Below are 442273 nucleotides of genomic sequence, written 5' to 3'. Positions count from 1 at the left end.
TTTGAATTCTGTAGCTGACAAGAAGTCCAAGAAGGACTAGGAACTATAGATCAAGCAGAAATTTGGCTTGACTAACCAATGTTTGATCAGAATGGACTAATCATCAGAGCCAAGGTATCTGGATACTGGAATGCTAAGCTATGGATGCTGCTAGGGATGGAAGAATCTGTCAATTTCGGTTCTCTTGCTTTCTCATATTTATTTATTTAAATATTATTTGATTTATATCCTGTCCTTCCTCCCAGCAGGAGATTTTTCTACTCTTAAATACAGTTCTCCAGATTTCTGCTGCAATTTGCATTTAAAAAATCCTCATGAAAAGTCATCAGTATTTTGGTGCAAATAAACACATTTTTGAATGCAGTTTTGACTAATGTATACATGTTTGCAAGCACTCTTTCCTAATATAATGTATTTCTGTATATTATTTTCACTAATATATCCATTTTAATACACACTTTCCCCTAACTGCATTCTTGTAAACATTGGTTGGCTAGAGTATGGCATCACAAAATTCGGATATGCAGTTTTGAAGGATGGTTGTGTTTTGGTTCTCATAAATGTTTCGGAAAGTATGATTTTAATAGAATCACCCTTAAAAGCAAACTCAGTCAAATTTCTCCCCCATCCCTAGATTATGTTTATATCCAAATCAAGAGATAAGCTGAAAGGACCCAATGAAAGTAGAAGTAGACTCAAAGCAGAAGGCTTGTCTGCATTCTGAAGCTGCCTAAATCTATCATACATATGGTATTTTCAACAGGGTGCTTCAAGGGCAGATTCATCACAGTTCCAGATAGTGGTATATACAAGAGTCAGAGGAGCAATGAAGAATGTTGCACTGATAGAGACGGAAGGAAATTTATAAGAGATGAGGAACTAAGTTTTCATAGATGGGACAGATGAATGAGGACAGCTAATTAATACTTATTTAATATGATAAACTGTAACTTGGTGTCAGCAGTTCAGGAGCAAAATAAATTTTGAATAAAGGCCTAAGAAAAGAGGCTTAACCTGAGGCAGATAATGCCAAACAAGTGATTATGTGGATATCCGGGAAAAGTTTTGCAAAAGTGCAATTTGATGTCCTGATTGGCTAAGTTCAGTTATTTGCAAAGGAGTCGGGAATAGTGTCTGGTAGGGAGTTATGTCCTGCTACTTCCCAGAGTTTTACACAGAAACAACATAATCAGAAGAGGCTGAATCACTGGGCCAGTTCCATCTTAGCATGGATTCTGTGGTCAAAGCCATGGAGGAGGACTGTACTGCAGACCCCAGTAAACACAAAGGCCAGGAGGAGGAAATATATCCTGGCAAGGACCTCAGGGTATTCACCATAGAAGATGCCACAATCTCAGACTAGGTTGCATTCTTGGATCCAGCAGTGAGCACTCATTACCCCATCTTCAGTTCTCCCGCACCACTTACACACAACCCAATTCAGGATCAATCTCTGGACCCTAGGGAGATTTACACTGGTGAGTCTCAGCAGATGTCAAAATTAGAAAGTAGAGTATTTCTGGTGCTGCCTTTGAAGAAGGGGGTCATACTTGACCTAAGTGTGTCCAGGATCAGCTCCATAAGCTCACCAGGAAGGCTGGTGGTAGACTGCTAGGTCAATCGTATAGTCTTTTGGGGTTGCTGGCTAGACATTAAATACCCACCTTCACCACAGTTAACATGAGGGTTGAGAGCAGATGGTCTGGAACTGGTATGAAAACCTAGTAACCCCTACAAAGGTGGGGAACGGACTGCCCCATTCGAATTCTCTCAAGCTGTTGGTGCTCAGCTTATCAGTCAGGGAGACAGACTGGTTTGCCTTGAATGAGAAGCAAAATAACGTGCATAGAGAGCATGTAGAGGAGAGTCTTGGGTCTTTTGCATGTGTGTTCATCTATGTGAGTGCTGGGTGGTGGTAGTGGAATTAGGGCCCCAGAACAAGGCCCCACTAAAACGGTGCCAGGCTTTCTCTTGGATTCAGAAATGCCTGCCATTTCTTCTCTCAGCTAGAAGCCAAGTGTTAACTAGTTAGATACCCCCCACCCAAAAAAGTGCTCTGCTGGATCTCACTAATTCTGCAAGCCTCACCCTGCAGGAAACGCTACTACACAACAGTTTATACTCAGAGCCTGAGAAAATTCTGATTATTTATCCAAAATGCACACGTTTCCCCCCTTGCTTGAATGGCAGGCTGTGGTCTCAGACATTCTAATTGATCTTTTGGCAGTAGTATACTGTAATTTGTATGGAAATATGCATGTGTCAGTACAAGCTGTCCCGCAGTGGTCTCAGCACAGTCATATCATTTAAGAAGAGCACTTCCTGATCCATAATTTTCTCTGTGTAATTTGTACCTCTGCTTTGCGGGCACATGAAGAACATTTCTATATACACACACAGAGGTGATTGGCTGTCAAAACATAAAGCTTTTGAGAATATTCTATATTGACTCAAACTTGGAGCACTTAATAACCCTTCCCAGGCAGAATAAATGTATAGGTCTTTCCCACCTAGGCTGATGTACCTCTTGCTGAATTTTCCTCTGGCGGTCACCGAGATCGCTCCTGGAAAGAACAAAAGAATGTATGTTGCAATAAGTATATTGGACTATTCCTAAGTAAATGGCCAGTGGTATATGGTCTGTGTTATGCACAAGGAGGTTTCTCTTTCAATGGGGTTTAGATAGTTGAAGGGTATTCCACTCACAGCCAGCATCCTAAGGTCTGAACTGTGGCTGATTTATGTGTTGTAGCTTAGTCTAGACCTTAATGTCCTGAATGCTGTGATAACTGCTTGTCTGTGAATGCTGCTTGTCATTGTCTGTTCAGCTAAATCTTTGTAGATCTAAATTAATTTAGAAAATGTCTTTTACAATAAAAAAGGACATTTTCAATATAGTACAGCATAATTAAACACTGCACACTTTTCCTGTGAGCACACTGACCTTTTTCATTCTCTCCACGCTTCCGTGTATACACCGCATGTCAGTTTGTTCCCATCTGCATTTTATTTTAAGTGGATCAGTCTTTTGAGCCTATCCCATGTTGATGGAGGGCAGATCTAAATTGTTCACAGCCATTTAAAACTGCACAGCTATTTTAGAGGGAGGGAGGGAGAGACAGTATGAAAAGGTGTATCGAGAAAGTGTACCACACGGAAGAAGGAACAGTAATATAGGCCACATTTACCATCTTCTAGGGCAGGAAAGGGGAACCTGTACACCTCCAGTTGTTGTTGGACTCCATTTTCCATCAGACCCAGCTAGCTTAACTTATGGTCATGATGGGAGTTGTAGTTGAACAACATCTGGAGGGCTACAAGTGCCCCATCCCTGGTCTAGGGCCTAGGGGGTGGTACATGTGGTGTATATTATATTTTTTTAAAGTATATATTTTAAGGGTTGGATGATTTTTTTTAAAAAAAACCTGTGGCTTGGAGTTGAAGAGGTGGAGCCACCAGAGATGCTGCGGGCTGCAAGTTGCCCATCTTTCCTCTGGGGAATTCATAACAAAAAGGTGCCATACATCAAGCTTTCTAGTGATCCCTCACTTTACCTCTTCCCCTGACCTTTGGAGGAAATATGACCAACCAGTTTGTGGGTCCCATTCAATATCTCTTCATATAGTCTAGTTGTCTCTAACATAGTTTTACCACGTTCATACACTTATAGTCAGGTGATTTTGAAAAAAACATTTTAAAATCACCTGATTGTGAGCCCATGAACAAGGCAAAACTTCCACCCCCCCTTGCTTTCTGTACCCGCTCCTCATGGGCTTGTTTACTGTATGTTGAAACCAAGCATTCTCAGCTAGATTTTGTACATAAATTATACAAAAATGTATGTACAAATATGTCAATGATAAATTGATCTGATCAGTCAATCTAAAGACTATTTGATCATTGGTTAAGGCTGTAGTCCTGTGTTCTCTTATCTGGAAGTAAGATCCACTAAACAAAGTGTGAGTTACTTCAGAGGAAAAAGGCATAGGATTGTGCTATGAAGATGACAACAGTGGCTTTTCCCCCTGCCCCATGTTTGCTATAAAAGGAGTAGTTTGCAAAATAAAAAGAATGCACAAAGAATTGCAAGCAAGGGGTAGGGTAAAGACAGGAAGGAGAAAACCCCTTTGTGTCCCATCCCTTGCCCTGTCTCACCGTCATGCACCCTCCAGAACTCATACACTCCTCTCATCCTTCCTTCAACTTACCTCAGTAGGCCCCTCCTCCCCCACTATCTCACCATCTACCATTCAGCTCTTCAATCTCTTACCTCTGTCTACTTCACTTGAGGTTTTGGAAAGAAAATGTCCATCTCTTGAATGATGCCCACTGTGGTCTCTGCAGGTACAGAAAAGCCAACTGATATAATTCAAAGGGTGGGTGTATTATTATTATTATTATTATATCCTGCCCTTCCTCCCAGAAGGAGCCCAGAGTGGAAAACAAAAACACTAAAAGCACTTTAATAGCATCTTAAAAACAAAAGACTTTAAAACATATTAAAACAAAATATCTTTAAAAATCTTGAAAAAAACCTTTAAAAACATCTTACAAAGCAATTCTGCTCTAAATCTCCATCACTGAAAACTAAAACATTAAAACTGATAAAAATGCATAAAATACAGTTAAGAAATATAGGGGAATGATAATAAAAGGGACTAAAGAGGTAAAAACTAAAATCAGTTACAGACTCATCTTCAGTCCCTCCCAAAGGCTCTCCAGAACAAGATGGTTTTCAGAAGTCTCTGGAAAACCATCAGGGAGGCAACAAAGTGAGCTTCTTGGGGCGGGGTATTCTAGAGGTTGGGGCCATGGCTGAAAAGGCTCTCTCCCAAGTGCCTGCCAGTCTGACATCTTTCATTCCAGGCACGCATAGAAGAAAGAGGCAGCCGATCTTAAATCACGGACAGGTGCATATGGGCATAAGCAGTCCCTCAGGTACAATGGTCCAAGGCTATTTAGGGCTTTAAAAATTAAAACCAACACTTTGAATTGGGCCTGGAAACAAATTGGGAGCCAGTGGAGTCGATAAAGCACAGGGGTGATATGCTCCCTGGGCCATGCTCCAGTTAACATTCTGGCTGCTGCATTTTGAACCAACTGTAATTTCTGAACTGTTTTTAAAGGCAGCCCCATATAGAGTGTGTTACAGTAATCAGGGCCGGCCCCAGGCATGTCAGGGCCTTTGGGCACCAGCCTGCCCTGAGCCCCTCTGCTCCTCTTCTGCAATCTGCGGAAGCAGCTGTGGCTCGCCGGACAGGCGCTTTCGAGCCGCCCGCCATCCCCCGCTTCACCTACCTTTCTCTCTGCTGTTTTTTGTGGCTGCGCGCACAGGTTTGCCATCAATGAAGATGGTGGCCGAGGTTTCCCTAAGGGGCTGAAGCCTCTGCTGCCATCTTGGTTGATGGCAGCAATGCACGCTTGTAGCACGCATGCATGTCATCAACCAAGATGGCGGCAGATTTTTCAGCCCCTTAGGGAAACCTCGGCCACCATCTTGATTGATTAAACCACAAAAAACAGCAGAGAGAAAGGTAGGTGAACCGGGGGGGGGTGGGCAGCTCGGAAGCTCCTGTCCGGCAAGCCGCAGCTGCTTCTGCAGATCATGGAAGGGGAGTGGAGGGGCCCCTGTAGCTCCAGGGGCTCCCAGGCCAGTGCCCCACCTGACCGCCCTTTAGAATACTCCTGGCTACTGCAGCCACCTGATATTCAAGCAAGAGGGTAGGAACCAGGACTCCCCCCAAACTGCAGACCTGCTGCTTCAAGGGGAGTCTGAACCCATCCAGAACAGGTTACAGCCCTATCACTGGGTTGTTTTCCCCTTGACCAGCAACACTTCCATCTTGTCTGGGTTAAGTTTCAGTTTGTTAGCCCACATCCAGCCCTTCACAGCCTCAAGGCACTGGTTTAGGATGAGCACTCCCTCCCTGCAATCAGGTAGTAGGGAGAGATAAGAGTTGAGTGTCATCAGTATATTGATGACATTGAACTCCAAATCTCTCGATGACCTCTCCTAGTGGTTTCATATAGAAGTTAAAGAGCATGAGAGACAGAATGGATAGGAGCGCAGCCAGGGGATCGAGCAGTAGTCTCCCAGCATCACTTTCTGGGACTTGTCCATGATTCTTTGATTGCCCATCAAAGAAGGTATGTGAGTGGTTTTAGCTGGGCACTATAGGTGACAACAAACACTGATGTGTCTCCATGTCACCTCCTGGCTAGATTAATTTCATCTTCACTCAAGCCCCTAAGGGAAGCCTGTTGTGTATCCAAAACTAAAGCACAATAGTAAATGGCAGTTGCCTCAGAAATCTGATTTTAGGCTACAGTTTTCAAGAACAAGAAAGCAAAATTTAAATTCCATCTGACTACCATTTAGATTTATTATTCCTGTTTTACAGGATATTCCGCAAGTGCTGTGCTTTTTGCTTTTCTTTTTACTACTGTAATGGCTTAAACTCCAGTGCATTTAGGTCTTTCAGGTGATTCACAAAGATTTGTTAAGGATCTTGATGCAACAAGTGAACAATGAGAACAGCCCATTGCCCACTCAGATTTGTTGAAAGCTATTTGATGTGTGTTCCTATGCAACAAAAAATTAAGTGTCTGTGTAGGTGTTTCATGTTTTTACAAACTCGATTCCTCAGTTGTTATAAGATAAAAAACCACAATTTTCTCCCTCAATAAATGCTTCCCTTGAAAAACCTGCTGGAAAAGTATAATTCATCTTCCACTTACAGCCTCTATTTTCTTCCAGGCAGTGAAGCACCTTTGATTGTGATTGTTGTTTTCCCTTTTAAGAAGCCAATGTTGAACAAGTGACAGATAGACAATTTCACATCTTCCTGTGATCATACAGATCAATTGTTCATTTAATTTGAAGCTAGTTTTTTTTTTTATAAAAAAAATGAAATTCACCAAGCAGCTGATGTACTGTAGTAAGGTTCTGCTTGGCAAATTCTCCTTCTAAACTCAGAATATTTAATGGGTGCTCTCATTAAACCATCAGGGAGTTTAAAGGCAGCTTTAGTCCTTACATATGTATATGGTTGTTGTGTTTCCCCCCCAAAGAATTCAATGATTTTTCTCCTTGCTCTGAATCATTTTATTTTCTGTGCAGTCTTTCAAAACTGTTTGGAGATGTGCATCTTTAGATGGAAATAATAGAACAGAAAAGAAATGCATTACCACAAAATGCTGTAAATCTCACTGGGATAAAAATCCACAGGGAAAGAAAAAGTGAATGCTGTATAGTTAATGCTGCTGGAGACAGGGAAGAGGACATGACAAGGGATACAAGATGACAACAAAAATGAAGTGTTTCAAGTGTACATGATGAGGTTCTTGCTCTTGATCATAAACCACATTTTAAGTCAGCCCCACTAATTGTAATGGGGACTGTGTTGGCTGTGTATTTGCATTCTGCTTGTAGTGGCTGCTTTTATCACCTGACCCATAACAGCGGTTTTTGTGGTTGTTTTTTTTACAGGGAGAGGGTATGGTAGAGGCACAGTGATGGACAAAAATAATTGATCATGTACCAGTCATTTCCAGTCAAACCTACAAAAACTGTTGAAAGTGTTCAGTGAGGTTAGTGTGCACAACAATACCTATATGGTACCTAACTACCATCTTCAGTCATCTGCCTTTTGCTTTCCTTCTACCAGTGGTGGCTCCCTGCACTGTGGCAATTGGGTCATTTGACAAATGGCCAGCCTTGAGGTACAGCAGGGTGAAGTGACTTGCTTCAGGTGGCTAGTTGTGAGGGGTGTAGAAGAAGGCAGAAACTGGTGTCTGAATAATTCAGCAAGACTTTTAACATGTTGGCCCTAGCAGGGGAAAGACACCATTTGGTCTCTGATTCAGGCATCAAAATGTCTTGATCTGTCACTGATTTAACCTTATTTTCCCATAAGCTGAACCTGCAATTTTCCACAAAAAGTTAACATGAGCTGAGTGGAGCATGAAGAAGATGTGTGTGGACAACTACTCCACTCTCACACTTAGCCTTTCCTGGCATCATACCCGTGTCCCTGAACCTATCATCTTCAATGCATCTGTTTTTAAGTCTTGCTATTCCACCATTTTAACAGCTTTGTGATGGCACAATTAATCTGGGTTGTACTGCAAGAGAAAATCCTATTCATAGGGTAGCCATAAGTCGAGATCGACTTGAAGACAGTCCCATTTACCATGTGCCAAATGCTGCACAAAGCCAGTCAAACTACCCACATTCTATCTATGTGCCAGTTTGATCCACAAGTCCCAGTTTGGACAATACACTAAGTCAAATGTTGACATACTTCAGTTGGCAGTAAAAAGGACTGGGGAGGAGCAAAGCACCTATTAGCTCCTCCTAGGAGCCCACACATTTGCATGGTCTCACTAAGCCATAGCTAGGCTCACCATGTTGTATGAACCAGGTCTAAGACTATAACCGAGGAGCCTAGGAAACTCTGGCAAAGCGTGTCTACAATGCCAAAAGAAATGCAAAAAGGAAGTGGACAGAAATGCAATATGCTGCTGCAAAATGTCTTAAATCAATAAGTCTTTTTGGCAAGCACTCTTCAGCTACTGAAACCATTGTTTCAGAGAAAAATGTTTTGAAATTTAGAGAGAACTGTGATGCACCTCAAATAGAGCAGAGAATACCCGATCTTGACAAGAATTTGAATCAGAGTACAAGAAGAAATAGGAGGTACAATTAACAAAATTAGCTTTGGTTTCTAATATGATTTAAGCATGGCTCATGCAGTAGCTGGGCTCTGCCATCTTTTGTGTTCATTCATCTCATCTGGCTTTAGATTCACAATGAGTAGTGGGTGGCTTTCTGGAGCCCTGTATTGTTTCTGCACCAACGCCTCTGGGTTTATTGGCGAAGGAGGATGATTGCTGCTAATGACCGCCCAGGAAAAAAAAAAGGAAACTGCTGATTTAGTGAAGGCCATTCTTGACCTTGACACAAGATGGGACAGGCAAAGGGAAGGACTCAAAATAGAGCAAATAAAAGAAAGAGAGATCAAACAAGAGCTTGAGGCTGGCCACATCCCCTCACCCCCATTCAGCTAACACCTGGCTGAGTTAGAAAACATGACCAGTCCAACCTTCCCGTTGCAGCCAATTGAAGCTGTCATCTCCCAGCTTGTCACCCGCTATATCTGGAGGCCCTTGGGCTACCCCAAGAGCTCTAATTAGGCCAAAATAGTCCTTCTGCAACTGACCTGCTAGGACCTTTGGCAAAGCATTTAACATCATTAGTTAACTTTTTTAAAAAAAAAATGTGTGAATGTAAATGAACAGCCAGAGTATTTCAATAGGGAATGTCAGTGGCATTGTTCCCCCCACCCCCCCCACCTCACACAGGCAATTTTTTTTCATGAATAGTTTACTTGTACTCGCAAAAAGGGGGTGGTGGGGTCCGTGCATGTGTGCAACAGAGGGGGATCTTCCAGCAGATCTAGACACATGCAGAGGAAAAACAAGTCTAGAAATGAGGAAGACATGACAACCTTCTTGCCATTTGGGGATGAAAAGAGAGGGGTGGGACTCAGAAATTACTTAAAACATAGCACCACTGTTTCTTTGACAAGTCAAAATCAGTGTCTTCCCAGAAATTAACTCTGTTGATCACACACTGAATTACATGTGAAAAGAAAAGGAAAGGAAAGAAAGATGGGAGTCTGTGTACTTTCTAAGCCAGCATCTGCTGCAGCACATGAAAATGCTACATGAAGACAGTATGACCATCAAGAAAATATCTTGGTGTTTGATGCAGTAATGATTTTGTGCACACAGCAACAGTCATTCTGTGAAAACCTGTTCATTTAACAGGTTAGAAAATGCATTTTTGCTTTACATTATTTATCCTATTTGTTGTTGTTTGGTCATTGCATAGTGTCTAGCTAAATTGTATTCTCTTTAGGGATGTACAGTCTACTTCTGCTTCATATCACTTTCACATCTGCCCATTCACAAGTCTCTTCCATCTTGTTTCTATGTTAGCCTGTGAAGTTAACATGTAAAATCTGTGTGAAAGTTCATTTTTCAATATATATTTTGAATGCATTTTTCTCACCAAATATGGATTTCTAAATATTTCATCCAAAAACATGAATTTTTAAATGCAGCTTGATACGTAGTTTGAATCAGAAATTGCATTGCAAAGCTTGGAGAAGTGCAAATCTGAAAGACAAACATGGTATTATTATTATTATTATTATTATTATTATTATTATTATTATTATTATGCATTAGATTTATTAGTCGCTTGTTACCCAAAGGTCTCCAAGCAACTTACAACATTGTTAAAAACACCAGGAAATATACTGTACCATAAAAACAAAACAATAAAACACCCCCCATACAGCCATAAAAAGCTTTCACAACACACTCATACAAACAACATAATATCGGTATAGTACCAATCTGCACATTAGTCCACAAAGTGCAGATCAGATCAGTTCTTATCAGAATTCACATCAAATACATCATCTCCTGTAAAAACCTGGCAACTCCACCACAAATATTTACCTGATGCATCTCTCTGTAGCACCAAGGCTAACATTTGCTACAGTATTAGTCTAATATTGAGTTTTGTGATGCTGCACTGGAGTAGTTATTAGTACATCTTGTTCTTGTCTCTTGTGTGCAGGCCCAGCCAATCTCAGCACCAGAACAGTAGCAACATAAATAGTATGTGAATAAACTCTTTGAATTCTGTAGTTGTGTAAATCTGTAACACGTATGCTATCAAATTCATGGCCACAGGCGCACTTAAACTACTATGGTTAAGTTAGGCTATAAATCAGGGGTGGGGAACCTCCAGGCCAGTCATGTCCCCCATGTGGTACAATTTAGCCCCCAGGCCATTTTCCTCAAACCACCCCACCACCTGACATCACTAGTGAGTGGGCATTTGAAGGGATGTTCCCATCTGCCATTCAGCTAATAGACCACTTGGAGTGCACCTTCAGTGCCCCATCCTGGGCAGCTTGAAGTGCAGCTTCAGGTTTGCTTTGAAGCTCCCAGAACTGGGGCTTCAAGGGTAGCCTCACCACCTATCAGTTCTGGCCCATTAGAGGTTGGCAAGATGCAGATCTGGTCCTCCAGCCAGAAAAGGTTCCCCATCCCTGCTATAAATTAATTCAAAACATAAACAATACCTGGTACAGGTGCATGAGTTTGTGGAAGTATCTGTTTCTTAACTTGTCCCATTTTGGGTCTAAATGGAGGCTCCTTGTGATTCTATATTTCCCAGTTAGTATTTTGACAACCTGTGCAGAAAACATTGGTTGCAGATGTACATATTTGTAATGTTAAAATGCAAAGACTTGAGCCTGTGAGGTATGGTCAGCAAATTTCCTTGGAGCATTTGCTGAAATATGTTGAACTGCTCTTCCTTTTGGTGGTGTAGGAACTTATCCCTGTTCTTTCCATGTTATTCCTACCTCTGGCACCCAAGTTTTTGTTAAAGAAAGAATGTCCAGGAATGCATGTACTTCATTATCTGAGGTATTACTGAACCACTAGTCATAATACCTGCATACTATCTTCAGTGTCAGACAGTATGCCTCTGAATATCAGTTGCTGGGATTGTGGGGAGAGTGTACTTGAAGGTTCACTTTGTAGGCTTCCCATAGGCATCTGGCTGGCCACTGTGAGAACAGGATGGTGGACCAGATGGGCCTTTGGTCTTGTCCAAAAGGGCTCTTCTTATGATCTTATCCTGGACATGTCCATCCCTTATCACTTTACTTCTCTTCAATAAAATGAGTCTCTAACATATTCATTTTCCCTATATGTCCCTTTGAATGTTAGTACAGACATTCTGAGGAACATTAAAAGTGTTATTTAGTCAAATAGGCATTTAACCTTTGGTTAAAAATTCCAAATGCAACTAACAAACATCCAAAATACATATGAAAAGCAATTACATAAAAAAAAGAAAATGCCAAACAATTATTTCGAACGAAACACCACAATTATAACCAACTGAGCAACAAAACCTAGCAGAGCCATCAGCCAGAGATGTAAGAGCTCCAAAATGCCTGGTGTCTGACAGAGACAGAGCAGAACAAGTTCCACAGCCTTTGTGCCGCTAAGGAGAAGGTCCTTATGATGAAAGGCTACAACTACAGCCCACAATGTGAAGCGGCAGACAGATAACCTGGAAGAGGTAGGGCAGAGGGGGCTAGAGTACCCTTTATGAGTGGTGGTGGTGGTGGTGGTAAGAAGCTGAACTCTCCTAGGGATGATCTGAGAGAGAAAAATCCGCTGTTGTGGATTTGTAAAAGAAGGGGAAGAGGTGCAGCCTGTTTTCTAGGACCCCAAACCCAAATGTACTGCCTTCCTTGCTGTGCCTCGGGAGCAGCAGGAGGGAGCAGTGCTGACCTCCCTCCCTCTCAGTTTCTTAAATTCATGCACATATCAGAAAGTCTTACAACAATCTTGAAAAGTTTGGTTGTATTGTTTCCCACATTTTGCAGATGAAGGCTGAGGCAAAGGCCATCCAATAAGCTCATAGCTAAGGTACCATGTGACCTGGCATTTATTAGCCCACAACTTCACATTCGAAAGCTAGGCTACACTACCAACCTTCTTCCTTTCATAGCAGATCCACTGGACAGGAAAGGGCATCGGTCTTGTTCCATCTATCTCTCCAGCACTCTCCATATATCACCTGGGCAATTTGTCCTCTCTGTATTCCATTCACTCTTTGTCCTCTTGTTGTCACTCTTCCTGCTCCTCAGGTGCCTAGAGAGGCTGCTGTGTATACTCTTTTTCAAGATGGTGTCACTAAAGAGCAAATAAACTTAACTCTACTGCTCTTGCACCGGTGCAGGAACATGGGCATTGCTGTGGCAACAGCATGGAGAGGTCACGGAGAATTAGTATAAGGTGAGAGCTTCTCACTAGTTCCAGGGCAACTGCATCCTCTCCTCATGTAAATTCAGAATTTAGTGCTCAATTGTGCCCCCTTCCCATGTGAGCATAAGTAACATTGCATAAAAAATGCAGTGTAATGGTGTAATCTAAAATTAGGGCTATTGACTGATTAAAGAAAGTGTAATTCATATTAGTTGACTAATTGATTGCTCAATAGATCAAATCTGCATAAATTTCCATGTGACTATACATTCAACACATCTAAAGAAAAACATTGCTTCTTTGTTTTCAGGTGATGCATGCATATGCCACAGCAGACATCATCATAGAAGATGCATTGCTTCATGAGAGAGCTCTTAATGTGGTTCCTGTCATCTACAGTGTTTGTAAGTACTTGTACCAAAACTAATGGACAGTATCCAGTGCCCTTGTCCCATTAGTGCAAGGATTTATGCTTGCACAACTGAGCTTTACCCTCCTCTCCTTCCCCATCCCTCCCCAAATCTGCTCTGGAGGATTGAAGGGAAACCCAGAAGAGATGTAGGGGGCATGTTGGGGAAGTTCCATTATGCAACCATAAACCCTTGCGCTGAAGAAATGAGTTACTTAGAACTACATTGGATATAAGCCATAGAAACCTGCCACCCAGTTAATCTGGGGCACCTTTTTAGCTGTACAAAACCTTTTTCTGTATTATTGATGAACTGACTGATTACTGAAGCCCTATCTAAAGCGCTTTTAAAAATGTCTTGGCATATCATACATACATCAGGATCTTTGTTTTCAGCTATTACCCAAACCTTCAAAGTATTCAGTAACGCATACATATAAATGACTCTTAAAAAGTTAATGTCTACAAATCCCCCTTTTAAATACAATATCAAGGAGGCTTGTTGTGTCTGCACTTTGTAAACTGGATAAATCAAAGGGATGGCTTATTTTGACAAGTGATAACAATGCATATAAATGACAAGCTGAAGGAGATCACAATTCTGCCCTGGGAAGGGCCAATGGGAATTTTTAACAGAGCTGAAGTTTGCAAGACACACATACTCATCATAATGGAGTAGGTGTGTGCAGGTGGTTGATGTGGGGAAGACAGAGAAGCCCATCATAAAGGAACATTTAGTGCTTTAAATCTAAAGACCTCAAGCATTTTGAGCAAAGAAGAAAAGCCAGTTAAGAGATGCCAGTAACCTTAAGCACAGAGTACTTGGAAAGTCAATGGTGCTCAGGTGCCTGAATGTGACCCCTTTCCCATCATATGCCTAGACCTGGCCCAACCCAGCCATTTAGGGGACTGCTCTCCAGCTGGGAAGCTCATTGAAAAGCTCTTGCTCCCTGCCTTGCTGTAGCACATTTGCTGCAAGAACCTCCCACTGTGGCCACAATGGGCTCTGGGCGAGAGTAATCAAACCTGTCAACAGCTGCAGGAGGTAAACCCCCAGCATTGTCTTAAAGGGCTAGTCTTGTTAAACACAACCCTAAGCCCTGCAGCTCAGGCACCTGCTAACAAGATGAGCTCTTTTTTCTGTGTGAATATCTTGTCTTTGTGTAATGATTTAACTTGATTGCTTTGGTTCCTTTCATTGGTGGAGATAAAGGGAAAGAGAGACAGGATTGCTCCAAAGACCAGATACAGTAATTGCCTGTAAAACATTGCTGTGCAACAACTATTCCTGAAAATGTCATAGCAATTGAAAAGCTCTTAGGGTAGTTTGAGAACAACAGTGTAAACAGAAGATGATTCTGCATATGGATAATACATCTTTGTGTATTTGCCTGGAAAAACAGTGCGGTTGTTTCCAGCTTTCTCAGCTTCTCGGGGTATTCTCTGTGCAAATTAAGCAAGGGAAATCTTTTTTTTTTTGCTATAATTTTATGAACACTTACCTGGGAGGTAGTGCAACTGAACACACACATAGAACTGAAATGTTAATATAAATTAATGTCACTTGCTTCAATGTACATGAACTCTGGAAGATGATTACAGTTTTAACATAGGGTTGCCAGGTCCATGGCCTGAGACTGATCCTGTATCTTTAGGAGAAAAGACAGTCACCCAAGTGCAGGTGTTCTTGCAACTCTGTAATGAGAAAAACCACAAGGTGGAATTCTCCCTTCTCCCTCCACAACTTTTAAAGATACAGAAGACCTCTTGGAGGCTAGGCCTGGCAACTAAGAGGTCTTCTGTATTTTTAAAAGTTGTGCAGGGTGAAGGGAGAATTCCACCTTGTGGTTTTTCCCATTATAGAGTTGCAAGAACACCTGCACTTTGGCTGACTTTCTCTTCTCCTAAAGATACAGGATCAGTCTCAGGCCAAGAACCTGGCAACCCTATTTAACATTATCACATTTACCTCTGAGTAAGTCTCACGGAACTCACTTCTGAGTATACATCCATAGAATTGTGGTTACATCGTCAGATTCAGGAACGGAGGCAAAGAGGATCACAACCTCATCTTCACTAGCCAAGATGGTGAAGCTGCAGTCCCAACGATTACATCCAATGGGCCTAGCTATTATCTTTAATTTCAAGATTGAACATGCATACACAGTAGAGGGCTTTTTGGGTAGTGGTGCCTCCTTTGCGGAACTCTCTCCCCAGGGAGTCTTGCCTGGCATCTAAGTGTCCTTTTAGGCATCTTCCAATACTTCTTGTGGCAGTGCAGAAAGCAGCAGGCGGAAGAGGGAGGCTGCCTGGCAATCGTCCTTAATCTTCCTTCAACCCTGCCAGTTTTTTGAAGCTGCAGAATATGCAGCTAAACCACTTTTATTTTACCAAACTCTTAACCCCTGATGTGTGTTGTGTGTGTGTTTAAATACCTATTGTGAGTGTTTTTAGCAGTGCTTGCTGCTGTAAACTGCTTTATTGCAGTTTTGCTGTGTTTTTGTAAACTGCCCTCAAAGTTTTGAGTCAAAGGATGTTGTACAAAAGTTTTTTAAAAACAAAATAGCTACATAGATTTAAGCCATCCAATACTTATTATGGCAGGATGGAAAATAGGGCACAATCCCTTCTTCAGCTGCTGCTACCATCCTCAATCTTCCTTCTACCTTGTTAGTTGCTTGAAGCCTCAGAATGTGCCTTGGGATGTGGCTGGCAGTATCATAATGTCCTGGAAAACCAAACACTGTTGTTTGCAAGAAGCCTATAATGCACCAGCACACCTAGAATAAAAGGGATGTGCTATAATACTGGAAGTATCCCTCACCAGTAGCTGATTATGTATTTGGTACTACTCCCTGTACAATGCATAGGAACGTTCCTCCTCCTGTCACCACGGAGTACCTAGTAGTAGTAGTAATAGTATTACTACTACCATCAGTTTTATAATTATCATTAAAATGGTCACATATATCAAGTTTGGGTTGTATGGAATATGTAGATGAGTCTACTACTTTTAACAGAGGAATGGGAAAGGCAAAGCAAAGGAAGGGGAAAGGCCAGTAGTTCTGGCTGGGCGTGTGTAGGTTTACAGCCAAACCTAGAAACATTTTGCACAGAGAGGAGCTATGGTGAGGACATGCCTTGTGGAAAAGACAGTACAAAGGCTAACTAATTTATTGTGCTTCTTCAAGTTCTGATGCATGTTACCTCTTACATTATTATTATTATTATTATTATTATTATTGCATAGAGTGTAGTGTCCAAATGTGAGTGTCCAAATCTGGAGCATAGTTTGCCATACATATATAGGGAATATCTGGTCAGGGATCTAAGTGCCTCACCAGAGTCCATCAGCACTGGCCCCTGCCTCTGCATTGGGAATCTGGATCTGCAAGCTTCCATTTTAATTCTCCCAATGCTCTGGAGTGACCCTGCACTAAGCGCTCTAGAACATTTTGGGAAATTTAAACAGCAGCTCCTAGCCACCCCTGGAGTGCTGCTGTTACTGCCAGGTAAGCGTGAAGGAGCCTTTCATAGAAGGCTAAGAGGACATGCCGGTCAGCAACCTAGAGAAGAACTTTATTATCTCTTTTCAACAAGAGAGGACAACAACAGGAAATGCTTGATTCTACCCAGATACACCTGGTGCAGTGCCATCTAGTGACCAAGCTGCATAATGATGTTATCCACACAGTGACCATCAATGTAAGATGAGGCACAAGAGGACACTTCACCCAGGGCCACCTCAAAGCTTGAGCCAGCCCTGGGAAATATGAGAGAGAGAGAAAGGAAAAGGAGAAGATGGAGGTTTCAGATACTGCTGCTCTGAACTGTCAAGCTCCTATGAAGTCCTCACGGCCTGTCACTTGGTGGCAGCAATGACACACAAATTCCCAGAGCAAGCCACCAGTTTACAGAGATTTGCTCAGTAGCTATAGGCAACAACTATTTCTTGAAGAATATTATGTGAGCCAACAAGTTATTCAAATCAAATTTTATCTTGCTAATAGCTAATTATTATGCTACAGGGATGAAAAAGGACAGAAATGGCTGGAACTACCATTTTATGCCTCACCTTTCTCCACTGAAGAGAGTTTGCAATTTTAAAAAAATAGCTGTTGCAATTTTAAATAGTATTCCCAGATTAAGATTGATTTATTTTTAAAATGAAGAACGTTATAATGCAGCTATATATTTACGCTACAAAGGAGTTCAATGGAGATGTTGGGAAATGCTAGGATATCTACAGAAATGTCTGAAAACATACATTCAGAATATTAGTTCATTCCCTGTTGGGATTTTTAAAGAGACCTTCTTCATACATTTAGCTTTGACATCTGAATTTTGAGAGTGATATTTGGAGAATACCATTGCTTTGGAACAGAAGAAGCATTATGAATGGCTTTGGTGTTGATCTGATTTTTGAGCATACAACTGGCTTGCTGATTTAGATCAGAGATGGAGGAACTAGCAGCCTAGGAGCAACATGCAGCCTAGTTTCACCCATCCCTCTGGAAACTACTAACCCACTCGCACTCTGTATAATGACATAGCTCAGTGGTAGAGTGTCTGCTTTGCATGCAGAAAGTCCCAGGTTCAATCCCTGGCATCTCCAGGTAGGGCTGGGTGAGAATCCAGTCTGGAACTCTGGAGACCCAGGGCCAGTGAGTGTAGACAATTCTAAGGTAGATGGACCAAGGTCTGGCTCAGTATACAGCAGGTTCCTATGCTCCTACACTCTCCAGACCATACCCTCTGGGAATCACTGTATGAGAGTGAGAGAGGGAGGCCTAGAGAAAGAAATGTGCCTGCTACATAGAAACATGGAAGGGGGCATAGGGTGCAAGAAGCCCCAAGAGAGAAACAGAGAGTGGGGGCAGGAAACACAAATTGACAGACAGAAAACTTGTGGAGCAATGAAAGGAAGGTGGGGGGAGAAGCCCTCTACAAGTGATCAGTTCCAACCTGTTAATGAAAGGGCAAAAAAAGGATGGAGAGATGGAGGGGGAAACGGGAGGGAGGGAGAGAGATGGGTGGCACAATCACAGAGCTATTAAATCATGCAGTACTGCAAACTTTACTCACTTTGGCTCTGCCTGCCACTGGGATGCAACCCCCACCAATTCCTCCTCGGGGTCTGGAGCACTCAACTGGAATAAGAGAACCAGTGTGGTGTAGTGCTTAGAGTGCTGGCCTAGGACCTGGGAGACCAGGGTTCAATTCCCCACTTAGCCATGAGACTCACTGGGTGACCTTGGGGCAGTCATTGCCTCACAGGGATGTTGTGAGGAAAAAAATGGAGAGAGGGAGAACTATGTACACACCTTGAGCTCCTTGGAGGAATGGCAGGATAGAAGTACAATAACAATAACAATAGCAGCAGCAGCAGCAACAACAACAATAATAATGTTCCTTTCTACCTGGTTTGGATCATGAACTCCAGTTTGTGCATGTAGATTTTGGCTATATGCTTTCCACTCTTGGTATCTTCAGATTTTTTAATATTCCAAATAAAAAATATAAAGAATAATGAAAATATCCCTGCTGTTGAAGTCTTCACACCAGATATATATTCCATGATCCAGAAAGGAAGAGTCACACAGACATCCCTATTTGCATTGCAATGCTCCTCTTGGCTCCGTGGAAGTGGCTGGATACATTATTTGATATGCAGCAGTATACATCCTTGTCCCTACCCCATTTAACCCGTGAGATGGGTTAGGTTGAAAGAGAGAAAGTGGCTAAAGGTGAGCATTGTGTCCGAGTAAAGATTTGATTTTAGGCCTCCTCGATCCTAGTTCAACACTCCAATCACTGCGCCACACATTTATGTCCCCCCTTTCCTTTAAAAAGCTCAAAGTGCCTAACAAGAAGTTAAATCAAAACAAAAGTACGAAAAGCAGTAGCATACAAAAAGATAAAACTGGCTGTGAAAACAGTGAGACTGCAATAAAGATACTTCACTACAGCAAATTAAAACACAGATCAGTGGAGGAGCTAGAAACCATTCAAGGCCCAGCACTTTGAAGTGAGACTGGAAACTGTTTCAGTGCTTCCTATATGCAGCTACAGTTCACAACCTGGCTGCCACATTCAAATGGTAGTTTCTGGACATAGGCAGCCCTGTGTAGAGTGCATTACAGTAGCCAAAATGTGATGCAATTAGGGCATGTGTCACTCTGGAGTGAAAGACATCTGAGCACCCAGGTGAAAGGCTGGATCCACAATCCTCAAGCTACAAACCTGTTTTCAAGGGGAATGTTATCCTATCTAATATAGGTTGGCCTCTCTACTTAGATCAGTTTTACTGACCAATTTGTTTGTCAATATCCAGCCCATTACTGTCCCCAGGCACCAGTTTAGGAGCTCTGTAACCTCCCTAGAACAAAACTGAAAGGAGAGATTGAGTTGGGTTTAATCTGCATATTGATAGCATCAGACTCCAAATCCCTGGATAATTTATCCTAATAACATGATGGACAAGATGAAGCCCTCTGAGACCCCACAGGCCAACAGCCACTGTGTCAGGGTGTAGCTACAGGCAGCAATGTGGGTGGGGTGTTTATTGATGGAAGTGAGGCAAGAGCAACTCCTGTTTTGTTCTTTTGTTTATGTTCTGGAAGGGAGATAGAGTTAGGGTCCTCCAGATGGTTAGGCTTGACTACCTTTACCTGTGATGCTCTGACTGACTTCCTTCCGTCGTTAGACTGATATGCTTAGGGAAACTTATCTGCCCCTCCTCCTTCTGCCCTTTCCCTTTCTTCTCTTCTACTGTCTGAGAGAGAGGAGACACCTTTGTCTCTCCTGTCTCCCTTCTAAGCCATGAGGGCAACTCCCAAACCTGGGCTTTGCACCTCTAACTTAGTTAGTTAGAACTAGGTATGCATTCCTAGGTACGCCAATAATTTGTTTCTTGTGAACACATTTTTTGAACAACCGAAAAGAAGACTGTACACGTGGACATCACCAAATGGTCAATATATGAATCAAATTAATTATATAATTGGTAGCAGAAGATGGAGAAGTTCCATACTTTCTGCAAAAACAACACCAGGAGCAGACTGCGGTACAGATCATGAACTGGTTGTCTTGAAAATCAGAGTAAAGCTAAAGAAGAACAACAAAGCAATCATAATACCAAAATACAATCTAAATAACATCCCAGAAGAATATAAAGATCAAATAAGGAACAGATTTGAGGCTTTAAACTTAGTTGACAGAGAACCAGAAGAACTATGGACTGAAATCAGAGATATTATCAGGGAAGAATGCAAAAAGACAATACCGCTGGTTAAATAAAGAGAAAGACCTCAATAGATGACTGAAGAAACTCTTAAAATGGTTAAAGAGAGAAGGAAAGCAAAAGCAAGAGGAGATAGAAACATGGTCAGAACCCTAAATGCAACAATACAGCGACTAGTACATAGGGACAAAGAGAACTATTACAATAGTTATTATATAGAAATAGAAAAGGACAACAAAAAGGGAAGAAGAAGAGCCCTATTCCAAAAGATTAGAGAAATGAAAGGGAAATTTAAACCAAGAGTATAGAGTATGGGATGTTGAGGGGAACACACTGACTGATTGAGATGAAATAGAAGGAAGATGGAAGCAATACACTGAAGAATCTCAGACCGTTGACAATCTCTGCTAACATTTATACAAATTTACACAACAAAGGGTTGTGCTGGCCCAGTAAACTAAGTTGAATTGCAAGTTGTGCCTAAAAGCTAAAAAGGCTAAATACTGTGTGTGATTTACAAAGAGATCAACAAAAGGAGACTTTAAATTAGAGAGAGAAAAGCAGAACAAAAGATAGGAAAGGATGGCTGAAGAATCAACACTTAAGAGAAGAGGCTGAAGGACAATTACGCGGTTTGGAGTCTTTGAATGACTACACCCCTGGAAGAAGAGAATCTGTATGAAACCTTACCAATCCTGAACCCTCAGCAGAGAATGAAACTGCTACAGCATCCTGGAGATGTAAGCATGCAAAAGTGAAATCTCTTTCTGCATTATCAGATGAGGCACTGAATGTTTACATAGGATGTAAGAATGTGAAAGAAATGTGGCAGAAGCTAGAAGAAATATATGACAGAAAGTCTAAAAATCATGTAATGTTCCTTTACAAGGAATTGTTTACTCTGAAAGAAAGAGAGGCAGACACTCTCAATACACATCTAGAAAAATTCACAAGTCTGCTCTGAGAACTTCAAAGATGTGGACAGGAACTTGAGTAAAAGATGTAAAGGGCATTGCTCCTGAGCTCTCTTCACGAGCATCATAAATTAACTGCTTGCATGCTACAACAGACAGATCAGGGTATGAATCAGATTATATCATATTTGAAGGACCAGGATTTTAAAGACAGAGAGGAACAAATTCTGTCTGAGCAGGCAAACCTTACTATGGGCAGAGAAGACAAACAAATAATAGCAACATGAGTCATTTCCCGAATCCACAGGAAGGCACAAAACACAGAAGGAAACTCTGTTTTAAATGCAAATCTCCAAACCATCTTCAAAGAGATTGCGATAGGTCAGACAGGAGCAAAGCCTGACTTTAAACAAAGGCAGACTGAAAAGGCAAAAACAAAGGCTTCTAGTTACCATGTATCTGATGAAAGGAAAGATGATTATAAAAACAGATTTTTAATCGATTCAGGATGTACAACCCACCTAATAAAAGATAAAAATTTGTTTAAGTATTTTAAAAACGTTACACAGGAAGTAAAAACTGCCTCTGGAGATACATTCTATTCTCAAGGAATAAGCACAGTTCAACTGCTTTGCAAAACGCCAGAAGGCAAAAGACAGCTTGAACTTAAAAACTGCCTATATGTTCCAGATTTTAAAGACAACTTAATAAGTGCTACTAAAATAATGAAATTGGAGGATGAACTTTATAGGAGTGGAGAATTTTGCCACGTTCTTGACGAAGGAGAAATATGTTGCACTGCAAAATTGAAAGATGGACTTTTGCATTCAGAATACCTTGAAGCTATGCATGCAAATATGGTCAAGGAAACCTGTAATTCTAAATGTCTGCACATTTGGCATAGAAGAATGGGACATGCCATCTTAACCAGAGTAATTGCTCTAGAGAAAGAGAATTTGGCTAGAGGCATTAAAGTGGGACAATGCAAATGTACAGAAAGATGTGAGTGCTGTATACAGACAAAGAGTGTGAAACCAAAATTTCCTAAGAAAAGTGAGAGGAAAACCAAAAACCCTCTAGAATTCATTCACATAGATCTTTGTGGACCAATGAAAGTGCCATTTCAGGGTGGAAATTTATACATGCTGACTTTTATAGATGACTACTCGAGGTATACTACAATATACCTGCTAAAAGAGAAAGGTCAAGTACTTCAAAAATTGAAGGACTATGTCAGAATTGTGTCCAACAAATTTGGCAGAAAGCCACAGATCATAAGATCTGACAATGGAGGAGAGTATGTGTCCAGGGCTGTGCAAGACTTTCTCCGTGAGGAAGGCATCGAGCAACAGACTACAGTTGTCTACAACCCAGAACAAAATGGGGTTGCGGGACACATGAACTGGACTCATGGACAGATTATTTGTTTCTTGCTGGAAGATGCACAGTTACCACAAAAGTACTGGGGAGAAGCTGCGGTTACTGCCACCTACCTGCTGAACCGACTTCCTGCATCTGCAACCAACAAAATGCCATTTGAGCTATGGTATGATAGGACACCAAGTGTGTCTCACCTTCGTGGATTCGGGTGCAAGGCCTTTGTGCACATCCCAAAACAAAAGAGGTCAAAACTTGACAACACTGCCAGGGAAGTAATATTCATTGGATATTCTTCAACACAGAAGGGATACAGAGTACTAGATCCCAAAACTAGGGAAGTTGGAGTATATAGAGCTGTCCACTTTGATGAAGGAAAACACGCACACCAACCAGAAGCATTTTAGCATGTGTTTTTAAATTTGTATATTTGTTTTTAATGTTTTTAATTGTTGTAAATCGCCCAGAGAGCTTTGGCTATGGGGCAATATACAAATACAATAAATAAATAAATGAAATAAGGGGTGCCACACGAAACAGATGATAGCAAAATGGAAGCAGCTGAGTTATTTTTCCACCACAGAAGGTATAACAATAATATACCTTCAGAGGAAGGTGAGAGTCTGAGCCACAAGAGGCAACTGAGCCACAAGAGGCAACTGAGCCAGAACAGGCATCAGAGCCAGAAGGGGCAGCCAAAGCGCCAGCACTCAGATGCTCTGAACACACCAACAGAGGTGTACCACCAGACAGATTTGCTTACCTCATGAGAGATGAACTTCTGGAGCCAGAGACCTGGAAAGAGATTGAAGCCAAAGCTGAAGCTGAGAGGTGAAGGCAGGCAGCAAGGAAGAGATGGAAGCTCCACACAAAAGTAAAACTTGGACACAGATGAAGTCCCCTCAAGAAAGGAAAGCTGTAGGCTACAAGAGGAAATTCAAGAAAAAGCCAAACGCTAAAGGAAACATTGAGAGATACAAGACAAGCCATCAGAAAAAGTCTGTATATCAATACTGTTACCAGGCCAGATGTGGTGGTAAGTGTGGGATACCTGTGCCAAAAAGCCAGCTCGCCAACCAAGAACTGGGAAGCAATCAAGGATGCATCAGACTCGTGGAGTCAGAAGGGGTGAGTTCACACACCAAGTACATAGACGTGAAGCACCATTTCATTAGAGATACCTACCGCAGAGGACTACTCAAGATGGAATATTGTCCAACAGAAGTCATGACTACAGACGCTCCCACAAAGGCGTTGGGCAAAGTCAGACATTGCAAGCTACGAGACAAGATGAACCTCGTGGGCTGAACCAAACACTCGTTGAGAAGGGGTGTTGGAAGTGGGGCAAGGGCAACTCCTGTTTTGTTCTTTTGTTCATGTTCCAGAAGGGAGATAGTTAGGGTCCTCCAAATAAGCTAGGCTTGACTATCTTTACCTGTGATGCACTGACTTCCTTCCGTCATTAGATTGATATGCTTAGGGAAGCTTGCCTGCCCCTCCTCCTTCCACCCTTTCCTCTCTTCTCTTCTTCCTCTCTCCTCTTGAGCCATGAGGGCAACTCCCAAACCTGGGCTTTGCATCTCCAACTTAGTTAGAACTAGATATGCCTTTCTATCTACTATGTATTTCATAAATAAAGTAGCTTTTCTTATTTTACTAAGTCTTAAGACTCAGTGATCTCAATGCAGGGTAAAAGCCTGCTACTTAGGTAAACGCGCACACTGGCACACACGCATCTCAGACCGTTGACAATCTGTGCTAATATTTATACAAATTTACACAACATTTATCAAGCTGGGAACTGGAGGTCTGGACTGAAAAACAATCCAGATCAGAGGGAAACTAGAAGGCAGGACTGGAAGACAAGCCAGGACCTAGAACTGAAGGGCAAGACAAGAAACATAAGACATGCTGGAGCTCAGGTGAACCTTCTTGCTCAAGCGAAGTACCACTATGATAAGAAGCCTCTTACACACCTGCCAAGAGGAGCCAATAGCCAGACTGGGCGAGTGGAGTGAGGTTCTTCTTCCCTCAGAGGCTGCAGGTATGTGGCTCACCATATGGGACAGAGGTCTACAGTTCCTAACAATTAAAGAAGAGCCCCTCAGCGCTACCTTTTGAGACTGCCTACCCAGAAATGACTAGAACCACTGTAACACCATGCCTCCATGTCCCAATTTGGTGAGTTGGTTCAGAAGAATACCATAGTTGATAATATCAAAAAACTGTTGAGAGGCAATCAGACTAAAGGGGACACACTTCCCCTCCAGTTCCCAGAATAGATTGTCTACCAGGGTGACAAAGGCAGTTTCCATTCCAAAACCAGGCCTAAAGCCAGACTGAACAGTTCTAGAAAATCTGTATCATGCAGAAAAACCTAGAGCCAAGAGCCACCATGCACTCGAGCACCTTGCCCAAAAAACTGGAATATTAGAAACTTGCCAGAAATTCCCCAGTGAGATTCAGGGTGGGCTTTTTCAGTAAAAGTCTTACCACTGTGCCTTTCAAATTTGCTGAGATCTCACCTTCCCACAAGGAGGTATTTACCACTACCCACTTGGCCAGTCCTCCTCTGGCAGTTCTTATTGGCCAGGATTGGCAAGGGCTAAGTGCATGCACAGTTAGTCATTGCTGCAAGAATCCTGTCCACATTCTTGCGGTAAACAAATTAAAATGTATTCAACACAGCCAAACATGTAGACACCAGACAAACATCAACTGCCACTGGTCTAACTGCAGTGTCTCAGAATGGATGCAAGTGACTCTTTGCCTAAATGTATAGCAAATTAGACAAGCGATCCTCCTCTCCACCCTGAGGACACTACCTGGAGCAGCCCTGCTGGGTAACTTTAAGCAGGTGCAATGACGACAGACAATAAAATATTCTTTGCCATCGTTGTCACCACACAGAGCAGCATTTAAGAAGTTCAGGAGTCTGTGTTTGATTGGGTTTGTTGTGGGTCTTTCTGCCACTGTCTCTCTGGTTGTCATTCTTGCCATTTCATTGCTGCAACTTCCTTGGACCACCAAGAGCTAGTATAGCTTAATGAACAAGAAGAGGATGTTCAGGAGCAATCATATCAACTATCTGAGTTGTTTTCCAGAGGTCAACCAGGAGTTCAACAGGATTGCCAGATTGAGTGACGGGGGGGGGGGGAATCTAACAATGTATTTGAAAACAATTTGGATTTATGAGTCTTCTGGGATGGACCATCTTAATGGGTCCACTGCACCTCCAGAGACTGGTAAGTCTAAACCTGATGAGGTACTGATCTGACCATGACAAAAGAATTATACTAAGTTTCCCTCACACACACCCCATCACTCCACTCCCATTCAGCACAGAAAGCCAAGCCCCAATAGTGAATGTGCTGAGATGTGCAAGGCTACAAAATACCTGGGTTATAGCGGTATCATGTGATACTTTTTATGGTGTATTAGGATTTTAGATGTCCACGTTGTGCAAAGAAAAACAGATTTATATCCAAATGGACTGGAAACATCAGAACTGTAAATTACCAGAAGTTTTTGCAAAACAACAAATTTTATGCAAACCGCTTTTACAATTAAGTGGTGTACAAATTGTTAAATAAACAAATAGACAAACAACAACAAAAAATCCAGGTGCTGTTACAGAGATATTAATTTAATATTCTTTTCAGGACTGTTTCTGTACATTATATTAACTGAAATACAAGTTTGCAGAGAAGAAATCACAACTCTTAATCAGTGTAAAGAAGAACGTAAAAACCATCTTAAAGGCCAACTGTTTGTTTATTTATTTATTTATTATCTGATTTATATCCCGCCCTTCCTCCCAGCAGGAGCCCAGGGCGGCAAACAGAAACGCTAAAAACACTTTAAAACATCATAAAAAGACCTTAAAATACATTAAAACAAAACGTTAAAAACATTTTTTTTAAAAGCTTTAAAAACATCTTTTTAAAAAAGGGTGAAAAACAGATTATTAAAGAAAACATATTAAAAGCAATTCTAACACAGACGCAGACTGGGATAGGTCTCAACTTAAAAGGCTTGTTGAAAGAGGAAAGTCTTCAAAAGGTGCTGAAAAGATAGCAGAGATGGCGCCTGCCTAATATTTAAGGGGAGGGAATTCCACAGGGTAGATGCTGTCACACTAAAGGTCTGTTTCCTATATTGTGCAAAACGAACCTCCTGATAAGATGGTATCTGCAGGAGGCCCTCACCTGCAGAGGGCAGTGATTGACTGGGTATATAAGAGCTAAGACTGTCTTTCAGGTATCCATTTGTTCATTTATGGCCAACACTGAGTTGGAAGAAGGCTGCAATACTGATGAATCATGGTTACAGAGTGACTTGTTTTAGGACAAGGGTGCAGATTTTGCATGTTGATCACCTGTTCAACCACTTGAAGAGGTACACAGTGGTACAAAGTACTTATAAAAAGGTGGCTCTTGGTAAATAAGTAAATACTGGTGCATAATAGTTATGAAATTGACAATTCAATCCTATATATATTTAATCAGAACTATATCCCACTGCATTCAAAGGTGCTTTCTCCCCAGTAAGAGTGCACAGGATTTTACCCTTAGTTACAGAGAAGTAAAATAATACATATTTGCGCAAGATTACATGGGGAAATTTTCACATTTTCTCTAATTTTCTGATGAAAAATGTAAAACGGTGATATTTGCTGCAACAACTTATTAGCTAAATTGACACTGCAAACTTATGCGTCTAAAGTTCAGATCCTGGCCCTCCTCTGTGTGACAACCTTTCTAGTACTTGAAGAGTGCTATTGTATTTGGGCTCCTTCTGGGAGGAAGGATGGGATATACATTTAATAAATAAATAAATCATATCTCCCCTCAGTGTTCTCTTCTGAAGGCTAAATGTGCCCAGTTCTTTCATTCTCTCTTCATAAGGCTTTGTTTCCAGTCTTCTGATCATTCTTGTTGCCCACCTCTGAATCTGTTGCAGTTTAGCTGCCTCTGGAATCCAGACCGGACATGGTAAGATGAGGCCTAACCAATGCTGAAAAGAGGGAAACTATACTTCGGTTATTGCAGCCTAAAACAGCATTTGCCTTTTTTGCAGCCACATTGTACTGTTGGCTCATATTCAGCTTGTGATCCACAACAATTCCAAGATCCTTCTTGCATGTAAGATTCCTGAGCCAACTATCCCCCATCTTATAACTGTGCATTTGGCTTCTTTTTCCTAGGTTTAGAACTTTGCACTTATCCCTGTGAAACTTCATTTTGTTGTTTTCAGCCCAATGCTCCAGCCTATCAAGATCACTTTGAGTTTTGTTTCTGTCTTCCATGGTTTTAGCTATCCCTTTCAGTTTTGTATCATCTGCAAATCTGGTAAGTCTTAACATATATTTAATATTTCATCACAACAGCTTGTAACATTTTGAGTCCTTTTTTTGCTGAGCATCATTTGGATGAACTTGGAACTGAATTGCAAACTAGATGTAAAACAAACTAGTTCATTTTATAAAGGAACTAATGTGAAAGGGAATTAGTTCCTTTTTAGACATATCAAACTTGAACTAAAAGTAGTTTTTAAAAGGAGCTTTCCAAGCTCTGGTCCAACCCCATTTTATCTTCACAACAACCTTGTTAGACTGAGAGCATATGACTAGCTCAGCATCATGTCTGAGTAGGGACTGGCAGTGTGTATGTTCAGAATGATGGTGCAGGCTTGACTTTAACCAAATGGTTGAATTCTGCTTCATTTATTTTACAGACTCTTGTTTCCATCTCTGACACAGTGTCACATATTTAATATTTTTAAATCCTACAAATGCTTGACCCAGACACAGCCCAGTTGGCCACCTCATCCTTGAAATAATGAATGGTGGGTCTGACTGAGAAAGAGTAAGCTGCCTCAAAAGTGCCCTTTCTAAAAATGGTCATAGTACCAGAAGCTGCTATTGAGTCCATGCCAAGGGCAGAAACCCAATCAATCAAGCTCAAAGGGCCATGGGCAGTCTTTAATCACATCCAATCATTTATCAAATTAAAAAGCAGGGCAGTGGTACCTTAAACATGTCTCAGGTGGGTTTTTCCCCTCTCTGTTCAGTGATATTTCTATGAGGTCAAACAAAGAAAATCCATACAGGTCAAAACATGATCCAGAATCAAGATCAAGAAACAGTCCAAGATCACTATCTCAAGATACAACAAGAAGTCAAAAACTTATATTATTTCCACCAACCGAAACATTCAAGAGGAGGGGCTTATATGCTCTGGCTTCCTAACCTTAACCACATCATAACCACAGCTGCTGGCAATGAAGGAGTATTAGGGATTGCTTACTCATGAGTAGATCCATACTGACAAGCAGACCCTTTACTCACAAGTAGATTGCCAACTCTTGGTCTGTAGATGTATACAGTGTCATCACTCTTTGACCTTGATCTGAAGCTTCTGGTGCTGGCATTCTTGAGGACTGGAGGCTGGCTCCATCTGACATTTCTAGAGGTTCTTCTTCAGGTAACAACTCAGAATGCCACTCAAGGGATACTCAGCACTGGATTCAGGGGCCCTGTTTGCTCCTCAGGGTCCCTGATCTGTGGGGTGTCTTGTTTGTCTCTCTGAGGACTCAGGGTCTGGTACCAGGTCAGGGCTAGGCATGACATAAATATTCTACACTTGTGACTGAACACGTTTGCGATATCTGTTTGTCTATCTTCTATATCAACACACATGTAACATACATGCTTTAAATAAAGCTACATTCTGAGTGATATCCAAGTACATTGTACTCAGAGTAGACCCACTGAAATAAATGGAGTGACATCAATTCTGTTTCTGCGCTCCTCCTCTGAGCATGACTAACATTAGACATCATCCTCTCTTAGTTTCTCATTTTCAGCCATTCAGTCTGTCAATTATTGCATATATCAAGAGGAAAAAGGGACAAAGAAAAGTTAAATTCTTTTGATATTCATTGTGGGTTTTTTGTACTGTAGTAAGAGGTTCAGTTTTCATGTCATTTTCTCCCATGTTGGTAGGTAACCTTGTCCAGAATTGCATAAAATATTGCTTAAACTTTTCACATACTGGTTTCATCTGTATTGGGAGTTCAAGCAAAGGCCAATTTGATTCAAGATAGACAGTAATGGCACCTATTGCCAGCAGCTCCTTCTTTTCAGATGTTAGATTTTTTTTACCTTTCATGTAAAACTTCTCCCGAGAGCTCTACTTGTTTCTGCCCGTAGCACTACTAAACTGAACTTGATACCTCTTTTTTTTTTTTTACCAAGACCTCTTCTGCACTATACATTTAAAGCAGTATCATACCACTTTAAACAGTCATGGCTTCCCCCAAAGAATTTGGGGAACTATGGTTTGTTAAAGGACCTGAGAATTGTTAGGAGACCCCTGCTCCCTTCACTGAGCTATAATTCTCAGAGTGGTTTAACAAGCAATCCTTCTTCCCAGGGAGTCTTCTAACAATTCTCAGCAACCTTAACAAACAACAGTTCCCAGCATTCTTTGAGGGGGGGGAATGACTGTTTAAAGTGGTGTGATGCTGCTTTGACTGTATAGTGCAGATGAAGCCCTAATTACTTAATAGAGTAAACTTCCTACTCCTTTGCCTATGTCCCTCAATGTTACAATTGTGCAAAAACTATTAAAAATCAACTGTTGCTGTTTTCTGTGTGGAATTTCCAACTGCAGAAGTGACAAGGTACTTTTTAAGTGGATTATCTCTTCAGCAGAACTACTAATGAACAACAAATGCAAAAGAAACTGGTTCTGCCATGTTTCAACTGTATCAGTAGAGAGCAAGGCTCATTACTAATGCAATTAGTACAGTCACTTATTTAGAAAATAAGGAAAGTGTATGTTATTGGGGTGTCTTATTGAGATGTCTTAAAATATTTACTGTAAGTATTCTAATAAAAATAATTTCCCAGTAAACGTCTGGCTTTGTCTAAATGTAACATTGATTTTTCCCTTATCAAAAACTTCACTTCAGTTATTTTTGGGGTAGGAAAAGCACTGAAACAATTACAGTGCATAAAATTAATATGGTATTCTTCCTTAAAAGTTTTGTTTAATAAATATAAGTAAAAATTCAAAATCACATCCCAACTGAGGTAGGATATGAGAACATTTTTAGATTCAAACTTTTCCAGAAAACCCACATTACTGAGAGGAACTCAGTGTGCATTTGAGATCTTAAATGACTTGTGTCAAGTCTCATGCTAGTTACCAGTTTCATTATTAGTATAGTTGGGTTACAATAAGCACAATAATTGTAATGCTAGGTAACTGAGCCCCACTAAGTTCAATGGGACTTTCTCCTAGATATGTGTATATAAAAAACTGCAGCCTAAAATTATTTTAAATGTGATTTCAAACCATTTGAAGATGTATATAAACATCATCTGGCTCAGAAAAACCACAATATGAATAATTTAGAATGCAAAATGTTTTATTGCCTTTGTCTTAATGTAACTACATGAGTTTGCTGAAAGAACTTGCCTGAGTTCCCCCAAACATCCAAAAAGGTTACTGCTTGACTCTTAATGTTTCATGGTAGTATTCTCAAAAAGATGTAACATTTGTTAAGATTACCTTGATCTTCCGTTTTGAAATAGTAAGTAAACAATGTATGCTTTGCATAGGAATAGCAGTAACTGATGCAGAAATATACAAACATGCACAAGATGTAGATTTTGTGCTCATAGTCTGTAAGCACATTAACATAACAAATGACAACATTGCCAAGAGACTCATTATAGTCTATTGTGTCAATGATCCTTGAATGAATAAGTCTTTAAGTAAGCCTTGACATGATAGCTTACAACAGCTCCTTCAATATATCACTACAATGGAATCTCTTAGTGAGCCTTGAAATCATTCTCTTAACTATAACCTATGTTATATGGCACATAAGAATTTACGCTACAATCTGCAAATGGATTAGGGAAAATTGATGCCCACTTCCCATAACCTTAGATGTTAGTGGTGGAAGTTGTAATAAACACTAAGCAATTATGTTTTGAGATGTTTTTGTATCCCAGAACATTAGACCAGCTGGAAGGCAAACACCATCTTGCACAAATTGTCAGGAAAACAGATTCTTTAAACACTCCTTTCTCCTGATTACTTTTATGGGGAAACTGTATGAAGAGTCAAAGTCAGAAGCATCTTCATTAGCCTATATTTTACACAGTCATCTTTGAAAAAGGCTTTAATTGAATACTAAACACAACAGTGCAAATATGATTACACTTTAGTTGGTGAGTCATATGCTGCTTCTGGACAGTTTAACTGCAACTCCTAAGACATTCAAGGAAAATGAATCAAAATAAAAATTCTACTATGTCTATGTACAAGGCATAAAATAAAGATTAAACCTTTCCCTTCTCAATCAGGCAGGGATCAAAGGAGAAGGTAACAGCAGCAGCAATGCAGTCTCCCATCCATCAACAGTTCTTGGAGTCAGCAGATCAGTTTGGCTGGAAGTGAAGAAATTGTGAACTGACTGGAGAATGCAAAGTGGGCAACGTGGAAAGGCTGTTTGGTGCAAACAAAAGAGAAAGAAAAGAAGTGATAACATACTTTGTTATTTTCAACCCCAGTTCAGGAAAAGAACAGAGAAGCACTGTAGCAGAAGATGCATGTGGTTCTTATGGAGGAAAAGTAGCAGATGGTTGTACATATGGTGGAAGCTTGTTGTAGAAACAGAATCTCTGTGCTTGCTGGATGTTTGTCATACATAGGGTTGCCGGGCTCAGGGCCTGAGAATGATTCTGTACCTTTAAGAGAAGAGAAAATTCAGCCAAGTGCAGGTTTTCTTGCAACACCGTAATGGGAAAAAACACAAGGTGAAATTCTCCCTTCCCCTTGCACAACTTTTAAAGATACAGAAGACCAACCAACAGGCCCTGAGCCTCAGTTCTCAGGCCCTGAGCCTGGCAATCCTAGATACAGTAGCTTGATAAAACACAGTAGCTTGATAAAACACAGTAATTACCACTGCATCTTCCAAAAGGAATTTTTGAAGATGGCAGGATTGCCATTCCTAGAGGGCAAAGTACACAGGTGTACCATGGGCCTCTGTTGCTGCCCAATGATTGATGGGGGAGAGCAGAGAAGCTTCTAGTTATGCCTCAGAAATCGTGGGGTGAGCCAGAGTGGATAGGCTGGACTAGAATGACCCAAGAAAGTATTCTGGTCCCAGTCTGATAAGCTCAGCCCTCCACATTGACAGGGCTCTAGATTTCTGCCCCTGCCCAGTGCAGCCTACAAACCAGAGTAAGCTACGAGTAAGAGTGTTTAGATTTTGAATTCATTTAATGGCAATTAGAACATGGTGTTAAATGCTCAATAGCAGTTTGTCTGCTTTAGACAGCTGAAGGAATTGTGGTTTAATAATCAAATTTAGTTAAATTATCAGCATAATCTCATTTTAAATACGGTCTCCAAAGATATAGATACAGTAAAGTGAAACATTTTTTACTTATGCACCTCCTCTTCTAAGTCATTAATAAAAATGTTGAAGAGCACTGGGTCCAGGACTGAGCCCTGCAGTATTTAGCTCGTTACCTCTCCACAGTTTGAGAAGGAACCATTGATAAGCACTCTTTCAGTACAATTCTATAGCCAACTCTGGATCCACCTGATAGTTGTTCCATCCAGACCACATTTAGCTTGCTTGCTAATCAGAATATCATGGGGCACTTTGTCAAAAGCTTGCCTGAAGTTGAGGTATATCATGTCTGCAGCATTCCAACAGTCAACTAGGAACGTTAACTGATAAAAAATGATATAAAATTAGTCAGGCAGGATTTGTCTTGATAAATCCATGTTGGCTTCTAGTAATCACTGCATTATTTTCAAGGTGCTTACAGATTGATGGCTTTATAATCTGCTCCAGAATTTTCCCAGGGATCAATGTCAGGCTGACTGGGCAGTAGTTCCCAGGTTCCTCCTCCTTTTTGCCCTTTTTGAAGATAGGGACAACATTAGTCATCTCCAGTCATCTGGCACTTCACTGGTCCTCCATGATTTTGCAAAAATAATAGACAGTGGTTCTGAGAGTTCTTCAGCCAGTTCCTTCAATATTCTAGGATACAGTTCATCAGACCTTGCAGATTTGATTTTGTTCAAAATGATTAGGTATTCCTTGACTATTTGTCTATCAGTCTCAAGCTGCAATCCTGCCCTTCACGTTGGGGAAAGACTAAGCCAAAGTAGGAATTGAGCACTTCTGCCTTTTCTTTGTCATCTGTTATCATTTTGCTATCGTCATTGAGTAGGTGTGCCCCCATTTCTTTTCTCTATCTATTACTATGGATGCATCTGAAGAAAGCTTTGTTGTTGCTTTTAGCATCCCTCGCCTTTTCTCATTAGGGTTGCTTGCCATGGAACCTTATTTATAAATGTGATTGAATTAATAATTTAACCACATTAAATTATACATCTCAGATCAGTTTTCTTCTGCTGTCCAAAGCAGGCAAACTGCTGCTGTGCATTTAAGCAGCTACTTTTAAATTTGATAAAATATCATTAAATGTCTAATATTCCAGTAAATGAAACAGTAGCAGGAAATGATGATAGCTGCACATTTGTACACCAAATCTTGTCAGGTTTGGGGCTGAATGTGGCTCTCCAGGTCTCTCTGTCTGGCCCTCATGACTGTCCCCAGGCCACACCCCTCATGAGCCTTGCTCTGTACACTCCCTTAGTGCTCTTGCCTGGCTGAATTGAGTCCTTGAACTGTGAAAATGCCCCTTGTTTACTGGATGGAGATATGACAGCATTGGCAGATAGGTTAAATTGGTGATCTCTCAGTTGGTACGGAAAATATAGTTAGTAAGATAAGTAATAATGGAATTATGACACATTTTTATTTTGCCTTGCACAAAGGCTCCTTCTGGGAGGAAGGGTGAGACACAAATTTAATAAATAAAAAATGAATAAATAAATAATAAATAAATAATATTGATTATTTAGCAAGGTATAACAGGTAACAAACATTATACACTGTTAATTGGCAAATCAACGCAATAATAAACCTGTATCATTTTAGCATTAAAATACACATAGGAATTCATTTTGAAAAATTAGCTGTGTTCTCTTGACTGGACAAGCCAACAATCACTGACAAGACAATGTGCTACAAATTAGTGGATGTTCATAAACATTTTTAAACCACAATTACAAATAAACTAGTTTAACAAACTCAAATCCTAAATACAACTGTATTAAGGGGGAAACAACTAACATTTTATAGGGTGAGAAACAAATTAATACGTATTAAGCCACAAAAGCACTGACACTGAAACACTGAAAACATTCTTCACAATCCAGCAAAGGAGATTCATGCACAGAAATAGCCTCCTGCATGTATAACCAGTAAACAATGTGGATCCAGATGTGCACCAACATTCATATGTCTATCTGAATTGTCATGCTTTTCCAGGTTCCCTAAATAAATTAGATGGCTGCGTTGTTTGATATGGATGTGCATCTCCATTGGTGATCATTAGTTATGCATGACTAGTGCTCTGTCACCCCCTTTACATTTGCTGGGGGGAGGCAGATGTTCTTTTAATGATGAGGTCAGCAAGGTAATAAAATTTAACACCAGCATTGCTACTTAATGTAGTTTTATTCAGTTTTATGGACTACAACCTGGGAGACCAGGGTTTGAATCCCCACATAGCCATGAACCTTACTGGGTGACCTTGGGCTAGTCACTGCCGCTCAGCCTCATGAAAACCCTATTCATAGGGTCGCCATAAGTTGGAATCAACTTGAAGGCAGTACATTCAGCTAACAGATTATACTTCAGCATTACAAATAAGATCTTTTATTGCAGAAAATACTTTACCAGTCTCAGCTATGACGGAGCCCCCCATATTACAAGCAAGGGGGCCTCTTATGGGTCAGTTCAGCAACCCTCCCTAGACCTCTGTTAGGAACAAATTTAAAATACCCCCTCCCCTCAGAAGGGTGAGCTAGAAGCCTAGTATGCTTCTTTTTACCTGTTAATGTTCCAGCCAGATACCAAAAGTAAAGCAGACACATAGACAATTACTTGCTTGATCAAGAAAGGGGTCTCTAACCACACAGACCACAGTCTGTCGGGAGAGAGAACAAACTTTATTAGCCCAAAGCTTCATTTATATAGGTTTCATAAGCAAAACAAGATGCAATGTTTACTAAAATCATAGAATAAAAATACAATATTACCGAATAAAACAAGCACGTTTTCTTATCCTTTGTTACATTTCTCATAATTCTAAAAAGCGAGAGTTTGATAAATAATTCATACACATGTCAATCTAAGCAGCTTAATATGAGATAAGAACTGAGGAAATGCGAATAAGAGGGTTAAATTGACATTTGGTGAAAGGTAAACATGAGGCTTTAGTGTGCTTGTGTCAGCAGTATGACGTAAAACTATTGATTCATTCTACCAAAGTGTTTAGGAACACTTGTTCTGTTATGCTATTTAGCTACAATGTCAGGGTGTGTATGAAAAAATGAAGCAAGACAAGAGAAACTATCAACAATCAACTGGGATACATTTTATCTTTCCAAGATATTATTATTCCAGCCAGAGAGGCGCCTATGGGTGTTATTTCTCATGGGAAGAAACTGAACTTTGAGTTGTATTTCTCCCCCTCTCTGGGTCCCAGAACTCAGTGCAACATTGGTTCAACAGAAATGTAGGTTCTTTTAAACCACTCTTGACAACCCTAGGCAATATTTTGGGGTTAGGAATAAATTTATTCCTAACACCTCTACAGAATCTGTACCATTGATACACAATAGTTGATGTCTGCTGCCTCTCCTCTTTGTGCCTCTCTCAGAGGCAGAGAAATGACTGTTATAGGACATTTCTAGTATTGTAAATGGCCAATAGGTGGCACTACCACCTCAAAGAATACTTCCTAGTTGTTTACTACACAGTGTCATGATCTCCCCTTGTGTAAACATAACATTCTGATAAGGCATCAGGTGCTGTTCAAAGGATGGTTTCTACAAGATTCACCTTCTACTAATCTCATGCAAATGATCTAATAAAGAAGGGAAGTGTGACCTCCCACTGTTCTCTCCCAGGTTGTCAGCTTCCCTGAAAGCTCACAGCTCATTTTCAGAAGCTAACTAATATATTTCTACACAGCTCTACTTTTATGTGATTTCAGGCCCCATCCAGGTTCAGATAGGGCATTTAAAGTGAAATTGCTGGATTCCATTTATCTCCAGACAATATGACATTACAACTACATGCCTGTGACTTCAGCTAGACTGGAACCAAGAACTGTATCCTAGTTATTCTCCTTGCATGCATTATTATATAATCATAAAATGCTCCAAATTATTGGCTAACAGGGTAAAGAAAAGGCACAATAACATTTTTTATCAGGTCACTTAAACTTAAAGAGCAAAATGGGATTACATGTGATAAGAGTAAGATAGGGGAAATTCTGGCAGATTTGTAACAGACATTATACAGGCATTATACATTAAAGTCTGTTTTTATGATGTTTTGGAGTGTTTTTAGTGTTTTTGTTTGCCACCCTGGACTTCATCTGGAAGGAAGGGTGGGATATAAATTTAATAAATAAATAAATAAATAAATGAGCCCACTCACACTTACTTAAGGATTCTAAGGAGGCATGTCTAATTGCTGCAACAACCTTTTAAGTCTTTGTGGTTGTGCCTAGTTACGCAGTGTAGATATGCTGAATCCTGTGTGACCTGTAAGCTGATTCATGAAGTGCTCTGAACTGAAAATTCCATTAAACCTATTAAAGGAAAGCACATCACATCTGCATCTCGCTTCAATGGGCTTGGGCAGGACACTCCCTCTCCAGACTCTTATAGACTGATCTCGCTACTAAATGTTGACTCCAAAATTTTCATGACAGCATTGGCAGATAGGTTAAATTGGTGATCTCTCAGTTGGTACGGGAAATTCAGTATGGCTTCATCCCAGGAAGGTATATCATGGATCCAACAAGAAGATTATTTAGCATTATCAATTATAGTAAATTTAATAGAGCTCCTCTTGCTCTGCTGGTGCTTGACTTCTGGCAATTGACTTCTGGAACTGGCAATTCCTTCTAAATTTGTTCTAGCATTATCAATTCAGCCCTAAATTTATCATGGCAATAAACTATTTATATCCAGTCAACAACAATTATACAGCCACAAGAGTGGCTGTAGACTATGGCCAGTGTGGATTTTTCACATTCCACAATGTTAAATTGAAAATACCCCGCATGCCATTCTGATGCTTCCCATAAGCTCATTTAAGAACAAAACCTTACAAAACTTATATCCTGCACTCAGAAACGCTTGCTTAACAACCCTCTCAATTTCCATGGCTATAAACAAAACAGTCAGAAAGAATCTAGAGTTCAAAGTCTAAAAAGAGAGAAAAAAACTCAGAGCCCTTTTGGACTTTCTCTCAGTTCTCATAATCTGTTGAAATTCATAACAAATCAGCCATGTCCACAGAGTCCCTGTACTCTTGTTACTGACCTTGCCCCATACTCTGACCTTCATCTTCTGTAGTTTAAAAGTTAAAAAATGCCTGGCTGATTTTTAATTAATTTAAGAAATTGTGCATTGAACTGAATGATAATGTCAGGCACGCTCAGTAAGAATGGTCAGTGTTCTAAAAGCCGGACTCACATCTGCTTGGCTTGCCTAATCAGGGGGCCACACCCACACCAGACTTTGATTTCATGTGAGACAGTCATGGCTTCCCTCAGAGAATCCTGGGAAGTGTAGTTTGTGAAGGGTGCTGAGAGGAGACTCCTATTCTCCTGAGAGTGATCCAGTGGCCAGAGTTCCAAGCTACACAGGAAGTGGATTGGACTGTTAAAGACCAACCCACATGTTGTTTGCATTTTGACAAATTTATAGGGCAGTACAATATCTCAGAGAGGAGGTCTCCTGCTCCCCTGGTTCATTAACTATAGCTGCACTATTTCTCTGCTTTTTAAAGTTTGATAGGAATATCTGTGGGCTATAGGTATGTTCTTAAATCGCAAGGTTTTTTGCCTATTAGAGAATTCTGCATTACAATGGTACAGGGACTAGAAGGATAAATCTCCATGTGGACTGCTAGATCCAGGGAAAGTGTACTAGTGTAATAATTCCTTCCAGATTGTTAATTCAGTGTGAATTCCATGTAACAGTTTCTTGAAAATTGGAGATCTAGCAGGAAATTAAGGATAATTCAATTCTGTTAAAAGCATATCAGAGGAAACAGAACCAACCCAAGTTTGTGACAACAACTTTATCAGAACACATATGGAACTGAAAGTGATGTCGCAGGAGACTTTCCCGCAATTTAGCCAAAACCCATGGGATGTAGCAATACACTGCAATCACGTTCACCCTTCCTTTAAGGAATGTCTCTTCAGTTTAGAAACTTCTTTGGTGAATACAGAGTCACGAGGAGGGATTAACTCCCTGGAGAGGTACTGCAATATTTCAGAAAGGATGTGAAAGGAAAAGAAAATGATTCAGTGAAGATTTTTCTTCATTACTTCCCAGCCCACCAAAGGGAACACACGAGGGAGGTCCACAAACATTGATTTTAGATCTGAGGAAGTATACAGCTAACAGCATTTTAAGTGTATCAATTTTCAGTTAGTTCAACAACATTAAAAATGAAGAAAGAAACAAAGTGAAAGTTTTTGTGGAAATTGCAGGCTAAAAGTGATCATTTAGATTGTGAAATGTTTCTTTTCATCAAAAGTAAAGGGTTTTTAAATACAGAAGTAAAGTCAGGCGGGGCTTTTGCTTGCTTTATCCTTGCTAGACATTTTGCAAGCTGTAATCTGTGTCCCTTTCAGGATGGTAATCTTCAGCAATTTTGTTCTTCAAAGAGTCTTTTTTTGATCCTAAAAGGTACTTGCTAGAAAATTTCTGGCAATAAAGATCATAACCAACCTTTGAGAAGTCTTGAGAAACAGCACACACTCTGGGTTCAAATAAAAAAGGGCCTCACACATCTCTAACCAAACTATACCTAAGCTTTCTGCAATGTGCAGTTTATATAAAAAAGAGTTTAAAGCATGCTCATTAATATTGTCAAGCTTTATAAATAACTACAATAACACTGGATTTTTCTATAGCCCTTCTTGAATGCAACAATAAATAGTCCTTACAAAGTTATTCCCATTTCACAGGTAGAAACATTTAAGATATCAGAAGTTTTTAAATGATTTTTTAAACAATATGTTTTAACCCTTTTTAAAAGATGTTTTAAAAGCTTTTTATAAAAATGTTTTTAAAGTTGTTTTGTTTTGTTTTGGTGTATTTTAGGGTCTGTTTTTATGATGTTTTGATGTGTTTTTAGCGCTTCTGTTTGCTGCCCTGGGCTTCTGCTGGGAAGAAGGGCGGGATATAAATCAAATAATAAATAAATAAATAAATTCAAGTAAATGATCCAAGAAAAATAAGGGCTCAATAAAGGCTCAATGGCAACACAGAAGAAAAATCTAACCATTTTCATATGAAACATTACATTGTGTAATTTATTGTGATGTGTACAAACAGCTGCACATTTACAAATATAGATATGAGATACCTCTTTGTTCAGGCATAGGAAGGGACACATTAAAACAAATGACAAATAATGGTTGTGTTTGAACATCACAATAAACCATGGCTTAACACAACAGGAATGAGCCACAGTGAGCTTGTGTTTCCCCCTCCATTCTCCTCTACTGGTGCATCTGCAAGATTTGGAATTTTTAATTTCCATTTTTTATTAACTGCAGCTGATTGCTTCATTTGAACCTGACAGACTCTGGTTAATCTTAACTATGGTTTGTTCAAAACAAGCCAACTGCAAACCATGGATTATAAATCAAGCTTGTTTCAACATAATACTAAACTGGTTAATCAAAAATGGAATTGACAGCTTCTGATCTTGTGGCTATGCTGCAAGAACAGAGGAGAGTGGGGAGCACATGCACCCAAGACTCACTGCAGCTTGGTCCTGCCATGATAAACCATGGTTGATCATGATGTGTGAAAGCCAGACCTTGTAGTAATGTGGAACACTTTCCTCCCTGATAAGCTGTCCAGTTGAACTAATCTGATCAGTTCTTTTTAAAACTGAAGTGGGCTGCTTTACTTACCAGTTTTTGAAGCTGAAGTGCAAGACTTGAATACTCACATAAATCATTTTCTCTGTTTTAAAGTCCTTATGCAGTCAAAACAAGACCATCTATACATAAGAGGGAGCAGGACTGGCACCAGGCATGCCGGGGGCCTTGGGCACCAGCTTGCCCTGGGCCCCGGCGTGTGCGCACGTATGTGCACACACACCACCTACCTGTCTCTCCTGTCTTTTGTGGCTGTGAGCACTGGGCTGCCATCGCACATCCCTGCCATCAGCCAAGATGGCAGCAGGGGCATCAGCACTTTAGGGAAATCTCAGCCACCATCTTGGTTAATGGCAGCCTGCGCAGCCACAAAAGACAGGAGAGACAAGTAGATGGAGCCAGCAAACAGGCAGGCAGCTGGAAAGCTCTCTCCCTGCAATCTGCGGCAGTACTCTGCCATGGATCACAGAAGAGGAGTGCTACTCCTCCCCCACCCTATTGAGGGGCCCCTGTGGCCCTTAGCCAGGGCCCGACCTGGCCGCCCTTTAGCACTGGCCCTGAGAGGGAGGTATTGGCAGGATTGGGAGAACCCCAAAGTTTACAAAAAGACAAACATATTTAGGAAAAAACCCAAAGGGGTGAATGGAACCCCAAATATACTGAGGACTGAATATAGTTAGGGACTGTGGAAAACATGGGTGACTGACTGCTGGGGTGGGGATGGAAATGGAAAACCAGAGGAGAAGAAATTGAATGGAATATCATGGAGGAGGGCACAGCTGGCTGATTGGAAGAGCACTCCATATTGCAACATTTTGTGCAGATTCTACTCGCTAGTATATGAATTTAATTCAGATCAAACTGCAAGACCATAAACTGTTTTTTAATAAATGTGTGTGCTTTAGGTGGTACTATTAAGATTTCTAATGATGTGACAGTGTTTTGAAGCTCTTAGAATATGCAACAAGTCTCCAATCAAGGGCCTGAGTAGGGTTTGGCACTATATACACATGTCTCCTTCTCTGCAGATTCTAAGGATGGGTGGAACAGGACAGGTGCATGGCTGCTTCCAAAAAGCCACTGCTCTGCCTCAAATTGGTTGCGCTGTACCTCTGAAAGTTGTAATGAAGGACTGGACCCACTATGGCACTCAGGTGTATGAGCAAGGAAGAGGAAGCAACAGCAGAGGAAAGATTGTCCGCAGTGAGTGAAAGCAGTTTCCTTTTTGTAGGAGCAGCCACTGCCTAAACTTGCTCACTCGCCCTGGGCAGCACAAAGGAGTACTGAGCCATGCTGCCCCAGTATGAGCTGCTGCCAGTTTGCCCACTTATCCTGTCTCTCTCTCTGCAATGTGGGCCGAATCCCCACCGCTGCCCAGCCCACAGGGAGAGCACAGGTGAGCAAGAAGAGGGGCCTTTCTTCTGCTCCCCCTCAGTCTTTGGCTGGCATGGTGGGGAGACATGGGCCCCAAGGAACTCTGCAAAGAAAACAGGAACAAGCAAGAGAAGGGCCTCTGCCAGCTTTCTCATGATCTCTCTAGGTGGCGGGGATCACTGGATACAATTCTGCTGAGTGATTAGGCCCTCACTGGGCCTAATCCACACCGCTACACTAGGGTAGGGCAGAAAGAGAGAAAGGTGATGCAGGGGCGGGCAGCTCCTGTCTTTGCCCACCTTTCTCTGTGGACACCAGAACAAAGAGCATGAGGCTCACTGAGCCTACTCCCCATTGTTGTGCCACCCAGAGAGAAAGTGCAGGTGAACAGCCTTGCCAAAGCAGCTGCCCCCTCTAGCTAGCTTGCTCTGTTCATCTTCTCTAAATCAGTGGTGGGAAACCTGTGGTCATCTAGATGTTGGGAAGTCCAGTTCCCATAAGCCCCAGCCAGCATGGCTAATGGTCAGGAATGATGGGAGTTGCAATGTACCCCATCCCTGTGTTAAGCTTGAGGTCTCTGTCCTTACTTATACACTAGAACTTTACTCGAGGACTATTTGTATTTTACCACTTCAAGATGCTTTCAATGGCATCGATGGCATGAGCCGCCCCATCACCTTCTCCTATGCATTTCTTAAAACAGTGAGATGACTTAAGTAAGAGAAAACAGTTCCTGCACTGCACCTGAAACATTAACAGTGTAGTAACCCTAACACGTCTACTCTCTCAGAAATTTGAGTCTAACAGGGCTTTACTCTCAGGTACAGGACTGCAGCCTAAACGCAGAGCTTGGAAAAGTTACTTTTTTTGAACTACAACACCCATCAGCCCAATCCAGTGGCCATGCTGGCTGGGGCTGATGGGAGTTGTAGTTCAAAAAAAGTAACTTTCCCAAGCGCTGCTTAAACGAAACAGTCGAAGAGAGGGGAAAGCAGGGACGAATCCTTTTCAAGGCGCCCTCCCAGACTACCCCGCGACAACACGGAAATCTCGGGGCTGGGCTGTGCGCGTGCCTCCGTCTCCTAGCAACGAAGTCTCGGCTCTTCTCCGGAAAGTCATGGAGTATGGGGAAAACCGCTCTGGGGCCGAGCAGCGGCAATTCACCATTACGGATCTCAAACACCAGGCTGCGGAGTATTACCGGGCCAACGAAGTACCGCAACGCCTGGAGGAAGTGCTTAACGCCATGTTCTACCAACGCCCCGAGGACTTTTACGGGCACCTGGTACGTTGAGACCCTGGGTAACGGCAACGACATGTACGCATGCGCCAGTTGCCCAAAACAGAGACTGAAGGCTATCTAGTGCGCAGGCGCCTGGGAAGTTGGACATCGTGTGGAAGGGTTGAGTTGGGGCTGGCTAAGCGGGAGCGTAGAATTTCCATTGATTTTAATGCGGTCGTGTAAACTGCTGTATGAAGGGCAGAGCCCGAGAAATTATATCTTGGCTATTTATAGCGTGAGCTTATCCATGATTATTCGGAAGTGAACACTGAGTCTCACAGAGCAGTCCTTCACCTGCCTATTCAGAAGTAAGGTCCGTTAAATGCATTGGGACTTACTCCCATGTAAATGGGTATGTGGTGCAGCATTCTTCCTTAAGAAGTAAAAGGAACAAAAGAGTCTTGCACTGCCTTAAAAGACTAGCACATTTACTATGGTAAATAGACTTTCATGTATTGGTACCTGCTTCATCAGATGGGATGTGTCCCTGAAAACCTACCTCATACTAAATTAGTTACAGAGCAGTTCTGTGTAGGTTTTGGTTAAAGTGTTGGACTAGGACTTGGGAGACCAGGGTTCAAATCCCCACACAGCCATGAAGCTGACTGGGTGACCTTCGGCCAGTCACTGCCTCTCAGCCTCAGGAAGGCAATGGTAAAACCACTTCTGAATACCATTTACCATGAAAACCCTATTCATTGGGTCACCATAAGTCGGGATCTACTTGAAGGCAATCCATCTCCATTATTTAGAACGAAGTCCTACTGTAGGGCTTACTCTCATGTAATCATTCATAGGATTACAGCTTTAGGCTGCAATCCAGTACCTGTCTACTCAGAAGTAAGCTCCATCAGGTTTCTTGGGACTTTCTCCCAGGTAAGTGTATATTGGATTGCAGCCTTAGTCTTTAAGGTGTCTGGTATTTCTTGTTTTTGCTGTAAGACTAAGGCTGCAATCCAGTATACACTTACCTAGGAATAAATCCCACTGAACCTGATGGAGCTTACTTCTGAGTAGACATGTATTGGATTGCAGCCTAAGGCTGCAATCTGAACCATGTCTACTTGGAAGTCCTCTTGAATTCAGTGGGCTGTACTCCCAGGAAAATTGGTTTAGGATTACAGCCTTAGGCCGTACTTGCCTGGGAGTATCTTCCGCCAGTCTGTTTTGTTTTTGTGGTATCTGTGAGAAATGGAAGTCTTTTCCTTAGTAAAAGGCTTTAAAAAATTACTTTAAGATGCTACTAGCCTGAATTTCTGTTCTGGTTGTGAAGAAGGGGCTTCCTCACCTCTGCAACCAGCATATAAATGCAGGCTACAAACCTCTTGGCAGTGAATAAAACATTTTGCCGGCTAGTAACTTTTGTGGGTTTACTTACAAGGCTGCAGTTATGACCCCAATGCTTTCATTTACAGAGGTATCAGAATAAACATGTAAGTGGTCAGTTGCTCAAACAGGGTAAACCCAAATATTGCTGAATTGCCAGAGTGGAGTCCTTGTCTCAAGCTCTCAAAATTCTCCAGTTTTGTTCAGGACTCTTGTGGTGGTTAGAGTACTGGGATTAGGACCGGGGAGGCAAGGGTTCAAATCCCTAATCAGCCATGAAGCTCATTTGGTCACTTTGGGCTAGTCACCGTCTTTTAGACTCGCCTACCTCATAGAGTTGTTGTGGGGATTAAATGGGGAGAGGAGGACTGTATATGCCACTCTGAGCTCCTTGGAGGAAAGGTGGGATATAAATGTATGTGTATGTATTTATGTATGGGGGTTGTAGTCCACTTGTAATCCATTTAGTCTCCTATATCCTTTCCTTTTTTCTTTCACAACAGCACCATATGCCACTTCTCTTCCTAGCCTCAGTGATTTCCTCTTCCCATTGTAAGGAAGCAGGCACACATCTGCTGCCCCTTACACCTAACCTCGTTTGAAGTGGTCCAGGGTGCTCACTCTGTCCCCTATCTGCTCTCCTTCAAGAGAAAAAGCTGTTGCCTTTTTCATCTTGCTTCCACGATAGCAGTAACTGAAGAGAGAAGCAGCCCACAGACCACCTAGCCAAACTGAGAAGGAAGGTTACAGATATCTCCCCCTCGCTGCTATGGTGTGCTGCTACTGAGCTCCTACTGAGTGGGAGGAAGGATGACATACATAGCCATAACTGCCTTTTGCACAGCAAGTCAACTCTGGTTAGAACAATTGCAAAACTAAAGCAGAGAAGACATCCCTTTCTCCAGCTGTCCAGCACATTCTCCCACGCATACTTTTACACGAGTCTTTCTATCCAGACTAGGAATTGTTACTGCATATCTTTCAACATTTTTAGTATGAAAATAGGAACGTTACTGTAAAACCTCAATTCTGTTACCGACAGCAATTCCCAACGTGGGCAGTAGCGTCCCCCTGGGGGGCGTTACAGCCTTTCAGGGGGGCGTTGGCGTGACTACAAACTTTAGGGGGGCATTTGGGTTCATTAGGGGGGTGTTTGGGTTCATTAGGGGGCATTGACATTTGACGGTGTGATGCAACAGTTGAAGCATTTAAGTTTAATTTTATTTAATACACAAATCATTACTTTTTAAACTGTTTTGTCCCCAGTTAGAATGTATTTAATAGTCTCAATTCATGGAAATAACACTATAAATAGTGTGCGCTCTTTAGTGAATAGTGGCCAGTGTCTTATCAAGGAATGGGGATACTAGCCACGCCCCGGCACTAGGTAATGTTCCGATGCTGTCTTGAGGGATGTTGGAACCAGTCACGAGAGAGTGTTTGTTAAGCTGGGTGTATTTGTGGAGGGTGCATTCTTCCAACGGATGGGTGCCGTGTGCAAACGGGTGACGCAGACAGTCAGTTATTCGCTGGTTTTCTTCAGGAATGGGACACACTTGCTACCCGTTGTTTCTGTGATATTTAAATGAACTTGTTTAATGAAACAATGCCGGTAAACTGAATGAGTTTGTTGTTAGGTATATTAAGTATAATAGGAAGCATTGGCATATACTTAATCTGAGGGGGGCGTTGGGCACAAAAAGATTTTGCAAAGGGGTGTTGGGCCGAAAAAAGTTGGGTAATGCTGGTTACCAAGGAGAACTTTGAAAGATTCATTAACTTTGTTGAAAGCCCTTCTTTTATTATGCAATATAATGCTGTACACTGATTTAAAAGCCAAGAGGTTACTTATTCTTTTGTTCAAGATCCACTAGAAAACACAGTTGTCCAACAGTATTTTCTTAATAGTTCAAAATATATCTCAGCAGCTGCAGTGTTCAGTAAGTCTGTGTGCTGCAAGGTGCCTCAGTGTGCATGTGCCTGCATTCACCAGCATGTGCAAAAGAGACAAAATGCATCCACTTGTGTATTCAGAGATTAAGGTTCTAGAAAGCTTCTGAAGAACGGCATTTAGCAACACATGCTAACATAAATTTAACAAGGAATCTCCAAAAGGCAAAAATAGGGATGAAAGAGAAACTGCAGTGTAAAACTGCTAATGGAGGGCCCATTAAGATGGTCCGCCCCAGGTGTCTGATGGATCCTGATGGATTCCTGAATGCGCTTGGGGATACGTTGGAGCAAGCACACAGCCACTCGGCTGAAGCCCTGGTGGAGGGCTGGAATGCCGCGATCACCGGGGCATTAGACCGAGTGGCTCCAAAACGCCCTCTCTCCCTGAACAGAACTCAGACGGCACCGTGGTTTACCCCACGGTTGCGAACTCTGAGGCGGGAGGTGAGACGGCTAGAGCGCCGGTGGCGGAAATCTCGCTCTGAGGACGATCAAACACATGTTAGAGCTGCTGCAGCAGCCTATCATATGGCAGTAAGGGCAGCAAAAAAAGATTTTTATGCTGCCTCTGTTGCATCTGCAAAGTGTTGTCCCAGGAGACTGTTCCAAGTGGTCCAGAGCCTGGTCGGTCCAGTTGCTCCGGCACCGATGGAGCATGATAAGGTCTCCTGTGACGAGTTTGCTAAACACTTCACGGATAAAATCGATCCTATTAAAAGTGATATTCCGTACACTGTGGATACAGGGAGTGAGCCAGAGGTGACCAGTGTTGCTTCGGTGGCGTGGGATCGGTTCCAGCTTCTTCCCTCTTATGAAGTGGACAAGGTGCTTTCAACCCTAAAGCCAACCACCTGCCTACTCGATCCTTGCCCTTCGTGGCTCATTATGAGCTGCAAAGATAGACTGGGTGAGGGGATCAAGCTGGTGGTAAATACATTGCTTGAAGAGGGAGTAATGCCATCACTGCTCAAGGAGACGATAATAAAACCAATCTTAAAAAAGCCCTCCTTGGACCCTCAAGATCTGAATAACTTTCGCCCAGTCTCAAATGTGCCATTCTTAGGCAAGGCGATTGAGCGGGTGGTGGCTAAACAGTTGCAAGCACACTTGGAAGAAGCAGATTATCTGGATCCATTTCAGTCGGGCTTCAGACCGGGGCATGGGACGGAAACAGCCTTGGTCGCCTTGGTAGATGATATGAGGAGGGCGTGGGATAGAGGCGAATGCATCTTCCTTGTCCTCCTTGATCTCTCAGCGGCTTTTGATACCGTTGACCACGCTATCCTCTTGGACCGCCTGCAGAGGTTAGGCATAGGGGGCACTGTATTGCAGTGGTTCCATTCCTTCCTCTCTGGGAGATACCAAAGAGTAGCACTGGAGGAGGAGGTTTCGGATCCTCGGCCTCTCACTTGTGGGGTGCCACAGGGTTCTATCCTCTCTCCAATGCTCTTTAACATCTATATAAAGCCGCTGGGGGCAATCATCAGGAGATTTGGGCTGCAGTGTCATCAGTATGCGGATGACACGCAGCTCTATCTCTCATTTAAATCTTTACTGAGGTTGGCTGTGGAAACCCTGTCCAAGTGTCTGGAGTTGGTGAGTGGCTGGATGGGAAGGAATAAACTGAAGCTGAATCCTGACAAAACCGAAGTGCTGTTTGTGGGAGACAAGGGAAGGTTGGGGGGTACAGACCTGGTGCTTAACAGGGTACGTTTGCCCCTAAAAGACCAGGTCTGTAGCCTGGGGGTCGTTCTTGACTCCCAGCTGTCCATGGAGGCTCAAGTTTCAGCGGTGAGCCGGGCAGCTCTGTATCAACTTCATCTGATGTGGAGGCTACGTCCCTACCTTCCCAACCATCTGCTCCCACCGGTGGTACATGCCCTGGTCACCACTTGCCTAGACTACTGTAATGAGCTCTACGTGGGGTTACCCTTGAAAACGGTTCGGAAATTACAACTGGTACAGAATGCGGCGGCTCGTCTTATTAAAGGCAGCCGCCGGCAAGATCACATCACTCCTGTGTTGAAGGAGTTGCACTGGTTACCGGTTGTTTACCGAGCCCAATTCAAGGTGTTGGTCTTAACCTTTAAAACCCTATACGGTTGTGGCCCAGTTTATCTGAAGGAGCGCCTCCAGCATCGGCAGGGATGCTGCTCAACAAGATCAGCCTCAGAAGACCATCTCTTGATCCCACCGGTTAATACAGCTAGACTGGTGAGGACTAGAGAGAGGGCCTTCTCAATAGTGGCCCCCACCCTGTGGAATTCTCTCCCAAATGATCTACGCCATGCCCCATCTATGATGAGCTTCCGCCAGACCTTGAAGACCTGGCTTTTCAGGCAGGCTTTTGGGGTGGGTTAGGTCCTTACTGTTTTTTAAATTTTTTAATTGTTTTATGTACTGTTTTTACCTTGTACGTCGCCCAGAGTGGCTGGACAACCAGCCAGATGGGTGACTAATAAATTTAATAATAAATAATAATAATAATAAATGTACAATACTTCAAAGAGGTTGATATATCGCTTGAGAACTGAACCAGGACAAAGGGTTTTAAACACATTATGTGTGTTAATTGGCTTACCAATGTCAGGATGTCTGTGTTACCAACAGCTGTTTTGTGAATTACCACTGCTAATTACATAATGATCACAGTCAGCACTTTTTTCCATTTCATTTTCCTCTGACATGACTGTTTAACAATTTCCCCCACCCTAACTTATACTCATCACATCAGATGCATGAAATGTTATCCTGAGTTATCTATGAAAGCTTATTCCATAAGTCTTTAAGGTGTCACAGTATTCTATGCTGTTTTTGTGGCAAGAGACTGGTAATGTGTCTAACCCCTTGAAAACGATTTTCTAGGGACAGATACTAGACTGTATAGTAAAGAGGCAGTGTACACAGGAGGTACTGTTGGACTTTTACAGATGCTATGAACTCAGTAGATGGCCTTAGATGTCACTATCTGCCTTAGTTTCTCATTTTAAAAATAGTAATATTATGACATCATCTCAGAGTGTTGCTGTGGAGAATGGGGTTACAATGCATTCACCCCATAAGAATGTGCCGTTAAAAGAACTGGCAATAAAAAGGGGGGTTAGAAAATGTGAATGGTTACATATCTTATGGTATCATATATCATTGGAAGCACAAATAGTAGCATAGCATACATAATTCTGGCAAGCTACTAAGGCCAGCACATGGACCTCTGTTTCTGTCTTTCAACTCCAAACATCAGTCCAAATCATCATACTGTCTTTTGGAGCATAGTGCTGACTGAGCATAGTGCTGGGCCCTGTGTTGATTCCTGCTAGTCCAAATGGCAAGCTAGGATCCAGCAGGATCAATGCAGGTGACACAAGCCAAGAGTTGATTGTGATCATGTTTGTCTTTACCACAGGTGAATGGATATCATTATAGTTTACTATACTCCAGAATATTCTCTGGTGTTCAATAGAAACCAGAGGGCTACATTCGGATTTTAAAAGTGAGTAGAGGATTTTGTTGGGTATGATCCCAAACCATGAGTGCAGGAACTGCTAACTAAATAAACAGCCATATAAATCTTATGCAAATGATGCACTGCAAAGGACTATATACTAATAGCATAGAAATCTCCTTTTAAAGGCATGGAAAATAATTGCAATAATTGTTATCCTCAAGGCAAACTACTTCTCTGAATTATCAAAGCCTCCAGTGATATGCACGTTATTTGGAAAAAGGGTGCTGGATGGGATTGGTCGACCAACATTAGAAGTGGAAGTGTCATGCCGAGTTAGGAACTGTGTCAAGGTATGAGCTGTAGCATGTTTAATTCTGTATCTAATACAGAGAGGTCTGATGGCAGGCTGAGGGGAGGCTGCAGCCCCTAAAATGATTTTGACTGTGAGGCTACCTCCACTGATGGAGGCAGTATGCTTCTGAATACCAGCTGCTGGAAGCTGCAGGAGGGGAGAGTGTTGTTGTGCTCAGGTCCTGCTTGCAGGCTTCCCATAGGCATCTGGCTGGCCACTGTGAAAACAGAATGCTGGACTAGATGGGCCACTGTTCATCTGATCCAGCAGGGCTCTTCTTATGTTATTACAAACACTGGTCAAAGCCTGCCTGTTGGTGGTGCAATATGAGGAGACCCAGACTAGACTTGACATTAAATGTGTGGGGTTTTCTTTTTCTAAATAGCAGGTTTGTGTGGAGGGGTAGGGTGATGGTCAGGGCGAGGACGATGGTGCTCAGGGAAAGGAAAACTTATTTTGCTCCCTGATGAAAATCCCCCTGAGGCTACAAGTGCCAATGGAAGCTTCTTAGGGCTAATAACCATTTTTTTTTGGGGGGGGGGAGAGTGGGGATTTTCATAAAGGCCACTGCATGGTAGAAAGTCTTAACATCTCCCTTGCCTGTGGATCAAGATCCTGAGAGTAAAATAAGTTTAGGCGCAAATTAGACATCCTCCTATCTTCATTTTGAAGTTAGGAAGGTTCTTGTCTGAAGTAACATCATATAATATTTCTCCACTGTGAATGAGATATTAGAAGAGAAGGTTGAGTCACCTGACAGTGCAGCCCACATCTCCTTACGTACATATCCCTCACGTTGGGGAACTGAATGGGTTGAATTAAGGCCACCCTGTGTTTTTGTATCCGTTTTTCTGCTCTTGAAAAATGTATATTAAGGTTTATTCAATAAAGAATCAAAGAATATATAATACAATATAATCTAGAAACATTTGCCTTATTCAGAAGTTCCCATAAACAGTACAGTTTACATTGACAAAGAAATATATGAACTAAATAAAATTCAAACTGTGTATAGTAGTCAAGTAACTGTATAGAAGAATTCTACTGTGGTGATAAAATTATTTGAATACCTTGGTAAAAGACTTCAGGTATGAAGGGTTTATTACATTTTTCATGGAAAGCAATTCCTCCCAAACAAACATCAATAATAAAGCTTAAATAAGCCTTTAGCACAAAATAATTTCAATGTCATGTTTATTATGTGAAATTTCAATGGTAAGCATATCTTTAAATACTATTCTGCAGAGGATTTGTTCCAGCATAATCTCTTCTCATACTGAAATTCTTGAAAATGCTTCACCAGAAGCAGTTGATGCTGATGAAAAGGAAAGAGATGAATCTGTAAATATAGCAATTGAATGGATAAATGAATCACTGCATGAAATGCTCAGAGGCCTTCTACCTACTGACCAGCATAATGTTGATGGGCTACTCGGGTAAGTCTCACATTTCTGACTATTATAGAGCAATTACTTTCTTTTGAAATTCCATTCTGTTAACAATTTCAGTAGTGTAATTCAGGCTGCAATCCTGTACTCACTTATACCACAGTAAACCCTTTTGACCTCAATGGGACTCCGTTTTGAGTAAACTTGTATAAGATTGTACTGATACTCACCAGCATATGCCATACTTGATGATTTGAAATGGCTGTGCTTTAACCACAACAGCCTGGTGATCTGAAGGCAGTTTATGATGGAGTTTAAACTTAGTCTGCAAATAACACTTATTATTTTTCTAATTAATCTGCCCATAGCCAACAAATCTTGTTACAGTAAATGTTTGATTCAGAGGTGCAGTTCAACGATGAGATGAAAGAAGATGGAAGTCCAAGAGCATAGGTACCAAGGATGAGGGAGGGTGGAAAGAAGTGTAGATAGCTAGGTTTGGACTGATACATGAAATGAATATTAAGGATATAAATGGAAAGGAGTACATTATATCTCCATTTGACTGCTTATAAACACAGCTCCATTAGACAGTATAAACACAATTCTCCTTACATCAACCATATTTAGGTCCATGTTAGGCTCTAAACAGTTAAATGTGCAGAGCTACTTGCCTTAAGATAGGAACTTAAATAATTAGCTTATTACTATAATTCTGTACTGGTCAATATCCATTAATGAAGTCATTCCATTCCATGGAGATATCTAATGTTTAGAAACCCTACTGCACCATCTCTTACATTTCAGCTTCAGTATAAGGCCCTAGTGGTAGTTCCGTTGCCATCAGAGATTTGAATGGTGGCCCAGGAGAGGGCTTTTTTTTGTGGTGGCTCCTAGGTTGTGGAATTCCTTCCCCACAGAAATGCATCTGGCACCTTCATCCTATACATGCTGCCAAATGCTGAAGACACACCTCTTTACCTTGGCTTTCGATACCTGACATATGCATTTTCAGGACCCACCCAATTCCAGTGACTGTAATTTTTAATTGTTTTTATATACAGTTTCAAATTGTTGTAACCCACCCATCCTGGGACCTGCTGATGAAGATCTGGTAATAAATAAATTTGATGATGATAATAAGTGTACATCATAATAAGGTTGACTAAATGACACAACTTCCTGTGGTCTATTGCCAATTGAAGCTAAAGTCGAAATGCCTGCATACTAGCCTTTATTTATTGACATATTTAAATTCTTCCCTATTTTTTCATAAAATCTAAAATTTCCCCTAGTTTAGGCATATAACATTAAAACGTTTCCTCATCCTATCCCCTCACATTTTAACCAGAACAAATTATTGTCCCAACTATCACAAATCCCTTTTTAATATGCAATATGACATGCTAAAATCATTATTGAAGAAACACTGGATACATTGTTGAGGAGTTGTTCAGCCATAAGTAACCTCTAAGTTTGTCCTCCAAACACAATTATCTTATTTTTTAATTAGCCATACATTTTCTCTGAGTGGCATCCACCCATTACACTCTTTATCAACAAAACAGTTGGGCTTATCTTGCCCCCAGCTGAGGGAGCCTGTGCAGTGCATTAAAACAAGGTGCTCTTTTGGCAGTGGTGGTTGTGGGATGGATTAGTTTGTGCATGACCAAAGGAGGCACCAGTATCAGAAATAGGAATTTATTTTAAAAATACATCTATTTATTTAATAAATATCTATTCCATTTTTCTTTTAGTAGGGGAAGAAAGTGCCTATTCACATAGAAATGGAAAATAATCAAGACATCATAAAAACCACTATAATAAAAAACTTCCATAATCCAATTGGCAGTTAGATTATTGGTAGAGCCTCTCCCAAAGAGCCAGGTCTTCACTAGGTTCCAGAAGACACATAGTGATGGAACCATAGGGGCCTTTCAGGGGAGGGCATTCCAGAATGTTGGCACTACAACTGAAAAAGTTCTGTTCCTTGTGCCCCTCACATGTCAGTCCATGTGGTCTTGAACAACATGATCATGGGCAACGTTAATTTCCAAATAGTGGTGAATATGCTATATAACTTTTAACTGAAGTGTATGAATATTTATAGAAGTCAAGTTAACAAATTACAGTGTAACTGTGTAATATGTCACCTAGCAGGAGACTTTTGTGTGTCAAGAAGTTTCTTGATGGGGGAATGGCTTGCACTTGAGCAAGATGGCTGTATAGCTCTGAGCTCCGAACCCTAATGGTCAAAGATCTTATATAAATAACCAACACTCTTTCTAATTATGATTATCTTTCACATGGAACTGCATGGGGAATGCAGTCTGGCATTGGCAAATGCAGGAAAAAAGGGGATATCTCCACATTTATCCAAGTCAACAAACATTAGAATCAGATCTGTCAAGAGATGACAATAATAGAATCAGATCTGTCAAGCGATGATGATACTGCCATGGTGTGTGGAGGCGCTCAAAACAGTAAGGCCATGAAATTGACTAACAGTCAACAGGAGGACAGGGGAAGCAACTGTGCAACTCATTCAACTGCGGAAAGCTATTGCAGACAAACTATCTGTAGCCTTAACTCCAATTAATAATACTTTAACTGAAATATCCTCTCAAATAAAACGAGTGGCTCAGACAGTGAGTCTTGCCTTCGATGGCGACTCATGAGTTGTGTATTAAAGTGGAAGAACAGCAAAATAATGAACAAAGGACCAACATTTGTTTAAGAGGGATTCCTGAATTTGGGAGCAGGGAAGATCCCTAAGTGCTAGTACTACAATGGCTGAAAGAATTAGGGCTTTTCATGTTCAAAGGACTGGTTTTGAACAAATCCACAGAGCGCCCAGTCTTGGGTGCCAAAATGGTGGTAAACCGAGAGACTTCATATTGTGCTTTGAAAGCTATAATGTGAAACAAGATGTTTACAAGGCACTCCATGCAATTGAAGTGCTTAAATACCATGATAGTGCTAGTCAAATATATCAGGGCATTTGTCCAGACATGCGAAAGTGAAGGCACCAGTTCAAGCCAATAACGGAAGCTCTTTGTGCAGCAAACCTTCAGTACCACTGGGGGTTTCCCTTTAAGTTAACCATCAGAGAAAGAGACAAAATGCTAGTAGTGACAACTGTAACAGAAGCTAAGGCCCTTCTGAACACTCCACAAATCGAACTATTAGAAGATTGCCCAGATGATGGAGAACAAGATGAGCAAAGAGAATGAGAAGCTACCTGGCAAATACAATGGAAAAAGAAGACAGGAAGGGAAAAGGAGCTGGCGCTCCAGGCAACCAAGTGCATGACTCTGAGGAAAGATGAAAATTCAGAAGACGATGACTAAGGTTCTTCCCTTTTTTCAGAGCAACAGATTGGTGTTCTATTTCTGAAGTTGCAATTAACTCATTTGTGGAAGCGCACATTTCCCTGCTTGCACTGCTTATATGGCTTTGGCACTCTTAAAATATAGCGGGAGATTTGAAAGCTTATAAGTAACATTTGAGTTGTTTGTTTTTACTAAAGGAATGCATCCTGGTCCATAGGGAGGGGAGGGGTATTTTGTCACCTATACCTGGTTTGTAAGGGCTTTACACTGCTCTGGAAATGCTTGTATTCAGAGCATCTCAATACCTGGTGGTGGGATGGGGAGGGGAGGGGTGGGGATGTTTGAGGGCGTTAGGGGTTTTACTGTTTCTATTTACGTTAGTGTACTACATTCTCATTCTTAAGAGTGTTGAGGTGGCAATGAAAGAGCGGCAAAAATTCTTAATCTTTTTTCTCTGCTACTGCAATGTCTGGAGACAAATTGAAGCGTTTATCATAAAATGTTAAGGGGTTGGGCTCTGCTACAAAAAGAGCCAGGATCTCCAGTTTCCTCAAATCTGAACATCCTGATGTGATTTTTGTCCAGGAAGCACATTAGAAGAATGCAAAAGTGTCATTAAGCTCTCCAGGATTGGTGAACAATATAGTGCATTTGGCTCTTCAAAGGCTGGGGAGTCACAATCCTCTTTGCAAAGAACTGTCAATTTTTTATCTCAGATGTATGCAGAGACCCAAAAGGTTGATATATCTTTGTAAAAGGGATGGTGGAGGGACTTAACACTAGGCTCGATCTAGTGCCCCAATACAGATCAACTCTCTTTCCTTCACAATGTATTTGGTGTGCTAATTGATTTTAAGAGTGAAAACCTTGTACTGGGCAGTGTTCTTAACATTATTACGGATGAATTTAGAGACAGAAGTGCTAGGTCACCTCACAACATTGCAGGGGTCTCTTCACTCTGATCTCTAATAGAGGAATTTGACCTCATTGATATATGGTGGCAGGAAAATCCATCCACCAGGAATATTCATATTGTTCTTCTAGATACAAGTCTTATGCAAGGTTAGATCATATACTAGTCTTGGCTCCATTGTGAGATCAAGCTCTGGATGCTAAAATTGGAGTTATCTTGGTCTCTGAACAGGTCTCTGTTAGACTTACTTTGCCAAGGAAAAACTCAAACCACTCCAATGTGGAGATTCCCAACTGGGCTGTGCCAAAAGGAAAGAAAGGATGCAGTCTTGCAAGGCATCATGGATTATTTCATTCTAAATGACAATCAAGGTTAATCAGGTCACATTATGGGATGCTTTAAAAGCTGTTCTTCAAGGACTATGCATCAGGGAAGCTTCTTCTTTAAAGAAACAACAAACCCAGCAAGATTACTGTTGACTCAGGACATCTCCAAACTAGAGGCAGAACACAAATGCCTGACATCTTTGAAAGTCTACTAAACTTTAACAAGTAAACAGGCAGAACTCCAGGCATTGGACATTGACTACATAAACTCTGCTATGACACATTTGAATGGGAAATACTATGAGTTTGGTAATAAATGCTCCAAACTTTTGGCAGGAGCACTCAAAAAGAAAAATAGTCAAAACAGGGTAGGCAAAATAATGAATGCTTGTGGTCACTCTCTTTACACAACAATGTCTATCAACGACTCTTTTATGCATTTTTATCAGGAGCTTTATGAATCTGACAGGCCTCTCAAGAGGACATTAAACAATGGATTCAAAGGGTGCATCTGAAGCCCCTGAGCCAACAGCATATGGAAATGTTGGATGCCCCAGTAATGGCTCTTGAAGTAGAAAACATTATTAAACAACTTAAGTGGGGGAAACCCCAGGTCTTGACAGTTCTGGGTGTGAAATATACAAAGAGTTTAAAGGGGTCTTGGTATCTAGGTTGGTGTCACTGTTTAACAATATTATGCAAGGAGGTGCAATGTCTGCTTCTTGGATGGAGGCTAGACTGGTGGTCATCACAAAACCAGACAAAGACGTTAGCTTGTTAGGTTCTTATCGTCTGATTGCTCTCATAAATCAGGACGCTAAGATCCTATTGGCAGTATTAGCAGCCCAACTAACCCTTTTTATAGGAAATCATGTACATATGGATCAGAAAGGATTTGTGCTAACAAGGCAAATTTATCAGGCGAGTCTTGAATTTGATCTTCAAAAGCTCAAAAGATTGCTGCCCACTCACATTACTTTCACTAGACATTTACAAGGCCTTTGATTAGGTGGAATGGCCCTTTCTTTTAGAGTTGTTAAAGACTCTAAACTTTGGCCCTGGAGTTCTTAAAGTGATTGGCCAGACTCCAAAGCTAAAGTATGAGTAAATGGCCTTGACTTGCCATTTTTTTCACTAAGCAGAGGCACCAGGCAGGATTGCCCGCTATCTCCTACACTCTTTATAGTGGTAATGGAAACATTGGCAAATGTCAGCAGGAATGAAAAAAATGGTGGTGCACACCATGTTATTAATATGTTTGCTGATGGCACATTATTAATGTTGTAAAATCCTATTACAGCACTTGATAGATTACAAACCATCCTTACCAATTTTAAGACAGCAACTGGTCTTGAGGTCAATTACACACAGTCATCAATGTTATGTCTGAGAGTATCACATGCTATACAGCAACAACTGTGAGAACAATTTGGGCTAAATGCAAGATCGGACGATTTTAAATATCTTTGTGTTTTAGTGATAAAAGAATTATGCCAACTTAAGAAACAATTTTGATCCTTTGGTGAAGAAGCTTAGGCAGGATTTAAGGAAATGCAGAAGTTGAATTTGACTGGCTTGTAAGAATATCAGTGGTTAAAATGATGCTCCTGCTTAAGCTCCTTTTGCTATTCCAGGTACTCCTCATACAAATTGAAAAAGGAGTTATGTGTAAATGGCAGAAACTTTTGAATATGTTTATTCATGCAGGCAAGTGTTTGAGGGTCAGTAGAACCATTACATATTCCTAACAGGTGGTCTGGACATACCTTATCTTCAGTATTATTATTATGCTTGTCATCTCAAGCAATTGCTCCATATAATAAGAGAGACCCTAATGTTGACTGGCTGGCTCTGGAGCTGGAAGCAGATCCATTTTATTACAACCATTTTTAAAGGTCACTTCTCCTAAGTTGCATGAAATTGACAATCCCTTTTATAAGGCTACACTAATGGTATGGGGGGAAATGGTCTGGAACAATGGCACCTCGTGATTCTCCGTTAATTTCCTTTTTATATCATCCGCTGTTTTGAGATGATAATAAGCTTAAACAATATGAGAAATGGGATAAAAGGGGGCTTTATAGAGTACATGATGTGTTTAAAGATGGAGGTCCTTTATCTAGAGAGCAAATCAGAATACAGCTTGCTGATGGGCCTCCAACTTGGTTTCAATTAGCCCAAATAAGGTATTTCAGCACTAAGACTGTCCATCTACTCACCACTCATAGGAGTCTAACCTTTTAAAAAAATATTGTGTCAAAATGGATGAAGACTTAATCATTCCTATACAAAATTTTGATGTCAAGTTCATTACTGACCCTTAGGGGACTAAAGGCTAAATGGGAGGATGATATTAACATATAAATTGAAGAAAAGTAATGACAATTAATGTGGTCTAAACCACCTCTAAAAACTATCTCAACCTGGGTACAAGAGACTATGCTAAAGATTGTCTACAGATGGTACTGCACTGATCAAATTAAAACAATTTTAGCTCATCAGATTTGTGCTGGGGAGGTTTAATGTGTAGTGGTTACTATCATATGTAGTGGGACTGCCCAGTTGTCCAATCTTTGTGGCAGAGAGTTTTTCAAGATAACTCTGCAGTTGTCAGCAAATAATTCTAGTGACCTAAGCCTTAGCATTTCTTTCATTATATCTGGATGCTCTGGTCAGTATCACTAATAAAGCACTGATAACCTTTATGCTAGCAGTAGCACGACTTGAAATTGCACAGCATTGGCAATACACCTCCCCCTGCACCATTCAGGTTTGGTGGGCAAAGTTACAGGAGTTAGCATTAGCTGAAAAGTTAACTGAAGTAAATAGAATAAGTAGAGGAACACAATTTAAGGATACTTTCATTACTATCTGGCTCCCACTTATGACCTACGTATCTGACAAAAAAGGAATAAAACCTCCAGAGTTTCAAATGTCTTTCTGGTATGATTTATTGCTAAAACATTTATGGATGTAATTTTTTTCAGGATTTTCTGGTTTGCTTCTATAATGTAACACTTACCTGTATGTGTTTCACCAGTACTGTATACTCAACCTTCTGCTGGTTTTGTAGTATACTATGTTCTGTTGTTGGGGTTTCCCCCCACCATCTTTTTTCTTTTCTTTTTCTTTTTTTTGTAGTTATTTCTTGTTTCAAAAACAATAAAAATTATATAGAAAAAAGAAGTTTCTTGATGTTCTAAAGCAACCAGTGGCCATGTCATTTCCTTTTACTACAGTGAATATTTTGCAAAGAAAGCAGAAGAAGACAAAGAAAGAAGGGAAGCTGAAAAGGAAAAAGAAAAAGAAAGCCAGGAAGCAGAGTTTCCTATTTCTTCATCTACTACAGCACCTTCTGGGAAAAAAAAATCAAACAAACCAGGTTATAGAGTGGAATTTGTATCTCTAAAGAAGATAGCATCCCTTTTAGTAAATAGGCATTTGGGCTTGTATCCAGCAAAGTTGCCCTGTTCATGCCAAGACTTCTGCTTGTGCAATGGAACTTCCCCTCCCTGTCCTCTCCCTGTGTGCCCCTCGCACAACCCCCCCCCCAATCTGCTCTGAAGGGTTTGGTGAATCCCAGGAACGGATTTGGAAGACACATGGTGGAGGGAGGAGAGGGAGGGGAAGTTCAGTTGCACAAGCAAAAGTTCTTGCATGAATTGGATGACTGCTGGATACAACCCTACATTTTTCTTACATAGGCTTGTGGAAGGGAGAGACAGATCTGCATGGCAGTTCAAAGTATGCTTTAGTTTTGTTTTCATCTCATTTTTAGAAATTTTATTGACATTTTATTAATGTTGTATTTTTAATGTTTTTAAGTAAGTCACTCAGAGATTTTTATTATGCTAAGGGGTATAAAAATGTTATAAATAAATAAATGGAACTTTGCACAGGACACCCCTACTAATCCTATATTCTTTCCTGCATTACCCTCCAACCTTCAACATGCCGCCTTGGGCTCCTGCTGGGAGGAAGGGCAAGATATAAATGTAATAACTAAATAAACATGTTTTGTGTCCCCATATCAGACTGCATGCTGGACTTCATGATCCCAAGTAAAGCCATGACAGCTGCAGATTGGGGGTAGGGGTGGTAATAGAATCATTGGCAATCACTCATGGCCGAGTAAGATTGTCTTCCAAGATAAGGTCTTTAACAGTGGGTCCCTAAGTGACTGTGGAAGCAATTCTGGATCCACACAGCCTCCCACAGTGAGGACATAGGTTTCCAGATGGAAGATGGTCGCGATGAAGATTTGTTTGACGTGCCTTCTGCTTAGCTCGTTTGTCCCATTCGCCCTGTATTCGTGCTTCTTCAAAGTCCATGGCACCTTTGACAATAGCCAACCTCCATTTGGGACGTTCATGGGCCAAGACTTCCCAGTTGTCAATGTTCATGTTACATTTTTTTAGATTTGCTTTAAGAACATCTTTAAACCTCTTTTTCTGTCCACCGATGTTCCGTTTTCCATCCTTACGTAGGGAGTAAAGTAGCTGCTTTGGAAGACGGTGATTAGGCATTCGAACAACATGGATGGTCCAGTGAAGTTGGTGTTGAAGGATCATTGTTTCAACACTGGTAGTCTTTGCTTCTTCCAAAATGCTAACATTAGTCTGTCTGTCTTCCCAAGTAATTTGCAGAATTTTACAGAGGCAGCATTGGTGGAACCTTTCAAGAAGTTGGGAGTGGCGTTTATAAATGGTCCATGTTTCACAGGCATACAGTAAGGTTGGTAGTACAATGGCTTTGTACATAAACATTTTGGTCTCCCTGCGAATATCCTGATCCTCGAACACTCTATGCTTCATTCGGGAGAATGTGGCACTTGCAGAGCTCAGATGATGTTGAATTTCAGCATCAATGTCAGCTTTTACAGAGAGATGGCTGCCGAGATAGGGGAAGTGATCAACATTCTGCAATGTCACACCATTAAGCTGGATTGTTGGTGCTACAGAGGGACTAGTTCGCACCTGTTGATGAAGCCCTTTGGTTTTTTTAATATTAAGTGAGAGCCCAAGCTTTCCATATGCTTCTGCAAAGACATTTAGGATAGTTTGAAGATCTTCCTCTGAATGTGCAGAGACTACATTATCATCGGCATATTGAAGTTCTACGACAGAGGTTGACATTACCTTTTTGCTTTCAGCCAGTGAGATTAAAAAGCTTTCCATCTGTTCGATATATGATTTCCACACCAGTAGGAAGTTTCCCCTCAATAAGGTGTAGAATCATAGCAATGAAGATAGGAAATAAGGTTGGAGCAATGACGCATCCCTGTTTTATGCCTGATCCGACTCTGAATGGATTGCTCTGAAAGCCATTATTATCCAAAATTGTTGCTGTCATGTTGTCATGAAGGAGTAGCAAAATATTCACAAATTTATCAGGGCATCCAGTTTTCAGAAGGATGGTCCAGAGAGCAGTTCGATTCACAGTGTCAAAGGCCTTAGTCAGATCAATAAACGCCATATATATAAAGGTCGATTCTGCTCCCGGCATATTTCTTGAAGCTGTCGTGCAGTGAAGATCATGTTCACTGTCCCCCTGGAAGTGCGGAAACCATTTTGAGATTCGGGGAGGACATCCTCTGAGATTAGCAGGAAGCGATTTGCGAGGATCCTTGCAAGGATTTTACCTGCGGTAGCAAAAAGAGAGATACCTCGATAGTTCCTGCAATCTGTTCTATCACCCTTCTTAAAAAGGGTGATAATTATGGTGTCCCTAAAGTCTTCCGGGATCTCCTCCCTCATCCAGATTTTTTTGATGAGCTTATGAAGTTGTTGTGTAAGTTCAGGCCCACCTTCTTTAAAGACTTCAAGAGGAATCCCATCAGGTCCACTAGCTTTGTAGTTCTTCATTTGATTGATGGCTTTACTGACTTCATCCAAATTAGGGGATACTGCAAGCTCGTCTCTAGTTTGTTGTTGTGGAATTTGCATGAAGACCTCATCAGCCATGATAGAGTTACGATTCAGGAGGTTGTGGTAATGCTCTTTCCAGCGCAGTGCAATAGACTCTTTATCCTTAAGAAGTGTGCTACCATCCATTGAACGTAAGGGATTTGTACCGTAATTTGTTGGTCCGTAGATGGCCTTTGTGACATTAAAAAAGCCCCATGCATCATGAGCATCTGCAAAATGCTGGCTTTCTTGAGCTTTCTTTATCCACCAGGCTTTCTTAAGTTCTCTAGTCCTTCTTTGGACCTCAGCCTTTGCACTGGCATAGATTTTTTTCGTAGCAGCACAGTTAATGTCTTTCTGCCATATCTGGAAGGCTTTCCTTTTCTTGTCGATGATATGTTCAATCTCACTATCATTCTCATCAAACCAATCATGATGTTTCTTAGTTTGGTATCCAATAGTTTGTTCACATGCTACAATAATGGATGTGTTCAGTTTAATCCAGTGTTCCTCAACATTTTCAGGGAGTTCATCAGTAGATGTTTCTTGAGAGTTGTTTGAAAGCAGGCTCGGTTAATAGGATCTTGAAGGGCATGGGTGTTCATTTTACGCCTTGGTCTTCTTCCTTAGAGCCTACGTTGAGAAACAATATTAATGGCCATAGTGGATCGAATTAATCGGTGATCTGTCCAGCAGTAGTCAGCACTCGTCATGGCCCTAGTGAGGAGTACATCACGACAATCTCTGGCACGGACAATTACATAATCCAGGAGATGCCAGTGTTTTGACCGAGGGTGCTTCCATGATGTTTTAAATTTATTTTTCTGATGAAAGAGTGTGTTTGTAATAACAAGATTATGCTCTGCGCATTTAGTCAGAAGTAGAATGCCATTCAGGTTGCTATTGCCAACTCCTTCTTTCCCAATGGTTTCTGGTCATAAATCAAAATCGCGAAATCTTGCATTGAAATTACCCAAGAGGATTATCCTCCTTGGGTATCTCTGATAAGAGGGTGTCCAGCTGGTTATAAAAATTTTCCTTGATGTCTTCATCAGCATCTAATGTTGGTGGCGGTGCATAAGCACTTAGAATAGTTGCCTGCTAGTTTTTGGCAAGTTTTAACCAGAGAGTTGAGAGTCATTCATTAATGCCAATAGGAACTTCTGATAAGAGCGTCACAAGATTATTGTTAATAGCAAAGCCTACTCCGTGTATTTGTCATTCTTGTTCAGGCAGTCCTTTCCAGAAGAAGGTATAATCTCCTTTTTCTTCCTTCAGTTGTCCTTCTGCTGCTCTTTGTGTTTCTTGGAGTGCTGCTATGTCAATATTAAAACGTCTCAACTTCCTCCCAATGATGGCAGTCCTGCATTCAGGACATTAACTATCTGTATTGTCCAGCAATGTCCGTATATTCCATGTTCCAAAATTCAATTGTCTTTTGCGACCGCTAAGTGGTGACCCCACTGGATGTGGTAATCCACTCAGGGAGAGAGATGAGGCAGACTGTGTTTAGGGCACCTTTTCTAGCCCCCTCCCCATACGGGGTTAGCAGAGTGGATCCTGAATAGGACTGCTCAGTTGTGGATATAGCTGCCGAACTACTCAACTGCCTCGGTCCTTGAGCCAGAGCGACTGAGTCTGTATCCACCACCCATGTGCCGGTCCATGACTAGGGGCTTCCGGATTTCACAGTCCTGCCCCCGTTGCCATTCGCCTATCACTATGGGATTAGATTATTAGATGATGATCTGAACAATAATTGCTTGCTTCTATTGCTATATGAGATTCCCAAATGGGGGTCACATAGGCAAAAGAAAAGAAAAAGACTGCATTAAATGGTCTTCAATTCTAGCTCTCTTGTCTTGGGTGATGCCAAATGTGCACTACCTGAATGTCAAATAGGATCCCCAAGCTACATTCTTTGTTCTGACATAGGAGCATGCATCCTAGTTCCTTGATTTAGTTCATTTTATTAAGAATAAAATTAATAGATGGACATGGAAGAGTACACCTTCTGCTGTGACATTGGGTTGACCAGCTTTGGCAGGAAAACAGCACAGTGGAAGAGTGCTGAGAGTATGCCCTTGCCATACTGTTTCGCTTTAGTCTGGAGTGCCAGCTGATCTGGCTGCCAGCCAGGGCTGTGCTGCCAACTATTTGATAAGAGCCTCCTACAATAATGTTTCATTTATGAAAACAGCATCCAAATAATACGGACCCTTTGGTGCAAGTGTCTTTAGGATCTGGCACCCATTACCCCTGAGGCAAATGTGTCAAGTGCTTATTTCCTTATTACCCTTTTGCTTAGTTAGTGTGACCTGTTCATGATTAGGTAAAGAGGGGAAAGTGTTTTATGTTCATCTACTCTCTAACATTTCATATAATTCACAAATGTCATAATATATAGTAGTGGAAGTTTGTATTTATACGTTTTTATACCTTTGCATCACTAATTATTTTATTTACCATTATTGATTTTTTAGTGAATATAACAAGCTCATTTTTACTTTCCTTGAAGAAAAGTTACTGGAATATTAATAGGCTCACTAGTGGATAATTAAACTGATTTCTGAGAATTTTTGAAGAACACATCATGTTCAGACTCTGTTGCTTCATGCTTGACACCTCACTCATTATTTTCTTTGCTGTGCATTCTGGGCCTAAGAAGGGTCAAATCTATGATGAGCTTCAAATTAAAGACCTTTTTAGTTGTGTCTCCACATAGAGTTCCATAGTTGCACTTGGTAGCGTTTATGTTCTGCTGTTGAAAAGTGCTGTTAAGTGCTTGGATTAACAGGTCAGATTTTCAAAGGCATTCAGCACCCACAAGTAGTGTTGGATTTTCAAAAGATGCCAGCTCCTATTTGGGAATCAAAGCAAACCATTGGATGATAAGGATTTGAGGACATAAATGTCACAGTGGGAGCTGATGGTTGCAAAGCTCTATACCTCAAAAATCTAGTCATTATTGAGGTCTCTAAGTGGGAGCTGAGTAATTTTCAAAATCTATCCTGGATTCTTAAGTTTTTGCATGTAAAATGTTTGGAAAGTCCGGATGTAAGGGTGTTAGAAGATGAAGGGCATAATGTCAAAAATCAAAGAAGAGAAAATAAAAGGGAAGGGTTCTATCCAAGATTAAAACAAACCTTCAGTACAGAAGTTGAAATATCAGATTATAATGTCTAAGAATAGACCTGGCGCAAGTCTAAAATAGACATGTGACAGCATGGACTGTAGCCTCCACTGTGAGAGGAACACCTCTTGCTGTCCAGTACCCAAGCTTGGGAAGCCTGCATAATTTGTTTTTGTTTTTAACAGTGTTGTAAGTCACTTGGAGACCTTCGAATAGCAAGCAACTAACAAATCTGAATAATAATAATAATAATAATAATAGATTCTGTGAGGTGGGCAAGAGCATCCACCTGCCAATAATATGACATCATATAGATCTGGTCCCTGGAGCCAAAAGCCTGGCCTATAATGATAAGTAATACATCTCTCCCCTTCATGACTAGGGCAGTTTTGGAACTGCAGTTTCCCCATTCTTTTTATTTGTTTGGCTACAGTGAGGAATTAAGAGAGTTTTAATAGGCTTTTCCCCACATAGTGAGACTCACCCTTCCTATTATATTGGTATGGTTAGCCTGTCAATGCATTATTGGGGCTGGTACATTGATTAGCATCAAGAGGGAAGTCACTCCTTTTGTTTTTCAAAAATTATTGCCTACTATGCAGGCTAACCTTAGCAGAAAGAATTCAATTGCCAGTATTTTACTTACTCATGTGATATTGATATTGTAAGCAGAAAGCAATAAACATGTTTTCTTGTTCTCAGGAAAGAAGGTGTCTTTGCCAGAGAAGCCAGTCCTGCCTGCAGAACCCACTGAACCTGTAGTTATGGGTAGTATGGCTATTGGGTGTATATCACTTGCTGTTGCAAAGACTGCTGCAACTCTTCGTGACATGCCTTTGTACTTACATGTTGCTTTGCTGAAACACAATCAGGTACTTGTTAGGATTTTGGCATTTTGCTCAAATTGTTCCAGAATTATCCCATTCAAGATGAGAATAAGAAATAACCTAGACAGATTTGCAGTCTAGGATCTGTGAAATCTTGTACTTATGTACGTGGGATTTGGATCACAACCATATTCTAGTACAAGTATTATGCAAGCTTGGCTTAGCTCTGCTCTGACTTTCTGTTGCCAGAATCCATAGGAATGGTCATAATGATCCTGATGTCTCTGTGCTAGAGCCAGGACCAAGCAATAACCTTGTGTATTGCTACACTAATTTTGTGATGTATAAGGAATCACTTTGGTTTTAATTTTAGAGGCATTCAGATGCCCTTTGCTGACCATGGTGACTTCATTTACTGGGGCATGTGCTGTTGACTAGCAAGTAAGCCACCGAGAGAACTTTATGATATGGAATGGCATATGAATGCCTTAAGTAAGTAAATAATGTGGAATAATCAAGTTGTATCTTGCTCGTCAGCCACAGCTGCAGCAGTACTATAGTATTTATGGGCACTTGTAATTATCTTCCATTCTAATCCAGATGATGTGCAAGGTAATTCACAATATTCATTAAACACAATAAAAGCAGACCTATAGAATAAACTTTTTTTGTAAAGTGAACTCTAGGGAAGACATCCCATTACTTTTTCCATTTTAGGAGTTGCCTAAAGAACTGGCTATGCCTTTGCCGATGACAACGGTTTTGAGTTGTGGAAAATCGTCACCTGGAAAACTGAATCTTATGAAAGAAGTGATGCTCATACCTCCTTCCTGGTTAACGATTAAACAAGTACTGCATGCTGCTGTTTTCACTTTTGATCATAATAAACACAAAATTGAAAAGCAGTAAGACATAATGTAAGAAGTAAATATTGCTTATATAGGACATAATCCTACATCTAGTTATGTATGCTTATGCCTGTTCATTTCAGTTGGAGTAACAGTGAACAACCGGGTGTAGGATTGAAGCCTTACTTGTTACATTCGTGATATAATTGCAAATTATGTGGGTTTAAAAAAATTAAATAACAGGCATAGGGGTTAGTTGTCTTCAGGAATGCAGTGTGTATGGAGTGGGTTTTAGCCTTCTCTCCCCATCTGTGATATTGGTGAAAACTGCCCCCCATGTGGTAATCAGCAATAGGAAAATGTCTCATTGGCACTCGCCTTCGCACCTGGTATTATTTTTTTACAATGACATGATTGTTAATCACATCATTCGTGTAAAATGTAATTAGGTTTTTACAGTTTTTGTCAACCGTCCTCCAAAGTAACTTTTTTTTAACCTTGCCCCTCCCTCAAATTAATGATGTATGACAGAACACTCGTGTTATTGCTCAAGAGAAATGAAGCCGTGAGTAAGATGGAAAACAGCTTTAATTAGATATGATAAACACCTTTTGAACCAAATGGGAATTAGAGTAGTTCCCCAGTTATCACACCTATAAGTGCTCCTAAATGGAAAAGTGTTAAAGTATATGTTAATTCTTTCACACAACAACATGTGTCAGAACAAAACTAACTCTAAACCACAGTGATAGTTGCGTGTTGGGGCATCTGATTATAATCTTGTATCCTGTTCAGCACCAAGGTAAACTCGAGCAATACCACTTTTTCCAGGGAGATGGAGCTTGAGTGACATACCCCCACAAAGCAGTATGATTTCAGAAGTTAGTATGCTCCTGGCTAGTGTTGCTCACTAGCCATGGCCTGGATGTCTACAGTCCCAGACTCCCTATATGCTGCTTTCTTTCTGTTAATATCTGAATTTACCTACCTGGCAGAACTTGAGATACTCTACATGTTGTATATAACATTTCCACTGGTGTTATGTTTATTACAGTAATTGGGTATCATCCAACTAAACAGTTCCTTTAGCACAAAAACTTTTAGCTGCACAATGGGACTTCTGTAACCCTCACCCTGTGCCCTCTAGTCTGTGTTGGAGTTTTCCCCAACCCTCCGCAGCAGATTTATGGGATATGTAGGGGGCATGTGGGGAGAGGACAAGGCAGGGAAGTTCCATTGCACAGCTAAGAGTCGTTGCACTAGAGGAAATGTTTAACTAGATACCACCCAATATCTGCTGTTTAAGGAGCATATTAGTGACTTTTTTTAAAGGTTAATTTTTTTAAAAAATTATAGAAAAAATCATGCTTTTGAAAGCTATATATTTATTTTTCAGGGTATAGAAAGATGTGTGGATATTCAGAAACAAATGATAAAGTTGCTGGGACAAATGGCCAACGTGGTAAGATAACAACATATAAAGTAATCTATTTCTGATTTTCAGGAGTGAAGTGTCATTTTTTATGTTCAAAACAGCAGCACCCACATACAAGAAGGAGATATCAGCAGGCTTGGGGGAGCCCCAAAGTTTACAGAGGCGCAAAGCATCTTTGGGAAAAAACTCTAAGATGGGGAGATTTTCCATAGGAAGTGGGCCATCACTGTGGGAAATAGTTCCACCTATCGTGCGAAGGCAAGAATGTTTTTGAAGTCAAGACTAGGGACGTCATGCCCCTCCCACTCTCCAGTTCATTCTTGCCTTCGTACGAACAAGATTGGAATTTCACGTAGCATTTAGCTAAGTCTCGTATCTGTTTCTCTTTTTCTCTTCAAAACCTTTTTTCTGTTTTTTGTGTCTAGCCTACTGAGGATCCCCTCAGAGACCGCGGCTGCGGCTCTCTTCCCCCTTTCCTCAGGGCTATTTAATTTCTTTTATTCCCTTGATTGGGGTGCTCCCTCTGAGACCGCGGCTGCGGCTCTCTTTATTTTTGCAGTTTCAAGCCCCCTCCCCCCCCCGTAGCCAGGGGGCTCCCTCGGTGACCGCGGCTGCGGTTCTTTTTTTTTTTTAAGATCGCTTTTGATCGCTTGTGAGGGAAGGGGAATCCCTCTCCCTCCCCCCCCCGATCGTTGCCGCGGCTGCGGCTGATCCGATCTCTGCGGGAGCTTGCAGCTGCGGCTCCCGCCGTTACTACCTTACCGCAGATCGCCCTCGCTACGTGGCTTAAATCCCACTGCGAAGGGCTTTACAGACCGCGACGGCGGCTCTCTCTGCGGCGGCTGCCGTGTGTTCCTCTACCTGCTCTTCCAGAGTTTTTTCTAACCGCTACTGCGGCTTTCGGCGAGTCCGTGCTGGCCAGCCCTTCCCCCAGTTCGCTTGCGACGGCCGCCATTGCTCCTTCTCCCTCAGCCCCGTTTTGATAGTTTTTTCCCGCCCGTTTTTTTTTTTTTTCCGGGCGCCATTTTTTGAAATTCAAAATTCCCGCCTTTTTTGTTCCCATCTATTTAGCTTCGGATACCTCCCCCGCAGGCTATCTATCTGTATGTTTGTGTATATGTGCTGCTGACAAACTTACACAAGGCTGATTTACACACATTTTTACTGTGGCTGTAATCATAGTGGCTGAATTGTATTATTAAGGCTGGAGCTCCAATCCTAGTGGGCTGGATTGTATTATCAAGGCTGGAGCTTTAATCCTAGTGGCTGGATTACATTATCAAGGCTGGAGTTTTAATCCTAGTGGCTGGATTACATTATCAAGGCTGGAGCTTTAATCCTAGTGGCTGGATTACATTATCAAGGCTGGAACTTTAATATCAGTGGCTGACTTGTATTAAATCTGATTTACATTACATATCCTGCCCCCTATGGGGCCGTGAACAAGCCAAAAACCCAGCCCACAGCACTAATCTGAGTGTGCCAACTCTAAAACAGCCTATATTATATTAACGCGGATACCTCTGTGCATTCTGCCCCCTCTGTGGCAGTGCATTCGCCATCTGCCAGTGTATCCTACCCCCTCCGTGGTAGTACGCTGTGCCAGTTCGGGTCTTTACATTCTGCCCCCTCCGTGGCAGTGTACTGCACCCAGGTTCATATAAGATGGCAGAACAGCCAGGCATGTCACCATCAACACACATGGTGCCAGATCAGCCAGACATGCCACAATCAGCCAAGCCACAACATACTAACACGTCTAAGACCAGACATGCCAAAGCACTGGCTAAGACAAAACATCTTTCCAGCCATAGTAAACCAAAGCGTCCTCGTTATGTCTCTGTGCCAACAACCACCACAGCACAGACACACGTAAGTGATATTTTCCATTCTCCTGCTACTGCCTCTGACGAGGAAGAGTTTGTTGGCTTTCCCCCTCACGGTTCGCCTAACGAACCTACCTCTGGCTTACCGCCTCAGACATCTGTTCCAACAGCCCACCAGGCACATACATCTCACACATCTGGTCTGCAGCTGTCTCCTGATTTCCTCTCCCAACTCCAAGCCATGCTGGCTTATTTCACACAAATGCAGTCACTACCACAGGTTCCTGCCATACCCCCACTCAACATGGACCAACGCGCGTTCCATGCTGCTCATCCTTCCTGCTCGCCAGATCCCTTCGATGTAGCCAGAGGCAGATGTACGGACGAAGCCTCGTATGCGGAGGAGTTAACTTTCACTGACCATGTTGAAGGAGACGACTGGAGCGACTATTCAGATCATGAGGAGGATACATCGTATCGCTTGTTCAATACCTCAGATTACCATCCGCTCGCATGTAGGGTACTTCATACCCTTGGTCTCCAGACTGCGCCCTCAACTTCATCCGCTCCAACTCTCAAAGGGGCCAAGGTCCTCAAATCCCCTGCACCTACTGAACACTACATCCCGGTGCCGGACCCAATTGCCAAATTAGCTTCCGATGAATGGGCCCACCCGCTCAAAGCTCGACGCTTCAAGAACATGGCTGACAGACTTTACGCCCTAGCCCCAGACTTCGCCACCAAGTTAGAGGTCCCTGGCATAGATGAACCGATCGCTCGCCTCGTTTCACGATCTATCTTGCCCAGGGAAGGGGAATCCCACCTAAAAGATACTACTGAACGTCGAATAGACTTCGCCCTCCGCAAGAACCACGAGGCCACTGCCCTAGCCATGCGTGCCTCCGCCTCAGCCTCCATCTTCTCCAGAGCATCTATGATGTGGCTGGATGACCTTCTAGAGGATGATAACCCTGATCCTGTCGCCTTCAAAAGAGCACTATTGAAATTACGTAAGACAGCAGCTTTTGTGGCCGATGCCACTTTGGATGCCACCCAATTAGGGGCACGAGCCATGACGACTCAAATAGTCGCTCGTCGTACCCTCTGGCTTCGCCACTGGCAAGCTGATTCAGCGGCCAGATTGAACCTGTCCAAGGCCCCTTACTCCGGATCTCTACTCTTCGGCGAGGAAGCTCTAAAGGCAGTTCTGGTTGATCCAAAAGACGCCCATAAACCGGTTCTAGCCACAGTCAAGAACATCGACCACAGGCCCTTCAGGCGATTTCTCTCCTTTCGTTCTAACCAGCCTTTTCGAGGAACGCGGCCAGGAGGACGAGGCCGCGATTTCAGACCCTATGATTCCAACGCATTCAGGGTTTCCTGGAACCGACGCTTCCAGGGCAGAGGTCAGTACCAAGGGCGCAGGGGCAACTCATCGTCCTCATATAGGGGAGGTCCTCGCCTACACAAGTAGTATTAACGCCATCCCCATAGGTGGCAGATTACTTAATTTTGGAGATCGATGGCTGCGCCTTACTAAGGTCTCCTGGATCAGGGACCTCTTCACTTATGGCTATACCATAGAGTTCTGGGCAACCCCATCAGACAGATTCCACCCGTCTCCTTGCCCAAGGGCACCAGCCAGGCACAACATCATGCAGACAGCTATACATCACCTCTTGCACATAGCGGCAATAGAGCCAGTTCCCACAACTGAGAGATCGGAAGGGGTGTACTCCCTCCTATTTGCTGTGCCAAAACGAGATTTATCTTGGAGGGCGGTATTGGATCTCAAGTTTGTCAACCGTTTTGTAACATACCGCAAGTTTAAAATGGAATCTCTCCATTCCATTACCGAGAGTCTGCATGAAGGAGACTTCCTGGCTTCTATCGACCTTAAGGAAGCGTATCTCCATGTACCCATTTGCATAGCCCACAGAAAGTTTCTTTGGTTTGCTTTTGGCCACCAACATTTTCAATATAAAGCGATGCCTTTTGGCCTCTCCTCTGCTCCAAGAGTATTTTCCAAGGTGCTACTCATCCTAGTGGCTTACCTTCGGACCCAAGGGGTTCATATCTACCCATATTTGGATGATCTGCTCATACGGGCCAAATCTGAAGAGCTGGCTCATCATCATTTAATGATCACCCTCAATGTTTTGCAGACCTACGGCTGGCTTGTCAACTTCGACAAAAGCCATCTCCAGCCAACCCAACGCCTACTACATCTTGGGGCAATGTTGGACACCCTGCAGGCAATGGTCTTCCTGGCTCCAGATTGCATCACTGCCATCACAAGCATCGCAAGGTCCCTGATGCAACAAACATCCGCAGACGTCATGCTTCTCGCCAGAGCGCTCGGGATGTTTATCTCCACAATCCACATTGTGCCCTGGGCTCGGGCTCACACTCGGCCCCTTCAGTGGACTCTGTTGCCTTTTCAAAAAGACATTGCCAGCTCCAACCATCGCAAAGTTCGTTTGAGCCCCGCTCTGCGCCTCTCCTTCCGCTGGTGGACCAAGGTTCAACACCTCTCCAAGGGCACGTCGTTCAGAGAATCCCGCAGAACTGTCGTGACCACAGACGCCAGCCTCATAGGTTGGGGAGCCCACTGCAACTCCCAGTACGTTCAAGGGGTTTGGCCCAACGCAGAGCAATCTCGAAGCATCAACTGGCTGGAACTAAAGGCTGTCCACTTGGCTCTATGTCATTTTCAATCTCTGTTCCCTTTGCATCATGTGCTCATTCGAACAGACAACACGTGTGTAAAATCACATTTGAACAGACAGGGTGGCACCAGGTCTCGTCCTCTGCAGGACTTAGCCTCCCTCATCTTTGTCTGGGCAGAACAACATCTACAATCCCTGAAAGCAGAGCACCTCAGAGGGATTTGGAATGTGACAGCAGACTGGCTCAGCAGACAACAGGTCTTCCCAGGAGAATGGAAACTTCATCCAGCCATTTTCCATCGTCTCCAGTGTCGGTTCGGCGCCCTCTCAGTCGACCTGTTTGCTTCCAGTCACAATTGCCAGCTTCCAAGGTACTTTGCTCGATACCTGGACTCAACAGCAGAAGCAGTGGATGCTCTGACAACACCGTGGCCAGACGGTCTATTGTACGCCTTTCCTCCCATACCATTGTTAGCCAAAACCTTGAGGAAGGCGTGAACCGAAAGGGCACAGCTGGTTCTGATAGCACCATTTTGGCCACGCCGACTGTGGTTCTCAGATCTTCTGGCAATGTCAATGATGGATCCTTGGACACTTCCAGTAACGCCAGACCTCCTATCCCAGGGCCCAGTACTGCACCAGGACCCTACTTGGCTCAATCTAACAGCGTGGCGTTTGAACGGAGACACTTGAGGTCAGCTGGACTGTCTGACGCTGTGATTGATATTATTTTGGCCTCGAGAAGACCATCTACCACTCGCATTTATCAACATACCTGGGTGGCTTTCTCCAAGTGGTGTCAGTCCCACCACCACGATCCATCCCAGGCCAATGTGCACCAGGTGGTCCAATTTCTCCACAGTGGCTTTATGATGGGACTTCGACCCAACACTCTACGTCGACATGCGTCTACTCTGTCATCCATTCTCTCAGTGTCCTCTCCTGGAGATCATATCTCCTCACATCCGTTCATCAAACGTTTTTTGAGGGGAGTCGCCCTACGCTCTCCGGCTGTTGTCCATCGGTTCCCCTCATGGAGTTTGCCGAAAGTTCTGCAGGCTTTGCAACGCCCTCCGTTTGAACCCATCAGGACTGTGCCCCTACGTATACTGTCCTTCAAGGTCCTGTTTCTGATCGCAATCACATCTGCCAGACACGTTTCGGAGTTGGGCGCATTGTCTTCTGCTAGACACCTCTGCGTCTTCCATAAGGACTCTGTTGTGCTGAAGACTGACCCTTCCTTTCGTCCCAAGGTCGATTCAGTTTTTCATTGCAACCAGGACATTGTTTTGCCTTCCTTTTGCCCGAATCCTACCCATCCTCTCGAGAAGGCTTGGCATTCGTTGGATGTCCAGAGGGCTCTCAAGACCTACCTGTCTAGGACCCAAGAGATTCGACGAACGGAGTCTCTGTTTGTATCCTTTCATCCAGGGTCTATGGGGCATAAAGTATCCAATCCTACCTTATCCCGTTGGTTAAGGGCATGCATTACCTTAGCATATGAGTCCCTGAAGCTGCCAGTTCCTGCTAGTATAACAGCTCATTCTACTAGGTCAGCTGCCACTTCGGCTGCTTTTGCTACTAATGCTCCTGTTGCCGATATTTGTAGGGCCGCAGTCTGGTCTTCCCCACACTCGTTTATAAGTCATTATAAAATTGATCGTTATGCCTCTGCTGATGCTTCTTTTGGCAGACGAGTGTTGCAACAGGTTCTTAATAAGGATTAACATGTGGGTGGTCCCTCCCTATATGGGTTGCTTTGGTACATCCCACAGTGATGGCCCACTTCCTATGGAAAATGTACCATTGGTCTCACCTGAAAGGTGATTTTCATAGGAAGGGGCCATCACGACCCTCCCAGTTGGAGGATGACTAGCGATTTTATCAATGGGTTACATGTTATTGTTTCCATATTATATTTAAATGTAAGAGTGAAGTCAAGACTTTTAGTTCTGTTATGTTATGAAGTTATGTTAGAGTCATGTTGTTATGCATGTGACTATTATGTTATTTTCCTGGCGGGCCTGTTGGCCTTGTTCTTGTATTTTTAGATATCTCTTTTAGACTCGCTACGAATGAACTGGAGAGTGGGAGGGGCATGACGTCCCTAGTCTTGACTTCAAAAACATTCTTGCCTTCGCACGATAGGTGGAACTATTTCCCACAGTGATGGCCCCTTCCTATGAAAATCACCTTTCAGGTGAGACCAATGGTACATTCTAAAAAAACAGACGAATGAGGTCTGAGCATACTTAGTGATTATAGAGTGTTGACTGACTGTTGTGAGGGGAATGGAAAACAGAGGGAGGGGGAATGGAATGGCATATCATGGAGGAGAGCATGGCTCACTCCACTCCACACTGCAGTGTTTGTTGTATGTCCCACTACTTTAAATTAATGAATGACAATCTCCTGCCCATTTCAAAATGTCTACAGAGCCCTACTTGGAGTCCACTCTTTTCAGGATATAAGATTGGCTGGCTGAAGGAGCAGAGCCTTTTCTGACATTTCCCCATAGCACACTTTGTCAAATGCAGCTTGCAAGCATTTACAAATTCATAGCTTGGATCCAAAGAACAAGAGGACTAACACCACTTGCCCCAAAGAGCTTTGAGCTAGTATTTCTCAAACAGCAGCCTCCCCTCCCCTCCTGCATGTTTTTGAAACCAAGGGAAGTTTCAAAAGCAGTTTGTGATATGCTTATTGATTTGGATGTTTTAAAATATATTTTAATTTTATAACACAGTCACAACAAATTAAACATATATAACATTTTGTATTTGAAACAAATGCTGATGAAAGTTAAAGAGGAAAGCACAAAAGCAGGACTACAGCTGAATGTCAGGAAGACTAAAGTAATGACAACAGAAGATTTATGTAACTTTAAAGTTTACAACGAGGACATTGAACTTTTGTCAAGGATTGTCAATACCTTGGCACAGTCATTAACCAAAATGGAGACAATAGTCAAGAAATCAGAAGAAGGCTAGGACTGGGGAGGGCAGCTATAAGAGAACTAGAATGCAAATGCACTCCTCAAATGCAAAGATGTATCACTGAACACTAAAGTCAGGATCATTCAGACCATGGTATTGCCGATTTCTGTGTATGGATATGAAAGCTGGACAGTGAAAAAAGGGGATAAGAGAAAATCAACTCATTTGAAATGTGGTGTTGGGGGAGAGCTTTGCACATACCATGGACTGCAAAAAAGACAAATAATTGGGTGTTAGAACAAACTAAACCAGAATTATCACTAGAAGCTAAAATGATGAAACTGAGGTTATCATACTTTGGACACATAATATTTATTTATTTATTTATTTATTTATTTTATTTAATTTATATACCGCCCTAAGCCCGAAGGCTCTCTGGGCGGTGTACATAAAAGATAAAACAAGCACAGTGTAGAAGTACAATAAATACAATAAATCAAGAACCAAAAACAAACAAACAATAAAACAACCAAACAACGTCCAAAATACAAGATAATAGTGAAATACTGTTAAAATACACTTTAAAATGCCTGGGAGTATAAAAAGGTTTTCGGCGCCGAAAAGATAGTAGCGTCGGTGCCAGGCGCACCTCATCAGGGTTACTGTTCCACAGTTCGGGGGCCACCACTGAAAAGGCCCTAGTTCTAATATGTTTCACTAGAAGAGACAATAATGCTGGGAAAAACAGAAGGGAGTCGAAAAAGAAGGAGACCAAACAAGATCGATTGATTCCATAAAGGAAGCTATAGACCTAAACTTACAAGATCTGAACAGGGTGCTATTGGAGGTTGCTGATTCATAGGGTCGCCATAAGTCATAATCAACTTGAAGGCACATAACAACAACATCAACAACAACAAACATTTTGTAATGAAATTTTGTGTGGCTGTTTTATTTGGATAAAATAAAATGTTTTATTTAACTACTCACCATATGCTCAGAGCCACATGTTACCAAATTCTTCCAAGCTACACAGCAAGTGGATTGGACTGTGAAAGACCAACCCAAATTGTGTTTGCATTTTGACAGTAGGGCAGTACAGTATCTCAGAGAGGAGGTCAGGTCTCATTGTCCCCTGGTGCATTCTCTATAGCTGCCCAATTTCCCTGCCTTTTAAAGTTTGATAGAAATATCTGTGGGCTATAGGTATGTTCTTAAACTGCAAGGTTTTTTGCCTATTAGTGAATTATATTAATAATACCAACTTGTTTGCTATGCATCTTTGCTAGTGTAGTGGTACTAGGGAGATATGATCACTCTAGAAACCTTCATGATGTGGTGAACTGTTAGAAATGTCACTTACATTTCTTATGCCTGGAAAAATAATTCATGTATTTCATTTTATTTGCTGCAAATAATTCATTCAAAATCAGCGATGTTTACGCATGGTGATTAGTTGGGTGTCAACAATAAAATAATGTATTTGTGTTTCATACTCAGTTTTCTGTATTGTATGCAGCCTTAATTTTGCCTGCATATTGCTTTTATCTTGCATAATATCCTCATGATTATTATTTAAAATATGCTTAATTTTTCATTGATATTTGTCTGATTATATAACATATATCTTTCTAAACATTTTTTAAAAACCTTTGTTAACAGCCTAGTTCCATGGGAGAAAGTAAAAAGTCTTCTTCACGTGATGCTGCGAAGAAAGCTCTGGTAAGGAAAATAATAATGCAATATTAAAATTAAGAGTGGATTATTGCACAAAAGAATTGTTAGAATCATTAGGTGATAGGTTTATTAGCAAGGCAGTGTGATGATCCATCATGTATTGACACTTGTGTACCATGGATATTATGTCATTAGTAGAACTGAAGACTGCTTTCCATCAAGTAGCCTTTCTAACATAATGATATCAACTATTAGAAGCCCAGGTCTGCAGGGATTCAAATTGCATTTCATACCTCAGCCTTTCTGACTGAAAGAGAACGAAATTGAGAGATCACTAGACACACACTGTCTCTTAAACGTGGAACATCTAATACCAATATCACTCCCATGGTGATGGCAGCATTGTGATCAAAGAAGTCATGCCAGTTTTGTCTCTAGTTCCCGTTGCGTAGTTGTCTATCAGTGCATAACAGCATAACCTGGTGTCCTAGATATTATAGAGATTCAAAATGCATTTATTACCTATCAGTGTTCAATCATGTATTCAAAAGCAGAGTATGAAACTATCCATGTACTGCTAAGAATTGCTTATTATGGTTTTTTTCCACATAGACATCAGAATTGCTTATTATTGACAATCACTTAATATGTGGCAGGAAGGACAACTTCATGTAGAAATGGAAACCTGGGTTAGGAAAGATTTTTTAATTATTTTATATCTAAGAATGATCTAAAACCACCAACTCATTAAAACAATATAATGGCAGTGTACACTAAAATAATTAAACATTATAAAATCATATAATACAAAACAAATGGATTGGATTGGATAAATTGGATTGAGGGTTAGCTGTATCCCTCTGAGGGTATATATGAACAAATATGGGTTATGTAGATTGGGTAGCCAGGAGGAGATACTCCACAGGGGAAGCACTGAAGAGCAGGGAAATGACAACGTTTCGGTGGGATTTTTAATGCAGTTGAACTGTGTAAATTCATGTTTTTTATGCTTTCTCTGTTATACTTTTGGATCTAATTTTTATTAAACAGTTATTTCATTCATTCATTTATTTATTTCTATCTTGCCCTTCTACCCTGTAATAGGGCACTCAGGGCGGCTTACAAAAATAAAATCAGACATCTACATAATAAAATTGTAAGCAGTAAAATCACAAAAACATTAAAATAAATTAAAATACATGAAATACAATTAAAATACACAAAATACTATACACACACACACACACACACCCATACATATATATAGGGATTGGTACTAAAGGGACTACAAAGGTAAAAATTTAACATAGAAGACATAAAATCAGTGTCAGGCTCTACCTTCAGTCCCTCGCAAAGGCTCTTTGGAATAAGATCATTTTCAGAAGTCTCCGGAAGACCAACAGGACAGGAGCAGAGCGAACTTCTTGGGGTAGGGTATTCCAGAGCTTGGGGGCCGCAGCTGAAAAAGCTCTCTCCCGCGTGCCTGTCAATCTAACATCTTTCACTCCTGACATGCAGAGGAGACCAGAGGCAGATGACCTTAAATCCCGGACAGGTACATTGGTTCAAGGCCGTTTAGGGCTTTAAAGGTCAGAACCAGCAGTTTGAATTGGGCCTGGAAACAAACTGGGAGCCAGTGGAGTCAATAAAGCACAGGGGTGATATGCTCCCTGCGCCGTGCTCCAGTTAACATTCTGGCTGCTGCATTTTGAACCAACTGCAATTTCCAAACCATTTTCAAAGGCAGCCCCACATAGAGTGTGTTACAGTAATCAAGCCTCGATGTCATCAATGCATGTGTCACTGTGGCCAAGTCAACTGCCTCCAGGAACGGACACAGCTGGTAGACCAGTTTGAGTTGGCCAAAAGCACTCCTGGCTACCGCAGCCACCTGATATTCAAGCAGCAGGGCAGGATCCAGGAGGACTCCCAAACTGCGGACCTGCTTCTTGAAGGGGAGTGCAACCCCATCCAGAACAGGTTGCAACCCCATCCCTGATGCAGTTTTTCCCTTGACCAACAGTACTTCCGCCTTGTCTGGTTTAACTTTCAGTTTGTTAGCCCACATCCAGCCCTTCACAGCCTTCAGGCATCGGTTTAGGATGAGCACTCCCTCCCTGCAATCAAGTGGTAGGGAGAGAGAGAGAGCTGAGTGTCATCAGCATATTGATGACAGCGTACTCCAAATCTCCTGATGACCTCTTCCAGTTAAAGAGCATGGGAGACAGAATGAAACCTTGCAGTACCCCATAGGCCAATGACCAAGGGGTTGAGCAGTAGTCTCCCAGATCCACTTTCTGGGTCCTGTCTGTCAGGTAGTACCAGAGCCACCGTAGAACAGTGCCTCCCAATCCCATCCCAGCTAGACGGTCCAGAAGGATACCATGGTTGATTGTATTGAAGGCCGCCGAGAGGTCCAGCAGCACCAACAGGGATGCACTCCCCCTGTCTGATGCCTGGCGTAGGTCATCAAGTAGGGCAACCAAGGCAGTCTCTGTCCCATGACCAGGCCTGAAGTCTGATTGGCAAGGGTCTAGATAGTCCGATTCATCCAGGAAAACTTGGAGCTGAGCAGCCACTACCCTCTCAATCACCTTGCCCAGAAAGGGGAGATTAGAGACTGGGCAGAAGTTGTTAGGATCCGCAGGGTCTAATGAAGGCTTTTTTAACAAAGGTCTTATCACAGCCTCCTTCAACAATGTTGGCATAGAACCTTCCCTTAGGGAGGTGTTAATTAAATATGCCAACCACTCAGCCACTCACCCTCTGACAGATTTGATTAACCAGGATGAGCAAGGGTCAAGGGAACAAGTAGTGGCCCTCGATTCTCCCAGAATCCTGTCCACATCCTCAGGCTTTACAAGCTGAAAAGTATCCATAGAAAAATGACAAGAGGAAGCTTCGGGGAGATCTGGCACAACTGTAGTTAACGAGGAGTCCAATTCAGTCCGAATGCAAGCAATTTTATCTGCAAAGTGCCTCACAAACATGTCACAGCGAGCGACTGACAGCTCGGAGTCTAATGTAGGGCCAGAGCCCAAAAGACCCTGGACCACCCGGAAAAGCATCGCCAGACGACAATGAGCAGATGCAATGGTGGCAGAGAAGTGCGCTTTCTTCACTACCATCACTGCCACATGATAGGCTCGAAAATGAGCTCTAGCCTGTGTTTGATCGGAAGCAGACTGAGTTTTTCTCCATCATTGCTCTAGCTGTCGTCCCTGCCGTTTCATCAGGCCCAAGATTTGAGTAAACCAAGGTGTATTACGGGCCTTCCCTGGTGGGAGAGGGCACTTGGGAGCAATAGTGTCCATCGCCCGGGTCACCTCCGTATTCCAGAGATTGACCAGGGCTTCAGCAGTATTGCCAGCCATGCTGGGAATATCCCCCAGAGCATTCAGGAAACCTTCTGGATCCATGAGTCTCTGGGGGTGGACCTTCTTAATCGGCCCTTCACCCCTGCGAAGGTTACCGGAGTCACAAAGTCTAAACCTTGTCAGGTGGTGATCTGCCCATGACAACAGAGTCACTAAGAACCCCTCCACCCTCAGATCACCTTCTTCCTGTCCCGAACAGAACACAAGATCAAGTGTGTGTCCTGCCACATGCGTTGGTCCAGATGATATTAGAGACAGCCCCATGGTCGTCATGGCAGCCATGAAGTCCTGAGCTGGACCTGTGAGTCTAACCTCGGCATGTATGTTGAAGTCACCCAGAACCATCAACCTGGGGAATTGCAACACCAATGCCAAGACCAGCTCCACCAGTTCAGGGAGGGAGACTGTTGGGCAGCGGGGTGGATGGTACACCAACAGAATCCCCACTCTGTCTCCCTGACCCAACGCCAGGTGCACACACTCAAAGCTAGAGGTGTTAGGGACAGGGTACCTGACAGGGGAGATAGATTCCCTGCAGACAATTGCAACTCCACCTCCCCGAACCCTGGATCTAGGCTGCTGGAGTGCCACAAAACCTGGTGGGCAGAGCTGGGAGAAACCAACTCCGTCTTGGTTATTTAGCCAGGTTTCGGTAATACAAGCAAGGTCAGCGCATTCATCCAGGATTAAGTCCTGAATTAAAGTGGTTTTATTAGTCACTGACCTTGCATTCATCAGCAGGACAGTAAGATCCAGGGAGTTCCCAGCATAGCTACCAGTGTCCCAAGGGTTGGAAGGGGGACCAGAAGGAACGCAAGCACAAAGATGTCATATATCCCTTCCCCTGTAATGGCCAGTCTGCCTCCCACCGCTACTATGTCCCCTGCCCAATATTACCTCAATGGCAGGCCCCCGACTACTCCTACCCCGGCACATGTTAAAAGAAACCTGACACTGGGGGGGGGGAAGTCTTGGTTAGAGGTGGCTCTTATAAAAGGGAGCTCTCTTCCCCACCCTCAAGCAGTTGTCTTCTCCCTTGTTAGCCCCAACTGACTTCAGCTGGCACCCAGGCCTTGCAAGTAGTAGCAGTTGACACCCGAGGAAGCCTGCTGATGGAGTTTTGCAGGAGGCCACAGCAGCAAGGTGTAGGTCCTGCTGGGTTTCTCTTGCCTTCCTCAGGGCTTGCCTTGGCTAGAGGTGGCTCTTATGAAGGGGAGCTCTCTTCCCCACCCTCAGGCAGTTGTCTTCTCTCTTGTTATGTTAAATGGATGTAAACAGTTGCTAAAATCCACCTTGATCAAGTGAGAGAGAAATCTAAATAAATATTGTGTGAGAAAATCTTAAAATTTGCAAAATCTAAAATTATTGCAAAAATAAAAATATACTGGGTGGTATCCAATGTACACGACTTGTCAGTGCAAAGATTTCCCTCCTCCCCCTCCACCTCCCTTAAATTTGTTCTAGTGGTTCCCCCAACCCTCTGGACCAGATTTGAGGAGGGTGTAGGAAGAGGAGAGGGGGAAGAAGTTCCATTGTGCAAACAGAAATCCTTGCACTGACAGAAAGTGCTAATTGGATGCTGCCCACAGGATTGTATTCAACATCAGTTCTACTCAAAGTAGACCCATTGCCATGAATGAATATGGCTAACTTTAGTTCATTAATTTCAGTCGGTTTACTGTGAGAAGCACCCAGTTGCATGCAACCCACAGTTGTATAAACTATGCTTACAAACTGCTGATTCAGTAGGAATAATGGACGAGGCAAACCCTGTCAGGTAATAGCTTTTGGTGGAATAATATATTCTGTCCAAATAGTAAAGCTTTCAAGTGTAACAGATATCATCTTCAGTTTACCAAGCTCTGAACAAAATTCAAAAGCTTGACTAATGCTGCAAGCTCTCAAACTAAGAGAGAGTAACAATTCATCATATATATATGTCTACTCAGAAGTAAGTTTCATTGAAATCAGTAGGGTGTACTCCCAGGTGAGCAGGCACAGGATTACAGCCTTTTGGGTAGACATGCTTTGGACTGTACAGTGTTCTGCCAAGACCTTCAGTACTACCAACAATGACTATAATTTAGCCAAAGTTATACACTTTAACTTGACCAGTAGAGGAGTAAAGCAGATGGGTAAATCTCTTCTATTGAATCAAATCAGTTATACAGTAGAATCTCATTATAACTTGGGGGTTGGGGGACAAAGGATGCATCTGCATTATAGGGCTCCTGCATTGTGATGAAAGCTATGATACTGCATACAGTATTGTACTCGGGGACATAGTCATACCTGCGGTATATCTGTATCCATGGTATAGTGAGCCACGTTATAGTGAGGTTCTACTGTATTTTATTAAACATCATAGCAATGCTGGATCATAACTGGCAGAATTGTTTCATCATATTTTAACTGTTCATTGTCCAAGGACTAAAATATATTTCCATTTTCTTCATTTCAAATTTTGTGGGAGGATGGCCAAGCTAAGTGTATGAGATGGCATCCTTGCAGGTGTTATATAAATGCCACATCCACATGTCATCTGTTCATAGAAACCCTAAGCTGAGCCATCTGCAAGAAGCTGGTTGGCTTCTTGTAGATGTTGATAACCTTTATCCAACTGAAGCATAGCTACCATAGAGTAAATAATGCTACCATAAAATAGTTATATGAGAGCCAGTGTGGTGTAGTGGTTAAGGTGTTGGACTACGACCTGGGAAACCAGGGTTCGAATCCCCACACAGCCATGAAACTCACTGGGTGACCTTGGGCCAGTCATTGCCTCTCAGCCTCAGAGGGAAGGCAATGGTAAACCACCTCTGAATACCACTTACCATGAAAACCCTATTCATTGGGTCGCCATAAGTCAGAATCGACTTGAAGACAGTCCATTTCTATTTTTTAAAATAGTTATATAAGAAAAGGATCTCCTATCTGACCAACTTATAGCACAGTATGGTGCCCAGGTAGTCTTTGAGATTATTGATAGAAGGATAATGTAGCAAAGAGGTGTTTCTTTTATGCTGAGGTTGGCAGAGCACTTCTTGTGACTATATGAAATTAACACCAACATTTTCTTTATTAATTTACAGCCTCCTGTTTTTAAAAAAATGTCTCACTTAGGTTGCCTGGTAACAGGGACTGAAAGTCTTGAACAACCTCTGACCTTGATCCAATCGGCTTGTGCAAATCTTTCCTTGGAATTAGGAATAGATATACACTTGGGAATAAATTGCGCTGCTCATGAACTAATGGACTATGTAAGCTTCCCTACCCTCTAGTATCTTTATTTTCAGCATTCATTTATCCTTTTCAGTACCTTTCCTTGTCTCCCAAATAGGGATCTATGAAGCAGATGGGCTCTATAAAGGGAAGGAAGTATAAGGAACCAGTTCAGACAAAAGGCTAGTGGCTCCTTTTGTGGTACCTCAGTGTGTCTAATTATCATACTTCAGTCCTGTCATCTATTAAAAAGAAAAGTGGGCACCTTCAAATTTGATAGTGATTTTACCTTCAATATTTTTAATTTTAGACTAAGGGAAAATATGAAGTAGTGCTTGGAACGCACAAGAGCCCTGATGAAATGCTGGATGTATATGTGGACCTTCTCAATAAATTCCCATCCATTATAGCATTAATAGATCCATTGAGGAAAGAGGTAGGAGTTTTTCTTTTCCTTTTCTTCTTGAACAGACCTAAAAGTGCTTAAACCTTGAGAATAATGTATTTTAAAGAAAAGTAATAGATTAAAGAAAATTTCTGAGAGGTTCATTTCTTAACAAGGCGACCCTGATCCAACTAAACCACACTAACCACACTTAAGTCCTACTGAAATCAATGTGACAAACTTGTTCTTCAAGTTGTCAATCCTATATCCACTTGCCTGAGAGTAAGCCTCATAGGGACATGTCTGAGTAGATACATCTGAATAGAGACTTAAGCTCCATTGTCATACTTAATTCCCACTGAAATCAAACTTTAGCTGGCTCAGGGTCTGCTTGAATGAAATTTATGAGATGCTTACATCATATTGTCTCATTTTCAAAGAGAGATTGAAAAATACAACCGCACAATTATTAAGGGAGACTAGACATATTGAGAATATTTCCTCTGTATGTTCTGCAACCTGCCATGTTTTTGTATTTAACAATCCGATATTGTTATAACTATATTTTTATTAGTTTATGTGAGCCATCTTGGAGGGATTTGTATCCTGAAAAGAGGGTTATAAATAACTATAATATATAAATAGAATAAAATAATCAGTGGCAATGCAGTTGCATTGATTTCAGTATTAAAAATGAATTAAATTTAATCTCATACATTTGAATTTGAAACTGCAGTAATTCATGCTTCATTTCAATACTTCATTTCAGCTCAGCAGACTTAAGATGCATAGCATATTTATCTTTAATAGATACATGTTTCTCTGCAGAGAGTTACAGCTTAGCAGTCAGTATCTGTGTGCAAAGTAGGACATATCTGATTTTTAACTAATCAGTTAGATTTAAAAACATTTATGTATTACAAAATGTAGATGAAGGTGCCTTTTAGAAGAACAATATTAAAAATTCTAACCAAGGTTATAAGGCCTTGTCACAGAACATGGCAAAAAAGATTTCCAGTTATTATTTCATTTTTCATGACATCAGAGCCCAAATATTCATATAATAGGCAAATATTTTAGAACCTCTAGGTTTAAAACCTGTATTGATATTAACTTAAAGTCAATATTTGACATCTTCTATTTCTGGGCAGCCATAGTAGTTTCATCTTGAGAAGCCGTCTATTAGCTTTGTATGTAATTTGAAATTTAAAAATGGACTATTCACCTGTACCAGTGTCGGGCCTAAAATGAGCTCTTTTACTGTCTTTAGGAGGGAGAGGAAACCATCAGAAACACACATGCTGTAGTGCCTACATGTTTTCTGCAGTCTCTCCCCACTTGTGAGAAAGGCAGCATGTTCTGGTACTTTGCTGTTCCTACAGTGACATTGGTAGAAAAGAGTAAGGAGAAAGGGGAAATTAACTTGGACATCACCCCTGTTCGTAATCCAAGATTGTCCTGTCAGCCAATCTAGTTGCCAGCTAACTGCTATAAAAAAAGATACTTTCATATCTTAGACAAGATTGAACTCCCAAATATAACTGCCTCCAGTCCCCTCTTAACGCAGGCCTTTAAAAGCCAGACAAAACTAAGGGGTCTTACAATAGTTCTGGGAAGACAATCAGGCTGTGATTTTGGCAAGTCTCCAACACAAGAAAATTCTGTAATTGTGGAGCAGCCATTAAGAATGCCCATGGCATACAGATTGTATACTGAGGAAATGTTTTGTCAGTCATTCTCAGAAACCATAGTGGAGACAGAAAAGAGGATGAAATATATTGCTTGCTGCCGGAGCATTACTAGCAAAATATTGGAAAAAATATACTAGTTTCTGTTGTAGAAGTATCGATAAGGACATTTTGGTAGATAAAGCATAATGAATAAATCAGTTTGCTTTAGGCATATATGGAGTAGTAGAATTCACTCTACTGATTTCTTTTTTTAAAAAAGGCAGCTTTCTATTGCACCCTGTTGATTTATGTAAAGATAGACACTTTTTTTTATAAGTGTAAGTATTGGGGAGTAAATCAGAAGAAAATGTGAAAAATGAAGACATGGTTAAATATGAGCTACTAATTCTGCAAAAATGTATTATAAATTAATTTGTTCTCTTTTGTATATAAAAATGCAATAAGAACAAATTTAAAAAGAAATATAGGGAAGATGGCAGTTTCTTTCTTTTTTTTAGGTATTAGGGCCAAAGACAATTATAGCTCTATAGGGCAAATAAGGTGTCATGCAACAAAAATGGAAACCCCAAAAAGGAACGGTTTCTGCTCCCCAAATAAGGTGTAGTTTCATCATAGTTCCTTCTAGTGTTTTACTTGGGTTTGGCAGCAAAACAGAAACATTCAAAAATAATGTCATGGTTTCTGTTTATTAAGGAAACCCTAGGTACTTAAAGTAAATAAATAAATAAATAAGACAATTTAGTCCTGTGAGCTTCCAGGACCACACAAGAACATAGAGGCTTAGAGGTAAACTAACTCTTTTCTTGTGTGGAGTGTGAACTTTGCAGTTCACACTGAATGCCAAAGATTGTCTGTGCTGCCAACTTTGTTTGGTGGGAACATGCTGTTGCTCAGTAACAGCTATGCTAAATTCCTGGATTTCTCTATTGATTTCTATGGGCAGCTTTCCATACGCCTTGCAGCCAAGGAAGAAAATAAAAAAGCCTAAAGCAGCAGTGGGGAACCTTTTTCAGCCTGTGAGCTGCATTTCTTTGTGAGCACCCGTCCAGAGGCTGCATGCCAGTGGTGGATGGGTCCAGAGGTAAAAGTGGATGAAGCAGTGATTGTGACGCTTACAGGAGGCTACATTCCAGTCATGCAAAAATCAGAGCTGTATATACATGCAAACACACACACCTTTCCATCCCCCCCAAGGCATGCAAGAGACATTATCACAGTTCAAGGACATGTTTCAGCAAGGCAAAATCACTCAAAGAGGGCACAGAGCAGGACTAGTGGGGGTGTGGCCTGGCAAGAGGGGTGTGGCCTCAGGACAGTCCCCCTCATCTCCTGAGCTGAATAGCAATAAAGTACTTGCAGTAATGGTCAGTGAGGTAGCGTGGGTAGGGCACTGTTGCCCTCCTGGCTTTTGAAGGTGGCAGGTGCCGCTGACAGAGAGAGAAGGGGGAGGCAAGGAGCAAGAGCTTGGTGCAGCACACAGTGGCAGGAGGTTTGGATTGGCTCCACCACTGTACACCGTGGTAAGCTCCTGCACCTCACCCCTCCCTCCCTCCCTCCCTCTCCCTTGGTCAGTGGCAGCAACTTGCTGTGTTTGGAAGCCGGGAGGGCAACGTTGCCCCACCTGTGCTGTCTCACCAGCTGCTACTGAGTACTTGGATTCACAGCTGGAAACCAGCCCTGATCCTAAGCCCTTTAATACTATACAGCAGGGGCAGCCATCATGGGTCTCCCTAGATGTTATTTGACCAGATTATCTATTATGATGATAATGGTGCTTGTTGTTTTATTTTTTTCATTTATGAATCTCTTCTCATGAGGTATCCTGAAGTGTTTTACAATTAAAAACACATATAAAGCAGTTAGAGGCATAATAAGAGTTAGAACAATTGCATATATAAAAACAATTAAAAAAAAAAAACACCACCCCAATTATATATAAAAACAGTTTAAGACAACAGTAACACACATAAAATCCAGTACAGATAATAACTACCTAGGATAAAGACCTCCCTTTAGAAAGCTTGAAAATTGGTCAAGTAGCTAGGATACTATGTTGGCTATCCCTGCTCAATAGCATAGTGGGAGAAGGGTGGGAAAGGAAAAAAGCATCCTTCAGGTTCCTGCACCAAGCTGGTTGGGGCCCCAGACAGAAGCATTCCTGTAAGGCCTGGATGTAAACAGCATGGTTTAGTTGTGGAGCCCCATTTGTCACCTCTAAAACAGAACAAATTGAAGTTTATACTGAAAATACACTGTATCAATCTGATTTTTGCTATTAATCTTTGAAATTCTAAATCACTTATTTTCTTATCTGTACAGGACAGCCAGCAGTGGACCTCCTTATGCAATACATTAGGTTCTAAATGTTATCTTATTGCGGAAGATTCATGCAGGAATTTGTCTAAACTTCTGGAAGAACAAAACACACCAAAATGCAGTGGCCTCATCATAAAATACACCAATGAAGCTAAAATTTCTGACCTTTTGGAAATGACCCGGCGTTTAGATGGTGAGAACACAAAAGGACTAAATTAAACTGCTGTACTTACTATAGCAACTGTAAAAGTATGTAACATTTTTTTACTGAAATACAGTAATTGGCAATGTGAGAAATGCTTATTAGACAAAATTGGCTTTCATCGTGGCATGACAATAGAATTATGGGCTCATGCTCAAAATATATTAAATGAATTCTTAGAATGCAGTTCAGCTCACAGTGCTATATAGCACCTGGGTGATAGGGTGTATCTCTTACACAATTGGTTTCTGTAGTATATTTCTATAGATATTTTGTAAGTCTTCAAAATGTAACAGAGCTTCGGCTATGGGGCAGTATACAAGTATAATAAATAAATAAATAAATAACAAAGCAACTGAAATAAATGAAATCTAAGGCCACATCTGCACTATACATTTAAAGCAGTGTTCTACCAACAGTATTGGCTTCTCCCAAAGAATCCTGGGAACTGTGGTTTTTTAAGAGTGCTGAGAGCTGTTTGAAGACCCCTATTCCCCTCACAGAGCTACAATTCCCAGAGTTCCCCAGGAAAAGGGACTGATTATTAAACCACAGTTCCCAGGATTATTTTGGCGAAGCCATGGCTGGTAAAGTGGTATAAATCATAGTGTTTTAAATGAATAATGTGGACATTATGTTTTGTTTTAATATATTTTAAAGACTGTTTTTATTATGTTTTAATGCTTTTGTTTGCTGTCCTGGGCTCCTACTGGGAAGAAGGGCAGAATATAAACCAAATAAATAAAAAATAAAATAAGTGGCCTAAGCTTCAGAATTTCATTTACACCAGCTGGAGGAGTGTTTTTTCTTCTTCTTCAATTGTGTTTTAATCTACTGAGAAAAACCAAACTTTTGTAAGTTTAGATTAAATTAAATACTTCAACACCTCACTTTTGTTTCGAATGTACTACCAAAATGATCACTTCAATCTATAGAAGTTGTAGGGAGTGACAGAGCAAGTATTACTTTAGCTGTTATAGGGAAGGGCCACAAAATAGCACCCAGTTAAATGAATTTAAGCTCTTTTAAATAAGTGGGCTTAAGTGCTCAACTCTGTGTTGGATTAAGAGAAAACACAATTTAAAAAATTACATTGCAATAGTCACAGGCAAGCAACACCTGTTCCATGGAAGACAGTCCTTTGATAGGGTACAGCTGTGAAATAAAGATAAAAAAGTCCTTTCCATCCTATATAGGTCGGAAGCACATTTCCATCTTAGGAAGCCCAGATGGAGAGTCTTCTGATGACAGTCTTGTAGACCTGGTAAGTTAAGTACTGAAAGCTGTGCAATTGCTCAAATACTGCTTTTTATCTTGACGTGGTCTGTAGCGGAAATGTTGTCTGTAGTTAAGACACACATAACCTTTTAGGAAATTGGCTTTTTCAAGAAAGTCGCCTTTTAAAGAGAGTTAATCTTTGAACTGCAAGGGGGAAAAGAAGCACAATAGTGGACAATGGAAACACATTGAAAATATGTATTGTCTCTTGCTGACATTTTAAGGAAAAGTTAAGTAAATTATTCAAAACATAGAGCAGTGACAGTATTCCTTATATAACAGGTCTTAATGGACTCAGGCTGGTCTCTTTGTGTTACAGTATAATTACATAGAGGATGTCACAAAAAATTGGCCACTTATTTAAAATTAATGTGTGGATTTTAGTCTGTCCCCCTCCCAATCACTCTACTCTGCCTCCTGCTGTCTTCCTAGCTTCCACATCCCTTCCTTTCAACAATATACTGCTTTTTCTGACTCTTAAGCCAATGTGGTTTCCCTTATCTCTCTTCCAGCTGGGATAGCTCTTTTTCCCTACCCATCCCACTAATTCTGGAGCCTGTATGAAGTTCCCTCCTAGCCCAAACAACTTTTTTTTTGACTCACCATAGACAAACTATTTGTTAAAATACCATAATTGACTTTTTTCTTACTCTGTGATCTTCCAGCAGTTCAGTCAATAACCTGTGGGGCTTTCATGCAAGAAGCAGGTATATAATTAACAGGACACCAAATTTTAGCTACTGTGTACATAAGATTTCTTATAACGTTAATGGCAAGCCACAGCCTAAACTTTGTTAGGATATATTAGTACAAACTTGCTGCCTTATGGAATAAATGCTCAAACCATGTATTGGCAGTGTTACAAAGACAAGCATAAATGTTTAATGGTGAGCTTCCATGTAGAGATGAGAAGTGTATGTATATAATTGAGGTCTACTTCTAAGTCACCCAGTTAGGTAAATAGTAGTAAACTGACTACATTTTTTTTCCAACAATGGAGGTTTGAAACCTGCATTTTCTTGTTTAAGGCTGTTGGACTGGGAACCAGGTTCATCAAGTTGGGAGGTCTTTCACGTGGAGAGAGGGTCACCAAATACAACCGTCTTCTTGCTATAGAGGAAGAATTGGGCAAAAATGGAAGACTCGGTAAAAGCTTCTTTCTTGCTTTGTTTTCTGTGTTTAATGAATAAGAATACAAAGATTGGGAAACAAGTGATTGAAAACACTCTGCAGGAGGGAAGGAGAATCAAAAGACTATAAATAAGCACTTGCAGAAAATAGGATGACATTTGCCACGAAGTACATTGTCCTTATAATGAGTTACATGTTTACCTGAATGTTAAAATAAGTCATTCTTTAGGCATAGGCTACAACAACCTTTTTATGAGCTGAATTAATTGGTTAGAATATTCAAGGCCAATGGAGAACATTTTTTACGTTTTTTTCCCCTCACATAGAATTTTATCTGGAGGAGGCATGTTGCAGATGATGCTTTGAAAATTGTTCTGTAGTATTCCATATAAAGATACAGAAATATAACACTGTGACAATGGGTTGCTTTCAACTAAGTCCTGCTGAGAATCGACCTATTGAAAGTAATGACCCTAAGTTAGTCGTGCCTATTAACTTAAGTGGTTCTGCTCTGAGTAGGACTTAGCTGAACCCTGCCCAGTGTTATTTACATTCTGCATATTTAATATCAGATATCTTAGCAGTCCTGGGGAGGTGATTGGTCATGTGCTTTGCATGCAGAGGTCCCAATTTAACTCTCTGGCATCTCTAATTAAAAGAAGTTAGCAGGTAATGGGAAAGATCTTTGCCTGATGTCTGAGCAGCTGCATGGACAAATGATCTGGCTTGGTATAAAGCAGTTGACTAACATTCCAGTTCTTCTTGCCATAAATCCAGTGGCATCAACCAAAATGAAAAAAGTGCAAAGATGTTCTATAATTTTCCATCATTTGCAGTTTCCCAAAATTGCCTTGTAATTTTTGCATGGAATGTTGTTGGAATGTTATTTTTAAGCCATTTTGTAAGCTGTGCAAAATCCATGGACACAAAGGAACATAGACTGCCTTGAACTGAGTCAGACCATTGGTCCATCTATCTCAGTATTGTCTACACCAACTGGAAGCAGCTCTCCAGGGTTTCAGACAAGAGTCTTTCCCAGCCCTGCCTGGAGATGCCGGGGTTGAAACTGGGATCTTCTGTATGCAAGGCAGATGCTCTACCACTGAGCTACAGCTCTTCCCATATGCACAATCCTTCCCTATGCAGGCTCAGTGCCTGCACATGGAGGAATCACTAAGTGGCATAGCTGAGGCCTGGTTTTCCCCCTTCCTCGGCATACACACACAGGCACATGAGGAAGCGCTGCACCAAGCCATTACAGGGAACCTAATATATAACCATAACTCCATATCTCCTCTTCTAAATTAAGGAATATGAGCTTGGAGCTCACATTCCTCCTGCAGAGTGGAAAGGGCTGGATGGATATGGGAGGTGTACATAGGCTTTTCATTTCCTATAATGTCCTGGCAGGGGAAAACAACTCTTTTATGGCCATGGAAACGCATGGATGCTGTTCCTGCTCAGGAAAGGATCATGCCCTTTGATAGTTCTAAATATATGTTAAATAGAACTACTAATTGCAACTGCAGTATTAGTAAAGAGTAGAATGGAATTGTTTAGGAATGGAGTAACAGTAGTACATGCATATGTAGAGCTGGTGTAGTGGATTTTCTAACAGTGCCACCTTGTACATGTGCTCCCAGGCAATAGGATTACAGCGATAACAGCACCATCTTTTTTTAACAGAATATTTTTGCACATGCATGTTTTTAAATACTCATGATACAAATTTTCCATTTCAGTTGAAGGAGATGAACATGAATTTGTTGATTTTACTGAAGAGGAAGAAGAGGTGGAGGAAGAAGAACTTGATTATACTGATTTTGCTGTGAGGACAGAGCACCCTGCTATGTAGAAAGTGATGTTTCAGATTTGGCATGAGTTGGTCCAGAACTGACCCCTGAATTCTCCATTTTGGAGTAAAAAAGATCTTTCCCAGGCTACCTCATTGGGGCAGCCGCTGAGATGACACAGTCAATCCTTTGTTTTTCTCATCTTCCATGGATAAATATTTTATTTAAAATGTTTGTATTCTGCCTTTCTGCTATTGAACCTTTCAGTCAGCTTAATGGGAATTTGCCATATGGACTAACACCCACTACTACTTCTTGTTCTATAAGGATATGGCTGCGCTGTCAGGAATATTCTGCATTTGGGGATGAAAAACAATATAGGGCAGAATATTCTAGAAGTGACTACAGTATCCTTGAGTCATGCAGGCTTTAACAGTCTGAAATGCATTTATGAATGTGGCTGTTTTGATGCAGTGCTTCACTTTGTTGTTCTTTAAAAGTAAAATGTTTTGTCATACATGTTTTGTTTTAGACACACTGATTTTCATGCTCAATTTTAAAAATCCTTCCTTTCCAGTAACAATGAAAACAATAAATCAAAGCACAATTCACACTAATCTGTCTCTCTGAAGTAAAATTCTATGAAAATTTGATGGGCCAGGAGGGTGGGACCTCAGACCCAGGGCCAAATGCAGCTCTCCATGCTTCTTTATTGGCTATCAAGACTCTTCCCAGGCCACACCCCTCACCAGTCCTGCTCTGTGCTTGCTTCAAGGGCTTTTGCCTGGCTTGAATGTATCCTTTACCGTGACAATCCCTCTTGCTCACCTGGATGGAGAGATGGAGAGAGAGTGCGTGGTTTGAATGTACCCTACAGTGCAAGGGTAAAAGTCACATCTGTTACTCTGCTTACTTTTGCCTCTGACCCCCACCATACACCACTGCCCTCTGCAGAAATTTTCCCAGCCTTGGAGTAGAACAGGGTTATCTACAAGTTCAGGAGCTTAACTTATTGCACTGAGTAATCCTCTCTGCAAAAATGTCCTGTTCATTTAAATGGAGAACCCCTTGTCTTTGTACACAAACAATGCATATTTTGATTGGCTCCTTCCACAAGAGATTTATTCATGCCATCCATGCTTATGCATGAATTTGTCTAGCCTGGCATTTCATTAGTCACTGCTGCTCTAGTACTTTCCCTGGGCTGTTTATCGCAGGGACCTGCGTGGATTCCTGTACCTCTTGGCCAGTCATCAGTTTTGATGCATGGCAAAATATCAAAATATGAACAATGAAAACTGATGCATCACATTACCCCTGTTTCAAGCTGGAAATAACAACACAATGCCACAATGTCTGGGAAAAAGTCAAAAACCTTTTTAATAAGCAGCATTACAAAGATAAATAATTTATATCATATTATAACAAATAATTTAACTAGAAAGAAATACATTTTTGATTTTTTTGTATACTCTGCTGTAACAATTCAAGGAAAAATACATTTAGAAATTGTCATACGAAATTCATTGTAGTCAAACTGATAACTAAGTGCAAAATTAGTTAGTAGGAAAAAAAGTAAGGCCAGGTTCATGAAAAACAAATGAGTATGTTTCCCCACATTTATGAAATCATTAGGTGATGGATTAGATCACTCTGAATATTTGCTTAACAAACATGCAATTTTTTTACACACACAGCTACCACACTAACACTGCAATCCTATGTGTATCTACTCAGAATAGGCCTAGACCAAGACACTTTGCTGCCTAAGGCAGTGCAAGCAAAGGATGCACCCCCACCTCTGGTTATGGTGTACAATGCCTTAGGATGGTCAAGGTATTTTGACACCGGGGCAGAAAATCCCCTAACTGCTTCTTCCTGTGAGTAAAAATACAGTAACAATAAATAACAATTTGCTGTCCTTTCATGACACCCAAAATCTGCTGCTAGAGATGGCTGCCTCACATGGCTTAACAGTAAGACTGACCATGACTAAGAAGTCAGTGGGGCTTATTCCCAGGAAAATATGTGTAGGATTACAGCTTTAATGGGCTTGCTTTTTAGGGAGTAAACATTGAATAACTACTACGAAGCCAAGCTAACAAACCAAGCACGTTCATCCTTAAATCCTAAGTACTGATCACTGTCTTCTATCATAAAAAATCTTACAATGCATTCAAGATTGTTATTCCCTAATTTCAAACAAATGTTAAATTGCTCATGAGTTTTAGAAAAACAAAATCCTGATCACACCTGTTCATTGTAGCGTAAAAGCATGCTGGTTTTTGAAACTGGATTTGCAGGCAAGCTAATAAAAAGTATATTTGCCACAGTCTTCACTGGGGAAATGAACAGCGGCCAAATGTGCTATGTAAGCTATTTTACCCTGAGTTTGGGGTTTTATTAAACATAAAAAACTGTTTTGACAGACTGTTGCTTACAGGTATCATTTTACAATAATAGCAAAAAAGATATGGACCTGAAGTTGATTCATCATAGAATTACATGCAGGTTGGTTCTCAAAGTGCTCTGCCATTATGAGCCCACCTCTCATAGTTTCAAGAGAGGTTTCTGCTGGCACAAATCAAATATCTGCAAGAACTCCAAGCTATTTATTATGTTACACAGCTTCCAGATGCAGACTGCTGAATGCATGACAGTGTTCTATGTGGTGGTGAAACATGGATGCCGCTTCCTGTAAGCAGGAACCTGATTGTACAAAGTTTTTATACCAGTGCTTTGTGTTCCATTTACCTGCTGGTTTGCAAGTGGATATTCTTCAGCCAGCACACACATAAACACTAATCTCCCCACTGGAGGGATGCTATGAAGAAACTAATTTTGGTGGTCTCCATGTGGAGATACTACAACTCTGCTGTTACATATTTTAAACAGTACATTACAGAAACACTGCTACCTATACTTGATCTAGACATCTATATTTACATGTATTAAATATGGAGCCACATGATAAGTTCAACTCAAGACAAGATTTGATTCAGCACAATCACAGCTGGCTGCAGCACTATGCGTGTGTTACATGTAAGGCATACTTGAGTTCAAACTGGAGCCATTTTTGTAATAACTGTTGAGTGCAGTTATCTGTACAAGGCCAAGCACCTCCTTGTGTGTGAGGGCTTAGCACATATGGGACACCTGGCTGCGTGGCTATCCCGATTGCTTACATCCCCTACATGTGAGGAGGCACTTGTGCAGTGGCCTTTCTGTACAGTCATCCACATTCAATGTGGTTATTTTTTTAAAAAAAATATTCCAGTCTGTACACATGTGCATCAGGCTTGCCATCTGGAACGAAAATATTTCTTGTATTGCTGGAGAATTTTGGCCGTGTTCTGGGCACAGCCTGACACAACAAGCAAGATATGAAATGCTGGTAGACTGAATGTTTAGTTGAAATACCAGTTGGGGAAAGATGGCACCATTTCTCAAGAGTTGCAGCAAAATTGTCAGGTGTACTAATTTCTGATCAGCAGAAAATAGTGCTACAGAAATCAGAAACGTGCATAGCATTCATACAACTATAAGGGAAACCCCAGACAATTAGCAACCAAAGTTCTATTAAAGGAGCACTGATGAGAGCTGGGGGCAGTGTTCCAGATGTGACTAGAGATGCCATTACTGAGTTATGCTAAGTAATGAAGTAGGTGCAAGCTCTATATATTGGAGCAGAGGGACAAGTGTGTTGTAGCTGCACCTGGTTGATACTAAATTAGAAACACAGATGAAAGTAGACATTTCTACCAAGTGCACATAGGAACAAAGATGCTGAGCCCTTATGTGGAAACAGTAGATACTTGAGGTATACTGTTAAAATACAGCTGAGTTTGCAAGAAACTGTAGGCTTTTCTCTTGCCACAAGCAGCACAGCCATAATCACTTTTCTAACAGGCAACACAGGTATTGATGAAGATTACAGCTACTTTAAAATGCCACACCAACTGCACAATTTTGTGATACCCATAGCTTTCACAGGAAAGAGGCCATGTCTGCATGATCAGAGCAAAGTGCTGGTTAACATAAGTTGTGTGGAGGGGACACTCGGGTCTAAACACTTGGGAGAAACTTGAGTGTTCTGGGTGGTGAAATCATACTCACTGCAAGGTTTTCAGTTCCCCTAGTTATCTCATATAGCTCCATTAATACCTTGCCTGGAGTGCCCCAGGGCCTAGGTGATCAACAGTGGCAAAGCCCATCTTGAAAGAGAGTAGCTTGTTTTTATTGGAGGCAAATATAGAGGGAAATATTTAGTTGGGTTTTACAGCAGTTCAGCAGCTATGGTATATATTTTATGACACATTGATTAATGATTTGTCTTTCATTAATAATTTGACTTCATGTACAAGGCAGCTGGCAAACTAGTTGGTAGCTACACTTAGTTCTGTAAATATTTGTATTCCGCTAACTGTCATCTGCAGTGGCAGCTGGTGGTGCCACGTCAGTGGCTAAGTGGAATCTGCTCCAGGTTTTAGTCCAAACTTTTAGCACCTTTGGACTAAAACTCAAGAGTGGATTCCACTTCCCCACTGACATGGAGCCACCAGCTGCCACTGTAGATGACAGTTAGCGGAATACAAATATTTACAGAAGTGTAGCTACCAACTGTGATAGCCAGGAGTCAGCATTTGAACAATCTTGAGATATAGGATTATGAACTATAAGAATTGAAAGATGCTATGAATTTGGGTTTCTTAACAATGTTCAATATGTGTGTGCAACTATGATTTGGATTTCTAAGTGATACCAGAATTTTAGCAAGGTCCTGCCAACTACACAAAGGGCCTTATGTCATGTAAGTACCACATGCTGCTGAAGGCAGGGCCAAACGACTGACAGCCCTCCTTGTCTTAGAACTGGGATGCTGCTTTAGTCTGCCTCCCCAACTAAGTCTCTCTCTCTCTTCCTTCATCAAGATAGATGTTCTGTGGAGATTTGGTGGGACCAGAACTAAGGCAACAGAAGCTGCATGAAATTGCATCCATTTATTTGATCAGGGCTTTGCATCTATCAGCTCACTATGCTGTCTGCCTTCAAATGGCACAAAACATTCCTGACAGCTGGTTCTTGTAGAAATTATGGTCCACATGGCGAACTACTGCACATTAAGATCTCTCTGCATGGAGAAGCTGGCATACAGAATCAGCAGCAGATGTGCGGGTGGAACCATTTTCTTAAAATATAAAAGTGAAATTCAAATTCTGCCTGTAGTGAAAATGGGACCAAAATTAATTGCCTGTTTGGTGCTAAATATCAAGCTAGAAGCATGAAAAAAAATCAGTTGAAGGGACTTAGGTGAGAGATTAAGAAATATATATTAAATGCTGAGCAAAACCTAGCTGGGCTAAATATGATGTCTGAATAGATGGTTTATTTTAAAAGAAATAGGCTTCATTTATCTTCTCTTCCATGAGGAATTCAGTGACACTGAAAGCAATGGGTGTCATAATGAAGCCAGTGGGAATATGCTTCCAGTTCACTTTGGCTGTGGAAGCATCAGGCTGATATTTCCAGCTTCTGTGACTTAACTTTCCAACACCAAAACACTACTCAAGGAGACACTGCTGACAAGAACCTGTGACAAGGCAGAACTATGAAGTTTCTGCTTTTCAAAAGTATCTAGGCACAAATGTTATGGGTAAGATGGATACAATAGCCCTTACATGAAATAATGCTGGTTTGTTGCATTTTAGCTATGTAGGTATAAATCCACTGGGGACTTTTCCTGTGCAAGCCTCTTTGAAATAAATGGAAATTGCGTAAGAGCAAAAACACAGCTCCTGCTCATTTTCATTAGGCCTGCAAGATTTAGGCTGTAGTTACCTACCTAGGAGTAAGGTCCACTGCACTGAATTCAATGGGAATTACTTCTTGGCATGCATGCATAGAATTGCACTGTGAATTGATTAAATATTGTGCCCTAGTTAACTGGAGAACATGTTTTAAAAATAACTAATTTTAGTATAGAACTTATGAAAAGCACAGCTGGCATTCCCTATGAAACTTAAGAGGGAATCATCTTCTGTGATGGTCTCTGCTAAAACATATTTATATATAACCTAAAAACCAAGACAGTATACTTTTCCTCATATGCAAATATATGCAAACACTGATCTATTAAAAATGATACAATTAACTGACAGTGCAGTTCTAAACATGTGCACTCAAAAGTAAGTTTTACTGATTTTAATAGAACTTAGTACCTAGTGAATGCATAGGGCTGCAGGCAAAGACCTTTATAACCAGGTGGCACCCAAAATTTTCATACGCCTTTCTGAAACGTCCTCAGCTGATTGCAGATGAGCCTTCTGACTGCATGCACAGCCCCATTAAGCAAGCCAGCAAACAAACTAACTTCCAATTGCGGCTTAATATTCTGGCTTGTTCCAAGGCTGTTAAACGTAGTTTCCTGGTTTGGATGAAACTGGAAACTATAATTAAGGGAAGACTTCCTGATTGGTTGGCTAGACTGCTTGCGTGAAGGGACAGCATGGATGCCCCAAAGGCTCGCATATATCTTGGCTTATTAAGGTGAGATATGATCATCCTGCATTTACTAAAACTGATTTTGTGGCTGCACCCATCAGTTCAAGGACATTTCTTTGATTACCTATTGAAGGCTTGATCTATCCTTTCAATCAGTGTCAGAGATTTTTCAGTCAAGCCCTATCAATGTAATACACCGTTATCAAAATAAATTTTGATGTTTTGCATTATTTAACAAAGAAACGCAATAGAATAATTTAGTAAAAAAATCTCTCTGCTATAACAGGATGAAGAGGTCCAGTGTGAGACTTCGCATTGCATATAACAATTTAAGTAAACAATCATATATACATGATTAAAGACTAAAGGTTATTTCCCAAGTAGACCCACTGAAACTAATGGCCCTGAGTTGGTCATGCCCATTAATTCCAGTGGGTCTACTCTAAGTATTACCCAATGGATACAACCTTATAGAATATAGCCCTTCCCAGTACACCTAAACGAAACTACGGACACTGCAACAAACTTCCAGAAATTAATGCCTTTCAGCATATCAATTAGCAATGAGAGCTGTCTATCTCTTTTGTTTTCTCAACACTAGCATCTTTATGAAATTGTTGACCTCTTCCTTCAGTCACCTTGTCTTGATTCAGACGTTCAGGCATTTGCTCTTTGGTTTTCTCAGGAGTCAATAGTATCATGGATTCTGCTTGCTTCTCTGTACCAGCAACCTTATTTTTAAGCCTCACGTTGTTTGATGATCTGAAAGGCACAAAACAACACATAAATAGAGGAATGTCACATTGTGCCTGAAAATCCTTTAATGAAAAGGAATAATAATAATAATAGGCTTTAGGGTTAACACATGTGCTCATACATAAAAACTACTAAAATTGTAGGATCTCAGCCTAATTTTGCATTTCTCAACTCCAGTGCCTGGGTGAAGGGAATGAGCCTACAGCAGAATTGTCTCAGTCATCTAATATTAACAGCATGATATCTGGGGATAGCAATGCAAAATATGGCACGTCACCTTTCATTGGCCAGCACTACCATCCCATAAACACACAGGATTGCTCTGCAACTCAGTTTCCTAGTGACGATGCTCCCCCATTCCCAGGTCTGGAGCAAGGGGGTGTCACTCTGCGTATGACCTTCTTCAAGTCTGCTTTCTGCGTTAACATATTCAATTATGGGCTTCTTTGGGGGGAACAGCAGGATATAAATTTAATTAAATAATCAATTAATAATGTTTAAAAAATTGTTTTCTTTTAACATGCTGTATTCAAGGCTTTCCATATTCACTCAAGGCCAGAAATGTTGAGAAGTGGCAGCTGTTAAGGGTCATGCCTTTAAAAGACATGTTAGTTAAGCAATGTGGATATAGTGTGGTATCCTATCCTGTGGTTAGTTCCAGCTTCACCACTAGTTTGGACCTGGATAGCTGTCAGTGGCAGAGGGGTGGATGTCTGTTTGCTGGAACAGACTCACGGAAATCTACACAACTGAAGAAACCATTCCATGTTATAAGTACCCAACTCTCCTAGGATGGTAAGAGTTGGAAAGAGCCTTCCCTGTGGGAAGGACTCGAGAAGAGGGAGGCAAGTGAGGAAGAAGAGTGTTATTTTCATATTTTTATTGTAATTTTATTAATTTATTTACACTGATGTTACTTGTAAGCCACCTTGGATGGATTTATATATTGAAAGGTGTGATATAAAGAATTGTAATAATCCCCCCCCCCACACACAATTCAATAATAGAATAAAGTGCTGAAGCTCACTCTCATTTCCACTAAACTAGCTTTGCATCATATCTTCTCTTGCAGTTGTTCTTAACCTGGGATACATACACCCCCGGGGGTGTGAGACGCTTTTTATAGGGGTGCAGTGCGTTGTTCAAGAGATTTTAAAAATTCATTTAAATAGAAACAGAAAATTAACTATACAATCAAAGATTTTGGAAAACTGTCATTTATCTTATTACAGCCTTAAAATTCACTAGAATACATGCTAGTCAATATAAATGAGACATTTATACTGACTTGTGTTTGCTACAGAAACACTTGCGTATCAGCGTGTGCTGCTTAACACAACTTATGCTCTCAAAGGGTGCCAACCATTCATGCTGTCCCCATCCTGCTGCAGGCGAGTGACAAAGCTGAGGCTCGATGACATGTACACGTACACATCTGGTGTTCTCTACCTTCTCGGCTTTGCAAGTTGATACTGTTTACTTTGACATTCAGTGTACGTGTTTGTCCTGCTCCAGTTGAGCTGTACGTCTCCAAAGAGATCCTACATTATTGTATTTGTATTTTTATTTGAGGTAAGTTATAACATAATGTATTCAGTCGAAATGCAGTACACTCGGTTAGGCTTCGTCTTGAAATCAGCCCAAATCACTGAAATGCATGGCATTTTCAAGTGATATGCAATGCATTTATTTGTATTCTTTGGTACTTATATTGTTCGGTGTTGCATTCAAACGAAGCTATACCTCGGCTACTTCAGCTACTAAGGCGCTTCGCAGAAACCTCTATTTTTTCAGGAAGGATTTGAATTACACGTCGCCATCATCATGTGTAGCTATACAAATCTTGTATCATTCGTGAATTCTGTATTCTTATAATACAGCTTTCCTATGCATCCATCCACAAATTGCAACTTGACTGCATTTTAAAACTTAATGATTCAGTTTTAACCTTTTCACTGCTATGCATGAGATATTTTGTCCTGGGCCTGGCTGGCCCTCACGGCTAAAGACAAGATATTTCATTTGCAGTTTCTTCCATTCATTGCTGTTGAGAGGACATCTTATCCTGACAACCAATGATATCCTTTGATGCTCTGGGATATTACAATGTTTATATAAGGCCGATAGGCATAGTGCATGTCAAATTATGAAGATTATTTTAGACGTGGGAGGGATTGTCCACCCTTTCCCAACGGTGTCTCGTTGCACTTCTCATTTGTCCACTCTCTTTGGAATATAACATACTAAGAAAAATAAATAATGTATTATGTAAATTTATGTGGAAGAAAAATAATAAGTAATAGTTATATGTTCAAATGTAGTATCTATAGTTTCTTGAGGCATTATTATTAGGAATTTCTCGTAGGATTCCAGGGAAGAAAGAGGTCTCTCAAAAATCAACGCGATTCCAAGAAAGACATAAGATAAGACTGAGGTACATTGTTATTTATTCCTGTAAAGAACACAGAGAGTATTAGTTGACAAATTAGATTCGGTGCAAGGTGCACGACACACTTGTGAACGATGCAGCAGCGAAAAGGTTATAATTCTCTTAATATGAAATGGAAAAAAATGTTTATTTTTCAGTAGCCTTCCAATGTCGAAGAAACGCTTTTGGAATGATGATTATGTTTGTTATGGTTTCACCTGCATCACAGAAAATGATAGTACCCAGCGACCACAGTGCATGCTTTGCATGCTTCAAATTCCAATCTTAAACCATCGAAGCTTTTAGAACACTTCAACAAACAGCATGGTGGTGAAGCTGCAGGACATACTTTTAGAGCCTTGAAAATTAAAAGGGCAAAAATTGATGCTAGCGGTACTATAACTACTTTTATGCATGCGTCAGTTCAGAAGCCATTGTTACAAGCTTCTTATCAAGTTGTGTATCTGTGTGCAAAAAAGAAGCCTCATACAATAGCTGAGGAATTAATAAAACTGTGTGCATTGGAAATAGCAAACACTGTGCTAGGTTTAGAAGCACATAAGAAAATACAACAAATACCCCTGTCAAATGATGTAATCTGATCGAGAATGAAAGACATGAGCGAAGACATTTTAAATCAAGTGATAGAAGACATAAAAGCCAGCCCTCTGAAAGTGGCTATCCAACTAGATGAGTCTACTGATGTCAGTAATTGCAGTCAGCTGCTAGTGTTTGTGTGTTACACAAATGAGATATATTACTGAAGAATTCTTGTTTTGTGAACCACTGGAGTTGACAACGAAAGGAATTGATGTGTTTAATCTCATCAAAGGCTTTTTTCTGAAACATGAGGTATCAATGGATGTTGTAGGATCAATTTGTACTGATGGTGCCCCTGCTATGTTAGGCAAAAATTCAGGTTTTGTTTCTTATGTAAAAAAATTAAATCCAGATGTTATGATTAACCGTTGTATGCTACACTGACATGCACTTATGGCAAAAACTTTGCCACAGAATTTGAAAAATACTTTGTCTAATGCGATGAAAAATGTAAATTATGTCAGAGGATGGGCGACCAACCATCGCCTTTTTCGTGCTTTCTGCAAGGAAATTGGTTCTCTTCACACCGTCCTCCTTTTCCACACAGAAGTGAGATGGCTTTCTAGAGGTCGAATGCTCAGCAGAGTATATGAATTGCGTGAAGAAATAATTCAGTTTCTCAAAAACCAAGGGAGTAACTTAGTTGATGATTTTCATATGAGACATTCTATTCTTCGATTGGTATATTTAGTAGACATATTTACCCATCTCAATGAGTTAAACACATATTTGCAAGGATATGACATGAACATCATAAAGAGCAGAGAACAACTGTCAGCTTTTATGGAAAACTCAATTTGGATAAAGCGAGTGGAAAAGAATAATTTTGCAAACTTTCCTACGCTTGATGATATTGTTTCTAGAGTTGAGGGAATCACAGTTGCATCTGATATAATAATTCATTTGCAACAATTGAGAGACTCTTGCACAGGGTATTTTTCTGTGGATGCACAGAAATTGGATCCGTTTCTTTTTGACCTCGACTCTATAGATGACACAAATTTAATGAAATATGACATAACTGAAATGAAAGCCAGCTGTCACACTCATATGCAGTTTCAAAAAATGACATTAGAACAGTTCTGGTGTTCTCAACAGAAAACATTTCCAAGTTTGGTGAAGGCAGCACTTCAGTTTCTTATGCCATTTGCCAGAATCTACCTGTGTGAGGTGGGCTTTTCATCACTTCATATAAAAACAAAGGCCAAATACTACTTAAATGTGACTGACGATGTTCGTGTGGCCCTTTCAAAAAAAGAGCCACATATAATGAAAATAATTGAAAATAAGCAAGAGCAGAAGAGCCATTAAATTTTTTTTTAATTGTATGAGAATTGAGAAGTTGTTCTGCTTTTTGAGTCTGTGATTATAGTATGTAATTTAATAAATTAAATCTAAGTATGTTATTTATTTTTTTCTTGTAATCCCTAACCTCATACCCAAGTATTTTAACAATGATGGATGGGCTTAGGCGAATTTTCTTTCTTGATCGTTCAAGTGTAGCTAAGTTAGGCTAAAACACATTAAAATAAAAAATGAACAGTATTTTTTCAGGGGGTGCGAGAGCATATTTTGGATATCCAAGGGGTGCTGGCAGTGGAAAAGGTTAAGAACCACTGTTCTATTGCCTAGAGCAAACAGATAACCAAAGAACAGGACAGCTAGTAAAGACTCTGTCCTAAAAAGGTTGTTTTTAAATGATTTTTTGTTTTCAGACGTATGCTTATGCTACCTTAAGACACTGCACTGTAAATCTTACAGTTATCCCAGCCTTTCCCAACCGGTGTGCCTCCAGATGTTGTTGGACCACAACTCCCATCAGCCTCAGCCATTGGCAATGCCGGCTGAGGCTGATGGGAGTTGTGGTCCAACAACATCTGGAGGCACACCGGTTGGGAAAGGCTGGTCTATCCTGTACATGTCTACTCTGAAGTAAGCCATAGACCTTACTCCCAGGTAAGCACACAAAGGATTGCAGCCATGCAAATTGCATATCAATAGGGGAGGTCAGGGCTGCCCCCACACTCTGTGCTCCATGTTACTAGTATTGGGTATTCATGGAAGAGATTCTGGTTTTACAAGCTGCTCAGATTTTGATACAGGTTGGAAGGGAGATACTTTCATTGCCACTTTTTTTTGTTAGTTAGCTTTATGGTAACTGAAACTAGTTTTCTTGATTGAGGAATCAGTATATTTTTGGGACTCTCTTCACCAAAACTAAAAACATTAAAATGATTAACACATTACAACATCAAAATAGCAGCAGTTGAAACAAGACACAGCACCATGAATTAAAAAGCAGATTGGAAAAAAAGGTTCCATTCAATAGCCAGTAAAGTAGGGGCCATGCATATCTCCCTACAGAGGGAGTTTCACAAATATGGAGCCACTACAAAAAAGGCCCTGTATCTCGTGTCCACCAAGATAACAGAAATTGATGTCAGACCCATAAGCTGTGCCACTGAGGCTGATCTCAGGGTCTGGACACGTTCATAAGGTTGTGAATGTAAGTTGCATTGGAAACTGTTCTGATAATTTCTTATTGAAGAGTTGGATTCTAAATACCTCGGTAAATATCCTGGCTTGCAAAGTTGTAAGCATGACTCTTCTGTGGCTATGGCAATTTATATATGTTGACAAATCATTAAGTTACCAACTGGCTTGCAGCCCTATTTCAAAAGAGCCAAGTATGGATTATTTGGCAATTTTGACTATAGCATATGGTAACTGCCAAGAAGCTATACATACTGGAAAAAAAAAGAATATTTTGGAGAGAAGGAAATTGACGTTATGGGTCCAATTATTATTGGACCAGTTCATGCATTTGTTCAGGAAGAAAAGTTATTCAGCAAAGGCAAGGTGAAATAGAAATAGTACAATAAAATCCTACAGTTTTAGCGAAAGAAAGTCAGATAACAGAAATAGCAAACTGTCATCCCAGCAAAATTTTATCTTCCAGAGCCAGATTTCTTCAAGAAGAAATGTATATTTTCTAACTGCAAACCAGTTTGCCTTTCATAATTTTCATAGTTCAAATTATATCCACTACCACATCTAACACTGAAACGTGAGACTAATTCAGAAACTGGCTGTGGCAGATCCATTTGGCAATTCCATTCAGCAATTGTTCAAATCCCAAAGTCTTGTTTTCTGCAAATTCTGCCCAGCACAAAGTCTTATTTTTTCTGAAAATGGATGAGGAAATATTTTTAATGTTATGGCAAATGAAACTTTGGAAGTGACATAAACGACACAGAGAGTTATTTTAAAAAATGTTACCTCTGAAAAGCTGATTGCCCCAGTACCTTCAAAATGGTCAAAGCCATAAAATGCCAAGGTCTTTTTTTTTTATTTCACTTTGGAGGTAACTATCTTTCAAAATCTCAACAGCTGGACTATTTAACACAATCTAGTGAATCAGAGTATAATTCTTCACTGGGCTCTCCACAGGGGGCCCTGCATTAGTGGATGGCAGCAATCCAATGGCTGATGCTCAGCCAAAGAGTGTGAAGCCTGTGTTATTTACAATAAAAAAGGGTAACAGAGCAATCATATTTATCACCTCCGAGGACAGAAAAATGGGAGATTAAAGTCTGTCAATATAACACAGTTTAATGGCAAAAACCAGTGATTATGTTCCAGCACAAAATAAGAAATTGCTGCTCAGGGTTCCTTTGGTGCATCCCCACCCCCAAAGTCCCCTTTTTACACAACTGCTGTTATTTATGGTGCAATATTATATTTAAAAACCATAAAATCTCAAGTGTTTATTGCTGACTACTACACTGTATCCTAAGCTGGAATTTGGCACAGCTGATGACATAGTGCAAAACAGATTTCTGAATTCTGTATAAAAGACTACAATCCACTCAAGCTTTAGTGTAAGTGCTGGTGACGCTTTATTGCCATGAACAGAATTTGAACAGAAGCAGATCATAGGTGGAACTGCGCTCAGTCCTGAATTCATGCCAGAATAATCTCAGTGGCATTGGTGAAACTTTGCTCTTCTGCTCTGGAATAGGTTTCATTCCAAATAAAAATGATTAGAAGAAACACACAAAACTATCTGCACAAGACTATTTTTATTTGGGAAGCAGTGGGAAAGGGAAAGTCAAATTCTTTTTTACTCCTCTGCACTGTATTGCTTTGAATGATCACACAGGCAATTTCTGACCCAGGGACCTATAAAGCAATTTGTATGGAATGGAGTTTAACTAGTACTTGTGATGTCAGATACATTAGTGGCAGAGAGTCTTAACTAGGAATGGGATCCATTGGCCAGTGCTGGATTGAAAGTATTTCATCGATCTAACAGGAGAGTATCGCTTCGAGTTCATTCTGTGTCTGCTAGTCGCTGCTTTTACCAGTTGGTTTCCCACCCCCCCACAAAAAATATTGGTATTAATATAAATATTTTGAAAGGAAATATCAATAATTTGAAGGAAATATTGTTATTTTGAAAGGAAATAGTGATAAATGAAAGGGAATATCGATAACATTATTGTTCTTAATATCGATATTTTAGAGGTGATTTTTTTTAAAAAAAAATCCATTTTCAAAATAGCAGAGGAAAACTGCTACATAAAACTCTGATCCACAGCAATAGAAAATAAAAAAATTAATGGAAAATTCAGTACCAAATCCAAATTGGGTGGAATTCTAGCACAACCCTTGTCTTAACTTCTAGCTCTATGCATGTTCTATTAAGAACATGTTTCTGGAAGCCAACATGCAAATTAATAGTTATGCAGATACCTATTTAAAACCAAATTTTTGAAGAGGTTGAATGTAGCCTCCTATCTACATAATGACAGCACAGAATCCACATCTTCAACAACAGCTAAAGGCTATTAACCTATGAATCGAAAACTAATATTTAACAAGATAAGCAGTAATAGCTGTGAGCCTTATTGTATAAGCTCACATACAGGCTCTAGTAATAATGGCCACCAGTCAAGAATTTCTAAAACCTTCTTCCACTTAAAATACAACCACTTATACATTACAAAAGATAACACAAACCATTAAAAACAGAAAAGTGACAAGACAATACTCTGCATGAGAGTCAGTGCTATAAGACACCTAACCACCATTTTCATGTGAACACAAAGTATTAATCCAAGCAGCAAATATAGCCGTATAAACTAAGGAATAGATATATGTGTTTTAGATACTTCCAATTTTCCATTGAAATCTTATTTATTTATTTAGGTATTTTTGTTATGTTTAAATCTTTTTGGGTTTGGTGTCACATTTGCTTTATTGCAATCCGAAGAAACATTTTTTTTTTAAATGAAACAGTTCTGCAAAATATGTGTGGATCTGATGAATGATCTTTATAATTTGTAAAAGAAAAACACTGCCATATTTTGCTCTATAATTATGGTCTCTATCTGAAGTGTATGGAAAATCTCCCATTGAATGTCAGAGCCACCCCTAGGCCGCGGGAAGTGGGGCAGTTGCCCCCGGCCCCATACTTTGGGGGGCCCTGGGCTTGGCGATCTGCGTATATAGAGAAGCTGGGCTGCAGCGGGGTTTTTTCTCTCTCTTCAACCGTGCAGCAGCCATCTCGCCAGCTGCTTCCCGAGCTGATTTTGGGTGGGAAATTTGAATTTCCCGCTCTTGGGGAATCTCCCGCTCTTCGGCTGCGTGCTTGAGCGGTTTTTTCCCTATCCTGCCTGCCTGCTCATCAGCTGTGCAGTGGGTGTGCGGCGCTTAGCAAGCTAATTTTAGGTGGGAGATTTGAATCCCCTGCTCTTTGGCTGCATGCCTGAGTGGCTTCCCTGTGCTGCCGCCCGCTCATCAGCTGTGCAGCGGGTTTACAGCGCTTGCCAGCTCATCTGGGTGGGAGGTTTGAATCTCCTGCTCTTTGGCTGTGTGCCGGACCATGTTCCATGTAGTGTCGCTTAAGTTAATAAGAAACGATTCGTGTAGTGTAGCGTGAAAATAGTGTATCTAATTTAGACTGCCATATCTAGCAGATATCGACAAAGGGAAGACAGATGTCGAGAGATCAGTGAAGAAATGGATATGTATGGAACAGGTTGACTACAGGCCTATTCCCTGAACTGAAGGCAATCTTATTTGTATTTAATAGGTTGTTAGCCTCATATGTAAATATTATAATTACATATATTCACAAACAAAATCTCTCTCTCTCTCTCAATATATATAGAGAGAGAAAGAATGTGGGGGGGCCCCCAACTATGCTTTTGCCCTGGGCCCCGCAAATGCTAAGGGCGGGCCTGTTGAATGTAATGGCTCTAGATTGTTCCCTTAATTACAATCCTATAAAGGAAACGAGAAACTAATTTTTTTACCTTGGATTTACTGGAGAATAAAAAGAATTCTTACTATGAATTATTTCATAGAGAATGCATTAACAGTAATTTCTCTAAATTAAGTCTATAGAACGCGTTTGGGTGTGTTTTATCATTTCTCCATCTATCTTATCTATGAATTATATTTTCAAGGGATCTTCTAAGATTATACTCATCCCAGTAACAGAACATTTAAAGTGGTTTCCTACCACCCACAGGAGCAATTTGGCCCTTTAAGACATAGATTGTGAAAGCTGTACTTTTTGTAAATGACTCTGGATTAAGGTCAGGATTGTTATTAGATACTTAAAAGACTTGGAACACAGGTCCATGACATAAAGTTGCCTCGGGGCAATTTAAGATGCTGAGCAGCTGGGATCTCATTGGCACTGAGCTTGGCAGCACGTCAAGCCATCCTGTTAGACAAAGTTTTCAAAGAGGTTAAAAGTGGGGAGACAAGATCTAAGGTCCAGTTTAAAAGACCTGGGGCTTGGGCCCCCTGTACTGCTCCCTAGCAACACCATGGTTAAAGCTGATTTTATACTCCAGAATATACTTCAGGGAAAGGACCGTAGCTCTGTGGTGGAGCACCTGCTTTGCATGCAGAAGATAGCAGGCTCCATCCCCAGCATCTCCAAATAGGGCTGGGAGAGACTCTCTGTCTAAAACCCTGGATAGCTACTGTCAGTCAGTGTAGACAATACTGAGCTAGATGGACCAAAGGTCTGACTCAGTGCAAGGCAACTTCCCCTATTCCTAATCATGCTCATATGTTGTCGGCAGCTGCCACAATGTCTGCATAGGCCCACCAACTTTCTTGCTTCTGTACTCCATGTGTATTATATAGCGTCTCTCTTTATATTTGCATTCACTACAAGCATGATCATAGCTCTAGCTTTACACATTTCATCTCATTCCTGTGGGGTGATTCACACATTACTTTCTTGAAAGGATGCACGCTTTGGGGCTTCTTGCCTGCTTTGAAATCCTCTAGCGGTCGGTACAAGCAACAGCCACTAAAGAGGCTTGTCTTGTCCCATGCGTCCAGAGCGGAAAGAATTGCTATAGCTGCCATACACCAAACGATCCCCAGCAACAGCAGTGCCTAGGTTTTTAAAAGGAAACAACACAGTATCTCACTTGCTCTAGCAGTAGCTTCCCTGTCAAGTGCCTGCTCAGGAAAGAGATGCCATTGTCATAATACAGTGAACAAAGGACGGCTGCCTCTCGAGAGCTAGGTTTTGCTCATAATGCCAAGAACTGGTGGTGTACTGAAGTGACCATGACTCCCCTGATTCTCTCTCAGTTCCAGGCACACAGAGAAGGGTAAGCTACATCTGCAGGTATTTTTAGCTGTTGTCTCTTCTGTGAGCTAAGGGAGAAAGGGAGTGAACCTGTCTTAGCTTGGCTTGAGGTTCCCAAGGAAGGTGACAGGTTGAAGCAATGGCACTTACTGGAATGGCAGATTCAGTGTGGTATAATGGTTAGAGTGTTGGACTGTGACCTGGGAGACCATGGAGCTCACCGGGTGACCTTGGACTAGTCGCTGTCCCTCAGCCTTACCTACCTCACAGGGTTGTTGTGAGGATAAAATGGAGAGGGGGAGAGCCATGTACACCACCTTGAGCTTATTGGAGGAAAAGGGAGTATATAAATGTAATAAATAAATAATAAATTCAGAAGAGGCAAGGCAAGACTTGACAATACCGTGGACAGTTCACTGTGGCACATGTTGTCTGGATCTCACTCAAGCAGAGCACTGACTCAGTGGCATACTAAGGCCTTTTGAAAGCTGGCTGGTCTCCTGCTATCAGTGGTGTAGTTGTCCAGGGTCTTACTTTTTGGAGAACAGGGTCCCTATGTCTCCAGCATCTTATGAGCCAAATAGCATGAAAGGGGAGTATGTTAGCCACTGAGAAGAGTCCTCTAACAGAGTGAAAGGTGAGGGAGCCACCGAGAAGACTCTTTTCAGTAGCTAACACTCCTCTTTTGTGCTTATTGGCTCGTAGGGACATCTGTTGTTGTAGAGGAAGGCATTAACAAGAATCTAATTCTCAACTCAGCAGTAAAAAAAGAGGGAGGGGTGTGGTTGTAACTATCAGGAAGGGGCCTTGCTGTTCTGAATTTGCCACTACAATACTGCCCACTTTTAATCCCAAGCTGAGTAAGGACCGTAGTTCAGTGGCAGAGCATCTACACAAGGAAAATATTGAGCAGCACTGCTAATGGCTCCTGCTGTGCAGAAAGGTGGATACGATCTCCCTCTAGCACTGGAATTGGACACAATATCGGAGTCCTTGTACCAGATCTCATTTTCAAGAAATGCTCTTAAGATTTCTTCTGGCTGTCCTATGTCATGTCATAAAGAGTAGTGAGAAGAAGAAGATGCTGGAACTACCTAATGTTAAGGCATGTTCCTGCTGTAGCTACATATATATTCTTTTGCACTCCACAGGACAGCAATTTTTAAAAGAAGAAGATTCTCAACTTCCAGCACATCCTGTTCTTCTTTCCAATTTGTTGTTAAAGCTTAATTGTCCATGTACAAACTGCACTTGGAAAACCTTTGTAGTTGACTCTCTCTCAGGCCAAGCTGTTTCCTGGAGTGTCAGTAAACAATTCAGTGGTGCTAAGATTACAGCTGAGGGAAGGAGAGAAAATCCTTTAATTGTATAAAATCATCAGATTAAGCCTTACCCAATATGCGACTTGTTCTGTTAACCGAGACCTCTACTATGTGTAAATGTTTACTAAGTGCTGTGAATGCACTAAGGAAAAGGGGGGGGGAGAAGATTGGTAGAGTAAGCAGCAACAACTTTCCTGTCCATGTATGTACATCTCAGGAACATTGGGCACTGTCTCATACTGAACAAAATTATCATCTAGTTTCTCTGGAGAAACTGCTAAAACTCCTACTGTGTTTAATTTTGCAGAGCACAATTAGATGAGGTGTCATATGTGTATACAACTTAGCCTCCATCCACTCACAATTTATCTTGGTCTTTTATCCCCAAAACACTTCCTCAGCAGGTTGGGTTCCATATGGGAGCTGGGGTCCATTGTATGTCAATCTTTTAATGACAGATTCTTAATTCTGACAACCAACCTGTTGCAAAGCTTATCTTAAGCTGCAAAGTTCAATCTTGTGCACTGATAAAAAACAACTAAGTAACGATTCAACCATCTAATATCCCTTGGCCAATCTGTGATTGCTTTCTGATTTTTTCTCCTCTTTTAACTATCTTAAATGTTTTATATTTTGTTGCCTTTTATCTGTGGTCAGTGGACTGCAAATAAATTATATTCAATATTTAAGCATATCAAATGAGTAGACTTGCTTTATCTTACTTTTAAATCAATTAACAACAACGTGATGGCCAGTGGCTCCATATCAGTGGGGCACTGGAATCTGCTCTGGGTTTTAGACTGAACTTTCAATGATCTGTCCAAGGTGCTGAATCTATTGTGGGAATAAGCTTCAGAACCTTGGACAGCTCCTTAAAAGTTCTGACTAAAACCTAGAGCGGATTCCACTGCCTCATGGGCATGGAGCCACCAGCTAAACCTTAAGGTAAGCCTGCTGGATCAGGCCAGTGGCCCATCTAGTCCAGCATTCTGTTTTCACAGTGGCCAACCAGATGCTCATGGACAGCTCACAACCTCCTGTGGTTTCCAGCAACTCATATTCAGAAGCATACTGCCTCCAACTATAGAAGTACAGCATAGCCATCATGGCTAGTAGCCATTGCTAGCCTTATCCTCCATGAATTGTGTAACACAGCCAATGTGTTGCAAACCTGTATCCATGGTTTACCTCCTCCTTTCTCTTGCATGATATCGCATGATGAAACAAGACACCTGTCCCAGTGCCTGTCTGTCTTGAGTCTTGTCTCCTTCTCTACATTCTCTATCAATCAACTTTGTTCTCCCCTCCCCTTGAAATGTACAGTTTATTAATGTTAGTATTTCCTCTCACCCAAATGAAAGCGTACCGGCAAAGTAGGAGAGGAAGGTCAGTGTAAAACTAGGACTTCATTCAGTGTTTCCCAGAGGTTCAGACAAAAACAGATTGCAGCCAAAAGACCCAGAGAAAACACGGATTGGCAGAGGCTAAGTTGTAAGCAATCACAATATGCAAGAGTGTATGGCTCCTTTTGTGGCATGAAAATGAGGGCAGGCACCTTAACTTGGAGATTCCATGCTTTGGGATGCATAAATCAATTGGGAAGTACCTTAATTCTTCTCTTAAAATGAATAGGGTTTTTTTTAATCAGCTTTTAAAAGAAAAAAATCAAGAGTAATCACCAGAGTTCTTCCAGGCCACCAACAACAGTGCAAAAGCATTACAAGATTGTCCAGAGGCTGAAAGATATAGTAAATTGCAAGGACACTAAACAGACAGACCTTTGGAGGAACAGAGAGTGACATGGCAAATGATGTGTTCATGTCTGTTGCTTACAAAGCAGCAGACAATGTCTGTATCACTAGTTCAGTTTAGAAGGAAGTCAATTTAGGTGCCATGTCTGGTTTTCGCCTGGGCTGGGAGAAGAGGAATTCACCCTTGCTTCTATTAGCTAATAGAGATTTCTCAGATTGTGGAATCCACAGAATTATGACTAAGCATTGAATATTTATTTCAGTTCAATATTGTACCTTTGTAATGCTCTATTCCATTCTGCCCAAAGAAGAGTCCCATGGAATTTGAATACTTACATTACCTTTCCCTAAGAGAACCTGGCTTGATAAGGGATATTGCCTTATTTTGTTTCTGTCTTTGAACAAAACAGCTTTTCTGAAATGTCACCCTAAACAACCCTTTGAAGCCATCTGATGATAGGTGTGTGCAATGATGCTCATTCAGTCTTCTTTGAAAAATACCCACAAGAAGATTGTACAACCTCCTGGGACAGCATGGTCCACTGACCAAGTGCTCTCATTGTATTTGCTATATTGAGATGTAAATCTTCTGGTGCAACTTTAACCCATTGTCCTTCCTACAGTAGAAATAGTAATAAAATGAGTTGTTCACCTTCGACTTTACAGCAGCTTTTCTGAAATGACAGCATGCTGCGCTTTAATCAATTCCATGCTGTAACATATTAATCCAACTGCTCTTCTTGGGCTTAAGTATTCATAAGTGGGCACAAGACTGTCATTAAACCTGGCTGGTTCCTTTAGCCTTTGCTTATTCACTTTATATTTTAGTCACACTGAATTAGAAATAAGCCTTCTGTAGTTTATATTTAACAGCTAAATTACATTTTATGTTAAACACAGTGGCCTGGTTTAGATAATCATTTCCAGCTTAGTAAACCATGGTTGATGAAGGCTGGAATGAGCACTGGGGCCAAGGACTCCTCCTGGCACACACTGCTTTTTGCATGAAGATCGTGACTTGTATGATGCCAGGTCCCTGTTACATCTGAACTGTGAAATTCTGCCTTAGTGTGAGTTAACAAAACAGGGAAATATGACAGAATCACATCCTGGCTTATTTTCCAGGTTCACTAACTGCTGTTAACACGGAATGCCATTATTTGGATGTAATGGGAAACCTTGGCTTCATACAAGTCACAATCTTCATGTCAAATCCAATGCACAATGGGTGGAGCACTAGGCTCTGATGTTCATTCTGGGCTTTGTAAGGCATGGTTTATAGCTGGGAAGGATTGTCCAAACATCATAGTTTGGTATTGAGTTTAAAAAAACCCTTTAAATAGCAGCTGCAGGGGGAATTTGATCAGGAACAAGACTGTGGACACAGGGAGAGGGTTGTCTCTTTCCTCCTGTATAATGCTCCCAGTGAAAATTAGCACTATCAACATTACCCACCAATTTGCTACTTGGCATTGGAGGGAAACTGCCATTGGCACACATTTTCATCAGAATGTGCAGAAAGGGTAAAAGAAAAACCTTCACCACAGTCCAGTTCTGAGGTCTCTGTCTCTGTCTCTGTCTCTGTCTCTGTCTCTGTCTCTGTCTCTGTCTCTGTCTCTGTCTCTGTCTCTGTCTCTGTCTCTGTCTCTGTCTCTGTCTCTGTCTCTGTCTCTGTCTCTGTCTCTGTCTCTGTCTCTGTCTCTGTCTCTGTCTCTGTCTCTGTCTCTGTCTCTGTCTCTGTCTCTGTCTCTGTCTCTGTCTCTGTCTCTGTCTCTGTCTCTGTCTCTGTCTCTGTCTCTGTCTCTGTCTCTGTCTCTGTCTCTGTCTCTGTCTCTGTCTCTGTCTCTGTCTCTGTCTCTGTCTCTGTCTCTGTCTCTGTCTCTGTCTCTGTCTCTGTCTCTGTCTCTGTCTCTGTCTCTGTCTCTGTCTCTGTCTCTGTCTCTGTCTCTGTCTCTGTCTCTGTCTCTGTCTCTGTCTCTGTCTCTGTCTCTGTCTCTGTCTCTGTCTCTGTCTCTGTCTCTGTCTCTGTCTCTGTCTCTGTCTCTGTCTCTGTCTCTGTCTCTGTCTCTGTCTCTGTCTCTGTCTCTGTCTCTGTCTCTGTCTCTGTCTCTGTCTCTGTCTCTGTCTCTGTCTCTGTCTCTGTCTCTGTCTCTGTCTCTGTCTCTGTCTCTGTCTCTGTCTCTGTCTCTGTCTCTGTCTCTGTCTCACACACACACACACACACACACACACACACACACACACACACACACACACACACACACACACACACACACACACACACACACACACACACACACACACACACACACACACACACACCACTGCTACAGAAAGTTAAAAAATCATGTAACACCAGACTCTGTGGTCAATCTAACGTGGAATTTGTCCCTTATCTTACCATCTCCCTAAGCTTGACCCATGTTTTGTAAGAGTGGTTACTTATTTGTTACTCTTATATATAATTGCTCTTTCTATATATTTTAAAAGTACAGCAAGGCCCCACTTATACAGCGGGTTCCATTCTGGACCCTCACCGTAAAGCAGAAAACACCGTAAAGCGGAACCTCATTGCCTTTAATGGGCCGTGTCACACGAAAATGACGCAAAAACAGCGCAAAACATCGCAAAAGGGGGGAAAAACCCTTTAAAATTGAAAATGAAAGGTGCTGCATCAGCAGAACGCCTTAAAGCGGAATGCCGTAATGCGGGGCCCTACTGTAGTATACAATTATACATGTGTACAGTACAACGGTGACATTACATAAGCATGTGACACACCTGCACTATTGTGCAGGACAAGATCACAGAAACAGTGCACTCTTCTCTAGTTAACCAAGTACAAAACAAGCTAATGTGAACAAAGGATTCCCCATTACAGTATTTGAACAAACGCATTGAGGGCTTAAATTGCGGAAGATGTCATGGGCCCCACTGAGAACTCCTGGCAGAGCAACCCAGAGGAGGATGAGGACTGGGATCCAGGGGAGGGTGCAGTGGTCTACAAAGGGAGGAGGCTGGCACAAAGAGGACTCTGGCAGTCTGGCTAGTGACAGCCCACCCCTGAGGCACTTGTTGCTATTGAGGAGCCTGAGCCGGCTGTGGAACTGCCTTCTGTTGCATCTTCTGATACCGCCTGTCCTCCTGAGCCACCTTCTGGACAGCCCACATCACAGCCTCCCGGGGGGGTGAGGAGTTGGAGGCATATCCTGGGGAGAAGACTGGAGAGGACCTGCCAAAGCTATCTCCACCCCAGTTGCTAAGGACGCACCAGCAGATGCGCAGATGCAAACAGACTGAAGCCTCTGTGAAGGAGTGTCCGTTTGCTTGCTCAGTACCAACCCAGGAGACAGTTCCCATGCAAGCAGGATGCTCACCCCAAGCCTACTTAAGCGGTCTTTGGGGGCATGTGAATTTGCTGCAATAATTTCTTAGGCCTGAGTAGCCATACCTAGTGATACTGTGTAGAAAAGCAGAAACCTGCATGTTCTGTGGTCCTATGAAACACTCTAAACTTGGATTTCACTTTAAACGTAACAGAGAAAGCATACCATGGAGTCAGAGTCTGAATTGAACGGAGTTGGTCTAGACAGAAGGGTGTGCAAAGAAGTCCTACCCCCCAAAAATCTCCATGCATGCTGGCTCCACTTTAGTCTAAAGGGGGCTTCTTAGTACATCCAGCTGAATGTGTTTAGAAACCCCCTTCAGAGCTTTGTGCTGAACATGCAAAGGTCTGAAATGGAATGAGCGAGCATGGAGATGTTAGGAGAAGGGTCTGCGTGTATGCCCCCATCCTTCCCAGTTTAAGCCCTTACATATTCAACTCAAATGCCTGAATAGGGCTATAGTATAATATGTCTTTCTGCACATTTTAATATTTATTTATTTATTAAATTTATTAGTCGCCCATCTGGCTGGCTGTCCAGCCACTCTGGGCGACGTACAAAATAAAAACATACAAATACATTAAAACATTAAAAATATGAACAATAATAAAAAACCTAACCCACCCGAAAAGCCTGCCTGAAGAGCCAGGTCTTCAAGGCCCAGCAGAAGCTCATCATAGAGGGGGCATGGCGGAGATCATTTGGGAGGGAATGCCACAAAGTGGGGGCCACAATTGAAAAAGCCCTCTCCCTAGTCCTCACCAGTCTAGCTGTTTTAACTGGTGGGATAGAGAGAAGGCCTTTTGAGGCTGATCTTGTTGAGCGGCATCCCTGATGATGTTGGAGGTGCTCCTTCAGATAGATTAATATTGCATTTTTCTCTGTCCTAAAGCATCTTGAATGGCAAATTAGCAGGTTTCCCCAGGGATTCCTACACCCATTTCCAGATGTCTTGCATTGACAATCACAAATTCTTAGATGTTCTAAAAGCATATGCAAAGCTCTTTCCCCCCCAAGTGTAACTCACCTATTGGATGACAGCTAAAAAGGCACCTTTAATTTTAAATTAACAGGTTAAAAATTATAATGTGACATGTGTATAATGTCACTGCAGTGTAGATGCTTGAAGGTAGGATGCTACCTAAAGCATAAAGCCCCGAATGCTCTAAAAGAGACTTAACCATTGTAGATTATTGTGTGCCATACATACTGTGATTCTAGGAAAGTGTGAAACTTCAGTGACTCATTCATATTATGATCCACCACGTAGGAGTAAGAATGTGTAAGGAGCTGACTTATACTGTGTTCATCTAGCTTAGTACTTTTCATTTTCTTTTTAAAATAATATTTATTACTATGTACAGTATATTGATTTAGAATATAGTAATTATTTCTAAATTTGTATCCATAAATATAAACTAGCAAATGCATTTTTTATACAAATCAGTGTCCTCTTTTTTGGCAATGCATTTCCTCTTTTTTTGGGGGGGGGGCAATGCGTAAGTGCCCACCCTATCTGTTGTTCTCTTTGTAGCCCTGTGAAAGCACCTTTATATAATGCCTGCAATGACAGGGTCCGGCCTAACCCTTCAAAAAACCTGCCCTGTTATATTAGCTGAATGCCTAGGTCCCATCAAGACTACAGGATAGTCACCTCCAAACATATAGACCATTACATTTGTTTTACTTTTTTAAGCATATAATTTAAAATGAAAAGGTGCCTTTTTGTTGTTGTTGCACCTGTATAGGCAAGCTGCATAATAAACAGGGTTTCATGTATGCTTTTACAGCTCCTAACAGCTATGACAGTCGACACAAGATCCTTTTCACGGTCAATTCATCACGCATTCTGGGAGACCTTGGGCCTGCAATTATTTCATTTCCTTCCTTGCAAATGCAATTTCCACTTAGTTTACTAGAATAAAAGGAAGACAAAAAGACAGCAAGTGTAGTCGAATCTTTGATTAACATTATACACTGAAATGGATGGAAATCCACAGATGAATAATGTAGTTCACAGAAAAACAACAACTCATCTCTGAACTAAATTGCCTTTGTGTCTTACTACTGGTTCACAAATGCAACAATAATGATGACAAATTAAACAAATTTAGATAGAAACTAGAGGTAATCTTTTATCAGGGATGGGTAAATGAGTAGGAACAAAATGTGACTGGAGAGGGATATTTCCTTTCAAAACACGTTTTTAAAAACATTTTAAACAGAATTAAATAAAAACTATAAAAGCAAGATAAAGAATAAATAAGTTTTTCCTGTTTCTACAAATGATAAAAGTAGCAAACAAAAATAGATGTGAATTGAATTTCCACTTCATTTGTTGAGATTTACCCCTTTGAACTATGAGAGGCAGACCTTTGAGAATAGGTGTTCCTTTTTCAACTGATAGAACAGGAAATCAGAGGTTTAATTAACCATGATTATAACATTTCGCTGATCTGATTTGTCTCACCTATTTCCTTTTTTCTTTAAGTAATAAACTGCCTGACATCCTAGAAAGAAGACCAAATGAAAACTTAAGAGCAGTTTTTTAAAAGCTGGGAATTGTTATAAAACAAACTGACCCTCAACCGGAACAGTCTGAAGTGTGTATTTCTGAAGCAGGATTAACTCTTTGATGATTAAACAGCACTTTGAAAGAAAATGTACAGTCAGGTAATACCTTGGCAAACCTAACTAAGGATTTATTCAGCCAGCCAGATGGAGGCTTCAAAGCATTGCATCTCAACACCTCCATGTAGCTCAGAATTCTGCTTACTGCTGATTAAAAGTTGCCTCACCAGCTGCATCTTAGGTTGAGAAAATGTACATATTGCTGGCAAAGTTATATATGCCTTGCCACTAATGATGTATATCCTCTAAGGTCTAATTAGTTAATGGCTAATTTGCGGTAGAATAATTCCACAATTTAGGACTGAGGCAGCCCAAGGAGCTTCTAGTATCCCAAGAATTGCAGCTGTCATTTTTCTTTTAACATTCTATCCCTCTGACAGTGAAGAAGATGGGAACCTGTGTAAATCCCAAATGGGATACAAATAAGAGAGGGTATATTATAACTTCTATTTATAGGGGTACTAGACTTGCTGCCTTGATGTCTCTACTTATGGCCTGCCTGCCAATTTGTAACTAAAGAAAATATTTTAAAAAATACACCATAAGAATCCAATGCTCGCTCTCATTCAAAAGAAACCCAAGCTAGGCAGGTCTCTCAAGGCCCCAGCTGCTCGCCATTTGGGTCAGTGGGGAACATGTAGCAAACTGCAGCTCTGGAGAACTCCATTTTATTGGAGCAGAAGCATGAGGAAGGGGGGCAATTAAAGTTTTTAATTAAATTATTAAAAATGTAATAAAATAAAATAAATAAATAAAATACATTTTTCTGCACAGGCCATGTTTCTGATCAATATCTCACACTCTAAACTGGAGAACTCCCGCTCCGCAAGGTACTTACTGTCGTGGGGTGAGATTTGCAGCCCGGGATTGAAGCCCAAGCCGCCATGTTAAGGAAGGGTAGGCGCGCCAGGACTGGCGTGATGCCATCAACGTACGCCGCGGATGACGGGTAGCCGAGCCTATTTAAGCTCACGCTGGCCCCTTAGCCACCTCTTCTCTTCTTCGGCAGCCTGAGCTTCGTTGGAGAGCATCAGGCTGCGGATCGACGGGCGCCATTTTAGACGGCGCGATTGCGGCGTGGCGGACGCCATTTTGTTTTTGCAGCTCCAGGACTTATTTCAGCAGGGAGGATCTTCTGAAGGAGTTTTTCGGGCCCTTTAGCCAGGTGGAGGCTACGGCCTGGCCTTCCCTTACGAGGCCCGCTCCTTCACGTGGCCCAGTTTTCGGGCCGTTAGCCAGGCGGAGGCTGCGGCCTCGGGCCTTCCTCTTACAAGGCCCGCCTGCTCCTTCACAAGGTCCATCTACCGGGCCTTTCAGCCCGTCCCAATACCCAGTAGGGGGGTTTTATCGGCCGTTTCTCCCCGCTAGGGAGCGTTCAACAGATAGCCCGGCCTCAAGTAGGCCTCTTTCTCGGCCTCTTGGTCAGTTCCCCCCCCTTGGGTGGGCTTGGTAGCCTTGCGTGGCTGCTTCGGGCCTAGGCAGAGCGCTTTTGCAATAATGCCACCTACAAAAGGGCAGGGGGGGGCGAAGGAAAAGGGCAGGGTCCCTAGAGGGGATGTCATGGTGCCCCCTCCCAGGGCTGCCAGTGCAGGGGATGAAGAGCCACCTTGGGCTGCCATCCTGGCACACCTGGAAGCATTGGAAGGGGATCCCTCACGGCGTCCTGCCACTGACCATTTAGTTGCTGCCACAGCTCACATCCCCCCTGCAAAGCGGGCTAGGGGGAGGGGTCCACAGATGTCCAGCGTGGAATCTAATGCTCATACCGCCACAGCCTCTTCCTCTCACCAAACCACCACCATTCAGGTGGCTGCTGCCGCGGCCCACAACCCCTATGCTAAACAGTTTACGGGCAGGCGCCAGCAGAATGCGACCCCCGCTGTTACCGTCCACACACCCCTGGTATCTTCCTCTCCGTGAGCCACCCTTGATCAGGTGGCTGCTATTCCGGCTAATCCCCTTGCTAAGCAGGTTAGGGGGAAGGGTCAACAACAGCCGAACTCAGGAGTCAGTGACCATTCGGTTTCTGCTGCAGATGACACTAACCATGCTTTGAATTTGATTCTAGCTCGTTTGGATGCCCTCGAGGCGGGGCCCAGCAGGCTGGCTGGGGTGGCGACTAATTCTGAACAAGCAGGGGTTACGACTCAACAGTCGTCGTGGGATGCTGGATCTGGGGATAGCTCGGGTGAGTGTGCCAAGGCCAGCTCACAAGGACCAGGTTCCATGTGGGGTTGGCCTACATGGGGTTACCCATATTGGGGGCCAGGGCAGGCTTGGCCCTTCTCAGCACCAGTTGGGACTGTGGATGAGGGACAGGCTGTATCGGAACCCACAGGAGTGGGCTATCAAGGCCAGCAACCCACCTCACTACAGGCTTGTGACCAGGTGTGGGGATCCTCACCGATTGAAACTGCGGCAGGGGAATCAGTTTTCCTGCATCCCGCTCCTCCATCTGGTGTTAACCCAATGGTGACTTCAACTGACCCCCTGGGGCATATTAGTGAAGGAGCTCTTCCTTTTGGAGAGACTTCTGCCCCCTTAGGGTTTCACTTGGTGTCGGCAACCAGGGAAAGGATACGGACAGGTGACTACATCGATCTATTTTCCCTGTTGTATAGGGAGCCTGTGAGGAAAGAAAAGGAGAAAGGGGAAGACACGGAAGGGGACAAGCCTAAAAGGCGCAGGGTAGAACGTAATTGGGCCAACTGGCTTCCTGCTTTCTTGACTTATCTGGGGGTAGTCTTGCAAAAGCAGCCACAGAAGTGCTCTGTCATGATTAAATATCTTGACATCATTTATAGAGCATACACAGAGTTCCAGGGTGTGGCTTGGCTTTCATACGATGAAGCTTTTTGTATGAGGGCTGCATATGACACTTCCCTCCCCTGGGACAAGAAGGAGACTGACCTGTGGTTACAGTTCATGTCTCATTCGAGGCCATCACCCAGTGACAGAACCGATAGCGGCCACCTTCTGACCAGGCAATCACCATTCCCCCCTGCCCGCGGGACCGCGGGCCAGGGGGTTCAATCCCACCTGCTCTGCTGGGAGTTCAGCTCCCGTGGTTCCTGCAGTCGCAGCTCATGCCGGTTTAGACACGAGTGTTCTATGTGTGGCAGACAACATGCCTGCACTGCCTGCCCCAGGAGACGTTTCTTTAGGGATGGGAGTAGAGATCCCCCCAGCCCCAGGAGGCAAGGGCCTCAAGGGGCAACTCACGGAAAAGGGCCCCAGCCCAGTTAAGTTGCCAGAGTTATGGCATTTGTTGGAGCTTTACCCCTCAGTTAAAGATGCTCAGTTTCTCTTAGAAGGTTTTACTTTGGGGTTTCGGATCCCTTACACTGGACCTAGGCACGCATTCCAGTCCAAGAACCTTAAGTCTGTCTTGGGCATGGAACAGGTAGTCCAGGAAAAGATAGACAAGGAAAGGAAGGCTGGCAGGGTTTTAGGCCCCTTCCCTTTACCACCCACTGCCTCCCTATGTGTCTCTCCTCTGGGCATTGTTCCAAAGAAAACACCTGGTGAGTTCCATCTAATCCATCATCTCTCCTATCCCCACGGCCGGTCAGTAAATGATTTTATCCCACATCACCTCTGTTTGGTGTGCTACACCCCATTTGACTGTGCAGTTACCATGGTCAGGGGCTGTGGGATCGGTGCCCTGATGGGGAAATGTGATATAAAATCAGCATTCCGCCTCCTCCCTGTCCATCCTGAGGATTTCGAATTGTTAGGGTTTGCTTTTGCGAACAAATTTTATGTGGACCGAGCATTGCCCATGAGCTGTTCGATTTCTTGCTCAGTATTTGAGCGTTTCAGTTCTTTCCTGGAATGGGCTGTCAGGAGGCGGTCTGGTTCTAAATCAGTGATTCATTATTTAGATGATTTTCTGTTTGCTGGCCATGCATACACTGGCGATTGTAAGGATCTTATGGATCACTTCACTGGGTTATCTGAAGACCTAGGAGTCTTGCTGGCGGAAGAAAAAACTGAGGGCCCATCCCCTATTATTAGTTTTTTAGGCATTGAAATAGATAATTTGGCCCAATGCTGCAGGCTCCTACTGGAGAAGTTAGACTTGTTAAAAAGAAAGGTAGCAGAAGTTCTTGCCTCCAGAAAGGCAACCCTGCGTTCTCTTCAAGAGCTAGCCGGTTCATTGAACTTTGCTTGCAGAGTAGTAGCACCTGGACGCGCCTTCCTTCGATGGGTATATGAGGCTATGTCAGGACTATCTCATCCCCGTCACCATGTTAGGGTTTCAGCAGCTCTCAAAGTGGACCTGACAGTCTGGTCTACGTTTTTGCAGGAGTTTAATGGGGTTTCTTTTTGGAGGCAGGACCGCCTCCTGGAGGCTGAACTGCAGGTGCACTCAGACGCTTCTGGGTCTTTTGGATTTGGGGTTATTTTAAATGAATTATGGTGCCGTGGTAGCTGGCCACAGACCTGGGTACAAGAGGGTTTAGTTAGGGATTTGACCCTCCTGGAATTCTTTCCAATAGTGGCGGCAGTGTATCTTTGGCCGGATAGGTTTCAGGATACCACAGTCCATTTTTGGTGCGATAACTTGGCCACGGTGCACGTTATCAATTCGTTGTCATCAAGGAATCCTAGGGTCATGCACCTAGTGCGCACCTTTGTTTTACACTGTCTCCGATTTAATATATTGTTCCTGGCATGCCACGTCCCTGGTATTGATAATAGTATTGCTGATGCTCTGTCATGGAACCAGATGGAGAGATTTCAACAGCTGGCACCATGGCCCAGGGCTCAGCCAGATGTGGTACCGCCAGAACTATGGGAGATTGGCGTCTTGAATCTGAACAGGCAATAAGCCTATCCATTGCACCCAGCACTATGGCCAGCTACCAAAGATCAGGTAGGGAGCTTTTGGCTTTCAGGGCTGAAAGGGGATATGTACAGCAATGGCCAGTCCCAGTGGAACACCTCATTGAGTTTTGTGTAGAAGGCAGGAGGAAGGGCCTTGCAGTCAAGACTATTAGAGGTAAGCTTTCCGGCCTTTCCTTTTTAGCCAAGTCTCAGGGATTTCAGGATTTCTCGAATGACTTCCGTATACGTAGGATGTTGGAAGGTTGGACCCGGGGGCACATCGTGGCTCTGGATGCCCACTCCCCTATTCACCCAGAAGTTCTTCAGGGACTTCAGCTGCAGTGGGAGGTTCTATGCGCTTCCACTTTTGAGGCACGGTTATTCCATGCTACTACACTCACACTTTTCTTTGGAGCATTCCGGATCAGCGAGGTGGTGGCCGGGTCCAAGGCTGATTCTTCCTTCCGGGCTCTGTTGATATCTGACCTCAGTTGGCAGAATGAGCAGGCCCTACTACGACTACGATGGTCAAAGACTGACCAGTGTAGGAAGGGACGGGTGGTTTTGCTTTCTCCGACACTGAATAGTGGCATTTGCCCAGTGGCTGCCTTGCGGATTTTCGTGGCCATGAGGGGCCAACAACCTGGATATCTTTTCGTTCATCAGGATGGCACACCCCTCTCTAAATTCCAATTCTGGGCATTGACTAGGATGGCCCTTGCTAATTTGGGGCTTGACCCTCGGTTATTCGGGACTCACTCCTTCCGTATTGGTGCGGCTTCTACAGCCGCATGCCTGGGCTTTTCACAAGAGCAACTGCAGGCACTGGGGAGGTGGCGTTCCAATGCTTATAGGTCTTATGTTAGGCCATTCCAAGGGATTCGAAACACTCAGCCTTGAAGTTTTGTTATTGTTTTTACAAGTTCTACTGTTTGTTTTGGCAGGCCACTGGAGGGGAGATGGAAGAGCGCGCATCCTTCTTTGCGGCCATAGTATGGTCTTTTGGGCAGGCCGCAGGGTGGCGAACTCATGTGTTGGCACACAGCTGGGGCTTAGCCAGTGGGCCACAGTGCAGTGGCTGGGCCGCCGAGGGATGCAATGGGATGGGCTCCTTCTTACGTTTTTCCGTTCTGCAGTGGTTCGTGAGGTACCACAGTTTTTGGTCATTCACCTGGGCGGTAATGACCTGGGGATGCTGAGAGGCAGGGCTCTTATTGAGCAGGCGTGTGCTGACTTCTGGGCCATTGAAGGACGCTGGCCGGGAGTGCGCTTGGTGTGGTCTGATATTTTACCCCGTAGGCAGTGGAATTGCATAGGTGACCCTAGGGGCATAAATAGGACCCGTAAGGAAGTCAATAGGCAGCTCAGGCTGGCTCTTTTGGGCTCTGGTGGGTCAGTCATACACCATCCAGAGATAAGACACAGTAGGTTAGAACTATATAGGTCAGATGGAGTCCATATGACAGATATGGGTAATGACATCCTTATGGGGGAACTGCAGGGGGGTTTACGTGAGTTGCTCAGCTGTGGGTAAGTTGGGACTAAACTGAGGTTTGTCCCCTCTTTGGTGGCAAGGAAGTGCGGGAAAGGTTAAAGGTGAAGGGCAGCTAGGTGACACCTTTAGGCACCTTTGGAGGTGACTGGCGGTTCCGGAGGCCTGCAGCTCCAGGTTATACGGCCTGAGGGCAGGATACGGGTCGCCTTTGGGGCCAACATGTCTCATCCACTCGGAGTTTCAGGGCACCGGGGGCAGGCGGTGATGCAGGTTGGCCTTCCTACACACCCTATGGGTGTGGTCAGGGCAAGGGGTTGGCAGATTGGTAGCCCCTTGCCTGGCAGGGATTGAATCACCCCAATAGCTGCAAGCAGGCTTTGCCTGACTCACCAGGAAAATCCCGCACTTATGTTCCCCTCTGCAGGTTCATTATACAATGTGAATTTGGTTCATAAAGTGGCCCGTTATTTAATCCAAATATATATTGTGTCTGTGTCTTATTTCACCCCTGGGCTGCAAAAGATATGTGGACCCTGTGGGGGAAAAAGGACCTGGGCGGGAGGAGGATTTTGATCAGTAAAATGACCCATGGAGAAGGGGTTAAATGCCAATCAACCAAAATTTGCTCTAGTTGAATCTGGAGGTCCTCCCCACCCCAAAAAAGTAAAAACCAATCCATGTTAGGTTGTCCCTAACAGAGATCTGAAGGAGTTTAAGGAACAAACCATGAAAGTAAATGTGTATTTGCGTTTAATTTGGAAGTTTTTAAAAAATGCATATAGCCAAGGGAACTGATAATTATGGAAATCACAGCAAGCATAGAGGAGAAGTTTAACTCTTTCCTCCCCTGCTGCAGTCCTGGAGAAAATCCCTATTCTGAAGTTTGTATTTATTTGGAGGTGTGTGTGTGGAATCTCCTTTTAACACCAATGAGGGATTTCCTCCCAATGCATATAGATTTTCTAAGGGATTGCACCAGTGAAAGAAGGGGATATATTCCCCCTCTATGCCTACAGTGATCCTGATAATTATGTATTTCCCCAAAGCTGATGCATTTTGGATTTTTCCATAGTTTAAGTATGTGCTTTGTAAAGAGATACTTCCTTTTGTGTGTCCTGAATCTTCCAACATTCAGCTTCATTGGGTATCCCCAGGTCCTAGTATTATGAGAGAGGGACAAAAACTTCACATTCTCCACACCATGCATAATCTCATACACTTTTTTCATGCCCCCCTCTGCTTTTTTCTAAATTAAAAAGTCCCAAACCTGTCCTCTTACAGCAGTTGCTCCAGAGTCGTGATCATTTTGATTGCCCTTTTCTGTACTTTACCAGCTCTACAATAACACTTTTGAAATGAGGCAAGAAGAACCGTACACAGTATTCCAAGTGTGGTCACACCATCCCTAACATGAAAACCATGTTTATCCCAGCTCCTGCAGGCCATCCAAGTACTCATTCTTGGTCAGTCACCACCAGGTCAAGACCTCATTAGTGTCCGTCCGTCCATCTGTCATGAGGATTTTTTGCCTCAATGTGCATCACATTAAACTTGCTTATGCTGAATTGCATTTGCCATTTTACTGCCTATTCACCCAGTTTAGAGAGATCCTTTTGGAGCTCTTCACAATCCCTTTTTTGTTTTAGTGACCTTGAACAACTTTGTATCAGCGGCAAGCCTGGTAACCTCACTGCTCACTCTTAATCTCGATCAGTGGCTCACAAACTTCTTTTCCCATGGACCACTTGAAAATTGTCAAAGGTTTTGGTGGATCACTTAATGATTTTCCCGCCTGTTGTAGCAATCGTAATAGACTATGCTAGATGTGGTATGATTTTTAATTGTAGTTTTATTTCTTTTTTATTCACTTCCTCTTGTTCTGTCTTTCTGGCCCCCAATCCTCTCCACTCTTTCCAAGTCACTTTCTCCTGCTCTGCCTTTTGTAGTCCCAATCCTCTCTACTCCTTTTAAGTGCCTCCTCCCCGCCCTGTCACATTCTGTCCATCTTGCTCATCTTGCGGGCAAACCACTGGTTCTTAGAATGACAGAGCAGCCATTACGCTCACCATTCACAGCTGCTGTTCCTGCTGTTCTTCAGACATATGCCATGGACCACCTGAGTGAAGCTCATAGACCACAGTTTAGGAACCCTTGCTCTAGATCATTTATGAACAATGTTCCTCAGAGGACTCCACTTTCTACATCCCTCCCCATTGGAAGAACTGTCCATTTATTCTTACTCTCTGCTTCCTGTTCCTTAACCAGTTTCTGATCCACAAGAGGATCCTCTTATCCCATCACAGCTAAGTTTACTCAGGAGTCTTTGGTGACAATAGACAGAAAGAAATGTTAATTCAGATTCCAGTTCAACTTTTATGAAACACCAAACCCTCCACTGTGTGAAGCAAAGTGCTGGCATTTCTTACACCACCCCTATGTCACATACATTTAGAACTTCATGAAATGTCAACTGCCCATTCTTGGATAAGGGACCTAAATGAAAGACCTAAATGTCTTTTGACTATTGTAAAAAAAGCAATTCGAGTTTCGGATCTCCTCGCATGAAGAACCATCAACAAACATTTACTACTTACTGAATGTTAGAACTTGTGCTTTCAACCATTTTATGACATTGTTCATCCCCCAAAGATTTGGGACTGAGTTCCACCACTAGAGTTTTCTTGTTCAATCCAGTCTGTGTTTCAATGGAACCCAACACTGGCATGGATTTGGATTCAGAAGAAGCCAATATTCCAGTTGGATCTAAAACCCAAAGAATTGAGCATTTGCATTATTATACACTTAAATTATATTATACACTTATAAGGTGGCATTGTACCAAAACATTAATTAGCCCAAAGCAGTTTTGGTCCCTATATTCACTGCTTTCTGTTCAAGAACACGCCATTTAGACACATACACCCTCATTTTTCAAGGTTTTCTTGCCAGATGTATTATCTGGATGTTCTCAGTTTGGAAAGTAATTAGGGTTTTTTGTGTGTGCATTTACAACTCTTCTTGGAAAAGCAAACAAGATTTTCTTCTGCTATGAGTTAGAAATCATATTCTTGATGGTCCACAGACCAGTATTAGCACAAAGCTTATATGATACCTATTTGTTATTGTGACCATGATACACAGGTGTTAATTTATGTGCTCATCTTATGAACCAAGTGGAGAGAAAACATATCAGTTGAAAGGATCACAATGGCTTTAGTGTCAGTGTCTCAAGTTTAGGGCAGAAGGTTGCCTAGAACAGCTTTACTGATGCACAGCTATTATGAGAACATGGATCAGCTGTGAAAGCGATAGAGCTCACTCAGTTAATGAGAACTAAAATGTTAGAAGATTTCAGAAGGAAGGCAACTAGACCTTTGGAAGAGTGTGGAAGACATCACATAATTCATTTGGAGGACCTGAAAAGCTCATGGTAACTTACTGCTATTATCTTGATCAGTTGTCACCTTTCTGCGCCGCAAAATTCTTTCCAATTCTGTTTCATTGCACTCTGTTTCAAGTGATTTTAGACTCCTTGAACTTGCAGATGTATTCATTGTTTCCTAAAATAACATATATAAATAAAATGGTCAGCAACGGTCAGTCAATGAAAGACGCTTTCAGAGTCTGTCAGAGTGCATGTAATCCAGACTTGATTACCAGTCTGTAACTTGGAGCTGCCCTGGAAGACTCTTGGTTCTGAATACAGTGGTCAGACTATTGACTGGAACTGGTCATTTGGAATAGATCTCACCAGCATTAAAAAAAAAAAATATTGCTGGCTTCCCATTTGTTTTCATGCACAATTCAAAGTGGTGGTTATAATCTTTAAAGCCCTATATGGCTTGTCACCAGGGTGACTGAAGACTGTCAGCTCCAATATGAACATGCCTATTTGTCAAGGTCTTTGTCAGAATCCCTCCACTAGGCACCTTTGCCTTCAGCTTGGTGGTGGCACCCCAACTGTCAAATGCTCTTCCTGGGAACACTTGCCTAGTGACTACTTTATTGGGTTTTAGATGTGTGGTGAATACCACTTTATATTCTGAACTTTTTAATGGTTCATATTTTAAATGCTATTTTTTTTATCTTTTTTTGATGGTTTGTTGCTGACAGCCTTATTGTTGGCTTCCTCTTGCCGTTATTGCAGTTACTGCATTTGTATTAACTTTTGCAATTAGCTGTGTTGGAAAACTGTGTTCAGTTTGTTTTACTGGAAGGTGGGCTAGAAATGGTTTAAATAAGCATATTAATTGTCCAGGTGATTGATAATACAAACCAACCCAGCGCAGAAACCCAAGTGCTAAAGGATGACACACAGAATGCATATTTTAAAGAGCTGCAATCAATGCAATCAGTTCCTCCTTCCCCCCTAAAGACAGTGAACATGGACAAATGCAAGATGCCGGCAAGGCAATCACCACTGTGACAGAATACTGGGCTTGATGAAAGCCCCTTCTCCACATTTCAAAGCACCACTCAGCAACCAAGCTTATTGGATGGCTTTGTGTAAGTCTAGGACTCAATTTACAAATAATGCTAAGCCAAGCCACGGCTTAACAAGAATACACAGGTTCCCTGACAGAAGACCGTGACTACTGTGCTCCTCCTCAGGTCCTGCTGCTGCTGCAATACTCATGGCTAAGCCATAGTTTGGCTTACCACGTCTTTCAGACAAACCATGAGCTGTAAACCAAGAACCTGGTTTGACCCTGTGAGGTAGCTTGAGCTGAGAGACACATGACTGGCCCAAGGTCACCCAGTGAGCTTCATGGCCAAGTGGGGATTTGAACCCGTGTCTTCCGGGTCCGAGTTCAGCACTCTAACCTCTGCACCACATTGGTAGAGGTACCAGCTGTCGACCTCTCTAAGGGTTAGAGCCCGTTGCAAAAGTGCTCTTTGAAGCAGCTCTGAGCTTCTCCTTTGAGCAAGGGGGCGAGCAAGCAGGCAAGAGGACAAAGTAGGCTGTAAAATGCACACTTCTTTCTCTTCCCCACACTCCTGCTCGCTTAGAGAAGCATGGAGAAGCTTCAAAAACCACCTCGAGCAAGCACTTTTAAGATAACCCCCAATCTCTCGTTTGAACCTCTGGAGCTTCAGCTGGGAGCAGGAAGGCTATCTTAAAGCCCTTTGCGTTGAGATTTAAAGAAGAAGGTGGAAGGCAGTTGCTTCAAAAAGCAATTTTGCAAAGCTGTTGAAGAGAGTCACCATGCTCCCGTCTGAGCCTCTGGCTGACGGATGAGACCTGGGCAAGCTTCCCTTTTTCTCTGCAGTCTCAGGGTAGCTGAGAGTTGGACCTGAGCATTTTTTCTGGTGGTGGTAGTGGGGAAGAGTAAGATTCCTGCAGCTGTTCCTTCTTCTCTTGGCCGATGGATGAAGCCAAGCTGGTCTCCCCATTTCTGCAGTTGCCCCTTCTCTTGGTCGATGAATGAGGCCAGATTGGTCTTCCCTTTCTTCCAGGGAGTCACGGCTCTAGGGGTGGGCTAATCTTTATCAATATTACTGAATGCCCATTGTTTATACACTGTTTTATGATGCTGTATTGTATTTGCTCTGTATTTTAAATTGTAATTTTACTGGAATTTAATTGTGTACATTGCCTAGAGTGACTTCGGCCAGATAGGCGACACAAAAATTAAATTATTATTATTATTATTAGGGAATTCCAAGGAATTTTAAGGCTGCAATCCTAACCCCATTTATCTGGGGAATAAGCCCAATTGCATGCAATAGGACTTACTTCTGAGTAAGGATGGACAAAATTCAGAGAAGTGCAAATTTCAAAAGATGGCTATGTTCCAGTTCACATATTGTTTTGGAAAGTGTGAACTGGACAGGTTCTCTTTTAAATGTGAACTGAATCAAATATCCATCCCATCCCTACGTCCGAGTAGACATGGTTAGGATTGCACTGTTAAACCTCTCCAACCGAGTCTCAGTAATTTATAATAAAACTTTTACAGTGCCATTCTCTGCACACTTGTTTAAAGTTTCATTATGTTCTGCAGAGTTTACTTTAATGAGTGTATTTAGAACTTTAGCCTCACTTCTAGTTGAGGAATGAAGCAAGGAATCCAGAATGAATTTAAAGGCATGTTTAAAAAGATCTTCAGAAGCTATTCATATAACACTAAAAATAGAAATATATTTTGCAAATTGCCATTTTGGATTAAATCAAGTGGTGAAAATCTTTCATTTTAGTGAGGGGTGTAGATATTTTTATTCTGCAAGGTTGAAAAGGGCAGGGGATGGGGAAAAACTAACTGCACATAGATTTTATTCTAAAAAGTTCAAAAGGACGAACTTACATGAGAACTGGGTCGTGATCTCTCAGCCTTCATTATGTCACTGAGTTCCTTTAAAGTTAAAAGCACTTTTTAGATCTTGATTTTGTGCCACTGATTTGTATGCACAACTTTGCACTCTGTGATGTGGAACAAATGCTATCCAATCCGGCAGTTCTTTTAAAATGATACAAAATGTCCAACTTTTTATTCAGTTTTACTTTAGATATTTTGGGATTGAAGACATGGAAATGGACTGCCTTCAAGTCAATCCCGACTTATGGCTACCCTATGAATAGTGTTTTCATGGTAAGCGGTATTCAGAGGGGGTTTACCATTGCCTCCCTCTGAGGCCAGTCCTCTCCAGCTGGCTAGGGCCTGCTCAGCTTGCCACAGCTGCACAAGCCACTGGGCTCCTTAGGACTATGCAGCTTGCCCATGGCTGCACAGGTGGCAGGGCACGTAACCCGAGCCACTCACTGTGGGGGTGATCTTTAGCTGGCCCTTTACACCCAGGAGACACAAACGGGGATTTGAACTCACAGACTCTGGACTCCCAGCCAGGCTCTCCGCCACACTGTGCTATAGTGTGATTCTTTCAAAATGAAGAGTTTGACAACAGTTACAGGGAAATCCTATCCCTACACGTAAATAGAAAGGCAAAGTGAAATTCTGTTGGTTCTCTTGGAACTCTCAACAGTCTTCAGCATCTTCAATCATGGTGTCCTTTTTGATCGTCTGTCTGGAATGGGTCTGGGAGGCATGATGCTATGGTGGTTCTTGGCACCATATCTTGTTCTTGGGTTTTTTGGGTGCTTCAGGATGCCATCTGATCCCCCATGCTTTTTCAACATCGACATGAAGATGCTGACAAAAATCTTCCACAAGTTTGGATTATGCTATTGCTAATATGCATATGCCATGTACGTCTAACTCTAATTTCAATCTACTAACCCCAAGTTATGTTAATAGGTTAACATAACCATCATCCAAGTCTACGTTCCAACGGCAAATGCAAAAGAAGAAGATTTGGAGAGATTTTATGCAGAAGTACAGGAGGAAATTGATCACACACCAAAACAAGATGTGCTGATAATCAAATCAAATCAAATCAAATCAAATTTTATTATGCAGTCATTGACCCGATATGTGCTGATAATCATGGGGGACTGGAATGCAAAAGTACGGAACAGAGAAGAACTAGGAATTGTGGGGAAATGGGGCTTAGGAGACAGAAATGAAGCAGGAGAAAGACTTATTGAATTCTGTGAAGCCAATTATTTGTTTCTTGCTAACACATTTTTTGAGCAACCGAAAAGACTACTGTACAGGTGGACATCACCAAATGGTCAATATAGGAATCAAATTGATTATATAATTGGTAGCAGAAGATGGAGAAGTTCCATACTTTCTGCAAAAACAACACCAGGAGCAGACTGTGGTACAGATCATGAACTGGTCATATCGAAAATCAGAGTAAAGCTAAAGAAGACCAACAAAGCAATGATAATGCCAAAATACAATTTAAATAACATCCCAGAAGAATATAAAGATCAAATAAGGAAGAGATTTAAGGCTTTAAACTTGTTGACTGAAAACCAGAAGAACTATGGAGTGAACTCAGAGATATTATGAGGGAAGAATGTTAAAAAGAGAGAAAGACCTCAATGGATGACTGAAGAAACTCTTAAAATGGTTAAAGAGAGAAAGAAAGTAAAAGCAAAAGGAGACAGAAACACGGTCAGAACCCTAAATGTAACAATACAGCGACTAGTACATAGGGACAAAGAGAATTATTATAATAGTTATTGTATAGAAATAGAAGAGGACAACAAAAAGGGTAGAACAAGAGCCCTATTCCAAAAGATTAGAGAAATTAAAGGGAAATTTAAACGAAGAATAGGGATGTTGAATAATCAACAGGGAAACACACTGACTGACCAAGATGAAATAAAAGGAAGAGGGAAGGAATACACTGAAGAACTCTATAAAAGAGATGCAAGGATGACAGATTCATTCACAGAGGAACCGTATGATGAAGAACCAGAAATTTTAGAATGAGGTGAAAGCTGCTCTTAAAATACTTGGAAGAAACAAATCACCAGGAACAGATGGCATATCAATAGAGTTGCTACAAGCTACTGAGACTGAATCTGAATCTGATAAAAAATTGTCAAGAAATATGGAAAACAAAACAATGGCCCACAGACTGGAAGCATTCGATATATATCCCAATTCCAAAGAAAGGGGATCTCAGGGAATGCAGCAATTATCAAACTATTACCTTAATATCCCATGCAAGAAAAGTAATACTCAAGATTCTACAACAAAGGCTCTTACCATATATGGAGCAAGAAATGCCAGATGTCCAAGCTGGATTTAGAAAGGGAAGAGGCACTAGAGATCATATCGCAAACATACATCGGATAATGGAACGGACAAAGGAATTTCAGAAGAAAATCACTCTGTGCTTTATAGATTACAGCAAAGCCTTTGACTGTGTAGAAATGTGGGTACCACAGCATCTGATTGTCCTGATGCACAGCCTATACTCTGGACAAGAGGCTACTGTAAGGACAGAATATGGAGAAACCGATTGGTTCCCCATCAGAAAGGGTGTGAGACAGGGGTAACATATAAGGAAAGCGGGATTGGACCAAGATGAAGGAGGTGTGAAAATTGGAGGGAGAAATATCAATAATTTAAGATATGCAGACATACCATACTACTAGCAGAAACCAGTAATGATTTGAAACGAATGCTGATGACAGTTAAAGAGGAAAGCACAAAAGTAGGACTACAGCTGAACATTAAGACTAAAGTAATGACAACAGAAGATTTATGTAACTTTAAAGTTGACATTTCATTCAATCACTGGCGATCACTCGTGGCTGAGCAAGATTGTCTTCCAAGATAAAGTCTTCAATAGTGGGTCCGAACCAATGTGGTGTAGTGGTTAAGGTGTTGGACTACGACTTGGGAGACCAGGGTTCGAATCCCCACATAGCCATGAAGCTCACAGGGTGACCTTGGACCAGTCACTGCCTCTCAGCCTCATGAAAACCATATTCATAGGGTTGCCATAAGTCAGAATCGACTTGAAGGCAGGACATTTACCGTAAGTGACTGTGGAAGCCAATTCTGGATCCACACAGCCTCCCACAGCGAGGACATAGGTTTCTAGATTGAAGATGGTTGTGATGAGGATGTTTGACATGCCTTCCGCTTAGTTCGTTTGTCCCATTTACCCTGTATTCTTGCTTCTTCGAAGTCCACAGCACCTTTGATAATAGTCGACCTCCATTTGGGACATTCACGGGCCAAGACTTCCCAGTTCTCAATGTTCATGTTACATTTTTTTTAGATTTGCTTTAAGAACATCTTTAAACCTCTTTTGCTGTCCACTGATATTCCGTTTTCCATCCTTAAGATGAGAGTAAAGTAGCTGCTTTGGAAGACGGTGATCAGGCATTCAAACAACATGGGCAGTCCAGCGAAGTTGATGTTGAAGGATCATTGTTTCAACACTGGTAGTCACTGTCATTGTCACTGGTAGTTGACAATGAGGACACTGAACTTGTTAAGGATTATCAATACCTTGACACAGTCATTAACCAAAATGGAGACAATAATCAGAAGAAGGCTAGGACTGGGGAGGGCAGCTATGAGAGAACTAGAAAAGGTCCTCAAATGCAAAGATGTATCTCTGAACACTAAAGTCAGGATCATTCAGACCATGGTATTCCTGATCTCTATGTATGGATGTGAAAGTTGGACAGTGAAAAAAGCGGACAAGAGAAAAATCAACTCATTTGAAATGTGGTGTTGGAGGAGAGCTTTGCGCATACCATGGACTGCGAAAAAGACAAATAATTGGGTGTTAGAACAAATTAAACCAGAACTGTCACTAGAAGCTAAAATGATGAAACTGAGGTTATCATACTTTGGACACATCATGAGAAGACATGATTCACTAGAAAAGACAATAATGCTGGGGAAAACAGAAGGGAGTAGAAATAGAGGAAGGCCAAACAAGAGATGGATGGATTCCATAAAGGAAGCCACAGACCTGAACTTACAAGATCTGAACAGGGTGGTTCATGACAGATGCTCTTGGAGGTCACTGATTCATAGGGTTGCCATAAGTCATAATTGACTTAAGGCACATAACAACAACAACCCCAAGTAGGCTGTGAAACTCTTCAACAGGGCTTGGGGATTTGAGAAAGTTGGAAGAAAGCACTCTCCTATGTCCTTAGTTGCAAGACTCAGGATGATCACAGCTCTTTGATCTCATCTCAGTCTTCTCAGGATGTGATCTGGCATTTCATTGATGTTCAGTAAATATTTATTTATTAATTAAATGCTTATACACTTTAATGTAATAAAAATACCAAGTGGTTAATGTAAAAACATTGAAAATACAACAGCATTCAATAAAATTTCCTAAAAACTAGACAAAAATGAGATAAAAAGAAAATGCAACTGTATCATCAGAAATAGATCATCAGTATACAAAACAAAAAAGAATGAAAATAAAGACTCAGAGTCCCGGAAAGCTTAAGTAAACACAGGGGGGATGATGCACTAGGCATTCTGGTCCTAAGTTATTTAAGGCTTTGAATGTCAACAACAAAACCTTGAACTTGACTCGGTAGCTGATAGGAAGTCTGTGCAGGTCTTTCTACACTGGTGTAACATGTGTAAACCTGGGGGCCCACTGAGCATCCTATAAGTTAAAATTTGCACTAGCTTCAGCTTCCAAACCAGGCATGAGAACAGGCCCACATATAACGGTATCTTATGGTAGTCTGTGAGGTTACCAGTGCTATGGATCATCATGGCTAGGCTATCTCTGTCCAAGAACAGTCATAGCTGATATACCAACCAAGGTTGGTAATGGGCACTCAAAGACACTGAACTGAGGTCACCTAGGCCTCTAATGACAGTAATGGATCAAGCAGCACCCCCAAAATTATTTTTTTGTTTCCTCAGGTAGAGAACAAACTCACCTAGAGCTGGTATACAGCCCAGTTTCCAGACCTGGGAACCACCCATTCACAGTGTCTCCTCAGGATTCAGTTTATGAGCCCTCATCCAGCTCATGAGTGCGCTCAGGGAGTGATTTAGGACATGCACGGCCCCTATCTGCTTAAAATGTTACGAAGAAATATAACTGGGTCTCATCAGCATACTGGTGACACCTTGCCCAAATCTTGTAATGATCATCCCCATTAGCTTCATATAGCTATTAAATAGCATTGGAGACAAAATTGTGCAGGATGGCACCCCACAGGTCAACTGCTGGGGGTCAAGGCACAGCAACCTATTACAAGCCTGTGGAACTAACACCATAAGCAGAAGTGAAACCACCATAAAACAGTGACCCGAGTCCCCAACTCAGGAGGATGGTCCCAGAGGATACCATATTCAATGGTATCAAAAGCTGCTGAAGGGTTGCACTCCCCCAGCCCCATCCAAGAATGTCTGCAGCTGAACCACCCCCACCCCTGAATCACTTTGTCCAACAAAGGTGTACTAGTGATTGGGTGCTACGTGGCATTAACCTCTGTGCCCAGAAATACCTACACTCTCACCTCCTTCAAGGCATCAGGGAGCACCCCATCACACAATGAAGTGTTCACCACACCCTGGATCATACAGTCCATCCTCCATGGCTGGCACAAACCAGCCAGGATGGGCATGGGTTAGAGAGCATGTAGTAGGCCACACAGCTGCAAGCTTGTCAACGCCTTTTAGAATAAAACTCCTTTCCAATGCAACTGGGGACAGTACAAAACTGTGTTTCCTTGTCTGCACACGTAAAACCTGGATTCTGCTCATCCTGGCTATTGGGAAGAAAATGGAAAATGTAGCAAGTAATTCTTACCATTGGCACATCTTTAAAGACTTCAGCAACACAGCACTTAATTCCTAATGTTTCCTTCAATTAAGTTAAATCCTGCATTTTGTTAGTATTCTGAATTTAACAGAGCAGGCATATTATTAACAAGTAACTCCTTCGTATTGTACTCATGCTACAGATCTAGTAGCAAAGCAAATCAAGTAAGGTGTTTTACATCAAGCTTGAAATGGAACAAATTAATATCACTTTGTTTACAACAATTATATGCAGACCCTCATGAAATGCATAATTAGCACAGTAACAATATGCATATAAGTATTTAGATTTACGCCTCCCAACCTTATTTTTCCTGTCTTGCTGTGCTAATGAGCAGCCTTGCAAATGCACTAGAAGTTGGTTTTATAAAATGCTCCTTGTCAGTTCTAATAGTGAAAAGATTTGCAAGCAGCAAGTTCCTATTATGGCAGGTACTGAGATTCCTATTCAGTCCAAGTCCTCAGCTGAAATTAAGAATGGGCAAATCTGTCAGTTTCAGTTTCTCTTGGCTTCTAGTTTTTCCAGTCTTAAATTCAGTTCTCTATATCAGTTTGTGATTTTTTAAAAAAGTCCTCATGAAAATTCACCAACATGTGACTTTCTCCTAATACACACAGCTTTGTGTGCAATTTTCCCTGATATAAAGCATTTTTATATGTTATTTTCACCAATATATGCATATTTATACACACCTTATCCTAGAATACGCATTAGTGTAAAAATTGCTTGGCTGGAGAACTGCACTGCAAAATTAGGAGAAGTGTGAATTTCAAAGCATGGCGGCATTTCAGTTCATGTTTAGGGAAGTGTTCAGTTTAGGGAAGTGTGGATTATGTAGGTTCACCGTTAAATGTGAACTGATCTGAACTTCTCCCCCATCCCTAGCTGAAATCTTCTGAAGGAAATAAGGCAATTATTCTCTATCCCCTAAGACATCACATGAGCGCTCTCTGTCTCTCTCTCTGTCTCTCTCTCTGTCTCTCTCTCTGTCTCTCTCTCTGTCTCTCTCTCTCTGTCTCTCTCTCTCTGTCTCTCTCTCTCTGTCTCTCTCTGTCTCTCTCTCTGTCTCTCTCTCTGTCTCTCTCTCTGTCTCTCTCTCTGTCTCTCTCTCTGTCTCTCTCTCTGTCTCTCTCTCTGTCTCTCTCTCTGTCTCTCTCTCTCTCTCTCACACACACACACACACACACCCATCTTCTTTCGGATACTTTTCACCAACAATGCAAGGAAAACAAGTATAGTGCAGGGTTTTTTCTTCTTCTTACCAGAATTCCCTTTAACTCTTTCATTGCACTCTCAGAGGGCTTGGGTACTTCTGGCTGCAAACAAACACAAAACATTCATAGATAATCTGATTTTGCAGATGCTGACTACAGCATTTAAGACTGCACAAGAGGAAAATCACATTTTGGTGGCAAAGCTATAAGCAATGGGCGTTCAAAGTGAAGTCTTCATTTTGAAGAACACTAGATCAAATTCCGAAGTGCCTCACCAGGTGGGACAGAACCACCATGCTAGCCTCCAGCAGGTGGGTTACTGTCACTTACCAGAAGGAAGAGAGGCGAGACGGCAGGGAGGTTGGTGCAGTGCAAACATGCTGGCAGGAGCACCAAATTGACTCCATCAGTGGGTTTCCACCAAACCAGCTTCCCAACTCCTCTCCATCTCCCTCTCAGTAAGCAACAACAACCAACCTGCCAGGAAGCTAGTGCAGTACCTTGGCCCCACCCAGCAAGCTATGTTGGATTGGATTGGACTATGATAATGATTGGATTAATCTTAATAGAACAAAGTGGTTTGGGAAACTTAAAAAAAGAAGACGCTCTTTTGCCTGGGTCAACTCTGCTAGAAAAGAAAAAAGGGTGGTCTTATAGCTTGGTCATACAAGACTGCATTCACTCTGCAATAAGAGGTTGGAGTGCATCAGTGACTGCTGTCCTTCTTTCCCCCAGCCTAAAACAATCAACTCTATTCTCCTCAGGCAGCCTATGGCAAGTGTATGTGTTCATAAGCATTAACTATGAGTGAGTTTGAAAAGATATCTGAGAAAGGTGGGGGAGTGAGTCCCCCTAATCCAACTACTTTTTTAACCAAACCTAAAGGGTATCCACAAATGGCAGAGGCCATAGTTTGTCTCATCAGGCCTCCAATAATTAGCTTCCTTGTCCTTCCACACAAATAATCAAAGTTTGTATTAGTATAAAGCTTTTTCCACTATTGCCTTCACCAGGAACTAGTTTTGCTTCTAGTTCCATCATAACAACACGCTTCTGAATACCAGTTGCTGGAAACTGCAAGAGGGGAGAGTGCTCTTGCGCTCAGGTCCTGTTTGTGGGCTTCCCATAGACATCTAGTTGGCCACTGTGATAGCAGGATGCTGGACTAGATGGGCTACTGGCCTGATCCAGTAGGCTTTTCTAATGTTCTTAAGTTGAGATGTCACACCCTCAGAGCTAGGACCTTACTGCGACCCTAAGGATTCTGGTATCAGAAAAGAGAGGCACAGAAATCAGCTGTATGCTTTCATTATGGTTTTTGTATGAAGGATCCTATCTCAGTCCATGTGACTGCACTAGATTTTATCACTGTTTATTTTACACTTTATGTAAACCACTAAGTGGTATATAAATGCTGTTAAACAATAAATAAATAAATAAACAAATAAACAAATAAATAAACAAACAAACAAATAAATAAATAAATAAAGTAGCATTCTTCAGCTTTGGGTCCCCAGAATTTTTTTTTACTACAACCCCCCCCCCCCACACACACAGCTTAGTCAATGGTCAGGGATGATGGAAGCTGTAATCCAACATCTGAGGACCCAAGGTTGAAGAAAACAGCTCTAGAGGAGCTTCAGTAACCCTCCTGTTCTGCTGGAATAGAGGGATAGGGCACATGTTCTATAATAACATAAACATTCAGTTCTAACAAAATAGTCAATTTGTACACAAAGGCCCCCTTATTTTATATGCAAGCTACTAACATACCTTTGTCTTAGAACGGTTGGTCTGATTAACAGGTCTAAGGTGAACCCCCTTTTTAATTCTGTCCATCATTTCTTCTACAGCTTGTCTCTTCAGATCTGATACTTCTCCTGCTGCTAAACAAATAACAAAAGTCAATTTACTTTCTGGAGTACCTTTCCTCTCAGTGTACTTTAGGGAAGACAAAGAGCCAGAAAACGCCGCCCTTCCTCACTCATGCTGCCTAGAGCATTGATTTCCAAACTGTATCACAGAAATTTTAAGGATGGAATTATGGATGGAATTTGGAAGGGAAATGGTTGTTTTTATTATAATTTTAAAACATTTATATACTGCTTTTCCAGCTCATATTAGGTGCTTGTGCAACCCACTAAATACTTTGACCTGCTACTGAGTTTGCTTGAATCCTGTTGGTAGATTCTGATAAATGTTGTTTGCATTACTTTACATGATTTTTACATCAGATAAATATGCAGGACCTTAGAATTCCTTGCTAGTCCTGATATAATCCCAATTTAACTGGTTAAATTAGACACTATCCCAATATGATTCTAAAATGCTCCATTTACCTTTATGTGCCAGGATGGAAATAGTATTGCATTTTCTGGGAAAGACCTCCAAGAAATTATCTGCTGCTTTCACAAGAATTGGACCAATGAATGACTATAAGGATGAAGTTGGAATGAGGCAATATAAGCCTGTATTCAAGGTGCATGGCAAGATAAAGAAGGCTGCACCAAACAACCAAGTACTTCAGTATCCTATTCTAGCCTGGGAGGAAGGTGGAAGGCATTATATGGGGAATCCTGCATGTCATCTTTTTGTGCCTCAGCCAGAGGTTCCTGAGCTGTCGTAACCTACAACAAGCAGAAGGCCTTAAAAAGGAGGAGACTTCAAGGCTTCTTCTTCAGCCTACCCTTTTTGTATGTCCCCGATCCCAACCACACTCCCTTCCCAGACATGCCCCTGCTGGCAGTGGAGACTCCAATGTCAGTGGGGCAGTGAATCCACTCTGGGTTTTAATCTGAACTTTGAAGGAGCTGTCCAAGGTACTGAACTTAATTGGGGGGGGGAGGTTTCAGCAACAACATTCCATAGAGGAAGCCACAGACCTGAACTTACAAGATCTGAACAGGGTGGTTTATAACAGATGCTACTGGAGGTCACTGATTCATAGGCTCACCTTAAGTCGTAATCGACTTGAAGGCACATAACAAAAACAATAAGGTTTCAGAACCTTGGACAGCTCCACAAAAGTTAAGACTAAAACCCAGATCAGATTCACTGCCCCACTGGCATCAAAGCCATCAGTCTCCACTGTCTACTGGCCCTGCTTTGCACTCTCTTTCAGTGTTTTTGCCTGGCTTGGATGTGTCCTTGAACTCTGATTATGCCCCTTAATTGTATGGATGGAGGATAAAAAAGGGTGTGTGTGGAAACATAGCACTGTACAAAGGTAACATTTACATTCATTGCTCAACCTCCTTTTGCCTCTGGCCCTGCCCAGCACTGACATGTGGTCCCTGGAAGGTTGCACACAAGGGAATATGGCACTCAGGCTTACAAGGAAAAATCTAAGGAATAAATGTATTTTTTTTAAAAAAAAAAAATGAGGTTTGAAAAATAAAGCGTTCTAAGGAACTCTACAAAATACTGTTTCCTGTCTAAAAAAACAAGGCCAGTCATGGAGGGAGGGAAGCTCTTCCCACAGGTAAAGCCAGCAGATCAGTCTTCCCTTTCAATGAGGTGAACTAGATATAAAAACTACTCCCTAGACCCTGGGGCAAGAAGGGGAGAATGAGAAATGGTGGTGCAAGGAGACCTATGGGGTGAAAAGAGTGGGGGCTAATTGAGACTGGAATGTCAGGAGACTGTGGAGGTGGTGACACAAAACCTAAAGAGTGACAGTGCTACTCATGTAGGTTCTCCAGCAGTTTAGAACCCTACACGATCAGGATCCTAAATTCTGCAGGGAGACTAGAGCAGGCTCCCTACTGCACGTTTTTGTCCTCCAACACGTGGAAGGCAGTGGGGATGCACATGGTGATGTGACAGCAGAGGTGGAGCTAGCACACACATTCCCACTGTCTCCCTCATCACTTGAAGGATAGAATGACTTAAAAGGGATGAAGATGGTTCTTAAAATGAAAAGTTTGCTTATGTAAAGTTAAGTACCCAGAATGAAGGTAAAGACAACATTTTATTGTTCTAACAAAATGGATCATTTTGTCAGGAAGAAAATGTGCTGTACCTGAGTCTTGCTGAGATGCCTTTTCCTTCTTCATCATGCTGCTGTTTGGATGAGACTTCTTACGAATCATTGACATAAGCGACCTTTCACAAAGTGGAGATGGAAGACAGTCATTCAAGCTTTCTCTTGTGCATGGCATCTGCACTTTCAGAATCAGCTTTAGGGCCCTTAGCTGCCTGTAGTCCCATTTGATAGGAGGGCATAAACACTTCTAGGATCAGAGTCTGCTCATGTGGCACACACTGTGGAAAGTATTAACTGACAAACAGCTAGGCTCTTTTATTGACAAGAGTGTTCAAACACTTCCAGGCAGAGACAGAAATGTCACACCTCCTAAAAAAATTCACTAACGTGTTATTTGTTTCGCTATTGCTGTTGACAAGGCATAGCGCAAAACGCTCAAGATCTGAATATTAAAAGGTAACCTGGCACTGTGACATGTGTGACAAAATAAAGCCTTCTCACACAATAAAAAATTGAAGGGTTAGAAATGTTAACATGACGCATTACACTCCAGAGAACAATGCCACCCAGCAGGGTGTCCCTATATTGTCCCCTCATTTCGACAGTATGTATTTGCTGAAATAGGGCTACCGGTAAATAAACAAAACGAGAATAGAAAATAAAAAAACCTTCACAGTATCTATGCTTTCTGTTCAGTCTATAAAGCATGATATTAATCTTAAACAGTCACAGCTAAATCAATATCTGACCAAATATGAGAGGTCATTGTCATTCCTTCTGTTTTCTTTCCTTTTTTTAATAAAAAAAAAAACTTTTTACATGCCTTTAAAGGGGGGGAGGGGTTATAATTATTATATATGTGTACCAGAAAGTTTTGAGCACCTTTTAAAATGCTAAATAACTGGCAAATGAATACATTCAGTGATCTTTGAAACAACCACAATGATTACCTGCAATGTTTAGAGGATAAACACATTTTAGAAATGTGAGAACTCTTCCAAAGAATTAAAGCTTACATGCATGACCTGTTGTGCCCCAACCATATTTTATCCTTTGTGCAAGCTCTGACCCAGTGACAATAGTGCAATATCTATTCTGCATATAATGGGGAGAGAACTTCTGTTCCACAGTGGCCATATTTCTTTATCTACTTATTTATTTATATCCCACTCTTCCGCCCCAAAGAGATCAGATAAACACAGTAAAACAATAAAACCCTGTAAAATACAGACAAATGACAGAAAACAGCAAAACTCACAGCAGGCCAAGTAACTAAGAGGGCATAAAAGCCTGATTAAACAGAAGAGTTTAACTGTTCTCCTAAAGACAAGCAGAGAAGGAGCCATATGGACCTCCGGGGAGGGAGACTTCGAGAGTGGGGGCCAGCACAGAAAAGGTCCTTTTGCACATTGGAAGATCTCAATTGTATGGAAGAAAGTGGTTATTCAAGGTCCCAAACATAGCTACACACACACATGATTAAAAAAACAAACACCCCCAAACCCCTCTCCCAGAGTTGTTTGACCTGCAGAAGACCTGAAAAGATAGCTGAAAGGACTGCCATGTTATCAGAGCAAGTTAGTGCAACTGACGGATTTTGGATTGACAATAGGAAATAACTGAATTAGTTTAATGGATAACTATTATTTTATTCCTTTGTTGTGAGAAAACCGTAACTGACAATTGGTTAATTTTTACATTTTGCAGTTGTTTAATTGGTTTGATTTTTTATAAAGTGGACTATAAGACTTAACTGACCACTACTTTATGGAAGGAGAGAGGAAAAAACAAACTTTCAACCTTTTCATCTGTAAAGACAATCATGAGAACTGGGAACAGGCAGATTTAAAAAAGACTAAAAATGAAAACACAAATATCAATACCTTGGAAGAATTAAAAGGTCATCCCTTTGCATAGAAATAAAAAGGCTTGAACATCAGCTACATGAAAGTCCAGAATGATTTAAAAGACTAGCAGGAAGATATATATATAAAAAAAACTGCTAAAGAAGAGATATGTTTAACAATAGATGGTTGAAGTGATAGAAAACAAGATCAAACCGGGGGAGAGATTCCCCCCCCCCATCCCACTGAATTAGGGTTGCCAGGTTCAGGGCCTGAGACCGATCCTGTATCTTTAGGAGAAGAGAAAGTCAGCCAAATGCAGGTGTTCTTGCAACCCTGTAATGGGAAAAACCACAAGGTGGAATTCTCCCTTTCCCTTGCACAACTTTTAAAGATACAGAAGACCTCTTGGATCTTTTTCAGAATGTTTGGAAAAATCGATTGCAAGACATTTATCCATACATTTTTTCTTGTGTTATAATGAGTGCTTTTTCCCTTTTCAAATGTACTGTTTCATTTTTTAAAATGTGGGGGTGGGGTACTTATTTATGAAACGCACTTTCAAATGTATGGGTCACAGTTTTTTGCCTTAGCTTAGTAGCCAGCCAACCCTTCTAAATTAGACCAGCAGTGGTGTAGTGGAGACGGAATGTGAGGGAGCCCAGCTCTGGGAACTTTTTCAGAGTAGGAGCAACAACATGATCTGCAGGAGTACCAGGGTAATTGAGGGACCTTCCTAACTTTGGCAAATGAACAAAGTGTAATTGAGGCTTTCAAGTTTTACTATTGTTTGTGGTAGATCAGCACAGAGAAATAAGATACTGAGGGAAATTGTCAGGCAGAGTCTGGATTCTTCACTAGCCCTCGTCAGGTGTTACCATCCAGTGTAAGGAAAACATGTGAGGGGAATAGGAGTCAGGATGAATGCACTATCTCTTCCCCCTCCATTGTCATTCCTGTCACCTTCAACTCATGGAGGGTGACTCTGTGAATCAGAAAGCATTCTGTACCTGTGTGTGTGGTGGGAGGAGCCCCCACGAATTTTAGAATTCTGCTTTTCCAGGATACTAAAATGCATGGAAGTCTCCACAGATACAGGATGAGTTTTCCTTACACTGGATAGTAATGCCTGAAGAAGTCTACTTTGTCACATGACTGAATAATTGATGAACAAAGCTGCCTTTATGGACTCTCCTTGTAGATGAGGCTGTGGATTTTCCTTGGACTTCAAAATTTACCACTACACCACTGGCACACACACAACAGGACTGAAGAAAGGGCTAGAGTTGGTTTGAAGCATCAAGGGAGACATGTGATCTCTTGCATCTGTCACAGTGAAGGACATAGAGCCTCTGAGTTCTTGGCAACTCCTGGAGAACTCGCATGAGAAGAGGGGAACTTTGCAGAAGGGATCTTGACCAGGACAGGGGCTGTCATCAGAGAATAGAGGGAATCACCACTTGCCATTATTCTTGATAAAAAGTTACATCCCAGGGACTGAAATGTGTTGCCATCTTGAGAATTTCTACAAAAACTACTATTCAACATACTGAACAACAGACAATTATGTAGGTACCACAAATTAAACAAGAAGGAAAGAAATCTTTCGAGATCTAAACTGTTACTTTCAAAGAAGCATAGGAGACAAGGCACTCAAATCTTATAAAGAGCTACTAGCACATACCCCATAATTAGATTTCAGCCCAAGGAAGTACTGCAGTTCATGTTAAATGTTAAACACACATAGCAAAGAATGACTAAGAATAAAAGAATTGTAGAGTGAGAAGCAACCCTAGAGGTCATTTAGTCCAGCCTCCTGAAATAATGGAGATGCAACAACAGCATCCCTGACAGATGGATGCTCAGATTCTGACTAAACACCTCCAGCAAAGAGCTTGCCACCTTCCAAGGCAGACAGGTATCTGAATGTCACAGAGAATTGGATATGCAACAGATTAAATTGTAGAAATTACATACATATTTGAACTTTGTTTCACAAGACACCCACCCTGTCTTTCTTCCTAGGAGGCAAAAGTGCATATAAATCTAATTGAACTCTGTTTCACCTTGCCCAATCTCAAAGCGAGTCATGCCATTGTATCCATTTTGTAGGTAAATTCCTATAAACATGTAACCAAGTCCTGTGGTAGGGGTGTTTATTCTGGAGGTAGTTGTTCCCCCTAGATTCCATGCTGCCATCTTCTCCCAGAAAGGAAAAGAAAGGCTTTTGGTTTCTCTCCACTACTGCCTCTTATTGCGGATCCTTTGCAGTTACATAAGACACAGACTACCTCTTTAATCTGCCAGAGCAGGGGAAGCAAATAAGGTGTTCAACTCCCATCATCCCTGATCATCGGCCATGCTAGCTGGAGCTGATGGAAGTGATAATCCAAGAACATCTGGAGGGTACCATATTGGCTACCCCTGGGCTAAACCAAGTATTAGATATAGAATCAAACCTTTGGGTGGATTTTTTTACTGCGACCCTCTGTGTTTTGTTAATAAACCTGGTATTGTGGTCAATTAATGTTGGGTGTGTTCTGATTGGGGGGAGATTCTGACTAATCAAATTTCACCCCACATTACCCCTTTGCTCCTCTCAGCGAATCAGATGTATGTGCTAACCCTCTAGGGCAGGGGTAGGTGACCTGTAGCACTCTATATGCTGCTGGGCTACAACTCCCATCATCCCTGACCATTACTAAGTTGACTGGGGCTGATGGAAGTCCAACTAAACCTAGAGGACCAGAGGTTCTCCATTGCTGCTTTAGGGCAGCTGGATGGACAGAGATTGGAAGTCAGTGCCCCAGTTAGATCTCTCCCTCATAAGAAACCTGCTGCTGTTTAGTTCAGTAGGTGACATCAGGTATTGATTCTTTGTGTATTTTAAAATGGATCTTATCCCAGTGGTAAAACTGAGGCAATAAGGCACCCATTAAATTCAACTTAACTTAGGCTGCAATCCAATACACACTTACCGGGGAGTAAGTCCCATTGAACTCAATGGAGATTACTTCTACGTAGACATATATTGGATTGCAGTCTTAGTTAACTGATGAGAGACTTGCAAGTGGAGCCAGCTGCTGTGGTGGCCTCATCCTTTCCCATGCAGTTAAGTCCATTTTGGAAACAGGCAGGCCAGAAGTGGAATGCTGAGGAGATGCCTGTCAAAGAGGATGATCTGGCACGCACCAAGGCTGCAAAGACAGCTGTTGGAGTAACAGAAGCAATTGTTGGCTCAGAATGCTACAGGACTGAGGATCTCAATACTGAAAAGAAGAATGCAGGTACAAGGGATTTAGGGAGAGGATTTTGCTTATAAAAGATAAAAGATCAGAGATAAATCAGGAGGAAGGCCAATGGAGTAGCATTACATAAAGGGGAAGCAGGCTGGGCAAGAAACTCTGGGTATAGCTGGAGATTAATGTGAATGGTTTTGAAGAGTCAGCATAGGGTTGCCAGGTTCAGGGCCTGAGAATGATCCTGTATCTTTAGGAGAAGAGAAAGTCAGCCAAGAACAGGTGTTCTTGCAACATTGTAATGGAAAAAACCACAAGGTGGAATTCTCCCTTCTCCCTGCACAACTTTTAAAGATACAGAAGACCTCTTGGAGGCTGGGCCTGGCAACCAAGAGATCAAGTAAGAATAACCGGGTCACATTCCCCCTGTCCTTCTCCTGATAAAGGTCATCAATCAGGGTGACCAAGGCTGATTCAGTCCTGTAACCAGGCCTGAACCCAGACTAGGATCAGCCAAGATAATCTGTTTCATCCAAGAGTACTTGCAATTGCTGCGCCACAACTCTCTCAATCACCTTCCCTAAGAAGGGGGTATTTGCAACCGGGCAGTAGTTGTTGCAAACCAATGGGTCCAGGGTGGGCTTTTTCAGAAGCGGTCAGATCACCACCTCTTTCAGGGCACCTGGAACCATTCCCTCCCACAAGGATGTGTTGACCACATCCTGCATCCACTCAGTTAAACTCCCTTGGCAAGCTTTAATAAGCCAAGAAGGGCAAGGGTCAAGAGGACATGTTGATGGCCGCATCATCGCAAGCACCTTGTCCATGTCATCAGGCCACATCAACTGAAACCATTCCCAAGAAGACGCAGCAGATATTGCACTGGACACTTCACTGGGGACTACAGTAGATGTGGATGCGACATAAAGATTGCTATACAAGCAAGCAACTTTACCCTCAAAGTGCCTTGCAAAGGATTCTCAGTGGGCCTACGAAGGGTGTAAAAATCAATTTCCTGGAGTTGATGTCAACAGACCCCTGACAATATGGAAAAGCTCCACTGGACAGCTACTTGAGGATGCGATGATGGCAGAGAAATGGGCCTTCTTTACTGCCCTCACCACCACACAGTAGCGGTTATGATGTTTTACTTGTGCCCATTCACCCTCACAGCATGTCTTTCGCCACTTTGGCTCTGTCATCCAGCCTGTTTCATTGCCCTTAGCTCACTGATGTACCAAGGTGCAAACCAGGCTCCACAATGTTGGAGACGGTGCTCGGGGGCAACTGTGTCAAGAGCCCAATGTGCCTCACTGTTCTACAGTGTGACAAAGGCTTCAACAGAGTCACCTGCTCTATCTACTGGGAACTCCCCCAGGGCATTCAGGAATCCAGTGGATTCCATTAGTCTCCGGGGGCGGACCATCTTAATCTGTCCACCACCCCTGCAGGGGAGGATCGGAGCCATAAGTCCAAACTTCACCAGGAAGTGGTCTGACCATGACAATGGGTTGACATCCACACACCCATCTCCAGACCACCCCTTCCTCTATCTGGAGGAAAAACAAAGTCAAGGGTGTGCCCTGCCCTATGTGTTGGGCTAGTGACAACATGAGACAGCCCCATGGTCATCATGGAGGCCATGAAGTCCCGAGGCAGAAGACTACAGGCAGCCTCAGCACAGACATTGAAATCACCCAGCACTATCGTTCTGGGCTCCTCCCATACCACAGCCAAGATGGCCTCCGCCAGCTCAGTCACAGAAGCTGCTGGGCAGTAGGATGGATGGTACACCAGCAGCAACCCTAGTTTACTGTCTCCTTGGCCTGACACCAGGTACAGGCCTTCACAGCCAGCTCCAAGAAAGAGTGGTTTCCTGGTGACAGAGACGGAAGTTCTGTAGACCACAGCAACTCCTCCCCCCTGTCCCTGCACCCTGTATCCAGGTGGGCAAAGCTGGGTCAGATCAACTCCTCCCAGCTCACTCACCCAGGTCTTGGTAATGTACACCAAATTGGCACCTTCATCCATGATCAAATCAGGGATGAGTTTGATCTTACTGTGTACCAATCTGATTTTAATCACGTATTATACAATTTCCCCTGTTACTGAACACAATAAGCCAAAATTCTTTGGAGCAGAGAATATTGCCCAAGACTCGTCTGACACCACATAAGTCATTCTATAATTGGCCTAGCTTATTGATTCTGGTCTGACTGTGTGATGTGAACATTCAATGCACACAAATGCTTGACAGTGGTTAGGTTGTTCTAGGGCAGAGAAAGCCAATGTGATGCCCTCCAAATGTTGCTATTACAACTCCCATCAGCCCAGCCAAAATGACCAATGGTAAGCATTGACTTCCCACCGTCCCATTCCTCCCCCTCTTGGGAAGTGGCATCAATGTAGCTGCCTGGAGGCCAGGTGTATGATGCCACCCCTCCATGTTTGCTGCTGCTGCTTCTGTCTAAGTGTATTACCAAAGACTGCTGTGTAGACAAGGTGGTGTAGGTGACATTTGCAGAATACCTCTCAAATCCTGTACTTTGGGTCCATGTGGGATCTTGTATATTGAAACCCATTCCCTATGCAGTGGAGGGGGTTAATGATTACATCATTATTCTAGGGAGGACATGTCCGGACTTGTATTAGCTGTCTCCTTCGTATTCCCATGAGAACTGTAAGCTCTCATGAGGTGAACATTCCACCTGTATTAGGTCACTGTCCAGGAGGCAAGCAGGGACACTGAGGGAGGGGTCAAGCAGACTATATCAAGCAGTCTGAGACAGACACAAAGGAGACAAAGACAGGAAGGACAGAAGGAGACACATAGCATGAGAGGGAAGGAGAGAGAAACAGACATACTGATGCACAGCCACATGCTCTAACAAAGTGGCAAAGGCCATTCCCAGGAGTGACGGAATGGCAACCACCTGCTCCCAGGGGAGCTCCTAAACACTGCTGCTAAGGAACGTGAGATATCTATGCCTTTTTCTATGTGTATGCTCACCAATAAAAGCTACTGAACTGCTTAACTTTTGATGTCTTAATGGCCTAATTGGGTTTCACAAACTAACTGCCTCTAACCATTGAATTGGCAGCAGCTCTGGTTCAGGGCTAGCACCTGCGATGTGACACTACGCATATAGCTTAAAGAAACAGTATATAATTTTACTTACCTTATTGGATTTGGAGGAGGAGGAGGAAGTGGAGGCGGTGGAGGTGGGGGTGGTATCACATTTTCTGATTGGTGTATTCTTTTTTGAAGTTCATCAACTGTACAAAGACAGAACTGAGTCCTCAGCCAAAATGTTCTTGCAACCATGTATATTAAAATTATGTATACATACGCTTGGTGAAATAAAAAGCCATTTTTTAAAAATGGAAATTGATGGACTATCATGGTGAAACTCCAGCTACACAGTTTGACAGAATCAATTTGGTACCAAACGTTTCTGACTAACTTATATAGAAGTAATTTCACATTGTAAAAAATAAAATAACTATCTCAGAGTCCTGCATGCTTTAAAAATTATTAATTATTAAAATTTTATTTTTTTTAGGATGAAGGTATCACTGCCTACCCCTTCTATTACTGGCAGTTTTACTAAACAAGTAAGCAAGTATTTATCTATTCAAGTATGAGGGCAAATGTAATGGGAAAATGGCTGCCAAATTCATATACTGAACTTCTACTCCTGAAGATAAAGAACTTGCATGCTGAATTTTCTGGAAGAAAACTTCTCTAACCATCAATGATTTTTAAGGACTCCATAAAGAGATAGTCCAGTTTCCCTTCTGCATATTCAGTGTATGAATGATGAGATAACAATGAGGGATAAAATTCTAGACCCTTAGCAAAGACGGTATCACCGAAGCTATGAAAAGCTATGGATTCCATGAAAGAAGCCTTTCTTGCTCTCTTTTTTCAGATTCAAGTCCAAATTTTTTCAGGTCCAACTTCGTAGTGTCTTTTTGGGCTGGTCTCTATTACTAAGCTTGGAAGATTAATCTGGAACACCCAGTTGCATGCTAAATAAAATAACCAACTTTGGTTTTTAAAAGTAAATGTCTTTGCACTGATTATTGGTTTTCTTTACTCATATTTCAAAAGACACAGCTCCGGTGGACATGCTGCCACTTCAAAATCCATGAAGAATCATTAGTGGGCTCTTCTTTCTCACTTTTTGATATAATAAACAAACATTATTTTTAGTGTTCAGATGATAGCAGAATGTAGCGGCCATTAAAGAACGCCATCAAGTTGAAATGTAGTCAATACATATACTCAGGTAATTTATTTCATGTCCTACAGTTGTCCCTGAGAGAGTCCCCTTGGTAATTTCCATAAGTTTTCCAGTCACTTTACAAGGCTGTGATTAATTTAACACACAACACTGTAAAACAGTTTTAGGACCTTGCACAAAGGCATTAGTATGTTTTTCTTTTGACATTTTCCATCTACGTAATCCAGCTGCTTTGGGATAGTTAAACAGTACTTCCCCTGCTGGTAACTGTATTTTGAATTTATTAAGAAATGGCAATCTTAGATAAATAGTAGTAAATTACAGTTTTTAGCACTTAATAGGTACGATGCTGTAAGCTGGTCAGGCACCATCCTGGCAAATAAGTCTTTGGTAACAACTACATTACAGTAATTTATCCATACTGTATGTATTCTAAGTGGTTTTGTCAGTGGTCCTGATGTCTTGCTTTAGCCTATAAACTGGACAAATAATAGCCAGCAAGTCAGACAGTTTCTACAGTCAGATAGTGAGGGGTAAATGTTTTGCCTGATGTGCAGGGAATTAGCCGCACAACTCCCATGGATTTTAGCCATTAACACCCATGGGAGTTGCAAAGCTAATTCCTTCTGCATAGCTGTCGACACAGCATTTACTTTTTAAAGTGTCAGTCACATGAGGGCACCTAACACAAGGGACAGGGAAAAAACCCTTCACATCTGCAGGAGTTGTTGCTTCCTGACTCACTGTGAAGGGCTAAATAGTTTATTGGAATATACTAATAACTTCTTTATCTAGATTGGCTGTGAGGATATTTTTAATCCCAATGTGACTTCTACATAACTTCTACATTTGGGAGAATTCCAACTAAGTAAATGCAAAAAGATTAGACAAATTTGTCATGACATAACTTAAGTTCCACTGATTTCAGTGGAGACTAAGTGCATGTAGTTGAGGATGCAATCCAAGCTCACCCACCCCTACCCACCCCTGCCCACAGGGCTTTGCAGAGCAGCTAGGCTACCACCACATCCATAGCCTGGCTGTTCAAGGTGGCCACATAGGAAGGTGGGCAGTGGGAGCAGCGGGTGAAGGATGGTTGGGTCCAATCCAGGCTGGTGCAGTGATTGAGTCCAGATCATGCCAGATGCCAATGAATGATGGTTATGAGACCAACTCAAGATCTAGCAGATATTGGGCTGGCTTGCCACTGGCAGGTATACCGCCAGTGGGCCTCCCACTCCCCTACTTCAGCTAGTAGAGCCAACTGAAGGGTCACCTCTGCTCAATCCAAACCACCCATGGCTTGGCATGTTGGGAGGGGATTGGATTACTCTGCCCATCTAGATCCAATCCTGTACAAAATACAATAAAGTATTGCACAATATTTTACAAAACACGGTTTTATGACGTTCTAGTCAAAAATACAGTTTGGAGACTCCAGTTGCATCACAGAATTGCATATTATGAAACAACATGATCGCTCATTAACAATTATGGCCTGCATTCATCATATTAAGATTAAAGCTAAAATATCAAATTAATTCAGTATTTTACCTGAATGCTTTAGGTCTTTAATTTTTTCTTCGGCACTCTGGTATTTTTCTTCTAGTTCTTTTTTATCTTCTTCTAGAAGTTCCAGCTGTTGTTTAAGAGATTTGATTTCTTTATTCAAGACTTCATTAGCTAATTGTTTCTCCAATTCTGCAACCTATTATTGACATATAATAAATTGGAGAGCATTATACGTATAGCTGCTCTTATAGATAACTGAACTATTTTCTCTCACTGTTGTATAAGTTATATCTGTTTTGTATTCTGTTCTATCCAAAACCAATAAAAAACATTATTTTAAAAAAACATTGTCTTTTGTCCTATCCACTACTGCATCCCAACCCCTGACAGCTTGTGCTGGCCAGGGTGGAACAATGGCTGGGGGGGGCGGCGTGATTATTTCTTCCATTACACCACATCAGCTTCAGGCTCAGAGTAAACATTACTCTTACTCAGAGTAGACCCCACTGAATTAATTTTATTTAACATGAGCAACCTAAGCAACTTCAGTTCTTTGATTTCAACAGGTCTGATCTTAGTATGACTTAGTTGGACTTCACTCTGTTCTTAAGCTACAATCTGAACTGATGGACGCTTCACTCTTATGGGTACAGTGTAGCCACCTCTGCTACGGACAACCAAAAATCTCCTTTGAGAGCCTTGAAGATCTCATAATTTAGTTTGTATTTTAAAAATGTTGTTTTGTCAATGATTATTTTACAAAACAGTTCTAGAATTGAAGTGCCTAAATGTTTCAGAGGATTTAAAGGGGGGGGGCACATACCTTCTTACGGGATTTTTTTTAAAAAAATCTCAAGCAATAAAGCACGAATGTAAGTTATTAAATGACTGCATCTGTTAAATGTTATTATTCACACACTCTTTCCTTAACCCCTGCTGTTTGCAATGGGTGAATTACAGAATACTCAAGCTGAAGTGCTGAGGCACAGTAAAATAAAGACCTCTCTGCCCTTTAATATACACAGTTTGGACAAATTTGGAAAACAGTCCTTTCCCAGAAGCTGTCAATTACTCCCAATGCATATAAACACAAACATGTGTGCTTATGTTTGAAGTGATCACTGCTTTCCTCGTAACATTCCTAAAATAGGAAAATTAATATTCTAAATTTTAAACTATTATCCAAACAACTTATCAATTACTTCCAATATTATGTATGTATGTACTGCCTTTAAGTCGATTTCGACTTATGGCGACCCTATGAATAGGGTTTTCATGAGGCTGAGAGGCAGCGACTGGCCCAAGGTCACCCAGTGAGCTTCATGGCTATGTGGGGATTCGAACCCTGGTCTCCCAGGTCGTAGTCCAACACCTTAACCATAGGTTGCTAAAATCTCCACCGAATTCAAACCACTAGAGAGCCAAAGTGTTTATCTCAATAATATTCCAATACCTCATCAGGGAGATCATTCCATAATTTGGGGGCCACCACTGAGAACGGCCTCTCCCTTGTTGCCATCCTCCGAGCTTCCCTTGGAGTAGGCACCCAGAGGAGGGCCTTTGATCTTGAACATAGTGTATGGGTGGGTTTGTACTGGGAGAGGCGTTCCATCAGGTATTGTGGTCCCAAGCCGTGTAAGGGTTTATAGGTCAAAACCAGCATCTTGAATCGAGCTCGGAAACATACAAGCAGCCAGTGCAAGCAGGCCAGAATCGGTTTTATATGTTCGGACCATCTGGTCCCTGTTACCAATCTGGCCGCTGCATTTTGCACAAGCTGCAGTTTCCAAACCATCTTCAAAGGCAGCTCCATATAGAGTGCATTGCAGTAATCTAATTTGGAGGTTACCAGAGCATGGACAACTGAAGCCAGGTTATCCCTGTCCAGATAGGGACGTAGTTGGGCCACCAACCGAAGTTGGTAGAAGGCACTACCTGAGCCTCAAGTGACAGAGATGATTCTAGGAGAACCCCTAAGCTACGAACCTGCTCTTTCAGGAGGAGTGCAACCCCATCCAGGACAGGTTGGACATCCACCATCTGGTCAGAAGAACCACCCACTAGCAGCATCTCAGTCTTGTCTGGATTGAGCCTCAGTTTATTAGCCCTCATCCAGTCCATTGTCTCAGCCAGGCACCGGTTCAGCACATTGACAGCCTCACCTGAAGAGGATGAAAAGGAGAAATAGAGCTGCATGTCATCAGCATACTGATGGCAATGCACTCCAACGCTCCGGATGACCACACCCAACGGTTTCATGTAGATGTTGAACAGCATGGGGGACAGAACTGACCCCTGCAGAACCCCATACTCTGGAGAGTCCAGGGTGCCGAGCAATGTTCCCCAAGCACCACCTTCTGGAGCTGACCTGCCAAGTAGGAGCGGAACCACTGCAATGCAGTACCTCCCACTCCCAACTCAGCCAGTTTCCCAGAAGGATACCATGGTCGATGGTATCGAAAACCGCTGAGAGATCAAGGAGAATCAGCAGAGTCACACTCCCCCTGTCTCTCTCTCGACAAAGGTCATCATACAGGGCAACCAAGGCTGTTTCTGTGCCAAAACCAGGCCTGAAACCCGACTGAAATGAATCCAGATAATTGGTCTCATCCAAGAGCGTCTGGAGCTGGCCCGCAACCACTCGTTCAAGGACCAATTAGAATCTTCAGGGATACAAGTGACAGGTAGAGGAGCAGTGTGGCAAATAGCAGTTACTCTGTTGTCCCCATGGTTGGCCCTCTCATTGAGGGTGATTAGAAATCCTTCCCGAGATTCTGCCCTTGGCGTTGTTAATATGGAAAGCATCATAATCTGAAAGCCAACTCGACCACGAATATTTGGGTGTTTTACACACACCAGAAGCTCAGCACTGTTAACTGACCTCAGTGGACTTAATTCTATGTTGCCAGACCAAAACATAGCCTTGCATATTGCAGAAGCTATCCTCTGAGCTAGAACCTGGGAAAAATCGAAGTTGGACTCCTCAGAGTCAGGTTCAAAAAAAGGATTGATCCAGATTGTCTTCCCAATGGGGCTTAGAGGCTCCAGGACATTCTACCCTACAATACATTACCTCTACTGTGGCCCAAAGAATGGTCCATTTATATGCAATGTGGTTACACTGTTAAAGCAAAGTAGGTTTCAGCCTAATCAATGCCATGGATGAGAGATAGCCCAGGATACTGTATGGGAGTCCCACTGTAGCTGCCTCGCTTGTTAGCTCAAATTTGAACCTTTTATTTAGGGTAGCATTTAAGTGTAGGCTTAACTCACCCCTTTTCCAAATCCATGTTTGATTTTGCAAGTATCTTGAAAGGTAATGCTGCTTAGAATCTAGCTGTTAGCGCAAAGGAGGCCAGAACAACTTGTGACCCACCCAGGTAAGCATAGCCTAACAAACCAAAGGTTTACCCACCCTTTAAAAACAGTAGGGTCACTGAACATGCATAGCTGGTAGGCTGCACTTGATTTGCTAGGTCACATACTGTGCAAGACTAGCGAAGAGGCATTTGAGTGGAAAAGCTGTTAACAAAGTATACATTTTCCATCTTTTAAATTCTATACTCTGGGAAGAAAGCATAGATAGCTTTTCATTGTACAGTGCAGTGTCTTGCTAACCTGCTAATAATAATAATAATAATAAATTTTATTTTTCAGCCGCCTATCTGTCCGGGTTAGGGACACTCTAGGCGACGAACAACAAGAATAAAAACAATCCATATACATCAACATAATCAAATTTTAAGCTAAAAAACCATTCATTAATTCAGAACATAAATTAATCTGTCCCAATCTTGAACAATCCTGAACAGCCAGGTCTTCAAGGCTCGGCGATAGCTGGACAGGGAGGGAGCATGTCTGAGATCGAAAGGGAGGGAGTTCCAGAGGGTGGGGGCCACAACAGAGAATGCCCTCTCTCTGGTCCATACCAGCCTAGCTGTTCTCACCGGTGGGACCGAGAGAAGGTCTTGCGAGGCTGATCTCGTCAGGCGGCACAATCGGTGATTCTGGAGGCGTTCCTTCAGATATACTGGGCCGAAACCGTATAGAGTTTTAAAGGTCAACACCATCACCTTGAATTGGGCCCGGTAGACAACTGGTAGCCAGTGAAGATCTAATAACACTGGGGTGATATGATCCCAGCGACGGCTATGCGTAATCAAGCGTGCCGCCGCGTTCTGTACCAGCTGTAATTTCCGGACCGTTTTCAAGGGTAACCCCACGTAGAGCGCATTGCAGTAGTCTAAGCGAGAGGAGACCAGGGCATGTATCACCTGAGGGAGCAGGTGAACAGGAAGATAGGGACGCAGTCTCCGTATCAGATGTAACTGATACCAAGCTGCCCGGCTCACTGCTGTAATCTGAGCCTCCATGGACAGCTGGGAGTCAAGTATGACCCCAAGACTGCGGACCTGGTCCTTCAGGGGTAAACTTACCCCATCAAGCATCAGGTCAGTAATTCCTAACTTCCTTTTATCTCCCACAAGCAATACCTCAGTCTTGTCAGGGTTCAGCTTCAGCCTATTCTCTCCCATCCATCCACTTACGGATTCTAGGCACTTGGACATGGTATTCACAGCCAACTCCAGTGAGGACTTAAAGGAGAGATAGAGCTGAGTGTCATCTGTGTACTGATGGCACTGCAACCCAAAACTCCTGATGATTGCTCCCAGCGGTTTCACATAGATGTTGAATAGCATGGGAGAGAGGATAGAACCCTGTGGCACTCCACAATGAAGAAGCCAAGGGTCTGAAACCTCATCTCCCAATGCCACCCGTTGCTGCCTATCCGAGAGATAGGAACGGAACCACTGCAAGACAGTGCCTCCTATTCCTAATCCCTCTAGGCGGTTTAAAAGGATACCGTGGTCAACGGTATCGAAAGCCGCTGAGAGGTCCAGGAGGACAAGGAAGGTGTATTCACCCCTATCCAATGCCCTCCGCATATCATCTACCAGAGCGACCAAGGCTGTTTCCGTACCATGACCAGTCCTAAAACCCGATTGGTATGGATCTAAATAATCCGTTTCCTCCAAGTGTGTCTGTAATAGTGTCTTGGCGTTCATCCTGCATGGATGCAGTGGATATTTTGTGCTGTTTAAGATTATATTTTCTTTGGATTAACACTTTTAGTAATTTAGGTTTGTATTGTTTTATTGAATTTTTAATGCATTTTGTATTTTATTACTGTAAATAGCTTCAGGACACTTCTGGATCAGTGAAGTGATATATCAACATAATAAACTAAACTAGCCTTTCCCAACCTTTGGGTCCCCACATGTTGCTGGGCTGCAGTTTTCATCAGCCCCATCCAGCATGGCCAATGGGATGGGAATGATGGGAACTGTAGTCCAGCAACATCAGGGGACCCAAAAGTTGGGAAAGGCTGAACTAAACTAAATTAACTTGATAACATACAATCAGAAATGGATTGCCAGGTGGGTCGGAGCCTCTATGCTAACCTCCCAGCAGGTGAGTCACTCCTGTTTACCAGGAGGGACAGGAGGAAGTGCAGAGAGGTTGGTGCAGTGCAAACACACTGGCAGGACTGCTGGACTGGCTCAGGTCTGCGCCAATCTCTTCATCGCTTCACCTCTCCCCCTCTTCCCTCCATTTAGCAACAGCAACCCATATGTTTATGGGTCTGGAGTGTTTGCACCTTGTGTTGGGCCAGAGGGACAGACTGGGAATTCTTTTGGTGTACCGCCCACCTTGCTGCCCAATGGCTTCCCTAACTGAGCTGACAGAAGTGGTCTCGGAGGTATTGTTGAGATCCCCCAGACTATTAGTACTGGGGGATGTCAACATCCATGCCGAGGCTTCTTTGTCTGGGGCGGCTCAGGACTTCATGGACGCCATGACAACCATGGGGCTGTCTCAATATGTTCGTGGTCCAACGCATGTGTCGGGGCACACTCTAGACCTTATTTTTGCTACTGGACATGGGGATAGTGATCTGGTTGTGGGGAGTTTTACATCTCTCCCTTTGTCATGGTCAGATCACTGCTTGCTGAAGTTTAGACTTTCAGTGGCCTTTTCCCTCTGCAAGGGTGGGGGACCTATTAAAATGGTCCGCCCCCGGAGACTAATGAATCCTGATGCTTTTCAAAAGGCTCTGGGGGATTTTCCGGCTGATAGGACTGGCGCTCCTGTCGAAGCCCTGGCTAATCTGTGGAATGCAGAGATGACCCGGGCAGTGGACACGATCGCTCCTGCGCGCCCTCTCCTTTGTAGAGCTCATACAGCTCCTTGGTATACCCCGGAGCTAAGAGCGATGAAGCAAGATAGGAGACGGCTTGAGCGGAGTTGGAGACGAACTCCCGACGAATGCAATTATGTGCTGGTTTGTGCTTCTACCAAGCGGTATGTAGGTGCAGTGAGGGCGGCGAAGAAACAACATTTCACCGCCACTATTAAGTCATCTCTCTCCCGCCCAGCGGATCTTTTTAGAGTTGTCCGAGGGCTACTCCACCCTGGCCCACAGGACATGGTAGATACATCGGTAGCCCGCTGTAATGAGTTTGCTAAGCACTTCCAGCATAAGATCTTATGCATTCGTCAGGACCTAGATTCCCATTTTATGACAGTTAGTCCTAATGAGGTGTCTGGAACACAGTCTAGTCATGTTTTGTTGGATGAGTTTCAGTCGGTTCAGTTCGAGGACATGGACAAGGTGCTTGGACAGGTACGTGCAACCACTTCGGTACTTGATCCTTGCCCCTCTTGGCTTATAAAAACTAGCAAGGATGGAACAGCTGGCTGGGCCAAGGAAGTGATAAATGCCTCTTTACGAGAGGGAGTGGTCCCTGGCAGTCTGAAAGAAGTGGCGGTGAGACCACTCCTGAAAAAACCTTCCTTGGACCCAGAGGACTTTAACAGCTATAGACCAGTGGCAAATGTTCCATTCTTGGGCAAGGTCTTGGAACGAGTGGTTGCTGACCAGCTCCAGGCGCTATTGGATGAAACCGATTATCTAGATCCATTTCAGTCGGGTTTCAGACCTGGTTTTGGCACTGAGACGGCCTTGGTCGCCCTGTGTGATGACCTATATCAGGAGAGAGACAGAGGGAGTGTAACTCTGTTGATTCTCCTTGATCTCTCAGCGGCTTTTGATACCATCAACCATGGTATCCTTCTGGAGAGACTTGCGGAGTTGGGTGTTGGAGGCACTGCTTGGCAGTGGTTCCGCTCCTACTTGGCGGGCCGTCTCCAGAAGATAATACTTGGGGAACATTGCTCGACCCCATGAGTTCTCCAATATGGTGTCCCGCAGGGTTCGGTCTTGTCTCCCATGCTTTTTAATATCTATATGAAGCCGTTGGGTGTGGTCATCAGGAGTTTTGGAGTGCGTTGTCATCAGTACGCTGATGACACGCAGCTCTACTTCTCCTTTTCATCTTCTTCAGGTGAGGCGGTTGATGTGCTGAACCATTGTCTGGACGCGACAATGGACTGGATGAGAACTAACAAACTGAGACTCAATCCTGATAAGACTGAGATGCTGGTGGTGGATGGTTTCTCTGGTCAGATGGTGGATACATACCCTGTCCTGGACGGGGTTACACTCCCCCTAAAGGATCAGGTTCGTAGTTTGGGAGTCGTTTTAGACTCTTCCCTATCACTCGAGGCCCATGTAGCCTCGGTGGCACGGAATGCGTTCTACCAACTTCGGTTGGTAGCCCAGCTACGTCCCTATCTGAGTAAGGAGGACCTTACATCAGTGGTTCATGCTCTGGTAACCTCACGTTTGGACTACTGCAACGCGCTCTACGTAGGGCTACCTCTGAAGACGGTTCGGAAGCTACAGCTAGTGCAAAATACGGCGGCCAGACTGCTAACAAGAACTAAGCGGTCTGAGCATATAACACCTGTTCTGGCTCGCCTGCACTGGCTTCCAATATGCTACCGGGCCAGATTCAAAGTGTTGGTATTAACCTATAAAGCCTTATACGGCGCGGGACCACGATACCTGCAGGAACGCCTCTCCCGTTATGAACCGGCTCGTACACTACGGTCTACTACGAAGGCCCTCCTCCGGGTCCCGACCCATAAGGAGGCCCGGAGGGTAGTAACAAGATCTAGGGCCTTCTCAGTGGTGGCCCCCGAATTGTGGAATAGTCTCCCCGAGGAGGTACGCCTGGCGCCGACACTATTATCTTTTTGGCGCCAGGTTAAAACCTTTCTCTTCTCTGAGGCATTTTAATCTAAGTTATTTATGTAAATGTTGTAATTGGTATTTTAGATGATGTACTTTTATATTTGTTATATTGATCTTGTAATTTTATTATTGTATATGTTTCTATGTTTGCCGCCCAGAGAGCTGTTTGCTAGTCGGGCGGGATATAAGCTGAATAAAATAAAATAAATAAATAAAATAAATGTCAGGAAGCTATCATAGGGGATCTGCCCTGCCCAGCAAGGTGCTTTGGCTTACAATACAAATATTCTTTGGCTTGAGAAAACTTGTGTCAAAACCAAAACACAAAAGAGCTGCTGGAAAGTACAATGCTTACCTTTTGCTGATGTTGCAGCCTCTCTTCCTCCAGTATTTGGTTCAGCTTCGCATTTTCATCCAGAGCTTTCAAAAGCCGTTCATCGGGGCCAGCATTTTGCAGGAGAAGCTGACTTTGCCGTTTCAACTTCTTTTGTTCAATAAACATCTACCGAACATGACCAAATTGCAAATCAGATCATTTGCCTTGCATTTATTCAAATGGAATATATGGGAAATTGGTTATCCAGCTTCCTTTTGGAAGAGCCAAAAAGTCCAGATGGAGTAAGCATCAGGAAACTTTGTGGGCATATGCTAGAATCTTGCTACCTCCTCTATCTAGAACTATCCCAGGATCTCAGCAGTTCAGTGCTAACAGTGAATGAGTGGAGTACACCCTAAAGTTTGTGTAGTCAGTCATCCATTAGGTTTGCTTCAAAGGAAAAAGGCATTATTTTACAATAGTACAAGAGATTCGAAAAGAAGATTCCCATTAGGGATGCTTATAAATGTCTATGCCCAAATTATTTCCTCTTGTATGGTGAACACATGTATGCCGTTGCATTCCTAACAAACTTTTCAACAGAAGGCAGTTGAATCAGATGAGTTCCAACAAATTTGCTAACAGTAAGTCCAAGGGTGTGTGTATTTGCTAATAATGCTGCCATGTTAGAGTGATAGCTTGATTTGCATTGGCCACAGAAAGTAACTCCAAAATATTCACCACAAACAACTTCTGAGCTGTAAAGATGACCAGTAGTAGAAAAGGTCCTCTGAAACATAGGGCATCGATGGTTCCATGATGGCTACACTGTGGTCCTCAAACAAGTTGATTTTAGAACTGGTTGCCTACATGTGTAGAGAGTGGGAAGAAAGAGCTCATATTTTACCATAAGGGTCTATAAATATTCTTGAAGCAAACTCTGAATTGTCTGAATCCCCAATAAACATCACCTCATGTGATGAATCTGTTCATCAAACCTCCTTGACATCTCTTGAATCAGCCAGATAGGAGGTGTATGACTATACTGAACCTTTGGTTAGCCAAACCACGTATAGCCAGGATCATGTAAAGATGTCACATCATTTAAAGCCAATTGAGCAGAGAAGCTTTGACTAATGAGAATTCTTGTTGATTCTAGCAAAGAACAGCTTTGAAGACTTTTTATAATGAGTACAGAATATTTTTGTTTAAAGTAAAAATGAACTTCTATACTATCCAACAATCATTTAAAGATATATTAAATGCAGGGTAGGCAAAGGATGTTTCCTGTGTTCTACACAGTCACTGGGGTGAATACCAACCCTGCTTCATTCTTCCTGTATGCAACCCTTGCTAAAGCTTTGTGAGAAAGGGAGTAGACAATATAGACAATAAGTGGCATGGGTGGCACACTCAAGTCCAGCCTAGTTATCCACTAGCTATGTTTCAAAGGAGAAAGGCATTGTTTTATTATTATCAATTAATCATCTTCTTTCCACATAGGTCCTAAGGGGATGTACAAAATATCACAAAAACAGCTACAAACAATTACAACACAGAACAAAAAAAAATAGAAAATGAGTTTAAAAACTAAACAATGGACACCCATGGGAATGTGAGAATAAAATTTTATTCAGCTGTTTCTGGAAAGTGAAGATAGCGGGCACTATCCTAGTGCTCCATAGAAGAGGAGCAGCCACACTGAAAGCCCTGCTCCAATTAGTAGTATCGAATGGTTTGTTTCTGGTCACAGATTGGTACTAATGTTTTTGTTATCCACAATGTTGTAGGCTGGATTTCCTGACTTTGAAAAGATTGTTGGGCATGCAGTTTACTCAAACCACAGCTTCCTGTTAATTGTTTCCTATTCCTTTTAATGCATGTGCAAGAGCAAATGTCTGCATTGAAATGCTGCATTTTTGACTTGAGACAATAGCACTAACTTAGATATAAATGCATCTCTCTGTCTACAAAGGAATGCAGAGATTCCTCCCCATTTGCATCTATTTTTTATTTATCCAAAATGTTCTCATGCACATCACTATAGACTAAATAATATTGATATTAATAACAGTAATAATGCTTTCAGTGTGCATGATTTGTCATGCAGATGAATTACTTGGACAGAAAAAAACTAACATGAACAAATGGAGGCAAACTGGGCATGGGCCACTTCTGAAATTTATTAGAAATTCTCCATGTAAAATCAGAAGACTGATGGAATAGGATGTGGGGCAGAGCCAAGCCCTGAAATAACAACAAAACAGAACTAGGGAAAGTCCACTTGTCCCTAATTTTCATGCATATCCCTAGCTGAGATATTCTCTTCCTTATACTTTTTTTTAAAACCCAATTCCATTTTTGAAATATAGAAATGTTACACAAAGAAATCAAGAAAGATCTGAAAGTAATAGACCCAGGTTTCATTTATCCAACATATCTGGGGAATAAATGAGTATAGATAATCAGATGACTGCACAGGATTACGCGGACATGAGGTTGCACAGGAAGAGATTTGGGTGATTGAGTATTGATAAACAACATTCAGATTAATTGGAATGTATCCTATGCTAGAATACGATTTCAAAGTAATTTGTGTTTTATACTTTAAAAGATGGCAACTCTGTATTTGATGATTCTTATATTACAAAATCCCATACCAAATTCCATTTGTCTCTTAAGCTGAAATGGCTTTTCTACTTCATTCAGACTGTTTCTTAATAAAAAACAAGAGATGTAAAACTGAGACTGGTTTTAGAAGTAATCAGAAGGTGAAGGTATTTTTTATCAATATGCTAGATACAGATCAGCTATTGCCTATTGTGCATGAGCTAGGATATTTTGTTTATGGAGGGAAAAAATAAAGTAATTATTTAATAATTATTGAGAAATGGATCTGTAGAGCAGCAAAATCAGAAATGCAATTTAGGTTTACTGTATTAAAAACAGAATGCCCCATTATTTCTTGTACAAATCCCATGGTGTTTATTTTCCAGCTAAAATAACACCCACAGCATATAACTTAATAGCATGTCATTAAAAAAAATGAAATCAGATATCCGGACACTTATTATTTTCAAACATTCCATCCACTACTTTTTATAGGCTTTATTCCTGGATCTAATAAGTTTTGATAAGTGCTCTTTACTCTTACATTGTCAATCCCGTTTGAGGCTGCAGGAAAATATGAGTGGTAGATTTTGGCATTTATGTCTTATGTCTTTCTATCTAACTGGTGATTTAACACTGTCAACATGAATTGTGCTGGTCACAGTTCCTTGGATTTGGGACCTATACTGAAACTAGAACATGTGAATTTTTTTTAAAAAAAATACAGCACAGCAAGAATAAGCCTAGCGTTGGAGAAAAAAATCCTGAGCTAAGGAAATCCAATGAAGCAAAAGTATACAGTTCAGGAACATGAACCCTAATAGAAGGGCCACAGTTCAGTGGCAGAGTATCTGCCTTGCATGCAAAAAGGTCTCAGGTTCAATCCCCAGCATCTCCAGGTAGTGCCAGGAATGTCCCGTCTGAAACCCAGCAATACTGTGCTAGATGGACCAATGGTCTGACTCAGTACAAGGCAACTTCCTATGTTCCCATGTTTATAGATTTATGCTCCACTTCCAAACCTCACTCCACCAAGTAAAGTATATGCAACACTTACACTTCATCCAAAGCTATGTACCTTCATGCACAACTTCAGTGACTGAAGGCAGGAAAAAAAACCTGAACACGCTAATCTGGCCACATTAAAAAAAACCCTCAATGTTAAACTCCTTTAAACAAAGGAGAAAAACTTGTGATTGCAAGAGACTAGCAGAGCCAGAAACTTATTTCCTTTCCTGTCCACATTCATGTCATTTTTTGCCTTTTTCTCTCTCTGGATGACTGGAATGCATGCCCCAAAGCGGGAGTGGCCAGCACAGCTGGGCAGTGCTGCACCGCTGCCCTCCCAACAGTGGTGTTGCTGCTGCTTACCAGTACAGTGTGGGGATGGGGAGTGGCTGCGAATTTGAGACAGCATAAGTGCACTGGCAGAGCTAATCTGGTGCTCCTGCCAATGTGCCTGTGCAGGCAACCTTACTACCCCCCTGCCTAGCACCTACTGTCCAGATAAGCGGCAGCAACACCATTGTTGGGAGGGCGGCAGCATGTTATTGCCCCCACCATGCCAGCCACTCCTGCCCTGAAGTTTACTTGGCCCTTTGTTAACAAGAAAGATCCTGGCTTTCATAGATCATGTAAACTCAGCTATGGAAGCAGTCATTAACCTGATGCCTTCCATAAGTTTTGAACTACAACTCCCATCAGTCCCAGCTAAAAATGCCAATAGTCAGGGATGATAGGAGTTGTGGTCCAAAACATCTAGAACACACCAGGTTGGAAAGGCCTATCATAATCTTAGCTGCAATCACTCTTGAACCCTGCTCCCACCCCTCAAACCACACCAGCATGTTATACTATCATTACTGGTGAGTATTTAAACCATGGTGGGTGGCAAACACATTTTTGCTTATCAAAATGTGTTAAAATTTTAGCTAATTGTTCTTTTAGAAAGTGCGGCCGATTTATTAATCAGAAAGGTAAAGTACAGTAGTCATCTGGCCTTTCAAATAAAAATGATAGGATGCAATTACCTGAATTCAACTTAATTCACAATCAACAGCTGTTTTATAAATTTTGTTAGCTAATTATCATTAAATGAACTTAAACTCACATCTTAAAGCACTCAGTGGTGAACTGAATGAGGGTTAGTTATTGGGAAAACAGAAATGGATGGTGCAATTTATTTATTATTGAATTACTTAAGTTTATATTTGCAATATTAATGCGACAAATATTAGATTCCTTTACAACAGCAATCTACCGTGGCATTCTCCCTCCAATAAGCTGAATCTTCCATTGTGCTCTGCAGGTGACAGATTTCAGATTCTAAGGCTAATGTATTTATCCCCTGACCTCACCCAATTCCTATTTATGACAACTGAAGCCATGAAGTGTTACATTAATTATAGTCATATAGCAGCTCCCCCCACAATGCAAACTAAGCTACACATAAGAATCTTTTCATAAGTGCAGGTTTTTCAATCCATTTAGAGGCGCGTCACATATTAATGGAACAGTTATTACAAAATAACCCAAAGGCCATTAATGCATCTAAATGAGAGTTATTGTGGAGCTTGTCATTAATAAAGCCCATTGATATCTCTGAATCAATAGCATGCAATCTCATGAGAGAAACAAAATTCCTATACAAGGAGGTCATGGCTGTCAGGAATTATGAGCATTTTCCTCCACTGTTACAAAAAGGAGATAACAGCATTTGACCTTTTTGCATGCAAATGTTCAATACTGGATTTTAAATACAATGTCTGCCAAGTACTTCTTCGGGAACCCATAATGACAAGGGCATCCTAAGTAACTAAGATAAATACAGGCACTGCACTTTAAAAGTAAGTGTATTACACACATATCAGATTGTGTATGGAGCCTTTATTACTTACACATAGACAGAAAAATTGAGCAAAATGAAAGACAGGGCAATGGAACATTCCTAGCTCCCCACCTCCATTCTCCGACTGCACCAGGCAACACCCATAGACTCTCAAGCCCACCTTTGGAGCCCGACAGGATGATTTTGTGTTTTAAATCAAATTCAATCTTCTCATTCAGTGCACTGGCACTGGCAAGTGATTTTGCAACAGGGATGTTTATATGAGTACCTCCAACTCTATCTGCACAAAATGAAAAATGGAAATGGACTGCCTTCAAGTCGATTCCGACTTGGGGCGACCCTATGAATAGGGTGTTCATGATAAGCGTTATTCAGAGGTGGTTTACTATTGCCTTCTTCTGAGGCTGAGAGGCAGTGCCTGGCCCAAGGTCACCCAGTGAGCTTCATGGCTGTGTGGGGATTCGAACCCTGGTCTCCCAGGACATAGTCCAACATTCTAACCACTACGCAAGTTACACTTAATTTGAGTGCCTGTGTGTGTGTATGTGTATGTATGAGAAAAGTCAGCATTACAATGAACAAGGAAAGAGACAGTCTTGTAAAAGAATTCAGTACATTTTACAGCATCTAGCTGCCTGCTTTAAATTTGTAAGAGACATGCATTCATATACTAGCAAGTCAGTAACTTTTTTTAAAAAAGTAATTAAGTACAATGTTTATTGTTTAAACAGTTTTATATTATTTTCCAATTCTTAAATAAGAATAAAAAGTAGTAATAATAAAATAATAAAAAGTGGAATAATAAAAAGTGCCAATAATTAGGGCATGATCCTGCTAAAGTTCAATACTCACAGGTTTCAGTGGGAGAGAGCAAAGCACATGGCTGACTCCACTGAAATTAATGGGAGTTAAAAGTGACACAACAGCTGGTATAGCACAGTGGGGAGGAGAGCCTGGCTGGGAGTCCAGAATCTGTGAGTTCAAATCCCCACTCATGTCTCCTGGGTGTAAAGGACCAGCTCAAGGTCACCCCCACAGCAAGTGGCTCAGGGGTTACGTGCCCTGCCACCTGTGCAGCCGTGGGCAAGCTGCATAGTCCCAAGGAGTCCAGTTGCCCCCCAGCTGGCAGTTGCGGACAAGGAAGGGGCTGGCTTGTGCAGCTGTGGCAAGCTGAGCAGGCCCTAGCCAGCTGGGGAGGACTAGCCTCAGAGGGAGGCAATGGTAAACCCCCTCTGAATACCGCTTACCATGAAAACCCTATTCATAGGGTAGCCATAAGTTGGGATCGAGTTGAAGGCAGTCCATTTCCAAAAGCGACACAGTTCACTGGATTGGGCCCTTTGTGTTTATGAAGTTATTTAGGCTGCAGTCCTATACTCACTTGTATGTTAATAAGCCTCACTGAACTCACTGAGACTAACATGTATAGGACTGTTCTATTAGCGCATTTAAAGGGCTTTACGTAGATTATCTCAGTATTTATAACAATACTGTATGGTATTATTGCTGCTGTAATGCAGCTGAGGATAATGGCTTCCCTAAAGCCACCATCTGCAGAATTTGTGGTAAGGGTGAACCCTCATCAGCTTCACAGTATCTCAACGAGAAGTTCTAAAAAAAGTGACATTATTTGCATGATTTATTAACGTAAGGTTAATGATTATTTTTGAAGCCACCATTTCCAAAAGTCACCCAAAAATCTTGCCTATGTCCAGTTTAGTGGCCAAAAGCATCTGAATAATCCAAAACTCAGTAAATTCTTGTGACATGACAACGAATTTGGTTAAGTATCATCTGTTCTGCTAGCTTACCACCTGACCCCATTTAAAAGGGGATCCACACATGACTCTCAAGATACTACACACAAACTGGGCTTCTTGTCCTCCCAGCACAGAGTGACCCTAATTTCATTTGTCGCCTTTGCAGTGTACATGGGCATTTATTTGAAAAGATTTCCCACATAGCTCAGTGACAGAGCATCTGCTTTGCAAGCAGCAGATCCCAGGTTCAATCCCCAGCATCTCCAGGTAGGGCTGAGAGAGACTCCCTGAAAGCCTGGAGAGCTGCTGCTAATCCATGTAGACAATACTGAGCTAGATAGACCAATGGGTCTGACTAGGTATGCCCCTATGATTTCAGCCACATCAGTACTATCATTTTTTTGGTTACCACACCGCCATGCTAAAAATTAGGCAACCTATGTAAGAATAGTTTTGCATAGTTTAGTGCACAGGAATAGGTGCACAATCAGAGTTCCTCTCCATAGCACAACAAAATGATTACCAGAACCTTACAGCTCTTTATGACTGCCTGTCCATTGTTGGCATGGGAATGTCCTTTAGAGAAAAGGTCTCTGTTTCCAAGGAAGGCACTAATACCATGAAAAATCATAGAATCATAGAATAGTAGAGTTGGAAGGGGCCTATAAGGCCATCAAGTCCAACCCCCTGCTCAAGGCAGGAATACAAATCAAAGCATTCCCAACAGATGGCTGTCCAGCTACCTCTTGAATGCCTCCAGTGTCGGAGAACCCACTACCTCTCCAGGTAATTGGTTCCATTGTTGTATGGCTCTAACAGTTAGGAAGTATTTCCTGATGTCCAGTCGAAATCTGGCTTCCTACAACTTGAGCCCATTATTCTGTGTCCTGCACTCTGGGACGATCGAGAAGAGATCCCGGCCCTCCTCTATGTGACAACCTTTCATGTACTTGAAGAGTGCTATCATATCTCCCCTCAGTCTTCTCTTCTCCAGGCTAAGCATGCCCAGTTCTTTCAGTCTCTCCTCATAGGGCTTTGTTTCCAGTCATTTGATCATCTTTGTTGCCCTCCTCTGAACCCGTTCCAGTTTGTCTGCATCCTTCTTGAAGTGCGGAGACCAGAACTGAATGTAGTATTCAAGATGAGGCCTAACCAGTGCTGAATAGAGGGGAACTAGTACTTCATGCAATTTGGAAATTATACTTCTGTTAATGCAGCCTAATATAGCATTTGCCTTTTTTGCAGCCACATCACACTGTTGGCTCATATTCAGCTTGTGATAAATGACAATTCCAAGACCCTTCTCACATGTCGTACTGCTGAGCCAAGTATCCCCCATCTGCACTCGGGTCCTGCTTGCGGGCTTCCCCCAGGCACCTGGTTGGCCACTGTGAGAACAGGATGCTGGACTAGATGGGCCACTGGCCTGATCCAGCAGGCTCTTCTTATGTTCTTATGTTCATATAACTCTGCATTTGGTTTCTTTTTCCTAAGTGTAGAACTTTGCATTTATCCCTGTGGAATTTCATTCTGTTGTTTTCAGCCCAATGCTCCAGCCTATCAAGGTCCTTTTGAATTTTCTTTCTGTCTTCCACGGTATTAGCTATGCCCCCCAACTTTGTATCATCTGCAAATTTGATAAGCATGCCCTGTGCCTCCTCATCCAAGTAGTTAATAAAGATGTTAAAGAGCACTCAGCCCAGGACCGAGCCCTGTGGTACCCCACTTGTTACTTCTGCCCAGTTTGAGAAGGAACAATTGATAAGCACTCTTTGAATACGATTCTGGAGCCAACTGTGGATCCATCTGATAGTTGTTTCATCCAGCCCACATTTAGCTAACTTGCTAATCAGAATATCATGGGGCACTTTGTCAAAAGCTTTGCTGAAATCGAGATATGTCCACAGCATTCCCACAGTCTACAAGGGAGGTTACCCGATCAAAAAATGAGATGTGATTAGTTTGGCAGAATTTGTTCTTCATAAATCCATGTTGGCTCCTAGTAATCACTGCATTGCTTTCAAGGTGCTTACAGATTGACTGCTTTATAATCTGCTCCAGAATTTTTCCAGGATTGATGTTAGGCTGACTGGTCTGTAGTTCCCCGGTTACTGCTTTTTCCCCTTTTTGAAGATAGGGACAACATTAGCTCTCCTCCAGTCATCCGGCACTTCACCAGTCCTCCACGATTTTGCAAAGATAATAGAGAGCGGTTCTGAGAGTCCTTCAGCCAGTTCCTTCAATACTCTAGGATGCAGTTTATCGGGCCCTGGAGATTTGAACTCTTTCAAAGTGATTAGGTATTCCTTGACCATTTGTCTATCAATCTCAAGGTCCAATCCTACCCCTTCTAGTTTATGTTTCCCGGGAGGGTCATAGGCCCTTTCTTGGGAGAAGACTGAGCCAAAGTAGGAATTGAGCACTTCTGCCTTTTCTTTGTCAGCTGTTATCATTTTGCCATCCTCATTGAAGCTGTGCCACCATTTCTTTTCTCTGTCTTTTACTATGGACATACCTGAAGAAAGCTTTTTTGTTGCTTTTAGCATCCCTCGCTAGCCTCAGCTCATGCTCAGCTTTAGCCTTCCTGACACCATCCCTGCAATTCCGTGATACCTGCCTGTATTCCTTTGTGGCCTGGCCTTCTTTCCACTTCCTGTATGTGTCTTTTTTTGTTTTCAGGTTATCTCAAAGCTTTTTGGGAAGCCACATTGGCTTCGTCTGTTGTTTCCCCCCTTTTTTCCTTGTTGGAATTGCTTGACATTGTGCTTTTAGAATTTCCTTTTTTAGAAACTCCCACCCATCTTCGACTCCTTTTCTCATTAGGGTGGCATGCCATGGAACCGTACTTACAATTGTTCTGAGTTTATTAAAATCAGCTTTCCTGAAGTCCAGGGTGCCCGTATGGCTACTCTCAGCTTTCGCTTCTGTTAAAATCAAGAATTCAAGTATGTTGTGGTCACTTTCCCCCAGAGTTCCCGTAACTGCCGCTTCATCCACCAAATCATCTCTATCGGTTAGAATCAAGTCCAGGATAGCTGATCCTCTGGTTGCTTCCTCCACTTTCTGTAGGAGAAAGTTATCTCCAACACAAGTCAGAAATTTCGTGGAGGGGCCATGTTTGGCAGAATTTGTCTCCCAACAGATATCGGGATAATTGAAATCCCCCATTACTACTACATCATACCTCCTCAAAACATTGGCAATTTGCTTTTCAAAAGTTACATTCTCGACTTCACCTTGATTGGGTGGTCGGCAGTAGACTCCAAGCACCACTTTCCTTTTATTACTTGCCCCATTAATTTTAATCCAGATACTCTCGGTGGAGCTACCAAGCTCATCTTCCTGTATTTCTGTGCAGGGATATATATTTTTAACATATAGCGCAACTCCACCTCCCTTTTTATTCCTTCTGTTCTTCTTGAACAAGTTATATCCTTCAATTGCTGTATTTCAGTCATGGGAGTCTTCCCACCAAGTTTCAGTTATACCTATCAAGTCGTAATTGCCCTCCTGTATTAAGAGTTCGTCTTGCTTGTTTCCCATGCTCTGCGCATTAGTATACAGACATCGAAGACCATGTGATTTATGGCTTGGCTTCCTTACTACATTTTTCTGAGGGGTGTTACTGGGCCCTATCAGAGGTGATCTCTCTGGTCCCGCTACTGTGCATAAGCCTTCATCAGTCGTTACCACCAAGTTTACATCTCCTTCCCTGTAGGATTCAGTTTAAAGCCCTCCTGATGAACTTCTCCATGCTGTGGTCAAACACATTCTTCCCAGTCCTTGTGAGATGCAACCCATCACTTGCCAGCAGTCCATCTTCCAGGAACCATAGCCCATGGTCCCAGAATCCAAATCTCTCACGTCTGCACCACCTTCGTAGCCATTCATTCACACGGAGTATTTTTCTTTCCCTTTCTACTCCTCTTCTAAGTACTGGAAGGTTGGATGAAAAAACTATCTGGGTCCCAAAGTCCTTGAGTTTCCTTCCCAGACCTTCTCTCGGTCCCACCAGTTAGAACAGCTAGGCTGGTGCGGACCAGAGAGAGGGCATTTTCGATTGTGGCCCCCACCATCTGGAATTCCCTGCCATGTGATCTTCGCCATGCCCCCTCCCTGCCAAGTTTCCGCCGCGCCTTGAAAACCTGGCTATTTAGGCGGGCATACAAGCTTCCTGGGGTGGGCTAGTCTTATCTTGTTACAGTTGTGGGTGGTTTTAGCTTATTATAGTTGAGGTTTTTGGGTTATCTGTTGGTATTTTATATGTTGTATTTTATCCTATTATGTACGTCGCCTAGAGTGGCCGTTAATCCGGCCAGATAGGCGACTCAGAAATAAAATTTTATTATTATTATTATTATGTGTTTTCTTCATAGCTCTGTTTGGCAGTATAATTTGTTCCCACATGGATGAGGAGAAAGGGATACCTGTCGGTGGGCTTGATGAGTGATGGCAACCTTTCCGTCACATCTCTAATCCGTCCTCCTGGTAGACAGCATACCTGGTGAGTCCACGGATCTTCTCGGCATACTTGGGTTTCGATCTCACGCAGTAGGGAGTCTCCCACTACTAGTACTCTTCTCATCTTGTTGTGGGGCGTGGTTTCATTGTCCCTGCTTGATTGAGCTTCAGCCTTTCGCTCATTGTCGCACAGGGTCTCCTGTAATTCTTCCACCACAGGCTGTCCTTCAGTCTCTTCCTCGAGTGGTTGAAAGCGGTTCCATAGCTCCACTGGTGAAGGGTGTCTTCTAGCTCTTCTGCTCCTAACTGTCACCCTTTCCCACGGAGTTTCCTCCACTTCGTTATTCCTCTCCAAAGCAGTCTCCTCTTCTGCTACCACATGCTGATGCTCCTCCACCTCCACTTCTCTTTGCTGCTGTTGTTCCAGCGTTCTGTCTAAGTACTCGTCATCTTCTCTTATAGTCCTCAGTGTGGCCACCTGCCGTTCCAGGCCTCTCACCTTTTCTTCCAACAGTGCCACAAGCTTGCACTTGTTGCACGTGTATGCCATGTTGTTCTCAGGCAAGAAAACAAACATGGCACACATCTTGCAGGTCACAACCACTGGAGCATCCTTCCCATTCACACTCTCTTCTGCCTTTTGTTTCTTTCTTACTACTTGTTTTTGAGTGGCCTGTGCTTTGTCCTGTCCTACTTCAGCGTAAACTTGAGAATTCCATTGGTATGCAGTGCGCTGCACAAGGAGAAGTAGTAATTTGTTTGGTGTGTTTTTTTTGTTTTTGTTTTTAGGGACCTCCCCCTTGAACTCCCCTGTTGAACTCCTTTGTCAAACTCCTGTTTTCCCTCCGTTCGCTCGCTCTCTGAAAGCTGCCTTCCTTATATGTCCTCACCTGTGGATCAACTGAGACAGCTCCCTCTGCTCTGCTCTGTTAGGAGTCAGGAAGCAGACTGTTAGGAGTCAGGAAGCAAAAGATGACACTGAGGAAGGCATGTTGCTTAATCGTAGAACGCATTGTTTGCAATCGTTAAGATCATGGGTTCAATCTCCTTTCTTCTCCATCTAAAGCATCTTTAATAACAGGGCTGTGAAAGAGGTATGCCTGAGATCTTGGAGGGCTGCTACCAGCCAGAATAGACAATATTGGGCTACACATAGACCAGTGGTCTGATACACTATTAAGTCAGCTTCATAAGTATCATGCAACCATGCCCTATCTTCCCCAAGGCCACAAGTATGAGTTGCTCAAATGAGTTGAGATTCCAATATTAAAATAAACTTAGAACTACATCAAAATTTTCCCAGCACTTGTTGCCTAACACTAGGGCTGTGCTCCATATCCGGACAAAGCCCAAAGAATGAACTGAACCGAGGTTCTTTGGAACTTATTTTTGATGTCACAGATCAGGCTCGCTATTCTCTGCCTCGTACAGGGCAGAGAATGCATTTATGGAGATTTGTTCACGAATGAAGCTTCTTCAAAATTAAAAAAGCAACTGGTGCTCACGTGTCAACGTGTCTCTGTTTTGCTGGCTGTCAGGGGCAATCCAATCATACACGTTAAGTGACATTAATGGCAGAAGGGGATGAAAAACGCTGTGTTTTCTAGACAGGCTCTTTCTGAAAATCAGCACTGGAAAGCCCTTGTGGAAAAAGGCACTTGCCTTCAAATAATTGTACTCGGGGAGGGATCACACCAGGGATGGGATCTGTTGGCTAGTACCAGTTCAAAAGACCTAAAAGGATGGCATTGATTCAAGTTTGTTCTTTATCTGCTAGCCGCTGCTTTTACTGATCTGTGGGGTTTTTTGCTCGGAAAATTATTGATATTAATATTGCTATTTTTAAAAGAAATATTGATATTTTGAAGGAAATATTGATATTTCCCTTAAAATATCAATTTTGAAGGAAATATTGATATTTTAAAAGGAAATATCAATAAATTATTCTTACAATCAATGTTTTAGAGGCAGATTTTAAGACCATTTCAAAAAAACAGCAAAAATACGCTACATTAAAATCCGATCCTCAACAATTGAGAATATGCAGATTAATGGAAAATTCAGTACCAAATCCAAATTGGGTGGAGTTCTAGCACATTCCTGGATCACACACTCCATGTAAGGAAAATGTTGAGTCTCTCCATTTCATTGACAGCAACTTCTGCAATGAGCATAGAGGAAAATGGTTGAGGGAGGAGGAGGGGTGTTTTGCTGTCCAACTGTACTTGTTGTGGGGCCGGATGTGATTTCTTTTTTCTCTGGTGGCTCAGTCTTGTGTTATTTCTCACTGAGAGCAGAACACTAGACTAGTAGTTGCAAAAATCTTGTCTCCTAAGCCTATTCTGCTTTTCCCCCATCTTTTAAATTATAAGGGCGTGAGTGTGTTAGTGCAGCTTTTTTGAAGGTTCCTCTACTTCCCAAGTTTACATTCTTTCCATAGCCCTCATTCGCCAAATTATAACACCTTACCAGCTATTTACATCGTTTACTTTCCAGACAAAAGGCTATAGTATTTTAATTTCGATAATTTTGTCTCTCTCTGCTAAGAATTAGCAGCACTTGCATATGGACTTTTCATTGGTAATAATGTATCTCAGAGTTGTATTTTGAATACCAGCCAGCTATTTACATCTGATGTACTCTCTCATTTACTTTACTTACTGGACTGAATTCTGTCATATTGTTGGTTCTTGGGTTTTTTTAAATGAATTTTATATTTATGATTTCAAACTTATACTGAAATTAAATTGTGAATTTATGTTTTGGAAGCTAACTTGGGTTTGACCCTAAAAGGCAGGCAACAAATATTTTAAATAAAAAAACAACCATCTAAACCTTGTGAGCGTTTCTTAGCCTGAGAATTGGCATGACTGAATGAGCAGTCACTCACAGTCTTTTATAAAAGTCTTTTGTAGAAAAAAGTAAACTTTAAAAGTGGCTATCATGAAACTTCCTAGAGCTACAAGCTGAAATTTGGCTAGGTTAATTCCATCCATAGAGACTACCACATTCCCAAATTTCATGTCCCTCTGTGAAAAAAACAAGAAAGTTATGGCCATTTCAATTTTAAAACATTTTAAACTTTAGAGAGATCTAACGTGAAAACTCCTGTGGTTACCCACCTGATATTTGGCAGGGTTAATCCCCTTTTAGAGGCTAACATGTTCCAAATTTCACACCCCTACATGCATATATTATCTTCATGGTGCTGTCCACCTGTGTCTGCTTGACGCTGCCAATCAGTGCCTAGTAATTCACAAAACTAATTAAAAAAAACCTCAGGGTTTCCCTCCAAAAAAATCTTGAAAGAAGGAACAGGACAAACATAGCAGGAGCATGAGTACTAGCATGACGAAACTTTATTTATTTATTTATGTGTTTATTTTTTAAAAAGCAAACTTTAAAGATGGCTAATATGAAATCCCATGGGGTTTTAGGGGTCACCATGCCTCCAAATTTCATGTCCCTATGTCAAAAACAAGAACATTATGGCAATTTTTATTTTGCAATGCAAGTTAATGGGATGTCTGTATATTTGTAATATCCAGTTTGGGTAGAAATATGTCTGAACTGAATTGGCCTTATTTATATTTACAAACTGAGATCACAAATCGGGTTGGGGGGTCCATGCACAGCCCTCCCTAACACCCACTTTCCCAAGGCATGACATGTGAAATCTAATATGAGACAAGAAAATGGCTGTCAGTCCAAGCCCTGTACTACCCATTGGATATGATTCACTGAAATCTATTTTGTGATGCAGAAGTTCAGCTGTTCTGAAAGTCAAGTTACATCTACTTAGCCAAGACAGTCATATTTTCAAAACAAAAGCCATGGTGCTTTTGTTGGTTTTTCTTATTCAGAGCAAATACTGATCTTTCTTTAGTCTCCTGTGGCTTAGCGACATATATTATTCCCTACAGTGTATATGCTTTCCAAACAACTTAAGCTCTGAAGGCAGTAATAATGAAATACTTGAGAGTTCTTGATGTCTGAAACCAGCTGAAGAGTCTTTCCAGTGGCCTTCAACCAGGCCCTGAAGCAAAAGCACATATGCGATTATGTCAACACTCTTGACTTCTCTCTCCCTGACACACTTCAGTACACAAAACACTCACCCTGCCAGAAGTAGTTCCTAACCAATGGACAGCAAAATGTCATAAAGCAACACATACCTGAACGCACATGATTTAGTTATGAAGAAATGAAACCTTTCAGCAGGATAAGACAAGGGGACATAATCAGTGTTCCTGAGGTGGAGTGCCCAGTGAAAACCATCAACAATGGGCAGATCAGCCTAGCTTTGGGCATCTATAATAGGTCATCTGGGATTAATGCTATCATTGAATGAGTGAACCTAAACTTGATATGGATTTTGGCATATATTCACTAATAGGCAAAAAACACTGCAGTTTAAGAATGTTCCTATAGCCCACAAGTATTTCTATCAAACTTTAAAAAGCAGGGAAATTGAGCAGCTATAGTGAATGCACCAGGGGAGCAGGACACCTCACCTCCTCTCTGACATATTGGACTGCCCTACAAATTTGTCAAAATGCAGAGACAATTTGGGTTGGTCTTTCACAGTCCAATCCACTTCCTGTGTAGCTTGCAAGAATTTGGTAACATGTGCCTCTGAACAAATGTTAAGTGGTGGCAACACCTGCCATCTCCAAAGATGGAGAATTACATTTTTGTATGTTTGTTGGTGTTCTTACTTTGCTTCATTCCTGTGTTACTATTGTTTCTACAGAGAATCTAATCTAGAAGATTTTATTTCCCTCATTATTCATCCTAGAAATCTGTGTCAAATTTATTTTTATTAATTTCAAAGCCTTTTTATCGGTCAGTGTCATATGATGGTGAAGACAGCCTTTTGTGTTTCAAATTGGAGATTATGTTCTGTTTCTATTTTGGGTGCATTAACAGTGGAATCTGAAACTGTAGTTTGATGTAAAATCAGACTGATTACAATATGTTGCTACTTTAGGAATGACTCTAGCTGTTGGAAAAAACAAACTTAGCCTGCCCAAGATGCATGTTTTCAGCCTGCTATGTTTAAACCACTTCATTTAAGGCAAGGTGAGCATGGTCAATTAAAAACATAGAGCACACCTAGAATTTTGCTGGAATATATTTCACCGCCCACTGTTTTATCTTACTCCTCATGTCCACTGGAGACTATTCTGCAGAATAGTCAGTGCCATTGTTCCACAATTATTTTTGGAGTTTTTTTAGTGTAAATTTTGTAAAGTGTTGCTGAACTTCACATATTAACAGAAATAAAAGCAAAAGACAATGATTTCCTATAGGAAACATCACTAAAATTGAAAAGGAAATCAGATATATTTAAAGTGACCATCTCAACTATGTCAACTGTCTTAATAATGTTGCTTCCTCCCTGCTAAAACAAGATCAGCACAGCACATACCTTGTTTCTATTATTTGGGCGTATTGCAGGTGTTGCCACTACTCACCATATGCTCAGAGGCACATGTTACCAAATTCTTCCAAGCTACACAGGAAGTGGATTAGACTGTGAAAGACCAACCCAAATTGTGTTTGCATTTTGACAAATTTGTAGGGCAATCCAATATCTCAGAAAGGAGGTCAGGTCTCCTGCTTTCCTGGTGCATTCACTATAGCTGTGCAATTTCCCTGCTTTTTAAAGTTTGATAGAAATATCTGTGAGCTATAGGTACATTCTTAAACTGCAAGGTTTTTTGCCTATTAGTGAAGTTCTCTGCTTTTCAATCTGGGAGGTAAGAAATGGGATCCTGTGCAAGCTTGCCGAGAATGGAGTGATCATTTGCATACTTATTGAGTTCAGTGGGATTTACTCCCCTGAAATCATGCTTACGATAGATGTAACTGACCATAGGGGATGGGGAGGGGGGAGGGGAGCAGGAAGGAGGGGGATGGGAGGAGGACAGGTTTGATCATTTGCATGTTCATTGAATTCAGTGGGATTTACTCCCATGTAATCATGCTTAGTATAGGTAAAACTGACCGGGGAGGAAGGAGGGACGGCTGGAGTGGGCAGGGAAAGAGGAAGAAGGAAGAGGGGAGGGGAGGGGGAAGGGAGAGGAGAGGGAAAGCAGGGGAAAGCCAGGTGTGTTTATTTACATGCTTATTGATGAGTTCAACATGACCAAGAAGGAAGGCCACAGGTTTTGCTGCTGCAAACTGTCTGCGCTTTGCAACTTTCCTGGGTCCCTGTGCTTCAGTTGAAGGTAAATAACCATAAGGATTGGGATTGCTTCCAGATGTGCAAGTCCGTCTGCAGTGCACATGAACACCTCCTACATGTATGAATGCTGGATTGGAATAAAAGTAAATCTAAGCACTGCAATTTAACCAAGCAGATCTTAATATCTGAACAAGCAGCTTAGCAGCTGCTAAAGGAGGAGAAGCTGCTACAGGAAGAAAGAGAGGCCGAAATTGCGGAAGCCAGGGCGTGGAAGGAAAGTCTGTCCCTGTAAGAGCTGCAGCGCAGATGTGTCTTTTTGCTGAAACTTGAAGTAACCAGCCAAAGAACCGGGTTGTACAACTGTCTGCTTATAACTTTACAACCTAGAAGGCAGTGATTCTCAAACGGTGCGCTGGGACACAATGGTGCGCCGCAAGAGGTGGCTAGGTGTGCCGCTAATATTATGAAAGTATATTATTATTACGTTATTTTTATTCATAGTTTAAAATATATTAATATATTTTTAATTTTGTACACAAAGTGCGCCAGAAAGTTTTTATATGTTTTACAGTGTGCCGCGAACCAAAAAAGTTTGAGAACCACTGCTAGAAGGCATGGCTCAGAGGCAGAGCTGCCCTGCAATAGTTTTGGGCCTGAGCTATCTCAGCAGCAAAAGAGGCACCACCCTGCAAGAGAGGAATGCACTCACCGTTGCGCTGGCATGTGGAGGAGAGAAAGAGCGCTCCTCGCCGCCACTTCCTGGCGTGGGGCCTCCTGCTCAACAACAGCTCCGTGCCTCCTGCCCAACAACAGCCTGGCACGGGGCCTCTTGCACGGTGGCCCCCGGCATGGGGCCTCCTCCTTGACAACAGCCACCGCCGCCGCCGTGTCCTTCTTTTCCTACTCCAGGCAAGGCCCAGGTCCCTGAGCCCGAGCTCTCGCGGCTGCCCCCTGACATAAACCAGCAACAGCAACAGCAACAGAAGCCTGGGGAGCAGCAGCTGAGCGAGCCTGAGGACATGGAGAGGAAGACAACACTGAAACAGCAAACAGCTTTGCTGTAACAAATGCCTGTCACCCTTCTGCCTCTCAGGACCTGCCGCCCCCGCTAACACCACCTCCTCTTTCTTGGCGGTGCCGATAATGATAATGTTATTTGTTATTTAATGTTACTTGTTATTATAATATTATTTGTTATTTAATTTAATTTTTGTAAATTGTATTGCTTTTATTGTATTTTTATATTGTATTTTTATACCTGTGTTTTTCTTTGTAAGCTACCTTGAGGGCCTTTGGCTGAAAGGCGGGGTATAAATAAAATTTAATAATAATAATAATTATAATTATTATTTATTATATTCATTAGTCGCTTTCCCCCCCAAATGAAACTCAAAGTGACCCACTGCCTGCAAGGGGAAGAGGACCATCACCGCCCAGGGAGGGAGAGCCATCTGCCTGCCTGTGCTGCTGCTGCTGCTGCGCTGCTGCTGGATAACATCTCTGCTCTCTCCTTCTTGGGCTTCTGCTCTGCACGTGGGCACCTTGCAGGACCAGGCCCCAGGTACTCAGCCAGCTGTGGCTGATACTGTTCCACCTGTCCCTTCTTTGGAGGGGATATATAAGCCGGCTGGCTGAGGGAGCTTGGGAGACCCACTGCCTGCAAGGGGAAGAGGACCATCACCGCCCAGGGAGGGAGAGTCATCTGCCTGCCTGCGCTGCTAACGTCTCTCCCCAGGAAGACGGGGGCAATTTTTTTTTTTAAAAAAAATAATTTTAATTTTAGGGGTGGGGGGCCTGCCTGATTGGCAGACGGGGAGGAGGTCATGTGCAGGTCGGAAGGGAATATTGTGGGAGTGGTGGGGAGCCGCGGCCATATGAGGCTTGGCGGCAGATCCTGGAAGGGCGCGGGTGGCAGGCCACGCCAAGTTAGGGGAACAAGGGATAGATGTATTATACCCATCCCTTGTTCCGGGCGTGCCCAAAACCAGAAGATAACTGGGGGATGTAAGACTCCATCCAACCTTCGACTGCTGTTATGTAATGCCAGGTCTGTCGTTCAGAAAACATCGCTCATCCACGATCTTATCCTGGATGAGAACGTGGACCTGGTGTGCATTACGGAGACCTGGCTGGATGAGGCCTCAGCTCCCATACTTGAGGCCATGTGTCCAGCGGGTTTCCAATATGCACAGTAGCCAAGGATTGGTAGGCGGGGAGGGGGGGGTGGCAGTTATTTATCGGGAGTTCTTGGTTCTCACCAGACCTCCTCTCCACGAGACCAAGTTTGTTGATTGTATGTACTGGAGGTTGGGACCAAAGGGCAGTTTAGGAATTCTGCTTGTGTACCGCCCACCCTGCTGCACAGCAGACTCCCTGACCGAGGTGCTTGAGGTGGTCTTGGCTGTGCGGTTGTTTACCCCAAATCTATTGGTTTTGGGGGATTTCAACGTGCATGCTGAGGCCGCTCTCACTGGAGCCCCTCGGGATTTCATTGAAACCATGACTTCATGGGAACTGCACCTAAGTAATATGGGTCCCACCCATGTAGCTGGCCATACTATTGACCTTGTGTTTGTCTCGGGTGAGAAGGGAAGTGATCTGAAAATGGGGACTGTTTCTTCTAGCCCTGTGTCATGGTCAGATCACTATCTGATGAATATGGATCTCTCACTGCCGCATACCCTCCGCAGGGGACAAGGACCTATAGGATGGTCCGCCCCAGACGCCTGATGGAATCCAAAGGATTCCTGAATGCGCTGGGTGATTTGGAGCTTACTGAAGGACACCCGTTCGAAACCCTGGTGACGGAGTGGAATAGGGAGATCACTAGGGCAATAGACCGGGTGGCACCCAAAACGTCCTCTCCCCCTGAATAGAACTCAGACTGCACCCTGGTACACACCACGGTTACACGGTCTGAGACAGGAGGTGAGACGACTAGAATGCCGATGGCAGAAGTCGCGCACTGAAGGCGATCGAACACTGGTTAGAGCGGCAATAGCGGCCTACCAGCGGGCAACAAAGGCAGCAAAGAGGCATTTTTTTGCTGCCTCTATTGCGTCGGCAGAGTGCTGTCCCAGGAGGTTGTTCCAAGTGGTCCGAAGCCTGGTCGGTCCAGTTGCGCAGGAACCTATGGAACATTCAAAAGCCTCCTGTGACACATTTGTAAAACACTTTGCCGATAAAGTCGAGCGACTAAAGGGCAAGATTCCGTACGTCGTGGTTACAAGTAGTGGTCCAGAGGCGGCCAGTTGCAATCCGGTCTGCTGGGATCGGTTTCAGCTTCTTCTCTCTGATGACGTGGACAAGGTGCTCTCTACTGTGAAACCAACCACTTGCTTGCTTGATCCTTGCCCTTCATGGCTCATTGTAAGCTGTAAAGAGAAACTGGGCAAAGGGATCAGGGCAATGGTAAATGCATCCTTGGAGGAGGGTGCAATGCCATTAGCCCTCAAGGAGGCAGTGATAAGACCTATTTTGAAAAAGCCCTCCTTGGACCCCCAAGATTTAAACAACTTTCGCCCAGTCTCCAATTTACCATTCTTGGGCAAGGTGATTGAGCGTGTGGTGGCTAAACAGTTACAGACACACTTGGATGAAGCAGATTATTTAGATCCTTTCCAATCGGGCTTCAGGACTGGACATGGAACTGAAACAGCCTTGGTCGCTCTGGTGGATGATATGAGGAGGGCATTGGATAGGGGAGAACATACTTTCCTCGTCCTCCTGGATCTCTCAGCGGCTTTCGATACCGTTGACCACGGTATCTTGTTAAATCGCTTGGAGGGATTGGGAATGGGAGGCACTGTTTTACGGTGGTTCCGTTCCTATCTCTCCAACAGATATCAACGAGTAGCATTGGGGGATGAGGTTTCAGACCCTTGGCCCCTTAATTGTGGTGTGCCACAGGGCTCTATCCTCGCCCCCATGCTATTCAACATTTATATGAAACCGCTGGGAGCTATCATCAGGAGTTTTGGGCTGCAGTGTCACCAGTATGTGGATGACACGCAGCTCTATCTCTCGTTTAAACCTTCACCAGAGTTGGCTGTGGAAACCTTGTCCATTTGCCTGGAGTTCGTAAGTGGATGGATGGGAGAGAACAGGCTGAAGCTGAACCCCGACAAGACCGAGGTGTTACTGGTGGGGGATAAGGGAAGGTTGGGAAACTTTTTTTTTTTTTACAATAATTTTTATTCAAATTTTCATAAAACATAGAAAACAAAATCATAAAACATTCAAAGACAAAAAACAAAACAAAACAAAAATGATTAAACAAAAAAAAATAAAATGTTGACTTCCCATTTGTCACATATCAAATCAGTTATAGGTCTACAATATATAACAATCCTGTCTCTTAAATCATATTATAAAATCACTTTCCTCCAGTAGTTATCTTAATTAATCATCAAATCTCATAAACATTACTTTATTCTTTCCACAAAAAGTCAAAGAGAGGTTTCAATTCTTTAAGAAATATATCTATCAATTTTTCTCCAAATAAACATGTCAATTAATCCATCTCGTTAATAATTATAATAATCTTATTGTCATAACCATAGTCCAAATAAACATTTCGATTAATCCATCTCATCAGAATCTGTTAGGTCCAATAATTTCAATAGCCATTATTCCATTATCCCTATTAATTCCATCTTCCATCTTCAATAGTCCTGTTAAGTCCAGTAATTTCAGTGTCCAATCTTCCATTATCAGTATTCCATAATAATCTTGCTGTTGTAGCCATAGTCATATAATAAGAGTCTGATGGGAATTTCCTCTATCCCAAATATTTTCTTGCCATCCATTCTGAATAAGTTGCTGAAATACTGTTGTAAAGTCATATCTGTGTTCTTCTTTTTTACAAAATGCACTGGCTCATCTCTTAAGAGTTTTTCCATTGTCACATGGCTGCAGTTAATTCCATAGATTTTCTCTATATCAAGCTCCATCACATCATTCCAGTCCAGAAGATTATCCAAGCCATTGATAACTTTATCTCTAATATCTTCATTAATTTCTTCAGAGATAACGTTAAATTCCAAACAGTAGATTTTATTTCTAAAATCCATAAACTCCAGATCTTTTTCCAATTCCACATTTGTTCCAATCTCCAGGGCTTGTATCTTCCCTTTATTTTTTCTTTTCTCATCTCTGATCTCATTCTCCTCTCTCACAGGATCCCCTATTTCTTTACACTCCTGCGTCATTTTGCTCAGTTCAATTTTCAGCTCCTTACTACCCTGTCGCAGGGTTTGTTTCGTTATCTCAATCTCATCCATTATTTTCTGAAACATAATTACTTCCAGATTCTCAGCCACTTTCTTGATTGCCATTTTTAAAACCACGAAAACAAAGCAAAACAAAAATAAAGAAGAACCACTTCTTATTTCAGCAACAATTGGGTTAATATTCCAGGCTTGATGACATCACAGTATAAACAGAGCAACCTGCCTTATCTCTCTATGTTCAAGAATGCAAAACAAATTTAGTTCCCAGCATCAAAACAGTTAGTGGCGTCGTGAAGAAGCAGATTCGTCAAAATAAAATAGACCAAAAAGAGAATAGTCCCAGACAATATAATATTCCTCGGAATAGAAATCAGGAATAGAAATCCCTCTTCTGTTTATTATCTTTAGAATGCACTTCCAGGACAGCTTTTTGCGACAGAAACAGAGATAAGCTGTTAATTTCGTGAATAACAGAGAAGAGCTATATCTCACCCAGAAGTTGTCCAAAGCCGATCAATCTGACAAATCTCCTTTTGCTGCAACAATTTAAACCAAGTAAAAAAAATAATAGAAAGAAGGGTGCTTGCCTGTTAGTCCGTTCTCTCTTTAAAGAAAAGATAAACGTATCGCTTAAGCAGATAGAGCTTGTTAGGAAGTCCGTCCGGCATTGTTGGCTGGACCTTATCTCATAAATTAATGAAATCCAGTCCTCCCAACAAAAACAGGCTTTGAGGTTGATCTCTACGTTTCTCCCTGCCCGGGAGAAATTTCATCAGTCAAAAAAAAAAAATGTTCTGACTGATTTATATCTGAATAAGCTTCTTTTGAGGCGGGAGCCCGTCCCAAAAGCAGGCACAAGCGAAGTCACCCTTCCCGGAAGTCGGGAAGGTTGGGAAACTTTGACCTGGTGCTTAATGGGGTGAGACTGCCCCTAAAGGACCAGGTCCGCAGCCTGGGGGTCATTTTGGACTCTCAACTGTCCATGGAGCCCCAGGTAGCTGCAGTAAGTCGGGTAGCCTGGTACCAACTGCATCTGGTACAGAGGCTGCGACCCTACCTTCCTATACATCTGCTTCCACGAGTGATACATGCCCTGGTCTCCTCTCGATTAGACTACTGTAATGAGCTCTACGTGGGGTTACCCTTGAAGACGGTCCGGAAATTGCAGCTGGTACAGAATGCGGCGGCACGCTTAATAAAGCAAAGCCGTCGCTGGGATCATGTCACCCCAGTGTTGATGGAGCTACACTGGTTGCCAGTTGTATACTGGGCCCAATTCAAGGTGTTGGTATTAACCTTTAAATCCCTAAACGGTTTCGGCCCAGTTTATCTGAAGGAACGCCTCCAGTATCACCAAATATGCCGCCAAACAAGATCGGCCTCACAAGACCTTCTCTCGGTCCCATCGGTGAAAACAGCTAGGCTGGTGCGGACCAGAGAGAGGGCCTTCTCGGTCGTGGCCCCCACCCTCTGGAACTTGCTTCCTTTTGACCTTCGACATGCCTCCTCCCTGATGGCTTTTCGTCGAGCCTTAAAGACCTTGTTATTCAGACAGGCCTATGGGATTTCTGGGGTGGGTTAGGCTATTACTAACAGGTGGTTTACTGTTGTATGAATATGTTTTAAATTGTGTTTTATATTGTGTAAGTCGCCCAGAGTGTCTGTTAAGTCAGACAGATGGGCGACTAACAAATAAAATTTTATTATTATTATTATTACTTACAAAAAAGAAAAGAAATACCTCAAAAACATATACAGAATAAAAATAACAGTACAAAAGCATACCAAGCAAAATATTATTATTACAATATTAATAATAATAATAATAATATTGAGTTCAATGGGATTTACTCCTAATCATGGTTAGGATAGATAAAACTGACAATGGGGGAGGAGCAGGGGGAGGACAGAGGAGAGGGAACAAGAAAGGGGAGAGGAAGGAGCAGGAGGGGCAAAGGAGGGGGCAGGGGAGGGCAGGTTTGATCATTTGCATGCTTATTGAGTTCAATGGTATTTACTCCCGTGCAATTATGCTTAAGATAGGTAAAAATGACCATGGGGAGGGAGACAGGGAGGGGAGGGGGAAGGAGGGAATTGGAGGGGGAGGGGAGGGGCAAGAGGGAGGGGATAGGAGGGAGGAGAAGGGAGGGTGGGTTTGATCAGTTGCATACTTTTTGAGTTCAATGGGATTTATTTCTGTGCAATCATGTTTGAAAATGGAAATGGACTGCATTCAAGTCGATCCCAACTTATGGCGACTCTATGAAAAGGGTTTTCATGGTAAACAATATTCAGAGGTGGTTTCACCATTGCCTTCTTCTGAGGCTGAGAGGCAGTGACTGCCCAAGGTCATCCAGTGAGCTTCATGGCTGTGTGGGGATTCAAACCCGGTCTCCCAGGTAGTAATACAACACTGACCTGGGGGCGGGGGCGGGGGAGAGAGGGTAGGAGGAGGGGGAGAGGAGGATATTGAATGTGTGGGCACTGGAGAGAGGGGAAGCCCCTTTCCTTTCCAAAAGGAAAACACTGTGAACAGTATCATTGCTTTTCAGCATTTCCCCCACCTTTTTATTCTACAGCAGGCATATGTAGCCTGCCACCCAAATTTAAACCAAAGCTGTCCCTGGCCACATCCACACCAGACCTTTATTTTACTTTAGACGGCGATGGCTTCTCTCAAAGAATCCTGGGAAGTGTAGTTAGTGAAAGGTGCTGAGAGTTGCTAGGAGATGCCCTGTTCCCCTCACAGACCTTTAATCAGAGCGGCTGACTGTTAAACCACTCTGGCCACTGGACCTCTGTCAGGAAAACAGCAGTCTCCTCTCAGCACCCTTCACAAACTACACTTCCCAGGATTCTCTGAGGGAAGCCATGGCTGTCTCACGTGAAATCAAAGTCTGGTGTGGGTGTAGCTGCCTGAGTAGGGAAGCCAAGCAGCTCTGAGTCTGACTTTTAGAACACTGACAATTGGTTCTTACTGTGCATGCCCGACATCATTCAGTTCAATGCAAAATTTCTTAAATTAATTAAAAACCAGCCAGACATTTTTTTAACTTTTAAACTGCAGAAGATGAAGGTCAGAGTATGGGGCAAGGTCAGTAACAGGATTACAGGTACTCTGTGAACATGGCTGATGTTTAATGAATTTTAACAGATTATGAGACCTGAGAGAAAAAAGTCCAAAAGGGCTCTGGGTTTTTTCTCTCTCTCTTTAGACTTTGAACTCTCTGTTCTCTCTGACTGTTTTGTGTATCGCCACGAAAAATGAGAGGGTTGTTAAGCAAGCGTTTATGAGTTCAGGACTATAGGTTTTGTAAGGTTTTGTTTTGAAATGAGCTTATGGGAAGCATCAGAATGGTGTGGGGGTATTTTCAATTTAACATTGTGGAATGTGAAAAGTCCATGCTAGCTACAGTATACAGCCACTCTCGTGGCTGTATAATACATTTCATGCTTTACTATAAGCTCTTAATTTTCTTAGGTAGCATTCGTTTGATGAACATTCGTTTAGTTAATATAAAAGCAAGCTTCAAGGCAGGAAGCTGCCTTAAAATGAGTCAGACCATTGATTTATCTAGTCCAGTATTCTCTACACTGACTGGTAGCACCTCCCCAGGGTTTCAGACAGGACTGTTTTCCCATCCTCTCCTGGAGATGCCAGGAATCAAACCTCTTCTGCATGCACATGCTCTACCACTGAGCTATGATCCCTCCTTGAAGCAAAGTTGAGTGCATTTTACAGATTAGGGCCCCAACCCACCATCCAAGGGCATACCACATCATTTCAGATAAGTAGCTACATATGTTGATAGACAAGCCACATTTGGAACTTGTCTCCATTTCAGAACTGGCTTCCACTTCAGCACAAGCTGCTGCTTCCTGCAAGCCCCTGTGCATGCCTAAATGGGCTCTTTGCACTGCAGAAAAGTACACCAAAGGATCACAGAAATCTATGGTCAAGGACACATTTCCACTCTAGTCCAATTCTGGAACTAGGAGGTCCAAAATGACCATTGTAAAAGAATACTGTTTTGCAGAATGGGACAGAGAAAGTGGTCCCAATTGCACTACATATTTAAAGCACTATTATACCTTTTTAACAGTCATGGCTTCCCCCAAAGAATCCTGGGAACAGTAGTTTTGTTAAAGGCACTGAGAGAGCGAATAACTCTCAGCACATTTAACAAACTACAGTTCCCAGGATTCTTTAAGGGAAGCCATGGCTGTTTAAAGTGGTATAACACTGCTCTAAATAGGGCCAGTTTTATTTATAAACAGAAGCTGCCATGGATTAAGCTATAAATTTCCACTGTATCAAGCTAAAAGCTGTATCAAGCTAAAATATTCAACTGGTGGTTCCACAAATGAAGGGCCATTTGTGGCTTTGCTTTCATTTATTTATGAGTACAACCCTCCCTGCAACTTACTACAGACTATACTGCACACACATAATGCAGTAAGACTGAGAAGAGCACCAATACATCCTTTGGTACAGGAAATCTTCCTTCCCTTACTTAGGTCATTTCTAAAAATCCATGTTCTAGCACCTTATTTGATCAGCAGAATCTGTTGGCTTGCATACCTCTTGCGCAAAGGTTTCTGCTCTCTTCCGCAGATCTTTCTCCAATTCAAAGTTGACTTGCAGTTCTTCATATTCTTCTACTGCTAGTACAGACACTGTTTAAAGAAAAAAGAAAAAAGAAAAATCCAAACACACCACAGTACACATAACAACACACAAAGTTAAACAGATTAGGAACCAAAAATAGAAGTTACATTATAGAACCATATTTGCATCAGCCACAAGCCATCACAATGTATATGCAAAACACATCAAACATTTAAAAAAATCTTAAGAATGACTTGTTTTCTCACACCATTAAGCAAGGTAACACATGCTAAGGTTGCATGCAGCTATCAGAGTTTTAGCTGCAATATTGCATTGGTAGATAAATAACCATATAAGCGTAGTGGAGTGGAGTGGGAGACGTGCTTCAGTGGATATAGCTTTGCTGTGGGAAAGGGGTCATGCCTTATCTTTTTTAAAAAAAGAAAAGAAAAAAGATTTGAAAACAAGCCCAATATTGTTATTATTTATTTAAAGTATTTATAATCTGTCCTTCACCCAAGGTCCCAGGGTGGAAATACAACAATCTGAACCCAGTAGCAGAAGGCATGATGGGAGAGCAGTGGTCACTTGCCCTCCAGTTATGTCACTGCTGCTTACAGAGAGGGAGAGGGAGAGGGGAGAGAAGGCAGCAAGGTTGGGGTGTGGAAACAATCCACTACACCTGCTAGTGCAGGGGGGAAATACTTGCAGCATTTTAGCCACTTTGACTGTGAATATGGAAGGCATCAATGGACAACAAAAATGTGCTAAATTATCTTGAATGAAATCCCTTAGTAGTCTTCATTCCTATATGCTACTACCTGTGTGCAGAGAAAGAGCTAACTGAATCTAGCCCTCTGCTTCCCACTGCCAAATAGTGTCAAGCATCTGTTGACAATCACTGGCAGGGGCTACATATGTGTAGCTCTAGCTCTGTCCTTTTGCTCACACTGTTTCTTATTCAGTTAGAGGCACACATGTGGGAAGTCTGCTTTCACATGTGCAAGTTTCTAGGTGTAATAAATTGAATGAGTCCATGCAATAAATGCATGATTTCAACAATGCTTCTAATATGGTGTTTGCACCAAGGAGATTGGATTGGCTGAAACTCCTCATATGCAGTTTTCACCACATAATCTGTGAGGCAGCTCTGAGGAAGCCAAACTATACCCATAGAACAGGTTTCTCTATTCCTAAACACTTTCAATATATGGCTCTCAGCCCCTTAAGTTGATTGTAAAACACTGGTTCATGAAATCAGGGCCAACCCTGCTGGCTAAAATTACCCAGAATATGCACAGATATTGTGCAGGCTCTTTCGTATTGTTCTGCCCACACAACTCAATTGTGACCTGAAAGTAGTAACAATCAACTCTTTAAAATCTCTTAATGACTGCTCGCAAGCTCTGATCTTGCAACATACTTCAGCTCTAAAAGTCAGTTTTCAGAATAATGACACAGAATTTCAAAATCTATATATTCAATAAATCCACTGTGCATTTGGAAGCACTCCCTTACCAGAGTCAAAACAGTCAAAGCACCATACTGCTTTGCAATATGAATTAACAACTGCTAAAAGCCAGCCAATTTTCAACTAGCATTTCATAACGGAAGTCATGACAATCAGAAAAATTTAAATGAGGCTTGCTGGGCATCATCAGAGTATTTTATCTGATCTGTATTGCCAAACTATTATAAGCCAAGGGACAGGCCTCATCCCAAAATCCTGCCCTACTGACCTGAGATGAGGCACAGCTGGAACTGATTACAATGCACTGACCTTATTCTCTCCTCCTTCCAGCAGCCAGCAAAAGAAAGTAAGAAACACTTGCCAGCCCACTGATCAGCAGGACCAAGTCCCCAATCCTGCTTCCTTAGATATTGGTTTCTGTAGGCCAGGAACTGGGATCCTGTGGCCTGTCAGATGTTGTTTGACTCCAACACCCATCAGTTCCAGCCAACATGGCCAATGGCCAGGGTAATGGGAGTTATATTCCAACAACAGCTGTTGGGCTACAGGTCCCCCATCCCTGCTGTAGCCCATGCACTCTCTATGGATGATGATGATGATGATTACATTTATATCCCACCCTTCCTTCAAGCAGCTCAAAATGGCATATATAGTTCTCCCCCTCTCCATTTTGTTCTCACAACAACTCAACATGACATTGTGCAGGTTCTTGGGACACAACAACCCTGTAAGGTAAGTTGGGCCAGTCACTGTCTGTGCCTAAGGTCACTCAGTGAGCTTCCTGACTAAGTGGAGATTCAAAGCCTGGTCTCCCAGGTCCTAGTCCAACACTAACCAGTACACCACCACTGGATCCTTCACTGAATTCCTATTCCTAGTTTTGTTTGCATTTTACAAGTGTTCTCTAGCTTTCTTGGACCTGATCCTGACTGGTGTCTGTCCAGTGCTTGATTCTGCACTGAACACCAGACTCTCAACTTTGTATGGACACACCATACAAATATCACCCACATTGAACTAGCCCCTAAACAAAGGAGATGCAAGAGGTGCAGCCACGCCTTATTTATTCCCAGAAATTATTAACACAGTGGTAGCACAGGGGTGAGGTGTTGCCAATGCATTGGAGATTCTGAGGGAGCAAGCTCTGTCTTGCATGTGTTAGCTATTATTGGCGAGGGGGAGTGAAGGAAGCTCTGTGAACACACAAAATTATCTGGAGCCACATATCAGTGTTTGGTGACCACTGGCAGGATAAGGGTATCCCTTTCTTCAACCTCTGCATGATCTGCATCAAGCAATTTCATGGGAGTACAAACTGCACATATAGTATTATTTATTTGTTTCCTAAGGGTTGCACCCAACAAAGCTACTCGTGCAATGGAACTTCCTCTCTCTCTCCTCCCACCATGCACATCTCCCCCCCCAAAAAAAATGGTCTGAGGGTTTCCCCAACTCCCTGGAGCAGACGGGGGAGGGGGAGAGAAGGAGAGAGGAAGTTCTGTTGCATGAGTGGAAAAGTTGCTGCTTGGGTGCAATGACGTTGCTGGATACAAACCTACATCGAAACCCTTCAGCATTACAGGGTTCCCAAGGTGACTTACAATTTTTTTTAAAAAAAAAACCCAATAAAATACAGTATCACCCAACAAAAAATGCAACAATAGGAAACCCCAAAACAAACAAAACTCAAGAAAGTGCAGCAGAAATAAAGCAATGACCCCCTAACTGGTTAGAAACTTAAAATGTCTGGGAGAATAAAAATGTCGTCTTCTGGTGCCAGAATGATATCTAAGCAGACACCAGGCAAGCATTTCAGAAGGCAGAGGGCCGTCACCACCATGATCGGGAGTAGATATGGGAGAAGTCTGCCCAACCAATATCTGGGTCTAAATTGTGTAGGACTTTAAAGGAAAGCACCTGACCTTTGAAGTGAGAAACCAACCAGGAGCCAGCAATATTGCCAGCAAAGTTTCAACACAGGCCAAGTATGATCCTGCTGCCTTGCCCCTATTACCTGTCTAGCATCTGTATTTTAAATTAACTGCAATCCCAAAACTAGCCCATATACAGCACTGTTTCAGTGACAATCTTAAACATGTAGAAGGGCCATCCATCCACCAGTAGCAGTAGGCAAGAGGGCGTTGCTCACCTAGCCTCTCAACGCCAGGCATCACTGCCAGTTACCTAGGGGAAGGGCAAGTTGGTGGGGAGCTCAGCAGGGTGTGAGTGCAGCAGAAGCACTGAATTGGCTCCACCGCTATGCCTGCTCATGCTCCCCACTACCTCATCCCTCTCCTCTCAGTAACCAGCAGAGACACTCTGCTTTGGGAAGCCAGGTGAGCAACACCACCTGTGCACACTGCTGCCGCCCACAACTGTCAGCCTCATTACCTGTGGCATTCATAACAAAGCAGGAAAAGGAAGGGTGGAAAATCCATCTCAGTCTTCTGATTAACGGAGCAAGGCAAATCTCAGCAGGCCATAGTTTAATTTCTAACTTTGCCTAACTTTTCTGGTTGACCTTTTTAATCAATCTCTTCTGTAAATAAAAGCACCAACTTGGGCAGGGCTGGGGAACCTGTGGCCCTTCAAATGTTGCTTGACTACCACTCATACTATCCCTCGCCATGGGCCAAAATGGCTGATGGGAATTTGGCTTTCATATATATATATATATATATAAAGTGTAGAATTCTAATAACAAGACTCAAAATTCCAGCACCGAGAAAGCAAACTGGAGAAGAAGAACATGAAGCAAACATACGTACTTTGGTTACATTTTTCCAACACTTTTTGCTGTTTCTGAATTTCTGCTGTTAGGACTGCATTTTCTTGCTTTATCTTATTTACCTGGAAGTGTAGGGGGGAAAGCATGAAACAAAACAACAGAGATAACCAGGAAAACCAAAACATTTAATGACAGAATTAGACACATGATATGAGATTTGGCTGTAACTCAACCTCGTCTACAATTCAATATGCAAAAGCTTGTTTTTCATTAAGTGTTACCCAGTCAGATCCCAAGCAGAAGCTTCCCATGTTCTTATTTGTTCTTGCTGATGTGCTAGTAGCCTGTTAGAAGTTACAAGACTTGTGTTCATCTTTTTTTCTGCCTAACTGTGCAGTCCTAAGCAAATTCACCCTGACATGTACCCTAAATACTTCAATAGAACTTACTTTCTATTATGTATGCTTAGGATACTAGCCAAAGTAGAATCAAAACAGCTAAAATACTTTTAAATACTTTAATGAATAATAACTGAGAGCTGAGAAGTAGCAATAAATCCTTCATATAGAGCAAGAAGATGTTTAAGCCCTTTCAGATAAAGATCTAGAATTTTAGCTAAGCAAGTCTGTTTGTGGGAGATGTAGAAGGCAGGAGCCCAATAGGCATACATCCAAGTCTCTGGCTGTAGACTTGCTCAGCATAATACGAGAGTATCAAACAGCAAATATGGGGTTTGCTGATTTCAACTTCTGTGAAGTAAGAGTACTTTTGATTCATATACCCTGCCTTCTCTTCCTCTTGCTCATTATGGAGGCCAACTGATGGTCTTAATTCAAAGCTCCAAGATCTTGAACCTGGAGAGAAGCTTGTTGGGTGGGATTCCCCCTCTCTAATGACTACAGAAGCCCCAGCACTCAAGCCTAGCATGTGACTCCACTAGAGGCAGGTTAGTTATAAAGTCAGGGTAATCCATCTGAACACCTAAACACCCAAACGCTAATACAAATTATTGTTTACCATATTCCTTTCTCTAGAGCAGCCTTTCCCAACCAGTGTGCCTCCAGATGTTGTTGGACCACAATTCCCATCTTTCCTGACCATTGGCAATGCTGGCTGAGGCTGATGGGAGTTGTGGTCCAACAACATCTGGAGGCACACTGGTTGGGAAAGGCTGCTCTCGAAGCCTGCAGATGATGATTCATCTAAAGCAGAATAGACAGTTTGAGAGGGGAAGTGGACAACAGAAAGATCCCTACCCTTAAATAAAAACAAAAAATGCTGCACAATCCTAGTCACCTGTAGGATTAGACAATATTCAATTAACTTTAGACAGTGGGCATCCATAAGCCAAAAACTAGGCACAAACAATCGAGGGCACATTCGCTGAACTGCTGCTTTCCTACCATAGTACTTACTTCTACGAATTTGCTCCTCAGGTTTTCCAGCTCAATGGCTAAGGTCTTCTTTTCCTCCTGAAGAGATATAATTTGATCTCGCAGACCTACATTTTCAAGAGTGGTGGTGGGAGTTCATTTTTCATTTAAAACAACAACAAAAAAACCCACACAATAAACATAGAAAGATGCTGGCAGAAAAGCTGAGGAGTCGGTCATCAATAGATTCTTAAATTATTAAGAAGGCAGGTACCTTACACGCAGATACCGTTACAAGTTTGCCTTTTCTACTTTGTCTTAGTTTGATTTTCATCACAGACACCTCAGTCTGAAAAGCCAGGCATTGTTCTAAGCAGGCCTCTCTCAGCTTGTCACAGAAACTACAGGTGGTATTCAATGTTACTCCTACTCAGAGCAGACTCACTGAAGTTAATAAACATGACTAGCTTAGGTTCATTAATTTCAAAGGGTCTGCTCTAAGTAGGACTGACTTGAATACAATCCCAGGCATTCCTTAGGAAGGATTGCAGCTCTGGTTTAGAGCATATGCTTTGAATTCAAAAGGCCAGGCATCTCCAGGTAGGGCTGAGAAAGATTCCTGGGAGGTATTCAACTAACTTTTTGCACTAGCTCGCACAATAGGGTTTCCCACTCTCTCCTCCCCCCAGACATGCACCAACCCAAATCTGCTCTGGAAGGTTAAGGGAACCCCCAAAACAGATTTAGGGGGCACAAGGCATGGAAGAGAGGGAGAGATTGCTCTGTCATGTAAGGAGAAACCTTGCTGCAAGGGAAGGATTGCTTTAGCACTACGCTGAATACAAACTCTCGGCTGAAATCCTGAAAGCTGATGCCAGAGTAGATGAATGGTCTGACTCAGTATAAGACAGCTTCCTATCTATTCCCAAAGAGGATCTATAAATAATGATATTTTTTAATCTCCATGCAGTCTCTAGTTGTTGGCTACAAAATCCCACTGGAAGTCCATTAATGTTTGTGTTGTCCTTAACACCCATCACCTGTAACCTATCAAGACAGAGCTCTGGCAACGCACAGTTAGGTTATAAACTACAAGCCTGTAATCACTCCTTACAGGGATTCTCAGCATTCACCAGGGTTAGGCAATGTGAAGACAAATATATATATTCACAGAACAATTTAAAAACCCACATCAAAATTAACAAACCTATTTATGAACAAGAAACCAGTAGCGGTCAGTGGGGCCTGACCTCCCATTGCTTGTGTCGCTGTTGCTTACCAGGAAATTAGAGGGGAGGGGCAAAGGTGGCAGCAAGGGCAGCATACTGCAAACATATCTGTGCAGCCAATCCAGCCTTGCCTCTCCCCCTCTACCTCCCTCTACACAGGCCACCTACCAGAACTACAACAGGCATTTAATTCATCCTATGTAAAGCAACTTTGAAAATCTGCTATTTAAAGAATGGCCAAATATCAGCATACCAGCATAACAACCAGTTGCTTGGTTCTCTAAAGTAAACAACAGCCAGCACAATCTTATGTATGTATACCCAGAAGTAAGCTCCACTAAGGCCCCATCTGCACATTTAAAGCAGTATCATACCACTTTAAACGATCATGGCTTCTCCCCAAAGAATCTTGGGAACTGTAGTTTGTTAAGGGTACTGATAGTTGTTAGGAGACCCCTATTTGCCCACAGAGCTACAATTCCCAGAGTGGTTTAACAGTCAATCCCTCTTCCCAGGGAATGCTAGGAATTGTAGTTCTGTTAGGGGAATAGGGGTCCTAAAACCAGTAGCAGCTGGTGAGGTGGCACAGGTGGGGTACTGATGTTCTCTTGGTTTCCAAATACTGCAGATTGCTGTCGATGACTGAGAGGCACAGAAGCTCAGGGCAGTGTGGTGCATGAGGGCAGGAGCATCAGATTGGCTCCACTGCACCAAGCTCCCACACCTTGCTCCTTCCCCTCTTGATCATCAGACGTAACCCACTGGGTTCAGAAGCCAGGAGAGCAGCAGTGCCCCACCAGCACCCTTAACAAACTGCAGTGATATGATGATGCTTTCAATGTATAGTGCAGATGGGGCCTGTGTCCAACGGGGCTTAAACCCAGGGATGTGTGTATAAGATTGCATCCAAAATCACATTTATGTCTAGAGAACCATTTACTCATCACAATGCAACTCAACCTGATCTTTGCTATCCATACTTGCTTTTTAAAAGGCAATTGATTCCCACCCACCCACCTAGAGGCAATCACTCACCTTTTTTCATCTGCTGGCACAGCACAGAGTCACATGTTCCAGGACTACCTTCTATATCTGTGGATGATTCTTCATCATCAATGTTTATTTCTTCAGTAATTATATCTGGCCCCAGTTTTGCCATGTACAACATGCTGATTCTTTTCAGAGTCTTGTTTTCTTTGTTTAGCTACAAAATTTCAAACATACACGTTGTTGCTACAAAAATGTCCTTAACACAATTTCTCTTTTCTTTCTTAAGCATGCCAGTCATCCCAAGGCTAGCAAACATAACTGATACTAATTTGAAACACTGACTGACATGGAATTGAGGAATGTGTTAAATACTGTTTTGGAAACCTGATGGTTAGGAGTGTGGCGGCAGCTGTGGGTTCAAACTCTAGAAAGAGAACAATGAGTTGTATCCAAGGGTTTTCTTTCTCCGACAGAAAGAGTTACTCTAGAGGAAGTGAATCTCAAGATGCAATCCTAGTATCTCTCAAACTGTAGGGAGCACTTTTGGGGAAGAAAACTGTTTTCCACACCAACTGAAGATAGCAGGCTATAGATCAGGGAGCACAGGGCAGGCCGCATGCATCTGTTCCCCACAGCCTTAATACCACTCCCCGCCTTACAGCATCTGCCACCTGAGGCAACTGTTCCACTCTGCCTAACAGTAGGGCCAGCGCTGCCTCTGCATTGTTTTAAATGTGCCAGCAATTTGTTTCAAGATTAGATTATTCATTATCTGACTTAAACTGGAGAAAGCCACACTGATTCTCTGAATTTCAAAGAAAAGTTGTTTAGAATTGGAGAAAAAGAAAGGTTTTCATCAAGGGCCCGAAAAATCAATTTTGAAAGGAGGTCAGCACAACAAGAGACAGAAGAGAAAGACCATATGCTAGACAATCACCATGCTTATTTTAACATTTTCCATTCCCTTCATTTGTTCTGGTTTTGCCCTTGAATGTACATTTTCATTAATAGAAGGAAACTCTTAAGGCAACCATGATTATTCCAATGGAAGAGGTTTTATAAATCCAGGGTCAAATTTAAATATATAATAAAAAAGATACAGCAGAAATTGACAATGTTATCCTACTTGTTTGGTTGTTGGGATTGGAAGCCCTCATAGTGCCATGCTTTTGTGATATTCTGAAATATACACTTTATTGACATACTACATACTAGCATGGCCCAACCTTACAAATCAGGACATTGTTAAGTCTGTGCAACCCTGAAAACACCTGCTGAAAATGGAGCAGTCTGTGTGAGCTGTACAAGACAGAGACAAGTACTACAATCCTGCAACTTGGTGCAGAGAGGGTCAGTAGCAGATCCATCTGCACAGCTTTCCTCCCCCCGAATTATTTTGTATTACAAGATGCACAACAGGCAGCTGTCATAGACCTAATAATTCAGAGAGCATGCATAAGAAAAAACACTGCAGGTGCAGAGAAAAGGCTGAGGACTGACACTGGGTGCTTCCCCGCGGCTCATGAAAAATCTGTCAAAGGTTTCAAGACATTCTTGAAGATGCAAGAACTATATTGCTCCAAGCTATACCCAGTGTGATACTGGACACTCTTGAATTGTGAGGTGTAGGCAAGATTTCTCTCACACACGTATACACACATTGTTACAGCGGCAAGCATGGCCTTACCCAAATTAATCTTTGTCTGTAGTAGGCAGGGGTTACATTAGCTTTGATTTGTTGGATAGGTCCTCACATAACAGTGATAACAGCGCTTGGGGCGGGGGAGGGAGTGGAAGTCTCCTGGCTCTTGAAGCATGGTATATAGCTGGATCTGATTTTGCAGCTAGCGATGGATGAGTGGATCTGTCAGTTTTGGTTTCACTCAGTTTCTCATTTTTCTAGTCTACTCTCCACATTTTCACAATTCGTAATTTTTGTATATTTATTTTTAAATCCATCTGCATTTTAGAAAATTCATCTGCATTTTAGTGTGGATTCTCCTAAAAATGCATTTTTGTATGCAGTTTTGACTATTATACACATTTTTGCAAGCAGTTTCCCCTAATACAAAGCATGTTTGCATGTTATTTTCATGAATATATGCATTTTATACCTCTCCCTAATATGTATATTTCTGTATACACAATTTGATTGGAGATCACAAAATTTGGAGAAGTGCAAATTTTGAAGGATAGCTATGCTTCAGTTTGCATATTTATTTGAGAAGTGCAATTTAAGTATTTTCTCACTAAAATGCAAACAAAATCAAACTTCTCCCCCATTCCTGTTTGCTGTTCACAACATAAGAGTGTATTATTACAAGTAGTTTCAGCACAAACGTTTACAGCAAAAGAAAAAATAGAAAGCACAGAGGGAAAGAAAATAAATTACGGTTTCTTATATTGACATTAGTTGTATCTTTTTGTTTCCCAATGGAAGGGAGAAAGACTGACAAAAGCCACCTTTTGTGGTACATAGGCAGATACTAGAAAGGTAGGGTATACATTTTTACATAAAGAAAAATAAATCAAAAGAGGGAAAGTGCTGGATAGGATTGCCCACCCCGGTAGTAGGTCACACCCTGCAGCACATCACCCTTCAGCTTCAAACTCACATGTTCAACCTGCAATGGCTCAAACATTTTTTCCTTGCTCCTAACAATTACAAGGTATGTTTTTAATTCCTAGGTTAGTGATCTACTTGAGGCTCTGAGGCATGCATTCAGATGGAATCACTGGGCAAGACAGTGTCTTTTCATACCAGTTCCATAATGATCTATTTCATAAGGAAGTTCAGAAGATTAATTGAAGAATTACTCCAATGTACTTTTCCATGTTCAAGCATGGGCCAAGCCATACTTATGAATAGCACCAACAGAGCTACTTCCTCTTTAGTAGAAAACTGTCTGCAGCTTTGGATATGGATTTGCATACCTTGATAAAATGGAATGACTGGGGTTTTTTTCACCTTCAAAAAATTAAACCATATTTTTATAATGCCGCTGCTTTCTGCAATCTACACACAGCTTCTGATTCAGGGCATGCCATAGAGAGAGTACCAACTTAAGTATTAAATATTTTTGACCAAACCCATCAATTATCAATTAGGAACCAATCAGTTAACTTTTAGTCAATATAAAGTCAATGCAGTCTATTGGACGGATACCCATTATATCTATACTGCAGCACTACTCTCTTTTATCTAAAAAAGAGAACTTGCAGTAACCTCCTGATATTGACTTGATAGCAAAGAACCACCATGGAGCCATTGCACATCAACACTCCAAGCAGTCCAGGGGTGAAGAACATATTTCACCCCGGGGGTAGGGATGGGGAAGAATATCCGCTAAATCGGACTTAGTATTGGATTTTGGCTGAATCTGAAAGTCCACTGTCTTTTAGGACTGGCACTGATTTCTTGCAGCGGGCCGCAGCTGTGATCGACACAGCTTTTTTTTCTGAACCCCCCCCAATTTTATGTAATTATTCACATAATTACAATCGCTATTATCCATTAACTTCCATTGATTTACATAAGCACTTATGTTAAAAATTACGTAATTTTTTTTCACCGCCAAAAAAACAAACAAAACAGCGGAGCAGCAAGTGCAAAAGCAAAAATGGAAATGGACTGCCATCAAGTCGATTCCGACTTATGGCGACCCTATGAATAGGGTTTTCAGGATAAGTGGTATTCAGAGGGGGTTTGCCATTGTCTTCCTCTGAGGCTGAGAGGCAGTGACTGGCCCGAGGGAACCCAGTGAGCTTCAGAACTAGGCAGCGAATGCCATCCTTACCCGGGGGCTTGATGCAAACATGGCCAACCTCCAGGGACCAGTGCTAGTAAAAAGTGGGTGGGACCAACAAAAAGTGGGGACAGGGAAATAAAATAATTAACACACACACTCCCCACCTCTCCAAGGGTTTAGTCATAGCAAAGTGGAACACACACACACACACCTCACAACTAGGAAGGCAATACCTGTCCATTCCTCCTGAACGCTGATTGCTCAACTCTCCCTCAGTTCCTGTCTGCTTCCTGTCTGGGGCAGGAAGGCAGCACAAGCTCACCCACCATGAAAGGCACAAATCCCATCTATTTAATTTCTTTCATTTGTCTTTTTAAAAAATTTACTTTTGTTTAACAGAGCCGGGAATGAGGGCAGGAAGGCAGAGCATTCTGTCCTGCTGCTCCTCTCTGCCACCATTGGCTCCTGCCTGGTAAAACAGAATGGTGGTGCTGCGCTGGAGACACTAGCAGAGGATGGAAACATTCAATCCCTCCCGAAGTCTTCACAAATGCTTCCGACAGCCTATGGAAGCCTCCAATAGCTTGCCAACTGGAAACTCACCACAAGCAACGCTTCCAAAGGCAGAAAGGCACCACATTCAAGCAGAACTTCCCAAACACACAACTGACACCGGTGATGGAAGTAAATGAATGGGGCAGACTGAAATCTGTCACAGTTAAGTGCAGTATGATGTCAATGACTGACAGGTGTGCATGGCACACCACTGCTGTAAGCTATACAACTTGTGGAGTGCTCCCTGACACATGGTAAAGTATGGACCATCTTCTGAGCATAAGGAACTTGGTGTGTGCATTAAAGCCATTAGTGTAGGCATGTAAACATGCTAACAGAGTGCAGTCTTAGCCTCTGGTCTAAATGGTTTTACAGTCCCCTCCTCCATTTAGATGGTAATGTGTATTACTTTTGTGAAAAACTAGATGAAGCAGCAAGTAATAGACAGATAGGAATTCTAGCACTAAAAGGGGGCAGGAACAGCAAGTAAGTAGGAGCCTAACTGAAGCAAGTGGGCAAATGATGCTCAACCGAGGTGACACAGGCACTGAAATTCTGAGGGCTACTCCCCCCATGGTAAGTCAGTGGTTAATCTTAGGGGTGCTAGCATAGGAAGGGCAGTAGTTCCCAAACTTTTTTCCCCATGGACAGCTTGAAAATTGCTGATGGTCTTGGTGGACCACTTAATGATTTTTCTCCATGTTGCAGCAATTGTAATGGGCTGCGCTAGGTGCTGTATGATTCTTTATTGCATTTCTATCCTTTTTTCTTATATTGTATGTTATTGTATTATGATTTGATTCCACAGAATTCAAGTTGTCTACAATAAAATACAATATAATAAATGAAAAAATACAATCAAAAATCAACATGAAAACTTAATGTGGACATGCTGCAGACCACCTGAGTGAAGCTAGCAGACCACAGGTGGTCCGTGGACCACATTTGGGGAATCCCTGCCCTACAATACAGAAGAGAGCCAAGGTGACAGAAACACTTCACATGTATAAATTTAGCATATAACGTGCCAACAAGGAAAAAAGGCCTGACGGTTAGAAGGGTCAACAGTCTGAATAGTTGTTTCTGACTAAAAGAGACATACTGGAGTTCTGAAGGGTCTGGGGACTCATGAGAGCTAGAGTGAATCCTTCACACTTCACATACTTCAAAATGTGATGAGCCAGCCCTGGTGTGTTTGGGGGCCCTCCAGTGCATTCTGCTGAATAGGGCCCTAGACATCTGTCCCAAAGTCCTACCTCAAAGGCAACACTGATAGCACACTTCGGTTGGCTCTAGTTTTGTGTAACAAGGACACAGGGGGATGGGGAGTGCCAGACAGAGAAAGGAATTCCAGCAAAAAGAGAAAAAGGGATGGTAGAAAAGGAGAGAAAAGTGAGTGCCCCACCCACTTTTTGCTCCAGACCTATCTGCTTGCTGGTATGTGGTCCCTGGCTGATGAACACCCCCCCCCCCGGAATGCAACCCTTGACAGAAAAAAGCTTGCCTACATCTGTAGTATAATAAGTATAGTATAGCGATTAATGTAGCATGTAGAACAACAGCAATTATATCCTTTATTAAAGCAAGACAGGCAATCAACTAAAAATATATATATCAAGAATCACAAAGGGAGCACAAGGCACTTCAGATTTCTCTTAACATTTACAAGAGAACATTTATAAAGGCAGACACAATATTTATAATGGCAGAAGTCACTCTGAGACTCAAAATCTTATTCTCTTAGGAAGTGATACCCCATAGTAACAACAGGCCACCACTATAATCTTCAAACACAAATCCTCAGCCATGAATTATGCAAGTGGCAGATCTTACCAGTCATCCTGCATGGTTAGTTCCTCTAAGTGTGTTTTAATCCTAAAGATCTAGACAGAAAATGTGAGAAACTCCACCCAACTGGTCACCATGAATAAAGGGGTAAGTCAGCATTGAGACGGCAGCCCAAATAGGATGGTGCTAGTCTCTTAGCTGTCAGAGTGTGTCACTGCATGCAAAGGATGGAAAGAAAAGATAGTTACAGCTATACATTCATTTTCTTTTCATTTTCTTGGTTATATGTTGATGGACTATCTTATGAATCCTAATGTAGTATTGTTATGCAAACAATTAAGTAAATACCTCCAGAAAGTACATTGCTAATACATCTAAATTAAAAAAGATTTCTTGCTGGTGGGATTTCTTTAGTACTTTGGTCAGGGGATGGGGGGAGGGGAGAAATGCACAAATGCACACAGACTACCTAGCATTGCTAATGAAATTTGTTTCAAAATTGCTGCAATCCATTTTCTGATGATGAAGTGCCTCAGATGCGTTATTCACAACCCCAAAAATATGTATCGCAAAGAGATAAAACCATTCCTTAATAATAATAATAATAATAATAATAATAATAATAATAATAATAATAATAATAATAATAATAATACACTTCTGATGAGATGGAATATAGAAAATTATATATTTGGCAAATTCATCAACCTAGATGCAATCAACAGAGCAGTACAGGTCACCTTTTGCTTGCTTGATGGTTTGCTTTCATAAACAATCACCTGAAATGTAATACTCTGGCTGACTTTTCCATTTGATTCACACACTGAGATGGTCATTATTCGTTCATGTCACGGACACTCAGGGTATTTCTGAACTTGTTTATCAGTTAACCCAAATGCATAAATGGTGTGTCAGGGGTGGGGATGTGGTGAGAGGCAGAATAAAAAGGTAAACATTCCATGAATTGCCCTTTTTTTGTTTGATAATGCTTCTCAAATGTTAAGAAAAGCTTTAAGGTCAAGTCAAGCAAATCTATTTTTTGGAGACTGCACATATTTATAAAGTAAAAACCCAATGCAAGTCTTGCATTGCTTGAAAGAAAGCAAATAGTTTTTGACAGTCAACTTCACATCTTCTCCCCACTCCCTGACTTAAGCATCAGAACTCAGGGCTGCTTCAGAAGTGAGTCACCACCACACAGAAAGCTCTTTTGCATCAGAAATAGCATGAACCCCATATGCAGAGGTTTACATATGATGAATGCACACACACACATTTGGCCAATAATGGCTCCCCAGCACATGTATATGTAACCAAACAGAACAGTTGCAGCACTGGAGGATTGGAGAAGACTTGCCCTGGGACTGAGTACTTGAGCATCTGGGTCTTGCTTGCTCACTCCTCTGGGCTGCTGTCTCTCGAGATAGCTGAAGTGCCTGGTCAGTGCTGCAAGGACTGGGACCCCCTGCCTGGCCCTGAATCCAGAGAGAGGCTGCAGTCAATCTTGTAGCCTCTTGCATCAGCTTCTGGCTGGGTCAGGGCACATAAAAACCCAGCTGCCCTTGGGAGACCAAAGGGAGTTGTCCCTTGAGGAGCCCCTTAGGGAATCCTGAGGGTGAGGGCCCTACCACCTTCTATTTTTCTTTTTAAAACCAATCTAGAGGAGATTGGTAGTGGGGAGGGCATAAGGCTATTGTGTAGTTCCTGTGCAGGGTGAGAGCCTGTGCAGTGAACTGAATGATAGCAGAAAGTCACCAGATGCCTTCAGGGTGAGGGTCTGCAACTGGCAGAAGGTTGGCCCTCCCTGGGTGTGAGATGGGGGGGAGTAGATGACCCTGTGGGAAAGGTAATGAGTCGGTTTGACTGGTCCCAATTCTCTCAGAGGCCTACTGGGATAATTGGTTCATGGTAGGGCCCATGTAAGGTGTCATAGTAAGGAGGGACATGGGTGATGCCACCCCAATTTCAGTGATCATGGATAAAGGGAGGTATAGCCATGGGGAGGTGCTGAGCTACCACAGAAGTTGAAGGCAAGGCTACATACACCTTGTTCCTTGCTCCCACTCCTCCCTTGGATGGGTTCCTCATTCCTCATCTGTTGTGCCCACTAGACTGTGTGTACTGTTGTTTAATGCCAGATTGGTACACAATAAGACATTTATCAATGATTTGATCATGGATGACAGTGCCGATTTGGTGTGTATTATTGAGACCAGGGTAGGTGAACTGAGAGGAGTTGATCTGACCCAGCTTTGCCCATCTGAATACATGGTGCAACACCAGAACAGGCTGCAGGGATGGCGGGGAGAGGTTGCTAAGGTCTACAGAACTTCCATCTCTGTCACCAGGAAACCACGCTGTCTTGATACCCAGCTCTATTTCTCTGTAACATCTGAATCAGGAGAGGCCATGCAAGCCCTGGACTGCTGTCTGGACAGGGTGGTGGGCTGGATGAGGGCCAATAGTCTGAATCCTAGCAAGATGGAGGCACTGTGGGTTGGTGGTTCCTGAGTTCGGATAATTGGTCAGTTGCCTGCTTTGGATGGGGTCGTACTCCCTCTGAAAGAGCAGATTTGTAGTCTGAGGGTGCTTCTGGATCCATCTTTGTCGCTAGAGGCTGAGGTAACCTCAGTGGCTAGGAGTGCCTTTTACCAGCTTCAACTCGTAACACAGCTGTGGCCGTTTCTGGTCTGGGATAGCCTGACCACTGTTATCCATTCACTGGTAACCTCCAGGATGGATTATAGTAATGCACTCTATGTGGGACTGCCCTTGAGGTTGGTCCGGAAGCTGCATCTGGTGCAAAATGCAGCAGGGCGACTGCTCATTAAGGCAGAGTATCACCATGTTACCCCGCTGCTGAAAGAATTGCACTCACTGCCCATTAGCTACCAGGCTAAGTTCAAGGTTCTGGTTTTGGTGTACAAAGCCCTATACAGCTTGGGACCAGGATACCTGAAAGACCATCTTAACCCTTATATACCCAGTCAATCACTGCGCTCCGCAGGTGAGAGCCTCCTGCAGATACCATCTTATCAGGAGGTCCGTTCCGCACAACATAGGAAATGGACTTTTAGTGTAGTGGCACCTACCCTGTGGAATTCCCTCCCCTTAAATATTAGACAGGTGCCATCTCTTGTATTCTTTTCAGTTTCAGCAGACACATTATCCTAGTCTGCATCTGTGCTGGAATAGCTTTTTAATATGTTTTTAAAGCTTTTTAAAAAATATGGTTTAACACTTTTAAAAAATGTTTTTAAACATGTTTTCTGCAGATACCATCTTATCAGGAGGTCCGTTCCGCACAACATAGGAAGCAGACCTTTAGTGCAGTGGTAGCTACCCTTGGAATTCCCTCCCCTTAAATATTAGACAGGCACCATCTCTGTTATCTTTTTGGCACCTACTGACAACCTTCCTCTTTCAACAAACCTTTTAAGTACAGAACTTATCCCAGTCTGCATCTGTGTTGGAATTGCTTTTTAAGATTTTTTAAAGCTTTTTTTTAAAAAATATGTTTTTAAAGATGTTTTATTTTAATATATTTTAAAGATGTTTTGTTTTAATATATTTTAACGTTTGTTTTTATGATGCTTTATAGTGTTTTTAGTATTTTTGTTTGCCACCCTGGGCTCATACTGGAAGGAAGGGAGGGATATAAATTATTATTATTATTATTATTATTATAAAAGTATCTAGAATCGCAATGTAACCATTTTTCATAAAAGTTGCAGACTTTTTTTCTATACTAAAGTGCTTTCCATGAAAGAATTTTGTCATACACTGACTCTGTCTGAAGACACACACTTCAGCACTGAAGTGTGAAATGCTGATTGTGCCTACATACTGGAGGCATCAGCGTGGGCAAGGTTGGGCACAGCCTTCCTGTGTGCAAGACATACAGTGCAATACCATGCATATTTACTCAGACATTAAACCTCACTCTATTCAGTGGGCCTTAGTGTCAATTAACACAGCATAGGATCTCAGCATTATAGAGCAATCCTATGCACGTTTACTCAGAATAAAATAGTTCTGTTCAGTGGCACATGCTCTCAAGGAAGCGTGCAAAGGATTGTAACCTCAGTCTCCTCTGATGACCCCATAGCTCCCTAGTCTGCAAAGAAGGGATCAGCATCACTGACAAATTATTTGAGGATACCATCCAAGCTGAATCAGCCTTTATTATGTATTCCAAACAGAGGAAAAGTAAAAAAATAACTTCTTACCTTAGTGGCCAGAGCTTCCGCACTTTCACGACATGTTTTCTCAATTTCAAGGTGGCTCTGTATACAGCTCACTTCCTCAATAACCATGTGAGAAACTAAAGCATATGGGGAAAACATTTCATTCATGAAGATTTTAATATGAGTCAAGACTTCCCTCACTCCCATTTTTTTTACTCAGAACATTCAGCCTATGTTTATGTAAATCTATTTCAACTTCCATGTCAACTACTTTTTAAAAGTAGCACTTCATATATATTCACGAATAGGCAAAAAACTCTTGCAGTTTAAGAACGTACCTATAGCCAACAGATATTTCTGTCAAACTTTACAAAGCAGAGAAATTGGACTGCTATAGCGAATGCACCAGGGGAGCAGAAGACCTGACCTCCTCTCTGAGATATTGGACTGCCCTACAAATTTGTCAAAATGCAAACACAATTTGGATTGGTACTTCACAGTCCAATCCACTCCCTGTGTAGCTTATAAGAATTTGGTAACATGTGCCTCTGAGCATATCCCTGCCCCTCCTCCAGGTCAGTTTCACCTTTCCTAGGCATGATTGTGCAAGAGCAAATCCCACTGTACTCAAAAAACATGGAAATGATCAAACTTGCCCTCCCATCCTCCTCTCTCCCTCTTGTCCCTTCCCTCCCCCTTCCTTTGACCCTCCCTTTTCAATCCCCTTTCCCTCTTTCCCCTCCCTTTCTCCTTCTCTTCCCTCTCCTCTCCCTTCCCCGTGACCAGGGACAGCTTTGGTTTAAATTTGGGTGGGAGACAACATGTGCCTGCTGTATGGTCTGAAGGCACATGAGACCAGCACCCTGCTGAAGCTAAGTAGGTTCAGCTCTGGTCAGTGCCTGGAGGAGAGACTGCCTAGGAACCATATGTAAGCCGCCTTCAATTTCTATCATGAAAAGAAAGGCAGGGTATAAATGAAATAAATAAATAGAATTAAAAGGTGGGGAAAATGTTGAAAAACAATGATACTGTTCACAATGTTTTCCTTTGGGAAAGGAAAGGAGCTTCTCCTCTGCCCAGTGTCTACCCACCCAATCTCCTCCCCTCCCCCTTTCACCCTCCTCCTCCCCTCCCTCCCTCCCTCCCTCCCTCTTCCCCCTCCCTGCCACTCCCCCAGGTCAGTTTCACCTATTGCACAGGAGTAAATCCGACTGAACTCTAAAAGCATGCAAATGATCAAATCTGCCCTCCCCTCCTCTTCCCTCCTATCCCCTCCCTCTTGCCCCTTCCTTTGCCCCTCCCTCCCGCATCCCCTTCCAATCTCCTCATTCCCTCTCCTTCCTCTCCCCTCCCCCTCCCCCTCCTCCTCCGTCTCCCCCATCGTCGGTTTTACCTATTCTAAGCATGACTACATAGAAGTAAATCCCACTGAACTCACTAAGTATGCAAATGATCAGACCTGCCTTTCCGCTTAACTGCCCCTCTCTCCTCCTTTCACCTCTCTCCTTCTCCTGCCCTTCTCCTTCCCCTATCTTCTCCCTCCCCTCTCCTCTCCTCTCCCCTCCTCCTCCCTTCATCCTCCCCTCCCCCTCTTCCTTCTTCCTCCTCCCCTGCCCACTCCAGCCCTCCCTCCTTCATGGTCAGTTTTACCTATCCTAAGCATAATTGCATGGGAGTAAATCCCACTGAACTCAGTAAGCATGGAAATGATCAAACCTGCCCTCTTCCTCCCCTCCCACCTGCTCCCCTCCCCCTCGTCCACTCACCATATGCTCAGAGGCACGTTACCAAATTCTTCCAAGCTACACAGCAAGTGGATTGGACTGTGAAAGACCAACCCAAATTGTCTTTGCATTTTGACAAATTTGTAGGGCAGTCCAATATCTCAGAGAGGAGTTCAGGTCTCCTACTCCCCTGGTGCATTCACTATAGCTGCCCAATTTCCCTGCTTTTTAAAGTTTGATAGAAGTATATGTTGGGTATAGGTACATTCTTAAACCACAAGGTTTTTTGCCTATTAGTAAATATATGTAATCCATAAAGTAGTTTTTCATTTTGGTGTAAAAAGATTGAAATTCTTAAAGGTATTATTTTATGATAATTTCTAATAAACTTTAAATAATTTTAAAAAATCCAGAACTATGTTTGTAAGCCACCTTGATCTCTTTGGAGAAAAGGTAGATGGATAGAAGTGCAATAAATAAATAAACAAGTCATTATCACCACTATTATTACATTTATATCCCACCTTTCCTCCAACCAGCTCAAGGAGGCATACATGGTTCTTCCCCTCCCCATTATATCCTCACAAAACCCCTGTGAGGTAGGTTAGGCTAAGAAGTTCATGTCTGAGTGGAGATTTGAACCTGTGTCTCCCAGGTCCCAGTACAACCAATATACCACAGAAGGAATGGAAGGAGGAAAAAACCCAATTATTTTCTTTAAATAAATGTCTAGTTTTCTATATATTAAAAAAGATTAATAGTTATAAAGCTCACACTCTCTGCCAAACAGCTTCAGTTCAGTTGCAATAGCTGGCTCAGTTTCCAAAAGATGCGAAGATTTGACATTTGGTGAGAATGGACTATCTTCTCTCAATCCACATTTTGGGCCACACGTGACTATTCTTCAGAAGTACCCATATTTCTGAACAGTTTGCTTGTTCTGTAATCTGGGTTATCATTCAGTAACCAATTGCTATCAATGATTAATACAGAGGCCCAGGTACCACGCATGCCAAAGGAACAAATCCCTTTCCTTTTCAATAGAAAAGGGGGATATTTCGTATGTACTTGATGATACTGCTACAGTTATTATTAGGCATTAAAAACAACTTTTTAAAAGTATCTTTAAACATTGTTTCACTCTTCTGTGATGTTTTAATTGTTTTAAAAAGTATTTCAAGCTGCCAAGAGCATTTTTAAAATGGAAAGTTGGGGTATAAATATTTAAACAAACAAACTAAGCACAGAAAATGCTCTTCAAATATACAGCACACACATCCTTCCACCTAATTTACAGCACAATCCTATACATGTTTACAGAGAAGTAAGTCCAATTGTGTTTAGTAGGACTTATTACCAAGTAGACACGAATAAGATTGTGACTTGCATCTTCTATATACCAAAGGGCAGAGCTTTAATCTTGGTGAAATTCTCCCTCATGAACACTGAAGTCTCTTCCTCTCATCGTCCAAAGCAAAAGTGAAAATTTGAAAGAGGAAGTTGTCTCCAGCTGCAGGACAGTCACTCAAGCTGCTTCTCTCTAAGCCCTTGATCTCCAAACACAGCATATAAATGATAATGTTAAGAAGGTGTGAATACCTGTTGCTAGGAATCACAAGTGGGGAGAGTGTTGTTGCATTCATGTCCTACTTGTTGTCTTCCTGCAGCCATATGATTGGTCACTGTGGGAACAGGTTGCTAGACTAGATGGGCTTTGGCCTGACCCAGCAGGGCTCCTCTTATGTGGACATTCTTATGTGTACTGTATCATTACAGGATATTAGAGGAGAAGCATTCTCTCACACACTTGAATCTAAGCCCTTTAAGGTTTTATGGGTGGAAAAAATAGTGCTGTGAACTGTGCCTTGAAAACAAATAAGAGACCAATGGCTTTCTCCCTCTTGTTTGGTATAATTGTTATTTATGTTTTGAGTTCTGTCAGCGTCTGGCACCGTACCACCACAGAGATGAAAGCAAACAGCCCTAACTGAAGGAGATACACATAGACACACCACAAGATCCTAGATGTACTGTTATAGCTGGGCCTGGAAAACGGCCACATGGCAGCAGCGTCTCCTGTAGATGAGGTAAATGCAGACAGGCCAAAGGAAATATGCTCTACTGAGATCAGATAATCAAAAGACTGTTGAAGCAAAAACAAAGCAACAATAAAGTTCCTGTACTTTAAGAGGCTTATCTTCTGTTAGGTCAGCTCAGGCCACCTATTTTGTTGTGTGCCACAAGTCAGAAACTGGAGTAAGTGCTGTGTGCCAGGCAGAGATACTGTCATGAATCAAGCAAACCATGGGGAAATGCTGCAGGTAATCTGTGCCACATGCTGCAGTGGAAAGCAATAATAAAATAATAAAAATCGGGGGCATCAATCAACCCATCTCAGGCCACAATCCTATGCACACTTACTTGGGAGAAAGCTCCACTGAACTCAGTGAGAACTGCTTGTAAGTAAACCCATATAAGATCAGGCTGCATGGGAAACCAACGTCACTATCCTAAAAACTGAAAGATGTTTAGCCACAAAAGCAAAGATCATGGCTGATCCTCCTCAATAAGATATTTTGTAGCCTTCTACCACACCAACCGAGCAAGTTACTTTTCTTTTTTAAGCACACATAAAACAGACTTACAATTAAATGTGTATAAGGTGTGAACATGGGAAAAACATATTTGGAAATATGAGCAAAATTCAACATTGTGTGAGCTGGCTTCTGCTTGTGCAATGGGTCTTCCCCTTCCTCTCTTCCTCAGTGCAGCCCCCAGCACTTCACAAATCTGCTCTGGAGGGTCCCTCAGTCCTTCAGAACAGATTTTGCAGGTGTACAGGGAGCTGCAGTAGGGAGAAGAGGAAGGGGAAGTCCCATTGTGCAAGCAGAAATTTCTTTTGCTCCCACTGGATTTCACCCACTGTGTATTATGCAAGTACACATGCCAGGGAATTGGGTATGATGTGAACATAAGAAGAGCCTGCTGGATCAGGCCAGTGGCCCATCTAGTCCAGCATCCTACAGGAAGCCCACAAGCAGGACCTGAGCGCAAGAGCACTCTCTCCTCCTGCAGTTTCCAGCAACTGGTATTCAGAAGCATGCTACCTCCGACCATGGAGGCAAAGCATAGCCATCATAGCTAGAAGCCATTGGTAGCCTTATCCTCCATGTATTTGTCTAATCCTCTTTAAAGCCATCCAAGTTAGTGGCCATCACTGCCTCCTGTGAGAGCGAACAGCTATCCCTGTTGCATGTGCATATGGTACCACACATGCATCCAACCTGAAGACTCATAATGAACAAAAAAAGAATCTATCACTAATGTGCCATGGGGTTTTTACATCTGTCTCATCCATTGTCAAAAGAAAAGAAAAAGTGATTGCATGCCATTTGTTCTTGTCCAGAAAAACCCACTTTGTTATTTCATAAAATGAGCTAAGAAAGTTCTGAGAAATAAATACACAGATTCCCTTTACATTAAATGGTAGGAAAATTAACTAAATTTTTCATGTGAAACAAAGTGAGTGAGTGAGTGAATGAGTGTGTGTGTGTGTGTGAGTGAGAGAGAGAGAGAGCACTAGCTCATGGTTCATTTAAAGATTAGTTAACCTGTAATTATGATTAAATTTCAAAGGGAAAATGTATCTGAATATACATATAAAACTTCCTAAGACTGTCCAAAGTTCTTGCTATGTTGATATTAAAATTCATAACACAACACTAAGTGGCCAGAAACCTTTCCAACCTCAACATTTTTTCAGGGGTAATAATAATATGCAGCAAATGCAGGCCAACCAAAAACCACTTAACTAATTAGTAGTTGCAGTCGCCGAGAAAACATGAATCAACACTGTTATTACAAGTGGCACATTTGAGTGGCATCTAATTATGACTTGATGAGCGTGATACTTGCATTATCAACATTACTACCACATCCCATCAGGGACTAAAAGCCGCTGATGGCATTGACTGCAAGAAACTCCCACTCAATGGCACTGCAGCACCCAACAATCTCCTTGGCAGGGGCACCCTCACTAAATGACACGTTAAGCATAATTACTGGACGACATTGTAAATAAACAGGATTGGAAGTGAAAATTGTACCAAGTGCATAAGACACAATCTGACACATTGGAAGTGGCAGCCTTAATTGAGAGTTTCTTTGACTGCTCAAGATCATTTCAACTGCATTTCTCGGAGGACAGTGATTATAACTGTGGAGACAGACGGCATAATGGTATCAGCACTGCTGACAGAGCAGTGAATTAAATTGTATCTGCTGTTGTGTGAAAGCCTTGATGAGAAGTACAGATCCTTAGTGGTCTTATCATTATCACACAATGGTCATGTTGTCATCAACCTTTCTGGCTCCAATTGAAAAGAAATGATTGTGTGTTGAAGCTTCCCCCCCTACCACCACCTTCTATCTCTTCTGCTGAATAGAACCAATTTTCTGAGAGCTATGAAATCACGCTATAGGGCCTAAAATGCAGCTGCTTGGCATACAAACTGGGCCCCATTAAACAGGAATCACGCACAATATGTGTTTATGCCGGGAGAACAAATAGAAGCTGAGCACAGGCCAAGTTTATTCACAGACACAAAGCCCGTGTAGCTCTTCATCAATATAATTGCCTTTTATATTGTCGTTTAAATAATGGGCTCCATTATTGCTGTAAAATCCTAATATTCCCGGCATTTTATCGCTATGTTTACAAGGTATGTCTTTTTTGGGGGGGGGGGGAAATGAAAGGGAAGATAAAGGAAACCTACGACATTTTACAAGAGCAAATATTATTTTTGAATTTTAAGCTTTAACTACTTGACATTTTCTGCCAGACTCTTGAATTCCCAGTATCATAACACACATAAACAGGCCACAAGGCGTATGTGCATGTCTGTCTGTGTGTGTGTGCATGTGTTATTCCTTCCACTTCTCTTTCAGAGGAATTTGACTTCTTAGACCATTTTTTTGGCACACAGAGCCACCGATTGTTACAAAATAGCCTAAAGTTTAGGGCTGTTTCATTGGAGGTATTTCTACTGCATTTATGAACCAATGCAAACCACAGCTGTGTAAATTTCTTTGTTGTCTATGTATTAGGTGCTGGATCTTTTTTTTAATCCTCTGTTGCCAATACTCCAACAAAATGTACTATAGTGACAGAGACCTAACATAACAGGCTGCAATACTGTTGTCACCTCCTCTCTTGAGAAGCTATTCATGGGAGGCTATCCACTCCCATTAGCTGTGCTTTGTTACCTCCAGACACCACACGGCATCAATAGAACCATTATCGCACAAGAGGAAAACTGGATATTTGGTAGAGGGGGCGAGTTGTTAGCATATTTATTCCTTGTGCGGTGGAAGACATCTTCATACCCACTTTAAATGTGGTTATGTAGATGTGCTTGATCCTTCATAAAGAGGGAATCTGGTGCTAAGAACTCAGCAGCCCTGAGCCTTAGGCAGTAAGCAAATGAGCCTTCTCCAATACATTACATTTGAGAAAGGTCCCCACCCAATTTCACACTACAGATATATCAAAAGAAAGTGTTCCACACAGCCCTCACATCCACTTTCAATTAGAATCCTCCATACATGTGCAAGCATAGCAAAAGTATATAGGAATAAATGTAAAATGTAAATAAAAAATGGTAAAGACAGAGGTTTCTTTTCCTTGCAATGCTTTTGAATAAAGAAGAAAAAAAGATGCTCTCTGCCCATACAATCTTTCTAACTCCCACTGACTAGAACTCTGGGTATTTTAAAAATAAAAGTTCAGCTGTTGGTAAATATGGAAAGTAAAGATGGCAAAAACTGGCATTTAGCATATCCATTTCAGTCAGTTTTATTTATAAAGAGTGCCTTTTGGAGACTGGCTAGTCCTGCCTTTTCTCGACCCAAGTAATGCCATCCAAAGGTCAGCACTTAAAGCAACATTTCATCCACTACTCAGATTTTCAAGAGAGAAAGAGGGAAGATTGCAGTTGGGCAGTTAGCTAAGCAGAAGTGATTTTTTTGACCAGGAAATGTAAAAAGAACTGATTATCTTTAAGATAACATATGCACATTTGATAGCTTCACCCTGTCAGAACTGAAAGGTAGCTTTTCTATGAGATCGCAAAGGCCCAGAGAGCTTATTGGAATATGCTTTGGTATTACATTTATAAAAACAGTGTTCAGTTTCAACTTGGGAATACTTATCTGCCTTTAAAAGGCTGCAAAACAGACAGAAATTCAACAGGTGTAACTCTCCTCATTGCTAAATCATCATTGCTAATGGGGACAACTATGCCAGTTGATTTTCTGGTTACTTTTAACAGCAGATGAGACCACTAAATCGCTTTACCAATATGTAGTTTATTTTCTATTTATTCAGAACAGAGTATATGATGCATTCTAAACCCTGCAACAAAAGGGAGCCAGTTCCTTGAAAACCTAAATGAGACAAAAGCCTTCTCATAACTGCAATTCCATCAGCTTATGCTTTCTATGAGGCATGTAAGGAAGGGGAAAGGAAAATCCCTGTTAGGAAAAACATTGTGTCCACCGTGTCAGAAAGTCATCCTTGCCTAGCTTTTTCTTGGGGTAGACAGCATGATATGAAAGCACTGCAATAAAATTGGGCCTCTAAACCGGCCTCAGCTTTTGCATTAAAGTCAACATAATAACAACAACAACAACAGCAACAACAACAACAACATGTGGAAGATTTTACCAGCTACATTAGATAAATGGAACTCCCACTAAGGAACTATTAAGACTATTTGTGCTGTATTTTGGAGAGGGAAAGAAACGTAAACCACTTCTTTCCTTCTCAAAAACATAATGCAAAGTGAAAAGAGAGAGAACACACACAACCCCGCCGCTTCCTTGAGTCCTTCCTTGAGCATGTGCCAGAAGAATTGTGGAAGGGTTCTTGCGTCAGTTTGCAAGGTGCTTTAGAGAAGGCAGATGTGGTGCAAGTTTATCTTAATCCTGCTGCTCCTCACTAAAACCCAGCATAAAACATGAGAAAAATTAACACTGTCATTCCCTGAGTATGCCCTTGAGGAAACAAAGATGGTCTCTTACACCAAGCATAGAGCCTACTTTCTCCAAGTTACCCAGATGCTTGTGGGGCCAAGCGTATAACACCAATTCTATACTGTCAGTGTGTTTTGGGGCCCAATTTAAAGTGCTTGCAGTTACCTTTAAAGGCCTAAATCATTTGGGACTATGGTATCTGAAGTACTGCATACACCTATAGGAACTTGTTTGAGCTGAAAGACTGTCCACTGAGGTCCTGTTTACAGTCATAAAGGTATAACAGGCTTGCAAGCAAAAGAAACAGAGCCTTTTCTGTGGCGGCCACATCTTGGCAGAATTCCTTCCCATGGGATGTGTGCTCAGCTCCCTCTCTGCCTCTTTTTAAACTAGTCTTAAAAAGCTTGGCTAATCTCATCTGCTTTTAACTGAATACATTTGTTGTTTCTTTAACTCTACCACTGCTGTTTTGTCTATGGATTCTGTTAGAAGACCAATATTAGTTTCCAAATCGCGTGCAGTTCAGCACTGATTAGGCCTCATCTTGAGTACTGCGTCCAGTTCTAGTCTCTGCACTTCAAGAAGGATGCAGACAAACTGGAACGGGTTCAGAGGAGGGCAACAAGGATGATCAGGAGACTGGAAACAAAGCCTTATGAGGAGAGACTGAAAGAACTAGGCATGTTTAGCTTGGAGAAGAGAGGACTGAGGGGAGATATGATAGCACTCTTCAAGTACCTGAAAGGTTGCCACACAGAGAGCCTGGATCTCTTCTTGATTGTCCCAGAGTGCAGGACACGGAATAATGGGCTCAAGTTGCAGGAAGCCAGATTTCGACTGAACATCAGAGAAAACTTCCTAACTGTTAGAGCCATATGACAATGGAACCAATTACCTAGAGAGGTAGTGGGCTCTCCGACACTGGAGGCATTCAAGAGGCAGCTGGAAAGCCATCTGTTGGGAATGCTTTGATTTGGATTCCTGCCTTGAGCAGGGGGTTGGACTTGATGGCCTTATAGGCCCCTTCCAACTCTACTATTCTATGATTCTATTTTATGTTTTAAATTGTCTTTATGCATTGTACTGTGAACTGCTGAGGAGAGCCTTTGGCCTTGAAAGCAGTATAAAAATACCAAGTAAATAAATTCCCCATAATCCATGTGTGGAATATTCAATGGGGCTGATAGTTGCATTGGTCAGGAACAATAAACAGAGGGGGAAGGGCAGTCACCACTGGCAACTTTGTGAAGGTGTTTGTGGACTCCTGTCTCCTCGTCCAAATATGGGTAAAACTCCAGATCAACTGCATCATTGCACAGATTACCAAAAACTAGATATAGGTCACAACATAAACAGTCCTTGTACTCTAAGAAAGAGCTAATTTTTGCCCATTTAATTTGCCAATATATCAACCTACTTACTTTTTTGAATCTCTTCCAACTGTTTGACTGCTTCATCTCTCTCCTGTTTGATTTTGTCACACTGTAGAAAGGTACAATGACATTTTCTTATTTAAAAAAATGAAAGCAACTTTTACATAACGAGCAGTAAGCAGAGCAACAATCAGGAATTCAGATTAAGCTACAAGAACAGATTTAACTTAAAACTAAATCTTAAAGAACAGCAATGGGTAATTTGGAGCCAATTCCTGCTTTTACTGTTTAAACCCCAATAGAAAAAATATCAAGGCCCAAATGATAAGGTTTATGTACAGCACCATCAATTGTGAACAAGACAGGCACATTTAAATGGGCAGGTTTCTCCTGCGGTCATTTCCTAGCTTAAGAGTGCTGCCTACAGTCATCATCATGGTCTCTGCAGCTCGCTCGTTCACTCACTCACTCGCTCGTGTCTGTGTGTGTGTGTGTGTGCACGCACACACACACACCTACCTACCTGTGTGTATGCCCATCTTCTGCTGAGTGCATGTGTGGCCATGAGTGAGCGTGCAAGTGTGTATGAGCATGCAAGTGTGCACATATACTTGCATGTGGCCACTGGAGGGTGGAGGGCCCTCGGTATGGCCATTGAGCCAAAAAAGGTTAGCCCCTCCCGATATAGTCAATATTATATTACTGCAATTCACCCTTTAAAAAAAAAATCAAAATTGTGGTCATGTGGCCAGTGGCATGTTTATTCTGCCATTGTTCTAGGGCTTGTTTATACAATCACGGGTGCTCAGGGCTTTGTTAAATCTGGCTCATTTAGAATTGCTGTTACAAGCGTTCCTTGCCTACAGAGACAAATTCTTGGGTGATTCAGTCCTCCCCTTCTTCCCCCATCTCTGGTTACTTGTAATCACAAAGAGCTCTGCATTACACCCACCTTAACATGCAATCACTCTGTTTTTGTTGAAATGACATCTATTCATCCAGAGATAAGCTAAATCAAGAACCACTCATTGTCCCAGGGTATCTCACCTTTTCTTCCAGCTCACGACAGTGTTCAATTAATCCCTTGAATAAGTAAACAAATCAGAGAGTAGAGACCTGTCCCCACCTTCTCTGTGCATGTATACTGAACATAGAGAGGGGGAAGGGGGCCATGCCCACTAGCCCCACTCTTGACTTCTACACATTCATTCAGCAGCATTTATACAAAGTCCTGCAATAAATGCACAGAAGTCCCATTCTCATCTTCTGATCAAGGACAGAAGCAGGACTAGCTCACATGCAAAGTCTGGAGTTGGGGCAGCAGGCACGATCTGCTTCTTCTCCACATACCTGAGAGAATAAGGCTTAAGGGCAAAGCTAGATAAGATGCAGGAGATCCGTGATCAGGATCTCCCATTGTATCTTCAAAGTTATAAGCAACCACAGGGGAAGGATGTTGAATTGGATCAAGGAAACGCTGTTGGTTAAGGGTAGGGGGCAGTGGTGCCAGGTAAAAAACCCTGTTCCCCCATGCCATTTTCATTAACATAAATCACATCACCTATGCTGCTATTTGTTTTACAGGGGGAAATGTGCAGGTTATTTGCCCACAGGGTAAACAACAGCTTGCGGGGTGGAGGGAGGATTTTGATTGGAAAGTAAGTGTGGGGAATTGGTTATCCTCTCTCCACCATTCCACACCGCAATTTGCCTTAACCGTGCTCATGTCTCCTTTTAACTAACTATTTATTTATTTATTTATTTATTAAAATCATGTCAAGCTGCATTTCAGGCACATTGTCATCACAAAGAGCCTTACCACTTTAAACGCACACACATAAACACACACACAAAAATTAAAAATCATTAAATTAAAATCAGTAGCAGTTAGCCATTCTTTTGGCACATCTCATTAACTAAATGCAGATTAGGGAACAAAAACATATTCCATGTTTCTTAACAACAGCAGCGATGAAGCCATATAACTAGGTGGGGAGTTCTACAGATTTGGGGCCACTATTGAAAAGGCCCTGTCCCTAGCACCCACCAACTTACTGGCAGGCCAGTAAAAGACACAGCTGGAGATCACAGATCTCCCAGGTCTCATATAATTTGTGCTGTGAAGTTTATCAAGGCATTGTCGTATCAAGGTAAGTATTGCAGTTTCAACCTAGGGACATCCAAATTCTACTGAATTTTCCAGATCTTCACCTGCAGGTTCATGCAATGAAATAAAACAGAATGAGAAGCCACTGTGGGAGATTCTAGAATTCAAATGTCTCATTTGAAAAACAGGTAAGACTGGCATGACAATGGAGTTGCCTACCATGTTTTCTTATATGTATCTATCTATATAAAAACCCTTTATATCTTAGAATATAAATGAATGGTCCAGGACATCAAGTCCCAAGATGCCAGCTGCCCGGCCTCCAAAGTAGTATTTTTTTCTTGATCTTAACATACAAAAACACAAACCAAGCTATTTTTGGGTATGGGAAAAAAAGATATAGCCTTATATTCATCTCGAGGGGAAGATGGCGTCCGGCAGATAACAGCAAGTTTGGTCGCTCTCAACTCTGATATAAAACATCAAGCTAAACCAAACTAAACTAGGGGAATAATCTCTGTCCCACTCATTTTGTTGCTTTTTTCTATGGGATGTTTTTGTTGGCTGGGCGTTTAGATTCTGCAGGTCTGCCTCCCGTTATCTCCTTTGGTGTTTGTTTGCTTCCTATAACCGGCTGTCTGGGAGAAACAAAGATAGCTGCTCTTTTAGAAAATAATGAGACTGTGAAAATAAAACTTAACCGACAGACGAACAGAAAAGGAAAATAAAGGAAATTCCTGGCTCTGAGAAGGTTTGGAGACACCAGAAAGTGAGTAGAAGTTAAACCTTTTTTAACTAGAATTGGCCAAAAACTCAGTTCTAGACTGGGGTGATACCCAAACACTCTAACATGGTATACACGAGAAGAGATTACCTGACTCAGGGGCTTGATATTCTGGAACTATCAACAGTAGAAAAAAAGCCCAAACAGTTGAAAATCACCCAGTATTTCTCTCCCAAAGAGCAGACAAATTTATCTGGTACGATGAAAGAAAAAGGCCAAGAGCTTACTTTGGAGGAAAAGGGCCCTGAGTCTGCTAAAACTTGGACTAATGTTGAAAGCAGCAATACAAGGAAAGAGACTGTAAAGGGCCTTCTCTTGGATACACCTATGGATTGGTCTCTGGATTTAAATGGAGCAATCCAACTGGAAAGTCCTGCTTTTTTAACTCCCTCTTTGGCCCAGGAGATTGCGCAAGCAGAAAATTTGGCAAGCTCCTTGATAACAAACAAATTACAGGTGGCAACTACAGATTTGAGGGATATGGAAAAGGGATCACCTGGGGCTGGCTCTGATAGCCTACACCTCATGGCACAATCTCCGATTATTACATCAAGTCCCACCAAACTATTGGAGGGAAAAAGTGTACTGAGTACAACCAGCTATTTACCCTTAGATTGTTGGCTCTTTACATTGACTAAGGACATTGAACACATCAAAAACTTTATTTGTGAGGCAAATAAGCTGTTAACTACACTTGTGGAGGCGTATAGTAAACTCCCCCTCCATTCTGACCCTTTATCTCGATCTAACATGGCTCAACCGCAACAAATGTCCCAAGCAAACGCTAAACAAAAGGACAAGGGAAAACAGGTGACCAATTTAAGAAGACGCCATGGTAAAATGGCCAGACCATCTAAATTGAGTAAAAACATCAAGCGCCCTAAATTCCGTCAATATGTTAAAATGAATTTCTCCAAACTCTTTAAAATTCTAGAGTCACTCACTGACTCCAAAAGAAAACAACATGTAAATCATCCAAAGCAGTCCATAACTAGTGACCAACTTAAACGAACCGCTGAACCCGAGATTCTAATGGTGTCTGCTCATCTAAAGGATTCAAAATCTCCTAAATATAATCAGAATACTTTAAAACGTATGTGCCCTTATTCCAATACTAGGGAGGTCAAGATGCAGAGTCCCACCTCAAAATGGCAATTAAAACTTATCCGTAGGAAATTAGTACTGACAAACTACCCAAAACCGTCCGGATATCTAACTCAAAGGGAGCGCAGAATTCATCTGTTGCATCTACTCAACAGCGTTTTGCCCAACTGGTTCTCACCAGCAAATATATCTTCAGTGGAATATCTATACTACAATAGCTACATGGCGCGAGCAGTGGTGAAGTTTGACTCCTGGGAGCATGCGGATCTTCTGCTGCAACATAAATTCAGTCTATGGCACCATGGCATTGAAATAAACAGATTTTTTATGAACGTAGCAGTGCCACAACCCCTTTGCCTAAAAATTCCAACTAAAAACCTGACAGAAAACTTTGACGTGAAGCATTTAGCAAAACACTCAGAGTTAAACTCGAGCCAGGATGTTTCCACACATCCGGACCAACAAGTTCATCTTAGCGTCTTTACAACTGAGCCTCAACGATCCGAATTGACTCAAATACCTGCGACCGAGGAAGAAAGTGGCCCATATATCGAGGAGGAAGTAAGACTGTTGGAAGCTTATATAGATCTCTCAAGTGAGGCGCAATTTGACATAGTTCAAAGATTGCAAAACTTGACATCGCTACTTACTAACAAATCTTTAAACGACGTACATCCTAACCAACCCTTAGAAGGAAAGTCTCCATCAGAAACCTCCTTGTCGGGATCAGACAGACTAACGGAATCAGTTGAAGAAAGCTTAATGACGGCACCAACAGCAACGTTACAGTCTTTGAAACCATGATGGAGTAGTACTCAACTCCCTACAAATCTTTCCCTCCTTTCCTGGAACATTGCGGGAGCAAAATCTAAAATTACTGATCCATCCCTTTTGATTTATCTTAAAAAGTTTGATGTGATTTTGTTACAAGAGACCTGGGCTATAGATCCAATAGATATTGATGGATTTATGACTTATACCATGCCAGCAACACATAGCGATAAAGGAGGTCGCCCTAAAGGCAGCCTGTGTATAATGGTTACCACCAAACTAAGACTACAATTGAAAAATCTACCATGTTTGCCAGGACTGGCCATGACTCTAGTTCTTAAAACGAAGGAGTCAAGTCTGTTACTGATAAATGTCTACTTTCCCCCCATTAGACAGAAGAAACAAATTGAATCTAGATACCAATTATTAGAGGAATACATACTTAAACTATTAGCATCTCATCCAGAGGCCATAATATTAATAGCCGGCGATTTTAACGCCAGAACTGGCCCTAGTGATGAGAAACTGTATAAGCATTTCCGTCAAATTCCCCCTATGTCATACGAGAATTACAAAGTTCCTTCCCGCTCCTCGAAAGATAAAGGGGTAAATTATGCAGGTTTTTCTCTTATACAGATGACTTATAGACTGAACTTTACCCTGGTAAATGGAACTGTTGAGGGTGATTGGTCTGGTGAATATACATATCTGTCAAACGCGGGATCATCCACTATCGACTACTTTATTATTCATAGGGACTGGTTCAATATGGTAGCTTCCTGTTCTGTTGATATCCGAACAGAAAGTGACCATTTACCCCTTATATTGTCACTTATATGGGGATCACAAGAGATTCGCCCCGTAAATACCCCAACTTTAAACTGGGAACCTGTTGAGTCCATCTCTAGGGTACGTTGGACAATTAAAGTAGAAAAACATTTTAGAGAGATAATATACTCTCCATCCATGGTCCGGCTCAGAGAAACATTACTATCAGCAATACAGGGAGAGCCTACAATACAAGCTTATCAGAAGATGCTTTCTGAGGTCCAAACAAATCTGACCATGAAATCTACTCCCAGAGGGAATAAAGGTTCTAATTGTCATAAACAATGGTTTGACCAGGAGTGCCAGGCCCATAAGAATCTTCTGATCTGTAAATATAGAGAATATAGGTTTCAAAATCTGACAGAAATACCGGCGGAATATAGAGAATTAAAACAGAGTTATAAAAATCTAATTAAACGGAAAAAGTTAGAAATCCAGAAATCATACTGGCAAAAGCTGATCATGGCCTCTAGGATTAAGAACACTACACTATTCTGGAAGTTAGTTGCTAGAGGATGGCCAAATTCAATATCAAAATTGGACTCCCATATTTCAGTAAACCTATGGGAAAGTCACTTTCAAAAGATCTATGTAAGTGATCAGACTAAGACCAGTAATGTCGAAATACCGTTAAAAGATCTTCCTACCTGGCCCCCAGTGACTGAGAGTGAAGTGATCACACTAATTACTTCCCTGAAATTAGGAAAAGCCTCCGGTGCTGATAATATCACGGCTGAAATGATCAAAATTGATCCCAAGTGGTGGGCACCTATATTAGCTACACTCTTTACGAGTATAGATCAGACGACCATCATCCCTGAAGACTGGGGTTTAGCTATTATTGTTCCAATATTTAAGAGAGGAAATAGAGCTGATCCATCGAATTACAGACCCATAAGTCTGTTGAGTGTGATCAGCAAATTATATGCTAAACATCTGCTAGCAAAACTTCAATTCTGGCTTGAGCAGGAAAATATACTCGAAGATGAACAAGCTGGGTTTAGGGTAAATCGTTCTACACTTGACCACCTACTTGTTCTAAAACATCTAATAGACAAATACTCAAAGCGCCCGGGGGGGAGGGGTTATATGCAGCTTTCATAGATTTTAAATCTGCATTTGACCTTATCCCCAGAGACAAACTGTGGGCTAAATTAGAATCTGCAAATATTGATAAGAGACTGTTATTGCTTATACGTACCCTTTATTCAAATACTTACGTTCGCATCAGATATAATAGTGTTGGCAATTTAACAGGGCACATTCCAACGACAAATGGAGTAAAACAAGGCTGCATATTAGCTCCAACGCTATTCAATTTTTATGTGAATGCCTTAATTAAAAGCCTTGCAAAAATTCCTTCCCACCATCCTACGCTCTCAAATAGGCCAATTTCAACATTGTTATATGCTGATGACGCTGTGTTAGTTTCTCTTTCACCAGTCGGTCTTCGGCGTCTCCTTTCAGCTCTTAGTAATCACTGTAAGACTGAGGCATTGGTAATCAACTATGAAAAGACTAAGGTGATGGTTTTTACCAAAAAATGCACAAAACACCAATGGAATCTGGAGGGTAATGCTATAGACCAAGTAACTATCTATAAATATCTTGGCATAATATTACACTCATCAGGTACCTGGCAAGCTCAGGCCAAATGTGCGCGGATAACTGCCCAAAGAAGTGTAAATGCCCTTCTTTCTTTCTACTATACTAAGGGTGGCCAACATATTCCATCAGTCTTAAAAGTATTTACCTCCAAAATTGTCCCACAACTACTATATGGTACCCAGGCTAGTGCATGTACAAACTTTTCCTTATTAGAAATAGTACAAACAAAATTTCTTAGGTCCATTTTAGGAGTTCCATCCTGTGTATCAAATAACATTTTACGCCTGGAAGCTGGTCTTCCAACACTGGATTCACGTATATGGATCCTTAAATTAAAATTTTGGTTAAAATTAGTGTTTTTTCCGGTGGGATTGGCTCCTTTAGTACTTACTGACTCCTTCCATTCGAAGGAAATTCCCTAGTACTAAAACTTACATCTTTAGGCCTATCCCCACCCTTTCTCCTTTCTATGGGATTCCAACAAGCTAATTTATTAATTACCAAAAGAATTTTGGATACGGAAATACAAAATCAACGCTCTTTTAGACATATTAATACAATTGGGGAACCACGTAGCTCGCCCTATAAACCTGCGAATCACTTGAGGATCTTAGTGGACTATAGAATAAGAAAAGCATTCACGAAGGCCAAATACAATGTTCTACCCTCTACCTTATTAAACGGTAGATATCAAAAAATACCACTCCTAGAGCGTGTCTGCCCATGTGGCAGTGGCTCTTTAGAAAACATCGACCATGTCCTGTTAAATTGTGAGTTTTACAATGAGTTAAGACAGCGATTTATTACTCCTCTTCTCCAACGAATCCCAGGCCAAGACTCTGCATTATATACAAAATACCTTTTAGCAGATGTGGACCCTTCTGTTTCATTCCCAGTTGCAAAATATTGTGCTGCAGTAATAAAGCAACGCACCTTGCTGGTCCCACATGGTGTTTTATAATTTGATAGTTTTAAAATATCTTAAATCGAACAAAATTTTGTTCATTTTAGTTAAATGTATGTATTATTGGACATTGTTTTACTGCTGGTCTTTGACCGTATTAATAAAGATTTTATATTCATCTCAGTGATTCATATTTGTCAGCCTCAGAAGTTTGAATACATGGATAGTTTTGCTATGAATCAATAGTGTATTTATTTAATGGGAAGCAGACTGTAAAAAAGACATACACACACAACTGTAGCTTTCTTCTACCATCAATAGAAATGTTTCCATTAACACTGTTTCCATTAACAATAGACTTTTGACAACAAGCATGCAACAAGCAAAAAAAAGTTTAGAATACTAGATTAGAGATAACTAATTATTCTGACTCGTTTAGACTTTGGCTCAATGCATATGGTAACACTACTGTTCTCTTAACCATCATTAAAAGATTGGGAGTTGGCACAGTCTTTGCACTCCCTCCCCAACCCTGCAACACAAATTCCCCCAACGTTTGTCAGCCTTAACCATGGCAAAGTACTACAACAATATGGATGCTAACCGTGGATACCTCCAGGTTCCCTCCCAGTTAGAGTGTGCAAATAGAGTGTGTTGTAAGGGCAAACTGCAGCCTACAAATGAAGGGAGGAATTTGTGCCGGAAAGATGGATGGGGGTGAGGACTACATAACACTGTAGCCTGCTTGCAGTTTTAATCATGGTACTACAGATGGAATTAGTACACTAGTCTAGGGTAGCAGCTCATGCATTACTAAAAAAGAAGAAATTCATCACAAAAAGGACTTTGCATATGCTATTTATGTTTACAGATGTAAATGTATAATTTAAAGATAAATATATATAGTACATCTCACCATAGCAAGGAAGACTGTGACCACGTAACTGATGTGCTGTCCAAATGGCAACTGCAGATGGGCAACTTCAGGGTCCCTGTTCTCCCTTCTTATGGTTCTTATCTTAAAAGTTGGACTGGACAGCCCTTCAGATACTGGATGCCTTCACAGTGAGGAGACTCTTCGGGCAGCCCTTCAAACCGAAGACTGCCCTGTGTATAGCAAGTCATATGTCCACCCCTGCAGTAAGCCAAGGCTTGTGGCTTGTTGCTCCTGGCTCTGAGAAGGGTGGAGCGAAACAGGAGTAATTCAACAGTGTGAACTACCACAGTGCTAATTCATGTTAAGCCATGGTTTACAGCTTATCATGGAGAACAGAGGACACAGGGTAATTCTGAACTAGGCAGAAAGGAAACCATGGCCACAACCCGGGAAAGCCACAACCAAGATGTACCAGTAAGAGCAAGGCACAGCACTGCCACCTTTGCAAGCTCCATCTACTGACATTGTTGGCCAAACACTTATTGATTTAAAAGATTAATTGCCCACCTTTCAGTACAAAGTTTCACAACATAATAAAAACAATCAGGGACACAAGAAGTGGAAAAACCCAACAGCAGCAATAAAGAAGGTGTCCCAGCACTTGTAGTGCAAGTCGTTTCCGACTCTTAGGGTGACATCTTGCGATGTTTACTAGGCAGACCGTATATATGGAGTGGGATTGCCAGTTCCTTCCCCGGCCTTTCTTTACCCCCCAGCATATGCCGGGTGCTCATTTTACCAACCACGGATGGATGAAAGGCTGAGTGGACCTTGACCCCTCCTTCCATTGGAATCGAACTCCGGCCATGAGCAGAGCTTCGGCTGCATTACCACCACTTACCACTCTGCGCCACGGAGGATCTGTGCCACGGAGCAGCAATAAAAGTCTCCAATAAAATTGAGTTACACTGACTAAAAAGTCTGTTTAAAAAAAGAAAGAAAAATCTTTAAGCCAATCTAAAAAGGGCACGTTCTTAAATATGGTGCTCGTCACTACTTGGGGGCACCACAGAGAACATTAGCTCTGTGGTTGTTAAAAATCTGATGGCCCATCAAGGAATATTCAGCACTGGATATCAAAGAGTACGGAGGTTCATATGGGAGAAGCTGCTCCCTCAAGGATGTCAGACCCCAAACAGTACAATCCAGATCAGAATTCAGTCCCATTAAGTTCAACAAACCTTATTCTCAATATAGTGAGTACAGGGTAAAAGTAGGAACTAGCTCCACAGGTAAATAGGGATGTTCCGACCACAGTAGCCAAATCCCTCTCATCCAATATGGGGTGTAGTTGGTAAATCAACAGAAGAATAGAAACATGGTTGTGGGCATTGCCTTTACATGGGCATCCTGCCCCGTCTGGATGAGAGTATGCTTTAATTTGAATTCCTGCATTGAGCAGGGGGTTGGACTCAATAGCCTTATAGGCCCTTTCTAACTCTATGATTCTATGAGTAATCCTATTTAGGACAGGCATGCCCACGCACCATGAGCTACTTCATCCAGTTCCAATTCAGTTTCCATTCATTCACCCATATCCAGACCCTATCTTGAGATGACAGGAATTGACCCTGGGACCTTCCGCATGCAAAGTAGATGCTCTCCCACTGAGCTACAGGCTCTCCCACTAAACGATACTGGAGCACCGGACTCAGGTGGCAAGGAGGAAAAGTGACGCAAGTCATCCAATATAGTTCACAATTTCACTCACCATACTGAACAGTCAGACACCCTGTGGCAACCATCATGAGCACTAGGCTTCCTTCCAACTCTGGAGTTGTGTCTGGGGAGGGGGGGACCAACCTACCACCTCTTCAGCCTCAAAGTCTGAAAGAAACCTGGTATTTGTTTGGGCTTTGCACTTACTAGGAGCTCCAAGTACCTCGGGCAGCAGAATATCACCAACATGTTACCCCCTGCTAAAAGAGTTGCACTGGCAGTCAATTAGCTACCAGACTAAGTCCAAGGTGCTGATTTTGATGAATCCAAGCCCCGTACAGCTCAGGACCAGGACACCTGAAAGATAGCCTCATCCCTTATATACCTAGTCGATCACTACAGTCTCCATTTTATCAGGAGAGCCATTCTGCACCATATAGGGCTATCTAGGGCTTTATACACCAAATCCAGCACCTTGAACTTAGCATGGTAGCTCATGGGTAGACAGTGTTATTCTACTTGCCTGTGCAAGCAGTAGTAGTAGTATCTGGCATTTCTGTTCCCCTCATCCATTTCAGAGCATCTGGCTTATTTCTGCACTTGCCAGATGCTCCAAGCATTATCACGCACATAGCCAAAACATGCTCCAACCTTGCAGCTGGATAGGCAGGCAAGGGATTTACCCTGGCCTCCTGCTAAATTTCCAACACACAGCATGAGGTTATGGAAAAGGCCCCATCCCTTGGAGGAGGGTCCTGGTCCTGGCATATTTTTAGTAAGCCACTTTTGCATACCACAGCTCAACTCACACATCACCAAGGTGGCCTGCAAATAGTAGATTTGCATGGCAAACTGGTTCAGATTATTTTGTTCACTGACAAGAGTAGCCACAATAGGCACAAGCAGAAAACAGTCACTGTGTGTCTGTGGGCTTGCAAATAAATGCCATCCAGCCTACGAGCAGGATAAGATTCCTGATCTAAGATGCACGTTGTGGTGTTGCTGAGAGTCTAAAATTACTATGTAAATAAGGAAGTAGTTGTATTACTGCTATCTGCTGAAACCTTTTGTGAGAAATGAGTCTCTTATCTGAACTAAACATGGGCAATGTCAGCTATAGTTAAAAGGGGAATTCTCTCATATCAACAGACTAAGTTAGAAGGCAAACATGTTGTGCCAGTCTAAGGGCCCCTCCAGACTTGTGTGGGTTTTTTTGCAGGTGTATTGGACAACATTTATTTATTTAATTTATTAGATTTATATCCCTCCCTTCCTCTCAAGCGCCCAGCACAGCAAAGAGAAGCACTAAAAACATTTTAAAACATCATAAAAACAGACTTTAAAATATACTACAACAAAACATCCTTAAAAACATATTAAAACAAAATATTCTTTAAAAAATCTTTTTTAAAAAAAAGCTTAAAAAACATTTTTTTAAAAAGCTTTAAAAACGCATTAAAAAGCAATTCCAACACAGACACAGACTGGGATAAGGTCTCTGCTTAAAAGGCTTGCTGAAAGAGGAAGGCACCAAAAACATAACAGAGGCACCAAAAAAATAGCAGACATGGTGCCTGTCTAATATTTAAGGGGAGGGAATTTCACAGGGTAGGTGCCACTACACTAAAGATCAGTTTCCTATGTTTTACAGAATGGACCTCCTGATAAGATGGTATCTGCAGGAGGCCCTCACCTGCAGAGCGTAATGATCGACTGGGTATATAAGGGGTAAGACAGTCTTTCAGGTATCCTGGTCCCAAGTTGTATAGGGCTTTGTACACCAAAACTTGCACCCAGAACTTAGCCTGGTAGCTAAGACATGTCATTAATACAATAATAGTGCATTACTGGTGGATTTATACTGGACCATCCACACATCATTACTCTTTATTAGTTGTTCTGTGATACTTCCCAAATGATACCACATAATTGCTGTCTGGAGGGTTACTGTGTTCTACAGCAGAAGGAAAGTAGGGCAAAGAAAACCAAACTGGAACATACAGGATTTCAGCAGGAAGATACAGGACATGCACTGATTGGAAACAAAGCAGCAACTCCAAAACATTTGCATGTGGAAACAGTATCAAAAGCAGGACCACGTATAACTGCCCCGATATCATAATGAACACAAGTCATCATGAAAGCACAGTGTTAAAAATACATTAGGAGGGCTAGGGTGCAATCCCATACACACTTTCTTTGGGGTAAGTCCCAATAAACTTAATGGGGTTACTTCTGAGTAGACATTTAAGGACTGCTGTCCACTGACATGTATCCACTCTCAATGTCACAAGTAGCTTCAATACCCATCCTAAGCAGGGAGATCATATATGCAGCCTTTTAATTGAAGCTCAGAACCAAAATACATGTTATAATAATACAAATATATATATATAAAACCTTAAACTGGCTACTTTGTTTCCAAAGAAAAAGCAGGTGCAGGTCAAATAACCGGGCCAGAGATGGGGGTGGTTTCAGCAAGAATTCCGTGCAATCTGGATTGGGAGCACAATCCAGATTGTATACCAGACCTTATCCAAAGTTTGTCCCTCAACTGTCAGAAGCTCATCAGCAAAGGTACATCTGAGGTTTACAGTTGCAAAATGCTAGTGTGGCTGGCAGAGCAGGAGCTATGCCCACCCAGCACCAGCACCAGGGGCCCCTATCAGCACCAGGGGTCCTCAGCCAGTGCCCAAGCTGGTTACCTGCTAGCACCAGGCCTATTTCAGCCAATGCCTTTTATTTGGCCAACTAATCATTAAAAGCTTCAAGATAAATAGTTAAATTATGTAGACACTTCTGATTTGTTTGCTAAGAGCAAAACAAAAAAACCAAAATAGATGTTGCATGGCCAGGCAGCCCACCTAGCTGACCCTAATGCATATAGAAAAAAGGAACCCTAGGGATCAACTCACTTGCTCCTTTTTCACTCTATTTAACCTATATATATGGCTTCAAGTCTGCAGATCAGGTGATTGACAGGTACCCACCTGTCAGATTTGGCCTGTGAAGGGTAGGTGAGATAAGGATTTGGCTGCTCACCAGATCAATTTCCCCACCCTTGAAACCTTTGTAAGAAAGGTAAATACTGTCTTCAGCAAGGTGCGTAAAAATCAGTAATTACACAATATTTTATTTCATATGAAAACAAGTACACACCTCTTCTCTTGTTTTCTTATTTTTTGCTCTTAGATCTTCAAATTCACCAATAGCTGCAAAAACAAAATTCATAAAAAATATCTTTAGTAGTGTTCTTTTAGAAATCTCAGTACTTTTGCAAGTTCATCAATCTTACAACTGCAAAGATCATTCTGCAAGCCCACTAGCAATCTTTTTCAACTAGTATGTGCCATAGCAATCAAGAGTCACAGCAATGAGTCCTAACACAGCAAACTTAAAGTTAATATATTTCCCACTTTTATATCTGTGCCATGCCCACTGTGTAATAATATATAGCATTTGCTGTATATGGCACCTTTTAAAAGTATTGAGGTAGCAACCCAAACAAAATCTGAGCAATTAAAAATAAATGCCACTTTAAAACTAATTCAAAAACCAAATTATTACAAATAATTCCAATGCATATCATCCTGGCTTCTCCAGGAAGAGCTGTGCATGAGCAGACAAAGATGCAAATGATGGTGCATATGAAGGCTGAGAAATGAGAAGATGCCTAAGAGGAGGGATTGTAAATAGCAACAAAGCACTGAAAATTAATGAAGTTGCACACTTTTTTTGGAGTTATAGGCATCCTCCATTCTCAGGCATAACCAGTGAAGGGCATTTCCACACCACAGAAACAATTAAACAAATCTCACACTTATTTAACAAATGCTACAGTTTAACAATCCTTTCCTCTGCTGAAGAAACCTGCAGTTCTTTGGTGGGTGGGGCTAGAATTCTTCGTATTTCATACACTCCAATTTCTGTAAGTCTTTGGGGAAAGCCATAGTAGTTTTTAAAATCCTTGCTGGTTTGTTTATTATTTATTTATTTGAATTTTATCCTCCCCTTCCTCCCAGTAGGAGCTCAGGGCAGCAAACAAAACCACTAAAAACACTTTAAAACATCATAAAGACAGACTTTAAAATATATTAAAACAAAACATCTTTAAAAACATCTTTTAAAAAAAAGCTTTAATAATGCATTAAAAAGCAATTCCAACACAGACACAGACGCAGACCGGGATAAGTTCTCTATTTGAAAGGCTTGTTGAAAGAGGAAGGTCTTCGGCAGACACAGAAAAGATAACAGAGATGGTGCCTATCTAATATTTAAGGGGAGAGAATTCCAAAGGGTAGGTGCCATTACACTAAAGGTCTGCTTCCTATGTTGTGCGGAACAGATTTCTTGGTAAGATGGTATCTGCAAGAGGCGCTCACCTGCAGAGCGTAGTGATCAACTGCAGTTTGCATCAGCTGCAGCTTCCGAACCAACCTCAAGGGCAGCCCCACGTAAAGCACATTACAGTAATCCAGCCGGGAGGTTACCAGGGCATGGACAATCATCAGGCTATCCCAGTCCAGAAACAGCCAAAGCTGGTAAAAGCCACTCTTAGCCACTGAGGTCACCTGGGCCTCTAGTGACAAACATGGATCCAAGAACACAGACATGCTTTTTCAAAGGGAGTATGACCCCATCCAAAGCAGGCAACTGGCCAATTATCTTATTTATTTAATTAATTAATTTGTATCCCACCCTTCCTCCCAGTAGGAGCCCAGGGCGGTGAACAAAGCACTAAAACACTTTAAAACAGTATAAAAACAGCTCTTAAAATACATTAAAACAAAACAGCATTAAAAACATTTAAAAAAAACAACCTTAAAAAACGGTTAAAAACATTATTAAAAAACATATTAAACAATTCTGACACAGATGCAGACTGGGATAGGTCTCAATTTAAAAGGCTTGTTGAAAGAGGAAAGTCTTCAAAAGGCGCCGAAAAGATAGCAGAGATGACGCCTGCCTAATACAGGCATACCCCACTTAATGTCGCTTCACTTAACGTCGCCTTGCAATAACGTACATGCTCCACACGCCAGCATACCCTGCTTAACGCACGCGTGCTTCACAATTACGGACACTTAATGGCATGACACCGCTGCCATCTAGTGGTGATTTCAGTGCAGTACATAATTGCTTCACTTTAAGTACATTTTCACTTTACATACACGCTCCAGTCCCATTGCGTATGTTAAAGCGGGGTGTGCCTGTATTCAAAGGGAGGGAATTCCACAGGGTAGGTGCCGCCACACTAAAGGTCCGTCTCCTATATTGTGCAGAATGAACCTCCTGATAAGATGGTATCTGCAGGAGGCCCTCACCTGCAGAGCGCAGTGATCGACTGGGTATATAAGGGGTAAGACAGACTTTCAGGTATCCTGGTCCCGAGTTGTATAGGGATTTGTACGCGAAAACTAGAACCTTGAACTTGGCCCGGTAGCAAATGGGCAGCCAGTGCAATTCTTTCAGCAGTGGGGTGACATGTTGGTGACACCCTGCCCCAGTGAGCAGTCTTGCTGCCACATTTTGCACCAGCTGCAATTTTCAGACCAACCACAAGGGCAGTCCCACATAGAGTGCATTACAGTAATCCAGCCTAGAGGTTACCAGTGCATGGACAACAGTGGTCAGGCTATCCCGGTCCAGATATGGCCGCAGCTTTCTCACCAGCCAAAGCTGATAAAAGGCACTCCTAGCCAATGAGGTCACCTGGGCCTCTAGCGACAAAGATGGATCCAGGAGCACCCCCAGACTACGGACCTGCTCTTTCACAGGGAGTGCGACCCCATCCAAAGCAGGCAACTGACCAATTATCCGAACTCGGGAACCACCAACCCACAGCGCCTCCATCTTGCTAGGATTCAGAGTCAGTTTACTGGCCCTCATCCAGCCTATCACCAAGTCCAGGCAGCGGTCCAGGGCTTGCATGGCCTCTCCCGATTCAGATATTACGGAGAAATAGAGCTGGGTATCATCAGCATACTGCTGACACCTCGCCCTAAAGCTCCTGGTGACTGCTCCTAAGGGCTTCATATAGATGTTAAACAGCATGGGGGACAAGATGGTACCCTGCGGCACCCCACAGCACAGCTGCCACGGGGCCGAAAGACAGTCACCCAATGCTATTCTCTGAGAACGACCCTGGAGATAGGATTGGAACCACTGTAAAACAGTGCCTCCAATAACCATCTCACCCAGTTGGCCCAGAAGGATACCATGGTCAATGGTATCAAAAGCCGCTGAGAGATCAAGTAAGAATAGCAGGGTCGCACTCCTCCTGTCCTTCTCCCGATAAAGGTCATCCATCAGGGCGACCAAGTACAATTCAGTCCCATAACCAGGCCTGAACACAGACTGGGATGGGTCAAGATAATCTGTTTCATCCAAGAGTACTTGCAGTTGCTGTACCACAACCCTCCCAATTACCTTCTCTAAGAAGGGGGTATTTGCAACCGGTCGGTAGTTGTCACAAACCAATGGGTCCAGGGTGGGCTTTTTCAGGAGTGGTCGGATCACCACCTCTTTCAAGTCAGCTGGAACCACTCCCTTCAACAGGGTCACCTGCTGTATCTACTGGGAACTCCCACAGGGCATTCAGGAATCCTGTGGATTCCATTAGTCTCCGGGGGCGGACCATCTTAATCTGTTCACCACCCCTGCAGGGAAGGATCAGAGCCATAAGTCTAAACTTCACCAGGAAGTGATCTGACCATAACAATATCTCCAGACCACCCCTTCCTCCATCTGGAGCAAAAACCAAGTCGAGGGTGTGCCCTGCCCTATGTGCTGGGCCAGTAACAAGTTGAGACAGCCCCATACTCATCATGGAGGGCATGAAGTCCCGAGTTGGAACACTAGAGGCAGCCTCAGCATGGACATTGAAATCACCCAGCACTATCATTCTGGGCTCCTCCAACACCACAGTCAAGAAGACCTCCACCAGCTTGGTCAGAGTAGCTGCTGGGCAGCAGGGTGGATGGTACACCAGCAGCAACCCTAGTTTACTCTCTCCTCGGCCCAACACCAGGTGCAGGCCCTCACAGCCAGCTCCAAGACAAAGTGGTTTCCTGGTGACAGAGATGGAAGTTCTGTAGACCACAGCAACTCCTCCCCCACCCCTGTCCCTGCAGCCTGTGCTGGTGCTGCACCGAGTATCCAGGTGGGCAAAGCTGGGTCAGATCAACCCCTCCAAGCTCACCCACCCAGGTCTCGGTAATACACACCAAATAGGCACCTTCATCCACAATCAAGTCATGGATGAGAGTGGTCTTATTGTGTACCGATCTGGCATTAAACAACAACACACACAGGCCAGTGGGCACCGCAGATGAGCTACGAGGAACCAAACCATGAGAGGAGTGGCAGCAAGGAACAAGGGGCACATAGCCTTGCCTTCGCCTTCTCACGTAATTCACCACCTCCCCATGGCTATATTTCCCTCTGTCCGTAATCACTGAAATTGGGGTGGCATCACCCATGTTCCTCCGTACTAAGACTCCTCCTAAACACCTAATATGGGCCCAACACAAGCCCACCAACAAAGCCTGCCGGAGCGAATTATCTCAGTAGGCCTCTGTGAGGATTGGGAACAGTCACACCCATTCAAACTTTTTCACACAGGGCCCATCTACTCCCCCTCCTGTCTCACACCCAGGGAGGGCCAGCCTTCTGCCAGTTACAGACTCTCACTCTGAAGGCATCTGGTGACTTTCTCCTCTCATTCAGTTCACTGCACAGGCTCCCACACTGTGCAGGAACTACACATGCACCACACGCCCTCCCCACCACCAATCTCCTCTAGACTGGTTTAACAGAAAACAAACTAAAAAAAGAAAGAAAAAGTAATAAAAAGGGGGTAGCACCCTTGCCCTCGGGACTCCCTTAGGGGCTCCCCAAGGGCAACTGGGCTTTTATGCCTCCTGGCCCAGCCAGCAGCTGTTGCAAGGGGCTGTGAGATTAACTGCAGCCTCTCTCTGAAGCAAGGGCCAGGCAGGGGGTCCCAGTCCTTGCAGCACTTACCAGCGACTTCAGCTGTCTGGACAGACAGCAGCCCAAAGGATCTGGTAGCAAGCACCCAGATGCCAGATACTCACTCCCAGGGCAGGTCTTCCTCAGTCCCCTTGTGCTGCAGCTGTTCCCAAATTATCCGAACGCAGGAACCACCAACCCACAGTGGCACCATCTTGCTAGGATTCAGACTCAGCACTGCTGACACCTCACCCCAAATCTCCTGGTGACTGCTCCCAAGGGGTTCATATAGATGTTAAACAGCATGGGGGACAAGATGGTACCCTGTGGCACCTCACAGCACAACTGTCAGGGCCCCAAAAGACTATCACCCAATGCTATTCTCTGAAAACGACCCTTGATACAGCATTGGAACCACTGTAAAAAAGTCCCTCCGATACCCATCTCACCAAGTCAGTTCACAAGGATACCATGGTCAGTAGTATCAAAAGCTGCTGAGAGATCAAGTAAGAATAACAGGGTTGCACTCCCTCTGCCCTTCTCCCAATAGAGGACATCCATCAGCCAGAACCCAGACTGGAATGGGTCAACACATTCTGTTTCATCTAAGAGTACTTGCAATTGCTGTGCCACAACCCTCTTGATCACCTTCTCTAAAAAGGGGGCATTTGCAACCGGGCAGTAGTTATCACCAACCAATGGGTCCAGGGTGAGCTTTTTCAGGAGTGGTCAGATCACCACCTCTTTCAGGGTGGCTGGAATTACTCCCTCCTGCAACGATGCGTTAACCACACCTTAGATCAACTAAGTCAAACCCCTTGGCAAGCTTTAATAAGCCAAGAAGGGCAAGGGTCAAGAGGACACATTGCTGGCAAGCACCTTGCCCACGTCATCAGGCAGCATCAACTGAAACCGATCCCAAGAAGTTGCAGCAGACGTTGCATTGGACACCTCACTGGGGGCTACACTAGATTTCTATGGAGGGAAGCAATTTTACTACAAAGTGCCTTGCAAACAATTCACAGTGGGTCTCCGAAGGGTCTAAAATTCAATTTCCTGCAGTTGATGTCAACAAACCTCTGACAATACAGAAATGCTCCCCTGGACGGCTACTTGAGAAAGAAAGACTCCTCTTAAACACCTGGTATAGACACAACAAGAGCCCAATAACAAAGCCTACCTGAACCAGTTATTCCAGTGGGCCTCTGAGAGAACTGGGAACAGTCAGACCCACACAATATCTTTCACACAGGACACCTCTACTCCCCTCCTGTCTCACATCCAGGGAGGGCCAGCCTTCTGCCAGTTGCAGACTCTCACTGTGAAGGCATCTGGCAACTTTTTCCTATCGTTCAGTTCACTGTACAGGCTCTCACCCTTTGCAGGAACTACACATGTGCCATACGCCCTCCCCACTACCAATCTCCTCTAGATTGGTTTAAAAAAAATTGAAGGGGATAGGACCCGGGCCCTCACCCTCAGGACTCCCTAAGGGGATCCCCAAGGGACAACTCCCTTTGGTGTCTCAAGGACAGCCGGGCTTTTATGCCCTGTGACCCAGCCAGGAGCTGATACAAGAGGCTGCAAGATTAACTGCAGCCTCTCTCTGGAATCAGGGTCAGGCAGGGGTTCCCAGTCCTTGCAGCACTTATCTGGGACCTCAGCTGTCTCAAGAGACAGCAACTCAGAGGAGTGAGCAAGCAAGCACCCAAATGCTCAGGTACCCACTCCCAGGGCAGGTCTTCTCAAGTCCTCCAGTGCTGCAGCTGGTTCAGACCAAAAGGGTTTTTTCCCCTCCAGCCTCTGTGAAGCCCATAAAGAGAACATGAAGGCTAAAGTCCTTCACTCTTGTCCCCCAGCAACCACATGCTGCCTCTACATTCATTTTATTTTTATATATTTTTATTGATTTATTCCATTTATATCCCACTTTTCCCCAACAAGCTCAATATGGTGTACATGGTTCTTCCCTCCCATTTTATCCTCACAACAACCATGTGAGGTAGCTTAGGCTGAGAGTCAATGTCTAGCCTGAGGTCACCCAGTGAGTTTTATGGCTGAGTGGGGATTCAAACCCTGGTCTCCCAGGTCATAGTCCAGTGCCTTAACCATTCCACCACACTGGCTCTCTGGCTCTCTTTCCGTTGTCTTGTCTCTCTTCTCCCTCCTTTGCCCCTTCCCCAAAATAAAATTTGGAGCTAGCATATAACAATGATTATGACAATCCAGTCTCCTGATCATTTTGGTTGCCCTTTTCTGCACCTTTTTCAGCTTTACAATATACTTTTTGAGATGTGGCTTCTGGAATACTACAATGTGGTTGCATCGTAAATGGCATAATTCTAGCAGTTTTATTTTCCATCTATTTCCAAATGTAATCCCTCACATGAAATTTTCTAACATAGACAGGGCTGAAGGATCAAGTAGAGCTTTATGATCAGGGGTTAATTACATAGGAAACTCACAGCAATGAACTGAAAATTAAACAAAATGGTTCATCTTTTTAGCATAGGAAACTAACAAATCACTAACATATTAAGGTCAACTTCATTTATCTGTACTGTGAATATATTACCAAACCACACAAGTAGGATTATTTATCACACGCTTGTGAATAAGTTTTCATTTTGATTAGTAAAATTAATGGACAATCCTAACCTTTTTAGGGTAAAAAGCCACACATTGTATATATGCATGGCATTTGTAAATGGCCCTGCTTCTCTGCATTTTACGCCTGGGAACATACAACATTTTTGTTCTTGATTTCAAAAATGAGTTCAAGAACAGGGAGAACAATCCGACTCAGGGGAAGCTGGCAAAAGGGGAGCCCACGCAAAAGGAGCTGGTGGAAAGGTTCACTGCACCCAACTGCCATTCGGAAGCCTTCAGGGCAGCTGAATACCAGCTCATCCAGGAGCTGCGCACAGGGACTGGAAAGTAAAAGCCAGCTCTCACAAATACCCCTACTAGGGAGTAAGTGCTCTTCATTAACTTCCATTGCAATTATTTTCTTAGACCAACCTTTTTCCCGGCATAACTTTTGTCTGGATAGGAACCTGCAGGAGCGCTCTGAACATGAGTTGGATGTGGCCCAAGTCCCCCCCCAGACCCTCCTCTGACATGCCCCCAGAATGCCCCTTTTTCAGCCTTTCCACCGGCTTCCGCTGACTCCCCTTTCACTGGGCTTGGCTACCCTGGTGGACCCCCGGCTGAGCCAGGATGAGGGGCTTCTGCTGGTGTAGCCCAGCTGAGCCCAGACCCAGCTGAGCCGGGACCCAGCCAGCTCAGCCAGGGTCCGCCATATCCAACTCCCATCAGCCCGGCATAAATAGCAGTTGGATTGCGCCCTAAGAATATATATAATGACTATTTTAAATATATACATTCTAATACACAATAGCAAGTTCAAATTCAACATGCATGCTCTGTTACCTTAAAAGATCATTCCTCACAACCTCAGAAATATCACACACAGCTTCTTAATTAGATTTAGGATGCTATGTATTATACAGCCAAGAAAGTGGCTGTAGTCAGCATAGATTTTTTTGCATTATGCAATGTTAAATCAAAAATACCCCCATGCCATTCTGATGCTTCCCATAAGCTCATTTCAAAACAAAACCTTATAAAATTTATACAGGCGGGCCCCACTTATACAGCAGGTTCCATTCTGGACCCCTGCCGTAAAGCGGAAATCACCGTAAAGCGGAACCCCATTGAGTATAACGGGGCACGTCGTGCAAAAATGCCGCAAAATGACACAAAAGCACAAAATCGGCTTTAAAACGGGGAATGAAAGCCGCCGCATTAGCGGAACGCCGGGAAGTGAAGCGCCGGGAAGCGTGGCCCTACTGTAGCCCTGAACTCAGAAACGCTTAACAACCCTCTAAATTGTCATGGCGATACACAAAACAGAGAGAATCGAGAGTTCAAAGTGGAGAGAGAGAGAGAGAGGATGGCAACAAGGGAAAGGGCCTTCTCAGTGGTGGCCCCCAAATTATGGAATGATCTCCCTGATGAGGTGTGCCTGGTGCCAACACTCTTATCTTTTCAGCACCAGGTCAAGACTTTCCTTTTCTCCAGGCATTTTTAACAGCATTTGAATAGTATGTGTTTTAACCAACCGTCCAGAGAAGTGGATTGGACTGTGAAAGACCAACCCAAATTGTGTTCGCATTTTGACAAATTTGTAGGGCAGTACATTATCTCAGAGAGGAAGTCAGGTCTCCTGCTTCCCTGGTGCATTCACTATAGCTGCCCAATTTCCCTGCTTTTTAAAGTTTGATAGAAATATCTGTGGGCTATATGTATATTCTTCAACCGCAAGGTTTTTTTGCCTATTAGTGAATTTATTTTAATTTTGCTGTTCACGCTGAATATACCTTTTTATTTAGTAACTGCAAAACTAGCTGGCATAATCAGATCATGGGAGAAGACAGAGGTTCAGTAGCTGCCAACACCAGTGATGTTTTGCCTTCATGGCCTCAACTTTATTTTATTTATTGATTTCTAATTTTCCTCACAAGGCTTGCAAAGCTGTTCAAACCTTTGGCATAACTTAGGGCTGGTTCACACAACACAGCACACCCACAGAGATTAAAACACTATAGACAGAACTTTGCTATCATTAGCACAAAAACAATGCTTTTTAGTCAACTCAGTTCACATGCTCAGCAGCTAGATATGTGTTTAGTTGTTCATAATAACATTTATATTGTTATGGGTTTGGGATTGAGATGGATGATTTCTATGAGTCCCTTACCAGACTCTGATTTGGAACCCTGCACCGAACCTGCTCTGCTGGTCATATGAATTTCCTTTGTTAGTCTAACAGAGTGGCCAGGTGAGTTAATGGGCCTATCAAGTGCCCATTAACTGGGCAAGGGAGATACTATTGTTACTGAAACTCTTCGGGAGAGCCCCTGACTTCCTGAGACCAAAGAGTGGCTTGTGTTTTCAGTGGAGTCCGAGGAAAGGCTGAGAACTGGAGACAAACAGAGAGGCTAGCTCCCTGCACCATGGCTTTAGGGTGCCTCCTGTAAGCCTGACGGAAAGCAAGATATTGGACTGTTGATGCCTTGAACCCCTCCATCTTAAGCTCAGGTTGGAATGTGTGTAAATAAATAAGCCATATTTCATAAAGACACCATAGACTCTGCTGACCTTCTTTCCAAGGAAATCAAACCCCTGGGTAAGCGCAGGGACCCCTGAAGATCTCTCACCGCTCGGAGACTGGGGTGGCACGCAACAATATGCTGCCCATAAAACAAAATAATGTTCCCAGGACAGCTTTACATCAATAAAAAAAATTGCAGAAACAATAAAACTAGCAACAAATAAAAACAGCATTTAAAAGCAATCGAGCATAAAGATTACATGTATTTATTTATTAGTCGCCTCATACAATAAGTCTCTAGGCAACATACAAGACTAACATCTAAAACAAAAGTAAAAATGTATAAAATACAAACAATTCAACTAATAATCAAGCCAAGCACAAAATAAACTAACAAATGTCAACACATAAACAATATTGCATAAATAATTTAATCACACAAAAGAGCTAAAACACCCACGCTCAAGGTACAACCAGCTAATCCCCATCAATTTGCAAGAGCCTAAATGAACTAATATTGAGATAGCATTAAAAAGATGTTAAAAGGTGTGGAGAATATAAAAGTCTTTGCCATGTAGGTATAAATCTAATCCTATAGAGTCTTGAGACACTATAAACACAATGGGTGAAATTCAACTAAGTCATACTCAAGAGGAGACCCACTGAAGTCAATGGACTTGTCCACTGATTTTAGTGTAGCCTCAATGCTGTCATAGAGTCCTTTCCAACACAGACTATACTCCTGCACAAGTCTGAAGTACCTGAAGACACGCAAGCTTATGCTTATGGTGAGCAGTAAATTGAAGATCTGCAAGTAAATAGGAATGATGTATTTTATCTTCAGAGTATTTAATATGCCACTAGAAAGAACAGAACCTTGGTGTGCAGTAAGGTTTGCCAGAACTTCAGACTATTTTGAGCATACAGTGTATATGGACTCCTGCCAAAAATAGTAGTGGTAGTAAAAATATTTGTATACTGCTTTTCAACAAAAAGTTCCCAAAGTGGTTTTCATAAAAAAATATATAAAGTTTGAAATATGGCTATATAAAAGAAGATAGCTACAAACAAATCATTTTCATTTCAAATTTTAAACAAAGGAAATTTTCACCAGTCCTTGCAAAATCAAGAATTGGGGTTTGAATATGTGAAATAGTAATAAAGAAAATGGATCCTCTAAGTATGTGCTGAGTGCATTTTACAGCACTAAATTCTAAGGTCACCTCTGTTAATTTGACATTAGGAATAAGGGATTTCAGCTACTGCCAGGGAGCAGACATGTAGCACCAAGAGCAAGATATACTATATAGTAAGCAAATAACTTTTCCCAAACTGATGAGTGTGGGTTGATTTTTCCATTCCTATTGGTCTTAAGGGGGGGGGGAATGGTTGCATCCCCAACTGCATACACACACACACACAAACCCATTCATCCCTGAGGAGGAAATGAAGTAGGGTGATCTTCGGTGGGGAGATGCCGGACAGTCATTTTGAAGGATATGTATTCACTAATAGGCAAGCATGAATACATGCCCTTCAAAATGACTGTCCGGCATCTCCCCACGAAGATCACCCTACTTCATTTCCTCCTCAGGGATGGATGGATGTGTGTGTGTATGCAGTGGGGGATGCATGGGGGATATGTATTCACTAACAGCCAAAAAGAGAGCCAGTATGGTATAGTGGTTAGTGTTGGACTACCACCTGGGAGACCAGGTTTCGAATCCCCACAGCCATGAAGCTCACTGGCTGAACTTGGGCCAGCCACTGCCTCTCAGCCTCAGAGGAAGGCAATGGTAAACCACCTCTGAATACCACTTACCATGGAAACCCTATTCGTAGGGTTGCCCATAAGTCGGAATCGACTTGAAGGCAGTCCATTTCATTTTCAATAGGCAAAAAACCTTGCGGTTTAAGAACGTATCTATAGCCAACAGATATTTCTATCAAACTTTAAAAAGCAGGAAAATTGGGCAGCTATAGTGAATGCACCAGGGGAGCAGGAGACCTGACCTCCTCTGACATATTGGACTGCCCTACAAATTTGTCAAAATGCAAAGACTATTTGGGTTGGTCTTTCACAGTCCAATCCACTTTCAGTGTAGCTTGGAAGAATTGGGTAACGATGTGCCTCTGAGCATATGGTGAGTGGTGGCAACACCTGCCATCTCCAGAGATGGAGAATTACATTTTTGTATGTTTGCTGGTGTTCTTCTTACTTTGCTTCATTCTTGTGTTACTATTGTTTCTACAGAGAATCTAATCTGGAAAATTTTATTTCCCTCATTATTCATCCTAGAAATCTGTGAAATTTATTTTTATTAATTTCAAAGCCTTTTTATTGGTCAATGTCATATGATGGTGCAGACATCCTTTTGTTTTTCAAATTGGAGGTTATGTTCTATTTCTATTTTGGGTGCATTAACAATTGAATCTGAAACTGCAGTTTGATGTAAAATCAGAGTGATTACAATATGTTGCTACTTCAGCAATGACTCTAGCTGTTGGAAAAAACAAACTTAACCAATCCAAGATGCGTGTTTTCAGCCTGCTAGGTTTAAACCACTTCATTTAAGGCAAGGTGAGCATGGTCAATTAAAAACATAGAGCACACCTAGAATTTTGCTAGAATATATTTCACCTCCCACTGTTTTATCTTGTGCAAACAGAGACACTCCTCATGTCCACTGGAGACTATTCTGCAGAATAGTCAGTGCCATTATTCCACAATTGTTTTTGGAGCTTTTTTAACATAAATTTTGCAAAGTGTTGCTGTACTTCACATATTCACAGAAACAGAAGCAAAAGACAATGATTTCCTATAGGAAACTTCACTAAAATTGCAAAGGAAATCAGACATATTTAAAGTGACCATCTCAACTATGTCAACGTCTTAATAATGTTGCTTCCTCCCTGCTAAAACAAGATCAGCAAAGCACATGTCTTCTTTCTATTATTTGGGCTGATTGCAGATATTGCCACCACTCACCATATGCTCAGAGGCACATTACCAAATTCTTCCAAGCTACACAGGAAATGGATTGGACTGTGAAAGACCAACCCAAATTGTGTTTGCATTTTGACAAATTTGTAGGGCAGTCCAATATCTCAGAGAGGAGATCAGGTCTCCTGCTCCCCTAGTGCATTCACTATAGCTGCCCAATCTCCCTGCTTTTTAAAGTTTGATAGAAATATCTGTATGATATAGGTACATTCTTAAATCGCAAGGTTTTTTGCCTATTAGTGAATTTCTCTGCTTTTTAATCCAGGAGGTAAGAAATGGGATCCTGTGCAAGCTTGCCGAGAATGGATAGATCATTTGCATGCTTATTGAGTTCAGTGGGATTTACTCCCCTGAAATCATGCTTACGATAGGTGAAACTGACCATAGGGGATGGGGAGGGGAGGAGGGGAGGAGAGCATGAAGGAGGGGGAGGGGAGGAGGACAGCTTTGATCATTTGCATGCTTATTGAGTTCAGTGGGATTTACCCTCCTGTAAATCATGCTTAGGATAGGTGAAACTGGCTACAGGGTATGGGGATGGGAAAGGGAGGAGGAGGAGGAGGAGGAGGAGGGAGGTGTGGAAAGGCAGAGGAGAGGACTGGGATGGGAGCAGGCAGGAGGGGGAGGGGAGAAGAAGGACAGATGTGATCATTTGCATGTTTATTGAATTCAGTGGGATTTACTCCCATGAAATCATGCTTAGGATGGGTAAAACTGACCGGGGAGAGGGAGGGACAGCTGGAGTGGGCAGGGAAGGAGGCAGAAGGATGAGGGGAGGGTGAAGGGAGAAGAGAGGGGAAGGAGGGGAAAGCCAGGTCTGATCATTTACATGCTTATTGATTTCAATGGGATTTACTCTTAGGTAATCATGGTTAGGCTAGGTAAAACTGACCATGAAGGAGGAGCAGGGGAAGGGGAGAGAAGGGGGACAGGGAGGGGAGAGGGAAAGGAGGGGGAGGGGCAAAGGAAGGGGCAGGGGAGGGCAGGTTTGATCATTTGCATGCTTATTGAGTTCAATGGTATTTACTCCCGTGCAATCACACTTAAGATAGGTAAAACTGACCATGGGGAGGGAGACAGGGAGGGGAGGGGGAAGGAGGGAATTGGAGGGGGAGGGGAGGGGCAAGAGGGAGGGGATAGGATGGAGGAGAAGGGAGGGTGGGTTTGATCAGTTGCATACTTTCTGAGTTCAATGGGATTTATTTCTGTGCAATCATGTTTGAAAATGGAAATGGACTGCCTTCAAGCCAATCCTGACTTATGGCGACCCTATGAATAGGGTTTTCCTGGTAAATGGTATTCAGAGGTGGTTTTACCATTTCCTTCCTCTGAGGCTGAGAGGCAGTGACTGGCCCGAGGTCACCCAGTAAGCTTCATGGCTGTGTGGGGATTCAAACCCGGTCTCCCAGGTAGTAATACAACACTGATCTGGGGGAGGGGGAGGGAGGGTAGGAGGAGGGGGAGAGGAGGAAATTGAATGTGTGGGCACTGGAGAGAGGGGAAGCCCCTTTCCTTTCCAAAAGGAAAACATTGTGAACAGTATCATTGCTTTTCAGCGTTTCCCCCACCTTTTTATTCTACAGTGGGCACAGCCAAATTTAAACCAAAGCTGTCCCTGGCCACATCCACACCAGATCTTTATTTCACTTTGGACAGTCATGGCTTCTCCCAAAGAATCCTGGGAAGTGTAGTTAGTGAAGGTTGCTGAGAGTTGCTAGGAGATGCCCTGTTCCTCTCACAGACCTTCAGTCAGAGTGGCTGACTGTTAACCATTCTCTCAGGGGAATAGGAGTCTCCTCTCAGCACCCTTCACAAACTACACTTCCCAGGATTCCCTGAGGGAAGCCATGACTGTCTCACATGAAATCAAAGTCTGGTGTGGGTGTGGCCCCTGATTAGGCAAGCCAAGCAGCTGTGAGTCTGGCTTTTAGAACACTGACAGTTGGTTTGTACTGAGCATGCCCGACATTATCATCGAGTTCAAGCCAAAATGTATTACATTAAGTAAAAATCAGCCAGGCATATTTTTAACTTTTAAACTGCAAAAGATGAAGGTCAGAGGATGGGGCAAGGTCAGTAACAGGATAACAGGTCCTCTGTGAACATGGCTGATTTTTAATGAATTTCAGCAGATTACGAGAACTCTGACAGAAAAAAGTCCCAAAGGAGTCTGGGTTTTCTCTCTCTTTCTTTAGACTTTGGATTCTTTCTGTTTTGTTTATTGCCATGAAAATTGAGAAGGTTGTTAAGCAAGCGTTTCTGAGTTCAGGACTATAGGTTTTGTAATGTTTTGTTTTGAAATGAGTTTATGGAAAGCATCAGAATGGCGGGTATTTTCAATTTACCATTGCAGAATGTGAAAAATCCATGCTGACTGTAATTAAACAACACTTTTTAGCCTTTTCTAAATTACTGAACAGAGGCTCTGCCAGGCTGAACAGGATGAGCAAGGCTGCATTCCAGCGCACCTTTCCTTGGGAGTAAGCACCAATTAACATGGTGGAGGCAGGACCAAAAAATGCAAATGCTAATACCTCAGCGTTTTCTACAGAGAGACTTGCTTTTATATCATGTATTTATTCAGGGAGGGTTCAAATCCCTTTATTCCATCCTCCAGGATGGCAGGCTGACATTTATATTGCATTCACCACTTAAGACACATACCCTGAGACACAGACGAAATTGAGATGAAGGCTGCTTTTCCTTCTGACTCAACCAGAAAGTCTATGGATAAGGGGTAGAGCTAAATGTGTTGATCAAATGAGTATGTGCAGTTTTCTAAACTTCCTAGATTCTGCATATGCAGCAGAAAAGCTGACTAAAATTCTTGATTTGCCCAGGACAGCTGTGGTGTCCCTCATTGGCTAAGAACAATGGAAGGCTCCTGCTGGCTCCTGCTGGGAGGAAGGGCGGGATATAAATCAAATAATAAATAAATAAATAAGGCGGGAGTAGGCTGATTTCTCACAAAATGAGCAGAAAACTGCCTTCACATTTTGCCTTCTATCTCTGGATCCACAAGAACTAGAGACTTTTTTTTAAAGGAAAGCTGGGAATCCAGGCCACTGAATGAGCTAAGCGGGCACCAGGTAGCATAGCTAGAATGCTGGTAAAACCTAGCTAACTGGGCAATATGGCAACCCTAGATATCTCCCAATGATCTATTTTTACATAAAAAGCAGGTCAGTCTTTATGCTGTTCATTAACAAAGTCTTTATGCTGTTCATTAACAAATTGTGCAGACATTTTCCATGACAGATTAACCAGTTGTCACAGAGCCCAGGACGATTCTTGTACAATGTCTTTTGACCGGCTTTCAATTTTTCCTTCTGACATTGTCCTGTCTACAACACGTTCAAAACATCTATTCATTATTGATACACTTTATAAAATATTTATAAGGGCACCTTTAGGCTGAAATATGAATTCACAAAGCTCTCAATGTATACAGGACTAACCAAAGCAACCACTGCAGAACTCAGGCTGCAATCCTATGCAGTTTCTTAGAATTAAATCCCACTGAACTCAATGGGGTTTACTTCTGTGCAACATGCCTAGGAGTGTGCGGCTAGAGTACCAAAATTCTGTTATGGCTCTGCCTTAAAAACAGGAGTGGAGTAGCTTCAGTCTTGTGTAGCCTAGAATCCCCAGGGCCTCATCCACATGTGTTTAAAGTTTATAAAACACTAATGCCTATACAGGATCTGTTAAGGCATAAACTAATCTGGGTTAAGTGATCCAAATAATATACCCTTAAGAACACAAGAAGCTGCCATGCTCAGTTCGATCAAGGATGACATAGTCCAACATTCTTCGTAAGAATCTCAGCAAGGAGATAGTAGGTAGTCCACCAGAAACAGAACATGGTCCACTGGGAAATCACTGGTCAATCTTCTTCTCTAAAGAAGAAGTCCTAAAACAGTAGCAAAGGCAGCTAGTAGCGTCTATGCCATGTAATTATTCCCAACTCCTGTAGAACCATTTGCTGAAGCAAGACAAATATAAGAAGCAATAAATGGAAAGGTCGAGCTTGTGTGGAGATTCAAATAATCTGAGAATTCATCTCATCCATTTATATGTATGAACTGTACAAGAGTAAATGAAAGTCTACTCTCAGAGTTATTTGCAAAAGGAAACTGAAGGTCCTGCAAATGCTATACTATTCACCCTAACAAATAAAGGGAACATTGGACCATTTTCATGAAAGACAATTCAAGCATTCTTCTAAGGTCCTGTGTTGGTACAATATCAAATAAACAACGCTCCATTTGTAAATGAGGGAGCACTCTCAGGAGAAGAGACTAGATATTGTGGCTAAAACTAGATGTTACTTCACATACATGGTGACTGCTTTAAAAAGCACCTATCCTTTCCACATGTCTTCCTTGTCTCTCACCTCTAACATCCAGTAAAAGAAAATGTGTGACATGGTGTCATCATGCTGAGAACAGGGATGTGGAGTGCAAAGTTTTCCATGGAAAACTTCCAGAATGGAATATTTCCCTTGACTAGATTTTTCTGCCTATTTTTCTCACTGTTAGTAATGCACTTTCATAAAATTAATTAGTAACACCATGGCTGCAATTGCATATCTTGCTAACCTATGGTTTAGCACAGTGGTGGGAAACCTCAGGCCTCTCTATTTGGCTCTTTGGGCTCTCCGCAGCCCACACCCACTCCCTAGCCTTACTTCCTTCCCTCCTTCAGAATGTTTGCCTGGCTCAAATATGACAATGACTCTTGCTTGCTTAGATGGAGGATAGAATATGCATTGAAACTAGGCTACTGCACAAAGGTAAAATTTACATTCATTGTTCTGCCCACTTTTGCCTCTGGCCCTGCCCACTACTGGCATGTGGCCCGAGAGGTCACTCAGAAGGGAATGCAGACCATAATTTATTTAGCTTGATGTGCATGTGTCCTAATAAGCCTCGGTCTCATGCGATCTCTCTCCCCTCCCTGCACAGCTGAGAGGAGGACTTCACAAGCTTTTACTGTTCATTTCCCTTAAATATGGCTTGTAATTTCATCTGAACTTGGGATTGTGGTTTACATTAACTATGGTTAATTTAAACAAGCCAGCCTCAGAATTCCCAGTTTCAGGATGGCTTGTTTAAACTAACTATATTTGGAATTTTCCAGAAAATCCACATCACTGGTTGCGAGTTTCTCCCTCCATTTCATTGGTTATTACCTGCAATATGGTAACATTATGTCATACATTTTGCATTATCAGGCATTATTGGGAAAGAGACACTGAGCTCCTGCTTTTGGTGCAACTCGTGTGTGTGCGCGTATGTGTGTGCGTGCGTGCGCCACAATGGCTGACTTCACACAAAACAATTAGCCAAGGTTTTTGGCTAATTGTTATTTACCATGAGTGAGCATTTTCCACTTTGCTCCTCTTCCAGGATAAGCAGACTAGGAAGCCGTGGCTTCCCATTATTTCCAAACCAGGGATCATTATTTGTTGCTCTCTAACAAGCCAACTTCCAAAAGCCAACCACAAACCATGGTTTAGGGTAGGGATAGGGAGAAACAAGCTATGATTCCTGCCTCAGAAATAATGAGAAGCTAAGGTTTTCTGGTTTGTTCTTGTTCATTATGTTCACACCAGGGTAGGAATGAAGCAGAAGCAATCAGAAAGCATACACCCTCATGCTGCTCATTCATAGTAAATCACAACATGCCAGAAACTGATCATTACGTGCAAATGTGCCCAATATCTAGTTTCAATCTAAGATGTTTTTGGTAAAAATAACAATCCATAATGCACACATTAGGGAGGTCACATGTGGTATAAATCATAGGATATAAGAACATAGGAAGAGCCCTGCTTGATCAGTCCAGCAGCCCATTTCCCAGAACTACAGTGGCCAGCCAGATGTTTCGATGGAACCCACAAGCTGGGCAAGAAGGCAAGAGTCCTCCAGGCTGTGGCTCCCCAGCAACTGGTATTTAGTGGCATAGTGCCTCTGAACACAAAAGTTCCATATAGCCTTTATCTATTTATTTATTTATTTATTTATTTTACTTGTATACCACCCCATAGCCAAAGCTCTCTGGGTGGTTTACAGTAACTAAAAACAAATACAATTTAAGATACATCTTTTAAAAAACGATTTAAAACACAATTTAAAAATTTAAAACAATATAAAACACATGCTAAAATGCCTGGGAGAAGAGGAAAGTCTTGACCTGGCGCCGAAAAGATAACAGTGTTGGCACCAGGCGCATCTCGTCAAAAAAGTCATTCCATAATTTGGGGGCCACCACTGAGAAGGCCCTCTCCCTTGTTGCCATTCTCCGAGCTTCCCTCGGAGTAGGCACCCGGAGGAGGGCCTTTGATCTTGAACGTAGTGTACGGGTGGGTTCGTATCGGGAGAGGCGTTCCATCAGGTATTGTGGTCCCAAGCTGTGTAAGGCTTTATAGGTCAAAACCAGCACCTTGAATCGAGCTCGGAAACATAAAGGCAGCCAGTGCAAGTGGGCCAGAATCGGTTTTACATGTTCGGACTGTCTGGTCCCTGTTACCAATCTGGCCGCTGCATTTTGCATTTAGTGGCATAGTGCCTCTGAACACAAAAGTTCCATATAGCCTTTATGACTATTAACCAATGATTTATCTTCCTTTAACCACTGATTCCATGAATTTATTCACTGATTCCATGAATTTATACATTACATCCTCCATCTCACTGAAATCAAACGGACATGGAAACTAAATTCTATGCAACAATGAGGGATTAAAAACAACAGTTAGAAGTAGCCAACACAGAAAGAAAGGCTAGATACTTGGATACTTCTAACCATACTAACATCTGTAGTTAAATAAACAAACAATCAAATAAATTGAAGACAAAAGACATTACTTGCGACAAGCGGCCTTAAGACAAAGTGAACTTTCTTGGTCACTAGAGCTGCTTTACAGGTCAACTGGCAGGCGGAAAAGCAGGATATAAACATTGTCAGTAAATCAATAAAATTGTAATAGCTATGAACTCAATTCCTAATGGAGCTTCCTTTTTATTTGTTATTTTTTCTGATTACTCAATAGCATGATGAACCAAAGCCACATTGGTCAGTTGGGGTTTTTATAGGAAAAGCAATGCAAAACCACCAAGGAAGTCGACCACATACCACATCCAAGCAAATTGAGTCCAGTACTATCTCAGATTAAAAGCCAGGAGGTCATCAAACTGCACTTAAGTAAGGTTTGCTTCAGAAGCACTCTACCTTCTGGTTTTCATATCCTTGCTGCTAGAGCACTGTACAGCACTCTACATAGGTTTAGCATTTGCAGACTGCAGCTTGCAACATGTATTAAACATCAATTAAATCACATAAATAACCTGTTATCTCTTCCTCTTCTTATTATACAGTGAGTTGCTGTACACTATAGCAAGCATGATTTGTTACATTCTGCCATGTTAAATTGAAAATACCCTCCATGCCATTCTGCTGCTTCCCATAAACTCATTTCAAAACAAAATCTTACAAAACTTATTGTCCTGAACTCAGAAATGCTTGCTTAACAACCCTCTAAGTTTTAATGGAGATACACAAAACACTCAGAGAGAATCGAGACTTGAAAGTGTAAAACAAGAAAAAAAAATCCAGAAGCCTGTTGGACTTTCTTCTGTCAGTGGTCTCCTAATTTGTTGAAATTAATTAAAAATCAGCCATGTTCACAGAGTACCTGTAATCCTATTACTGACCTTGCCCCATCCTCTGACCTTCTTCATCTGCAGTTTAAAAGTTTAAAAAATGCATGGCTGATTTTGAATTAATTTAAGAAAGTTAACATTGGAGTCTATGATAGTGCAGGCATGCTCAGTAAGAACCAACTGTTAGTGTTCTAAAAGCCAGACTCACGGCTCTTTGGCTTGGCTAATCAGGGGGTCACACCCACACCAAATATTAATTCCACTTTAAACAGTAATGGCTTCCCTGAGAAGTGTAGTTTGTGAAGAGTGCTGAAAATTGTTAGGAGACACCTATTCACCTCACAAACCTCTAGGTGCCCAGAGCAGTTTAACAGTCAGCCCCTCTTCCCAGAGATTTCTGGAGATTGTACCTCTGTGAGGAGAATAGGAGCCTCCTAGCAACTCTCAGCATCCTTCACAAACTACACTTCCCGGGATTCCTTGGGAGAAGCCATGACTGTCTAAAGTGAAATAAAGGCCTGGTGTGGATGTGGCAAGGGACAACTTTGGTTTAAATTTGGGTGGGAGACTACATGTTTCTGCTGTAGAATAAAAAGGTGGGGGAAACCTTGAAAAACAATGATACTGTTAACAGTATTTTTCTTTTGGAAAGGAAAGGGGCTTTCCCTCTGTCCAGTGTCCACCCACCAAATCTCCCCTCCTCCTTCCTCTCCCCTCCACATTCCTCCTTCCCCCTAACCTTTCTCCCCTTCCCTCCCCCTAACCTTTCTCCCCTTCCCTCCCCCTAACCTTTCTCCCCTTCCCTCCCCCTTTCCTCTCCCTGCCCTTCTCCCAGGTCAGTTTCACCTATCCTAAGCATGATTGCACAGGAGTAAATCCCACTGAACTCAATAAGCATGCAAATGAGTAAACCTCCTCTCCTCCTCCCTCCTCTCCCCTCCCACCCTCCTCTTCCAATCCTCTCCCCCTCCTTCCCCTCCTTTCTTCCTCCCCCTCCTCCTCCCTTTCCCCACCTATCCTAAACATGATTGCACAGGAGTAAATCCCACTGAACTCAACAAGTATGCAACTGATCAAACTGCATTTTCCCTCCCCCTCTCCTCTCCCCTCCTTCCCCTCTGCCTACTCCAGTCCTCCCTCCCCCTTCTCCTCTTCCCCTCATGATCAGTTTCACCTATCCAAAGCATGCAAATCCCACTGAACTCAAAAAGCATGCAAATAATCAATCCATTCTCATCAAACTTGCACAGGATCCCATTTCTTACCTCCCAGATTAAAAAGCAGAGAAATGCACCAATAGGCAAAATAACTCTTGTGATTTCAGAACAAACCTATAGCCCACAGATATTTCTATCAAACTTTAAAAAGTAGCGAAATTGGGCAGCTATAGTGGATGCACCAGGGGAGCAGGAGAACTGAGCTCCTCCCTGAAATATTGTACTGCCTTACAAATTTGTCAGAAGGCAAACACAATTTGGGTTGGTCTTTCACAGTGAAATCCACTTCCAGTGTAGCATGGAAGAATTTGGTAACACAGAAATATCTGTTGGGTATAGGTACATTCTTAAACCTCAAGGGTTTTTTTGCCTATTAGTAAACATCCTTCTAGGCATAATTCTGATTTACAATGCCTGGAACTGCATACCTTAGTCAAGTGAATCCTACCTCCCCTGTGGTTCATTGTAATTCGCAATAGCACCCACTTAAGGAAGTCAACTGTGATTTACTTTGCTGATGTAAAGAAGCTGATTACCAGACTAGTGAAATGCCCATCATTATCATGTGGGGGGCAATGATGGAGGAAGGCCTAATTTGTTGCTTGTAGTTTCTATCAATTCACTTAACTGGGGAAAAATAAAGGTGTGCATTCAGGACATAGAGAGGGTTTGGAAAGGAAATGGCTCTGGTTACTCATTCCAATCAGGGCTCGCGCCAGGCATGCCAGGGCCCTTTGGCACCAGGCCGTCCTGGGCCCCAGCACCCACACGGACACACACAGCCAGGCATGACTGTTCCAACTACCTCTCTTCTGCGTCCTGCTGCTGCATGTGCTGCATGCGTAGGGCTGCCTTCAACCAAGATGGTGGTGGAGGCTTCTCTAAAGGGCTCATACCCCCACCGCCATCTTGGTTGATGGCACATATGTGTGGTACACTACATGCGCGTGCACACATGCCTGCCATCAACCAAGATGGCAGTAGGTGCATCAGCCCCTTAAAGAAGCGTCTGCCACAATAATGATTGATGGCCGCCCTGTGCGCACAGCGCGCACAGTAGCAGAGGACAGGAGAGACAGGTAGGTGGAGCGAGCAAACGGGCAGGTGGCCTGGAAGCTCCCTCCCTGTGATCCATGGCAGGGACTCTGATGCAGATTGCGGAAGGGGAGTACTACTCCCCCACCCTAACATGGGGCCCTCAGCCAGGGCCCGACCTGGCTGCCCTTTGGAGCCGGCCCTGACTCCAGTGCTTAGAGAAATGGGTGTCTATAGACTGTTTACTGTCATGTATATACTAGGGGCTGCACCTGTGCTTGCTTCATTTCATCAGCCAACCCTGCCTTCCCCCACTCTCTTGCCAAAGCGCAACCCCCTAAAACTTAGCCATCCCCATCCCCTTAGATCTCACCTAACCCCCCACTCACCCAATTCTCCTTAGTCCTCACCAAACCCACCCCCTTAATCCTCGCCAACCCATCCTCCCCTTAGAACTAGCAAAAAAACCCTAGACCTTACCAACCACCCCAGACTTCACCAAAAACCCCTTCCCTTAGACCTTGCCAAACTTCCCACACTTCCCCTAGACCTCACAAAAAAACACCCACTCCCTCTAGACCTCCTCCTGCCCATCTTGCTCATACTTCCTGCCTATAGTGCCATTTCAGCCTCAGTGGTGGGCAAGGAGGAGGGAAGCGGTGGGCAGCAGCAGAGCAGGATGGTTAAGGAGCTGCCCTGTCCTGCTTATTCCTCCACAGCCACCCATCTGCCTCCATCTCCCTCTTCCTCCTCCTGCCTCTTCCTCACCCTCCAGCATCTGTCATCACACTGTAGTTCACAGAGCCATCTGTTCCTGGCCAAGCAAAATGCTACATGACAATCTTGTACGAATATACCATTAGAGAGATAAATCAATGGGAGACAGTTAAGAGGTAGGAAACTGTTGATGACACTAGTCCCCTTCACATATTCCTCCACATGTACATTAAATGTGTGGTGAAAGGAAGCCATGCACCCAACACATCTCATAGGAAGTGCCCCAAATATCCAAAAAATTACTGAGACATCTGAAAAGGGATTGATTGATTGATTGATTGATTAGGCTATTTACATCCCACCTTAAGTTTAAAGATCTCAGGTATATGCATTGGTGCTCCATGCAATTAAGATACCTAATCAACAGGGGGGTGCATTCCCTCATAGGGTAGCAGATTCTGTAGTAGGTTACAGGACAGAACTGGTAGTGGGTGAGGCCAGAGTCAAAAATATGTGTGTGTGTGAGGGGGTGAAATAAGTGATAACATCTGTAGTTGGGGTGGACACTGACATCTGAAGTGAGGACAGGATTTCCACTCCTCATTCTATTCCAGATTGCAGAAAAGTTATCTTGAAATAAACAAGAATCATTGGAAACTGAGCTTACCTGACTGCACAGCCCTACTCATGCTTGAGTATGAGAAACACTGCATACACACCATACATTTAAAGCACACAACTTCCCTCAAAGAATCCTGGGAACTGTAGTTTGTTAAGCATCCCGAGAAGCTCTATGAGGGGTAAACTACAGTTCCCACAAGATTCTTTGAGGGAAGTCACATGCTTTAAATGTATGGTATGCAGACAGCCACAGTATATAATCTTACCAGGCTTGTGAAAAGTTACAGGCAGAGGTGGAGTGTGTGTTTGTGTGTTGGGGGGAGAAGAGGCGGACTCTCTCTAGCTATTTCTGCCCTCTCACTACACGCCCCCTGCCATCCATGCAACCTGACTCAACTATTTTTACTCTTCTTCATCCACTAACATTATTGCCTCTGAATCCTGGTTCCAAGATTTGCAGCAGCATGAACTGGTTGCAACAATATTATTTCAAAATGCTACTTTAAAATTTAGCTCACTCATCATTATGAATAAGAAAGTACAAAAGAAGGGTCTAAAAGAAAGGCTTTCCCAAGATTTCCTCTTTTTTTTCGATTTCAAGCTTTGGGAAAGAAAAAAACAAGAAAAGATTTCCCAGTTTTCTCCCTGCCACCCCAGCCCAGGCTATCACATCTCTACCTCATTGGAAAATAATCTGTTGCAGTATATTTCTTACCCATGTACTCTAGTATATCAAAAATGCAAGTTCACAAACTGGGCATCCATGACAGTGTTGCTTCTCACAGCAATATTGCCCCAGCTCCAGGGGGAGGGGGGTAATGTTGGCAAGGAAAGCAGTTGTGCCACCAGTAGGGATGAGGGAGAAATTTGATTCGGTTCCCATTTAAAGGCGAATTTACCAATTTTGCACTTTCCAAAACACTATGCAAACTGAAACACTTTTCTGAATTTTACAGTGCAGTCCTTCAGTAAAGCAATGTGTACAAAAATGCATATATTAGGGTACCTTGTGCACATAAATGCATATGTTAGTGAAAATAACACATAGAAATGCATTAAAATGTTTTAACTGTGTTTTCATTATATTTTTAATGTGCTTCAGATTTATTTAAACAAAATTAAGTGAGCTTTGCAATGTTTTAATTTTTTTTCCTTTTTGTTAAATTGTTTTGTCTGCCACCCTAGGCGCCTTCAAGAGGAAGGGCAAGATACAAGTTCAATGAATAATAAATTCACTATATTAGAGGAAATTACTTGCAAAATGTCAAAGCCACATAGAAAAATGTGTTTATTACGAGAAAATTGTGCCAAAAATGCTGAAGAATCTTCACAAGGATTTTTTTATTCTAAAAAATGCAGAAATTGCTGCAGAAATGTGAAGAAATTAACTTAAGATTGGAAAAATGAGAAACTGAGAAAACTGAAAATTGTCAGAACGATGCATCCCTAGTTGCAAGCTCCTTCCACCTGACTTCGGCTTCCTACATTACTAAAGCAGTACAAGGAGATATGATACAGCTGCTCCCAAACATACAAGGCAGCATAAGGAAGAGTCCTGAACTGAAATACTTGCGAGTGTTTTAGGGAAAAACAATACGCAAGAGAATTATGGCAAGGGATGCAACAAACTACTTTCCTCTTTCAATGTTTACGTACAACTTATTTTGCAGTTGACACTTTTCATTCCTCTTCCTATCAAGTGTGTGGTAGTAATGCACCCTTCATATTAGTTGGGATAAGGAATACAGGAACCTGCCTTCTAATAGGTCCATCTAGCCTAGTGATAGGCAGGAGCTCTCCAGAGTCTGAAGGCAGGTCTTTCCATCACCTGCTATATGATTCTCTTTTATTTTTGCGTTATTATTATTTATTTCATTTCTTACCCATTCTTCACCGTATTCTTCACCATAAAGAAAGGTGAAAAATGAAATGAAATGGACTGCCTTCAAGTCGATCCCGACTTATGGCTACCCTATGAATAGGGATTTCATGGTAAGCGGTATTCTGAGGGGGTTTACCATTGCCTCCCTCTGAGGCTAGTCCTCCCCAGCTGGCTAGGGCCTGCTCAGCTTGCCACAGCTGCACAAGCCAGCCTCTTCCTTGTCCGCAACTGCCAGCTGGGGGGCAACTGGACTCCTTGGGACTATGCAGCTTGCCCACGGCTGCACAGGTGGCAGGGCACGTAACCCCTGAGCCACTCACTGCCGGGTTGATCTTTAGCTGGCCCAGGAAACACAACAGGGGATTTGAACTCACAGACTCTGGACTCCCAGCCAGACTCTCCAATATAAAAATACAATATTAAAGCCAGTTTTAAAAACTTACAATCCCAAGAATGGAGTGAGTCCTAAAAATATGTATCTCAGGTGTCAAAGGCCAGGGTACAGAGGTATGTCTTCAGCATCTGACAAAAACTATACAAATGAAGGTGCCAGATGCATCTTGGTGGAGAGGGAATTCCACTGTAAGCAGAGGTCACCAACCTTTTGGGCCTGTGAGCACATCTGGAATGCTGAGAGAGTGCTGTGGGCACCAGTCATGGAATGGCTGCTGTGGGGCTGTAGCGTAACACAAATGGCTGCCACATCTAAAAGAGCAGAAAAAGAGGCAGGACAGGTGCGGGTATGCCCTCCAACAATGGGGAAAAGGCACGTACATCACAGAGCAAAGCATTTATTTTTAAGGGAGGGCTGTTCAATGCAGGAGAAGCCAAGGCAGGGCAAACAAGAACTGAGCAGGAAGATCACACGATCTCTCATGCATCGTGAATTTTTGAAGGGATATTTACTGAGACCTTTTGCAGGCACCACAGGAGATACTGGCAGGCACACAAGTGTCCTCAGGCGCCAAGCTGGTGACTCCTGCTTTAGGGACCGCCACAGAGAATGCCCTCTCCTGTCCCGCCACTCCCTGAACTTCTGAGGGAAGCCAAACTACCAAGAGATCCTACCCCTACCTGCCAATCTTAACACCTGGGAAAGTCTGTAGGGAAGGAAGGCAATATTTTGGAAATTTGGGGCCTAGGTCATTTATGTCTTTAAATGCTAATATAAGCACCTTGAATAGGGCTCAGAAACAAACTGGCAACCAGTTCAGCTGTTTTAACGCAGGGTTTATGTGAGTTTTGTTGTGTATGTGTTTTAGCTGGAGGAACTGAACCTGGGACCCGCTGCATGCAAAGCATTAAGCGCTATCTCAGAGTTATGGTTCTTTCAAGGGACCAAAGAAATAATAGATCAATGTAATGGTTTCCAGTTACATTGTACCCTCTGTAAATCAACCCCCAGGGCTACTTCACAGTTATGATTACCTCCAGTGAGATGAACCACAAAGTGTAAAAATGCTGTAACATATGAAGTGTTTAATGATAGTGTTTCCCTGCCACCCTCCATACATTAGAAAAGTAGCCCTGTTCAGACATTCTATAATATACTATTATTAGGGCATGGAGTGGAAGTGCAAGGCATTGGCCACTGGCCCCACCAACACACTTGCTGCCAGCCCCACCCCATGCTGACCATGCATTGGGGGAAGGTCTGAAGTGGGGAGCCTACTCTGCACATGCAGTCTCCCCTCAAGATTTGTAACCATGCATGGTCAGGATTCTCATATGTCACCATATGTAGTCATGCCTTCCCTCTTTAGGCCTTCCCCCAATACATGGACAGCAGAAGGGGGCCCAGCAGGAAATGTGGCAGCAGGCACAACCCCTCTCTCCCACTCCAAAAAATGTCAAATTGAGTGATTTAGAATGTCCGAGTAGAGGTAGTGCTACTGTTTCCCAAATGTCCAGCACTTGAGGCATATTTGCCCTTCTCCTCTAAACGTGGAGGCAAGTTTCTCTATTGCAGCTGAAATGTTTCCCATTAGAGTGTGGAAGAGTATAAATTACCTGCCCTCAGAGACCACTCTCTGTATTTCTGTACAAGTCACGCATCTGGATGTGCCTCCAGATTGGAATTGGGAAAGCCTAGAGCATGATTCATGCACAGATGCAAGAGGCAGCTTCTTCTGAAGGCATGGAATTTTGTTCTCCCTCTCAGGATGGGGAAAATGTCTTGCCCTGAGGCACAGAGTGCTCAGAAGGTGGTAAGATCCAAGCAGAGAATCATATAGAAACTCTCTTGGGGTGGGTAGTTCAGGCTCCCATGAACCTTTACAATTATTTAATTCATGAGTTTCTTGCAGCACACTCACAGTTCTTTCACAGCACACCATTTACAAATGACTGTATTAGAATATGCTATATACCAGATGTAAAGAACCTTCAGTTCTCCAGATGTTGCTGAACTACAACTCCCATCATCCCTGACCATTAGCCATGCTCGCTGGGGCTGACAGGAGTTGTAGCTCAATAGCATTTGGAAGGCCAAAGGTTTCTCCTGACTGCTATAAACTAACAGAGAACTTGTGGATCCTGATGTAGCCAAAACAGCATCACCCACCACAAAAGGGAACCTGAAGATTTGCAGAAGTATAAAAAATATTCAGGGCAAAAAACATCAACAAGGGGAACCCTTCTCCAAACTTCAATGCATACTCAGTGGGCAATGAATGCTGACTGACCAGGAAAAAACAGTAAAACTGAGGGGAGGGGGAACAGAATGGAATATCCTGGAGAAGGGCATGGCATGGGTGGTTGAAATCCTGAACAAGAGCACTCTGCACTGCAACATTTTGTTCCAAGTTCCACTTGTACAGCCTATTTTCCACACTGAGGATTTTAGCATACGCTGTAACTCACTGTTAGAGCATACGCTTTGTCTAAAACAACCCTTAAGAATCCCTTAAGAAAAACAGCAGCTGATTAAAAATCAGAGCTGCCACAGACTCCAAGGGCAGCCCAAATAGGCCCTAGCTCTCACAGCATAAAAAGTAGGAATATATTATGAACACCACCAAAGTTCTACTGGAGAATATATTTCATATATTTAGTTCATTTTTACCCTGCCATTTCTCTTCACACTAGGACCTCACAGTTGCCCTCCTTTGATCCTCACAACAACCCTGTGAGGTAGGTTATGCAGCGAGAAAGTAACCAGCTTGAAATCAGCCAGTTAGTTTCACCACTGAGTGGGGATTAGGAACCTGGGATTCGCTAGTCCTAGGCTAGCACTATAACCACTATTCCATGCTTCCTTCAGTTGAATTTTAACCAGTGGCTGATGTTCATTTAAAAGTTAGCTTCATATCTGAGAATCATTGCCTACTTAATTAGAGGGGGCATTCCTATTTTGAATCATTTTGCACTTTTTGGAAGGGGAGGGAAGGTAAACACCAGATGAGCATTATTTTCTTGGAAATTCTTCCAAATGTGAAGAACAAAGTTCCTTCTTAGGGAAGGGGAGGCAAAAACCCAGGCACATGCCACTGGATTTCATCATTCTTTGCACCAAAATCCACAAATTGGCTGACATATTTTACTATTCTAGTGCCAGATGAATCACCAAATAACATAACTGCTATTGATGGGAAGGGGTGGTGGAGGTTGATTATATAATTAAATCAATCCGATTTACTGGTCAATCGAGTAAAAAAAAAAGAATTCCACAAGCATTTGCCTGCAGGGTGGGCGGAGCAAGAAGATTAAGAGAGACAAACAAGAAATCTTGAGAGTAAGGAACAAGCTGGTGGAGAATACACATTCAGGCCTCGGGATTGAGGCGCCAGCCTTATAAGCGTTTCCTAGGGGGGGCTTTCTATATTGGCTCCAATGGTGGCCGAGGCTGCTGCCAAAGCTCAGGAGCGAGTAACACGCATGGTGTTCCCTCCAGACCCACCCTCCCGTTTTGTCGCCGGCGTCTGGCTGCATTTTGACACTCAGTGGAGTCGTTCCTCCTCTGGCATCAAGCAGTGCGAAGCGATCGCCCGTTTGCAGCAACAGGATCGTTTGCAGAAGGACGGCTAAAGAAAACTGCTCAGGTTTGGCTGGTGCTTTTTGTCTGGATTTAGCAGAAGGGAAGTGGTAGCAGGAGTAAAGCAGCCTCTCCCAGCCCTGATCGTGGATCCTCTTTCTCCGCTCCTGGGCGGCGCTGCCTGGTATGCCTGCTAGACTGATTGGCTCATGCCTTGCCTTTTTAAATATATATATATATATATATATATAGCCTTACCTTGATCTTTTAGGCTGCTGATAAGCTCCAACTGTTTCTCCTCCTCGGAGCTGCTCATGATGCCTGTCTCGCCCGGGAGCGTCTGGGTTGGCACCCGGAAATGCCGCTCCGCCGCCGCCCGCGAGCGTCAGACAGGCGCCACTTTCACCTGGATGGGGGTGGCGTGCGCTCGGGCAGATCTGTGGAGCAGCCGCTATGATGCTTCTGCACATGCCCGGCCTTCCTTTGCTTTCAGTGAGCATGTGCAAACTGATAGTGCAGGGGCGAAGCCAGGTATTTTGACCAAATCCTGCCACTTTGCTTAAAAAACAACAACAACACTAAACTTGTCGTGGGCATGCAATGATCATGCCTCTATTCCTGGTATGGATCTACCCTCACAACTACTCCTGTTTGGAAATAAATGAGTTTTCTTTTACTTTTTTTACACTGTTCACTTAAGAAAATATTTTCTGCACCTTGATAATACTTTCCCAGTGATGGTTTGCAACCTCCCAATAGAATTAGATGACAAATAAAAAATTGGATGTGTGCAATATACGCAAAGGAAAGGGAATGCATGTGCACAATGTGATGTAAAATCTTATCACTTCAAATAAATATACATGCAAATAGCTCACTAAGAAATGTTGAGCCGGTTTCTGGGAGGAAATGTATTTAAAAATATTTCTAACCCACTTACTATTTTAAACATTTCTAAGTGGTGTACAACAGCAGAATTCAACATTAAAAGCACTAAAACAATATAAAAACAGAAGGCCAATGGTACAGGATCCAAACTTATAGATCAGTTAAAACCTGCACAAAAAGATAACATCTTTACAAGATGACTGAAGCAAACAACTGAAGATACTTCATGTATGACAAAGGGAAGGTCATTCCAAAGTATAAGGGTAACAGTGGGAAAATGTCTGTTTTCAGATCACTGCCCTATGGTATTCTGTAGGCTAACATACCTTGAATAGATTTTCCCCAATGATCTAGTGATCTTACAGGTTTATACCCCAGTAAGAGCCAGTGTGTCGTAGTGGTTAGAGTGTTGGACTACGACCTGGGAGACCAGGGTTGGAATCCCCACACAGCCATGAAGCTCACTGGGTGACCTTAGGCCAGTCACTGCCTCTCAGCCTCAGAGAAAGGCAATGGTAAAACCACCTCTGAATACCATTTACCATGAAAACCCTATTCATAGGGTCGCCATAAGTCGGGATCGCCTTGAAGGCAGTTCATTCCATTCCAAGTGGTGCTTCAGGTAACCTGGTCCTGAGTTGTTGAGGGCTTTACATGCTAATAACAAGACTGTGAACATAGAACATAGAACCCAATGCTCATCAGCAGCCAGTGCTTAGGTGCTCCACTCAACAACCCTGCTGCACCTTCCAAACAATCTCAAGGGAAGCCCCACATAGAGTGCATTACAGTAGTCCAGTTATGTGATTACCAACAAATGAGTCACATTGGCCAAGCCTCTTTGAGATCAGACTGAGGAACCACTCATCCACAAAGTCTCCATATTACCAGGATTCAGTTTGTTGTGTTCATCCAGCCTACCACTGCATCCAGGCATCAGTTTAAAACAGTCATGGCCTCTACCAATTCAGATGTAATGGAGAAACAGAGCTGAGTGTCATCAGCATGAGATCATACTGATGACACCACACCCCAAATCTCATAAAGGCCACTCCCAATAGTTTCATATAGATATTAAATAGCATTAGACAAAATAGTGGCATATGACCCCCGTGCCAGGGAATGGACACATAATCGCCCAATGCCATTCTCTGAACCTGGCCCCATACAAAAGAGCAGAACCACTGTATGATAATTTAGGGAGATGGTCCAGGATATTAAAGCCACTGAGATACCAAACAAGCACTTCCTCAGTACTAAAGAAGGTCATCGATCAAGGTGACCAACAGGCTCAGCACCTGTGGACAGGAAAGTTGTGCAGTGGCTAAGGGCTCCCGGCACTAAGAGGGACCCAGCTGCTGGGGCTGGGCATCATAGCTCCCACTCCACAATCCGCACTAGCATTGGATCACGGATTATATGCCCCGTGACCTAAAGCTGGCACAGATCGCAGAATGGCAGCCACTCTCCCAGGCAACACCTCCTCACTGCCAGTGCAGGCCAGCCGCACAACTTCCTGCAGTACTACAGTACCACATCAGTGCACTGCACGCACATGCTTATCATCCCCCAATATGGTGATGGGGGCATCAACATGCCCCCCCATCTTTGGTGATGGCAAATGTGCAAGCACAGTACGCTAACATGCTGATGCGGCCAGACTTATTTAAGCCCCTGTCAGTGGCAGCAGTAGTGCCACCTTGTAGCTGCCTTCAAGGGCCCCTGCAGTTTGGTGCCAGCCCTGGCAACCAAGGCCAATTCTGTCTCAAAACGGGCCTGAACCCAGACTGAAATGGGTCAGGATAACCTGTTTTCCCCAAGAGTCTCTACAGCTGAGCGACCGTTACCCTTTTGAGCACCTTACCTGGTTATTGTGAGCAGGCAGTAATTGTCAATCACATTAATGTCCAGAGGTGTCTTTTTCTTTCTTTTTTAAAGGAAAGTCTTGTTAACCACTCTGGAAACCCTCCCAGTCACCCCTTCTCCCAGCTTGAGTAAGCTGGCTCGAATAAACCAAAAGAGTTTAAAGGGGTCAAAAGAGCATGTTGTAGGCTGATTTTGTATCCATTATTTCCATAATATTAATACCAGACATTAATAGCCCAAAATAAACCTGCATATGTCTCAGCTACATGTGCAAATTGATACTGTATTATGGGACACAAATATGATCATGGTTGTTATATTGCTGTCTATCCCCCCCCATTTTCTTTTTTAAAGTGGCAGGTTTGCACAAATGAATTGGCTTATATTTTGTTGTAAATCTTTTGCACTAAACAGCATCTGCAGGACTGGATTAACAAATCAGCTGTGTCATAGATTTGAGCCCACAAATATTAACCAGCCCACCTCTGTGCAGACGAGGTGTTCAGAGAAATCTTCCCCCCTTGCCCCTGTAATCACACAAAAGAGAAGCTGCCACCGTGCTCCCAGTTTTAGGGAAATTTAAATACTGGACTGTGAAAAATTGCAGGTACAAGTCTGATCCAAAGAATTTGTACCCAAATGTAAATCCCAAGAAGTTCAACAGAATTTACTCTTAAGTAGCCTTAATGGGACAAAAATATGTGATTGTTTCAGTGGGGTGGTAAAAAGAAGAAGAAGAACAAAGGTCGGATGAAGTTTTCTGATAAATTCTGAGATGTACTAGTGCGATACAGTATTTTTAAAAGAAGGGATGGAATTAAGTAAAATACAATATGGCACAATATAAGGGGCACAGGCATTTAAGTTTACTAAGTGGCTGACTCAGCCAAAAGCCAAATTGTGGCTCATCATGACCTGTTCAGTTTGTGACATGACATCTTACAACTTAAGAATGAAATAGCAGACTACTAATTATTCATAGTATGAAAGCAACCCACAGAGATAACATTACAAATTCCAATAACTCCTCAGAGGGTATGGAGAAAATATTTAAAATTACTAGGCAACAGCATCAAATTGTTAGATGTTCTGGCACTAAGGCACCTGGACTTTTGCAGGTCTGTCTATTAAATATTATTTTAGCAAGATGTAACCGATTGGGACATCTTGGGAAGGAGAATGGAATCTCACTGCAAAGCATTTGTGTAGAGATTTAAATCCTTTCTTGTGTTCATTCCATACCTCTCACTTAGATCAATGCCCCCATTTTACAGGGAGATAGAGGGAAGTGGAGGGAGAGATTTACCCAGTGCCCAGGATATAACAATCCACCTCTCTACCTAGTGAACCACACACTGCTTTTTCCCATTTCAAAGCACAATCCTATGCTGGTTTACTTCCCAGGTAAGCGTCCATACGATTACATCCTTAGGCTTACTTCCATACTCGGGAGTAAGTCCCATAGAACATAGTGGAATTACTTCTGAGTAAATATGTATAGGATTGTACTGTAAGCAGTCCTATGCATACTTACTGGGGAGTAAGCACTGTTAAACACAGTGGGACTTGCTTCTGAGTAAACATGTATTGAATTGTACCATACATCACATATATAGAAGAAACAGGTGTTGAAAAGACTGTCTAAATAAACAACCTTTTCAGGCCTATATATGGTCTAGATAATGAAACATTTCATATTAATTAAAGTGAAATGTTTTAAAGAGGAATTCAAAAACATTTCTGTTTACCCAGGCATTTGATAGCTGAGAGACACTGTTCCTGACAAGTCTGAAAATATTGGCTGAGAGAATGTGATTGTTTTTAAACTGTTTTTAGAATGTTTTGATAATATTGTTTTAATTATGTGTTTGCTGCATTGCGCTCTTTTATATATTTATGTATTTATTTAATATATATCCTGCCTTTCCTCCTAGAAGGAGCCCAGGTGGGAAGGAGGAAGGGTGGAGTTAGGGTATAAACTGAATAAATAATAATACATAATAAAAATATAATCCTGCAGCTATGTGTATTAAACTACCCAATTATGGTAGCAAATTATTTTAAAAATCAACATCCAGGAACAAACAGCAGTAAAAGGCAAGCTTCATATACATTCAGGAGTTTAAAGTAATCTGCCACACATTTTACTGAATTATGTGATTTATTGATCTTCAGCACTGGAGACAAACGGAACTGATGAAGTTTAAGCAACACTGTCTATTGAAGAATCAATGTGTAGCAGCGTGGTATCTTTCACTCTTCATTCAGAGGCATTATAGGGCTGTGATTCAATCTACAAGGTGTTTTAAAGTGCACTCTCATAAATTTCTACTCAGAAGTAAGACCCATTGAGTTCAATGCATATAGGAATGCCAATTTATATAGTTACTGTTATTTATTCTACAACTATTAACTTTTAATCATCATGTCTAAGCTGCATTTTAATATCTTCCTTTCACAATTGTGGTGGGGAAGGAGGAGTTCAGAAATGGAAGGGGTGAGAGAGAGAGAGAGAGAGAGAGAGAGAGAGAGAGAGAGAGAGAGAGAGAGAGGCCACCCCCTTGCCTAATTTTGCAAAAACTAATTTATTTCTGAAATGAATCATAATTTGTTGTGCTCATGTTTACTCCTACACAGCATAAGCACAGATAATGTCTTTTATGATGTCAGAAACATATTCAGATCTCCCTGGCACTTGAAGAAAGCATGAGATACCTTTATATTTAAATCTATCTTTCTGTCTATGTCTCTTGCACACACGCATGTGCACGCATGCACGCACACTTGGGTAGAATCAACAAATTTTCTGAATGGTCATGGTTCCTTTAGCCAAAGGTTTAGCATATCTTTTCTTTCCTCATGTCATGGGCCACCATACATAGCTGCACCCCAGAGCCTTCATTCGCACTATAACAGGGTGTCCAACATGTAGGGCCTCCAACACCCGATGTCTCAACACAGTAAGAATGACAACTCTATTTCCCCACAGGAGGCATCCCTTGTGCACTGATAGTTCATGTTGTTTGGATACAAATGGTTTGAATTTCTCCTCAAGCTTCCCTAATGGCCATCCCCTCCACACCCAGTTGAGAACATGGGCAAGAACTGGGTCCTTGGGCAACACAGTGGCAATATTCCCAGCATGGAGGGGTGGTTCCGGTAACTCTAACAACAGCACATCCAGAGGAGGGGTTTCATCAACCCGAGCAGAAGAGAGAGGAAGGTGGCTCAAAGCATCAGCATGGGCAATGCTCCTGCCAGGCTGATGTTGCAATGTGTAATCATACGTGTTCAGGAAAATCGCCCACCACAACATGCATGGAGATAATATTTGAGGCATCTGCTGGTTAGGGGCAAACAATCCCAATAACAGCTTGTGGTCAGTAGCAATAGTGAATGGTCGACCATAGACATAGTCATGGAATTTTTTTATGCTAGCCACAATAGCCAGGGCCTCTTTATCAATTTGGGCATAATTCCATTCTGTTGAAGACATTGTTCTGGAGCAGAAAGCGATAGGCACCTCACGAGTGTCCTCAAGTTGGTGGCTCAGGACAGCTCCAATACCATATGGAGGTGCATCACATGTAAGAATCAAGGGCTTCCGTTCATCATAGTGCACCAATATACTGTCAGACGATAACAGGTGTTTTACATCACAGAAAACCTTATCATAGCGGGCTATCCACTGCCATGCAGCATGCTTGTCAAGAAGGCAATGCAATGGTTCTGCCACTGTAGCCTTATGTTTCAAGAAGGCGTAATAGAAATTCAAGATTCCCAAGAAGGCTTGGAGTTCCTGTTTATTACGGGGCACTGGAGCTTCATGAATTGCTTTAAATTTTTCTGGGGTAGGCTGAATGCCAGTGGCATCAATACTGTAGCCAAGGAATTCAATTTGGGAAACACCAAATACTGATTTCTCATGCTTGACCCAGAGACCAGCAACAGCAAAATGGTGCAGTACATCCTGCACCCGTGAGGCAAGTTCAGCAATGGAGTTGCCGGCAACCAAGACATGATCAAAATACGGTATGGCACCTGGTACTCCTTCGTGAATGTCCTCCATTAAGCTCTGAAAAATTCCAGGGGCCACAGAAACACCAAATTGGAGGCGTTTTACTCTGAATGCTCCACGATGAGTGGTGATAGTCTGAGCATTGGCAGTAGCATCATCCACAGACAGCTGCTGATAGGCCTGTGCCAGGTCAAACTTCGCAAAAACTTTTCCTTGTGAAAGGGATGCCAAAAGATGACTCACCACTGGGATTGGATATGGATGCTGATGCAGGGCTTTATTGATAGGGCACTTGTAGTCTCCACAAATGTGGATGTCGCCATTGGCCTTCAATGGAGTGACAATGGGTGTCTCCCATGTAGGGTGTGTCACTGGCTCCAAGATGCCTTGCTCTGTGAGGCGATCAAGTTCAGCATCAATCTTTGCTCGCAGTGCGAACGGAACACGATGGGGTTTCATATGGATGGGGGCCACAGTAGGATCCAAGAACAACAAAATAGGAGACCCCTTATATTTCCCAACACCTTTATCAAAAACAGCTTTGAAATCATTTAGGATGCTGTCCCAGAATGATTCACCAATCTGGTGGACCCCCGTGAGAGCAATGCCTAATGGCTCAAACCAGTCTAAGCCAAGGAGACTGGTGCGATGCCCTTGAGCAACCAATAACTGTAAAGTTCCATGGAAAGTTTGGTAATGCACCTCAACTTCACATACACCCTTTATTGGAACCTGATTTTCCTGGTGATCAGTAAGTTTGGAGTGGAAAGGGACAATTTGTGGGCCCCCACAAGGAAATATTTGCTGGTAGGTTTCCAATAAGATGATAGTATAACCTGAGCCCGAATCAACTTCCATGGTGCATGGAGTGCCCTAGATAGTGACTGTCACCTTCATCTTCCTCACATTAGCAGAGTACTGCAGTCCTGGCTTGATGTGGTTAATCACCTCCTCTGCATTGTCATATGTGGGAAAACATCTGTACAGTGTGTGTGGTACTGCATTGTGTCCTTGATGGTGTTTTCCTTTCCACCACACTTCTGGGGGCAGCTGCTTCCACTTTGGCTTGGCATATTTGCTCAATATGCCCAACATTTTGACAATACCGACACTGTGCACCTCTGAAACAGCAGGCACACCATTAACGGGATCCCCCATAGCTCTTACATTTCACTGGAGAAACTTGTCTGGATCTCACAGGTCCTGCAGCATCTACTCTGGTTGATGAGCATTTGCACTGCAGCCTGTGGATCTCTAGAAGTTGTTGATTTGAATCTTTAGCCACCTGGGTTTCTGAACAGGGTGAGTTTCTTGCCAAGCGCATTTCTTGGGTGCTTGCTGCTGCTGTTTCTGTAGCCAGAGCTTCCTCTAATGCAGTCTTGAACGTGAGCTGTCCTTTCGCAAACACACTTTTTCAGGCCTTCATCATGCAACCCACAGACCAGGCGATCATGCAGCATCCCCTCAAGGTTTGGGAAATTGCAGTGTTTCGCTATGCATCTAAGTTCAGCAACATACAGTGACACACTCTCTGTTGGGCCCTGATTTTGTTTGTAGAAAGAATTATGTTGTGTTATTTCAGACAGGTTTGGAGAGAAATGTCCTTGTAAAGCATTCAGGATATCCTCATCAGATGTATTAGCAAGTTTTACTGGTGCTACGAGGGCCTGGGCTAGGTCAAAGGTGTCTGGCCCACAGACACTGAGTAACACAGCACACCTTCTCTGACTCTGTAATGCCATTTGCTGCCAAGTAAAACTCCAGCCTGGCTGCATAACTTTCTCACTTGATGGGACATGCAGGGTTAAATTCTTCAAGATGCCCTTGGGTAGCCATATTCCACAATATACATACTGACCTGGAGTAGGGTTGCCAGATCTCCGGTTTTCTGCCGGAGTCTCTGGCAAAAGTGGGCCGTCTCTGGCCATAGTTTCTTTGAAGACGTTGATCTCCGGCTTTTGAGTGTCTCCCTCAGGCACGCATGCGTGATTCATGCATGCGTATGCTGCTGAAGGCTCTTCCCGCCCACCCGCCTTTTCCCAGGCAGGCGCAAGCGCAGGAGGAGGAAGCAGCGTCTTCCCGCCCGCCTGCCTTTTCCCAGTGAGGCGCAGGCGCAGGAGGAGGAAGCAGCATCTGCAGCTGCCTCAAGAAGACAGAGGACGACAATGACGACATTCCTCCACCTGACTCAAGCGAGGCCTTCGGACCGCCACTGAGCCCGTCCAGCCACCGCCCCCACAGGGACCCCCCAGCAGCAGCTGGGCGGGAGTGGCCACGATGGAGCTCAGCAGTGGCGGCAGCACCTAGCAACCGCTCCTGAGACAGCTTCCAAGCAGCCTGGCAGCCTCAGCAGGAGCCGTGAAGAGGCGGTGGCAGTGGAGGCCAGGCTGGGCCAGCTCCTTCTTGGCCCCGGAGCCGGTTCCCCTCCTCCGGAAAGGACGCCTGCTTCACCCCTCATGCTGTGGGCGCCGCTGGGCGGAAGCGGCCACGATGGGGCCCCTCAGGCAGAGACGCTGCGGTCGCTGCCACCACTGCTAAGTATAAACAATGCAAAGTGTGGAATTCCCGCTTCAAATGCTATGGGTCTTACAAACTTTAAGATCGCCAGGACTGCCATCTGAACCAGATGAAGTGCAGGTAGAGGAGAAACATGTACAACCAAAGGTATGTTGGATGATTACTTCCAACTGATTACCTAGTAGGACATGCCACTTTTCTATTTAAAATTACTTTGCTTGTTATGCTGGGTGATCAGCTACAGTAAAACTAAGGGGGAAACTCCTCTAGCTGCACACATGCTCCCTCTACACACACAGGTGCACACACTGTGGGAAGATTGCTGGTCAAAAGTAGAAGAATCTTGGCTTTTTTTGAGTATCGGGTACTCATAGTTAAAAGTGAATAGATGAGCTTACACTGCACTGCATTGCTTAAAAAGTAAAATTAAGTAGTGATTAAACCAGACAATTGAGAATGGAATTTAAACCTAGGCCTCTAAAATTTGAAACAAGTCAGAATACACTGTGTAGTTTATTCCCAACTGCACTATGTAAATACTCATTTATATAAGTACAAGGAAGGACTCTCCACTCATAATAATGGTAATTGTTTTGAAAAGCACTTGAGGTAGCAAACATCAAGGGGAATCAATGTTAGCCATACTACCACAAATAATTTTCTTCTGAAGATTCAACAAAAGTCAACCAGATTTTAACTCCCATTTATGAAAAGCTGAGATTCTTTGATTGTCATCTAGCCCCTGGATCTCTTCCAAGTTTAAAAGCACAAAAAATCTTTTAATGGAAGTGTGCATTTTAAGCAGACATTGTGCTCTCATACAATGAGAAGTGGCAGGGTTCAACATCCTTGAGTTGTTGTTATGTGTCTCCAAGTTGACTACGACTTATGGCGACCCTACGAATCAGTGACCTCCAAGAGCATCTGTCATGAACCACCCTGTTCAGATCTTGTAAGTTCAGGTCTGTGGCTTCCTTTATGGAATCAATCCATCTCTTGTTTGGCCTTCCTCTTTTTCTACTTCCTTCTGTTTTTCCCAGCATTATTATCTTTTCTAGTGAATCCTGTCTTCTCATGATGTGTCCAAAGTATGATAACCTCAGTTTCATCATTTTAGCTTCTAGTGATAGTTCTGGTTTAATTTGTTCTGACACCCAATTATTTGTCTTTTTGCAGACCATGGTATCCGCAAAGCTCTCCTCCAACACCACATTTCAAATGAGTCGATTTTTCTCGGGGGGGGGGAGGGCAGAGAGGTGCCGGGGCTGAAGCAGCCCAGAGATCACCAAGGTTGCCTGGCCCAGAAGGTGCTGGCGTCGAGGCTGGGTGGGGCAGCTTCAGGGGGAAACGGAGGCAGGCGCATTGCACAGTGCACATGCTTATTGCTTAGCAGAAGGTGCTCTCTTCCTTTATTTTTATTTTTTTTATTTTTCTGGTCCTCCCCTCTCTCCTGCTGCCTGTCGGTCCTATATAAGGCCTCGTAAAGTAGAAAGGCAATTGCTGCCTACACTCACCCTGCTTGTATGGCCATAAATATTAGGGGACACCCACTGCAGTAGCCAGCCAACACATAAAGTTGCAGTGCCTTATGGATAACTTTGTGGATGATCCCCAGTCAAGTCTTAGCAACAGCACAATGCTGACAGGCAGTTGCCAACTGCTTGCCTAGAATGCCCTCCCTTGTCCTTAACATGGCTGCAACCGTATCTACTCAGAAGTAAGTCCTATTGAGTTCTATGGGGCTTAGTTCCTTAATAAGCATCCTTACAGTTGCTGCCTTCAGGGGCATCCATCTGTGCTCCCATCTAACATCTCTGCAACACTGAGCTCCTTTCTTCCAATAATGGCCTGGCCTGAGGGCACGTAAACCCTTCTTGCCAGAAGCAAGTAAGCTAGATTAAATGTTCCCTAAAGGCGTTGAACTGTGACCTGGCAGACCAGGGTTTGAATCCCCACACAGCCATGAAGCTCACTGGGTGACCTTGGGCCAGTCACGGCCTCACAGACTCAGAGGAAGGCAATAGTAAACCACCTCTGTCTGAATACTGCTTACCATGAAGACCCTATCTGGGATCAACTTGAAGGCAGTCCATTTCCATTTTGCATCACCCTAAGCTTGTGAGAAAGAATGACCTTGTCACTTCAGATGGACCTAGGAACACCCTATTTTAGGTAAGATTTCTATTTTAATCTCCAGAGAATTTTTTTTGAATGGTATGCTACAAGCAACTGTGGTTGATACAATGTATCATGTTTAATGATGTCACTAGGGCCCACCCCATGACATCACTAGGGCCCGCCCCATGACATCACTAGGGCCCACCCCCATTTTCTCAGGTTTTTGGATGGTTCCGACCTGGCAACCCTAACCTGGAGTGCTTTGCAGTGGTTTCCACAAGGCCCAAGCTGATGTCCTAATCCAGTGTAAGGAGAAAAGATCTCTCCCTTTAAGCCTCTAATGCATGAAGAAAACACTCTGTGTGCCTCAGTATCCCACCTTCATCACCAGTGAAAAGTATCATGAAGGAAGAGGCCACACAGAGGATCTAAATAATAACAAGAACTTTACTATACTATAACTAATTATATACAGAGAACAAGGCCCACAGCATGGCGCTCCTTGTAAGGCAGGCCTGGAACTGAAACTGCCACAGCCTGGGGCTGACTCAGCAATTCCTGGTATGGCAAGCCTGGAGGGCCAATACATTACACCCCCCCACCAATGGAGAAAAGCTGAGTTGTGGGGGGCACCTTCTCTGTGGAAGCCTCTGTGAAAGATTTGCAGGCTTGGCTCTAAAGTCAGCAGTGTTGCTGGTAGTGGTAAGCGACATCAGACCTCAAACTAAGGCATTCCAATGGCAAGGGGAGGAGAGAAAGCAGGCACGATATTGGAAGTGGGGGTAGATCCACAATTTTGCATCCTCCCCAGTCCTACTTGAGATTGCACTGCAAGTCTCACTGAATTTGATTACACAACTCTGCAAAACTAGCAAAACCCTCATGAAAATTAAACATTTTAGTGCAAATTTCTCCTAATAAACACATTTATGTATGCAGTTTTGACTAATGTACACATTTTCGCAAAACGGGTTCACCAAATATAATGCATATTTGTATGTTATTTTCATGAATATATTCATTTTTATGCACACTTTCCCCTAATATATGCATTTTTGTAGACATTGTTTGGCTGGAGACCTGCATCACAACATTCAGATTTGTGTGAATTTTGAAGGATGGCTGTGTTTTGACTCTCACCTTGTTTCAGAAAGTGTAGATTTGATAGATTTGGCTTTAAATGTGAACTGAATTAAATTTCTCCTTCATCCCTAGTTCTATTCATAAGTTTGTTCCATTATATTTCTGCATTTATCTGCATTTTAAAAAAATATCTGCATGAAAATGTGTAATTTTAATGCACATATAAGTATTATGTACTTACCTATTATCTCATTATCTGTATTTCTAAATGTATTTTATTTTAAAATACACATTTCTAACCTCTTTTGGTGCATTTTGTGAACAAAGAACCAGATGACAAAATTCAGAGGAGTGTGAAATCTGAAAGATAATTACATTCTGACCCACACCTTTGTGTAAGAGATGTGAATAATGTGAATTCCATTGGAATTCACAGAAATTGAATTTCTTAAGCATCCCTGCTTCAAAGCACACATGGATACATCTTACATTGTGGTACACTGTTGTACTGGCTAGTAAATACAACTTTGTAGAGGCAGATACATAATTTCACATTGGTCAAGGCCTGTCGGTATTCTTCACTGTGTTGCCATAAACCATCCATTATGTTAGTACTTTGTCTTGATCTTTATTGTGTAGCTAGTTAACATTTGTTCCTTCTCATTATGTAGTCTCCAAAAGAATGCCTGGTTATTCCACTATATTAATTTAAAAAAAAACACTAAACAAAGTCATTGGCCTGATTTCATTCTTCAATGGCAGCTTTCTTCTGAATGGTTACAACTTTGTTGACCTTTGCACACTGCCTTGCAGTACTTACTCTACTCCCTTTGTTTCAGAGACACTGGGAAATTAATTTTTGTGGCTGCTTTTAATATAGAATTGGGGTCACTTACTTAGCGTCTAGAATAAAACACCTAGTTTCACCCATTTTATAGGTATTCTTGCCACCATCAACCTTTTGAATTATAAATTTTGAATAATATTGAAAACAAATGACTTCTGTTGCACAGCCTTCACTTTATAAAACTGCTAAACCCAACATCATGATTACACACACGCACATCAGGAAAGCTGCTCAGGTGATGTAAAACAAGGAGACTCTAATTTTAGAGTTTGACTGGCCCAGTTAGCATACTTTCACCAGAGTGTATGAATGGTACAACTCCAAGCCAGTTTTCCCTCAGTAGGTCTCCTGTGTCTGTGACAAACCAAAAACATTATAGGGGAAAGATACTTCTGCTGACCTTTTAAAGATATGCTTGACAGTGAACAAATATGCCAGATATGGTTGACAGCTAACAAATTGGAAGCTAATCCAGACAAAATGGAGGTATTGTGGGTGGGAAGGCTATCTATTCCAGAGGGCTTCAGCTGGTTCTGGATGGGATTGTACTCCCTCTAAAAGACTACATTTGCAACTTAAGGGTCTTCTTAGACTCTGTGCTACCTGTGGAAATACAGGTGGGAGTGGTGATTAAGAGTCCCTTTTATCAGCCTAGGCAGATTTGACAGCTGTGATTCCATGTGAATATAGCAGATCTTGCTTCAGTTAGTCATATCCTGGTTACATCCAGACTGGACTACTGCAACACATTCTATGTAGGGCTGCCTTTGAAGATGGTTCAGAAGCTTCAGCTGGGGCAGACTGCAGAAAGGCTAAATGCCCAGACCATATCACCTACCTATTCATTTCTAGGCCCAATTCAAAGTGCTGGTGATGGACTAAAAACCCCTGGCATGTTTTTATGGGCAGTTGTTTTGTACCTCAGTCTGTAAAAACCTGCCAGTCTATTATGAGCAGCTACAGAGGCACTGGGAGGTTAAACTGATGGGCATGAAAGACAGGGCCTTTTCAGTGGTGTCCCCAAAAATGTAGAACTTCCTCTCTTGGGAAATACAATTGCCCCCTTCAGTAGCCCTTAATAACATTCTTTTTTATTGTCTTTGATTGAGGAGATAGAACAGGTGTGGGGAACCTATGGTCCTTCAGAAGTTGCTGAACTACAACTCCCATCATCCCTCGCCGTTAACCATGCTTGCTGAGGCTGATTAGAGCTGTAGTTCAGCAACATCTGGAGGGCCATAAGTACCCTGCTCCTAAAGCAGAGTATACATTTTTTTTCCTCTTAGTGACCTGTTTAGTCTCTGGTTTGCTGAAATAGAAGTTGTGATTTTATTGTTCCTGCTTATTGCTTTACAATGCTTTATTGTAATAATGTATATGCATTTTGCCAGTTTTAATCAGAGAATGTGTGCTTCCTTGGAAAAATGTTTTATCTTGAAAAGTGGATAATTTATTAAGTAAATCAATAGCACAGATATGCCCTGGGGGATGTCATTTCCAAGGCATCTTACAAATTACAGGACTCAGGCTTCCTGGAAAATATTAATTTACCAGGATCCCTACACATTTTGAGATTGCTCAAAGTGCCAGGAAGAGAAGTACTTTGGGGAAAAATGACACTTGCTTTGTAATGTTGCCAAGCATTACATGCAGGACAGGTTTGTATTAGGAGAATTAGGTGATTAACAACATCAGAACCATCTCCTGTTTTGAATAATTTGTTGTGTCTGGAGGTTGTCCTGTGTTTTGTCTTGGAAGTGGACCTTCAAGGCCTTTGTAATGGGCATCTCTCCAAAAACAGTAGCTTCAGTTAAATTAAATGTGTACTTCCTCATGAAGGAGCAGCTTTATATCTCGGGGGTACTCCTTGATCCATCTTTTCTACTAGAGGCCCAAGTGACCTATGTGACTAGGAGTGGCTTATACCATCTTTGGTTCTAATCATTTCTGGAGAAGGATAGCCTGACCACAGTGGTCCATGCATTGGTGACCTAAATATTGGGGGTTAGGGTAATATATCTGGCATTGCCTTTTTATCTGGTCCAGATGCTACAACTAGTGCAGAATGCAGTGGCCCAACTGCGTAGCTCACAGGACCATGTTAATCATTTTGTGAGAGAGCTGCACTGGTTTCCAATTTGCTACTGGGCAAGATTCAAGGTTCTTATGTTAATTCACAAAGCTCTAAACAACTTCAGCCCAGCATACTTTAAGGATTGCCTGGTTCCTTATGCTCCACCTTGATCACTGAGATCTTCTAATGAGATGCTTTTGGTGGTCCCTCATGCCCCTGAGGTTCGGTCATCCTTTACCAGAGACCAAGCTGTTGGGGTGGCAGGTCCTGTTCCGTGGAACACCTTGCCAACAGAAGTTCAGCAGGAGTCATTCCTGCTTTCTTTTAGACATCTTTTAATAACTTTCTTTTTCAGACAGGCCTTTGGGGATTTGAAATTTTTTATCAATCAGTTCTTATTGACATGTTACTGATGTTTTTACCAATGTTATTATTGTTGTTTTATGTTGTATACCACCTTGTTATATCTCCTGTGAAAGTGCAATGTATAACAATTTAAATGAATAAATAAATAAATGGTGCATAAAGGGTGCAGGTACCACATCAGCAATTTTCAGTATCTTTCATGACTAAATTAATTGTGAAAAACAATCAGAATTGTTCAGCTTCTGACAAGCAAAGTTGCAGTACACTTTTCATAAAGAAGCAAGGCTGTTATACTAACAGTAGCTGAAATATAACAATGATAAAGCATGATTTATTCATGGATATTAGTGGCAGTGGAAAGTAATTAACATAAGGTTTAAATTAGTATATTTGGATGGATCAAGACTAGACAGTAGCAGAGGTATTTATTATTAAATAAATGCCATATTAGTAGTGGCAGTCCGGAGTGTTTAGTGGAATGTCTAAATTCCATTAGGCACTGAATGGCACCCTGATGACAGTCTCATTAGGGAGGCAATGACCAAATAGAGTTCAATCTTCCCCAGGGTCAGGGTTAAGTGAGGTCAGTAGCTTTCACTCCCAGTGTCCTTGCAATACATATTCCAAGGTTGAACTTAATAGTGGAGTCATCATGACATGCCTATAGCACATTTTGCAAACACTGAACAAAGAGGGTTCAAACTATAGTTATGGGACCAGCTGTTCTATTGTGTCAAGGGAACACACACACACACACAAGAATATTATATAGCTTGATCAATATGCTTGCTTAATGGTCATTGATGGTCAGTTGATATTCCTGAAATAATGCTGTTGACATTCTCCTGCTGGGAAAAGAGGAGGAGTTAAAATGGTGTCAAGGACAGCTGAAGGGAATACTTTACAGAACATGAAACAAAGTTTAAATTCCTATAGTAGTCTGGTTTAAAAAGCAAGGCGGGTTCAGTGACTGAGTGAAACAAAGATTGGACAATGTATATTTCATTTTTACAGTTTTGCCTGTGTGTTCCTCTCTGTGATAAGGTGGCTTGGCATATAGAGAACGGCCTTGATTCCCTGTCCAGTCCTACTTGTACCTAGCTATTAAGGGGTGCGTGTCTTTCACAGAATGCTGAGTATTCTGCTACACTGGTGGTGTTGTAATGGAGCTCTGTGATATTTGGGGTTTTTGGTTTTCCTTTCCAAAATGACTATATTTATTTTGGGCCAACTGTCATTTTATTTGTATTTTACATATTTTACAGTGGTTAAGATAATTCATAATACAATGGAATATTGCAGTTGATGAGTCCAGCACCCAAACTGGGTATCATATCAGAATGACTACATTTACTCTGTTACAGATAATGTAAGAAAGGCTGAGTGAAGTAGACAAAGTGTATATAGCTTGTCTTGTTGAAAAAATAATTGTTGAAGTCAGATGTATCTGAATTTCTGTCTTCTGACATTATGGAATCGAATGATACAAAGAGCCAAGCTAGGTGACATGTTAAACTCATGTACAGTGATTTTCAGCAGGCACCAGAAAATTTATTTAGCCCCTTTTCCCATACACTGTGGTCCCGATCCTGACTTCCCTCACCCCATACACAGATGGCATTTCTAAGGTAAGAAAAGGGCACATTTTAACACATCATCTAGTTTTGTTGCAATATAATATCTATCTAGCAAAACATCCTTTCTTTCATAGCAATAGTTCTCAAATGGTAATAATGCATCACTCTTCTGTGCTATCAATTCAACTTACAGAGTCTGTGCAGTCACAGTATAATACAAATAAGTATCAGACAAACTGGGTTAGGCTTTTATTTGTTTTTATATAGGTAAATCACTTCTACACTCCATTAATGGTAAACAAGAAGGGGGTAAATATTTAAAGGACCTACAGCGCTCACAAAGGCAAAATGTATACTAATAACAATAATAGTAATAGTAATGAAGGAAGTGAAGTGAAGAGACCTATAAAAATTGAATGATGAAAACGGCATTCAGAAATCCATTAGCAAAGGGCTATGATGCTTCAGAGCACAGGGAAAGTATTTTAAATGTAGGCAAAGACCTTTGCGTTTAAAATCCTTAATGAAGATAAAAAAAGGACTAAAAGCTACTGTAAAATCTTGAAAACAAGGCTAACACCTTGATTCTTAATGGACTACAAGTCAATACTGTTGTTCTCAGTTACATTACTGCAGACTACCATTATCAGAGTGCACAGTACTATATGCCTTCTGCTCATTTACTTTCTTGCCTGCTCTTTTTCAGCCAGGCTTGCTCCATTATTTAATTTATTTGTCTGTGTTAGCTGCATAGTAACAGAAGGATAGTGCCAACAGTTTTCTTTGCTTTTTCTCTCTCTCCATGAAAGGAGAAATTAGCTTTGGGCACAATCCTATCAATGCTGCCTGAGTACATTTCAACCCTATTGGTTTGAATGGGACTCAAACGTGTACAAGTTTGGCTGGATATACCAATTTACAAATGGAGTGGGTTAAAAACAAAGTAGAATGAAGCAAACTGTGAAGTGGTGATGACAGGCAAGATATTAGGGACCACTCAGGGCAGTTGGAGAAACTGAATCAAACACAAAATCCTGCTGTGGCTGAAGTTAAAATACACAACAAAACATTTCATGAACACATTAAAATAAATATTCACAATTAAAATGCACAATAAAACAAGGCCATTAAAATAGCACAACAATTAAAATAGTTAAAATAGCAATTAAAACAATTAAAGCAGGAGGGTCAAGTCAGGAGATCATGGGAGTGCTCAAAATAGGTGTTTAGAGGCTGTGGAATGCCAATACTGAAGAGGCCTCTTATGTTTGAACAGGGAGATCATTCCACAACACTGGCATCACAAGTGAAAAAGCCTATCTCCATGTTGCCACAAGCCAATAATCGTCAGGCCATGGCAAAACTAGCTGGGTTCCATTTGCACATATTAGTGCCCTTACAAAGCAATGAAGTGTAACGGTCTTCCAGGTAACAGTCCAGAGATGCTTAGGGCTTTATATGTAAGTAGCAGAATCTTAAAACTGGTCTGGTGGTTAATAGGTAGTCAGTACTGATCCCTTAGCACTGACTTGATATGCCCTCTATAACTGGTGCCACTCACCAGAAAGCCCATGGCATTCTACTCTAGTTGCAGCCTCTGGACCAGCCATAAGGCCATCAGAGCAGAAGGGACCTCAGAAACCTACAAATTGCAGAGGGACTGCCTCGGTTTGAGATTATGCCCAGTACATGTAACTGGGATGATAGAGGGAAAGGGGAATTTTAAGGCTGGCAATCTGAGCGAACTGGCCTTTATCATACTGCAGAATTTACCCCCCAGGCAAAAGGCAGAATACCGGATAAAGGTTTGTGCAAGGCCATATATCTAATTTGGTCCATAGGTTAAATGGCCTGGGGATCAATTCAAGAGCAGCAGGAAGTAGAAAGAAGGACTCTTGAAAAACAGGCAGCAGATTTGAAGAGGTTTGTGATCCTTTCAAGGCAGGAAGCTCTGGCCAAGCACCACTTCACCAAGAGGCTGATTAGAACATTTTACAGTATTATATTATATTATATTATATTATATTATATTATATTATATTATATTATATTATATTATATTATATTATATTATATTGTTGCGTGCCTCCCCAATCTCCAAATGGTGAGATCTCCGGGGTCCGTGTGCTCATCCAGGGTTTGGTTTTCTTTGGGAAGAAGGTCAGTGGAGACTGTGGTGTCTTTATTAAATATGGTTTATTTATTTACACACATTCCAACCTGAGCTTAAGATATTGAAGGTTCAAGGCATCAGCAGTCCAATATCCAGCTTTTCCATCAGGGTTACAGGAGGCACACCAAATGCCATGGTGCAGAGAGCCAGTCTCTCCGCCTGCCTCCAGTCCCCAGGAATTCTCCAGACACAACTAAAACTACAAGCCTCTCTTGGTTTCCAGGTGGGTGGGGGGATGCTCTCCTGAAGAGTTTCAATGACAAAAGGGTCTTCCTGGCCCATTCACCGGTTGCTGGGCAACCGATAATCCCATCATCTTACCTGGCCACTCTATTTGTTTAACAAAGGAGAGACTCATCTGAGCAGCAGAGCAAGTTTCTTTACCCCCAGGCGCAAGTCTCCAAATCAGAGGCTGGAAAGGGGACCCACAGGGATCATCCATTCCAACCCCCCCAAACTCATAACAATATTATATTATATTGTATTGTATTGTATCGTATTATTTAATTTGTACATTTCTTCCCACACAAAGTCCCAAAGTGACTGATAGCAATAAAAATACAAAACTATGCTAGTCATTGATCGTAACAATAAAGATTTGAATAAAAATACAAAACAAGCACAATACATAAAAATAAATAATTTTTAAAAACAATACAATAAAAGTCAATCCACGAAAAGCAATCATAAGACCCTCCCATCCAACAAAAAGCTGAACCAACTATTGCCAGATGACCACCAAAACCAACACAATATCAATGACCCATATCAGTGCCCAACTCCTTGGGTTGGGAAAGCAAAAATGCAGAGCTTGGAAAAGTTACTTTTTTGAACTACAACTCCCATCAGCCCCAGCCAGCATGGCCACTAGATTGGGCTGATGGGAGTTGTAGTTCAAAAAAGTAACTTTTCCAAGCTTTGCAAAAATGTCTTTGCCTAGCGCTGGTAAGATGAAAATGATGGAGCGAGGTGAATCTCCTTGGGGAGAGTGTTTTGCAGTTGGTGGGCTGCTACTGAAAATGCCTGTTTTCTTGTCACTAGCTTCTGCTTAAAGGAAACATCCCTAGAGGTCCTTGGCCAAGCAATAGCAATCACTACTGACATGGGGTCCCATGCCCTAGAACCTAAAGAAGCATGGCTTATTAGCTATAGCAGGAATGGGGAACCTGTGACCCTCTAGGAGTTGTTAGACTCAAGGGCACTGCTAGATATTTAAAGGACTTGGGGCATAGGACCATGACACAAATTTGCATATGCTAATTAAGACAGTGGTGTTGCAGTCTTAATACCACTGTACTTTGCAGTGCACCCAGATACCTTGTAAGTACTTTTAAAAAGGTGTTTTTTTTAAAAAAAAAAAGGGGGGAGGGAAAGAGATCTGGGTTCAACACATGAAAAACCAAGGCTTGGATCCCTTGCACCAACCCTAACAACACCCAGGTTGGACTCCCAACTATCAGCCCATGCCTGCATGGCCAGTCATCAAGGATGATGGGCAATGTAGTCCAGCAACATATGGATAGTCATATGTTCTGTATCCCTGAGCCAGAGCTTGGAAAAGTTACTTTTTTGACCTACAACTCCCATCAGCTCCAGCCAGCATGGCCATTGGATTGGGCTGATGGGAGTTGTAGTTCAAAAAAGTAACTTTTCCAAACTCTGCCCTGAGCTAGCTGCACCAGAGCAGGGGAGATACCTTGATCACAAAGGAGGTTTCCCCATGGTGAGGCTCATCCATTGCACTCAGGGTGTGCTGACTCCTGCCATTTCCCAAAATGCGGGAAACTTGACTGAATAATTTGCAACCAGTGCCTTGTGGTGGTTGCAAGAGCTGCTGTCTGAAAATCTGATGCAAGATAACTGGTTGTGCTGTCTGCTGAAGGAGTCTATTTGCCTTAACTATACTCTGTTTGTGCATTTGTAAATACAATAAATGTTATAAAGACAGCACAAGTCTGTATAGTGCACTTTCATCCAAAAGAAATGCTACCCTGTAGGGCTACCACTAGAATTAGAAATAATAATTCATATAATCACCCTTGGTTCATTTTGCCCAAGGAACAAATCAACAACATGATCCCAGTAAATGTAATTGCAGATAATTTATGGATTTCTTTAAAATTAAATGCTTCGACATTTGAAAAAGTAAAAGATTAAAATAGCATTAGAGTGTCCAGATGAAAAAGATAGGGCTTCTGTACCTTTAATAGTTGTGCAGATTATTAACAAGCTGTACCTGCTGTAATTCCCTCTTCTACACAGCTATTAAAGATGCAAGAGACCTATACTCTTTTGCATCTAGCCACCCTAAAACAGAGCTTGGAAGTAATTAGTTACAAAAAAGAATTACTTGTAATTCATTACTTTTTTGAGGAACAAGTGGGTAATTCTTTTACATTTTGATTGTAATAGAACAAGGAGTAATTTTATTATTTTTGAGGAGTAATTGTAATGTTATGAGAGCCAGTGTGGTGTAGTGGTTAAGGTGCTGGACTATGACCTGATAGACCAGGGTTTGAATCCCCACATAGCCATGAAGCTCACTGGGTGACCTTGGGCCAGTCACTGAGTCTCAGCCTCAGAGGAAGGCAATGGTAAACCACCTCTGAATACCACTTACCATGAAAACCCTATTCATAGGGTTGCCATAAGCAGGGCTGGCCCCAGACATGCTGGGGCCCTTGGGCCCCAGCTTGCCCTGGGCCCTGGCACGCATGTTCGCATGCACACATACATGCATGTGCGCACTCAGCACCAGCCATGCTGGAGCCCTTGGGCAAAAGCTTGCCCCAGGCCCCGCGCTCGCCTTCCGCGACTCGCACACGGCAAGAGCTTCAGGGCTCCGTCATTCCCTTCCTTAACTTACCTTGTTCTGCGGTTGCGCATGCAGCAGTGCCCTTAAGAAAGATGGCAGCTGAGGTTTCCCTAAGGAGCTGAAGCCTCTGCTGCCATCTTGGTTCATGGCAGGGATGCTACTACTACCCCTGTGTGTGTGTGTTTATTTTTAATGTTGTTTTAGGCAACTTAGTGTGCAGCAGCCAAGGCCAACACTTTGTAGACACTCTAGTTTTTTTTAAAATAACAAGTGTAATTGCAGTGATTACTTTTGAGTAACAGTAAAGTGATCAATTCCTTTCAGAACAATTGTATTTGTAATGGTAATTTATTCCTTTTTGAGGCCATGTAACAGTAATTATAATTAATTCCTTTTTAAAAGTAATATTTCAAGCTCTGCCCTAAATAGGATACTCTTCTAGGCTAGTCATTTGGAGAGTGAAGGCCAGCATGGGACCCATCATCTCCTGGAGAAGAGGAAGGACGGGCAAGAGAAACTTAGAGTTTGAAGACTAGCAGAATTAAAGGAAGGCTGCAGAATTATTTTTCAGCATGTGTAGTTCTGGGGTGCTTTCTAATGCTCTCAAGAGACTATGGAAAGTCTAGGAAGCAAAAATTCTGCACAACTCAGAAAGTGCAGCAATCTGTAACTGCAAAGATGACACTAGCCTTCTTTCTTGGTGGCAGGCCCTACGACTAGGGTTGCCAGGTTCCTGGCCTGAGACGGATCCTGTATCTTTAGGAGAAGAGAAAGTCAGCCAAGTGCAGGTGTTCTTGCAACACTTTAATGAGAAAAACTGGGCCTGGCAACCAAGAGGTCTTCTGTATCTTTAAAAGTTGTGCAGGGGGAAGGGAGAATTCCACCTTGTATTTTTTCTCATTACAGTGTTGCAAGAACACCTGCACTTGGCTGACTTTCTCTTCTCCTAAAGATATAGGATCCGTCTCAGGCCAGGAACCTGGCAACCCTACCTACGAAATAGGGTTGCCAGTTTCCATTTTTTGCTAAAGAGGGCAGTTTTTTGTCTAATTCATAGCCAGTTTTGAAAACCTTCCCAATATGAAGCTTTAATCCAATACTCACTTTTCTGGGAGTAAAGTTGCAATGCTAATCCCACATATCATGAGAAAACCCCACTGAATTCAATAGGACTTACTTTTGAGTAGACATAGTTAGGATTGTGCTGTAAATCAATGGGATTTTTGAGTGAACATAGAAAAGGATTGTGTCTGTAGTGTAAACCTTTCTCTCCCATTCCATTCCTATTTGCTTACCTAGGTGTCACTGCTTCTATTTTGTAGGAAACTAATACTGATTTTATTTTTTAAGAAAAGCATGTTCTGCAATGACCAACTGGTTTTGACAATAAACTATTATATGGGGTGTATGTATTTTTACATCTCCAGTATGTATGTATATGGAGACTTTCCAACAACCCTGTGAGGTAGGGTTGGAAACCAAGGCAGCTCACAACAAGAAATAAATCAATTTAAAATCCAATAACCATAAAAACAAGTATAAACAGTTGCAAAACACTTTAAAGTGGCATGATTCTGAATTTTGGATTGGGTGAGTGAAGTTCCTTATCACTGAATCGCAGTCCCGTGCATGCTTCCCTGTCTGAGTAAGCCCCATTGAATACATTGGGACTTGCTTCTGAGTAAACATGCATAGGATTGTACTATAAATATTACAGGTTGTGTAAATAATAAACATCTTTGAAAGTCATGCTTACATAAATATTTCTTCCTACAATTTCCCAACAACTATCTGATTTCACACTATGGTGGCACATTATTATTTCCTCTACATTTTATGTGATTCCTTCTTCCTTGGGGTTGTTGTGATCCCCCTCTGTTGTTTTCACTCTGAGGGGCAGATTAGGCTGAGAGATGGTGAGTAGCCCATGGTCACCAAGTAAACTTTGTAGCCAATTTCCATTTTTAAAAATCAATTAAAATGATTTACATGCAGATCTATTAAGTAGATCCACGCAATACATTTAAAGTACATCCAACTTGCATTTAAAGCACTTGACTTCTCCCAAAGAATCCTGGGAAGTGTAGGTTTTCCCTCACAATTATAGTTCCCACCACCCCAAACAAACTGAAGTTCCCATGATTCTGTGGTGGGATTCATGTGCTTCAATTGTAGTTGAATTTGCTTTAAATGAATGGTGTGGATTTGCCTTAGGTGTGCTGTGCATTTATTATTTATTTATTTATTTATTTATTATACTTGTATACCGCCCCATAGCCGAAGCTCTCTGGGCGGTTTACAGTAACTAAAAACAAATACAATTTAAAATACATCTTTTAAAAAACAATTTAAAACACAATTTAAAAATTTAAAACAATATAAAACACATGCTAAAATGCCTGGGAGAAGAGGAAAGTCTTGACCTTGCGCCCAAAAGATAACAGTGTTGGCACCAGGCGCACCTTGTCATCCAAATCATTCCATAATTTGGGGGCCACCACTGAGAAGGCCCTCTCCCTTGTTGCCATTCTCCGAGCTTCCCTCAGAGTAGGCACCCGGACGAGGGCCTTTGATCTTGAACATAGTGTACGGGTGGGTTCGTATTGGGAGAGGCGTTCCATCAGGTATTGTGGTCCCAAGCCATTATTTATTAGTGAATTGAAAAGAACAATTTTAAAAGATACTTTTTTAAACAGGGGATGGGCTACAGCTCAGAGGTAGGGCACATGCTTTGCATGCAAAGGTCCAAAATCCAATCTCTGGAAAAGACTATTGCCTGAAATCCTGGAGAGCCAATGCTAGTCCATGTCATCAGTACTGAGCTAAATGGCACCAAATGGCCTGACTCAGTATAAGGCAGATTCTTTTGTTCCTAAAAGAGGAAAGAGACCCAAGGGCCACAGTGACTCTGAAATTTATGTATGTATTTTATTACAACATGTATATATCACTTTATCAAAAAAAAAACCCTCTCAAAGCTGTTTACAGAAGGAATTAAAACAAAGAAATCATTGGCAAAAACAGTTAAAGACAGGTATTTAAACACATTGAAAATAATACAACCAACAATGAGTTAAAAACAGATAAAAAACACAATAGCTTCTACGTGCCTGGATAGGCTTGCCTAAGCAAAAATGTTTTTAGCCGGTGCTCAAAAGAGTACAATGAAGGCGCCTGCCTAATGTCATGTTCAAGTACCGGGCCAAGTTCAAGGTTCTAGTCTTGGTGTACAAAGCCCTATACAGCTCGGGACCAGGATACCTGAAAGACCGTCTTACCCCTTATATACCCAGTCGATCACTGTGCTCTGGAGGTGAGGGCCTCCTGCAGATACCATCTTATCAGGAGATTCGTTCTGCACAATATAGGAAATGGACCTTTAGTGTGGCAGCACCTACCCTGTGGAATTCCCTCCCTTTGAATATTAGGCAGGCACCATCTCTGCTATCTTTTCGGCGCCTTTTGAAGACTTTCCACTTTCAACAAGCCTTTTAGGTTGAGACCTATCCCAGTCTGTGTCTGCGTTAGAATTGCTTAATATGTTTTTTAATAATGTTTTTAACCCTTTTTTAAAGTTGTTTTTAAAATGTTTTTAACGCTGTTTTGTTTTAATGTATTTTAAGATCTGTTTTTATGATGTTTTAAAGTGTTTTTAGCGCCTTGCTTGCCGCCCTGGGCTCCTGCTGGGAGGAAGGGCGGGATACATATTAAATAAATAAATAAATAGATAGCTAGATAGATTAGATAGATAGCTAGATAGATTAGATAGATAGAGAAGTTCCAAAGTGTAGGTGCTGCCACACTAAAGGACTGATTTCTTACAAGAGCAGAACAAGCACTATGTGAAACCCATAACACGGAAAACACACCTTGAACTTGGCTTGGTAGCAAACTGACAACCAGTGCAGATTTCAGAGCAGAGGTATTATGTGCTGATAGGGTCTCACTTATGTCAGCAGTCATGCCACAGCATTCTGCACTAACTGCAGCCCCCAGGTGAGGTTGTGCTGCATGGGAATTTCTTTGACCCTGGCTGACTGGCTGCCAGGATTTTTTAGTTTTGGTTAGGAAACTGGACTGGTTGTGGGATGCTGAATTTTCTGCCTTATAGGAATCTTGTCGTGGTTGGTATGGTATTGCATTTAGGAAATCATCACTGTCTTTTTCTATTTGCTTTGCATTTACCTCTGACATCACTCCCTTACATCCATAAAAGCAACAACAGTGGTTCCATGAGCTCAGCTCAACCCCCTTAAACCCACTGATGATGCACTTTGTTGTTTGCATGATGGTTTGTTTCTTGCCTAATAGTGGTAAAAGAGAATTCACATACTGTGAAGTGTGGCTTCAGTTGCTGTGGTTCCCAAGCTACTGCTCATGAAGGTATGCCAAACCATGTGTGTTTTCTCTCTGTCAGTTATTACTCACTGGAATTGGGTTGGCTGTCAACATGAATTTATAGCAGCCCACAAGGTAGGTAGAAAAGGGTAGAGCAATGTGATGTTCCTGTATTAATGTATATATGGTAAGTGCTGTTTGTATAGAAGATATATGGTAAGTGGAATGAAAGAGGAGGGGGGAGTAAATGAGCAGTAGAATGCTGGATGATTGGCTGAGTGTTTGAATGGCTGGGAGTATAAATGGAAGAATGACAGTTGAATCTGGGTGGAGAATCTGTGGTGAATCTGGGTGGATGTTGCTGGGTTGTTTGAGAAGTGTTTGGTGGTGTTTGGAGATGGATGTCAGGAGCGTGTGGAGAAAGAGAGAGTGGGAGTTCTATTTCATGATAAGTCAAGTATCACAGAAATAGATGAAACCATATGCTTAAGTACCATTAGAAAAGTTATCTTGTTATCTCTGTTATTTAATAAAAACTATATTTGGTTTACCAAAGGCCTGATCCTTGGCTGGGGTTTCACAGACCAGAAGGGAGGGTAAGGTAATGACCAAGGCTGAAGGGAAACAGTAACAAATGGTGGCAGCGGTGAAGAGGAGATTATAACATTCATAAGTATCTAGAGCAACCCTGAGTTATGAGTTATCTGCAGTGATACAAGGGGGTTGGGGACAGTTTAAGCACGCAGTCACAGAGGTAACCTGATTGAGAGAGACTCAGGCAGAGTCTCTGGGGATACTGGTTATAGGACGTGACTGGTGGTGCTTCCTAGCAGGGGGATCTGGTGAGGTCTATGTTGATGTGTGCGGTTGTTGCGTGACAGCACACGTTACTTTTGGAAGTAAAATGGTCAAGAAACATCACAGAGGCAATAGAGTCCTTTTTACTCGGACATTAAGGCTTGTAGCAGTTACAAGTAGCTTCCCCCCCCCTCTAGACAGAACATCTCTCTCCGAAAGCAAGACTTAGACAGACACTAACAAAAAACTGTTAGAACGTTTCCCCAGTCGCTATCTCGATGGTTGCCATGGTACCGGCCTTGGCTGTCCGTTCCCAGGCCAGACACAGGCTTTGCAGCTGATAACACTCCTTCTTCCCCAGACTTCTTGAAACTTTCAGACTTGATGAAAAACAACCTGTGGTAGTAAAGCCTAATGGGTCAACATGTTCCCCTTTTTTCATCATGTCTGCAAGTCTTTTACAACAATAACAATGGCGTTTTAGGAATACATTTTCTACTATACATAGGCAATACATTTCAATACATTCCATCATACATTTCAATAAGCTCAAACTTTATTAACCAAATTTTGGTTGAACACAAGTCAGATATAGTGTCTCTGGATCCATCTGCACTTCTTTGTGTATCCCTGGGCTGGTAATTACCCCCACAGTAGATCTGTCAGGAGGTTTCCCAATGTTAGCTCTCTCAGAGCGTCTTAAGAGAACAGGAGCTTCTGTTTCCACTGCCCCCCCACCTGAGCTTGTTCCTGGCATGTCTTGCTCAGAATACATCAGATCATCAACCTTTCGTTTCTTTGTTTTATGTTTGCCCCAAATCATTTCATTTAATGCATCCTTGAGTGGAATCTGTGTTCCTTCCACTTTCACATCTTGTTTTGGTGTAAATACTTGTGCTTGTGTTTCATCTGATCCTGTAAGTATGACTGTTTGCTTTTGATCCCAAGGCTTTTCTGAGACTTTAATGCTTCTGCTCAGAACTAATTGCTGTGTTTGTGGTATCCATATTCTGTAATATGCATTCTGAAAACCCAGCACAAACCCTTCCTGTGCTCTAGGTGCAAGTTTGCCACGTCTTTTACTTTGTGGAATGTGGACCCAGCAACGGGCTCCGACTTTCTCAATGTGTTGCACCCTAGGCTTTCTCCCAGTGAGTTTCTCGTAGGGTGACATTCCAATGGCACTGTGTAACACCCTGTTGTGAATGTAATTCGCATACAGAATAGCTTCTCCCCAGAAAGAATGTGAAAGACTAGAATCCTCTAACATGGCTCTCAAAGCTTCCTGAAGCACCCTGTTTTTTCTCCGCGGTTCCGTTACTGAACGGAGAAAATGGAGCTGTGAAATTCTGGTTTATTCCCTTACTCTCGAGAAAGTCACTCAATGCTTTGCTTGTGAATTCCCCTCCCTGGTCTGAGTGTATCGCTTTCACAGTGGTGCCATGCTGCGTTTCAACTTTCTTGATGAACAGACGCAACTTCTGCTCTGCCTCATCTTTCCTTTTCAGCAAATAAACATGAGTGAATCTGGAGAAATCATCGACCACTACCATAAAGTACCTCGCACCTCCTCATGAACTGTTTATTGGCCCTGATAAATCAACATGAACTAGCTGGTAGGGAGCTGTTGTCATGCTTTCAGCCTCCCGGCTTATGGGTGCAATTGTCATTTTCGCTTTATGGCAGGCATCACAATCCATTAACTGCCCACAATCTTTCAACCACATGTTTTCACTATGCATCGGGGTTTTCTTAATCGTGTCATAATTTGCATGCCCCAGCCTTTTATGCCAATCATGTACACAGCCTTGATGTGTCTGCGCTACTGCATTTAACACAGAACACCCTGCTTGATTGCTCTTTATTACAAACTGATCACCTTTCAGGCTCCCTTGCATGCATATTTCACCTCCTCTTTTCACAAAACATTTGTCTCTTTCAAACACCACAGAAAACCCAATGTTGGTCAATTTTCTCACAGACAAAATGTTACTAGACAAGTCAGGGACATATAATACATCAGAAATAATGCCAATCTTACTCAGTTTCAAAGTTCCTCGCGCCTTGACAATTCGTCTCGATCCATCAGCCAAAAGAACAGAGTCCTGCACCGCGTTTGAAGTGTGCAATAAACATAAGTCTTTTACGAGACTATGGGACGCTCCACTATCTAAAATCCAGTCAGTCTCCATTAAATGAGGCTTTTCTGCGCTGACAAAGTTCACACTGCTCTGCTTCCAGCCTCCATCTCTGCTTCTTTGCTTGACTGCACAGTCTCTTTGAATATGCCCACGTGCTCCGCAAAAGTAACAAGTTTTCAGCCGTGGCTGCTCCTGCTTGCTATCCTGCTTGCTTCTGACTGCCTCCTTCGGCTCGGCCTTTTGCGCCTCCTGTCTCCGCTGCCACTCCTGGGTCAAATCCTGCAACGCGTCCCACATACGTCTGGCTGAGGGTTCATCTCTCACGTACATCAGTTGAGAATCAGATAGAGCCAAGATAATAAATGCCTGCGCCTTCTCATCTTTGCGCGTCCAGGCCGCTGTCGGTGGTACCGGTGGGGTCCCTTCAATCACAGCAAATAACTCCTCTTTTATCAGGAAAGCCCGCATTCTCATCTTCCAGTTGGCGTAATTATTTTCATTAAGCCTTTCCATTGGCATGCATCCAGACATGTTTACAGCCATGTTCGCTCACCTCTGTCTGGCACAATCAATCACACTGCTCTCTGGAACTCAGTCTGCAGCTCAGACCACTTACTCACTCTGTAACGTGTGCTGGATTTGGGCCCATAACCCTGTTGATGTGTGCGGTTGTTGCGTGACAGCACACGTTACTTTTGGAAGTAAAATGGTCAAGAAACATCACAGAGGCAATAGATCTTGTTAAGAGTCCTTTTTACTGGGACATTAAGGCTTGTAGCAGTTACAAGTAGCTTCCCCCCCCTTTAGACAGAACATCTCTCTCCGAAAGCAAAACTTAGACAGACACTAACAAAAAACTGTTAGAACGTTTCCCCAGTCGCTATCTCAATGGTTGCCATGGTACCGGCCTTGGCTGTCCGTTCCCAGGCCAGACACAGGCTTTGCAGCTGATAACACTCCTTCTTCCCCAGACTTCTTGAAACTTTCAGACTTGATGAAAAACAACCTGTGGTAGTAAAGCCTAATGGGTCAACAGTCTATGCTAGAGCGGAGAGAGAAACCATAAAAAAGGACAGTCCGGACTGGTAGAGTCCCTGGTGGTGCCTAGTGACAGGCAGTAGCCACGAGCAGGTAGGAACCTGACAGGAAGAGCCAGGGAAGGGCGTCACAAGCAACTTCTTAACCCTTACTCATTTTTCTGCAGTGAAGGGTCAAGTCTGTAAAGACATGGGGCAGCCACATTAAAAGGCAGGCAGGACATTCCAGGCAGGGGGTTGCTAACCCTGCTTTGATATGAATATCTTTGCAGAAGATCCCTAGTCAAGTCTTACCAACAGAACAATCCAAACCATATCTACTCAGAAGTAAGTTCTGTTGAGTTCTATGAGGCTTAGTCTCTTAGTAATTGTGCTTAGAATTGCAGCCTTCAGGGGCATCCATCTTTACTCCTGAGTGCTCCCATCTAACATCTCCAGAACACTAGGCTCCTTTTTTCCTACAATGGCCTTCTGGTGACAGGCCTGGCCTGAGGGCACTGAAACCCTTCTTGCCAGAACCAAGTAGGCTAGATTAAATGTTCATTACCCAGGCTCCCTAAGCAGATGAAAAGGAATGATCCCACCTGCTGGACTGGGAACACCCTCATTTAGCTAACATTTCTATCTTAATTTCCAATCAGAATTTATTTTTGTTTGAGCAGTATGCTCCAAGCAACTGTGGTTGATGCTTAGTGTATCATGGTTAATGACATCAGTAGGGCCGTCCCCTGACATCAGTAGGGCCCACCTCTATAACATAACAGGGCCCACCCCATCATATCACTACCCCCCACCAAAAAATCTCAGGGTTTGGGATACTTCTGATCTGGCAACTGTCATGGCCCCGTCAGAGGACTCATCAGATGAGGATGACTCGGGAGTAACAGCAGCAGACCCAGAAGCAGCAGACCCAGAAGGAGAAATGGAGGAAACTCCTGAGAACCCAGCTCCTTCTCCCCCTCAGCTGCAGAGCACCCCAGACACAGCTGAAGCCCTTCAGCCAGATGCAGAGAGTGAACAGGATACTCCCCCCACACCTGCAGAACGTAGACAACAGAAGGTCAGGCAGAAGAAGAGCAGGCCTGTCCACTTAAGGCCAAAATGCTGATGGCTCACACCTGCTGACAAACCTGCTCCTTAAAAGTCAAACCTTGGCTGCAGCTTGTTGCTGACTACAATGTCAGGCGTGACCACTGTGTGTCTTCCTATCCCCTGAACCTTGACTTGGACTGATCTCTCGGCAAACGAGACCCGGACCTTCACTGATGTCTCTTCTGGATTTCTGGCTTGGCATGTAAGCTTTGAATGGCCTCTGCCCTTATCTTGCTTCCTCCTTGCTAGCCTGGCAGATTTATAGCCAAGCTGCCGGCTGAGGATTTACAGCCTGGCAATTACCAAGGAATCTCCAGCCCTGCCTGCATCCCCACCGACACTGCTGTCTCAGTGAAGAGCTGACAGCAATCCTCCTACCACTGGGGTAAGGAATGGTATTTTTTAAGGGCTGTGTTTCCTCAAGTGTAATCTCGGTGGAGCCTACAGGCTGGTGGTGAGCAGAGCCAGATCCAAAATTGGGTGGCCCACCTCGTTTCAATCTCTCTTTGTCGCCCCTTCTCTTCCTCTTCCTCTCTACCCAGCAAGTTGCCAGGGGAGGGACAAAGTGCTATTGCCAGAGGACTGAACTAACATCTTGCAGAAGGCTTTCTCTCCTCCTTCTCCTCCTCTATCATTTCATTCATTTTTGCCCTCCCTCCGCATTTTCACTTGTCTGCCTAGTTCTCACTCTCTGTATTGCTCCTACCTACATGAAATAAGGCTGAGGGCCACATGCAGTTCTTGGGCCCTAGGTTGGAGCAGAATCAGCAAGTATTGATCATCAAGAACTCTGCAAATAGGCATTAAAAACAAAGAAACAACAGTTTTGCTGGGTCACAAGAAAAGTTTTAACAGGATTTTTTTATTTTAAAAAATCTGTTTTCTAAAGGAGTTTATAAACCTTTGGGGTCCTATTGATTTCTAATACATTTGCAGTGATATTAAGAAACTGACAAGATACTGTTTTTTCACCTTTTGTGTTCCTTTTGTCACAGGAAATGTAAAGGACAGGTTATGGGCTAAGCAACTGTAGACATGAAGAGTAATGAATAAATTAAACAGCATTTTGTGGTGTCACTGTCCCCAAGACCTTATGTGTATGGTCTTTCCATTTTCTTAGTCATTCCAATAGAACAAGGATGGGGAACCTTTGACCCACCAGATGTTGCTGAACTACAACTCCCATTATCCCTGGTCATGCTGACTAGGTTACTGGGATTTGGAATCAATCAACATCTGGAGGGTTACAAGTTAGCCACCCCTGCAGTAGGGCCAAAATTGAACCTGAAAAGGTATATGCATCAAAAACTATATGCATCATTTTTTCAGTAGATATAGGAGGTAGTGCCCCAGACACACTATTATGGTTGAGAAATCCCTGGAGGTTAGAGCTGCAGATGAATGACATAAAAGGTTAGTGATTCCTCACCCCCAATACTTTCAGGGTACATTTGATGTCACCTGTCAATAAAGAGTTAAAGGGAAAATATAAAAATATATACGCTTCGGCTAGTAAGACAGCTGCAACAATCTCTGGACTGGGATAGTCTGACTACTGTTGTCTGCACACTGGTAACCTCTAGGCTCGATTACTGTAATGCGCACTGTGACGTCCTTCCCCAGCACCACCTGTGAAGCTCTCACTTGTGGCTACCAGCAGACAGGAACGTCAGGTTTTCTTCTTACCCTTTACAGCTCTAGCACAGATTTCAACAAATCCCCCTGCTAGGCCTTACTACCCCACACTCTGTATCTCTTATAACCTTTAGACTGTGCCTTAGTCCCTGCCAGGCTATCTCAATACCTTGTGTCTATGGGTATAGGTAATTTCCAAACCCCTCTGCAGCCTCTTGCATTGAAGCAAACAGCCCTGGGTTTCTCTGTGGTACTGGATACACTTTCCTCCGATCCGCGGCTGCCACCATTTGATACAAACTGTTCAGCCTTGGTTACTTTGCTATTCCCCCTGGTATGTGTTTCCCAGCTGAAGGAATCAGGCTTATGTTTAACCAAGAAATATTTATTTAGTATTAGAAATAACAAGATTACTTAATTACTTTGTTGACAAGCTTATGGTTTCATCTATATTCTTTTATGTACTTTACTTCTTACTAATTGCCTCAGAACTCCGACTCACTCCCAACAACAACACCAAACACCATCCACCTCCTCAATTCACCTTACAACTCACCTCCTCACAATTCACCACACAATTCACCACCCAGATTCAACTGTCATTCTTCCATTTATACTCCCAGCCATTCAAACGCTCAGCCAATCACCCAGCATTCTACTGCTCATGTACTCCCCCTCCTCTTTCACTCCACTTACCATATGTCTTCTATATAACCAGCACTTACCATATTTACAATATAAGCAGGAACATCACACGCACTATGTGATGCTGTCCTTGAAGTTGGCCCAGAAGCTGCAGCTGGTGGAAAATGTGGCAGCAAGACTGCTCACTGAGGCAGGGTATCGCCAACATGTCACTCTGTTGCTGAAAGAATTGCACTGGCTGCCCATTTTCTACCGGACCAAGTTCAAGGTTCTAGTCTTGGTGTACAAAGTCCTATACAGCTTGGGACCAGGATACCTGAAAGACCATCTTATCCCTTATATACCCAGTCGATCACTGCGCTCTGCAGGTGAGGGCCTCCTGCAGATACCATCTTATCTAGAGGTCCATTCCGCACAACATAGGAAATGGACGTTTAGTGTGGCATCACTTACCTGTGGAACTCCCTACCCTTAAATACTAGACAGGTGCCATCTCTGTTGTCTTTTTGGCACCTATTGAAGACCTTCCTCTTCCAACAAGTCTTTTAAGTTGAGGCCTTATCCCAGTCTGCATTTGTGTTGGAATTGCTTTTTAATATGCTTTTAATTTTTTTAAAAAAACAATATGTTTTTAACCTTTTTTTAAAGATGTCTTGACAGCTTTTAAAAAATGTTTTTAAAGATGTTTTGTTTTAATGTATTTTAAAGTCTGTTTTCATGATGTTTTAAAGTGTTTTTAGTGCTTTTAGGGCTCCTGCTGGGAGGAAGGGCTGGATATAACCATGGCTTCCTGGGAACTGCACCTTAATAATACTGAGCCCACCCACGTAGCCGGTCATGCTCTCGACCTTGTATTTGTCCTGGGAGAGGAGGGAAGTGTTCTGAAAGTGGGGGCTATTTCTTATACCCCTGTGTCATGGTCAGATCACTATCTGGTGAATATAGATTTCTCGTTGCCACACGCCCTCCGCAGGGGCTAAGGACCTATTAGAATGGTCCGCCCCAGGCGCTTGATGGATCCAGATGGATTCCTGACTGCGCTTGGGGAATTGGAACCTGCTGAAGGTTGCTCGGTCGAAACCCTGGTGATGGAGTGGAATGAGGGGATCACCGGGGCATTGGACCGAGTTGCCCCGAAACGTCCTCTCCCCCTGAACAGAACTCAGATAGCGCCATGGTATTCACCACGGTTGCGCAATCTGAGGCGGGAGGTGAGACGACTAGAACGCCGGTGGTGGAAATCTCGCTCTGAAGGTGCTCGGACACAGGTCAGAGCAGCAGTAGCTGCCTACCAGGTGGCAGTGAAGGCAGCAAAGAAGGATTTCTTTGCTGCCTCTATTGCATCCGCAGAGTGTTGTCCCAGGAGGTTGTTCCAGGTGGTCCGAAGCCTGGTCGGTCCAGTCGCTCAGGTACCCCTGGAACATTCTAAGACCTCCTGTGACAAATTGGCAAAACACTTTGCTGATAAAATCGAACACCTAAGGAGCTCGATTCCGTACGCCGTGGATGCAGTGAATGAACCAGAGTTGACCATTTGCAATCCGGTCCAGTGGGATTGGTTTCGGCCTCTCCCTTCTGAGGAAGTGGACAAGGTGCTTTCATCTGTGAAGCCTACCACTTGTCTGATTGATCCTTGCCCATCATGGCTCCTTGTGAATTGCAAGGAGAAACTGGGCGAAGGGATTAGGGCGGTGGTAAACGCATCCTTAGTGGAGGGTGTGATGCCACTGGCCCTCAAGGAGGCAATTATAAGACCTATTTTAAAGAAGTCCTCCCTGGATCCCCAAGTTCTGAACAACTTCTGCCCTGTTTCGAATTTACCATTTTTGGGCAAGATCATTGAGCGAGTGGTGGCTAACCAATTGTCAGCACACTTGGATGAAACGGATTATCTGGATCCATACCAATCGGGTTTCAGGACTGGACATGGAACTGAAACAGCCTTGGTCGCTCTGGTGGATGATAGGAGGAGGGCATTAGATAGGGGAGAATTCACCTTTCTTGTCCTCCTAGATCTTTCAGCGGCTTTTGATACCGTTGACCACGGTATCCTGATGGATCGCCTGGAAGGACTGGGAATTGGAGGCACTGTTTTACAGTGGTTCCGTTCCTTTCTCTCTGACAGGCACCAACAGGTAGCATTGGGAGATGAGGTTCTATCCTCTCTCCCATGCTATTTAACATCTGTATGAAGCCGCTGGGATCTATCATCAGGAGATTTGGGCTGCGGTGTCACCAATATGCGGATGACACACATCTCTATCTCTCGTTTAAGTCTTCACCAGAGTTGGCTGTGGAGACCATGTCCAAGTGCCTGGAATCCGTGAGTGGATGGATGGGAAGGAACAGGCTGAAGCTAAATCCTGACAAGACCGAGGTACTGCTTGTGGGAGATAGGGGTAGGCTGGGTCCTGTTGACCTGAGGTTTAATGGGGTACAATTGCCCCTGAAGGACCAGGTCCGCAGCCTGGGGGTTGTTCTTGATTCCAGGCTGTCCATGGAGGCTCAGATTTTGGCAGTGAGCCGGGCAGCCTGGTACCAACTACACCTCATACGCAGGCTGCAACCCTACCTCCCTGTTCATCAGCTCCCACTGGTAGTACATGCCCTGGTCACCTCTCGATTAGACTACTGCAATGCGCTCTACTTGGGGTTACCCTTGAAAACGGTCCGGAAACTTCAACTGGTACAGAATGCGGCGGCTCGTTTACTTACAAACACCCATCGCCGTGATCATATTACACCAGTATTATTTAATCTGCACTGGCTTCCAGTAGTTTTCCGGGCCCAATTCAAGGTGTTGGTGTTAACCTTTAAATCCCTATATGGTTTCGGCCCGGTTTATCTGAAGGAGCACCTCCAGCATCACCAACTATGCCGCCCGACAAGATCCGCCACGCAGGACCTTCTCTCAATCCCACCAACAAAAGTAGCTAGGTTGGTGGGGACTAGAGAGAGGGCTTTTTCGGTGGCGGCCCCCACTCTCTGGAATTCCCTCCCGTTTGATCTTCGACATGCCCCTTCCCTGGATACCTTCCGCCGAGCATTAAAAACTTGGCTGTTTGGTCAGGCCTTTGGGACTATCGGGATGGGCTAATTATATACTCAATGCCCGTTGCTATGTATTACAATTGCTGCTATTCTGTCACTGTTGATTATTTGTATTTTATTGTATTTATTGTATTTACTGTATTTTGTATTTTATTGAATTTAATATGTACGCTGCCTAGAGTGGCTTTGGCCAGATAGGCGGCCTAAAAAATTAAATTATTATTATTATTATATAAATAAACAAACAAACAAATAAATAAAGGGCATAAGGAAAGGAAGTAAGTGAGTATGTGTCATAAAAGAAAAAATAGCTTGCTGGCCTACCAAATTCTATACTGAGAAGTCTAACATCACAGCATACTTATGCTGGGTCCGAGTCACTTGCCTACCAGAGTGACCTCAGAACAGTCTCCTTCAGAGGTAATTAATCCTCTATGGGAGACATTGACTACCTTTGAGATCCAGTTAGACATGCATAATCTTGCTGCTTTAAGCAGTCAAGATGGGCATGGGTCAAGCATACACACAGATGGTCTTCTCCAAGAAGTCTGTCCACATTCTCAGGGTCAACATTATGAAAGGTATTCATCTCTGATCTGATTGTGTTTCAGTGCTGGTGCTCAAGTTGGAATGGATGCAGGTGATTTTATCTGCAAAATATCAGTCTGCTGATGGTTCCATCAGTTCCCCATCTTAGGCAGAATGTAGAAGGCCTTTCATCCACCTGGAAAAGCTCTGATAGATGACACTGAGCAGATGGAATGGCAGTGCAGAAGTAAATTTTGTTGCCATCATTACATCATAGACATGTCACAATTTGCATATATTTGCATATGTTAATATATGTTAATATATATGGCCCCCTCTAGGATGCACACCTTAGCATAGAGAGGGGTTTGAGAGGGTCGAAGAAGGTGAGAACAATGCCATTAGGAGTCTAGACCAAGGGGCTAGAGTCCTACCACGGTCACCCAAGGAGGAATAGTCAAAGCTGAGACAGTAGATTAAGATGCAACAAGACTCAGAGGAAGACAATGGTAAACCACCTCTGAATACTCTTACTATGAAAACCCTATGAATAGACTATCCAAAATGCAACATGAGATAGTGCTGGAAGATGAGACCCCCAGGTTAGATGACACTCAGCGAGCTACTGGAGAAGAACAAAAGACAAGTACGAGTAGCGCTGTTATTAATGATGCCACTGGGTCAAAGCCAAATGGAGGCTCAAAGGATGATGTGCAGAGGTGCAAAAGGAGAGTCCGGAGTTGTATTATGTATCCAATAGGAACATGGAATGTAGAAGCATGAACCAGGGAAAGTTAGAAATTGACAAGCAAGAAAAGGAACATATCAACATTACAACACTTGGCGTGAGTGAATTAAAATGGACGGGAATGGAACATTTTCGATCAGGCAACTACAAAATATTTTATGCAGGAAATGAGAAATTAAGAAGAAACAAGGTTGCTTTAACAGTGAGAAGTGATGTAGCAAAAGCAGTTAGGAGCTATAATGTAAGGTCTGAGTGAGTAATATCAATGAGATTTAATGGGAAACCTATTAACATAACCATCATCCACGTCTACACTCCAACAGCAAACACAGAAGAAGAGGAATTGGAGAGATTTTCCACAGAAGTACAGGAAGAAATTGATCACATGCCACAACAAGATATGCTGATAATAGTAGAAATTGTGGGGAAATTGGGCTTAGGAGATAAAAATGAAGCAAGAGAAAGACTTATTGAATTCTGTGAAGCCAATAATTTGTTTCTTGCAAACACATTTTTTGAGCAACCGAAAAGACAACTGTACACGTGAACATCATCAAATGGTCAATATAGGAAGCAAAATGATTATATAATTGGTAGCAGAAGATGGAGAAGTTCCGTACCTTCTGCAAAAAGAAGACCAGGAGCAGACTACAGTATAGATCATGAACTGGTAATATCTAAAATCAGAGTAAAGCTAAAGAACAATGAAGCAATCATAATGCCAAAATACAATCTAAATAACATCCCAGAAGAATATAAAGATCAAATAAGGAACAGATTTGAGGCATTAAACTTAGTTGACAGAGAACCAGAAGAACTATGAAGTCAGATATATTATCAGGGAAGAATGCAAAAAGACAATACCACTAGTTAAAATGAGAGAAAGACCTCAATGGATGACTGACAAAACTCTTAAAATGGTTAAAGAGAGAAGGAAAGCAAATGCAAAAGGAGATAGAAGCACAGTTAGAACCCTAAATGCAATTATACAGTGACTAGTACATAGGGACAAAGAGCACTATTACAATAGTTATTGTATAGAAATAGGATAATTAAAAAGGTAGAACAAGAGTCCTATTCCAAAAGATTAGAGAAATTAAAGAGAAATTTAAATTTCTACAACAAAGGCTCTCACCGTATATGGAGCGAGAAATGCCAGATGTCCAAGCTGGGTTTAGAAAGGGAAGAGGTGCCAGAGATCATATGGCAAACATATGTTGGATAATGGAACGGAGCAAGGAATTTCAGAAGAAAATCACCCTGTGCTTTATAGATTACAGCAAAGCCTTTGATTGTGTAGATCATGAAAAACTACAGAATGCTTTAAAAGAAATGGGGGTGCCACAGCATCTGATTGTTCTGATGCACAACCTATACTCTGGACAAGAGGCTACTGTAAGGACAGAATATAGAAAAACCTACTGGTTCCCCATCGGAAAGGGTGTGAGACAGAGGTGTATTTTATCACCCTAATGTTTAATCTATATGCAGAACTTATACAGAAAGCAGGACTGGACCAAGATGAAGGAGATGTGAAAATTGGAGGGAGAAATATCAATAATTTAAAATATGCAGATGATACCATACTACTAGCAGAAACCAGTAATGATTTGAAACGAATGCTGATGACAGTTAAAGAGGAAAGCACAAAAGCAGGACTACAGCTGAATGTCAAAAAGACTAAAGTAATGACAACAGAAGATTTATGTAACTTTGAAGTTGACAATGAGGACATTGAACTTGTCAAAGATTATCAATACCTTGACACAGTCATTTAGCCAAAATGGAGACAATGCTCAAGAAATCAGAAGGCAGTTAGGACTGGGGAGGGTAGCTATGAGAGAACTAGAAAAGGTCCTCAAATGCAAAGATGTATCACTGAACACCAAAGTCAGGATCATTGAGACCATGGTATTCCCGATCTCTATGTATGGATGTGAAAGTTGGACAGTGAAAAAAGTGGTTAAGAGAAAAATCAACTCATTTGAAATGTAGTGTTGGAGGAGAGCCTTGCACATACCATCGATCGCAAAAAAGACAAATAATTGGGTGTTAGAACAAATTAAACCAGAACTATCACTGGAAGCTAAAATGATGAAACTGAGGTTATCATACTTTGGACACATTATGAGAAGACATGATTCACTAGAAAAGAAAATTCACTGGACTCCTGCTGGGAGGAAGCGGAGGATATAAATCAAATAATAAATAAATAAATAAAAAGAAAAGACAATAATGTTGATAAAAACAGAAAGGAGTAGAAAAAGAGAAAGACAAAACAACAGATGGATCAATTCCATAAAGGAAGCCACAGGCCTGAACTTACAAGATCAACAGGGTGGTTTATAACAGATGGTATTGGAGGTTGCTGATTCATAGGGCCGCTGTAAATTGATATTGACTTGAAGGCACATAACACACACAGAATATATATGTATAGATACAAATTAGGTTTCTGAGCAAATTAAGGTGGTGGTTGGCTTGGTTCACTGGCACTATACTTTGCAGCACACTCAATTGCCCTGTAAGCAGACTAAAATATTTTTTAAGTTTAAAAGAAGGGGGGAAAGGGCAAGAGATCTGGGGTTAAGCATCAAATACTTGGCCCTTGGACCATCTAGGCAACCCCCCTAACAATGTTCCTGCTCCCACAGATCAATATAATTCTTAGCTGAACAGAATACCAAAACTAGAATATGCCCAGGTAAATCTGTTGGGCCCCGTATAATTTGAGATGTGCCCATGGTGGTCATGGAGACTATAAATCCTGACCTGCTCCCAACAAGGAGGCCTCAGGATGGATGTTTTAGTTCTCCCTAGACTATAAGTCATAGGGTCTTCAATACCACCTCTGAGGCCACCTCTGTCAGCTCAAAAAAGGAAAGTGCCAGGCAGTAAGGTGAACAAGTACAATAGCAAAATCTTGGGAAACCAATATTATATGCAGATGCTCGTAATTAGTGGACTATTAAACAGGGCACCTAATCAGTCAGATATCGATGAACGTTTGTAATCCACACACACACGCACACATCATTGCTGATGATATACCTGGAAACCCAGTGGGCAAAGCTGGAAGACACCAACCCCATCCTCCTAGATCAATTATGGGTAATATTTGACCCTAGAGATGTTGCTGAACTACAACTCCCACCAGCCCCAGCAAGCATGGTAATTGGCCCAGGATTATGGGAACTGTAGTTCAGCAACATCTAGAGGGCCAAAGGTTACCCACATCTGGCCTAGGCCAACCTTGGTCTATGAAATTCAGGCCACATTGGCATCTTCATCCATGATTAAATCCTGGATGGCAGTGGTATTACTATTCACCAACCTAAGCATTAAGTGTAACAATAATTCCGTGCCTTCATACTTCTGAGAATTGTGGTCTGTAGCCAAAGTCTGCTCTCTTAAACTGCTATGAGCTAGAGGGGATCTAACAGAGTGACACAATGTGAAATTCAGATGGAATTTAGGCAAGGCCTGGAATAGGTATATAATCTACTATTTTTTTTTCTCCTGTAGAAGTAACACTTGGAAATAGCAAAACTATTAGAAAACCGTGTGCTTTATCTTGTTTTTCTGTTACATGTGATTTGAAAGATTGATGGGGTGTTTTGTTTTTCCAGGTAGACTGTTATTCTTGCAATTTAGTAATTATCTATTTGTTCTTCAAATCCTGTCTTGAAATGGTCCTGTGTTGCGCTTTAGGAAATTGTCTGATTGTGAAAGGCACTATTACACATTGAAGTGATTACTGTTGTTTGTTATTGTTAACACACAGGCATGAACCATCCCGGCAGGAAAACAACATCTGAGCTAATAAGTATTCATAATTTGCATATCAGCAAAAAAAAAAGGGGGGGAAGAGAAGAGAAAAAAGAGAGAGATGTAAACATATATTATCATTCAATAGACTGTAATTTTAATTGCTTATAAATGTTATTAATTCTGATTGTGTTTATCTGAATAGGTAATAAGGATAAAGGCTGTCAAATTAATTAAGTACATATTCATTAAATTCAAGGTAGCTTCAGTTTCTTTTATTGCACAAATACAATTAACACTTAATCTGAATCTCAGTAAGTTACATAATCATGTGACTCAAAATAAAAGGAGGATACAACCTTGGCCTTTTACTTTTTACATGGGAAAACATTAATGATGCTGACATTGGAGACAATTAGACAGTGTCAGCCAATTGTTTTTAGTCAGCTTTCTCTCACATCTATGGTGTCTACAAGCAAGAACGGCCATTGTTTCTGCAGGCCGCTGTCGCGCTTTGGCTTTTTGTATAACCGTCAATCTCTTGGCGAATATCAAAGCTGTGAGGAAATTAGAACAGACCAGCTCTACTGCATCACACTAAAGCTTAGCAGGGTGCATCCACTATGCTACTAATTAGGCAGTGGCCAACAAAGTAACCTGTCAATGTATGCTTGCTATTTCCCACACACCTGCATTTCATACACTAATAAGCATACATTGATGGAAAGAAAGGGAGAGCCACTGAAGTGTGAAAAATGAACAAAACATAACAATGTTTCTATCCCCACCTAGACCACTGCCAATTACCGTTAAACATGAGGTAGAATCAACATGTCGGAAGGAACACAATACAGTATCTGAAACTAACGGCAAAGAAAAGGAGGAGGGAAGAGAGTGAGGGAGTTGTGTATGTGTGTGGTGGTAGTGGTAGTGGGGGGAAGCCATGCACTGAGAACATTTAATGTTTGCTCTAAAATATCTCGCTGGAGTAGAGTTTGTAGTTATTTATAAAATCCTGAGGTAGAAAATGAATGTAATTATGGGCTTTCCCATTTGTCTCGACAGTTAGAAATTCTTACATCCTTAAAACAAATGACTAAATACCACTAAGAATGTTTTGATCCAGGACCATGCACTTAGAGTGGGCCAGCTCCTCAGCTGATATAAACTGGCTAAGTTCCATGCCGTCAATGGAGCCTGCTAATTGTCACCCATTGAAATCACTGCCTATTTTCATTCTTTTATAACTTTTTACTTCCATTGATTCCTGGTGTCTTTAAAACTTTCTCCTAGCACCCTTTTTCATTACCATTCTTTCTTTTTTAAAAACCATAGGCATTAGGATCTAGCTCCTCTGATCGGAATATTATATTCATATCCATAATAAAAATTTTAAAGTCTGGTTTAAAGGTGAGACAGAAATAAAATGTCTCTCTCAGCTTGTATAAAACAGCACCACTGATGTTATTACAGGCTGTTGCTGTTATTGTTATCTTCAGCATTATTGTTAGCTGGAAGAAAATGCTTTAAAGCTACTGGATTTGAAAGAGGCTCACTACAAACATGCAGATATAGTTTTCACAATAGCCTGAACAACGTGGTACAAACTATAACTTTTAGCAAATTGCTAGGGTTCTTTAAGTAATACCACAAACACTAATATATTTGCAACTTCTACCACTTGTTTTAACACTCAGTTAGATTATGGAGGACAATTATTTGAAAGGGCCATAATATGAACACTATACTAATGATGTAAAGGTCTCATTCAGGTCCTTCCCATGGTATAAATCAGCACATTTCAGTGAAAAAAAAATCAATAAAATAGTTTATTCCGTCTGAATCCCCCCGCCCTGAAAGAAACATTCTAATCCATTGATTATTTTTAATCAATTTTTAGATATTGCACAGAAGATGCATGTAAGAATCACCCCCCTTAAAAAAATGAAAAGCATCCATAGGAAGCTGTAAGTCTGAGTGAAGGAATGGAAGAAAATAAATGCTGTTTTCTTACCAGCTGGTTATGATTTCCACTCAAAATGATATCCTGCCCTGCTCCTCCCCCAATGATTTTTCCATCTACTGGGGAAAATGTGCATAAATTCACCCTAAAAAAATAGTATTGCTCTTTCCCCAAAAATATATCTTTTATTTTGCCACAAACAAAACATTCTAAGAACCAGGGATCCCTGTGATAGCAATTACTATAATGGACACTTAAAGGGGGGGGGGGTCTGTTTTAATCATTTTGCTATCACTCTCTATCACTAACATATATCCCTTTAAAACAAAACAACACAGACAAGTTTGGTGTAATCTGTGGATTAATTTGTTTTTCCTCTGATAGGATGAAAAATAATAATTCATCTCAATTTGTAGTATGGAATTACTATATTGTTACAGTGGCCTTGATGGGAAATGAATACAATGAAGGGCAATATTCAAATAATATTTCTTAGATTCTTTTGAACACCACTTTGCCTTTCATTGCACATTATCCAGGAGCAACGTTTTCAATTATAAATAAAAACTTTCTCCGCCTCTTCCCACTTGAGCTCAAGTACAGAAGGCCCTTATTTAAAATGCAGCTCCCGAACAGGCCACCAGGCCGCCTGTTCAGCTGCCAGTGGCTTTTGTGTACAGAGATGTTAATTGGTCCTAATCCCCTCCTAGAAGCTGTTTTGGTAGCCTGACCTGCCACCCCAAAGGACACCTTGGTGTGAAAAACTAAAGGGCCCATTCAAGAGAGAGTGAAAAGCTGCACTGAGCATTCCAACACATTTTAATTTCAAGAATTAAAAAGGGGAGGGCTGGGGTAAGGGGAAAAGAGAATGAAACATCATCATTCAGTTTCTCTAAATAAATTCTTTCTTAGAAAAAGCAAGCTCCAGTAACAGTGAGATCCTACCAACATTCTCTGTACAGAAAATAGCACGTCGTGCCAGAGGGGGGAGAGAGATTTGAACTGTATTCCTGTTACAGCAGTTTTAGAATCTGATGCTCAAATATCGTCAAACAGGTATATCCAATTAAACCATCCCACAATGCTGCAACCCAGAGGTTTGACAAGAGGCAGGAAAACAAAAGCATCTCACATATAGTCCTTCCATTCTGCAAAACTAGAATATGAACTGATGGTCATTTGATGTGCCTTTTCTGCTCACTCTCTCTCTCTCTCCACCCCCCCTCCCATTACCCCAAAGTTCAGGATAAATATCATCCCAAGATGATCTCACAGCAGCTGGTATAATACAAGCTTATGGCAATTTATCATCAAAACCAGCAAGAACAAACTATTATGAATACTTGCTTCTGACAAGTTCCAATGTGCAATTTTTTCCCCTAGTGTGTCATTGTGCAACATGCATTTACATCTTGGGTGGCAAATTATGCTAATAGGATGCACAAACCTCAGCTGTGTGGTTCTGAATTTTTTTGACAAAAGTTCACAGATCAGCTTCATAGGTCAAAGAAGTTTGCCTCCAACAGTGTAATCAAACAAAAAGATACAGATATGTGTGTTATCTTTGTAATCATGCCAAGTGCTCAGCTACAGTGCATCTCGCATATTTTCATCTCTGCATTTAATCATAGTAAATATTATATTTTTCATTAAACACTAGCCTAGTCAGGAGAAAAACCGTGAAGCAGTCTTTCATGGCCCTAAACAGAGGCTGAAAGTGCTGAACATAAAAATAACATATGAGATGCTGTTTCAGCAAATCAGCGCAAATCCTAAGTATTGCCATAATAATGTATGCATCAAACATCAACTGTATCAGGTTGGGATTTTTTTTTTAAATGACAGTTTTCAATCCCCGAATGAATGCAAGAATACAGTAATAGACTCTCAGCACATCAGTTCTAGACCAGTCCTGTGTCTTGTGTCATGCATGTGATGAGGAAGGATGTGCTGACGGAGGTGCCACAAAATATGGCACCAAGTATATGGCACCATTGTGGCATCAATCCACCAGATACACCAAGAAGAATGTTTAGGACAGGGGTATCAGCTAGATATTGAAAACAATGGGAGAGGTGGCTACATTGTGTTGATAGCAACACAAGTGAGCATGCCTTAAAAGCACAATCCATACATAAATAATCTAGCTCAAGTCCCACTGAAATAAATATAAGCTGCACAAAAGCATTACTGTACTCTTTTACAGCTCCCATTCATTCCTTCATAGTTATGAACTATAGTTTTTGCAAGTTTTCCTTTACATCAATGCATTACTCCCTTAGCAGTATACTTAATTCAGTGGGTAATAATCTGTAGAAATCTGGAATTTATTGCTTCTTTATCATTTTTTAAAAAAAATGTCTGTCTGTCTGGATATAGATATATCAGGTGTCTATAGTCTGTTGCTGGAGTGGAATTGTTTTATCTCAGGAACATGCTGTTACTTTATGGAGCCTACTGTTTGCTATATTTGGACTAGGAAAGAATATTCTCCAGATCACACTGGGGACTCCTGGTCTTCTGTTTCCTCTACAGAAGAGGATGTGGTTTGCTTGCTTAAGACCTTGATGTATATCCCAACTAATAATGATCTCCTTGCTAATGTACTGTTGGGCTTGTTTTCAACCTTATAGCACATTCCCACCGGGGTTCGCTATAGGCTGGCAGACTTCATTCTACTTGTGATTTATTTGCAGGAATTGTTGCCAACCAACCAGAAACAAACAGCCTAACCTCCCCTCCTTTTTTAAAAACTATAGTTTTGAAGAATAGACAGCTTTCCCTATGGAATCTTTCACGTCTCAAGCCATACCTACTGAGGGTAACCAAAAAATAAGATGATAGATTGATTAATGTATTTCATTGATGGTGTGGCTATTGTGGTGATGTACCCTATCTCAGTATACAAGCAGTGGCGGCTAGTGGATCTATGTAAGTGGGACAGTGGAATCAGCTCTGGGTTTTAGTCTGAATTTTCAAGAAGCTGTCCAAGGTGCTGAAGCACTAAAACCCAAAGCGGATTTCACTGCCCCGCTGACATGGAGCCACCTGGAGCCACTGTGTACATCAGTGGTGTTCCATTCAGCTCCATAATTCTTTGGTTTTTATATCCTTGACTTAAAGAACCAATTCTATAGAATAAAAGCAAAGATGACAAAGAGTCTTACGGCATTTTAAAAACTAACACATTCTGGGATATACTTTCATTCCACAATACCTCCTTGTTAGACTTTGCTATTTGAAATGTATATTACATTTCATATTGTAGTAAGTGGGGTCCTGCAACAACAAAAAGTTGCAGTGCGTAGTGCTTGAAATGTATATTAGAGCTCCATAGTTCTGATTTTTTAATCCTTGACTTAAAGAACCTCCTTTATAGAATAAAAGCAAAAACAACGAAGAGTCTTGTAATGGCACTTTAAAGAGTAACATGTTCTAGGATAAGCTGTCATTCCACAGTATCTCCTTCTTAGGGGAGAGACACACTGTTGTACCAGTTCCAGTGCATCTCCACATCTCTAAAATGGGGGCACGTTACTCTAGTCAAACTCCACTTCTTTTTTACTCTAAATCCTAGTGGGATCAGCTTGAGTGCATTTTTTAATTAAACATTTGACTTCAGACAGATTTTGCAACTGATTGGCAGATCAACCCGTTGTCCCTCCAGGCGTGACCAGTCGAAACGCTTTGCTGTTGGCAACTAATATGCTCACAGTCTTACTGTTTGGTTTTGAAATGTATATTACATTTTGTACTGTAAGAAGTGGGATACTGCAACAAAAAAGTTGCAGTTGGTAGTCCCTCTGTTCAGGGTTCCAGACATTCCATTCCACTCCTCATCCCCTGTTTTTTCTTTTCTTTGTTTTTCTCCAACAGTCAGTCAATCCACATCCCATGCCCAGTGAGCACACTTAGAACTCCTTGGGCAGTTTTTTGGGGGAGGGGATTTCATTTTTTTCCCCAGGGGAGACATGCTTTCATTTCTCCATCACCATCTATGGGTAGCTCTCACTTGGAACATTTTAAAAGTTTCACAGTGTGAATCAGGAAATGACCTAGCCAGATAACGAGACCATTCTTTCTAAGTTTTTATGTATGTGTCTTCTTCTCCCTTTCCATCTATTGCATTCCATTTCCCCTCCCACCTTGTTGTCAGTTTTCTTCTTCTTCTCAGTCTCTCAACATTCCATGCCACTGAGTTCTTATGGGGCTGTTTCCCATCCCCTTAAGATCATTCCCTAAAGATGCTTAAAGATCTTAAAGATGCTCAGGATTTTTCCCTAAATATGTTTTTTATCAGTGCAAGCCTTGGGTTTACTCCAAGGGTGATGATACATCCCTCTTGTGTGTGAGTGGTGTTGTTTCAGTATAGAAGCAAACACATAGCTATGAGAAGCAAATGTGTCCCAGGTGATCTGTTGACTTTGTTCCATATAATTAATTAGAGTCATTCAGAATAGGCTTGCTCCTGTCTGTATAGCCCTGCTCCTTCTTTTGCTTAGTCCCATCCTGTGTTTCATTTCTTAGTCACAATGGTGTGTGACAGAACCTAGGGAAATTGCTTTTCTATGTGCAACTTGATTTTAATTGATTGGGTGCCAACTTTTGTTATACTATGCACAGTACAGAATGGTAAACTGAATAATTTGTGCAATAGTCTACTCACACAGTCATAGGTACTCATTAAGTGCAAATTAGTAGGACTTTCAAAAATCAGTAACAGCAACATGGTTTCTTTTGTAACTGTTCAGGAATTTTCATATTGTTCTTAGAAGAATTTATCAAGAAAGAGATTTCTTATGAAAAGGACTGCTCCAAATAAAGTTTGGAGGAACCAGGGCCGGCTCCAGGCATGCAGGGGCTATTGGGCATCAGCTTGCCCTGGCCCCCCGGTGGGTGGGTGTGCTCACACGCACGTACGCCCACACACGCAGCCCCCCCGCATGTCCCCCATGTCCCCCTTACCTGTCTAGTCTTTACCATTGCCCTTAATGAAGATGGCGGCCACGGTTTCCCTAAGGGAAATGAAGCCTCCACCGCCATCTTTGTTGATGGCACACGTGCATGCTACACGCACACATCTCTGCCATCAACTAAGATGGCGGCAGTGGCTTCAGTACCTTAGGGAAGCTGCGGCCGCCATCTTCATTAAAGGCAATGCTAAAAAGCTGGCTGACAGGCGTGGGGGGGCACGGATCATGGAAGGGGAGCGGAGGGCCCCTTAGGGGCCCCTCAAGGGCTCCTGTAGCTCTGGGGCCCTCAGGCCAGTGCCCAACCTGGCCGCCCTTTAGAACCAGCCCTGGGAGGAACAATCATTTCTGGTAGTGTAATCCCATGTATGTTTGCTCAGAAGTAAGCCCTACTTGATAGGTGCATAAGGATGAAGAATTTAGGGCACTTGTGGCCTTCCAGATGATGTTGGACTTCAGCTACCATCAGTCCCAGCCAGCATAGACAGTGTTCTAGTCAAACAACATCTGAAAGACAGAGGTTCTCCATCCCTGACCTTGGTCTATATCCTGTACTTTTTCATGTAAGAAGGTATCTAAAAGGATGCTGGGATGATAGAATATCAGATCCAAGGTCTACAGAACATGAAGACTTCACTTTAAGTAAAAATACTTTCCTGAAGGTATTTAGACAGCAAATTGCTAAATATATAAAAATTCATAGCGTTTGTTTGAATACATAAAATGGGAAACCAGCTAGAGAGATGGTAGGACTTAAATGGTGAAGATGTAAAAGGAGCATGGAAGGAAATGAGGGGAATGGCATAGAGGCCAAATTAATTCTTTGAAATAGTTGTTGGTGCAAAAGATATTGGAGGTAACCATGTCAGAGCCAATGTTTAAGTTAGGAAGAATGTTGGGAAGAAGAAGTGGCAAAGGATAAAGGTTGTAAAGCTTAATGACAACAGAAAAGGAAAATAACCAAGGTGGACTGCAGTCACCCAAGAATACCTTTTATTTATACAGACATACATACATACCCTTTATAGGGTGCCCTATAGCTGAAGCTATAATAAAATATATCACTTTAAAGCAGACATCAGTGGGAAAAGAGACATTGCAGCACTAGGTAAATTAAAACAAAGGGCAGAAAAATAAAAATCTACAGAGCTGAAATGCATAAAACCACAACATAATTTTAAATGTCTAGGACATTTTTAAAAAACTTTTGCCTGATATTGGAACAGCATTAAAGTAGGCGCGAGGCAAGTCTCTCTGTGGAGGACATTGCACAACAGAGGGGGAGGCTCTACTAAAAAGGCTCTTTCTCTCATAGCCACCCACTGTACATCACTTGGCAGAGGCACTCAAAAAAAGCCTCCAATGATTATGAAGATGAATGTAACTAAGCACTGCAATCAGATCACTTAGCAGTCCCAGTGTGCTCACTGTGGCTTACTCCCAGGTAAGTATGCATAGCATTGCACGCTAAAGTGGGCTGAACGATAGTGAATCTGTGTGGGTTGAGTTGCATGTTGTATGCATAGTACAGCAATCACATGATTCCTTCATTACATGCACAGATGCCCTTTCTCAATATGCCAATTTGATCCTGGGCACTGAGGCTTATTTTGCTGTTTGAAATCATTCCTTGTTTCTCTGTCCTCTGACCTTTCCCCCCCTAGAGTTTAGAGCTGAGAAATGAAAATATTACCTCTCTCTGACTCTCTCCTTTAAAAAAGCCTTTAATATTAGGTCCATGTAATTTCTTTAGAAGCATAAAGGTCTATTCTCTCATTGATTAAACAGGAGAATTACACACAGACCTTCCATTAACATTAATGTGTCTCACCTACATAAAACCAAAGGCACATCAAAGGGAGAATGGACCTTGTGTAACTATTGGTTGGTATAGAAGCATTCTCTGTTTATTTAAAGGCATGGTATGTCTTGGTATACCCTCTAAATCAGGACTGAGTGAGTGAGTGAGTGAGTGAGTGAGTGCGAGAAGGCTCTTCCTGACTCAGTTCATTGTCATTTGCCTCTTTAAGAGCAATTTTCAACAAATTATCAGGTAGTGACATCTTAATATCATGCTCTCCTGCTGTCTACTTATTTTCTGACAAAGGCAGAAGCTGATATGATGTAAAATGTTTTCGTGTTGGATTTTTTTTATTACAGTGCTACTATTTCTTTAAAGACAATAACATCTCAGACACACAGAGAAAAATAAACTAATGTGGATTGTAATACTGGCATCAGGTATGGGCCACTAAGGCTGCAATTGTATGCCTACTTTTCTGGGAGTAAGCCCCACTGCACTCAGTGGAGCATTCTTCTGAGCAGACATGCATATGATTGCTCTGTAAGATATATGTATGACCATCTAGTCACAGTGCTGATCCTATATTGTATAGTCACAAGAGTGGCTGTATACTATAGCCAGCATGGATTTTTCACATTCCACAATGTTAAATTGAAAATACACCCCCATGCCATTCTGCTACTTCCCATAAGCTCCTTTCAAAACAAAATCTTACAGAATTTATAGGCCTGAACTCAGAAACACTTACTTAACAACTGTCTAAGTTTTCATGGCAATATACAAAACACTCAGAGAATCCAGAGATCAAAGGCTAAAACAAGAGTAAAATAATCCAGACCCCTGTTGGACTTCTTTCTGTCAGTGGTCTCATAATTTGTTGAGATTAATTAAAAATCAGCCATGTTCACAGAATACATGTAATTCTATTACTGACCTTGCCCCATACTCTGACCTTCATCTTCTGTAGTTTAAAAGTTTAGAAATGCATGCCTGATTTTTAAATTTGGGTGGGAGACTACATGTGTCCGCTGTAAAATAAAACGGTGGGGGAAACTCCAAAAAATAATGATACTGTTAACAATGTTTTCCTTTTGGAAAGGAAAGGGGCTTTCCCTCTGCCCAGTGCCTGCCCACCCAACCTCTTCCCCTAGCTCCCCCTCCCCCTCTCCCTCCCTCCCCCTCTCCCTCCCTGCCCCACCCCCAGGTGAGGAGTAAATTCCATTGAACTCAATAAGCATGCAAATGACCAAACCTGCCTTTTTCCCCTCTCCCCTTCCCCTCCCCTTCTCCTCTTCCTCACCCCTCCTTCCACCTCTCCCTTCCCCACTTCTCTCCCCTCCCCCTCCATCCCCTCCCCCTCTTTCCTTCCCCTCCCCGTCCCCTCTCCCCTCCTCTACCCCTCCCCTGAATTAAAAAAAAAACAGGAGGAGGAATAAATATGTGTGCTTTCTGTGATTCTCCATCAGTTGTTCCAGGTATACCGAGGTTCCACATATCATTTGAATCCCCAAAGAGGACAAAGTAGCTCTTCCAGATATATTCAAACTTATTTGAATTTTCACTTTGTCATTGGCTGCAAGGCTCAAGAGCTCATGAGACCTGTGATCTACATGTGGTTCACCACTTCTCCTCCAGGGTAAGCTTCTTGGCAACCAACAGCCTTTTGTAACTGGGATGTTTGATTCTTGTTTTGTCTTCCTATCTCATGCATATATCTTTATAGCTCTATAATAGTATATATATTTTAAATCTAGTAAATGAGCCCGAATGAAAATTTGGAATGAACAGTTTTGGTCTTCATTCATGCATATTTCCTCATACATTTTTCATTTTTGTAGATGCGACATTGTTTGACAGCAAAAGTCAAGAGGTTCTTCTGAATCCTTTTCCAAACCAGAAACATTGTGTATACATCTGGACCTGCTTGTGTGGAAATGGCACAGCTTAGACCATCTGTACTAGCTCTGGAGAGAGCTAGTCTTGATGAACAATATATAAATAAATTAAAAACATATTCCCCCCCCCAACAACGATGGATTACATTGTAACTATAAAATGCATTTAGTATGCTGGTCTCTATTTTTCTGTTACAAATTTACCCCAGTCTTCAGGATAAATTTAACCTCTTTCATCTATGGTCTACCCTCAGGCTCTTTCTATATGCATCGATCTGGGAATTCTGCTCAGTCTTGACTTGATCTACCTGAAATGCACAAATACAAAGGTATTATTTTTCCCAACATAGAGATCCAGTGGTAGGCTCTACCTAACTGTCACACAGCTGTTAAAGCAGAAATGGATAACCTCTGACCCTCTAGCTCATGGGTTCTCAACAAGGGGGAAATTACCCCCGGGAAGGAATTTTAGGGTTCCAGGGGCGGAATTGGGACCACTATTCAGCAAAGTGTGATGTCCTGTAGATTATGTACAATCTGTAAAATTGTAGTTTGTTTTTAATTTAATCTGCGACATTCAATAAAGTTTATTGAATGTCACAGATTAAAATTGATTCTTGAACATGCAGCATTATTTTCATTTGCAAAATTAAATTATTATTTAAAGACCAGAAAGTGCTCCAAGAAATTTTGTTATAATATAAACGAAGAAATTTTTCTCTCATGAGAAACACTACCGTCACTCACAAAACGTCAACACGCTATGAGAGACTATCTTGGGAAGGGGGGAATTATATTCTGAACAATGGTGAAAGGGGGGAATGGAGCAAAAAAGGTTGAGAACCACTGCTCTAGCTGTTAATGAACTACAACTCCCATCATCTTTCACCATCCCTACTGGAACTGATGGGAACTGGAGTCCAACATCTGGAGGGACATGGGTTCCCCATTCCTGATGTAACAAAATGTGTACAAAAAACACAATCTGTTATGATTGCTACCTATGAACCTACCTTACATGGTTGTTGTAAGAATAAAATGGAATTATTCATGTTTGCTGAGCTCCTTGAAGGAAAGATAGGATTCAAAACGTGAGGAATAACATCTCAGAGAACTATGATGTTTTTGGTTGCATTGAATGAAACTGAGCTCTGATAAAGCCTCAGGAATCAGGTTCCAACCAAAACATTTTGCTGCCTGAGGTGGAATGGCAAATTCCACCCCCACCCTATCACGCACAACCAGTCAAGATGCATAATCCCAGGCATAATACCCAGAACCAGTTAAGTTATTTTGGCACCTGAGACAGAAAACCCCACAACTGCCTATTCTCCTTCCCTGCAGTAAAAATGCAACAATAATAAATTAAATAACAATTTGTCTGTATCCAAAATCAATTATCTGATGCATCCCCCTCTGCCTAATGGTAGAGCCGGACTGTCAGGTAAATTAGCCCCATCAACTCTGTTTGAGGAGAACTGAGCAGGTGTCCAAAAGTGAGTGGGGATGGGAATACAATTAGTCACTTTCCCATTTTCAACAACATTCATGTCAGGTTTTAAAAACTGAGGGGAAAGATTTTCCCCTCCCCTTTTCATGAAATCTACTCCCTTAGTAGATTTCACTACAGATAGCTCAGAGCCTGCTAATTTCTTTCTGCATTGTGCCCAGCTCTGTGTACCACTGCTGTATCAATATTTTTTATTTTTCATGTGTGTAACTTGCAAATACGAGGTAAAAACTGCCTTAACTAACACCTCTCAGTCAACAGAGTCTATCCTACCCATTGCTAGTCTTAAGTATAATTATAGTACCATTTTTCCCTTTCGAAGCACACAATTGCCTAATTCATTATAGACATACTATATGTACTAACCTAATTTTAGCAGGATAATCTCATAATGGGCATCAATGAATAGAGAATTAGTGGAAAAGCTATTAATAAAGCGATACAACAAAACCTCAGATCTTTTCATTTACAGAGGACACAGTCAGTCTCATATTTTATTTCAGGTGCCCAGCCTAAGCAGCTGGAGATGAGTCTTAGGCATCTCCATAGGAGACAGAAGGAATTAGCTGCCATCAAACTTTTCAGCAGACGAAAATGTACTTTTCAGTTGTGACTCTCACTTTATGGCAGCATTAGCTTAGCAGTGAATAAAAAGACATTCCGAAAAGAATAAAAAAAGGGCAAATTCTAGGCCAAGAAATTGATTAATTATCCTTATAGCCTGTTGTTTGTCTATCACTTATATTGTGAAAATGCTTTGAATTCTTATCTCATGGACAGCCTTATCATTAGCAATAGTATATGCAACGATGTGGCCACAAACCGCTGCTAAAGTGCCATCTAAACTTGGACTAGGCAACATTGTCCTACCTGCCATTATATGCCTAGATGTTCCCTTAATACAGGGATGGGGAACCTTTCGGCATCCAGAAGTTGTTGGACTCCAACTCCTATCATCCCAGACCATTGGCTGCTCTGGCTGAGACTGATGGACACTGGAATCCAACAACATTGGGGGGGGGGGCGTGTCACACATTCCCTAACTCTTTTTACCTGTCTCTTTTCCTCTCTGCCCCAGATGATCTAAATAGTACACTTGAACAGCACATGTGTGTCTCAGCAAAGCAAGGTAAAATGGAAATTAAGTTTTGCATCCATTTTAAATTAGACAAAATTTCCAGTGTTGACTTCTGACCACTTTTAATTTTTGCTTTTGAAATTAATTTTTGGCAGGTATTATATTGTTCCCATTACATGTTAAGTCTTCATTTATTATTTGTTATTACTATTAAATTTATAAGAATAAATGTATATTATTAAATTTATACGTTTTGCTGATGAACTTTATCAACAATGCCAGCTTGCTGAATTTGATACTGTTAAATGCCTTCCCATCCACCCCCTCCCCGCTAAAATCCAACCACATTCATATTTGGGAATGATAGAACTAGTTGACTATAGATTTGATTCTTTGTGAACTGATCTGAGTTAGGAAAATTTTCTTGAGAATTTTCTTTCTATATTCATTTGAGATCCGGGGGGTGAGGTGGAAATGCAGAATATCAGCCCTGATGTTTGCTCGTGGACCACAATGGAGCATGTATTTCAACAATAGAGTTTGCTCCTAGGTTGTTCACTGACTCAGAGGGCCAACTCTTAATAATCACAACCCTATTGTTACTGTTCCCATCTTACAGTATAAGAAATTAAGGACAGAGGGCAGTGGATTGTCAAAGCCGCTAATGAAGTGTGTTGACACACGTGTCTATTGGGAACCTGAGTGTGTGAACCTGCCACCCACATGTCCCATTAAACACACCTCCTTGAGAGGAGAGGGATCTTTTGCAGGGGATAAAACAAGCGCTTTGCCCTGAAATGTGCCTAAACAGTATGTGTATAACCCAAGAATTACAGGTCCAAACCAGACTAAAGCAAAGCTTCCTTTTATTGAGATAAAAGAGAAGAATAGTGATACAAAATTATTGGGTGCATGGCAGCATTAATCATTAATACACTAACCCATTCATAACTCTAAACTAAAGAAATAAAAGGTCCCTGCTGCTATAAGGAATGACAGGTAGCAGAGATTACCTATCCTAGGCCCAGGAGTGGAAAGCGGAGTACAGCTGCAGTGATGTAAAGGAGCTCTGACCAAAAAGCAGGAAGGAATCTCTTTGCCTCAAGGTTTGCACTGAGACACAGACTCCCTTTCTGTTCTGTGGCCTGCAGTCCTGCGCTGCATTCCTTGAGAGCGTAGTTACACATGTTGGAGCTCAGGTCACCTCCTTACGTCCCAAATCCTGCTCTTAAATACACTTTCCCCCTTACAAATCAATGTGAAAAGGAGGGGTCTGGGTATGAGGTGATCTCATGTTGTGTGTGTATTTGTTGCTGACACTAAGAAAAACTAGTTCTGCTTTCTAATGCTGTCTTTGAACAATGGGGTTGTTCTGCTGGGCATGAGGGAAATCTGCCAAAAAATGAGATAACGTTTAATTCAGGGTCACTCTGAAAGTGCCAAGAGATGGTCCTTGCTTCTTGTCCTCATTTCACGGTACTTAGGAAGGCACAACAAGTCAGAAAACAGGGGGTGTGGGGTGGGAAATGTAGTCCAGAATACTCCAGGGTCTTGCCACCCCTTCAACTCCAAATGAACCAAAATGGGGGTTAGCCTGAGCACTCATAGAAACTGGGAACCCAAGCTTGTCTCAGTTTAAGTCCATACAATGCTGTGATCTATGCTGGTGTATACTATATATTGCAGGAGTATGTGTCTGAGTAATACCAAAATTTAGCTGGTTTCCTATAGGAAACCTTTGGTGTTCTTGTATACATGTCATGGATTGAGCAAACCTGTATAGATGTTAGAATGCAACAAAGACGTATATTAGCCATTGGCAATTAATTTTATTAGAGTCAAAACTTCAGCTCAAATGTTTGAACTTGCTGTGTATAAAATAATATGTGTAGTGCATTCCTCTACTATGTTTTCCTTGTAATCCTCTACATCCCACTAGATTTACTACTAATGACAATAAATTTATTTTTGTCAGCCTCTCACCTAGAATGCAGGTCCCAAGGCAGATTACATAAACTTAAAAATATAAAACATACATAAAAATCATATACAGATTTAAAAATACAAAACATACATAAAAACCATTAATCAACAAATCCAAAAAAATCCTTAAAAACATCAGTAGCTATAAAGGGGTAGACATTTAACCTAATTCTTGCATAAAAAGATCGGTCTTCATTTACTCTCCAGTTGGTTCACTGGGGAGGGGTGAGGCAGCAGGCCCTTAAAGTGGCTGGTTGGGGCAAAATCCTATGCACTGCAAGGACCCTGTTTCCCCAACGAATGCTATGCAATATTCAGGAACTTAGGAAGCTGCCTTATACGAAGTCAGATCATAGGTCCATCTAACCCAGCATTTTCGACAGTGACTGGCAGTGGCTGTCCAGAATTTCAGGCAGGGGTCTTAGTCTTTTCCAGCCCTACCTAGAGACACTAAGCATTGAACCTGGGCAGTGGTGCTTGGTCGCTCCATGTTAGTAGGGTAGTGGAATCCTTTCCGGATTTTAATATGAACTTTTAAGGAGCTATTCAATGTGCTGAAACCTATTCCCACTCTTTGAAAGTTCAGACAGCTCCTTGAAAGTTCAGACTAAAACCTTGAGTGGATTCCACTGCCCCTCTGACATGGAGCCAACCACCACCACTGAACCTGGGACTTTCTGCATGTAAAGCAGATGCTCAGGCACTGAACTACAGTCCCTCCCCTACGATATCTAAAAATATAAAATACAATTGTTTAAACAACAACAGTCTATAAAAATAACAACATAAAACTTTCCTGCAAGTGGAGACAGATTTTTTTTTTAAGTGAGTCAACTGAATCACATCCCACCATTATGAGAAATTGGAGGGTGGGGGGTTGTTCCATGACTTATAATTAGAGAATGTTTCAACAAACTGATTTCAAACCTGGCAGTGCAGGAGAGGTAACTCTGAGGATTGTCGATGTCTAATCTGTGTTAGAAAGGATAGGGAAGGACATATTTTGAATAAGTTAAACATTTGATGAGTGGCTTTAGGAAGTGGACAGGTGGTGTGTGTTTTTATTCCATAGACTTGGCTGGGATGTTTTTTTCTGGAAAGATTTCTCAATTTGTACTGCATCTTTTGGGAAATGGGTTGTTGTGTTAGGTCAAGGGGAACTTCTAGTATATTACCCATGAGCTGTGTGACATGTTTGTAGCTGGCATTTTTGTTGCCAGTGTTAGTGAATGGGATTTCATAAAGCTGCTCAGTATGAACCTGTTGTAAGAGAAGGGTAAGCAGAGTGAGGAAAGGCTGAATGGAATGCTGAGTGTCAGGGAGAGAAGACTGTTTGGAAAATGACAATTCAGGATTAGAGTGTGGTTGTGTGAGGGATTGAAAAGGACGGGGATAGGGAAAGAAATTGAAGATATATCAAAGTACTCCCAGACCAGGCCTGTAAATTATGAATAGCTTACAGTTCAGGTAGGTCAAGAGGTTAGAAGTTAGGTGTGAAAGGAGATGGAAAGAAGAAATCACAGGATATGAGTAAAAATCTGTTAAGGGCATGATCATTAACAGCTGTGATTTCTCAGCACTTTGGAGCTTGAGTGAACATGTTAAACATGTTTTCTTTGTTAATTGAACAAAACATTTTAGTTTTCATTAAAATATCAATCATTTTTTAAAAAAGAGTGGGGTGAAAAACTGGCACTAACAGGTCTGGAGTAGTGGAGTTCACCTGCCCAACAGTGTCACTGCATACATACATCAAAACCATAAATCTTTAAAAAGATAGAAATTGTCTAAACCTGCATAGTTTGCATTGCTGTTCTTCTAAAAAAAAAAAAAACTTGGACCTTCTGCTCTCCAAGAAAAGATGGAAGAACTACAGTGAAAATATAGGAGGACAATAACTGGTTGACAATTCCAAGTGGATGCCCCATACAAGTGAGTGAATGAAGCATGACAATTAAGTGCTGCAAGGACTGGGACCCCTTGCCTGACCCTGGCGTTGGGTCCATATCAGGTGTTTAGGAGGAGTCTTAGTTCGGAGGGACATGGGTGATGCCACCCCAGTTTCAGTGATCACGGGTAGAGGGAAATATAGCTATGGGGATGTGGTGAATTACCGTAGAAGAGGAGGACAAGGCTATCTGCCCCTTGTTCCTTGCTGCCACTTCTCTCATGGATAGGTTCCTCATTGCTCATCTGCTGTGCCCACTGGCCTGTGTGTGTTGTTGTTTAACGCCAGATTGGTACACAATAAGACCACTCTCATCCATGATTTGATCCTGGATGAAGGTGCTGATTTGGTTTGCATTACTGAGACCTGGGAGAAGTTGATCTAACCCAGCTTTGCCCACCTGGATACTTGGTGCAATGCCAGCACAGGCTGCAGGGACGGGGGGAAGGAGTTGCTGTGGTCTACAGAACTTCCATCTCTGTCACCAGGAAACGCTGTCTTGGAGCTGGCTGTGAGGGCCTGCACCTGGTGTTGGGCCGAGGAGACTGTAAACTAGGGTTGCTGCTGGTGTACCATCCACCCTGCTGCCCAGCAGCTTCTCTGACTGAGTTGGTGGAGGCCGTCTTGGCTGTGGTGTTGGAGGAGCCCAGAACAATAGTGCTGGGTGATTTCAGTGTCCATGCTGAGACTGCCTCTAGTTTCCGGCTTGGGAATTCATGGTCTCCATGACAACCATGGGGTTGTCTCAAGTCGTCACTGGCCCGACGCATAGGGCAGGGCACACCCTCGACCTGGTTTTTGCTCCAGATGGAGGAAGGGGTGGTCTGGAAATAGGAGGGGTGGATGTCACCCCATTGTCATGGTCAGATCACTTCCTGGTGAAGTTTAGACTTATGGCTCCGATCCTTCCCTGCAGGGGTGGTGTATAGATTAAGATGGTCTGCCTGTGGAAACTAATGTAATCCACAGGATTCCTGAATGCCCTGGGGGAGTTCCCAGTAGATAGAGCAGGTGACCCTGTTGAAGCCCTTGTCATGCTGTGGAACAGTGAGGCATGTCGGGCTCTTGACACAGTTGCCCCCAAGCGCCCTCTCTGGCATTGTGAAGCCCAGTCTGCACCTTGGTACATCAGTGAGCTAAGGGCAATGAAACAGGCTGGACAATGGCTAGAGCGCAAGTGGCAAAAGATGTGCTGTGAGGCTGATCGGGCACGAGTAAAACATCATAACCGTGACTACTCTGCTACCAATCCATCCTCAAGTAGCCATCCAGTGGAGCTTTTCCATATTGTCAGGAGTCTGTTGACATCAACTCCAGGCAATGGAGTTTTAGACCCTTCAGAGGCCCACTGTGAATTGTTTGCAAGGCACTTTGAGGGTAAAGTTGCTCGTCTCCGTAGCAGTCTTGATGCCCCATCCACATCTACTGTAGTCCCCAATGAGGTGTCCAGTGCAATTTCTGCTGCAACTTCTTGGGAATGGTTTCAGATGATGCGGCCTGATGATGTGGAGAAGGTGCTTGCGATGATGCGGCCAGCAACGTGTCCTCTTGACCCTTGCCCTTCTTGGCTTATTAAAGCTTGCCGAGGGGGTTTGACCGAGTGGATCCAGAGTGTGGTCAACACATCATTGCGGGAGGGAGTGGTTCCAGGCACCTCAAAAGAGGCGGTGATCCGACCACTCCTGAAAAAACCCACCCTGGACCCATTGGTTTGTGACAACTACTGCCCAGTTTCAAATACCCCCTTTTTAGGGACGGTGATTGAGAGGATTGTGGCGCAGCAATTGCAAGTACTCTTGGATGAAACAGATTATCTTGACCCATCCCAGTCTGGGTTCAGGCCTGGTTATGGGACTGAATCGGCCTTGGTCGCCCTGATGGATGACCTTTATTGGGAGAAGGACAGGAGGAGTGCGACCCTGTTATTCTTACTTGATCTCTCAGCGGCTTTTGATACCATTGACCATGGTATCCTTCTGGGCCGACTGGGTGAAATGGGTATTGGAGGAACTGTTTTACAGTGGTTCCGATCCTATCTCCAAGGTCGCTCTCAGAGAATAGCATTGGGTGACTGTCTTTTGGCCCCCTGGCAGCTGTGCTGTGGGGTGCCGCAGGGTACTATCTTGTCCCCCATGCTGTTTAACATCTATATGAAGCCCTTGGGAGCAGTCATCAGGAGCTTTAGGGCGAGGTGTCAGCAGCATGCTGACGATACCCAGCTCTATTTCTCCATAACATCTGAATCGGAAGAGGCCATGCAAGCCCTGGACCGCTGCCTGGACTCGATGGTAGGCTGGATGAGGGCCAATAAACTGACTCTGAATCCTAGCAAGACGGAGGCACTGTGGGTTGGTGGTTCCCGAGTTCGGATAATTGGTCAGTTGCCTGCTTTGGATGGGGTCATACTCCCTGTGAAAGAGCAGGTCCGTAGTCTGGGGGTGCTCCTGGATCCATCTTTGTCGCTAGAGGCCCAGGTGACCTCAGTGGCTTGGAGTGCCTTTTACCAGCTTCAGCTGATAAGACAACTGTGTCCATTTCTGGACCGGGATAGCCTGACCACTGTTGTCCACACATTGGTAACCTCCAGGCTGGATTGCTGTAATGCGCTCTATGTGGGGCTGCCCTTGAGGTTGGTCTGGAAGTTGCAGCTGGTGCAAAATGCAGCAGCGAGACTGCTCACTGGGGCAGGGTATCACCAACATGTCACCCCGCTGCTGAAAGAATTGCACTGGCTGCCCATTTGCTACCGGGAAGTTCAAGGTTCTAGTTTTGGTGTACAAAACAATACAGCTCGTCTTACCCCTGGAAGACCGTCTTACCCCTTATATACCCAGTCGATCACTGCGCTCTGCAGGTGAGGGCCTCCTGCAGATACCATCTTATCAGGAGATGTGTTCTGTACAATAAAGGAAGCAGACCTTTAGTGTGGCTGCACCTACCCTGTGGAATTTCCTCCCCTTAAATATTAGGCAGGCTCCATCTCTGTTATTTTTTTGGTGCCTTTTGAAGACTTTCCTCTTTCAACAAGCCTTTTAGGTTGAGATCTATCCCAGTCTGCATCTGCGTTAGAATTGCTTTTAATATGTTTTCTTTAATAATATGTTTTAACCCCTTTTTAAAAAAAATATGTTTTTAAAGCTTTTTAAAAAATGTTTTCAACATTGTTTTGTTTTAATGTATTTTAAGGTCTTTTTATGATGTTTTAAAGTGTTTTTAGCATTTGTGTTTGCAGCCCTGGGCTCCTGCTGGGAAGAAGGGTGGGATATAAATCAAATAATATATAAATAAATAAATTACACAGTAAACAATTAGTGAGGAAGCACCCTTGGCCCAACATGGGGCTGTTTCATATATAAATGGCAGACATGTAACAATCAAATATTAACAGTGCAATCCTATACAAGTCTATTCATTACCAAGCCTTACTGAGGTCAATGAGACCTACAGAGCAATCCTAATCTAGGCTGGGAGATGATCAAAACTGCAAAGCCACTGCTGCTTCTTAAGCCATACTAGGAGCTGGACCAGGACAGGATCTAGCAAATCCTTGGATGGCCCAGCTCCATCTCTGTCCCTGAAACATCTCATTTCAGGACCTGGCTGCTGTTGGCAGGAGGGCCACTGGGCCTCCCACACACTCAGGCAGAGGTTTATCAGAGTGGAGTCTCCCCCCTTCATCAGCATCTCTCCTCTCTGTCAATAGAGAAGGGCCTATAGTTCACCTACTCCCCACCCTTCAGCTGTCCACATTGGGAGGATAGTGTAGGATAGTAGCCTACTCCTAAATAAATGTATAGGACTGCAGGCTAAGATGGTGATTATATTGTACTTGCCGGGGGACAATTACACTGCATGTTTGCTACCAAAAATTGCAAAGAGACAAAGAGACAAACAAGTGGTAAAGTCATTGTACTGCCATCAACCATACAGCAAGAAAGAGGGAATGGAAAATGAGGGATACTATAAACTTTGGAAGTCACTACAGAAACACCTTTTTAAATATATTCTCTCTCTCAGAATAGAGTAAGACTATTTTGTGTGTGTTTTATTTCTTTTCTGTTGTGATTTTCTTGGATGTGCTCAGGACTTTGGGGGAAAATGTGCAAACAAAATTAATGTTCCTGCAATCACGGATAAAACATCAGCAGAGAATAAAACTCTTTTTCCAATTGCAGATGCTTTGTAACCACTAGTATTTTCCAAGCAATTTAATGTAATATAAATAGAATAATTTACTGTTTGCACACCTCCAACTAAACATTTGCTTTTGAGCAAGAGCTTTAGTCTATATATAAAAAGTGAAGTGGGATTTTTTTTTAAAGTCTAAATCTTCAGCAAATAATTCCTCTTTTTTATTATTTTTGGGTGTACAGAAAGTCATATAGTATCTGCTACTCCAGCACAGATGTGTCTTGGACATTCCACAAAGTTAATTTCTCTGTGCATATATTCTTTGCAGGAATTGGTGTATACATTCCAGCTGTCCTATTTAGCAGGAACAGTTGCTGTGTTCTGGTTCCGGACCCTGGAAAATCCACAGTCTCTTGTTTATCCTGCTTTTTGTTCTTTGGGATGCCTCGTTAATATTTTTTTAGGGTGAGTGTTTAACTTCTTTGGGGCTCAACTTCCAACCTGAGATCTCTAAAAGTTACATTTTTGAGTGGGGAATGGATGTATCTTGTCTCTAGCACCTATGTAGCTAAATATATGTGCACAAACACTAAGGACATAACAAGATGATTTATCATTTTTAAATGGATAAATGGGGCCTTGACCCCCAATTCAGATCAGGGCAGTGATTTTCGGGGAGGGGGGCTATAACCCAGTATCATTGATCAGCCAATCAGATTTGGTAGAAGAGGTAAACTACTGACTTCTTTGGTGTTGCACCTGATGAATCAGTCACTCTTTCCTGCCTTAACTGTGAGAAGATGCATGTCTGTGCTACATGGTGTTGACTTGTTTAGCACTGCCAGATCCTGTTTCATCAGATGGTCTGGCACAGAGGAGTTAGATTTTCAAATGTGAAAATGGCACAAAGATGCCTGACTCCCATTCACATATTACTGAAAATTAGACACTGCTCTTTTCCCTGTGAAATTTGTTCCAGGAGGCTCAACAATGCACCATCTGTAAACCTTTCCAATGACCTGCATATAACTGCCTGAAGAGCCCTTGGTCTAAGACACATCCACCTGGTCTTAACACTGTGCATGCAAGTCACCAGATGGTGCTGTTTCTTGTAGATGTTCAGTTTTTCTTTCACAAAATGCAGAGCAGAACAGGTGGTGTAAGCAACACCACATTTACTCCTGAGTAGCCTTGTTAAAATTAATAATATTACACTGGTGGAAGAGCATTGGTGACCAGTGTGTGTGGGTCTGGTCTGCAAAGTTCTATTGTGCTGATGGAGGTTTTGTTGTACAGATTCTTTTGGAGCAGCAGTTGATGCAAAAAAAAAGGGCTTGTTCCAATTTTCCTTAATATCAATTTATTTTGTTTTATTTCAAACATTTAATCCTTTTATCAAAGATTTCTAGGCAGCTTAGAAAAATGTAACACACACACACAAACAACAATAAACACATTCCGAACAACTAGCAGATAAACATGCAATTGAATGTCAGAGAATTTAAAATAATAAAAATATTTTTAAATACCTCAACGAATGAAACAGTTTTTGCTGGATGATTAAAAAAACAGCAAAGTTGGTGCTCAGGATAGGCATTCCATAGCTAGGATGCCAACCTCTCTCTTGTAGGTATAATCCTCCTTCCTAAGTCATTCAGAGCTAGTCCATGGAATAGTATTGCCTTCCCACATTTGCTGGGGCTAAGGGTTTCATTAAATTTTCACACTATTTATGTCCATGGCAATCTGTCAAAATAGCATGCAAATATTAAAAGAAAAACATACTTACTTTTGCAGACACTGCCACCACCTTTATCTAAGCAACACGGTCCCATTGCTGCTACTGCTCAGTACATTAGGGACTTTAATTAGGTCTTAACAAATACACTTTTATAATAAATCTTACCACTACTATGCATGTGGCCAAGGCTGAGATTTTTATTACATGTACACATGAACACTATAACACATGAAACATTCTGTTGCTTTACAAAATGAAGCCATTACATTTTTTAAAAATGCACAATTTTGTCAAAGGTGATTCGTTCAGCAGAATAAAAGCATGTGAATTAGACTGGTTTCATACTAAAAAGAGGCTCCTTTATGAAATATTTTTGCATGGCTGGAGACCTAGTCACTCACTGAATCTATCTCCATGTAGTATTTCTAGTTCATCTGAAAAGTGGCTTAGTTGTGCATTGATAAAAATTAGTCTGTACCAACAGGAATGTGTATTTATGTTGCCAACAAGTCATGCTATAATGTTTGTTACATCAAGAAGAGAGAGCACAAATCTCCAATTGTGTAAAATTGTGCATATGATAGCTACTGTGCTCAGAATAAACACCTGTCCAGGAAAACTTGAGGCCTTTTCACACCTGGAACATGCATCACTTGATGGTTTCTCATCCCTTTATTACTCAGGAGGACCCAGTGATGCACAGATGAAAATGTGAACTGACTCCAGTGAAGAATATAGTGTTTGGAGATGAACAGAACAATTCTACATTTCTAATGAATCTGATTCATTTGACCTGTTATTTTATTGTTTGTTTATTTTTTTATTTAGTTATCATTACATTTATAGCCCACTTTTTCTCCAAGGAGCTTGAGATGGCATACATGATTCTCCTTCCTATTTTATCTTGTGAGATAGGTTAGGTTGAGGCCACCCAGTGAAATCTATGGCCAAGTGAGAATTTGAATCCCCTACACCACTACACTACACTATTCACCACACACACACACACACACACACACTACACCACACTACACCACATTAGCTCATTCACACCTTCAGGTCACCACTTGAATGGACTGAGGTCATGAAGTAATGTGCATATATGTGCAAACCATTCAGCTCTTGCTTTTGTAATCTTGGAGGTGTTAAATGATTCTGAAACATTTTATATTTCAGCCCACACTTATTTGTGAACTCACCATATGCTTAATCCATAATTATAAAGTCAGCATGGTTTGGAAAGATTGAAATGAGATGGTCCCAGCTTTGAAAATGATTTGTTCATGATCATACTTATATCTGTCTTAATATTTCTCTTAAGAAAAGATGCAAGGTAGTTCATTTTATGCACACACCCCACATTTTTCTTTCTTCTGAGTCAGTGGGGATTTCCTGAACTTTCCTTCCCACTGCAGCCCTCAAAAACTCTTGAGGGTCATGGAACTGTCTGCAAAGGGATGTGGCTCAGGCAGTAAAGGCTGGCCCACTAGGGTGAATGGGACAACCTCAGCCAGCCCCCACCAGCCTGCCTTCCTATTTACAATCAGTTGGGGGGGGCATGCCTGTCAGCTTCCTCCTCCGGAGTCTCAGTGTTACCCTTGTAGAACTCAGCAGGGAGGAGGATGAGAACAAAACTAGAATTATTTTAGCTCTGCCTGTCATTGGCTCTGCCTCCACCTACTTTGGTCACCGTGCCTTCCACCCCACAAGTCTCAATGGGCCTCAGCCACTGCTGAGCTCAGGTGGCTGTTGAAAGGGAAGGAACTGGTGAAAAGCAAGTCGACCATGGGGGCAGATCCAGAGAAATTTTCTGAAGGTTCCACAATCCATAGGAGAGACTTTTAGAAGATATACTATTTTCTAACTTTCCTAGATATTAGCAAAATATCCCAGAGTTGTTTTGCCCAGTTATAACAAGCCTGAACTTGTCCTGGCCTAGTATTGTTTTACATTTCTGGATCATGTTGTACACTCGGGGCTAGCCTGCCACAGCCATTTTTCCTATAAATATACACCCAAGTCTTTTATTAAGTGTTTTTTTTTAACATGGAGCTAGCAAAAGCTATGGTCCTTGAACTCCATCCTCTACATTTCTCTCATGCAAAAGGCAGACAGGGAATCATCACCACCACCACCCCTTATAATAACAAACTTGGTGATCCTGTGCCCATCGACTGAGCAGTGAGATGGGTCCAACCACAACGTAGCAGTTTCTTGGCACTTCAAGACATTTGCTATTTTAGGGTGGGATTCAATCACTTATCAGCCAACTCAGCTTGCATCATAATTGTTGATTGGGAGCCCTTGTGTAATAAACCTGCTTCCCCAAAAGATCAGACTTTTTGCAATCGGGAGAGTGGCTGGAAAATGCACTTCAGAATAAATGCTCCTTAAATACCCAATGTCGTTTAATTTCCTGCAAACAAATCAGGATGAATACCCAATAAACAGGTAATCTGGAAAGACCTTCTAACACTTCCCAGGTTTGCTGAAATGTATTAGCTTGTAAATTAAAAGAAAAGGCAATAGGAAGAAAACTCCTGGCCTGGCAAGGACTCATGGCCAGAGCCTTCTGGGACCAATGTAATGTTGGGGGCTGTGGCGTGAGAGGAGAAGTGGGGGTCACCTAATTCAGCTGCTCAGGGCCTTAATAGCTTATTGTATTCTGGAGGGGTGATTAAGCTGTCCACCATGAAGTTAAAATCTCATTTCCTTGCACCATTTATGAGAGAGGAATGGAAAAATGACACTTCCCTCTTTTTCCCACTCTCTAGAATCCTCCCCTGATTAATATATAGTAAAAGAAAAGCACTCAGTTTGGGGCTGTCTGCCAACACCAAACCTAAACATTTTACTACTGTACAGATAGTGGGGGAAGGTTTTGGGAAGATAAGGAAAACATATCTTTCCCCTCTCTTAATGTGAATCTCAGACAGTGTTACAAGGCTCTGTTTCAGGCTAGCTGCATCCACGACCAGGAGCACTCCTGTTAGAAGCTGCAATATTTTGTTGCTAGTTTCCTTTCTTCCTTCTATGGACTATGGAATTCACTCCCACAAGAGGCAGGGAAGGCCACCAACTTGGATGACTTTAAAACAGGATTAGAGAAATTTATGGCGGATAAGGCTATCAGTGGCTACTAGCCATGCTGCCTATGCTCTGCCTCAGGTGGAGGCAGTATGCTTCCAAATACCAGTTGCTGGAAACTGCAGGAGGGGAGAGTGTTCTTTGCATTCAGATCCTGCTTGCTGTTTTCCCATGGGTAACTGATTGGCCACTGTGAGAACAGGGTGCTGGCCTAAATGGGTCAGTGGCCTGACCCAGTAGGCTCTTCTTAGATGTTCTTCTAATACCAAACTTGATGGCTCCTTTGTCTATCAGTTTTGCAGCAAAACAGAGCCACTCACTTAAAAAGTAGGGGTTTCTGCATTCTCAAAAAATACCCCAGGAGTGCAGAAATAAGTTAGTTCATAAACTGAATGTTAAGGGCAAACGGAAAATGGAAAGGGGGGAATTAGATTTCTCAAGTATTCTGAGAAAGGGAGTTGGAGTATGCATGCAAAGTGGTTAAAGATATCCATGTGTATGCTATATGAAGAGGTTTCAGGCTAGAGAAAACAAATATTTTCTTTTCTTACTCTCTAGAAACCTCTGTGCTCCCATACATCATCATCATCATGTACATAAGTTCAGGGCTGCCAACCAGCCAGTCCCCAAATCCGAGCCAGCACAACAAACAAAGGTTTCAGCAGAAAAAATGCTTCTCCTTTTTTCTCTTTGACTCTCTCCCTTCCATGAGTCCTGAACATTGTTATAAAGTGAATATTCCACAGAAGCCTCTGCTGCACCCACCAAAACCGCAGTCTGTTTAAGACCTACTGCTGAAGGTATTCATAACAGCAGTAGCCTGGGCAAGCCATCCACATGAGGTGTTTTGAGAGCAGGGCAGAAAAAGGATCTCTTGGTTCTTTAGCCAGCCCATTGACAAATGGAAGGCCCAAACCTGGTTGGCCAGCCTAGAGCTTCAGCTTTTCCTGGCATCCCTGGCCCTGGGTTAGGATTGCTCTGTTCATCCTTTTGGTGAAGTTACTAAGAAATAATATAACAATACTTTGAGAGAACTGGGTGGTTGGAGATTGGAAGAAGGCATTTACTCAGTTAGATCTTTTGATTTAACCAAAGCTGCTACTGCTGCTAGCCAGAATTTCTATTGCTCACTCAATACTTACTGATATAGAGTGTGGGGGGATAGATTTTGTCTAGTTTTAAAGGTGGAGAAATTAGAGCCCATTAAATTTAATCCACCAAGGGATCACTTGGAAAGCAAGCATAAGATGAGGGGTAAAGGGTTTCCAAAAGACACCACAGTGGTGGCTTGTTTTTGTTTTTTAGATGACCATCTGCTATGTTTTAGATGGCAGTCTTGTTCTGGCTTCTTTTGTTTTTATTTCTTACACATTCGCTAGTAAAATATCAAGCCCGTAACATTCAGATTAGCATAATTATCATCTTCACCATCTAGAACAGGGGTAGCTAATGACAAATTCTTCCAAGCTACAGAGGAAGTGGATTGGACTGCAAAAGACCAACCCAAATTGTGTTTGCATTTTTACAAATTTGTAGGGCAGTACAATATGTCAGAGAGGAGGTCAGGTTTCCTGCTCCCCTGGTGCATTCACTATAGCTACCGAATTTCCCTGCTTTTTAAAGTTTGGTAGAAATATTTGTTGACTATAGGTATGTTCTTAAACCACAAGGGGTTTTTTTGCCTATTAGTGAATTTCGCTGCTGTTAATCCGGGAGGTAAGAAATGGGATCCTGTGCAAGTTTGTTGAGAATGAATAGATCATTTGCATGCTGATTGAGTTCAGTGGGATTTACTCCCCTGCAATCATGCTTAGGATAGGTAAAACTGACCACAGGGGATGGGGAGGGGAGGAGGAGAAAGAGCAGGGGGAGGAGGGGGATGGGAGCAGGCAGGAGGGGAAGGGGAGAAGGAGGGCAAGTTTAATCATTTGCATGTTTATTGAGCTCAGTGGGATTTACTCCCGTGCAATCATGCTTAGGATATGTAAAATTGACCAGGAGGGGGAGGGGAAGGGAGACAGAAGTGGAAGGAGGGGATTGGAAGGAGAGGAAGGAGGAGTGAAGGAAGGGGGTGGAAAGGGGCTTCTTCTGAGAGGAAGGGCATCATCATCAGGGTCGGCTCCAGGCATGCTAAGGCCCTTGGGCATCAGCTTGCCCTGGGCCCCGGCATGTGTGTGTGTGCACACACATGTGCGCACGCATGCAGCCCCCCACACCCCCACCTACATATCTGCTGTCTTTTACCATTGCCCTTAATGAAGATGGCAGCCGCGGTTTCCCTAAGGGGATGACGCCTCCGCCGCCCTCTTTGTTGATAGCATGCATGCCTGCTATGCACGCACATCTCTGCCATCAACTAAGATGGTGGCAGGGGCTTCAGTGCCTTAGGGAAACCGCAGCCGCCATCTTCGTTAAGGGCAATGGTAAAAGACAGCAGACAGGTAGGGGGGGCGTGGGGGGCCGTGGATCGCGGAAGGGGAGTGGAGGGGTGGCTGAGGGCCCCTCTGTAGCTCCAGGGGCCATTGGGCCAGTGCCCCACCTGGCTGCCCTTTAGAACCAGCCCTGATCATCATCATCATCATCATAGAGAGAGCAGTTTTCCTCCCCATTGCAATACTGCTCTGGGAGCAGAGGTTCCTCTCTGCCCACCCCAACGCTGATGGGAAGGAACACTCCCTCCCTCTGCTCCTCTGCTGATCAGCACAGATTGACAGAAGTCCAGAGCATGATGTATCTGGGTGTATGTCTCTCTTTCTCTCTGTGTGTGCATGTCTATGCATATACAAGAGACAGTGGGTGTAGAATGGCCATGCCAACTTTGGTGACACCCACTTTCCCGTTGGCCATACCCTCCACTAGTGTGAGGCCCTTGGATGGTTGTCCAATAGCAAATACAGCCATCAGGCCAAAAAAGGTGAGCCATTCCTGTGTTAAATAAACATAACTCAGAACTCTCTTTTTTATATTAAATTGTATATCTTTTCTTCTGTAATTCACAGTAAAATATTGGGAGCTAATATTAACCCAGAACACAGTGTGAGCAGGCAACACACTATGGGTTCTTCAAGCGTATTTTTTCATCTGGTCTTTAATCCTCCTAAGTTTATTTTTTTGGACCCATGTAAGCAAAATGGGTATGGCTTTTATTTAAAAGGATAACTTATCAGAGTGTAATCCTCTTCTTCGCTCTTATATAAAGATATGTTTGTGATGATGTAAAACAAGGATTTTAAGTCATGTTTCCATGAATTTTTAAAAATGAACCCATTGAAAATATTTTTTCTTTCTAGATATAAGCAATAATATGGAGCTGATACATTTATTTTTCTTTCTGGATTGAAACAAATAATAGTGTTCTTGTGTTGCATAGAAAATAGGAACGTAAGGTAGAAGTCCACAGTTCAACTGATATCAGGGAAGTGATTATTCTCTCAGCCTCATTCCCCATCTGTAATATGAGGATAATATTTCTGGGCTACATATAGGACTGTTGTAAGGAAAGGAACATAGTAAACTCCCTTTTTCCGAGTCAGATCAATGGACCACCTAGCACAGTATTGTCTATACAGACTGGTAGTTGCTCTCCAGTGTTTCAGGCAAAACAGTTTTTCCCAGCCTAAACTGGAGATGCTGAAAATTGCACCTGGGAACTTCTGTGTGCAAAGCTGGTGCTTTACCACTAAAGCACACTTTAAATGTGTTAAGTATTATTATATTTGTTGTTGCCATTCGGTTACTGGCAAATCAAATATGTCATCATCTGACTTCAGCCATTACAGTTAGATATCACTCTAAATAAGGACTGCGGCCTATAAATGGCAGGTATGCAGAACTTGATTTAAATTATTCCCTATTGTAGCTGTCACAGTGAGCCATTTGTGAGCATAAATCAAGTTATTTCCTCCACACCAATCTAGGTCTCAGAATAAAAAGGTCCATGATGGATTGGAGAACAGCAGATCCCCTGTACAGTGATCTGCTGCACACGAACAGCTTGCCACAATTTCATGGAAACTCATGTACATCAGCTGTTGTGTGGTATCTGTTTCGTGTGTTTAGAGAGTTCCAGGAAATGATTTTCCAGGGTGTCTAGCAAGAACATCAATCAGGTTTCGCTGTCCAGAAGAGGGCAGCTAAATTATTGTTGTGCGAGGGGAGCATTTGCAATAATTTGAAGGGGTCCATGTACAGGGCAGTGCAGGGACCCATCATGAGGCTAACTAATGCCCAAGCCAATATTCTCTCAAGAGAGAGGAAACTGAACCCGTGTGACATAAGTTCCTGAGAGGGTCTGTGAGCAAAGCTAACCAGTCAATTGTTGCATGAGGGCTGACCTGGTTGCACATCGTTTGGGCATGTGGGAGATAAAATGGATTCAAGGACAATGACTGGGATAACAGAAAGTAGGGCAGAAGAGTAGGGCAACTAGGAATGCTGATGAGAAGGGAGCGTCAGAAACCTAGAAGAAACAGGACAGAAGTCAATAGCAATGCTAATCAGCTTCAACATTGGTGGAGAGAAAAGTGGAAATATGTCAGAATTGGAAAAACTTTGTAGCTGCTGATTTCAAAATTTTATCGATAGTTAACTTAAAGCTCCTTATGGAAAATTTTTCCTAAAGAATATATTTAATGACATTTGAAAAATATTACTGTAAACATTACTAGGTTTTGCATGATATAATTATTGATAAATAGCCTGCCACATTTAATACATATCTGAAGAAAGCTATGTTTATCCCACTTTGGGGGTAGAGAGCTGAGAAAGCTCAGAAGCAATATTCTCTCTCCTAAAAAATCATCATAAACTCAGGGTGCTTCCAGATGACCTGTTTGCTGAGCGTTATTCCTGATTTGTTTGCAGGGAGATTAGACAACATTGATGATTTAAGGAGCATTCATTTTTGTTTGTTTGCAGGGAAGTTAGAAAATATTGCATCAGAGCAAGTGTCATTATTTCCACACTTTCCAGTGCATTTCCCCAGCACTTTCCTTATTGCAAAAAGGCTGACATTTTGGGAGAACTGGGTTTGTTGTACAAGGCCTCCCAATTAGCTATAATTGCACAACCTGAATTTGCTGGTATGTGATTGCATCTCACCTGAAATTGGAGAAAGTCTGGAAGCACCCTCACCTCAGTAGCTTTTGCTCCTCCTTTGTTAGCTGAAATAGTCATTTGTATTTATGTAAACTTGGTACATACCCTATTCATAGGGTCGCCATAAGTTGGAATTGACTTGAAGGCAGTACATTTACATTTTATGTAAGCATATTTTATTTCCTTCATGATATTCTATGAAGTTTCTTAAAACAGTTCTGTGTATATGTCATAGGCACAAGATCCTGAACCCAAAAGCTCAAATTAAAGAGATACTTAGTGGTGTGATCTATTACTACATTGGAATAGGATCACCAAAAAATCCCTTCATGCCAGCGGAACTCAAAGGCTGCATACTCAACATATATTTAAAGCACACAGCTCCTAAGAATCCTAGGAAATGTTGTTTGTTAAGGTTGTTGGGAATTGTAACTCTGTGAGGGGTAAACTAGAATTCCCAGGATTCTTTGGGGAAGGGGGAAGGAGGCAGTATTCAACTTAAAAAGTTGCACTAGCACAAGGGTTAGTGTTACCACAATGGGATTTCCCCATCTCCTCCCCTCATCCTCCCCAAATCTGCTCTGGAGGGAGAGAGCATTCTGTGGCACATCAATCCTTGCGGTGACGGAATGATCTGCTAAGTACTACATTGAATACAACCCTAGGCTTTAAATGTATGCTCTGTACACAGCCAAAGGTATATTGTGTCACAAAATCATTGTCCTAGTTCAAGCCTGGACTGGCAATGCCAGCATAAAGGAGGAAAATAGGTGAGCTGATGAGCATGGTGGGGAGGACTGGAAGAATGGTCAACTTAGGTTTGAATCCTATGATTCCACTGCGGTCAGTGCTGCCTCTTTTGCTGGCTCAAAATTACTCAATCAGAGTCAGTGAAGAGCCTCAGATGCTACCATCCCTAGCTATGTTGGAAGATATTACAGTATTCCAGCCAAGTAGCCAACCACAGAACACCATCAGAACTGAGAAATATATAAGATCCAACAAAAGATCATAATTTATGTTTCAAGTTGGGGGCCATGGATCTACATCACTCTATTCCCATACCTCTCTAACTATAGGCTGCTAAATTGACATCTAGTCATGCACACATGACACCAGTGGTGAAAGAGCTGCGCTGGCTGCCTGTTTGATACTGAGCCAGGTTTAAGGTGTTGTTATTAACATATAAAGCTGTAAACAACTTGGTACCATTGTTACGAGTGCTCAGGCTAACCCTCACTTTGGTTCATTTGGAGTTGAAGGGGTGGCAAGGCCCTGGAGTATTCTGGACATTTCCTACCCCACACCCCCTGTTTTCTGACTCGTTGTGCCTTCCTAACTACTGTGAAATGAGGACAAGAAGCAAGGACCATCTTTTGGCACTTTCAGAGGAACATGAAGACCCTGAATTAAATGTTATCTCATTGTTTGGCAGGCTTCCCTCAAGCTAAGCAGAACGGTCCCATTGTTTAAAGAAAACATTAGAAATTGGATTAGTTTCTCTGAGTGTCAGCAAGAAACACACACACAACATGAGATCACCTCTTACCCAGACCCCTCCTTTTCATGTTGATTTGTAAGAGGGAAAGTGTATTTAAGAGCAATTTTGGAGACCCAAAAGGCAATCTGAGCTCCAACACATGTAACTACGCTCTCAAGGAATGCAGCGCAGGACTGCAGGCCACAGGACAGAAAGGGAGTCTGTGTCTCAGTGCAAACCTTGAGGCAAAGAGATTCCTTCCTGCTTTTTGGTCAGAGCTCCTTTACATCACTGCAGCTGTACTCCACTTTCCACTCTGGGCCTAGGATAGGTAATCTTTGCTACCTGTCATTCCTTATAGCAGTAGGGACCTTTTATTGAGTTATGAATGGGTTAGTGTATTAATGATTAATGCTGCCATGCACCCAATAATTTTGTATCACTATTCTTCTCTTTTATCTCAATAAAAGGAAGCTTTGCTTTAGTCTGGTTTGGACCTGTAATTCTTGGGTTATACACATACTGTTTAGGCACATTTCAGGGCAAAGCGCTTGTTTTATCCCCTGCAAAAGATCCCTCTCCTCTCAAGGAGGTGTGTTTAATGGGACATGTGGGTGGGTGGCAGGTTCACAGACTCAGCTTCCCAATAGACATGTGCCTTAACACCATGTTACCTTAAAGAACCCCTCCCCTCTTATAGATCTGTTAGATCACTATGGCCTTTGTTGTTTGTTGTGCTGTGTGTAATTTGTGTGCTTAATTTCATTTAAAGCAACACAACAGCAGCAGAGTAACAGCAAATGTTGAAATGCGAGAGTGCCAGCGTGTGCGTGCATTTGCCTAAGAAAGCAGGCTTTTACCCTGCATCAGCATCACTGAGACTGGAGACTTAGTAAAATAAGAAAAGCTACTTTATTTATAGAAATACATAGTAGATAGAAAAGCAAACCTAGTTCTAACTAACTAAGTTGGAGGCATAACGCCCAGGTGTAGGGGTTAGCCTCATGGCTTGGAGAGAGCGGAGACAAAGGGATGTCTCCTCTCCCGGACAGTCAGAGAAGGACAAAGGAGGGGAAAGGGCAGAAGGAGAAGGGGCAGGTAAGCTTCTCTAAACACGTCTAGCGACAGAAGGAAGTCAGTCAGAGCATCACAGGTAAGGGTAAACAAGCCTATCCATCTGGAGGACCCTAGCTCTATCTCCCTTCTGGAGCACAAACAAAAGAACAAAACAGGAGTTGCTCTTGCCCCACGTCCAACATTGTTGACCATATGGCAACTTGCAGAACTCCAAACAGAGGTGGGCATTCTCTGAGGTGGTGCTTATTTTGTAGAACAAACAAATTAGTGGATACCAATGGTGACATGTTTCCGCCATTTATTAAAAACTTACCTTTTTGCCAGGTGTTCCCTGAGTGCTGGTGTCACATTTTTTACTGTCTTCTGCACTGTCTTGATTATATTTTAAACTGCATTGCTATGTTTTATCATGATTATTTATATTGTACTGCTATGTTTGAAACTGCTTTGTGAATTTTAAAATGAAACGTGGGCTAGAAATGTTTTTAAATAAACATATAAAATTTTAAACAAACATAAAATAAAAATGCCATTCTTTCTGTTGTTGTGTGTTGATTGGTGCCTTCTATTCATGGCTGAAATGGAAACATCATCTCTGTATGCCATTGTGAGTGGTGGGTGGTGATATAGTTGCCAAGGAGTCTGTGAGACTAGCTATGTTGCTCCCCCCCAAAAAAATAAATAAATGCTGGTGGTGGATTATAGGATTCTGACTACAGCCATCTTAGTTTTAATTGGATCATAGGATCAAAATGATCAAGCTTTTAAAAAACCAGTTAACTGGAATCAGGAATATACTATTGCATGGCATGCTTCAGCCATTTCATCTGGCCTGCCTCCCTAGTTTCAGCAGGAGCTCCTACAGCCTTTGTCCATTCAGATGTACCAGACAATTGCACTTGATGGGATCTGTGGTTTCTCCAGTCACTGTCGTGATTTCCTTATGGCCAGTTCATCCAATCTGACTGTGCTGTATATCTATAGGAATGGAGTGAGGGAGAGAAGAGAAGCTGCAAGAAAACAATGGATCAGTTGTACCACATGACCATAGTGATCCAGTCTCTGCTAACGTTCTCTGCTAATGAACAAACACCATTATCCACTGAAAGCATATGTGAGGGTTGCAGGGTTGGACTGCTTACCTATGCATTTTTGTTGCCAGTATGCACGTTGGCCCTGCCTTCTAAATGTCTTCATTGATTGGCAGTGTGTGAAGGGGCCTTATGCATGTATCCACGGAGGGCTCTCCATGGGAAGGGGAATGCTGGGTCAGTTGGAATTGTCTTTGCGTGGAGGGCCCCTGTATGCACACATAGGACCCCGTCACCCTCTTACAAAACATATGGCCAGTGGGGTTGTGGCCAGCATACACATCATCAGCAAAGAATGGGATATTCCAGCATGATCCCATATATGTGCTTTCATTGCTTGAGAGACTTGTATGAACCTTTCATAATGTGTTGGATGTATTTCAAACTCCCCAGAAACTACCGTTAATTCAGAATACAGCTGCTAGCCTAGTAAAGAGGCCAGTCAGAGGGAATATATCTTGCCAAAACTTAAATAGCTTCACTGACTTCCAGACCATTGGTGCTTATCTTTAAGTGGGGATGGGGCTCAGGCCTGGAGGCTAAATGTGGCCCTTCAGGCTTCTCCATCTGACCCTCAGAGCTCTCTCCAAGCTACACCCCTCTATGACCTGCTTTATGCTCTCCTTGAGTGTTTTTGCTTGGCTGGAATGCAGCCTTGAACTCTGATAATGCTTCTCACATGTGAGAATGGAGGACAGTGTGAGTGTGTGTAGAAACTAGCCTATTGTACAAAGGTAAATTTTACATTCACTGCTCCACCCACTTTTGCTTCTGGCCCTACCCATCACTAGCATGTGGCCCTTGGAAAGTTGTCTGAAAGGAAATGCAGGCCTCAGTCCCCCCCCAAGTTCCCCACCTCTGCTTTAAAACAATAACCTGATTGGGACCTGGGGGGGGGTACCATCTTGTCTTGTATCAACCTGCTTAGGTAATAAGATCAATGTCAATCTCTTCTCTGGATACCCACTGCAGGTGAGGTGAGGTAAGGCAGACTGCGACTGAAGAGGGAGCTTTTCTGTTGTAGCATCCTACTTGTGAAATTCTCTTCCCAGGGATGCTCACCTGGTGCCTATAGTGCTATCTTTTAGGTAACAGAGGAAGACTTTTCTTTTGTTTCCTCTCTGGTGTTGGTTTGCATTTTCTGGCTGTTTTAATATTTCATGCTGTCATTAATTATTGGTTTGGTGTCTGTTGTCTTATTTGTTATAATTGTGTGTTTTGTTATTTGTTATAAGTGTGCCATATTAATGGCATTGTTAAGCACCCTAAAAATTTAAATGTATTTAATTAATTGCTGTAAATAAATAAATCCTACTTATACCTGATCTTTAATTTGGATGATGAGGAATACTATATGTGCAGTCTCCATGTGGCTTGAGAGTGTTAGACACTTTTCTTTTTATAGAATTTCTGGCATTTAAACCACCACCACCACAACAACCCTTTTATGCCTACTTGGGCATAGATAGACCACTGATGCTCAGCCACCCATACCTGGTCCTAGATGTACTGGAACCCCACAAAACTTCTCCTGAAACCATACTTATTTTTTCCTGACCTTTCACGTAGCTCTCCTTTCCCCCCTCAGGTCTTTTACCTGCTCACCACCTCCAGCTATGATCAGTGGTAGGTGTAACAAATCAGATCCGGCATGCCATCATCCTACTACTTGTAGAAATGTACTGTCTGTGTCTAACAAAGTATTGCCCTAAAAATGTCACTTGAAAGAAAGGCCATACCTGAAGTATACTGAGGCTGCAATCCTATCTCCATTCATGTGGGAAGGAATAAGTCCTGCTGAACTCAAGGGGACTTCCTCCAAAGCATACATGTATTGGTAGGACTGTAAATATTTCAGTGAATACTACCATGAGGAAGACCCAATTCATCTTTTCTAAATGGAGATTATTTTCATGTTGAAAACATATGGCAACAAATATAGTGTGCACAAGAGATTTTCCAGCCCATCAAGAGTTGTTCCAGCTCCCATAATTTCTCAATGATGTTAGGAAATAGTTGCTCATGTATTATGCAAACGGTGACTTTCTTATGTAGAGCTCATCTCCAGGCAGGGAAAAATGCAACATATAAAGTCATTCTGAAGGTTTAGGTATTTGTTTTTACATGTTTTTACCTGTGGGTATAAAAGGTTGCATCTCTTCAGACAGCCTGTTTATGTATTGTTGCCATGTGATATTACAGCCGAAACTCACACATTATTATTATAGCTGCCTTTGCTGAAGAAGAAGGAAAAACTTCCCCAAGGGCTGAATTCCCAGATTGCGTTGGTAAGGTAAAGGCACCAATCCCATGTCTTACCCAGATGATGTGGTTACTTTCTGTGCCAGCATCATGCCAGTAGGGCCATTGACACTGGTGTTAGCAGGAAGCATGTCATCCAGGCATCACAGTGATTGGCGCTTTTACACATTAGTGATGTAATGTGATGTGATGCGGAAACCTGGATACAGAAGAGTGGTGTGTGGGGATTTTGCAGATGTAAATTTGTAAATTGGACCTGCGTTACAATATCTGTGTGTGTATGTCCTAATTTTTCTAAATGAAGATGAGATTACAAGAGGGAAAACAAAAATGAAATGCTCCTTTAAACATCAGTACCACTCATTCTACTCACTTGTATAATTTCAGATTAAGGAAGCGGAGACAGACCTAAACACAGGAAACTGGAAATTCTGATGGCAATAGGGTTTTCCTTAATTGCTGGCATGTCCTTAAAATATCCCAAATCTCACCTCTCATTAAGAAGAATATGTGCTTGCAAACAGTCTGTTTATTTCCAAAGAACTTGCTCCTTATCTAGAAGCACTGAGGATTATAGTTAGTCCAATTTCTGCAGCAGAAGCCTAACTTAAATCATGGTCTCTTTGACACACTTTCCTTCCTCTGAGACAAATTTCCTTTTCAAACCTAGAGCAGTACACTTGCAAATACAAGATTCACAAATAACCATTGCAAATGGATCCTATACATGTCTGTCTGCTCAGAAGTCCTATTGAGTTCAAGGGACTTTGCTCTGAAGCAACCACTGTGCATAGGATTGTAGCCTAAGGTCCTGCTCCTTCCATATTGTGGTTAGGGTGGGAGGGTTGATGAAATGAGGCTAAAAATGGGGGGGCTAGTTTATATATCCTTTGGGGCCATTCTTTTCTCTTAAATGCCTACTTATCCAGAACCATATTCATAAACGGTATTCAAACTGTACTAATAACTTGATCCATATGCCCAATTCCAACTAAAATGAAAAGCATGTTTTTCTGTTAGCCAGAAAGAGAAAATATGGTTAGGTCTTTTAAAAAGTGCCCAGCCCCTTTTTGTGGTTCAATTGGGAAGTTATTCCTGTTTATTAACTGAAAATCGAAGCGATCCTCTTTCCTCTGATCGGGTATGGATTGCACAGGTTGGTATTACGGAGTTTTTAAGGACAGCTGAGAGCTGCGACCAAAGCGCAAGTCAATTTCCTCAGAGTCCTTAAGGTAAACCACACTGAAATTGTACATTGTTTATCTCTCTTTCTCCACACCTTATCATTATGGTTTCTTGATCTCTATGGCACGAATGATCTCAAAAGTAGCACGGTCGACACGAATTCTTCAGAGAAAATGAGGTCAGGATCAGACGCTTATAGACAATTTCTGTGTAAATCGTATCTTCCCCACACACCCAAAACCAATGGATGCCTTTCTTTGTTATTTATAGTAGAAAACAGATGCCGAAATCGTTCCTTGGTGAAGTTGTCCATCCAGCAAACATGGGGAAATTGACCAGAATACAGCTAACATATTGACCTGTACAATATATTGGGGGATGAGGCATTCCTATAGTTATTAAGGAGTTACAATATTTTTAGTGAGTAAAAAAGGACTAAAAAATAAATTAAAAAAAATCCCCATCTTCCATCCCTTCACTATATATTTCGATGTAAACACTCAGCAGAACACCCACCGGATAAGGCTTATACCTTTTGCGGGAGCTGACGATAATGCTCTGAGAGCTTTCTAAACAGAAGACGAAAACAACGGCTGAACTCTGTCGTCATATAGATATAATATATTTCACTCTCACCACATAAATACAAAACAGCCAAATACCCAAAACATTCAGAACAAGGGTTAGTAGCAGGGAGAGGTCACCTTCACCCACAGATTCATTCATTATTTTCATCACTAGTTGTCTAGAAACTTCAGACGTAATAATTTACAATAAAATTAATATGAGGGTTTTCCGTTTTGCCCGCGCATTCTCTCTCTTTTTGTCCTAGAATTTTCTATGCACTACATCAACCATTCCACTTTTTTTTGCCCTTTTTTCCTTTTCTTTTTTTTGGTTAAAAAGTTTGGTGGCACATATTTTATAGTCTGTAAACGCAATGTATCACTTTTTTAAAAAAAATTAAAAAGCAACTACCTAAGTTATTTTGTTTTTGTTTTTTTCTTGACAAATTTCAAGTCCTGGAATAGAGTGAAAATAATAATTAAAAAATAATAATCCAGGAATACATACATTTTGTGAAGAATGAGGGGAGCATGCAACGATCGTTACATAAGAGCTCTTTTTTTCCAGTACAAAACCAAACCGGATAAGATGCATTGATTTTTATTTAAGGGTCAGCATTTTATAAGAAAATAAATTGGAAGGGGTGAAAACGCGAGGCTTCCATTATAGGTTCAGTTTATATGGGAAAAGTCAAAGAATAACGTTGGTCTTAGATGCAATTGCATTCCGGTTTTCTCCGTTATCTTGCATTATTATGCACATTGTGATGTCTATTATAAATCTGCCTTGAAGACTTTTTTATTTTATTTTAGAGATTGTAGTTAGATTAAGAAAGAAAGGCCTGCTTGATTGTAAGGATTTTCACAGGATCGTCATGCTGATTGTAAAGATTTTCTAAAAACCTCCATTTTCGGTAACATATATTAATGGTTCCCTGCTAACATTCAGGATCTAACCAAATTAAAGCTTGTTTTAAATTATCCTGCTTCTGGACCACATGATGAAATAAAGGGTAGGAACCAGACACAAATGTCTGTAAGACCACAAGCCTTGGCAAACATATATTTGTGGCCGCTTTAAAATTCATAAGATTGCACCATTTCTATGTTCACTTAAATTCGTCTGTCATAAGCATCTCTGGATTAATATTCCAATAATATGTCACTTCATCGCTGGGGTACCTGAAATAAGGGCAACTGCCATCAACACACACACACACACACACACATCCCCCTGGGAATGAGACTGCAATCCCATGCGCACTTACCGGGAGCAAGCCCCACTGAAGTGAGACTTCTGGATAAGCATGCTTAGGATCGCTCTGGACACCTCAAAATCCACTTATTTTGGTGAGCTTAATTGTCAAGATTTTTTTTTGTTTAGAGTTGAGATATAAATCGTGGAGGAGGAGGCGTGCATCTTCAAGGCGATGCGTGAAAGTCACCCCTTGCCACCCCAGGGTTTGTTTTTGCCCCGGACTGAGAAAAGTGAGACTCCTTTGGAATAAGAAGTGTTTTGGAAAAGCCGAACACAATACCAAGCAACCAAAACCTTGCCTCCAGGCTGGACTTATAAACGTGCGTATCTGTAAGTGTACCACACACACACGCACGCACATTCAACCTCCAAGCAAGACTGCCCCCTTAAAAACACTTTTTCCTATACACTCTCTTCGGAATCAAAAAGCGGATCCTTTTCATATTGGCAGACAAGTAAAAAGAGTCTCCTTCCACAACTCGCCCCTCTTTTCCTGCCCCCTCTCCGGCATAGTCCTCCCTCAATTCTCAGTCCTGTTTCTAACATTATAACAAACGTGGGCCATCAAATCTGACAAGGGATCCCGTCTCCACCCCGCCCCATCCCTCAAACTCCTGGAATGTTTTGTCTGGTCTCTCCTCCTGTTTACGGACAGTGTCTGGCTTTGGCGGGTTCCACCCTTGTTGCTGTCGATCGATTGATTTCACTGTCAGATTTCTGAGGCCCCGATGTTCGGAACTGATGGGCTGGAAGGGAAAAAGTTAGGGATACCGGGAGGCAAAGTTGTGTGAGGGAGCGGAGGAGAGAGGCAGAGAAAAGGGGGGATGAAGAGGGTAGAGGAGTGTGTGGGAGCGATGGACAAAGAAAGTGGGGGGCACCCAACTCCTGGAGAGTATTCCATAAATAATCGTCACAAATAGATACTATAAATATAAATACACCGCGAGTTCCTCCGGGTCAGTCCAGCGCCTTTTTCTCCGCGCCTTCTTTATTGGCGGTCCTGGAGTAGGGCTCGAAGGCGGAAGAGCTCAGGTATCTGGCGGACAGTTCTTGCAAGTTCCCCGCCAGAGAGCCAGCCATTGCTAAAGGGTTGGAGGACAGCCGGCTGGCCATCGAGCCCAGCAGGGTGGGTACGGGCAGGCTGAAAAGGTTGTGCCCCCCGGGAGGGGAGGCGTGGGCTGCTCCGGCGGCGGTGCTGACGGCCGCCTGGTGAGGGGAGCCGCCCGCCGTCCCCGATCCCGAGCCGCCGCCGCCGCCCGTGCCGCTGGCGAGGCTGGGAGCTCGCAAGGCCGAGCCCAAGGCGCTGGTGGCGCAAGGCGGAAGGAGGCCTGGCAAGCCCGGCGGAGAGAGGAGCCGCCCTTGCTCCAGCAGCCTCAGGACGCTGCAAGTTGCCGCCGTTTCCGACACCACCGATTTCAGCTCCGAGTCTTTGCCTTGGTCTTTCTTCTGCTTGGTGCGTCGGTTCTGGAACCAGACTTTTACCTGCAAGGAGAACCAATTGGCAGGCCGGGGTGGGGGTGGGGAGAGCGGGAGAAATGGGGAGAGGCAGAGGCACAGGGTCAACGAGCGAGAAAGGAAGAGGCCGTGGGCCCGGGGCAGGAATGCCACCCCACCAGCCCACATGGGTACCCTCCAACCTCCGTCCACCTCCTTCCACTGCCCTCCCCGTGTGACTGAGCCGGGAACTCATCCTACTTGCACTACAGTAGACCTTTGGGGGACAGGAGATTTCCCTGGCGTGAAGTGGGTCGCGGCGGCGAGGAGCTTGTATCTGTGCGCGCGCGTGCGGGTGGAAAGGACCCGGCGTGTACGTATGTGTGTGAAAGACGGCGAGCGTGTGTGGTCATTTGAAACGTGATAAGAATCATCAAACAATCTTGCGCACTTAAAAGTGCGGCTGAAGTGGCAGAGAACTGCTGGAATAACAAAGAGTGCTCAGTCGCCTTAAAAGACTAACACGTTTATTGTGGCGTCGAGGCTTTCCTGGGCGAGAGCCTACTATTTCGTCAGATACATGAAGTGGACAGGAAAGGCCTTGGAAACATGCATAGAAGGATCCGATCTGGGCGTGTGGGAAAGGATCTCTCTGACAATTGAGGTTTAAAAGGAATAAGTAGAAATACCCCCCCCCCCGGCAGTGAAACCCGCCGTAAAGAAACAACACCTGTTCTTGAATAACCTTCTAGAGCCTTCATCAACCAAGATCTTTTCAGGAAGAAAACAGAGAGCTTTGCTTGGCGAGAGAAAAATCCTCAATGAGTGATACTTCAATAATGCATCAGATCCTACACTCTTGAAACTCTGTCGTACGGATTTAAGATTTTATCCCTTTTAAGTCTCCCTCTTTGGTCTTGAATACAAGATTTATGTTGTAAGTCATCTGAACTTTTCTTCCACTTGCCTTATTTCTGGGAGCATGAGATTTTCCTGGCCCCTGTGGAACCATATGTAGGCCTCTCTCTCTTTGTGTGTGTATCCATATCTATATATGTATATCTCTGTATCTCTGGGCCGCGTTTTTCTATTAAAGTGTTTTGCATGGCAAAGAGAGCTAGGAGAGTGTTCTGGAGTGCTCTTGAGCGATCGTTCACGACAGCCCGCTCTACTCGGGATTTTCTCGGCTCCAGTCTTACAAAGAGGCACCTGCAATCCCCCCTGGAGCAACTTTAGATCTCTTTTCTTCCATTTCAAATATTATTTCACTCAAATCAATATCACATGCCACGCTCTAGCCTCAGAGGATGTTTCACTTGTCATGCCAACACCGCTAAATCTGACAGCCAAATAAATGCTAATTAGCTTGTCAGAAGGATTCATTACAACGATAGGAACTTTTCACGAAATAAGAAATTACTCCTTATACACTTTGTCTTTTCCCCCCATTGTCTTTCTTTCTGTCCTTCCTTCTTGAAATAACGCTCGGATGGAACGCTTCGAAAATAAAGTCACATGTCCCTTTCACCACCTTTTCGCACTCTCTCCTCTCTCCGGGCCCCTAATCAAAATGGACCTGGAGGTCCTCCATCCCACATATTTCACTAGCTAACACGGAAGCAACCGCAATGCTGACACTATATTTTCAGGTGGACGCAGAAGTAAGGAGGACCGTTCACCGCCTCTTTTTGTGGTTTCGTTTCGTTTCTCTTTGCTTTGCTTTTGAGTCACAGGGAAATGTGAAAGTTTCCCCGAGTGTTCCATTATAAGTATATAATTATTTTTCCCCTCTGCCCCATCCTATTCTCTTTTCCTCAGGCTCTCTCATTCAGTAAATCTTCCATACAGTATTTCCTTCCTGTGCAGAAACGCCTTCTCGCCTCCTGTGCTATACACACGGTTCTATACAGCCACAAGAAAAATAGGCCCGCCCTTAAAAAAACCCCACTTATACCTATTTTGTAGCAAGTGGTTCTAAGGCTGAAAGAAAGAAACTTGGTTTTTAAAAGTTGCAACAGGCTCGTCGAAGCTGATCTCATTCTTGTCAGATCCAGAGGATACGAAAAAGGAATGTTTCACCTTAAAGAAAAATATTAGCTGCAACTCTCCAGCTGCCAATGCCCTTTGCCTGCGTTTGTTGATATATTACAAAAAAGCCTCTGAAGTTCAGTTTTCTTCACTGTCAAATTGCACGGGATAGACGCTTGCTAAAACTCATTCAAGCCAGACCAAAAACCAGATTAAGGCTGCAATCCTTCCTGTACAGTGTACACAGTTATCAGTTAATCCAGTGGGGTTTAGTTCTGAATAGGCATGTATAGGATTGCACTCAGCAACTTTACACATTCTTCCTGGGGAACCAAGCCCCGTTGAAATAGAATGGAACTTCTAAATCAACATGCATGAGAGGATTGCGTTGTAAAACCCACGTGTAAAGGACTCTTTTTTATATATATAAAAGGCAGTCTGCCAAACAAACACACACACACACGCACACAAATCCCTGCCAACTCAGAAGACCAAGGAGGAAAGGGGAGGGGAATGAGTGCAGAGAGGAGCCACTGCAGTTCTGCCTCCTTCCTACAAAGAGGACTGTGTGGCTTGTACACTTCTCAAAGGATTCGCTGCTCTGCGAAGCTTCCGACCTGAAACCGCTTGGAAGTAAATGGTCACCGTGAAGAGTGACTCCAAGTAAGAGTTCTTCATGTTACGGAGTTGAGATTTCAACAGATCCCACCAGCACACACATACTCAGATTCGATTGCAATCAGGGGCACTTGGGTGGCAACCAAATAAATAAATGTGTAACACATTTACTTGGAAGCAAGCCTCATCACAGTCAGTGGGATTTACTCCCGAGGGAACAAGCGTAGGATCGGGCACCAAGGTCTCCCGAGCAAAGGCTCTTTGGCGCTGGCCTGCCGAAAACTCGACTTGACGCTTTAGAGCAATTCTCTCGGATCTTTAATGGACAGAAACTCATCTTGAATCAGTGAACCTATAATAACATCACTGACATCACAAAGTGGTCAGAGGTAACAAGCTCTTCCTTCTTTTTTTCTCTGGGTGGAAGGAACCCTCAGACTTAGGCTGCGCTCCTACACCCCCCCCAGAACACCGCGGGACTTACGAGTTCGGACTCCCAGTTATTGCGCTGTTAGCGCAGTCCTGAAAAACAGAGGTTTCTCCTTATGCTGCGGCTTCTCTGAAACTATTTTGTGTTCCCTTTCGGTTTTGAAAAGTTACTTTTGTCACTTCGGGTTCTTAGTCTGTTTAGTCCGCTCTGGCTTGTTTTGTACTTCTTTTAACTGCACACACTTTTGGCCTGATGCTTAAACCCCGACCTTTACACCACAGGTCACAGAAATTCATTCCCATCCCATCCACTACACTGAGTTCAAAGCAAGGGGGTGTTACTCCTAGTAAGTAACTGTGCGTGAGCACATAGGATTGTATTGAGAAATTATTCTGGAAATAATCACATTAAAATATACATATCTCAAAACAAAACAAAACGCTTAACTCACTTGCAGAGTCCTACCAGCGATTTATATATGCTTAGAATTGCAGCTTTCACACCCTTCAAGTAGCTCAGATCTCGGTCAAACGGAAATACCACCTACTTTGAATCTATGGTCTTTTCCTGATAATAGAGGTGTGTGAGAGAGTGACAAGCCATGGGTCTTGATTTGGGCTTTATGATTCGGGAGGTTTAGGGAAAGGAAAGTGCCTTCCTCGGGCGACTTTGTATGCGTCTGGAAAAGTGATTTGGGAATCTCTGGGAAAGGGTTTATCTGCATAAACACGTAGTGGTTCTATTGATTGATCACATCAGCGCAGGGAGCCACCCTAATATTATCCTTGCTTAAACCCTGATGTAAGAGTCGGTAGATCCCCCTCCCACAGCTTCATAACTGAGGTGAGGATTCGAACCTGGGTCCCTCCGGTTCACTTGCAGCAACGCTGGAGCCACTACATCACACTGCCTCTGAGCGCAACACAGTACGTTTGGGGCCGGCGCGCGGGGGGGGGGAGGTACAGCTCTCTCCACAGGTTTCTCTTGCCCATTAGTACCTGAGTTTCTGAGAGATTGAGCTGCCTGGCCAGCTCGGTCCTTTCGCGTCCAACCACGTATTGGCACCTCTGGAACTCCATCTCCAGCCTGTAAAGTTGCTCCGCGGTGAAAGACGTACGGGTTCTTTTAGGCCGGTCCAGATCCAGTCCTTTCGGGAGAATGATCTCTCTTATTGAACCTTTGGCATCTGGCAAAGAGAGACAGTGGTACTTTTAGACCCAGGAGGACGAAGAAGAAGAGGAAGAAGAAGGAACCCATTTTCAGGACCTGCTCAGAGAGGCAAATCCTCTTCTGCTGATTTTAGCTGATGGAGTTCCCAACAATTGCTTTTTATACCAGCGATGGGGAACCTGCGGCCCTCCAGGTGTTGTAGGACTACAGTTCCCATCATCTCTGGCCACTGGCCGTGCTGGCTGGGGTTGATGGGAGCTGAACGACCCAACAACGTCTGGGAGGCCACAAGTTCCGCATCCCTCATTTACACTATCACCGAGGCCCTGGAAATGCCAGCGTCTCACCAATAAATATCGCTATTCGTAACAAGAAGGAGCACTGGGGTGGGGAGATGATGATGATGATGATGATAATGTTTAGTGTAAGAATCAGTATCACCCACAGAAGAGGCCTCATAGAAGTCATTCTTCCTCTGCCCCAAACCGGCCTTCAGGGCAACCTTATATGGTTAACTTGTGTGCCTGCGTGATGATGAAAAAGCCAGGCCAAGCAAATATGTCCATATAGTTGCAAAGACTATAAGATGCGCCCGCATCATATTGTCTTTGCAACTACATGGACATATTTGCTTGGCCTGGCTTTTTTATCATCACGCAGGCACACAAGTTAACCATATAAGGTTGCCCTGAAGGCCGGTTTCCATCTTTTTATTTTTCCTTTTGGAAACTGGCAGGCTTTTTATCTCTCTGAAGGGCCCAGGTAACTCTTTTCCCATACAAAATCTTGGTCCCGTTTTCCGGGTCCGCCTCGATCTCAGCAAAAGCCTTCCAAATCTCATTAGCACCTCGTCATGCTAGATCTCGATTCGGATTACAGTCCAGCCCCTTCAGCCTTGCTTTTCCGTAATTTTACCTTCCGTAAAACGGTTCGAAGTCTGGAGAACTCCAGTTTTGTTACGTTTTGTTTTAAACCGACCGCTTTCCGGGGGTCAGCCGACCGAGCCAGGATTAATTATTATTTACCGGGCCTGTTGTTGTTTTTTAGCGCGTATTCTAGCCTAAGTCTCTCTTGATTAAAAAGAGGAAGATACCACCACAAAGCAAAAGCAACAAACTCGATACTTTCGGAATTTAAACAGACATTTAAAAAGAATCCTGTAAAATTATTGCATCAGCGGACTTCGGGGGGGGGGAAGAAAGGGAGGAGAATATGCCAGAAAGGAATAAAGTAACAACAGAACAACAACAAACACACAAAGCCTAGAAGCAATACATTTGGGGGGAGGTTTTGAACATTTAATTAACTGGACTTTTTTAAAAAAATGGCATCTTTTGTTATTGTAAACTCTCTGTGAAAATGATCACAAGCGAAGGGAAATTTCGCACCAGTGTTTTGTTTTGGACCCTCCAAAATACTCGACCCACCCTTCGGAATGGGTCCAACCGAAAGAAATACCGTCGAGGAAATGAGATTCTCCGCCTCGCTAAACCCAGCGGAGTCTGAAGGAAAATCTATCTCCTCCTTGCCTAAACCTAACAGTGGGAAATGTGCAAGGGTTACAAAAGAGGAAGCACCCCTGGCTATTCCTTAAGATTTTGATGCAAAGGTTCACCCCCCTCCCGTCTACCTTCAGCTCCTGTAGGAACAAGGGCTCTTTTTGACCCTTCAAACTAGCAGCCTTTTCAAAGGCATAGGGCAGTGAAATCCCGTACGTGTCTGCTCGGAAGTAAGTCCCATCGGCTGTCAGAGAAGTGGGCATATATAGCATCACAGCCTGAATTAAGTGGGAAAGAAAAGGGGTTTGGCGAACTTGTTGATTCTCCTCGAAGCCCCTCTCTGTAAGCAGAAACGGAGAAAGAAATGCATGCAGGGCAGAGCGTCCATTCCATTCCATCCCCCTCCGAAACAAACAAACAACCCTCGAGAAGTACGTGGAGAAAGCGAAACCACGAAGAAAAAAACCCGCCCCCTGCCCCACACGCAGCAGAGCTGCAAGATGTGGAGTGCTGAGCCTTGGGAGAGCACCAAGTCTCCCAGATCCCAGATTGCGAAATGTCTCTAGAACTGTGAAGAGAGAGTGGAATAGTCCGATCGGAGAAATAAACAAGCAAACAAACGAGACACTGAGAGACCTTGTCTGAAAGAAGACAAAACAAAAGTCGGAATCCCGAACAAGCATTTTCCAGACGCAGACACAACATAAACGCGACTCCCCCCTACCTCGGACTAGTATTCTTCTGCAATAATCCGGGTCAGCGGAGCTCGATTTATTTTTATTGCAATCTTCCGAGCCGCCAGAAGACGGGAAAGTCCCTTGTTGATCCTTCAAAAAAGAAGTCGAAATATTTCCTTCGCATCCTTTGCTTTCCTTGCCCTCTTTATGCCCGTTCTTGGAGACCCGGTTGGCTTCAATCTCTGAATTGCATCTAACGTCCATTTTGTCTTGTTTCCCAAACATGTAGTGCAATATGGTTTTTTAAAAAGTAAAAAAAAAAAAAAGGAGGAAGGGAGGGAGGGTGGGGGCAGGGAAAGAGAAGACTGCGTCGGATATTGCACGATTTATGGTCAGATCGGTGAGTAACAAGCCAAGTTGTCCCTTGAAGGCGAGAGGTTGGTTCTTCTGGTAGAGAGGCAGGAAACCAGCAGCTTCCTCAGTCCCAGCGTCCTAGTGCGAGTGTCCAGCTTCCCTGCGCCCCAATGATCAGGTACTCAACAGTGCAACTCTAAAATGATTTAATGCCTCCCTTATTACAGAGAAGGGATGCAGTTGTTAGACACCCAGAGGGACGTGCACTCGCTGTTTCAATTGATTACGGGTAATTTTGCAGCCTCCACATTTAGGTTACCTCATGAATACACTAAATTGTTTGGATAATATATCACATCGTAATGGGTGGTTTGTATGCTTGTCCCCAATCAAGTCGAGTTTAGCCAGTGAATAAACTGAAATGATTGGCCTTGCTTTCAGGAAACACACAATCAAACGGCTGAGACTTCTAGAAGAAGGGGGAAAAACTTTTTGACAAGATTCAGCCTGAATTGTTAGGAGCCATTAGCAGCCATTATTAACTTTCTTCAGTTTGTCTTTGACCCTTCCCGATTACAGAGTGGTTTTATCCAAGGAGACATGCCAAATACATTTGAATTAAGCTGCCAAGGAAACAAATATAGATGCAGAGCCCATGAAGCTGTAGGAAAGGACTCTTGATTTCTCAACAAACAGCCACCAAGTCCACCACTAAAGTAACACCAGCAACAATGAAAAAGTAGCCTTTTTCCCTAGTGGGGATTACAGATCCAAAAAAGCAGATTTGTTTTGAGGTCCCTTTCCATCCCACCCCCACCCCACCCCCCAGCCAAATAGGAGAAATCCTTCTTAACACTTGTCTCCACAGCCAGCCATCTTAAAAGTCCTACCTCTCCTCAATTCAGTTCAGATATTTGTGTCCACTCCCTTCCTCCTTCCTAATTCTCTGCACCTTCACAAACCTTGAACAACATTGGCAGATCACACTCCTAGACTGTGGGGTGTGTGTGTGTTTTAAAAGCTTCCTTTGTGTTTAGACAGATCCAAGAAAGTGTGTATGTGAGAGTGAGAGAGAGAATGAGAGAGAGCAGAGCGAACTGGGCAGATCTCAACTGCGTGATCTACTAAAGGGGGAAAAAAGTTTTCCCTTAGCTATTTCATTGTCTCTGCTACAATATCTTTGAGAACCGCAACAGCCAGTAATCCAATAAGACCATTGATTAGGCTACAATGATTCAATTCAAGCGCATGGCTTTGTGCAAAGAGCATGCTTCAGCCTTTCTTGTCACCTTGCAGGGCAGAAGCCCTCTTCATGCTGCTCTCCTTATTCATGCCTTTATGGGAAATGTAGAGCGAAAGGAGTGAAAGATGGCAATTATCTAATTGGACTATTAACAAACAATCCTCTGAGTGTGGCTGTCTGGCATTGGTTCTTGGGCGGGGTGAAAGGCCACATGTTGCACTGGCCCCATTCACAAAAGAGTTTTAGGGGCCAGGCGAGAGAAAGAAATCAGGGGAACTTTTCACACAAATCCAAGCATTTTACTTAGACATCCTTCTCCACCCTCTCAGACTCCTTGCTTGTGTGTTGTAAGGGGGGGCTGAAGGAAGAAGGCTTAACTTTCTCTAACTGAAAACGAGGCTACAACTGCAAAACAAGAAGCAGTACAGAGAGGGCACTAAAAGGAGGGGGCGCCACCCATCTACACCCAGGTTGTATATTTAAGCTCTTCTGGTCAAAATAGGGGGAAAATATGGAAGCATTCTTCAACCAAAATTAAATCTTTAACAAAACCAAAGCAAAGACCCTCTCAACAGCACTGTTCACGTGCCAAGTCTGAGCAGCAAAAGTAAAGGGAAAAGCTCCTTTGGTGGCCCTTGAAGGGCTATAGCTCAGTGGTAGAGCATCAGAAGGTCCCAGGTTCAATTCCCAGCATCTCCTGCTAGGATTAGACTCTAAGCTTTTTTTCCCCCTCCTGGACACTCATTCAGGATTGAGTTTGATGTTCACCCTCTTCACATGATTGCACAAGCCAGTCCCAAACCTGTGCGGAGTGGTCATGTGAAGGAATTGGATATCAGTATGTATATGTTAGTGGGATGTGGTTGCCTATAAGTGAGATGTGCTTACCTTGGGCTAGAACAAGGGTTGGGAACCTGTGATTATAGCTCCAATTATCCCTGTCTATTGGCAGTGCTGGGTGGTACTGATGAGAGTGGTAGTCCAACAACATCTGGAGGGTTACAAGTTCCTCCCCTCTGGGCTAGAGGTGTTAGCATATACTCCCAGATGACTGTGTGAAGGGGCCTGAAGCATCTTCAATAATGGTGTAAGTGCTGCACTATCTTGTCCAGGCTGATTCTTAATGGCTGAGATTAGACAGGCATGTATATCTTTTACTATACAGCATTTTGATATCTTAATATATTATTTTAATGTTATCCAGTCATTATTTTAAATGTGTTGCTACCCGACCTAAATCCTTCAGGATGAGATGAGATAGTAAATGATATAAAGAAATCAATATTTCTATGTAATTATGAATCCCAAATGGAGGACAATACAAAATGTTCCATAGAGCTGTGGTGTGGATGTATTATGAAGGGCTGAAATTTATAATTGGTGAATCAGTTAGATTAATCAATTAAACATCGAGTAACAATTTCCCCCTGATTAATCAGGTAATATACGTGTGCATGCTCACATGCACACACACTCACACACAAGTAGTGGTTATAAAAACGAGGATGGCAAGCACCATTGTAGAAGAGGCTTTTCCCTTTTTTGTCTCTTTTAAGATGGTGCTTGCTCCAGCACATGCACAGCAAGAGAGGATGCTTCTTCCTTCAGAACCATCATTTTGCCAATTTGCAACTTATGGAAATTTAGGGTGCAGTACGTATCTTCAGTTATGCTTCTGTCAAATTTTATTTGTTTATTTATTGCATTTGTGAATTGCTCTTCCTCCTAAGGGAGCCCAGGGCGATGTACAGTTAAAAAAAAAAAAAACAGATCCAAAAAGTAAGCATCACAAATAACCAAATATAAAATATCCATAAATTCTGAATGATAAAACAAGCAAACACAGACACTGGCAGAACTCACTCAATATGCCAGCGGAACCCTTTACTGGAGGAGCCATTCCAAAGGCCAAGTTACGCAGGAAAAGATGTGGTAGGCCCAGGCAGCGGCACAGAGGAAGAGCACACTTTCAGTGCCCCTTCAGTTCATGGCCACACTTCCATTGATAGTGCAGCTTTACACCACCCCCAGATCTGGTGCAGGAAATTTTGGGAGGGACAAATGAATAAATAAAAAGCTTCTGTATCAATGATTGCCCTGCCCACACCAGCATAACAGTGCATAGGATATGGTGCAACTCAGAACACAATCACCATTTGTATAAACTTCACACAGAAAACTTCAGATGATAGGGCACATGACATGGGGTTATACAGCTCTGGTCTCATGTCATACACATTTAGAGGTCACAAAGTGGAACTCTGGTGATGAGAAACAATGGAGAAGGGCACTTTGCACAAAACAGCCTGGCCAGAGAACACACATGGGGACTAAAGCACATTGCTAACACTATTCTACCTAGAAGCGTAACGGGTAACTTGCCTCAGGATTCCGGACACAAATACCCAACACCAAAGTCCACTCCAGCAACTGGGGGATGCCAAGACACAGCATCCACATGGGGTGGTGGTGGTAGACCCCTTACATGTTTGGGAACAGGGTCCCAGCCAGGTCCCTATGCATGAGACAATCAGCATGAAATAGGACTGTGTTCCCTACTAAGAAGAGTTCTTGTCCTTTCATTCTGATTGGAGTCAATCAGAGTGAAAGGAGGTGAGTCAGCCACTGAGAAGACTCTTCTCAGTAGCAAACATAAAGTCTTCCCTTTTGTACTGATTGGCTCCTAGGGACATCTGTTGTAGTAGAGTGTGGACTCAGAGATGACAGGGAGAGCAAGGGAGATGAGGGAACCAAAAAAAGTAGTGGGGATTCTGTAATAGATTTAATTATTTTAGGGGGGATTTTTAGGGGGGTGGGGACCCCTAGCCCCCCTGGTTGTAGGCCTCATCACAGTCTCTGTAGTTTCCCTTTCCACCCTGAAGGTGGTAGCAGTGGGGAGACTGAGGCACAAGCACTGGCAGAGCACTTAGCTGCTGACTATTGCTGATTATTCTCTCTGGGTCCCTCTTTGCTCTCTACAGATTGCTCTCCCACAGGTACAGGATCCATCCCATACCCTGTTGCATGCAGACCAGAAGGGAGACTGCTGCCACTGCCCCTTACCAGAAGCAGTGACCAGGATGCTTCATGGGGTTCCTAACCTACTGGCTCCTGGCAGGCTCCTATCTCCTTGCAAGCCCCATTACAGACAGTAGTACTGTTGGAATGTATGAGGTTCAACTCCAACTTGGTGGGTTGAGGCTGCATGGGGTTAATAAGGGTAGCTAGAGAGCTAGACCTCTTGCTGGTTGAGGCTATACCTATCCCTTTGATCCTCAGCTGTCTCTCCCCTTCCTGCTAGGCTGATAAGCAAATGAATGTTGATCCCAGTTCCTTCCTGCCTTTCTCAGTGTTCTCTTTCTCTCGAGAGGGGAGCAGACATCTTCTTTTTGTCTCTCCTCTCAACCAGGATGAGGGCGAGTACTGGGACCAGTGCAGGCTGCTCCAGCATAGCCAGTTAGCTAGATATAGAACTCTTTCCTATCAAGCATGTACTTCCAGAATAAAGTAGTTGTTTCTTATTTTAAAGCTTAAAGTCTCTGTCTGACTAATTTGCAGGGAAGGTAGAATCTTAGCAAAGATTCACACACACACACACACTAAGCTTGCTCAGTACTCTCCGTTCCGCAGTGCTACACAACTCTGCTACGCAACTCAATAGAATTCCGACAAATACAACAGGTAAAGACATTCCCAACATGGAGTTGGCTCATCAGGGACACTACACGTGCTACCCTGTTGTCTGTCAAACAACTGTCCAGGGCACAGAAACCCTGCTTGTAAACCCACCCATATGTCTTTCTCTTTCAGGATCTCCACCATCCAGGATGCAGTTCAATAAAGGCTTTGACATTGGGTTTTTTTTTTTGTCCTTAGGGAGTGGTAGATAGCGATCCCTTTTCCCCACCCTAATACGATCTGACACAGGTTGTAAACCCTTTTCAGCCCAAGGACCACGTTTCCTTCTTGGCACCTTCTGGGTGCCATGTTCCAGTGGTGAGTGGGGTCAGAGGCAAAAGCGGACAGAGCATTAAATGTGAATTTTACCTCTGTACAGTAGAATAGTTGCTATGCAGTCACACTCTTCTCTCTCTCTCCTCCACCCAGGCAAGCAAGAAGGTCAAGGCTAGGCAAAAACACTCAAAGAGGGTGCAAAAACAAGGCTGGTGAGGGGTATGGCTTAGGAGGGAGTGCAGCTTGCGGAGGGTCCCAACAGCCAGATAAAGAGGTCTAGAGGCCCACATTTGGTCCATGGATATAAGGTTCCCCATCTCTAATAAGCTGGTCTCACACTGGAAAGCAGAAGCTCAACAGGGGCAGGAGCATATGCTTCCCTGCCCAAAATGATTTTCCGAATTGCAGAATTTTCTATCCCTTCATAAACATCAGTGAGAAGTGTGTGTTTATGTGAACAACAGGATATATGCGAGAGAGACAGAAGGAGGACGGGGGTGGGGGAAACAGAATGACTGTGTGTAAATAAATACTTATGAGTGGTTGGGTCTATGGGGACTTATTGTGGCCTTTATTCAAAAGCTAACACAGAGAAAATGCAACATTTGCATACATAGGCACCATGTGGAGGAGCCAGTTCATATGATCAGCACTGCACACTTCCTCCATCTGATTACAAGCCAAACAGCCAGGGTTGTAGTGGAGAGGGAACACAGAGTAGTGCAGCTCCAGGACTGATTTTAGAATAGGACCAAAAGTGTAATCTGCTGGAGTACCAGGACAGTTGAAGGGCTTTCCTTGCTCTGGAAAGTGAATGAGGTGATAATGAGGCTTTCAAGTTTTATTTTTGTTTGTGACATACTCGCATAGAGGAAGTCAGAAAATGAGATCAACATTCTGTGACTATCAGCTGAACCTTATATCATATCAATGGAGCTTCCTGCATTTTTAGACTCTCCTTGGGGGTGTAGTTATGGGAGCTGTTGTGATGAGTTCATGCACATCAAAATTCACCACTAAAGGCAACATCCCCATATATCATAGAATCATAGTATAGTAGAGTTGAAAGGGACCTATAAGGCCATCAAGTCCAACCCCCTGCTCAAGGCAGGAATCCAAATCAAAGCATTCCCAACAGATGGCTGTCCACCTGTCTCTTGAGTGCCTCCAGTGTTGGAGAGCCCACTACCTCTCCAGGTAATTGGTTCCATTGTCCTATGGCTCTAAGAGTTAGGAAGTTTTTCCTGATGTCCAGTTGAAATCTGGCTTCCTGTAACTTGAGCCCATTATTCTGTGTCCTGCAGTCTGGGACAATCGAGAACAGATCCCGGCCCTCCTCTATGTGACAACGTTTCATGTACTTGAAGGGTGCCATCATATCTCCCCTCAGTCTTCTCTTCTCCAGGCTAAACATGCCCAGTTCTTTCAGTCTCTCCTCATAGGGCTTTGTTTCCAGTCCCCTGATGATCCTTGTTGCTCTCCTCGGAATCTGTTCCAGTTTGTCTGCATCCTTCTTGAAGTGTGGAGACCAGAACTGGATGCAGTATTCAAGATGAGACCTAACCAGTGCTGAATAGAGGGGAACTAATACTTCACGTGATTTGGAAACTATACTTCTGTTAATGCAGCCTAATATAGCATTTGCCTTTTTTGCAGCCATATCACATTGTTGGCTCATATTCAGCTTGTGATCAATGACAATTCCAAGATCCTTCTCACATGTATTGTTGAGCCAAATATCCCCCATCTTATAACTGTGCATTTGATTTCTTTTTCCTAAGTGTAGAACTTTGCATTTATCCCTGTTGAACTTCATTCTGTTGTTTTCAGCCCAATGCTCCAGCCTATCAAGGTCCTTTTGAATTTTCTTTCTGTCTTCCACAGTATTAGCTATGCCGCCCAATTTTGTATCATCTGCAAATCTGATAAGCATGCTCTGTACCTCCTCATCCAAGTCGTTAATAAAAGTGTTAAAGAGCACTGGGCCCACTCGTTACTTCTGCCCAGTTTGAGAAGGAACCGTTGATAAGCACACTTTGAGTACGATTCTGGAGCCAACTGTGGATCCACCTGATAGTTGTTCCATCCAGCCCACATTTAGCTAGCTTGCTAATCAGAATATCATGGGGCACTTTGTCAAAAGCTTTGCTGAAGTCAAGATATATTATCTCCACAGCATTCCCACAGTCTACAAGGGAGGTTACCCCATCAAAAAATGAAATAAGATTAGTTTGGCAGAATTTATTCTTCATAAATCCATGTTGGCTCCTAGTAATCACTGCATTGCTTTCAAGGTGCTTACAGATTGACTGCTTTATAATCTGCTCCAGAGTTTTTCCAGGGATTGATGTTAGGCTAACTGGTCTGTAGTTCCCCAGTTCCTCCTTTTTGAAGATAGGGACAACATTAGCTCTCCTCCAGTCATCCAGCACTTCACCAGTCCTCCATGATTTCGCAAAGATAATAGAGAGCGGTTCTGAGAGTTCTTCAGCCAGTTCCTTCAATACTCTAGGATGCAGTTTATCAGGCCCTGCCGATTTGAACTCATTCAAGGTGATTAGGTATTCCTTGACCATTTGTATATCAATCTCAAGCTCCAATCCTGCCCCTTCTACTTCATGTTTCCTGGGAGGCTCACAGCCCCTTTTTTGGGAGAAGACTGAACCAAAGTAGGAATTGAGGACTTCTGCCTTTTCTTTGTCATCTGTTATCATTTTGCCATCCTCGTTGAGTAGCTGTGCCACTGTTACTTTTCTCTGTCTTTTACTATGGACATACCTGAAGAAAGCTTTTTTGTTGCTTTTAGCATCCTTCGCTAACCTCAGGTCATGCTCAGCTTTAGCCTTCCTGACACCATCCCTGCAATTCTGTGATACCTGTCTATACTCTTCCTTTGTGGCCTGGCCTTCTTTCCATTTCCTGCATGTGTTCTTTTTTATTTTCAGGTCAGCTCTAAGCTTTTTGTGAAGCCACATTGGCTTCTTCTGTGGTTCCCCCCTTTTTTCCTTGTTGGAATTGCTTGGAATATGCACTCCTGCAAGCTACTGTGGTGGGACTGCCTGACTTGACTGAGGAGGGCCAAAGTCTTTAAGCTGTGAACAAGAAAATATAACACCCAAAAGAAGTCTAAAATAACTTGAGAACATCAGACATGTTATATGGGGAAAGGTCACAGCTCAGTGGTAGAGCATCTGATTTGCATGCAGAAGGTCCTATGTTCAATCCCCAGCATCTCCAGGTAGAGAAACCCATCTGCAACCCTGGCAAACCACTGCCAGCAAATGTAGACAGTACTGAGCTAGATGGACCATTGGTCTGACTGAGTATAAACCAAGAGACATTTGAATAGTATGAACCATTCTATCAATGCTTGGATTAAGAGAACAAGGAAGGGAGGCTCTTAATAAAACTGACAAGCCCCAACCTCTGACTTCTCCAGTTTTAGCCAAAGTATGGTAAAAAGGTAAAGGTGTCCCCGCACTTATAGTGCGAGTCGTTTCCGACTCTTAGGGTGACGTCTTGCGACGTTTACTAGGCAGACCGTATATATGGGGTGAGATTGCCAGTTCCTTCCCCAGCCTTTCTTTACCCCCCAGCATATGCCGGGTACTCATTTTAGCGACCACGGATGGATGGAAGGCTGAGTGGACCTTGACCCCTTTTACCGGAGATTCGACTTCCTCCTTCCGTTGGAATTGAACTCCGGCCGTGAGCAGAGCTTCGGCTGCGTTACCGCTGTTTACCACTCTGTGCCACGGAGGACCGTAAAGTATGGTAGCCCCTCAGAATTCAAAAAAACAGTAGCTCAGGAGGGCATCACAAAAGGTAGGGTGTGAGTCTCCTCTTTCCACCTCCTGTAAAGACAAGCTGTGTGCCTTTTATGAATATGGTTCTGGTATCTGCATGTATCTCACTGCCTTGTTCTTGGTGCTGGTAATCTGAGTAAAATACATGCATAGATAAGATTGAAGACTATCCTTGTATCAGTCATCTGTAGGGAAGCTCTATGTTTTTACAACAGCAAATAAGAGTAAGTTGCATTTTATACCTGTAAAAAAAATGACAAGTTCCTTAAATAAAACCAGACAACCTGTTCTATTATAAACCTGAAGGAGAAATTATAATTATATTTGCAAAACATTGTGTGGGTGTCTTTATGACTTTCCCCCCATGCTTTCAGTTATGCTGCTATCCACGTGTGGCATAATAAAAAGATGGATTGTTTGGCTCAATTATGCAGTTTAAATCAAAATATTTTGAATTTGATGATTGTGCTCTTGTACTATGGGCTTAAATCAAAACCCAGTCAGAGTCAATGGGTTGCTTTCAATTTGTCTCCTGTGACTTGAGTTATGGACCTAAACGCACCAGTCTTCTAAATCATGCAGTGTTTGTTTTAAATTATGAAAATATACTCTTCTACCATGGCGCAGAGTGGTAAGTGGCGGTAACGCAGCCAAAGCTCTGCTCACGACCGGAGTTCGATTCCAACGGAAGGAGGAAGTCGAATCTCCGGTAAAAGGGGTCGAGGTCCACTCAGCCTTCCATCCATCCGTGGTCGGTAAAATGAGTACCCAGCATATGGTAAAGAAAGGCCGGGGACGGAACTGGCAATCCCACCCCATAATACGGTCTGCCTAGTAAACGTCGCAAGACGTCACCCTAAGAGTGGGAAACGACTCGCACTACAAGTGTGGGGACACCTTTATCTTTTACATAACAACTGCCTTCTTCTTCTACTTTACAACTGTTTAGCAGCAGCTGTATGATAAATATTGAATATGGTTAATTGACCTATTGGTAAACTTTATGCTAATTTTTACATGTATTTTAAATGAGAATTGTTAATTGTTGAATTGTTAGGTTTACCTTGCAGTGATACTCTAACTTTGGTTATGTATTACAGTTATGTATTATTATTGTTGACTACTCATTTTTTGAAAACCGCTTTGAGCACAAATGTATTTGAGGAAAATGTGGGGATATAAATATACAGACTGTGACTGTGACTAAATTCTTCTGGGACCCTTTTCCAGGTCCCCCCTCCGAGGGAGAATCAGAGGGTGGTGACAAGGGAGATGGCCTTTTCAGTCGGGGGTCCCCATCTGTAGAATGCTCTCCTCAGGGAAATCTGCGTGGCATCTTCACTGACATCTTTCAGAGCCACATAAAGACTGATCTTTTTTCACAGGCATTTGACAGACAGAGATGTCTTTTATTAGTGTGCTGTCAAGTTTCCTGTGGCTGTTATGGGGGTTGTTTGTTCTGTTTTTATGGTATTTTTATATTTATGCTTTTTAATGTAATATAAGACACATGGAGACCTTCAGGTAACAAGCCACTAACAAGTTTAACAAATAATAATAATAAATGTGGGCAGGATGCATACACGTATACATACATACAGTTGCTTGCATTTTTGGACTCTCCTTGGGGATGTGGCTATAGAGACTGTCATGATGAACTCCGGCATTTCAAAATGTACCACTACACCACTGGTTGCAAGACTTTATCATAAGATGATACAAAATGGTAGGGAGAAGAACTGTTCCATTTTCGTAATGACCAGAAAATTGCTATATTCCCATTTAAAATCTAGTAGGTTCTAGTATTCATACAGCAGTGTCTAAATAGATATCTGCTTGCAGTCTCAATCCTATATTTGTTAGCCCTGTACAAAAGGTGAAGCCCTCGAGGCGTAGACAATCTAATGAGATTTATTCTAAGCCAAACCAAACCCTTCTGTTTATGTCTTTAGATTCTGTTTAACCCACATGTGCTAAACACCTTCAGTATTAATGAAGACAAATAAGGTTGGCTTCTCTCCAGGTCATAGCTATTTGCAAAATACAAAAGAGCTCTGTAGATCAATGTAGACAGATAAAAACATCAGCTCAGTGTTCTTCACTAGTCCCAAATAGGAAAATAAGCTGTTAAGACCAAAGCTTGGAAAAGTTACCTTTTTAAACTACAACTCCCATCAGCCCCAGCCAGCATGGCCACTGGATTGGGCTGATGGGAGCTGTAGTTCAAAAAAGTAACTTTTCCAAGCTCTGGTTAAGACCCAGTGAAAACAGGAACAAATGTTTTAAAGACATATTTAAGAGAATGGGTTTATTTGTTACATTAACCATAAGCCACCACAACAAATGTCACATTACACACACACACACACACACACACACACACACACACACACACACACACACACACACACTCTATTGACAGAACAGTATCACAAGCCAAAAACATACATAACACCATATCCAATAATACACCTGTGACTCAATCCATGGACATCCTGGATGGGTCACTTCTTTTCATTTAGTTCCCCACATGAATGCACAACGAGAGTATGAGTGCATCATGTGCAGACTTTTTTTTTTGTATGTTTGAACTGGCACTGAAAAGACAATCCAATGTCATTTGTTATTTGAGACCCACACATTCATTCAGCCACCTGATCTAGGAACGAAATCCCTTAAGCCCCCTTATTTTTCATGGCCAACACATTGATGAACCCGAAATAAGACTTCAGTAGTGTATAGTTGGGCCCTGATCTAGAATTGGGAATTATATACCTGAACTATACTCGAGAGATGTTTCCTTTAATAATAATAAAAAAATCCTTGGAGAAGACACATTGGATGTATAGAACTGTAGAACTGAGCATTTTTATTCACATTTCACCATATCTCTTCATCCTTCCCTTATCCTTATCCCTGAAATTATCCTTACCACTTGGTACAAAAAGGTAAAATCGGATGACCAAGTACATCACAATAAACTGCCACTTGTTAAATGGACATCTGCATCTGCATTCATCCATTTTCTCTGCCACCCAGTCTGGAACCTCCTTTGGCCATTGTTCTCAAAGCATAAGGGTTACTAGAAGGGGCACCACATTCTCTTTGGCCCTTTCCTTGCTTGGTTCGGTTTCTATCAATTAAGGAAGTGTCACATGATAACATGACTACCTGCTTGTGCTGTTGATTGATGGTGCTGTGGGTCATCTGCTCAGACATTTGTGTGACTTTTCTTAACCTGATCTGCCTATGCTTAAACTTTGTTTTTGCCTTGGGAGAAATACAAATACTATATTCTTTACTTAAAGAAATAGGGTTTGAAACCTATTATCTGCCCTTTGGTAGTTTGGCCCATTGCCTGAGTAAAGCGGTGTGTGTGTTTTTGTGTGTGTGTGTGTGTGTGTGTGTGAAATCCTCCTGATAATAAATGCTAACAGAGTAAACATCTAGTCCTACTTTCAATATCACTTGTCAGCTACTGAATCCCATCCTGTTTCTAAGTTCCTTTAATATTTCATATAATCATACACCATCTGAGCATGGCAGTTTTAAATGGGGGCAAATGTACATCCAGTGTTCATATGATGTCCCATCCTGCTAAACCTGAATGATGTGGCCACATTGGTGAGATGGAAAACTGTCCAGTAGGGCCACATCAGACCCAAGAAATGATATGCTGCAGCAGCAAGGGAGCTATCCAGTCAAGGAGTGAGCCTAGTAGTCAGGCAGCTTAGGAAACAGATGTGGATGTTCCAGAGAAAAGCGCCAGATTGTTCCTACATGATACCCATTGCCATAACTTTCCATTTTTGAAAGCAATCAGTTCCTCCAGATACATCATGGTGGCCATCTTGAAAATTCATGTAAAAACCTATATCTATCAAAACCTCAGCTTCTAAGCCACTTAAGTTCACAATCTTGGTGTCTAAATATACATTTTCTGGGTCAAGGAATACAACTATATCATTTAGAAAAGCAGCAGGTGGTTTTTTAATTAGCACAAAAATAAACTACATAAAAGTTGCAAGAACAAGATGAGATGAAATACTGTTAATGTAACATAATCATTGAAAATACTGCCATAACTATACCAACTGTAAATGTGATGGTATGTTGTCATCACACATCACAGCATATGCAGTTTATTCTCATCTTCTCACAGTGACAACAGCAGAGTTGTGGTCCTAAGTGGCTTAGTTGTGGTAGAGTTGTGAGCACCTTGAGTCATCTTATGTAATGATGGAAGGAGTGGAGACTGGTGGCTCTGATGTCTGGAATGTCCACATCCATCTCAAATCAAACTGCCTGATTACAGGCCCGCTAATGTCTCTTCCAGGAAAACTGGTAGAAAGTATAAATTAACTAAGCATATAGAAGAACAAGCCTTGCTGAATCAGAGCCAGCATGGTTTTTGCAAGGAAAATTCCTGTCTCACTAATCTATTAGAATTCTTTGGGAGTATCTACAAGACTTTCAAAAAGCTTTTGACAAGGTACTTCACCAAAGACTCCTGGGGAAGCTTAGCAGTCATGGAAGAAGCAAGAGGTCCTTATGTGGATCAGGAATTGGTTAAGTAACAGGAAGCAGAGAGCTGGAATAAATAGACAGTTCCCCCAGTAGAGGGCTGTAAAGAGTGGAGTTCCCCAAGGATCAGTATTGGGACCTGTGCTTTTTGACTTGTTCATAAATAACCTAGAGTTAGGGATGAGCAGTGAGATGCCCAAGTTTGTTGATGATACTAAATTGTTCAGGGTTGTTAAAACAAGAAGGGATTCCAAGGAGTTCCAAAAGGACCTCTCCAAACTGAGTGAATGGGCAGTAAAATGGCAAATGCAATTCAATGTAAACAAGTGTAAAGTTATCCATATTGGAGCAAAAGAATCTTAATTTCGCATGTACGCTCATGGGGTCTAAACTGGCGGTGACTGACCAGGAATGAGACCTTCAGATTGTAGTGGATAACTGTATGAAGATGTCGACCCAGTGTGCAGCAGTTGTGGAAAAGGCAAATTCTATGCTAGGGATCATTAGGAAAGGTATTGAAAATAAAACTGCTGATATCATAATACCGTCGTATAAATATATGGTGTGGCTGCATTCTGAATACTGTGTACAGTTCTGGTCACCTCACCACAAAAAGGATTTTATAGACTTAGAAAAGATTCAGAAGGAGGAAATAGAATGATCAAGGGGATGGAGGAAAGCTTGCAGTATTTGGGGGGTTTTAGTTTAGAGAAAAGGCGAGTCAGAGGCAACATGATAGAAGTTTATAAAATTATGCATGGTGTTGAGAAAGTGGATAGAGAACACTTCTCCATCTGTCATAATGCATGGAAATTCAATGAAGATGAATGTTGGAAAATTCAGGACAAACAAAAGAAAGTACAAGGTTGAACAGTGTGCAACCTTGCATTGGTAGCAATCTCAGTCAGGGGTCCGGATTGCAGTTCAAGATTGATAAGCAGATAGTCAGGAAATACCTAGTTAACCTAAATGAGTTCAAATCTCCAGGGCCTGATGAACTGAATCCCAGAGTATTGAAGGAACTTGCTGATGTACTCTCGGAACCTCTTGCCATCATCTTTGAGAAATCCTGGAGAACGGGGACTTCCGGGAAGGGTGACTTCGCTTGTGCCTGCTTTTGGGACGGGCTCCTGCCTCAAAAGAAGCTTATTCAGATATAAATCAGTCAGAACATTTTTTTTTTGACTGATGAAATTTTTCCTGGGCAGGGAGAAACGTAGAGATCAACCTCAAAAGCCTGTTTTTGTTGGGAGGACTGGATTTCATTAATTTATGAGATAAGGTCCAGCCAACAATGCCGGATGGACTTCCGAACAAGCTCTATCTGTTTAAGCGATACGTTTATCTTTTCTTTAAAGAGAGAACGGACTAACAGGCAAGCACCCTTCTTTCTATTATTTTTTTTATTTGGTTTAAATTGTTGCAGCCAAAGGAGATTTGTCAGATTGATCGGCTTTGGACAACTTCTGGGTGAGCTATAACTCTTCTCTGTTATTCACGAAATTAACAGCTTATCTCTGTTTCTGTCGCAAAAAGCTGTCCTGGAAGTGCATTCTAAAGATATAAACAGAAGAGGGATTTCTATTCCTGATTTCTATTCCGAGGAATATTATATTGTCTGGGACTATTCTCTTTTTGGTCTATTTTATTTTGACGAATCTGCTTCTTCACGACGCCACTAGCTGTTTTGATGCTGGGAACTAAATTTGTTTTGCATTCTTGAACATAGAGAGATAAGGCAGGTTGCTCTGTTTATACTGTGATGTCATCAAGCCTGGAATATTAACCCAATTGTTGCTGAAATAAGAAGTGGTTCTTCTTTATTTTTGTTTTGCTTTGTTTTCGTGGTTTTAAAAATGGCAATCAAGAAAGTGGCTGAGAATCTGAAAGTAACTATGTTTCAGAAAATAATGGATGAGATTGAGATAACGAAACAAACCCTGCGACAGAGTAGTAAGGAGCTGAAAATTGAACTGAGCAAAATGATGCAGGAGCTTAAAGAAATAGGGGATCCTGTGAGAGAGGAGAATGAGATCAGAGATGAGAAAAGAAAAAATAAAGGGAAGATACAAGCCCTGGAGATTGGAACAAATGTGGAATTGGAAAAAGATCTGGAGTTTATGGATTTTAGAAATAAAATCTACTGTTTGGAATTTAACATTATCTCTGAAGAAATTAATGAAGATATTAGAGATAAAGTTATCAATGGCTTGGATAATCTTTTGGACTGGAATGACGTGATGGAGTTTGATATAGAGAAAATCTATGGAATTAACTGCAGCCATGTGACAATGGAAAAACTCTCAAGAGATGAGCCAGTGCATTTTGTAAAAAAGAAGAACACAGATATGACTTTACAACAGTATTTCAGCAACTTATTCAGAATGGATGGCAAGAAAATATTTGGGATAGAGGAAATTCCCATCAGACTCTTATTATATGACTATGGCTACGACAGCAAGATTATTATGGAATACTGATAATGGAAGATTGGACACTGAAATTACTGGACTTAACAGGACTATTGAAGATGGAAGATGGAACTAATAGGGATAATGGAATAATGGCTATTGAAATTATTGAACCTAACAGATTTTGATGAGATGGATTAATCGAAATGTTTATTTGGACTATGGTTATGACAATAAGATTATTATAATTATTAACGAGATGGATTAATTGACATGTTTATTTGGAGAAAAATTGATAGATATATTTCTTAAAGAATTGAAACCTCTCTTTGACTTTTTGTGGAAAGAATAAAGTAATGTTTATGAGATTTGATGATTAATTAAGATAACTACTGGAGGAAAGTGATTTTATAATATGATTTAAGAGACAGGATTGTTATATATTGTAGACCTATAACTGATTTGATCTGTGACAAATGGGAAGTCAATATTTTATTTTTTTTGTTTAATTATTTTTGTTTTGTTTTGTTTTTTGTCTTTGAATGTTTTATGATTTTGTTTTGTATGTTTTATGAAAATTTGAATAAAAATTATTGTAAAAAAAAAAAAGAAATCCTGGAGAACGGGAGAGGTGCCGGAGGATTGGAGACGGGCAAACATCGTCCCGCTCTTTAAAAAGGGTAAAAAAGAAGATCCGGGGAATTACAGGCCGGTCAGTCTGACTTCAATACTGGGAAAGATATTAGAACAGATAATAAAAGAGTTCATTGGCAACTATCTAGATGATAATGCTGTGATTAGTAGGAGCCAGCATGGGTTTGTCAAGAAAAAATCCTGTCAAACTAATCTCATCTCTTTTTTGATCGGGTCACTAGCTTAGCAGATGGTGGAAATGCTGTAGATGTCATCTATCTAGATTTCAGCAAAGGGTTTGACAAAGTCCCCCACGACCTTTTGATTAGCAAACTGGTCAAATGCGGACTAGATGGAAATACTGTCAGGTAGATTCACAACTGGTTGGAAAACCGTACTCAAAGAGTGGTCGTTGGTGGCTCTGCTTCAGACTGGAAGGAGGTTTCGAGTGGAGTGCCACAGGGTTCTGTCCTGGGGCCGATACTCTTCAACATTTTTATCAATGACTTAGATGACAGGGTAGAGGGAAGCCTTATGAAGTTTGTGGATGATACAAAACTGGAAGGGATAGCTAACACAATGGAAGACAGGAATAAAATCCAAAGGGACCTGGATAGACTAGAAAATTGGGCTGAAATTAATAAAATGACATTCAATAAAGACAAATGCAAGATTCTGCATTTAGGCCACAAAAACAAAATGCACGGGTACAGGATGGGAAACATCCAGCTTAGCAGTAGTGCGTGTGAGAAGGACCTTGGAATTGTAGTGGATCGCAGGTTGAACATGACCCAGCAATGTTATGCTGTGGCAAAAAAGGCAAACGTGGTTTTGGGCTGCATAAACAGAGCTATAGTTTCCAGGTCAGGGGATGTAATAGTCCCACTATATTCTGCATTAGTCAGGCGTCATCTGGAATACTGTGTTCAGTTCTGGGCGCCTCATTTTAAGAAAGATATAGACAAGTTGGAGCGGATTCAGAAGAGGGCGACGAGGATGATAGCCGGTATGGAGAACAAGTCTTATGAGGAAAGGTTGAAGGAACTTGGCATGTTCAGTCTGGTGAAGAGAAGGCTGAGGGGTGACATGATTGCACTCTTTAAGTACCTGAAGGGCTGTCACATAGAGGAGGGTACAGATTTGTTCTCTACTGCCCCAGAGGGTAGGACTAGGTCTAATGGTTTTAAGTTGCAGGAGCGTAGATTCAGATTGGACATTAGAAGGAACTTCTTGACAGTAAGGGCAGTTCGGCAATAGAACCGACTGCCTAGGAAGGTGGTGGGATCCCCTTCGCTGGATGTCTTCAAGTGGAGGCTGGACAGCGATCTGCGGGAGCTGCTCTAGCTGTGGATTTCCTGCTGTGAGCAGGGGGTTGGACTCGATGACCTACAAGGCCCCTTCCAACTCTATGATTCTACTTCACACAGCTCAAAAACTATGGAATTTGCTCCCACAAGAGGCTGTGATGGCCACCAACTTGGATGGCTTTAAAAGAGGATTAGACAAATTCATGGAGGATAAGGTTATCAATGGCTGCTAGCTGTGCTCTGCCACCATAGTCAGAGGCAGTATGCTTCTGAAATCCAGTTGCCGGAAGCTACAGGAAGGGAGAGTGCTCTTGCATTCAGGTCCTGCTTGGGGGCTTCCCATGGGCATCTGTTTGGCCACTGTGAGAATAGGATGCTAGGCTAGATGGGCCACTGGCCTGATCCAGTAGGCTCTTCTTATGTTCTTAAGCGAAATAGCAGGTGCAGCGGGGGAGGTTGTCATCAGCACTAAGCCTTCCATCCCCAATTGACCCTCCCATGTAGCCATTGGCATTGGTTGGAGAATACCATTGACACCAATGACATTCCCCCCAATTCTAATTGATGGGTGGGAGGAGATGTTTTTAGGCTTAAAATTCGCCTCTCTGTATGTTGCAGTACTGATGGAAATACAAACACACACACACACACCTGATCAGTGTTGTGTGTCACTGAGGGGAACCTCTGGTCCTCCAAATGTTGTTAGACTACACTCCCACCACCCCTACCATTGGCCATGCTGGCTGGAACTGATGGGACCTGGAGTCCAACAACATGTGAATGGCACCGGGTTCCCCATCCCTGCTCACCCTGCTTCATTAGTTCCTGGAGCATCCTGAATACATATCAGTTCTTACTTCCTCCTCTTTATTAGGGCCGGGGAATGGCAGGGTTTGTGATAGAGATGGGCACTGAGTCTTCTGGTTTGGGATTCAGCTCAGGTTCACAGATATCCCTACGAACTAGCTACCGTTAGCTACTAAGCCCTCAATAACTTAAAGCCAGGATACCTAGCAGACTGCCTTTCACAGTACGGACTAAGCCAGTCATTAAGATCTTCCAATGAGACTCTGATTGCCACTTGGTGACAATGTGGAAGAGGGCCTTCTTGGTGACAATACCCACCCTCTGGAATTCCCTTCCTCTGGTCATTTCTGCAGTAGAGACCTTGACGTTCCTCTTTAAAATGTATATTTACTCAAGCTTCCCTTGACTCTGCCACTTGATTTTGTTTTGTTTTGTACACTGCTCAGTTTTATTTGTGATATTTAAATTAATTTCATTTCAAGGAATTTTTTATGGAATAATGTTGATGTGTTTTCATTGTTTTTATATAAACTGCTTAGAGATTTTTATTATATTAAGCTTTTTTTTAATTAACAAATGAAGAAGTATTCTTTAGGCTGTGTGGTTGATGGTGGAAGATATGGAGCTGGGATGTGCAGCAAGTCAGTGGGTGTTGGATCCCCTGGCTGCAGAATCACTGAGTGTGGTATCTTCAACAAGCATATAGATAGAGGTGATCCAGTGGACATAGTGTACTGAGACTTTCAAAAAGCTTTTGACAAGGTACCTCACCAAAGATTTCTGAGGAAGCTTAGCAGTCATGGAATAAGAGGAGAGGTCCTCTTATGGATAAGGAATTGGTTAAGAAGCAGAAAGCAGAGAGTAGGAATAAATGGACAGTTCTCCCAATGGAGGGCTGTAGAAAGTGGAGTCCCTCAAGGATTGGTATTGGGACCTGTACTTTTCAACTTGTTCATTAATGACCTAGAATTAGGAGTGAGCAGTCAAGTGGCCATGTTTGCTGACGATACTATATTGTTCAGGGTTGCTAAAACAAAAAGGGATTGCGAAGAGCTCCAAAAAGACCTCTCCAAACTGAGTGAATGGGCAGAAAAATGGCAAATGCAATTCAATATAAACAAGTATAAAATTATCCATATTGGAGCAAAAAATCTTAATTCACATATACGCTCATGGTGTCTGAACTGGCAGTGACCGACCAGGAGAGAGACCTCGGGGTTGTAGTGGACAGCATGATGAAAACGTTGACCCAGTGTTTGGCAGCTGTGAAAAAGGCAAATTCCATGCTAGGGATAATTAGGAAAGGTATTGAAAATAGAACAGCCGATATCATAATACCGTTGTATAAATCTATGGTGCGGCCGCATTTGGAATACTGTGTACAGTTCTGGTCGCCTCATCTCAAAAAGGATATTATAGAGTTGGAAAAGGTTCAGAAGAGGGCAACCAGAATGATCAAGGGGATGGAGAGACTCCCTTACAAGGAAAGGTTGCAGCATCTGGGGCTTTTTAGTTTAGAGAAAAGGCGGGTCAGAGGAGACATGATAGAAGTGTATAAAATTATGCATGGCATTGAGAAAGTGGATAGAGAAAAGTTCTTCTCCCTCTCTCCTAATACTAGAACTCATGGACATTCAAAGAAGCTGAATGTTGGAAGATTCAGGACAGACAAAAGGAAGTACTTCTTTACTCAGCACATAGTTAAACTATGGAATTTGCTCCCACAAGATGCAGTAATGGCCACCAGCTTGGATGGCTTTAAAAGAAGATTAGACAAATTCATGGAGGACAGGGCTATCAATGGTTACTAGCCATGATGGCTGTGCTCTGCCACCCTAGTCAGAGGCAGCATGCTTCTGAAAACCAGTTGCCGGAAGCCTCAAGAGGGGAGAGTGTTCTTGCACTCGGGTCCTGCTTGCGGGCTTCCCCCAGGCACCTGGTTGGCCACTGTGAGAACAGGATGCTGGACTAGATGGGCCACTGGCCTGATCCAGCAGGCTCTTCTTATGTTCTTATGTTCTCTGGTGTTAGCCTTGGGGTGCCCATCAGGGTATGTTGATTTTCCATGGTCCTAGTATATGCTGGGCAGGGTTGGGCTCCTACTTCTCTAACCAAATTTCATCTGTTTCTGGGTCTGAGCCTGGGCCTGGGGTGTTCTTGAAATGGGCTCTAGACTCTTTACATGTGGGAGTCTTCATCCTAGGTTTCATTGAGTTACTTTTCTACTGAACCCACAGAATCAACTGTTTGAAGAACCACATGTGCTGCCTTAAGAGCTCAGAGGTATTCTGTGTAATGATTCAGTAATATTAGGCTCAATATCTGGACATTTGCAACAAAATCATATTACCATACCTTCCCCTCTTCTTCCTTTCACTCCTTCACAGTGGGATTCAAGGAAAGAAAACTTTATTTGCTGTTCTTACACAGGATGAGAGAAGTCTACATTTATTACAAATTCTTGGCTTTGACCTATGGCTCTGGAGCTGTAAGAATGTCATTACCTTTAATTGACTTATCCTTCAAATGGGCACTTCATATAGTTCAGTATACTTCCTAATGACTTGCAAGAGACCATGAAAGCAGGGTTAGCAGGGTTAGCCCATGGCACTGGTTATTAAAATCTGTGGAGGATTTCAGGGCAGTTTGGGGTTATCCCACCTTATGACAAAGGGACATAAGCACACTGGGAAACTGGGCAGCACGTCAAGAAGTAACATTGATCAGGGACAAATGCATGGCAACACACAGTACTTGCAACATGCTACATTTGTGAAATAATCTGATGGCCTCTGAACATTCAGAACTCTCAGAGGAATGGATAACTGCTGCAGATATCAACATCACTTCCTTCTGAATTTGTGACTGTGGTTTTAAAACAGCCACCAAGGGAATCATTTGGATACTTTAAAAAGGGGGATCTAAAGAAATGTAAAGCATGTTCCTGAAAGAGAATTATGGCAGGGACACTCCCCCCCCCATTAATGCCATGTTCCATTTGGGTCACTAGCCTTGTAAGGTATATTTATTGGCAGTTTGAAAAGCTCTTGGAAGCAGCGATGAAAATGACTGATTATAGGTGTGGTAGGATGTATGTACAAAGAAAGATTGTGAAGTCTAGAATTATTTTGCTTGGTATGAGTGAATTAGAGAAGGCCTGATGGTGGCAATCAGCTTTATAAAATGTACATTGGACAGTGAATACTTCTTTTTCCCCTCCTCCTTAACATAATATGCGAATAAATTCCAGGCTGAATTAAAAGGGAATAAAATATACATTGGAAAGAGAGGTGCACTTTCCCATAATATATTATAGGATTTGTTGTGGCATGATTTTACTGCAGCTGTTATGATTTTAAAAATGAATGTCATAATGTCATGTTTTTTTAATCAGGCCAGACACTCTTGTAAGTTAGAAACCATTCATAACACCGCACATTTGTCAATTGCACAGGACATCTTCTGTTTAAACTAGATGTACAATTTGTGTGCAACTAATGGTTGTTGTTTTGTTTCTTTTGTTTCTTTTTTTTTAAAGGGACACATTGATACAGAGTCTGTGTTCAGAGATCATCAGCCCCACCCCTTGAAACAGAACCCACCTATTGTCAGGCGTTTACTGCCATAGAACTGGAAACTGGATTCTTTCAATCAAGAGACTTCTACATTTCTTCTACCATGGAAGGTCTGCCTCAATCCATTGTATGATCTTCTAGGCCCTGACCTGCTCACAGCCTAGGTTCTACACTTTCTGGGGAGAAGCTATATGACCCTTGGTCAAGGCAGTACCGCTGCTGGACATTTTATCTTTTTTATTATCTGCAACCTGCAGCCAACTTACCTGACCCTTCCTTCCCAGCCCCCATCTTTCCATGCCTACTTTGTGCAGCTATAGAACTGCCTCTCCAGGTACTGACCTCTTGTGGAGCTTGCAGCTATGGAACTTACATATTTTCTAAGACACATTCAAAATACAGATCCTAATGAATCAACCGGTCAACCAGTCCTTGAACCAATGGCCCATCTTTACTGACACTGATTCATTCAAAAACTTTTCTGCATTCTTCACTCACTCCCAAGACCTGAAAGATTTTCTGCTATAGCACAGTGTAGAATCGTGCCTGAGACTAGGAAAATACTGGAATTACAGGAATTACTAAAATATCTTCTTTGGGGTGTTCATGCATAGTTTTATGCTGCATCAACTGTTTTTGAAAGGAAACATGGGATGGCATGAAGAGTATATATAAGAAAAATTTGGAATGTGAAGGAGCATCTAACAGAAGGCATGTACAATGATCCTATTTCAGCTTGAATAAACTATGGGATTTTTGAAAGCACATAGATTTGAATCTAACTCTTCTAAGAGAGTTTTATAGGATACTGGCTCAAATTGTAAAGTACTTGAAGAATATATCATCATAGGTTTAGTATTTACCTACAACCTAAATTGCTGGCAATGACATTGGCATTCACCTTCTATTTTTTGGATACAGTGTTGCACATATGGGGTTGAATCCAATGCTGTCTGTGCACAAACAGAATGATCTTCCTCTTGGGCAACGGGACTTCATCTTTCTTTCCCCCTGCAGCCCTCCAGGTGCCCTCAATAATTTGTTCTGGAGGGTTGGGAGACCCTCTGGAGCAGATTTGGGGTCTGTGCAGGGAGGAGAGGATGGTGAAGTACCACTGCATGAGCAAGTCGACTCACACAACATTGGACCCAATCAATAAGTGCTTTTTTCTTTTTCACTTTGTCATGTTCGCCTTCCTTCCTTTTTCTTGATATAGACACACCTCATTGTTTTCCCTTACTGATCAGGGCCAGCCCTACCATTAAGCAGACTGAGGAAGCTGCTTTAGGGAGCAGATCCTTGGGGGGCAGGGACTGATGCCAAGTTGCTGGAGGACAGAATTGTGTGTGCTCTGTGCCACTGAAGCTAGCCTGCTGTCCTCATATACAAGGCAGGATTCTGCCCCATCACCAATGTTGAAATAAGATTCACCTGCAAATCTAATAAGCTTTTGCACATGGAACGGGTGGGGGCATCATCATGTTTTTCATCTCCCACAGATCTCACCTCACTACCTTCCCCTCTGTCCAAAATTACTGATCCAGCTGGAAGCGCAAAGCCATCAAAGACTACCTATGACTGGCTTGATGGCATAGGTGTGCCTGGAGCCTATTTGGAGCATTAACCCCTGCTACTCAGGGCAAGAAGTGGTTGAGGAGCAACTTGTTGCTTCCTTGAGTCACAACCTCATACTTCTTTCCTTCAAGCTGGGAATATACATACAGACACACCTCTTGTAATAGATCACTGCTCAATTATTTGGTCATGTTATTTACCAGTTGTATTAGCTAATCGACATAATGCAAGGAGTTTGATTTGCTATCTCAAATAAAAGGACCTGAACTTTTAACTTTCAGAGCTACTGCCTCTTTCCCAACACACCTTCTCAGATCTATAGATTTTTCTCATGGATGAGATGACCAATGATAACTCCAAAACAGAAGGTTTTCCTAGGTAGAATGCATTCTATTCTTTGCTTGAATTGCCTTGAGAAGGGGTGCTTAGTGAGGTCAGGTGCTGCCTGTGGTTTTTTTGTTTGTTCTTGAATTCTGAAGGAGGAAACATAATTTATCCATAAGTAGGATCTACATTCCTGGAGGCATACAACTAGCACAATACAGAAACGTTAAAGTTTTGTTAGCGTTCAAGATTTAACAGACCAATTAACAATCAATACATACTTACCTGGGAGCAAACCTCATTGAGCCCAATGGAACTTACTTCTGAGTAGACTGCTTACCATGGACATCATCTATGTTGGCAAAAGGTTGGACTGCTCCTGCTCCTTTTCCTGTATTAGGACTGGCAGATTCAGTACCAGCAGGACACCTTATTGGTACTGTTTTGATGTCAACACATTGATGTAAGAACTAGTAGACATTGTCTAATTGTTAGAAATGTATTAGGAAAGTGTTAGGAAAGTGTGATTTGTTACTGTATTTTCATTGGAAGTTGTTACTGCTGCTTTTTAATAATGTTATTACCTTGTTATTTAATTTTTGTAAATTGTATTATTTATATTGATATGTATTTCTATATTTGTGTTTTTTGTAAGCCGCCTTGAGGGCCTTTTGGTCAAAAGGCGGGATAGAAATAAACTATAATACAGTAACAACAACAACAATAATAGACATGTATTGGATTGCAGCCTTAATCTACGACGGAGGCAGATTCTATGCTGCTGCTGTTGTTTTTTTAAGCAAGTGTGGCTAACCTGTGACCTTCTAATATTCATAGACTCCAACTTCCATCAGACCCAGCCAGCATGTCCAATGGTCAGGGATGAGTCAAAGTTGTAATCCAAAACATCTGGAGGGTGCCGTGTTAGTTATCCATTTTAGAGATTTGAAGATGGTCTGAAAGAAATGGCTGCTTGCGTTGTGTATACTCCTTGCAGTTTTCTCTCCTGAACTGGGGGCTTTTAGTACTAACTAGTCATTGCTCTTCTGCCATAAGGGCTTTGCAGCTATTTTTCTGCAATCAATCCACCTGCATCAAAATTGAGTAAGGTGCACAGATTGCCCCCACATCCCAGAATAAAGACACAAGACAGTATGACATGATCCAGTTTTATTAAATGATTGGTCTACAATTCCTGCTTAGCGGGTTCCCCCACCCTGCAATAACTGATGCTTATGGTTAGAGTGTTGGAATACGACCTGGGAGACCAGGGTTTGAATCCCCACACAGTCATGAAGCTCACTGGGTGACCTTGGGTCAGTCACTGCCTCTCAGCCTCAGAGGAAGGCAATGGTAAACCTCCAAATACGCTTACCATGAAAACCCTATTCATAGGGTTGCCGTAACTTGGGATAGACTTGAAGGCAATCCATTTCCATTTTCATGTAAGATGTTGACTTCCCTGGCTCAAAGCCTCAACACAAGAGCATGCACTATCCTTTCCCATGCCCACATACCTCAAGCTGTGCCAAAGAAAGTCAGGCAGCACAGCCATCTCCCACAGGACCTAAGGGACTGCCCATCCTAGGTTGCCTCCAGTCGATGAGCTTTGAAGGGTTGGTTTGTCTGAGCTGAAAGCAACTTGGTCCACTCCTTGAAAGTTCAGATTAACCAAGAATGGATTCACTACCCCACTGACATTGGAGTCACCAGTCTTCACTTCTCTCATCATTAGTCTGATGCCTCAAGGTGCTCACTGATATAGCCTATCTTGCACAGTGTGTGCTTGTTGTGAACTAGCCAGTTCACATGATCAGGCCAGAACAGAAGTGCTTCCCCAAATCAACAGAGCAGAGCTGGTAAAAGAAATAAAGAAGACCTCCATTCCCAGGTCAATCAGAGTGTAAACCCTCTCCCCCCCCCCAAAAAAAAATTCTATGCATGCATTCTCTCAGCAACTAGTTGCTACTCCAACATCTTAAAGATAGGGATGGAGGACACTGCAGTCAAAGTGAGGTATCATGGGATGTCCTTAAAGAGGCATGCTAATGCCTATGGGTCTGAGTCAGCCTACTGATCCATGCAGCCCAATATTGTCTACTCTGACTGGCAGCTCCTCTCTAGTGTCTCAGGTAGAGGTCTTTCCTGTCACCTGCTACTTAATCTATGTGGGGCTATCCTTGGACCTGCTGTAGAAGCTCCAGCTGGTGCAAAATGCTGCAGCTAGATTGTTAGTAGGGATAGACTACTTTCAGCACATAACTCTACAGCCGTCTTAAAAGTTTGCAGTGGCTGCTCATATGCTACCAGGCCAAACTGAGGTTCTTTTATTAATTCACAAGGCCCTTAAGAACTTGGGTCTAGGATACTTTAAGGATCGCCTGATTCCTTATATCCCTGCCCAATCACTGAGACCTTTGGGGGAGTCACATGGCTCAGATGCACAGCCTGTATCCAACAGGAGCCATGTATTCAGTGCTGTGGGCCCAATTCTATGGAACTTCCTCCTGGCTGAGATCAGATTAGCTATTGAACCTCTGGCGCTTGGAGATTTCAGCAGGCTTCTTAAGTAAGCTTTTCTGATTTATAGTTAATTTTAGCAGATTTCATCTCCGTTGTATCTTTTTTGTAATCTTATTGTACATCGCTAGAAAAGGTTACTTTAATCATACTAGTGATTAATGATGTCATTAACAACTAGGTACATTTAGGGCATAATCCAGCAAAAGTTAATCACAATCTAAAGTCCAGTGATTTTGATGAAAATGAGTCATTACTAATGTTTGCTGGGATGTCTCCTTAATTCTGGAAAGTATTGGTTTTGCTGGAATACAGTTATGCACAGTTAGGTAATTTTAGATCTGGACTTAATAGTTTAACGGGGCACTCTTTAGTTAGTGGCATGCATTATTTACTTCAGAATGTGGTAAGTCAGCCTTGCTGCATTTGGCGACCCTGCTGCTGAATGGGGCCCTGGATGTCTGTCCCAAATCCTGCTAAAAAATATCACTGCTAAGTCACCACTAGAAAATATTTTTAAAGTTTTCCCTCTCCACTGATAAAACATTTTGTGAACAGAAATGCAAATAGAACAAGCTACAGAAAATATGGAAAAATTCACCAGCCTCTTAAGTCTGTACACAATTCTCATGAGAATTGGAATTAATTCAGAATGCTATCCAATCACCCTCCTGCTTAATTTAAGCATATATTTCAGTGCCCTGATGGACTGGGGCCTCAATGACATGCTTCCAGATGGAGGCACTGGTCTATTTCAGCCTTCATAACACTGGTACCTTCCAGTTGTGTTACACTATCACTCCAAATTAGTCCACAGCCAGCACATACTCTGGTGGTTCTCGAGTTTGGATAATTGGTCAGTTGCCTGCTTTGAATGGGGTCGTAGCCCTTTCAAAGAGCAGGTCTGTAGTCTGGGGGTGCTCCTGGATCCATCTTTGTCGCTAGAGGCCTAGGTGACCTCAGTGGCTTGGAGTGACTTTTACTAGCTTCAGCTGGTAAGACAGCTGCGGCCGTTTCTGGACCGGGATAGCCTGACCACTGTTGTCTGCACACTGGTAACCTCCAGGCTGGATTACTGTAATGCGCTCTATGTGGGGCTGCCCTTGAGTTGGTCCGGAAATTGCAGCTGGTGCAAAATGTGGCGGTGAGACTGCCAGCATGTCACCCTGCTGCTGAAAGAATTGCACTGGCTGCCCATTTGCTACCGGGCCAAGTTCAAGGTTCTAGTTTTGGTGTACAAAGCCCTATACAGCTTGGGACCAGGATACTTGAAAGACCGTCTTATCCCTTATATACCCAGTCGATCACTGCGCTCTGCAGGTGAGGGCCTCCTGCAGATACCATCTTATCAGGAGGTCCATTCTGCACAACATAGGAAATGGACCTTTAGTGTGGTGGCACCTACCCTGTGGAATTCCCTCCCCTTGAATATTAGGCAGGCGCCATCTCTGTTATCATTTCGGCGCCTATTGAAGACTTTCCTCTTTCAACAAGCCTTTTAAGTTGAGACCTATCCCAGTCTGCGTCTGTGTTGGAATTGCTTTTTAATATGTTCTTAAACCTTTTAGAAATATTTTTAATCTTAAATGTTTTGAAAGCTTTTTTTCAGTAACGTTTTTGAAGATGTTTTGTTTTAATATTTTTTAAAGTTTGATTTATTGACCCTCCGTGGTGCAGAGTGGTAAACGGTGGTAATGCAGCCGAAGCTCTGCTCATGGCCGGAGTTGATTCCAACGGAAGGAGGAAGCCGAATCTCAGGTAAAAGGGGTCGAGGTCCACTCAGCCTTCCATCCATCCGTGGTTGGTAAAATGAGTACCTGGCGTATGCTGGGGGGTAAAGAAAGGCCGGGGGAGGAACTGGCAATCCCACCCAATATATACGGTCTGCCTAGTAAACGTCGCAAGACGTCACCCTACGAGTTGGAAACAACTCGCACTATAAGTGCAGGGACACCTTTACCTTTTTAAAGTTTGATTTTATGATGTTTTAATGTTTTTGGTGCTTTTGTTTGCCGTCCTGGACTCCTGCTGGGCGGAAGGGTGAGCTATAAATCAAATAATAATAACAACAATAATAATGGGTTGTTGTCCAAAACATCTAAAGGGCACCTGGTTGACAAAGGCTGCTCTGTTTTAATGAGAAATCAGAGAGCTGGCTGACTGTAAACATTTAACAATTCCATGAGATGCTGTTTGTTTTCTGTGCAATATACTTGACATGTGTCTATAAATTACTTACCAAAGGAATTTAGGCCTAAGTGAAAACAACAATACAATTATTTTTTTAAAAAATCTGGATTAGAAGTGCATGAAGGCCTTGATGCTGTAGTGAAGTAATCTTGTTGAACAAATTAAAAGGAAGGTGTCAGATGTGGTGCGGCAAAGGAGGCCACAGAACGCACCTGAACTACTGTATTAGATTGGCTGTGCTCTAAATGAAAGGCAGTTCTTATAATCCATAAAAGGATTATCTAACATTTGAATAACAGTAAAACAAATGAGTGGAGTGACTGTGTTGTTTTAAAAATAATGAAACAAATTGTTCTCATAGAGATCAAGGTTGAATTTCTACTCACACCTAGTGCAGATACTCCCTTATTTTATTATGGCAATATTAAGAGATGGTGTTAAATTAGAGATTGGGACGTGACATCATTTGTAACTGCCATGCTTTGTCTTGTCATCATTAATAGAGGGTGCTTCCTTTTTCCCAGCTCCAACTGCATTGTTTTGCTACATTGTTATTTGCCACCCTGGGCTACCTTGTGAGGAAGAATAGGACACAAATCTAAGAAATTAATAACTAGGAGATAATATGGATGAGCTCATGTGGTACAATACTAACTTAATGTGGAAGACACATTGACCTAGTTCTTACAAACAGATAAGGTGGTAAAACCTGTATCTAAACTCTGATCAGGTAGGGCATCACACAGCTGAAGCTGCAATCCTAGGCAGACTCTCGTGGAAGTTAAGTCCCATAGAACTTTATGGGCCTTACTTCTGAGCACAAGTGTATAGGATTATACTTTAAATGTATTCATGTATATATTCCATGCAGCAGATTTTTGATGTAAATGGTAAATATATGGGGAGATCTGGACTCTGTGTTGGATAATATTGAGATCAAATTCTGAAATGCTGGAAAGATTCTATGCAGGGATTTCAGTCCTCATATAGGAGCTAATGACATGGAAACATGTAGGATATTTGGGATCAGTTTGGAAGAATCACACCAAAGAAACAAATTTCAAAAAGAATTTCAAAAAGAAAGGTTTGTTAATTAATTTATTTATTTATTGCATTTTTATACCGCCCCATAGCCGAAGCTCTCTTAATAAATGTAGCTACTCCTCATTTCCTCTGCTTTATACATTCCAGTTGCAATGTTTAAAGGGGATGTCACAAGTGCTCAGTCCAGGGCCGGTGCCAGGCATGCCGAAGCCCTTGGACACCAGCCTGCCCTAGGCCTTGGCACGCATGCACATGCACACGCACACACACACACCCCAAATACTTTTCTCTCCTGCTGTGTGCAGCTGTGCATGCTGCAAGCACAGGGCTGCCATTAACCACGATGGCAGCCATGGTTTCCCTAAGGGGCTGAAGCCTCCACCACCATCTTGGTTGATGGCACGCATGGTGCTATGTGCGTGCATCCCTGCCAACAACAAAGATGGCAGCAGGGGCATCAGCACTTTAGGGAAATCTCAGCCACCATCTTGGTTAATGGCAGTCCTGTGCGTACAGCGTATGCAGCCACAAAAGACAGGAAAGACAGGAAGGTGGAGCCATCAAACGGGCAGGCAGCTTGCAAGTGCCCTCCCTACGATTCGAGGCAGCTACCCTGCGGTGGATTGCAGAAAGAGAGCGCTACTCCTCCCTCACCCTATGGAGGAGCCCCTCAGGGGCCCCTGTGGCCCTCAACCAGGGCCCAACCTGGCCGCCCTTTGGCGCGAGCCCTGGCTCAGGCTAACCCCCACTTTGGTTCATTTGGAGTCGAAGAGGTGACAAGGCCCTGGAGTATTCTGGACTATCATTTCCACCCCACACCACCCATTTGCTGATTTGTTGTACCTTCCTGAAGTACTATGAAAGAGGATAGAAGCAAGGCCATTCTGTTGGCAACTAAAAGAATAAGGAGAAAACTGAAGTAAATGTTATCTTCTTCCTTGGCAGGCTTCCTTCATGCCCAGCAGAACAATTCCATTGTTCACAGACAGCATTAGAGAGCAGAACTAGTTTTTCTGAGTGTCAGCAAGAAACACACACACAACATGAGATCACCTCATACCCAGACCCCTCCTTTTCACGTTGATTTGTAAGAGGGAAAGTGTATTGAAGAGCAGGGCTTGAGAGCTAAAATGGTGATTTTGAGCTTCAATGTGTAACTTTGCTCTCCAGGATTACAGGCCACAGATCAGGAAGGGAGTCTGTGTCTTGGTGCAAACCTTGAGGCAGTGATTCCTTCCTGCTTTTGGGTCAGAGCTCCTTCACATTGTTGTAATGTATGAGGTTCAACTCCAACTTGTGGGTTGAGGCTGCATGGGGTTAAAAAGGGTAGCTAGAGAGGAGATCTCCTGCTGTCTCTTCCTTCCTGCTAGACTGATATGCAAAGGATGTTGATCCCAGTTCCTTCCCTACTTCCCAGTCTTCTTTCTCTTGAGAGGGAAGCAGACATCTTTCCTTTGTCTCTCCTCTCCTCCAGCATGAGGGCGAGCACTGGGTGCAGTGCTTGCTGCTTCAACTTAGCTAGTTAGCTAGATATAGGACTCTTTCCTATCAAGCATGTACTTCCAGAATAAAGTAGTTGCTTCTTATTTTAAAGCTTAAAGTCTCTGTCTGACTAATTTGCAGGGAAGGTAGAATCTTAGCAAAGATTCAAACACACACACATAAGCTCGCTCAATACTCTCTGTTCCACTACGCAACTCTGCAGGGTCCTACAGGACATTAGGCCCAACGTCCTATACACATCACTTCATCAGTATTCTACTGCCCACTCCTGGGCCTAGGATAGGTAATCTCTGCTATCTGTCATTCCTTATAGCAGTAGGGATCTTTTATTTCTTTAGTTTAGAGCTATGAATGGGTTAGTGTATTAATGATTAATGCTGCCATGCACCCAGTAATTCTGTAATGCTTTTCTTCTCTTTTCTCTCAATAAAATAAAGTTTTGCTTTAGTCTGGTTTGGACCTTCATTTTTGGCATATATGCACACTATTTAGCAGAGCTTGGAAAAGTTACTTTTTTGAACTACAACTCCCATCAGCCCAATCCAGTGGCCATGCTGGGCCACTGATAGGAGTTGTAGTTCAAAAAAGTAACTTTTCCAAGCTCTGCTATTTAGGCACATTTCAGGACAAAGTGTTTGTTTTATCCCTAGCAAAAGATTCCCCTCCTCTCAAGGACGCTTGTTTAATGGGACACGTGGGTGGCAGGTTCACACACTCAGGTTCTCAATACACACATGTCTTAACAGGGATGGGGATTGTTGAATGAGACAAAGGCTGCTATCCTATACCCACTCAGGTGGAAATAAATCCCATTGAACTCAGTGGGACTTGCACACATAGAATTGTACGGTATGGCTAACTACAGTTGTTTAAATTTGATAGGGACAGGATTGTTGTATAGGGACAGGATTCATGGGTTTCCCCTGCACTAATACCTTAGATTTTAATTTTTTTCTGTGAAGGAAATACCAGACAACAACTGTTGTCAACTCAAGATTATAACACTTAATTTTCTTTTTTCCTCAATTTTAAGTTTTTTTTCCTTTTTCAGATATTGTTAGTAATAAATAATAAGGGGATGAAATAGGGAAAGGATTGGGTTGTGGGAGACAACACAGAAGTGAATTACTCACCTAGAAAGGGATGGGTAAGTATGGACACCCTTGTCCTAAGATCCTTGGAACTTGATGTAATTTTCTTTTTCTGGAAAATAGAGAATTGTTTGTTCATGAGTATACTTAACACTGAAGAACTCTATAAAAGAGATGCCAGGATGACAGATTCATTCATGGAGGAACCATATGATGAAGAACCAGAAATTTTAGAATGTGAGGTGAAAGCTACTCTTAAAATACTTTGAAGAAACAAATCACCAGGAACAGATGGCATATCAACAGAGTTTCTACAAGCTACTGAGACTGAATCTGTCCAATGTGTGACAAAAATCTGTCAAGAAATATGGAAAATTAAACAATGGCCCACAGACTGGAAGATTTCAATATACGTCCCAATTCCAAAGAAACGGGATCCCAGGGAATGCAGTAATCATCAAACTATTGCCTTAATATCCCATGCAAGTAAAGTAATGCTCAAGATTCTACAACAAAGGGTCTTACCATATATAGAGAAATGCCAGATGTCCAAGCTGGATTTAGAAAGGGAAGAGGTACCAGAGATCATATCGCAAACATACATTGGCTAATGGAACGGAGCAAGGAATTTCAGGAGAAAATCACCCTGTGCTTTATAGATTACAGCAAAGCCTTTGATTGTGTAGATCATGAAAAACTATGGAATGCTTTAAAAGAAATGGGGGTGCCACAGCATCTGAGTGTCCTGATGCGCAACATATACTCTGGACAAGAGGCTACTGTAAGGACAGAATATGGAGAAACCGATTAGTATCCAATCGGAAAGGGTGTGAAAGAGGGGTGTATTTTATCACTCTATTTGTTTAATCTGTATGCAGAACATATCATGCGGAAAGCAGGATTGGACCAAGATGAAGGAGGTGTGAAAACTGGAGGGAGAAATATCAATAATTTAAGATATGCAGACAATAATGTGTAACGCAGTCACTAGCAGATACTTTGTTGCTTAGCGCAAAGGTAATGAAAGGTATCTCATCCACCTTGATGTAGACTATTATTCCATGCCATTTTAAATAGCACTATTCAGTGTACATAAGTTTGCTGTCATAAATACTCAACAACCCTAAGAGAGGGTAGATTGAAATACTCACCCAAGGCCAACTATTATGCTGCCTGGATGAACAGGGACGGGAAACTCAATGCTCTGCTAACTGCACCACTTTTGATTTGCATCCTTTGCAGCCCATCTGCACCTTCTGGTGTTCCTACTTCTTTGCTTTGGAGAACACCTTCGAACCTCACAGCCTTCCCAAGCAGTGTTAATATCCTCCTTCTTTTGCATCCCACCTCAGGCGCAATGACCATGACCACTGCTTTGGGGCCTCAGCTCATAGCAAATGAGCTGCATGGCCCAATTGACTTGAAGGTTCATTCACACACCACTATATATCTCCCAAATTGGGGTCAGCACAGCAGTGGCATGAAAAGTTGCAGATGATGATTCTGCTCAGGGAAGTGCCACTGAGAACCATAAAAATTGTCACCATGAGGTATGTGTACAAGTCCTAGACTTTTGCGATTTTCTCATCAAACCCTTACATTTGGTAAGTTAAAAAAGAAATCGTTTACATTTTTCTTCTGCCTGCCTACCAGAGAGTAGAGGAATGGGCTGCTGGTTTGATCTTATCATGATGCAGCACCTTAGATCCATGGATGAAGTTTTTATCCGTAACTGGTTAGTTACAAGAGACAAATAAACCAGACAATATAAAATGGAATATATTGGAGGGGGATGGAAAATACCTTTCAGAAACTGTAATTAAGCTTTTATCCTTCCACTGCCATCATGATTTTTCAGGTAGCATCTCATGAAACTGTTCTGGGCTACAAACATTGTGATATTTGGAGGCTGAATCATCTGTCTGCTACTGTGATGAGCTTGCAGCAAGGAACTGTTACTCTGATTTCAAAACGAGTTTGGTTCTATGCCCCTCCTCTCTCTCTCTCTCTCTCTCTCTCTCTCTCTCTCTCTCTCTCTCATACACACACACACACACACACACACCTGGGATAGTTAAACATGATAAGTTAATTTAAAGTGTTTTAATTACAATATAAATAATTTGCACACTAATTAAAACTAGGTATTCTGCCCTCTTCAAATAGAACTCCTAGGATGACTTACCCTTATATAACATAACCTGAAATAATAATGAAATATCAAATGACAGTATAATAACTAAAACAGCAACAGACTGAAAAGGGGAATTCACTAATACGCAAAAAACCTTGCGGTTTAAGAATGTACCTATAGCCTATAGATATTTCTACCAAACTTTCAAAAGCAGGGAAATTGGGCAGCTATAGTGAATGCACCAGGGGAGCAGGAGACCTGACCTCCTCTCTGAGATACTGGACTGCCCTACAAATTTGTCAAAATGCAAACACAATTTGGGTTGGTCTTTCACAGTCCAATCCACTTCCTGTGTAGCTTGGAACAATTTGGTAACATGTACTTCTGAGCATATGGTGTTGACCCATAGACATGGATGGCACTAGAGTTTCCATCAAGCCTGAGAGCAAGGCAGGGGTTAAGCTGCTTGCAAGGCCTTGCAGAGAGCCTTGGCACGGACCATCAAGGCCAGCACCTGCTGTCAAGGCAACCAGGGAGATATAGGCTGGGAAAGTTCTGCCAGCCTTCTGTGGGGGTTTTGTCTCAGAGTGGAGAGGTTCTTGTTAGGAGGTGTTGTGGGGGAAAGTGAAACTGTAAGCTGTATGCCTTAATGTCTGAAGTAAAAGACTCTTAACCTAAGTTCTTTGTTTGTGGATTTCTGGACATCTTGCTCTTTAGTAATAACGCGCTGGACACACAAATCACCGCACACGCCAACAGGGTTATGGGCCCAGATCCAGCGCAAGTTACAACAGAGTAAAGATCCAAGAAAGAGTTCCAGAGGGCTGCTTTATCGTGCCTGACAGAGGTGAGCGGAGATGGCTGTCAACATGTCTGGAGGCATGCCGATGGAAAGGCTTACAGAAACTAATTACGCCAGCTGGAAGCTGAGGATGAGAGCTTTCCTGATAAAAGAGGATTTATTTGAAGTAATCGACACCACCCCACCGGCGGCTCCTCAGGCAGCTTGGACGCGCAAAGATGAAAAGGCGCAGGCGTTTATTACTTTGGCACTCTCTGACTCTCAATTGCTTTATGTCAGAGATGAAACCACAGCGAGAGGTATGTGGGACGTGTTACAGAATGTTCATGTGCAACAGACAGCGGGGTCCAAACTGTGTCTGGCAAGAAAGCTGTACCAGATGCGTTTAACTGAAGAATGCACCATGGCTGAGCATCTCACTGAATTCAGGCATTTATTTGCTGAATTGCAAGACAGAGATATGGAGCATAGTGATCTTCAAAAAGTTTACTTGGTTTTGGCTTCACTGGATGAGACGTGGAATAATCTGGTGATGTCCATGGAGGCGATGCCCGATGGAGGCTTAAACTTGGACTTTGTTGAGGAAAAACTGAACCAGGAATGGCAGAGACGACAAGAGAAGAAATAGACTGAGCTAAGAGAAGCTGTCAGAAGCAAGCAGGCAAGCTTCAAGGAGCAGCAGAGTCATAAAACCTGTTATTTTTGTGGAGCGCGTGGGCATATTCAAAGGAACTGTGCAGTCAAACAGAACAACAGAGACGGAGGCTGGAGGCAATCGAGTGTGAACTTTGTCAGTGCAGAGAAGCCTCGAACTATTGAGACGGATTGGGTGTGTGACAGTGGAGCATCCCATTGTCTTCTAACAAATCCCAATTTATTTCACACGTCAAAAGCAGTGCAGGACTCTGTTTTACTAGCGGATGGATCCAGGAGAGACGTACTGGTGCGAGGGTCAGTGAAATTATGTGAAATTGGGATTATCACTGATGTTCTGTATGTTCCTGGATTAGCCAATAATATTCTGTCTGTCAGAAAATTAGTAAGTATCGGGTTTTCTGTGGTGTTTGAAAAAGACAAATGTATTGTGCTGAAAGGGGGTGAGGTCTGCATGCAAGGGAGCCTTATTGATTCACAGTTCATCATTCAGAGCGATTATGAAGAGTGTGCTGTGTTGAGTGCTGAGAGACAGGCACACAAAGGTTGCGTGCATGATTGGCACAGAAGGCTGGGGCATGCAAACTATGAAACCATTAAGAAAACACCTACACATAGTGAGGACTTGAAACTGACAGATTGTGGGCAGTTGATAGATTGTGATGCCTGTCGTCAAGCGAAAGCCACAATTGCACCCATAAACAGGGAGGCGGAAAGCACCACAACCGCTCCCTACCAGCTCATTCATGTAGATCTATCAGGGCCAATAAAGAGTTCACGAGGAGGTGCGAGGTACTTTATGGTCGTGGTGGATGATTTTTCAAGGTTCTGTCATGTTTATTTGCTTAAGAGAAAGGATGAGGCAGAACAGAAGCTGCGTCTGTTCATCAAGAGAGTTGAAATGCAGCATAACGTTACTGTGAAAGCCATACGCTCAGACCGGGGGGGGGGGAATTCACGAGCAAAACATTGCATGAATTCCTGGCAAGCAAGAGAATAGCACTTACACCTTCTACCGGGTTTGCAGAGAGCAAGGATAGATCCCTTCAGGAAGCATTGAGAGCCATGTTGGGGGATTCCAGCTTAGGAAACTCTTTCTGGGGAGAGTGCATTTTATATGCGGCTTACATACACAACAGGGTGTTGCACAGTGCACTTGGAATGTCTCCCTATGAAAAACTCACAGGCAAAAAGCCGAGGGTGCAACACATTGAGAGGTTCGGAGCACGTTGCTGGGTTCACATTCCACAGGGGAAAAGATGTGGCAAACTGGCACCCAGAGCACAGGAAGGGTTTGTGCTGGGTTTCCAGAATGCCTATTACAGGGTGTGGGTTCCTAAGACACAGCAGGTTGTGCTGAGCAGAAGCATTAGAGTCTCAGACAAGCCTTGGGACCAAGACCAAACAGTTATTCTCAATGGGTCAGACAATGCACCTACACAAGGGGTGAAAACAAAAGAAACACAAATTCCACTAAAAGATGCTTTAAATGAATTGATCTGGGGCAAACGAAAAACAAAGAAAAGAAAGGCTGATGATCTGACAGCAAATGGGCAAGCCATGCCAGGTACAAGTGCGGCTGGTGATGGTGCAGTGGGAGCCGAAGCTCCAGTTGCCTTGAGGCGTTCTGAGAGGGCTAACATTGGGAAGCCGCCTGACAGATTTACAGTGGGTTTAGTCAGCGGCCCGGGTGTATGCAAGGAAATTAAAATGGATGCAGAAACGTTATACCTAACTTGTGTATAGCCAAAGTTTGAATAAAGTTTGAAAGGAATCAGTGGTGTAATATTCAATGTAAATAAACATGTAACTGGAAAAATAATGTATTGTACTGGAAATACTGAAATTGAACAAACTGAAATGTAACTGTAATGTAATGCAATGTAATGAAATGTGTTTATGTCTTGATGGAAAGGTGGGGGCTGTTGACCCATAGACATGGATGGCACTAGAGTTTCCATCAAGCCTGAGAGCAAGGCAGGGGTTAAGCTGCTTGCAAGGCCTTGCAGAGAGCCTTGGCACGGACCATCAAGGCCAGCACCTGCTGTCAAGGCAACCAGGGAGATATAGGCTGGGAAAGTTCTGCCAGCCTTCTGTGGGGGTTTTGTCTCAGAGTGGAGAGGTTCTTGTTAGGAGGTGTTGTGGGGGAAAGTGAAACCGTAAGCTGTATGCCTTAATGTCTGAAGTAAAAGACTCTTAACCTAAGTTCTTCGTTTGTGGATTTCTGGACATCTTGCTCTTTAGTAATAACGTGCTGGACATGCAGATCACCGCACACACCAACATATGGTGAGTGGAAGGGGGAGGGAAGGGGCAAGAGGAGATAGGAGGGAGGAGAAAGGAGGGTGGGTTTGATCAGTTGCATACTTTTTGAGTTCAATGGGATTTATTTCTGTGCAATCATGTTTGAAAATGGAAATGGACTGCCTTCAAGTCGATCCTGACTTATGGCGACCCTATGAATAAGGTTTTCAAGGTAAACAGTATTCAGAGGTGGTTTTACCATTGCCTTCCTCTGAGGCTGAAAGGCAGTGACTGGGCCAAGATCACCCAGTGAGCTTCATGGCTGTGCGGGGATTCAAACCCTGGTCTCCCAGGTCATAGTCCAACACTGACCCGGGGGAGGGGCAGGGAGGGTAGGAGGAGGAGGGGGAGGGGAGGAGATTGGGTGGGTGGGCACTGAGCAGAAGGGAAGCCCTTCACCTTTCCAAAAGGAAAACATTGTGAACAGTATCATTGCTTTTCAGGGTTTCTCCCACCTTTTTATTCTACCGCAGGCACATGTAGCTTCCCACACAAATTTAAACCAAAGCTGTCCCTGGCCACATCCACACCTGGCCTTTATTTCACTTTGGACAGTCATGACTTCTCTGAAAGAATCCTGGGAAGTGTAGTTAAAGGCTCTGAGAGTTGCTCGGAGACACCCTGTTCCCAGGGCTGGTGCTATCATTAGGCCAAGTAGGCAGCCGCCTGGGGCGCAGACCTCAGAGAGGCACAGTATTGACCTTTGAGGGGCACAGTTTTATACAGATTAGTTTTTTTAACCCTTAGAAAAAATGCAACTGTCAATTTATATTTTTTATTTTAAGATAAATACCACAACAGTGGTATGGAATATAATTAAATACTACTCAATTATTCTGGACTGTACACCTGATGTTAATCATATTGAACAAATGACAATGATTGTATGTTATGTTGATGTAATCAAATCATCAGATGATGAGATGTCTGAGCCTAAGGTTAAGAGAACATTTCTTGGGATTTGTTCCACTAAAGGAGACTACAGGTGCCTTTATGACAGAAACTCTTGTTGGACAGCTTGAACAAATGGGATTACCAATTGAGAATCTGCGTGGTCAAGGTTATGATAATGGGAGTAACATGAAAGGCAAAGAAAATGGCGTACAAAGGAGAGTCCTGGACATAAACCCACGTGCCACTTTTGTGCCCTGCAATGCACACTCTTTAAACTTGGTAGTCAATGATGCCGTGAAGTGTTGTCTGGAAGCAACTAGTTTCTTCAGTTTGGTACAACAGATCTATAATTATTTCTCTGCATCGACTCAGTGTTGGCAAATTCTAACTAGCCATGTATCAGACTTAGGCACAACCGTTAAGCCATTGAGCAAAACAAGATGGGAGAGTCGTATCGATGCTTTGAAACCACTGAGATATCATCTTGGTAGTATATATGATGCTTTAATAGAGATCTTTGATGACACAAGCCTAAAAGGTTTATCTGGAAATACTTCCCGAATTGAAGCTAAGGCCCTTGCTGATGCAATTTGTAAGTTCAAGTTTGTGGTATCCCTTGTTACATGGTACAACATCCTTTTTGAAGTCAATCTTGCAAGCAAGCTACTACAAAATAAAGAAGCTGATTTAAATTCAGCTACAAGACAATTGCAAGTGACCAAGAATTACCTTGTGGGCTGCAGGTGTGATGAGGGTTTTCAACAAGTTTTGATAGATGCTATTGAGATTGCAAAGGAGCTAGAAATACTACCAAACTTTGAGACAGAACAGGTTAGAAAAAGGAGAAAGAAACAGGAATTTGAGTATGAGGCCCAAGAAGAGGCACCGCAAGATCCAAAGCAGAAATTCGAAGTAGGTTTCTACTATGCTGTCTTAGACATGGCCATATAATCTGTTGAAGAGAGATTCCAACAGCTACAACAATATAATTCCCTATTTGGCTTCCTGTATGATATATACAGTATCAACAAAAAATCTACTGAAGATGTACTTAAGGCCTGCAAGAATTTGAAAAAATCATTGATGCACAATGGAAACAAAGATATTGATGCTGAAGATCTGTGCTGTGAACTTATAGCAATAGCTCGAAGACTTCCAAAGTCATGCTGCCATAAGGAGTACTTCTCTTCATACTACAACAAAAACTCCTGGATAATGTGCCTAATGTTTCTGTTGCTCTAAGGATCCTTCTCACACGTCCAGTGTCAGTGGCAAATGGTGCACTCAGTTTCTTAAAGCTCAAACTTATAAAAACTTACATACGCTCAACAATGTTGCAAAAGAGACTAGTTGGCTTGGCAACTATATCGGTTGAATATGCCCAAGCATCAGCACTTGACCTGAAGGAATTGGTGACAAAATTTGCAAAGGAAAAGGCACGCAAAGTGAGATTTTGATGTGCCTGAAATTGAAACTTTTAAGTGACTTAAATTTTAACATCACAATTCACAAGATTATTCAAAATGATTTGTATGCTAAAACATTTTCTTTTGTATTTGAGAAAGATAATGAAGGATTGTTGTATTGCTTATTCTTGCAATTTAAAATAAATTTAGCAGTTTCAAGTTTTGTGCTTTTCATTTTTTCTACAAGACATCTCTTTTTAAAAATTGAAGTTAGCATTTTTTTGGGGGGGTGCAAGTAGGTACCCTTGCCTAGGGCGCAAAATAGCCTGGCACCGGCACTGCCTGTTCCCCTCACAGATCTTCAATCAGAGTGGCTGACTGTTAAACCACTCTGGCCACTGAAGCTGTCAATGGAATAGGAATTCCTCTCAGCACCCTTCACAAATTACACTTCCCACAATTCTTTCAGGGAAGTCATGTCTATCTCAAGTGAAATCAGTCTGGTGTGGGTGTGGCCCCGATTAGCCAAGCCAAGCAGCTGTGAGTCTGGCTTTTAGAACACTGACAGTTGGTTCTTACTGAGCATGCCCAACACTATCATTGGGTTCAAGCCAAAATTTCTTAAATTAATTAAAAATCAGCCAGGCATTTTTTTTAACTTTTGAAGTGCATAACATGAAGGTCAGAGTATGGGGCAAAGTCAGTAATAGGGTTACAGGTACTCTGTGAACATGGCTGGTTTTTAATGAATTTTAACAGATTATGAGAACTCTGACAGAAACAAGTCCAAAAGGGCTCTCTGGTTTTTTTCTCTCTTTTTAGACTTTGAACTCTCTGTTCTCTCTGACTGTTTTGTGTATCACCATGAAAATTTAGAGGGTTGTTAAGCAAGCGTTTCTGAGTTCAGAACTATAAGTTTTGTAATGTTTTGTTTTGAAATGAGCTTATGGGAAGCATCAGAATGGCATGAGAGGTATTTTCAATTTAACATCACGGAATGTGAAAAATCCATGCTGGCTATAGTATACAGCCACTCTCGTGGCTTTATAATCATCAATGTCAACATTCAAAAGCAGACAAAAGGTGTGGGGAAACAAAAAGGTTTTAGCCTAATGACAGAGGGACAAAAGACTCTGGCTGTGAGCACACTAGTCACCTATAGCAAAGCGTTTCCATTGGCCACACCTGGAGGGGGAACAGGTTGATCTGCTGATCAGTTGTGAAATCTCTCTGAATTTTTTTAAAAAATGCACTCAGGCTGATCCCAGTAGATTTTACAGTAAACAGGAGAAGGATTTGACTAGCATTCCCATCTTCAGAAAAGAGAGACACAGTGGGATCAACAGAATAGTGCATGTGTCTCTAAAGTGCATGTGTCTCTACCCTCTGTGTCTGTGTGCCTATCTGGGGAGAGAGTTGCACAAATGGAGCATGACCACTGAAAAGGCCCTTTCTTTGGTGACCACTTCACCGTACTGCAGAAGGCAAAAGCAGCTGCAGAAGGATCATCTCTGAAGATGATCTCTATATTCAAGCAGGTTCCTCTGGGAGATGTTGGGTCCTAAACAGCAGAAGGTTTTCTGGTTTAACATTTTAATGCTTAATTGTGCTCAGAAATTGACTGGTAGCCTGTCAATCTCTTTAAAGACTAGTTAGATTTATTCCAGCTGATGGGTCCTGGTTAACAATCAAGCAGCCATAATTCTCCTTGATCTACTGAAGTTTCCAGGTGACAAGACTTCAAAGATAATCCAAGAGAAGTGTCTTTCAGTATTCTAATCTGGAGGCTACTGGAACAAAACCAGTCCCTCTCTGTCCAGAAGGCAATATAGAAGGCATGCCAGGCTCTGCATACCAGCAATGCCACTTAGGTCTCCAAAGACAAAACAAGATCTAAAATCATCTCTTTAGCTGAGAATTTTGATACTTTGGCAGCAGGAATGGGGAACCTGTAACCTTTCCAGATGATGTTGGACTCCAACCCAGCCAGCATGGCCAATGGTTAGGAATAATGGGAACTAGTGTCCAATGACATCTAGAGGAACACAGGTTCCCTACCCCCTGCTTTACTTCCATCTTATCTGGATTGAGCTTCAGTCCATTGGTCTTCATCAGTCATAGATTTAATGCATCCACCACATCACCTGAATCAGATGAAAATAGAACTCACTCCAAGGCAGGCACAACAGCTCAAATGCACTGTGCATCCAGTTGTTAACTTAGATTCCAAGCAACCAACATGATTCACCCCCACCCAACATATATTAAAGTAAGTCCCTTTAATAGTAAATTAGGAGTTTCAGCAGAACTAGGACTCAGAACAACCTTGTGTCATCCATCAGCTTTCAGTGTTGCTTTCTTAAACGGATAGTCACTATCCAAGGCAGGAGTTGCCAACATGGTGGTCACAATATGACATCCTTAAGGTCTACCTCTGGCAACCACCAAGCCTCTGCACCCCCCATACACTCACTCCCCACTTGGTCACAAGGTTGCAAGGGTGAATACCTTTTCTTATGAAAAGTACATTGATCTGAAAGAGGTTAGCGAGAGCGTCACTCTTCCCCACTTCCTCTTTCCATTCTAGGTACCTTCAAGGTATGGCTTGATTCTACTGCGTGCACATCCTTTCTCCCTTTTTATCTCTCTTTCTTCCTCTCTGTGGCTAATGTGTGGGAGTGGGGAGAGAAGAAACCAAAGAGAGCACTCACTCAAAGTTCCAAATGTGCGTGGTGGAAAAGGAAGAAGACTCACAGTTGGCCAACTCACTTTAATTGCATCTCATCATCCAAAAGAGGCCATAGGTTTCTTTTATTGAGGAAACCCAACCTAAACAAATCACCCAACAAAAGCCCATGTGATCTTCTGAGCACTATGTTCAATTCAAAGCACAAACATAAAAGAGAGGAAGGAGAAGGATTAAAAAAAAACGAGAAGGGAAATCCTGGGTTTTGCATTTCACCTTGAAACTTAATAGCCCAAGCTGGGCATGAGGCATCTCATCAGCTTGTTGAAGTTACTGGACAGGAGGATCAGCCAACTTTTGTATATCATCATCTGAACTTCTTTATATATTTTGACTGACAGGCAGGTAAGCCAAATTCAGCCAAGCCATGAACACACCTAAGTCTGCCATCCGCTTACTTGGGAGTTGTACCACTGAAATTGTTGGAAGTGGGGCAAGAGCAACTCCTGTTTTGTTCTTTTGTTTATGTTCCAGAAGGAAGATAGAGTTAGGGTCCTCCAGATGGATAGGCTTGTTTACCTTTTCCTGTGATGCTCTGACTGACTTCCTTCCAGTAGCTTCCTCCTTCCACCCTCTCTTCTCTTCTCTGACTGCCCGACTGTCCTCTCTCCTAGCCATGAGGTCAACTCCCACACCTGGGCGTTGCACCTCCAACTTAGTTAGTTAGAACTAGGTATGCCTTTCTATCTACTACTATGTATTTCTATAAAGAAAGTAGCTTTTCTTATTTTACTAAGTCTTAAGTCTCAGTGATCCTAATGCAGGGTAAAAGCCTGCTTTCTTAGGTAAACGCAAGCACACACTGGCACACTCGCATTTCAGACCGCTGTTACTCTCTGCTGTGCTGGTTAACTAATTTAGCACCAGCAATAGAAATCAACAGGACTTCTAAAGACTAACATCAAAAAGTTCAGCCAACATTAGGCCCATGAAAAAGGTCCATTAGTTTCAATCCTGCATGATCTCGTCTCCAGCTGAAAATAGAACATAAGGTACTTACCTATGTCTGGATCATACTTCATCAACTGTATTTACTGTGGCTTCAGAATTGTAGTGGATGAAGTGGTGTCAGTAAGATATATATAATCACAATCTGCAAAAGTGGCAGACACCTCGGTAATTATTTAATGAAATACAGCTGCAGTCATATTTTCCCAACAGATTTGTATAGTACCAGGAGCTCCATATACCTTCACAGTCTCCTATGCCCATTTGCAGATTCCTATTACCAAGGCATGGGAGAAGGCATGGGAGATGCCATAAAGGGCGCAACAGGAGTTTTCAAAATAGCTTCTCTTCACTTCCAACAAGACCTTGCCTTGTCCTGTTGTGAGATAGTGGCTGGTGTTTTTTTTACAGTAGTGGCGAAAAAGAACCAGAAGAGAGAAACCTTTGAAATGAAACCCCACTTTAACAGGAAATCAAACTTAACTCATCTCGTCCCCCCCTTTCAATTGTGAGTCGTTGAATGCTTGGATAGGAAACCGAAGATACTAGACACTAACAAATCAAGAGACAGGCTAGATAGGAACATACGAAGCTGCCCTATACTGAGTCAGACCACAGGTCCATCTAGCTCAGTATTGTCGACACTGACTAGCAGCAGCTTTTCAGGGTTTCAGGCAAGGATCTCTCCCAGCCCTATCTGGAAAGACAGAGGATTGAATCTGGGACATTTGAATGCAAAAGCAGGTGCTCTGCCACTGAGCCACAGCCCTTCCCCGAATTGTTCCTTCCTTAGATTTTTCCACGCCTCAGGCGCGGGGTGGGGGGAGCAGGCACTCATCCATTATCTTTCTTCTCTAGATCCCGACACCCGCTCTTGACTTTCGGAAGTGTGGCGGTTGGGGGGGGGATAGCCTAGTGGGAGCGGCTGGGCGCCTGTCTCTTCCAGCGCAATCGTATGCTATATACGCCGAAGTCAGTCCTACTGAGTTCCATGGGGCTTACTTACTCCTAAGTAAGGAGGTATAGGACTGCAGCCCGCCCCGTCGGGAACTCAGCCCGCTCTTCAATGGTCAACGGTGGGATCCTCGCCACCCGCAACTGGGCTGCAGGACCAAGAGCTAGCCTGTCCCCTCCTCTTCCGTCTCTCTGGGCGTGGAGCCCTCGACTGGATTCTTCGACCGAAACACGTCGCGGGGGCCGGGGGACTGAAGAGAAGCGACCTGCGCTGCGGGGAGGGGGGAAAAGGATGGAGGAGCAGTTCAGGTCGGCCGCGGAACTGAGACCCGCTGACAACCAGCTGCCTGAGCCGCCACAATTTCTTCTAGGGAAAAGGCGAGCGGGTGGAGAGATAACACCTCCCACGTAGGGGAAAGGCACCAAACTCACGTTCTTCCACCTCGTTGCTTTCTCGCCGTCCGAGTTCACGCGCAACTCCTAAACCCCCTGTGCTCAGTTCGCCAGTCTCCCGCTTTTGCGCAACGTGTCAGCCAACCTACAAATGTTTTACTTCTGTCGGTGTTACATTATCCTGTTCCCCCCCTATTGTTAACTCCTTACTTCTCACGTAAACTGCATCTACAGAATGTTTCCTTCCTACCTTCACTGTTTACAACGCAAGCGTAACCATGTTTACTCAGAAGTAAACGCCGTTGATTTTGATTTTAATGGGACTTACTTACTCGGAAGAGCCTGTATAGGATTGCAACATTGTCCCTCTGCCTTTGCACCTACCTACCTAGTCCTACCTTCGCAGCTTATCACACCCGTAGTTTTTTAAAACATAAAACGAAATATATATTTTAGCCGCGGCTGGTATTACTGTGCTTGTCTATTGCAGAGTCTGTCTTTCCACGAACGAATGAAAAATTTGCTGGATCGCTCCTTCTAAGTTTTTCTGTTTTGGTTCTTGAAAGAATTGGGGGTGGGGGAGATAAGAATGACTAAGATCCCCACCTAGGCACTTCGTGTTTCTATACCAACACCAGGCAGTTATGAGAGGTGGTTTTGGTATAAATATGTGTTAAATGTATTATGCGTTCATTCTACACGTTTCTTCTAAATGGTATACAACACTTCTGAATTTGAAAATGACTAATGTAATACGGGTGTTAATCTCAGTGGATGATTTTGAACGCGTGTTATCTAAACATCTACCCGGCAACCAGCATAGACATGAAGGGAGCTACTGTGGGGCTACTCCAGGTCTATTTAGAAGTAGGTTCAATGGAGCTTACTCCCAAGTAATGGGATAAGGATTGCACTCTGAGTAAACGCAATACGTGTGGGTGCAAACACGGCCCCTAAAACCATTATTGTAAGGATAATGCCGGTTAAGTGGCGTCGGTACTGCAGGTCATGTTAAAGGTAGCGATGGTTCCTGCACTGGTTTTTCCTTTTGCACAAGTCCTCTTGAAAATGATCGATTGGTTTCTATTTGCATCTCGCCTTTTCCCCGCGCAGCTACGTTATTTCTGGTATTATGGGTGTGGGAGACTCACCGCTAAAGAAACAGTGACCTATTAAAATTGGAAAACACAAGAAAGAAAGAAAGAATCTTTCTTTTACACACACCTTTTTCAAAAGCTCTATGAGACTTGGCTGTGTCCGTTTTAAAATTCCATCAAAACCCCCAAACCCAAGGAGACAGAACGAGAAACACGAAGAACCGCCATACACCTCATCAGACTGAGCATGTCCACCCATCAGCGGACCTCCAGCCAGCCATTGAAGACTCACAAGCATGATGCTTCTCCTGCAGTGTGTGTCTGCTATGCAAGAGACTACTGTTCAGATGTACACTGCCCCGCCTATGGAGGTTTCCTTTAGCTGTTATAGCTAATGAGCCTGCTCCACCATCAATTTATTTTATGAAATGTCACGAATACGGAAATCAGTCGCAAATGTCGTTTTGGCAAGATGAAATGAAGGAATTTGTGACAGCTGCCGCCCCCATCCCCTAATGAAGAGGAGTAGAATTCCCATTACAACCCTCCCCCCCCCCACACACACACCTAGGCTGCTCTGAGAGTGAAACCCCGCCGCCTTTTAAACCCTTGATCGAGTTTGGGAAAAGGCGAAGAAGGGCCATAGCTTAGCGGCAGAGCATCTACTTTGAGTGCAGCAGAATGTCCAGTTTCAATTCCCAGCATCCCCAGGTAGGGCTGGGAGAGGCTGCCTGTCAGTAGTCCTGGAGAGCCACTGTCAGTCAGTATAGATTGAGCTGGATGGGCCAATGGTCTGACTGAGTGTAAGGCAGGTTCCTATGCCTGGGTGCTCGGCATTTACAGCTTTGCAGCCCTTTCAATCAGCAGCCACCCTTCAGGGCCCATTCTTTCTGCCCGAGCCCTAAGCTTCCTTTATTCCAGAAGGAAGCAAGACCCCAAAGTTATCTCCTTTCAGCAGGTCTCGTCTCTCTTCTTACAAGTGAACAGCAGAAAGTTGTTCGAAGTGTTCGACGCGCTTCGGTTCAAGCGGGATTTAACTGTTCACTCAACGTCGAGACCCATCTAAATCCTTTGATATATGGATTTGTCTGAAAGATGAGCGACCCACTGAGCGTGTGATGTGCCCAGAATTTCTTCTCACTTGAGAATCTAGGTCACCCCTCCCCAAGTTAGGATTATATCTTTTTCAGATATAAAACTTCTGTGAAGTTTGCATTTGTCTGCATATCTATTCTAGCCGAATCTCACCAAGGCTGACTCAGCTTTTTTTTTTTTATCGCCTGTGCAAGGTAATGAAAAAACATTAATCAACCAAGTTGGCCTATGTGTATGTACAGGCTTTTCTTTCGATGCCTTAAGTACTGGTTCATCACAAACGCGTGCACTTGGTTGCACGTATGAATGAGCTGTCAAAGGTTAAAACAGCCCTAGCAGAGCTTGGCTATAGCTTCAAATAGAATGTATTCGCCAGCGTATTATTAGTATAAGCCATCCTGGTAAATTTTATTTGACGGGCGGGGTAAATCTATACAACTTAAAACTTGGCAACCAGACGTCGTATTTACCTTTATCACGCGGTAATATCATTTAGTATCCCAACAAATGAAGTCATGAGCACAGATGTCTGTGTGAATCGGTTCTAAGCAGCCCTGCTTCCCAGTGCTCGAATTATGCGGTCCCTCCTGCATAAAATACACTTAGCCCCACCTCCTGACGCCCATCTACTTTAGTCAAAATGTGCCCCTCGTAGCCTTCTAAACTAGTCGCTAAGGAGGCCTTTAGAAAGGGTTGACCCTCCCGCCCACGTCACTGTATTTCCTTAAACATTGCAGCCGCTTAAAAATGGTTGGGGGGATCCACTTAGCACTTATCTACATTCCTCTCTGTTTGGGCTAAGGTCAAAACACGAGCTCAGGGAGGAAAAAGAGTGCACTAGTACGGGGAAAGGTGTAACTTAACAACGACAATCCCGGCCATTTTGAGTCAAGCGCGCCACCATACACTTGGCTTGGGCCTCCGAAGTTTAGGGTTCATTTTCCGCTTCTGGAAAGCTCTCCAGGGTGCAACGCTGCAACCGGGTAGCGCTGAAGTAGAGTCTCGCCCGAATTTCTCCGCCGAAGCTACGTAGCGGTGGGCGATCAAACCTCTACGAAGGATACCGAGAGGGGAAACGTGGAAAAAAACACCGCTCCTCCTGAGACTCCTGGGCAGTTTTGGCCCGCCTTTCCCGTCAGGAAAAATAACGGTGGAAGAGAATTTATTTTAATAGATCACTTCTCTTTTCCTTCCTCTGCCTCTTCCTGGCGACATTCCCAGTGAGATCTGGGAAGAGGGAAGAAGAAAAGCCCTTTCGGAAAAGTGAAGGAGAGCCTCAAACTGGCACCCTTTAAATCCTCCTCCGCCCCACCCAAGAACATCCCAATCGCTTCTTATCCTTCAGCCCGTCGACCCCTCTGCTCCCTAAGAGTCTCCAGGGGCCAAGAGGCTCCATTTCTACCCTAGGCCCGACTCCTTCCCTTGCTCCTATCACCCTTTTTATATTAGGGTCGTTTTTGCTACAAAGGATGACATCATTTTGCCGTGGTTGTCCAAAGATAGAACACTACACATTTGTTTTGTTCAGTTTCTTGACTCTGAATAATGGCTTAGACCCAGTTGGGACGTGTTTCCTTTCTAACACTGGCCTCTTGGGGCCCCTGGTTAAGGACAGCTAGAGAAAACATTTCTTAATGTCAGTGATGAAGTGGGGGTGCAGAGTTAGGGGTAGATTAGACAGTCGCTGTGGATAAATAAGAAACAGCTAGATCCTGTCAAGATATGTTTAGCCACTTGTGTGAGGTTGGCAGATGCAATCCTATAGGAGCAGGGGTGTACCTGGCCAGGGTCTTGGGGGTCTTAGATGCCTTGCTTTTTGGAGAGAAGGGACACAGCCAGGTCCCTATGTCTCCAGCGACCTATGAGCCAGTCAGCATGATTGTAGAGCATGTTAGCCACATAGAAGAATCTTCTAATATGCTTCCTTGTCCTTTCTTGCTGATTGGAGTCAATCAGAGTGAAAGGAGGTGAATCAGCTGCCAACAAGACTCTTCTCAGTAGCTAACACACTCCCTTTTCATACTGATTGGCTCCTAGGGATGCCTGCTATTGGGGGAAAAGGTGCATGTGAGAAGGACTGAGAAGTGTGAAGATTTCAGTGGAGAGCAAGTGAGTAAGGGGTGTGTGGTATTACTATCATAAAGGGACCCTGCACTTCTGAATTTGCCACTACACTACTGCCTAGGAGGTATGTCCCACTAACTTTTGAGCAGAGACATGTATAGGATCACACTGCAAGAGAGCAAGGAAATTGCAGAGATCAACAGCTGTCTAATCAGGAGCCATTGACCAGTGCTCCATTAGCCAGCTAGGCAGCCAGCCAGCCTCCACCACCCCTTCCCCTCATGACCTAGTGCGGGTTCACATGGTGCACTCAGCACATATCTGTGAGGCCAAGCATATATGAGCCCATGAAATGCCTCTTGCCCAGCTGCAGTGGTGCACTGGCACCAGGCTCGGAGCCTCTGAAGTCGAGTGGTGGTGGTGGTGGAATAGTAGTAGGAATAGTAGTAATAAGTAATAAGAATAATAGTGTAAAAACTCTTCTGGTCACAAACATAAACATTGATGTTAAAGAATTGTTTTGGGGTGATTGTGGGGTATGGTGGTTGTTTTTTTACACAAATTGGCAGGTATTGCCACACTGTACATGCTGAATAAGAAGTTGCCACTGTTGCCCCCATGTTTTTTGTAAGAATTTTATTAAAAGATTACATTTTTTAAAATGCTACCCTTTTCAGCAGCAACTTTTTTTGTCAATCGAAAGGTTGTCAGTGCAGTTGTATCTATTACCTCAGCAGAGAAAAGCCACTGAGTTCAGTGGATGTAAGATTGCTGCCTTAATTGACTAAGCCCGAGAAGGGGAAACTATGATCCTCTAGAAGTTGAACTGTAGCTCCCAACATCCCTAAGTATTGGCCATCCCAGCTGAGACTGATAGGAGTTACAAGTGCAAAAACATCTGAAGAGCCAAAGGTGCCCCCATCCAATCCTAATACATTGGAGGGTCATGGATGCTTTATTGTGTTACAGTTAAAACTGTCTCAGAAGCTACATGCTGGTTGGTTCTGGAGCCATTCTTGATGCCTCTTACAAAATTCCCTTTGGCAACACCATTTATGGATGTGGTATTCAAATAATTCCCTCACTTGAAAAGCAGAAGCATCTCCCACGCTATACAAGCTATTCTAGGTTAGTGTCTTGGCCTCATCTGGATCCAAAGAAAACTGAGCAGATAAATCATGCATCTGCAGTTAGGATGTAATTCAGTTCTTCCTAGAACCTGCACGCCACCTGGGGAGTCGGACATCCTCCCTGCAGCCTGGGCAGGTGGACCAGCTCACTAACGACAAAGACTGTGGAGAGGTGGAGAGGAACAACCTGGCCGATGACATTATAAGTTTCCAAGAAAAGAAGGAATGTCTCTCCTAAAACCGTGTCTGCTGTGGTAATTGTGTGCATCATTTGAAAACAAAGAAAACAATGTTTTTGTTGCAATTTTTTACATTGTTCTTGTTGCATTGTTCTTGTTGCGTTGTATCTAAATTGTTCTTGTTGCATTGTAATTTTACTGTATATTTTTTACTGGTTATTTCTTATGTAATTTCTTTTTTCTTTTTTTCTTCTAATATGTTTTAATATGTTGTTCACCACTTTGGGGGCCTTTTGGCCAAAAAGTGGTATATATATATAAAAGTGGTTTAGTTTATAGTTTAACTAAACTAAAACCTTCTTGAGAACTTGGAAGGCAACACAAGGTGGGCTAAGTTTATTCTGCTTTAACAGGGAGTTGGAAGCCCAAAGACATTAGAGATATTATCTGTCATGTTCATGTTTTTGTAATCAAGTATTAGAGGCTAACTTTGGTCATAGTTTGTGGCAACCTTACACAGAAGTTTCTTAATGAACTGCAGTGAAAAGAGAGCAGCTGCCACATATTTGATGGCTGTAACTTCTAAATGTAATGTATTTGTTATCTTTATTCAAAATCTCAAGTGATTTTTCTTTAAACTCCCCTTTTTAATACAGAACCCGGTCTCTCAGTACTCAGGCACACAATTTTTAAGACTGTTACTGATGATGCTTCTAAAATGTCTGCAGTTTTACCCTACTTTCAACATATGAATTGAGGATGAATTCAATTCAGATTTTTCAAAGTATGAATTGATGAAGGAAACAAATGTAACAAGCTTTGCAAAAGGGTATCCATTTGGAATCTGGCCTCATTGAAATGCATGAATGCTTGACTTGGTTCATGAATATGAAATAGCGAAAAGCTCCGTGTTTCATACAGAGTCTTTCTCCTATTTTTCTCTCTAGCAAAAGACATTTAGGTCATAATCCAAAAGATAGCGAAGTGCACTTATGTCCATTGAAATCAATGGGCTTAAGTGCACTTAACTCTCTACGGATTGTGGTTTTACACTAAATCCAATCCTGATTTCAATGGGACATGTCCAAGTAAGAATCCTTAGGATTACAGACTTTCTTTTAAAAATACTTGGCATTAGATAACCATTGTAAATAACCACAATGATGTTATATACCACATATTTAAAGTGTTCAGAATTCTTCACATAACTTATCTCAGGAATCTTTACAACAGTCCTATAAAGTAGGCAAGTAATATCATCCTATTTAATAGTGCCCCAATACTGATAGAAATGGAACCTAAACAGGAGGAAAGTATCAGCATACATAGGAAAACCCTGAGGGTTGAAGAACACTTGCCCAAGAAACAAACTAAAAGAAGGCACCCCCTCAAAAACAAACAGCCCAGTGAGGACTGAGCATGCTCAGTGTGCTCACCAGGAACCAAAAGAATGTGGAGTATTGGTTGGAAAAGGAAACAATGGGGAGGGGAGAGTGAATAAAGTCCCTGACAGGTTATAATATTCTGGTGGAAGACATGGTTGACTGGCATGAATCCTGAACAGCAGCAGGGATGTCGGGGATGAGGAAGCTGTGGCCCTCCAGATGTTGAACATTAACTCACATCAGCCCCACTCAGAATGGTCAACAGTCAGGGATGATGAGACCTGTAGTCTGGAGCAACATCTGGAAGGCTCCAAGTTCCCTATCCCTGTAATGTAAACATCCTCCAGGGTGCAGGCAGAATGGAACGTACCATCCTGGAAGAGGGAATTTTCATGCAGGGTCTGTTGCAGTTGGTCCGTTCAGGGTTCTTCAAGATTGTTGCTATTTTCAGGTGGGATTCACTCACATACTGGCAAATTCAGGTTGCACAATTAAAATTGATTTGGAGCTCTTGTGCAACAACCCATCTCCCTGCCCCAGAAAACAACAAAGAAGGAAAGAAAAGGCACCAGAAAGTGAGATCATGCTTGATGCAACACTGAATAACCTCCTTGCAAACAAATCAGAATGAATGCTCAAGAAATGTCTGACATAGTCTAACCTCCATGCAAACTTTGTGCAAACATATCAGGACAAATGTGCAATAAACATCATATTCTAGAAGCATCCTCAGTATTTCAAAATCATTCAGCCTACACTTCACATTAAAAGCCAGATAATCTATGTGCTACAAAAACTGACTTCCTTGTGATATCAGCAGTTATACCTTGCAGGGTACAACTGCCCATCATTCTCAGGTAGAAATGTAGATGAACAACCATCTTGCACGGCCTAAACAAAATTGTATCCAGAGTAACTGCTGTACTTTCTACATAACCTGTTTGTCTCTGGTGTGGTCAAGGACAAGGATCAAGTTCTTCGAAGAGAACAGGTGCCCTCTTGTGGCAAAAGGGATTAATTAATCAACCAATTCTACAATAAGTTCAAAGAGCACAACGTTTATATAATTAATCACAACAAAAATCCACTACAGATTCACTAAGACACATGGACTTAATCAAAACTACTTATTGAACTTTAACAGATTTGTACCAGAATCAACAACAAAGAAGATTGTGAGCCTTAAAGCCTGACATTTATTGTGGCATAAACTGTCCTGAGCTAGTAGACCCCACTTCATCAGATGTGGGATTTTGTCTGGAGAATCCACCTATCCACAATATTGCCCACACAAGTGCCTTTCTTTCATATAAAGCAGAGCTGGGCAACTGAATGGTGTCCTGGGTGGAGAATGTCATAAAGCTGGCAGTGGGCTTAGTTTTATCTGGGTGGAATCAGGAGTTTCCTGTTACTGTTCTGTTCTTGTTTGAGAAAGATAACATTCTAGTTTAGCTTCTTAACCCAGGTGTGGGGTAGCCAGGTGAAAAAGACAGGGCTCCTTTGCCCTCTTAATAGTTGTGTAGAATGGGGATTTTCAGGTGTGGCTTGCTACTGGTGTGTCCTCTAAACCATCAATTACCGTCTGAAGCTACTCCTTCTCTAATAGGATTGTTTCATTTGATATTTCCTGAGGTTGGTGAAGGGTGTTCATCATGGACTGAGAAATTTGCAGTGCAATCCTAGAAGTAAGTCTCATTGTTTTCAGTGGGGCCTACTCCTGATGAATCCTGCACAGGATTGCAGCCATGGCCTGTTACTGATACCTCTACCTGCTAAAATCTCATTTTCTACACGAATCTTAAGCCCTGTAGTAGCAAACTTCCATGACTTGGGATCCAGGTACCTGAAGGCCTGCTTCTCTCATGTCAACCTGTCTGAGCACATAGATCACACTCATAGGCTCATTTCTGGGGCTTCCTGTCTTCAGACGTGATGGGCATATAGACTTTTTAGAGGTGGTGCTCTGGTTGTAGAGTGTTCATACAAGAAAAGACGCACAAAGAAAAGGGACAGGGAGGCAGGAAGAATAAAAGCTAGCTCAAGCACCAGCTCTTAAAGTTACAACAACCACCATAATGATAATCTCTTCAGTTATTAAACAAAGTGGCCTCTGGGTGGACAGCATTAGTCTCACAGCATGATTTTGTCTGGTTTCTGCAGTTTGTTACCTACATCCCACTAGACTCAAGGTACAAGGGAGGAGGATGTGAAGGCAGAAATGTCTTAGCATTCTCCTTCAGCCAGCCTCAATGAGAGCAGAAGTGCCTCAGTTTCCTCTACCACCCTTGCATCATCCTCTGCTTTAAGTGTATATGAGAGTAGCCAGCGTTGGAGAAGAGAGGAAGACAACGAGGAGCCACTTCCACCTTCACAGGTAAATAAAGCATCCCTTGTGTAAGCCAATGGTGAGGAGAAACGTCAGGGGTCAGCATAATTGGGCTACTGCTGAGGTCCACAGACCTGCTGAGGGCCCACTGCTAACCCCTGGAGCTTCTTGACCCCACTCCTTTTCCTCCTCATTGTCACCTGCCCTCTCTGACTATGCCAGCAAGCAGTGATGACAGCAAGCATAAGGGGCAACACAGGAAGTTGCCCTATACCATGTAGCTCAGTATTGCCCCCATTGACCAGCAGCGGTTCTCCAGGGTTTTAGACTGGGGACATTCCCAGCACTACTTGGTGATGCCAGGGATCATGTCTGGGACCTTCTGGATGCAAAGCTCTTTCCAAACCCTACCTGGAAATGCCAGGAACTGAACCTGGGACCTTTTGCCTTGCAATGTGGATGTTGTATCACTGAGCTAGGGCCCTTCCCCAAGAATCCTCTACTTGTATTTCTCCTCTGGACAGTTTTGTGGATTGGGCCCAGAGGGAAAGGGCAACTGAATTGGCAGTGGAGATATCAGTGGGAGGAAGGTGGGCCCAGTCAGACAGGTGGTCCACTGAGACCATTTTGTCCATAGGGCTTCCCCAAAGCCTGGAGCTGGCATTATCTATTTATTCTAGTACCATAATTTCCCATGAAGAAACAAGGCTCTCACTAATGCGCTAGATAGCAAAATAAAATCACTCATCTAACCTGAACCTGCCTTCACATATATACACAATGCTGTGGGTTTTTTTTTTTTTTAACTAAGCATCAACAGGTTAAGAAATAAAACATGCAAACCCTGAAAAACTGTATATATGGATTTACCAACAACCACTGTCTTGGGGATCAAAGGCTATAATTAGAATTTAATAATACGAGTGGAGGAGTGGTCTGCATGCTGTTAGAAAAATTGGAGCCTTTTCTCAACACTTCTGAACATTTTGCTTCTGAGATTGGACTCCAACTTGCTCTACACAATGTCTGTCCAACTGAGACAAATGTGATACAAATAAGAACAATGAGATCAGCAACAATCTAGCTTTAAGTACCATAAACAAAGGGACTAATTAGAGCACCTCTAGCTAGCGCTGATGGAATCTACTCAACTGATTAGCCTGGGGAGGCAGAAAAGCAAACCTGGTTTCCCAGATTCCAGACAGGCTGTTTCCTTGAAAATACATTATACCCCTTGCCCATGATCATTAACATGAGATTCAGTCTAATTTATTTATAATATATTCATTTAAGCAAAGGACGACAGTGATATTCTGCAAGCTACACATGGTAGTGGCAATTCAGTGCACACTTTCCTGAGAATAAGCCCCATTGAATACAGTGGGGCTTACTTCTGAAAAAAACATGCAGGTGTGGTTTGCGTGACAAGCTATATGTTGGCTGAAATTTCCTCTTCTAAACAGCTGTTAAAGGTACAGGAGCCCCTTTCCTCTAGATTATACGCTTAGGCTGCAATCCTAAACACAGTTACACTGAAATGCTGTACTTGTCTATTCAGAAATAACTCCATTGTGTCCTGTGGAGCTTATTCTCAGGTAGATGGGTACAGAGGAAAATAGAAAGAGCATCAAGCAGGGGAGTGGCAGGTCTGGAGACTGCTTCCTTCTGCGGCATCACAGTTTTATGAACAAATTCATGTTAGACAGGTCTCTATGAGTGAAACAAGGCCAGTAGTGTAGTGGCAAATTCCGAAGTGCAGGGTCCCTTCATGATAGCCACAGATGCACATCCCTTCTGAGATTATACAACCATCTAAGATTATAGAATAATCTGGCCAGGCTTGAATACTGCTTTCTGCTTCTCTATCAAAGTCACAATTTGATTGTCCTTTCTCATTGTCAGAGATATTGCTACAATTACTGAATTCAGTGTCTATACACTTATCTCCTGTAGCTACCAAACTGATTGATGATGTAGATGGGATGCTGTAAACAGGATTCACTGTCTCTTCTTCTGCCCAACTTTCTTGGCTTTTTGAAGCAGGAACTAATAAAGGCTTGTTTGCAATTGACACTCACTGGGACTCTTCTCAGTGGCTAACACACTCCCCTTTCCTGCTGATTGGCTTGTAGAACCCTGGACACATAGGGACCCTGCTTGGACCTGGCTCCCCAAAACATGAAGGGTCTAAGACACCCGCAGGACCCCAGAGTTGGAATGTATGAGGTTCATCTCCAACTTGGTGGGTTGAGGCTGCATGGGGTTAATAAGGGTAACTAGAGAGCTAGACCTCTTGCTGGTTGAGACTATACCTATCCCTTTCATCCTGCCGTCTCTTCCCTTCCTGCTAGGCTGATAAGCAAAGGAATGTTGATCTCAGTTCCTTCCCGCTTTTCTCAGTGTTCTCTTTCTCTCGAGAGGGGAGCAGACATCTTCTCTTTGTCTCTCCTCTCAACCAGGATGCGGGCGAGTACTGGGACCAGTGCTCGTTGCTCTAGCATAGCTAGGTAGCTAGTTATAGAACTCTTTCCTATCAAGCATGTACTTCCAGAATAAAGTAGTTGTTTCTTATTTTAAAGCTTAAAGTCTCTGTTGGACTAATTTGCAGGGAAGGTAGAATCTTAGCAAAGATTCAAACACACACACACACAGCTCGCTCAATACTCTCCGTTCCGCAGCGCTACACAATTCTGCTACGCATCTCAATAGAGAGAAATTCTGACACCCAGATGACTACACCGCTGAACTAGGCTAGTATAGTATAGGACTGCAGCCTTCATCAATTAGCTCTGAGTGTATAACCAGCACCTTCCCAACAAAAGCTAAATTTTATAACTAGCGACATAATCTGATAATATTATGAAATTAAAATGTAGTAAATTAATGACACATAGTTTAGTTTTATCCATCTTTCATTACTGGACAGATCAACAGAGTGCCCAGGGATGCCAGGGTGCCTGCTAGTACCTTCTATGGTACCAGTATATACCCCCTCAAGCATCCACAATGCATAAGAGACTGGTTGCTCTTCTGCTCAGTACCTCTTTGGACAGGCTGAACCTTTCATTGGATGCCAGGATCAGACACTCCCCCTCCAATTCCGAACAGAGGGGAAAGAACTTATATCTGGGAGCAGGCACAGTGTGGGCTGATATGGGTGCCTTTCCCCCCATTATGAGGGGTTATTTGCTCTGCATGAACATCATGCATGTGAGAAAGAACTCTGCACTCCCAAAAACTACTTTGCAGTATCTCGTACCACCACTGTAACCAACCATGAATTTAACACTCAGAAAAACATTACAATCTGCCTTTTACAGGTTTCCCCTGTCTGTTGGTAAAATGATAGTTCACATTGCATTTTAAGTGCGAAGGACACTAAAGTAGAGATCTGTGGCTCTCCAGATATTGTTGGACTGCAATTCCTATTGTCTATGACCGTTGGCTATGGTGGTTGGTGCTGATGGGAGTTTGAGTCCAACCCAGAAGACCACAAATTCCCCATCCCTGCACTACAGAGTACACTGTACAAATACACAGGCAATTTCTGATAATTGTACTACAGGAGGGAGGCTTACTAAAAGAAGCAGCTAAAACATAAGGTATGTACAGCATAGGAATAGAGGAAAATTTTATTTGGTCTCCATTTTAAAACAAACTAATCAAATTCACACCTCCTGGATTAATACATGGATTGGAATGTGATTCATTGGATTTTGCACTTCTTTGAATTTTGCAATACAGTTTCAGTTCAAGAAACATGCCAAAGCATGTAAAAATGCATATTTTAGGATAAAAATATTTAGAAATACATATGCATTTAAATATGAATTTTTGTACAGATTTTCTTTTTTGGCAGATTAATGCAAAAATGGGATGGAGTGGACTTCTGAATAAACACATGCAAAATTGACGCTGACTGGAAATAGATAAATCCATTCATCTCTAGTAGATTGGGGGGGTTGCTTTGTTATACATATGGCACATGAAAGAGTTCATTTCTTTTTTTTCTTAGCCTGAACTCCTTCAGAGAGCGACACAAACCCACACAAAAATGTCATTGTGTGCTATTGTGAGCTTTGTACGCACAAGCCACATAAAATCAAATCAAAGCAGGGCAATCATAGGCTGATCAAAGAAGGCAATGACTACTTCTAATTCCAAGTAATGTTGATGGTGATAATTCCTTTACACTGTTAATAGCACAGTTAACAGGATCAGCCTTCTAATTTGTAGGACCAAAATGCAAGATGGTTAGTGGTCACTTAAGTATATTACAAAGAAAAGACTGAAGTGTGTGTAGTGTATGTAGGAAAATTACAATTTGACTATTTAAAAACTTTTAGCTTGCCTTCCGGTTAGGGTTGCCAGGCTCGGGGCCTTAGACTGATCCTGTATCTTTAGGAGAAGAGGAAGTCAGCCAAGTGCAGGTGTTCTTGCAACACTGTAATGGGAAAAACCACAAGGTGGAGTTCTCCCTTCCCCCTGCACAACTTTTAAAGATACAGAAGACCTCTTGGTTGCCAGGCCCTGAACCTAGCAACCCTACTTCCGGTAAAAGTAAAGTGTTCCCAAAGCAATATCAAATAACCATAATCCAGCAAATAAAGCCGTCAAATAAACCATAAGAACAACCAAATAAGCTCATACTGCAGTGAAAAGCAACAATTGCAACTATAATCAGAGCTTGGAAGTAATTAGTGACAAAAAAATAATTACTTGTAATTTATTACTTTTTTGAGGAACAAGTGGGTAATTTCCTTACATTTTGATTGTAATAGATCAAGGAGCAATTTTATTACTTTTGAGGAGTAACTGTAATGTTTCCAGCATTACTTTTGGGTGTTACTACTCCTCTCATCCTCTGATTTGTGGATGAAAATCATGTGGCCCAAACTGGGTTTCTGTGCAGCGTTGTTCTTCCCTCATGCTCCGTGGGTGTTTAGCAGGCGATGAAGGAGCAAGTGGAGAGTGAGACGGGGGTGGAGTGGAGAAAATAACTGTTAAGAAAATGGACACTGGTGGAGAAGAATGGAGTGGAACAAGAAAGGAGCCAGAGGGCAAGAACGTGGATGAAAGAGACGGAGGCAACAGTGGAATGGAGATAAAGAACTGTAGAGATGAGAGACAATGATGTATGTGTGTGTTAATACTGTGTTTGCACTTGTTGTGCAAAGTGGCCTCTGCCGCCCTCCCTGCTACTTTGCTGGATTTGCAGTGGGTTTTTTTGCACCCCAGGGGAAAATGTTTGCTTGGGTGGATGTCCCTTAGTTGGTGGCAGGGCAGGGTGGTGGTTGAGTGAGACAGATTATGCTTGCTGGCTGAGTGTGTGTGAGAGAGGGGGTTGCACTTGGTTTGATGTGCAAATATCTGAGTGGTGGCCTGTGCCTCCCTCCTTGCCTCCCTTACCAGCGGAGAGACCACCTTTGCTATCTTATGGATAAAAAGAATTATTCTACTACCTCTCTCTGTGTGTGTTTATTTTTGATGTAGTTTTAGGTGACTTAGGTGTGCAGCAGCCAAGGCCAGCACCTTGTAGGCACTCTAGTTTTTTTTAGAAGTAACTGTAATTGTAGTTATTACTTTTGAGTAATGGTAAAATTATCAATTCCTTTCAGAACAATTGTAATTGTAATGGTAATTTATTCCTTTTTGGGGCCATGTAACACTAATTGTAATTTATTCCTTTTTAAAAATAATCTTCCAACCTCTGACTATCATTGACATATGTATTCCATAGTCTGATTGCTCTCTTGTGAGAGATGGTGCCACTATATAGCATTTTTTTTAAAAAAAAAACTTTTTATCACCAAGTAGGGGAAGATAAAGGTAGGAAAAAATAATACAGCTATTCCATCTGACAGCCATATGTATGATACCTACAGTTAGGCAAAATTAGTACTGTAGAGAAAAGTTTATACATCTCACAGTTATGAGTTCTAAATTTTGCACAGTTAAGGAGTGTTGTAAGTTATTTGCTATAACGTAAGTGATGAATTCCCATTAAATGGCATAAAAGTTGCTGAATCTTCAGGTCCTTTCAAGACTCTTAAAATTGTGAATGATTTTCCAGATATTGTCAGATTCCAGCCATTGTTATACCACAGAAAAATATGTAATTATTGCAGTGGCTTCCATTTCTGAGCAACAGAGAGTCAAGTAGTGGTCAGTAGTCACATTCATAAGTCTTTCAAATGCATGTCTGAAGTTTGGTTGTCAAACATGTTTAACAATTACAATCTTGGAGTCATCTGAATAGGGTCCTGAAGAACCTTGGAGATTTCTTGATAGCTCTAAAAAATTACTATATTGTGCCTTTAAGAGAAAAACAATCCCTCACAGAGTAGACCCTGAGTGTAAATCAGGAGCAGCCAACATGATGCCCTTCAGATGTTGCTGGACTACAATTCCCATAATCCCTGACCATTGCCCATGCTGGCTGAAGTTGACAGGAACTGGTTTCCAATGAAATCTTATTTTATTTATTTATTCATTTATTACATTTATATACCGCCCCATAGTCGAAGCTCTCTGGGCGGTTTACAGCAATCTTGAGGAAACTGTGTTGGCTACCCCTGGGATAGTGATGTTGCTGCTGAGCTAGTCAAGGTGTAGGACCTTCCCCAACAAGGTGCCCTCCAGATGTTTTAATTTCCAGTTCGTATCATCCCTGACCCTTGGCTATACTGGCTGGGATTGATGCGAGTTATAGTCCAAAATACCTGGAGGGCACCAGGCTGGGGAAGCCTGGTGTAAGAGGCTACTTATAGGAGAAGATGCTCCTTCAGTTATCCTGAACGCAGGTCACGAAGGGCTTCAAAGGGTACCAGCGCTTTTATTTTGTTGCAGAAACAAACAGCCAGTGAAGCTTGTGGAGATTTGTGCATTCTAACTAGCATCAGTAATCACCTTGGCTGTTGCATTCTGTACCATTTTCTAGAGAGCATATTACAGTAATCCAAATGCGGAGTAAGCAACGTATGCAGAGATCTTCCTGTGATCAGATCTGTGTCTTTCAGGAAAATATGTACTCCAACTAACAGGTGTTTTGATAACTGGAGGTGTTCAGCTTGACACCTTATTACCAGATCTAATTTAAAGCAAAGTAAAGATAAGAAAAATGCAATGCAGTCTCTTTAAAGAATCTAAATTTCCAAACCTATCTGCCAGAGTCAGTGCCATGTTGTATTACTAAGATGGAGTAGCAGTGGGTTGGCTCATGAACCCATTCATCTTCGAAATGAGTGGTACAAGTGGAGCGTACCCAGCTCCTTATAGAAGCCAATGGTTTTCCTACATACACTTGCCTGACATTTTGAAACACCCTTGAACTATGGAAGTGAAACATCTGCCTTAACAACTCATGTGTTCCTTGAGCGCCCTCTTGTGCTATTTTTACTTAGGTTAAAAAGACTGTCTGAGGGCTGCTTGATACGTTATTTTTTCTTACACTGAAGGAATAGCTGAATAGCACAAGTAGGAAGTGTGGGGCATCCCTGATTGGTAGGTTGTCTTCCCGGTGTGTACAATTCTTTGGCTACAGTTCTTTGACGTATGGGGCTGGGGTGGGCATTATGGGTCTTGACAGCAAGGGACTTTAAAAGAATCCCGTGCAGGAAGCAAAAGTGACACATTTTCACATTATACAACTTGAGGTAATTATAATGACCTGTGCTGAAGAGTTCTTAGCATAATGGATAATCCAGTCCAGGTCAAAATCCATGTATTATTCTTTGATCATCACTGGCTTTATGCATAACAAATTACAGGGAATAATCAATAAGCCAAAGTGAAAAAAGCAATCCTGAAAAATAATTTGAGGCTGTGGGCACATTAGTCACTTGAAAAGCAGAGAGAATGGTTTTTCTGGCTGTGTGCTGAAGCGGCTCTGCCCTCTGCTGGCCACATTTCCCTTCCCCACTGCTGACTTCAGACCTTTCAGGACCGCCCACAGCAAAGTGTTGGGTCAATCACTGTCTCTGCCTGAGCCTGCGGCAAAACATTTCCATTGGCCACACCTGGAAGGCACATGGGTTGATCTACCAATTAGTTGCAAAATCTGCCTGAAGCTGAATTGAAAAAAAAAAAAACCTCAGGCAGATCCCACCAGAGTTTTAGATTAAAAAGTGGCTGACTAGGGTTGTGTACCCCCATTTTCAGAAAAGAGAAGTGGAAATGCACTGGAACCTGCACAGCAGTAAGTGTGTCCCTACACTGACTGGCAGTTAATCTATATTTACTCTAATTTCTCCCCCCCCCTTAAAACACCCAACAGTGGGTAGTTTGACTATAAAAGAGATCAGAATCTGCCCAAAATCTACTGCAGATTGATCAGTGCTAGGCAATCTATGGTCATTACTTAACTTTCAATACGCATTGTTTCCTATTATTTGTGGTATGCTTCAGAAGAGTTCTCATTCCCAAATTATTAAATACCAAATAATGGTGGAGCGTGCAGGCAGATGAAATAGCTCTTTAATGGAATGGCCTGCTGAGCCAATCACTTTTGTTCACATAAACATTTGATGATATAGAAGGATAAGCCTTTGTGTAATGCAGCAAAAGAAATGGTTTGGAATAACCGCAAACAAGGCTGATTTTCCTCCTGTGGCACACTTGTTGCATGATTTATACAATTACAGATCAATTGTTGTTACATATGAACAGAGCTTGGAAAAGTTACTTTTTTGAACTACAACTCCCAGCAGCCCCACCAGCATGGCCACTGAATTGGGCTGATGGGAGTTGTAGTTCAAAAAAGTAACTTTTCCAAGCTCTGCATATGAAGGTGACAACATGAAATTCCACAGCTTCTTGATTTTGCCTTGAAGCAAGTTCTGTATGACTGATCTGGGGATCTGTGTAGAATTATAGGTTTCCTATGAATACAAAAACACAGCTATGACTGAGCCTATTTTTGTGATTGCAGTTTGTTTTAAGCTGTTTTTAATATTGCATTTTCAGTTGTTGTGACCTGTCCCTTAGGGTAAAGGGTGGGTAATTAATCTATTATTGTTGTTGTTGTTACAATGAGACAATGCAAAGCAGTGGCTATGAGCAGTAGGTTCCAGGGGAAACACCACTACCTGGTAAGGTTTAGACTTGTTGTCACCCCAACCTTTGTAGAAGCAGAGGGAGCTCTTAAGATGTGCAGCCCCAAATGGATTCTTGAGGATTCTGGCAGAGTATGTTGTCGCCATGATTAAACAGGCTTTAAGAAACCCATCAGTCTAGCTTGCTTTTTCTTGATGCATTTATGATGCTGTTGCTGAATTTTTAAAAAACTTGTGAGCTGAGCTATAATGATTTGTGCTGTTAAATTGTTTCAGACCATTGTTTTGATTTTATTTTATCTATTTTTATTTTTGTTTTGTTGGATGAATGACTGAACAAACGAATGAATGGCTAGCAGTTCGATTGAAAACATGGCTGATCTCTTGAATTGAGAAATGACTCAGATGGTTGGCATGATCACTCCTAAATACCTTCTCTTGTGGGTGTGGTCATCTCCATGGCTTTCATGGGAGCTGAAGGCAATGAAATGGGCAGAAACAATGGCTTGAGTAACAGTGAAAGAAGACATGTAACAAATCCAATCAATCAGGTATAGTACCTACCCTGTATTCAGCAGCAGAGGGCATGGTGGGGCTGCATTCATTCATTGGCGATAACTTGTGGCCAAGTAAGATTGTCTTCCAAGATAAGGTCTTTAACAGTGGGTCCATAAGTGACTGTGGAAGCCAATTCTGGATCTACCCATCCTTCCACAGTGAGGACATAGGTTTCCAGATGGAAGATGGTCGCGATGTGGATTTGCTTGACGTGCCTTCTGCTTAGCTCATTTGTCCCTTTCGCCCTGTACTCGTGCTTCTTCAAAGTCCTTTGATAATGGCTGGCCTCCAATTGGGATGCGCATGGGCCAAGGCTACCCAGTTCTCAATGCTCATGTTACATTTTTTAAGATTAGCTTTGAGAACATCTTTAAACTGATATTCTGTTTTCCATCCTTAAGTTGGGAGTAAAGTAGCTGCTTTGGAAGACGGTGATCAGGCATTCGTACAACATGGATGGTCCAGCAAAGTTGATGTTGGAGGATCATTGTTTCAACACTGGTGGTCTTTGCTTCTTCCAATATGCTAACATTAGTCCGCCTATCTTCCCAAGTAATTTGCAGAATTTTCCAGAGGCAGCGTTGGTGGAATCTTTCAAGAAGTTGGGAGTGCCGTTTATAGATGGTCCATGTTTCACAGGCGTACACTAAGGTCGGTAGTACAATGGCTTTGTAAATAAGCATTTTGGTCTCCCTGCGAATATCCCAATCATCAAACACTCTACGCTTCATTCGGGAGAATGCGGCACTTGCAGAGCTCAGACGATGCTGAATTTCAGCGTCGATGTCAGCTTTTACAGAGAGATGGCTGCCAAGTTAAGAAAAGTGATCGACATTCTCCAGCATCACACCATTAAGCTGAATTGATGGTGCTACAGAGGGATTGGTTTGCACTTGCTGATGAAGCACATTGGGGTTTTTTGATGTTAAGCGAGAGGCCAAGCTTTTCATATGCTTCTGCAAAGACATTCAGGATAGTTTGAAGATCTTCCTCTGAATGTGCGGAGATTACATTATCATCGGCATATTGAAGTTCTATGACAGAGGTTGTAATTACCTTTTTGCTTTCAGCCTACTGAGGTTAAAAAACTTTCCATCTGTTCGGTATGTGATTTCCATGCCAGTGGGAAGTTTCCCCTCAACAAGGTGTAGAATCATGGCAAGGAAAATAGCAAATAAGGTTGGAGCAATGACGCATCCCTGTTTGACGCCTGATCCCACTTTGAATGGATCACTTTGAGAGCCATTGTTATCCATTGTTATCGCCGTCATGTTATCATGGAGGAGTCGCAAAATATTTACAAATTTATCAGGGCATCCAATGTTCAAAAGGATGGTCCAGAGAGCAGTTCGATTTACAGTATCAAAGGCCTTAGTCAGATCAATAAACGCCATATACAGTGGGCGGTTTTGCTCCCTGCATTTTTCTTGAAGCTGTCATGCAGTGAAGATCATGTCCACTGTCCCCCTGGGAGGGCGGAAACCATTTTGGGATTCAGGGAGGATGTCTTCTGAGATAGGTAGGAGGCGATTTGTGAGGATCCTTGCAAGGATTTTACCTGCAGTAGCTAGAAGAGGAATGCCTTGGTAGTTCCCACAATCTGTTCTATCACCCTTCTTGAAAAGAGTGATAATTATGGCATCCTTAAAGTCTTCCGGGATCTCCTCCCTCATCCAGATTTTTTCGATGAGCTTATGAAGTTGTTGTGTAAGTTCCGGCCCACCTTCTTTAAAGACTTCAGCAGGAATCCCATCAGGTCTACTAGCTTTGTTATTCTTCATTTGATTAATGGCTTTACTGACTTCATCCAAATTAGGGGATACTGCAAGCTCATCTCTAATTTGTTGTTGTGAGATTTGTGTGAAGACCTCACCAGCCACATAAGAGTTATGATTAAGGAGGTCGTGGTAATGCTCTTTCAAACGCAGTGCAATAGACTCCTTGTCCTTTAGAAGTTTGGTACCACCTATTGAACATAAGGGATTTGTACCATAATTTGTTGGTCCGTAGATGGCCTTTGTGGCATTAAAAAAGCCCCGTGCATCATGAGCATCTACAAAATGCTGGATTTCTTGAGCTTTCTTTTTCCACCAGGCGTTCTTAAGTTCTCTAGCTGTTCTTTGGACCTCAGCCTTTGCACTGGCATAGATTTTTTTCTTAGCAGCACAGTTAATGTCTTTTTGCCATATCTGGAAGGCTTTCCTTTTCTTATCAATGATATGTTCAATCTCACTATCATTCCCATCAAACCAGTCCTGATGTTTCTTAGCTTGGTATCCAATAGTTTGTTCACATGCTGCAATAATGGAAGTCTTCAGTTTAGTCCAGTGTTCCTTGACGTTTTCAGGGAGTTCTGTAGGTAGATGTTTCTTGAGAGTTGTTTGAAAGCAAGCTCACTTAATAAGATCTTGCAGGGCATGGATGTTCATTTTACGCCTTGGTTTTCTTCCTTGGAGCCTACATTGAGGAACAATATTAATGGCCATAATCTGTCCAGCAGTCATCGGCACTCGTCATGGCCCTGGTGAGGAGTACATCACGACAATCTCTGGCACAGACAATTATGTAATCCAGGAGATGCCAGTGCTTCGACCGAGGGTGCTTCCATGATGTTTTAAATTTATCTTTCTGGCGAAAGAGTGTGTTTGTGATAACAAGATTATGCTCTGTACATTTAGTCAGAAGTAGAATTCCATTCAGGTTGCTACTGCCAACTCCTTCTTTCCCAATGGTTTCTGGCCATAAATCAAAATCATGCCCAACTCTTGCATTGAAATCACCCAGGAGGGTAATTTTATCCTCCTTGGGTATCTCTGATAAGATGGTGTCCAGCTGGGTATAAAAATTTTCCTTGATGTCTTCATCAGCATCTAATGTTGGTGCATAAGCACTTAGAATAGTTGCCTGCTGGCTTTTGGTGAGTTTTAATCGGAGAGTTGAGAGTCGTTCATTAATGCCAGTAGGAACTGTCATGAACCTGTATATGTTCATGAGTTATTAAAATCCATAAAGGGAATATCTTGGTTCAAGCAAAGAACTCTGGGAGTCTAAATGTTAAGAAAGACAGGCCTCTGATAGAATCCCACTTAGGTTTCGGTTTCCAGCTGAGGACGGTTAAGGAGAAGCCTAAACAAGAAACACCTGGCTATCTATGCTGATTAACAAGTGCCTGGCACCCAAGGTCATTCTTGGCCTGTACAGTGAAACACCGGTTGGGAGGGGGGCCTGGAAGGCGCGAGAGAGTGAGAAACATGTAGAAGGGGTTACATCAGACATTTTCTGATTGGTTCCTGAATCCTGGACTGTTAGGATTCCCTTAAGTATAGGGCTGGGGACCCATAGCCTTTGTTCTCTGCTGCCTTGGTTCCAGAGTTCCATAGCTTTCTGCCTTTTGTGGTTCCATAGTGTTGCCTATGGGAGGTAACCTATGCCTGGTTCCATTGCTTTGTGGTTAACATCATTCTCTCTTAGGAGAGATGCCACTTCAACCATCTACCTCATGTGTAAGTATTAGGTTAGAAAAGGTTGTTATTTTCCTGTTGTGTGTATGAACTCTCTTGTATGTACCTAAACCCCTGTTTGGGTGTATGGTCTTAAAGGATTACTTGCTGCTATATTTTGATGTGCACTTATCTATTTTAATAAAGCTACTTCTATTTAACCTGGTGTGTTCATTGAGAGAAAGGGTGGTTCTGAATTCAGTACCTTGGCCATTCTCAGTCACGTAACTGCCAAAGAGGGGAAAAGAAGTTAAAAGCTTAATTCTATTCTGTGGGTTTTACCAGAGGTTTCCTGACAAGGAGTGTAAGTTTGGCTCTTGTCTTTTTGGACCTTGGTTTACCTAGTGTCTGGGCTCAGAGATCCCCTGACTCTGAGTGGTACCAGTAAAAGGGGTGGTGGCAGCCTACTATTCTACCTTGCAGGGTTGTTGTGAGCGTACACAGCCTTGGCAAGGGTGAATTGGTATATTTTGGTTCCAGATCAATTGCCCTAAGGGTGGGAATTGGGTCTGACGCATGGTCCCTGTGCCTTGACGGTAGGGATTCATGACAGGAACTTCTGACAAGAGCTTCACAAGATCATTTTTAATAGCAAAGCCTACTCCATGTATTAGTCGTTCTTGTTCAGGCAGTCCTTTCCAGAAGGTGTAACCTTTTTCTTCCTTCAGTTGTTCCTCTCCTGCTCTTTGAGTTTCTTGGAGTGCTGCTATGTCAATATTAAAACGTCTCAGGTGAATCACCGCAGCATACCATAATGGTGAGGGGGGACAAGGTCTACATGGGCCAAATACGCTGGCAGAGCCAATCCAGCATTCCTGCTGGCACATTTACACCTTGCTGATCTTGGCACGCCCCTCCCCATGCCCTCCTTAGTCCCAATATGCTGCAGCAATTCAGCAGGACAAAGGTCAGGTGAGCGGTGCCTGTGGTGGATGGCAGTGAGAAGATACACACATCTCATTTCTCTGCCACTGTTGTGTGCATAATGTGAGCTAGTAAAGTTCCAGGTGAGACGTGCCTTTTACATCTTGGCTGAGAGGAAGAGCTAGAAAAATCCTTGGTGGCCCATGGTGACCGGTTTACAATTCTCATTGCAGATAAAATTGCTCACATGTTTTCCAGCTTGGGACACCACACTAATTAGCGATATGATTCCTAGGGGCTCTGTGTGTCATTTTTCTGTAGCTACTATTCAGTCTTTGCCCCCTGAGGACATAGGCAGGATCCTTACAGTGATGAGATCGCCACATCCATGCTTGATCCCCCATGTGATTGAATAAAGCAGCTGAAGGGAGGAATGCTGACTGATTGGGTGGCAGAGTCTGCACAGGCCTCGTTAAAAGAATGCGTTGTTCCAGTAGATTTGATCTCTGTTGTACTTAGACCTTTGCTGAAGACACTGTGATTAGATGTCAATGTGTTTAATTACTACCGGTCAATTTTTAAAAATACTGCTCCTAGAGAATGTGTCGGTGTGCCTGCTGTCCTCAGGAGCAGCCCAACCCATTTTTCATTTATTCACTCATTTATTTATTTATTTAAAAGCATTTATATACCACTTAATATTTCAAAAATCTCCAAGCAGTGTACGGTCTAAAAACAAGCAATATATCATTAAAACATTAAAATAAAAGCACAACCTAAAACCAGTAAAACAGCAATATAAAAACACATAAATGCATATAAAAGTGAATAAAACAGACATTCAGAAGATTCAGATGCATAAATCAAGGTGTACTCTTATGGGTCAGGGAAAACCTGGGCAAAAAGATAAGAGTTCACAAGGTATCTGAAGCAACTGATGGTTGCTGCTTCACAAATGGCAGAGGGAAGGGCATTCCACGGTACAGAGGCAACAGCAGAAAATGCCTGTTTTCAGGTCACCGCTGTTGGTACAAAGAGTAGAATTTCCCCGGATGATCCAAGTGATCTTACAGGTCAATACAGGGGCATGCGGTCTTTCAGGTAGCCTGATCTCAAGTTGTTCAGGGCTGTATATGTTAACAATGTGATTATTTTTATTTTGTGAACTGCCTTACCGTTAAGTCAAGGTGCTTACTACCCAAGGTCAGTCAAGTTATTTTGGCACCTGTGAGGCAGAAAATCCCACAAATGCCTCTTAGTCCCTCTCCGGCAGAAAAAAAACCCCTCCAATACAAATAAATAAAATAACTTACTGCCCTTCCATTAGCTGTCTGAGGTGATTGCTTCACTTTCATTAGCTGCGCAAATCAGTGTCCTGAGGTGGCTGCCTCACTGTGCCTAAAGGTAAGGCTGGCCTTGCTCCAGGGATTAATGAATGATGTCAGTTTTTTCAGGCCTAAACTTTCTGGTTTCCAGCCTTGGGACTGAGGTGGTTTTAGTTGTCTTGCTGGATTATCTACACCAGCCTTTCCCAACCAGTGTGCCTCCAGATGTTGTTGGACCACAATTCCCATCTTTCCTGACCATTGGCAATGCTGGCTGAGGCTGATGGGAGTTGTGGTCCAACATCTGGAGGCACACTGGTTGGGAAAGGCTGATCTACACAAATGGTATCTCCAGATGTTGGTTGTGCTGGACCCATCAGTGGCTTTGATCGGCCATGCATCCTGGTAGGAATATGTATTGGAGGCATGGTTATATGGTGGCTCATAGAGTACATTTTAGGAGGTAGCGCTGGGGGATTGTTGTTTTTTCCCATGCAGTCATGGCAGGTGAGGTGGGGCATCAACACTGTCCCACCTTCTTGGCTGTAACAGTGCTGATGTTCATCAGGACCAGGATGGAGTGGGGCAGGGCGGCAAGGGCAGGGGAAGCAATGTACTCACTGCTGCTGCCAACCTTGCTGCTGCCCTGCCGTGATCCATCCTGGTTGCAATGAGCAGCAGTGCCACTGCATCTGGAAAGGCAGTGCAATGGCAGCGCCCTACCTCCTATGGTGCAATGGTCCCCATGCTCTTTGTCTTCTGGGATTCCACAGGATTTATTTTTGTGTCACTGTCCCCCCAATGACTTTCAACACCTTCATGAAACTGCTTGGGCAGGTCACCCAGGACTTAGGATATCAGGAGCACCTTCTTGGGGGAGGATGTGAATTGGCCAGATAACATTATTTTGACATCTTTGAGCATGGGATGTCCACATCTTCCAGGGAAGATTAGGAGTTAGTATTATATCTCCCTTTTATTCAGATCCAGGGAAGCTGTTGAGGTCTTGGACTATTTCCTGAGATCAGTGCAAGACTTAAATGTAAGATAACAAGCTGAAGCTTCATCCAGTATTTTTGGTTGGGAAAACAGCTGATCTAGAAATAAACATCTAGCCAACTTTGGACAGGGGTGCACTCACCCTTAAATATAATGTATGAAGCAGCCAGGAGTGCTATTGCCCTGCTTTGGCTGGTGAGCCAGCTATGATCTTCCCAGAGAAAGCAGATCTGGACACACATTTTGTATATACAGTGCTGTTTTTATGATTTAAAGGTTTAACAGCGGTGGAGGCTGGCCCACTAGGGCTAATGGGGCACAGCCCAAATGAAAATGTCCAGCAATTTTTCAGAAAAATCTCCCCCCAAATCTCAAAGCTACACACTCTTTCCTGTCCCACACACATTTTATAATTTTTTGAACTAACAAAGACTTTAGAAGGCATTTCTTTCAACCTTCTGTTCTCTGGCCAATCAGCTCTCCACGCAACTCAATCAATCCTAGTCCAAAAGTATAGATATGACCAAGAGGTTCCTCCCAGGCCTGCCTGCTTGTCTGCCCTACTGGAAGGCTCCCACTTAATCTGTTGTTATGAGGCTTATCTAGCACAGCCAATATAGCATATTAGGGAGGAGCATAGCAAAAGAGGAAGGAGTCAGGTCTGTTTCAAGAACAGCCCTATATGCTTAGCCTTTATCAAAATCATATATTGGTTCTGAGCATGCTCAGAGCTGTTTCCCTGATCTCTGCATTGTTAACAAAAGAAGCAACAGCGAATGTTTCCTACTTTGAGGAGTCCCCCCCCCCAAAACTTGTTCTCTAAGAGCCATCAGAGATGCTTGCCAAGTGCTGTGGCACAGAGATGCAGCCTGAGTATGAGATAGGATTTTGTGCATTTTCAGGATGAAATAAGGGCATCTTTCTCTTAAGTGTAGTAGTGGCACAAAACCACCACTCATCTCTTTTAAATGCTACTGCAAAACTCAGCATAATGAGATACACTTTTGCTAGTCTAAGTAGCATTCCCCAATAAGGCTCATCAATAATTTACCTAAGAGCAATATTTGTAGAAGCGTTAAATTAAACAAAGGTGCTACAGAGAGTTGAAAGATCCCCTCCTGCCAGGTAAATGGGGGGGGGAAGGATGGGGATACATTATTGCTCTTGCAAGAAAGGTTTCCTTCGATATGCCAGTGTATCAATGGCTAACTTAAGGTCTGTCTTAAGGATTTGTGGTTTGGCTACTCAATAAGTCTGTAAACAAAGTTGTGGTTATGGCACAGTATCTGTTGGAATGTATCTTTTCCCTTCAACAAAAAACATGATTAGAATGTGCATAATATTCCATAAATGTAAATCTGCATAGGAGTAGAACCCTTTTTTCTGTTGAGGGCCATGTTCCCTTGGGTATAGTCTGTTGGGGGCCACTGCCACATGACACCAGTGGGTGAGGCCAGAGCTGATGGTGGGTGAAGCTGCAGCCAACAAGAGTCAGGGTTATTTGTATCCCTCTCTCTCCTCCCCAAGCAGGCTGCTGGGGGAGGCGAGAGACAGGCCACTTTCCCCCAGGTTTTCTCCCGTCTCACTGGGCTCTTCCCACCACCATGATGTGAGGCAAAGGGCTGCATGCACCACTTGGGCCAACCAGTCCTGATCCCCGGCAGAGAAAAACTTGGTTGTGATAAAGATTAATGTGATGTACTTCAAGCACAGAGAAATTTATAGACATTTTACATCCTCTCACTTAGGGTTTTTGTGTCCTTGAGAGTTCCACAATGGGCAGAAATTCAACATGCGCAGCTCTTTGTGGCTACGGCTTTGTGGCAGGAGCCACAGCTGTTGAGTTTCTTCTTGTTGCGCATGTGCAAAAGACACAGACCCTTTGCCAGAATTAATGGAAGCAATTCTTTTCTTATGGATAGGATTGCCATCTTTTTAACATTCCACTGTAGGTGTGTCTATGGCTGTCTGAAGTGTGCGGATAAGAGCCTGACTGAAATTTCCCAGAAGACATTTTTCTGGATTTGTTTTGGAGATTTTTCTTTTTCTTTTTCTCATTTCTCTCCCCCCCCATCCCCTCCCCCTGCAGTGAAAAATAAGGGCATTTTGAAGAATTTTGTCTAAATATTCCCTAACTTTTGTGTGCGGTGGCAACCACCCTGGAATGATGCTCGGTCTGGAGCAATTATGGTGGATGCAAAATAGTGGTCAGGGTCCTCCCAACACTGTCGGCAACACATACACACACATACATAGGAACAGGGTGCAGGAGCAAAACTATCCAAACCCACAGGCCAGTGATTCCCAAACCTTTTCCCTCCCATGGATCATCTGAACACTACTGAGGGTTTTGTCAGACCACTTCATGATTTTTATTTATTTATTTATTCGACTTATTAGTTGCTTATCTGGCTGAATTGTCAGCCACTCTAAGCGACGTACAAAGCAGAACATGTAAACATCAAAACATTAAGAGACTAACAATAAAAACTAACAATAACGTAAGAGCTAAAAAAACAGGAACAGCAAACCAAAAGCATTCATCTTCCTGGTAAAGGACAGTCCCCAGAAAAATGTCACTAAGAGCAGGAGTGGGGGGCAAGGCAGGTGGAAATGCTTGTCCCTTGATGGTCCCAGCACAGTCTCATCCCTGCAGCAGCACGACTCAGCCTGCAGCTCCTCCTGATAAGGCCCAGGCAGAGGGGTGGGGCAAGACAGGTGGAAATGCTTGCCCCTTGATGGTCCCAGCAGAGTCTCATCCCTGCAGCCTGTTGCAACAATTGTACTCCACTGTGCTAGATGTTGCCTGATTTTTCATTGTATCTTTATTACTTCTTTTATTTCTTACATATTGCATTTCATAATATTCCATAGAATTCAAATTTCAATACCAGAAATAAAATAAGCGTGTAAATACAATGAAAAATCCACATGAATATTAAATGCAGTGGATGTGCCATCTCCCGTCTTTAGTCCCAAATCCATGGCACAGACTGCCTGAATGAAACTCACAAACAGCTGGTGGTCTGTGGACCACAGGTTGGAAACCCCTGTCTTTGGCAGAAAGGAAAAAAACTGCTGGAGAGCCCCATGCCTGAGAAACTGATGGAGAATTTCTCTTCCCTTGTTTTGAGAATTTTGACAGGCCATTTGTGCACAGCTCTAGTGCAGACATTAGCAGGGTGCAATGCTTATCTCTATGCTGTGGAAAGATTTGCATTTAGATTTCCAAATCTAAATTGCACAAAAGCAAACCAGTTGTTCTTTCCTGGTAAGTAGGAAACTCTTACCTTATTAACTGCTGTGCCCAGCAAATCTCACCAGTGAGAATGAGTAAGTGAGTGAGATCTTGATATTGAAAAAGCAATAATGCTTCACTTTTTCTGTGATGGACAAAAGGAATTTAAATAATTCTTACTTAACAGGTATAATCATTTAGTTTGAAAACAATGATGTTATTACTAGAAGCCAACATGGATTTATCAATAACAAATCCTGCCAGACTAATCTTATCTTGTTTTTTGATCTGGTAACCTTGCTCGTAGACTGTGGGAATGCTGTGGACATAATATATCTCGACTTCAGCAAAGCTTTTGACAAAATGCCCCATGATATTCTGATTAGCAAACTAGCTAAATGTGGGCTGGATGGAACAACTATCAGGTGGATCCACAGTTGGCTACAGAATCATACTCAAAGAGTGCTTATCAGGGCTGGCTCCAGGAATGCTGGGGCCCTTGGGCATCAGCTTGCCCTGGGCTCCGGTGTGTGTGCGCATTTGCATTTGCGCGCAGCCCCCACCTGCCTGGCTGCCCTTTAGAACCGGCCCTGGTGCTTATCAATGGTTCCTTCTCAAACTGGGGGGAGGTAACGAGCAGGGGTCGGTCATGGGGCCAGTGCGCTTCAACATTTTTATTAATGACTTGAATAAGAAGGCACAGAGAATGATTATCACAGTTGTTCAGACTGTCCGATCACTCTTACCCTCCTCTCCCTCCCAGAGCTCCACAAAAGTGACTTCAGATGACACGAGTAAGAACCTGGAAAAAACTAAACAATCAAGGCGACACGCTAAATTCTCCAAGAAATCCAAAAACATTAAAAACCAAAAAGTCAACTTTTCTAATAAAATGAACTACAAACCGCTTTTCAAACTACTTGAGCATCAAAAACCTAAACTAACGCCCAACCGCCTTTACAAAAAAAATCCTGAAAAAGACAACACACCTGGCCCTGGGGATCAGTGCCACCTAGCTCCCCTCAATTGACTAACACTCCTGAAGTGGTCGAAATAAACAACTCTCAAGTTTCATGTCACCGTGACTCTGCGCTGATGATTGAGACCCAAACTTCCTTTCAACCGTGGAAATTACAATTACAACTAAATAAGTTGGTAATCTCTTACAAAGGCAGATTCAATGACACCAGACTGCCGTTTCCCAGTATTTCCTTCCTGGACACGTGCTTTAGCAAATCTATGGTGGCTCCCAGACGACGAAATTTCGTTCGGTCTATGAAAATTTTAGCGCAATCATCGCATGAATGGAGGTTGGTTATCACATACCACTCGAGAGATATGGCCAATCAAATCTTTCGAAAAAGGAATTCCCTATCCAAATTTGGCCTTACAGCTCAAAGATACTACATTAACACAGCACCTCCAACTTCTCTAATGGACCCATGCCTCCAGCCCAGTTTTACAAACTCCTCAGTGTCTCTAGAAAACCCTAACAACACTGTTCCCTCTACGATCTCAAATGACTTTTCAATGCGATCTACTAGTTCTCAGAGGCTGGTCGCCCCAGAACATCTTAACGAGACCCCCTTTCAGGAACTGGATCCTGAAGAAAGCCAACTGGCTGAACTATATCCTACTCTACCAGAACCCGAAAGACTATTTCTCATCAACAGACTTCGACGTTTGATCTCTCGTCTCCAGTTGTCTTCACAGCCCAATTCTCTGCTAGAAACTCCTGCTTTAAAGGTGGCCGATCACTCTTCTCACTGCAATAAAGGCATGGAAATTGTGGATGAAAAATCTACTACCCATTCTCAGCTCAAACGCTGCCCTAATACCAGTTCCTTGCGGCCCTCTGCCTCCATCAATCTAAGGAACCCCTCCTCAGTCCAAATAACCTCCTCAACTAAGCATAAATCCTCCATAAAGAATGGAGCAATCTTCAATGATGCTAGTGGTTCACTCAACTTAATTGATGAACTTAATTGACAACCATATTTATCCCCTAACGACGATTCTTTAGTCAACTCCACCCGACCTGATAATACAATCAATCCCTTGCAACTCATTTCCTGGAATATTGCAGGTTGGAATTCGAAGGTAACAGACCCCGAATGGTTTCCATACCTCTCCAGATTTGATATCATCGCCCTACAAGAGACTTGGGCTATTGACAAACCCTGCATAAATGGCTTCTCATCCTATGATCTCCCCGCCCTGCCCTCCTCGAGTGGTAGAGCGCAAGGAGGGTTGTTGTCTTTAATATCATCCTCCATTAATATTAAAATACATCCCCTACAGTCTCTTCCCCCATTTGCACTCTCTGTGCTTCTGGTAATAGGCGCCCTTTCAATTATTTTTGTTAACGTGTATATCCCCCCTGCCAAGGATTATGCTTCCATCGACCACAATTGGGAATTATTTGATCACTATATCTCCAATCTTGAGAACTCCCATCCCAATGCAAAAACGCTAATTATGGGAGATCTCAATGCAAGAATTGGTCCTAATAATAATGAACTACTCTCTTCGCCCCTTTGGAGAGGCGAAGAATGCGACCATACAGCCTTTCACTATGAAAGGAATTCGAATGACACAGTCACTAACTACAGCGGAATTAATCTAGCCCGCTTCGTAGCTTCCCATCACATGACCATCTTAAATGGCCTTAAGAACATTGATGATTGTGCCGAATTTACATACATCTCCAACCACGGCTGCAGTATAATCGACTATGTCTTAATTTCCCAAAAATTGCTAAGTATGATTGATCGATTCTATATCGGAACAAAACTAAGTAGTGATCATCTCCTCCTGAATGTTATATGCATTATCCCTAGAGAGATTCGCCTGGCCCACAAATATAATCTCATTGAAAATTTTACTTCTTACCGTAAAAGACCTATCTGGACACTTTCATTAGCTATAAACATAGGAAAATATTTGTCCGCCCCGAGTACTGTAGCTACTCGCTCCCTGTTGATGAATTCAAATTCCTCCGATGAGATCCTCACTGTTTACGACTCTCTATCTTCAGCGTTACGCTCTCTTTTATCCCTTCGACCATCAACCGCCAATTCTAAGAATTTTAATTGCCCTAAATGGTTTGACAAGGAGTGTCAAGCCTTAAAACTATGCCTAAGATCCACCTATCTTAATTACCGTCGTCAACATCTTATTTCCCTCCCCCCAGAGTATTATTTAACCAAGAGACTGTACAAGACAACACTTGCCCGTAAAAAACAACAAGCACTCAAAGAGGAATGGAACAATCTCATTGTTGCATCAAGACAGAATAACTTGGAGAGATTTTGGTTTATTATTACGAAGGCCTTTAGATCCCACCCCATAGCCGTGCATGCTATTTCTCCTCAGACATGGGAAAGTTATTTCACCTCTTTGTATCAGATCAAACACCCAACCAACCCAATAAATTCTTTGTCGTTTGAACTTTCCCTTCTTCCCGATCGGCCGCCTGTCAATCAAGCCGAAATAAGGGATTTGATTGTGGACCTTAAGAAGGGTAAAGCACCAGGCCCAGATAACATCCCTGCTGAACTTCTGCAAGATAACCAGGATTGGTGGCCCCCCCTACTAGCAAAGCTTTTTACCAACTTTAATAAATCGGGTCATTTTCCAATATCGTGGCAAGAAGCTACCATTATACCCATCTACAAAAAAGGAGACAGGCAAGACCCCTCCAATTACCGCCCAATTAGTCTGCTTTCCATTATTGGAAAGCTATACGCCTCACATCTGAAAACAAAACTTCAGTCATGGCTTGATGACCAAAACATTCTGGGCTTAGAGCAAGCAGGATTCCGGAAAGGTTGCTCCACTTTGAATCATTGTATAATCTTGCAACATCTTGCTGAAAAATATAACAAACATAACAGTCCTGGTCTCCGTGCTGCCTTTATAGATTTAAAGGCCGCATTTGACTCCATACCACGGGACAAACTTTGGCACAAATTAATAAATACCACTATCGATAAAAGACTTCTTTTCCTGATATACAAATTACATCAGAACACTTCCCTCCGAGTTTGCTGTGGTAAAGATGGTGGCCTGTCAAACCCCATCCATACATTCACAGGGGTGAGACAAGGCTGCATTTTAGCGCCTCTCCTTTTCAATTTATATCTAAATGACCTGGCAGTACAGTGTCTCTCCAATGATTTTCATATTCCTAAAATTGCCTCTACATCCTGCCCGTTACTACTATATGCAGATGACGCTGTACTCCTATCTTTTACGAAGATCGGCCTTACCCATATGATAAAGGCGTTCATGTCCTATTGCAATGACAACCAACTAGTCATTAATTTCAAAAAGACTAAAATTCTAGTCTTTTCCAATAGCAAATCCCTCCCTGTTTGGTCAATAAATGGACACCAAATCGCACAAGTTGCCTACTACAGATATCTAGGCATAATTTTCCACGCCTCTCTGAGTTGGTCTACCCACATTCGAGCAGCAGTAACGAAAGCAAGGTATTCCACAAAGAATTTACTCCGCTTTTTTCATCACAAAGGCGGCCGTTTTGTCCCAGCCCTTATTAAACTATTCACATATAAAATTATTCCCCAACTTTTATACGGTGCCCCCATTTGGATTCACTCCCTAGGTCCATCTGTTGAAACCACACTTTCCAGTTTCCTTTGCAGCCTTTTAGCTGTGCCCCGATGTGTTCCCTCAGCGGCATTAAGACTCGAATGCGGGCTGACCTCTTTGGACTGCTGAGCATGGATCATGACTTTCAATTTTTGGGCAAAAATGTCATTTAACCTTCCCCAAGGCCTTCTAGCCTCATTCTGGAACGACACCTATCCCTCTTCTTGGCTCACAAATATAGAAGCCAAACTGCTGAAAATTGGCCTCTCCAAAGACTATCTGGCCTCCCAATCTCAAAACGATGCACTCCCACAGATCTGTTCTCGGCTTATAGATATAGATACTCGATTTTCCATCCGGTACAGTATCCAGAGACGACTGTGCGATAGTAGTGGCTCCCTGCTCCTGGGTGAGAGTCTCTCCGCTCAAGCAGCTGGGACCCGCCTCCAGGGCATCCAGACGAGCTAAAATGAGGTCCAACGTTGGTTGGTTAGCAACAGATGAAGACAGACTTGTAGCCGCTATAGGCTGACTGACCCAGGATGGGGCTTGCACCATACTGGGTGCCCTTTGAGCCTGCCCTCTGGTGTGCTTCGCCAGGGGCATGCCTGCCACAGCAACAGCTGGTTGGGCAGGTTGAGAATGTGAGGAAGATCCTTCGACGGCCTCCAGATGAGCTAGGACAGCCGCCCATGGTGGCTCACCATCTCCCGCCCCTGAGACCCCTGGAGGGAAAGACCCCCATTCCAATCTGGGCGCCCTCCCTTTTCCTTTTGGCCCACCCTGGCCCTTTTTGGCGCCATGACCCAGATCAATGTCGAAACCGAAATGCCAAATTTATTCTATTATTTATTTATTTTATTTTTATTTATTTATTTATTATTATTTTTATTATGATATATATATATATGGGAGATGGGCGAAATATACTCTGCCTTCTCCCACTCAGGGCCCGATCACCAGACTACCTAAGGCCAAATGCCTCAGAATGGGGGGGGGAATGCACCCGCCCTTTCCCTCCCAAATTCTGGCCCAACCAGCCCGACACAAGGACAAAAGGCCTATGCAGACAAGTGAAGGAAATGTGTGTCTGCCTCCTCCCTCCCAAGGTCAGCCCAAAAAGCCGTTAAAAAAGGGGGTAGATGAGTGCTTGAGACTGGCGCTGCCGCGCCTGAGACGGTGCGCCACCGCGCCGCCGCCTCCCTGATGGCCTGCTGTCGTCCCCGGTATGAGCCGCCATGCGCTGTTGCTGCTGTCTGCTGAGCCTAGGGAGCCCTCCAAGAAGGCCCGCTACGTCACGGAGCCGCTGGCGACGCGAGCGTAGCCAAAGAAGGCCCTTCGGGCCGGAGCTGCGCAGCCGAAACAAGGCCGACGCCAGAGCCTCGCGCGCCGAAAAATGGCGCCACTGCTGCTGCCTTGTGCTCTCAAAATGGCGTCGCAAACCACGCCAGGAGAGCAGGCACTCTGCTGCCACAATTATGAAGAGGGAGAGGGGGCAGCCGGCACGAGCTTAAATAAGCTCGGTTGCCCCGCCCCCTCGGGCAGCATGCCACGATGACGTCACATCAATCCGGTGCACTTGCCCTCTTCCTCAAAATGGAGGCTCGGGATTCACGCCGGGCCGCAAACTGCGCCCCGCGACCCGGTAAGTCCCGGGTGCGGAGCGGGGTTGTTAGCTTAACAACATTTGGTCTTCCATTTAAACATTTACAGATGACTTGGTTCAGGGATCCATTTAGATGAATTTGTATAAAAGGTAACAGAAAGAAACCTTTTGCTGCTTTTTTGTATTCATTATTTTTCAAGCTCTGTAAGAAGTCTAGTTAATTTATCTTCAGAGTATAAAGCATAATGTATCACATGTAAAAAGGATTGGGGAAAGCATGAATTGTAATTTAAAGGTGCTGTGACAGATATAAAAAAAATCATACTTCTGGGTCAAGTCCTATTCATATCTGCCCTATTTTAAAAAAACCAATACAATTGAACAGAAGCCATCAAAAAGGTAAAACAGGAATACAATTTCATGGTCATTAAGCAGCATAGAGTTCAAGACCATTGATTTTAATGTAACTAATGCATATGTGTTGGCATTTGCTCCTTTGGAATGCCTTGAAAAGTTACTATCTTGGCCCAGCAATGACTAATGGAAGATACAATAACCCATTTATTAATATTTCAAGAGCGCAGCAGGCAAGGAAGATCAAAATAAGAGATGAAAATCAATGCCCATATAAATGAAATGCTATTGTTTGGTTATTGGCTATGACTGTGTCACGTTCAACCACACAATTGCAAGTAGGGTTATCTACACTAATTGTAATACAAAAAAATCATAATAGAGGTGTATTGTAAAATGTGAGCCTGTGACTATGGGTCAAGAGGTGAAAAATGGACAAATAATCTCACAATAAACAATCTATATTGATTTATGCATTTGTCCCATTGATAATATCTACCATTGTGATCACAGTAACCACAAAACATGGAGATAGAGATTTGCATCCTCATATAATAGGACTTCAGCAATCAGAGATGGTCTGAATTATGCATGCAATTTAGATTGTATACAAGTGGGATCTGCAACAAAATGTTGCTGTGCAGAGTGCTCCTGTTCAGGTTTCCACCAACACCCTTCCATTCTCCCCTCCTGCTCAGTTTCCCATTTTTCTCCCACAAACCCTCAGAATTCCTTTATTTATTATTATAAATAAATAATTAGGCATGAACCATATTCCTATGCTGCCAGATAATTTCTTCTCAATAGCTGATGACAGGATGGGCAGCCACCCCTCACCTGACATGCATTTGGTTGCATCGCTGATGCTTACTGGGAAGAAGATTCCTGATGTTAGCTATCAAGTGGCCATTTTACTCTTTTATCATTTAAAATCAGAAAGAGAGCTATATTTGCAAATTCCACTAGACGCCTGACTAAATTGTAGTTTTAGGACTTGCTCTAGAACCTGGACCATTTTTATTAGTGCTGTAACTGCTATTTAACATTTTGAATTTACAGCTTTATTTTATTTTATTATGATGTTTTAATGTTTGCTTTGCTGTGTTATGACCAGTGGTTACAACATGAAACTTAACTTCTTATTACTGGGAAGTAGAAGGTGAGGGGTGAAGTTGACACAGTACAAATGCACTGGCAGGAGCACTGGATTGTCTCCGCTGGTGCATTGGCACCACACCAACTTCACCGCCACCTCCACCTCCCCTTTTCCCTTCCAGTAGTAGCAGTGATGTGACCAGCTGGAGGTCAGGTGAGTAGCACCTCCTCACCACGCTATCCATGACTGCTTCTGCTGCTCTACTCTTGATCCCCAAGTCCTTTCAGCCTGCCCTCTCTCGCTTCAATGCTCTTTGAGGATGGGGAATTCCTGCAGCAGGTCCCATCGCCTCATCCCAGAGCACAGCATGTCATGTAGGAATCATCATCCTTTTCCTTTCATTCTTCTTCTAATGAACCTCTTGGTGATGGAGGGAAGGGAAAACCTAAAGTATATGGATAAATTACATAGACTTTGAGCATTTAATGCTTGGAAGTACAGCAGCTGACTATAATGGAGCACCTAAACAGCAGCTCATTGATAAAATAATGCAGGGAGAGTTGTTATTGATTATCTAAAAGCCTTTCAGTATCCAAAGAAAGAGCTTTCTAATTTGAACTACTGTGATCCAAGAAAATTAGAAGAACTGCCTGCATTCTAATCTGCACTTATCTGAGGGAATAATTGAATTAGGCTTGTGCACAATAATTTTTCCACCATTTCAAAGAATATTTTCAGAGCAGTACAACTCTGTGCTAGTGAACAAAATAGACTTCTGCAAATGTGCAGGACTTTACGATTTATTAACATAAAGGTGTAGATATGGAAGGAGGGCACAGATACTCAATTCCTTGATCAAGCTCAGGCATGGATCAGGAAGTCTGTGCCTAGCCAGAATACTAGCCAGTCTAATTATTATCATCATCAGGCTCCATTCAGGAGCAACTTGAACAATGTCCCAGTCATTTTATGAAGGCTTCTCAGAGATAGAACAGCATGTAGTATATTGTGTGACGAGCTACTTGATCAATCTGCGAACAATGAGTAAAGCAGGGGTAGGGAATCTCAGGCCCAGGGACTCAGAGTGGCCCTCTGGTCCTCTCTATCCAGCCCTTGGGACTCTTCCCAAACCTCACCCTGTCTCTTCTGACCACATTCTTCATTAGCCCTGTTCTATACCCTCTTCAAGTGATGTTGCCTATCTGGAATGTGATAATTACTCTTGCCTGGATGGAGGTTGGAGAAATGTGTGTGTGCCTCTGAAATTTTCATGGTCAGAATGTTGCCTGCTGTGCAAAGGTAGGAGTCACATCCATTGCTCCACCTGATTTTTGCTCCGGCCCTAGAAGGTTCCCCATGTAAAAATACAGAACTCAGGCTGAAAATGTTTTCCTGCCCCTAAAGCAGACATGAGATTAGAACAGAGGGTCCTCCAATAAAGCCAACTGGTGGGAGATTCAGAACAGACAAAGTCAATGCTTTTCTACATAACATATAGTTAATGTGTGGAATTCTCCGTACAAGATGTGGTAACGGCCACCAACTTAGAATGGAAGGCTTTAAATGGAGATCGAATTATGGAGAATTACGCTATCAGGGGCAGTGGGGTACCAAGGGCAGGGCAGGGGGGCGAGCCACCCCAGGTGCAGGCAATAAGGGGTGCCGCTACAGCCGCCACTCACTCCTCCATGTTGCTGCCCCCTGCCTGCGGTAGCTGCCAGAATGCAGGACAGGAGGGTCCCCTGGGCTGAATGACTGGAGCAGAGGCTTCAGCAACAGCCTCCCCAAGCAGGGCCAGATCACGGAAGAGAAAGAGGAGGGCCATACTGCAAGGAAAGAGACAGGCTGCAGGCTGGGATGTGCGAAAAACTGGGGACGGGTGGAATTAAGTGGGTATTTGCCCACCCAAGCAGGTAGCCTGTGTCTTGCCCCACTGTGTGGTGCCTCCTCTTCCTGTTTCTCTTGCTGGAGAAAAGCAACAGGAGAGGGCTGTTGCTCTCTTGTCAGGTTTGTGGGTTTCTTATAGGCAAATATTTAGCTGCTGTGGGAAATGGGATGCTGGACTAGATGACCATTAGTCTGATCTATCATCATCATCATCACCCTGTCCTTTCTCCTGAAGGATCTAGCAAGGCTCTTTATACTCTTATGCGCTCCTCCACTCCTCAAGAACCATGATGGATTGTGGCCTCAAAAAACACTTCAGTTCTTTTGTTTCCTAAGAGGTGTTCCAGGGGACTACTAATTGGACATTCAGAGTGACAAAGGTCACAACTCTAGACATATTTACCATTGAACTCTAGGAGTTACTTCTAAGTAAGCATGCATAGATTTGGCCTGTAAGAGGCAATGAAGCTACCAGTTTATCCCAAGACCTGCTGGATCCTGGTGGTCAGGGTAGAACATGGGGACAATTTTTATTATCATTTTTGCTGCATCAGCTACAAGGCTGGTACAGCAGAGAAGATGCCTTGGATGATTCCCCAGAGGTTTTGATCCTGTGGATCTAAAGCACTTTGCTCCAAAATAACCCATTTTGGGAGTTTCCACACCCACTGGCATTATCTGCCAATCCACTTGGAAATGGGCCTCCAGCACAATGGAGATCTGCAAGTAGTGTTTCTTTTCTCTGTTGGCAGAAGCTACTGGAAAGGTGACCCCACAAGATCCTCACCCTCACAGTCATTGACAGATTGGAGGGGCAGGATTGCAGCTATAATCAGGGTTATTATGTTTAATGAAGTAATGTTGTCTGTAAGTCTCTAGAGCTTTACACAGCATTTACACAGTGGTATTATATATATATATGCACCCATAATTTAATAATCTCCACTAATAGAGACTCCTTTTGCCAATAATTTCCTATAGGCTTGGCAATGGTATTTGTGTAAGGAAGGGGTGAGAAACCTAGACTACAACTTCCATCATCCCTAGCCATTGGCCATGCTTGCTGGCGCTCATGAATATTGGAGTTCTACAACATCTGAAGGGTTAAAAGTTCCTCATCCCTGGTACAGTAGGGCCCGACTCATACAGCGGGTTACGTTCTGGACCCCTGCTGTAAAGCGAAAACCGCTATAAAGCAGAATGCATTGAAGATAATGGTGCACATCGTGCAAAAATGTCACGAAAATGGCGTGCGATAAGCAAAAACCGCCGTAAAAGCGGAACAAGCACCGTAGAAGCGGGGCCTTTCTGCAGTTGGCAACCGCTGTATTAGCGGAATGCTGTAAAGCGAAGCGCTGTAAAGTGGGGCCCTACTGTATAGGGAAAATATGTGATTATGAACAAACTGGTGTGAATGAAGGAGTAGCATCATGAAGCTTATCTCATAAATAGTGAAGATATAAGATCCTGAGGACAATATCCTGATAAACAAATCTTTAAAAAGACGGTACCCTCTAGTACCCATAGCAACAATTATTATTCTTCCCACGGATTGTGAATGCAATGAACCAACTTTGTACCTTTTAAAAATAAGTTTAATTTTAATTTTCATTCAATTGTATTTCCCTTCTTTATTTCCTTATTTTTTATGTGTTATTGAATTATATGTTCTGATTCAAAAAATAAAAAGAAACATTTTAGCATCCAGATCCAGGGTTGGTCCAGCTCACCCTATGTATGCAAGGTTTAGGTGGGCCTATTTGTTTTCACATGGGACTCGATTTAGGCTGGACTTAAGAAATTCTAACCCCTATATATACAGAACAATCCTAATAATCTCTACCACTTGAATTCAATGGGGCTTACGCCAAGGTTAGTGCTGTTAGGACTACAGCCTTAGTACAGAAAACAAATGTTCAAAAAAGCCAGGGGTGAGAGCAATAGCAGGAGAGAGTGATATTTTGAACCCTCCTGGGAAATAGCCATTAATCCATACAATGGCAGAAGCACAGTGGTTGTTACATCTTCAGTCCATTGGGGATATCCCCTTATTATATTCAGATCCATTATCTGCATATATACACCCATTATCTATACTTTGCAGTTTGTTTTCTCTTACTGGAAATTTTGTTTCAGTTGCTGCCAGAGGGCAGAGCATAGAAAGCTATGTAGCATAGTACCAAAACAGTCCCCTCCTTCCACTATCACGTGACTATCAGAGAGGCGTACTGTAGCTGGTCATCTACATGCATTATAGCTTTGGGGAAAATCAATAGCCATTCTGCACAATGGATTAACATCTGACAGACAGACTATTTCCAGTCCTGATTGGTTGCAAGCTCTATTCAGGCTCCTTGGGGTATAACTCCAGTTATAAAATCAAGAGCTCTTTTAACCATGAAACAGAAATAGGGTATTCTTCTGTTCTTAGGGAGAAGAGCTTTTGCAGGAGTGCCGGAGTCTTTTCACTCTGTTCTTGAAAGCCTTTTCTGGCTTTAGTCGAGACAAAAGTTTGAGAAGATGCAGCTAAAACCATCTCCTTCCCAGGCAGAGAAGTCCTGCAACCAAGTGTTTTGGACAGTCTTCCCTCATGTCTGCTTTATTTGTTCCTTAGTGATCTATGCATTGCTGGGGGCCCTCATGTTTTCTCATGTTGAAGGTAACAGAGAGAGCAACGAAACAGAGGCATACAAGACTTTTATGCTGCAGCTTTGGAATCTGTCAAAGGATTTGTCAGGTATGTGCATGGGTAACATCTTCTGAGATGATGACCCAAGTTAATTTCACAGAATGGATCCCGAGTCTCTTTTCCTTTTGAATGTCTTCTGAATACTTTTGGGCACCTGTGATTCTGCAACATATTGCATTTGTTTTTTCCTTTTTTTTTTTTTTTTTAAGGAGAAAGGGTTTCTCATTCTTGGAGGAATCACTGCTTCCAGTTTCCCAGCACCATGCTTATCTCTAATTTATAAAAATAACTGCTCAATAGGTCTTTCATATCTTATAGAATGTCTTTCCCACCTTACCCTTTTGGTCATGCGACTGGGTTGGGAGATATTGCCATGGATGGACATTTCATGTGAGATGGGCTCTTTGGTTTCAATAAAGCAGTGCATAATGTTGAGACTTCCTTTTGCAGCAATCAGTGGATGGTATTCAACGTTAGTCCTACTCAAAATAGACTCACTGAAGTGAATAAGCATGGGTAACAGGGTCATTAACTTCTATGGGTCTACTCTGAGTAGGGCCTAGTTGACTGCAACTCACTGTGAGAAGTCCCAAAGTACCTGCCATAATGCTGCAATTCTAAAGGCAAGTTGTGTAAGAATCTTAAACAGTAGTCCAGTTTGGAGAATGCGATTATTCTAGGATGCAGTATTTGCATGTGGAATAATTTTGGGGGGGGGGAGGGGACAGCAGGGATATAAATTAATCAAGAATATTTGGTTAAAATTACACTTCTCTTTAATTTCAGTTTCAATTTTACAATATTTTCTTCTTTTTTTCTATAAACCCTCATCCTTTTCTCCATGCCTTCAACTCTGTGCTATGGAAAAGAAGGTCAGAGTTTAATTTGTAAGCTGTTTTTAATAGTAGGGTCCTTAGCCAGAACATGTAAAATACATGAGAAAGCAGGTGCTGTCTGCATTTATCTCAATACCAACTACAGTGAATTCACATACAGGAATTAAGGAGAGGGGCTTTCAGATCACAAGCCTTTTTTTTCTATAGTCAGACTTCAGTCCAATCACCACTTTATTTCCTGAGAAATTAAGCACTGGAAGAGAGGTTGTGTGAGTGTGCATTTTTCTTTTTAATACAGTAAAATAAAATCCGGAAGGTAAGTCAATGCTGAATTACCCAACAGTCCATAATACTTATTTATTCTCCATAATCCAGGTCCATAATCTTTAATTTATTTAATAGCACATCCCACTTTCTTATGAACAGGAAATGAGATTGAAGTGTTCAAGGAAAAAGCTCGTGATCTGATTGAAAAAATTGAATGGGAATGGTTTGGTGACCCCAAAAAGAAATGGTCCTTCCTGGGCTCTCTCTTTTTCTGCTGCACTGTGTTCACAACAGTGGGTAGGTATGAGTTTTAGAAAATATTTTGCATTTGACTTGCTAAGATGCTTGATCTCATCAGAATGTGTGTGCAAATACATAAATAAATAATCGCAAAGGCGACTTGTGGTTTCTTTAAGAGAACAGTGTATGTCACCAGAACCCCAAAGTTATTTCCATTAAACCATGAATTTAGGCTTATAAGACTGCAGTTTGGTGCACACGTACATTGGAATAATTCTCACTGAACTCAGTGGGACTTACTTCAGAATAAGCATACATAGGATATATAGTTGCAAAGCTAAAATCCTGTACTCACCACAGGGTAAGGCTGCAAACACACCATACATTTAAAGCACATTTCCCCCCAAAGAATCCTGAGATCTGTGGGTTGTTAAGGGTGTTTGCAATTGTAGGGCTGCATACACAACATACATTTAAAGCACCCCCCCAAGGAATCCTTGGAATTGTAGTTTGTTAAAGGTGTTGGCAATTGTAGCTCTGTGGGGGGTAAATAATGTGCTACAGTTCCCAGGATTTTGGGGGGGAGGG

General features: G+C 42.4%; 3 protein-coding genes and 1 pseudogene across 14 annotated transcripts; 2 read left to right on the top strand and 2 right to left on the bottom strand.

Annotated features, from left to right (window-relative positions):
• The first annotated feature begins 43264 nt into the window (after positions 1–43264).
• Positions 43265–93864, top strand: ENO4 (enolase 4). Of its 4 annotated transcripts, XM_061635894.1 has the most exons (14): positions 43271–43563; positions 50506–50634; positions 51882–52072; positions 59835–59977; positions 66337–66506; positions 67179–67310; positions 68706–68771; positions 77838–77897; positions 84322–84489; positions 84762–84887; positions 88847–89036; positions 90242–90309; positions 91352–91469; positions 93197–93864. In XM_061635894.1, the coding sequence occupies exons 1-14, from the start codon at positions 43396–43398 to the stop codon at positions 93307–93309; spliced, it is 1842 nt and encodes a 613-aa protein (XP_061491878.1). In that variant the 5' UTR covers positions 43271–43395; the 3' UTR covers positions 93310–93864. The 4 variants fall into 4 exon arrangements, with proteins under 4 accessions (XP_061491881.1, XP_061491878.1, XP_061491880.1 ...); XM_061635897.1 differs by lacking the exon at positions 93197–93864 and having other exon boundaries at positions 43265–43563; positions 91324–91412; XM_061635896.1 differs by lacking the exon at positions 84322–84489 and having other exon boundaries at positions 43272–43563.
• An 836-nt stretch (positions 93865–94700) lies between these two features.
• SHTN1 (shootin 1) lies at positions 94701–263477 on the bottom strand. 9 transcript variants are annotated; one of them, XM_061635886.1, is made up of 17 exons: positions 263341–263470; positions 233039–233091; positions 219226–219286; positions 209091–209185; positions 198815–198983; positions 196593–196678; positions 195218–195299; positions 190952–191046; positions 163309–163455; positions 154838–154991; positions 152216–152312; positions 143990–144072; positions 141742–141854; positions 140017–140070; positions 130011–130131; positions 129166–129334; positions 94701–100510 (listed from the first exon to the last, which is right to left on the bottom strand). In XM_061635886.1, exons 1-17 carry the CDS (start codon positions 263396–263398, stop codon positions 100306–100308), a joined length of 1842 nt encoding a protein of 613 aa, XP_061491870.1. In that variant the 5' UTR covers positions 263399–263470; the 3' UTR covers positions 94701–100305. The 9 variants fall into 9 exon arrangements, with proteins under 9 accessions (XP_061491870.1, XP_061491871.1, XP_061491875.1 ...); XM_061635887.1 differs by lacking the exon at positions 94701–100510 and adding an exon at positions 127405–127728 and having other exon boundaries at positions 154838–154922; positions 263341–263477; XM_061635884.1 differs by lacking the exon at positions 94701–100510 and adding an exon at positions 127406–127728 and having other exon boundaries at positions 263341–263476.
• Positions 263478–284293: 20816 nt separating this feature from the next.
• On the top strand, positions 284294–284402 carry LOC133389870 (U1 spliceosomal RNA; annotated as a pseudogene).
• Positions 284403–346288: 61886 nt separating this feature from the next.
• On the bottom strand, positions 346289–353472 carry VAX1 (ventral anterior homeobox 1). Its single transcript, XM_061634380.1, has 3 exons — positions 353235–353472; positions 350840–351027; positions 346289–346813 (listed from the first exon to the last, which is right to left on the bottom strand). Exons 1-3 carry the CDS (start codon positions 353470–353472, stop codon positions 346289–346291), a joined length of 951 nt encoding a protein of 316 aa, XP_061490364.1.
• Positions 353473–442273: the final 88801 nt, after the last annotated feature.

Source organism: Rhineura floridana, chromosome 7 (genome assembly GCF_030035675.1).
Source record: "Rhineura floridana isolate rRhiFlo1 chromosome 7, rRhiFlo1.hap2, whole genome shotgun sequence".
NCBI classification, from domain to species: Eukaryota; Metazoa; Chordata; class Lepidosauria; order Squamata; family Rhineuridae; genus Rhineura; species Rhineura floridana.
This window is presented reverse-complemented; position numbering and strand designations above follow the sequence as displayed.

Excerpts from the sequence above, each read along its gene's own strand:
- ENO4 (XM_061635894.1), top strand. The coding sequence starts at position 43,396 with ATGGAGTATGGGGAAAACCGCTCTGGGGCCGAGCAGCGGCAATTCACC. Across the intron at positions 67,311-68,705 it reads CCTGGTTAACGATTAAACAA|GGTATAGAAAGATGTGTGGA; the intron begins GTACTGCATGCT and ends TTTATTTTTCAG. Across the intron at positions 77,898-84,321 it reads ATGCTGCGAAGAAAGCTCTG|CCTCCTGTTTTTAAAAAAAT; the intron begins GTAAGGAAAATA and ends ATTAATTTACAG.
- VAX1 (XM_061634380.1), bottom strand. The coding sequence starts at position 353,472 with ATGTTTGGGAAACAAGACAAAATGGACGTTAGATGCAATTCAGAGATT. Across the intron at positions 351,028-353,234 it reads CAGAAGAATACTAGTCCGAG|ATGCCAAAGGTTCAATAAGA; the intron begins GTAGGGGGGAGT and ends TCTCTTTGCCAG. Across the intron at positions 346,814-350,839 it reads TCAATCTCTCAGAAACTCAG|GTAAAAGTCTGGTTCCAGAA; the intron begins GTACTAATGGGC and ends TTCTCCTTGCAG.
- SHTN1 (XM_061635884.1), bottom strand. The coding sequence starts at position 263,398 with ATGAGCAGCTCCGAGGAGGAGAAACAGTTGGAGCTTATCAGCAGCCTA. Across the intron at positions 152,313-154,837 it reads TAAAGACCTAAAGCATTCAG|TTGATGAACTTCAAAAAAGA; the intron begins GTAAAATACTGA and ends GTCTTTGTACAG. Across the intron at positions 141,855-143,989 it reads GGCATCTCAGCAAGACTCAG|CAGCAGGAGAAGTATCAGAT; the intron begins GTACAGCACATT and ends TTATTTGTTTAG.